The sequence below is a fragment of the Bactrocera oleae genome, chromosome 3, assembly GCF_042242935.1.
Source record: "Bactrocera oleae isolate idBacOlea1 chromosome 3, idBacOlea1, whole genome shotgun sequence".
NCBI classification, from domain to species: domain Eukaryota; kingdom Metazoa; phylum Arthropoda; class Insecta; order Diptera; family Tephritidae; genus Bactrocera; species Bactrocera oleae.
This window is the reverse complement of record NC_091537.1, coordinates 40604362-41181077: the sequence shown is the minus strand read 5'-3', so window position 1 is coordinate 41181077 and position 576716 is coordinate 40604362. Positions and strand designations below refer to the sequence as shown.

Genomic DNA, 576716 nt, shown 5'->3' with positions numbered 1-576716 from the left:
ATGAAAAACATAAATTTTACTGATTTGAGCGAATTTCAAATTATATTAGTATTGCAGAATTGACATATTCATATAACCGAAAAAATTGCACTTTCTTAGTTTAGACTTAAAGTCGATTTTCTTGTAAATTGTATGTCAATTGCGTGAGCACTGTACTGCTTAAGCCGAAAAACATGAATTTTACTGATTTGAGTGAATGTCAAATTATATTGTTATTGCAGAATTGACATATTCATATAACCGAAATAATTGCACTTTCTTAGCTTTAGACTTAAAGTCGATTTTTTTGTAAATTGTATGTCAATTGCGTGAGCACTGTACCGCTTAAGATGAAAAACATAAATTTTACTGATTTGAGCGAATTTCAAATTATATTGTTATTGCACAATTGACATAATCATATAACCGAAAAAATTGCACTTTCTTAGTTTTAGACTTAAAGTCGATTTTCTTGTAAATTGTATGTCAATTGCGTGAGCACTGTATTGCTTAAGCCGAAAAACATGAATTTTACTGATTTGAGTGAATGTCAAATTATATTGTTATTGCAGAATTGACATATTCATATAACCGAAATAATTGCACTTTCTTAGCTTTAGACTTAAAGTCGATTTTCTTCTAAATTGTATGTCAATTGCGTGAGCACTGTACCGCTTAAGCCGAAAAACATAAATTTTACTGATTTGAGCGAATTTCAAATTATATTGTTATTGCAGAATTGACATATTCATATAACCGAAAAAATTGCACTTTCTTAGTTTTAGGCTCAAAGTCGATTTTCTTGTAAATTGTATGTCAATTGCGGCAGCACTGTACTGCTTAAGCCGAAAAACATGAATTTTACTGATTTGAGCGAAAATCAAATTATATTGTTATTGCAGAATTGACATATTCATATAACCGAAAAATTGCACTTTCTTAGTTTTAGACTTAAAGTTGATTTTCTTCTAAATTGTATGTCAATTGCGTGAGCACTGTACCGCTTAAGATGAAAAACATAAATTTTACTGATTTGAGCGAATTTCAAATTATATTGTTATTGCAGAATTGACATATTCATATAACCGAAATAATTGCACTTTCTTAGCTTTAGACTTAAAGTCGATTTTTTTGTAAATTGTATGTCAATTGCGTGAGCACTGTACCGCTTAAGATGAAAAACATAAATTTTACTGATTTGAGCGAATTTCAAATTATATTGTTATTGCACAATTGACATAATCATATAACCGAAAAAATTGCACTTTCTTAGTTTTAGACTTAAAGTCGATTTTCTTGTAAATTGTATGTCAATTGCGTGAGCACTGTACTGCTTAAGCCGAAAAACATGAATTTTACTGATTTGAGTAAATGTCAAATTATATTGTTATTGCAGAATTGACATATTCATATAACCGAAATAATTGCACTTTCTTAGCTTTAGACTTAAAGTCGATTTTCTTCTAAATTGTATGTCAATTGCGTGAGCACTGTACCGCTTAAGCCGAAAAACATGAATTTTACTGATTTGAGCGAATGTCAAATTATATTGTTATTGCAGAATTGACATATTCATATAACCGAAATAATTGCACTTTCTTAGCTTTAGACTTAAAGTCGATTTTCTTGTAAATTGTATGTCAATTGCGTGAGCACTGTACTGCTTAAGCCGAAAAAATTGCACTTTCTTAGTTTTAGACTCAAAGTCGATTTTTTTGTAAATTGTATGTCAATTGCGGCAGCACTGTACTGCTTATGCCGAAAAACATGAATTTTACTGATTTGAGCGAATGTCAAATTATATTGTTATTGCAGAATTGACATATTCATATAACCGAAATAATTGCACTTTCTTAGTTTTAGACTTAAAGTCGATTTTCTTCTAAATTGTATGTCAATTGCGTGAGCACTGTACCGCTTAAGATGAAAAACATAAATTTTACTGATTTGAGCGAATTTCAAATTATATTGTTATTGCAGAATTGACATATTCATATAACCGAAAAAATTGCACTTTCTTAGTTTTAGACTTAAAGTCGATTTTCTTGTAAATTGTATGTCAATTGCGTGAGCACTGTACTGCTTAAGCCGAAAAACATGAATTTTACTGATTTGAGCGAAAATCAAATTATATTGTTATTGCAGAATTGACATATTCATATAACCGAAATAATTGCACTTTCTTAGCTTTAGACTTAAAGTCGATTTTCTTGTAAATTGTATGTCAATTGCGTGAGCACTGTACTGCTTAAGCCGAAAAAATTGGACTTTCTTAGTTTTAGACTCAGAGTCGATTTTATTGTAAATTGTATGTGAATTGCGGCAGCACTCTACTGCTTATGCCGAAAAACATGAATCTTAATGATTTGAGCGAATGACAAATTATATTGTTATTGCAGAATTGACATATTCATATAACCGAAATTATTGCACTTTTTTAGTTTTAGACTTAAAGTCGATTTTCTTCTAAATTGTATGTCAATTGCGTGAGCACTGTACCGCTTAAGATGAAAAACATAAATTTTACTGATTTGAGCGAATTTCAAATTATATTAGTATTGCAGAATTGACATATTCATATAACCGAAAAAATTGCACTTTCTTAGTTTAGACTTAAAGTCGATTTTCTTGTAAATTGTATGTCAATTGCGTGAGCACTGTACTGCTTAAGCCGAAAAACATGAATTTTACTGATTTGAGTGAATGTCAAATTATATTGTTATTGGAGAATTGACATATTCATATAACCGAAATAATTGCACTTTCTTAGCTTTAGACTTAAAGTCGATTTTCTTCTAAATTGTATGTCAATTGCGTGAGCACTGTACCGCTTAAGCCGAAAAACATGAATTTTACTGATTTGAGCGAATGTCAAATTATATTGTTATTGCAGAATTGACATATTCATATAACCGAAAAAATTGCACTTTCTTAGTTTTAGACACAAAGTCGATTTTTTTGTAAATTGTATGTCAATTGCGTGAGCACTGTACTGCTTAAGCCGAAAAACATGAATTTTACTGATTTGAGCGAATGTCAAATTATATTGTCATTGCAGAATTGACATATTCATGTAACCGAAAAAATTGCACTTTCTTAGTTTTAGACTCAAAGTCGATTTTCTTGTAAATTGTATGTCAATTGCGGCAGCACTGCACTGCTTAAGCCGAAAAACATGAATTTTACTGATTTGAGCGAATGTCAAATTATATTGTTATTGCAGAATTGACATATTCATGTAACCGAATAAATTGCACTTTCTTAGTTTTAGACTCAAAGTCGATTTTCTTGTAAATTGTATGTCAATTGCGGCAGCACTGTACTGCTTAAGCCGAAAAAATTGCACTTTCTTAGTTTTAGACTCAAAGTCGATTTCCTTGTAAATTGTATGTCAATTGCGGCAGCACTGCACTGCTTAAGCCGAAAAACATGAATTTTACTGATTTGAGCGAAAATCAAATTATATTGTTATTGCAGAATTGACATATTCATATAACCGAAAAATTGCACTTTTTAATTTTTAGACTAAAAGTCGATTTTTTTCTAAATTGTATGCCAATTGCGTGAGCACTGTACCGCTTAAGATGAAAAACATAAATTTTACTGATTTGAGCGAATTTCAAATTATATTGTTATTGCAGAATTGACATATTCATATAACCGAAAAAATTGCACTTTCTTAGTTTTAGACTTAAAGTCGATTTTCTTGTAAATTGTATGTCAATTGCGTGAGCACTGTACTGCTTAAGCCGAAAAACATGAATTTTACTGATTTGAGTGAATGTCAAATTATATTGTTATTGCAGAATTGACATATTCATATAACCGAAATAATTGCACTTTCTTAGCTTTAGACTTAAAGTCGATTTTTTTGTAAATTGTATGTCAATTGCGTGAGCACTGTACCGCTTAAGATGAAAAACATAAATTTTACTGATTTGAGCGAATTTCAAATTATATTGTTATTGCAGAATTGACATATTCATATAACCGAAAAAATTGCACTTTCTTAGTTTTAGACTTAAAGTCGATTTTCTTCTAAATTGTATGTCAATTGCGTGAGCACTGTACCGCTTAAGATGAAAAACATAAATTTTACTGATTTGAGCGAATTTCAAATTATATTAGTATTGCAGAATTGACATATTCATATAACCGAAAAAATTGCACTTTCTTAGTTTAGACTTAAAGTCGATTTTCTTGGAAATTGTATGTCAATTGCGTGAGCACTGTACTGCTTAAGCCGAAAAACATGAATTTTACTGATTTGAGTGAATGTCAAATTATATTGTTATTGCAGAATTGACATATTCATATAACCGAAATAATTGCACTTTCTTAGCTTTAGACTTAAAGTCGATTTTCTTCTAAATTGTATGTCAATTGCGTGAGCACTGTACCGCTTAAGCCGAAAAACATGAATTTTACTGATTTGAGCGAATGTCAAATTATATTGTTATTGCAGAATTGACATATTCATATAACCGAAAAAATTGCACTTTCTTAGTTTTAAACACAAAGTCGATTTTTTTGTAAATTGTATGTCAATTGCGTGAGCACTGTACTGCTTAAGCCGAAAAACATGAATTTTACTGATTTGAGCGAATGTCAAATTATATTGTCATTGCAGAATTGACATATTCATGTAACCGAAAAAATTGCACTTTCTTAGTTTTAGACTCAAGGTCGATTTTCTTGTAAATTGTATGTCAATTGCGGCAGCACTGCACTGCTTAAGCCGAAAAACATGAATTTTACTGATTTGAGCGAATGTCAAATTATATTGTTATTGCAGAATTAACATATTCATGTAACCGAATAAATTGCACTTTCTTAGTTTTAGACTCAAAGTCGATTTTCTTGTAAATTGTATGTCAATTGCGGCAGCACTGTACTGCTTAAGCCGAAAAAATTGCACTTTCTTAGTTTTAGACTCAAAGTCGATTTCCTTGTAAATTGTATGTCAATTGCGGCAGCACTGCACTGCTTAAGCCGAAAAACATGAATTTTACTGATTTGAGCGAAAATCAAATTATATTGTTATTGCAGAATTGACATATTCATATAACCGAAAAATTGCACTTTTTAATTTTTAGACTTAAAGTCGATTTTCTTCTAAATTGTATGCCAATTGCGTGAGCACTGTACCGCTTAAGATGAAAAACATAAATTTTACTGATTTGAGCGAATTTCAAATTATATTGTTATTGCAGAATTGACATATTCATATAACCGAAAAAATTGCACTTTCTTAGTTTTAGACTTAAAGTCGATTTTCTTGTAAATTGTATGTCAATTGCGTGAGCACTGTACTGCTTAAGCCGAAAAACAAGAATTTTACTGATTTGAGTGAATGTCAAATTATATTGTTATTGCAGAATTGGCATATTCATATAACCGAAATAATTGCACTTTCTTAGCTTTAGACTTAAAGTCGATTTTTTTGTAAATTGTATGTCAATTGCGTGAGCACTGTACCGCTTAAGATGAAAAACATAAATTTTACTGATTTGAGCGAATTTCAAATTATATTGTTATTGCAGAATTGACATATTCATATAACCGAAAAAATTGCACTTTCTTAGTTTTAGACTTAAAGTCGATTTTCTTGTAAATTGTATGTCAATTGCGTGAGCACTGTACTGCTTAAGCCGAAAAACATGAATTTTACTGATTTGAGTGAATTTCAAATTATATTGTTATTGCAGAATTGACATATTCATATAACCGAAATAATTGCACTTTCTTAGCTTTAGACTTAAAGTCGATTTTCTTCTAAATTGTATGTCAATTGCGTGAGCACTGTACCGCTTAAGCCGAAAAACATGAATTTTACTGATTTGAGCGAATGTCAAATTATATTGTTATTGCAGAATTGACATATTCATATAACCGAAATAATTGCACTTTCTTAGCTTTAGACTTAAAGTCGATTTTCTTGTAAATTGTATGTCAATTGCGGCAGCACTGCACTGCTTAAGCCGTAAAACATGAATTTTACTGATTTGAGCGAATGTCAAATTATATTGTTATTGCAGAATTAACATATTCATGTAACCGAATAAATTGCACTTTCTTAGTTTTAGACTCAAAGTCGATTTTCTTGTAAATTGTATGTCAATTGCGGCAGCACTGTACTGCTTAAGCCGAAAAACATGAATTTTACTGATTTGAGCGAATGTCAAATTATATTGTTATTGCAGAATTAACATATTCATGTAACCGAATAAATTGCACTTTCTTAGTTTTAGACTCAAAGTCGATTTTCTTGTAAATTGTATGTCAATTGCGGCAGCACTGTACTGCTTAAGCCGAAAAAATTGCACTTTCTTAGTTTTAGACTCAAAGTCGATTTCCTTGTAAATTGTATGTCAATTGCGTGAGTACTGTACTGCTTAAGCCGAAAAACATGAATTTTACTGATTTGAGCGAAAATTAAATTATATTGTTATTGCAGAATTGACATATTCATATAACCGAAAAAATTGCAATTTCTTAGTTTAGACTTAAAGTCGATTTTCTTGTAAATTGTATGTCAATTGCGTGAGCACTGTACTGCTTAAGCCGAAAAACATGAATTTTACTGATTTGAGTGAATGTCAAATTATATTGTTATTGCAGAATTGACATATTCATATAACCGAAATAATTGCACTTTCTTAGCTCTAGACTTAAAGTCGATTTTCTTCTAAATTGTATGTCAATTGCGTGAGCTCTGTACCGCTTAAGCCGAAAAACATGAATTTTACTGATTTGAGCGAATGTCAAATTATATTGTTATTGCAGAATTGACGTATTCATATAACCGAAAAAATTGCAATTTCTTAGTTTAGACTCAAAGTCGATTTTTTTGTAAATTGTATGTCAATTGCGTGAGTACTGTATTGCTTAAGCCGAAAAACATGAATTTTACTGATTTGAGCGAATTTCAAATTATATTAGTATTGCAGAATTGACATATTCATATAACCGAAAAAATTGCACTTTCTTAGTTTAGACTTAAAGTCGATTTTCTTGTAAATTGTATGTCAATTGCGTGAGCACTGTACTGCTTAAGCCGAAAAACATGAATTTTACTGATTTGAGTGAATGTCAAATTATATTGTTATTGCAGAATTGACATATTCATATAACCGAAATAATTGCACTTTCTTAGCTTTAGACTTAAAGTCGATTTTTTTGTAAATTGTATGTCAATTGCGTGAGCACTGTACCGCTTAAGATGAAAAACATAAATTTTACTGATTTGAGCGAATTTCAAATTATATTGTTATTGCAGAATTGACATATTCATATAACCGAAAAAATTGCACTTTCTTAGTTTTAGACTTAAAGTCGATTTTCTTGTAAATTGTATGTCAATTGCGTGAGCACTGTACTGCTTAAGCCGAAAAACATGAATTTTACTGATTTGAGTGAATTTCAAATTATATTGTTATTGCAGAATTGACATATTCATATAACCGAAATAATTGCACTTTCTTAGCTTTAGACTTAAAGTCGATTTTCTTCTAAATTGTATGTCAATTGCGTGAGCACTGTACCGCTTAAGCCGAAAAACATGAATTTTACTGATTTGAGCGAATGTCAAATTATATTGTTATTGCAGAATTGGCATATTCATATAACCGAAATAATTGCACTTTCTTAGCTTTAGACTTAAAGTCGATTTTCTTGTAAATTGTATGTCAATTGCGGCAGCACTGCACTGCTTAAGCCGAAAAACATGAATTTTACTGATTTGAGCGAATGTCAAATTATATTGTTATTGCAGAATTAACATATTCATGTAACCGAATAAATTGCACTTTCTTAGTTTTAGACTCAAAGTCGATTTTCTTGTAAATTGTATGTCAATTGCGGCAGCACTGTACTGCTTAAGCCGAAAAACATGAATTTTACTGATTTGAGCGAATGTCAAATTATATTGTTATTGCAGAATTAACATATTCATGTAACCGAATAAATTGCACTTTCTTAGCTTTAGACTTAAAGTCGATTTTCTTGTAAATTGTATGTCAATTGCGGCAGCACTGCACTGCTTAAGCCGAAAAACATGAATTTTACTGATTTGAGCGAATGTCAAATTATATTGTTATTGCAGAATTAACATATTCATGTAACCGAATAAATTGCACTTTCTTAGTTTTAGACTCAAAGTCGATTTTCTTGTAAATTGTATGTCAATTGCGGCAGCACTGCACTGCTTAAGCCGAAAAACATGAATTTTACTGATTTGAGCGAATGTCAAATTATATTGTTATTGCAGAATTAACATATTCATGTAACCGAATAAATTGCACTTTCTTAGTTTTAGACTCAAAGTCGATTTTCTTGTAAATTGTATGTCAATTGCGGCAGCACTGTACTGCTTAAGCCGAAAAACATGAATTTTACTGATTTGAGCGAATGTCAAATTATATTGTCATTGCAGAATTGACATATTCATGTAACCGAAAAAATTGCACTTTCTTAGTTTTAGACTCAAAGTCGATTTTCTTGTAAATTGTATGTCAATTGCGGCAGCACTGCACTGCTTAAGCCGAAAAACATGAATTTTACTGATTTGAGCGAATGTCAAATTATATTGTTATTGCAGAATTGACATATTCATGTAACCGAATAAATTGCACTTTCTTAGTTTTAGACTCAAAGTCGATTTTCTTGTAAATTGTATGTCAATTGCGTGAGCACTGTACCGCTTAAGCCGAAAAACATGAATTTTACTGATTTGAGTGAATTTCAAATTATATTGTTATTGCAGAATTGACATATTCATATAACCGAAATAATTGCACTTTCTTAGCTTTAGACTTAAAGTCGATTTTCTTCTAAATTGTATGTCAATTGCGTGAGCACTGTACTGCTTAAGCCGAAAAACATGAATTTTACTGATTTGAGTGAATGTCAAATTATATTGTTATTGCAGAATTGACATATTCATATAACCGAAATAATTGCACTTTCTTAGCTTTAGACTTAAAGTCGATTTTCTTCTAAATTGTATGTCAATTGCGTGAGCACTGTACCGCTTAAGCCGAAAAACATGAATTTTACTGATTTGAGCGAATGTCAAATTATATTGTTATTGCAGAATTGACATATTCATATAACCGAAAAAATTGCACTTTCTTAGTTTTAAACACAAAGTCGATTTTTTTGTAAATTGTATGTCAATTGCGGCAGCACTGTACTGCTTAAGCCGAAAAAATTGCACTTTCTTAGTTTTAGACTCAAAGTCGATTTCCTTGTAAATTGTATGTCAATTGCGGCAGCACTGCACTGCTTAAGCCGAAAAACATGAATTTTACTGATTTGAGCGAAAATCAAATTATATTGTTATTGCAGAATTGACATATTCATATAACCGAAAAATTGCACTTTTTAATTTTTAGACTTAAAGTCGATTTTCTTCTAAATTGTATGCCAATTGCGTGAGCACTGTACCGCTTAAGATGAAAAACATAAATTTTACTGATTTGAGCGAATTTCAAATTATATTGTTATTGCAGAATTGACATATTCATATAACCGAAAAAATTGCACTTTCTTAGTTTTAGACTTAAAATCGATTTTCTTGTAAATTGTATGTCAATTGCGTGAGCACTGTACTGCTTAAGCCGAAAAACATGAATTTTACTGATTTGAGCGAATGTCAAATTATATTGTTATTGCAGAATTAACATATTCATGTAACCGAATAAATTGCACTTTCTTAGTTTTAGACTCAAAGTCGATTTTCTTGTAAATTGTATGTCAATTGCGGCAGCACTGTACTGCTTAAGCCGAAAAAATTGCACTTTCTTAGTTTTAGACTCAAAGTCGATTTCCTTGTAAATTGTATGTCAATTGCGGCAGCACTGCACTGCTTAAGCCGAAAAACATGAATTTTACTGATTTGAGCGAAAATCAAATTATATTGTTATTGCAGAATTGACATATTCATATAACCGAAAAATTGCACTTTTTAATTTTTAGACTTAAAGTCGATTTTCTTCTAAATTGTATGCCAATTGCGTGAGCACTGTACCGCTTAAGATGAAAAACATAAATTTTACTGATTTGAGCGAATTTCAAATTATATTGTTATTGCAGAATTGACATATTCATATAACCGAAAAAATTGCACTTTCTTAGTTTTAGACTTAAAATCGATTTTCTTGTAAATTGTATGTCAATTGCGTGAGCACTGTACTGCTTAAGCCGAAAAACATGAATTTTACTGATTTGAGTGAATGTCAAATTATATTGTTATTGCAGAATTGACATATTCATATAACCGAAATAATTGCACTTTCTTAGCTTTAGACTTAAAGTCGATTTTTTTGTAAATTGTATGTCAATTGCGTGAGCACTGTACCGCTTAAGATGAAAAACATACATTTTACTGATTTGAGCGAATTTCAAATTATATTGTTATTGCAGAATTGACATATTCATATAACCGAAAAAATTGCACTTTCTTAGTTTTAGACTTAAAGTCGATTTTCTTGTAAATTGTATGTCAATTGCGTGAGCACTGTACTGCTTAAGCCGAAAAACATGAATTTTACTGATTTGAGTGAATTTCAAATTATATTGTTATTGCAGAATTGACATATTCATATAACCGAAATAATTGCACTTTCTTAGCTTTAGACTTAAAGTCGATTTTCTTCTAAATTGCATGTCAATTGCGTGAGCACTGTACCGCTTAAGCCGAAAAACATGAATTTTACTGATTTGAGCGAATGTCAAATTATATTGTTATTGCAGAATTGACATATTCATATAACCGAAATAATTGCACTTTCTTAGCTTTAGACTTAAAGTCGATTTTCTTGTAAATTGTATGTCAATTGCGTGAGGACTGTACTGCTTAAGCCGAAAAAATTGCACTTTCTTAGTTTTAGACTCAAAGTCGATTTTTTTGTAAATTGTATGTCAATTGCGTGAGCACTGTACTGCTTAAGCCGAAAAACATGAATTTTACTGATTTGAGTGAATGTCAAATTATATTGTTATTGCAGAATTGACATATTCATATAACCGAAATAATTGCACTTTCTTAGCTTTAGACTTAAAGTCGATTTTCTTCTAAATTGTATGTCAATTGCGTGAGCACTGTACCGCTTAAGCCGAAAAACATGAATTTTACTGATTTGAGCGAATGTCAAATTATATTGTTATTGCAGAATTGACATATTCATATAACCGAAAAAATTGCACTTTCTTAGTTTTAGACACAAAGTCGATTTTTTTGTAAATTGTATGTCAATTGCGTGAGCACTGTACTGCTTAAGCCGAAAAACATGAATTTTACTGATTTGAGCGAATGTCAAATTATATTGTTATTGCAGAATTGACATATTAATGTAACCGAAAAAATTGCACTTTCTTAGTTTTAGACTCAAAGTCGATTTTCTTGTAAATTGTATGTCAATTGCGGCAGCACTGCACTGCTTAAGCCGAAAAACATGAATTTAACTGATTTGAGCGAAAATCAAATTATATTGTTATTGCAGAATTGACATATTCATATAACCGAAATAATTGCACTTTCTTAGCTTTAGACTTAAAGTCGATTTTCTTGTAAATTTTATGTCAATTGCGTGAGCACTGTACTGCTTAAGCCGAAAAAATCGCACTTTCTTAGTTTTAGACTCAAAGTCGATTTTTTTGTAAATTGTATGTCAATTGCGTGAGTACTGTACTGCTTAAGCCGAAAAACATGAATTTTACTGATTTGAGCGAAAATTAAATTATATTGTTATTGCAGAATTGACATATTCATATAACCGAAAAAATTGCAATTTCTTAGTTTAGACTTAAAGTCGATTTTCTTGTAAATTGTATGTCAATTGCGTGAGCACTGTACTGCTTAAGCCGAAAAACATGAATTTTACTGATTTGAGTGAATGTCAAATTATATTGTTATTGCAGAATTGACATATTCATATAACCGAAATAATTGCACTTTCTTAGCTTTAGACTTAAAGTCGATTTTCTTCTAAATTGTATGTCAATTGCGTGAGCACTGTACCGCTTAAGCCGAAAAACATGAATTTTACTGATTTGAGCGAATGTCAAATTATATTGTTATTGCAGAATTGACATATTCATATAACCGAAAAAATTGCACTTTCTTAGTTTTAGACACAAAGTCGATTTTTTTGTAAATTGTATGTCAATTGCGTGAGCACTGTACTGCTTAAGCCGAAAAACATGAATTTTACTGATTTGAGCGAATGTCAAATTATATTGTTATTGCAGAATTGTCATATTCATGTAACCGAAAAAATTGCACTTTCTTAGTTTTAGACTCAAAGTCGATTTTCTTGTAAATTGTATGTCAATTGCGGCAGCACTGCACTGCTTAAGCCGAAAAACATGAATTTTACTGATTTGAGCGAAAATCAAATTATATTGTTATTGCAGAATTGACATATTCATATAACCGAAATAATTGCACTTTCTTAGCTTTAGACTTAAAGTCGATTTTCTTGTAAATTGTATGTCAATTGCGTGAGCACTGTACTGCTTAAGCCGAAAAAATTGCACTTTCTTAGTTTTAGACTCAAAGTCAATTTTTTTGTAAATTGTATGTCAATTGCGTGAGTACTGTACTGCTTAAGCCGAAAAACATGAATTTTACTGATTTGAGCGAAAATCAAATTATATTGTTATTGCAGAATTGACATATTCATATAACCGAAAAAATTGCAATTTCTTAGTTTTAGACTCAAAAGTCGATTTTTTTGTAAATTGTATGTCAATTGCGTGAGCACTGTACTGCTTAAGCCGAAAAAATTGCACTTTCTTAGTTTTAGACTCAAAGTCGATTTTCTTGTAAATTGTATGTCAATTGCAACAGCACTGTACTGCTTAAGCCGAAAAACATGAATTTTACTGATTTGAGCGAAAATCAAATTATATTGTTATTGCAGAATTGACATATTCATATAACCGAAATAATTGCACTTTCATAGCTTTAGACTTAAAGTCGATTTTCTTCTAAATTGTATGTCAATTGCGTGAGCACTGTACCGCTTAAGCCGAAAAACATGAATTTTACTGATTTGAGCGAATGTCAAATTATATTGTTATTGCAGAATTGACATATTCATATAACCGAAAAAATTGCACTTTCTTAGTTTTAGACACAAAGTCGATTTTTTTGTAAATTGTATGTCAATTGCGTGAGCACTGTACTGCTTAAGCCGAAAAACATGAATTTTACTGATTTGAGCGAATGTCAAATTATATTGTTATTGCAGAATTGTCATATTCATGTAACCGAAAAAATTGCACTTTCTTAGTTTTAGACTCAAAGTCGATTTTCTTGTAAATTGTATGTCAATTGCGGCAGCACTGCACTGCTTAAGCCGAAAAACATGAATTTTACTGATTTGAGTGAATGTCAAATTATATTGTTATTGCAGAATTGACATATTCATATAACCGAAATAATTGCACTTTCATAGCTTTAGACTTAAAGTCGATTTTTTTGTAAATTTTATGTCAATTGCGTGAGCACTGTACCGCTTAAGATGAAAAACATAAATTTTACTGATTTGAGCTAATTTCAAATTATATTGTTATTGCAGAATGGGCATATTCATATAACCGAAATAATTGCACTTTCTTAGCTTTAGACTTAGAGTCGATTTTCTTGTAAATTGTATGTCAATTGCGTGAGCACTGTACTGCTTAAGCCGAAAAAATTGCACTTTCTTAGTTTTAGACTCAAAGTCGATTTTTTTGTAAATTGTATGTCAATTGCGTGAGCACTGCACTGCTTAAGCCGAAAAACATGAATTTTACTGATTTGAGCGAAAATCAAATTATATTGTTATTGCAGAATTGACATATTCATATAACCGAAATAATTGCACTTTCTTAGCTTTAGACTTAAAGTCGATTTTCTTGTAAATTGTATGTCAATTGCGTGAGCACTGTACCGCTTAAGATGAAAAACATAAATTTTACTGATTTGAGCGAATTTCAAATTATATTGTTATTGCAGAATGGGCATATTCATATAACCGAAATAATTGCACTTTCTTAGCTTTAGACTTAGAGTCGATTTTCTTGTAAATTGTATGTCAATTGCGTGAGCACTGTACTGCTTAAGCCGAAAAAATTGCACTTTCTTAGTTTTAGACTCAAAGTCGATTTTCTTGTAAATTGTATGTCAATTGCAACAGCACTGTACTGCTTAAGCCGAAAAACATGAATTTTACTGATTTGAGCGAAAATCAAATTATATTGTTATTGCAGAATGGGCATATTCATATAACCGAAAAAATATAACCGAAATAATTGCACTTTCTTAGCTTTAGACTTAGAGTCGATTTTCTTGTAAATTGTATGTCAATTGCGTGAGCACTGTACTGCTTAAGCCGAAAAAATTGCACTTTCTTAGTTTTAGACTCAAAGTCGATTTTCTTGTAAATTGTATGTCAATTGCAACAGCACTGTACTGCTTAAGCCGAAAAACATGAATTTTACTGATTTGAGCGAAAATCAAATTATATTGTTATTGCAGAATGGGCATATTCATATAACCGAAAAAATTGCACTTTCTTAGTTTTAGACTCAAAGTCGATTTTTTTGTAAATTGTATGTCAATTGCGTGAGCACTGCACTGCTTAAGCCGAAAAACATGAATTTTACTGATTTGAGCGAAAATCAAATTATATTGTTATTGCAGAATTGACATATTCATATAACCGAAATAATTGCACTTTCATAGCTTTAGACTTAAAGTCGATTTTTTTGTAAATTGTATGTCAATTGCGTGAGCACTGTACCGCTTAAGATGAAAAACATAAATTTTACTGATTTGAGCGAATTTCAAATTATATTGTTATTGCAGAATGGGCATATTCATATAACCGAAATAATTGCACTTTCTTAGCTTTAGACTTAGAGTCGATTTTCTTGTAAATTGTATGTCAATTGCGTGAGCACTGTACTGCTTAAGCCGAAAAAATTGCACTTTCTTAGTTTTAGACTCAAAGTCGATTTTCTTGTAAATTGTATGTCAATTGCAACAGCACTGTACTGCTTAAGCCGAAAAACATGAATTTTACTGATTTGAGCGAAAATCAAATTATATTGTTATTGCAGAATTGACATATTCATATAACCGAAATAATTGCACTTTCTTAGCTTTAGACTTAAAGTCGATTTTCTTGTAAATTGTATGTCAATTGCGTGAGCACTGTACTGCTTAAGCCGAAAAACATGAATTTTACTGATTTGAGCGAATGTCAAATTATATTGTTATTGCAGAATGGGCATATTCATATAACCGAAATAATTGCACTTTCTTAGCTTTAGACTTAGAGTCGATTTTCTTGTAAATTGTATGTCAATTGCGTGAGCACTGTACTGCTTAAGCCGAAAAAATTGCACTTTCTTAGTTTTAGACTCAAAGTCGATTTTTTTGTAAATTGTATGTCAATTGCGTGAGCACTGCACTGCTTAAGCCGAAAAACATGAATTTTACTGATTTGAGCGAAAATCAAATTATATTGTTATTGCAGAATTGACATATTCATATAACCGAAATAATTGCACTTTCTTAGCTTTAGACTTAAAGTCGATTTTCTTGTAAATTGTATGTCAATTGCGTGAGCACTGTACTGCTTAAGCCGAAAAAATTGCACTTTCTTAGTTTTAGGCTTAAAGTCGATTTTCTTCTAAATTGTATGTCAATTGCGTGAGCACTGTACTGCTTAAACCGAAAAACATGAATTTTACTGATTTGAGCGAATGTCAAATTATATTGTTATTACAGAAATGACATATTCATATAACCGAAAAAATTGCACTTTCTTAGTTTTAGGCTTAAAGTCGATTTTCTTCTAAATTGTATGTCAATTGCGTGAGCACTGTACTGCTTAAGCCGAAAAAAAAGAATTTTACTGATCTGAGCGAATGTCAAATTATATTGTTATTGCAGAATTGACATATTCATATAACCGAAAAAATTGCACTTTCTTAGTTTTAGACTTAAAGTCGATTTTCTTGTAAATTTTATGTCAATTGCGGCAGCACTGCATTGCTTAAGCCGAAAAACATGAATTTTACTAATTTTAGCGAAAGTCAAATTATATTGTTATTACAGAATTGACATATTCATATAACCGAAAAATTGCACTTTTTAATTTTTAGGCTTAAAGTCGATTTTCTTCTAAATTGTATGTCAATTGCGTGAGCACTGTACTGCTTAAGCCGAAAAACATGAATTTTTCTGATTTTAGCGAAAGTAAAATTATAATGTTATTGCAGGATTAACAAATTAATATTACCGAAAAAGTTGCACTTTCTTAGGTTTAGACTCAAAGTCGATTTTCTTGTAATTTGTATGTCAATTGCGTGAGCACTGTACCGCTTAAGCCGAAAAACATGAATTTTACTGATTTGAGCGAAAGTAAAATTATAATGTTATTGCCGGATTAACAAATTAATATTACCGAAAAAGTTGCACTTTCTTAGGTTTAGACTCAAAGTCTATTTTCTTTTAAATTGTATGTCAATTGCGTGAGCACTGTACCGCTTAAGCCGAAAAACATGAATTTTACTGATTTGAGCAAAAATCAAATTATATTGTTATTGCAGAATTGACATATCCATATAACCGAAAAAATTGCACTTTCTTAGTTTTAGACTCAAAGTCGATTTTCTTGTAAATTGTATGTCAATTGCGTGAGCACTGTACTGCTTAAGCCGAAAAACATGAATTTTACTGATTTAAGCGAATGTCAAATTATATTGTTATTGCAGAATTGACATATTCATATAACCGAAATAATTGCACTTTCTTGGCTTTAGACTTAAAGTCGATTTTCTTGTAAATTGTATGTCAATTGCGTGAGCACTGTATTGCTTAAGCCGAAAGACATGAATTTTACTGATTTGAGCGAATGTCAAATTATATTTTTATTGCAGAATTGACATATTCATATAACCGAAAAAATTGCTCTTTCTTAGTTTTAGACTTAAAGTCGATTTTCATGTAAATTGTATGTCAATTGCGGCAGCACTGCACTGCTTAAGCCGAAAAACATGAATTTTATTGTATTGAGCGAATGTCAAATTATATTGTTATTGCAGAATTGACATATTCATATAACCGAAAAAATTGCACTTTCTTAGCTTTAGACTTAAAGTCGATTTTCTTGTAAATTGTATGTCAATTGCGTGAGCACTGTACTGCTTAAGCCGAAAAAATTGCACTTTCTTAGTTTTAGGCTTAAAGTCGATTTTCTTCTAAATTGTATGTCAATTGCGTGAGCACTGTACTGCTAAAACCGAAAAACATGAATTTTACTGATTTGAGCGAATGTCAAATTATATTGTTATTACAGAAATGACATATTCATATAACCGAAAAAATTGCACTTTCTTAGTTTTAGGCTTAAAGTCGATTTTCTTCTAAATTGTATGTCAATTGCGTGAGCACTGTACTGCTTAAGCCGAAAAAATTGCACTTTCTTAGTTTTAGACTCAAAGTCGATTTTTTTGTAAATTGTATGTCAATTGCGTGAGCACTGCACTGCTTAAGCCGAAAAACATGAATTTTACTGATTTGAGCGAAAATCAAATTATATTGTTATTGCAGAATTGACATATTCATATAACCGAAATAATTGCACTTTCTTAGCTTTAGACTTAAAGTCGATTTTCTTGTAAATTGTATGTCAATTGCGTGAGCACTGTACTGCTTAAGCCGAAAAAATTGCACTTTCTTAGTTTTAGGCTTAAAGTCGATTTTCTTCTAAATTGTATGTCAATTGCGTGAGCACTGTACTGCTTAAACCGAAAAACATGAATTTTACTGATTTGAGCGAATGTCAAATTATATTGTTATTACAGAAATGACATATTCATATAACCGAAAAAATTGCACTTTCTTAGTTTTAGGCTTAAAGTCGATTTTCTTCTAAATTGTATGTCAATTGCGTGAGCACTGTACTGCTTAAGCCGAAAAAAAAGAATTTTACTGATCTGAGCGAATGTCAAATTATATTGTTATTGCAGAATTGACATATTCATATAACCGAAAAAATTGCACTTTCTTAGTTTTAGACTTAAAGTCGATTTTCTTGTAAATTTTATGTCAATTGCGGCAGCACTGCATTGCTTAAGCCGAAAAACATGAATTTTACTAATTTTAGCGAAAGTCAAATTATATTGTTATTACAGAATTGACATATTCATATAACCGAAAAATTGCACTTTTTAATTTTTAGGCTTAAAGTCGATTTTCTTCTAAATTGTATGTCAATTGCGTGAGCACTGTACTGCTTAAGCCGAAAAACATGAATTTTTCTGATTTTAGCGAAAGTAAAATTATAATGTTATTGCAGGATTAACAAATTAATATTACCGAAAAAGTTGCACTTTCTTAGGTTTAGACTCAAAGTCGATTTTCTTGTAATTTGTATGTCAATTGCGTGAGCACTGTACCGCTTAAGCCGAAAAACATGAATTTTACTGATTTGAGCGAAAGTAAAATTATAATGTTATTGCCGGATTAACAAATTAATATTACCGAAAAAGTTGCACTTTCTTAGGTTTAGACTCAAAGTCTATTTTCTTTTAAATTGTATGTCAATTGCGTGAGCACTGTACCGCTTAAGCCGAAAAACATGAATTTTACTGATTTGAGCAAAAATCAAATTATATTGTTATTGCAGAATTGACATATCCATATAACCGAAAAAATTGCACTTTCTTAGTTTTAGACTCAAAGTCGATTTTCTTGTAAATTGTATGTCAATTGCGTGAGCACTGTACTGCTTAAGCCGAAAAACATGAATTTTACTGATTTGAGCGAATGTCAAATTATATTGTTATTGCAGAATTGACATATTCATATAACCGAAATAATTGCACTTTCTTGGCTTTAGACTTAAAGTCGATTTTCTTGTAAATTGTATGTCAATTGCGTGAGCACTGTATTGCTTAAGCCGAAAGACATGAATTTTACTGATTTGAGCGAATGTCAAATTATATTTTTATTGCAGAATTGACATATTCATATAACCGAAAAAATTGCTCTTTCTTAGTTTTAGACTTAAAGTCGATTTTCATGTAAATTGTATGTCAATTGCGGCAGCACTGCACTGCTTAAGCCGAAAAACATGAATTTTATTGTATTGAGCGAATGTCAAATTATATTGTTATTGCAGAATTGACATATTCATATAACCGAAAAAATTGCACTTTCTTAGCTTTAGACTTAAAGTCGATTTTCTTGTAAATTGTATGTCAATTGCGTGAGCACTGTACTGCTTAAGCCGAAAAAATTGCACTTTCTTAGTTTTAGGCTTAAAGTCGATTTTCTTCTAAATTGTATGTCAATTGCGTGAGCACTGTACTGCTAAAACCGAAAAACATGAATTTTACTGATTTGAGCGAATGTCAAATTATATTGTTATTACAGAAATGACATATTCATATAACCGAAAAAATTGCACTTTCTTAGTTTTAGGCTTAAAGTCGATTTTCTTCTAAATTGTATGTCAATTGCGTGAGCACTGTACTGCTTAAGCCGAAAAAAAAGAATTTTACTGATCTGAGCGAATGTCAAATTATATTGTTATTGCAGAATTGACATATTCATATAACCGAAAAAATTGCACTTTCTTAGTTTTAGACTTAAAGTCGATTTTCTTGTAAATTTTATGTCAATAGCGGCAGCACTGCATTGCTTAAGCCGAAAAACATGAATTTTACTAATTTTAGCGAAAGTCAAATTATATTGTTATTACAGAATTGACATATTCATTAAACCGAAAAATTGCACTTTTTAATTTTTAGGCTTAAAGTCGATTTTCTTCTAAATTGTATGTCAATTGCGTGAGCACTGTACTGCTTAAGCCGAAAAACATGAATTTTTCTGATTTTAGCGAAAGTAAAATTATAATGTTATTGCAGGATTAACAAATTAATATTACCGAAAAAGTTGCACTTTCTTAGGTTTAGACTCAAAGTCGATTTTCTTGTAATTTGTATGTCAATTGCGTGAGCACTGTACCGCTTAAGCCGAAAAACATGAATTTTACTGATTTGAGCGAAAGTAAAATTATAATGTTATTGCCGGATTAACAAATTAATATTACCGAAAAAGTTGCACTTTCTTAGGTTTAGACTCAAAGTCTATTTTCTTTTAAATTGTATGTCAATTGCGTGAGCACTGTACCGCTTAAGCCGAAAAACATGAATTTTACTGATTTGAGCAAAAATCAAATTATATTGTTATTGCAGAATTGACATATTCATATAACCGAAAAAATTGCACTTTCTTAGTTTTAGACTCAAAGTCGATTTTCTTGTAAATTGTATGTCAATTGCGTGAGCACTGTACTGCTTAAGCCGAAAAACATGAATTTTACTGATTTGAGCGAATGTCAAATTATATTGTTATTGCAGAATTGACATATTCATATAACCGAAATAATTGCACTTTCTTGGCTTTAGACTTAAAGTCGATTTTCTTGTAAATTGTATGTCAATTGCGTGAGCACTGTATTGCTTAAGCCGAAAGACATGAATTTTACTGATTTGAGCGAATGTCAAATTATATTTTTATTGCAGAATTGACATATTCATATAACCGAAAAAATTGCTCTTTCTTAGTTTTAGACTTAAAGTCGATTTTCATGTAAATTGTATGTCAATTGCGGCAGCACTGCACTGCTTAAGCCGAAAAACATGAATTTTATTGTATTGAGCGAATGTCAAATTATATTGTTATTGCAGAATTGACATATTCATATAACCGAAAAAATTTCACTTTCTTAGTTTTAGGCTTAAAGTCGATTTTCTTCTAAATTGTATGTCAATTGCGTGAGCACTGTACCGCTTAAGCCGAAAAACATGAATTTTACTGATTTGAGCGAATGTCAAATTATATTGTTATTGCAGAATTGACATATTCATATAACCGAAAAAATTGCACTTTCTTAGTTTTGGACTCAAAGTCGATTTTCTTGTAAATTGTATGTCAATTCCGTGAGCACTGTACTGCTTAAGCCGGAAAACATGAATTGTACTGATTTGAGCGAAAGCCAAATTATATTGTTATTGCAGAATTTACATATTCATATAACCGAAAAAATTGTACTTTCTTAGTTTTAGACTTAAAGTCGATTTTCTTGTAAATTGTATGTCAATTGCGTGAGCACTGTACTGCTTAAGCCGAAAAACATGAATTTTAATGATTTGAGCTAAAGTCAAATTATATTTTTATTGCAGGATTAACAAATTAATATTACCGAAAAAGTTGCACTTTCTTAGGTTTAGACTCAAAGTCGATTTTTTTGTAAATTGTATGTCAATTGCGTGAGCACTGTACTGCTTAAGCCGAAAAACATGAATTTTACTGATTTGAGCGAATGTCAAATTATATTGTTATTGCAGAATGGGCATATTCATATAACCGAAAAAATTGCACTTTCTTAGGTTTAGACTCAAATCGATTTTCTTGTAAATTTTATGTCAATTGCGTGAGCACTGTACCGCTTAAGCCGAAAAACATGAATTTTACTGATTTGAGCGAAAGTAAAATTATAATGTTATTGCAGAATTGACATATTCATATAACCGAAAAAATTGCACTTTCTTAGTTTTAGACTCAAAGTCGATTTTCTTGTAAATTGTATGTCAATTCCGTGAGCACTGTACTGCTTAAGCCGGAAAACATGAATTGTACTGATTTGAGCGAAAGCCAAATTATATTGTTATTGCAGAATTGACATATTCATATAACCGAAAAAATTGCACTTTCTTAGTTTTAGACTCAAAGTCGATTTTCTTGTAAATTGTATGTCAATTGCGTGAGCACTGTACTGCTTAAGCCGAAAAACATGAATTTTACTGATTTGAGCGAATGTCAAATTATATTGTTATTGCAGAATTGACATATTCATATAACCGAAAAAGTTGCACTTTCTTAGGTTTAGACTCAAAGTCGATTTTCTTGTAATTTGTATGTCAATTGCGTGAGCACTGTACCGCTTAAGCCGAAAAACATGAATTTTACTGATTTGAGCGAAAGTAAAATTATAATGTTATTGCCGGATTAACAAATTAATATTACCGAAAAAGTTGCACTTTCTTAGGTTTAGACTCAAAGTCTATTTTCTTTTAAATTGTATGTCAATTGCATGAGCACTGTACCGCTTAAGCCGAAAAACATGAATTTTACTGATTTGAGCGAAAATCAAATTATATTGTTATTGCAGAATTGACATATTCATATAACCGAAATAATTGCACTTTCTTAGCTTTAGACTTAAAGTCGATTTTCTTGTAAATTTTATGTCAATTGCGGCAGCACTGCATTGCTTAAGCCGAAAAACATGAATTTTACTAATTTTAGCGAAAGTCAAATTATATTGTTATTACAGAATTGACATATTCATATAACCGAAAAATTGCACTTTTTAATTTTTAGGCTTAAAGTCGATTTTCTTCTAAATTGTATGTCAATTGCGTGAGCACTGTACTGCTTAAGCCGAAAAACATGAATTTTTCTGATTTTAGCGAAAGTAAAATTATAATGTTATTGCAGGATTAACAAATTAATATTACCGAAAAAGTTGCACTTTCTTAGGTTTAGACTCAAAGTCGATTTTCTTGTAATTTGTATGTCAATTGCGTGAGCACTGTACCGCTTAAGCCGAAAAACATGAATTTTACTGATTTGAGCGAAAGTAAAATTATAATGTTATTGCCGGATTAACAAATTAATATTACCGAAAAAGTTGCACTTTCTTAGGTTTAGACTCAAAGTCTATTTTCTTTTAAATTGTATGTCAATTGCGTGAGCACTGTACCGCTTAAGCCGAAAAACATGAATTTTACTGATTTGAGCAAAAATCAAATTATATTGTTATTGCAGAATTGACATATTCATATAACCGAAAAAATTGCACTTTCTTAGTTTTAGACTCAAAGTCGATTTTCTTGTAAATTGTATGTCAATTGCGTGAGCACTGTACTGCTTAAGCCGAAAAACATGAATTTTACTGATTTGAGCGAATGTCAAATTATATTGTTATTGCAGAATTGACATATTCATATAACCGAAATAATTGCACTTTCTTGGCTTTAGACTTAAAGTCGATTTTCTTGTAAATTGTATGTCAATTGCGTGAGCACTGTATTGCTTAAGCCGAAAGACATGAATTTTACTGATTTGAGCGAATGTCAAATTATATTTTTATTGCAGAATTGACATATTCATATAACCGAAAAAATTGCTCTTTCTTAGTTTTAGACTTAAAGTCGATTTTCATGTAAATTGTATGTCAATTGCGGCAGCACTGCACTGCTTAAGCCGAAAAACATGAATTTTATTGTATTGAGCGAATGTCAAATTATATTGTTATTGCAGAATTGACATATTCATATAACCGAAAAAATTGCACTTTCTTAGTTTTAGGCTTAAAGTCGATTTTCTTCTAAATTGTATGTCAATTGCGTGAGCACTGTACCGCTTAAGCCGAAAAACATGAATTTTACTGATTTGAGCGAATGTCAAATTATATTGTTATTGCAGAATTGACATATTCATATAACCGAAAAAATTGCACTTTCTTAGTTTTGGACTCAAAGTCGATTTTCTTGTAAATTGTATGTCAATTCCGTGAGCACTGTACTGCTTAAGCCGGAAAACATGAATTGTACTGATTTGAGCGAAAGCCAAATTATATTGTTATTGCAGAATTTACATATTCATATAACCGAAAAAATTGTACTTTCTTAGTTTTAGACTTAAAGTCGATTTTCTTGTAAATTGTATGTCAATTGCGTGAGCACTGTACTGCTTAAGCCGAAAAACATGAATTTTAATGATTTGAGCTAAAGTCAAATTATATTTTTATTGCAGGATTAACAAATTAATATTACCGAAAAAGTTGCACTTTCTTAGGTTTAGACTCAAAGTCGATTTTTTTGTAAATTGTATGTCAATTGCGTGAGCACTGTACTGCTTAAGCCAAAAAACATGAATTTTACTGATTTGAGCGAATGTCAAATTATATTGTTATTGCAGAATGGGCATATTCATATAACCGAAAAAATTGCACTTTCTTAGGTTTAGACTCAAATCGATTTTCTTGTAAATTTTATGTCAATTGCGTGAGCACTGTACCGCTTAAGCCGAAAAACATGAATTTTACTGATTTGAGCGAAAGTAAAATTATAATGTTATTGCAGAATTGACATATTCATATAACCGAAAAAATTGCACTTTCTTAGTTTTAGACTCAAAGTCGATTTTCTTGTAAATTGTATGTCAATTCCGTGAGCACTGTACTGCTTAAGCCGGAAAACATGAATTGTACTGATTTGAGCGAAAGCCAAATTATATTGTTATTGCAGAATTGACATATTCATATAACCGAAAAAATTGCACTTTCTTAGTTTTAGACTCAAAGTCGATTTTCTTGTAAATTGTATGTCAATTGCGTGAGCACTGTACTGCTTAAGCCGAAAAACATGAATTTTACTGATTTGAGCGAATGTCAAATTATATTGTTATTGCAGAATTGACATATTCATATAACCGAAAAAGTTGCACTTTCTTAGGTTTAGACTCAAAGTCGATTTTCTTGTAATTTGTATGTCAATTGCGTGAGCACTGTACCGCTTAAGCCGAAAAACATGAATTTTACTGATTTGAGCGAAAGTAAAATTATAATGTTATTGCCGGATTAACAAATTAATATTACCGAAAAAGTTGCACTTTCTTAGGTTTAGACTCAAAGTCTATTTTCTTTTAAATTGTATGTCAATTGCATGAGCACTGTACCGCTTAAGCCGAAAAACATGAATTTTACTGATTTGAGCGAAAATCAAATTATATTGTTATTGCAGAATTGACATATTCATATAACCGAAATAATTGCACTTTCTTAGCTTTAGACTTAAAGTCGATTTTCTTGTAAATTGTATGTCAATTGCGTGAGCACTGTACTGCTTAAGCCGAAAAAATTGCACTTTCTTAGTTTTAGACTCAAAGTCAATTTTTTTGTAAATTGTATGTCAATTGCGTGAGCACTGTACCGCTTAAGCCGAAAAACATGAATTTTACTGATTTGAGCGAAAGTAAAATTATAATGTTATTGCCGGATTAACAAATTAATATTACCGAAAAAGTTGCACTTTCTTAGGTTTAGACTTAAAGTCTATTTTCTTTTAAATTGTATGTCAATTGCGTGAGCACTGTACCGCTTAAGCCGGAAAACATGAATTGTACTGATTTGAGCGAAAGCCAAATTATATTGTTATTGCAGAATTGACATATTCATATAACCGAAAAAATTGCACTTTCTTAGTTTTAGACTCAAAGTCGATTTTCTTGTAAATTGTATGTCAATTGCGTGAGCACTGTACTGCTTAAGCCGAAAAACATGAATTTTACTGATTTGAGCGAATGTCAAATTATATTGTTATTGCAGAATTGACATATTCATATAACCGAAAAAATTGCACTTTCTTAGTTTTAGACACAAAGTCGATTTTTTTGTAAATTGTATGTCAATTGCGTGAGCACTGTACTGCTTAAGCCGAAAAACATGAATTTTACTGATTTGAGCGAATGTCAAATTATATTGTTATTGCAGAATTGACATATTCATGAAACCGAAAAAATTGCACTTTCTTAGTTTTAGACTCAAAGTCGATTTTCTTGTAAATTGTATGTCAATTGCGGCAGCACTGCACTGCTTAAGCCGAAAAACATGAATTTTACTGATTTGAGCGAAAATCAAATTATATTGTTATTGCAGAATTGACATATTCATATAACCGAAATAATTGCACTTTCTTAGCTTTAGACTTAAAGTCGATTTTCTTGTAAATTGTATGTCAATTGCGTGAGCACTGTACTGCTTAAGCCGAAAAAATTGCACTTTCTTAGTTTTAGACTCAAAGTCAATTTTTTTGTAAATTGTATGTCAATTGCGTGAGTACTGTACTGCTTAAGCCGAAAAACATGAATTTTACTGATTTGAGCGAAAATCAAATTATATTGTTATTGCAGAATTGACATATTCATATAACCGAAAAAATTGCAATTTCTTAGTTTTAGACTCAAAAGTAGATTTTTTTGTAAATTGTATGTCAATTGCGTGAGCACTGTACTGCTTAAGCCGAAAAAATTGCACTTTCTTAGTTTTAGACTCAAAGTCGATTTTCTTGTAAATTGTATGTCAATTGCGTGAGCACTGTACCGCTTAAGCCGAAAAACATGAATTTTACTGATTTGAGCGAAAGTAAAATTATAATGTTATTGCCGGATTAACAAATTAATATTACCGAAAAAGTTGCACTTTCTTAGGTTTAGACTCAAAGTCTATTTTCTTTTAAATTGTATGTCAATTGCGTGAGCACTGTACCGCTTAAGCCGAAAAACATGAATTTTACTGATTTGAGCGAAAATCAAATTATATTGTTATTGCAGAATTGACATATTCATATAACCGAAATAATTGCACTTTCTTAGCTTTAGACTTAAAGTCGATTTTCTTGTAAATTGTATGTCAATTGCGTGAGTACTGTACTGCTTAAGCCGAAAAAATTGCAATTTCTTAGTTTTAGACTCAAAAGTCGATTTTTTTGTAAATTGTATGTCAATTGCGTAAGCACTGTACTGCTTAAGCCGAAAAACATGAATTTTACTGATTTGAGCGAATGTCAAATTATATTGTTATTGCAGAATGGGCATATTCATATAACCGAAAAAATTGCACTTTCTTAGGTTTAGACTCAAATCGATTTTCTTGTAAATTTTATGTCAATTGCGTGAGCACTGTACCGCTTAAGCCGAAAAACATGAATTTTACTGATTTGAGCGAAAGTAAAATTATAATGTTATTGCAGAATTGACATATTCATATAACCGAAAAAATTGCACTTTCTTAGTTTTAGACTCAAAGTCGATTTTCTTGTAAATTGTATGTCAATTCCGTGAGCACTGTACTGCTTAAGCCGGAAAACATGAATTGTACTGATTTGAGCGAAAGCCAAATTATATTGTTATTGCAGAATTGACATATTCATATAACCGAAAAAATTGCACTTTCTTAGTTTTAGACTCAAAGTCGATTTTCTTGTAAATTGTATGTCAATTGCGTGAGCACTGTACTGCTTAAGCCGAAAAACATGAATTTTACTGATTTGAGCGAATGTCAAATTATATTGTTATTGCAGAATTGACATATTCATATAACCGAAAAAGTTGCACTTTCTTAGGTTTAGACTCAAAGTCGATTTTCTTGTAATTTGTATGTCAATTGCGTGAGCACTGTACCGCTTAAGCCGAAAAACATGAATTTTACTGATTTGAGCGAAAGTAAAATTATAATGTTATTGCCGGATTAACAAATTAATATTACCGAAAAAGTTGCACTTTCTTAGGTTTAGACTCAAAGTCTATTTTCTTTTAAATTGTATGTCAATTGCGTGAGCACTGTACCGCTTAAGCCGAAAAACATGAATTTTACTGATTTGAGCGAAAATCAAATTATATTGTTATTGCAGAATTGACATATTCATATAACCGAAATAATTGCACTTTCTTAGCTTTAGACTTAAAGTCGATTTTCTTGTAAATTGTATGTCAATTGCGTGAGCACTGTACTGCTTAAGCCGAAAAAATTGCACTTTCTTAGTTTTAGACTCAAAGTCAATTTTTTTGTAAATTGTATGTCAATTGCGTGAGCACTGTACCGCTTAAGCCGAAAAACATGAATTTTACTGATTTGAGCGAAAGTAAAATTATAATGTTATTGCCGGATTAACAAATTAATATTACCGAAAAAGTTGCACTTTCTTAGGTTTAGACTTAAAGTCTATTTTCTTTTAAATTGTATGTCAATTGCGTGAGCACTGTACCGCTTAAGCCGGAAAAAATGAATTGTACTGATTTGAGCGAAAGCCAAATTATATTGTTATTGCAGAATTGACATATTCATATAACCGAAAAAATTGCACTTTCTTAGTTTTAGACTCAAAGTCGATTTTCTTGTAAATTGTATGTCAATTGCGTGAGCACTGTACTGCTTAAGCCGAAAAACATGAATTTTACTGATTTGAGCGAATGTCAAATTATATTGTTATTGCAGAATTGACATATTCATATAACCGAAAAAATTGCACTTTCTTAGTTTTAGACACAAAGTCGATTTTTTTGTAAATTGTATGTCAATTGCGTGAGCACTGTACTGCTTAAGCCGAAAAACATGAATTTTACTGATTTGAGCGAATGTCAAATTATATTGTTATTGCAGAATTGACATATTCATGTAACCGAAAAAATTGCACTTTCTTAGTTTTAGACTCAAAGTCGATTTTCTTGTAAATTGTATGTCAATTGCGGCAGCACTGCACTGCTTAAGCCGAAAAACATGAATTTTACTGATTTGAGCGAAAATCAAATTATATTGTTATTGCAGAATTGACATATTCATATAACCGAAATAATTGCACTTTCTTAGCTTTAGACTTAAAGTCGATTTTCTTGTAAATTGTATGTCAATTGCGTGAGCACTGTACTGCTTAAGCCGAAAAAATTGCACTTTCTTAGTTTTAGACTCAAAGTCAATTTTTTTGTAAATTGTATGTCAATTGCGTGAGTACTGTATTGCTTAAGCCGAAAACATGAATTTTACTGATTTGAGCGAAAATCAAATTATATTGTTATTGCAGAATTGACATATTCATATAACCGAAAAAATTGCAATTTCTTAGTTTTAGACTCAAAAGTCGATTTTTTTGTAAATTGTATGTCAATTGCGTGAGCACTGTACTGCTTAAGCCGAAAAAATTGCACTTTCTTAGTTTTAGACTCAAAGTCGATTTTCTTGTAAATTGTATGTCAATTGCGACAGCACTGTACTACTTAAGCCGAAAAACATGAATTTTACTGATTTGAGCGAAAATCAAATTATATTGTTATTGCAGAATTGACATATTCATATAACCGAAATAATTGCACTTTCTTAGCTTTAGACTTAAAGTCGATTTTCTTGTAAATTGTATGTCAATTGCGTGAGCACTGTACTGCTTAAGCCGAAAAACATGAATTTTACTGATTTGAGCGAATGTCAAATTATATTGTTATTGCAGAATTGACATATTCATATAACCGAAAAAATTGCACTTTCTTAGTTTTAGACTTAAAGTCGATTTTCTTGTAAATTTTATGTCAATTGCGGCAGCACTGCATTGCTTAAGCCGAAAAACATGAATTTTACTAATTTTAGCGAAAGTCAAATTATATTGTTATTACAGAATTGACATATTCATATAACCGAAAAATTGCACTTTTTAATTTTTAGGCTTAAAGTCGATTTTCTTCTAAATTGTATGTCAATTGCGTGAGCACTGTACTGCTTAAGCCGAAAAACATGAATTTTTCTGATTTTAGCGAAAGTAAAATTATAATGTTATTGCAGGATTAACAAATTAATATTACCGAAAAAGTTGCACTTTCTTAGGTTTAGACTCAAAGTCGATTTTCTTGTAATTTCTATGTCAATCGCGTGAGCACTGTACCGCTTAAGCCGAAAAACATGAATTTTACTGATTTGAGCGAAAGTAAAATTATAATGTTATTGCCGGATTAACAAATTAATATTACCGAAAAAGTTGCACTTTCTTAGGTTTAGACTCAAAGTCTATTTTCTTTTAAATTGTATGTCAATTGCGTGAGCACTGTACCGCTTAAGCCGAAAAACATGAATTTTACTGATTTGAGCAAAAATCAAATTATATTGTTATTGCAGAATTGACATATTCATATAACCGAAAAAATTGCACTTTCTTAGTTTTAGACTCAAAGTCGATTTTCTTGTAAATTGTATGTCAATTGCGTGAGCACTGTACTGCTTAAGCCGAAAAACATGAATTTTACTGATTTGAGCGAATGTCAAATTATATTGTTATTGCAGAATTGACATATTCATATAACCGAAATAATTGCACTTTCTTGGCTTTAGACTTAAAGTCGATTTTCTTGTAAATTGTATGTCAATTGCGTGAGCACTGTATTGCTTAAGCCGAAAAACATGAATTTTACTGATTTGAGCGAATGTCAAATTATATTTTTATTGCAGAATTGACATATTCATATAACCGAAAAAATTGCTCTTTCTTAGTTTTAGACTTAAAGTCGATTTTCATGTAAATTGTATGTCAATTGCGGCAGCACTGCACTGCTTAAGCCGAAAAACATGAATTTTATTGTATTGAGCGAATGTCAAATTATATTGTTATTGCAGAATTGACATATTCATATAACCGAAAAAATTGCACTTTCTTAGTTTTAGGCTTAAAGTCGATTTTCTTCTAAATTGTATGTCAATTGCGTGAGCACTGTACCGCTTAAGCCGAAAAACATGAATTTTACTGATTTGAGCGAATGTCAAATTATATTGTTATTGCAGAATTGACATATTCATATAACCGAAAAAATTGCACTTTCTTAGTTTTAGACTCAAAGTCGATTTTCTTGTAAATTGTATGTCAATTCCGTGAGCACTGTACTGCTTAAGCCGGAAAACATGAATTGTACTGATTTGAGCGAAAGCCAAATTATATTGTTATTGCAGAATTTACATATTCATATAACCGAAAAAATTGTACTTTCTTAGTTTTAGACTTAAAGTCGATTTTCTTGTAAATTGTATGTCAATTGCGTGAGCACTGTACTGCTTAAGCCGAAAAACATGAATTTTAATGATTTGAGCTAAAGTCAAATTATATTTTTATTGCAGGATTAACAAATTAATATTACCGAAAAAGTTGCACTTTCTTAGGTTTAGACTCAAAGTCGATTTTTTTGTAAATTGTATGTCAATTGCGTGAGCACTGTACTGCTTAAGCCGAAAAACATGAATTTTACTGATTTGAGCGAATGTCAAATTATATTGTTATTGCAGAATGGGCATATTCATATAACCGAAAAAATTGCACTTTCTTAGGTTTAGACTCAAATCGATTTTCTTGTAAATTTTATGTCAATTGCGTGAGCACTGTACCGCTTAAGCCGAAAAACATGAATTTTACTGATTTGAGCGAAAGTAAAATTATAATGTTATTGCAGAATTGACATATTCATATAACCGAAAAAATTGCACTTTCTTAGTTTTAGACTCAAAGTCGATTTTCTTGTAAATCGTATGTCAATTCCGTGAGCACTGTACTGCTTAAGCCGGAAAACATGAATTGTACTGATTTGAGCGAAAGCCAAATTATATTGTTATTGCAGAATTGACATATTCATATAACCGAAAAAATTGCACTTTCTTAGTTTTAGACTCAAAGTCGATTTTCTTGTAAATTGTATGTCAATTGCGTGAGCACTGTACTGCTTAAGCCGAAAAACATGAATTTTACTGATTTGAGCGAATGTCAAATTATATTGTTATTGCAGAATTGACATATTCATATAACCGAAAAAGTTGCACTTTCTTAGGTTTAGACTCAAAGTCGATTTTCTTGTAAATTGTATGTCAATTGCGTGAGCACTGTACCGCTTAAGCCGAAAAACATGAATTTTACTGATTTGAACGAAAGTAAAATTATAATGTTATTGCAGAATTGACATATTCATATAACCGAAAAAATTGCACTTTCTTAGTTTTAGACTCAAAGTCGATTTTCTTGTAAATTGTATGTCAATTCCGTAAGCACTGTACTGCTTAAGCCGGAAAACATGAATTGTACTGATTTGAGCGAAAGTAAAATTATAATGTTATTGCAGAATTGACATATTCATATAACCGAAAAAATTGCACTTTCTTAGTTTTAGACTCAAAGTCGATTTTCTTGTAAATTGTATGTCAATTCCGTGAGCACTGTACTGCTTAAGCCGGAAAACATGAATTGTACTGATTTGAGCGAAAGCCAAATTATATTGTTATTGCAGAATTTACATATTCATATAACCGAAAAAATTGTACTTTCTTAGTTTTAGACTTAAAGTCGATTTTCTTGTAAATTGTATGTCAATTGCGTGAGCACTGTACTGCTTAAGCCGAAAAACATGAATTTTAATGATTTGAGCTAAAGTCAAATTATATTTTTATTGCAGGATTAACAAATTAATATTACCGAAAAAGTTGCACTTTCTTAGGTTTAGACTCAAAGTCGATTTTTTTGTAAATTGTATGTCAATTGCGTGAGCACTGTACCGCTTAAGCCGAAAAACATGAATTTTACTGATTTGAACGAAAGTAAAATTATAATGTTATTGCAGAATTGACATATTCATATAACCGAAAAAATTGCACTTTCTTAGTTTTAGACTCAAAGTCGATTTTCTTGTAAATTGTATGTCAATTCCGTAAGCACTGTACTGCTTAAGCCGGAAAACATGAATTGTACTGATTTGAGCGAAAGCCAAATTATATTGTTATTGCAGAATTGACATATTCATATAACCGAAAAAATTGCACTTTCTTAGTTTTAGACTCAAAGTCGATTTTCTTGTAAATTGTATGTCAATTGCGTGAGCACTGTACTGCTTAAGCCGAAAAACATGAATTTTACTGATTTGAGCGAATGTCAAATTATATTGTTATTGCAGAATTGACATATTCATATAACCGAAAAAGTTGCACTTTCTTAGGTTTAGACTCAAAGTCGATTTTCTTGTAATTTGTATGTCAATTGCGTGAGCACTGTACCGCTTAAGCCGCAAAACATGAATTTTACTGATTTGAGCGAAAGTAAAATTATAATGTTATTGCCGGATTAACAAATTAATATTACCGAAAAAGTTGCACTTTCTTAGGTTTAGACTCAAAGTCTATTTTCTTTTAAATTGTATGTCAATTGCGTGAGCACTGTACCGCTTAAGCCGAAAAACATGAATTTTACTGATTTGAGCGAAAATCAAATTATATTGTTATTGCAGAATTGACATATTCATATAACCGAAAAAATTGCACTTTCTTAGTTTTAGACTCAAAGTCGATTTTCTTGTAAATTGTATGTCAATTGCGTGAGCACTGTACTGCTTAAGCCGAAAAACATGAATTTTACTGATTTGAGCGAATGTCAAATTATATTGTTATTGCAGAATTGACATATTCATATAACCGAAATAATTGCACTTTCTTGGCTTTAGACTTAAAGTCGATTTTCTTGTAAATTGTATGTCAATTGCGTGAGCACTGTATTGCTTAAGCCGAAAAACATGAATTTTACTGATTTGAGCGAATGTCAAATTATATTTTTATTGCAGAATTGACATATTCATATAACCGAAAAAATTGCTCTTTCTTAGTTTTAGACTTAAAGTCGATTTTCATGTAAATTGTATGTCAATTGCGGCAGCACTGCACTGCTTAAGCCGAAAAACATGAATTTTATTGTATTGAGCGAATGTCAAATTATATTGTTATTGCAGAATTGACATATTCATATAACCGAAAAAATTGCACTTTCTTAGTTTTAGGCTTAAAGTCGATTTTCTTCTAAATTGTATGTCAATTGCGTGAGCACTGTACCGCTTAAGCCGAAAAACATGAATTTTACTGATTTGAGCGAATGTCAAATTATATTGTTATTGCAGAATTGACATATTCATATAACCGAAAAAATTGCACTTTCTTAGTTTTAGACTCAAAGTCGATTTTCTTGTAAATTGTATGTCAATTCCGTGAGCACTGTACTGCTTAAGCCGGAAAACATGAATTGTACTGATTTGAGCGAAAGCCAAATTATATTGTTATTGCAGAATTTACATATTCATATAACCGAAAAAATTGTACTTTCTTAGTTTTAGACTTAAAGTCGATTTTCTTGTAAATTGTATGTCAATTGCGTGAGCACTGTACTGCTTAAGCCGAAAAACATGAATTTTAATGATTTGAGCTAAAGTCAAATTATATTTTTATTGCAGGATTAACAAATTAATATTACCGAAAAAGTTGCACTTTCTTAGGTTTAGACTCAAAGTCGATTTTTTTGTAAATTGTATGTCAATTGCGTGAGCACTGTACTGCTTAAGCCGAAAAACATGAATTTTACTGATTTGAGCGAATGTCAAATTATATTGTTATTGCAGGATTGACATATTCATATAACCGAAAAAATTGCACTTTCTTAGTTTTAGACTCAAAGTCGATTTTCTTGTAAATTGTATGTCAATTGCGTGAGCACTGTACTGCTTAAGCCGAAAAACATGAATTTTACTGATTTGAGCGAATGTCAAATTATATTGTTATTGCAGAATGGGCATATTCATATAACCGAAAAAATTGCACTTTCTTAGGTTTAGACTCAAATCGATTTTCTTGTAAATTTTATGTCAATTGCGTGAGCACTGTACTGCTTAAGCCGAAAAACATGAATTTACTGATTTGAGCGAATGTCAAATTATATTGTTATTGCAGAATTGACATATTCATATAACCGAAAAAATTGCACTTTCTTAGTTTTAGGCTTAAAGTCGATTTTCTTCTTAATTGTATGTCAATTGCGTGAGCACTGTACCGCTTAAGCCGAAAAACATGAATTTTACTGATTTGAGCGAATGTCAAATTATATTGTTATTGCAGAATTGACATATTCATATAACCGAAAAAATTGCACTTTCTTAGTTTTAGACTCAAAGTCGATTTTCTTGTAAATTGTATGTCAATTGCGTGAGCACTGTTCTGCTTAAGCCGAAAAACATGAATTTTACTGATTTGAGCGAATGTCAAATTATATTGTTATTGCAGAATTGACATATTCATATAACCGAAAAAATTGCACTTTCTTAGGTTTAGACTCAAATCGATTTTCTTGTAAATTTTATGTCAATTGCGTGAGCACCGTACTGCTTAAGGCGAAAAACATGAATTTTACTGATTTGAGCGAATGTCAAATTTTATTGTTATTGCAGAATTGACATATTCATATAACCGAAAAAATTGCACTTTCTTAGTTTTAGACTCAAAGTCGATTTTCTTGTAAATTGTATGTCAATTGCGTGAGCACTGTACTGCTTAAGCCGAAAAACATGAATTTTACTGATTTGAGCGAACGTCAAATTATATTGTTATTGCAGAATTGACATATTCATATAACCGAAAAAATTGCACTTTCTTAGGTTTAGACTCAAATCGATTTTCTTTTAAATTTTATGTCAATTGCGGCAGCACTGTACTGCTTAAGCCGAAATACATAAATTTTACTGATTTGCGCGAAAGTAAAATTATAATGTTATTGCAGGATTTACATATTCATATAACCGAAAAAATTGCACTTTCTTAGTTTTAGACTCAAAGTCGATTTTCTTGTAAATTGTATGTTAATAACTTGAGTACTGTACCGCATAAGCCGAAAAACATCAATTTTACTGATTTGCGCGAAAGTAAAACTATAATGTTATTCCAGGATTAACAAATTAATATAACCGAAAAAATTGCATTTTCTTAGTTTTAGACTCAAAGTCGATTTTCTTGTAATTTGTATGTCAATTGCGTGAGCACTGTACCGCTTAAGCCGAAAAACATGAATTTTACTGATTTGAGCGAAAGTAAAATTATAATGTTATTGCCGGATTAACAAATTAATATTACCGAAAAAGTTGCACTTTCTTAGGTTTAGACTCAAAGTCTATTTTCTTTTAAATTGTATGTCAATTGCGTGAGCACTGTACCGCTTAAGGCGAAAAACATGAATTTTACTGATTTGATCAAAAATCAAATTATATTGTTATTGCAGAATTGACATATTCATATAACCGAAAAAATTGCACTTTCTTAGTTTTAGACTCAAAGTCGATTTTCTTGTAAATTGTATGTCAATTGCGTGAGCACTGTACTGCTTAAGCCGAAAAACATGAATTTTACTGATTTGAGCGAATGTCAAATTATATTGTTATTGCAGAATTGACATATTCATATAACCGAAATAATTGCACTTTCTTGGCTTTAGACTTAAAGTCGATTTTCTTGTAAATTGTATGTCAATTGCGTGAGCACTGTATTGCTTAAGCCGAAAAACATGAATTTTACTGATATGAGCGAATGTCAAATTATATTTTTATTGCAGAATTGACATATTCATATAACCGAAAAAATTGCACTTTCTTAGGTTTAGACTCAAATCGATTTTCTTGTAAATTGCGTGAGCACCGTACTGCTTGAGGCGAAAAACATGAATTTTACTGATTTGAGCGAATGTCAAATTATATTGTTATTGCAGAATTGACATATTCATATAACCGAAAAAATTGCACTTTCTTAGTTTTAGACTCAAAGTCGATTTTCTTGTAAATTGTATATCAATTCCGTGAGCACTGTACTGCTTAAGCCGGAAAACATGAATTGTACTGATTTGAGCGAAAGCCAAATTATATTGTTATTGCAGAATTTACATATTCATATAACCGAAAAAATTGTACTTTCTTAGTTTTAGACTTAAAGTCGATTTTCTTGTAAATTGTATGTCAATTGCGTGAGCACTGTACTGCTTAAGCCGAAAAACATGAATTTTAATGATTTGAGCTAAAGTCAAATTATATTTTTATTGCAGGATTAACAAATTAATATTACCGAAAAAGTTGCACTTTCTTAGGTTTAGACTCAAAGTCGATTTTTTTGTAAATTGTATGTCAATTGCGTGAGCACTGTACTGCTTAAGCCGAAAAACATGAATTTTACTGATTTGAGCGAATGTCAAATTATATTGTTATTGCAGAATTGACATATTCATATAACCGAAAAAATTGCACTTTCTTAGTTTTAGACTCAAAGTCGATTTTCTTGTAAATTGTATGTCAATTGCGTGAGCACTGTACTGCTTAAGCCGAAAAACATGAATTTTACTGATTTGAGCGAATGTCAAATTATATTGTTATTGCAGAATGGGCATATTCATATAACCGAAAAAATTGCACTTTCTTAGGTTTAGACTCAAATCGATTTTCTTGTAAATTTTATGTCAATTGCGTGAGCACTGTACTGCTTAAGCCGAAAAACATGAATTTACTGATTTGAGCGAATGTCAAATTATATTGTTATTGCAGAATTGACATATTCATATAACCGAAAAAATTGCACTTTCTTAGTTTTAGGCTTAAAGTCGATTTTCTTCTTAATTGTATGTCAATTGCGTGAGCACTGTACCGCTTAAGCCGAAAAACATGAATTTTACTGATTTGAGCGAATGTCAAATTATATTGTTATTGCAGAATTGACATATTCATATAACCGAAAAAATTGCACTTTCTTAGTTTTAGACTCAAAGTCGATTTTCTTGTAAATTGTATGTCAATTGCGTGAGCACTGTTCTGCTTAAGCCGAAAAACATGAATTTTACTGATTTGAGCGAATGTCAAATTATATTGTTATTGCAGAATTGACATATTCATATAACCGAAAAAATTGCACTTTCTTAGTTTTAGACTCAAAGTCGATTTTCTTGTAAATTGTATGTCAATTGCGTGAGCACTGTACTGCTTAAGCCGAAAAACATGAATTTTACTGATTTGAGCGAATGTCAAATTATATTGTTATTGCAGAATTGACATATTCATATAACCGAAATAATTGCACTTTCTTGGCTTTAGACTTAAAGTCGATTTTCTTGTAAATTGTATGTCAATTGCGTGAGCACTGTATTGCTTAAGCCGAAAAACATGAATTTTACTGATTTGCGCGAAAGTAAAACTATAATGTTATTCCAGGATTGACATATTCATATAACCGAAAAAATTGCACTTTCTTAGTTTTAGGCTTAAAGTCGATTTTCTTCTTAATTGTATGTCAATTGCGTGAGCACTGTATTGCTTAAGCCGAAAAACATGAATTTTACTGATTTGAGCGAATGTCAAATTATATTGTTATTGCAGAATTGACATATTCATATAACCGAAAAAATTGCACTTTCTTAGTTTTAGGCTTAAAGTCGATTTCCTTCTTAATTGTATGTCAATTGCGTGAGCACTGTACTGCTTAAGCCGAAAAACATGAATTTTACTGATTTGAGCGAATGTCAAATTATATTGTTATTGCAGAATTGACATATTCATATAACCGAAATAATTGCACTTTCTTGGCTTTAGACTTAAAGTCGATTTTCTTGTAAATTGTATGTCAATTGCGTGAGCACTGTTCTGCTTAAGCCGAAAAACATGAATTTTACTGATTTGAGCGAAAGTAAAATTATAATGTTATTGCCGGATTAACAAATTAATATTACCGAAAAAGTTGCACTTTCTTAGGTTTAGACTCAAAGTCTATTTTCTTTTAAATTGTATGTCAATTGCGTGAGCACTGTTCTGCTTAAGCCGAAAAACATGAATTTTACTGATTTGAGCGAAAGTAAAATTATAATGTTATTGCCGGATTAACAAATTAATATTACCGAAAAAGTTGCACTTTCTTAGGTTTAGACTCAAAGTCTATTTTCTTTTAAATTGTATGTCAATTGCGTGAGCACTGTACCGCTTAAGGCGAAAAACATGAATTTTACTGATTTGATCAAAAATCAAATTATATTGTTATTGCAGAATTGACATATTCATATAACCGAAAAAATTGCACTTTCTTAGTTTTAGACTCAAAGTCGATTTTCTTGTAAATTGTATGTCAATTGCGTGAGCACTGTACTGCTTAAGCCGAAAAACATGAATTTTACTGATTTGAGCGAATGTCAAATTATATTGTTATTGCAGAATTGACATATTCATATAACCGAAATAATTGCACTTTCTTGGCTTTAGACTTAAAGTCGATTTTCTTGTAAATTGTATGTCAATTGCGTGAGCACTGTATTGCTTAAGCCGAAAAACATGAATTTTACTGATATGAGCGAATGTCAAATTATATTTTTATTGCAGAATTGACATATTCATATAACCGAAAAAATTGCACTTTCTTGGCTTTAGACTTAAAGTCGATTTTCTTGTAAATTGTATGTCAATTGCGTGAGCACTGTATTGCTTAAGCCGAAAAACATGAATTTTACTGATTTGAGCGAATGTCAAATTATATTGTTATTGCAGAATTGACATATTCATATAACCGAAATAATTGCACTTTCTTGGCTTTAGACTTAAAGTCGATTTTCTTGTAAATTGTATGTCAATTGCGTGAGCACTGTATTGCTTAAGCCGAAAAACATGAATTTTACTGATATGAGCGAATGTCAAATTATATTTTTATTGCAGAATTGACATATTCATATAACCGAAAAAATTGCACTTTCTTGGCTTTAGACTTAAAGTCGATTTTCTTGTAAATTGTATGTCAATTGCGTGAGCACTGTATTGCTTAAGCCGAAAAACATGAATTTTACTGATATGAGCGAATGTCAAATTATATTTTTATTGCAGAATTGACATATTCATATAACCGAAATAATTGCACTTTCTTGGCTTTAGACTTAAAGTCGATTTTCTTGTAAATTGTATGTCAATTGCGTGAGCACTGTATTGCTTAAGCCGAAAAACATGAATTTTACTGATTTGAGCGAATGTCAAATTATATTGTTATTGCAGAATTGACATATTCATATAACCGAAAAAATTGCACTTTCCTAGTTCTAGACTTAAAGTCGATTTTCTTGTAAATTGTATTTCAGTTGCTTGAGCACTGTACTTCTTAAGCCGAAAAACATGAATTTTACTGATTTGAGCGAAAGTCAAATTATATTGTTATTGCAGAACTGACATATTCATATAACCGAAAAAATTGCACTTTCTTAGTTTTAGACTCAAAGTCGATTTTCTTGTAAATTGTATGTCAATTCCGTGAGCACTGTACTGCTTAAGCCGGAAAACATGAATTGTACTGATTTGAGCGAAAGCCAAATTATATTGTTATTGCAGAATTTACATATTCATATAACCGAAAAAATTGTACTTTCTTAGTTTTAGACTTAAAGTCGATTTTCTTGTAAATTGTATGTCAATTGCGTGAGCACTGTACTGCTTAAGCCGAAAAACATGAATTTTAATGATTTGAGCTAAAGTCAAATTATATTTTTATTGCAGGATTAACAAATTAATATTACCGAAAAAGTTGCACTTTCTTAGGTTTAGACTCAAAGTCGATTTTTTTGTAAATTGTATGTCAATTGCGTGAGCACTGTACTGCTTAAGCCGAAAAACATGAATTTTACTGATTTGAGCGAATGTCAAATTATATTGTTATTGCAGAATTGACATATTCATATAACCGAAAAAATTGCACTTTCTTAGTTTTAGACTCAAAGTCGATTTTCTTGTAAATTGTATGTCAATTGCGTGAGCACTGTACTGCTTAAGCCGAAAAACATGAATTTTACTGATTTGAGCGAATGTCAAATTATATTGTTATTGCAGAATGGGCATATTCATATAACCGAAAAAATTGCACTTTCTTAGGTTTAGACTCAAATCGATTTTCTTGTAAATTTTATGTCAATTGCGTGAGCACTGTACTGCTTAAGCCGAAAAACATGAATTTACTGATTTGAGCGAATGTCAAATTATATTGTTATTGCAGAATTGACATATTCATATAACCGAAAAAATTGCACTTTCTTAGTTTTAGGCTTAAAGTCGATTTTCTTCTTAATTGTATGTCAATTGCGTGAGCACTGTACCGCTTAAGCCGAAAAACATGAATTTTACTGATTTGAGCGAATGTCAAATTATATTGTTATTGCAGAATTGACATATTCATATAACCGAAAAAATTGCACTTTCTTAGTTTTAGACTCAAAGTCGATTTTCTTGTAAATTGTATGTCAATTTCGTGAGCACTGTTCTGCTTAAGCCGAAAAACATGAATTTTACTGATTTGAGCGAATGTCAAATTATATTGTTATTGCAGAATTGACATATTCATATAACCGAAAAAATTGCACTTTCTTAGGTTTAGACTCAAATCGATTTTCTTGTAAATTTTATGTCAATTGCGTGAGCACCGTACTGCTTAAGGCGAAAAACATGAATTTTACTGATTTGAGCGAATGTCAAATTTTATTGTTATTGCAGAATTGACATATTCATATAACCGAAAAAATTGCACTTTCTTAGTTTTAGACTCAAATCGATTTTCTTGTAAATTTTATGTCAGTTGCGTGAGCACTGTACTGCTTAAGCCAAAAAACATGAATTTTACTGATTTGAGCGAACGACAAATTATATTGTTATTGCAGAATTGACATATTCATATAACCAAAAAAATTGCACTTTCTTAGGTTTAGACTCAAATCGATTTTCTTGTAAATTTTATGTCAATTGCGTGAGCACCGTACTGCTTGAGGCGAAAAACATGAATTGTACTGATTTGAGCTAAAGTCAAATTAATTGTTATTGCAGAATTTACATATTCATATAACCGAAAAATTGTACTTTCTTAGTTTTAGACCTAAAGTCGATTTTCTTCAAAATTGTATGTCAATTGCGTAAGCACTGTACCGCTTAAGCCGAAAAACATGAATTTTACTGATTTGAGCGAACGTCAAATTATATTTTTATTGCAGGATTAACAAATTAATATTACCGAAAAAGTTGCACTTTCTTAGGTTTAGACTCAAAGTCGATTTTCTTGTAAATTGTATGTCAATTGCGTGAGCACTGTACTGCTTAAGCCGAAAAACATGAATTTTACTGATTTGAGCGAATGTCAAATTATATTGTTATTGCAGAATTGACATATTCATATAACCGAAAAAATTGCACTTTCTTAGTTTTAGACTCAAAGTCGATTTTCTTGTGAATTGTATGTCAATTGCGTGAGCACTGTACTGCTTAAGCCGAAAAACATGAATTTTACTGATTTGAGCGAATGTCAAATTATATTGTTATTGCAGAATTGACATATTCATATAACCGAAAAAATTGCACTTTCTTAGGTTTAGACTCAAATCGATTTTTTTGTAAATTGTATGTCAATTGCGGCAGCACTGTACTGCTTAAGCCGAAATACATAAATTTTACTGATTTGCGCGAAAGTAAAATTATAATGTTATTGCAGGATTTACATATTCATATAACCGAAAAAATTGCACTTTCTTAGTTTTAGACTCAAAGTCGATTTTCTTGTAAATTGTATGTTAATCACTTGAGTACTGTACCGCATAAGCCGAAAACATCAATTTTACTGATTTGCGCGAAAGTAAAATTATAATGTTATTGCAGGATTAACAAATTAATATAACCGAAAAAATTGCATTTTCTTAGTTTTAGACTCAAAGTCGATTTTCTTGTAAATTGTATGTCAATTCCCTGAGCACCGTACTGCTTGAGGCGAAAAACATGAATTTTACTGATTTGAGCGAATGTCAAATTATATTGTTATTGCAGAATTGACATATTCATATAACCGAAAAAATTGCACTTTCTTAGGTTTAGACTCAAATCGATTTTCTTGTAAATTTTATGTCAATTGCGTGAGCACCGTACTGCTTGAGGCGAAAAACATGAATTGTACTGATTTGAGCTAAAGTCAAATTAATTGTTATTGCAGAATTTACATATTCATATAACCGAAAAAATTGTACTTTCTTAGTTTTAGACCTAAAGTCGATTTTCTTCAAAATTGTATGCAAATTGCGTAAGCACTGTACCGCTTAAGCCGAAAAACATCAATTTTACTGATTTGCGCGAAAGTAAAATTATATTTTTATTGCAGGATTAACAAATTAATATTACCGAAAAAGTTGCACTTTCTTAGGTTTAGACTCAAAGTCGATTTTTTTGTAAGTTGTATGTCAATTGCGTGAGCACTGTACTGCTTAATTCGAAAAACATGAATTTTACTGATTTGAGCGAATGTCAAATTATATTGTTATTGCAGAATTTACATATTCATATAACCGAAAAAATTGTACTTTCTTAGTTTTAGACTTAAAGTCGATTTTCTTGTAAATTGTATGTCAATTGCGTGCGCACTGTACTGCTTAAGTCGAAAAACATGAATTTTAATGATTTGAGCTAAAGTCAAATTAATTGTTATTACAGGATTTACACATTCATATAACCGAAAAAATTGCACTTTCTTAGTTTTAGACTCAAAGTCGATTTTCTTGTAAATTGTATGTTAATCACTTGAGTACTGTACCGCATAAGCCGAAAACATCAATTTTACTGATTTGCGCGAAAGTAAAATTATAATGTTATTGCAGGATTAACAAATTAATATAACCGAAAAAATTGCATTTTCTTAGTTTTAGACTCAAAGTCGATTTTCTTGTAAATTGTATGTCAATTCCCTGAGCACTGTACTGCTTAAGCCGAAAAACATGAATTGTACTGATTTGAGCGAAAGCCAAATTATATTGTTATTGCAGAATTTACATATTCATATAACCGAAAAAATTGTACTTTCTTAGTTTTAGACTTAAAGTCGACTTTCTTGTAAATTGTATGTCAATTGCGTGCGCACTATACTGCTTAATTCGAAAAACATGAATTTTACTGATTTGAGCGAATGTCAAATTATATTTTTATTGCAGAATTGACATATTCATATAACCGAAAATATTGCACTTTCTTAGTTTTAGACTTAAAGTCGATTTTCTTGTAAATTGTATGTCAATTGCCTGAGCACTGTACTGCTTAAGCCGAAAAACATGAATTTTACTGATTTGAGCGAATGTCAAATTATATTGTTATTGCAGAATTGACATATTCATATAACCGAAAAAATTGCACTTTCTTAGTTTTAGACTCAAAGTCGATTTTTTTGTAAATTGTATGTCAATTGCGTGAGCACTGTACTGCTTAATTCGAAAAACATGAATTTTACTGATTTGAGCGAATGTCAAATTATATTTTTATTGCAGAATTGACATATTCATATAACCGAAAATATTGCACTTTCTTAGTTTTAGACTCAAAGTCGATTTTCTTGTAAATTGTATGTCAATTGCGTGAGCACTGTACTGCTTAAGCCGAAAAACATGAATTTTACTGATTTGAGCGAATGTCAAATTATATTGTTATTGCAGAATTGACATATTCATATAACCGAAAAAATTGCACTTTCTTAGTTTTAGACTTAAAGTCGATTTTCTTGTAAATTGTATGTCAATTGCCTGAGCACTGTACTGCTTAAGCCGAAAAACATGAATTTTACTGATTTGAGCGAATGTCAAATTATATTGTTATTGCAGAATTGACATATTCATATAACCGAAAAAATTGCACTTTCTTAGTTTTAGACTCAAAGTCGATTTTTTTGTAAATTGTATGTCAATTGCGTGAGCACTGCACTGCTTAAGCCGAAAAACATGAATTTTACTGATTTGAGCGAATGTCAAATTATATTGTTATTGCAGAATTGACATATTGATATAACCGAAAAAATTGCACTTTCTTAGGTTTAGACTCAAATCGATTTTCTTGTAAATTTTATGTCAATTGCGGCAGCACTGTACTGCTTAAGCCGAAATACATCAATTTTACTGATTTGCGCGAAAGTAAAATTATAATGTTATTGCAGGATTTACATATTAATATAACCGAAAAAATTGTACTTTCTTAGTTTTAGACTTAAAGTCGATTTTCTTCAAAATTGTATGTCAATTGCGTAAGCACTGTACCGCTTAAGCCGAAAAACATGAATTTTACTGATTTGAGCGAAAGTCAAATTATATTTTTATTGCAGGATTAACAAATTTATATTACCGAAAAAGTTGCACTTTCTTAGGTTTAGACTCAAAGTCGATTTTTTTGTAAATTGTATGTCAATTGCGTGAGCACTGCACTGCTTAAGCCGAAAAACATGAATTTTACTGATTTGAGAGAATGTCAAATTATATTGTTATTGCAGAATTGACATATTCATATAACCGAAAAAATTGCACTTTCTTAGTTTTAGACTCAAAGTCGATTTTCTTGTAAATTGTATGTCAATTGCGTGAGCACTGTACTGCTTAAGCCGAAAAACATGAATTTTACTGATTTGAGCGAATGTCAAATTATATTGTTATTGCAGAATTGACATATTCATATAACCGAAAAAATTGCACTTTCTTAGTTTTAGACTCAAAGTCGATTTTCTAGTAAATTGTATGTCGATTGCGTGAGCACTGTACTGCGTAAGCCGAAAAACATGAATTTTACTGATTTGAGCGAATGTCAAATTTTAATATTATTGCAGAATTGACATATTCATATAACCGAAAAAATTGCACTTTCTTAGCTTTAGACTTAAAGTCGATTTTCTTCAAAATTGTATGTCAATTGCGTAAGCACTGTACCGCTTAAGCCGAAAAACATGAATTTTACTGATTTGAGCGAAAGTCAAATTATATTTTTATTGCAGGATTAACAAATTTATATTACCGAAAAAGTTGCACTTTCTTAGGTTCAGACTCAAAGTCGATTTTTTTGTAAATTGTATGTCAATTGCGTGAGCACTGCACTGCTTAAGCCGAAAAACATGAATTTTACTGATTTGAGCGAATGTCAAATTATATTGTTATTGCAGATTCGACATATTCATATAACCGAAAAAATTGCACTTTCTTAGTTTTAGACTCAAAGTCGATTTTCTTGTAAATTGTATGTCAATTGCGTGAGCACTGTACTGCTTAAGCCGAAAAACATGAATTTTACTGATTTGAGCGAAAGTCAAATTATATTTTTATTGCAGGATTAACAAATTTATATTACCGAAAAAGTTGCACTTTCTTAGGTTCAGACTCAAAGTCGATTTTTTTGTAAATTGTATGTCAATTGCGTGAGCACTGCACTGCTTAAGCCGAAAAACATGAATTTTACTGATTTGAGCGAATGTCAAATTATATTGTTATTGCAGAATTGACATATTCATATAACCGAAAAAATTGCACTTTCTTAGCTTTAGACTTAAAGTCGATTTTCTTGTAAATTGTATGTCGATTGCGTGAGCACTGTACTACTTAAGCCGAAAAACATGAATTTTACTGATTTGAGCGAATGTCAAATTATATTGTTATTGCAGAATTGACATATTCATATAACCGAAAAAATTGCACTTTCTTAGTTTTAGACTCAAAGTCGATTTTCTTGTAAATTGTATGTCAATTGCGTGAGCACTGTACTGCTTAAGCCGAAAAACATGAATTTTACTGATTTGAGCGAATGTCAAATTATAATATTATTGCAGAATTGACATATTCATATAACCGAAAAAATTGCACTTTCTTAGCTTTAGACTTAAAGTCGATTTTCTAGTAAATTGTATGTCGATTGCGTGAGCACTGTACTGCGTAAGCCGAAAAACATGAATTTTACTGATTTGAGCGAATGTCAAATTTTAATATTATTGCAGAATTGACATATTCATATAACCGAAAAAATTGCACTTTCTTAGCTTTAGACTTAAAGTCGATTTTCTTGTAAATTGTATGTCGATTGCGTGAGCACTGTACTACTTAAGCCGAAAAACATGAATTTTACAGATTTGAGCGAATGTCAAATTATATTGTTATTGCAGAATTTACATATTCATATAACCGAAAAAATTGCACTTTCTTAGTTTTAGACTCAAAGTCGATTTTCTAGTAAATTGTATGTCGATTGCGTGAGCACTGTACTACTTAAGCCGAAAAACATGAATTTTACTGATTTGAGCGAATGTCAAATTATATTGTTATTGCAGAATTGACATATTCATATAACCGAAAAAATTGCACTTTCTTAGCTTTAGACTTAAAGTCGATTTTCTTGTAAATTGTATGTCGATTGCGTGAGCACTGTACTGCTTAAGCCGAAAAACATGAATTTTACTGATTTGAGCGAAAGTCAAATTATATTTTTATTGCAGGATTAACAAATTTATATTACCGAAAAAGTTGCACTTTCTTAGGTTCAGACTCAAAGTCGATTTTTTTGTAAATTGTATGTCAATTGCGTGAGCACTGCACTGCTTAAGCCGAAAAACATGAATTTTACTGATTTGAGCGAATGTCAAATTATATTTTAATTGCAGGATTAACAAATTTATATTACCGAAAAAGTTGCACTTTCTTAGGTTCAGACTCAAAGTCGATTTTTTTGTAAATTGTATGTCAATTGCGTGAGCACTGCACTGCTTAAGCCGAAAAACATGAATTTTACTGATTTGAGCGAATGTCAAATTATATTGTTATTGCAGAATTGACATATTCATATAACCGAAAAAATTGCACTTTCTTAGTTTTAGACTCAAAGTCGATTTTCTTGTAAATTGTATGTCAATTGCGTGAGCACCGTACTGCTTAAGCCGAAAAACATGAATTTTACTGATTTGAGCGAATGTCAAATTATAATATTATTGCAGAATTGACATATTCATATAACCGAAAAGGTTGCACTTTCTTAGGTTCAGACTCAAAGTCGATTTTTTTGTAAATTGTATGTCAATTGAGTGAGCACTGCACTGCTTAAGCCGAAAAACATGAATTTTACTGATTTGAGCGAATGTCAAATTATATTGTTATTGCAGAATTGACATATTCATATAACCGAAAAAATTGCACTTTCTTAGTTTTAGACTCAAAGTCGATTTTCTAGTAAATTGTATGTCGATTGCGTGAGCACTGTACTGCGTAAGCCGAAAAACATGAATTTTACTGATTTGAGCGAATGTCAAATTATAATATTATTGCAGAATTGACATATTCATATAACCGAAAAAATTGCACTTTCTTAGCTTTAGACTTAAAGTCGATTTTATTGTAAATTGTGTTTCGGTTGCGTTAGCACTGTACCGCTTATGCCGAAAAACATGAATTTTACTGATTTGAGCGAAAGTCAAATTATATTTTTATTGCAGGATTAACAAATTTATATTACCGAAAAAGTTGCACTTTCTTAGGTTCAGACTCAAAGTCGATTTTTTTGTAAATTGTATGTCAATTGCGTGAGCACTGCACTGCTTAAGCCGAAAAACATGAATTTTACTGATTTGAGCGAATGTCAAATTATATTGTTATTGCAGAATTGACATATTCATATAACCGAAAAAATTGCACTTTCTTAGCTTTAGACTTAAAGTCGATTTTCTTGTAAATTGTATGTCGATTGCGTGAGCACTGTACTACTTAAGCCGAAAAACATGAATTTTACTGATTTGAGCGAATGTCAAATTATATTGTTATTGCAGAATTGACATATTCATATAACCGAAAAAATTGCACTTTCTTAGTTTTAGACTCAAAGTCGATTTTCTTGTAAATTGTATGTCAATTGCGTGAGCACTGTACTGCTTAAGCCGAAAAACATGAATTTTACTGATTTGAGCGAATGTCAAATTATAATATTATTGCAGAATTGACATATTCATATAACCGAAAAAATTGCACTTTCTTAGCTTTAGACTTAAAGTCGATTTTCTAGTAAATTGTATGTCGATTGCGTGAGCACTGTACTGCGTAAGCCGAAAAACATGAATTTTACTGATTTGAGCGAATGTCAAATTTTAATATTATTGCAGAATTGACATATTCATATAACCGAAAAAATTGCACTTTCTTAGCTTTAGACTTAAAGTCGATTTTCTTGTAAATTGTATGTCGATTGCGTGAGCACTGTACTACTTAAGCCGAAAAACATGAATTTTACAGATTTGAGCGAATGTCAAATTATATTGTTATTGCAGAATTTACATATTCATATAACCGAAAAAATTGCACTTTCTTAGTTTTAGACTCAAAGTCGATTTTCTAGTAAATTGTATGTCGATTGCGTGAGCACTGTACTACTTAAGCCGAAAAACATGAATTTTACTGATTTGAGCGAATGTCAAATTATATTGTTATTGCAGAATTGACATATTCATATAACCGAAAAAATTGCACTTTCTTAGCTTTAGACTTAAAGTCGATTTTCTTGTAAATTGTATGTCGATTGCGTGAGCACTGTACTGCTTAAGCCGAAAAACATGAATTTTACTGATTTGAGCGAAAGTCAAATTATATTTTTATTGCAGGATTAACAAATTTATATTACCGAAAAAGTTGCACTTTCTTAGGTTCAGACTCAAAGTCGATTTTTTTGTAAATTGTATGTCAATTGCGTGAGCACTGCACTGCTTAAGCCGAAAAACATGAATTTTACTGATTTGAGCGAATGTCAAATTATATTTTAATTGCAGGATTAACAAATTTATATTACCGAAAAAGTTGCACTTTCTTAGGTTCAGACTCAAAGTCGATTTTTTTGTAAATTGTATGTCAATTGCGTGAGCACTGCACTGCTTAAGCCGAAAAACATGAATTTTACTGATTTGAGCGAATGTCAAATTATATTGTTATTGCAGAATTGACATATTCATATAACCGAAAAAATTGCACTTTCTTAGTTTTAGACTCAAAGTCGATTTTCTTGTAAATTGTATGTCAATTGCGTGAGCACCGTACTGCTTAAGCCGAAAAACATGAATTTTACTGATTTGAGCGAATGTCAAATTATAATATTATTGCAGAATTGACATATTCATATAACCGAAAAAGTTGCACTTTCTTAGGTTCAGACTCAAAGTCGATTTTTTTGTAAATTGTATGTCAATTGAGTGAGCACTGCACTGCTTAAGCCGAAAAACATGAATTTTACTGATTTGAGCGAATGTCAAATTATATTGTTATTGCAGAATTGACATATTCATATAACCGAAAAAATTGCACTTTCTTAGTTTTAGACTCAAAGTCGATTTTCTAGTAAATTGTATGTCGATTGCGTGAGCACTGTACTGCGTAAGCCGAAAAACATGAATTTTACTGATTTGAGCGAATGTCAAATTATAATATTATTGCAGAATTGACATATTCATATAACCGAAAAAATTGCACTTTCTTAGCTTTAGACTTAAAGTCGATTTTCTTGTAAATTGTATGTCGATTGCGTGAGCACTGTACCGCTTAAGCCGAAAAACATGAATTTTACAGATTTGAGCGAATGTCAAATTATATTGTTATTGCAGAATTTACATATTCATATAACCGAAAAAATTGCACTTTCTTAGTTTTAGACTCAAAGTCGATTTTCTAGTAAATTGTATGTCGATTGCGTGAGCACTGTACTACTTAAGCCGAAAAACATGAATTTTACTGATTTGAGCGAATTTCAAATTATATTGTTATTGCAGAATTGACATATTCATATAACCGAAAAAATTGCACTTTCTTAGCTTTAGACGTAAAGTCGATTTTCTTGTAAATTGTATGTCGATTGCGTGAGCACTGTACTGCTTAAGCCGAAAAACATGAATTTTACTGATTTGAGCGAATGACAAATTATATTGTTATTGCAGAATTGACATATTCATATAACCGAAAAAATTGCACTTTCTTAGTTTTAGACTTAAAGTCGATTTTATTGTAAATTGTGTTTCGGTTGCGTTAGCACTGTACCGCTTATGCCGAAAAACATGAATTTTACTGATTTGAGCGAAAGTCAAATTATATTGTTATTGCAGAATTTACATATTCATATAACCGAAAAAATTGTACTTTCTTAGTTTTAGACTTAAAGTCGATTTTCTTGTAAATTGTATGTCAAATGCGTGAGCACTGTACTGCTTAAGCCGAAAAACATGAATTTTACTGATTTGAGCGAATGTCAAATCATATTGTTATTGCAGAATTTACATATTCATATAACCGAAAAAATTGCACTTTCTTAGTTTTAGACTCAAAGTCGATTTTCTAGTAAATTTTATGTCAATTGCGGCAGCACTGTACTGCTTAAGCCGAAATACATCAATTTTACTGATTTGAGCGAATGTCAAATTATAATATTATTGCAGAATTGACATATTCATATAACCGAAAAAATTGCACTTTCTTAGCTTTAGACTTAAAGTCGATTTTCTTGTAAATTTTATGTCGATTGCGTGAGCACTGTACTACTTAAGCCGAAAAACATGAATTTTACTGATTTGAGCGAATGTCAAATTATAATATTATTGCAGAATTGACATATTCATATAACCGAAAAAATTGCACTTTCTTAGTTTTAGACTCAAAGTCGATTTTCTAGTAAATTGTATGTCGATTGCGTCAGCACTGTACTAGTTAAGCCGAAAAACATGAATTTTACTGATTTGAGCGAATGTCAAATTATATTGTTATTGCAGAATTGACATATTCATATAACCGAAAAAATTGCACTTTCTTAGTTTTAGACTTAAAGTCCATTTTCTTGTAATTGTATGTCAATTGCGTGAGCACTGTACTGCTTAAGCCGAAAAACATGAATTTTACTGATTTGAGCGAATGACAAATTATATTGTTATTGCAGAATTGACATATTCATATAACCGAAAAAATTGCACTTTCTTAGTTTTAGACTTAAAGTCGATTTTATTGTAAATTGTGTTTCGGTTGCGTTAGCACTGTACCGCTTATGCCGAAAAACATGAATTTTACTGATTTGAGCGAAAGTCAAATTATATTGTTATTGCAGAATTTACATATTCATATAACCGAAAAAATTGTACTTTCTTAGTTTTAGACTTAAAGTCGATTTTCTTGTAAATTGTATGTCAAATGCGTGAGCACTGTACTGCTTAAGCCGAAAAACATGAATTTTACTGATTTGAGCGAATGTCAAATTATATTGTTATTGCTGAATTGACATATTCATATAACCGAAAAAATTGCACTTTCCTAGTTTTAGACTTAAAGTCGATTTTCTTGTAAATTGTATTTCAGTTGCTTGAGCACTGTACCGCTTAAGCCGAAAAACATGAATTTTACTGATTTGAGCGAAAGTCAAATTATATATTGCAGGATTAATTAACAAATTAATATTACCGAAAAAGTTGCACTTTCTTAGGTTTAGACTCAAAGTCGATTTTCTTGTAAATTGTATGTCAATTGCGTGAGCACTGTACTACTTAAGCCGAAAAACATGAATTTTACTGATTTGAGCGAATGTCAAATTATATTGTTATTGCAGAATTGACATATTCATATAACCGAAAAAATTGCACTTTCTTAGTTTTAGACTTAAAGTCGATTTTCTTGTAATTGTATGTCAATTGCGTGAGCACTGTACTGCTTAAGCCGAAAAACATGAATTTTACTGATTTGAGCGAATGACAAATTATATTGTTATTGCAGAATTGACATATTCATATAACCGAAAAAATTGCACTTTCTTAGTTTTAGACTTAAAGTCGATTTTATTGTAAATTGTGTTTCGGTTGCGTTAGCACTGTACCGCTTATGCCGAAAAACATGAATTTTACTGATTTGAGCGAAAGTCAAATTATATTGTTATTGCAGAATTTACATATTCATATAACCGAAAAAATTGTACTTTCTTAGTTTTAGACTTAAAGTCGATTTTCTTGTAAATTGTATGTCAAATGCGTGAGCACTGTACTGCTTAAGCCGAAAAACATGAATTTTACTGATTTGAGCGAATGTAAAATTATATTGTTATTGCTGAATTGACATATTCATATAACCGAAAAAATTGCACTTTCCTAGTTTTAGACTTAAAGTCGATTCTCTTGTAAATTGTATTTCAGTTGCTTGAGCACTGTACCGCTTAAGCCGAAAAACATGAATTTTACTGATTTGAGCGGAAGTCAAATTATATATTGCAGGATTAATTAACAAATTAATATTACCGAAAAAGTTGCACTTTCTTAGGTTTAGACTCAAAGTCGATTTTCTTGTAAATTGTATGTCAATTGCGTGAGCACTGTACTTCTTAAGCCGAAAAACATGAATTTTACTGATTTGAGCGAATGTCAAATTATATTGTTATTGCAGAATTGGCATATTCATATAACCGAAAAAATTGCACTTTCTTAGCTCTAGACTTAAAGTCGATTTTCTTGTAAATTGTATTTTGGTTGCGTGAGCACTGTACCGCTTAACCCGAAAAACATGAATTTTACTGATTTGAACGAAAGTCAAATTATATTGTTGAGCACTGTACTGCTTAAGCCGAAAAAAATGAATTTTACTGATTTGTGCGAATGTCAAATTATAATATTATTGCAGAATTGATATATTCATATAACCGAAAAAATTGCACATTCTTAGTTTTAGACTTAAAGTCGATTTTCTTGTAAATTGTATGTCAATTGCGTGAGCACTGTACTTCTTAAGCCGAAAAACATGAATTTTACTGATTTGAGCGAATGTCAAATTATATTGTTATTGCAGAATCTGCATATTCATATAACCGAAAAAATTGCACTTCTTAGCTTTAGACTTAAAGTCGATTTTCTTGTATATTGTATTTCGGTTGCGTGAGCACTGTACTTCTTAAGCCGAAAAACATGAATTTTACTGATTTGAGCGAATGTCAAATTATATTGTTATTGCAGAATTGGCATATTCATATAACCGAAAAAATTGCACTTTCTTAGCTCTAGACTTAAAGTCGATTTTCTTGTAAATTGTATTTTGGTTGCGTGAGCACTGTACCGCTTAACCCGAAAAACATGAATTTTACTGATTTGAACGAAAGTCAAATTATATTGTTGAGCACTGTACTGCTTAAGCCGAAAAAAATGAATTTTACTGATTTGTGCGAATGTCAAATTATAATATTATTGCAGAATTGATATATTCATATAACCGAAAAAATTGCACATTCTTAGTTTTAGACTTAAAGTCGATTTTCTTGTAAATTGTATGTCAATTGCGTGAGCACTGTACTTCTTAAGCCGAAAAACATGAATTTTACTGATTTGAGCGAATGTCAAATTATATTGTTATTGCAGAATTGGCATATTCATATAACCGAAAAAATTGCACTTCTTAGCTTTAGACTTAAAGTCGATTTTCTTGTAAATTGTATTTCGGTTGCGTGAGCACTGTACCGATTAACCCGAAAAACATGAATTTTACTGATTTCAGCGAAAGTCAAATTATATTGTTATTGCAGAATTGACATATTCATATAACCGAAAAAATTGCACTTTCCTAGTTCTAGACTTAAAGTCGATTTTCATGTAAATTGTATTTCAGTTGCTTGAGCACTGTACCGCTTAAGCCAAAAAACATGAATTTTACTGATTTGAGCGAAAGTCAAATTATATATTGCAGGATTAATTAACAAATTAATATTACCGAAAAAGTTGCACTTTCTTAGGTTTAGACTTAAAGTCGATTTTCTTGTAAATTGTATGTCAATTGCGTGAGCACTGTACTGCTTAAGCCGAAAAACATGAATTTTACTGATTTGAGCGAATGTCAAATTATAATATTATTGCAGAATTGATATATTCATATAACCGAAAAAATTGCACTTTCTTAGTTTTAGACTTAAAGTCGATTTTCTTCAAAATTTTATGTCAATTGCGTAAGCACTGTACCGCTTAAGCCGAAAAACATGAATTTTACTGATTTGCGCGAAAGTAAAATTATAATGTTTTTGCAGGATTAACAAATTAATATAACCGAAAAAATTGCACTTTCTTAGTTCTAGACTCAAAGTCGATTTTCTTGTAAATTGTATGTCAATTCCGTGAGCACTGTACTGCTTAAGCCGAAAAACATGAATTTTACTGATTTGAGCGAATGTCAAATTATATTGTTATTACAGAATTAACAAATTAATATTACCGAAAAAGTTGCACTTTCTTAGGTTTAGACTCAAAGTCGATTTTCTTGTAAATTGTATGTCAATTGCGTGAGCACTGTACTTCTTAAGCCGAAAAACATGAATTTTACTGATTTGAGCGAATGTCAAATTATATTGTTATTGCAGAATTGGCATATTCATATAACCGAAAAAATTGCACTTTCTTAGCTCTAGACTTAAAGTCGATTTTCTTGTAAATTGTATTTTGGTTGCGTGAGCACTGTACCGCTTAACCCGAAAAACATGAATTTTACTGATTTGAACGAAAGTCAAATTATATTGTTGAGCACTGTACTGCTTAAGCCGAAAAAAATGAATTTTACTGATTTGTGCGAATGTCAAATTATAATATTATTGCAGAATTGATATATTCATATAACCGAAAAAATTGCACATTCTTAGTTTTAGACTTAAAGTCGATTTTCTTGTAAATTGTATGTCAATTGCGTGAGCACTGTACTTCTTAAGCCGAAAAACATGAATTTTACTGATTTGAGCGAATGTCAAATTATATTGTTATTGCAGAATTGGCATATTCATATAACCGAAAAAATTGCACATCTTAGCTTTAGACTTAAAGTCGATTTTCTTGTAAATTGTATTTCGGTTGCGTGAGCACTGTACTTCTTAAGCCGAAAAACATGAATTTTACTGATTTGAGCGAATGTCAAATTATATTGTTATTGCAGAATTGGCATATTCATATAACCGAAAAAATTGCACTTTCTTAGCTCTAGACTTAAAGTCGATTTTCTTGTAAATTGTATTTTGGTTGCGTGAGCACTGTACCGCTTAACCCGAAAAACATGAATTTTACTGATTTGAACGAAAGTCAAATTACATTGTTGAGCACTGTACTGCTTAAGCCGAAAAAAATGAATTTTACTGATTTGTGCGAATGTCAAATTATAATATTATTGCAGAATTGATATATTCATATAACCGGAAAAATTGCACATTCTTAGTTTTAGACTTAAAGTCGATTTTCTTGTAAATTGTATGTCAATTGCGTGAGCACTGTACTTCTTAAGCCGAAAAACATGAATTTTACTGATTTGAGCGAATGTCAAATTATATTGTTATTGCAGAATTGGCATATTCATATAACCGAAAAAATTGCACTTTCTTAGCTCTAGACTTAAAGTCGATTTTCTTGTAAATTGTATTTCGGTTGCGTGAGCACTGTACTTCTTAAGCCGAAAAACATGAATTTTACTGATTTGAGCGAATGTCAAATTATATTGTTATTGCAGAATTGGCATATTCATATAACCGAAAAAATTGCACTTTCTTAGCTCTAGACTTAAAGTCGATTTTCTTGTAAATTGTATTTTGGTTGCGTGAGCACTGTACCGCTTAACCCGAAAAACATGAATTTTACTGATTTGAACGAAAGTCAAATTACATTGTTGAGCACTGTACTGCTTAAGCCGAAAAAAATGAATTTTACTGATTTGTGCGAATGTCAAATTATATTGTTATTGCAGAATTGGCATATTCATATAACCGAAAAAATTGCACTTCTTAGCTTTAGACTTAAAGTCGATTTTCTTGTAAATTGTATTTCGGTTGCGTGAGCACTGTACCGATTAACCCGAAAAACATGAATTTTACTGATTTCAGCGAAAGTCAAATTATATTGTTATTGCAGAATTGACATATTCATATAACCGAAAAAATTGCACTTTCCTAGTTCTAGACTTAAAGTCGATTTTCATGTAAATTGTATTTCAGTTGCTTGAGCACTGTACCGCTTAAGCCAAAAAACATGAATTTTACTGATTTGAGCGAAAGTCAAATTATATATTGCAGGATTAATTAACAAATTAATATTACCGAAAAAGTTGCACTTTCTTAGGTTTAGACTTAAAGTCGATTTTCTTGTAAATTGTATGTCAATTGCGTGAGCACTGTACTGCTTAAGCCGAAAAACATGAATTTTACTGATTTGAGCGAATGTCAAATTATAATATTATTGCAGAATTGATATATTCATATAACCGAAAAAATTTCACTTTCTTAGTTTTAGACTTAAAGTCGATTTTCTTCAAAATTTTATGTCAATTGCGTAAGCACTGTACCGCTTAAGCCGAAAAACATGAATTTTACTGATTTGCGCGAAAGTAAAATTATAATGTTTTTGCAGGATTAACAAATTAATATAACCGAAAAAATTGCACTTTCTTAGTTCTAGACTCAAAGTCGATTTTCTTGTAAATTGTATGTCAATTCCGTGAGCACTGTACTGCTTAAGCCGAAAAACATGAATTTTACTGATTTGAGCGAATGTCAAATTATATTGTTATTGCAGAATTGACATATTCATATAACCGAAAAAATTGCACTTTCTTAGTTTTAGACTTAAAGTCGATTTTCTTGTAATTGTATGTCAATTGCGTGAGCACTGTACTGCTTAAGCCGAAAAACATGAATTTTACTGATTTGAGCGAATGACAAATTATATTGTTATTGCAGAATTGACATATTCATATAACCGAAAAAATTGCACTTTCTTAGTTTTAGACTTAAAGTCGATTTTATTGTAAATTGTGTTTCGGTTGCGTTAGCACTGTACCGCTTATGCCGAAAAACATGAATTTTACTGATTTGAGCGAAAGTCAAATTATATTGTTATTGCAGAATTTACATATTCATATAACCGAAAAAATTGTACTTTCTTAGTTTTAGACTTAAAGTCGATTTTCTTGTAAATTGTATGTCAAATGCGTGAGCACTGTACTGCTTAAGCCGAAAAACATGAATTTTACTGATTTGAGCGAATGTAAAATTATATTGTTATTGCTGAATTGACATATTCATATAACCGAAAAAATTGCACTTTCCTAGTTTTAGACTTAAAGTCGATTCTCTTGTAAATTGTATTTCAGTTGCTTGAGCACTGTACCGCTTAAGCCGAAAAACATGAATTTTACTGATTTGAGCGAAAGTCAAATTATATATTGCAGAATTAATTAACAAATTAATATTACCGAAAAAGTTGCACTTTCTTAGGTTTAGACTCAAAGTCGATTTTCTTGTAAATTGTATGTCAATTGCGTGAGCACTGTACTTCTTAAGCCGAAAAACATGAATTTTACTGATTTGAGCGAATGTCAAATTATATTGTTATTGCAGAATTGGCATATTCATATAACCGAAACAATTGCACTTTCTTAGCTCTAGACTTAAAGTCGATTTTCTTGTAAATTGTATTTTGGTTGCGTGAGCACTGTACCGCTTAACCCGAAAAACATGAATTTTACTGATTTGAACGAAAGTCAAATTATATTGTTGAGCACTGTACTGCTTAAGCCGAAAAACATGAATTTTACTGATTTGAGCGAATGTCAAATTATAATATTATTGCAGAATTGATATATTCATATAACCGAAAAAATTGCACATTCTTAGTTTTAGACTTAAAGTCGATTTTCTTGTAAATTGTATGTCAATTGCGTGAGCACTGTACTTCTTAAGCCGAAAAACATGAATTTTACTGATTTGAGCGAATGTCAAATTATATTGTTATTGCAGAATTGACATATTCATATAACCGAAAAAATTGCACTTTCTTAGTTTTAGACCTAAAGTCGATTTTCTTCAAAATTTTATGTCAATTGCGTAAGCACTGTACCGCTTAAGCCGAAAAACATGAATTTTACTGATTTCAGCGAAAGTCAAATTATATTGTTATTGCAGAATTGACATATTCATATAACCGAAAAAATTGCACTTTCCTAGTTCTAGACTTAAAGTCGATTTTCTTGTAAATTGTATTTCAGTTGCTTGAGCACTGTACCGCTTAAGCCAAAAAACATGAATTTTACTGATTTGAGCGAAAGTCAAATTATATATTGCAGGATTAATTAACAAATTAATATTACCGAAAAAGTTGCACTTCTTAGCTTTAGACTTAAAGTCGATTTTCTTGTAAATTGTATTTCGGTTGCGTGAGCACTGTACCGATTAACCCGAAAAACATGAATTTTACTGATTTCAGCGAAAGTCAAATTATATTGTTATTGCAGAATTGACATATTCATATAACCGAAAAAATTGCACTTTCTTAGTTTTAGACTTAAAGTCGATTTTCTTCAAAATTTTATGTCAATTGCGTAAGCACTGTACCGCTTAAGCCGAAAAACATGAATTTTACTGATTTGCGCGAAAGTAAAATTATAATGTTTTTGCAGGAATAACAAATTAATATAACCGAAAAAATTGCACTTTCTTAGTTCTAGACTCAAAGTCGATTTTCTTGTAAATTGTATGTCAATTCCGTGAGCACTGTACTGCTTAAGCCGAAAAACGTGAATTGTACTGATTTGAGCGAAAGCCATATTATATTGTTATTGCAGAATTTACATATTCATATAACCGAAAAAATTATACTTTCTTAGTTTTAGACTTAAAGTCGATTTTCTTGTAAATTGTATGTCAATTGCGTGAGCACTGTACTGCTTAAGCCGAAAAACATGAATTTTACTGATTTGAACGAAAGTCAAATTATATTGTTGAGCACTGTACTGCTTAAGCCGAAAAAAATGAATTTTACTGATTTGTGCGAATGTCAAATTATAATATTATTGCAGAATTGATATATTCATATAACCGAAAAAATTGCACATTCTTAGTTTTAGACTTAAAGTCGATTTTCTTGTAAATTGTATGTCAATTGCGTGAGCACTGTACTTCTTAAGCCAAAAAACATGAATTTTACTGATTTGAGCGAAAGTCAAATTATATATTGCAGGATTAATTAACAAATTAATATTACCGAAAAAGTTGCACTTTCTTAGGTTTAGACTTAAAGTCGATTTTCTTGTAAATTGTATGTCAATTGCGTGAGCACTGTACTGCTTAAGCCGAAAAACATGAATTTTACTGATTTGAACGAAAGTCAAATTATATTGTTGAGCACTGTACTGCTTAAGCCGAAAAACATGAATTTTACTGATTTGAACGAAAGTCAAATTATATTGTTGAGCACTGTACTGCTTAAGCCGAAAAACATGAATTTTACTGATTTGAGCGAATGTCAAATTATATTGTTATTGCAGAATTGGCATATTCATATAACCGAAAAAATTGCACTTCTTAGCTTTAGACTTAAAGTCGATTTTCTTGTAAATTGTATTTCGGTTGCGTGAGCACTGTACCGATTAACCCGAAAAACATGAATTTTACTGATTTCAGCGAAAGTCAAATTATATTGTTATTGCAGAATTGACATATTCATATAACCGAAAAAATTGCACTTTCCTAGTTCTAGACTTAAAGTCGATTTTCATGTAAATTGTATTTCAGTTGCTTGAGCACTGTACCGCTTAAGCCAAAAAACATGAATTTTACTGATTTGAGCGAAAGTCAAATTATATATTGCAGGATTAATTAACAAATTAATATTACCGAAAAAGTTGCACTTTCTTAGGTTTAGACTTAAAGTCGATTTTCTTGTAAATTGTATGTCAATTGCGTGAGCACTGTACTGCTTAAGCCGAAAAACATGAATTTTACTGATTTGAGCGAATGTCAAATTATAATATTATTGCAGAATTGATATATTCATATAACCGAAAAAATTGCACTTTCTTAGTTTTAGACTTAAAGTCGATTTTCTTCAAAATTTTATGTCAATTGCGTAAGCACTGTACCGCTTAAGCCGAAAAACATGAATTTTACTGATTTGCGCGAAAGTAAAATTATAATGTTTTTGCAGGATTAACAAATTAATATAACCGAAAAAATTGCACTTTCTTAGTTCTAGACTCAAAGTCGATTTTCTTGTAAATTGTATGTCAATTCCGTGAGCACTGTACTGCTTAAGCCGAAAAACATGAATTTTACTGATTTGAGCGAATGTCAAATTATATTGTTATTACAGAATTAACAAATTAATATTACCGAAAAAGTTGCACTTTCTTAGGTTTAGACTCAAAGTCGATTTTCTTGTAAATTGTATGTCAATTGCGTGAGCACTGTACTTCTTAAGCCGAAAAACATGAATTTTACTGATTTGAGCGAATGTCAAATTATATTGTTATTGCAGAATTGGCATATTCATATAACCGAAAAAATTGCACTTTCTTAGCTCTAGACTTAAAGTCGATTTTCTTGTAAATTGTATTTTGGTTGCGTGAGCACTGTACCGCTTAACCCGAAAAACATGAATTTTACTGATTTGAACGAAAGTCAAATTATATTGTTGAGCACTGTACTGCTTAAGCCGAAAAAAATGAATTTTACTGATTTGTGCGAATGTCAAATTATAATATTATTGCAGAATTGATATATTCATATAACCGAAAAAATTGCACATTCTTAGTTTTAGACTTAAAGTCGATTTTCTTGTAAATTGTATGTCAATTGCGTGAGCACTGTACTTCTTAAGCCGAAAAACATGAATTTTACTGATTTGAGCGAATGTCAAATTATATTGTTATAGCAGAATTGGCATATTCATATAACCGAAAAAATTGCACATCTTAGCTTTAGACTTAAAGTCGATTTTCTTGTAAATTGTATTTCGGTTGCGTGAGCACTGTACTTCTTAAGCCGAAAAACATGAATTTTACTGATTTGAGCGAATGTCAAATTATATTGTTATTGCAGAATTGGCATATTCATATAACCGAAAAAATTGCACTTTCTTAGCTCTAGACTTAAAGTCGATTTTCTTGTAAATTGTATTTTGGTTGCGTGAGCACTGTACCGCTTAACCCGAAAAACATGAATTTTACTGATTTGAACGAAAGTCAAATTATATTGTTGAGCACTGTACTGCTTAAGCCGAAAAAAATGAATTTTACTGATTTGTGCGAATGTCAAATTATAATATTATTGCAGAATTGATATATTCATATAACCGAAAAAATTGCACATTCTTAGTTTTAGACTTAAAGTCGATTTTCTTGTAAATTGTATGTCAACTGCGTGAGCACTGTACTTCTTAAGCCGAAAAACATGAATTTTACTGATTTGAGCGAATGTCAAATTATATTGTTATTGCAGAATTGGCATATTCATATAACCGAAAAAATTGCACTTCTTAGCTTTAGACTTAAAGTCGATTTTCTTGTAAATTGTATTTCGGTTGCGTGAGCACTGTACCGATTAACCCGAAAAACATGAATTTTACTGATTTCAGCGAAAGTCAAATTATATTGTTATTGCAGAATTGACATATTCATATAACCGAAAAAATTGCACTTTCCTAGTTCTAGACTTAAAGTCGATTTTCATGTAAATTGTATTTCAGTTGCTTGAGCACTGTACCGCTTAAGCCAAAAAACATGAATTTTACTGATTTGAGCGAAAGTCAAATTATATATTGCAGGATTAATTAACAAATTAATATTACCGAAAAAGTTGCACTTTCTTAGGTTTAGACTTAAAGTCGATTTTCTTGTAAATTGTATGTCAATTGCGTGAGCACTGTACTGCTTAAGCCGAAAAACATGAATTTTACTGATTTGAGCGAATGTCAAATTATAATATTATTGCAGAATTGATATATTCATATAACCGAAAAAATTGCACTTTCTTAGTTTTAGACTTAAAGTCGATTTTCTTCAAAATTTTATGTCAATTGCGTAAGCACTGTACCGCTTAAGCCGAAAAACATGAATTTTACTGATTTGCGCGAAAGTAAAATTATAATGTTTTTGCAGGATTAACAAATTAATATAACCGAAAAAATTGCACTTTCTTAGTTCTAGACTCAAAGTCGATTTTCTTGTAAATTGTATGTCAATTCCGTGAGCACTGTACTGCTTAAGCCGAAAAACATGAATTTTACTGATTTGAGCGAATGTCAAATTATATTGTTATTGCAGAATTGACATATTCATATAACCGAAAAAATTGCACTTTCTTAGTTTTAGACTTAAAGTCGATTTTCTTGTAATTGTATGTCAATTGCGTGAGCACTGTACTGCTTAAGCCGAAAAACATGAATTTTACTGATTTGAGCGAATGACAAATTATATTGTTATTGCAGAATTGACATATTCATATAACCGAAAAAATTGCACTTTCTTAGTTTTAGACTTAAAGTCGATTTTATTGTAAATTGTGTTTCGGTTGCGTTAGCACTGTACCGCTTATGCCGAAAAACATGAATTTTACTGATTTGAGCGAAAGTCAAATTATATTGTTATTGCAGAATTTACATATTCATATAACCGAAAAAATTGTACTTTCTTAGTTTTAGACTTAAAGTCGATTTTCTTGTAAATTGTATGTCAAATGCGTGAGCACTGTACTGCTTAAGCCGAAAAACATGAATTTTACTGATTTGAGCGAATGTAAAATTATATTGTTATTGCTGAATTGACATATTCATATAACCGAAAAAATTGCACTTTCCTAGTTTTAGACTTAAAGTCGATTCTCTTGTAAATTGTATTTCAGTTGCTTGAGCACTGTACCGCTTAAGCCGAAAAACATGAATTTTACTGATTTGAGCGAAAGTCAAATTGTATATTGCAGGATTAATTAACAAATTAATATTACCGAAAAAGTTGCACTTTCTTAGGTTTAGACTCAAAGTCGATTTTCTTGTAAATTGTATGTCAATTGCGTGAGCACTGTACTTCTTAAGCCGAAAAACATGAATTTTACTGATTTGAGCGAATGTCAAATTATATTGTTATTGCAGAATTGGCATATTCATATAACCGAAAAAATTGCACTTTCTTAGCTCTAGACTTAAAGTCGATTTTCTTGTAAATTGTATTTTGGTTGCGTGAGCACTGTACCGCTTAACCCGAAAAACATGAATTTTACTGATTTGAACGAAAGTCAAATTATATTGTTGAGCACTGTACTGCTTAAGCCGAAAAACATGAATTTTACTGATTTGAGCGAATGTCAAATTATAATATTATTGCAGAATTGATATATTCATATAACCGAAAAAATTGCACATTCTTAGTTTTAGACTTAAAGTCGATTTTCTTGTAAATTGTATGTCAATTGCGTGAGCACTGTACTTCTTAAGCCGAAAAACATGAATTTTACTGATTTGAGCGAATGTCAAATTATATTGTTATTGCAGAATTGGCATATTCATATAACCGAAAAAATTGCACTTCTTAGCTTTAGACTTAAAGTCGATTTTCTTGTAAATTGTATTTCGGTTGCGTGAGCACTGTACCGATTAACCCGAAAAACATGAATTTTACTGATTTCAGCGAAAGTCAAATTATATTGTTATTGCAGAATTGACATATTCATATAACCGAAAAAATTGCACTTTCCTAGTTCTAGACTTAAAGTCGATTTTCTTGTAAATTGTATTTCAGTTGCTTGAGCACTGTACCGCTTAAGCCAAAAAACATGAATTTTACTGATTTGAGCGAAAGTCAAATTATATATTGCAGGATTAATTAACAAATTAATATTACCGAAAAAGTTGCACTTCTTAGCTTTAGACTTAAAGTCGATTTTCTTGTAAATTGTATTTCGGTTGCGTGAGCACTGTACCGATTAACCCGAAAAACATGAATTTTACTGATTTCAGCGAAAGTCAAATTATATTGTTATTGCAGAATTGACATATTCATATAACCGAAAAAATTGCACTTTCTTAGTTTTAGACTTAAAGTCGATTTTCTTCAAAATTTTATGTCAATTGCGTAAGCACTGTACCGCTTAAGCCGAAAAACATGAATTTTACTGATTTGCGCGAAAGTAAAATTATAATGTTTTTGCAGGATTAACAAATTAATATAACCGAAAAAATTGCACTTTCTTAGTTCTAGACTCAAAGTCGATTTTCTTGTAAATTGTATGTCAATTCCGTGAGCACTGTACTGCTTAAGCCGAAAAACGTGAATTGTACTGATTTGAGCGAAAGCCATATTATATTGTTATTGCAGAATTTACATATTCATATAACCGAAAAAATTATACTTTCTTAGTTTTAGACTTAAAGTCGATTTTCTTGTAAATTGTATGTCAATTGCGTGAGCACTGTACTGCTTAAGCCGAAAAACATGAATTTTAATGATTTGAGCTAAGGTCAAATTTATTGTTATTGCAGAATTTACATATTCATATAACCGAAAAAATTGTACTTTCTTAGTTTTAGACTTAAAGTCGATTTTCTTCAAAATTGTATGTCAATTGCGTAAGCACTGTACCGCTTAAGCCGAAAAACATGAATTTTACTGATTTGAGCGCAAGTCAAATTATATTTTTATTGCAGGATTAACAAATTAATATTACCGAAAAAGTTGCACTTTCTTAGGTTTAGACTCAAAGTCGATTTTTTTGTAAATTGTATGTCAATTGCGTGAGCACTGTACTGCTTAAGCCGAAAAACATGAATTTTACTGATTTGAGCGAATGTCAAATTATATTGTTATTGCAGAATTGACATATTCATATAACCGAAAAAATTGCACTTTCTTAGTTTTAGGCTCAAAGTCGATTTTCTTGTAAATTGTATATCAATTGCGTGAGCACTGTACTGCTTAAGCCGAAAAACATGAATTTTACTGATGTGAGCGAATGTCAAATTATATTGTTATTGCAGAATTGATATATTCATATAACCTAAAAAATTGCACTTTCTTAGTTTTAGACTTAAAGTCGATTTTCTTCAAAATTGTATGTCAATTGCGTGAGCACTGTACTGCTTAAGCCGAAAAACATGAATTTTACTGATTTGAGCGAATGTCAAATTATATTGTTATTGCAGAATTGACATATTCATATAACCTAAAAAATTGCACTTTCTTAGTTTTAGACCTAAAGTCGATTTTCTTCAAAATTGTATGTCAATTGCGTAAGCACTGTACCGCTTAAGCCGAAAAACATGAATTTTACTGATTTGCGCGAAAGTCAAATTATATTTTTATTGCAGGATTAACAAATTAATATTACCAAAAAAGTTGCACTTTCTTAGGTTTAGACTCAAAGTCGATTTTCTTGCAAATTGTATGTCAATTGCGTGAGCACTGTACTGCTTAAGCCGAAAAACATGAATTTTCCCGATTTGAGCGAATGTCAAATTATATTGTTATTGCAGAATTGACATATTCATATAACCGAAAAAATTGCACTTTCTTAGTTTTAGGCTCAAAGTCGATTTTCTAGTAAATTGTATGTCGATTGCGTGAGCACTGTACTGCGTAAGCCGAAAAACATGAATTTTACTTATTTGAGCGAATGTCAAATAATAATATTATCGCAGAATTGACATATTCATATAACCGAAAAAATTGCACTTTCTTAGCTTTAGACTTAAAGTCGATTTTCTTGTAAATTGTATGTCAATTGCGTGAGCACTGTACTGCTTAAGCCGAAAAACATGAATTTTACTGATTTGAGCGAATGTCAAATTATATTGTTATTGCAGAATTGACATATTCATATAACCGAAAAAATTGCACCTTCTTAGTTTTAGACTTAAAGTCGATTTTCTTGTAAATTGTATGTCAAATGCGTGAGCACTGTACTGCTTAAGCCGAAAAACATGAATTTTACTGATTTGAGCGAATGTCAAATTATATTGTTATTGCAGAATTGACATATTCATATAACCGAAAAAATTGCACTTTCCTAGTTTTAGACTTAAAGTCGATTTTCTTGTAAATTGTATTTTGGTTGCGTGAGCACTGTACCGCTTAACCCGAAAAACATGAATTTTACTGATTTGAGCGAAAGTCAAATTATATTGTTGAGCACTGTACTGCTTAAGCCGAAAAACATGAATTTTACTGATTTGAGCGAATGTCAAATTATAATATTATTGCAGAATTGATATATTCATATAACCGAAAAAATTGCACTTTCTTAACTCTAGACTGAAAGTCGATTTTCTTGTAAAATGTATGTCAATTGCGTGAGCACTGTACTACTTAAGCCGAAAAACATGAATTTTACTGATTTGAGCGAATGTCAAATTATATTGTTATTGCAGAATTGACATATTCATAAAATCGAAAAAATTGCACATTCTTAGTTTTAGACTCAAAGTCGATTTTCTTGTTAATTGTATGTCAATTGCGTGAGCACTGTACTTCTTAAGCCGAAAAACATGAATTTTACTGATTTGAGCGAATGTCAAATTATATTGTTATTGCAGAATTGGCATATTCATATAACCGAAAAAATTGCACTTCTTAGCTTTAGACTTAAAGTCGATTTTCTTGTAAATTGTATTTGGTTGCGTGAGCACTGTACTGCTTAAGCCGAAAAACATGAATTTTACTGATTTGAGCGAATGACAAATTATATTGTTATTGCAGAATTGACATATTCATATAACCGAAAAAATTGCACTTTCTTAGTTTTAGACTTAAAGTCGATTTTATTGTAAATTGTGTTTCGGTTGCGTTAGCACTGTACCGCTTATGCCGAAAAACATGAATTTTACTGATTTGAGCGAAAGTCAAATTATATTGTTATTGCAGAATTTACATATTCATATAACCGAAAAAATTGTACTTTCTTAGTTTTAGACTTAAAGTCGATTTTCTTGTAAATTGTATGTCAAATGCGTGAGCACTGTACTGCTTAAGCCGAAAAACATAAATTTTACTGATTTGAGCGAATGTCAAATTATATTGTTATTGCAGAATTGACATATTCATATAACCGAAAAAATTGCACTTTCCTAGTTTTAGACTTAAAGTCGATTTTCTTGTAAATTGTATTTCAGTTGCTTGAGCACTGTACCACTTAAGCCGAAAAACATAAATTTTACTGATTTGAGCGAAAGTCAAATTATATATTGCAGGATTAATTAACAAATTAATATTACCGAAAAAGTTGCACTTTCTTAGGTTTAGACTCAAAGTCGATTTTCTTGTAAATTGTATGTCAATTGCGTGAGCACTGTACTTCTTAAGCCGAAAAACATGAATTTTACTGATTTGAGCGAATGTCAAATTATATTGTTATTGCAGAATTGGCATATTCATATAACCGAAAAAATTGCACTTTCTTAGCTCTAGACTTAAAGTCGATTTTCTTGTAAATTGTATTTTGGTTGCGTGAGCACTGTACCGCTTAACCCGAAAAACATGAATTTTACTGATTTGAACGAAAGTCAAATTATATTGTTGAGCACTGTACTGCTTAAGCCGAAAAACATGAATTTTACTGATTTGAGCGAATGTCAAATTATAATATTATTGCAGAATTGATATATTCATATAACCGAAAAAACTGCACTTTCTTAGCTTTAGACTTAAAGTCGATTTTCTTGTAAATTGTATGTCAATTGCGTGAGCACTGTACCACTTAAGCCGAAAAACATGAATTTTACTGATTTGAGCGAATGTCAAATTATATTGTTATTGCAGAATTGACATATTCATATAACCGAAAAAATTGCACATTCTTAGTTTTAGACTTAAAGTCGATTTTCTTGTAAATTGTATGTCAATTGCGTGAGCACTGTACTTCTTAAGCCGAAAAACATGAATTTTACTGATTTGAGCGAATGTCAAATTATATTGTTATTGCAGAATTGGCATATTCATATAACCGAAAAAATTGCACTTCTTAGCTTTAGACTTAAAGTCGATTTTCTTGTAAATTGTATTTCGGTTGCGTGAGCACTGTACCGCTTAACCCGAAAAACATGAATTTTACTGATTTCAGCGAAAGTCAAATTATATTGTTATTGCAGAATTGACATATTCATATAACCGAAGAAATTGCACTTTCCTAGTTCTAGACTTAAAGTCGATTTTCTTGTAAATTGTATTTCAGTTGCTTGAGCACTGTACCGCTTAAGCCAAAAAACATGAATTTTACTGATTTGAGCGAAAGTCAAATTATATATTGCAGGATTAATTAACAAATTAATATTACCGAAAAAGTTGCACTTTCTTAGGTTTAGACTTAAAGTCGATTTTCTTGTAAATTGTATGTCAATTGCGTGAGCACTGTACTGCTTAAGCCGAAAAACATGAATTTTACTGATTTGAGCGAATGTCAAATTATAATATTATTGCAGAATTGATATATTCATATAACCAAAAAAATTGCACTTTCTTAGTTTTAGACTTAAAGTCGATTTTCTTCAAAATTGTATGTCAATTGCGTAAGCACTGTACCGCTTAAGCCGAAAAACATGAATTTTACTGATTTGCGCGAAAGTAAAATTATAATGTTTTTGCAGGATTAACAAATTAATATAACCGAAAAAATTGCACTTTCTTAGTTCTAGACTCAAAGTCGATTTTCTTGTAAATTGTATGTCAATTCCATGAGCACTGTACTGCTTAAGCCGAAAAACGTGAATTGTACTGATTTGAGCGAAAGCCATATTATATTGTTATTGCAGAATTTACATATTCATATAACCGAAAAAATTATACTTTCTTAGTTTTAGACTTAAAGTCGATTTTCTTGTAAATTGTATGTCAATTGCGTGAGCACTGTACTGCTTAAGCCGAAAAACATGAATTTTAATGATTTGAGCTAAGGTCAAATTTATTGTTATTGCAGAATTGACATATTCATATAACCGAAAAAATTGCACTTTCTTAGCTTTAGACTTAAAGTCGATTTTCTTGTAAATTGTATGTCAATTGCGTGAGCACTGTACTGCTTAAGCCGAAAAACATGAATTTTACTGATTTGAGCGAATGTCAAATTATATTGTTATTGCAGAATTGACATATTCATATAACCGAAAAAATTGCACTTTCTTAGTTTTAGACTTAAAGTCGATTTTCTTGTAAATTGTATGTCAAATGCGTGAGCACTGTACTGCTTAAGCCGAAAAACATGAATTTTGCTGATTTGAGCGAATGTCAAATTATATTGTTATTGCAGAATTGAGCGAATGACAAATTATATTGTTATTGCAGAATTGACATATTCATATAACCGAAAAAATTGCACTTTCTTAGTTTTAGACTTAAAGTCGATTTTATTGTAAATTGTGTTTCGGTTGCGTTAGCACTGTACCGCTTATGCCGAAAAACATGAATTTTACTGATTTGAGCGAAAGTCAAATTATATTGTTATTGCAGAATTTACATATTCATATAACCGAAAAAATTGTACTTTCTTAGTTTTAGACTTAAAGTCGATTTTCTTGTAAATTGTATGTCAAATGCGTGAGCACTGTACTGCTTAAGCCGAAAAACATAAATTTTACTGATTTGAGCGAATGTCAAATTATATTGTTATTGCAGAATTGACATATTCATATAACCGAAAAAATTGCACTTTCCTAGTTTTAGACTTAAAGTCGATTTTCTTGTAAATTGTATTTCAGTTGCTTGAGCACTGTACCGCTTAAGCCGAAAAACATGAATTTTACTGATTTGAGCGAAAGTCAAATTATATATTGCAGGATTAATTAACAAATTAATATTACCGAAAAAGTTGCACTTTCTTAGGTTTAGACTCAAAGTCGATTTTCTTGTAAATTGTATGTCAATTGCGTGAGCACTGTACTTCTTAAGCCGAAAAACATGAATTTTACTGATTTGAGCGACTGTCAAATTATATTGTTATTGCAGAATTGGCATATTCATATAACCGAAAAAATTGCACTTTCTTAGCTCTAGACTTAAAGTCGATTTTCTTGTAAATTGTATTTTGGTTGCGAGAGCACTGTACCGCTTAACCCGAAAAACATGAATTTTACTGATTTGAACGAAAGTCAAATTATATTGTTGAGCACTGTACCGCTTAAGCCGAAAAACATGAATTTTACTGATTTGAGCGAATGTCAAATTATAATATTATTGCAGAATTGATATATTCATATAACCGAAAAAACTGCACTTTCTTAGCTTTAGACTTAAAGTCGATTTTCTTGTAAATTGTATGTCAATTGCGTGAGCACTGTACTACTTAAGCCGAAAAACATGAATTTTACTGATTTGAGCGAATGTCAAATTATATTGTTATTGCAGAATTGACATATTCATATAACCGAAAAAATTGCACATTCTTAGTTTTAGACTTAAAGTCGATTTTCTTGTAAATTGTATGTCAATTGCGTGAGCACTGTACTTCTTAAGCCGAAAAACATGAATTTTACTGATTTGAGCGAATGTCAAATTATATTGTTATTGCAGAATTGGCATATTCATATAACCGAGAAAATTGCACTTCTTAGCTTTAGACTTAAAGTCGATTTTCTTGTAAATTGTATTTCGGTTGCGTGAGCACTGTACCGCTTAACCCGAAAAACATGAATTTTACTGATTTCAGCGAAAGTCAAATTATATTGTTATTGCAGAATTGACATATTCATATAACCGAAAAAATTGCACTTTCCTAGTTCTAGACTTAAAGTCGATTTTCTTGTAAATTGTATTTCAGTTGCTTGAGCACTGTACCGCTTAAGCCGAAAAACATGAATTTTACTGATTTGAGCGAAAGTCAAATTATATATTGCAGGATTAATTAACAAATTAATATTACCGAAAAAGTTGCACTTTCTTAGGTTTAGACTTAAAGTCGATTTTCTTGTAAATTGTATGTCAATTGCGTGAGCACTGTACTGCTTAAGCCGAAAAACATTAATTTTACTGATTTGAGCGAATGTCAAATTATAATATTATTGCAGAATTGATATATTCATATAACCGAAAAAATTGCACTTTCTTAGTTTTAGACTTAAAGTCGATTTTCTTCAAAATTGTATGTCAATTGCGTAAGCACTGTACCGCTTAAGCCGAAAAACATGAATTTTACTGATTTGCGCGAAAGTAAAATTATAATGTTTTTGCAGGATTAACAAATTAATATAACCGAAAAAATTGCACTTTCTTAGTTCTAGACTCAAAGTCGATTTTCTTGTAAATTGTATGTCAATTCCATGAGCACTGTACTGCTTAAGCCGAAAAACGTGAATTGTACTGATTTGAGCGAAAGCCATATTATATTGTTATTGCAGAATTTACATATTCATATAACCGAAAAAATTATACTTTCTTAGTTTTAGACTTAAAGTCGATTTTCTTGTAAATTGTATGTCAATTGCGTGAGCACTGTACTGCTTAAGCCGAAAAACATGAATTTTAATGATTTGAGCTAAGGTCAAATTTATTGTTATTGCAGAATTTACATATTCATATAACCGAAAAAATTGTATTTCTTAGTTTTAGACTTAAAGTCGATTTTCTTCAAAATTGTATGTCAATTGCGTAAGCACTGTACCGCTTAAGCCGAAAAACATGAATTTTACTGATTTGAGCGCAAGTCAAATTATATTTTTATTGCAGGATTAACAAATTAATATTACCGAAAAGTTGCACTTTCTTAGGTTTAGACTCAAAGTCGATTTTTTTGTAAATTGTATGTCAATTGCGTGAGCACTGTACTGCTTAAGCCGAAAAACATGAATTTTACTGATTTGAGCGAATGTCAAATTATATTGTTATTGCAGAATTGACATATTCATATAACCGAAAAAATTGCACTTTCTTAGTTTTAGACTCAAAGTCGATTTTCTTGTAAATTGTATGTCAATTGCGTGAGCACTTTACTGCTTAAGCCGAAAAACATGAATTTTACTGATTTGAGCGAATGTCAAATTATATTGTTATTGCAGAATTGACATATTCATATAACCGAAAAAATTGCACTTTCCTAGTTCTAGACTTAAAGTCGATTTTCTTGTAAATTGTATTTCAGTTGCTTGAGCACTGTACCGCTTAAGCCGAAAAACATGAATTTTACTGATTTGAGCGAAAGTCAAATTATATATTGCAGGATTAATTAACAAATTAATATTACCGAAAAAGTTGCACTTTCTTAGGTTTAGACTCAAAGTCGATTTTCTTGTAAATTGTATGTCAATTGCGTGAGCACTGTACTTCTTAAGCCGAAAAACATGAATTTTACTGATTTGAGCGAATGTCAAATTATATTGTTATTGCAGAATTGGCATATTCATATAACCGAAAAAATTGCACTTTCTTAGTTTTAGACTTAAAGTCGATTTTATTGTAAATTGTGTTTCGGTTGCGTTAGCACTGTACCGCTTATGCCGAAAAACATGAATTTTACTGATTTGAGCGAAAGTCAAATTATATTGTTATTGCAGAATTTACATATTCATATAACCGAAAAAATTGTACTTTCTTAGTTTTAGACTTAAAGTCGATTTTCTTGTAAATTGTATGTGAAATGCGTGAGCACTGTACTGCTTAAGCCGAAAAACATAAATTTTACTGATTTGAGCGAATGTCCAATTATATTGTTATTGCAGAATTGACATATTCATATAACCGAAAAAATTGCACTTTCCTAGTTTTAGACTTAAAGTCGATTTTCTTGTAAATTGTATTTCAGTTGCTTGAGCACTGTACCGCTTAAGCCGAAAAACATGAATTTTACTGATTTGAGCGAAAGTCAAATTATATATTGCAGGATTAATTAACAAATAAATATTACCGAAAAAGTTGCACTTTCTTAGGTTTAGACTCAAAGTCGATTTTTTTGTAAATTGTATGTCAATTGCGTGAGCACTGTACTGCTTAAGCCGAAAAACATGAATTTTACTGATTTGAGCGAATGTCAAATTATATTGTTATTGCAGAATTGACATATTCATATAACCGAAAAAATTGCACTTTCTTAGTTTTAGACTCAAAGTCGATTTTCTTGTAAATTGTATGTCAATTGCGTGAGCACTGTACTGCTTAAGCCGAAAAACATGAATTTTACTGATTTGAGCGAATGTCAAATTATATTGCTATTGCAGAATTGACATATTCATATAACCGAAAAAATTGCACTTTCTTAGTTTTAGGCTCAAAGTCGATTTTCTTGTAAATTGTATGTCAATTGCGTGAGCACTGTTCTGCTTAAGCCGAAAAACATGAATTTTACTGACTTGCGCGAAAGTCAAATTATATTTTTATTGCAGGATTAACAAATTAATATTACCGAAAAAGTTGCACTTTCTTAGGTTTAGACTCAAAGTCAATTTTCTTGTAAATTATATGTCAATTGCGTGAGCACTGTACTGCTTAAGCCGAAAAACATGAATTTTACTGATTTGAGCGAATGTCAAATTATATTGTTATTGCAGAATTGACATATTCATATAACCGAAAAAATTGCACTTTCTTAGTTTTAGGCTCAAAGTCGATTTTCTAGTAAATTGTATGTCGATTGCGTGAGCACTGTACTGCGTAAGCCGAAAAACATGAATTTTACTTATTTGAGCGAATGTCAAATTATAATATTATTGCAGAATTGACATATTCATATAACCGAAAAAATTGCACTTTCTTAGCTTTAGACTTAAAGTCGATTTTCTTGTAAATTGTATGTCAATTGCGTGAGCACTGTACTGCTTAAGCCGAAAAACATGAATTTTACTGATTTGAGCGAATGTCAAATTATATTGTTATTGCAGAATTGACATATTCATATAACCGAAAAAATTGCACTTTCTTAGTTTTAGACTTAAAGTCGATTTTCTTGTAAATTGTATGTCAATTGCGTGAGCACTGTACTGCTTAAGCCGAAAAACATGAATTTTACTGATTTGAGCGAATGTCAAATTATATTGTTATTGCAGAATTGACATATTCATATAACCGAAAAAATTGCACTTTCTTAGTTTTAGACTCAAAGTCGATTTTCTTGTAAATTGTATGTCAATTGCGTGAGCACTGTACTGCTTAAGCCGAAAAACATGAATTTTACTGATTTGAGCGAATGTCAAATTATATTGTTATTGCAGAATTGACATATTCATATAACCGAAAAAATTGCACTTTCCTAGTTCTAGACTTAAAGTCGATTTTCTTGTAAATTGTATTTCAGTTGCTTGAGCACTGTACCGCTTAAGCCGAAAAACATGAATTTTACTGATTTGAGCGAAAGTCAAATTATATATTGCAGGATTAATTAACAAATTAATATTACCGAAAAGTTGCACTTTCTTAGGTTTAGACTCAAAGTCGATTTTCTTGTAAATTGTATGTCAATTGCGTGAGCACTGTACTTCTTAAGCCGAAAAACATGAATTTTACTGATTTGAGCGAATGTCAAATTATATTGTTATTGCAGAATTGGCATATTCATATAACCGAAAAAATTGCACTTTCTTAGTTTTAGACTTAAAGTCGATTTTATTGTAAATTGTGTTTCGGTTGCGTTAGCACTGTACCGCTTATGCCGAAAAACATGAATTTTACTGATTTGAGCGAAAGTCAAATTATAATATTATTGCAGAATTGATATATTCATATAACCGAAAAAATTGCACTTTCTTAGTTTTAGACTTAAAGTCGATTTTCTTCAAAATTGTATGTCAATTGCGTAAGCACTGTACCGCTTAAGCCGAAAAACATGAATTTTACTGATTTGAGCGCAAGTCAAATTATATTTTTATTGCAGGATTAACAAATTAATATTACCGAAAAGTTGCACTTTCTTAGGTTTAGACTCAAAGTCGATTTTTTTGTAAATTGTATGTCAATTGCGTGAGCACTGTACTGCTTAAGCCGAAAAACATGAATTTTACTGATTTGAGCGAAAGTCAAATTATATTGTTATTGCAGAATTTACATATTCATATAACCGAAAAAATTGTACTTTCTTAGTTTTAGACTTAAAGTCGATTTTCTTGTAAATTGTATGTCAAATGCGTGAGCACTGTTCTGCTTAAGCTGAAAAACATGAATTTTACTGATTTGAGCGAATGTCAAATTATATTGTTATTGCAGAATTGATATATTCATATAACCTAAAAAATTGCACTTTCTTAGTTTTAGACTTAAAGTCGTTTTTTTGTAAATTGTATGTCAATTGCGTGAGCACTGTACTGCTTAAGCCGAAAAACATGAATTTTACTGATTTGAGCGAATGTCAAATTATATTGTTATTGCAGAATTGACATATTCATATAACCGAAAAAATTGCACTTTCTTAGTTTTAGACTCAAAGTCGATTTTCTTGTAAATTGTATGTCAATTGCGTGAGCACTGTACTGCTTAAGCCGAAAAACATGAATTTTACTGATTTGAGCGAATGTCAAATTATATTGTTATTGCAGAATTGACATATTCATATAACCGAAAAAATTGCACTTTCCTAGTTCTAGACTTAAAGTCAATTTTCTTGTAAATTGTATTTCAGTTGCTTGAGCACTGTACCGCTTAAGCCGAAAAACATGAATTTTACTGATTTGAGCGAAAGTCAAATTATATATTGCAGGATTAATTAACAAATTAATATTACCGAAAAAGTTGCACTTTCTTAGGTTTAGACTCAAAGTCGATTTTCTTGTAAATTGTATGTCAATTGCGTGAGCACTGTACTTCTTAAGCCGAAAAACATGAATTTTACTGATTTGAGCGAATGTCAAATTATATTGTTATTGCAGAATTGGCATATTCATATAATCGAAAAAATTGCACTTTCTTAGTTTTAGACTTAAAGTCGATTTTATTGTAAATTGTGTTTCGGTTGCGTTAGCACTGTACCGCTTAAGCCGAAAAACATGAATTTTACTGATTTGAGCGCAAGTCAAATTATATTTTTATTGCAGGATTAACAAATTAATATAACCGAAAAAATTGCACTTTCTTAGTTTTAGACTCAAAGTCGATTTTCTTGTAAATTGTATGTCAATTGCGTGAGCACTGTACTGCTTAAGCCGAAAAACATGAATTTTACTGATTTGAGCGAATGTCAAATTATATTGTTATTGCAGAATTGACATATTCATATAACCGAAAAAATTGCACTTTCCTAGTTCTAGACTTAAAGTCGATTTTCTTGTAAATTGTATTTCAGTTGCTTGAGCACTGTACTTCTTAAGCCGAAAAACATGAATTTTACTGATTTGAGCGAAAGTCAAATTATATTGTTATTGCAGAATTTACATATTCATATAACCGAAAAAATTGTACTTTCTTAGTTTTAGACTTAAAGTCGATTTTCTTGTAAATTGTATGTCAAATGCGTGAGCACTGTTCTGCTTAAGCTGAAAAACATGAATTTTACTGATTTGAGCGAATGTCAAATTATATTGTTATTGCAGAATTGATATATTCATATAACCTAAAAAATTGCACTTTCTTAGTTTTAGACTTAAAGTCGATTTTCTTGTAAATTCTATGTCAATTGCGTGAGCACTGTACTGCTTAAGCCGAAAAACATGAATTTTAATGATTTGAGCTAAGGTCAAATTTATTGTTATTGCAGAATTTACATATTCATATAACCGAAAAAATTGTACTTTCTTAGTTTTAGACTTAAAGTCGATTTTCTTCAAAATTGTATGTCAATTGCGTAAGCACTGTACCGCTTAAGCCGAAAAACATGAATTTTACTGATTTGAGCGCAAGTCAAATTATATTTTTATTGCAGGATTAACAAATTAATATTACCGAAAAGTTGCACTTTGTTAGGTTTAGACTCAAAGTCGATTTTTCTGTAAATTGTATGTCAATTGCGTGAGCACTGTACTGCTTAAGCCGAAAAACATGAATTTTACTGATTTGAGCGAATGTCAAATTATATTGTTATTGCAGAATTGACATATTCATATAACCGAAAAAATTGCACTTTCTTAGTTTTAGACTCAAAGTCGATTTTCTTGTAAATTGTATGTCAATTGCGTGAGCACTGTACTGCTTAAGCCGAAAAACATGAATTTTACTGATTTGAGCGAATGTCAAATTATATTGTTATTGCAGAATTGACATATTCATATAACCGAAAAAATTGCACTTTCCTAGTTCTAGACTTAAAGTCGATTTTCTTGTAAATTGTATTTCAGTTGCTTGAGCACTGTACTTCTTAAGCCGAAAAACATGAATTTTACTGATTTGAGCGAAAGTCAAATTATATTGTTATTGCAGAATTTACATATTCATATAACCGAAAAAATTGTACTTTCTTAGTTTTAGACTTAAAGTCGATTTTCTTGTAAATTGTATGTCAAATGCGTGAGCACTGTTCTGCTTAAGCTGAAAAACATGAATTTTACTGATTTGAGCGAATGTCAAATTATATTGTTATTGCAGAATTGATATATTCATATAACCTAAAAAATTGCACTTTCTTAGTTTTAGACTTAAAGTCGATTTTCTTGTAAATTGTATGTCAATTGCGTGAGCACTGTACTGCTTAAGCCGAAAAACATGAATTTTAATGATTTGAGCTAAGGTCAAATTTATTGTTATTGCAGAATTTACATATTCATATAACCGAAAAAATTGTACTTTCTTAGTTTTAGACTTAAAGTCGATTTTCTTCAAAATTGTATGTCAATTGCGTAAGCACTGTACCGCTTAAGCCGAAAAACATGAATTTTACTGATTTGAGCGCAAGTCAAATTATATTTTTATTGCAGGATTAACAAATTAATATTACCGAAAAGTTGCACTTTCTTAGGTTTAGACTCAAAGTCGATTTTTTTGTAAATTGTATGTCAATTGCGTGAGCACTGTACTGCTTAAGCCGAAAAACATGAATTTTACTGATTTGAGCGAATGTCAAATTATATTGTTATTGCAGAATTGACATATTCATATAACCGAAAAAATTGCACTTTCTTAGTTTTAGACTCAAAGTCGATTTTCTTGTAAATTGTATGTCAATTGCGTGAGCACTGTACTGCTTAAGCCGAAAAACATGAATTTTACTGATTTGAGCGAATGTCAAATTATATTGTTATTGCAGAATTGACATATTCATATAACCGAAAAAATTGCACTTTCCTAGTTCTAGACTTAAAGTCGATTTTCTTGTAAATTGTATTTCAGTTGCTTGAGCACTGTACCGCTTAAGCCGAAAAACATGAATTTTACTGATTTGAGCGAAAGTCAAATTATATATTGCAGGATTAATTAACAAATTAATATTACCGAAAAAGTTGCACTTTCTTAGGTTTAGACTCAAAGTCGATTTTCTTGTAAATTGTATGTCAATTGCGTGAGCACTGTATTTCTTAAGCCGAAAAACATGAATTTTACTGATTTGAGCGAATGTCAAATTATATTGTTATTGCAGAATTGGCATATTCATATAACCGAAAAAATTGCACTTTCTTAGTTTTAGACTTAAAGTCGATTTTATTGTAAATTGTGTTTCGGTTGCGTTAGCACTGTACCGCTTATGCCGAAAAACATGAATTTTACTGATTTGAGCGAAAGTCAAATTATATTGTTATTGCAGAATTTACATATTCATATAACCGAAAAAATTGTACTTTCTTAGTTTTAGACTTAAAGTCGATTTTCTTGTAAATTGTATGTCAAATGCGTGAGCACTGTACTGCTTAAGCTGAAAAACATAAATTTTACTGATTTGAGCGAATGTCAAATTATATTGTTATTGCAGAATTGACATATTCATATAACCGAAAAAATTGCACTTTCCTAGTTTTAGACTTAAAGTCGATTTTCTTGTAAATTGTATTTCAGTTGCTTGAGCACTGTACCACTTAAGCCGAAAAACATGAATTTTACTGATTTGAGCGAAAGTCAAATTATATATTGCAGGATTAATTAACAAATTAATATTACCGAAAAAGTTGCACTTTCTTAGGTTTAGACTCAAAGTCGATTTTCTTGTAAATTGTATGTCAATTGCGTGAGCACTGTATTTCTTAAGCCGAAAAACATGAATTTTACTGATTTGAGCGAATGTCAAATTATATTGTTATTGCAGAATTGGCATATTCATATAACCGAAAAAATTGCACTTTCTTAGTTTTAGACTTAAAGTCGATTTTATTGTAAATTGTGTTTCGGTTGCGTTAGCACTGTACCGCTTATGCCGAAAAACATGAATTTTACTGATTTGAGCGAAAGTCAAATTATATTGTTATTGCAGAATTTACATATTCATATAACCGAAAAAATTGTACTTTCTTAGTTTTAGACTTAAAGTCGATTTTCTTGTAAATTGTATGTCAAATGCGTGAGCACTGTACTGCTTAAGCCGAAAAACATAAATTTTACTGATTTGAGCGAATGTCAAATTATATTGTTATTGCAGAATTGACATATTCATATAACCGAAAAAATTGCACTTTCCTAGTTTTAGACTTAAAGTCGATTTTCTTGTAAATTGTATTTCAGTTGCTTGAGCACTGTACCGCTTAAGCCGAAAAACATGAATTTTACTGATTTGAGCGAAAGTCAAATTATATTGTTGAGCACTGTACTGCTTAAGCCGAAAAACATGAATTTTACTGATTTGAGCGAATGTCAAATTATAATATTATTGCAGAATATTGGCATATTCATATAACCGAAAAAATTGCACTTCTTAGCTTTAGACTTAAAGTCGATTTTCTCGTAAATTGTATTTCGGTTGCGTGAGCACTGTACCGCTTAACCCGAAAAACATGAATTTTACTGATTTCAACGAAAGTCAAATTATATTGTTATTGCAGAATTGACATATTCATATAACCGAAAAAATTGCACTTTCCTAGTTTTAGACTTAAAGTCGATTTTCTTGTAAATTGTATTTCAGTTGCTTGAGCACTGTACCGCTTAAGCCAAAAAACATGAATTTTACTGATTTGAGCGAAAGTCAAATTATATTGTTATTGCAGAATTGACATATTCATATAACCGAAAAAATTGCACTTTCCTAGTTTTAGACTTAAATTCGATTTTCTTGTAAATTGTATTTCAGTTACTTGAGCACTGTCCCGCTTAAGCCGAAAAACATGAATTTTACCTGGGACCTTTTTTCTAAGCGAAGAGGATTCACTTGTTCGTCCCAGTCGGTTCCGTCTAGCCATAATTCTTGTATCAAGATTTTCGCTTGTATCATAATTGGCGAAAGCCATTCTTCGGGGTCGAAAAGTTTTGCCACAGAGGATAAAATTTGGCGTTTTGTTATGGCGGATAATGATGATATTTACTCTGTAGTGTATGAAAACTGGTCAGTTATCGCATTCTATTGGATCCCCAGACCTTTGTTGTACTTTCCTTTTCGAATTTAAGGAAATTAACAGATTTTCTTTAGGTATGTAGTTTAAGCTATTAGGGTGGTTTGCGGTTATCTTTTTTAATGGAAACCCTGCGGTTTTGAGGGCTTGTGTCACTTCTGCTAGTGACTCGTATGCTTGTGGAAGACTGTGACTTCCAGACAAGTGATCATCTTCATACGTTTGTGTTTTTAACACCTGTGCTGCCAGAGGAAATTCTAGTGTTTTCTGCCAATTCGTGCAGTGTTCGAATGGCTAAATATGGAGCACAGTTGACGCCAAAGGTAACTGTTTTTAGTTTATAGTCGCGTAGTGGACTATAGGGAGATTTTCGGAAAATAATTTGATGAAAATCTTGATCGTCTTTATGCACGACTATTTGTCGATACATTTTACAACGTCCCTATTGAATATACGCCAATTTGATATGAGGAGCATTAAATCTTAATGGAGTGTGGGTCCCGTAAATAGAATATCATCTAGGGAATTTCCTGAGCAAGTGGATCTTGAGGCATTGAAAACCACTCTGACTTTTGTTGTTTTTTATCTGGCTTTACTACTGCGTAATGATCCAAGTAAAATGAATAATATTTGCCACTTATGATTTTAACGCCTGCGCTTACTTCCTCCATGTGGTCTAAATGAAGTTAATCTTCTAACACGCCATCGTATTCTGGCTTAATTTCACCTTTTTTAAGTAAGTTTTTTTCCATACTTAAAAACTGCTGTACTGCAGAGGTGCGAGAGTGATCTAAGGCGAGTGTGTTAGGAAATTGTTGTTTTAGTGGTAGTCGTACAACGTACCGACCATTATCTGATCTGGTAGTTGTGGCTGTGTAAATGTCTTCACAATACTGATCTTCTGGGGTTGTAATTGAAATGGAGGGATCTCTTCTAACTCCCCAAATTTCTTTAATTTCGAATTGAAGTATTCATTTGAGATTTCCTCAACTTGTGTGGTCATGGTGGTAACTGGTTTCGTAACTAGTACACTTAGGATCCAACCAAAAATAGTATTTTGTGCCAGAAGTGTGTTTGAAATTTTCTCAATACCTTCGAGTATTATCTGTGGTATGAGATCGCTGCCTAATAGATGATCTATTTGAGCGGGAGTGTTTCAGTTGGGTTCTGCTAGCTTTTGGTGTGAATTTTTTTGCCAATGCTTGCTATTTATGTGATAGCTTGGAAGCATATTTGTTAGTTTTAGTAAAACAATAGCTTCTGCTTGAATGCGCTTATCCGCTCTCGGGGAAGTTAGGGTAATGGGACAGATTTTAGTTCAGTTTTGTTAGCAGTTGTAGCCTATTTTGTGCCCTAGACGCTATGAAGGATCTTTGTGATCCTTGGTCTATGAAGGCCGTAAGCTTAAACAGTTCTCCTCGGTGTTTGATGGAGACTAATCCTGTGGGTAGTAGTACTCTACTTTGATTTTTGCTGTGTAGCGTTTGGGTTTTTAATGCCTTTGAGCAGCATGGTGCTTCTTGGCAATTTTCGTAATTTCGCAATTCGGGATTTGCTGTTGCAACTAAACCCGTGGCTCTTTTCATATTTGCACTGTTTGGGGGTGAGCCGGAAAATGTGCTGTAATGCAACATTGAATAAGGTCGACAGTAAACGCAATTAAATTTGCTTTCGCACTCATTAAGTGTATGCACATGTGACAGGCAATTTGTACAAAGTCTTTTTGATTTCACAAAATTGTTCCTATCGATAATATATAATATTTTGAATTTCTCGCATGATGATGTTTCTTTATACTGTTCGGATGTAAACGATTGATTTTTAAAATTGCTTCTATTTAAATTGTTATTACTACTGATTTGGGGTCTATTGAAACTTCTTTGAGGTCGTTTTGAACGTGTTTAGTTCTAATTAATTTATTGTCTACTCTTTCTGCGATTTCGTATTGGGTTATTAAAAAGTATTTTATCTGTTTCCACGTTCGGCATTTTTTTCGAGAGCGATTGGTCCCACAAAAGTAACGATTTTTCTGGTAATGCTGCGGTGCATACATTTACCAGAATAGGGTCCCAGCTGTCTGTGGGAATATTTTGTGTCGATAAAACCGACAAACATTTAGAAACAGTGGATTGTAGTCTAATAAATTCTTCACTTGTTTCTTTCTGAATTTTAGGCAAGTTCATTAGTATCGTTACTTGCTTATCGACCAATATTCTTTCGTTTTTGTATCTTGCTTTTAGAGCTTATCAAGCCAAATTGAAACTATCGTCATTTAGTGCGAACTGTTTGACTATGACGCCTGCTTGACCTTTCGTTTTGTATAGGAGGTGATACAATTTTTGTGCATTTGATAACGTTGGTGGTGTATGTAAACGGCAGTAAACATGTCCCGGAATGACGGCCATTGTTCATAACCACCATGAAAGATTTCTGTATCACATGCGGGCACCTTGAGATGAATGCCTGAACTCTTGACATTGAATTTTTGGCTCTACTCTTGAATGTGGAGTAGGTGCAATAGCTTCTATTAGCTTTAATTGATTGTAAATCATAGCTTTTGTAGCTTCATAGTGGTCTAAGCAGTTTTCATACTTGGCGAAAGCCGAGGTTATAAAATTTTGTGGTAGATCTGATGACTCAGTCTCTACTATGGCGTCATGAGCCGCTTGGAGACGTGTTTAAAAATTGTCAAGATTTTTTATTTTGATATCTAGTACCGATTCAGAGTAGTCTTGAAAATCTAGTGTAGTATCTTATTAACCTGTCACTTTCTGAAATAAATTTAGCAACCTGTTTTGAGCGTGTAGCTCTTGTTGGTGTATTTTGATTTTTATTATCATTCATTATTATTTTTTTGTATGATGTTTCAATGAATTATTATTATTTTTTTCAGTGTAAACTGTATTTTTGTTGTGCTTTTATTTTAAATGTATTGCTTTATTTAATTTAATTATTAAAAACCGCACATTTTCTTTAACTATAATATTAATGTCCTTATGTTAGGGCTTATAGGTACAACCTATGGACTTGTTTGTACACAGTTACGTTCTTTTGCAATTGAGAGCTCGTTGAAGAGATCAATGCGCATTGTACATAAGTATGCCCGAATTGTTTGTGCGTATGTATGTATGTGCTTATTTTCTTATGTAATTGAATGAAATGTAATATGCAACTGTATGTGAACAAATATGTATGAATATTCATCCCTTTACCGCCGTTTTATCATTTGCGAATTTAAAGTTTATATTTTTAAAAACTATTTTATGTGTTAATAATTACATTTTACCCAATATGGTATAGTATAATGTCTTAGGCAGGTTGTATGCCGTATGTTTGTTTATATTATTTCGTAGAGAGAGAGGGTGAAAACGGAGCTATTTTCTGTTGTTCCCTTATGTAAGTAATTCAAAATATATTTAATTATATTTGTTATGTATATAAGTACAATATATACTTTATATGCATATAAGTATGTGTGTATTTATTTTGATTTAGTTTTTCTCTTTTTCTTTTGCCTTTGCTTAACTTTTTTTTTTTTGTAATCCTGTTTACTGTTCTCTCAGAATCAGAAGAGGTATTGTCGAAAAATATTTACAAGTAAATACTTGAAGTAGTTAGAGTTTCTGTAAAAGGTGTGTGTGAATAAGCATACATAGGAATTGAGTTATTAGGTTGTTAATTACATATCTACATGTTTTTATTTACCATAATACATTGGTAAACGTGTTTGTTATTAAAGGTACTACATATATATAAAACTGTGATTTGTACATACATATATGCATGATAAAATAAAAGAACAGGAAACGATACGACTCACTTTATGCACCGTCAAGGGTTTTTTGAGGGCCCAATATATATATCACGGGTGTGTATTTCTTTGTTGTCAATTCCTTTTCCTCCGCTTCCAGTTGTGCCTGGTTGTAGTGAGTGTTGTTTTTGTTTATTATCGTTTGTTTTATATTCGCTCCCGTTTAAGTTGTTGATATATATATGTTTTTTTGTTAGGTGTTTTAGTATTTCGCGCCCGATTTGTGAGTTAGTTTGTCAAAACCTTTTGTATTTTATGGTTTGGCTGATACGCACCTTTTATGTATATCACTCAACTGCACTAATTTATTTATGAATATGTATGTATATATGTTCCTATATTTCTCATTGGTACACTGCACTTCGCTTATGTTCAGATTTGATTTTTTTTTGTTTTTTTCACAATATATGTCACTGCACCTATTTGTTTTTTTTTTCTTTGCTGAAATAGTTTAGTTTTTGTTTTGTTCACTTTATGGCAAGTTTGTACTTTATTATTTTAATATTTTTTGTTAATAGCCCATAGTGGCGTTCACTACGACTCACTCACTCAGCATTCACCACTTGTACAATTTAAAAGAATTAACAAGCGCAACTCCATTGGATCCTCTGTGTTTTTGTTGTACTGCCCTTTTCGATCTAAGGAAATTAGTACACTACAAATTTACTTTTGGAATATTTAGAAAAATATTTCGATGATTTGTTTGAATTATATACATTTGTGTTTGTAACTATGGGGTTGTCAGAAGAAGCTCTGACTTGGTTTTTTGTGCCAATTTGTGGAGTGTTGGAATATTCTTATTTTGTGGAAGTCTTCACAATATTGATCTCTGGGGTTGTAATTGAATCTTTTGAATTTTCGTCAACTTGAGTTGTTGATATGGAAACTGGTTCTGTAACTAATCCACTTAGAATCCAATCAAATATAGTGTTTTGGGCTAGAAGGGTGGTTGAAATTTTTTCAACACTTTCAAGTATTATATGCGGGTTTTGCTATTTACATGATATTGCTATTGCTATTTACATGATAGCTTGGAAGCATGTTAGAGTTGTATTATTGTAATTGGGCAGCTTAAATTTGAGTTTTGGACTACTCTTCCGCTCATTCCCGTAATTTCACAACTTGATTGTTTTGTTGGTAGTTTTAGCACCTTTTGTGCCTTAGACGCTATGAAAGATCGAAGTGATCCTTAGTCTATTAAGACACTAAGTTAAAACAGTTATCTTCGGTGTTCGATGGAGACGACTGCTGTGGGTAGTAGTACTCTACTTTGATTTTCGCTGTATAGCGTTTGAGTGTTTTGTGCCTTACAGCAACATGGTGTATTTTGGCTATTTTCGGGATTTTAGTTTTTGGAGTTGTTGTTACAACTAAACCTGTGGTTCTTTTTGTATAAGCGCTTCTTTGGGGTGAAATGGGAGATTTGATATAACAAAGCATTGAATGGTGTTTTCTGTGACAATATAAGCAATTGAATTTGATTTTGCAATTTTTGTGTGTCGGTTTTATCTGTCAAATTATTTAGTTCGTTAACATTTAAGTTGTAAACTTCTCTCTAGCTTGAAGTTTATACCCTCTTGTGCATAGTTCGCATGACGTATGTTTATTCTGTTCGGATGTGAACGATTGCGTTTTGTAAAAGCTTCTGTTTAATTTGTTATTTGCCACTAGATGGGGGTATTATTGAAGCTTTTAGGTGGCGTTGAACAATTTTTCTTTTTATTAGTTTTTTATGTACCCTTTCAGCGATTTCGTACTGGGTAGTTAGAAAGTTTATCATTTGTTGCCACGTAGGGCATTTCTTTCCTAATGATAGCGATTGCTCCCATGGTAGGTAGGTAGGTAGGTAAAGTGGCTGTCATTCGACACACTTAGGCCTTTAGGAGGCCCATTGTGATACCACTGGGACTGTGATCCCCTCACTCTATTGGCTCCTCTCTGAACCACCCCGTACTTCTGATGAACTTCATCAGTGAGACAAGTTTTATCTGTGCAACCTCCGAGACGTCGTCAAGAAACCCACGACCGATGGTTGCGCTTCTTTTCCTATATAGCAATCGCATAGAAGATTTTTAATGGTCTCCTCCTCTTCTACTTCCTGACAGTTTCTACAATAGTCGTTATATGGCGCGCCAAGTCTACTTGCATGTCTGCCTATTAGACAGTGGCCTGTTAGTACTCCTACGAGAGTTCTTATATCATTCCTCTTGAATTTTAACAGTGGGCATGTGCGGCTCATATTCAAATCTTGCCACGTTTGCCTGCTGGTTGAGCAGGTCAGGGATTGATTCCACTGACAATCGGCTATATTAATGACATGTTTGTCGATTAGGTATCTACACGTAGCCAGAGGCATATTTATGTCCACCTTACCAGGATCTAGTTGTAGGGTGGTGCCTGTTCTGGCTAGTTCATCTGCTACGCAGTTCCTAGGGAGCTCACTGTGTCCTGGAACCCATTGCATACAAATCTGTTGGCAGCAAGTGTAAAATTATGTTGAGTGCCTGGGTTGGCGTAGTTCTAAGAGCTCCACTGATGCAAATATTAGCTGCTCTTTGTATACTTTCCATGCTTCTAATCGCATATTTCTTTTCTGTAATTGGCCACCATACTACTATCCCGTAGGTCATGATCGGCCTTACAATTGCTGTGTACAGCCAGTGAGCCACCCGAGGTGTCAGTCCCCACCTGGGCCCCACCATTCTTTTACATGTGTAAAGCGCTGTAGCAGCTTTTTTTACCCTCGCTTCCAAGTTTTGTTTCCAAGAAAGCTTCCTGTCCAAAATTAGTCCAAAGTAGCTTGCTTTATCTCCTATCGTTAGCCTGGTGCCATTTAAAAATGGCGGCGTGATTTCGGGAGTACTGTGTTTCTTAGTGAACAATACTAGTTCTGTCTTGCTAGCATTTAAATTCAGTCCGCATGATACGGCACATCGATTAATCTCGTTTAATATTGTCTGCATAAGACTAGCGAGGGTGTTCGGGAACTTGCCCCTAACCGAGACTGCCACATCATCAGCGTAGGCCGCAACATGTACCCCCTTCTTTTCTAGATCCACAAGCATTTTATTCATTGTCAGGACCCAGAGAAGTGGGGATAACACGCCTCCTTGGGGTGTACCCCTTCGGACAGGTCTGTGCATCGTTGAAGCTCCCAGCGTTGAAATAATTGACCTGCCCAAGAGCATCTGTTCAATTCATTTCCGGAGAGACTCAGATATGCCCAGATCATTAAGCGCGCTCAATATGGCCTTCGGCTGGATGTTGTTGAAGGCACCTTCTATGTCTAGGAAGGCTACGAGGGTGTATTCTTTTATTTCCAGAGAATTTTCAATCTCTGCCACCACTGAGCTTAATGCCGTTTCTGTGGATCTACAACTCGAGTACGCATGCTGCGAAACTGCCATTTTTCTTGGGTTTAGTATGTCCTTTATATGTATTTCTATTAGTCTTTCCAGCGTTTTTAAAAGAAATGATGAAAGACTAATTGGTCTAAAATCCTTTGGATTAATATGTGAGCTTTTGCCAGCCTTTGGGGTATATATCACCTTAACTTCCCTCCATATCGAGGGAATATAGTTCAATTTCAGTGCCCTTCTAAACATGGTTGTTATCCTGTTTGTTGTGTAGCTCAGGGACTGCTGTAACTGAGCCGGGAAAAAACCGTCTGGTCCCGGCGTTTTATAAGGCTTGAAGCTGCCTATTGCCCAATAAACATTGTCATCTGACACTATGTCTAGCGGAGGGGACTCTGAGCCTACTTCACTCCCCATTATATGCTCCCCTATGAGGTTCTCGGAACTGTCTGGTAAGTGAGTATCCATTAGTAGGCCCAGAGTCTCTTTACTGGATTCCGTCCAGCTGTGATCTGGCTTCTGAAGGTATCCGATGCTATGTTTGGATTGTGTCATTATCTTTCTCAGTCGGGACACTTCTGCCGTATTTTTGATGTCATTACAAAAAGATTTCTACGAATTTCTTTTTGATTTCCTTACCTCCTTTTTGTATGCCCGGAGGTTATGATATTATCCCACTCTATATCTTCTTGGGATAATTTGGCAAAATTGAATTGCTTCCTGCAATTTTTCTGCATGTTCTTAAGTATTGGGGACCACCAAGGAGGTCTAATTCTTCCCCTACTGTACGTTAATGGACAAGCTACCTCTAGTGCTTGACGACAAGAATCTGTGAATCGTTTAATGAGGAGTCTAGGTCCTCTTTCTTTTCCGGTTGGAATGGTGGAATCATAGGAATACGCTTTTTTAGCTCCTGCATGTGCATCTGCTAGTTCATTTTCCTATGATTCCTAAATTTCTCTTCCCTAACTACATTTTCTTCAATTATACACTCAATGTAGCGGTGGTCTGAGAAGGAGTGTTCTTCCAATACCCTCCAATGTATAATTTTATCCACCAGCTCTTCCGATACCAGTGTTATATCTAATACTTCCTGTCGGTTTCTGGTTACAAATGTTGGCGTACTACCTTTGTTACATAACAAAAGCTTACTTCCTATTAAATAATTAAAGAGCAACTCACCCCTTTCATTAATATCCTTGCTTCCCCATAGAGTATGGTGCGCATTGGAGTCGCACCCAAGTATAATCGAACACTTGGATGCTTCGGCATCTCGTCCCAGCTCTTTGAACAGCTGCGATGGTACTGCTACCTCGTCGTACGGCATGTAGCATGATGCCAGCCGGTATTTCTTCTTGCCCGTCTCCCAGCTTACCACCGTAGTGTCGTTCCTATTGTAACTGTGTAATAAAAAGACATTAAGCTTTTTGCTAGCCAATATACATGTCCTAGGCTTACCTACAAAACCATTCGCGTATAGATTATATCCTGGTGTCCTCAGACCGCAAATACGCCCTCCGTTAACCCATGGCTCCTGAATGAGGACAAAGTAAGGTCGTTCTTCTGCCATGCGGTTAACTAGGGCTAGAGACGCTAGTTTGCTGTGGTGTAGATTAATTTGGAGAAGACGCATTAGTTATTGTCTTCTCTGCATCATCATGAGAGTCGCTTAAAAGCTCACATTTAGTGTAAAGTTTAGAGAGTCAGTCCGCAAGCTCGGACCCCAAAGTACACTCACCTTGATCTGTGATCTCTGCGTCGCTCGAGGACTCCACTGGATCTTCCTTGACTTCGCACTCTGATTCCGATGCCAAGTTGTCTCCTGCATCGGCTTCTGATTTGTAGGTCATGACCTTTACTTTTGTGAATCCGTAGTTGATCTCTCCGCCACTTCTCGCTAGCGGTTCTACGGATTCTTTTGTTAGAAGCAGCAGAATCTGCATTGTGGCTCGCTTCGTCTCCACACCAGATTCCGCTGCGGGGTCGTCAAAGGCCTTGACGCCCCCAGTTGGTAGATTTGGGTTGCAGGCTCTTATGAGCTGCATTATTTGGTCCGGCTGCGATGGTGTAGCCGGGATCCATACCCTTGCCCTCGGTCGGGATGGGATATCTTTCCTGTCTACCGCCACTAATTTGGCTCCGGGGTAGACTTCCCCTACCTTAGCTATTGCTGCTTTATATAGCTGTACCGATCTCTCGTCGTCACACGCTATCATCTTTATTTGCCCTTGATACCATCCGACATCCGCACATGACGGGGGTGGGCCTGGATTGCTTAGTAGCACTTCCAAAGCCACATTCGTCAGTGCGGCTTGCACCCATTTCCATTGGGCTCTGGGGATTTTTCCTTCGGGGTCACCCTCATCCAGTGCCCCAATGACAATGCGGTTCCGGGCCACATCAGCAAAAGATCTTACGGGCGTCACGCCCTTAGTTTTCGGTCTTTAGCTGACGGCCTAGCCTCTTTAGCGGACCTTTGTCTTTTTGTTGCCACTAACGGCGCTTCTAGCTTGAAGTTAGGTAGGACAGCTCTCGCGCAATCAATGGATTTCTGGAGCTCCTTTGTGAGCTCCTCATTGGTTGGCGGTTGCAGCTCCACCTTCTTCAACAGGTATGCAGCGCGTCGTCTCTCTCCATACTTTGCCTTTGCTGGGTCATCAATCCTAAAGGAAGGCCACTCTCTGGCTGACCGCATAAAAGTAACGATTTTTCTGGTAATACGGCGGTGCATGTGTTTACCAGTAAAAATGAGAGAGGAAATGAGAGAGCGTGTTTTACTCATAACAAGGTATCTTTGTGCCTAAAATAGATGAAATCGGGAGAAAATTTTACCTAGCCCACATGTAACTAATATCAGGATTTTCAAACATTCAACTGACTTTACTCCGTATGATTGGTGATGGTATGTGAAGTACCTTAATGAAACAGAGGGAGCATTTTATTAGACTGTGGCATGTTAGCCACTACTTATAATACTTTTCGTTATTCTAACCAGTTTTATGCCGAGTATGTCGATTAGTGAGTATTAGCGTTTATTTTATATATAAAATTGATTCAAAATATTTTCCCCATGCTCGAGTATAGCTGAACAATGTCAAAATTAGTATCTTTCTCTATCCGCAATATATATATATTATTTCCGTTTTTTCACCTGACTTTAAACCGTAACAAGCTTATAATATAAAATTTAGTCACTTTGGTCGAGTTAATATCACATTCATACTTATGTATTGTATATTTCACTTCAAGATATTTTTTTTTTGTTTTAATACTTGCATAATTTTCGCTGACGCGAACAACAATATAGCAATAAAACTGAGACTAAGTTTATGGCCTTTAATATAAGTCAAGAAGATACCAAATTTGATTGTAAATTAAGCACGATTTCATTTAATAATGGATGTTTAATTCTTTCTCAACATTTTTATACTCTCGCAACATGTTGCTACAGAGTATAATAGTTCACCTAACGGTTGTTTGTATCACCTAAAACTAATCGAGTTAGATATAGGGTTATGTATATATAAATGATCAGGATGAAGAGACGAGTTGAAATCCGGGTGACTGTCTGTCCGTCCGTCCGTCCGTGCAAGCTGTAACTTGAGTAAAAATTGAGATATCTTTATGAAACTTGGTACACATGTTTCTTGGTACAGTAAGACGGTTGGTATTGCAGATGGGCGTAATTGGACCACTGCCACGCCCACAAAACGGCATTAATCAAAAACAAATAAATTGTCATAACTAAGCTCCGCAATAAGATACAAGACTGTTATTTGGTACACGAGATCACATTAGGGAGGGGCATCTGCAGTTAAAATTTTTTTTTTAAGTGGTCGTGGTCCCGCCCCTAATAGGTTTAATGTGCATATCTCCTAAACTACTAAAGCTATAATAACAAAATTTACTGGAAGCAAATGTTTTTAGCACCTCTACATACGGTGTGAAAATGGGTGAAATAGGGTGACAACCCCGCCCACTCCCCATGTAACGGTACTGTTAAAAACTACTAAAAGCGCGATAAATCCAGCACTAAACACGCCAGAGTCATTAAATTTTAACACAGGGATCGTATAAGCTGAATTTATAGGAGCCGCGTTCGAATTTAGAAAATGTGCGTCGCACCGCCCACATTTAAGTGAAAACCCATACCTTGGGATCTTTTTAACCGATTTCAACCAAACTTGGTACATAACAGTATTTTTATATTTCTATGTTATGGTGCGAAAATGGGCGAAATCGGATTACAACCACGCCTATTTTCCATATGACACCATTTTAAATTCCACTTGATTCCTTCACTTTCCACTATGCAAATCAAGCAACAATGATTATATCGGCGTAAAACTTTGCGTGAATAATACGTTTAAAGTATGCCACCTTGTGACCAAAAATTCTCTAAATCGAACCAAAACTGTTCAAGCCCCTAGGTACTGAATATGTGGACCCCAGTACCTATAGTTGACTTTTTACCGTAAATATCGGCCATTGTGTAAGATATATAATTGAAATTCATATTATAGAATAAATAAATAAACTATCAAACTTTGTTTTAAAAAATGGGGGTTGAATCGGGTCAATAGTTCTTTTAGCCCTCATATATGTATGATATATCTATCATATAATATTTTTGAACTTCCGCGTGACTTTATACCGCATATGTGAGTTATCTCAATGAAAATGATAGAGCGTGTTTTAGTCATAACAAGATCAAATCGGGTGAACATTTTCCTTAGCCCCCATGTAACTAATATCAGGACTTTCGAACATTCGTCTGACTTTACTCCATTTGATTGGTGATGGTATGTTAGGAACCTTAATGAAACAGTGGGAGCATTTTATTAGTCTGTGGCATGTTAGTAATATGTGGTATTGGAAAAAATTAATAAAATCGGGTTAATACTACCCTCAAATTCCATATACTACTTTTAAGCTTTTCGTTATTCTATCCAGTTTTATGCCGAATATGTCGGTCAGTGAGTATTAATATTTTTTTTTATACATAAAATTGCTTCAAAATATGTTCACGAGTATAGCTGAGCAATGTCAAAATTAATATATTTCTCTATCCCCAATATATATATGATTTCCGTCTTTCCACCTGACTTTACACCGTTCCGGTTGATCAACGTGATATTTTAACGAAATTAAGTGGAAAAGATTTCTAAAAAATTATGTGGTTTGACGCTGAATTAAAATGAAATTAGTATATACTAAGTCTAAACCTCACACCTTCATATAATGAATTCCGATTCTCTGGTTGACGTTTGCGACCTAAGCTTATAATATAAAATTTAGCCACTTTGGTGGAGTTAATATCACAGTCATACTTATGTATATCTCACTTCAAGCAATAAAACTGAGACTAAGTTTATGGCCTTTAATATAAGTCAAGAAGATACCAAATTTGATTGTAATTTAATCACGATATCATTTAATAATGGATGTTTAATTCAACATTTTTTAATATACGGTTTGGAGGAATTTACTGGTCTTTGATTTTCCCAGCTCACATGTACTACTTATGGTATAATTTTTTTCGTCAATTTGATAATTTAATGAAATTAAATGGACAGTTTTTCTTAAAAATAATGTATATCGCTGCATATGAATGAAATTGGTTCCGCTCCTCTGGTACAACAGCAACCTCATATACCCCGCATATTAAATCTAACCCCTTTGGTTCAGTTTATATCACATATACCCTGTTTGAGTTAAATAGATTATTTTTATAAAAGTTAACATTTCGGAGAAAAAAATAGTATTGACACAAAATAAATCTATGATCAATAACATAAGTTAATAAGATACCAAATAATAATCGAGTAATGAATGTTGAATTCTTTCGCAACATTTTTATACTTTCGCAACATGTTGCAATAGAGTATGGTTTTGTTCACCAAAGAGTTGCTTGGATCACCTAAAGTGATAGATATAGATTTCTATATACATATATTTCTTCTAATATTTGGTGATAATCAGTGGTTAGGTATATTTTCTCAGCCCTTATTATAAAATATACCAGTCAACAATGCTAAAAAAGTTTCTTAGAGTGCTGGACTTTGTATAGAGCAAAAAAATCTTTCTAGAAAAAATTGCATGAAATAAATATTAGTAATGTAGTATCAAAAGGGATAAAGACCCTTTTTATGTGGTTCTAGATTAACTGCGACCATCTGTTTACATGCTACACATTTTAATATGATGCTCATGAGGTTAGCTGTAAACTCAAGAAAATTACATTTTTACCTAGCGCCGTTGGCAGTTTATGAATTTAGATATTAAGACAGAAAGAAGAAAATCTCCATACCTGCTCCACATATGTGTATACCATACTTAATTATATGTAAGTTATTGTTAATTTAGCCTTCATGGGTAGACCCTTCAAAATAGGTACCATAGATCCCCCTGTTTTAGAAAGCATTTAACATAAGTAATTTACGGAGGGATTTTCCGAGAACTTAATTTCAATATAATGAAATAAACTACTAATTTCGAATAGCGACGAGCAATAGCATAGCAAGGACTTACAAGGAATTACAGTGAAAGAGAGCAGCACCTAGGATCCAACTTTTAACACCCGGACAGACTGAATTATATTAAGTATTTTATATATTAATCCATTCATTTTTAATTAATTATGCCCATATTAAGTAGAAAATCTATATTACTAAGTCGTCTTCAGAATAGAAGACGCATGAGAGTTCTTCGTGCAAACTCTTTATATAGAGATAGTGAGCAGTCACAAAATACTGTAAGTCACGCTAATCGTAGATTAGATTCCGATGAACGTCTGTCCGAACAAATTATCAATACAAATCAACATAGAACCAGGCGGGAAAATCCGCAAATCTGAAGAGCAAATAAGAGATACTCGAGGTCATAGGCCCCGAGGTTCGATCTGTTGAGCAAGTTGCAAATACTGTTCAACATAGGTAGAACAAGGCGGCAAGATCCCCAAATTTGCTCTGAAGAGCAAATAAGAATTACTCGAGGTCATAGATCTCGGCGTGAAGAACCCGAGGTTCGATCTGTTGAGCAAGTTGCAAATACTGTTATTAATTTAGAGCGCATTCGTGATCAAATGCAAAGGGAACATGCAAGAAGAAATCCTGAAATAAGGAGAGAGGAGCGTGATAAAGAAACACAACGTCGACAGCTTAGTAGGAGGGGTATGAGGGAAGAAATTTTAAATCAGAGACGTCTTAGACAAGGTCAAGTTCACCTTCGTAGAGATAACCCACTCAATAGACAAATTGAAAACCAAAGGCAGTCCCAACAAATCCGATTAACGAGAGAAAACAATGTTATAGAAACTGATAATAGTGGCAATTTAACAGATTTCAAAAACATTTATTTCCAAAATATAAATAAGGGCCCTACTGAAATATGTATTTGCTGCGGCGGCTTATGGTTTTCACACCAAGTTCGCAAATTAAATTTCGAAACTATTGCGCAAGGTCTTCCGAATGCTGCATCCGCCTTCTTTTTAATGCAAAAATTTCCTTCAGAAGATGGAAATTACAATTTTTGTGCTACTTGCAAAAATGCGATTGTTTAAAAGAACGTTCCAAAAATATGTTTAGCTAACGGTCTAGACTTTCCTGAAATACCGGATTGTTTGAAAGGCTTAACCCCAATTGAAGAACGTCTCATAATGCCTAGATTGCCTTTTATGACAATCCGTCCGTTAGGATATCAAGGTCAGAGTTTGCTCAAAGGTGCTGTTGTTAATATACCAATTTCTGTTAACAATATTGTGACATCTCTACCAAGGTCCTTTGATGAGGCTCATGTTATACAAATTTACTTAAGAAGGCGTTTGGAATACAATCATGGTTACATGATCGATACCATACGCCCCGCAAAGATTATGGAAGCTTTGCAGTTCTTAGTGAATACCCCTTTGTATCGTGAGCACAATATACATATTAATGAAAACTGGATTTCAGAATTTTATAACCAAGAAGAAGTTCCGTTTGTTGCATCGGCAGAGGATTCCCAATTGGTTCAATCTTTTCATGCGGCACAAACTTCTCATGATAATCCCTCAGGTAATAATATTCCCATGGGTCTTTTACCTTCAGAGCTAAATCTCTCTTTTGTACAATATTCCTGTAGAAAACTTAGACTATGACCGTTTAGATATAGCGCCAGGTGAAGGACAAAGACCAATTGACATAATTCAAGATAATAATTCAGAAGAGTTGTCATTTACAGCTGGGCAGCGTACATGCTCTGAAACGTATAGCAAGATAAGACGTTCTGAAATTCGCCGTTTTGACAGAAGAGCGTGTACCATTCCAAAGTTGTTCTATGATTACAAAAAATAAGAACTGCTACAAATTAAGAATAGTACATCCATTTGCCTTAGAAAGTTTTCACGTCGCAACCGAGGTACGGCCCAAAATCTATTAAACGAAAACTTTGTTCAAAACTTGATTCAACACGATGATGGTTACAAGGTTTTGAAAGGCGTTAGATCCTCACCTGCGCACTGGGAAGCTGAGAAGAAAAAGGCAATCGCTATGATTCGCCAATTTGGGCTTCCAACCTTCTTTATCACTTTATCGGCTGCAGAATCGCAGTGGGTTGAGCTTTTGGTCATCCTCTCTAAAACTGTTGATTCTAAAGATATTTCGGAAGAGGAAGCCAACAGTTTAACAACCTAAGATAGATATCGCTTAATTCGGTCAGACGCGGTTACTTGTGCTAGATACCGCTATCTTCAAATTCTTAAGCTTTTTAAAGATAACGCCGGCATTTTTGGAGAGCTTTTTGTTACAAATTTCTACTGGAGAGTAGACTTTCAACAGAGAGGTTCCCCGCATGTACATGGCATGTATTGGCTTAATAATGCTATCAGGATCAACCTTCAAGATCCTCAGACATTCCCTGATGTCATTAGTTTTATTGACAATTATATTTCTACCGATGGTTCGATCAGCCACTTAGAAAATTATTTGGGTTATCAAAAGCATAACCACAGTCGGTCTTGTACTAGGGAAATAAGAGGACAACAGTTTGTCGTTTTGGTATACCATATCCACCAATGCCTTCAACGCAAATACTGTTACCTCTTACAGAAACAAGTTAAAATTCAGAAAGACACAAGGAAAACTTTTTCAAAATTCAAAACGTTTTAAATTCAAATATGACTACAGAGGGATTTTCCGAGAACTTAATTTCAATATAATGAAATAAACTACTAATTTCGAATAGCGACGAGCAATAGCATAGCAAGGACTTACAAGGAATTACAGTGAAAGAGAGCAGCACCTAGGATCCAACTTTTAACACCCGGACAGACTGAATTATATTAAGTATTTTATATATTAATCCATTCATTTTTAATTAATTATGCCCATATTAAGTAGAAAATCTATATTACTAAGTCGTCTTCAGAATAGAAGACGCATGAGAGTTCTTCGTGCAAACTCTTTATATAGAGATAGTGAGCAGTCACAAAATACTGTAAGTCACGCTAATCGTAGATTAGATTCCGATGAACGTCTGTCCGAACAAATTATCAATACAAATCAACATAGAACCAGGCGGGAAAATCCGCAAATCTGAAGAGCAAATAAGAGATACTCGAGGTCATAGGCCCCGAGGTTCGATCTGTTGAGCAAGTTGCAAATACTGTTCAACATAGGTAGAACAAGGCGGCAAGATCCCCAAATTCGCTCTGAAGAGCAAATAAGAATTACTCGAGGTCATAGATCTCGGCGTGAAGAACCCGAGGTTCGATCTGTTGAGCAAGTTGCAAATACTGTTATTAATTTAGAGCGCATTCGTGATCAAATGCAAAGGGAACATGCAAGAAGAAATCCTGAAATAAGGAGAGAGGAGCGTGATAAAGAAACACAACGTCGACAGCTTAGTAGGAGGGGTATGAGGGAAGAAATTTTAAATCAGAGACGTCTTAGACAAGGTCAAGTTCACCTTCGTAGATATAACCCACTCAATAGACAAATTGAAAACCAAAGGCAGTCCCAACAAATCCGATTAACGAGAGAAAACAATGTTATAGAAACTGATAATAGTGGCAATTTAACAGATTTCAAAAACATTTATTTCCAAAATATAAATAAGGGCCCTACTGAAATATGTATTTGCTGCGGCGGCTTATGGTTTTCACACCAAGTTCGCAAATTAAATTTCGAAACTATTGCGCAAGGTCTTCCGAATGCTGCATCCGCCTTCTTTTTAATGCAAAAATTTCCTTCAGAAGATGGAAATTACAATTTTTGTGCTACTTGCAAAAATGCGATTGTTTAAAAGAACGTTCCAAAAATATGTTTAGCTAACGGTCTAGACTTTCCTGAAATACCGGATTGTTTGAAAGGCTTAACCCCAATTGAAGAACGTCTCATAATGCCTAGATTGCCTTTTATGACAATCCGTCCGTTAGGATATCAAGGTCAGAGTTTGCTCAAAGGTGCTGTTGTTAATATACCAATTTCTGTTAACAATATTGTGACATCTCTACCAAGGTCCTTTGATGAGGCTCATGTTATACAAATTTACTTAAGAAGGCGTTTGGAATACAATCATGGTTACATGATCGATACCATACGCCCCGCAAAGATTATGGAAGCTTTGCAGTTCTTAGTGAATACCCCTTTGTATCGTGAGCACAATATACATATTAATGAAAACTGGATTTCAGAATTTTATAACCAAGAAGAAGTTCCGTTTGTTGCATCGGCAGAGGATTCCCAATTGGTTCAATCTTTTCATGCGGCACAAACTTCTCATGATAATCCCTCAGGTAATAATATTCCCATGGGTCTTTTACCTTCAGAGCTAAATCTCTCTTTTGGACAATATTCCTGTAGAAAACTTAGACTATGACCGTTTAGATATAGCGCCAGGTGAAGGACAAAGACCAATTGACATAATTCAAGATAATAATTCAGAAGAGTTGTCATTTACAGCTGGGCAGCGTACATGCTCTGAAACGTATAGCAAGATAAGACGTTCTGAAATTCGCCGTTTTGACAGAAGAGCGTGTACCATTCCAAAGTTGTTCTATGATTACAAAAAATAAGAACTGCTACAAATTAAGAATAGTACATCCATTTGCCTTAGAAAGTTTTCACGTCGCAACCGAGGTACGGCCCAAAATCTATTAAACGAAAACTTTGTTCAAAACTTGATTCAACACGATGATGGTTACAAGGTTTTGAAAGGCGTTAGATCCTCACCTGCGCACTGGGAAGCTGAGAAGAAAAAGGCAATCGCTATGATTCGCCAATTTGGGCTTCCAACCTTCTTTATCACTTTATCGGCTGCAGAATCGCAGTGGGTTGAGCTTTTGGTCATCCTCTCTAAAACTGTTGATTCTAAAGATATTTCGGAAGAGGAAGCCAACAGTTTAACAACCTAAGATAGATATCGCTTAATTCGGTCAGACGCGGTTACTTGTGCTAGATACCGCTATCTTCAAATTCTTAAGCTTTTTAAAGATAACGCCGGCATTTTTGGAGAGCTTTTTGTTACAAATTTCTACTGGAGAGTAGACTTTCAACAGAGAGGTTCCCCGCATGTACATGGCATGTATTGGCTTAATAATGCTATCAGGATCAACCTTCAAGATCCTCAGACATTCCCTGATGTCATTAGTTTTATTGACAATTATATTTCTACCGATGGTTCGATCAGCCACTTAGAAAATTATTTGGGTTATCAAAAGCATAACCACAGTCGGTCTTGTACTAGGGAAATAAGAGGACAACAGTTTGTCGTTTTGGTATACCATATCCACCAATGCCTTCAACGCAAATACTGTTACCTCTTACAGAAACAAGTTAAAATTCAGAAAGACACAAGGAAAACTTTTTCAAAATTCAAAACGTTTTAAATTCAAATATGACTACAGAAGACATTTCTAATTTAAACGATTTTGAACACTTCCTGTCTGATAGTAGAATAAATATGTCTTTTGATGACTATTTGTTAGCCTTTAGGTCAAGTTTAACAAAACCCAAAATTTTTCTAAAAAGAAAATTACAGGATCGTTTTATAAACGCTTATAATCCTCTGATTTTGCAACTCCATAGAGCAAATATGGATCTCCAATATATACTAGATGCATATGCTTGCTGTTCATATATAATTAATTATATAATATTAACAAGTCTAACAGGGGAATTTCTAGGCTCTTAAATGAAGCTATATCAGAGGTAAATGCTGAAAATTATACTATTAAGCAAAAAGTTAAACATAAAGGTCACAAATTTATATCAGGCACAGAAATATCTGCACAAGAAGCATTATATTGCTGCATTGGGCTCCATATTTCGGAAGCAAGTAATGCAGAAATATTTACAAATACCTCTCGACCTGAGGAACGTGTTCAAATGGTAATACCTAGAGCGGAACTTCAGAACCTGCCTTCAGGTTCGACTGAAATATTCGTAGCCGGTATTTTAGACCGTTATGTTCAAAGATCCGATCAGTTAGAAACTCTTTGTTTAGCTGATTTTGCATCTAGGTATAAATATTATAAATCTAGTAGAAGAGCACAAGATTAGTGATCATGAAGAAGAAGAGAGGGAAGACGATAATTTACCAGAAAGCGGGGTTGTCATGCCTCTTAAAGACGGTAGCGGTTTTGTGCAAAAACGTACCAAACCTTGTATTATTCGGTATAGAAGGTTTAACCCAGATTTGGCCAGAGTTGAGTATTTCCGCGAAATGTTAATGCTTTACTATCCTTGGCGGAATGAACAGCAAGATCTCATTGAAAACGATAATGAGCAGACTTGCATAATACATCGTATTATAATTGAGGAAAATCAAAGAAAATATGATGTTTTTGAGCAAAGAGAACTTGAAAATGTTCTAGAAAGTCTTTATAATGAAATAGACTTGGAAGAAGGTGCTCAAAATGAACTACCTATCGTGGAAAATGAGTTCGGAGTGTTGGCACTTCCAGAAATAAACCCAAATATAAATTTGCTGGACTGGCATGGCGAAGATTCAACAGATAATGGCACTGAATCTGATATTAGATCAATATTAGACTTATTAAACTACCCCCTTTAATTCCAGTTGAGGAATTATTTTCTTTAGTTCAAAGTCTAAATCGGTGCAGGTGTAGGAAAGAGTCGTTTGTTATCTGCAATATATTAAGCTCTTAACCATCGTTACAATTCTACACCTGGATCCAATCCAAGTTCCTTAAAAGTTCTTCTTTGCGCACCTACGGGTAAAGCAGCATTCGGAATAGGTGGAATGACCCTTCATTCAATATTCTCTTTACCTGTTAATCAGTTGAATAGAGAGTTGAGGCCACTTAGCAATGACACAGTTAATTCATTGTATTCCAGACTTATCGATTTAAAGTTAATCATAATTGATGAAATATCGATGGTAGGTGCTCGTATGTTTAGCTCTGTTGATGCGAGATTAAAACGAATTTTCAAAACAGACAGCCCCTTCGGTGGTATACCGATCATAGTGTTTTGTGATTTGAAGCAACTCTCATCTATTGTAGATAGGTGGATATTCTCTCGTAATCCCAATGATGCATACAGAACTTTAGTTGGTTCCCCTTTGTGGGAGTTATTTAAATACTTTGAATTAACAGAGACAATGAGACAACGGGAGGATCAGGCCTTTGCAATTGCATTAAATCATACGGCATCTGGTACTATGACAAATGGGGACATATCACTCATTGAAACTCGAGTAGTTAATTTCGAAGAAGTTCCCGATGACACAATACATTTATTTTGGTCCAATGAAGAGGCAAATAATTTCAATGCCCTTAAGCTCAGTCGAATCCCAACAGAAGCTGATATTTTGGAAAGAGTTAAACTTTTCAAAACTTCTGAAACGCAGGGACTGCCCTATGAATTGACACTAAAAACCTCCGTCAAATATATGATTACAGTGAACATAAACTCGTGTGATGGCTTGGTTAATGGGGCAGCTGGGCAACTTATGCAAATTGATTTCCATTGTTATTTTCCAACAATTCTGTGGGTTAAATTTTTGGAACATTCTGTTGGTTTGATAGCACGATCGAAAAAGTTCTAAAATCTTTTCAATATAAAAGAAATGAACAAATTTCAATTGAAAGGAATCAGTTTCCGGCTGAGGGAATAACTATTCATAAAAGTCAGGGTGCCACATATAATAAAGTTGTAGTTCATACTGGACCCAGAAGCCAGACCTAGAGCTTCAATATATGTCGCTTGTAGTCGAGCTACTTCTGCAGAAAGTCTATTCATCATAGGAAATTTTATTCCTCCTAACAAATTTTCTGAATCGGATCCCGTATTTAGGGAACTGAGGGAATTGAACACAAATAAAGCTTTGACAAGTTTCAGTTTTATGATTTCCCGAACTTCAGGACATCAAATTTTATTCCATAATGTTCAGAGTCTTCACGCTCACATTAATGATATAAAAAGCGACTGTTTGATGCTATCTTCAGATATTTTATGTTTTGTAGCAACTTGGAGTTATCCTTGCGAAAGTTTTGATATACCAGGATTTACTCCAATTAACGAGCTTTTTTTATTATATATGACATTATTGTATAAATATATGATAGAAATTAAATAGTATAAGGAAAAAAGAAATATAATTTGGATATATGTATAAGAATCTCTACAAAAATTGATGTTTAATATTGTAAATATTATATACAAATTAATATAAAAATATTATATCATTTTTAAAGTTGTTAATATTTATTATTTTTAAGCTAAACATGTATAATACTATCGATATAATAAATAAAAAATTTTGTTCATTGTCCAAAAACGATTTCTTATCATACTTCTCAATACAGTTGTAATGCAGTCTATATAAAATCAATTATAAGCGTATACAAAAAGCACAAGAACGATTTCTCATAATTTGAGTAAATTTAGTTTACAAATTGCTCTAATTATTTTCACTGTGAGTGAAAAGTAAATAACTAAGGCAACAGTTCCTACTTCTAATTATTAAAATATTATATATAAAGAAGTCTCAAAAGAATATACCATTTAACTTTGCGAGAGTGTAAAATGTTCAGTTACATCCGAACTTAACCTTTCCTTACTTGTTTTGAAATCGTTTTTTTTTGTTCACTTTTTGGCACCGCAGTTTGTACTTAAAATTTTAATCTATTTTTGTTAATAGAGCATAGTGCCGTTCACTAGGACCATGAATAAATTTGTATTTAATATATTAGGCACTTTAGCAGCACTCACCACTTCTACAATTAAAAGGAATTAAAAGGCGCGACTTAATTAAGTATTCGAATTTTTATTTTAAAGGTTTGCACAATATAATTCCATTATATAATAATATATATAAGTTTATAAGTTTATATATATTATCGGATCGCTAAATGTAGAGTCGGCGCGCGCGGAAGGGTGTTGTAACGAATACACTTCGTGGATTACACATCCAAAAAAAGTTGACAAGTGTTGCGCGCAGGATCGCCTTTGTACTGAAAACATGATGACGCGTTGCAGTGTACAATCGAATGTCTTGAGCTGTCGAATTGTATATAGCGAATGCCGTGGGAGCGATGATCCCGTCCTTTTTGTTAGGTGTCTTCGTGCATGTTGCATGGTGGTGTCGTCGTGTGGGGTGAAATTCATTAAGTGTTCCCAGGTGTGGTGTGTTTCATTAGGGTACGCTAGTTGTTCCCGAGTAGAGTGATGTCTATAGGCTTAGCTCAGTTATACACTTAGATTAACGTTTAAAGTCGATTTTCTTGTAACCTATTAGCAAATTAGCAAAGCCCACGCCAATTACAAAAAACACATCAACATCGCAGATTTTGACCAGAATACGATTTTCCAGCATTTGGGAAAACTTGAACATTCTTAGATTTATATTCAGTATTGATTTTCATTTAACGTTTATATTCACTATTAGCAAAAGCAACCACAAATACATTAATCCATTAACTGCACAGATTTGGACTAAAATACCATTTTCGTGTTAAAACCTTTTTCACAAATACGTTCTTTCTAGAGCATTTGGGAAAACTTGAAAATTCTAAGATTAATATTCCGAGTCGATTTTCTTTTCACCTGTAAATTCCTTATTAGCAAGAGACTTGAATATTCTTAGATTTACGTTCGAAGTCTATTTCCTTAGTACCTGTATATTCACAATTAACCAAAGCTACGACAATTGCAAAATCATATGAACATGGCAGATTTGGACTAAAATACCATTTTCGTGTTAAAAGCGTTTTCGCAAATACATACATGTAGAGTAGTTGGAAAACTTGAACATTCTTAGATCTATATTCAGAGTCGACTTTCTTTTAATGTTTATATTCACTATTAGCAAAAGCTACCACAAATACATAAAACCATTAATATCGCAATTTTTTTTTTGGTTTCGGATCTAAAGTTAAGTACAATTTTTTGAAAATGCACTACGAATTTATTGCAATTGTGATAACATGAAAATTTGTTTTGACGCAAATCAAATTAAAAATAACATCTATTTACTTTGGAGCTAAATCTAAGAAAGTGCAATTTTTTCGACATTCACTGGTCATATGAATTTGTTAAAACTGTAATAACATGAAAATTTTATTTTTTCGCAAATCATATTAAAAATAAAATCTACTTTAGATCTTAATCTAAGAAAGTGAAATTTTTTCGGTTTCGGATCTAAAGTTAAGTATAATTTTTTTTAAAATGCTCTATGAATTTGTTAAAATTGTAATAACATGGAAATTTTATTTTGGCGCAAATGTTATTTATAAGAAAATCTACTTTAGATTTAAATCTAAGAAATTGCATTTGTTTCGAAATGCACTGGTTATATGAATTTGTTAAAAATGTGAGAACAGGTACAGTTTATTTTGGCGCAAATAAAATTTACGTGAAAAGGTTAAAGATAACTTTCTCATTACCAAACTATGGTTTTTAAAGCATAAGGAGAAAATTATCCACAGGTCCTACAATGGATACTTGCAGACATACTATATGAGAGCGCAGCAAGAAAGAGTTCGCTCATCACACAATATTTTATTTCAGACCAAACAAATCAGCAGACACCCCCGCCACACCGTAATTTGGATCACAATTATTCATGGAAAATCTGATATATTTTGTCTAAGAAAGGAAGAATTATTTCAACTTAAAATACTTGTTAAAGTAATTGTAAACATTTTTAAGGAAAATAAATAATTTTTGTTAAAAATATATCAATAAAAAAAAATTATAAAATTCGAGAAATATAGTTTAGTAATATACAAGTATATATCATACAATATCTCATTTTGGACCAAACCAATTAACAGAAACCCCCGCCAAACCGTAATTGGGATCACAATCATTAACTTACTCACATTATACCTATTAACTCAAACGGAGCCAGCAGCCAGAAACCCGACATTTTGTATCATATATCATCACCACTTCACATCACATCAACTTTACTGAGTCACATGGCTACTGACCAGCCTAGCAGTCTTAATAATATATAGAGTCGGCAGCCAGAGGCCCAGCATTTCAGACAAAAACACATCATCAGACATAATACCATCTCTACTATATCACATGGCTACTAGCCAGCCACCTTTTATACATATATGTAGATAGAGCCTGCAGGTAGAAACCCAGTACTTCACACCTTCTGACATCACACCAATTCAATGGAGTCACATGGCTACTGGTCAGTCACCTTGGCTACCATAGATCCAGCAGCCTCAACCATCATCACGTGGCAACCGGCCAGTCAATCTGGCAGCTTTCTTATATAGTGCCATAAGCCAGAGACTCAGCACTTTAAATCACATAAACACATTAATTATATTATATAAAAGTAACAGCCGAAGACCAGCGCTTCTAATTTCTTTACATCACTACTAGACATGCCATCAACTTAATCGAGTCAGATGAGACTCAGGCAGCTACTCCGAAGATTTTCAAAATTTTTAATATGAAAATGAAAATTTTTTCTGTGTAGTTCTAGAATAATTAAGCTATTGCATAGCTTTTATCGCGGGCTTTGAGCGCGGCGACCGAATAATGAAGTTCCTAGTACCGTCACGTGACGTCACAACATGTGCGTGCACTGCTCTATTCATATGTACATACATATAGACCAATGACTTTAAATAATCCCATAGAAAGTAGTCTAGCGGTGTTGAATCACAAGATCCTGGAGGATAATTCACAGGTCTAAAACGTGTCTTTCAATAAATCGATTTTGGCACGAGCTGTGTGACATGTTGCGCCGTCTTGTTGGAACCACAGTTCCTGGACATCATGGTTGTTCAATTCAGAAATTAAAAAGTTAGTTATCATGGATCTATACCGCCAACTTCCATCTTCGTGATAGTCGGGCCCAACACGTCGAATATGGTGCACCAAACGCTTCAAAACTCCAAGGTAGAAGACCGCATTCACATTTTGGCCGGATGGAACAAATTCTTTGTGGACAAGTCCCTTGAAATCATAAAAACAAATCAGCATTGTCTTCACTTTTGACTTCTCCAGGCGCGATTTTTTGGGTTTCGGCTCATTTCTCATTTATGTCCTCACGATCACTTTGAAAACGTTGAAACCACTCGTGCACTCTGCCACGGAATAAGCAATCATCGCCATAAACTTGTTTCATGAATTGAAACGTTTCGGTAAAAGTTTTACCAATTTTAAAACAAAATTTTAATGTTGGCTCTTTGTTCGAAGCACATTTTCCAATAAATGAAATGTCATGAAATTTTTACTGGAAGTCGATAAAGAATAGCAGATGTCGACATATATATGGCGCCACTAGAGTTTACTTTGTTACTTATTTACTGTTTTTAACGCACCTTGTAAAAATATTATGCGTTCTTTCATACTTGTCGGCAGCCTCCACCCAGTAGCTTTACGCTAATTATAAACAAATCTGTATATTTGCACTTATCAATTATACAGCCTCTTAATAAGCATCTTTGCTTATTTAAGTAACTGATATTATTTTTCATGCAGCTAAGACTACCGACAAAATATAAACAATAAAACCAATTACTGAACACAAAATGTATACAATAGCAAATATAAAACCAATTACTGAATAAGCTAATATTGTAACTGACACTCTCTTTATTGTAAGAATTAACCAAATTAGAAAAATGTATAAATAAGAGTAAATTGAAATAAAGAGCTCAATTATCCATCAGGATCATATAAACTAAAATTTTTGATTTCTTCCGCGCGTTTGCGTAAAAATATATATTTTTTAACACGTCCTAATCGAAGGAAATTAATTGGCGTCCAACGTGGGGCATGTGTTACAAATGATAGTGATATCCTCGGCAAAAAAACGAGGGAGAGAATAACAAGTATCATTAGCCGAAAGTTTTAATAAATAAAATTAAAAATAACTATATGTCCAAAACCTTGACAAATAACATACGCTTCAGACAACAAAAAACTGCAACAAATGCTTTTCTTAGATTGGAGGTAGAGAAGTTGCGAAGGCAACTACAGGATTTAACACAGTCAACTACAGTCGTTGATTATGAAATAGAAGTGATCGATCCACATATCAATTGTGATGAGTCACTTGAGGTGGTCAAATCACTACCAGAATTTAGTGGAAAACAAACTAAATACGTTAGCTGGAGGGAATCAGCGAGTAACGCAATGAGCTCATATGTAAGGGACAGCCGTAGATATTTTGCTGCATTAACTATACTGAGAAATAAAATTACAAATGATGCTAACGACATATTATCCAATCACGGAAAGGTTCTTAATTTCGATGTCATTTTGGCACGACTCGATTTTGCTTACGCGGACAAGCGACCCGCTCATATTATCGAACAGAAGATGAGCATTTTGCGGCAGGTCACTTATTCATTTGAATAATATAATAATGTTAATGAAAAATTAACTTTACTAATTAATAAAGCGATAATGACAAGAATTAGAATCAAATAATATCCGAATCAGTACAGACAACGTACTAACTTCAATAACGGAAATTTCAAAAAATAATTTACGGTTTCCACAAACCCAATTTCAAAGAGGCTACAATCAAATGCCATTTCAACAAAATATTCAGCAAAGACCAAGTACTCGAATCCAAAACCGATCACATTATAATGTAAATAATAATGTTCAGAATACAAGAATAAATACTATAGATAAACAACCATATGCCAGCGCACAACTAAGTAATCAACCACCAAATAAAACACAAAGAAAACTTAATATTAAAGAGGACAATTTTTTAGATCAAAACTAACATATATTTTCCTGCATGACTGGGTTAATGGCCAAAACTTTAAAATACTAGTAAATATGGGAGCAACAAGTTGCTATATAAAATCAGGAATTGATGAGAAGAAAAACGAATTAAATATATATATATTAAAGAGTAAAAACAATTATTGGATTTTTGATACTACGTTATTTTCATATTATTACTCTATTTGGTAAAAGACAATTTTTTTACGAAATCGAAAATTGAGAAGCAGACTTTTTATTTTCATACAAAATATTTATTTCCAGAAATTAATGCAGTGATTTACTTGAAAAAAAAAGTTAATAAAAAATAATAAAAAGGAAGAAGACATATTTAGCTTAGGAGATAAATCTGAGGAAATTTAAAAGATGAAAACATTAAAGTAAATATAATTACTTTGGAAGTAGAGACTCCTAAAGCGCCAGCTAAAGATTTATACCAGCACAATGAAGATATTAAAAATAAAAAATATATTGTGGAACAAAAAGATATTAGCAACGCCAGCCGATGCTAATATCGGCAACAAAAATAAAAAATTCAATTATAAAAACTATAATGTGGAACAAAAAAGTTCTACAACAGCAGCCGATGATAATACCGGCAACAAAAATAAAAAATATAATGGAACAAAAAATATCTACAACGTCAGTCGATGTACTTACCGACAATAAAGAAAATTATATGAACAAATTTACTTTGGAGGAAGAATTCTCTTCACCACCAGCTGAAGGAAATACCGGTATAAATAAAGAAAAAATTTTATATTTGAGGAAAAAAATAAGAAATAAAATAAATGAGATTCATTCTTCAATAAACATGAATTTATCGTTTCGAACGGATATTAGTGCGGAAATAAGAACTTCGGTAAATACTCCAATTTGTAGTAAACTGTATCAGTATCCTTTAGCATCAAATCCTTTTGTGAATAAAGAAATCGATAATCTTTTAAAAAACGAAGTTTTACGACCAAGTAGAAGTCCTTTTAATTCTTCAATCTGGGTGGTACCAACAAAAGGTATCAATGATGATGGCACAGCAAAGTTAAGAATGGTGGTGGATTTCAAAAAACTGAATGAAATTACTGTTTCAGTACATATCCAATACCAGATACAAATGTTATACTTTCAAATCTAGGAGGATCACAGTTTTTCTCCGCAATCGATTTAGAATCAGAAATTTTAATGAAGCCTGAGGACATCGAGAAAACTGCATTTTCAGTAAATAATGGAAAATATGAATTTTTAAGAATGCCATTTAGTTTAAAGAATGCACCAACTATTTTCCAACGAGCTATGGATGATGTATTAAGAGAATTTATTGGAAAATTCTGTCATGTTTAAATTGATGATGTAATTGTTTTTTCACGCAACTTAGTCGATCATATAAAACATTTAAATCAAGTAATCAACATACTTAAAAATCGAACATGAAAATATCATTAGAAAAGTCAAAAAATTTTGAAAACGAAGTCGAATTTTTGGGATATATAGTTGCAAAAGATATAATTAAAACGGATCCGCATAAAGTTGAAGCGATTGATACTTTCCATTACCAAAAACAGTACAACAACTCGAAGTTTCATTAGAACGATTAGATGTTATAGGAAATTTATCAAGGATTTCGCAGAAATGGCTAGGGAGAAAATGGACATGTATCTCAGCATATGTCAAAGAAAATTGAAGTTCGATTAGAACAGGGCGCAATTTTAGCATTTGAAAAATTAAAACAATTACTAACCAATCAAGTAGAATTAACTCAAACAGACTTTAATAAAAAATGTATATTAGCAACCGATGCCTCAAATGATGCATTATGTGCTGTATTAAGCCAAGATGGAAAACCTATTAAATTTATCTCTAAAACATTGAATTCCACAGAAAAAAATTATTCACTGAATGAGAAAGTACTTTATGACATAGTTTGGGCATTAAAAACTTTAGGAAACTACCTTTACGGAGTATCAGATCTAGAAATACATACAGATCACCAACTATTGACTTTCACAGTCTCCTCGAGAAATCCTAATGTAAAAATGAAAAGATACCATTATTACCATTATTGAGAAATATGCTCCGAAAATGTTTTATAAACCGAAAAAAATGAATATAGTCGCTGATGCCTTATTCCGACAAAGCTAAAATAATATAACTGATGATTCATCAGAAATGGACACAACATTCAGCAGAAAGCTCTGATATTACACAAATTCAAGAAACTAAAAAACCATTGAATCTTTTCAAGCAACAAAGACTTCTTAGTAAAGGTCGCTTTACCATTCACGAATCTATTAATAATTTTTATAAAACTAGGCATATTATTGAATATGATACACTTGAAAATTTAATGACTATTCTAAAATAATTCTTACTACCAAATCTTGTTACTGCAATATATTGTACACCTGAAGACTTATATGAAATTAAGGTTAAATTAAAAGAAACATTTACTTACAAGTTTTTATTTACAAAAAATTTCCCCATGCATATACCAAACAAGGAAAACCAGGGAACAATAATAGAGCAAACGCATAACAGAGCGCACAGGGGTTTTGACGAAAATATGAAACAAATCTCAACTTTTAACTATTGGCCAATTTGCATACACAATTTAAAGAATAGATTAGAAATTGTGAAATTTTTAATAAAAATCAATATGATGGACATGCCATAAAAATACCAATTGGAGAGGTCCCTATACCTAAAGAGAAGGGAATACAAATACACATAGATATATTTTATGCACAATGCTTAAAATTAATTACATTTATCGATAGTTATTCAAAGTTTTTAGTTATTAAGCAAATTGAAAATAACATAAATTAGAAGATAAAGTGTTAGCGATATTACAAGGTTTCCCTAATGTAAAGAGAATAACAATCGATAATGAACCAGGATTCACTACAGTACAATTTAAGTCCCTAATGCAGAGACTTCAGATTAAAATTTATTTCTGCAACCCAAATCATAGCACCACAAATGGTCAGATTGGGAGGGTACATTCAACAATAATTGAAATATCACGATGTATAAAACAAGATTATAATTTAATCAGCTTTAGAGCCGGAATCAATACATAGAGCCGCTCACCAATACAATAAAACTATACACTCGGTAACTGATTAGAAACCATTCGAAGTCCTTCATAATAAGGTCTCTCATGACAATTTACCAGACATACTTTTATTAGCATAAACTAGGTGCTAGAAAAACTAAATAAAAATAGATTTAGCAAAACATATTTGTGTGTATATGTGGAGATGTTATACCTATATGAAAAAATTACAGGGGAGAGAAATAAGTTAAAGCCTAGATACAAGAAACAAGTAATAAAAGAATATTTAGGGAATAAGGTTACAATTAACTACAGAAATAGAACTGAAAAAAAAGTTAATAAAAAATAATGAAAAGGAAGAAGACATATTTAGCTTAGGAGATAAATCTGAGGAAATTTAAAAGATGAAAACATTAAAGTAAATATAATTACTTTGGAAGTAGAGACTCCTAAAGCGCCAGCTAAAGATTTATACCAGCACAATGAAGATATTAAAAATAAAAAATATATTGTGGAACAAAAAGATATTAGCAACGCCAGCCGATGCTAATATCGGCAACAAAAATAAAAAATTCAATTATAAAAACTATAATGTGGAACAAAAAAGTTCTACAACAGCAGCCGATGATAATACCGGCAACAAAAATAAAAAATATAATGGAACAAAAAATATCTACAACGTCAGTCGATGTACTTACCGACAATAAAGAAAATTATATGAAAATTATTAGAAACCATTCGAAGTCCTTCATAATAAGGTCTCTCATGACAATTTACCAGACATACTTTTATTAGCACAAACTAGGTGCTAGAAAAACTAAATAAAAATAGATTTAGCAAAACATATTTGTGTGTATATGTGGAGATGTTATACCTATATGAAAAAATTACAGGGGAGAGAAATAAGCTAAAGCCTAGATACAAGAAACAAGTAATAAAAGAATATTTAGGGAATAAGGTTACAATTAACTACAGAAATAGAATTGTACATAAAGATAATATTATCTTAAATCTTGAATATATATTTTCAGAAAATGATACCCTTAATATTTTTAATATTAATTTTTCAAACAATGACGGACATTGTGGGCTATACAAAAGAGAATTATGTTTTATTAGAGGACGGAGACGTGTAATGACTATGGCGACATTTTTCACATTACTAATTTAACTTATTTTAGAGAACTTATAATTTTAGACAAAAGTTATAATAATAAAAAATACAGATATAATAAGTTAATGAATTAGATACAAAACCAGAAATTTAACTTATCGAAACTTTATTAGAGCAAATATAAAAGAAAGATACAAGATATATAAGAGGGAGAAATGAATTAGGGACACTATGAAAGTGGAAAGCAGGAACACCAGATCATGACGATTTAGTGTTAATAAATAATAAGTTAAACGAACTAATTGAAAATAACAACAAACAATACACAACAAACTCTGAAACTTTTAAAATCAATTAACAGAAACAATTTAAAATGTAAACGAAAATTCACATGTTAAACTTTTATGAAAAAGAAATATCAATTTTTAATAACTGAGCTATAAAATATGGTTCACACGATAGCAAAAATATGAGGAAAAGATGAGATAAAAATACAATTCAAAATGAACACGGACGATTGACTATAACTGATTTAATGGACATTTCTAACTTTAAGATATTACAAATTAAAGATGTAATAGTTATATATATTATATTAAGTACCCAAAATTATAAAAGACTGCAAATATTATGAAGTAAGAGCAATCACACAAGAAGGCGGTAAATTATTAACTGGAAAAGAACCTCCACCGATTCGAATAAATTTTGGTGGAAAGTTTTGTCTTATCATAAATTGAAGTGGGGGTGACTTAGATGAACAAACTATTTGATTCCGTAGCCACACATGTGCACTTTAAGTAGAACAGGGTAGTGGCAATCAACGAAAAAGCAAAAATTTCAAAATAGCCGCACGTGTGCACTTTAAACCTACCCACTGAAGCTGGTTGTTCAGCCAACGGTTGTTGGCCAAATGTTGTTTGTAGACAAATTTAAAAATTGTTCTTTCATATTTCTTTACATGTACATAAGATATCAAAATGACGACGGCAAAACGCAATTCTGTACTTTTGTGACCCTATAATGGTGTTAAGTGCATGAATTATTTTAAGAAATATATCAAAATACCTTTAAATTATTACTAATAACTCATAACAAAGTAAAAATTAATTAACATAAAATAATTTTAAAAAATTAATTAATAATAGTTCAATAAAAGGGAATATATTTCAAGTGGCATATCAATATTCCCTGTTTGGTATACCTACATATCATATTCTCTTCAATATTCGCTGTTGGGCATGTTAAAAGAGCTGTATGTGTACAGATTACCGCTGTTATAAAAGCGATAAATGTTATTTGTTTCTCCTGCTTGTGAGGTGAAATCCCCGGCTGAAATTTTACAAATGTTCGCTGTCGAACCTGCACCTTCTCGTTCATTTACGTTCTCTGGTTCAGCTACAAAGCAGGTGAAGTCACAACGATCAGCAAATAAGGTTATGGCATCAGTTTTTAGGGAAAACCGAATTAAAGTATGAATTGTTTTAGAATCCATCGTATTCACCAGATTTGGCTCCCAGCGGCTACTACCGCATTGGAATAAGTGTATTGAAGTTAAGGGAGATTATATTGCATAAAAAAATTTCGTACCAAAAACAGTATTTTTTTCAATTTGATCGCAGACACTTTGCAACTGTCACACAAATTGTGTCATCTAGAGGACTTTCATTTGGATCATCAATCACCCGCCTAGCACTACTAGGGACGTAGAAATCGGCCAAAAACCCTTTGCAACTTCCCTGCACACAAGCAAATTGTATCGTCTAGAGGGCGCTCAGGGCTTTCATAATCACGACCATCACCTGCCTAATTGTAAAAAGATGTTTAAATATACAAGATGCAAGCGATTGCACTATTGGAGTTGTATTTTGACAGCAAGGCCAACCAATATGCTTTATCTCAAGTACATTAAACAATCATTAGCAGAAATATGCGACGACAGACAAGGAATTTCTTGCAATCATGTACAAGTATGCAGTGACTTATTTTAGACCATACATATACGGAGCAAAATTTATACAGCTGATTCAGATATTGGTTTTGCATATGTTCGAAAAGACGAAAATCCCATCAGATTCTGTGACACCATTGAAAATCAGAATTGGTTTGCAATTCGGACAACTACGCAAATCTTTCTTGGATTCTACAACACCCCTGAATAATTTTAAATTTGTCAAAGGTACAAAAAGAGCAAAAGAAATAGAAAAAGAAGATTTATATAAGTAAATTTCACTTTACCATAGTAATGAGTCAATGCATAGCGGAATAAACGTTAGGTGCTGTATTAAGCCAAGATGGAAAACCTATTAAATTTATCTCTAAAACATTGAATTCCACAGAAAAAAATTATTCAATGAATGAGAAAGTACTTTATGCCATAGTTTGGGCATTAAAAACTTTAGGAAACTACCTTTACGGAGTATCAGATCTAGAAATACATACAGATCACCAACTATTAACTTTCACAGTATATAAAAGAAAGATACAAGATATATAAGAGGAAGAAATGAATTAGAAACACTATGAAAGTGGAAAGCAGGAACACCAGATCATGACGATTTAGTGTTAATAAATAATAAGTTAAACGAACTAATTGAAAATAACAACAAACAATACACAACAAACTCTGAAACTTTTAAAATCAATTAACAGAAACAATTTAAAATGTAAACGAATATTCACATGTTAAACTTTTATGAAAAAGAAATATCAATTTTTAATAACTGAGCTATAAAATATGGTTCACACGATAGCAAAAATATGAGGAAAAGATGAGATAAAAATACAATTCAAAATGAACACGGACGATTGACTATAACTGATTTAATGGACATTTCTAACTTTAAGATATTACAAATTAAAGATGTAATAGTTATATATATTATATTAAGTACCCAAAATTATAAAAGACTGCAAATATTATGAAGTAAGAGCAATCACACAAGAAGGCGGTAAATTATTAACTGGAAAAGAACCTCCACTGATTCGAATAAATTTTGGTGGAAAGTTTTGTCTTATCATAAATTGAAGTGGGGGTGACTTAGATGAACAAACTATTTGATTCCGTAGCCACACATGTGCACTTTAAGTAGAACAGGGTAGTGGCAATCAACGAAAAAGCAAAAATTTCAAAATAGCCGCACGTGTGCACTTTAAACCTACCCACTGAAGCTGGTTGTTCAGCCAACGGTTGTTGGCCAAATGTTGTTTGTAGACAAATTTAAAAATTGTTCTTTCATATTCCTTTACATGTACATAAGATATCAAAATGACGACGGCAAAACGCAATTCTGTACTTTTGTGACCCTATAATGGTGTTAAGTGCATGAATTATTTTAAGAAATATATCAAAATACCTTTAAATTATTACTAATAACTCATAACAAAGTAAAAATTAATTAACATAAAATAATTTTAAAAAATTAATTAATAATAGTTCAATAAAAGGGAATATATTTCAAGTGGCATATCAATATTCCCTGTTTGGTATACCTACATATCATATTCTCTTCAATATTCGCTGTTGGGCATGTTAAAAGAGCTGTATGTGTACAGATTACCGCTGTTATAAAAGCGATAAATGTTATTTGTTTCTCCTGCTTGTGAGGTGAAATCCCCGGCTGAAATTTTACAAATGTTCGCTGTCGAACCTGCACCTTCTCGTTCATTTACGTTCTCTGGTTCAGCTACAAAGCAGGTGAAGTCACAACGATCAGCAAATAAGGTTATGGCATCAGTTTTTAGGGAAAACCGAATTAAAGTATGAATTGTTTTAGAATCCATCGTATTCACCAGATTTGGCTCCCAGCGGCTACTACCGCATTGGAATAAGTGTATTGAAGTTAAGGGAGATTATATTGCATAAAAAAATTTCGTACCAAAAACAGTATTTTTTTCAATTTGATCGCAGACACTTTGCAACTGTCACACAAATTGTGTCATCTAGAGGACTTTCATTTGGATCATCAATCACCCGCCTAGCACTACTAGGGACGTAGAAATCGGCCAAAAACCCTTTGCAACTTCCCTGCACACAAGCAAATTGTATCGTCTAGAGGGCGCTCAGGGCTTTCATAATCACGACCATCACCTGCCTAATTGTAAAAAGATGTTTAAATATACAAGATGCAAGCGATTGCACTATTGGAGTTGTATTTTGACAGCAAGGCCAACCAATATGCTTTATCTCAAGAACATTAAACAATCATTAGCAGAAATATGCGACGACAGACAAGGAATTTCTTGCAATCATGTACAAGTATGCAGTGACTTATTTTAGACCATACATATACGGAGCAAAATTTATACAGCTGATTCAGATATTGGTTTTGCATATGTTCGAAAAGACGAAAATCCCATCAGATTCTGTGACACCATTGAAAATCAGAATTGGTTTGCAATTCGGACAACTACGCAAATCTTTCTTGGATTCTACAACACCCCTGAATAATTTTAAATTTGTCAAAGGTACAAAAAGAGCAAAAGAAATAGAAAAAGAAGATTTATATAAGTAAATTTCACTTTACCATAGTAATGAGTCAATGCATAGCGGAATAAACGTTAGGTGCTGTATTAAGCCAAGATGGAAAACCTATTAAATTTATCTCTAAAACATTGAATTCCACAGAAAAAAATTATTCAATGAATGAGAAAGTACTTTATGCCATAGTTTGGGCATTAAAAACTTTAGGAAACTACCTTTACGGAGTATCAGATCTAGAAATACATACAGATCACCAACTATTAACTTTCACAGTATATAAAAGAAAGATACAAGATATATAAGAGGAAGAAATGAATTAGAAACACTATGAAAGTGGAAAGCAGGAACACCAGATCATGACGATTTAGTGTTAATAAATAATAAGTTAAACGAACTAATTGAAAATAACAACAAACAATACACAACAAACTCTGAAACTTTTAAAATCAATTAACAGAAACAATTTAAAATGTAAACGAATATTCACATGTTAAACTTTTATGAAAAAGAAATATCAATTTTTAATAACTGAGCTATAAAATATGGTTCACACGATAGCAAAAATATGAGGAAAAGATGAGATAAAAATACAATTCAAAATGAACACGGACGATTGACTATAACTGATTTAATGGACATTTCTAACTTTAAGATATTACAAATTAAAGATGTAATAGTTATATATATTATATTAAGTACCCAAAATTATAAAAGACTGCAAATATTATGAAGTAAGAGCAATCACACAAGAAGGCGGTAAATTATTAACTGGAAAAGAACCTCCACCGATTCGAATAAATTTTGGTGGAAAGTTTTGTCTTATCATAAATTGAAGTGGGGGTGACTTAGATGAACAAACTATTTGATTCCGTAGCCACACATGTGCACTTTAAGTAGAACAGGGTAGTGGCAATCAACGAAAAAGCAAAAATTTCAAAATAGCCGCACGTGTGCACTTTAAACCTACCCACTGAAGCTGGTTGTTCAGCCAACGGTTGTTGGCCAAATGTTGTTTGTAGACAAATTTAAAAATTGTTCTTTCATATTTCTTTACATGTACATAAGATATCAAAATGACGACGGCAAAACGCAATTCTGTACTTTTGTGACCCTATAATGGTGTTAAGTGCATGAATTATTTTAAGAAATATATCAAAATACCTTTAAATTATTACTAATAACTCATAACAAAGTAAAAATTAATTAACATAAAATAATTTTAAAAAATTAATTAATAAAAGGGAATATATTTCAAGTGGCATATCAATATTCCCTGTTTGGTATACCTACATATCATATTCTCTTCAATATTCGCTGTTGGGCATGTTAAAAGAGCTGTATGTGTACAGATTACCGCTGTTATAAAAGCGATAAATGTTATTTGTTTCTCCTGCTTGTGAGGTGAAATCCCCGGCTGAAATTTTACAAATGTTCGCTGTCGAACCTGCACCTTCTCGTTCATTTACGTTCTCTGGTTCAGCTACAAAGCAGGTGAAGTCACAACGATCAGCAAATAAGGTTATGGCATCAGTTTTTAGGGAAAACCGAATTAAAGTATGAATTGTTTTAGAATCCATCGTATTCACCAGATTTGGCTCCCAGCGGCTACTACCGCATTGGAATAAGTGTATTGAAGTTAAGGGAGATTATATTGCATAAAAAAATTTCGTACCAAAAACAGTATTTTTTTCAATTTGATCGCAGACACTTTGCAACTGTCACACAAATTGTGTCATCTAGAGGACTTTCATTTGGATCATCAATCACCCGCCTAGCACTACTAGGGACGTAGAAATCGGCCAAAAACCCTTTGCAACTTCCCTGCACACAAGCAAATTGTATCGTCTAGAGGGCGCTCAGGGCTTTCATAATCACGACCATCACCTGCCTAATTGTAAAAAGATGTTTAAATATACAAGATGCAAGCGATTGCACTATTGGAGTTGTATTTTGACAGCAAGGCCAACCAATATGCTTTATCTCAAGAACATTAAACAATCATTAGCAGAAATATGCGACGACAGACAAGGAATTTCTTGCAATCATGTACAAGTATGCAGTGACTTATTTTAGACCATACATATACGGAGCAAAATTTATACAGCTGATTCAGATATTGGTTTTGCATATGTTCGAAAAGACGAAAATCCCATCAGATTCTGTGACACCATTGAAAATCAGAATTGGTTTGCAATTCGGACAACTACGCAAATCTTTCTTGGATTCTACAACACCCCTGAATAATTTTAAATTTGTCAAAGGTACAAAAAGAGCAAAAGAAATAGAAAAAGAAGATTTATATAAGTAAATTTCACTTTACCATAGTAATGAGTCAATGCATAGCGGAATAAACGTTAGGTGCTGTATTAAGCCAAGATGGAAAACCTATTAAATTTATCTCTAAAACATTGAATTCCACAGAAAAAAATTATTCAATGAATGAGAAAGTACTTTATGCCATAGTTTGGGCATTAAAAACTTTAGGAAACTACCTTTACGGAGTATCAGATCTAGAAATACATACAGATCACCAACTATTAACTTTCACAGTATATAAAAGAAAGATACAAGATATATAAGAGGAAGAAATGAATTAGAAACACTATGAAAGTGGAAAGCAGGAACACCAGATCATGACGATTTAGTGTTAATAAATAATAAGTTAAACGAACTAATTGAAAATAACAACAAACAATACACAACAAACTCTGAAACTTTTAAAATCAATTAACAGAAACAATTTAAAATGTAAACGAATATTCACATGTTAAACTTTTATGAAAAAGAAATATCAATTTTTAATAACTGAGCTATAAAATATGGTTCACACGATAGCAAAAATATGAGGAAAAGATGAGATAAAAATACAATTCAAAATGAACACGGACGATTGACTATAACTGATTTAATGGACATTTCTAACTTTAAGATATTACAAATTAAAGATGTAATAGTTATATATATTATATTAAGTACCCAAAATTATAAAAGACTGCAAATATTATGAAGTAAGAGCAATCACACAAGAAGGCGGTAAATTATTAACTGGAAAAGAACCTCCACCGATTCGAATAAATTTTGGTGGAAAGTTTTGTCTTATCATAAATTGAAGTGGGGGTGACTTAGATGAACAAACTATTTGATTCCGTAGCCACACATGTGCACTTTAAGTAGAACAGGGTAGTGGCAATCAACGAAAAAGCAAAAATTTCAAAATAGCCGCACGTGTGCACTTTAAACCTACCCACTGAAGCTGGTTGTTCAGCCAACGGTTGTTGGCCAAATGTTGTTTGTAGACAAATTTAAAAATTGTTCTTTCATATTTCTTTACATGTACATAAGATATCAAAATGACGACGGCAAAACGCAATTCTGTACTTTTGTGACCCTATAATGGTGTTAAGTGCATGAATTATTTTAAGAAATATATCAAAATACCTTTAAATTATTACTAATAACTCATAACAAAGTAAAAATTAATTAACATAAAATAATTTTAAAAAATTAATTAATAAAAGGGAATATATTTCAAGTGGCATATCAATATTCCCTGTTTGGTATACCTACATATCATATTCTCTTCAATATTCGCTGTTGGGCATGTTAAAAGAGCTGTATGTGTACAGATTACCGCTGTTATAAAAGCGATAAACGTTATTTGTTTCTCCTGCTTGTGAGGTGAAATCCCCGGCTGAAATTTTACAAATGTTCGCTGTCGAACCTGCACCTTCTCGTTCATTTACGTTCTCTGGTTCAGCTACAAAGCAGGTGAAGTCACAACGATCAGCAAATAAGGTTATGGCATCAGTTTTTAGGGAAAACCGAATTAAAGTATGAATTGTTTTAGAATCCATCGTATTCACCAGATTTGGCTCCCAGCGGCTACTACCGCATTGGAATAAGTGTATTGAAGTTAAGGGAGATTATATTGCATAAAAAAATTTCGTACCAAAAACAGTATTTTTTTCAATTTGATCGCAGACACTTTGCAACTGTCACACAAATTGTGTCATCTAGAGGACTTTCATTTGGATCATCAATCACCCGCCTAGCACTACTAGGGACGTAGAAATCGGCCAAAAACCCTTTGCAACTTCCCTGCACACAAGCAAATTGTATCGTCTAGAGGGCGCTCAGGGCTTTCATAATCACGACCATCACCTGCCTAATTGTAAAAAGATGTTTAAATATACAAGATGCAAGCGATTGCACTATTGGAGTTGTATTTTGACAGCAAGGCCAACCAATATGCTTTATCTCAAGAACATTAAACAATCATTAGCAGAAATATGCGACGACAGACAAGGAATTTCTTGCAATCATGTACAAGTATGCAGTGACTTATTTTAGACCATACATATACGGAGCAAAATTTATACAGCTGATTCAGATATTGGTTTTGCATATGTTCGAAAAGACGAAAATCCCATCAGATTCTGTGACACCATTGAAAATCAGAATTGGTTTGCAATTCGGACAACTACGCAAATCTTTCTTGGATTCTACAACACCCCTGAATAATTTTAAATTTGTCAAAGGTACAAAAAGAGCAAAAGAAATAGAAAAAGAAGATTTATATAAGTAAATTTCACTTTACCATAGTAATGAGTCAATGCATAGCGGAATAAACGTTAGGTGCTGTATTAAGCCAAGATGGAAAACCTATTAAATTTATCTCTAAAACATTGAATTCCACAGAAAAAAATTATTCAATGAATGAGAAAGTACTTTATGCCATAGTTTGGGCATTAAAAACTTTAGGAAACTACCTTTACGGAGTATCAGATCTAGAAATACATACAGATCACCAACTATTAACTTTCACAGTATATAAAAGAAAGATACAAGATATATAAGAGGAAGAAATGAATTAGAAACACTATGAAAGTGGAAAGCAGGAACACCAGATCATGACGATTTAGTGTTAATAAATAATAAGTTAAACGAACTAATTGAAAATAACAACAAACAATACACAACAAACTCTGAAACTTTTAAAATCAATTAACAGAAACAATTTAAAATGTAAACGAATATTCACATGTTAAACTTTTATGAAAAAGAAATATCAATTTTTAATAACTGAGCTATAAAATATGGTTCACACGATAGCAAAAATATGAGGAAAAGATGAGATAAAAATACAATTCAAAATGAACGCGGACGATTGACTATAACTGATTTAATGGACATTTCTAACTTTAAGATATTACAAATTAAAGATGTAATAGTTATATATATTATATTAAGTACCCAAAATTATAAAAGACTGCAAATATTATGAAGTAAGAGCAATCACACAAGAAGGCGGTAAATTATTAACTGGAAAAGAACCTCCACCGATTCGAATAAATTTTGGTGGAAAGTTTTGTCTTATCATAAATTGAAGTGGGGGTGACTTAGATGAACAAACTATTTGATTCCGTAGCCACACATGTGCACTTTAAGTAGAACAGGGTAGTGGCAATCAACGAAAAAGCAAAAATTTCAAAATAGCCGCACGTGTGCACTTTAAACCTACCCACTGAAGCTGGTTGTTCAGCCAACGGTTGTTGGCCAAATGTTGTTTGTAGACAAATTTAAAAATTGTTCTTTCATATTTCTTTACATGTACATAAGATATCAAAATGACGACGGCAAAACGCAATTCTGTACTTTTGTGACCCTATAATGGTGTTAAGTGCATGAATTATTTTAAGAAATATATCAAAATACCTTTAAATTATTACTAATAACTCATAACAAAGTAAAAATTAATTAACATAAAATAATTTTAAAAAATTAATTAATAATAGTTCAATAAAAGGGAATATATTTCAAGTGGCATATCAATATTCCCTGTTTGGTATACCTACATATCATATTCTCTTCAATATTCGCTGTTGGGCATGTTAAAAGAGCTGTATGTGTACAGATTACCGCTGTTATAAAAGCGATAAATGTTATTTGTTTCTCCTGCTTGTGAGGTGAAATCCCCTGCTGAAATTTTACAAATGTTCGCTGTCGAACCTGCACCTTCTCGTTCATTTACGTTCTCTGGTTCAGCTACAAAGCAGGTGAAGTCACAACGATCAGCAAATAAGGTTATGGCATCAGTTTTTAGGGAAAACCGAATTAAAGTATGAATTGTTTTAGAATCCATCGTATTCACCAGATTTGGCTCCCAGCGGCTACTACCGCATTGGAATAAGTGTATTGAAGTTAAGGGAGATTATATTGCATAAAAAAATTTCGTACCAAAAACAGTATTTTTTTCAATTTGATCGCAGACACTTTGCAACTGTCACACAAATTGTGTCATCTAGAGGACTTTCATTTGGATCATCAATCACCCGCCTAGCACTACTAGGGACGTAGAAATCGGCCAAAAACCCTTTGCAACTTCCCTGCACACAAGCAAATTGTATCGTCTAGAGGGCGCTCAGGGCTTTCATAATCACGACCATCACCTGCCTAATTGTAAAAAGATGTTTAAATATACAAGATGCAAGCGATTGCACTATTGGAGTTGTATTTTGACAGCAAGGCCAACCAATATGCTTTATCTCAAGAACATTAAACAATCATTAGCAGAAATATGCGACGACAGACAAGGAATTTCTTGCAATCATGTACAAGTATGCAGTGACTTATTTTAGACCATACATATACGGAGCAAAATTTATACAGCTGATTCAGATATTGGTTTTGCATATGTTCGAAAAGACGAAAATCCCATCAGATTCTGTGACACCATTGAAAATCAGAATTGGTTTGCAATTCGGACAACTACGCAAATCTTTCTTGGATTCTACAACACCCCTGAATAATTTTAAATTTGTCAAAGGTACAAAAAGAGCAAAAGAAATAGAAAAAGAAGATTTATATAAGTAAATTTCACTTTACCATAGTAATGAGTCAATGCATAGCGGAATAAACGTTAGGTGCTGTATTAAGCCAAGATGGAAAACCTATTAAATTTATCTCTAAAACATTGAATTCCACAGAAAAAAATTATTCAATGAATGAGAAAGTACTTTATGCCATAGTTTGGGCATTAAAAACTTTAGGAAACTACCTTTACGGAGTATCAGATCTAGAAATACATACAGATCACCAACTATTAACTTTCACAGTATATAAAAGAAAGATACAAGATATATAAGAGGAAGAAATGAATTAGAAACACTATGAAAGTGGAAAGCAGGAACACCAGATCATGACGATTTAGTGTTAATAAATAATAAGTTAAACGAACTAATTGAAAATAACAACAAACAATACACAACAAACTCTGAAACTTTTAAAATCAATTAACAGAAACAATTTAAAATGTAAACGAATATTCACATGTTAAACTTTTATGAAAAAGAAATATCAATTTTTAATAACTGAGCTATAAAATATGGTTCACACGATAGCAAAAATATGAGGAAAAGATGAGATAAAAATACAATTCAAAATGAACACGGACGATTGACTATAACTGATTTAATGGACATTTCTAACTTTAAGATATTACAAATTAAAGATGTAATAGTTATATATATTATATTAAGTACCCAAAATTATAAAAGACTGCAAATATTATGAAGTAAGAGCAATCACACAAGAAGGCGGTAAATTATTAACTGGAAAAGAACCTCCACCGATTCGAATAAATTTTGGTGGAAAGTTTTGTCTTATCATAAATTGAAGTGGGGGTGACTTAGATGAACAAACTATTTGATTCCGTAGCCACACATGTGCACTTTAAGTAGAACAGGGTAGTGGCAATCAACGAAAAAGCAAAAATTTCAAAATAGCCGCACGTGTGCACTTTAAACCTACCCACTGAAGCTGGTTGTTCAGCCAACGGTTGTTGGCCAAATGTTGTTTGTAGACAAATTTAAAAATTGTTCTTTCATATTTCTTTACATGTACATAAGATATCAAAATGACGACGGCAAAACGCAATTCTGTACTTTTGTGACCCTATAATGGTGTTAAGTGCATGAATTATTTTAAGAAATATATCAAAATACCTTTAAATTATTACTAATAACTCATAACAAAGTAAAAATTAATTAACATAAAATAATTTTAAAAAATTAATTAATAAAAGGGAATATATTTCAAGTGGCATATCAATATTCCCTGTTTGGTATACCTACATATCATATTCTCTTCAATATTCGCTGTTGGGCATGTTAAAAGAGCTGTATGTGTACAGATTACCGCTGTTATAAAAGCGATAAATGTTATTTGTTTCTCCTGCTTGTGAGGTGAAATCCCCGGCTGAAATTTTACAAATGTTCGCTGTCGAACCTGCACCTTCTCGTTCATTTACGTTCTCTGGTTCAGCTACAAAGCAGGTGAAGTCACAACGATCAGCAAATAAGGTTATGGCATCAGTTTTTAGGGAAAACCGAATTAAAGTATGAATTGTTTTAGAATCCATCGTATTCACCAGATTTGGCTCCCAGCGGCTACTACCGCATTGGAATAAGTGTATTGAAGTTAAGGGAGATTATATTGCATAAAAAAATTTCGTACCAAAAACAGTATTTTTTTCAATTTGATCGCAGACACTTTGCAACTGTCACACAAATTGTGTCATCTAGAGGACTTTCATTTGGATCATCAATCACCCGCCTAGCACTACTAGGGACGTAGAAATCGGCCAAAAACCCTTTGCAACTTCCCTGCACACAAGCAAATTGTATCGTCTAGAGGGCGCTCAGGGCTTTCATAATCACGACCATCACCTGCCTAATTGTAAAAAGATGTTTAAATATACAAGATGCAAGCGATTGCACTATTGGAGTTGTATTTTGACAGCAAGGCCAACCAATATGCTTTATCTCAAGAACATTAAACAATCATTAGCAGAAATATGCGACGACAGACAAGGAATTTCTTGCAATCATGTACAAGTATGCAGTGACTTATTTTAGACCATACATATACGGAGCAAAATTTATACAGCTGATTCAGATATTGGTTTTGCATATGTTCGAAAAGACGAAAATCCCATCAGATTCTGTGACACCATTGAAAATCAGAATTGGTTTGCAATTCGGACAACTACGCAAATCTTTCTTGGATTCTACAACACCCCTGAATAATTTTAAATTTGTCAAAGGTACAAAAAGAGCAAAAGAAATAGAAAAAGAAGATTTATATAAGTAAATTTCACTTTACCATAGTAATGAGTCAATGCATAGCGGAATAAACGTTAGGTGCTGTATTAAGCCAAGATGGAAAACCTATTAAATTTATCTCTAAAACATTGAATTCCACAGAAAAAAATTATTCAATGAATGAGAAAGTACTTTATGCCATAGTTTGGGCATTAAAAACTTTAGGAAACTACCTTTACGGAGTATCAGATTTAGAAATACATACAGATCACCAACTATTAACTTTCACAGTATATAAAAGAAAGATACAAGATATATAAGAGGAAGAAATGAATTAGAAACACTATGAAAGTGGAAAGCAGGAACACCAGATCATGACGATTTAGTGTTAATAAATAATAAGTTAAACGAACTAATTGAAAATAACAACAAACAATACACAACAAACTCTGAAACTTTTAAAATCAATTAACAGAAACAATTTAAAATGTAAACGAATATTCACATGTTAAACTTTTATGAAAAAGAAATATCAATTTTTAATAACTGAGCTATAAAATATGGTTCACACGATAGCAAAAATATGAGGAAAAGATGAGATAAAAATACAATTCAAAATGAACGCGGACGATTGACTATAACTGATTTAATGGACATTTCTAACTTTAAGATATTACAAATTAAAGATGTAATAGTTATATATATTATATTAAGTACCCAAAATTATAAAAGACTGCAAATATTATGAAGTAAGAGCAATCACACAAGAAGGCGGTAAATTATTAACTGGAAAAGAACCTCCACCGATTCGAATAAATTTTGGTGGAAAGTTTTGTCTTATCATAAATTGAAGTGGGGGTGACTTAGATGAACAAACTATTTGATTCCGTAGCCACACATGTGCACTTTAAGTAGAACAGGGTAGTGGCAATCAACGAAAAAGCAAAAATTTCAAAATAGCCGCACGTGTGCACTTTAAACCTACCCACTGAAGCTGGTTGTTCAGCCAACGGTTGTTGGCCAAATGTTGTTTGTAGACAAATTTAAAAATTGTTCTTTCATATTTCTTTACATGTACATAAGATATCAAAATGACGACGGCAAAACGCAATTCTGTACTTTTGTGACCCTATAATGGTGTTAAGTGCATGAATTATTTTAAGAAATATATCAAAATACCTTTAAATTATTACTAATAACTCATAACAAAGTAAAAATTAATTAACATAAAATAATTTTAAAAAATTAATTAATAAAAGGGAATATATTTCAAGTGGCATATCAATATTCCCTGTTTGGTATACCTACATATCATATTCTCTTCAATATTCGCTGTTGGGCATGTTAAAAGAGCTGTATGTGTACAGATTACCGCTGTTATAAAAGCGATAAATGTTATTTGTTTCTCCTGCTTGTGAGGTGAAATCCCCGGCTGAAATTTTACAAATGTTCGCTGTCGAACCTGCACCTTCTCGTTCATTTACGTTCTCTGGTTCAGCTACAAAGCAGGTGAAGTCACAACGATCAGCAAATAAGGTTATGGCATCAGTTTTTAGGGAAAACCGAATTAAAGTATGAATTGTTTTAGAATCCATCGTATTCACCAGATTTGGCTCCCAGCGGCTACTACCGCATTGGAATAAGTGTATTGAAGTTAAGGGAGATTATATTGCATAAAAAAATTTCGTACCAAAAACAGTATTTTTTTCAATTTGATCGCAGACACTTTGCAACTGTCACACAAATTGTGTCATCTAGAGGACTTTCATTTGGATCATCAATCACCCGCCTAGCACTACTAGGGACGTAGAAATCGGCCAAAAACCCTTTGCAACTTCCCTGCACACAAGCAAATTGTATCGTCTAGAGGGCGCTCAGGGCTTTCATAATCACGACCATCACCTGCCTAATTGTAAAAAGATGTTTAAATATACAAGATGCAAGCGATTGCACTATTGGAGTTGTATTTTGACAGCAAGGCCAACCAATATGCTTTATCTCAAGAACATTAAACAATCATTAGCAGAAATATGCGACGACAGACAAGGAATTTCTTGCAATCATGTACAAGTATACAGTGACTTATTTTAGACCATACATATACGGAGCAAAATTTATACAGCTGATTCAGATATTGGTTTTGCATATGTTCGAAAAGACGAAAATCCCATCAGATTCTGTGACACCATTGAAAATCAGAATTGGTTTGCAATTCGGACAACTACGCAAATCTTTCTTGGATTCTACAACACCCCTGAATAATTTTAAATTTGTCAAAGGTACAAAAAGAGCAAAAGAAATAGAAAAAGAAGATTTATATAAGTAAATTTCACTTTACCATAGTAATGAGTCAATGCATAGCGGAATAAACGTTAGGTGCTGTATTAAGCCAAGATGGAAAACCTATTAAATTTATCTCTAAAACATTGAATTCCACAGAAAAAAATTATTCAATGAATGAGAAAGTACTTTATGCCATAGTTTGGGCATTAAAAACTTTAGGAAACTACCTTTACGGAGTATCAGATCTAGAAATACATACAGATCACCAACTATTAACTTTCACAGTATATAAAAGAAAGATACAAGATATATAAGAGGAAGAAATGAATTAGAAACACTATGAAAGTGGAAAGCAGGAACACCAGATCATGACGATTTAGTGTTAATAAATAATAAGTTAAACGAACTAATTGAAAATAACAACAAACAATACACAACAAACTCTGAAACTTTTAAAATCAATTAACAGAAACAATTTAAAATGTAAACGAATATTCACATGTTAAACTTTTATGAAAAAGAAATATCAATTTTTAATAACTGAGCTATAAAATATGGTTCACACGATAGCAAAAATATGAGGAAAAGATGAGATAAAAATACAATTCAAAATGAACGCGGACGATTGACTATAACTGATTTAATGGACATTTCTAACTTTAAGATATTACAAATTAAAGATGTAATAGTTATATATATTATATTAAGTACCCAAAATTATAAAAGACTGCAAATATTATGAAGTAAGAGCAATCACACAAGAAGGCGGTAAATTATTAACTGGAAAAGAACCTCCACCGATTCGAATAAATTTTGGTGGAAAGTTTTGTCTTATCATAAATTGAAGTGGGGGTGACTTAGATGAACAAACTATTTGATTCCGTAGCCACACATGTGCACTTTAAGTAGAACAGGGTAGTGGCAATCAACGAAAAAGCAAAAATTTCAAAATAGCCGCACGTGTGCACTTTAAACCTACCCACTGAAGCTGGTTGTTCAGCCAACGGTTGTTGGCCAAATGTTGTTTGTAGACAAATTTAAAAATTGTTCTTTCATATTTCTTTACATGTACATAAGATATCAAAATGACGACGGCAAAACGCAATTCTGTACTTTTGTGACCCTATAATGGTGTTAAGTGCATGAATTATTTTAAGAAATATATCAAAATACCTTTAAATTATTACTAATAACTCATAACAAAGTAAAAATTAATTAACATAAAATAATTTTAAAAAATTAATTAATAAAAGGGAATATATTTCAAGTGGCATATCAATATTCCCTGTTTGGTATACCTACATATCATATTCTCTTCAATATTCGCTGTTGGGCATGTTAAAAGAGCTGTATGTGTACAGATTACCGCTGTTATAAAAGCGATAAATGTTATTTGTTTCTCCTGCTTGTGAGGTGAAATCCCCGGCTGAAATTTTACAAATGTTCGCTGTCGAACCTGCACCTTCTCGTTCATTTACGTTCTCTGGTTCAGCTACAAAGCAGGTGAAGTCACAACGATCAGCAAATAAGGTTATGGCATCAGTTTTTAGGGAAAACCGAATTAAAGTATGAATTGTTTTAGAATCCATCGTATTCACCAGATTTGGCTCCCAGCGGCTACTACCGCATTGGAATAAGTGTATTGAAGTTAAGGGAGATTATATTGCATAAAAAAATTTCGTACCAAAAACAGTATTTTTTTCAATTTGATCGCAGACACTTTGCAACTGTCACACAAATTGTGTCATCTAGAGGACTTTCATTTGGATCATCAATCACCCGCCTAGCACTACTAGGGACGTAGAAATCGGCCAAAAACCCTTTGCAACTTCCCTGCACACAAGCAAATTGTATCGTCTAGAGGGCGCTCAGGGCTTTCATAATCACGACCATCACCTGCCTAATTGTAAAAAGATGTTTAAATATACAAGATGCAAGCGATTGCACTATTGGAGTTGTATTTTGACAGCAAGGCCAACCAATATGCTTTATCTCAAGAACATTAAACAATCATTAGCAGAAATATGCGACGACAGACAAGGAATTTCTTGCAATCATGTACAAGTATGCAGTGACTTATTTTAGACCATACATATACGGAGCAAAATTTATACAGCTGATTCAGATATTGGTTTTGCATATGTTCGAAAAGACGAAAATCCCATCAGATTCTGTGACACCATTGAAAATCAGAATTGGTTTGCAATTCGGACAACTACGCAAATCTTTCTTGGATTCTACAACACCCCTGAATAATTTTAAATTTGTCAAAGGTACAAAAAGAGCAAAAGAAATAGAAAAAGAAGATTTATATAAGTAAATTTCACTTTACCATAGTAATGAGTCAATGCATAGCGGAATAAACGTTAGGTGCTGTATTAAGCCAAGATGGAAAACCTATTAAATTTATCTCTAAAACATTGAATTCCACAGAAAAAAATTATTCAATGAATGAGAAAGTACTTTATGCCATAGTTTGGGCATTAAAAACTTTAGGAAACTACCTTTACGGAGTATCAGATCTAGAAATACATACAGATCACCAACTATTAACTTTCACAGTATATAAAAGAAAGATACAAGATATATAAGAGGAAGAAATGAATTAGAAACACTATGAAAGTGGAAAGCAGGAACACCAGATCATGACGATTTAGTGTTAATAAATAATAAGTTAAACGAACTAATTGAAAATAACAACAAACAATACACAACAAACTCTGAAACTTTTAAAATCAATTAACAGAAACAATTTAAAATGTAAACGAATATTCACATGTTAAACTTTTATGAAAAAGAAATATCAATTTTTAATAACTGAGCTATAAAATATGGTTCACACGATAGCAAAAATATGAGGAAAAGATGAGATAAAAATACAATTCAAAATGAACGCGGACGATTGACTATAACTGATTTAATGGACATTTCTAACTTTAAGATATTACAAATTAAAGATGTAATAGTTATATATATTATATTAAGTACCCAAAATTATAAAAGACTGCAAATATTATGAAGTAAGAGCAATCACACAAGAAGGCGGTAAATTATTAACTGGAAAAGAACCTCCACCGATTCGAATAAATTTTGGTGGAAAGTTTTGTCTTATCATAAATTGAAGTGGGGGTGACTTAGATGAACAAACTATTTGATTCCGTAGCCACACATGTGCACTTTAAGTAGAACAGGGTAGTGGCAATCAACGAAAAAGCAAAAATTTCAAAATAGCCGCACGTGTGCACTTTAAACCTACCCACTGAAGCTGGTTGTTCAGCCAACGGTTGTTGGCCAAATGTTGTTTGTAGACAAATTTAAAAATTGTTCTTTCATATTTCTTTACATGTACATAAGATATCAAAATGACGACGGCAAAACGCAATTCTGTACTTTTGTGACCCTATAATGGTGTTAAGTGCATGAATTATTTTAAGAAATATATCAAAATACCTTTAAATTATTACTAATAACTCATAACAAAGTAAAAATTAATTAACATAAAATAATTTTAAAAAATTAATTAATAAAAGGGAATATATTTCAAGTGGCATATCAATATTCCCTGTTTGGTATACCTACATATCATATTCTCTTCAATATTCGCTGTTGGGCATGTTAAAAGAGCTGTATGTGTACAGATTACCGCTGTTATAAAAGCGATAAATGTTATTTGTTTCTCCTGCTTGTGAGGTGAAATCCCCTGCTGCAATTTTACAAATGTTCGCTGTCGAACCTGCACCTTCTCGTTCATTTACGTTCTCTGGTTCAGCTACAAAGCAGGTGAAGTCACAACGATCAGCAAATAAGGTTATGGCATCAGTTTTTAGGGAAAACCGAATTAAAGTATGAATTGTTTTAGAATCCATCGTATTCACCAGATTTGGCTCCCAGCGGCTACTACCGCATTGGAATAAGTGTATTGAAGTTAAGGGAGATTATATTGCATAAAAAAATTTCGTACCAAAAACAGTATTTTTTTCAATTTGATCGCAGACACTTTGCAACTGTCACACAAATTGTGTCATCTAGAGGACTTTCATTTGGATCATCAATCACCCGCCTAGCACTACTAGGGACGTAGAAATCGGCCAAAAACCCTTTGCAACTTCCCTGCACACAAGCAAATTGTATCGTCTAGAGGGCGCTCAGGGCTTTCATAATCACGACCATCACCTGCCTAATTGTAAAAAGATGTTTAAATATACAAGATGCAAGCGATTGCACTATTGGAGTTGTATTTTGACAGCAAGGCCAACCAATATGCTTTATCTCAAGAACATTAAACAATCATTAGCAGAAATATGCGACGACAGACAAGGAATTTCTTGCAATCATGTACAAGTATGCAGTGACTTATTTTAGACCATACATATACGGAGCAAAATTTATACAGCTGATTCAGATATTGGTTTTGCATATGTTCGAAAAGACGAAAATCCCATCAGATTCTGTGACACCATTGAAAATCAGAATTGGTTTGCAATTCGGACAACTACGCAAATCTTTCTTGGATTCTACAACACCCCTGAATAATTTTAAATTTGTCAAAGGTACAAAAAGAGCAAAAGAAATAGAAAAAGAAGATTTATATAAGTAAATTTCACTTTACCATAGTAATGAGTCAATGCATAGCGGAATAAACGTTAGGTGCTGTATTAAGCCAAGATGGAAAACCTATTAAATTTATCTCTAAAACATTGAATTCCACAGAAAAAAATTATTCAATGAATGAGAAAGTACTTTATGCCATAGTTTGGGCATTAAAAACTTTAGGAAACTACCTTTACGGAGTATCAGATCTAGAAATACATACAGATCACCAACTATTAACTTTCACAGTATATAAAAGAAAGATACAAGATATATAAGAGGAAGAAATGAATTAGAAACACTATGAAAGTGGAAAGCAGGAACACCAGATCATGACGATTTAGTGTTAATAAATAATAAGTTAAACGAACTAATTGAAAATAACAACAAACAATACACAACAAACTCTGAAACTTTTAAAATCAATTAACAGAAACAATTTAAAATGTAAACGAATATTCACATGTTAAACTTTTATGAAAAAGAAATATCAATTTTTAATAACTGAGCTATAAAATATGGTTCACACGATAGCAAAAATATGAGGAAAAGATGAGATAAAAATACAATTCAAAATGAACACGGACGATTGACTATAACTGATTTAATGGACATTTCTAACTTTAAGATATTACAAATTAAAGATGTAATAGTTATATATATTATATTAAGTACCCAAAATTATAAAAGACTGCAAATATTATGAAGTAAGAGCAATCACACAAGAAGGCGGTAAATTATTAACTGGAAAAGAACCTCCACCGATTCGAATAAATTTTGGTGGAAAGTTTTGTCTTATCATAAATTGAAGTGGGGGTGACTTAGATGAACAAACTATTTGATTCCGTAGCCACACATGTGCACTTTAAGTAGAACAGGGTAGTGGCAATCAACGAAAAAGCAAAAATTTCAAAATAGCCGCACGTGTGCACTTTAAACCTACCCACTGAAGCTGGTTGTTCAGCCAACGGTTGTTGGCCAAATGTTGTTTGTAGACAAATTTAAAAATTGTTCTTTCATATTTCTTTACATGTACATAAGATATCAAAATGACGACGGCAAAACGCAATTCTGTACTTTTGTGACCCTATAATGGTGTTAAGTGCATGAATTATTTTAAGAAATATATCAAAATACCTTTAAATTATTACTAATAACTCATAACAAAGTAAAAATTAATTAACATAAAATAATTTTAAAAAATTAATTAATAATAGTTCAATAAAAGGGAATATATTTCAAGTGGCATATCAATATTCCCTGTTTGGTATACCTACATATCATATTCTCTTCAATATTCGCTGTTGGGCATGTTAAAAGAGCTGTATGTGTACAGATTACTGCTGTTATAAAAGCGATAAATGTTATTTGTTTCTCCTGCTTGTGAGGTGAAATCCCCGGCTGAAATTTTACAAATGTTCGCTGTCGAACCTGCACCTTCTCGTTCATTTACGTTCTCTGGTTCAGCTACAAAGCAGGTGAAGTCACAACGATCAGCAAATAAGGTTATGGCATCAGTTTTTAGGGAAAACCGAATTAAAGTATGAATTGTTTTAGAATCCATCGTATTCACCAGATTTGGCTCCCAGCGGCTACTACCGCATTGGAATAAGTGTATTGAAGTTAAGGGAGATTATATTGCATAAAAAAATTTCGTACCAAAAACAGTATTTTTTTCAATTTGATCGCAGACACTTTGCAACTGTCACACAAATTGTGTCATCTAGAGGACTTTCATTTGGATCATCAATCACCCGCCTAGCACTACTAGGGACGTAGAAATCGGCCAAAAACCCTTTGCAACTTCCCTGCACACAAGCAAATTGTATCGTCTAGAGGGCGCTCAGCGCTTTCATAATCACGACCATCACCTGCCTAAATGTAAAAAGATGTTTAAATATACAAGATGCAAGCGATTGCACTATTGGAGTTGTATTTTGACAGCAAGGCCAACCAATATGCTTTATCTCAAGAACATTAAACAATCATTAGCAGAAATATGCGACGACAGACAAGGAATTTCTTGCAATCATGTACAAGTATGCAGTGACTTATTTTAGACCATACATATACGGAGCAAAATTTATACAGCTGATTCAGATATTGGTTTTGCATATGTTCGAAAAGACGAAAATCCCATCAGATTCTGTGACACCATTGAAAATCAGAATTGGTTTGCATTTCGGACAACTACGCAAATCTTTCTTGGATTCTACAACACCCCTGAATAATTTTAAATTTGTCAAAGGTGCAAAAAGAGGAAAAGAAATAGAAAAAGAAGATTTATATAAGTAAATTTCACTTTACCATAGTAATGAGTCAATGCATAGCGGAATAAACGTTAGGTGCTGTATTAAGCCAAGATGGAAAACCTATTAAATTTATCTCTAAAACATTGAATTCCACAGAAAAAAATTATTCAATGAATGAGAAAGTACTTTATGCCATAGTTTGGGCATTAAAAACTTTAGGAAACTACCTTTACGGAGTATCAGATCTAGAAATACATACAGATCACCAACTATTAACTTTCACAGTATATAAAAGAAAGATACAAGATATATAAGAGGAAGAAATGAATTAGAAACACTATGAAAGTGGAAAGCAGGAACACCAGATCATGACGATTTAGTGTTAATAAATAATAAGTTAAACGAACTAATTGAAAATAACAACAAACAATACACAACAAACTCTGAAACTTTTAAAATCAATTAACAGAAACAATTTAAAATGTAAACGAATATTCACATGTTAAACTTTTATGAAAAAGAAATATCAATTTTTAATAACTGAGCTATAAAATATGGTTCACACGATAGCAAAAATATGAGGAAAAGATGAGATAAAAATACAATTCAAAATGAACACGGACGATTGACTATAACTGATTTAATGGACATTTCTAACTTTAAGATATTACAAATTAAAGATGTAATAGTTATATATATTATATTAAGTACCCAAAATTATAAAAGACTGCAAATATTATGAAGTAAGAGCAATCACACAAGAAGGCGGTAAATTATTAACTGGAAAAGAACCTCCACCGATTCGAATAAATTTTGGTGGAAAGTTTTGTCTTATCATAAATTGAAGTGGGGGTGACTTAGATGAACAAACTATTTGATTCCGTAGCCACACATGTGCACTTTAAGTAGAACAGGGTAGTGGCAATCAACGAAAAAGCAAAAATTTCAAAATAGCCGCACGTGTGCACTTTAAACCTACCCACTGAAGCTGGTTGTTCAGCCAACGGTTGTTGGCCAAATGTTGTTTGTAGACAAATTTAAAAATTGTTCTTTCATATTTCTTTACATGTACATAAGATATCAAAATGACGACGGCAAAACGCAATTCTGTACTTTTGTGACCCTATAATGGTGTTAAGTGCATGAATTATTTTAAGAAATATATCAAAATACCTTTAAATTATTACTAATAACTCATAACAAAGTAAAAATTAATTAACATAAAATAATTTTAAAAAATTAATTAATAATAGTTCAATAAAAGGGAATATATTTCAAGTGGCATATCAATATTCCCTGTTTGGTATACCTACATATCATATTCTCTTCAATATTCGCTGTTGGGCATGTTAAAAGAGCTGTATGTGTACAGATTACCGCTGTTATAAAAGCGATAAATGTTATTTGTTTCTCCTGCTTGTGAGGTGAAATCCCCGGCTGAAATTTTACAAATGTTCGCTGTCGAACCTGCACCTTCTCGTTCATTTACGTTCTCTGGTTCAGCTACAAAGCAGGTGAAGTCACAACGATCAGCAAATAAGGTTATGGCATCAGTTTTTAGGGAAAACCGAATTAAAGTATGAATTGTTTTAGAATCCATCGTATTCACCAGATTTGGCTCCCAGCGGCTACTACCGCATTGGAATAAGTGTATTGAAGTTAAGGGAGATTATATTGCATAAAAAAATTTCGTACCAAAAACAGTATTTTTTTCAATTTGATCGCAGACACTTTGCAACTGTCACACAAATTGTGTCATCTAGAGGACTTTCATTTGGATCATCAATCACCCGCCTAGCACTACTAGGGACGTAGAAATCGGCCAAAAACCCTTTGCAACTTCCCTGCACACAAGCAAATTGTATCGTCTAGAGGGCGCTCAGGGCTTTCATAATCACGACCATCACCTGCCTAATTGTAAAAAGATGTTTAAATATACAAGATGCAAGCGATTGCACTATTGGAGTTGTATTTTGACAGCAAGGCCAACCAATATGCTTTATCTCAAGAACATTAAACAATCATTAGCAGAAATATGCGACGACAGACAAGGAATTTCTTGCAATCATGTACAAGTATGCAGTGACTTATTTTAGACCATACATATACGGAGCAAAATTTATACAGCTGATTCAGATATTGGTTTTGCATATGTTCGAAAAGACGAAAATCCCATCAGATTCTGTGACACCATTGAAAATCAGAATTGGTTTGCAATTCGGACAACTACGCAAATCTTTCTTGGATTCTACAACACCCCTGAATAATTTTAAATTTGTCAAAGGTACAAAAAGAGCAAAAGAAATAGAAAAAGAAGATTTATATAAGTAAATTTCACTTTACCATAGTAATGAGTCAATGCATAGCGGAATAAACGTTAGGTGCTGTATTAAGCCAAGATGGAAAACCTATTAAATTTATCTCTAAAACATTGAATTCCACAGAAAAAAATTATTCAATGAATGAGAAAGTACTTTATGCCATAGTTTGGGCATTAAAAACTTTAGGAAACTACCTTTACGGAGTATCAGATCTAGAAATACATACAGATCACCAACTATTAACTTTCACAGTATATAAAAGAAAGATACAAGATATATAAGAGGAAGAAATGAATTAGAAACACTATGAAAGTGGAAAGCAGGAACACCAGATCATGACGATTTAGTGTTAATAAATAATAAGTTAAACGAACTAATTGAAAATAACAACAAACAATACACAACAAACTCTGAAACTTTTAAAATCAATTAACAGAAACAATTTAAAATGTAAACGAATATTCACATGTTAAACTTTTATGAAAAAGAAATATCAATTTTTAATAACTGAGCTATAAAATATGGTTCACACGATAGCAAAAATATGAGGAAAAGATGAGATAAAAATACAATTCAAAATGAACACGGACGATTGACTATAACTGATTTAATGGACATTTCTAACTTTAAGATATTACAAATTAAAGATGTAATAGTTATATATATTATATTAAGTACCCAAAATTATAAAAGACTGCAAATATTATGAAGTAAGAGCAATCACACAAGAAGGCGGTAAATTATTAACTGGAAAAGAACCTCCACCGATTCGAATAAATTTTGGTGGAAAGTTTTGTCTTATCATAAATTGAAGTGGGGGTGACTTAGATGAACAAACTATTTGATTCCGTAGCCACACATGTGCACTTTAAGTAGAACAGGGTAGTGGCAATCAACGAAAAAGCAAAAATTTCAAAATAGCCGCACGTGTGCACTTTAAACCTACCCACTGAAGCTGGTTGTTCAGCCAACGGTTGTTGGCCAAATGTTGTTTGTAGACAAGTTTAAAAATTGTTCTTTCATATTTCTTTACATGTACATAAGATATCAAAATGACGACGGCAAAACGCAATTCTGTACTTTTGTGACCCTATAATGGTGTTAAGTGCATGAATTATTTTAAGAAATATATCAAAATACCTTTAAATTATTACTAATAACTCATAACAAAGTAAAAATTAATTAACATAAAATAATTTTAAAAAATTAATTAATAATAGTTCAATAAAAGGGAATATATTTCAAGTGGCATATCAATATTCCCTGTTTGGTATACCTACATATCATATTCTCTTCAATATTCGCTGTTGGGCATGTTAAAAGAGCTGTATGTGTACAGATTACCGCTGTTATAAAAGCGATAAATGTTATTTGTTTCTCCTGCTTGTGAGGTGAAATCCCCGGCTGAAATTTTACAAATGTTCGCTGTCGAACCTGCACCTTCTCGTTCATTTACGTTCTCTGGTTCAGCTACAAAGCAGGTGAAGTCACAACGATCAGCAAATAAGGTTATGGCATCAGTTTTTAGGGAAAACCGAATTAAAGTATGAATTGTTTTAGAATCCATCGTATTCACCAGATTTGGCTCCCAGCGGCTACTACCGCATTGGAATAAGTGTATTGAAGTTAAGGGAGATTATATTGCATAAAAAAATTTCGTACCAAAAACAGTATTTTTTTCAATTTGATCGCAGACACTTTGCAACTGTCACACAAATTGTGTCATCTAGAGGACTTTCATTTGGATCATCAATCACCCGCCTAGCACTACTAGGGACGTAGAAATCGGCCAAAAACCCTTTGCAACTTCCCTGCACACAAGCAAATTGTATCGTCTAGAGGGCGCTCAGGGCTTTCATAATCACGACCATCACCTGCCTAATTGTAAAAAGATGTTTAAATATACAAGATGCAAGCGATTGCACTATTGGAGTTGTATTTTGACAGCAAGGCCAACCAATATGCTTTATCTCAAGAACATTAAACAATCATTAGCAGAAATATGCGACGACAGACAAGGAATTTCTTGCAATCATGTACAAGTATGCAGTGACTTATTTTAGACCATACATATACGGAGCAAAATTTATACAGCTGATTCAGATATTGGTTTTGCATATGTTCGAAAAGACGAAAATCCCATCAGATTCTGTGACACCATTGAAAATCAGAATTGGTTTGCAATTCGGACAACTACGCAAATCTTTCTTGGATTCTACAACACCCCTGAATAATTTTAAATTTGTCAAAGGTACAAAAAGAGCAAAAGAAATAGAAAAAGAAGATTTATATAAGTAAATTTCACTTTACCATAGTAATGAGTCAATGCATAGCGGAATAAACGTTAGGTGCTGTATTAAGCCAAGATGGAAAACCTATTAAATTTATCTCTAAAACATTGAATTCCACAGAAAAAAATTATTCAATGAATGAGAAAGTACTTTATGCCATAGTTTGGGCATTAAAAACTTTAGGAAACTACCTTTACGGAGTATCAGATCTAGAAATACATACAGATCACCAACTATTAACTTTCACAGTATATAAAAGAAAGATACAAGATATATAAGAGGAAGAAATGAATTAGAAACACTATGAAAGTGGAAAGCAGGAACACCAGATCATGACGATTTAGTGTTAATAAATAATAAGTTAAACGAACTAATTGAAAATAACAACAAACAATACACAACAAACTCTGAAACTTTTAAAATCAATTAACAGAAACAATTTAAAATGTAAACGAATATTCACATGTTAAACTTTTATGAAAAAGAAATATCAATTTTTAATAACTGAGCTATAAAATATGGTTCACACGATAGCAAAAATATGAGGAAAAGATGAGATAAAAATACAATTCAAAATGAACACGGACGATTGACTATAACTGATTTAATGGACATTTCTAACTTTAAGATATTACAAATTAAAGATGTAATAGTTATATATATTATATTAAGTACCCAAAATTATAAAAGACTGCAAATATTATGAAGTAAGAGCAATCACACAAGAAGGCGGTAAATTATTAACTGGAAAAGAACCTCCACCGATTCGAATAAATTTTGGTGGAAAGTTTTGTCTTATCATAAATTGAAGTGGGGGTGACTTAGATGAACAAACTATTTGATTCCGTAGCCACACATGTGCACTTTAAGTAGAACAGGGTAGTGGCAATCAACGAAAAAGCAAAAATTTCAAAATAGCCGCACGTGTGCACTTTAAACCTACCCACTGAAGCTGGTTGTTCAGCCAACGGTTGTTGGCCAAATGTTGTTTGTAGACAAATTTAAAAATTGTTCTTTCATATTTCTTTACATGTACATAAGATATCAAAATGACGACGGCAAAACGCAATTCTGTACTTTTGTGACCCTATAATGGTGTTAAGTGCATGAATTATTTTAAGAAATATATCAAAATACCTTTAAATTATTACTAATAACTCATAACAAAGTAAAAATTAATTAACATAAAATAATTTTAAAAAATTAATTAATAATAGTTCAATAAAAGGGAATATATTTCAAGTGGCATATCAATATTCCCTGTTTGGTATACCTACATATCATATTCTCTTCAATATTCGCTGTTGGGCATGTTAAAAGAGCTGTATGTGTACAGATTACTGCTGTTATAAAAGCGATAAATGTTATTTGTTTCTCCTGCTTGTGAGGTGAAATCCCCGGCTGAAATTTTACAAATGTTCGCTGTCGAACCTGCACCTTCTCGTTCATTTACGTTCTCTGGTTCAGCTACAAAGCAGGTGAAGTCACAACGATCAGCAAATAAGGTTATGGCATCAGTTTTTAGGGAAAACCGAATTAAAGTATGAATTGTTTTAGAATCCATCGTATTCACCAGATTTGGCTCCCAGCGGCTACTACCGCATTGGAATAAGTGTATTGAAGTTAAGGGAGATTATATTGCATAAAAAAATTTCGTACCAAAAACAGTATTTTTTTCAATTTGATCGCAGACACTTTGCAACTGTCACACAAATTGTGTCATCTAGAGGACTTTCATTTGGATCATCAATCACCCGCCTAGCACTACTAGGGACGTAGAAATCGGCCAAAAACCCTTTGCAACTTCCCTGCACACAAGCAAATTGTATCGTCTAGAGGGCGCTCAGCGCTTTCATAATCACGACCATCACCTGCCTAAATGTAAAAAGATGTTTAAATATACAAGATGCAAGCGATTGCACTATTGGAGTTGTATTTTGACAGCAAGGCCAACCAATATGCTTTATCTCAAGAACATTAAACAATCATTAGCAGAAATATGCGACGACAGACAAGGAATTTCTTGCAATCATGTACAAGTATGCAGTGACTTATTTTAGACCATACATATACGGAGCAAAATTTATACAGCTGATTCAGATATTGGTTTTGCATATGTTCGAAAAGACGAAAATCCCATCAGATTCTGTGACACCATTGAAAATCAGAATTGGTTTGCATTTCGGACAACTACGCAAATCTTTCTTGGATTCTACAACACCCCTGAATAATTTTAAATTTGTCAAAGGTGCAAAAAGAGCAAAAGAAATAGAAAAAGAAGATTTATATAAGTAAATTTCACTTTACCATAGTAATGAGTCAATGCATAGCGGAATAAACGTTAGGTGCTGTATTAAGCCAAGATGGAAAACCTATTAAATTTATCTCTAAAACATTGAATTCCACAGAAAAAAATTATTCAATGAATGAGAAAGTACTTTATGCCATAGTTTGGGCATTAAAAACTTTAGGAAACTACCTTTACGGAGTATCAGATCTAGAAATACATACAGATCACCAACTATTAACTTTCACAGTATATAAAAGAAAGATACAAGATATATAAGAGGAAGAAATGAATTAGAAACACTATGAAAGTGGAAAGCAGGAACACCAGATCATGACGATTTAGTGTTAATAAATAATAAGTTAAACGAACTAATTGAAAATAACAACAAACAATACACAACAAACTCTGAAACTTTTAAAATCAATTAACAGAAACAATTTAAAATGTAAACGAATATTCACATGTTAAACTTTTATGAAAAAGAAATATCAATTTTTAATAACTGAGCTATAAAATATGGTTCACACGATAGCAAAAATATGAGGAAAAGATGAGATAAAAATACAATTCAAAATGAACACGGACGATTGACTATAACTGATTTAATGGACATTTCTAACTTTAAGATATTACAAATTAAAGATGTAATAGTTATATATATTATATTAAGTACCCAAAATTATAAAAGACTGCAAATATTATGAAGTAAGAGCAATCACACAAGAAGGCGGTAAATTATTAATTGGAAAAGAACCTCCACCGATTCGAATAAATTTTGGTGGAAAGTTTTGTCTTATCATAAATTGAAGTGGGGGTGACTTAGATGAACAAACTATTTGATTCCGTAGCCACACATGTGCACTTTAAGTAGAACAGGGTAGTGGCAATCAACGAAAAAGCAAAAATTTCAAAATAGCCGCACGTGTGCACTTTAAACCTACCCACTGAAGCTGGTTGTTCAGCCAACGGTTGTTGGCCAAATGTTGTTTGTAGACAAATTTAAAAATTGTTCTTTCATATTTCTTTACATGTACATAAGATATCAAAATGACGACGGCAAAACGCAATTCTGTACTTTTGTGACCCTATAATGGTGTTAAGTGCATGAATTATTTTAAGAAATATATCAAAATACCTTTAAATTATTACTAATAACTCATAACAAAGTAAAAATTAATTAACATAAAATAATTTTAAAAAATTAATTAATAATAGTTCAATAAAAGGGAATATATTTCAAGTGGCATATCAATATTCCCTGTTTGGTATACCTACATATCATATTCTCTTCAATATTCGCTGTTGGGCATGTTAAAAGAGCTGTATGTGTACAGATTACTGCTGTTATAAAAGCGATAAATGTTATTTGTTTCTCCTGCTTGTGAGGTGAAATCCCCGGCTGAAATTTTACAAATGTTCGCTGTCGAACCTGCACCTTCTCGTTCATTTACGTTCTCTGGTTCAGCTACAAAGCAGGTGAAGTCACAACGATCAGCAAATAAGGTTATGGCATCAGTTTTTAGGGAAAACCGAATTAAAGTATGAATTGTTTTAGAATCCATCGTATTCACCAGATTTGGCTCCCAGCGGCTACTACCGCATTGGAATAAGTGTATTGAAGTTAAGGGAGATTATATTGCATAAAAAAATTTCGTACCAAAAACAGTATTTTTTTCAATTTGATCGCAGACACTTTGCAACTGTCACACAAATTGTGTCATCTAGAGGACTTTCATTTGGATCATCAATCACCCGCCTAGCACTACTAGGGACGTAGAAATCGGCCAAAAACCCTTTGCAACTTCCCTGCACACAAGCAAATTGTATCGTCTAGAGGGCGCTCAGCGCTTTCATAATCACGACCATCACCTGCCTAAATGTAAAAAGATGTTTAAATATACAAGATGCAAGCGATTGCACTATTGGAGTTGTATTTTGACAGCAAGGCCAACCAATATGCTTTATCTCAAGAACATTAAACAATCATTAGCAGAAATATGCGACGACAGACAAGGAATTTCTTGCAATCATGTACAAGTATGCAGTGACTTATTTTAGACCATACATATACGGAGCAAAATTTATACAGCTGATTCAGATATTGGTTTTGCATATGTTCGAAAAGACGAAAATCCCATCAGATTCTGTGACACCATTGAAAATCAGAATTGGTTTGCATTTCGGACAACTACGCAAATCTTTCTTGGATTCTACAACACCCCTGAATAATTTTAAATTTGTCAAAGGTGCAAAAAGAGCAAAAGAAATAGAAAAAGAAGATTTATATAAGTAAATTTCACTTTACCATAGTAATGAGTCAATGCATAGCGGAATAAACGTTAGGTGCTGTATTAAGCCAAGATGGAAAACCTATTAAATTTATCTCTAAAACATTGAATTCCACAGAAAAAAATTATTCAATGAATGAGAAAGTACTTTATGCCATAGTTTGGGCATTAAAAACTTTAGGAAACTACCTTTACGGAGTATCAGATCTAGAAATACATACAGATCACCAACTATTAACTTTCACAGTATATAAAAGAAAGATACAAGATATATAAGAGGAAGAAATGAATTAGAAACACTATGAAAGTGGAAAGCAGGAACACCAGATCATGACGATTTAGTGTTAATAAATAATAAGTTAAACGAACTAATTGAAAATAACAACAAACAATACACAACAAACTCTGAAACTTTTAAAATCAATTAACAGAAACAATTTAAAATGTAAACGAATATTCACATGTTAAACTTTTATGAAAAAGAAATATCAATTTTTAATAACTGAGCTATAAAATATGGTTCACACGATAGCAAAAATATGAGGAAAAGATGAGATAAAAATACAATTCAAAATGAACACGGACGATTGACTATAACTGATTTAATGGACATTTCTAACTTTAAGATATTACAAATTAAAGATGTAATAGTTATATATATTATATTAAGTACCCAAAATTATAAAAGACTGCAAATATTATGAAGTAAGAGCAATCACACAAGAAGGCGGTAAATTATTAATTGGAAAAGAACCTCCACCGATTCGAATAAATTTTGGTGGAAAGTTTTGTCTTATCATAAATTGAAGTGGGGGTGACTTAGATGAACAAACTATTTGATTACATTATCTTTTATTGCTTGAAAGATTTTTCTTAGGATCTTTCTTTCGAAGATTTGCAGTTTGGTTTTGTCCTTTTCCGTAGCACAAAACTGGTCGAATGATGGTTTCACAGTTTCAAATGCGTATTGGTCACTTTATACCATATGTACTTGTATTACATATGTATAAATATGTATTTGGTTTTATCTTCAATAACCAATTTGGCTAGCTGCCACTTCAATATCAGCGAAAGTTTGGACTGGGCTTGGATGTTTTTGCTGACTATAGTGATCTCGACCCAGTATACTACGTATATTTGTGTAGCTCTATTCAATATGTGTCTAGTTCTTTTTGTGTTACTTATTTCATCACTATTTCCAGAGCGGTTACTCATTGGGACAGTCAGACACAGCATTGTTTGGACGCACTATACTCAAACCCGCCAACATTTAATAGCTCTTTAAAGTGTTCTCTCTTCTATTTTCTTCTTATCTGTAAGTATAGGTTGTCAAATATCTCCCTTCCGCTTTTTTGTCTTTTGAATTTCGCGGCTATGTACAAAGCGCTACAGAGCTCGTATCTGGCAACACTATACATAGTTTGAAAGGTCTTGACATAACCTACAAAACAACGCTATGCATGATTAGTTTGGATATTGCGTTCAACAGTTATAGACGTGTAAACATGGAGTTCACTAACGCCGAAATTCGCGCTATTTTAAAGTTTTCCTTCGTTTAAGGCAAATCCGCTAGAGAAACGTTCCGTGAGATTAATAGTGTTTTGGGGGATGGTACTCTATCACTTCGAACCGCGGAGGAATGGTTTCGACGATTCAGAGCCGGTGAAAACGACACCATAGATAAGCCAGCCGGCGGAAGACCTGTGACGACAAATACCGATCAAATCATGGAATACATCGAGTTAGACCGGCATATGGCATCTCGTGACATCGCCCAGGAGATGGGAGTTAGTCACCAAACCATTTTGAACCATCTGCAGAAGGCTGGATACAAAAACAAGTTTGATGTTTGGGTGCCGCATAATTTGACGCAAAAAAACCTTCTGGACCGAATCAACGCCTGCGATATGCTGCTGAAACGGAACGAACTCGTCCCATTCTTGAAGCGGATGGTGACCGGCGTCGAAAAATGGATCATATACGACAATATCAAGCGAAAACGGTCGTGGTCGAAGGCCGGTGAATCGTCCCAAACAGTGGCCAAGCCGGGATTGACGGCCAGGAAGGTTTTGCTGTGTGTTTGGTGGGATTGGAAGGGAATCATCCACTATGAGCTGCTCCCATACGGCCAGACGCTTAATTCTACCATCTACTGCGAACAACTGGACCGCTTGAAGCAGGCGATCGACCAGAAGCGTCCAGAATTGACCAACAGGAAGGGTGTAGTGTTCCACCAGGACAACGCCAGACCACACACTTCGTTGATGACTCGTCAGATGCTACGGGAGCTCGGATGGGAGGTTTAATCGCATCCACCATATAGCCCGGACGTAGCGCCAAGTGATTACCACCTGTTCCTGTCCATGGCGAATGCCCTTGGTGGTGTGAAGTTGAACTCAAAAGCGGCTTGTGAAAAGTGGCTGTCCGAATTCTTCGCAAATAAGGGGGGGGCTTCTACGAGGAAGGTATTATGAAGTTGCCGTCTAGATGGAAACAGATCATCGAACAAAACGGCGCATATTTTAACTAAATCCGATCACTGTAACACTTTTTATAAAGCATTGAATGAAGAGCAAAAAAGCGGAAGAGAGATATTTGACAACCTTAATTTCGCCCTTTTTGATTTTACATATATTTACCCTGGATTGCTTGTCGGATTCTTTTCTTTTTCTAACACGCCTTCTTCCAATGTATAAATCTTCAGCGGCTCGGGTTTATTTTAGAAACCTATTCTTTCTTCCTTCATTTTTAAGATCTATTTACACTCTTCATTGAACCACTCAGTGTTTTTGTTTTTAGTTACACTTCCAATTATACGATATGCTTATGTGTTGTCACAATTGTGATCGAGTTTTTTAAAGTTTTTCATTATTCGATGTTGTCAGATGATTTTTCTTGCTTTAACTCTTCGTCGACTTTAATCTGGTCTCTGCTTTAGACCGTGAGATTCACTAGTTCACTGGTGTTCCACTTTGGTTTTCACCACCTTCGAGATTTTATGGCGCAGTATTACCCTTACTAAATATTGATCACTGTCGCCATTCAGTTTTCTTAGACTGCGCACTATTAAATCAAACAATAAAAAAGCCATCTTCATCCCTCACAAAATTATTTATTCAAAAATATTTTGAAATACATTTAATGGATTGAATTACGTAATTCAGTTGTTAATTAAATGCCAATGAACCAAAACGTGTAAGATTAAGATTATTTTAAATTTAACGCAGATTATATAATTCGATTAGTATATCCAATTCACAGGGACCCACTGTTCCTCATGACTCATTTCGTCGAGTACTTTCACAACTTGTTGAAATGTGCTGTCAAAATCATTATTTACTATAACCATATCCAAATATTTCCCATAACGACGTTGATAGAAAGAGCTTTCTTCGACTGTGGCAATTAAATCATCTTCCTGTAATTAGAAAAAGTTGAAATTATATAAATTTTTCTTTAAAAAACATGTACAACGTAGTATTTTTTAAATACAATTTTTAAATTCTTGTTCGCGTTAAAATGGCTGTAGTTATTCAAGTAGAAAATACTTATTGCCCCGAAATTTATTAATTTCCCTACAAATTTGCATTAGGATATGGATGTACACTAATTTTAAATTAAAAAAATACTTATGATATATTATATATAATTTATATAGGGAACAACAGAAAGCGATACTATTAGATTAGATTAAAGTTGAAGAATCCACTGCGATACTGTGGACTAATGTGTTCTCTCCTATTAAAATAATATTTAATTTTATCAATGAAACTTAACAAAGCTTCTGCCACAGACACTCCTGGAGACACAAATATGGCTGCTTTTCATACAATTTTCCTCGCTTTCATATTTTCACATCGAAGCAAAGCATAGGGTATCTCAGATGAACGCTTTCCTTTCGCGCTTCTCTGATATATTATATAATTGGGTAATTCACAAGTTTTTTCTTAAGTCTTTTGTCGTATTTCAATAGTCTTAAAAAATTTGACACTTGTGAGCACCCCCTTACCGTTGTATGTCATATTGTTTAATATTTCTACACTTCACCAGCTGATAGTGAGAAATTAAAACTACAAAAATGCCACGAGAAAGTGGCAAAAATAAAATTAAAGATTCTTTATGTGAAAACTTTCTTTATTTTAAAACGGCAGTGTTTTGGCTGCATAAAATGATTTCCAACCAAAGAAACAACAAAATATTTTAATATTTCTTTTTTCATTAACTTAATTTACCTGAATATCGTGGCTTTCTTCCATATTGTTAATGAAATCTATTTAATTTTTTAATTTTTGACAATTAAACGTCAACAAGAAAAGAAGTAAACAGATACAGCTGATAGAATGGCACACTCAAAAACAGACCTCGCCGTGTTGTATTTGTCGTATTACAATTTTGCATGGAAAACAACAACAGTGTTGATATTACAGTCATAAAAAAATAAGACATATGTGTATGACACAATATGACACCTTGTGAATACCCAAATTATTTCTTGTTTTGTAATTTTCATCTTAACAGATTTGGTCAACTAAACTTACATACATGTTTCAAAAATGTATTTCAATCTGTTCATATGACTTATGATGTGCGATCCCGCGTCAATACATACCACTCGAATTCATATCCACAACACACAATACAAAACATCATACCACTTATCAACCGCCACCACAACATATCATTTAATCACCAAACAATCCATGCACATTCCCCACCAAGCCGCCCCAAAAGGATCAACCCGGCCGGAAAACTGCCTTTATAACTTTATCATCATGTAACATCAAAAAATTTTGTTCGCGTGCTTCCTCAGATGATAACAAAAAACAGTGGAAATACTTATTATAATTCAAAATATTAACTGTGTGTTGTTTAAAATAAATTTTATAAAAAATATTATATTCGAGTTTTTATTTTGATCATAAACGGAAAAGTGTAGTGCAAGTAAGTGATTGACGATCCAATTGATAAAAAAAAGAAATATGTAAGTAATATTATAAAAAATGCGACAGCTACCTGTCAAAGAATAAAAGAAGACGGTTGTCGAATATTTTGGTTCAGTTTGCTGTGCTTCTTCTCGTAAACTTTTACGTGATCTTACTCATATAAAAGCATACATCAAACTTGATCATCATAGAATATGTCTAGACAATACATACATAATACAAACATATGCGTTTATGATACATGCAATTCACATGCAATAATAAAGACTCAAAAATATATGTATATAGAGTTATAAGCACACAGCTTAACGAGATGCATCCATATGTAGCAAGTGATTACAGGAATTGTGAACTAAATGGGTACACACAAAAAAACATTTAAAAAGAAACCTAAATCACATATCACATAAAATAGATAACATACGAACAAACACACACGCACATATATTGAGTTATACAGTTATAAACAACACCAAGTCGTGTGACAATACATAAGTAAGTACGATTTCTAAATAGTATATATAGGACAAGCAATTATGTATATTATAAAATTAGAATGAATATATTCTCAGCTCAATGAAGATCTTTATTTTTCCTCCACTAGCGGTAAGAGTTTAAAGATTCTTCATTGAGTTTAAACCAAATTGTGAAGCAATGCGAAGCCAAAGTTATATGTAAATCAGCCTTTACAGTATTGTTACATAAGAATTTTTGATCACTCTTTGCGCATTATATACAAAAAAGTTCATTATTTATTGTTTCTGAAATCTTGTAATAAAACTGAAGTTCTCAACTGTTTCTTATTTGTGATATGTATAATATCGTGTATAAACCACTCTAGGACGATAAGTTATACGCAATTTACGTATATTTTAACATACTTGTTCAAATCTCAAAATCTCTGAAATTGGTTGTTGTGCAATATTTAACATGGCTGCCATTTGCTTTTGACTCAAAGTGTCATCTTCACCCAATATGGCTTGCAAGTCGGCGTCTTCAAACTTTTTTGATGGTCTTCCATGTCTTTTATTTCTCACATCAAAATCATTTTGGGCTTGTGGAAGGTCTGACTTTATTTACTTTTGGCATTGCAGTAAAAATAATATAGACAATATTTTCATTCAATTTCATCAAAATAACTAACACAAATTACATATGGTATATTATTTATAATCTACGTTTACTAGAATAATAAAATGAATTTTATGCAGTATAGAAATTTCATATACTGATTCTAATCGATGGTTTGAAGTTAACTAGAAGTTCGAAAACGAAACGAAAGGGTCAATAAATATAAAAGAGGTCACTATTTTCTATTTATATTACAACGCCATTAATGATAGGGCCAAAATTACTGTGCTGCTCATACGAAAAATCCTTCCTGATTACAACCCCAGTTTTATTGTTTACTAGAAGTTTTGGCCACGTGATTTTTGGCTAAGATATACAAGATCTATGTACTAATAATAACGACGTGATGTTAAAATGAAATAAAACACTTAAGTTTGGTCAAAATGCTTTTTTTTTGTAGATTTGTATTAAGCACAAATCAACATAAAATGTTAAAATCTGTATTTTATTAATCTTATATTCAAAGTTGTTAGTTGATGATATCTAACATGATATTGTGAACTCCGTACAATTACAACTACTAACAATTTATTATTATGAGTCTACGTAAAATACAAATATGCCACAGTCAACATTCGGAATGCGCCCGCGCACTTAACTTTGTTTTTCATACAATATCGATTATCCCTTTTCTGGGATAAGCAAAAATCGAAAACGAACCAAAACGCGTCCAAGCAAAACAGCTGTCAAAATTTAACTCACTCTTGAGCTCGATCACTGGATTGCTAAATTAAAGTCCAAATTTAATGCTATACACTTATCTTTATTTCCAATTCCAACAACTTAACACTTATTGCTCGCTATTCGATTCTTAATTGCTCTTTACACGGCAACACTCTAATTAGAACTGTGTCTGCTGCACAATCCGGCAGCCCTTATATAGTAAATGTTTAACAAAAGTTCGCTACTAGAACATTCTGGCAACTACGAATTCGCTGTCTAGTGGCTTCTGGCTGTTTATCGTCAATTCTGATTTGTTCTGGTACTCGTGTTCGCCACACTGCCCTCTACCTAAGTCTGTTCGTCCCGATTAGACATATTTGCGGTACCAAACGCTGCAAGCCGTTCCAGATAAACCACCTTCATTTTATTCCTTGGTCTTCCAATGGTTTGTATGCGATACACTACATCATTGAGTCGTTTAACAACCTGGTATGGTCCTGACCAATTACACTGTAATTTCGGAGACAGCCCTTTCTTTCGTTGTGGGTTATATAACAATACCCAATCGCCTTCAATAAAACACTCAGAGTTTATTGCCTTGTCGTATTTTGCTTTCATCTTATCGCTCATAATTTTGGTGTGCTGTCTCACCATAACATGTATATCCCTCATCTCGTCTTCTAGGATGCTATTGCATTCCTTAGTATTCCTTCCTCCGTTGGCGTTAATTCCAAATTTTAAATCAATCGGTAGTCGAAGATTATTACCAAAAATTACCCTTTCTGGAGTCTGCCCCGTTGTTTCATGTACAGCAGACCGATAAGCCTTCAGGAACAAGGATATATGAGTATCCCATTCTTTTTGTTACTTGTCCACAACTTTCCTCAAATGTTCATCCAAAGTTCGATTGAATCGTTCTACCATGCCATCGGACTGCGGATGTAGTGCAGTTGTACGGGTTTTCCGGACACCCAGCTTCTGTCATATCTCCTGTATTAGAGCTGATTCTTAATTTCTCCCTTGGTCAGAATGTGATTCTATCGGAACACCATATCTCGATACCCAATTGTTGATGAATACATCCCCTACTGTTCCTGCCTCTTGGATAGGAATTGCGTACACATCTGGCCACTTGCTGAATAGTCCAATAGTTGCCTAATTTACTGATAGAAAATGGACCAGCTACATCCATGGCTACTCGCTCAAACGGCGCACCTGAATTGTACTGCTTCATCTGACCATGACTTGGACCGCGGCCCTTTAGCAGCAATGCACTCGACACAATTGGCGATCCACTCCGTAACTGATTGACGACAACCAACCCAATAAAATCTTTGTTTTAATTTCTCCAAGGTTTTAGTGATACCTATGTGTCCTCCACTTGGACCGTTGTGAAGCTCGTTGAGAACTTCAGGAATTCTTACTTTTGGAACAATCATCAGAGCTCGTGAACTTTGCCCATCTTCGCTTTCCCATACGCGATGCAAGCAGCCAGACACTAACTTCAAACTATTCCATTGTGCCCAATAAGCCTTTGCGACTGGGCTTTCTGCAGCTATTTCTTCTATCGTTGGACGTTTATTCATCTCCAATCCGTGTATTACACTTTTCAAATCTGGATCCTTTTGCTGACATTTCCGTAGCTTCTCCGGATCCCAGTCTGATGTTATAGTCATTAATCGGACATCTATATTGTCTTCTTTGGACTCAGCATTTCGTTTCCGCCCAACTGGATTATTGAGCTTGTTATAATTGCGTGCAATATGGCTACTATGCTCTATAGATTTCTGTGCATAAGCTAAGTGAGCTAACCTCGCAATCTCTATAGAAAACTCCTGCAGAGACTCATTGGCTTTCTGGCGGCGATTTCGCAACTCCATTTGAAAGATATGTTTCCTGTGCTCACTACCATACCGTCTTTCTTATCAACCATCAACATTTCATAACTACTCGTCTCGTAGTTTGGAATGGTCTGTAATATCTCCGCTGCAGATCCTTTTAATACAACGAATGCAGCTACTTTATCTTCAGCGTTCCAATTATTTGAAGATGCTGTCTTTTTGAATTGAAGCTTAAAAACGTGGAACGGAACAGTGCCATCAAAGGATGGAGGTTTTACCTTGGCAGAAGCTGTTTACACAATTGGCCAATTTAATTGTAGCTCGCGGAGACGATCTTTTAATTCATCAATTTCAGTTTAAATTTTATCCCGCTCTTGCGAAATCTGTGTGAACACTTCTGCTATTTGTGAGGTCATCTGTGCTGATATACGTGCATCTTGCGCTGCGAACTGCTCTTCCAACTGTGCAGATATACGTGCATCTTACGTTGCGAACTGCTCTTCCAACCGCGTTTCTAACGAAGACAATTGGGATTGTTGTGTCAACATTTTTGATGACACCTCTGCTATTTGTTGGGTTATAGGTGCATCCTGCTCTTTAAATTGTGTCGATATTTCTGTTGATATTTGAGACACACGTGTGGCCTGCTCTTTAATTTGTGTCGACATTTGCGATATTGCGGCAAAAACCATGTTTATGTCCACAATCTTTGACGAGCATTGAGCCTCTTCCTTTTCTTCTATCTTTGTTGTCTCTTCTTATAATTCCATGTGAAAGACATATTCCTCAACATTAATGTTATCCGCCTCCATGGCCTCTCCTTTTTAATCCATTTGTCGCCAAACCACGTTGCTCCAGCTCCTTTTTCAGTTGTGGAATCTTCAGATCGTTAAACTTGGCCATTTTTAAATAATCATCTCCTTGGGAATTTATTTGACAATCCCACTTCTGACACCAATTGTAACGGATTTCTCGATAAATCGTCTTACTATAACTCACTCTTGAGCTCGATCACTGGATTGTTTAATTAAAGTCCCAATTTAATGCTATACACTTATCTTCATTTCCAATTCCAACAACTTAACACTTTTTGCTCGCTATTCGAACTTACAACTTATTATTTATAGCTTAATTGGTCTTTACACGGCAACACTCTAATTAGAACTGTGTCTGCTGCACAATCTGGCAGCCCTTATTTAATAAATTTTGAACAAAAATTCGCTACTAGAACATTCTGGCAACTACGAATTCGCTGTCTAGTTGCTTCTGGCAGTTTATCGTCAATTCTGATTTGCTCGTGTTCGCCACAATATCATAGACGTATTGGTTTTTTGCCGCCGATATTGCCCGTTTATTTCACCATAAATGGTTATTACAAATATTGAAAGAATAGAAAACCTTGCTGAATAAACTGTCTTCTTTTGTGAAGTGGCTGAAATCTGAGAGAAATGTTATTATTCTGGTCGAGGTGTCAATTGCAACCTTAGCATTTTCAATATCTAACAACTGCTTCAAAAATATAATCGCATATTTTGGCGATATCAGAAACTGGTGTTTCGTTGATTTTCAGGTTTAGCCAACCTTCAGATGAAGCCAACGCTAGGACACCTCATTTTGCGATCGGATCTTTGCCAAAAGCAATGATATTAGCAACGTTTTTCCAGTATCCAGGGGAGTATCAAAAAATGCACAGCTTGTATTATCGTACGTTATTCTTTGTTGATCATTCAAATGTGCAACTGAAATTTTCTTTGTAGTGTAGGAAGATTTGAGTGGAAACATGTCGATATTTTATTTCCAAACAGAGTTTGAATTTGATGCGGCGTTGAAGATACCATAGAGCGAAATGCTTAGGCGTAATATCTCAATGCGAATAGTTCTAGAACAACTCTAGTAGTTGGCACGCCTTACGATAAGACGGACAAAGATGTCCATCAACTGTTATCAGTTGTTTAATAACGTTGTAATAGTTACAGAATAACAGTTAACTTTATAAGTTTCGTGTGACGTTCGACAGATGACTAAAATATATACATTCGACAACCAACTAACATCCGATCTTTTTTATTCCAATAAAAGCAACATAATAATTTTATTCTTTACACACCAATCATGATGCAATTATACAAAAGGTGTTCCAAAAACAGTGGTATGACTTTTTTTTTTTTTTTAAACACTAATTTTAACGGAATTCAAATGTTTTCTATTCAATGTGAAGTACAATTTATACAATTTAGTTTTGAATATCACTGCATTCAAATGGCCTCCATGACTTCTTTTGCAAGAATAAATGAACCGAATTTTCGAGTACTCTTTTCACTAAATCAAGTCGTATGTCAGAATAGCACGTTTACTATTGACTTCTAAGACTTGAAGAGAGTCTTGTTTATTGCTAAAGACCAATGACTTCAAATAACCCCGCAAGAAGTAGTCTAATGGTGTTAAATCACAACATCTTGGAGGCCATTTAATGTCACAATTTCTTGAAATTATTGAATGTCCAAACTTTTCTTGCAATAATTCGTTTGTTGCATGTGCTGTGTGGCACGTAGCCCCGTCTTGTTGGAACCGGATATTGTCAAGTTCAACTTCTTCCAATTGCGGTGAATTTAATGGTTGTTCAGGTTGATTCAGGGATTTTCTTCGCAACAGAATCGACAGTTTTGTTTATCTATACTAATATTATAAATGCGAAAGTCCGTTTGTTTGTTAAGCTTTCACGCAAAAACTACTTAACAGATCATCATGAAATTTTGAACATATACTCTTAGAGGTGTCAGAATGAACATAGGATACTTTTTATTACAAAATTTATAAATTTTTTACGGATTATTAAAAAAATTATTTTGGAAGTTTATATATGTTTGGAAAATAAATTTGAAAATTTTTAAATTGAAAAAAAAAAGTTTGGCAGAAATGATTGTTTGTCGAAAAAATTAAAAATGAAAGAAAACATAAATGTATAAAACACGTAAATCAGAGAAATAACACAAATATGGATTCGATGCGAGCGAAGCCGCGGGAAAAAGCTAGTTTGATAATAAAATTGTAATTGATTAAAAAAAATTACAGATCATATCATATTACAAAAGGCCGAAAAGACACTTAAAAATCATAACATCTATAATGGAAAACGCTTTACAAGTTGTCTTACTTCAGAGCGTGCTTCTTCTTACGAAAAAAAGTTTAATTCTTAGTGTCAAACAAAACTCTTTTTACAATCTATTCATACAATTTTTATTGGCACGTCAAATCGTAGTTTTTTCTGGATGAAATGGCAGCTCTCGAATCTCTTCAGGTTGCTCTTTCTCCCAAATGCAGCAATTTAGATTGTTAACATACCCATTGAGCCAGAAATGGGTCTCATCGCTGAACAATATTTGGCTCGAAAACGTCGGATCTGCTTGGAACTTTTTAAGAGCTCATTGAGCGAAGCGATGCCGCTTGGGAAGGTTAAGCGGCTTCAGTTCTTGCACAAGCTGTATTTTGTACGCTTTCAATTTAAGATTTCTCTCTCCAGGGTCTTCGTTTACACTTTCAGCTACGGCTGCTATATTTCCTTCACCGCGTGCTGGGTGTGGATTCGGTCGAATATTATCCAATAATGAATGCTGGGTCTCAAGATAGGTGATGGTGTTGGGAATAGTACGCTCATGATGCCAAACAATACTAAACAAAAATAACATACCGCTACATGGATCACTCGTTATATAGAAAAATATTCCAAAAATATCAACGGGACGAACATCTATTTGTATGGTAAAATAAAATTGTCGTTTTTAGTATTTTCCTCGCAATTTTTCCATATTTTCTCACCCCTTAGACCTTCCCTGGCCTTACACGACTATTTTAAGACTAAAACAAGTTGGGAAGGGCAAAGTTCGGGTGTAGCCGAACATTTCATACTCTTGCAACTTGCTAGGATCAAATTCGGGAAAATACCTTTAGGTTGGCAAAACTTCATATTAAAAATTTTGCGAAAGAATTCAACATTCATTATTCGACAAAATCGTGAACGAATTACTATTAAATTCGGTATTTTATTAAATTATATTATAGGTCATAGGCTCAATTAGTAATATAATTTTATTTGACATCCCGTGAACAAAAATTATATTAAAATCATCCTAAAGTGAGATATATCTGATATAAACTTAACCGAATAGGCTAAATATATTGAGTTGACGTGGAAAACGTCAACCAGAGGATTGGAATTCATTATATTAGGTATATGAGGTTTAGACCAAGGTATAGACCAATTCCAATCTAATCCAACGCTACATCACATAATTTTTATGAAAACTTGTCCATTTAACTTCATTAAACAATCACACGCGGAAAGATGGAAATCCTTTTATGGTTTATATTGGGGATATAGAAAGGGACGGCCTAATTGCATTAATTTTGACATTGCTCAGATAAACCTATTTTTGAAGCAATTTTATATACTTATAAATAATACTAACTGACCGGCACTTGTTAGAACAACTAAAATCATTATAAGTAGTATATGGGAGTTGGAGGTAGCTTTGACCCGATTTGATCAAATTTTGCAAAATCACATACTACTACATCCCACAGACTAATAAAATGCTTTCAGGGTTTCATTAAGGTACCTCACATACCATCACCAATCATATGAAGTAAAGTCAGCCGGATGTTCAAAAGTGCTGATATAAGTTATATGGGGCCTAGGTCAAGTTTTCGTACAAGTTTATCAATTTTAGGCACTCAATTTATTTAAGATAAGTAACTCACATATTGGTCGATATATGGGGTATAAAATCAGCCGAAAGTTCAAAAATCCTTCAATGAGTTATATGGGGGTTAAGGGAAATATTGACTAAATTCAATCAATTTTTATATTTATCAGATATATATTATTAGAAATTTTCAATTTCAATGATATATCTTACACATAGACTACTATTTTCGGTAGGAAGTCAGCCATAGGCTTTCGGGTCCACATTTACGGTATCTGGGGGCTTAAATAGTTATAGTTCGGTTTTGAGAATTTTTAGACCTGAGATGACAATATTCGAGCAAATTTTTATTCCGATATATTAATTGGTTCTTGATTTGTATACTGGAAAGTGAAAATACAAGATGTTATTTAAAGTAGCGGTATATGGGAGTTAGGCGTGATTGTGGTTCGTTTCGCTTATTTTAGCACTGTGGTGGTGTAGGTCCGAAGATATGTGATTTCACTTAAATTTGGCCGGGGCCACTACCATCGTCCAATTTTGACACCTGCTCCTATTTAGCTATTAATGGTGTTTTGTGAGCATGGCAGTGGTCCGATTACGCCAATCTACGAACTCGTGATCATTTTTTTGCCAAGGAACACGTGTACCAAGTTTCATTAAGATATCTCAATTTTTATTCAAGACAGTCGGACAGACAGTAACTCGGAATTCAACTCGTCTTGTCATCATAATTATTTACATATATATAACACCATATATGTCTATACTCCTAGGTGTGAGAGTATCCTCAAGCCGGTCAGATGTGCCAGTGAACGGTCGGCCTGAATATGGAAGCGGTGGGCAGGGTTGGAGATGTCTGAAAATAAGCAATACTAGAAAATTTGACATTACCTCTGCCCTTCGTGCTCGAGTCTGTTGTGATACTACAATTCGTATCTCCCAACTTGTGCTGATTCTTCTGAGTAAGGAGTCCATCGACCAAAAGGTGTCATCAGCTATGATAAGGTGGCTCTTTTGATTCCCCTACCCATGTCAGGCCGGGTGTCCCACGGCCCTCGGAGTGACGGGAGAGAAGGGAACTGAGCCTAAACAGGCATTGAGAGTCTTCTGCGAAGCCATAAAGGGCTGTCAAGAATCCATTGGAGTATTTGAGATATAGGGTGGTAACTCGTGTATGAGCAGAGATGAGTCGCTACATTTACTCCTGGACGTTCTATGAAACAAGTACCCCTTGGAGGGCACCGAAAAAGCTATGCAGCATTTCGCCTGCAAACTTCAGTGTGCGGGTTAGGCCACATTCCGAAAGCCTCACTCTCTCACGTAACTACTAAGAACTATATCTACTGCTACAGAAAAGCAACAGGAAACATAGAAACATGTGGGATCTAACACCAAAACTGTTGTTTTGGCACTGCAAAACTGTAGTTAAGCCAATAACGTTTTATTGGATTGTTCTCTGGTGGAGGGCGCTCTGATAAACTGTATTACCTAAGCAGCTGGAACGTGTTCAAGAACGGAAGACTGCTTTACATTTAGGGCGGTTGGGTACATGATGGGTCTCAAGCAGGAACATATTGAAATACTACACTACTTCGATTGCATTCTTGATAATCTAGATCACTGCACCAAGGAACTTTCTCCTGGTGGTTGCTTCTCTGCTCACACACCTGCGAGGGGTAAGGCGAAGCTATTGGAAAAGAGGTGCTGTGAGTTTTTTTACGGATGCATTGAAGCTATAGGCAGCGTAGGATGTGGAGTATTTTGCCGGGAGCTATAATAGCGAAGTGTGTGACCTCAATCGCATCAAGCTTCTTCCGAATAAGGCACAGCCGATAAGTTTGCTAGAGAGGGCACCCTTACCCTAATTTCATCTGATTAGAAGCGAGTCGGTACTCTGTCTCTTTTACGCTATAGCGTTGGCCCTCCCGTGAGGTCTGCAAGCGCTGATTAACAACCAGAACTTGTGGAGCTGTGAGATCCTTTTGGCCCGTAAAGATCCTTTGAACTACTTAGTATGAAGTTTTATGGAGGATAGCAAGTTGGAAGTATTTAGGCACTTTCTCCAACTTTTGCCAGACTGATATTTAAATATCTCAGAAGATACACCTTCGACAAAGCACCTTAACAAATTTGTGGTAAAATCAAAATTCTTTGTAGATCTATGAGGATCTGCTGATCCATTTGTATAAGTTTTCTCGGGTATCAAAAGTAATCAATCTCTGGCGCTAGGATAAACCCAATGACCTAACGTAACCTAAGTTCTGTGTATTATCGAATAAATATTATCAATTTCATTTGTGAGTCGATATTGAGATCATCAAATTCGGTTTATATTTAATCGAAGTTCATTTCAGTATCTTCGATATTCAATTCATATATTACAGTGCCATTTAGCAAGATAAATTTTTAATCAATATTTCGAAAACTCTAGTTAATACAGTACGTAAATGGATCATATTTGGTTTAGTACAACATTTTTTTATATAAAATATAAGTGGCATTTGCTAGCCGGTAATTACCACAAATTATAAGAGTTTGCAGTGTGTAAAAAATCCATCAAAGTAAGGTATCATTTCATTTTGATGGAAAGCTAAGAGTTTTACAAGAAAATATACGAGTAATAAATCAATATACTTTTTCTCTACTTATTTAGTATGAATATAAAAGTTTCACATCAATTTTTTTATTTTACTTCTTTCTCAAAACAAATCAATCTAAAATTTACACGCCAAAATATGAATGAAATTATAACGCGCATAAGTTTATATTAAGAGTAAGATATCTCTAGTTCTCAATAATATAATTTATAGTTCGCTAACTTAATTAGAATTTCGCAGATACAAAATTGTGACTCATATGCTTTGTGAGTGGTTAACATGCAATTAAAAAGGTTGTACTCATTATTTAGTTACAGTTAATTTGATTCTCCTTTGGCAATATTACTGTTCCGATTGCTTCTGTGCACGTCTTTGCAAAAATTATACAGTGAAATAAATAACGAGCCACAAAATGTAGTGATTAAATAGCAATCACATACAATATATAACATTTGCAATTTTTATTAAATTAAAAAAATATATATTTAAAAATAGCAAAAAAGTCAACAACTGTATTAATGCAATAGCCCGACTAAGCAAATTCGATTAATATAATATAATAGATTACAGAGACAATGTATTACCTCATATAGGGAAGCAAGTGATTCCAGAGTACGCGCACGTCGAGAGCTATAACGAATTGATGATTGTCGATCGAACTAAAACAAAGAGACATATAAAATAATAAATCATATCAAACCATCAAAAGATCAGATAAAGTTGGATCAATAATATCTCTTCGAATTTAGGATTAATTAAAACCTCTCAATATTCATCGCTGGTTTTAGGTAAGGAAAAGCTGAGTTCGGATGTAACCGAACATTTTATGCTCTCACAATTTGCACGGATCAAGGTCGGGGAAATACTTCCAAGTGTTGGCAAAACTTTCAGTTAAAAATTTTTGCGTAAGAATACAGCATTCATAATTCTACGAAACCGTGAATGGATTACAATTATACTTCTTACCTTATTAACTTTGTAACGAAGCTTTTTGCTGCCCCCTGCTTCTTATGATTTGCTGAGGTATACTCGCCATGTCCAGGGTTCGTTACAATAAATTTGTAAACTGTGGGGCTCTTTTTACAAATCGTACTTTATTCAATTTAATCACAAAATGGTGTCTTCCGCGTTGTAGTAGAGCCACCCGATGATAGCGCTATGACAGAGTAGCGGTTTACGTGGCCCGTTAGCGTGTCACTATCACGTGGAATTACGGAGGGCAGTGGCAGCGGCCGCGATGCCAAGCGTTGAGCAGGTCAGAGGATCGACTCCCTACCCACTTCACACGTGACTTCCAGCCTTCGCCTAAGGAGTAAAATGCCTGCCAGAGGATCGACTCACTGCGAGACATTCACTCCTTACCGCAGTAACGTCGTCCGCCTTTCCGCGCTTCCATTGAATAGCTCTTATACGATAGCGTATACTACTCTGCCGCGCTCTGGGTGTGGTAAGCGGCTTAGGATGACTTACGTTTTGTCCCGTTGTGATGATGGCTTCGAAGGCGATTCTACCGCTGCGTGAGTTGACGCTCGTGTGTGCTACGACGACGACGCCCAGATGTTTCTGAAATTTCTAAAATTAACTTTTTTTTTTCTTTGGTTTTCGTTAAAAAAAAATTTCCAATTAACTTAAGTTATAAATTTGTAATTCTCCTGTTTTTTTTTTTTTTTCTTTAAACTGTTACGGCTGTGTGGTACGGTTTCAATTCGCTGATGTTCACCGCTTTCTCCTTTCCACCGTCAATTTTTCGAAGTTGGACGATCACTGGTGGGATATACCTGAGAATTTGATAAGGGCCATCATACTTCGGGGCTAACTTTGCGGCGAAGCCCTCAGTGGCCTTAGAGAGGTAATGCTCTTTCGGGAAAACGAGTTCCCCGATCGCGGGGGTCCATTTTCTGCGTCTCAAGTTATAATGACGGGCTTGATCCGTTGTCGCCCTTTCCATATTTTGCCGAACTATTTTAAAGGCTTCCTGCATCCTATTGGACTTCTCTTCAGCCGTCATGGGTGTCATACCTGTGCCGACATTAACTTCGTCGAAGAGGGCCTTTGGCAGTCGCGGCTCTGGTCCTTGAACGAAGAATTCTGGGCTATACCCCGTGGATGCCGAAATACTGGTATTCACTGCGAGCTCGATCTCTGGGAGAAAATCGTCCCATCGCTGTCGGGCTTTACTGAGTTGTGCTATAATTCGTTTAATTGTCCGATTGGCTCGTTCCGTGGGATTCTCTTGAGGAGTGTAAGGTGCGGTGAATTGCTAGCGTATTCCTAGTTCCTTTAGGTAGTGTTGCCATAGCGTACTAGTAAATTGAACCCCGTTGTCCGAAATAAGAATTTTCGGGACGCCAAATCTTGCGAGGATTCGTTCTCTGAATGCGCGACGAAGTCCTTCTGCTGTAGCGCGCCTCATGGGGACTAATTCTACCCACTTGCTGAAGCGATCGAATAATACTAGTAACATAGTATTACCATGCGTAGATCGCGGTAAGGGTCCGATGAAGTCAGTGCAAACTGTGACAAACGGTTCCTGTGCCACCTGCGAAAGCATCTTCCCTGCTGGTTTCTGCTGTCCTTCCTTGTATTTCTGGCAAGACTCACACTGGCGTACGTAACGGCTAATGTCGCGGAACATCCCTGGCCAGTAATATCGGTTAGCCACTCCGGCTACTGTCCGGCGTATACCCATATATCCGGCGCTAGGTATATCGTGGTTCTCTTGCAAGACGCTTAGGCGGAGGGGTTTAGGCACACATAGCAGGGTACAGCCTCTTCATCCTGGGATCGACACGGAATGTGGCGATAAAGTTGGCCATCCTTTTCCATGTAGTCCGCGTACTTCTCGGGGTTTGCGGGTACTTCCTCTGCTCGTTTCCGCAACCAGTTGCATTGCGGCGCCACCGTCGTCGTTTGTCTTATGGTCTCTAGTGGTTATCGAGACAGTGCGTCCGCTACTAGGTTGAGGTTCCCTTTGCGATACTCGATGTCGAATGTATGTTGCTGTAATTCTAAAGCCCATCGTGCTATACGACCGGAAGGGCTTTCAATGGAATTCAGCCATTTTAGCGATACGTGACCCGTTATCAGCTTGAATTTATATCCCTCTATGTAGGGGCTTATTTTACGGATTCCCCAGACTATGGCGAGGCACTCCTTTTCGGTTGCCGAATAGTTCGTCTCCGCCTTATTCAATTTGCGGCTAGCGTAAGCTATTACGCGTACACCTCCTTCCAGTTTCTGTGTCAGCACTGCACCAAGGCCGATGTTGCTAGCGTCCGTTTGCAAGGTAAATGTCTGGCTGAAGTCCGGACATGCGAGGATAGGAGCCTCTGTTAGCTGGCACTTCCAGTGCCTTCCTTTCTTTAATAAAGTGGCTATCCCAAGATATTGGCGTACTTCTTTTACGCTAGTCGGTGGCTTCAGCTCCTGGATTGCTGCTACTTTCTCGGGGTTGGTGTGGATGCCTTTGTCACTCATCACATGACCTAAATACCGAAGTTCCTTCTTAAAATACTCACATTTCTCAGAATTGATTCGAAGGTTGGCCTGCTGTAGTCTCTGCAGTACCTTTCGTAGATTCTGTATATGTTCCTCGAATGTAGAGCCTATCACGATTATGTCGTCGAGGTAGGCGAAGGCGTGTGGTTCCGCACTCAGGGCCTATGACCTGGTCGAGTACCCTCTGGAACGTCGCAGGTGCCGAATGTAAGCCGAATGGCATGATTCGCCATTGGAATAGGCCACGCCCATGCAGGGTGAAAGCTGTGTATGGGCGGCTGCCTTGCTCTAAAGGTATCTGCCATTAGCCGTTCTTGAGGTCCAGACTACTAATATACCTTGCTCGTCGTAATTTGTCTAATATGTGTTGTATCCTAGGTAAGGGGTATGCGTCGGGTACAGATCGGCCGTTGAGTTGCCGATAATTCACGCATAGACGCCACTTACCGTTTTTCTTCCGGGCCAATACAATCGGCGCGCTGTGTGGGCTGTGAGACGACTCGATGCATCCCTTCGATAGCAGCTCATCGATTTCATTCTTGATAATAGCATCGCTGGATTTCGTGGGAAATATCGTTGCTTGATGGGACGGTTGTCGGTCATAGTGATTTTATTCTCCGCCACTGTCGTCCCTCCACTCATGGTTTCAAATTTTTGAAGAATTTAAGAAGTCGCGTATGCGGGCCGCTTCGTTTCTCTGGTTGGTGGTCGATCTAGGCTCGACTCTATTAATCCTCCTGCACTTTAACTTACGTCTTTTGTTGCGCTTCGTCCTACTGGGTTTTAGTAGTCAGCTAGTTGGTGTAGTTGGGGTTGCGTTGTCTACCTTTTCTGATGGCATGGTGTGCAATGCTGAGCATCTGGCGGTGCTCCCCAGTGTATCTAATCCGAGTATGACGTCATCAATCGCCCCGGGCATAACATGTAACACTGCTTGGAGCGATGACTGTCCGCGTTGGATGTTGGTTTCTACGGCGTCGTAAATCTTGCTGATGGTACCGTCGGTCATTTGTATTTGCATGGCTACGGTTACCTTCTTACCACTCCCGCTCGTGTCCATACGTTCTGCAAGTCGTGACGATACAAAACTTTTTGAGGCACCAGTGTCGATGACGGCTTCCAAGCTTGATTAAGGCGTATAACCGGCCGTGTTCCTGACGCATAATTACTGGCGGGTCAGCGCTGAATTCTGTGGGTGGTTGTTGCTGATACGCGTTTACAGGGTATTGTCTTGGGAAACCGTGTGACGCTGTTGTGAACATGCTGATGCGTGTTCGACGGGTGGATGATCTGGCCGCGTTATATTTCTTACCTCGTGGTCACCTGTGATGTGTCTCGTCATCTTGCGGCGAGATGTCTCTACTGTTCTCCGATGTCCTTCATGGATGCCTTCATACTCTTCTGCAAGCGTGATAAGTTCGGCTAATGTCTCGAAGTCTCGACGCCGAATGTGGAGTAGATAATCGGTGTGGCTCTTTCGGAAGATTCTTTCAAATCGCTGCTCCTGGTTATATCCACCGTGTCTCATCTTCAAGGCGTTCGAAGTAGCGTGCTGGTAAAAAAAAAACGCAAAAAATCTTTTTTGAAGGTAGTCCAACTCCTCCCATGTTCGTTGTTGTTGCGATACGTCTTGGAAGAAGGTCTGTGTCTATCATGTAAACTTCGGAGAGCTCTTCCAATCGTTCGATGAACGCTAATGGGTCTCTCCCGCCGTCGTATTTTACGGACCACTTCCTCACCTGGTTGATGATAGGTGCGAATGTAACTATCTGGTTCTGTTGAAGTGACATGCCGTTATTCGGCATAATTATTGGTGGCGGCTGCCTTGATCTAATGGAAGTGGTGTCTTCTGATCACCTTCGTCTCGTGAAGCGAACTCCTTTGTTTTGTATGACGCTTCCATTTTAAAGAACTTTTCGTGTATTTCGGGATCTTCGTGCGCCTTGGCTGCCAGTGCAGTTATGCGCTTCCGAATCTTCCGCGTGGTGCCTATTTGGTCAACGCCCAAATTTTCCGCGAAGGAGATAAGTTGCTCCTTAGATACGTTGTCCAACCACATAAGATCTGTCATTTTCTGTTTTATCTCCTCCTGATGTAATACGATTTGCCGAGTCCCTGCTCGGCGCCAATTGTAACGAAGCTTTTTGCTGCCCCCTGCTTCTTATGATTTGCTGAGGTATACTCGCCATGTCCAGGGTTCGTTACAATAAATTTGTAAACTGTGGGGCTCTTTTTACAAATCGTACTTTATTCAATTTAATCACAAAATGGTGTCTTCCGCGTTGTAGTAGAGCCACCCGATGATAGCGCTATGACAGAGTAGCGGTTTACGTGGCCCGTTAGCGTGTCACTATCACGTGGAATTACGGAGGGCAGTGGCAGCGGCCGCGATGCCAAGCGTTGAGCAGGTCAGAGGATCGACTCACTACCCACTTCACACGTGACTTCAAGCCTTCGCACGCTAAGGAGTGAAATGCCTGCCAGAAGATCGACCCACTGCGAGACATTCACTCCTTACCGCAATAACGTCGTCCGCCTTTCCGCGCTGCCGTTGAATAGCTCTTATGCGATAGCGTATACTACTCTGCCGCGCTCTGGGTGTGCTAAGCGGCTTAGGATGACTTACGTTTTGTCCTGTTGTGATGATGGCTTCGAAGCCGATTATACCGCTGCGTGAGTTGACGCTCGTGTGTGCTACGACGACGACGCCCAGATGTTTCTGCAGGCGCTCGTGTAGGCTTAGATCCCGATTTTACCGCAGCTCGTGTCTAGCCGTAAAAAAAATACTACCGGATCACAGGAGACTGTGTTGGCGACCGAAGGTTAAGGGTTGAGTCGGTCAGAGGATCGACTCACTACCGAGCTCTCCCTTAACGAACGGCGTTCACAACTCAGGACACTACAACTAGCCAGAGGATCGACTCACTGCTTGCTTTCCGCCAAGCCGTGTGTTGCTTGTTCGCGCGTTCGCAACATGTTGCTTTAGGATGGCATGTGTTGCTAGAAGTGGCGTAATTTTCCCGTTGCAGCCCAATACTTGTTGTGTTGATTTTATTTAACAGGGTGCGACTTCATGTGTTGTGTGGGCTGAATTCCATATGGACATTTAGTTCTCACAACTTATATTATATTTAGGTCACATACTCACTTAGTTTCATTAGAGATATATGAGATTTAATCTCCTCTAAATTTAATTAATATCGGTATCAGGATGGTCTAAACTGATTGCATTAACCTTTGTAGTCCTATTTTTTACACCGATTTGTTTGAAACCTTTAATCACCATTTTGTCTGTAAAATTTATTGCTTTTGATGTATTTATTATTCGAGTTACGTACAAGTACAAACATAACAATTGCATGGATAAGCGTGGTTATCATACACGGACAGATAGTAACTCATCTCTGTGATGGTACAAAGAATATTTAGGAGAACTAAACTAAAACCCTCTGGAGCAACTTTTTGCGAAAGTATAAAAATTAATTTAACATTTTTAATTAGACAAAATTTTAAATTGTTAACAATCAATCAGGAAAGAAATCATTATATTGGGTATGTGGCAGTTAGGAAAAATAAAGCATCGATTTATTAAATTTTTGCACCAAACCACATCCAGCCTAATGTCAGATGTTTACTTAATGATAATAAAATATACACTTAATTCTGTTTTTACACGCTAGATTGGTTCCAAAAAAACGTGTAAAAAAAGGCATTAACCATTCCCCTAAATGTGTGCCATTTACAATTGCTCTGACCATTAAACTTGATTGTATCCGCAAATAGGGAATTCCTTTAAATATTTGATATGAACATATGTATGTCCCAAAAATTAGATCTGACATATACAATTTGAACCCAAAAATTTTTGGATCGTGCTAAATGTAATAAAGTCGTGTGAAAAATTAAAAATACTTTTCTTTTCAAACCGTGTAAAAACAGAATTGGGTGTATTACATTATAAAGTTCTATTCAGTATAATGTCACCTAGAATATCGGATATCGTTATTTTATGTAACGTATATGGGGCAGGGTACAAGCATGCTCTAGGAAATATCTCTACGTAATGTTATTAAGTTATTTCACAAACTGACCGATTTATTTAGTACAAAATCAACAAAATTGATATGATATAATATATAGAAGTAACGAAAGCCGGCTTATTAGCTGGCTTCAATTCAATTATTTTCATAATATGGTTGTCATATATCTCCCTTCCGCTTTTTTGTCTTTTGAATTTCGCGGCTATGTACAAAGCGCTACAGAGCTCGTATCTGGCAACACTATACATAATTTGAAAGGTCTTGACATAACCTACAAAACAACGCTATGCATAATTAGTTTGGATATTGCGTTCAACAGTTATAGACGTGTAAACATGGAGTTCGCTAACGCCGAAATTCGCGCTATTTTAAAGTTTTCCTTCGTTAAAGGCAAATCCGCTAGAGAAACGTTCCGTGAGATTAATGGTGTATTGGGGGATGGTACTCTATCACTTCGAACCGCGGAGGAATGGTTTCGACGATTCAGAGCTGGTGAAAACGACACCATGGATAAGCCAGCCGGCGGAAGACCTGTGACGACAAATACCGATCAAATCATGGAATGCATCGAGTTAGACCGGCATATGGCATCTCGTGACATCGCCCAGGAGATGGGAGTTAGTCACCAAACCATTTTGAACCATCTGCAGAAGGCTGGATACAAAAAAAAGTTTGATGTTTGGGTGCCGCATAATTTGACGCAAAAAAACCTTCTGGACCGAATCAACGCCTGCGATATGCTGCTGAAACGGAACGAACTCGTCCCATTCTTGAAGCGGATGGTGACCGGCGACGAAAAATGGATCACATACGACAATATCAAGCGAAAATGGTCGTGGTCGAAGGCCGGTGAATCGTCCCAAACAGTGGCCATGCCGGGATTGACGGCCAGGAAGGTTTTGCTGTGTGTTTGGTGGGATTGGAAGGAAATCATCCACTATGAGCTGCTCCCATATGGCCAGACGCTTAATTCTACCATCTACTGCGAACAACTGGACCGCTTGAAGCAGGCGATCGACCAGAAGCGTCCAGAATTGGCCAACAGGAAGGGTGTAGTGTTCCACCAGGACAACGCCAGACCGAACACTTCGTTGATGACTCGTCAGAAGCTACGGGAGCTCGGATGGGAGGTTTTATCGCATCCACCATATAGCCCGGACGAAGCGCCAAGTGATTACCACCTGTTCCATGGCGAATGCCCTTGGTGGTGTGAAGTTGAACTCAAAAGAGGCTTGTGAAAAGTGGCTGTCCGAATTCTTCGCAAATAAGGAGGGGGCTTCTACGAGGAAGGTATTATGAAGTTGCCGTCTAGATGGAAACAGATCATCGAACAAAACGGCGCATATTTTAACTAAATCCGATCACTGTAACACTTTTTATAAAGCATTGAATGAAGAGCAAAAAAGCGGAAGGGAGATATTTGACAACCTTATATAACCCTATATCTAACTCGCTTAGTTTTAGGTGATACAAACAACCGTTAGGTGAACAAAACTATTATACTCTGTAGCAACAGATTGCGAGAGTATAAAAAAGTAACAATGTAAACTCTAGTGGCGCCATCAAGGGTATTGTCCATAAAGAATTTGTTCTATCCGGCCAAAATGTTAATGCGGTATTCTACCTTGGAGTTTTGAAGCGTTTGGTGCACCGTATTCGACGTGTTTGGCTCGAATATCGCGAAGATGGAAGTTGGCGTTTGTTGCACGATAATGCGCCGTTTCATCGATCGACGCTTGTGGCGGATTATTTGACCAAAAATCACATTTTAACTATCAACCACTCCCCGTATTCACCTGATATGGCACCGTGCGACGTCTACCTTTTCGGAAAAATGCATTTGCCGATGAAAGGAAAGCGTTATGCAGACGTGGAGGCCATTCAAAAGGCTTGCACCGGCATACTGGCGGCTGTATTAAAGCAGAAGGAGACTATTTTGAATAAATTAATTGTTAACGAAATTATTGGCAGTGCTCATAAATATTATATATTCAAAAACGACGTTTTACCTAGGGCAACAAAACCGTTGTAGACTACTGTTACTCATTATTTAATAAAATTTAACGACAGTCAACTCAGTCTGCTGATAACTTCTTTTGAATTTGTGCTTATCCGTTAAAATTAAATATTAAGACAAGATTAAGTCAAGGGTAGAGATTCAGTCGTTATTCAATTACTAGTCTCTATCTTTACTTATTTCCTGATGAGATCAATCGGCATTCCAATAAATGGTTGCTACATTATATACTATAACAATGCATTTCGATCCGACGTCGAAATTAAAGTGAAGTCCAAGACTTTTCGATCCGCGTAGAATCAACACCAAGCCGGATGTTCAGCACAACTTTTTACAATAACAACAGTAGGAAACATGACTGGCTATGGAAAAAGAACTCAGAGCTCGCGCTGCAAACTTGTAAATGAAATTAAAAATTGAATTTTTTATTGTCATATATTTCATATTAATAATTAATTGTTGAGCAATTTATCATGCAAAGGCTTACGCCTGAACAACGTTTACAAATCGTTCAACTTTATTATGAAAACTCACATACTGTAAAGAATGTGTTTCGAGTACTTCGCTAAACTTTTGGTCAACATAATCGGCCTACTGAGCATACTATTCGCAACACCATCACCCATCTTGAGACCCAGCATTCATTATTAGATAATATTCGACCAAATAGACCACGTTCAACACGCAGTGAAGAAAATATAGCGGCCGTAGCTGAGAGTGTACACGAAGACAGTGGGAAGTCGATTTGCGGCGTTCGCAGCAACTCGGACTGACGTATGCAACGACTTGGCGCATTTTACGTCGAGATCTTAAATTGGAAGCGCACCAGCTTGTGCAAGAACTAAAGCCACTCGACCTTCCCAAGCGACACCGATTCGCTCTATGGGCTCTTGAAAAGTTTAAAGAAAATCAGACGTTTTTGAGCCAAATTTTGTTCAGCGATTATTGTATTATATATAATATATTGGTTTTATGTGGTTTGTGGGCCGGTGGAGTCATCGGTCCATATTTCTTCAAAAATTATTTCGGTGTGAACGTAACCGTCAATGGCGACCGTTATCGCGCCATAATAACCGCTATTTGAAGCCTGAAATTGAAACTCATGATCTCGGCGACATTTGGTTTCAACAGGACGGCGCCACTTCCACATATTGCATCAATCAACGAATTAGTTGAGAGAACATTTTGGTGAACAGATAATTACACGTTTTGGGGCCGGTCGATTGGCCACCAAGATCGTGTGATATCACACCGTTAGACTTTTTCCTGTGGGGATATGTAAAGCCTAAAGTCTATGCGTACAACCGCGTTTCGATTTAGGCCTTGGAGCAAAACATCAAGCATGTCATTCGCCAGTTAACAGTCGAAATGCTCGAAAAAGTCATCAAAAATTGGACTTAACGGATTGGATTGGAAAAGATAATATTCATGAAATAAATGACAAAGAATTTTCTTTCGAATTATAATAAACATTTCCCATTAAATTGGAATTTTCTGTATTTTTTTTCATTAAAAAATCAGGGAACCTCGAAATGTATTGCCCTTTAATTTTACTTCTTTTCGTAAAATAAATCATTTTAAAGGATTTATGTTCTATTCAATTTGTTTTTAAATTTAGAATATCGCATCTCCCTAAAAGAAAAAAAAATACGCCTCTCTGAAAGGGAAATAATGGTTAAACTTTTTGAAGAAGAAAAACATACCCTGAAATCGGTAGAATTGTTGGAAAAACACATTCTTTCATACAAAGAGTAATAAAACAACAACAAGGACTCATTCATATCGCTAGTCAATAGGTAAGTGCATAATGTTGTCGCGAAAGATTACTTTTAGAATTTGGTCTTGGAAGTGACTCCTAATTTTAAAAGGATAACGACCCGAAGCGTATAACAGACAAAATTAAGCTTTAGTTACTCTACAACGTTGCCAAGCAGCTTCAAACACCATCGAATCACCAGATTTTTATCCTAAATAGCGCTTATGACATTCACTGGTAGTTAAAATCCACCACCGCATAATTACCTCAAAGGATATGCTCAAGAATGTGCGTCACGATTAATGGACTCACATCTTTTCGACAAAAACCTCTAAGCTCATATATTCCATGTCAAAACCCTTAGCGGAGGTTTTAGAACGTTCGGGATATCCTAATTTCTATCAAATTTTAAGAAGAATTCATAAGAAGAACAACTTTATTCGACTTATGTACCTTGTGTAAACTAAAACCCTCTGGAGCAACTTTTTGCGAAAGTATAAAAATTAATTTAACATTTTTAATTAGACAAAATTTTAAATTGTTAACAATCAATCAGGAAAGAAATCATTATATTGGGTATGTGGCAGTTAGGAAAAATAATGCATCGATTTATTAAATTTTTGCACCAAACCACATCCAGCCTAATGTCAGATGTTTACTTAATGATAATAAAATATACACTTAATTCTGTTTTTACACGCTAGATTGGTTCCAAAAAAACGTGTAAAAAAAGGCATTAACCATTCCCCTAAATGTGTGCCATTTACAATTGCTCTGACCATTAAACTTGATTGTATCCGCAAATAGGGAATTCCTTTAAATATTTGATATGAACATATGTATGTCCCAAAAATTAGATCTGACATATACAATTTGAACCCAAAAATTTTTGGATCGTGCTAAATGTAATAAAGTCGTGTGAAAAATTAAAAATACTTTTCTTTTCAAACCGTGTAAAAACAGAATTGGGTGTATTACATTATAAAGTTCTATTCAGTATAATGTCACCTAGAATATCGGATATCGTTATTTTATGTAACGTATATGGGGCAGGGTACAAGCATGCTCTAGGAAATATCTCTACGTAATGTTATTAAGTTATTTCACAAACTGACCGATTTATTTAGTACAAAATCAACAAAATTGATATGATATAATATATAGAAGTAACGAAAGCCGGCTTATTAGCTGGCTTCAATTCAATTATTTTCATAATATGGTTGTCATATATCTCCCTTCCGCTTTTTTGTCTTTTGAATTTCGCGGCTATGTACAAAGCGCTACAGAGCTCGTATCTGGCAACACTATACATAATTTGAAAGGTCTTGACATAACCTACAAAACAACGCTATGCATAATTAGTTTGGATATTGCGTTCAACAGTTATAGACGTGTAAACATGGAGTTCGCTAACGCCGAAATTCGCGCTATTTTAAAGTTTTCCTTCGTTAAAGGCAAATCCGCTAGAGAAACGTTCCGTGAGATTAATGGTGTATTGGGGGATGGTACTCTATCACTTCGAACCGCGGAGGAATGGTTTCGACGATTCAGAGCTGGTGAAAACGACACCATGGATAAGCCAGCCGGCGGAAGACCTGTGACGACAAATACCGATCAAATCATGGAATACATCGAGTTAGACCGGCATATGGCATCTCGTGACATCGCCCAGGAGATGGGAGTTAGTCACCAAACCATTTTGAACCATCTGCAGAAGGCTGGATACAAAAAAAAAGTTTGATGTTTGGGTGCCGCATAATTTGACGCAAAAAAACCTTCTGGACCGAATCAACGCCTGCGATATGCTGCTGAAACGGAACGAACTCGTCCCATTCTTGAAGCGGATGGTGACCGGCGACGAAAAATGGATCACATACGACAATATCAAGCGAAAATGGTCGTGGTCGAAGGCCGGTGAATCGTCCCAAACAGTGGCCATGCCGGGATTGATGTCCAGGAAGGTTTTGCTGTGTGTTTGGTGGGATTGGAAGGAAATCATCCACTATGAGCTGCTCCCATATGGCCAGACGCTTAATTCTACCATCTACTGCGAACAACTGGACCGCTTGAAGCAGGCGATCGACCAGAAGCGTCCAGAATTGGCCAACAGGAAGGGTGTAGTGTTCCACCAGGACAACGCCAGACCGAACACTTCGTTGATGACTCGTCAGAAGCTACGGGAGCTCGGATGGGAGGTTTTATCGCATCCACCATATAGCCCGGACGAAGCGCCAAGTGATTACCACCTGTTCCATGGCGAATGCCCTTGGTGGTGTGAAGTTGAACTCAAAAGAGGCTTGTGAAAAGTGGCTGTCCGAATTCTTCGCAAATAAGGAGGGGGCTTCTACGAGGAAGGTATTATGAAGTTGCCGTCTAGATGGAAACAGATCATCGAACAAAACGGCGCATATTTTAACTAAATCCGATCACTGTAACACTTTTTATAAAGCATTGAATGAAGAGCAAAAAAGCGGAAGGGAGATATTTGACAACCTTATATAACCCTATATCTAACTCGCTTAGTTTTAGGTGATACAAACAACCGTTAGGTGAACAAAACTATTATACTCTGTAGCAACAGATTGCGAGAGTATAAAAAAGTAACAATGTAAACTCTAGTGGCGCCATCAAGGGTATTGTCCATAAAGAATTTGTTCTATCCGGCCAAAATGTTAATGCGGTATTCTACCTTGGAGTTTTGAAGCGTTTGGTGCACCGTATTCGACGTGTTTGGCTCGAATATCGCGAAGATGGAAGTTGGCGTTTGTTGCACGATAATGCGCCGTTTCATCGATCGACGCTTGTGGCGGATTATTTGACCAAAAATCACATTTTAACTATCAACCACTCCCCGTATTCACCTGATATGGCACCGTGCGACGTCTACCTTTTCGGAAAAATGCATTTGCCGATGAAAGGAAAGCGTTATGCAGACGTGGAGGCCATTCAAAAGGCTTGCACCGGCATACTGGCGGCTGTATTAAAGCAGAAGGAGACTATTTTGAATAAATTAATTGTTAACGAAATTATTGGCAGTGCTCATAAATATTATATATTCAAAAACGACGTTTTACCTAGGGCAACAAAACCGTTGTAGACTACTGTTACTCATTATTTAATAAAATTTAACGACAGTCAACTCAGTCTGCTGATAACTTCTTTTGAATTTGTGCTTATCCGTTAAAATTAAATATTAAGACAAGATTAAGTCAAGGGTAGAGATTCAGTCGTTATTCAATTACTAGTCTCTATCTTTACTTATTTCCTGATGAGATCAATCGGCATTCCAATAAATGGTTGCTACATTATATACTATAACAATGCATTTCGATCCGACGTCGAAATTAAAGTGAAGTCCAAGACTTTTCGATTCGCGTAGAATCAACACCAAGCCGGATGTTCAGCACAACTTTTTACAACAACAACAGTAGGAAACATGACTGGCTATGGAAAAAGAACTCAGAGCTCGCGCTGCAAACTTGTAAATGAAATTAAAAATTGAATTTTTTATTGTCATATATTTCATATTAATAATTAATTGTTGAGCAATTTATCATGCAAAGGCTTACGCCTGAACAACGTTTACAAATCGTTCAACTTTATTATGAAAACTCACATACTGTAAAGAATGTGTTTCGAGTACTTCGCTAAACTTTTGGTCAACATAATCGGCCTACTGAGCATACTATTCGCAACACCATCACCCATCTTGAGACCCAGCACTCATTATTAGATAATATTCGACCAAATAGACCACGTTCAACACGCAGTGAAGAAAATATAGCGGCCGTAGCTGAGAGTGTACACGAAGACAGTGGGAAGTCGATTTGCGGCGTTCGCAGCAACTCGGACTGACGTATGCAACGACTCGGCGCATTTTACGTCGAGATCTTAAATTGGAAGCGCACCAGCTTGTGCAAGAACTAAAGCCACTCGACCTTCCCAAGCGACACCGATTCGCTCTATGGGCTCTTGAAAAGTTTAAAGAAAATCAGACGTTTTTGAGCCAAATTTTGTTCAGCGATTATTGTATTATATATAATATATTGGTTTTATGTGGTTTGTGGGCCGGTGGAGTCATCGGTCCATATTTCTTCAAAAATTATTTCGGTGTGAACGTAACCGTCAATGGCGACCGTTATCGCGCCATAATAACCGCTATTTGAAGCCTGAAATTGAAACTCATGATCTCGGCGACATTTGGTTTCAACAGGACGGCGCCACTTCCACATATTGCATCAATCAACGAATTAGTTGAGAGAACATTTTGGTGAACAGATAATTACACGTTTTGGGGCCGGTCGATTGGCCACCAAGATCGTGTGATATCACACCGTTAGACTTTTTCCTGTGGGGATATGTAAAGCCTAAAGTCTATGCGTACAACCGCGTTTCGATTTAGGCCTTGGAGCAAAACATCAAGCATGTCATTCGCCAGTTAACAGTCGAAATGCTCGAAAAAGTCATCAAAAATTGGACTTAACGGATTGGATTGGAAAAGATAATATTCATGAAATAAATGACAAAGAATTTTCTTTCGAATTATAATAAACATTTCCCATTAAATTGGAATTTTCTGTATTTTTTTTCATTAAAAAATCAGGGAACCTCGAAATGTATTGCCCTTTAATTTTACTTCTTTTCGTAAAATAAATCATTTTAAAGGATTTATGTTCTATTCAATTTGTTTTTAAATTTAGAATATCGCATCTCCCTAAAAGAAAAAAAAATACGCCTCTCTGAAAGGGAAATAATGGTTAAACTTTTTGAAGAAGAAAAACATACCCTGAAATCGGTAGAATTGTTGGAAAAACACATTCTTTCATACAAAGAGTAATAAAACAACAACAAGGACTCATTCATATCGCTAGTCAATAGGTAAGTGCATAATGTTGTCGCGAAAGATTACTTTTAGAATTTGGTCTTGGAAGTGACTCCTAATTTTAAAAGGATAACGACCCGAAGCGTATAACAGACAAAATTAAGCTTTAGTTACTCTACAACGTTGCCAAGCAGCTTCAAACACCATCGAATCACCAGATTTTTATCCTAAATAGCGCTTATGACATTCACTGGTAGTTAAAATCCACCACCGCATAATTACCTCAAAGGATATGCTCAAGAATGTGCGTCACGATTAATGGACTCACATCTTTTCGACAAAAACCTCTAAGCTCATATATTCCATGTCAAAACCCTTAGCGGAGGTTTTAGAACGTTCGGGATATCCTAATTTCTATCAAATTTTAAGAAGAATTCATAAGAAGAACAACTTTATTCGACTTATGTACCTTGTACGCAGACTTTTTCTAATGGATTTTTTATTCGTCCGTATGTTTTATTTTGTTAATATTTATGTTTTTTATACTACTGTTCAATCAGTTTTATTTTCATAAAACTACATATTAGGTGTAGTAAAAAAGAAATACAGCCTTATTAAAATGGTTCCAAACTGTTTTTGTGCAATGTTTAGGTCCTGGACAATCGGAATCGACGAAACCGAAATTGCGCATGATTGGCTGTTACATTATTTATTTATTTATTTATTTAAACGCCAATCGGCAATATACATAGATATAATAAAGAATTAAAGTATTATACAGTAGCTAGGGTAGCTAGGGTATATTAGTGTAATATCTGGAATATATTTAAATAATTGTAAGTTAATATGTAATTCAGACTTGATTTAGATGTAATTCAGACGAGCAGGTGTCTCTTGGTGTTTTTCGGTAAAAGCAGCGTATGTTCCTCCATAGAAATCAATTTCACCTTGAAGTGAATTTACTAAATTAGCCAGTCTATTCTGAGGACCATGGATAACATAATTTTTCTTGGATTTCGATGTTTTTAGTAATCTATTTCGCCTCAGGGTAAGACCAGCAGGGGCGAGTTCAGAACTGTTTATCAGGACCATAAACGCTATTCATATTTTCAGCCGCCTAGCATGCGTTTTTGCCCTTATCAAAGAGAAACTGTAACATATAGCTATTTTGTCTTTGCTAGTATCCATCTTTGACGCGCGCTCAAACAAAACTGAATCAACCAATCACAAAACTGTCAGAAAAACTTATTTAGTACGAAATGTCATCCTTTTACCGCCGTCTAGCGGAACCCGCACGGACTTATACAACGCGAGATGTAGATAAATAACACCATCTATTGGAAAAATAATGGATTTATTTTTATTATACCTAATATTTAATGTCCCTTAATGAATATCAAAAAAAAATGGTTTTTATAAAAAGTATTTCAAGTTATTTTTTCCAACAATGTACTATTGTTGATGCCTTGAAAGCAGACTTCTTCTGCCCAGTGTATATAAATTATCAGCGTGCCAAAATGGGTTGATTTAGCCATGTCCGTCTGTCTGTATACACGCGGACTAGTCCCTAAGTTGTTGAAGTATCGCTTACACATTCATTTACTTCAAGAATCTGCTCATATTGGACCACTTTCATCCAAACACCATTCCATCAGTGATACAAAATAAATACACAGCGCTTCATCAGGTTAGCATCCCTCCGGTTTAAAAAATGTTGGTTGATTTCTATCAAAACTACAAAGCTATGTATTAATAATTTTTAACATTTGTATACGTTGATACCTCTTCAAAGTGTTCCGTTATTCAGAGTGATCCTCTTGTTCTACCAGAGGACTCGTATCATCCGGCTTTGGAAATTAGTGGAAATCATAGGCAATGTACGGGATAGTAATCATCAAACTTCTAGCTTCTGTACTCGGTAAAACTTTGCAAAAGCTTATTTTAAAAAGTTAAATACTTGTAGATAACTTTCTACGATAACATGGCCTGATTATAATGGTGATATTGAATTGAGTGTCTTGCGCTTTAATAATATTATTACGAAATTATTTGAAAAGTATGTTCCAATAGTAATGGTTTTTAAAATTAAAGTAAAAGTAAGTACAAGTCCGTGGTTTTCGAAAGAGTTATATAAATTGAAAAACAGAAAAACTCGAGCATTTAAACATTAATAAAACAAACGTCGACATTATTTAGACTTAAACAAGAAATGTTATAATATTTACTTAAATAAGGTAAAAAAGTATTTGACGTAATTCAAAATCATTTTATGATTTCGTTAACTCCAAAAGCAGGATTTCCAAATTTCCGTCCGCAATGAAATACAAATCTATCGTTTCAAGTGACAATGAAATCATATCCAATATGGTTGCAGAATTTTTCATGTCAAACTGTACTAATTCTCTTAAAACTTTTCCTTTAATTAACGCTCCAATTATTTCTGAAGAAGACGTCCTGCTTAACATAAATAAGTTAAAACCATATTTTCGTTACGGCCCAGACATGATACCCTCATGCTTCCTGAAAAACAGTGCCAAAATATTTACTTGCCTTTGACAAGCATATTCAATTCCTCTCTTAAACACGGTATATTTCCTTCTACATGGAAACAGTCATTTATGATCCCTTTGCATAAAAGTGGATTTAGGTCCAACATTAGAAACTATAGGGGTATTGCAAAAATATCAGTTATACCTAAACTTTTAGCCTGTATTACGTAAAGGGAAATCTCTGCACTCCTCTCCTTATGTTATACAAAACAATAGTCTAGAGCAAGTTTTTAACTTTGTTGATGATAGTTACCATGGACTCTAAGTTTAATTTTAGTCTTCATATTGATATCATGGTCTTGAAAATAAAAGGTGTCCTCAGTTCTATTAAATGTTGGTCTAAATCCATTCTGACAAGTTAGTGTCTGTTCAAGAACAAGTTTTACTTTTATACTAACTAGTCGTAGGGAAATGCTTGGCATAATATTCTTAGGGAAAATCTAGAATAGAACAGTTAGAACTCTTCTTTCTTGTCTGAAATTAAATTTAATATCCCGGTCCGTTTTTGGAGACACATTTACTGTTAAAATCCTGTCGAACTAAACGAAGCATTCCGCCGTATATGACATGATATTATATCTCATTCCTGCTCATTTGACTCACTTTTTAAAATTAACAAGACTTGCTTTCTCTTAATAAATAAAAACGTAACAATTTATAATATCGTAACTATAAATCTTAGCAGATGAAATTTTTGTTTCTATAGCTGAGCAGTTTTAAATGCCAACACTTAAAAAACTGACGTATGCGGATTGCGTCCTTCACGTCGGTTGAGCGGGTGAAGGGTAATCGTTGGGTGATTATTTATATTATTTTCATAATAAGTCGATCCCCCTTTCTTAGGGATGATCCGATCGATTAGCGATTTGTACAATTTTCCAATGTAATTTAAGGAAATTGATAACCAAGTGTTTTTAATACCCTCAACTAATTCCTATTTTGTGGAATACTGCTGGCCAGACTCAAAAACTTTGCTATCCAACCATCCTGACACCTTTTATATTACATTGATGACCCGTGAATAAAGCGGCCACTGCCTTTAATCGAAGTTTTTTCCTTTAATCTATGTTCCTAACAAATTTATAAGATGGAAAAAAGCATTTTCCAATAGGTTTTTACGCGTTTGCATTAATTTTAGTACTTAAAAATTGCAGTTCGCATATAAGATATTAGAAAATGGCTCCCCAAACCGTTACACCACTCACACGACTATGTAATCGTTCGAACTAATGTTCCTCCCTCCTAAGATTATGGAATTGATATTAATTGTATCCATTAGATCCAAATTAAATTTATTTTCATCTGAAAAGACAACGCAGCGCCAATGGTTGGAATTCTGTAAAAACGGTTATGAAATACCCATCATTTCTCGCTCCTCTATCTTCTCGATATGGTTGTACTGGCAGCATGCGTTTATTTGCTACTCCACATCACCCATGAAGTAGATTTGAAAAAATTTGGAATCGGTATCGGCATTAAAGAACCAATTTGATGATAGACTTGGCCCTGAATCTTAAAAATTTATTGAAAATGGCGGCCATCCTATTCTGAACGATATTTGTGCTCCAAATGATGTCATTTGAAAGCACGAATTTAATTTGCAAATTTTACGCAAAAGCAATTTAAATTGAGATATATCTCTAGTCAATAGCGATACACTTGCGAACGCTGTTGTTCACGGGTTCTGAATGTGTCGGTGACTCGTTGACGGGCCAGTCTTTGTCGCAATGCCTTAAATCGAAGGCTTTCATTGCTTTACTCTTTAACAGGTGTTAAAAGTTAAAGTAAGCAAACACATAATCTGGCAACACTATCCAACACCAGTCGATGCTTTGCTATTGCATGATATTGTATTACTCTTTATCTTCTCTTTATCATCTCTTTTGAGAGATGAAGAGAATACATCAAAAGCAGAAAAATGGGATCAACTAGATTAAAAGGCACTGGCGTATATGGTGTTAAACGTAAAACAAACTCAGTTGATGTACATGAAAACGTGCACAACGGCAGAAGCAACTTGGAAAAAACTAAAGCAACTATAATACATACACAAGTTGAGCTTGTATGGAAAGTACAGTTATATCAGAAACTATTATGTTCCAACATGCAGCAAGACAAACATGTAGGGGCACATGTAAACTCATTTGTGGAGACAATTTAGAGGTTGGCAGAACTGACCATTAAAATCAACAAGGAGTTGAAGGTTATAATGTTGTTGAGCAGTTTACCTGATACATGGAAAAACTTCGTGGTCGCAATAGAAACTCGCGATGAGTTGCCCACCTTTGTAGTCGTCAAAGTAAATATGAATTTTTACTCGGTAGGCGCAGCAGCAAAATATTAAATTTCCATTACGTTTAATGGAAAGGGAGAGCTGGTAAAAACAAATACGGCAGAGTTGTGTTAAGGGCAGTACAAGAAAACAATTTGTGCGTGTACTCAGAAAAAAGTGCTGTTTTTATTCAACAAATTTTCACAATAGATTTGGTCATCTAAATTTCCAAGATCTAGAGTTGTTAGTACAAATAGTACATGGGATGCACATTAAAAACATGCGAGAGAAAATTAATTGTGACACCTACAATCAGGCGAACATGAGCTCGTTGTCGTTCCCACAAAAGAAGTCTGTGGGGCATTGAATGTGAAGTCAATCCCTGGAAATAGATACTTTGTAACGTTTATTGATGATTTCTCGCGCAAAATCTCTGTTTACTTTATGTAAACTAAAAGTCAAGTGTTTGAGAAGTTTAAAAAGTTCCAAAGCTGCGTGGAGTGCCAAACTGAAAAAAAATCAAGTCGCTACGAAGTGACAACGGAACGGAATATGTTAACAAGGAGTTCTCATCATATTTGGAAAAATGCGGGATTAACCCATTTAGTGCCGGAAGCCAATATATCAACTCCAGCTGTACTTACGAAAAGTGCCAGAGCCGATATATCGGCTCGCGCCTTGTAGCCATTTACTACTCGCAGTGCGGGAGAACTCTATCTCAAAATAAATTTGTAATACGTTATAAATGATCTAATTTTATAACAAGATAATTAAAAAAAATATTTTTTTGTTTGAACTCTTTGTGAACGTTTTTCCGATCGCTTGGACATACCGAAATCTAACATAAACACAGTATCTTCACGTTATGATTTGTTTTTGTTATGTAATATTGTTTTTCTTGTTACAAAATATATATTGGAAATACAAAGTATATACTTTATAATAGTTGACACATATACAATTTTGATGAACATTGACTGTTTGTATGTGCAAATAAGTTTTCTACAAGAGATCTCAAATTCAATTCATTTACAAAGCGTCAATCGTACTATTGTGGAAATGGATAAGTGTCTGTTAATTCACGCAGAGCTAGAGGAGTTACTGTGGGCAGAGACTGTAAGCACGGCATTCTATTTGAGGAACGAAATTCCCACAAAAGCGCTGGCAGGAGGAACACCATTTGAGGCTTGGAAAAGTCACAAGCCGTCAATTAAGCACATGTAAGTGTTTGGACCTCGCGCGTGGCGTTGGCAAATATCAATGCAAACTGAATTCGACGCTCAAGCAAACGATACGTGGACGTTATGTGAACTACCTCCAGGGCACAAGGCTATCGGTTCGAAATGGGCAAATACGGTGATATTGAAAGCTTCGAATTACAATTGATTGCTGAAGGTTTTGGGCAACAGTTTGGCGTAGATAATTGGGAAAAGTTCTCACCTGTTATCCGGTATGAGACGATTCTTATGTTGGTTGCAATCGCTGCTAAAAAACAATTATATGTGCACCAAGTCGACATTGCAAACGCATACCTGAACAGCAAGCTTCATGAAATTGTGTACATGAAGCAGCTGCCGAATTTCAGTAACAATCATCATCCGAACAACGTTTTTAAGCTACAAAAGGCCATCTAGGGGCTTAAACAATCAGGAAGAGTGTGGAACAACACACTTGATGACGTCTTAAAGAATATGGATTTCAAGAGATGCAGAACGAGGCTTGCTTATAGGTTTAGCCAGAACAACGGCAATTCAGCTACATAGCAGTCTACGTCAATGACTTAATCATTTTGTGTTCGATCGAAAAAGGCACAACCGAGATTAATAAGAAGATTGCATCAAGCTTTTAGATACATGACGGCGGTCCGATCAACTATTTTCTTGGCATAAAAATAGAATGAGACAAAGAGAGAGGGTGTATCAATATGTGCCAGGAAACTAATATACAAGGGCTTTTGGAAACACATGGTATGAACAACTGTCGACCAGTAAGCACACCATTAGACCCTAGTTACCAAGTGGGATGCAAGAGAGAAAACTGTGTCCAGGTGAATATGAAAGGGTTTCAGTCACTAATTGGTTCGCTTATGTATTTAGCAGACCTGAGTCGGCCAGACATTTTGCAACTAGACAATTTATAATTAGTACTTGATTTATTGCCTATTTTAAAACCATAACATAAGGTCAATATATCAGTATGCAACAAATTTGGTTGAAATTGTAGTTGCTGAGGTATATGATTACTGTAGGACAAAGCTTTTTTTGTAGCCGCGCCAATATCGAAAAAGCGAAATATTTAAGCGAAGTTGTAACAGCGATAAAATACAAAGGGCCGAGTAATGATGCTATATGTAGTCAGTTATTAGACTAATTTTATTTTCAAAATTCTTCTCCTTAAATAATATTCTAAGCAATATTGCAATACCGTTCAATACATAATTTCCGCTAGGTACATAGTTTCGTTTTCTATTAGTGCATATATACATAAGTATGTAAGTTATATAAAAACAGTTCATAAATAGAGAATAATCCAAGTACATACTTTACTCTATTGCTCCTTCGTATATAATGTAGTTATTAACAAAAGAGAAATATAAAAAAATGGGAACGCAGCATCGCAAGAAGCTTAGTACATGTTAAATGGGACTAGCTAATGTGCACAAACAAATATCCATATAATAGCGTGGACGAAAACATACGTTGCATAAGTGTACAAAGCAAGCGCAAGCAAGCAATAAATATGTAAGTATGTACACAATGCAAATACAATTGTTAACTGCATTGAGGTGCCTGACTTCTAATGCTTGCCCTTGAATATTAGGCAAATAAGTAGAGAGCAAAAAATAGCAAAAATATATAGAACATATGACCGTATAATACATTGGTTCTCAATCGGTGACCCAACAATTACACTTAAAAATGAGCGGTATTTACTGACAGGCAATGACATATGAATGCCTTGAAAAATTTAAAAATTGTAAACTTTTGCAATATGTTGTTACCTACCGGTTCTTTGTATCACATAAAACTAATGATTTAAAAACAAGAAGACTGCGCTAAACCAATATTTGTGTTGGCAAAATCATAGTAAGTCGTAGAGAAGTCGATCCATTTAAGTGAGCAAGCAAATTTTGAAGCTAGAAAGCTTGTAGGAAGACGATATTACGACGCTCGGCTTTTTTAACGAATTAGCAGCAAGAAATCACTCCTGACAAAACGCCATATAAAAACTACTACACTAGTATTTGCAAAGGCCCACAGAGCCAAACTAGCACATTTTTGGAAGAGCGTGCTTTGGAACGAGGAAACACGAGCAAAGTTACAAGTCATTCTGTCAATTATTTTTTTGTTTCCAAGTCATTTAAAGTTGAGTTTTTTAATAGGAAAAAAATTAAAATCGCGCAGGGATTAGATTCTTTGTTTTGAAAGGTTTAAAAGCAAAGCAAAATTATGAACAATTGTTAGAAGTGTATAAGGAGTCCTCAACTTCAAAACGCACCGTGGAATTTTTGGCTGGTGAATTTAAACGTGGTCGTACTTGGCATGAAGACGATCTACACCAGAAATCATTGAGAAATTTATAATATTGTTAGTGAATATCCAAGTTTGACTAAGCGTGGAATTGCCAATGCCATAGTCATCTCAGACGAACGAGTACTTCATATTTTACATGGAGAATTACATAAAACCGATTTATTGTGTCGTTTTATAACAATGGATGAGACTTGGATCTACCACCATGATCATAAATTGAAACAAGAACTCTTACAGTAGACTGAAGCTGATTGTTAAGCTCCAAAGCAGGTGAAGGCACAACGATTAGCAAAGAATTTTGCTGATTGATTATCTGCAGAAAGGTAAAACAATCAACTCTGAATATTATTGCAGCCGTTTTGATCAGCTGGATAAAAAAATTCGTGAGAAAAGACTTGGTTACAGCACAAAAACAATATTTTATCAAGACAATGCACCTGCTCACAAAGGTGTAAACAATGACAAAATTCAACGAAATAAAGTACGCATTGGATCCCAGCGACTACTATCTCTTTAGAAACCTGAAACAACTCCTTCGTGGAAAGCATTTTTCGTCGAATGAAGAATCAATTACAGCCGTAGACGGATATTTTGCAGAGCTTCCGGAAAGTCATTATAGCGATGGCATACAATTATCGGAGGATCATTGGAATAAGTCTATTGAAGTTAAGGGAGATTCTATTGAATAAAAAAATATATTTCGCACCGAAAATAGTATTTTTTTTTATTTATATTTTGAGTATAAATTTATGAATATCTTTGCTTTTAAGTAAATATTACTATATTACGTAACTAAGCTCTAAGGAATCAGTATTTCTCAATAAGAATTAAATGATCAATAATAGGGTAAAACTACTCCGTGTAAACGCCTCTGTCCATAGAACTAACTGTGAGTTCGCGTGGAGCCGGGAAAAAATTTAGTTCTGACAAAACATTAAAAAAACCATATGACAACTTTGACGACAAACATTCATACGAGCTCGCATACGTAGTGACGCTGAAATATGCTCATTGTCGCGAAGTTGACAAAATTTCAATGAATCGACATCTGACGACAATGTCGGCTATGTTGACACTTTTGTTCATTTTGCAGTGCTTTTTTATTGAAAATTGACTTATGTTCTTTTGAAGTACTACGATTTTTCGATTTGGCTGCATTTTCATAGCAGCAAAAATTTTTTAAAATGGGCTAAGTCGAAAATCGAAATTTTATATTAAGTAAACATATAAAAGCACTAAATGGAGTTCATATAAATGGCGATAATGTATAAATTTTAAATATTATCCCGGATATAGAAGAAAAAAATAAATAAATGAAAAAATCTTGAGAGTCGGCAATGAGCCACGTTGCCACTTTTCTTTTCTGAAGTTACCGTTAGAAAATTCTTCACTTTCTACATAGTTCATATAAATGGCGCTACATTTTCATAGCGTCGAAAATTATATAAAATGGAATCGAAAATGGAATTTTATATTAAGTAAACATATAAAAGCACTATATGGAGTTCATATAAATGGCGATAATGTATAAATTTTAAATTTTAATCCCGGATATAGAAGAAAAAAATAAATAAATGAAAAAAATCTTGAGAGTCGGCAATGAGCCACGTTGCCACTTTTCTTTTCTGAAGTGAACGTTAGAAAATTCTTCACTTTCTGGGCAGCATGCATATACGGAGAGATGGAAGGATATCCAGTTTCCAGGCGAAATTTTTAAATTTTATTGAAACCTTTTATCAATTCATTTCGTTTAAAATTCTTTTTGTCATCCTCGAGCATTTGGGGAGGGATTCCATATGAAAACGACTTGTGGTTGACCAGGCGCACAGAAAAAAGAGCGCAGCGCAGAGTTATGAACGAACGCACTTATGAATAAATTTGATGTACCTGTTATATGAAATACTCAGAAAATATGCGCAGCTTGCTTGAATCTTATTTGCCAATGATGGACGTGTGTACTTTTTTTGTCACTTGCGCGAATGTTTGATTTTTGCATATTGAGGGGCATATGTACATATGTACACTACGTACATATATTTGGGAGTTCGCATGAAGGAAAGACAATTTCGAGAATATTTACACACAAATTGGTCATTTAAAACAAATAAAAAATGTTAGTTGTTTAAGTTCACACATTATAGTTATAACTAAGCGTATTGAACTGAGGAAATAAACATAATCAACAGTTAGCAAACGCGGCACCCACTTTCTCATGGACAAACACTCATGCAATATTAAACCAATACTTTCTTTTAAAATCCTTACGATGTCAGTTATATCACGCAACTTCACTTTCCGATCATTCAGAGCGATTTTGTGAACTTTTTTTATGTTTTCTGCATTTACAGCCTCATTTGAATGCCACTAAAAAAGCAGCCATTTGTAGAAAAACCTCCAATTCTAAGAAAGTAAAGGAAAAAACTAAAATCATCCAGGAAAATCGTAACAAGATATATGGAGCAGAATGACAGAAACTGAAGAAAACCGTACAACAAATGCGTGACATATCGTGAGTATCTTCATTGCGAGCTACCAAGGCTCAAAAGACTCAGTCACGAAAACTCGAGATAACGTTCGCGGCATCCAATTACAATAAGGATAATGATTACAGAAATCATAAATAGGCGCAATCAACAAAGTTTGTTAACATTGTAGTGCTTTGAAGTTCGCTAAAGAGCCTCTTGGAATGTGCGGATGAACAGTAAAATTGTTTTACCACCAATGATTAAGCCAGGTCTTCTTCTTAGTCATATTTCTGATGACACTCCGACTTCAAAACATTTTTTTCAAAACATTCGAAAATAAAACTTATGCTTCACAATGACGCCTTTTGGAGCAACTTATGTAGTTAACATTACCGGCTACATGACCCCCTCTAAAGAGCAAGGTCAAAATTTCCACAGAATTGGATCATTGCTCCCAGTTTTCGACGGGGTGACAAGTTCCCACAAATTTATTTTAATGCTAACAAAAATCATCGATGTGATTTCCGCTGAGCTACCAAATCATATAGAAGATGCAGTTCTATTTGAAACAATACAAAAGCACATGATCCACGGGCCTTATGGTGAACTTAACCTAAATTCCCCTTGCATGAAATATGGTAAGTGTACAAAGCGCTATCCGCGTGAGCAGGTCCATGAAACTCAAACGGGAGGTGATAGATATCCTCTATATAAACGAAGAGAGCCAAGTGATGGTGGATAAACAACCATGTTAAAAATGCGCAATGTAATTGTTGAATTATTCCGAATGTTATTATTTGCGATTGTTATTGCATACTATGAAAGGCCCAAAATTATTTTACGCTTTGTAAACCATCGATGGAAATGACTAGAAGCCTGTTTCAGATTGGGCTTGCTTGATCAGAATTGGAAAACGACACTAACCGAAGCATCACTTACGAGTTATCCGAATCAATATCGCACTTCTTTTGCGATCATTTTAACTGTGGGGTCGTGAAAGTCTCATCGTGAAAGTCTCAGTGAGTATATTATTGGGCAATCACGCGCAATTGATCCTAACTAGGACTACTATGACGATATTTTCAATCAAGCCTTATTGCTGATTGAATATATCATTTAAAAGCACAGTTTTAAGTCATCTTATTATGCCAGCTTTGGTTAGGTTATTTAAGATAGTAATCTTATGAGAGAACAACATTTAGATGTGAAACAGCAAAAACATTATGTGGAAACTCATTTAAAACTATTGATTACTGATCAAAAAAATGCTTACAACAAAATCATGCAACGTGTAACAAAAAATCAAGCCGGACTTTTATTCCTCGATGCGCCAGAAGGGATAGGTAAAACATTCCTCATTCATTTGATTCTGGCGTCCGTTCGAAAATAGAATTGGATAGCACTTGCAGTGGCATCATCGGGAATTGCATCAACGCTCTTGGACGGTGGAAGCACTGCTCATACAGCATTCAAACTTTCATTAAATTTAAACCAAACAGAAACACCAAAGTACAATATTAACAAAAACGCTGACATGGGTAAATTCCTCATAACATGCAAATTTATCATTTGGGTTGAAATCCACAATAGCCCATAGGACATCACTCGAAGGTCTTGACACAGAACTTTGCGAGATTTTCGAGGAAATAACCAACCAATGGGAGGTACTCTTACTCTGCTTGCTGTAGATGTCCGGCAAACTTTGCCAGTTATTCCGCGATCAATGCCCGCAGATGAGTTAAACGCTTGCTCATATCTTTGGAACACAGTCGAAAAAACCACGCTAACAACGAACATGCGTGTACATTTACTTCAAGATTCATCTGCCCAAACATTTTTGCAACAACTCTTAGATATAGGGTACGACCGTGCACCAAAAAATGATGATGTTAACAAACTCAACGAGGAAATTCAATCAAAACTTCCCGGCGAAATAATCAATTACAAATCGATCGACACCGTCATGGACAAAGAACAATCTGTCAATTATCTAGTGGAATTTTTAAATTCAATGGAACCACCGGGAATAACACCGCACATATTATTATTGAAGATTGGATCGCCGCTAATGCTCATTCGCAATTTAAATGCACCTAAATAATACAACGGAACCAAATTAACAATTTAAACATTGCCACCAAGTTTAATCAAAGCAACAATCATCGGTGGAAGATTCAAAGGTGAGGATGTACTGATTCCACGAATACCGATGATCTTCAACGATTTACCGTTCGAATTCCAGCGGCCCCAATTTCGTTTGCGTTTAGCCTTTGCAATATCGATCAACAAAACACAGGGTCAATCGTTGACTATTGCCGGCTTAAATTGGAAAATTCATGTTTTTCACACGGCCAATTGTATGTGGCTGCTCTAGAGTTGACAAATCGAAGATTTTATACGTATACAATATATAATATAGTTTACTTTAATGAATTAATAGGTATGTCCAATTTTCCATTTGCATTATTTTTGTTGTATTCTTCGATATGAGTTGATATATTTTTAAATTACTTGAATTAAATGTTATAATGATTATTCATAAGTAAGGTTACTTCTAAGTGGCAGTATAAATAATTTTGTATAGTAATTCATACTATATTTTTGGTTAACACCCTTAGTTGTATGAATGTATTCTATTTTTGTCATTTTTATTTACATGTTAAAACAAAAGAGTAAGAGTAAATGACAGATTATTAACAACTGCAAAAAAACAGTTTGTTAATTATTAGTTCATGTATGCTTAAGAGGGAGTATGGGTTTTTACTTTCGAAAAATCGATTTTTTTTCTTATCTTATTGCTTAACATTTCAAGAATATGTCCTAAAAATTTTAGGATAATTTTTCAAAACTACTTTTTCAAAGTCCGTGTTCACTGTCATTTCAAAACTACTTGACCGATTAATTTCAAACTTTATACACATTTTCGACATATAAAATACCGCCCTCCAACGTTTTTTTTGCATTAAGGGTGTTTTCCACCCCCAAAATGGCGAACTTTTTTAATGGAAAATAACAGTTTACACTTTAAAAAGCCGCCAAAAATTTGTAAATGAAAAAAAAAATTATCAGAGAACATTGGGGGGAAGATTTGATCATAATTTAACTATTTTTTCTTGGCTTTTTTTCAGATAATTTCCAGCCGAGTTATGGTGAGCACCGCTAATTGTTTTGTTTTTCTCAAGAAGTTCGGGGGGAAGCCCTTGAAACCGTAACCAACCCTTAAATAAAGCCCGGCGAAGCAAGCTGGATGGGCTAGTAAGTAATAAATATTAAATCGATTTAAAACTAGACAAGCTCAAGATTTTGATTGAGCCTTTTCATACTCTTGCAACAGGTTGCTGCAGAGTATAATAGTTTTGTTCACCTAACGGTTGTTTGTATCACCTAAAACTAATCGAGATAGATATCAAGTTATATATACAAACATAATGATCAAGATGAAGATACGAATTGAAATCAGGTTGACTGAACAAAAATTTATATATCTTGATGAAACTTGGGTGCACATGTTTCTTGGGACCATAAAAAGTTTGGTATTGTAGATGCGTGTAATCGTAATACTGCCACGCCCACAAAATGCTAATAATCGGAAACCCATAAATTGCCATAATTATTCCGCAAACTAAGATACAAACCTCTAGCTTGCTACAACGAATTGCATTAACGAGAGGCACCTCTGGGTTAAAACACTTTTAACAGTGGGCGTGGTCCCGCCCCCTATTAATTTTTATGTTGCAATGTGAATATAGATTAAATCAGACATAACCACGTCTACTTTCCATATAACACCACCTCTTCCATCTAATTAATTTCCTTTCCAGTATGTGCCATCTTATATGTAAAACTTTTTAAAATCGGACGATAAGGTTATGTAGACTCCAGTGTCTATAGCTGACTTTTTACCGAAAATGTCGGTCAGTGTGAAAGATATATAATTCAAATTCGCTGAGGATCCTTCCCTGATAATAGTATGTCTGTATGTCACAAAAGGGTTGAATCGGGTGAATACTTCCCTTAGTCCCCATATACCTAATATAAAGATTTTCGAATTTCCAGTTGACTTTATACCGCATATATCGGTCAATATGTGAGTTATCTTATTGAAATTAAAAGAGCATGTTGTTCAAATAACATTTTTTTTGTGCATAAAATGGATAAAATCGGGTAAAAACTTACCCTAGCCGCCATATAACTAATATCAGAATTTTAAAAAATTGACTTTACTCCTCTCCTTATATATTGGTGATGGCATGTTTAATGAAACCCACAGATCATACTTTTGTTAATAATATATAGTAATGCCAAAAATATTTGACAGCGGGTCAATATTACCGGTATTTCCCATTTATCTAATATAAGAATTTCAAACTTTGATTGATTTAACCGTATATGTCAAATAGGTCAATATGCAAGATATCTCAGCAAAATTAACTGAATTAGAAATCGGTCAAGGAATTACTCCAACTCCCATATATGTACATATGTACAATAATACATTATGATTTAACTTGAATACGGTTTTGTTAAAGATCTACAATATAAGTTAGAGTGTTGTCTTGTTAATACTAATTGAGATATAAGTTGTTGGAATTAGTAATAAAGATAAGTGTATAGACATTAAATTGTGACTTTTATTTAACAATCCAGTGATCGAACTCAAGAATGAGTTACAATGTAGACGATTTATCGAGAAATCCATTACAATTTAGTTATAAAACTAAGTGAGTCTATAACCTATAATATAACTTAATAAATTAATAAATTTTATTGTAATCCATTCACGATTTCGTCGAATAAATGTTGAATTCGCAACAGATTTAAATATAAAGTTTTTCCAACACCTGCTGGTATTTCCCCACTACAATATTCGGTTACATCCGAACTTGTTCAGTATAAAGTTTTGTCAATCCCTGAACTTAGCTCTTCCTTACTTGTTGTAATTGACTTTGTATATTTTTACATTTCGATTCGAGTATTTTACATGAACAGTGGTGTTTTTTCAGCCCATTTAATGCCTTTACCAAAAATGAGTATAGCTTTGTTCATAGTAAAAGCAAATATGTTACGTCTATATAAATGAATATCAAATCTGAGAAAACGGTAAATGATCTGCAGTGATGATACAGGAAAATTACATTTGATGAAAGATCACATTAGTTGAAATAAAAATTAGAAATAATATTGCAAATCGATCCTAACTAGTATCACTATATCCCAAGACTACGTTAATGTAATTGAGGATGACTTACCGATAAACTTTTAACTGATCCTGTTGCACGTCTTTCAGAGTAAACTTGTTTTAGCTGCTCCATTCCAGTAGCGCCAATAAATATAACAAACGGCATCAACTGCTGACTATTATGAAGAAATTTTAAAGTGCTTGGAGCACAATCTAATATGCACATCCGACCTAAGATTATTCAAATGTTCAATCCTTGCACAACCCTAAAAAATAAAGTACCAGATCTTACCACTCTCGATCACTTCATTCACAGAGTTCAAATGCAAACCATATAAATGTCCATTGTAGCTACCATATTCAAGAAATTCATTACGCTTTATTTGTTCTTCCATTTTTTCACGATTAGTAAAATAGTAACTGACTCCATTTTCTTCAAGTGGCCGCTTAGGTCTAGTTGTATCTAAAAATAATATATATTTCATTAATTCTTATGCTTGTTAATTATCTCATACGGGGTATAACGGTTCCAAAGCGCTCCGGATCACTATTGATAAGACGATTTTTCAGGGTGCGCCTGCCAACTCCTGGAACACCAATTAAGACCAGAGTTTTCCTTCGAAATGGTGGCATCCTTGTTACCTCCTCATATAAAAGCAAATCAGCTTTGTCAAAATCGCAATTTGCTTTAGATTTGTACATAGTTATTTTCTTACGCTTTGAGACCTTTTATTTTAAAATAGCGAAAATTTTTATAGAAATATTCTAAATATAGAAATAACTGACCCTTGTTCCGCATATGCCTATCTTATGAGCGAAATCAGCTTCAGGTACAACAAAAGCTTTGCGTCTCTCTTCCAATTCTTGTGAAGGTATTAGACCGATCCGCTCAGATTGATCGTTACAATTTTTCGCTTGCCACCAATTCGGATCTTTAACACTCAATATCTGCTTTAAATCTAATTGTTAGATCCCTACAAATTATTTAATATATTCAAACCTGTAAAATATCGCCCGAATTAAAAGCCAGTCCTATATCCTTGCATGGTATCAACGAGTCTTCAAAAGGGTTATAGTCGAATAAGGCTCGCATGAAGCACTAAAAGTATAATTTTGTGAAAATAATGTAATTAAATTATTTATGCTTGGTAACACTTTCGAAATGTTAGTGGTTCCGATAGTATATCTGGCAGATTTAATTCATACTTGTAAAATGTACATGGTAAAAACACATGTTGTAAAAATACATGTTAAAATCTAAGTAGTAAATTCCTTTAATGTCATTGTTTTGAAATGGTTATTTAGAATGTGCTTTGTGCCTAAATATCACTCTTTAGGATACCAAAGGTATTTAAACAAAAGTCTTCCGACGACTACTGTTTGCCTTTGACGTGTAGCATAACTGATTTAAAAATTACTGGACAATATGATAAACCAATTCTAATTTTCGATGGTGTAACAGAATCTGATTAGCTTTTCGTGTTTTCGGACATAAGCAAAACCAATATTAAAATCAGCTGTTTGCTAATGTGGTAAAACGTGCAAATGAAAAAATTTGGATCAATTCTATTAAAGTTTACATTGAGTTCTGCAATTTTATCGTTTATTTGATTGGACAAAAAAACAACGAAAAGATTAAAGGAATCGTAAGTGAAGTTTAGCTTGCATTTACTTGCTAACTTAAAATATCTGGATTATTTTCCATAAACTTAAAATAATAGCATTTTGTGTTCTGTTCTTATGTTTTGCTCTATAAAAATAGAGATACGTTAATTCGTAGCAATAAAATAAATTAATTTCTTAACCTACATTTCAAATCTGTCAACAACTATTTTCTTGCTTTGTTTCTGATAACAGAACAGATTAAATTCGTTTCTGTGACACCCAAAACCGACACAATTTCTGTTTCGAACGTCAAACCAATAATATCGGAGTTCGTCACACCTACTACATTTTACTTTATTGGTTTCAATTCTGATGCCGACACTAATTGTCTTCTTGCATGCATTGTTTTCTTTCTGCAACATTGGATACTTTCAATCATGAATATTTTTGTCGCAAAGGATTTGATCTGATTGCAGTAAATCCTTTTTATACAATTTTATCATAACGGCATTTAGGTTTTTAGTGAAGCACATCAAAACCCCAGGCAGAGCAAAGAAGCATTCATAAATATGCACCTTGTGGGGGTGCATAACACTCCTTTGAATAAATGTTTGTCCTGTTCTGATCCAAATGCGTTTCAAGTAGTTGAACAATACAAAAGTTGACTAATCTGTAAATATTACATTGCTAAATTCAATGTGGCATAGAAACGCTGCTTCAAGACATTTCTTATAGAGAGTACTCATTTTTCTCATGTCACGGCAAGACGTGATACATTAAGAAGATCGAAAAAAACTGACCAAATTGAACGTTTCAGTGATCGCAACTGATCATATGTTAATTTGCAAAAAAAAAAACTTTAATCAGCTTCTTTTGAATTGATCCCACAAAGGGAATACGTTATTTTTAAAACGCACTGTATATGGAACTTACGTAAAGTATCGAACCGATATTGTGCAGTTTTAACAAAAACATTATTATCAGTATAAGATATCCACTTATTGGAATTAAAATATCTTGAAGATGATTTCTGCATAAGAAGGCACTGAGGTCTTCATATTCATTATTTAAGGACTTCAAAAGTTAAAGATCTTTAGCGACTAGAGGTCCCACACTTTAAGTGTAGAATGTTTTATTTTTATTTCTGCCATTTGAACTTAATTAAGTTGAAAGAATGTGATGGGATTTAATATTGTATTATATGGGAAATAGATGTCGTTATTTTCAGATTACCACGTTTTTAAGTTGTAACATAAGAATGTTATATGACTCGAGCAAACTATAGTTAGTTCAAATTGATTGAGTAGTTGCTGAAATTCGAAACTTCATGTAAAAGTGGTCGGTGCCATGCCCATTGTCCAATTTTATATCAATTCACATGCAAACCGACCGTACTTTACGCAACAATTTCAAACATTGGAGATACCACTTTTCCAAAAAATATATGTACTCTATTACCGTATGCAACTCCACTCCGTTTAATTGATGTTAATTCCATTTTAGATGAACTCTTTTTTGGTATTACGAACTACAACTCATTTTAGTTCAAGGTTTATTGATATTGCTAATCTAGAAATTGAAGATCTGACAGCTAATTAAGCAGCTGTAAATTTTTAAACAGAAATTAAAACAATTCAATTTAGTTATTAAATAAAAGAGGGTGAAAAAAATATTAAAAGAGAAACCTTAAGGAAAACGAAAATAAAAATTTGCCAAGTTTGTATACTGTGGGTGGTTAACTTTACATTAGAAGAGAGAAAATTTTGAAATGTTTGATTTTTATTAATTAAATTAATTATTTTTAAATCGTGTATTCATTTTCGAGGAGACCGGCGCTAATTGAACGAACTGATTATTAATATTATTACTTATTATCAATATGAGGTAGAAGACTAGATAAGAACGCAAACATGGAAGTGAGTGAAAAAGGATTAAAGATATAGCCAATAAAAAATACTTTTTTAGGTTTTCACCTAAAAGTGGGCGGAGCCACGCCCATTTTCTAATTTTGAAGTCGGTTCCTATAAAGTCATCTCATACCATCCCATATGTAAAGTTTAATGTCTCTGGCGTGTTTAGTGCTTGATTTATCGCGCTTTTAGTAGTTTTTAACAGTACCGTTATATGGGGAGTAAGCGGGGTTATCACCCGATTTCACCCATTTTCACACTGTCGATTGAGGTGCTAGAAGCATTTGTTCCTAGTGCATTAAGTTATTATATCATTGGCGTTTAGGAAATATGCACATTAAACCTATAAATATATATAATATATAAATCAAATAACAGTCTTGTATTTTATTGTGGAGCATAGTTATGGCATTTATTTGTTTTTGATTAATGACGTTTTGTGGGTGTGGCAGTGGTCCGATTACGCCCATCTGCTATACCAACAGTCTTACGGTACCAAGAAACATGTGTACCAAGGTAAGGGATATTTTACTAACTTTAAACAGAGCGGGTAATAAAGGACTACCCTTAAGTGCAAGAACTAAATTTCTTATATGTCATAATCTTATGCCATTTTATGGTCGTAATAATAGTCGACCTGTGTTCGCTATTCGTCGAACTGTTGAAAATTTCGAGCGTACTTTTTTTTTACATAATGTTCAAGTGCTAATAAGACAAAAAACCGCTCGAAGTAATGAAAATATTACTGTCGTTCATGCAAGTGTTGCTGAAGACCGTAATTTGTCGATTCCAAGACGTTCTAAAGAATTGGGATTGTCTCATAATACAACCTGGCACATTTTGAGAAAGGCATTGGGCTTGCATTCGTGTTCTCACTCAAGAATTGAAGACACTGGACACCCGTAAATATAGTTAATTTGCTGATTTTGTCTTGGTAAAGAAACAAAACTGTCGATTCTGGTGCGAAGAAAATCCACAAATTATTCTTAAAGAACCATTACATTTACCTAAATTGACAGTTGTCGGGTTTTTGGGCTGGTGGAATCATCGATCCGTACTTCTTTCGAAATGAAGCTGGTGACACCGTTACTGTCACTGGAGAGCGGTATAGATCGATGATAATCAACTATTTATGGCCGCAACTGGTTCCAACACGACAATTAGTGTGTTTTTTTTTTTTTTGTTAAATCATATGACTCTTATTGGAAAACCTCGTGTTTTACAATACTGCCAGTAAAAATTAAATATATATATTTCTGAGGGTGATTTTGTTTTTGGGAAAAATTATTTTTAAGGATATAGGGATAGATACGCTGAATTTATATAAAAGTTGCAATAGGCCAATTTTAGGACATGTGGTAGGCTTCCCTGTTTCAGAACCATTTATACTAGCTTGCTCCTCAGGAATAAATAACCCAGTAAATGTAAATGATTTTATTAGGGAATTTTGTGAAAATATTAATTTTGAAAACTGAATGGAATAAAAGTTGCATATAGACAGAATTTGAAAGGGTTTAGAGTTAGACTTTTTACTTGTGATTCACCAGTTCGAACGTTTTTAGTTTGTATATAGTCAAACTCCGGTAAGAATAGTTGCACAAAATACGTTCAAGAAGGGCTCTATAGAGAAAGTAGAGTGTGTTTTTCTCAACCCGTAGCAAAACTAGACCTGATGGTTCATTTAAAAATATATTAGGTACAAGCGATCTCATAGATGAATACGTTACCCCTTAGAACCATGCATTTAGTCTGCTTAGGGGTTATAAAAAAACGCATTCAGTTGCTTATTAAGAGAGGAAAGGTAACCAAAATGAGAAAAAGTATATTATTTCTTAACAACTACGTTCCTTTTTAGTTTTCCAGTAGTAGAAAATCGTATTCGCAGTAGAAATCTGAACAACTGGAAGTCCACAGAATATAATACCGTCAATTGCTATTATATTCGGAGTTGTTTGTATTAAAAGACTACATCTAAATCCGGGGTTCCACATAAATGTTGAAGAACGTGTGTGAGACTGCTATGAGGTTGGACCAAAGAAGAACCCAGACACATCCATTTGATTTGAACCAAACAAAAGGATCATTTAAGTGATTGTTATTTTTGTTTGACTCAAACAAAAGGCTTTACAACACATTGCCCAGTATCCAAACCTGTCTTCGGCCAACAGGCCCATCGTATAAAAAGCTCGGCCTGATAAAAAAATTTTATTAAAGCCATGCCCAGAGATGGCAGTGGGTATGTATATATGTGGATATATGGTATATCCAAAAGAGAAATTCCCTCAGCGAGGCAAAAATTAAAGAGGAAAATTACAAAGACTTAATATATGAACTTATAATCTCATAAGTCTTCGGGTGTAAACTGTCCTTAAAAATACATATGCTAGGGTCTTATCTGGAAATTGGATGCTGCGGGTGACGAACAAGGGAAGAGGTTCTATCAGAGCTTTTCCTTACCACTAGGTTTACGGGCGTTTCTTATATACTTATCTCTATGCGCATCCGTCAAATTGACGGGTGGATGAAAATACGTATTAATTTAAAAAAAAATCTATTTATTCAAACGAAATCTGAGTTTAACGATATAAGACTTCACGTAAAAATAAAATATTAATAAGTCCAAGTTTTTTTTTAAGGTATTACGGAAATGATAATAATATGAAGGCTATATAATCATATTTATCGACGACATTTTTCGCATACGTATTGAATTTCTTCTGTGCATTTTCCGCGTACGATATTTTTACAATACATACAGCAATTACTGCTTCTATTTTTATTACTTTTTCGCTCTCGTAATGTTGAATGTGCCTGATCTGAAACGTCTGAACTGTGACGAATGCTCTCCTTGCTTTCTCCAGCTAAATTTCTTTCTGGATATTTTAAATCCGGTACAGTCTTTGCACAATTTCCACTCGTTTATTGCTGCCAAAGCTAAAATATTACAAAAACTTTGGAGAGGCCATCAAAAACACCTTGCTTTCACACTGTATTTGCGTGTCATCTGGTCCGCGTCATCGACACCAAACTTTGTTTTATTATAAAATGTAATAGTTTCTGGAACACATTTTCTATTGTTTTCTATCGGTATATTTCTATGCTTAGTGCTTTGTTCTTAATAGTTGGTTCGTTTATCAAAACTTATAAATCTCAGAATTTGTATAAATCTATCTCTTTAACCATAGATAAGATATATAGTATTGCTAGAAAACTATGTAAATCGAGAACTGTAATATTCCAGTCGTTCTTTAAATCTCGACGTGCCTTGGTTTCGGTGCAGTCTTTTATATGTTTCATAATATGAGCGTCAATTATCAATTCAAAAGCACTAGTTACAAAACCCAACATAATACAAGTATAATATTTCTTTTTGCGTAATCAGTACGCTCTGCGTTATCCTTGAATATAGTATGAACGGACAGCATACCCATAAATTTCCTTACTTTCAGTCTGACCCACCGTTTCCCGTCAACTGCAATTCCAATTTCTTCCATTTTTTTAACTTATATAAATTAAAAAGGACGTCTTCTTCATAAATAACTGGAGCGTTAATTAAAGTATTCGAACACAGCACTTGCTGATAAGAAAAAGTTTTGGAAGAATTATTACAGTAGTTTGACTTGAAAAATTCTGCAAACATATTGGATATAATGATAGATTTGTATTTCATTGCGGACGGAAATTTGGAAATTCTGCGTTTGGAGTTGACGAAATCATAAAACGATTTTGGATCACTTACAATATTTTTTTTTACTTTATTTAAGTAATTATTATAAAATTTTTTGTTTAGGTCAAAATATTGTCGACGCAATAGAGAATATTTAGAATAGTCGACAAGTGAACCGGTTTTTTTAAAATGTTTAAAGGCTCGAGTTTTTCTGTTTTTCAATTTATATAACTCTTTCGAAAACCACGGACTTATACTTTTGCTTTTATTAACAATTACTATTGGAACATACTTTTCAAATAATTTCATAATAATGTTATTAAAATGAGAGACACTCAATTCAATGTCACCATTATAATTAGGCCATGTTATTGTAGAAAGTTCTGTATTTAATTTTTTTAAATTAGCTTTTGCAAAGTTAAACCGAGTACAGAAGCACGAAGTTTGATGATTATTATCCCGTACAATGCCTGAGATTTCGACAGATATTTCCAAAGCAGGATGATATGAGTCCTCTGGTAGAACAAGAGGATTACTCTGAATAACGGAACACTTTGCAGAGGTATCAACGTATACTAAATCTAAGCATTTACCAAATTTATTCGGAATTAAATTAATTTGGTTCAGACCCAACTCGGACATTTTTTCGAAAAACTCATTAAAACATGACCGATTGCAAATCGGTACGATATAGTCATCGAAAGGTTTCCACGAAGCACACGGTAAATTGAAATCACCTAATACAATTATTGAATCTGCATTATTTGCCATCGAGGTAGCACTATTTATTAAAGAAGCATGCTGCATGTATACAGATAAGTCCGAATGGGGCGGTATATAAGATAGGGTTAAATAAATAAAGCAACTATTAACGTATACTCTAATACATTTAAATTCAAATGAGTCGGTCCCTGGAACAAGAATATTTTTAGATGGGATAGAGGAATGCACGGCAAATAGAACACCTCCACCGATTCTGTTCAGTCGATCACATCTAAAAATTTGAAATTCGCTGTTTAAAATCTCATTATCAAAAATGTGAGGTTTTAACCAAGTTTCTGTAAATCCAATTATATGGAAATTGAAATTGGAACTGTTCAAATACAAGTCAGTTAATTTTGTATTAACACCTCTAACATTTTGATAATAAATGCTTATTTCGATATTATTGCTATAATTTCTACCAATCAGTTTTTCATATCGGTGGTTGCTTTTGGTAATTTAACAATGTTTTCCTCAGTTTGACTTCTAAGTTTAGGATTAAATTCGCGTACAAAAGTCCCAGGTGGCCAGAATGAACTATCTAAGATCTTTTTGAATGTTTCAAGAGACACGTCTATTTTAAACGATGATATACTTCTATCATAATTGAAGTTAAATTTACGTATATTGATATCATCGATTTTAAAACGTGACGAAATGTAAGATTTAATGTCCTCCACCAAGGTATCTTTGGCAAGTCTCGAAATAAATATAGACTTTTTAGGTGGAATAACTATCAAATTATTAACTGATGCTACTAAGTTAATAGAGGGAGCCTCTGGAATTGTGAGACACTTATTACTATTAGATAGAGCTTTTGGGGAATTGAGCTCTTTGGAAGCTGACGGCTTATCACCTTGAGGGCAAGGAGAAGAGAGATTTATTAGGTCATTGGGAGGAGACGTTCTTTTCTGAACAAAAGAACTAAGTGTTACTTCATCGGAAGGACGTTTACGCTTAGGAGCAGGTTTAGAGGATTCGTGAGAATCATTCAGGCACTTAAAAGATTTGAACAATTTTTCATAGTGCCTAAATTTTTCAGTGAGGGTTACAAGATCACGACCGATTTCGTTAAAGCCATTGCGTGTCTCCCTATAAACTTTAAATAGATCGATTTCAATAGATCTACAATTTAAACAGGACCAACGCAATCCCTTACAGTCGATAATAGAATCTAAGATTCTACCAGTCAGTCCAGCACATTTAATATGGGCAAGCCCATCACAAAGCCAGCATGAAACGTAGCGATCTGACTCGCCTTTAATGTTACAATTGGGAAAGTTGCAAGACATAATAAACCACAAGAATGAAGATCAAATAAAAGAGTAGGCAGAACAAAATTCAATAGATAAATAATAAATTAGTGTGTTAATAAAATATTAATAATAATAAATTCAATTAGGAACAATTTTTTTTATCAAAGTTTAAAACCAAGACAATTTGAAGAAGCAATATAGCGAGCACTTTTAGAAGCACTGTAACAAATAAAAAGCTAAACGCAACACAGCTGTGAATAAAGAAGTAAATAAGATAAACAAAGTGAGAAAATAGAATAAAATAAAACAAAATGAAACAAAAGGCTGACTCGGCACCAAAAATTGGAAAGTTTAAACTTTTTAATACTTTTTAATACCGCACAAAACAGAACATTTAATACTTATCATGAAACTGAGAGTTTAATCACTAAAAATTTGTATTAACACGGTAATAAAAATCAATTAAACTTCAAGAATTTTTTAAAATAACAACACAAATTTACACAGCTAAAAAATTACAGCTTAAGAGCTTGAAGTGTTGCCACATGTTTATTGATCTTCTTCGGAGGACACCTCAGAACAATCCTCATTGATGTTAGTAATTTTGGTTAAAGGGTAATCAGTGAAGTCTTATATTTGCTATTGGAGATATAAATTTACAAGCGAAGCAAATATATACAGATTGTTTACGTTATCAGCTAACATGTCAATTTGACGGGTCCCGTCGAGATAGGAATACCACACATGAATCTCAAAAAGTGGATGGTTTAGGGGAGGGATTCTTTAGCTGAAATCATTAATTTACGATGCAAAATAGTTGAAATCGATTGAACGATTTTTGAGATATTTCATTGCAAAGTTTGAATTCCGACAAATTGACAGGTCCCGTACACCTAAGGATAATGGAGAAGCGCTAACAAGGGAAATGGAGCCCAGGTATGCTAGCTGATTATTGTAGGAGACTTAAAAAAGACGTTCCAGAAGCCAAATATTCAAGAAAATAATTAGTATTGCTTGTCCATGTCACATATTTTGACCAACCTAAACGCTGAAAAGTATTAAGTCTCTATATAGAGTATATTGGAATCAGAAATTCGTAGATAAATTTCACATTTCGGCATTAAACTAAAATATATATCCAAGATTACACGCTCAGTTCATTTTGCTAAGATATAAAGATGGGCTGTTATTAGAAAAACATCTTCCCTTAATTTTATTAAAACAACTCACATTTTGGCCGATATGTATGTGGTAGAAAGTCAACTGGATGTTCGAAAACCTTCATATTAGGTTAATGAGATTGACCCGATCCAACCCATTTTTGACACAGGAGTTCATTATTGTTAAAAAACATTCTCAATTTCTTTTCATTTCAATAATATATTTCACAGATTGACCGATATTTTCGGCAAAAAGTCAGACATACGCATTGTACTTGTATTCGGTATGTGGGGGCTTGAATAGCTTTAGTCCGATATTTACTAATAAAACTTTTAGACGCGAGATGGCATAGCTTAGAAGCACCATTGGTGCAAGTTTTATTCCAATATATTCATATAACTTTTATACATGTGAGGTAGGCCCGTTTGTTGTCTGATTTTGCTCATTATCCCACTGTGACATAGGGCTGACAGGTTAATTTCTTTTACTGTTACTGTTTGATTGAAATTGGTATAGTAGGTCAGAAGATATGTGTATTCACATAAAAGTGGGCGGTGCCACGCCCATCGTCCAAATTTAACATTAAAGCCCTCTTTTACCATCCTGGGTGTGAAATTTAATGTCTCTGGCACATTTGGTTATTGATTTATCGAACTTTTAGTAGTTTTTAACATAACGGTTATATGGGGAATGAACGGGTTTATCATTCGATTTCACCTAATTTCACACTGTGGTAAGAGGTGTTGGAAGGATTTATCTTGTGCAAATTTGGGTGTTATAGCTTATATAGCTATAGCAAATACAGTCTTCTATCTTATAGTATAGCTTAGCTATGGCAATACTGTATATAATTTTTTGATTATTTTAATTTTGAGCCGGTGTTCCGATTACGCCAATTTGCAATACCAACTTCATATGGTGCTATATTTATTCTAATTATTGCACATTTGGGCGGAGGGACAGACAGTCAATCGGACGGACAGTCAATTTCTTGGTAATTTATATACATATAACCCTATATCTATCCTATATCCCGATTAGATTTAACAACCGTTAGGTGAACCAAGCTACAATATTATACTCTGTAGCATCAGGTTGAAACAATATGAAAAACGGTGTTTTTAAACTATTAATTAATAATCGCTTAACAACATTTTTATCATTTCATGTTCTTTTATTTAATAAAATTGGTTTTCTTATCATCAGCTGCTTTTTACCATCGAAAACCACAACTTAAATATATTATTGGAAAACTAATAAATTATTGTATTACTTTAGTTTTCAGATTGAATCCAACTGCCGTGTATGCAACCAATTTTTTTTTAAATTAATTATTTATACATTAATAAAACTAATGTTTATTTATCTTTTTTTTGAAACCAATTAATGCATAATCAGGAGATGTATTGTATAATTTTGAAACTAAGCAACTGAAAAGAAGCCCTTTAAAATTTCGAGATACATTTACAACAAAAAATGTATATTCAAAAAGCAACTTTCCAGTTCGGAAATTATTTTTCTAAGGGAAATCACTTCCGCCAGACTAGTCATAAAATTCTCGGACGAACCGAGCATGTACAAGTATTAATAGAAAGGATGAGAATAATCGTCAGTGCTCCCAAAAAATAGAAAACAATTTCTTACCCTGATTGCCTCCACAATTTTTTACTCCTCTATTATCGAGTATGGATTCGTCTATACACATAACAGTATTGTAATAATAATAATAACTCAACGATTACCCTTCTCCCGCCCAACAAAAACGATGCGCGCAATCGGCATACCTGTGAAATTAGCAGAGTAATGAAAGTTTTTTAAGAGTCGAGATATAAAACTACTGAGGTACAGAAACAAAAATTTCAACAGCTATGATTCAAAATTACGTTATAATAAATTGTTACGATATTATTTATTAATAGAGCGCAATATAGTCTTTGTAATTTTGAAAAGTGAGTCAGTTAAATCCTTTGTGCAGATATGAAAATTAAATTCATGACATATGCGGTGAAATGGTTAGTTTAGTTTAAAATTTGATCTACACCATTTTAACAGTAAAGGTCTAAGCTGCCTCGAAAAGCGAACCGGGATATTAAATTTTATTTCAGACAAGAGAAAAGACCTTCAAACTGTTATATTCAAGATATTTACTAAGACTATTATGCAAGGCATTTCCTTACAACTATTTAGTAAGTGTAAATAGATTTATACGTTTTAAATCACTAGTGTATGGAGGTAGACTTAACATAAAATCCCATCTCTAACGCGAAAAGTAAACATTTTTTTTAACAGATTTAAACTTGTCAGAATGGATAGGCCTAACCAAAGTTGTACAAGAGTTTTAGTAACACACGGATCTCTAAATTCTTATGATCAACGTTTAACAAACAGAAGAACACCTTTTGCTTGGTATAATAACTGGTAATATGGCCATAGTATATTAACTCCCAAATCAACAAAGTTAAATACTTTCTCTAGTCTATAGTTTTTTTATTACATAAGGCACAGATCATCTGGAAAATCACATTGTCCAACAATTTTTGAAATTTAATGGCAAATAATTCTATCACACCAAGCAACCAAATTGTTAAGTCTGTTTGCAACATACACCTTTTATATATTGAAGTATATGATTTAAAAAACTTTACGTCGTCGGCATATAATAAAATTTTTGAGTTTTCAATTACAGAAGAGATATAGTTAATAAATAACAAGAACAAAATCGGACCAAGAAGACTACCATGCGGAACACCTGAAGAGATATTAACTGAATCTGAAAGTGTATCATTGAATATCACACTATTATAAAGATAAAAAGATACCCATTGAAGGAATCTTGGCTGAAAGTCAAAAAGATCAAGTTAATGTACGAGATTAGAGAGATTAACGACACATGGGTTCCTCACGAACTGAAAAAAACGCATTTAACGCAACGCATTAACAGCTGCGATTTGCTAAAGAAACGTAATGAAAATTATCCATTTTTAAAACGAATGATAACTGGCGATGAAAAATGGGTTGTTTACAACAATATCAAGCGGAAAAGATCGTGGAGCAGGCTAGGTGAACCAGCTCAAACAAAATCAAAAGCTTGTATTCATCAAAAGAAGGTTTTGTTACATTACAGAATAACGTTATTTAGTTCCATGAAAAAATTGTCTTTCATTTTTTAAAAAATCCACTTGCAGTAAATGTTGTGTATCACAAGAAAATAATTTGTTTAACGTATTTAATTTGAATTTTAATCGATGTTGTGTATCAAAAGAAAGTAATTTGTTTAACTTATTTAATTTGAATTTTAATCGATGTTGTGTATCAAAAGAAATTTATTTGTTTAATTTATTTAATTTGAATTTTAATCGATGTTGTGTATCAAAAGAAAATTATTAATATTTCTTTTCTTCTGAATTGTTAGTGCTATTAGTTTTTAAGTTAATTGTTTTTCGCTTTTAGTCTTTTAAATCCAATTAAAAAGAGTTGATATTTTGAACTTTACAAATTATATATACTTCATTTTATGTATTCATTTAACTGTTTTCTTTTTTTTTAACTTTCTACTTTACAAGATTTCCAAACCTTCTGTTTCACTAGTCTTTTCACCACTTTTGACTAGTGACCTACTTGACACTAATTTTAAATATAATATAATTGCAAAAACAAAGAAAACAAGTAAGGAAGGGCTAACTCACAAAGTCAAATAGTATACTCGTTTGAAATTTCTTTGTGGATTGACTGATATTTTCGGTAGAAGGTCAACTATAGGCACTGGGGTCCACATATTTAGTACTTAGGGGCTTGAACAGTTTTGGTTCGATTAGAACAATTTTTGGCCGCAAGGTGGCATATTTTAATCGCATTATTCACGCAAAGTTTTATCCCGATACAGTCATTGTTGTCTGATTTGCATTGTGGAAAGTGAAATAATCAGATGGAATTTAAAATGGTGTTATATGGGAAGTAGGCGTGGTTGTAGTCCGATTTCGCCCATTTTTGCACTATGATATAGAAATATGAAAAGAAAGTTATGCACCGAACTTGGTTGGAATCGGTGAAGTAGATCTCGAGATATGGGTTTTCACCTAAAAGTGGGCTGTGCCACGCCCACTGTCTAATTTTGAACGCGGTTCCTATAAAGTCATCTCATACCATCCCAGAGATAAAATTTAATGTCTCTGGCGTGTTTAATGCTTGATTTATCGCGCTTTTAGTAGTTTTTAACAGTACCGTTATATGGGGAGTGGGCGCCTGTATGGGCCCTGTATACCAAATAAGAGTCTTGTATCTTGTTGTGGAGCTTAGTTATGGCAATTTATTTGTTTTTGAATAATGGCGTTTTGTGGGCGTGGTCCGATTACGCCCATCTGCAATACCAACCGTCTCACGGTATCAAGAAACATGTCTACCAAGTTTCATAAAGATGTCTCAATTTTTACTCAAGTTAGAGCTTGCACGGATGGACGGACGGACAGACAGTCATCCGGATTTCAACTCGTCTCTTCATCCTGATCATTTATATATACATAACCCTATATCTAACTCGATTAGTTTTAGGTGATACAAACAACGGTTAGGTGAACAAAACTATTATACTCTGTAGCAACAGGTTGCGAGAGTATAAAAAGACAATTGGAAAATCATTAATATTATAGAAGATGCAGTTATTAACTGTGAAAAAATTTTGATCTATTGACAATTGTAAAAAGGAATTTAATCAAGCCTTCTGTATTAAAGGGTGATCCATTTCGAGTTTCCTACTTTTTTATAGGAAAAAAAATAGAAAATTCAAATTTAATAAGAAATGTTTATTATCATTCGAATGAACATTCTTTGGCATTTAGTTTTTAAAGATTATCTCTTGCAAATGGTGGCCGCGGCAACATCTCAGAGGGTCCATCCAATTTTCGATGACTCGTTCGAACATTTCGACTGGTAACTGGCGAATGACACGCTATGAATCATCTCATTGAAACCCAATGTCGAAAAGATCACGAACTTCAATTTCAGCCATCAAATAGTCGGTTATCATGGCGCGATAACGGTCGCTATTGACAGTTACGTTCTCACGGGCCTCATCGCTGAATAAATTTGTCTCGAAAACTTCAAATCTTTTTGAAATTTTTCAAGAGCCTATAGAGCGAAGCGGTGTCGCTTGGGAAGGTCGAGCGGCTTTAGTTCTTTAGAGTTCTTGCACAAGCTGGTACGTGTCCATACGTCAGTCCGAGCTGCTGCGAACGGCGCCGATACGACCCTCCACTGTCTTCGTGTACACTCTCAGCTACGGCCGCTATATTTCCTTCACTGCGTGCTAGACGTGGTCTATTTGGTCGAATATTATCCAATAATGAATGCTAGCTCTCATGATGTTGACCATAAGTTGAGCGAAGCGCGAGTTATTATCGTTTTTTACGATATGAGAAAAAAGAAATAAGTTTTCACTACGCCGAAGTGCGTGTTCTTTATTCATAATCTTTAGACTAACTAGTTTACATAAATCTTAGTGCTACTTATACTATTGAGCTGTATCGATAGTTATCTGTTTACGAACAGATAGAACTATTCGTTTCTATTGTTATATTTGGGTTGTTATTGATAGTGCATTTCTATTGTTATATGTTCTTATCTCTGATATTTATATTTTACAATGTGTGTTGTACATTTCAAGTGTGTTAGCTGATAGATATGTTTACATATGCTTATTTTGGTTTTATGTATTTATGTCTAATAAGTGTTATGTCACTTATATATAAGTATTTATGATATGTATGTATGTATGTACATGTGTATGTTTGTATATATGTACATATGTATGCGGTGTGCGGCTATGTCGTTAACTCGCGCGAAACACATTCAGAACGTGAATTTTCGTTATAGAGTTGAACGATTTGCAAACGTGTTTAGGCGTAAGTCTTTCCACGATGGAATGCCAAAAAATACTGAACAAAAATAACATAACAGCTTAACACGAACGACGTGTGACCTGTCGAAAAGAGACTATAGAAAAAAGTACCTCTACTTGGATCACCCGTATACATTAAAAAATTAACACTTATAAAAGACGAGCAATGTTGACAGAGTGAAACACACAGTTTTGAAAAGCATGGATATATTGAATATATTTAGTTGTTTTTGAATTTGAGCAATATTAAAATATTAAATTAAATAACATATATATATATATATATATAATATGTAAAACAATGCAGGAAGGCCGGGGCAATACTTTTAGGTTTTGGTAAAACTTTATACGAAACCATAAATAAATTAAAATCATATTTATCTTACTTACTTTCTTATATCTTACCAACTTACTTATATTATTGGTCATAGACTCTACTAAAATCAATTTAACGAACAGACATCACTATATTTATCACATTAGCGCAAAATTTTTTACTACCGAATTGAAAAATACTAAAAGAAATATTTTGGCTTAATTGTGTTAAGCAATCTTCCATTAAGATATATCCGATATAAACTCAACCAATGGGATGAAATTTTATATAGTGCGTTTATTAGAAATGTAAACTAGAGGCATAAGCCATTATATTAGTGATATGGTTCACTCATATTCAGCACGAAACGACATTACGGTTAAGAAAATACTTCATTTCATTAAAACATAACATATATTTACCCATACATATGTATAAATAGTTTGAAATAAGCTGGATAATCGCAATTACTCTATTGGGACTACGGAAGGTCTAAGCAGATTATATCATGTTCCAACCAACACTAAACCACGAGATTTAGGCTGTTGAGTAGACTATCTCACTAATATTTTAAATTTAGCAAGAGACAAAAATGGCACTTATTAGTCTCGTCACCGAGAAGATTTGAAGCTAGTCCATTCGAAATCTAACTGTGCGATTTTGATTTAGGGAAATTTATCACATTACCACAGCTGATTTAGACACTATAAACTGTCAAAGTGAAAAAAATTAAACAAACAAATAAAATAAATATTAAAAAATTAAAGCAATATGAAGTAACTAAGTGAAAATGGCAGAATGAAATGAAATCACTTCAAATTTTTGGTGGGAACATGATATAACATTTACAGATTTACTCCAAAACCTCAAATACAAACAAATGGAAAAAATCAAATCAGTAAAAAACATTAATTAATATTTCTGATACATATTCAAAGACGGGGCACATCAATTTTAGAGAAGTGTAAGTCAATACTCAACTGTACTAGACTACGTAAATGCATATATAATAATAAAACAAATATGAAGTTAACATACAGTTTTAATATGCCGCGGAACGCTTATTTATACACCTCACAAATTAAGAAAAATGCAGATAATCTAGAAAAAACAGAAGAATCAATTTCCATTCAAAAAGTTAAAAAGATAGTAGTTTCCAAATAAATTTAGTATCATCGTTTATAGTTAGAGTTACGATACGTATGTCAATAATACAGCCATAATTCTCTACAAAAAAAAAATTCGTTCACGAATGCACAAAGCCTTTCTGTATCGATTGGAACAAAAAGTACTTAGAAGGAGCAAGTTCTCGGCTATAAGGCCGGTGAGGCAAAACTTCCCAGCCGCTGTTTTCCAACTAAATAGTTTTTAACCGAAATGAGGCCGAGCCTTGCCATGATGGAAAATTATTGCCTCGCGTCTAGTCGCAAATTCTGGGCGCTTTTCGGAAATCGCTTGCTTCAATTTGATGAATTGTTATAGGTAGCATTTAACTCCTCGGTTTTAGAAACTTACAATACAACACGCCCTTCTGATTCCAGCAAATACAGAGCATTACTTTGGCGTCATAGATGATCAACTGTGCTGTTGATTTGGCTGGTTGGTCAGGTTTCACATATGGTTTTTGCTAATTTGCTGTGACATAATAACTATTGGAAGTAAGATATTATATATTTAACTATTTTAACATATTAATTGTGTATATATGTATAACAATACTAAATTTGTTGCCATTCAAATTATGAATACATCTGCTTATTATTTAATTATACGCGTAAACTACAATATATATTACTTACTGTCAATTTTTTTCCTGGATTATCACATGAGTGATAATTAACGACACGTTTTGCTGCATCCTCATCATCTACATATGGTGCAATTTTTAGTGTTAGATCTCTTTTAGAACGTGAAACTTCTGTTTGCAAAGCTTCGGGTGTACTAACCGGAATTCCATTAATTTCTAGTATTACATCACCTGTATTCAAGAGACCTTGCTTATCAATAATTCCTCCTGAAAGTATACGTGCCACCGACAAAAAGTTTTGTGAATTAATTTCAACTGTGAATCCCAAAGGCTTATTTTCAACACGGCGAAGGCCCACTACTCTTATCGCTTCTATTGGCATTTTATTGGAAAGTACTTCACAAGGGAAAAGATAACACTTTTTATGAGAGGCTAATATTTGAAACTTATTTGAATTTTTCTTTCCAGATTCGTATATATGTTCATAGATTTGTCCTATTTCATCATGAGCACGTAATAACTCCTAAAACAGAAAAAATGTGTATTTTAAAATAAAAAATTTACAATAAATAATATACTTGTAGTAATTAATTTCTAATCATGATCATATCTACAATACCTATATATATAATTACGCTAAAAAAAGTTTCTCTTTTTGACTGTGTTGCCGTTGACATATATGGATAAAATTTATACCGTTTGAAGAGTGAAGACGTGCAGAAGTGCACAACTTTATTATCGCATGTACGTCAACGGTAACACAGGTGAAAATGCGTTGGCGCCAATTTACCAACTACAAGCGCGGTGGCGCGGTTTCATTGGTCGATATTATTTCTCCTTTTTTGCGCGTCACACTTAACACAGTCGTATACAGAAGTACATTTCGTATTCGTTCTGTATAAGTTGAATACCCCTGCGGGCAGGGGATAGAATATGCCCGCTGCAAGGCATGCCTGTCGTAAAAGGCGACTAAAAGCCAATATGCACTATGACAGTTATTATGTACATTGCTCAGTAATATCAGCATAGTATGTTGAGGAATAGTGCTATAATACTCAGCTTGAACTGATATTATAAACACTTTAAATGAAAAAGCGAATAAAAAGACATTTGAAGTTCAAGCGACAAATGTCACCAGTCATTTGAGTAATGGGGAGCTTAACTGGTAGTAGTTTAGGCTACGCAGTCTGACCGGAGATTTTCCGGTACCACGGGGAGCAGAAAGCCCTTGGACTTCTGTTCAATCTGCTCATTGGGTTCGGCCCTTTGGGGAGTATCGTGGTGGCTGTGGTTTAAACCTAAATGCTGGAAGAACTGAATTTTCAGTTCGAAAAAAGAAGTTGCACAAGCAACTGGGTGCCGTACCCGAAAACGGAAGAGGTTTTAGGTCGGCCTCGAATCACACCAAGATGGTAGTGTGGACCCAGACACACTGCCACTGGTATCCAAATAAATACTTGCAAAAAGCTCGTATTGTTTGGGGCGCTTATCAACGCATTGTATTAATACGTTGTGTTTTGGAACACCGTCAGGTAAGGCCGTCGCCGGCAGGTACTCACGTAAATCTACAACGAAAGTTGTATAAGTTGAAATCCCCCTGCGGGTAGGGGTAAGAATTTACCCGCGGTAAGGCATGCCTGTCGTAAAAGGCGACTAAAAGCCAAATGCACTATGACTGTTATTATGTACCTTGCTCAGTAATTTCAGCATAGTATGTCAGAAATAGTGCTATAATACTCAGCTTGAACTGATATTATAGACTTTAAATGAAAAAGCAAATAAAAAGACATTTGAAGTTCAAGCGACAAATGTCACCAGTCATTGAGTAATGGGTTGCTCAACTGGCAGTAGTTTCGGCTACGCAGTCTTACCGGAGACTTTCTGGTACCACGGGGAGCAAAAAGCCTTTGGATTTCGGTCCAATCTGCTCATTGGGTTATGGCCCCTTTGGGGAGATTCGTGGTGGCTGTGGTTGAAACCTAAATGCAGGAAAAACTGAAAATTCAGCCTAACTGTTTTTTCAGTTCTAAAATAAAGTTGCAAAAAGCAATTGGGTTCCGTACCCGAAAACGGAAGAGGTTTTGGGTCGGCCTCGAATCATACCAAGATGGTAGTGTGGACCCAGACACACTGCCACTGGTATCCAAATAAATACTTGGAAATAGCTCGTATTGTTTGGGGCGCTTATCAACGCATTGTGTTAATACGTCGTGTTTTGGAACACCGTGAGGTTAGGCCGTCGCCGGCAGGTACTCTCGTAAATCAACAACGAAAGTTGTATAAGTTGAAAATACTGTACATATATCGGATAATTGCGTATCGTTTGCAGCGGACTTGTAGCTACGATTTTTTTCACCTTTAATTGTATTTTGTGTGTTGCAACACTGAATTCTATTACAATTACATTTTTAAAGCATTTGTTTATTTTGGCAGAGGATAGGAATTTGTTTGGCAATTTATGACGGGAGCAAGATGTTGTGGAAAGTCGCAGTGTCGAAATTGTGGCTTCATTAAAGAATGAACGTGATCAACCGAAAATTAAACGCGATTCATTGAATAATAACTGCGATCAATTTTAGGTTAAATGCGACCAAAGGATCAACGCAATAAATTGCGTCGGAATGTTGAATTTCTTCAGAAGAAGGTGCGGTTTTACGAAATTACTGATTCCTACGCCGATAACTTTCCGATATCACCTGAAGAACAAATGTACGCAGCAGATGAAAAGGTAATTTCTTTGATGAAAAGATCTCAAAATGGAGCATAAGTTCAAGACTTCATCGGTATTTTATACAAATTAATTTAACATCCCTTTGATTCCATTATTCATTCAAAGAAGAAATAAGTCAAAACTAGAAACAGAAAAAATGATTTTACATGAGATTGAATTATAAATTTTAATTTTTTGAAGTGAAACTTCTTTGCGCTGTAATTCCAGTATCGAATGAAACGAAAAAGCGACAGGAAAAGGGAGGGAAAGGCGCGCAATCATTTTCGGATAGGAAAAAGCGAGAGCAGCATGCGCGGAGGGGCATTAGGCACGGTAGGTAACTCCACAATGTAGGTACGTGTAAGCACTGAATATCGAATATTGACCCGAGTATGGCAAGTTCTTATGGGAATTTTATAGGGATTATCTATGTTGTTAAGTATCCCTAGCACGTGTCGTCAGTGTCGTTATATAGTGTTTCTAAGTGTTCGAGGTTATATAGAGAAGTGAGATGTGCTATTAAATAGTGTAAATATTAATCAGAACTGTATATCATGCCTAAATCTAATGCTCAGTCATGTAAAGAATACAGAGATCGACTGCAAGAAGTGAAGAAAAACCCGAAAATAGTACTGAACATGTCCGGGAATACTGAGCAAGGAAGGGGGCTATCAATTTACAACCACCTCCGAACCCTTCACTGGCAGAAAAAATCGAACAGACCGATAATTTTGGCGATGGTTATAAGCCTTCGGCGACGCTTAACGCTCCAAATAGAATTTTGCACGGTATACATGTTCCACGTGTTGATGCAGGCATCCCATGGCCAACAACAAAAGAGGATGACGTGAGAGGCATAACAGTGAGCCCTGAAATCCCTTAGAAAGGCTTCACTCGATTTAAGAATATACATAAATAATTCGATAAAAAATTCAAGATTAATTCCTTCGGTTTTCCTTGCTCCATCTGTGATCGATTGTGGTTCCAATTAACATAGTGAAAATTTACTTTACAAATACCTGCCCATCTTTCACCCCTCGATTTGGTATCAGAAAGACTGAAAGACAATATGGAATATATGGGCAGATCATCCAGTTAAAGTGGATACAGTGGTGAAACATCTTCCACGACATCTTGATGACGATCATTGCATCAATGTGCGCATTAAGAAAAATGAAATTCAAAAGTCCAGGTATTTGAGTGCTCTCATCAACAAGAGAAAAATGCTTGGCTGCAGCATCTAATAACGACACCACTATATCAATTGTATGACATCAAAGTTGATGACTAATTTTTTAACAATAAAGCCAATAAGGACCAGATACCCGAGAAGCAATCAGCGAAACTATTCCCATATAGAGTCTGTCCAACAACAGACTTTGCTGTGGAATGATGATAAATATTTGCGTATTGCACCAGGAGAAATGAATGTTCCACAAAGTTTACTCTTTGATCAACACGCTGAAGAGCTCTCATTTCCTTCAATCTATTGTAGCCAATTTCGAACCTTCAGGGAAGAAGTGCGAGTAACACCGTTCATGATGACTACAAGTGTATTGAGGCGCTCTGATCGACGTGGAGTAACACCTTACCACCTGGCCTACATGGCTATGAAAATAGCTAAACAATTGTATCGAGAGTAATCTCGCTTTTCTGCGTACTATCTCCAATTCTGCTTGATATTGGGCTGAACGAAAAAGATATCTTTTCGCTATGATCCGACATTTGGGGAAAGCATCAATATTCCTCACTGTGAGTGCCAACGAGGTCGGGAGAAGCTATTACAAACTTTCAATAAATTGAAAAATAATGAAGCTGAAATATCAGCAGATATTGCTGCACAGTTGAATTTTATTGAAAGGGGTACCCTAATTAATAGGACGCAGTGACTTGTGCTTTATACTTCAACAAATTGGTGAATGTGCTGGTGACTATTTTGCAGTCTAAGAAGAATAGCCCTTTTGACCAGTATCGTGTAGCCCATTATTTTAAACGTGACGAATTTCAACATCGCGGAAGTCCACATGCTCACATTCTTTGGCTAGATAATGCACCAGGAGATCCACTTGTGAGTAATAAAGAGAAAGCTGTAGACTTGATTGACAAATTATCTTCAGTATCACCGAGTGAAGCATCAGGAAATGAAAAGCTTGTAACTCATAGACAAACATTTACGTGTTATAAGAAAATATCAGCGAGCGGACCACAAAAATGTCGCTTCGAAGCTCCTTTCATGCCATCTAGGAAAACCACAATCTTGACACCTATGCAAAAAACTGAGGATGGATTCAGCAGATACGCAGAGCGATATAAGGCTATTCGAGTCAATCTCGAGAAGACCTTCTTTGAGTATCGGATCAGTTTTGATGAAGATTATCAGAATATATCGAGGGCTGAAATCAAATAGCCGCGAGTTTTTGTAAAAAGGCAACCATCTAAAAAATGGATCAACGCGTTCAACCCCTCCATTTTCAACGTCTTGAAATCGAATATGGATATTCAATTCATCACTGAGGAATATTCATGTGCACAAACTTGTTGAATATGTTAACAAAAACAACAGAGAGGTAAGTAATTTACAAAGGCAGATTATAACGATCATGGATGAGCACCCGGAATTTGACATCGTAGAAATAACCAGAAAAATTTGTGTAAATATTCGCAATACCGTTGAAATTTAAACTCAGGAGGCTGCGTGGTACTTACTACGGGAACCAATGTCCAAGAGCTCAGTCTCAATTGCCTACATACCTACAGTATGGCCAATAGAACGACAGCGAATTGGGAAACTGCAGAAGGAATTGGAGGAGATGAAGTGCGGCGAGGATTCAACTGATATATGGTAGCAGAACTGTTTCATTAAATACGAAAAAAGGCCTAAAGAACTGGAAAATAAAACACTTGCTCAGTTTGTCGCTAATTATACACAATCTCCCCGAAGAGGACCGGCCTTCCCTGAATCAATCCATTCGAACAACTGTATAATAATGAAAACTAGGAGATAAACAGCGATTTACAATTAGCTACATTGAATAAACTCGGCGCAATTGCGAAAAGAAGAGAAAACTTGATGCCAACCAATGAATTCCACCAGATTATGAGAATGGCACACCTCCTCTTATGTCATCAAAGTCTTAATGGAAATTGGTGGGCTGAAATTCTATGAGCTCGATCAGGTGATGCGACAGGCCAATCAAGCATTCTCAGCGATCCTCACGAAAATTGGGAATGGTATGGCGCTGCTCAACAGACGAAACTGATCGACTTTGTCCTAATAGAATTCGCTTATTACTCACAAATAACGCTGTCACAGAGCATAACGGATTTTGAATGCGACTGAGGTTAGGATCGTCTTAGTATCAACCGATATCTACATAGGCTGCAAAAATCATGAACAAGAATCATTTGTACGACAGAAACTTCACAAGATTTTTGTTATTGATACTGGTACTGACATCTGGACAGCAGTAACTATCTCTCAAAGAACTGCCAGCATTCTCCTCAACATACATAAGTAAAACTATCGTTGCCAAGCGTAATAACTTTACACTGATTTCTGCTTGCGCGATGACTATTCACAACTCACAAGGCGGCACCTTTCCGGAAATGTTTTACGAATATCAGAAAAATCATTCGCAGCAGTTATTATACGTGGCATTATCACGAGTAACGAGCATACAAGGCCTGTACATTACCACCTGAGATGATGATAAAACATTTTATCATGGACGGAAGGTACCAGCAACGACGAGCAGTTTGGCGGAAGAGTTTTGTCGGCTAGCAATTAACAAATTGTCAATTATCACCTCCTCGATGACAGATTTTATCGGCAATCGAAGAGGACTCTCATTATTCTCCCTAAATTGCCAAAGTTTACGGGCTCACGCAGGAAACATGGATAAACAATGAAGAAGCTGTGGACTGGCCGAACTTCGATTGTGTCGTCTAGTTCAAACGTCCCCTGGTGGGGAAGCTGTCTACCATAACTCCACTGACAGAATAAAGATTGATACTCCACATATGGATATGAATTTACAACAAATTAACTGATTGGCTGTGAATGCTGCTGCAGTTGGAGATACTTGTGCGGCCGAATGTGTCATTGAAAGCGGACAGAACGTGGCAATGATTGTTCTATACATCACTCCGAACCAGAGAATTAACGATATAATAAAATTCATACATAGAGCACTATTGACATATACTCCCTCTAGTGCAGATTTTAAGCGGTGATTTTAATGTCAATTTTTCCTTGGAAAAAGCTCAACCACTTGCACAACTTTTAGAAAGAAAATTTAATTTAAAAATGAATAATAATCCCAAAAACTCAACAACCAGATCAAGCACGCCAATAGATGCAATATTTAACACTTACCGATCCAAACAGGGTTAGGGGTTATGTGACCCCATGCTGCCAACGCAATACTGCGACACCAGCCTTAACGGCTCGAGCTCGTAATATAATATTTAATATATACATCCCCCAGTTACATGTTATCCAACAGGATATCACCCGAACATAGATGCGCTACTTCGTGGTGAAAACCGTTTGGTGCTAGGCGACTTTAACGCGCATCACGATCTTTTGCATTCCTGCCTGTCAAATGATTGTAGGGGGATGGAGCTGGCGGAACAGATTGACGATTCGACATTCTGCACAATGAATGACGAAGCCCCCACCAGAATTATGGGCACCTGTAATAGCTCGCCCGATATTACCATCGCTAGCGGTGGTCTAATAAATAGCATAACCTGGCGACCTATGCTAACTCTCGCATCAGACCATCTGCCCATAATTATCTCGATCGAGAAACCTCCCGACTTTATTTCTGTGGACAACCACACCTTCATTAACTTTAACAAAGCTACCTGGGTCGGCTTCACTGAATTTACTGAGAGTACCTTCAACGCACTACCCATTCCTACGGACGTCATCGTTGGCGAGCGTCAATTCCGCAAGGTGATCGCTGCTGCTACCACTCGCTTCATACCGATCTTTGTGATCCCCGTATAAGGGATCTCAATTCGGAGATTCGGCAAATGGTAAACCAACATAAGCGGACAAAATGGGTGGAGCACCTGAAGTCCTGTAATCCCTCCACCGAGGTGAGTAAGCTTCGGAATACTCTCAAGGCCTTGTCTAGACCGAGGAGACATGACGACCGGGTTGAAATTCAATTCGATGGCCATGCCTCCTCGGACCCGAAGAAGATGGGGAGGTTCAGATTGTCATCAAAAAGGCGAAATCGTCTACATCCATCGGCCCTGACGGAATAAGCATGCTGATGCTAAAACATCTAGGCTCAACGGGAGTAAACTATCTCACCAAGGTCCTCAACTTGTCGATGTCCACTCTTCAAATACCCGATGTGTGGTAAGTCGGAAGAGTGGTCCCACTACTGAAACCTGGGAAATTCGCCAACAAAGGGGAGTCTAATCTCCCGATAACTCTCCTTTCCCAAGTAGTGAAGACACTTGAGGCCTTGTTACTCCCGTCATTCACTCACCACCTGAGTCTAGCAGACCATCAGGATGGCTTCCGCAAAGTGCACAGCACCACCATAGCACTTAGCGTCATAAACGCCCAGATAGTTCATGGCCTGAACTAGAACCCACCCTGCGAGAGGACGATCCTCGTAGCGTTGGACTTGTCAAAAGCTTTTGACACACTCAATCACACATGTGCTACTTGAGGACCCAGAACAATCAACGCTCCCTCCAGGGCTGAAGCGGTGGACTATGAACTACCAGAGCGGTCGGCATTCATCCGTACTGTTTCGAGGTCAAAACTCCAAACTTCGGAAAATCAAACAGGGGGTTCCGCAGGGCGGTGTCCCCTCCCCACTACTGTTTAATTTCTATATTTCGAAACTCCCCCACCCACCAGCGGGAATTTCAGTGACCTCGTACGCTGATGACTGCACGATATTGACGTCGGGCAATGGAATCGATGGCATGTGCTCAAAAGTAAACAGCTACCTCTCCGATCTTTCTCCCTTCTTCTCTGCAAGGAGACTAACACTCTCCTCCACTAAATCCACAGCGACCATCTTCACAAATTGGACGAAGGAGTACAGACTGGACTTGAACATTTCAGTCGATGGCACAAAAATTCCGCCAGTAAATAACCCTAAAATTTTAGGCGTCACATTGGACAGTCTGTGCTTCTTCACTCCTCACACGACCGCGATAACTGACAAAGTACAGAGCCGCAACAAAATCCTCAAGTCGCTTGGCGGCAGCTCTTAGGGAAAAGACAAAGAAACGTTGTTGGCAACTTACAAGGCAATCGGCCGGCCGCTCCTAAACTACGCATTTCCAATTTGGTCACCTGGATGTAGTGCAACGCAGACGAGGAAGCTTCAGACTTGTCAAAACACTGCACTCCGGACTATCACGGGGTGCCTCTTGATGACCCCAATTGAACACCTACATAGTGAAGCCCTTATGCTTCCGGTTAAGGAAGGTTCGCAGAAATCACCCCTGCAGTCGCCTGCTTGAAGCGGAACCGCCTCCTAGGAACATCAAGAGGTCATTCCTTGATTACGTCGAGGACATCAGACAGTACGCGGTCCGGACTTCGGACGCAACGAACTACAGACAAGCACTGACCGCCATTCACAGTGGAGCCATTAACACCTTTATCGACTCCCTCTCACTGAATGGCGTACTAGGAGTCAAACCACCACCTATAGTCGACGTAGAGATCGAGTTGCCCCGCCAAACCAGAGTGACCCTCGCGCAACTTCGTTCTGGATATTGTAGCAGTTTAAAGTCCTACTTATCCAGAATAGACCCCGACATACCAAACACATGTCCCGCATGCAATGAGGCCCCGCATGATACTAACCACCTCTTTGCATGCCCAACAAAAACAACTCATCTAACACCCTTTTCCTTATGGTCCGACCCCGTTGAAACAGCCCGTTTCTTGGGCCTCCCGTTAGATGACCTCGACGACAACCAAACTATCACTTACCATCCAAGCGGGGACTAGATAACCGTTACAACAACAACATGCAATATTTAAATAATTTACAATCACGAGTTTTCATTTCATTTTTTTCATAAAACCAATTGTATCTTTTCTTGAACCTGAAATTATAGAAATGAATGATAAGGTTTTTAATAAATGGAGGCGAAGACATCAACTATCTTTTTTCATTAACCTAACACCCTTAAAAATTCCAGAATAATGAATAATATCTTCTATTATTGGGAAAATATTTCTATCTCATAAAACTTGCTGGCTAGGATGAGTATTTTCATTTCAAGTGCCCCTCGAGATCCATGAAGTTTCACTGCTATCGCCTAGCTTTCTAGGCTGTTTAATTTTTTTTTTTTTTTAATTTATTTTTGTAAACTGTTTTCTACAACTTTCTTTAGATTTTGTTCACATCTTATTCAAATTTTTCCAAATAATTTAAATACTCTTAACATTATTAATAAATTGTATTTTCTATTGGTGGAGTATCGAGCTCTGGTGACCTTAGTTATTAGAAATGCACTATTAGTTTATCAAGTCGTTATCTTTTATGTAATTCTTAAGCGGTAACGCTTCTTTATAGAATATCTTTTGAAATAATCGTATGTTAGAAGTATATTCTTACATGTTCCTGAGTTTCTTTTCCCAAACCACCTACAAGTGTCTCTGCATTCAAATAACTATCCCGTTATGAACCACAGAACGTTTACTAAAACTGATGAAACAAGGCAACAGCAAAACTAAGAAAAACAAGAGAAAACGTTATCTTATCTTCGCCGAAGCTATAATACCCTTCACAGGTGCATTTCTTTTAGTAACCACTATATGTATGACTACATTTGAAAACGTGACTTGCCAACGGTTTGCATCCAACGGAAAGCATTTTGCCAGTTCTTTCTAGCCAGGTTCTTTGCTATAAACAATCTTCTATTCGAATTAAGGTTAGTTATTGAGGTAAATAGATCTTTCAGACATTTAATTTTTTAAGCTGATTGATTATACACATTAAATAATTGGAAACCAAAACAAATTATAATATTTATAGAAATTAGAAAATATATAACATATAATAATATATATTATTCTATAATACTTTTTTATATGATATATAAATTACAATAATTACATCTATGACTTACACTTTATATTATAATACAAACTTAAATTTAATAATATTGAATCTAACATATATCTATATATATAATATATCTATTTTCTAAAGCTTAAAAATATACCGTCATGGTCACTATATGGTGTTTCATATGTGATACATGAGGTCATTGCAGAATCCATGTTTGTCCATACCCAATCTATTGCTGTTTCCTGTTTTGTTGTGGCGACCTTAGCCAATGAAGATTGAAATCCTAACTGTTGCAATCGAGCCTCCAAATCATCAGTTGCTGTTAGGCGACATATGTTAAAGTCACCAAGGACTACTGACGGTCCATTATACTGTTCAGTTATCTGACGGATATTATTTTCCACTTGGTTTCTAAATTCCGGAAGTCTATAGCGGGGGTTCCTGTACACAAGTGATATGGAAACTGTTGAATTGTTTAGGCCGTTGGCAGGGCGTCGTCGGGATAATCTTGTTTCTCCATCAAGGCCTGCAATAACACTGTAGCCTTCTATTGGGAATTCTTCTTGAGGTAAGGCCCATGTCTCGGCAAAGCAGAACAAATCAGCTTTTTCAGTCAAAAATCTGTAGCATGTCGTCAATGCTCCTTCTGTCTTCAACCCATTAAGTTGAGTTTTAATTGGATCCTGCGGTCCAAATGGGTTCGGGGAAGAAAATGTCCCGATTATATACAATCCATTGACACTTGTGGATCTGCTACATCCTACATATAAAGCTGATCTGCTTACTCTACCCTCTAGATGAACAGCAACTTGTGTGTATGTTCCACCTTGACTTTTATGTATCGTGATGGCTTCAGCTGGAATGACCGGAAACTGTCTGCGTTCTATGGTTATTTGCTCATTTCTCTTGTATTGGAATGATCGGACCACGCTCATGATTGGTGTCCAATCTGCATTGCGACTATGAGGCTGCTTGGAACGTGCAAAGCTTCCAACTGCGAATTTTATCCATAATCGCACCACTGAACTTTCAGATCTATGTGATTCGGAATCAACCTTCCCCCGTAGCACCATTGACGAGACCATCACTTATGCTTATGTTGACTGTCACCATATATTTGATCGAAGTCTTGAGCTGCAATGTATAAAGCATTCCTTGTCTTTCCGATGGCTTAAAAAACTTCACAGCTTCTTAAATGTTTGCCCTGCTGCGTTCTGTTAGGGAACTTGACTTAATTGTATCCTTCGCAGTCGAAATGAACTCCTCGGTCATCGTGTTTGCCAGTTTAGTTAAATTTAAATCATTTGCTCCAGCATTTGAATAAAATAGATGGATGGCTTCGTTCGGTATTTCATTAGAGGTCTTTTCCCTGCTTTTGATTAACTGGATGTCAGCGTGTGTCATATTTCCCTGACATGTTATTTAAAGCGATGGCAAATGCTTGATCTTCACGCTGGCGCATTATTTCAGTGAGCTCAAAGTACTGAAATTGATCATCGATCTCCTACTGGCGGCAGCTGCTTTAAGTCACCAAACACGATAATTGGTATGCCTCCAAAGTAAGCGGTGCTCCTGAAAATTTGCTTTAGCCTGCAATCTAAATACGCAAACATCTTTGCTCCAACCATTGAAATTTCGTCAATTATAATAAGCCTAATATCTATGAGGTTGGCATGAATTGTATTTAATGTGTCACTATTTAGTGGCCGAAGATCGCCGGAAGACTGGTTGACGGGGAGTGAAAAGACCGAATGAAGGGTTAGGCCCCCAATTCCAAATGCTGCTTTGCCAGTGGGTGCTCAGAGTAACGCCTTGGCTGTTTCGGGGTTGGTTCCTGGTACACTATTAGCTCACAATGTCAACGATTGATATATAGTTAATATAAGCCGACTCTTGCCCACTCCAGCACCGGCTCCGACATATTCGAAGAAGATTTCCCTTTTACTTACATTGTGCATTACATGAGCAAAGTATTCCCTCTGTTTGCTGTTAAGTGACTGCACCATTGTCAGTAAATGGTCTTCTAATATTAGAGGTGGGAGTTTAATTAATCGAACCGCCTCTTCCTCTGTATTGTTGTGCTCTTGAAAAACACATGTCTCCTGTTTGCTCTGGAACGGCTAGAGCTATAAATTCGGGATCTAAAAGTTGTGAGGCAGCTCGATCATCAGCTGTTTCTTCCGCTGTGACATGAAGGTTTTCCAAAATCCGTTCTAGTTCGTTCGATGAAAATTTGTCATATTTTAGCTTATTCAGCTCAATTTGCTCCTTGTGTGAATTGCAAATACTCTCGACGTCATTATTTAATAAGTCTGTTTCCTCATTTCTCCATAGGTGAATCATCATGGCGGTTTCTCTGAAGAAATCGGCTCTTGAACTCTCAACGCTAAAACGTTTCCAACGCAGAATAAGGGCTTGCTTCCTTTTCCTTATCAGAAACATTTCTGCTTGTTTTGCAAAATCTGAACCATGCTGCGAAATCTGCTAAGCATAGTTCTTCCAATTGATCGGGCCTTTGAGAGTGGTGCTCCAGCACAATCGTCACATATATGTCCGTAGAGTCCTCCTGTAAAGCATTCAATTCAAGTCGGGGCTTTATCATCCTTACTCGGTTGTTTGGATGTGATGTATTTATAAATATTTCTCCATTACTGGCTTCTGATAGATGCAGTCCCAATATATTAAAGCTGCTTCTTGAGCCGATATTTCCGATCCATTTACAAATTTGTTTCCGATGTGCTGCAGTTTTCTTTTAATGGAGAAATTCCCTGCATTTATTTCCTCCATGGCTTGTCTCAATAATGTTGATACTCCTCTATTGGATTTATTTATATAATTAATGATATAGCTGCAGCAAGCGTATGCGTCCAGAATGAACTGAATATCCATATTTGCTCTATGCAATTTAAGGATATTTTTATTATAGGCATTTAGAAGCCTGTCTGAAAATGTGTGGCTTTTTTACAGATGAGCGAAGAGCAAGCTTGTATCCTTCATAGTCAGTGTTGATTCGCTCATCCGCCAAAAAATTTTCGAAGCAGTTCAACCGTATTATTTCTTCCTCTGGGAGATCCGTTAGAGTTAATAGTTCCTGTATTTTTTGGAATTGAGCTTTGTGTTGCTCAATACCTTCCTCATTCTCCAGAGGGAAAAGTATTTCTGTCCGTGGCATCGGCAGATATGGCATGTTGAATCGGCACACTTGTTTTCCATGTAGGTCTCTTAGGCAAACTCGACCATGTCTGTGTTTTTGATACTGAATGAATTCCAGTAAGTCCAAATCATCCCCATCGGTTGTGATGTGTCGATCTATGAATGTTTCAGCATCATTTGTGTTGGTGATTACATCACTTTCCAATTGTGGTGCGTTACTTAGCCAGTACATGCCATGACAATGTGGTGATCCCCTCTGCTGGAGTTCAATTCTGTAGTAGTAACTAAATTCTCTCAAAATAGTCCGTTTTGTAATAATTTTAGCAGTTGGCGGAATCGATTGTCGAAATACCTGGAACATGTAACTAGATCTGTCCTTATCAGTCTCGCCTTTTCAGAGCTTGATAGAGCAGTAGCTTCCTCTTCCGAAATGTCTACTTTATCCACCAGTTTCTTCAATATGACTAACAACTCAGGCCATTTTGTTTCTGCAGCAGACATTTTGATAAAAAATGTTGGCAAACCAAACTGGCGGATCATGGCTAAAACTTTCTTCTTTTCAGCCTCCCAATGTGCAGGTGAGGATCGAAGTCCTTTGAGTACATGATAGCCTTCATCATGCTGGATAAGGTTGCTGACAAAATTTTCACCCCTCACATTTGCAGCAGTTATATTCCTCGATCCAGACTTTTTACGCAGGCAAATGGAAATTGCATTTTTAATGCGCTCTAACTCGTACAACTTATAAATATACAGGAGCACGTCCACGCGCACACAACGCCGATCATAGCGTCGAATTTCAGAACGTGCAATTTTACTATAAGTTGTTGTAGTTGTCCTCTTTTTTCCGCAGTAAATCGTTGGATACGACAATTCCTGAGCATCGTCGTAGGTTGTAACGTCTCTTGGGCATCTACCTTGGCCTGGTGACATTGCAACCCGTTCAATGGATCGATTTTCAACGGGTTCATTGTCCATTAAAGTCTCCTGACCACCTGGATTTAAATCCTCGTCCATTTCAGGCGGTACATTTTCCTGACGGGCATTAAGAAGTTCTCTTTTTCTGCCTCATCTGCAGGATCCGCAATAAATGGCATAGTTTCCTCGTTTCCAGCATTTGCCAGCCAATCACTTGACATTTGGATATTATGCTTGACGTAGAGCTCTGTACCCAGCAGATAGTTTAGTGCCTCCAATATTTTTGCTGGTCGCACTGTCTCCGTCATAAAATTTTGTTCATATTCCAATCGACGTTTCAAGTGCACTTGAATAATATGGCTGTTATCAAATCTTCGTGGAAGCATGGTGACTGTCTCTACAACTGAAATGGGGATATTCACCACTGCTCCACGAATAGCACATTGTCGTTCATATCCTAAGGAGATGATGCGCATAAATGGGATCCTCGGTGATATCAGTCTTTCTTCTAGACACGTTAAATCCTGAAGGCATTCCGGAATATCAGGAAACTCCAATCCTTGCACATTGTCGTTCATATCCTAAGGAGATGATGCGCATAAATGGGATCCTCGGTGATATCAGTCTTTCTTCTAGACACGTTAAATCCTGAAGGCATTCCGGAATATCAGGAAACTCCAATCCTTCCGATAGGCAGATATTTGGTATCTTGCCCTTCCTAACAATACGATAGCATGTGTTGCAAAAGTTGTACTTTTGGTTCGAAGACGGAAATTTTGATGATAGATAAAACACTTTTCTAGCATCTTCTGAGCGCGCAAATTTGGTTGAAGTCTGACATTTTTCTAGTTTTTTCACTTGATGAGGGAACCAAGTGCCACCGCAACAGACGCATACTTCAGTGGGTCCTTTCTTTATCAACAATGCGTACATATCAAAGATATTGGCAGCTCGACGTTGACGTTCTTGTTCTTCTAGCTGTGCATCAGGAGAAAGTTCACGACGTCTTCTTATATTCCTCCTGGTTTGCCTCTCGCTTTCTAACTGACGATTTGCGGGATTCGATCTATGCAATTGTACTCTTTCCAACGTTGATTCCTGCTCGTTTGCTAGTTGTTGCCTGGTTTGCTGGCGGGTCACTCTTCTTTGAGAAGAATTTAAAATTTGCTCACGACGTCTTCTTATTGGATCTTCTAGACGACTCCTCCTCAATGCTGCATCTCGTTGCTTCTCTTCTTCTCTTATTATTGCATTCTGGCGCCGTACAGAACGTTCCATTGTGTCGCGCTCCTGCTCCGCTGCTCTATATTCCGGATCCAAGCGCCTGTTTGAATGACCCATTGTGTTGCGCTCCTGCTCCGCTGCTCTATATTCCGGATTGGTCCTCCTATTTAAATGTTCCGCGGTGTTCCGTTCCTGCTCCGCTGCTCTATATTCTGGATTCGTCTAACGTCTATTTGAATGACCTACTGTATTACGCTGCTGCTCTGTTGCTCTGTGAAGTAGGTTCTGTCGTCTAGTGGAACGTGCAGAACTATCACGAGTTCTCTCCTCATTGCGGTACTCCAAATTTGAGCTGCCTAATTCTGCAATATAGTCAGCGTTCCTTTGTCTATTATTTTCCAAATTTTGACTATATTGTCGTCGGCTTCGATTCAGAGCATTGCGACGTCTTTGTTCCTGCGATTGCCTAGATACTCTTGGCATTTTCAAAAATTATTAAAAAATATTATACAAATAAAAAATATACTAAAATATTAATAAATTAAGTAATAATAATATAATTAAAAGTATGCGTATTATTTAAAAAAAGGATTTTTTCGTTGATTTTGAAACTTATTTGCGTTGTTGAAAGTTGAAGCTGCTCGCGTAAACTGAAGTGATCCGATGCGTTGGGTCCTATTTATTTAATGTTTTAGAGCCCGACTTCACATCTGTAAACTCTTTTGCCCTTCTTGGTATCATCAAGCAACTTTCGTAGGAATAATAATGTGTTAATTACAGAAAGTGCATTGTAGAGGTTCTTTCTTACCTAGGTTATACTTTCTACCTTTCTTGCAAACTATGTTTACTTCCTACCTACTCTTCTACCTAGGTTTTGTTTTGTACCTACCCATCAGTTAATTAGGGTTTTTAAACTGAATAATTATCTTTAGATAGTTCTCTATTATTATTAATAAATAATAATATATCTTGAATAATTAGGGATTTATTTATTTTATGGGTAATTAAATAATATTTTTGCTCCTTACTCTTATGTATATATTCTTAACATAATTTTCTACTTTACAAATTTATTTAGATCGCTCAGATCAGATCAGGCAACTATGAGACACAGTAGTCAGATCTGAAAAATTTCTTAGGATATTTTATTGTTACCGTACCGTTTGATCAAGTAATTTTAGTTGAAATAGTAAGGCGTTAACTACAAAAGGGGCATTATCGAGGTTTTTTTACCTAGGTTATGTTTTCTACCTACGTTTCGAACTAATTATTTCCTACCTATTATTCTACCTAGATTTGGTTTGTACCTACCCATCAGTTAATTAGGGTTTTTAAACTGAATAATTATCTTTACAAAGGTAGTTCTCTATCATTATTAATAAATAATAATATATCTTGAATAATTAGGGATTCGTTTATTTTATGGTTAATTAAATAATATTTTTGCTCCTTACTCTTATGTATCTATCCTTAACACATTTTTCAACTTATTGTCCTAATTAGCTACATGTCACACCTTACTTTTGGCACAAGCAAAACAGTTTTTGGCAGATATAAGATAATTTTTATTGAAAGCTCAAATTGGACAGTATAAATAATTAATTAATCTGATTTGTTTATAATATATTATTTGTAAAGTGGTTAAATCTGACAGCTGTATGCTATAGTGGTCCGATCTTAACAATTCGTTCGAAGATTGAAGTCACATCTTAAGCAATAATCCATACTAAAAACTTCCATACAAAAATTTATTTTGATCGGTCAGTTTCTATGATAGCTGTTTAATATAGTGGTCTGATATGAACAATTCGTTCGAAAATTGTAGCGATATCTTGGACAATCATCATCCATGCCACATTTCGAGAAGATAACTTGTCATAAACAATTTTTTTCATATAAGAACTTTATTTAGATTGTCAGTTTGTATGGCAGCTATATGCCATTGAGAGAAATCAATGCCGGCTTTCGTGAAGATATTTTATCTAATGAACAATTTTTCCATGCAAGAACTTGATTCCGATCGTTCAGTTTATATGGCAGCTATATGCTATAGTAATCCGATGTGAAAAATTTCTTTGGAGATTGCATTACTTCTTCTAGCAAAAACTTATGCCAAATATTGTGAACATACCTCGTCAACTGAAAAAGTTTTCCATACAAATACTTGATTCTGATTGTTCAGTTTACATGGCAGCTATATGCTATAGTGATCCGATATCGGCGGTTCCGACAAATGAGCAGCTTCTTGGGGAGAAAAAGAAGTGTTCAAAATTTCAGATCGATAACTCAAAAACTGAGGGACTAGTTCGCGTATATACAGACGGACAGACGGGCAGACGGACAGACGGGCAGACGGACGGACGCAGAGACAGACGGACATGGCTAAATCAACTCAGCTCGTCACGGTGATCATTTATATATATACTTTATATGGTCTCCGACGTTTCCTTCTGGCTGTTACAAACTTCGTGGCAAAATTAATATACCCGTTCAGGGTATAATAAAGTAAATTTAAAGGTAAGTTTGTGGTCGGCAGTATTTTGTTCGATATTAGTTTATGCACATCTTAAATCTGTCAAGAAATAATCGCGGCTGTTGCATCGTTAACTCAGGCAAATCCAAGAGTTTCGACTCGAAACTTAACGGCGCAACTTGGAGCTAGCAGATGGCTTTTACAACGGATAATTCTGATGAATTAAACCTGTTTCTGCAAAAAGTTCAAATACTAAGCAGGTTAAACGGCCGAAGAAGACAATAACTTGATAAATTGCTGTGAAGTGTGTGATATGAAGGGAATTAGGTCCAAAAATAATCCACGAGGCGGAACTTCACCCAAAACGAGTCACTGTGTAGTGCGCAGTTTCTTGAAGGTGTAACCTGAAGTGTGGTATGTAGTTGCAATTAAAATGTAAAATGTTTTGGAATCATGAAGTTTCAAAGAAACTTGTTGGATATATCGTTCAAGAATGTGAAAAATCTAAGCAAAGGCAGAGCCGCACGCGACAACGAATTCGTAATTCTGATGACAATGCAATATTTGGCAACAAACATTCTTACGCCTCAATGAAAGGCATACACTTAGCGGCGATTTCAATATGGTCTAGAAATTAGGATCATTCAAAATTAGTCCCATTAAAGAGAAAGTTGCATAATGGGTAAGTGACGATAACTGTCAAGCACTAAATCTTTATATATAATATAATTATAATTATAAAAGCTTGTTTCTATTTCAACTGTCTATAGATATATTAGAAATGCCAGCACAAAGTTCACAGAGTAGAGAAAAAAGACGAAGCGATCGGTGTGCCTCATGACCGGAGTGCCAAAAGATGACACTCTCGACGAGGTAGCAAGTCTTTTACCAGTTCAAACGGTTGAGGGATGTCTGGAGGTGGAAGCAAAGCTTAAAAACTAGTCGTTTGACTTTGACTTTAAAAGAGCAAAGGAGAGGCATTGAACGGACCCACCACCGAATCAAACAAAAGAAATACATGGAAATGTATATATAATAATTTTATTTTATTAACATTTTTTAAATTTTGTAATTTAGTTCGTAAATATAAGTTGTATTGACTTATCATTGTAAATATTGAAATTTTAAAACAAGAATTATATTGATCTTTCAATGTATTATGTAAATACGAAAATTTTAAAAATTATTTACATTGACTTTTCGTTGTATTATGTAAAAATTTAAATTAAAAAAATATATATTAATTCTTCAATGTATTTTGTCAATTCTTAAATTTTAAAAATAATTAATTATATTGAATTTTCATTGTATTATGTTAATATGTGAATTTTAAAAAATTAATTATAGTATTTTTTCGCTGTATTGTGTAAATATGTGCATATACAATATTTAAAAATATTTTAACCAGAGAAAAGTCGCAATTCGCGACATACATACCCTATATAAAAATCCAGCGTTAAACTCGGTAGTAGCAGAAATTGAAAGATTTCAGAGCTGAAAATTTATATATTAATGGAGCTCTTAGAACATCGCCAAACCAGGCACTAAACATTTTATATATACTACCCACTAACTGGATCTGTAAGCAACTGACAGCGAAGTCAGTTTCATCGAAGATAGTGAAGGAATGTGTATCAGTAGAACTTACATCCTATTTCACTATAAACCTGCAATGGGTTCCAGCACACAATGATAATTCTATAAAAATGTAAAGCGGATAAATTAGCAAGATCAAATCACGCCAGCAGACAGGGGATACCATACAACGGTTACTGTGGAAGCTACTAAGAGGTACAAAAACAAGGGCTGTAGAACAGTATCTATGCGGATGCAAGGCTTTGTATAAGAAAAGACTCGCCACTATAGGTTGCGGTTTCCTCGCCGATGTTTTAAAAGTTGCATATATAAAACTGTTATCACAAATATTGGCACAACAATCCCAATTTACCTCATAGTTGGAAGCGCACTGGGTGCGTTTGTTAACGCAAATAGCAGAGAAGCCATCGCACATTACAGCACATATGTTCCCATAGTTGAAAGAGCGGGAGACGCGTCTGATATACGCACACAGGTGTGGTCACAGTCGGAAGATTAGGATAAAATTAAGACTAAATTGGATGAGTTGAAAGATCGTAGTAAGTGCATTGGAACAAAAAAGCCAAATCCTGGAATCATGATCAGATAAAGCAGTACAATTCGGATGCACCATTTAAGCGAATTGCCATAGATATACGAGGTGTGTTCAAAAGAAAAAGTGAATTTAGAATTTTTCTGAAAAGTACTTATTTATTCATCAATATCTATTTTGTCCACTTCAAAGTAATGCCCCTAGGATATAATACACTTGTGCCAACGCTTGTTCCAATCCTTGAAGCACTTCTGATATGAGCTTTTTGGTATGGCGATCAGCTCTTTCTTCTATTCTGACTGATCTCATCAATTGTGACAAAACGCTTTCCTCAGTTGTGGGAATAGGAAAAGTAGCAGGGAGCCAAATCTGGTGAATACGGTGGCATGATTACGGTTTTGTTTTTGAACAAAAAATCACGAATAAGTACTGATATGTGAGATGGTGCATAATTGTGATGCAAAATCCACGATTTATTTTTTCACAATTCCGATCGTTTGAGCCGTATTGCTTCACGCAAACGTTGCATAACTTCCTTTTAGTATTCCCTTTTGGCAGGAACTCATGATGCACACCATTGTAATCAAAGAAAACAGCGAACAAAACCTTCACAGTTGGTAGACCTTTGCGTGCGTTTTTCGGTCTTGGCTCATCTGGCAGCATCCACTGGGATAATTGGGCTTTGGTTTCGACATCATAACCATATACTTGTAGCCTCGTTTCGTCACCAGCTATGACCCGTTTGAGCAAACCCGGATCGTTGTTGACGTCATTCACTAAAAATCGAAAATCAAAAATCGAAGAGCACACAAAAACGTGACTATTCTTTTCAATTGTCAAAAACAAACTACTAATCGAAATTAGCCCCTAATGCAAGCAGTAATATATGTATTCGATTATAACAAAAACAAAACACATCCTGCGAAAAATAAAAACTCACTTTTTGCTTTGAACACTGCGACTGCGATCCCCTTACGGAATTGACGTTCGCCAATAGTTACGTCACCTACAGTTAAGCCGACCCAGTTAGGTTTACAAAAGTATATAATGTAACGGTTTATTCCATTTTCCTTCACTCTAACACTCATAATGTGCGTTCGCTCTCTCAACATAGCATGTTTTTCTCTTATCTCCTTTTCTAGGATACTTTTGACTTTTTTGAATTAATTCAAAATTTAAATAAAACGATAACCGAACCATTATCGAAAATTACCCATTCTAGAGCCTGTCCAGTTGTTTCATATACAACAGACCGATAATGGGCCGTCAAGAAGAAATACCATATATATACAGGTTCGGCACTCGAAGTGTAAACAACTTCAGATCGTTCGCACAGCTGTGGCGCAGCTATTAGCTTTCTATAAAGTGGCTAATGACAGTACGGAGTATTGTTTACAAGCATACAAAAACCTATTTGTCAAAAGTTATCGCGAAAAAAAGTGATGAAGAGCGGTGGAATTGAAAGGTAATAATGTAATTGCTTTATATTCAGCTGGAAAATCACAGCCAGCGATTGTTCATGAGCTCGAACAACTTAATGTAAATAAAGTTTTTATTTATCGCACCATAACTCGTTATAATATAAATGGTAGAACCGCAAGACGCCATGGATTTGGTCATCAAAAGACTGCAACGTGATATGATACTAAAAGTGAAGAAGCGACTTGAGCTAAATCCACGACGAAGTGCCAATCAATTGGCTAAAGATCTGAAAATATCCGACCTCAGCATCCGACGCATATTAAAAAATTCATATGAAAATTTGAGTCATCGGTTGCCCACCAAGAGGCAATACCCACCACAATTAATGGTTTGGGCCGCTGTAACCGAGCCTGGTTTCAAAGTAATATCTAGCACTCTAAATACAAAATCGCCACAACTCGAAAAATGGCAGGTGTTCAGCAGAAGCAAAAGCGTCTTACTCACGTATTGTTGATTTTCTGGTTTAACAGCGACACATTTAAAATAACACAGATGATTAAACTCACTTTTTTCAGATAGAGAGACACCGCTTTGCTAAATATACCGGAAATTTTTTTCAACAAAAGTTATACAACTGCAAAAAGTACTCTTTAGTTGATACTGCAAAAGCGAGGCAAACGATGCAATTACCACAATATTACAGCTAAGTTAGATAAGTGTATTACAAATTGATAGATGGAGAAAAATCGATTTTGAAAGTTTTTGAGTTGTGACTTTTTTGTATTTAGTGTGCGATATAACCACCAAAATAACTAGCATGAAATTTATAGCAGCAAATTTAAACTGGCTTTTAAATAAAAATTTTAAACTTAGCACTGACAAAAAAATTTTTGAGCTTTGAACAAACAAAACTAAAGCAACATGAACATGATGAAATAAAAATTGTATGCGCGTAATAACTTTTAGACATTCTAGACAGTGATCGCAACCGTACGATAATTATCGTACATATGCGATAATTTCATTTGTACGATGTACGATATGATATCATTATCGTACGCAGATTGTACGATAATTTTCATTATGATGCATTAAAACTGTATCTTATTTCTACCCTCGCAGACAATTAGGCGATTTTTTTTTATAGGAAAAAAGAGGAGAAGGCGCGAGCTCTTGGCTCTTACTGCTAGCATATATTTTTTCCGTCTTTTTGCTCACAACGCCATCTACTGGTTCGTTCAACGAACAAATAATATCGATATTGCGGTTTGATTTCGATTATGTTCAGACTTCACAGACTTTGCATATTTTGTGTTCGAATGTTGGCTGTTATTCTTCTTATTGTATTGAGCTAACGTGCTTGCGTTGAAGATTTAAAATAGTAATTCGAAAAAAAACTGTAACTGGAATATATAAATATTATTTTATTTCAGAGCAATAGTTTTTAAGTAATTAACTAAAGAGCGTATGTAAGAATATTAATTTTACATTGAATAAGATTTATTTAATAATTATATTCATTCTTTTTAAAAGTACGATAATTTCGTTTCATGTACGATAATTCTACGCTACTGGTACGATAGTCGCCTCACTTCAAGATCTGAACACTGATTCTAGAATATCTTAAAACAAAAAACTATTTACCTTATAAGACGGAAATAATCGTATTTATTATTAATGTAGAAATTATGTTTATGTACTTTATTAACTTACCCTAATATGCGGTTGAATAAGTATTTTTGAAAGTTCTCGTGATTCCAGGCGACGAGATGGTGAACACTTTCGAATAATTTCGTCGCAAATTTGTTTATTATTTAAATTAGCCGGTAATATATTGTCAGAAGTTGCCTGAAAAATTCAAAGGTCTATCTCAACAAATTTATATACGTCAGTAATATACACATATCACAATATCATAAACCAATTATGTAAAAAAAAAAATTTGCGGAATTAGCGTTTCCTGAGATGCTGCAGAAAAAAAATTAAAACTAAATGTGAATAAAAAATTTACACATTTTTAACATGTGCCATGTGAAACTTTAAAATTATCTTTAACTAATTATTGATTTACTTTATTTTAATTAAAAAAACATAAATGTTCAGACTTTTACTTATATTGTGGAACTGCAAAAGGGTATCATAGTTTTATTTTCGTCTCACTATCGATAGTTTATTTTAACTATCGATGGTTTGTGCCTTAACTAAACTTATCAACAATTTTTACAATATTGCAAAATTTCACTTAACAAAGTTACATAATAATGTATGTATGTAATATAGTCTTGAAATACCAAATTTGAAGTCTAATTTTAAATAACATCTCAGTAAGTCACGGCTACGGAAACTCCAATACATTGATGGTAACTAGACATACACATCGTGCTACTCATAAGCCCAATGAGTAAGAAAGGGATTAATTAATCATACGTACACAAGAGTTTCGGTTACAATTGTCAACACATTGGGCCATAAGGAACTCATCGAAACCTTAACCTTTCTTTCATTTCATTCTAATAATATATAAATTATTAAATTTAACAATTTTTAACACATTAATGAGGTTTTGGATGCGTTAGAAGGAATGTTGCGGAAATAATTACAATTAGGTAAGAATTTCGAATGTTCTGAAATACTGGCTGCACATAACCACAGTTATTCATACATGAAGCTGAAATTAAGAATTTTTTAACAAAAATAAGTGATTTATTGAGGAATAAAGTACTCGTACGTAAGTAAGTAACGTATTTTAAGTAAACTTTTCTTGATCTCATATTACATTAGTAAATGTATGAAAATATTTACCTTTTTATAACAAGTCAGCTCTCAGAGCAGTTTATATAGTAACATGAGAAATCTTATATGTAATTTTATGAAACTTTTTTGTGTTTTCCGTTATTGTTCTAGTTTTGTTTTATAAATAAACCCAAAGATTATTTCAAAAAAATGAAGTGTACAAAGCCAAGGTCTCTTAATTTAAACCAGCGAAAAGTAAGTAGATTTCAAGGGGAAAACTATTAATAGTATTTTTTTATACTATCGAGTGGTCAGACTAAACTATTGATAGTTTTGCAATTCTCGTATGTTGACGCTTCGTGTTGGCGTTCTTCCATTTTATTATTTTTTAAGAAAATATTTATGTATTTTTCAACTAATAGAAAAAGTGTCATCCCGTTACAGGAATATAATATTAAATATGTTTTTATTACAAATTAAGAGTTTTCATATTTCAGCTTTACTAAAGAGGAGAAAATTAAATTGTTTCATACTTGCATCAGCTGACAACAAAACATTCCCAACTTTTGAAAAGTATGTGATGCTAGATTTGAGCATTATTTGACTGCAAAAAGAACAGTTTGTATAAATATATCATCCAAAGTAGGCAGAATCCTTAGAAATCAAAAAGAATGTGTTCAAGACATCCTTTAGGAAGAGACTTGGTCTAAAAATATATTTTTTCTGATAACATTTGAAAATACAAGAATAATGTTTGATTGAAAAAACATGTAGCCGTACAGTATCAAAGCAAGCAAGCAGCGGAGTCTCCAGTGAGAAAACTTTGCCTTGTATTGCTAAAAAATTTCTCTCTTCGAGAAAGCAATGACGTTTAGAAGCATACACAAAGCACAAATAAGATTAATACATTTGAATAAAAGTGTGACACATAATACTCGTAAGAGCGCTCGGTTTCAAAGAAATATATGCGATTCGTTTAGAAATTTTAATTTTGTGATTTATTTTTTGTATGTAATATGCAAATATGCATAGAATAATAAAAATACTTTGGATAGTGGCGAATAAGAATAAAAATAAGAAACTCAAAATTGTTTTGATATAAATATAAATGAATATATATGTATGCATCTGTAGAAATCACAAGCGTTAATGGAGGGATTATCATAACCCCACTATATCTACCTCCGCGTGTCAACATAAGTAAACAATCATTTTCAATGCCAAACATCCATGGTGGGGATCTGGTCTTACTAATCACTAACCCCAAAGGTTTCGAACTATGTAAATATATTATGGGAAAAAATGGATGTCCCTCTTACTGCCCCACAGATCTCAGTAAGATTTGATTGATTTTGCTGTTATTCACGCTAAACTGCTCGAAATAATTAATAATTACGATTAATTATTTTAATTTACCTGCTTTACTCACTGCTCAGAAGCAGCAATAAGATATCCGACACAAAACTTTTTCTAGCCCGACTTGAATCCAATAGAGATATGCTTTTTTTTTTAACACCCCTTTGGAGAATTTATTTTACAGCAATCTAGTAAATTAATACTAATAAACTATTTGATTCTGACTTAAATTTATACGGTTTTAAAATTACAAAATGCTTATCCTATGATATTCATTTCAGATGTGTAAATTTATACCTACAAGGTGCGTTCTAAAGTAAACAGGACTTTTAAAAACTAGAAACTTAATGGTTTTATCGGCAAAGTCAATTAATTTTATTCAAAATAGTCTCCTTCTGCTTTTATACAGCTTTTTACACGGTCCAAAAGCATGTCAAACGAGTGTTTTAGCTCGTTGCCCGGTATGACCACCAGTATGCCGGTGCAGGCCTTTTGAATGGCCTCCACGTCTGCATAACGCTTTCCTTTCATCGGCAAATGTGTTTTTACGAAAAGGTAGAAGTCGCACGGTGCCATATCAGGTGTATAAGGGGAGTGGTTGATTGTTAAAATGTGATTGTGATGTGTGAAAACCAACTTCCATCTTCGCGATATTCGGGCCGAACACGTCGAATACGGCGCACCAAACGCTTCAAAACTCCAAAGTAAAATACCGCATTAACGTTTTGGCCGGGTGGAACAAATTCTTTGTGGACAATACCCTTGGAATCATAAAAACAAATCAGCATTGTCTTCACTTTTGATTTCTCCAGGCGCGATTTTTTGGGTTTCGGCTCATTTCTCATTTATGTCTTCACGACCATTTTAAAAACATTGAAACCACTCGTGCACTCTGCTACGGGATAAGCAATCATCGCCATAAACTTGTTTCATCAATTAAAATGTTTCGGTAAAAGTTTTACCAATTTTAAAACAAAATTTAATGTTGGCTCTTTGTTCTAATTTTCGCACCGATGATAAAAACATACTGACACTTAAAACTCAATAACTTCACTTCCATTAGATGAAATGTCATGAAATTTTTACTGGAAGTCGATAAAGGATAGCAGATAGAAGATTCTAACGCACTAGTCGACATATAGAAGGTGCCAGTAGAGTTTACAATACTTTGTTACTATTTTAGTGAGACCGAACAATGATTATTTTATATTTAAAAGAGATATTTACTTACAAAATACATGAAGCCGTCTCAACTAACTATAGCAATAAAACTTCTCGAACACATAAAAACATACAACTAGATTCTGATGACGTCTCTGAACGTTAAGGACAAGAGGCGACTTCGAAGGATTTGGTACAACAGCAGGAATAATCCAAATGACAAAACAAACCTTAATAAAGCCACGAAGTAGCTTAAAACTAGGTTAGCTGAACATAAAGAATTATTGATTGAAAATATACAAAAAAAACGAGTTCCGGTTAAAGGGACTTACAATACTTGGTGCAGATGAAACCTAAGCAAAGCACACACTTTTGCCAACCCCCTTAAAGCTATATTTTAGCCATTTAACTTCAATAGTACCAGCCAAAGTTAAGAGGTCCAGTCTGAAATTTCGCGGATCAAAAATTCAAAGTCTCCAGGTTATGATAATATTGACCTTTGGCCAATCAAATCCTTTCTAAGAAATGTCTAATATTTTTGCTTGCAATGGAAATGTGCTAAAATTATAGTGATACCAAAGCCAAACAAGCCGGATAATTAATTATCTTCATATAGACCAACAAGCCTACTTACAATATTCTCGAAATAATATTTCGCTGAAGAATACTGCCAGAGCTTGAAAGACAATCAATTATTCCAGATCATCAATTTGGTTTCAGACATATGCTCAGTAAACCGCAACAATGTCATCGCATTGGGAAAACTATACTTAGTAGTTTGGAGGAGAAGAAGAATTGTTGCACAATTTCCCCAGACGTTCAGCACGCATAATGGCAGAATCTGGCACTCGGACTTACTGATAAAATCAAGAAATACAACCTATACTCCACTCTATCTCTTCCTCAAATCTTATCTGAGTCACACATCTACGTTGAAATGCAAGATGAAATCTCAGACATACACGAGACAAAGGCAGGAGTAGTGTTCTGGAACTTTTCTGTAAACGGTACAAACGCAACTCATATTACTTTCACACTGAGAAAGGAAGAGTGTCCAGTGTGAGTCTTAATAGTTTTTTAATTCCAAAATCCAATTGTGTAAAATATCTGGGATTACATTGGGATAAAATATTGTCTGGGCGTGAACATATTAGAGCCAACAGAACGCAGCTCAAAATTAAAACTACTTGTAGGTATTAGTTACTTGGCTGAAGTAAAAATTTAATCTGCAAAACAAAATTCTTATCTTCAAAACTATGTTGAAACCCGAATGGTTTTAGGGCACTCAAAACAGGGGTAGAGCACTTAGATCCAACATAGATGTGATTCAAAGGTACCAGTCAAAAACCCTTATTCTTATTGCTGTTGTTGTTGTTATAGCGGCAGAATTCTGCCGATTTGACGGATAAACACCGAGTCTGTTCCGGTCACTTAGACTCGACTGTCGTGGGAACATTGCTAACGCAACGTGGTATGTCAAAAATATCACTCTCCACAATGATCCTAGAACATCTATGGTGATAGATGAAATAAAAAGATATAACACAAGATACGTCAAGATACATCACAAGAATAAATTGGCATCCTAACACACACGTGATAAACTTATATAGGCAACTACAACCTCTATATCTGCCATTTAAATCGTAAGAATTATCTGAGCATTGATACAAGTAATTTTGATACGATTTACGTTATAAGCTTAATAATTAACAGTTACTAAACAACCTTATTTAAAGGCCAAATTGCACTTAATATACTTATTATTTTACGACAGATTATAAATTAATTATAAATTTGATAAATGGCGTGAAATTCCGGTATTCCAAAGATAACAGCTAAGTTGAATCACCCAACAAAATCATTATATCGGAGTGATTATTTACTAAATTTATAGACATTAATATAACTGATCAATCACATCCCCTAAATTCGTATTTATTTCTAAAGATCTCTGAAATTAATTTGATGATTTAGTCTTATTCCAAAACTTAATCAAAAGATCATTCTAACAAGAGGTAGCACCGATGGCATTGGCAGGATTATGAACATGCATACGTTTTGATATACTAATATTATGTATTTAAATTTTCTAAATAAGTGTTCGCTTACCTCGTACTTAACTGCAATAGATAAATTTCAGTACAGGTTACTATGGTGCGTCAAGCCAAAACAGCTCAGATGACAAAAAAAAACCTTCGCGAAACTAACGAAATAAGGCGTGCAGGACATCATATTATCGGCCATGCAAAATATTCAAATTTATATAGACATTTATTAAATTTAGTTTTGCAGCCACTAAAATGAACCATAACGTGTTGTTTTGTGCAAGTTCATCAGATTCAGACGAAGAAAATCATCAAATGGCTATAAGTCGCAGAATTCGCGATAAAAGCAATCACAATCCCGTCAATATTATGAACTTGGCGTTGATCGTCTTCAAGCCTAGTACGATCACATTTAAATTCACCAGCCCAAAATTCAACGGTGCGTTTTGAAGGTGAGAACTCCTTACAATTGTTCATAAAAACCTTTTAAAACAAAGAATCTATCATATTAAAAAATACACTGACACGTCAACTTCAAATGACTTGCAAACAAAGAATTAATTGACAGAATGAATTTGGAGCTAGTAGTGCTATTTCTTGGTGAGAGAATAAACTTTTCAACCAACCTGTATGTACATTAGAGCGGATTGATTTACATGGAGCAAATTTGCTTAAGAAAATATGGATCTAAAGCCGAATTGAATTCTATAGATAAGATAATTTTGTGAATTTAAAGCATAAATATTACATTGTGAAAAGTCGAAACACCAGTGTGTTTTCAACGATAATTTGAAGAAATAAAGTGTAGGCAATGATATTGAAAATCATTTGTAGACAAAGGAACACAAATTGGCAGCAAATACTTCTTTTTAAATTATTTGAATCTATCGATGAGAGAAGGCGTGTGGGCGTACCACACAATTGATGAGAATCTCAATTTCAGGTTATTTATTAATAAAAATCATTTAAAAAAACAGAAGTTCATTTCATTTTCATCATTTTTCAAACTTTTGTTGTGAAGGAAATGTTTTTGAAAAACAAAACCTAACATAGTTGGTGTTATACAGCGCATATCGTGCATAATGCGATTCGTAATGCACTTGATGTCGAAATAGCGAGCATTGCTGTTCAGATCTACGCAAATTTTTACATCCACGCCATTCGCACAGAAGCATGAAAGTCAATCTGCGAGATTTGTGAAGACGAATACGATCAACTGGTTGGTTACTGCAAAACTCGATTCATTGGCTTGAGAGAAGCTTTGAGTAAAATCATTCGAGTGTTCCAACCTTTGAAAACGTATTTCGACGGCCTTCCTTCACCCCTCAAAAAAGCCAGATGTATCTGACATTCTTTCAATAATCCACTTCATTTTTGTTAATGAACAGGTGAAAATATTTTTTTATTAACTGAAAATTTTCCCAAATCGAGAAATTATTTTATTATTATCTTATTAATTCTAGGCCATGATTTTCGAAGAAACAATAAAAAAGTTGAAGGCGATAATACTCCAGCAGTTGCAATTTACGAACATTTGCAACATTTAATGAACAATTTGCAAACATCCAACCAACAAAATTACTTTCTATTGCAAGTAAAAGCGGAAATGGTGAACCTAAAGAAAGGAAACTATGACTTGATGCAATTTGAAGTAGAGGCGAAACAATTCCGAAACAAACATTTCATTTTACACCTCAATTTTCGTTTTCTCATTTTTGATTGTCTTCAATATGTCAATTAGGTGATTGCTAAGAATATCTTGAACAGTTTGCTCATATAAAACTATTTGATTAGGTGCTGCTAACTGATAAACTCGACTGGGAAAAAATTGAGAAAACGTTTACTTTCCTCACTGAAAAAAATATTTAAAAAGCATCAGACACTACTTCACATAAGCTATTCGAACAATTTATTTATATTTCTCAGTATATAGGTGACAAACGAATTGATCAATAGGGCAAAAAGCAGACATCCGTTGACAAACCTTGGGTTCAATGTTTTACATTTCTGTTGAAGCAAAACATACCATTCTTTGAGTTTTCAGAGATCGTTGAATATGCTCTGACACTACCAGGAACATCGGCACCAGTCTAACGCATATTTTCCACCATTAACAGAATGTGAATATACGAAAAAAACTCGCCTACAAGTCAGCACCGTAAAATCGATTTTATTGGTGAATAATTTAAAATTTTCTTGTTTGGAATTTTTCACTCTTTTAAAATCGCAAACCGACCTTCTTCAAAAATCATTCAACAAGAGAAATACGTTAGCCCGAAGACGTCTCTAACATTTCAGGAAACACCGTCCACTTCATTAACTGATATATAAACGATTGAACCAGACAGTGATTAAATCTTTTAATCATTTTAAATATTACTTTGCTTTCTCTTTTATCAAATAAATTTTAACCCATTTTAGCATAAAGATACACCGTTATTGAAACCGTTAACCGATATATGCGGTATAGTCATCCGGAAGCTCGAAAACCTTCCTATTGAGTATTAGAGGACTAGGGGAATTATTGATCCGACTCAACCTATTTTTGACATACAGACACACTATGATCTATTATATTAGGTAAAGTAAAAAGTTCGTTCGATTTTTTATTGATTTTTCAAAAGATGATACTTTGTGTGCATTTGTCCGATTTAAGTCAAATATGTGCCGTTTTGTTCATAAACTTGTTGACAACGAGATGCCAACTTCATTATACCCCTCTCGTAGAAGGCTGCGTCCCTATTGGCAAAAAACTCGGAGAGCCAATTTTCACAGGCCTCTCTTGAGGCTAACTTCTCACCATTAAGCACGTTCACCATGGACAGGAAATGATGGTAATCACTTGGTGCCAGGTCCGAACTATAAGGCGGGTGCATTAAAACCTCCCATCCGATCTTCCGGAGCTTCTGGCGCGTCACCAAAGACGTGTGTGACCTGGCGTTGTCCTGATGGAACACAATTCGGCCTCTGTTGATCAAAGATGGCCTCTTCTGGATAGAGGGCCGAATTGAGCGTTTGGCTATAGGGGCGCAGCTCGTAGTAGATGATTCCTTGGCCAATCCCACCAAACACACAGCAAAACCTTCCTGGCCGTCAATCAGGTCTTGGCCACCATCTGGGCCGCTTCCCCGAGCTTTGACCACGACCGTTTGCGCTCGATGTTGTCATAAGTGACCCATTTTTCAGCGCCAGTCACAATCCGCTTCAAAAACGGGTAGATTTTATTGCGATTCAGCAGCGATTCGCAGATGGAAATTCGGTCCATCATGTTTTTTTGCGTTAGTTCGTGTGGCACCCAAACATCGAGCTTCTTTTTGAATCCAAGGTAATGCAAATGGTGCCAAACCGTTTTCTGGCTTATCTTTAGTTCCTCAGCAATTAAAAAAGTGCTCACGTGACGGTCTGTTTCCACTATTTCCATGATTTTATCGCAATTTTCGACGACAGGCCTCCCGACGAGTGGTGTATCTTTGACATCGAAATTACCGGAACGGAACCTAACAAACCACTTTTGTGCTACACGTTCGTTTACAGTATCGGGCCCATAAACTAAATTAATGTTTTCAGCCGCTTTGGCTGCTTTTTCGCTTTGATCGAAGAAAAATTGTAAAATATAGCGAATTTTCTCTTTGTTGGTGTCCATCTTTGACGAGCGCTCACAACGAACTGAGTAAATCAATCGAAAAACTGTCAAAGCCAAACTTTTAGCGCGAATAAACACGTTTTCAGCGCCGTATAGTATGACATGATGCGACACGTAACACTAGTGCTATGGATAATAACGCCATCTCTTAGATAAAATCCGAACGAACTTTTTACTTGACCTATAATTTTGCCGACGGGAAGTAAAATATAGTTATAATTATGACCTATGACCTATAATATAACTTATTAAAATACCAAATTTGATTGTAATTAATTCACGATTTCGTCGAATAATACATTTTGAATTTTTTTGCAACATTGTTTAGCTCCCAGCTTTGATCCTTGCAATTTGCAAGATTATGAAATATTCGAAAAATGTATTACTTATGCACCGGGTGTCAACTGGTGACAAGAGGCGACTTCGAAGGATTTGGTACAACAGCAGGAATAATCCAAATGACAAAACAAACCTTAATAAAGCCACGAAGTAGCTTAAAACTAGGTTAGCTGAACATAAAGAATTATTGATTGAAAATATACAAAAAAAACGAGTTCCGGTTAAAGGGACTTACAATACTTGGTGCAGATGAAACCTAAGCAAAGCACACACTTTTGCCAACCCCCTTAAAGCTATATTTTAGCCATTTAACTTCAATAGTACCAGCCAAAGTTAAGAGGTCCAGTCTGAAATTTCGCGGATCAAAAATTCAAAGTCTCCAGGTTATGATAATATTGACCTTTGGCCAATCAAATCCTTTCTAAGAAATGTCTAATATTTTTGCTTGCAATGGAAATGTGCTAAAATTATAGTGATACCAAAGCCAAACAAGCCGGATAATTAATTATCTTCATATAGACCAACAAGCCTACTTACAATATTCTCGAAATAATATTTCGCTGAAGAATACTGCCAGAGCTTGAAAGACAATCAATTATTCCAGATCATCAATTTGGTTTCAGACATATGCTCAGTAAACCGCAACAATGTCATCGCATTGGGAAAACTATACTTAGTAGTTTGGAGGAGAAGAAGAATTGTTGCACAATTTCCCCAGACGTTCAGCACGCATAATGGCAGAATCTGGCACTCGGACTTACTGATAAAATCAAGAAATACAACCTATACTCCACTCTATCTCTTCCTCAAATCTTATCTGAGTCACACATCTACGTTGAAATGCAAGATGAAATCTCAGACATACACGAGACAAAGGCAGGAGTAGTGTTCTGGAACTTTTCTGTAAACGGTACAAACGCAACTCATATTACTTTCACACTGAGAAAGGAAGAGTGTCCAGTGTGAGTCTTAATAGTTTTTTAATTCCAAAATCCAATTGTGTAAAATATCTGGGATTACATTGGGATAAAATATTGTCTTGGCGTGAACATATTAGAGCCAACAGAACGCAGCTCAAAATTAAAACTACTTGTAGGTATTAGTTACTTGGCTGAAGTAAAAATTTAATCTGCAAAACAAAATTCTTATCTTCAAAACTATGTTGAAACCCGAATGGTTTTAGGGCACTCAAAACAGGGGTAGAGCACTTAGATCCAACATAGATGTGATTCAAAGGTACCAGTCAAAAACCCTTATTCTTATTGCTGTTGTTGTTGTTATAGCGGCAGAATTCTGCCGATTTGACGGATAAACACCGAGTCTGTTCCGGTCACTTAGACTCGACTGTCGTGGGAACATTGCTAACGCAACGTGGTATGTCAAAAATATCACTCTCCACAATGATCCTAGAACATCTATGGTGATAGATGAAATAAAAAGATATAACACAAGATACGTCAAGATACATCACAAGAATAAATTGGCATCCTAACACACACGTGATAAACTTATATAGGCAACTACAACCTCTATATCTGCCATTTAAATCGTAAGAATTATCTGAGCATTGATACAAGTAATTTTGATACGATTTACGTTATAAGCTTAATAATTAACAGTTACTAAACAACCTTATTTAAAGGCCAAATTGCACTTAATATACTTATTATTTTACGACAGATTATAAATTAATTATAAATTTGATAAATGGCGTGAAATTCCGGTATTCCAAAGATAACAGCTAAGTTGAATCACCCAACAAAATCATTATATCGGAGTGATTATTTACTAAATTTATAGACATTAATATAACTGATCAATCACATCCCCTAAATTCGTATTTATTTCTAAAGATCTCTGAAATTAATTTGATGATTTAGTCTTATTCCAAAACTTAATCAAAAGATCATTCTAACAAGAGGTAGCACCGATGGCATTGGCAGGATTATGAACATGCATACGTTTTGATATACTAATATTATGTATTTAAATTTTCTAAATAAGTGTTCGCTTACCTCGTACTTAACTGCAATAGATAAATTTCAGTACAGGTTACTATGGTGCGTCAAGCCAAAACAGCTCAGATGACAAAAAAAAACCTTCGCGAAACTAACGAAATAAGGCGTGCAGGACATCATATTATCGGCCATGCAAAATATTCAAATTTATATAGACATTTATTAAATTTAGTTTTGCAGCCACTAAAATGAACCATAACGTGTTGTTTTGTGCAAGTTCATCAGATTCAGACGAAGAAAATCATCAAATGGCTATAAGTCGCAGAATTCGCGATAAAAGCAATCACAATCCCGTCAATATTATGAACTTGGCGTTGATCGTCTTCAAGCCTAGTACGATCACATTTAAATTCACCAGCCCAAAATTCAACGGTGCGTTTTGAAGGTGAGAACTCCTTACAATTGTTCATAAAAACCTTTTAAAACAAAGAATCTATCATATTAAAAAATACACTGACACGTCAACTTCAAATGACTTGCAAACAAAGAATTAATTGACAGAATGAATTTGGAGCTAGTAGTGCTATTTCTTGGTGAGAGAATAAACTTTTCAACCAACCTGTATGTACATTAGAGCGGATTGATTTACATGGAGCAAATTTGCTTAAGAAAATATGGATCTAAAGCCGAATTGAATTCTATAGATAAGATAATTTTGTGAATTTAAAGCATAAATATTACATTGTGAAAAGTCGAAACACCAGTGTGTTTTCAACGATAATTTGAAGAAATAAAGTGTAGGCAATGATATTGAAAATCATTTGTAGACAAAGGAACACAAATTGGCAGCAAATACTTCTTTTTAAATTATTTAAATCTATCGATGAGAGAAGGCGTGTGGGCGTACCACACAATTGATGAGAATCTCAATTTCAGGTTAGTTATTAATAAAAATCATTTAAAAAAACAGAAGTTCATTTCATTTTCATCATTTTTCAAACTTTTGTTGTGAAGGAAATGTTTTTGAAAAACAAAACCTAACATAGTTGGTGTTATACAGCGCATATCGTGCATAATGCGATTCGTAATGCACTTGATGTCGAAATAGCGAGCATTGCTGTTCAGATCTACGCAAATTTTTACATCCACGCCATTCGCACAGAAGCATGAAAGTCAATCTGCGAGATTTGTGAAGACGAATACGATCAACTGGTTGGTTACTGCAAAACTCGATTCATTGGCTTGAGAGAAGCTTTGAGTAAAATCATTCGAGTGTTCCAACCTTTGAAAACGTATTTCGACGGCCTTCCTTCACCCCTCAAAAAAGCCAGATGTATCTGACATTCTTTCAATAATCCACTTCATTTTTGTTAATGAACAGGTGAAAATATTTTTTTATTAACTGAAAATTTTCCCAAATCGAGAAATTATTTTATTATTATCTTATTAATTCTAGGCCATGATTTTCGAAGAAACAATAAAAAAGTTGAAGGCGATAATACTCCAGCAGTTGCAATTTACGAACATTTGCAACATTTAATGAACAATTTGCAAACATCCAACCAACAAAATTACTTTCTATTGCAAGTAAAAGCGGAAATGGTGAACCTAAAGAAAGGAAACTATGACTTGATGCAATTTGAAGTAGAGGCGAAACAATTCCGAAACAAACATTTCATTTTACACCTCAATTTTCGTTTTCTCATTTTTGATTGTCTTCAATATGTCAATTAGGTGATTGCTAAGAATATCTTGAACAGTTTGCTCATATAAAACTATTTGATTAGGTGCTGCTAACTGATAAACTCGACTGGGAAAAAATTGAGAAAACGTTTACTTTCCTCACTGAAAAAAATATTTAAAAAGCATCAGACACTACTTCACATAAGCTATTCGAACAATTTATTTATATTTCTCAGTATATAGGTGACAAACGAATTGATCAATAGGGCAAAAAGCAGACATCCGTTGACAAACCTTGGGTTCAATGTTTTACATTTCTGTTGAAGCAAAACATACCATTCTTTGAGTTTTCAGAGATCGTTGAATATGCTCTGACACTACCAGGAACATCGGCACCAGTCTAACGCATATTTTCCACCATTAACAGAATGTGAATATACGAAAAAAACTCGCCTACAAGTCAGCACCGTAAAATCGATTTTATTGGTGAATAATTTAAAATTTTCTTGTTTGGAATTTTTCACTCTTTTAAAATCGCAAACCGACCTTCTTCAAAAATCATTCAACAAGAGAAATACGTTAGCCCGAAGACGTCTCTAACATTTCAGGAAACACCGTCCACTTCATTAACTGATATATAAACGATTGAACCAGACAGTGATTAAATCTTTTAATCATTTTAAATATTACTTTGCTTTCTCTTTTATCAAATAAATTTTAACCCATTTTAGCATAAAGATACACCGTTATTGAAACCGTTAACCGATATATGCGGTATAGTCATCCGGAAGCTCGAAAACCTTCCTATTGAGTATTAGAGGACTAGGGGAATTATTGATCCGACTCAACCTATTTTTGACATACAGACACACTATGATCTATTATATTAGGTAAAGTAAAAAGTTCGTTCGATTTTTTATTGATTTTTCAAAAGATGATACTTTGTGTGCATTTGTCCGATTTAAGTCAAATATGTGCCGTTTTGTTCATAAACTTGTTGACAACGAGATGCCAACTTCATTATACCCCTCTCGTAGAAGGCTGCGTCCCTATTGGCAAAAAACTCGGAGAGCCAATTTTCACAGGCCTCTCTTGAGGCTAACTTCTCACCATTAAGCACGTTCACCATGGACAGGAAATGATGGTAATCACTTGGTGCCAGGTCCGAACTATAAGGCGGGTGCATTAAAACCTCCCATCCGATCTTCCGGAGCTTCTGGCGCGTCACCAAAGACGTGTGTGACCTGGCGTTGTCCTGATGGAACACAATTCGGCCTCTGTTGATCAAAGATGGCCTCTTCTGGATAGAGGGCCGAATTGAGCGTTTGGCTATAGGGGCGCAGCTCGTAGTAGATGATTCCTTGGCCAATCCCACCAAACACACAGCAAAACCTTCCTGGCCGTCAATCAGGTCTTGGCCACCATCTGGGCCGCTTCCCCGAGCTTTGACCACGACCGTTTGCGCTCGATGTTGTCATAAGTGACCCATTTTTCAGCGCCAGTCACAATCCGCTTCAAAAACGGGTAGATTTTATTGCGATTCAGCAGCGATTCGCAGATGGAAATTCGGTCCATCATGTTTTTTTGCGTTAGTTCGTGTGGCACCCAAACATCGAGCTGCTTTTTGAATCCAAGGTAATGCAAATGGTGCCAAACCGTTTTCTGGCTTATCTTTAGTTCCTCAGCAATTAAAAAAGTGCTCACGTGACGGTCTGTTTCCACTATTTCCATGATTTTATCGCAATTTTCGACGACAGGCCTCCCGACGAGTGGTGTATCTTTGACATCGAAATTACCGGAACGGAACCTAACAAACCACTTTTGTGCTACACGTTCGTTTACAGTATCGGGCCCATAAACTAAATTAATGTTTTCAGCCGCTTTGGCTGCTTTTTCGCTTTGATCGAAGAAAAATTGTAAAATATAGCGAATTTTCTCTTTGTTGGTGTCCATCTTTGACGAGCGCTCACAACGAACTGAGTAAATCAATCGAAAAACTGTCAAAGCCAAACTTTTAGCGCGAATAAACACGTTTTCAGCGCCGTATAGTATGACATGATGCGACACGTAACACTAGTGCTATGGATAATAACGCCATCTCTTAGATAAAATCCGAACGAACTTTTTACTTGACCTATAATTTTGCCGACGGGAAGTAAAATATAGTTATAATTATGACCTATGACCTATAATATAACTTATTAAAATACCAAATTTGATTGTAATTAATTCACGATTTCGTCGAATAATACATTTTGAATTTTTTTGCAACATTGTTTAGCTCCCAGCTTTGATCCTTGCAATTTGCAAGATTATGAAATATTCGAAAAATGTATTACTTATGCACCGGGTGTCAACTGGTGACAAGAGGCGACTTCGAAGGATTTGGTACAACAGCAGGAATAATCCAAATGACAAAACAAACCTTAATAAAGCCACGAAGTAGCTTAAAACTAGGTTAGCTGAACATAAAGAATTATTGATTGAAAATATACAAAAAAAACGAGTTCCGGTTAAAGGGACTTACAATACTTGGTGCAGATGAAACCTAAGCAAAGCACACACTTTTGCCAACCCCCTTAAAGCTATATTTTAGCCATTTAACTTCAATAGTACCAGCCAAAGTTAAGAGGTCCAGTCTGAAATTTCGCGGATCAAAAATTCAAAGTCTCCAGGTTATGATAATATTGACCTTTGGCCAATCAAATCCTTTCTAAGAAATGTCTAATATTTTTGCTTGCAATGGAAATGTGCTAAAATTATAGTGATACCAAAGCCAAACAAGCCGGATAATTAATTATCTTCATATAGACCAACAAGCCTACTTACAATATTCTCGAAATAATATTTCGCTGAAGAATACTGCCAGAGCTTGAAAGACAATCAATTATTCCAGATCATCAATTTGGTTTCAGACATATGCTCAGTAAACCGCAACAATGTCATCGCATTGGGAAAACTATACTTAATAGTTTGGAGGAGAAGAAGAATTGTTGCACAATTTCCCCAGACGTTCAGCACGCATAATGGCAGAATCTGGCACTCGGACTTACTGATAAAATCAAGAAATACAACCTATACTCCACTCTATCTCTTCCTCAAATCTTATCTGAGTCACACATCTACGTTGAAATGCAAGATGAAATCTCAGACATACACGAGACAAAGGCAGGAGTAGTGTTCTGGAACTTTTCTGTAAACGGTACAAACGCAACTCATATTACTTTCACACTGAGAAAGGAAGAGTGTCCAGTGTGAGTCTTAATAGTTTTTTAATTCCAAAATCCAATTGTGTAAAATATCTGGGATTACATTGGGATAAAATATTGTCTTGGCGTGAACATATTAGAGCCAACAGAACGCAGCTCAAAATTAAAACTACTTGTAGGTATTAGTTACTTGGCTGAAGTAAAAATTTAATCTGCAAAACAAAATTCTTATCTTCAAAACTATGTTGAAACCCGAATGGTTTTAGGGCACTCAAAACAGGGGTAGAGCACTTAGATCCAACATAGATGTGATTCAAAGGTACCAGTCAAAAACCCTTATTCTTATTGCTGTTGTTGTTGTTATAGCGGCAGAATTCTGCCGATTTGACGGATAAACACCGAGTCTGTTCCGGTCACTTAGACTCGACTGTCGTGGGAACATTGCTAACGCAACGTGGTATGTCAAAAATATCACTCTCCACAATGATCCTAGAACATCTATGGTGATAGATGAAATAAAAAGATATAACACAAGATACGTCAAGATACATCACAAGAATAAATTGGCATCCTAACACACACGTGATAAACTTATATAGGCAACTACAACCTCTATATCTGCCATTTAAATCGTAAGAATTATCTGAGCATTGATACAAGTAATTTTGATACGATTTACGTTATAAGCTTAATAATTAACAGTTACTAAACAACCTTATTTAAAGGCCAAATTGCACTTAATATACTTATTATTTTACGACAGATTATAAATTAATTATAAATTTGATAAATGGCGTGAAATTCCGGTATTCCAAAGATAACAGCTAAGTTGAATCACCCAACAAAATCATTATATCGGAGTGATTATTTACTAAATTTATAGACATTAATATAACTGATCAATCACATCCCCTAAATTCGTATTTATTTCTAAAGATCTCTGAAATTAATTTGATGATTTAGTCTTATTCCAAAACTTAATCAAAAGATCATTCTAACAAGAGGTAGCACCGATGGCATTGGCAGGATTATGAACATGCATACGTTTTGATATACTAATATTATGTATTTAAATTTTCTAAATAAGTGTTCGCTTACCTCGTACTTAACTGCAATAGATAAATTTCAGTACAGGTTACTATGGTGCGTCAAGCCAAAACAGCTCAGATGACAAAAAAAAACCTTCGCGAAACTAACGAAATAAGGCGTGCAGGACATCATATTATCGGCCATGCAAAATATTCAAATTTATATAGACATTTATTAAATTTAGTTTTGCAGCCACTAAAATGAACCATAACGTGTTGTTTTGTGCAAGTTCATCAGATTCAGACGAAGAAAATCATCAAATGGCTATAAGTCGCAGAATTCGCGATAAAAGCAATCACAATCCCGTCAATATTATGAACTTGGCGTTGATCGTCTTCAAGCCTAGTACGATCACATTTAAATTCACCAGCCCAAAATTCAACGGTGCGTTTTGAAGGTGAGAACTCCTTACAATTGTTCATAAAAACCTTTTAAAACAAAGAATCTATCATATTAAAAAATACACTGACACGTCAACTTCAAATGACTTGCAAACAAAGAATTAATTGACAGAATGAATTTGGAGCTAGTAGTGCTATTTCTTGGTGAGAGAATAAACTTTTCAACCAACCTGTATGTACATTAGAGCGGATTGATTTACATGGAGCAAATTTGCTTAAGAAAATATGGATCTAAAGCCGAATTGAATTCTATAGATAAGATAATTTTGTGAATTTAAAGCATAAATATTACATTGTGAAAAGTCGAAACACCAGTGTGTTTTCAACGATAATTTGAAGAAATAAAGTGTAGGCAATGATATTGAAAATCATTTGTAGACAAAGGAACACAAATTGGCAGCAAATACTTCTTTTTAAATTATTTGAATCTATCGATGAGAGAAGGCGTGTGGGCGTACCACACAATTGATGAGAATCTCAATTTCAGGTTAGTTATTAATAAAAATCATTTAAAAAAACAGAAGTTCATTTCATTTTCATCATTTTTCAAACTTTTGTTGTGAAGGAAATGTTTTTGAAAAACAAAACCTAACATAGTTGGTGTTATACAGCGCATATCGTGCATAATGCGATTCGTAATGCACTTGATGTCGAAATAGCGAGCATTGCTGTTCAGATCTACGCAAATTTTTACATCCACGCCATTCGCACAGAAGCATGAAAGTCAATCTGCGAGATTTGTGAAGACGAATACGATCAACTGGTTGGTTACTGCAAAACTCGATTCATTGGCTTGAGAGAAGCTTTGAGTAAAATCATTCGAGTGTTCCAACCTTTGAAAACGTATTTCGACGGCCTTCCTTCACCCCTCAAAAAAGCCAGATGTATCTGACATTCTTTCAATAATCCACTTCATTTTTGTTAATGAACAGGTGAAAATATTTTTTTATTAACTGAAAATTTTCCCAAATCGAGAAATTATTTTATTATTATCTTATTAATTCTAGGCCATGATTTTCGAAGAAACAATAAAAAAGTTGAAGGCGATAATACTCCAGCAGTTGCAATTTACGAACATTTGCAACATTTAATGAACAATTTGCAAACATCCAACCAACAAAATTACTTTCTATTGCAAGTAAAAGCGGAAATGGTGAACCTAAAGAAAGGAAACTATGACTTGATGCAATTTGAAGTAGAGGCGAAACAATTCCGAAACAAACATTTCATTTTACACCTCAATTTTCGTTTTCTCATTTTTGATTGTCTTCAATATGTCAATTAGGTGATTGCTAAGAATATCTTGAACAGTTTGCTCATATAAAACTATTTGATTAGGTGCTGCTAACTGATAAACTCGACTGGGAAAAAATTGAGAAAACGTTTACTTTCCTCACTGAAAAAAATATTTAAAAAGCATCAGACACTACTTCACATAAGCTATTCGAACAATTTATTTATATTTCTCAGTATATAGGTGACAAACGAATTGATCAATAGGGCAAAAAGCAGACATCCGTTGACAAACCTTGGGTTCAATGTTTTACATTTCTGTTGAAGCAAAACATACCATTCTTTGAGTTTTCAGAGATCGTTGAATATGCTCTGACACTACCAGGAACATCGGCACCAGTCTAACGCATATTTTCCACCATTAACAGAATGTGAATATACGAAAAAAACTCGCCTACAAGTCAGCACCGTAAAATCGATTTTATTGGTGAATAATTTAAAATTTTCTTGTTTGGAATTTTTCACTCTTTTAAAATCGCAAACCGACCTTCTTCAAAAATCATTCAACAAGAGAAATACGTTAGCCCGAAGACGTCTCTAACATTTCAGGAAACACCGTCCACTTCATTAACTGATATATAAACGATTGAACCAGACAGTGATTAAATCTTTTAATCATTTTAAATATTACTTTGCTTTCTCTTTTATCAAATAAATTTTAACCCATTTTAGCATAAAGATACACCGTTATTGAAACCGTTAACCGATATATGCGGTATAGTCATCCGGAAGCTCGAAAACCTTCCTATTGAGTATTAGAGGACTAGGGGAATTATTGATCCGACTCAACCTATTTTTGACATACAGACACACTATGATCTATTATATTAGGTAAAGTAAAAAGTTCGTTCGATTTTTTATTGATTTTTCAAAAGATGATACTTTGTGTGCATTTGTCCGATTTAAGTCAAATATGTGCCGTTTTGTTCATAAACTTGTTGACAACGAGATGCCAACTTCATTATACCCCTCTCGTAGAAGGCTGCGTCCCTATTGGCAAAAAACTCGGAGAGCCAATTTTCACAGGCCTCTCTTGAGGCTAACTTCTCACCATTAAGCACGTTCACCATGGACAGGAAATGATGGTAATCACTTGGTGCCAGGTCCGAACTATAAGGCGGGTGCATTAAAACCTCCCATCCGATCTTCCGGAGCTTCTGGCGCGTCACCAAAGACGTGTGTGACCTGGCGTTGTCCTGATGGAACACAATTCGGCCTCTGTTGATCAAAGATGGCCTCTTCTGGATAGAGGGCCGAATTGAGCGTTTGGCTATAGGGGCGCAGCTCGTAGTAGATGATTCCTTGGCCAATCCCACCAAACACACAGCAAAACCTTCCTGGCCGTCAATCAGGTCTTGGCCACCATCTGGGCCGCTTCCCCGAGCTTTGACCACGACCGTTTGCGCTCGATGTTGTCATAAGTGACCCATTTTTCAGCGCCAGTCACAATCCGCTTCAAAAACGGGTAGATTTTATTGCGATTCAGCAGCGATTCGCAGATGGAAATTCGGTCCATCATGTTTTTTTGCGTTAGTTCGTGTGGCACCCAAACATCGAGCTTCTTTTTGAATCCAAGGTAATGCAAATGGTGCCAAACCGTTTTCTGGCTTATCTTTAGTTCCTCAGCAATTAAAAAAGTGCTCACGTGACGGTCTGTTTCCACTATTTCCATGATTTTATCGCAATTTTCGACGACAGGCCTCCCGACGAGTGGTGTATCTTTGACATCGAAATTACCGGAACGGAACCTAACAAACCACTTTTGTGCTACACGTTCGTTTACAGTATCGGGCCCATAAACTAAATTAATGTTTTCAGCCGCTTTGGCTGCTTTTTCGCTTTGATCGAAGAAAAATTTTAAAATATAGCGAATTTTCTCTTTGTTGGTGTCCATCTTTGACGAGCGCTCACAACGAACTGAGTAAATCAATCGAAAAACTGTCAAAGCCAAACTTTTAGCGCGAATAAACACGTTTTCAGCGCCGTATAGTATGACATGATGCGACACGTAACACTAGTGCTATGGATAATAACGCCATCTCTTAGATAAAATCCGAACGAACTTTTTACTTGACCTATAATTTTGCCGACGGGAAGTAAAATATAGTTATAATTATGACCTATGACCTATAATATAACTTATTAAAATACCAAATTTGATTGTAATTAATTCACGATTTCGTCGAATAATACATTTTGAATTTTTTTGCAACATTGTTTAGCTCCCAGCTTTGATCCTTGCAATTTGCAAGATTATGAAATATTCGAAAAATGTATTACTTATGCACCGGGTGTCAACTGGTGACAAGAGGCGACTTCGAAGGATTTGGTACAACAGCAGGAATAATCCAAATGACAAAACAAACCTTAATAAAGCCACGAAGTAGCTTAAAACTAGGTTAGCTGAACATAAAGAATTATTGATTGAAAATATACAAAAAAAACGAGTTCCGGTTAAAGGGACTTACAATACTTGGTGCAGATGAAACCTAAGCAAAGCACACACTTTTGCCAACCCCCTTAAAGCTATATTTTAGCCATTTAACTTCAATAGTACCAGCCAAAGTTAAGAGGTCCAGTCTGAAATTTCGCGGATCAAAAATTCAAAGTCTCCAGGTTATGATAATATTGACCTTTGGCCAATCAAATCCTTTCTAAGAAATGTCTAATATTTTTGCTTGCAATGGAAATGTGCTAAAATTATAGTGATACCAAAGCCAAACAAGCCGGATAATTAATTATCTTCATATAGACCAACAAGCCTACTTACAATATTCTCGAAATAATATTTCGCTGAAGAATACTGCCAGAGCTTGAAAGACAATCAATTATTCCAGATCATCAATTTGGTTTCAGACATATGCTCAGTAAACCGCAACAATGTCATCGCATTGGGAAAACTATACTTAGTAGTTTGGAGGAGAAGAAGAATTGTTGCACAATTTCCCCAGACGTTCAGCACGCATAATGGCAGAATCTGGCACTCGGACTTACTGATAAAATCAAGAAATACAACCTATACTCCACTCTATCTCTTCCTCAAATCTTATCTGAGTCACACATCTACGTTGAAATGCAAGATGAAATCTCAGACATACACGAGACAAAGGCAGGAGTAGTGTTCTGGAACTTTTCTGTAAACGGTACAAACGCAACTCATATTACTTTCACACTGAGAAAGGAAGAGTGTCCAGTGTGAGTCTTAATAGTTTTTTAATTCCAAAATCCAATTGTGTAAAATATCTGGGATTACATTGGGATAAAATATTGTCTTGGCGTGAACATATTAGAGCCAACAGAACGCAGCTCAAAATTAAAACTACTTGTAGGTATTAGTTACTTGGCTGAAGTAAAAATTTAATCTGCAAAACAAAATTCTTATCTTCAAAACTATGTTGAAACCCGAATGGTTTTAGGGCACTCAAAACAGGGGTAGAGCACTTAGATCCAACATAGATGTGATTCAAAGGTACCAGTCAAAAACCCTTATTCTTATTGCTGTTGTTGTTGTTATAGCGGCAGAATTCTGCCGATTTGACGGATAAACACCGAGTCTGTTCCGGTCACTTAGACTCGACTGTCGTGGGAACATTGCTAACGCAACGTGGTATGTCAAAAATATCACTCTCCACAATGATCCTAGAACATCTATGGTGATAGATGAAATAAAAAGATATAACACAAGATACGTCAAGATACATCACAAGAATAAATTGGCATCCTAACACACACGTGATAAACTTATATAGGCAACTACAACCTCTATATCTGCCATTTAAATCGTAAGAATTATCTGAGCATTGATACAAGTAATTTTGATACGATTTACGTTATAAGCTTAATAATTAACAGTTACTAAACAACCTTATTTAAAGGCCAAATTGCACTTAATATACTTATTATTTTACGACAGATTATAAATTAATTATAAATTTGATAAATGGCGTGAAATTCCGGTATTCCAAAGATAACAGCTAAGTTGAATCACCCAACAAAATCATTATATCGGAGTGATTATTTACTAAATTTATAGACATTAATATAACTGATCAATCACATCCCCTAAATTCGTATTTATTTCTAAAGATCTCTGAAATTAATTTGATGATTTAGTCTTATTCCAAAACTTAATCAAAAGATCATTCTAACAAGAGGTAGCACCGATGGCATTGGCAGGATTATGAACATGCATACGTTTTGATATACTAATATTATGTATTTAAATTTTCTAAATAAGTGTTCGCTTACCTCGTACTTAACTGCAATAGATAAATTTCAGTACAGGTTACTATGGTGCGTCAAGCCAAAACAGCTCAGATGACAAAAAAAAACCTTCGCGAAACTAACGAAATAAGGCGTGCAGGACATCATATTATCGGCCATGCAAAATATTCAAATTTATATAGACATTTATTAAATTTAGTTTTGCAGCCACTAAAATGAACCATAACGTGTTGTTTTGTGCAAGTTCATCAGATTCAGACGAAGAAAATCATCAAATGGCTATAAGTCGCAGAATTCGCGATAAAAGCAATCACAATCCCGTCAATATTATGAACTTGGCGTTGATCGTCTTCAAGCCTAGTACGATCACATTTAAATTCACCAGCCCAAAATTCAACGGTGCGTTTTGAAGGTGAGAACTCCTTACAATTGTTCATAAAAACCTTTTAAAACAAAGAATCTATCATATTAAAAAATACACTGACACGTCAACTTCAAATGACTTGCAAACAAAGAATTAATTGACAGAATGAATTTGGAGCTAGTAGTGCTATTTCTTGGTGAGAGAATAAACTTTTCAACCAACCTGTATGTACATTAGAGCGGATTGATTTACATGGAGCAAATTTGCTTAAGAAAATATGGATCTAAAGCCGAATTGAATTCTATAGATAAGATAATTTTGTGAATTTAAAGCATAAATATTACATTGTGAAAAGTCGAAACACCAGTGTGTTTTCAACGATAATTTGAAGAAATAAAGTGTAGGCAATGATATTGAAAATCATTTGTAGACAAAGGAACACAAATTGGCAGCAAATACTTCTTTTTAAATTATTTGAATCTATCGATGAGAGAAGGCGTGTGGGCGTACCACACAATTGATGAGAATCTCAATTTCAGGTTAGTTATTAATAAAAATCATTTAAAAAAACAGAAGTTCATTTCATTTTCATCATTTTTCAAACTTTTGTTGTGAAGGAAATGTTTTTGAAAAACAAAACCTAACATAGTTGGTGTTATACAGCGCATATCGTGCATAATGCGATTCGTAATGCACTTGATGTCGAAATAGCGAGCATTGCTGTTCAGATCTACGCAAATTTTTACATCCACGCCATTCGCACAGAAGCATGAAAGTCAATCTGCGAGATTTGTGAAGACGAATACGATCAACTGGTTGGTTACTGCAAAACTCGATTCATTGGCTTGAGAGAAGCTTTGAGTAAAATCATTCGAGTGTTCCAACCTTTGAAAACGTATTTCGACGGCCTTCCTTCACCCCTCAAAAAAGCCAGATGTATCTGACATTCTTTCAATAATCCACTTCATTTTTGTTAATGAACAGGTGAAAATATTTTTTTATTAACTGAAAATTTTCCCAAATCGAGAAATTATTTTATTATTATCTTATTAATTCTAGGCCATGATTTTCGAAGAAACAATAAAAAAGTTGAAGGCGATAATACTCCAGCAGTTGCAATTTACGAACATTTGCAACATTTAATGAACAATTTGCAAACATCCAACCAACAAAATTACTTTCTATTGCAAGTAAAAGCGGAAATGGTGAACCTAAAGAAAGGAAACTATGACTTGAAGCAATTTGAAGTAGAGGCGAAACAATTTCGAAACAAACATTTCATTTTACACCTCAATTTTCGTTTTCTCATTTTTGATTGTCTTCAATATGTCAATTAGGTGATTGCTAAGAATATCTTGAACAGTTTGCTCATATAAAACTATTTGATTAGGTGCTGCTAACTGATAAACTCGACTGGGAAAAAATTGAGAAAACGTTTACTTTCCTCACTGAAAAAAATATTTAAAAAGCATCAGACACTACTTCACATAAGCTATTCGAACAATTTATTTATATTTCTCAGTATATAGGTGACAAACGAATTGATCAATAGGGCAAAAAGCAGACATCCGTTGACAAACCTTGGGTTCAATGTTTTACATTTCTGTTGAAGCAAAACATACCATTCTTTGAGTTTTCAGAGATCGTTGAATATGCTCTGACACTACCAGGAACATCGGCACCAGTCTAACGCATATTTTCTACCATTAACAGAATGTGAATATACGAAAAAAACTCGCCTACAAGTCAGCACCGTAAAATCGATTTTATTGGTGAATAATTTAAAATTTTCTTGTTTGGAATTTTTCACTCTTTTAAAATCGCAAACCGACCTTCTTCAAAAATCATTCAACAAGAGAAATACGTTAGCCCGAAGGCGTCTCTAACATTTCAGGAAACACCGTCCACTTCATTAACTGATATATAAACGATTGAACCAGACAGTGATTAAATCTTTTAATCATTTTAAATATTACTTTGCTTTCTCTTTTATCAAATAAATTTTAACCCATTTTAGCATAAAGATACACCGTTATTGAAACCGTTAACCGATATATGCGGTATAGTCATCCGGAAGCTCGAAAACCTTCCTATTGAGTATTAGAGGACTAGGGGAATTATTGATCCGACTCAACCTATTTTTGACATACAGACACACTATGATCTATTATATTAGGTAAAGTAAAAAGTTCGTTCGATTTTTTATTGATTTTTCAAAAGATGATACTTTGTGTGCATTTGTCCGATTTAAGTCAAATATGTGCCGTTTTGTTCATAAACTTGTTGACAACGAGATGCCAACTTCATTATACCCCTCTCGTAGAAGGCTGCGTCCCTATTGGCAAAAAACTCGGAGAGCCAATTTTCACAGGCCTCTCTTGAGGCTAACTTCTCACCATTAAGCACGTTCACCATGGACAGGAAATGATGGTAATCACTTGGTGCCAGGTCCGAACTATAAGGCGGGTGCATTAAAACCTCCCATCCGATCTTCCGGAGCTTCTGGCGCGTCACCAAAGACGTGTGTGACCTGGCGTTGTCCTGATGGAACACAATTCGGCCTCTGTTGATCAAAGATGGCCTCTTCTGGATAGAGGGCCGAATTGAGCGTTTGGCTATAGGGGCGCAGCTCGTAGTAGATGATTCCTTGGCCAATCCCACCAAACACACAGCAAAACCTTCCTGGCCGTCAATCAGGTCTTGGCCACCATCTGGGCCGCTTCCCCGAGCTTTGACCACGACCGTTTGCGCTCGATGTTGTCATAAGTGACCCATTTTTCAGCGCCAGTCACAATCCGCTTCAAAAACGGGTAGATTTTATTGCGATTCAGCAGCGATTCGCAGATGGAAATTCGGTCCATCATGTTTTTTTGCGTTAGTTCGTGTGGCACCCAAACATCGAGCTTCTTTTTGAATCCAAGGTAATGCAAATGGTGCCAAACCGTTTTCTGGCTTATCTTTAGTTCCTCAGCAATTAAAAAAGTGCTCACGTGACGGTCTGTTTCCACTATTTCCATGATTTTATCGCAATTTTCGACGACAGGCCTCCCGACGAGTGGTGTATCTTTGACATCGAAATTACCGGAACGGAACCTAACAAACCACTTTTGTGCTACACGTTCGTTTACAGTATCGGGCCCATAAACTAAATTAATGTTTTCAGCCGCTTTGGCTGCTTTTTCGCTTTGATCGAAGAAAAATTTTAAAATATAGCGAATTTTCTCTTTGTTGGTGTCCATCTTTGACGAGCGCTCACAACGAACTGAGTAAATCAATCGAAAAACTGTCAAAGCCAAACTTTTAGCGCGAATAAACACGTTTTCAGCGCCGTATAGTATGACATGATGCGACACGTAACACTAGTGCTATGGATAATAACGCCATCTCTTAGATAAAATCCGAACGAACTTTTTACTTGACCTATAATTTTGCCGACGGGAAGTAAAATATAGTTATAATTATGACCTATGACCTATAATATAACTTATTAAAATACCAAATTTGATTGTAATTAATTCACGATTTCGTCGAATAATACATTTTGAATTTTTTTGCAACATTGTTTAGCTCCCAGCTTTGATCCTTGCAATTTGCAAGATTATGAAATATTCGAAAAATGTATTACTTATGCACCGGGTGTCAACTTTTTGGGGGACACCCACCCAGTCTGTCAAAAATAAATCGCTAGCACAAAATTTTCTTTTTCAGGGATTCCTCCACTAGCACTAGCTCAGCTCTATGTATACGGTTACTGTTTGGGTGTCTCTAGACAAAAATAAATCGTTAGCACAAAATTTTCTTTTTCAGGGATTCCTCCACTAGCACTAGCTCAGCTCTATGTATACGGTTACTGTTTGGGTGTCTCTAGATTTTTTGTTGTTAGTTTATTGTCTTATGATTGCACTGAAATTGTTGACGGTTTGCCTGTCCGTAGCTTCATGTGAAAGGAGTTTAAGTAAATTAAAATTAATAAAAAGCTATTTGCGGGCAACAACGACCAAATCGCGGCTTAGCAATCATGGTATATTAGCCATCGAACACGAGGCAATACGAAATATAAATTTCGATGAAGTTATGCTGAGTTAGTACGTGTTTACAAAAATTAGCGCTTTAAGTAACAAAATCTTTTTATTTTAACTGAGACATATTTTTTTAGGCGATCACAAAACTTTAATAGAAGAGGCAAAAATCATTACCAATTTCATACAAAACAACAATATTTTCCTCTACTCACTTTTAAATTTTCGACGAACCGCGCAGTAGCGATCATGTACTTACTTTTATAACCTTAAACTAGCTGATAGGGCGTCATTCCAAAAATCTATACAGAGAATACTTAACAATTTAACTTTAAATGCTAACTACAGCAACTAATCAACAGCTAACTTTTCTAAATCTTCAAAAAAGATATTTATGGAAAGTTTTCAAGCGTTATATAAGTATGCTCCGCATTTATGGAGTTTTTCAGGGCGATTCAATCCCTGATATTTATTAAAAGCATTTCTTATACAAATCTTAAATTCCGACAACACTACAGTTTTCACCCCTGAAGAAATTAGATATTGGCCAAAACTTGATCTGAGCATTGAATGTAGCAGTTTTTGGATATTGAAAATGTTAACAAAAATATCAGTACATTAATCCAGCTTATATATATGTAAATTTTAAGGAAAAATAAGCTAACCACTCTTGAACTTCAATACATGTCCATACTGAAAATAAAAATCCTTTCTTAAAAATCCTTCCCCTATTGGGAAATAAGATATAGGTACAACATAATTTTTACCAATATTATAATTCCGCAACAATGGAAACAAGTTGTTGCAAACTAAATATAGATAATAACTAGAAAGCTAAAATAGAATATCACACATTTCTGGGGTTTAAAAAGTAAGTATGTGTTCAAATATCTCTGAACATGCTTATCATTGATAATGCTGAGGTAGTACAAAACGTACATATAGACAAAAACAAACATAAAATTATATGCATTTATATTGCAATACGCATGCATACATATATAAATGTATACATTGATAAAATAGTTTCGGAATGAAAATATTCAGCTCAATGAAGATCTTTATTTTTCCCCCACCAGCGTACACAACGTACGTAAAGACATACACAAACATAAAACTATATGCATTTATATTGCAATACGCACATTTATTTATGTATGCATTGATAAAATAGAGTTTCTGAAAATACATTTATGCACTATAATTCTGTGCATTTAAACTAAATATGTACAAACAATTAAGCCATATCACATTAAATAAATAACATACGAACACACGCACATGGATTGAATTGTACAATTAAAAACAACCCCATGTCGAGTGACGATACATACACACATACTTTAAATTAGATAAGCTAGAATTAAAATTGTATATAAAAACGAGAAAAAGCAAAATAAAATTAGAATGAAAATATTTTCAGTTTCTGTCTCCCACCAGCGGTAAGACATTTAAGATATTTTTTTCAGTTATTAACAGTATGAATAAAGTGGCTCCAAAATTTCCACTTATAAATGTAAAATCGAAATTGTACAAACATTAAACATCAAAAACAATAATATAAACAAGTGAGAAAAAGCTAAGTTCGAGTGCATACAAACATTCCCATAAATCAAAGACGGAAAAATATTTTCAGGTTTTACCAAAAGTTTATATAAAACAAGTAAGAAAGAACTAAGTTCGGGTGTAATCGAACATTTCATATTCTTACGATTCGTAAGAATCAAACTTGCAACTCTTCCGAACTTCAGTAATATATCTCACAGATTGAACGATATTTTCAATAGAGTTCGCAATCGGAAATAGGGTCCTCAGATTCGGTATATGGGGGCTTATATAGTTGTAGTTCGAATTTGACCATTTTTGATCATCAAGTGACACGTTTTCAACTAAATATGGGCAGTGCCACGCCTTTTATCCAATTTGATACTGGCTCTTATAATTTTGTATTATCTCCGGCGCTTTTACTTATTGACTTATCGGACTTTTAGTAGTTTTCCGATATATGGGCGATTTGAGCTATTTTTACACTTTCGAAGGAAATAAAATAATTGTCCCGAGCCAGTTTAATTTATTTAGCGTAAGTGGTATGGGAGATATGTGCATTAAACTTGTTAGGGGGCGGGCCACTTATTAAAGATTTTCAAACCACAGATGCCCCCCATCACTGCAATCTCCTGCACCAAATTTTGTATCTCAATTTGGAGCTTAGTTATAGCTTTTTATAGGTTTTAGACTAATAACGTTTTGTGGGCATGGCAATGGTCTGATTACGCCAATATGCATTACCAACATTCAAACACACTATTATTGGTTAAATGACTAATTCAACATATCATCCCACACACATTCCACACCAATCCTACCACCACGATCACCCCACACATGCAGACACACTACACACCACACCAAAGGAGTTAAAAAGGGGACGACGAGCGACCACATGCTCCTTTTTTCGCTACATCATCGTAACGTCGCCATCTCCGCTACCGGCTGTTTTTAAAATCGCATCCATACTAGTTCTTACGAAAAAGTTGTGAACTTAGAAAAAAAATAAAGAAAATTTAATTTAAATTGAAAACTTAAAAAAAAAGCGTGTTCATTACTAAAACAAGATAAGTAAAAGAAGTTGGTGAGTGATATCAGTGTGACATAGTTTAATCATTGGTCCTTCGAGCCTTACGGAAAGGCACTATTAGGAAAAAAATAAATAAAAAATTATAATAATAATAAATAATTAAATTAAATAAAGTGCGGAGATCTTACTTACACATAAAATACATATACCTAAAACAAAGAACAGTGTACAGTGAAACAAGCAACCGCGGTACAAGTGAATATACATATTATATGCAAAAGAAAATCAAAGGTATTCAGTGAAACAAACAAGTGCGGTACAAGTGAATATACATCTTATATATATCACAAAAAAAAAAAAGTACCGAAGACAAAAATATACATATACAGTGCCGTAAAAATAAATACATATATACATATATACAATTGGAATTACGGAAATAGATATAAAGATAAGATATAAATACACAAAAAAAATATATATATATAATAAAATACATAAAAAAGTGCAACAAACCTTTCACATACTGTCTGTGAACAAACATAAAACATATAAAAAACGGGCGCGAAACCTATATACAATAACACAAATTAAACGGGCGCGATTACTAAACATAATATATAATACATACCAACATAATTTTATAGTAACCGGGCGCGAAATAAGAAATAAAAAAGGACAAAGGACAACAACAGCAAGCTCGGACAGTGGAGAGAAGGAACGGACTTTTCGGCATTGGCACACATATACACACATCTAAAACCCCCAAAATACCCTTGAGGCGGTACAAAGTGAGTCGTATCGATTCCTTTTACTTATTTATAATTTATTGGCATATATGTATGTTGAAAGTAATAAAATCGGGTTATATTCAAACATAGCGGTTACGGCCAAACTGTTTTAACGTACGGTTAATTTCGAGGAAATCGAATACGGTTTGGTGCATTATATACATCCATATATACAATATATATATATATATATGTATATCCATATATATATACATCCATATATATACACATACATATATGTATATATAAAACATATTTATTTTAAAGAAACTAAAGCCTATACATGCTTACCTTTGTGTATTCAAACACACAAATTTAATAAACACAAAAAAAAAAAATTTTTTCAAGTACTTACTTGACCACTTTTTCCGGTATTACCCCTTATGTTTAATAAATCATAAGCAGGATTGCGCAAAATAAGTAAGCAAGGCAAATTGGAAAAATTAATAAAATTCAAACGAAAAAAAAAAGAAAGAAAAACATACATACATATCTGCACGATTACTTGCCAAGTACTTACAAATCTATATACTATATATATTACATTTAATATACGTTTATATAATATATACGTAACTAACAAAGTTACGAAGAGAATAATTTTTAACATATATACACGAACGATACGAACTAAAAAGTGTGTACCTGCACATTATTTATTTTCTTTTCCCGCGTCATTCCTCTAGCCAACCTAACAAGCAAATACATACATACACACGGCTTAAAATTTGCCTATGCCTGTATACCCTACACACATTGGGTACAATATTTAAAATTATTTTAGTCAAAACTATTGCTAATAATAAAAGACTTTAAACGTAATAATAACAAAATTTCCGAACACTAAGCGTTGCGGTACATAAGTAGGAATTATTAAATTTTTAGACAGAATTAAAATTTATTACAACAAAAAACAAGGGCAAAAGAACAATCGGTTTAACAAACGAATAAACAAAGACAAAGTTATACTTGGTGGGAATAGCGCATAACTAGTACACACACAGTTGTAGATATATTCAAAGACCGTATCGGCACTTTTCTGGCAATACCCCTTGTTCTTGTTAAAACACAAACAAGCAGGATTGCAAACAAAACTTTTAAGCATATTACATGCACATAAATACGCACATAAAGTGCACGCTTATGTACAAAGGTTAATAACTTCATTTTTAAAAACTGGTAATATACACAATTAAAATACATACAAACGAGTACGTAACAATAAATTATAAAATACAAAGAGAGAAAACCAAAAAGCGGAACTAAATAAAACCCGATAATAAGAAAAACGAAATACGCGTTTGTTATTGGCGAAGTCCGGATACAACCAAAAAAAAATACTATTTATCTAAAAGGTAATCTCTCTATTTATCTAAAAGGTAATTTTAATTTTTAATTTTACTTTCATCTTTTTAAATGAACGCAGATTCTAAGGAATCTAAAGCAATTCAACATCTAAAAGTACCAAAAATGATTTCGGACGAAAAGAGTCCATGTACACCTGCAGAAGCTACACGCTCAAAGCAAGGTGCTACAAAACAAAAACGGGTGAAAGATATTTCATACACCAAATTTATCTCTGAGAGTGACAGTCTAATACGATACTGCACTCGATTTTCATCTTCGCCGATTCAGGACAATTCTGAATCGGTATTAGAAATTAAAAAAGACAATCTTGACAATTTTTGGACACGTCTCCAAGCTGCATATGACGCAATCGTAGAATCTGACGACTCAGACCCACCGGAAATTTTCAAATCTTCTGCTTACGCCAAATACCAAAACTGCTTAGACCAGTTTGAAGAAACAAAAGCAATGATTTCTGACCAATTAAAATTAATCAAAGCAATTGCACTTACTCCACAGCCAAGAGTAGAGCTACCACAAATCCAATGCCAAGAGGCAAGTTCAGGCATCCATCTCAAGGTGCCCGCATGTGACACAGAAATCTTTCATGGTGGTTATGAACAATGGCCGTCCTTCCGAGACATGTTTACTGCGGTTTACATAAACCATCCAAAATTAACAAATGCTCAAAAATTTTATCACCTTCGATACAAAACAAAAGGTCAAGCAGGTGTAATAGTAAAACAATTCGCACTAAATGACGATAATTTCAATTTGGTTTGGGAAGCTCTTAAATCAAGATTCGAGAACGAAAGAATATTGGTCGATAAACAAATGTCGATATTAATGAACTTGTCAAAAATTCAAAAGGAAACAAGTGAAGAATTTATCAAACTTCAATCCACTGTTTCAAATTGTTTCCTTCAGGTTTTATCGACACAGAATATTCCCACAGACAGCTGGGACCCTATACTGGTAAACATATGCACTGCCGCATTACCAGAAAAATCATTACTTCTATGGGAGCAATCGCTCTCATCACGAAGAAAATGCCCCACGTGGCAACAAATGAAAGATTTCCTAACTACCCAGTACGAAATCGCAGAAAGGGTAGACAAAAAAAATAGTAAGAACTAAAAGCGTTCAACACGACGTAAATAGAAGTTTCCACAAACCCCAAGCCAGTAGCAACAACAATTTAAATAGAAGCTTCTTCAGAAATCAAACGTTCACATCCGAACAGTACAAACAAACGTCATGCGAACTGTGTACAGGGGGGCATAAGCTCAAAGCTTGCGAGAAATTCAAGAAAATAAATATTACCGATCGAAACAATTATGTAAGAACAAAAAGACTATGTACAAACTGTATGTCACATTCGCATTCTCAAAAAGATTGCGAAAGCAAGTTCAATTGCGTTTATTGTCATAAACGACATCATTCTATGCTTCATTTAAATAATTTTTCCAGTTCACCCCCAAACAGCGCAAATACGAAAAGAGCCACGGGTTTAGTTGCAACAGCAAATCCCGAAAATTGCCAAGAAGCACCATGCTGCTCAAAGGCATTAAAAACTCAAACGCTACACAGCGAAAACCAAAGTAGGGTACTACCAGAGAACGTAAAATACAGAGAAGGTCCAACTACGGACCAGCGTGTGAATTGTCAAAACCTAACAAAATGCGATGAGAGTGTTTCACCACAGTCGGCTCGGACGGAGAAATTTTAACAGTGGCGAGTGAGCAGAGCTGAGCATTGAATAAAAATTATGCTCAGAAGTTTGCATAGATATTACAGCCGCATGTTACTCTTTTGGCTTATATTTTTATACGCGTATATGCAATCATATTTATTGATATGAATATCATTTTGCGAATTTTTATGAAAACATGCAAAACTGATAACATTCTAATTAAATAATGAAACTTTCAAAATAATATTTATAGTCAATTTGGGCATTTAATAATTTTATTTAGTTATTACATAATATACATTCTTAATAAATATTTTGTATTATAATTGTTACTAATAGTGATTAAATTTATTACAACACATACATACATCTTTTATCAAATTAATCTTATATAGTCATATGTATGTATATCTGCACATGCACATTTGAATGTACGGATTCAGAAATTCAAACCATAATTTTATCACTTATCAATATAATATGATTTATATGTACACACATATACATATGTATGTATAAATGATATTGCCGAACAAATAATGTATACGCAAACCAACCTACATATGTACGTCTATGCGTACATATGTATATATGTCACCCGCAAAAACTACAAACATTGTTCTACAAAAACAACAATCGTACAAGTCAATATGTCAGCCAAATAGCCGAATCCCAAATTTATAGTAAAATATACAACAACAACATTTTCATTCATGAACGCAGGCGTACTTTTAACAATCAACCTCGCTTCATTCATAAAGAACAGATACCCGCACATCCCCCCGAGCATGCTCTTGCCTACAAGCGTCTTTTCACGACAATGGCAAAAGCTAAAAATCATAAATTGAACAAATTTCTGATATTCCCTCTAGAAGGGAAAAGTGACAACCCCTCAAATATGAGTATTAAATTATTTTAGAATAAAAGTGACAACATAGTATATTTGTCGATTTACAATCCAAGAAACTGTTTAAAGAAAATATTCAATATTCCTTTGATTTATGTATACAGTAAACCCCGGGTAAGTATCGCTCCTCCAATCCCTTTTATCTGCCTGTGTCTTACTGCATCTCACGTTTTTTTTTCTTAATTTTTTAAGGAAAACGGTAATTTTTTTTACATACATAGAAATTATTTTTTTGGTACCACTCGCTTAAGTACCACAATCGCTTATGTACTACAAAGCACAAAAAATCTGCAACTTTGGTTTTGGCACTTAACCGGGATTGACTGTATTTGTGAAAGAATGTAAATATTCGAATTTTTCGTACACACATCTGCCCGTATATATGCACATGCCTTGTTGACTTTGTTTCCATTTACGCATGCCACGTTGTATATGACTAGGGGTTGATTTTGCACTTGCCCATATGCGATATATGTTTGTAAAAGTGTGTATGGTTTCCCATAAGACAAAGTCCTTCGACACAGTGACTCTTTGACAAGAAAACAAAAAACATGAGCTTCGGCCATTGGTTGTCTGTGGCAACGGAGATTTCCCATGAAACAATGAGTGTACATATTTACATACAAATGTTGCATGTAGCCAAATAAATAATTATAATGGGTACTTTCATATTTGTTTACATGCACACATAATTATACATATATTATGTATAAGAATATTTGCGACCGCTTGGTCTTTTCTTATCGGGTTATGTCAAACAAGAGGTGTACAAAATCAAACCCAGAAATCTGACTGAACTGAAGCAGTCCATTAAATAGATAATTGAGGCAATCCCAAATTATGTGTCGCATATGCGTGGTTGAGTATGGAAGAATAATTAATTGTTAAATAAAATAAAATTTTCTATACAATAAAAAAAATATATGTAATGGATTGACTAAAAAGAAATTTATTGCGGTTTAATGTTGTAGCACGATTCGTTAGCCACCCTGTATAGTCAGATTATCTTCAAATTATATGCAAAGTCGTTTGCGCATTGTAAATATACGAATCTGTAAGCGTAAATTTCTTAACATTGAACTTAGCATTATTTTTCTCAATTAACATTGAAATAGCTCAATTCTGCTATTTTTCAGTCCCCTGATGTTCGGTGGTGAAACACGCTCATCGTTTTCAGTACCCCTTCCATATGTGGTGAAACACGCTCATCTTTTTCAGTTCCCCTTCGAAACGTGAAATATTTTGCTAATGGCCGCACTGTGAACCTTCTCTATGATATACGTTCTCTGGTACTACTACCCACAGCAGTCGTCTCCATCGAACACCGAGGCACAAAATAGGCTACAACTGCCAACAAAACAAGCCAACTTTGAAATCACGGGAATGGGCGATAGAGTAGTCCAAAACTTAAACAAAATCTGTCCCATTACCCTAACTTCCCCCAAAGCGGATAAGCGCATTAAAGCAGAAGCTATTGTCTTACCGCAACTTACAAATATGCTTCCAAGCTATCACATAAATAGCAAGCATTGGCAAAAGGTTTCACACCTAAAGCTAGCAGATCCCAACTGCAACACTCCCGCTCAAATAGACCTTCTATTAGGCAGCGATCTCATACCACAGATAATACTCGAAGGTATTGAGAAAATTTCAAACACACTATTGGCACAAAATACTATTTTTGGTTGGATCCTAAGTGGACTAGTTATGGAACCAGTTACCACCATGACCACTCAAGTTGAGAAAATCTCAAACGAATACCTCAATTCACAATTGAAAAAATTTTGGGAGTTAAAAGAGCTCCCCCCCATATCAATCACAACCCCTGAAGATCAGTATTGTGAAGACTTTTACAAAGCCACAACTACTAGATCAGATAATGGTCTCACACTCGCCTTAGGTCACTCTCGCACCTCTGCCATACAGCAGTTTTTAAGTATGGAAAAAAACTTACTTAAAAAAGGTGAGCTTAAGCCAGAATACGATGGCGTGTTAGTAGAATATCTCCATTTAGACCAAATGGAGGAAGTAAGCCCATCCGAAAAAATCATATATGGCAAATATTACTCATTTTACTTGCCTCATCACGCAGTAGTAAAGCCAGACAAAAAAACAACTAAAGTAAGAGTTGTTGTTTTACGACAAAAGCAGTGCACCTTGAGCTTTGTACAACTCTGACGAAGGAGGCTTTTCTTGCGGCATTTGCTCGCTTCGTCGGTCGACGCGGGTTTCCATCGAAGATCATGAGCGATAATGGTAAAACATTTATCGGCTCTCAAAGAACCACCGAAAAACAATTTGTGGACTTTATCAAACAAGTCTCACCTGAGATTGTACAAAAGTACGCGCCCCAAGGCATTAATTGGCAATTCACCCCCCCAAGCGCTCCTCATATGGGTGGTTTATGGGAATCAGCTGTAAAAAGCTTCAAATCCCACTTCAAAAAAGTAGCTGGAAATTACAAATTCAATTACGAAGAATTTACAACATTACTAATCCGTATCGAAGTCGTTCTCAATTCACGGCCACTAACGACACTCTCGCAAGATCCCTCAGATTTGACAGCCCTAACTTCAGGGCATTTTCTCAAAGGAACACCCATTCTGGCCATACCTGAGCCAGGCGTGGAGTCGCTATCCTTATTAAATCGATGGAAAAGAATCAAAATTCTCCATCATGACTTTAGCCGTCGATGGAAAGAAGAATATTTAAAGGACCTCCACAAGAGGTACCGCTGGAAAACTCCAGAAAAAGCGCCAAAGCTTGGAGATTGCGTCCTAATCCATGATGATTGTCTCCCCTCCACAGAATGGCGGCTTGGCCGCATAGAAAAGCTTCATTCCGGGTCCGACGGTCATATCCGAATAGTAGATCTCCGCACGCAATCGGGAACGCTAACCAGACCACTCGTAAAACTATGCTTCCTGCCCACCGACCGTACTACCGAAGCTAAAATGATATCCAAATCAAATAAATCGAGCCAATAAACCCGCAAATAAAGAAAAAAAACGTTAACAACAATCCCAAACCAAAGAGAAATGGTCGGTCAATATGCCGACCCACGCGTGCCACATCACGTGGCACAATTGCCCATATTCCATTATATGCCACAAACATATACTAAATCTAATCTTTTCATATAGATTAATATGGACGTGGAAATGCCAACAACCCCAACGCCAACTGTTCGATCGGCTATCAACTTGCCACGCACTGGGCCGATTTCAGCGCCTCGAGCCACCGCTGCCACAACTGTCCCATCTGTCGTGCGGAACGCAGCACAACCACCGCCAGCGTCGCCATTGATGCCACCGGAGCCGCACCGCACCCGATGTCCGCTGTGTCGCCGCTCACACCGGCTACAGCACTGTAGCATCTTTAAATCAATGCAACCCAGTCAACGTCAGCGGGTAGCCCAGGCGCATGGACACTGCCTCAATTGCCTAAGTGTCACCCATACGACGCAAGAGTGTGACTCGGAGTGTTCGTGTCAGTTTTGCGGAAGGCTACACCATACGTTCCTTCACCGCACCTCCAGACGCGACGTTCGACAACCACCCGCATCACGCAGTCGGGGCGCTGTCAGGCGACCGCCGACCAGCCACCCGTTGCAACATCAACGCCCAGCTGCCGCTCCAAAGTACCGTCCAAGGAATGTAACGAACGAAACACCTGCACGGCGCCGACGGCGAGCACCATCCCGCCGCCCCACTGGCCTCAGCAGTGTTGTAGCAACGTTGCTATGCTAAATATTTGCCTAGGTGAGCCGGGATGGTTAAATGACTAATTCAACATATCATCCCACACACATTCCACATCAATCCTACCACCACGATCATCCCACACATGCAGACACACTACACACCACACCGAAGGAGTTAAAAAGAGGACGACGAGCGACCACAAGCGCCTTTTTTCGCTACATCATCGTAACGTCGCCATCTCCGCTACCGGCTGTTTTTAAAATCGCATCCATACTAGTTCTTACGAAAAAGTTGTGAACTTAGAAAAAAAATAAAGAAAATTTAATTTAAATTGAAAACTTAAAAAAAAAAGCGTGTTCATTACTAAAACAAGATAAGTAAAAGAAGTTGGTGAGTGATATCAGTGTGACATAGTTTAATCAATTATTATAAAGAGACACCCTCTTAATTTCATTATCATATTGACAAGTATATGGTGTACGGTATGAAGTCAACCAGGATTTCGACAATCTTTATATTAGGTATATAGGGGCTCGGGCAGGTAATGATCCGATTCTGTACATTTCGTACACAAGGGCACATTGTTATCGGGAAAATATTCCTTTTGAATTTCAATATGTCTCACAGATTGCACGATATTGTCGGTAAAAAGTCAGTCATAAGCACTGTGGTCCACATATTCGACATGTGGGTGTGAAAAGTTATGGTTCGATTTCCAAACGCAGGTTACTTCGTTAGATACTTATATACTGTATTATATTATGCTATCAATAAGCTCAATTTCAAGACTCGAAGGCAAATATTTCGATTTTAGAGGTTAACTTCGAAAAACAGAAAAATTACTTTTTTACATAGAACTCAATCTCTTGTAAAAAGTTTAAACACTAAATAACGATTCAACTAATTTTGAAATTATTAATCTGCACTTTAGCAAAATCATCGTTCTCCATACAGATGTACTACTTGAATTCACATACATGTTTGCTCGGAGTTTTAAACCTTAACGAGCCTTGGTTCGTATCTTTTGGGTTACAACGAAGTGGCTTTAACCGATTGCGTCAATGTTGAATCCGACGATTCATCCGATTTAGAAGGGACACAGTTACCTCTTACTGGTGTTTATCAGCTTCAGTTAGGTTATTATTAGCAATTTTTGACTTCGTTGCGTCTACGAAAACTTCACGTGGAAGTTCCTGAGGAACAGACAACGAAATATTTGATCTCGAATTCGACTGTCTAGATCATTTTGTGGAATACATTTGAAAAAAATTAAAATCTGAAGTGGTTGAATCGCGTAAGTGAAACCAACTGAAAAAATTATGGTGGTGATGTCCCAATGTGGAAAAATATTTTTAAAAAATAAATAGGCAAACCGTTTTAATATAAACAAGTAAGGAAGGGTTAAGTTCGGACGTAACCGAACATTTTATACTTTCGCAAAGTCAAATGGTATACTCGTTTTAGATTTCATTGTGGATCTTGCCGCCTTGTTCTATGCTGACCGATATTTTCGGTAAAAAGTCAGCTATAGGCACTGGCGTCCACATATTCAGTACCTAGGGGCTTGAATAGTTTTGGTTCGATTTAGACAATTTTTGGTCACAAGTTGGCATACTTCAAACGCATTATTCACGCAAAGTTTTACCCCGATACCATCATTGTTGTTCGATTTGCATAGTGGAAAGTGAAAAAATCAGATATATGAGAAGAATATTATGTACCGAATTTGGTTGAAATCGGCTAAGCAGATCCTAAGGTATGGGTTTTGACTTAAATGTGGGCAGTGCCACGCCCATTTTCTAATTTCGAACGCGGCTCCTATAAAGTCAGCTCATACGATCCCTGTGTTAAAATTTAATGACTCTGGCGTGTTTAGTGCTTGATTCGCGCTTTTAGGTGTTTTTAACAGTACCGTTATGAGGGGAGTGGCCGGGGTTCGTTACCCGATTTTACCCATTTCCACACCGTAGATAGAGGTGCTAAAAACATTTGTTCTTAGTGAATTTTGTTATTAAAGCTTTAGCAGTTTAGGAGATATGCACATTAAACATATTAGGGGCAGAACCACGCCCACTTTTAAAAAAAAACCCGCAGATGCCCCTCCCTAAAGCGATCTTGTATGCCAAATACCAGCCTTGTATCTTAATGTGGAGCTTAGTTATGACAATTTATTTGTTTTTGATCAATCCGATTACGCCCATCTGCAATACCAACCGTCTCACGGTATCAAGATATATGTGTACCAAGTTTCATAAAGATATCTCAATTTTTACTCAAGTTACAGCTTGCACAGACGGACGGACGGACGGACAGACAGTCACCCGGATTTCAACTCGTCTCTTCATCCTAATCATTCAAATATATAATATATAACCCTATATCTAACTCAATTAGTTTTAGGTGATACAACAACCGTTAGGTGAACAAAACTATTATACTCTGTAGCAACATGTTGTGAGAGTATAAAAAGTATATCCAAAAACATTTGAAAAAAGCTATATACCTAGAATGCAGTGACAAAATTATACTTTTGATTTATATCGAAAGTATTATCTAATTAGATCTCTTAATAGAGATATCAGATAATTGTTTGAACAAAAAACGCAAAAATAAAGGTTGTCGGAACATTGTATTTCATTGACGTTGGCTTTTCATATTTCAGTAATGACAGTACAAGGCACACCTAAAATTGGTTTTTTAAAAAATAACACACTACAATTTTAAATGAATGTTTCACATATTTTTAGAGTTACAGTTTTCTAAAGCCGCTCTGTCTTTCTTAGTTCATTGACCATCCAATATTTCGATTTTATAAAATGGACTTGACATTTTTCAAAGTCCGTTATTTTGTTAAATTTTTTTAACAGCTGTGAAGGATTTTTAATAACTTGGGAGATACCGAATATCTAAAATGAAAAATTTAAATTGAATTTTTTTATTTGAATTTTAATGTATACTAATTAATTATATCTTAAAAAATTCAATATATTTCAAGCCGCAGTTTTCTTAAAAAAAGTGGGTACGATGCATGTAAAATTTTGTCAAACGGCATTCAGAACTAAACTGGGAATATTAATCAATGTTTTTACAGAAGACAATAGCAATAATACAATCTGACGTAACTTCATATTCGAAATGCTTCAAAGTCTACTAAGGTCTGGATATGAACGAAAATTAAATCGCTAAAAGCAGTTATATTTATACTAATAACGTATTATTTAATACGTTTTAAATAATTTTCAAATACAAGTTCTAACTAATAGATTTTTTTATACTAAAATACCTTTGCAAGTGATAACACTGGGAAATAGTAGTTTTGTTTTAGGAAGTGTCTTACCCGATTTTGTATAAATTTTTGTTGATTTCAAATAGTCAGTTTTTCTCTAGCAGCTTCAGTTTTCGAAATATGAACATATTGTATTACATGCCATATTTAGCCAAAAATACTACAGTTTTAGAATTAAAATATATGTTTTATGTACTTTTTTTGCATTGGTAGAAACATCCGTCTTGTTTTGATGCTCCGGCAGTAATCAGCCATCATACTTGCATTCCAACGGCCCTGGTATCGCTCTGCCTTAGTGTGAATACCTGGTACCCCCGCTGAACCCTCCACGAGGGTACCGACTGGTAATAGATACTACAATTTCACGGCGTAGGCAGGGATGAGCTGGCAGCAGTTCGCCCCTGTTGTAGTAGTGAGGTATCTAGCTAAGCTCAATAGTACAGCATCCAGATAGGAAGTCTTACTATAGTTGGAGGTACATAAATCTGGATCAAGATGTCATGTGGCCCGTGCTGAGGATCAATATGGCTGAGGGCAATAGCCCAAAAAAGCCTTACTTGCGGGAGCTATGCAAAAGCGGACATACTATCCCCTACATTCGTGAGTGTGTTGAATACAAATACAAATGCAAACAAAAAGGAGTCCGGATTCTGTAAAAAGGCCGGAGAGAACAAGTTGTTTCCAGAAGGGAACAGCATATGGTATGAGCTCGACAAACGCCGGGGCGAGGACAGGAGCAAAGCTTGGTCCTGGAGCAAACTAAAAGAGCAGAATCTAAAGCTGGCTCCAAGAAAGCAACAGCACCGGAGGCAGCCTATACCAAACCCTGAAGCCAAGGGTTGATTGCACACTGCATACCTGCTGAGGAAGGTGCTATTAAGCAATCCAGGTCCTCCCCCGTAATCTACGGATGCCGGATGGTACCAGTGCCAAAAAAAAGGTGATAGCTTGTGACGAAGAGAGATTGGTCCAGCTATATAAAGCTGAGGGCAAGGGTATGGATCCCGCCTACACCATCGCAGCCAGACCAGATAATGCATGTCATCACAGTCTGCAACCCAAATCTGCCAACTGGGTGATGGATATTTGTCAAGGTCTTCCACGACCCCGCAGCGGAAACTGGTGAGGAGAAGAAACGAGCCAGAATGCAGATTCTGCTGTTGTTAACAAAGTAATCTATAGAACCGCTAGCGCAAAGTGGAGGGAGAATCAACTACGGATTCACAAAGGGGAAGGACAAGTCGGAAGCCGTTACAGTAGAAAACGTGGCCTCGAAAAAGGAGTGTGAAGTCGAGGAAGATCCAATGGAGTCCTCGAGTGATGTGGAGAACACTGAACAAGGTGAGTGTACTTCGGGGTCTGAGCTTGCAGACAGATTCTTAAAGCTATACCCCGAGAGTGAGCTTTTGATTGACTCTCAAGAAGGTACAGAAAAGACAATAATTAATGCGGCTTGACATCGTCCTCATTCAGGAGTCATGGGTTAACGGAGGGCGTATTTGCGGACTGAGGACATGGCTTAATGTCTTCTTATTACACAGCGATAGTTATAAAGACACCAAAGCAGTATGTTGGGAGACGGACGCAAACAAATACCGGCTGGTGTCATTCTACATGCCGTACGACGAAGAACGTTACTTTTTGCAGCTGATTTAAGAGCTGGTACGAGACAGCGAAGCAGTCAAGTGCTCGATTTTACATGTGTGCGACTCCAACGCACACCACACACTATAGGGCAGCACTGACATCAACGAAAGTGGTAAGTTCCTCTTTAATGATTTACTAGGACTTTTGTTAAGCAACAGAGGCAGTATGCCAACATTTATAACTAGAAATCGACAGGATGTGTTAGACATAACACTTGTTTCGGAAGAACTAGTAGATAAAATAACCCATTGGAGAGTTCTTAAGGAACACTATTCAGATCACCGCTACATTGAGTGCATAATTGAAACTAAGGTAGAGAGGATAAAAAATTTCCGGAATCATAGGAAAATGAATTTGCAGATGCACTTGCAGGAGCTAAAAAAGCGTATTTCTATGATTCTGCCATTTCAACCAGAACAAAGAGGACCTAAACATCCTCGTTAAACAGTTCACAGCTTCTTGTCGACAAACACTAGAGGTGGCTTATCCAGTAACACGTAGTAGGGGAAGAATTAGGCCCCCCTGGTGGTCTCCCATACCAAATAACTTGCAGAAAAATTGCAGGCATTGGGGCATTTTATGATACTTAGGAAGTTCCCGTTTCTTCTCATGACTACGGATTTTCGAAATCTTACAGAGCTGAATCTAAATCCAGTTCCCATTACCTTCCCCTCCAGAGAAGAGTGGAAAAGAAGCAAAGTGGACAAGGAACATCTATACAGATGGTTCCAAACTAGATAACTTAGTGGGCGTCGTGGTCTTCTCAGCTAAGCTAGATACCAAAATCGCTTTTCGTCTTCCATGCAGTGTCTTCTAAGTAGAGGTCACAGCAATTAAAGAAAGCCTTCTTGTACTGACAAGGAGTGCGATCACAACAAGAAATATATTTATATATTCAGACAGCCAGGCGGCTTTGAGATCACTAATGTCTCCTAGGATTTCGTCTAAGATAGTGAAAGAGTGCCTTGATCTCTTAGCGGATCTGACATCCTATTTCACGATAAAACTTCAATGGGTCCCAGGACATAGTGATATTCCCGGGAACTATGTAGCAGATGAACTAGCCAGATCTACAAACATGTTATAAACATAGCTGAGACTCAGTGGAATCAAGCCCTGACTTGCTTAACAAGCAGGCAAACTTGCATGAATGGAATATGGGCAGCATATGCCGACTGCTAAAATATTTTACTGATATATTAAAAACATTCCCCATCCGTCACTAAATTCACTCTCAACGGAAAACTTTTTTTTTGTCCAGTGATCTGTCTTGACTCGGCTATCCTATAAGCACATGAAACAGGAGTATTTAGCATCTCCTCCTTGGTGACCCAAAAGAAAATATACCATTTTAAGATCGACGTATATTAACCAGTTATGTTCTTGGCTAAATGACCACTCAATCCCCCCTCACCGTAAGACACTGTCACACTACACCAATTCACATCCACATCACCACACCTACTTACCATACATTCCACACCTACATACCATACATTCCACATCACTACACCATGCACCAACACGCACACAAATACAACTTAACACCGATCACACCACCATGAAGACATCAACAGATATATAAGGGACCAAAAGAAGGATCCCGTTTGCCTTTTAGCATTCGACTCGCAAGCGATTTGACCGTTTTTCGAGCATCCGCCTAAACCAACTCTTCTTTTCGTTCCTACAAAACATAGTTTTGCCAAGGTGAGTGAAGTGAAAATTAATTTATTAATTACATAAATATGGTCCTTCGAGCCCTAGTGGACGGCACTATGGGGTACAAAACATAAAAAAAAAAAAAATTAAATAACGTGGAAAAAAAAAATAATAAAATAAAAATTAACAAACAGTGAAAAAAAAAGAACCGGTGCATTTAAACAAAAAACAAGTGCAGTGAAAAAGTGAACAAAAACGAAAAAGGTGATGTGACAGAAATTGAACAAAAAAAAAAAAGAAATATTTGTACATATATATGCATACATACATATGTATAAAAAGATTAGTGAAGTTGAGTGACCGAACATATGTTCGTACATATACACATATGAAAAAAAGTGGAAAAGAGGCAAAACATATTAACTGTGCTACAAAAACATAAAAACAAAAATTACTTCAACACAAAAACAAACGGGCGCGAAACCAAAAAACAAAAAAACTAAACGCGGCGCGAAACCCGAAAATATACAACAAAAAAATATTAATCAAAAACGGGCGCGAGACTAAAACAAAATATATAGCAGCCAACAACAACAAAACACAGGAAGAGAGCTGCACAACAGGCATCAGGACAGCTGGCGTGAAGGAACATTTTCCCCAAAACCCCCTTGAGGCGAGACAAAGTGAGTGTATCGTTTTCATTTTTCTTATTAATTATATATGTATGTTTGTAAATCCTGTATACCATTAAAACTAGGAAAATCCGTTTTAACAGTTTGAAAGCACGGGTACAGGAAACGTTAACGGAAAATATATAAAAAAAAAAACAAAGAAAAAACGGAACTAAAAATTTAAGTACTAAATACTTATAATTTTTCCTAACGTTAACGGAAAATTTAAAAAAACCGATACATACAAAACAAAAAATCGGGTGAATATCCTTATATACATATATACTTATATTTACACATATATGTATATATTTATATTATATTAACAAATTATTGATTGCCTAAACTTATGTGCTTACATTTGTATATATATATACACACAACAACCACAAAATAAAAAACAAAAATTCAAGTATTTACTTGCAAAGAATTTCCGGCAGTACCCCTTAGGCTTAATAAAGCAATAAGCAGGACTGCGTAACAATAAGTAAGCTAAAGGCACAATAACAATTACAGCTAGAATCTACAGCAAAAAGACAAAAATACAAACATACATATATATACATTCAATCGGCAAACAATATGCAAATTGCATTTACCGATAAATCTCTTAACTAAACATTCTCTTATATTTTTACATATATATTATATCAGAATATATTAGCTTAAGCGCAGTCGGTAAAATACCTGCGTATTACAATTTTTATTTTTCTCCACACGCTTCTCTCACGCCGAAAAACACCACGCGTGCTCAGTCATATACATACACACTTGTACATACGGCATACGATCTGCCTATGCTCACATACCCCATATACAGTGGGTACAAATACACATTTTTAATTAATTTAATTATTTAAATATCGATTATTTTAAAACTGATTAAACAGTGCGGTTAAATAGCAACAAATAATTATTAATTACATAAATAATTAATAATTACAAAAAAAAAAATTTTGGTAAAAGAAAGCTAAACACAATAATATAAAAAATTCTCAACTAACAATTGCTTCAAAGTCCATTTTGGCAAATATCCCGCAATACCCCTTGTTCTTTGGCAAACAAACACAAGCAGGATTGCGCACAATAATTTCAGCACAATAATTCGTGTATACCTAGGTACAAAGTGCATTGATCTCTTCAACGAGCTCTCAATTGCTCAAGTACATAAATACATATCTACAAGTCCACGCATTAGGGTGTACCTACATACCCCTACATAAGGACATAAAACATAAAATAAATACAAGTTCGATTATTAATAAATTAAAACCAAATACGACCAGTAATTATAAAAAACTAAATCCTCGTATTTAAGAAACATAATTCGAATTAAAAACTCTTATTAACTAAAAGAGTTTGCGGTTATACACATATACGAAAGTTAAAATTAATTTTTTCGAAAAAAAAAAAACACTCTACTTAAAAGAGTTTCGTTACATACAAGCATATAGCTTGAATTCCATCGGTCGACACTGAGGAATTTTAAATTTATTTCACTATTTTCTAAATGAGCTCAGATTCAAAAGAATCCAAAGCAACACAGTCTCTAAAAGTACCTAAAATGATTTCTGAAGAAAAGAGTCCATGTACACCTGCAGAAGCTACACGCTCAAAACAAGGTGCTACAAAACAAAAACGGGTGAAAGATATTTCATACACCAAATTTATCTCTGAGAGTGACAGTATAATACGATACTGCACTCGATTTTCATCTTCGCCGATTCAGGACAATTCTGAATCTGTATTAGAAATTAAAAAAGACAATCTTGACAATTTTTGGACGCGTCTCCAAGCTGCATATGACGCAATCGTAGAATCTGACGACTCAGATCTACCGGAAAATTTCAAATCTTCGGCTTACGCCAAATACGAAAACTGCTTAGACCAGTTCGAAGAAACAAAAGCAATGATTTCTGATCAACTAAAATTAATCAAAGCAATTGCACCTACTCCACAGCCAAGAGTAGAGCTGCCACAAATCCAAAGTCATGAAGCAAGTTCAGGCATCCATCTCAAGGTGCCCACATGTGATACAGAAATCTTTCATGGTGGTTATGAACAATGGCCGTCCTTCCGGGACATGTTTACAGCCGTTTACATAAACCACCCAAAATTAACAAATGCGCAAAAATTGCATCACCTCCGATACAAAACAAAAGGTCAAGCAGGCGTCATAGTAAAACAGTTCGCACTAAATGACGATAATTTCAATCTGGCTTGGGAAGCTCTAAAAGCGAGATACGAAAATGAAAGAATATTGGTCGATAAGCAAGTAACGATACTAATGAACTTGCCAAAAATTCAGAAAGAAACAAGTGATGAATTTATTAGATTACAATCCACTGTTTCTAATTGTTTGTCGGTTTTATCGACACAAAATATTCCCACAGACAGCTGGGACCCTATTCTGGTAAATATATGCACCGCGGCATTACCAGAAAAATCGTTACTTTTGTGGGAGCAATCGCTCTCATTTCGGAAAAAATGCCCAACGTGGCAGCAAATGAAAGAATTTCTAACTACCCAATATGAAAAATAGCAGAAAGGGTAGACAAAAAACTAGTTAGAACTAAAAACGTTCAAAACGACCTCAATAGAAGCTTTAATAGACCCCAAACCAGTAGCAATAACTATTTAAATAGAAGTTTTTTTAAAAATCAATCGTTCACGTCAGAACAGTATAAACAAACGTCATGCGAACTGTGTACAGGAGGGCATAAACTTATATCTTGCGATAAATTCAAAAAATTAAATATTGTCGATAGGAACAATTTTGTGAGAACAAAAAGACTTTGTACAAATTGTCTATCACATGCACATACACTTAAAGAGTGCGAAAGCAAATTTAATTGCGTTTATTGTCATAAACGACATCATTCAATGCTGCATTACAACACATTTTCCAGCTCAACCCCAAACAGCGCAAATACAAAAAGAGCCACGGGTTTAGTTGCAACAGCAAATCCCGAAGTGCGAAATCCCGAAAATTGCCAAGAAGCACCATGCTGCTCAAAGGCATTAAAAACCCAAACGCTACACAGCGAAAATCAAAGTAGAGTACTACTACCCACAGCAGTCGTCTCCATCGAACACCGAGGAGAACTGTTTAAACTTAGGGCCTTAATAGACCAAGGATCACAACGATCTTTTATAGCGTCTAGGGCTCAAATTAGGCTACAACTGCCAACAAAACTAGCCAACTTTGAAATCACGGGAATGGGCGGAAGAGTAGTCCAAAACTCAAATAAAATCTGCCCCATTACCCTAATTTCCCCCCAAGCGGATAAGCACATACAAGCAGAAGCTATAGTCTTACCGCAACTTACAAATATGCTTCCAAGCTATCACATAAATAGCAAGCATTGGCAAAAGGTTTCACACCTAAAGCTAGCAGATCCCAACTGCAACACTCCCGCTCAAATAGACCTTCTATTAGGCAGCGATCTCATACCACAGATAATACTCGAAGGTATTGAGAAAATTTCAAATACACTTCTGGCACAAAACACTATTTTTGGGTGGATCCTAAGTGGACTAGTTTCGGAACCAGTTACCACCATGACCACTCAGGTTGAGGAAATCTCAAACGAACACCTCAATTCACAATTGAAAAAATTTTGGGAGTTAGAAGAACTCCCCCCCATATCAATCACAACCCCTGAAGATCAGTATTGTGAAGACTTTTACAAAGTCACAACTACTAGATCAGATAATGGTCGGTACGTCGTGCGACTACCACTAAAACAACAATTTCCCAACACCATCGCCTTAGGTCACTCTCGCACCTCTGCAATACAGCAGTTTCAAAGTATGGAAAAAAACCTACTTAAAAAAAGGCGAACTCAAACCAGTATATGATGGTGTGTTGGAAGAATATCTCCATTTAGACCACATGGAGGAAGTAAGTCCATGCGAAAAAATCATAAATGGCAAATATCACTCATTTTACTTGCCTGATCACGCAGTAGTAAAGCCAGACAAAAAAACAACTAAAGTAAGAGTTGTTTTTAATGCATCAAGATCTACTAGCTCGGGGAACTCCCTAAATGATATCCTATTTACGGGACCCACGCTCCAACCAGATTTAATGCTACTCATTTTAAATTGGCGTATATTCAAATACGTATTCAACGGAGACGTCGAAAAAATGTATAGACAAATAGTCGTACATAAAGACGATCAGGATTTTCAGCGAATTATTTTCCGAAAATACCCCAATAGTCCACTCCGCGACTATAAATTAAAAACAGTTACCTTTGGCGTCAACTGTGCTCCTTATTTAGCCATTCGAACATTGCACGAATTGGCAGAAAACACCAAGTCAGAATTTCCTATGGCAACCCAGGTCTTAAAAACACAAACGTATGTAGACGATATCCTGTCTGGAAGTCACAGTCTTCCACAAGCATACGAATCACTGTCAGAAGTGGTAAAAGCCCTCAAAACCGCAGGGTTTCCGTTGAAAAAGATAACGGCGAACCACCCTAATATTTTAAAAAATATACCACATGAAAATTTGTTAGATACTAATTTCCTTAAATTCGAAAACTCTGGGGATCCAATGGAATACGATATCTGACCAGTTTTCATACACTACAGAGTCAATATCTGCATTATCCGCCATAACGAAACGACAAATTCTATCCTCTGTGGCGAAACTTTTCGACCCAGCAGGATGGCTTTCGCCAGTTATGATACAAGCAAAAATTCTAATACAAGAATTATGGCTAGATGGAACCGACTGGGACGAACAAGTAAAACCACTTCGTTTAGAAAAGTGGTCCCAATTTGCAAACAATCTAAACGATATTTCACAGATACAAATCCCACGATGGGTAAAATATGCCCCAGAGCACAAAGTCGAACTACACGGCTTCTGTGACGCGTCTGAAAAGGCATATTGCGCAACTATATATGTTCGCACACAAAATGACACTGCGACCACATGCCACTTACTAGTAGCAAAAGCAAAAGTGGCTTCTTTAAAAACAATAAGTCTGCCACGACTTGAATTATGTGGAGCGCTACTACTAGCCAAACTCGTGTCCATCGTACAAACGCATTTAAACATGGCACAATATAAATTATATCTATGGTCCGATTCCGAAATTGTACTAGCCTGGTTAGAAAAACCACCACATGCATGGAAGACGTATATTTCCAACCGAACGTCTCAAATACTTGACCTAGTAGGATCAGCCACTTGGCGACATGTAGGCAGTGCTGACAATCCTGCTGATCTAGGTACGAGAGGATGCAAACCCCTGCATCTTGCCACCACCATCCTCATGCGCAATATAATTGCCCCAGAAAGTCGAAAAATCGACTCTTTTCACACAACAGTGTATGATACTGACGTCCTCGAACGATTTTCATCGTGTCCCCGAGCACTCAGGGTAATCGCTTACATGCTCAAGTTCATAGAGCGACTCAAAATTAAACTTAAGTGAGTAACTTCATTAAACTCCCAATGCGATACAGTGACGCACCTAGATTCACAAAAAGCAAAGGTCGCTCTTATCGCATCTACGCAAGCGCGCTACTTCAGCCGCGATATATCACTTTTGAGAGAATCAAAACCTATTGACAAGAGAAGTCCCCTCTTAGTTCTAAACCCATTCCTCGACACGAAAAGTCTTCTTCGTGTGAATGGACGGCTTGCCAATTCAAGCCCGACGTATAACGAACGTCATCCCATAGTTATCCCAGAGAAATCGCAACTTGCCACCTTATACCTTAACTATGTCCATGTGCTATTGCTACACGCGGAACATCGCCTCATGCAACAAATCGTCCGTCAAGAGTTTTACATTCCCCGACTTAAGCCCCAAATAAAGAAGTGCATTTTCTTGTGCAAAATCTGTACCACGCACAAGCAAAAGATGAGAACACAGATTATGGCAGCACTTCCCCGGAACGCTGCAACTTCGCTCTGCCTTTCTCCATCACAGGTGTCGACTTTGCTGGGCCTTTTCAAATAAAGGCGTCCATGTTAAGGTCTCCCACTCTGATGAAAGGCTATGTGGCTGTTTTTGTCTGTTTTACGACAAAAGCAGTGCACCTTAAGCTTTGTACTAATCTGACGAAGGAGGCTTTTCTTGCGGCATTTGCTCGCTTCGTCGGTCGACGCGGCTTTCCATCGAAGATCATGAGCGATAATGGTAAAACATTTATCGGCTCTCAAAGAGCTACCGAAAAACAATTTGTGGACTTTATCAAACAAGTCTCACCTGAGATTGTACAAAAGTACGCGCCCCAAGGCATTAATTGGCAATTCATCCCCCCAAGCGCTCCTCATATGGGTGGTTTATGGGAATCAACTGTAAAAAGCTTCAAATCCCACTTCAAAAAAGTAGCTGGAAATTACATATTCAATTACGAAGAATTCACGACATTGTTAATTCGAATTGAAGCCGTTCTCAATTCACGGCCTCTTACAATCCTTTCGCAAGATCCCTCCGATTTCACAGCCTTAACTCCAGGGCATTTTCTCAAAGGAACACCCATTCTGGCCATACCTGAGCCAGGCGTGGAGTCGCTATCCTTATTAAATCGCTGGGAAAGAATTAAAATTCCCCATCACGATTTCAGCCGTCGATGGAAAGAAGAATACATAAAGGATCTCCATAAACGATACCGTTGGAAGACTCCTGAACAAGCACCAAAGCTTGGAGATTGTGTCATCATCCATGATGATTGTCTACCTCCTACCGAATGGCGGCTTGGGCGCATAGAAAAGCTACATTACGGCTCCGACGGTCACATACGAGTGGTTGATCTTCGTACACAAAGCGGAATGCTAACCAGACCGCTCGTGAAGCTATGCTTTCTCCCAACCGCCGATAATAGTGACACAGCAAATCGCAAACAATCAACCGATACTACCGCAATCCTATAAAATAATCAAATCAATAAGCAAAAAACCGAAAAGCTCGTTAATAACCGTTAAAAATAACAAATAACTAATAAAAAAATGGTCGATCAATACGATGACCCATTCATGCCACATAACGTGGCACGATCATCCATATCCTTTATATGACAAGTCTGCATAATTAAACAACTCTTTCATACAGATTAACATGGATGTGGATACGCCAACTACTCCCACGCCAACTGTGCGGTCGGCTACCAACGTGCCACGTTCGGTCAGCATCAGTTCCTCGCGGTGGCACGCGACCTTCACCGACGCTATCATCGCCGCCACATCGCCTGCAACATTGTGGGATTTTCCGAAGTATGCGACCGTTGCAACGACAACAAGTTGCCAGGGCACACGGGCACTGTCTAAACTGCCTATCGCACACGCATGGGACTCAAGAGTGTTTTTTTTTTTTTTTTTTTTTTTTTTTATGGATACGCTAAAGGTGGGTGTAAATCTTCGAAAGATATTGATGGCCCGTACCATCAATTATGCCCGATTCACTGTACAATATAAAGTGTACAGCGCATACGTGCTAAATCACCACCTTGCTCTCAGACCTGTACTTCCCTGCGGAACTACCGTTAGGCTTTCCTTCGCAGGGCAGGTATTATACACAGTAATGCTTCTTTATTTCTATTTCCTTATGGGGTCGTCTTAGTTTTGTAATGCATCTCGGGACTGCACCCTCGGTCTTTCAGCTACTTCGTCTTCGCGGGCCTTTTGCATGATATACGATATTATACCGCTTACTGTATCCCAGCCATTTTTGGAGGATAGCATATGACGCACCACATCAGTGGAACGTATTGGTAGAGATTTCCCTAATTTATCGGATAGTATTCGTCTTTCATTTTGGAAACAGACACATTTTACCACGAGGTGATCTGCCGTTTCAGTGTAGTTTTCGCAGTATGTACAGTATGGTGTTTCAACGTGCTTGAATTTATATAGATATGCTCTGAAGCAGCCGTGGCCAGATAAAAACTGTGTGAGGTAATAGTTCACCTCGCCGTGTTCGCGCATAGTCCACTCTTGGATATTGGGTATCAAGGAGTGGGTCCACCTTCCCTTACTTGACGTATTCCACCTTTTCTGCCATTGAGTGAGGCACTTCTCTTCGATTTTTCCAAGTTCTTGAGCATACTGGTTGGATGTTTTAACGTGTCGAATATCACGCACTAATGAGCAACGCAAAGCTGCAATGTCTATGGGTAGTCTACCTGATATAACACTTATTGCATCATCTGATACCGTTCTAAACGCACAGCACGTTCTTAGTGATGCTAGTCTGTGTGTTGAGACCAATCCTCTCATATAGGAACTATATTTGGTTGCTGGTAGCCAAATTGGTGCCGCATACAGAATTATTGAGTTACTGACACATGTCAGTAGCTTTCTCACCTGCTGTCTGGGGCCCCGCGTATTGGGCATTATCCTAGCGATTGCCGATACAGACCGCGCCGCTTTGTTATGGGTGGCGATTAGGTGCTGTTTGAATGAGAGTCTGTGGTCCAGGATCACTCCCAAATATTTGAGGCAAGGGCTCGATTTTATGGTATGCCCATCAATGCTGATCTCAATGGTTTCAACTTTCTTTCGACTACTCATTAGCACCACCTCAGTTTTGTGTGTTGCTAGTTCTAAACCGGAGTTCTCCAGCCAGTTTTTAATATGGCTTATGGCTTCACTACAGTTATTATTCGCCTCATTTAGAGTTTTCGCTACGACTACGACCGCAATATCGTCCGCGTATCCTACTATTTTTACTGTGTTCGGCACCGCTACTCTTAGAACTCCGTCATACATTATGTTCCACAAGACAGGACCAAGAACTGACCCCTGTGGGACACCGCCAGTAACTTTGTATGCTTCGGGACCGTGTTCGGTATCGTAAACCAGAACTCTATTTTCGAAATAGCTCGTAACAATTCGACAAAGGTAATCCGGTACCTTTAGCTCTTTCAGGGCCCTTATAATTAGCGTCCATTTGGCCGAGTTGAAGGCGTTCTTTATGTCGAGGGTAATGACAACGCAGTATTGCTTATCACCCCACCGCCATCTACTCCCTTCCAGTGCTTTTTTTGCTAGTTTTGTCACAGTGTCTATGGCATCCACGGTGCTTCGTCCTTTCCGGAAGCCAAACTGCATTGGGTTCAATCCACAGTCTCCTTCGGTGTATTTTTCAAGCCGTTTACGTATTATGGTTTCCAGAACCTTTCCTGCCGTATTGAGCATGCAGAGAGGGCGATATGATGAGGGTTCTCCCGGAGGTTTGTCACCCTTTGGGAGAAGAACTAGCCGTTGCCGCTTCCAGTCTTGGGGAAACATCCCTTCCCTCAAACAACTTGTATACGCTTGACGAAACAGTTCGGGTTTTCTTTTTGAGACGTACTTGATAACGAAATTGGGTATTCCGTCCAGGCCAGGTGCTTTTCCTACCTTTATTCTTGTCACAGCATGTTTCAATTCCTCATGGGACACTTCCGGGATTTCATCCGTGTTTATACGAAAAACTGGCACTCGCATGGGTTCACATCTTGGAAACAGGGCACTAACTATCTCGCGCAGGATGATGGGCGATATAGGGGGTCTTCTTGATCTTGCCAGTTTCCTCATCACTATCTGGTAAGCTTTTCCCCAGGGGTCATTTTCTACTTGTGACAGGAGCAGATTGAAAGCGTTTTTCTTATTCTTCACTATTGCTTTATGTAGTTCTTTCCGCTTTTTTCGGAAGTTGATAAGGAGTTCTCCAAAGTCATGTCTTCCTCTCGCCCGTTGTTGCCTACGTCTAAACCTGAAGCATTCAGTTCTCAGATTAGCGATTTCTTCGGACCACCAGTACGAGGGTGCTTTGTTTACCCTGTTTTTCTTTCGTGGCATTGCGGCATTGCAGACCATTGTAAGGGATTTCGTTATGTTCTGCGTTTGATTTGGCCAGTGGCATATTCAAGCATTTCCAGATCGCAAGCTTTTATCTTCCAACGTTTTGTCATATTTTTGGGCATCGTACTACTGGGGCTTTGCCTATGTCGCGGATTTATATCGAACGTTATGGCTTGGTGGTCACTATGAGTATATACTTCGGAGACTTGCCATGATATCTGTGAAACTATGGATGAACTTACAAAGGTAAGGTCAATGTAAGACGACGCCCTGCCTTTAATAAAAGTTGGTTTGCGTCCATTGTTAAGAAGTACTAAGTCGAGATTTGCGAATGATGATAGTAGGGCTGTACCCCTCGCATTTGTAAAGCTACTTCCCCATTCGACCGCCCACGCATTAAAATCGCCGGCTACCACTAGCGGTACCTTACCCCTCGCGTGCGTTGTGAGCTTGAAGAGCATGTCCTGAAATTGCGTAAGTGATAGGCTGGGAGCAGCGTAGCAGCTATAAAAATGTATGCCTTTTATCCTTGCATATACAAAGCCATTATCTTGACTTTTGGGTGCTTCTTCAAACGGTATATTGCTAAAAACCCATATCGCGGATTTTGAGCTTTTATCTTCGGTCCAATTACTGTCACTTCCTGGGGTTTTGTACTGTTCGCTGAGTAGTAGTACGTCTGTGTTGAGATCTGATGCAGTTTTTGTCAGTAGTGCTTGAGCTGCTGAGCAGTGATTCAGGTTTAGTTGGAGGCACCTAATCATTTGCCTGAGGTTTTCCAACAGCCTTTTTGTATGCTGGGCAGGTGTAACAACCAGTCGGGTGCTTATTTCCACCTTGTGGGCATAGCACACACAAAGGGTCTTTAATACAACCTTTTGCGGTGTGACCTTTCTCTCCGCATCGGAAACACGAGCCTGTAAGATCTCTAGTGCTTTTACAATTGCGTAGTGTATGTCCAAACTCGAGACATTTGAAGCAGCGGACTGGTCTGGCGACTTCTCGGATTCTACAATTGACCCAGCCTATCCTTATTTTGTTTGCGCTAAGGAGTTTATTCGAGACTGTTACAGGAAGACTAATAAGTGCTACTTGTGTTTCGTCTTTGAGGCGACGCATGGATTTAATGGCACTGCTTTCTATTTTGTCAACATCGAGCAATTTCTCATTTATTGCCTTGCAGACTTCCTCGACTGATGTTGCCTCGTCCAAGTCTCTGATCTCTAGTGTAACCGCGTGCCCTAGGACTCTGACTACTGCTATATCTTTTAGGACCTCTAAAGTGCGCTCTCTAAGTTTACTGGATGACTCCTTCGGATTAGCTTTAAGTTTAAGCAACTCAAGAGTGTGTGTCCACGGGTCTGTGCCAAATTTGCAGCAGACCACATCACACACTACTTCATCGCACCTCGAGGCGCGACGTTGGTCGGCCACCTACTCTGCGAAGCCGCGCAACAGGACCTCGACCCTCAACTCGTGCGGTACACCCGCGGAATGTAACACCACGGCGTCGACAGCCTAGACCGCAACCACGTCGTTCCAATGGACTGAGCAGCGTTGTGGAAACGTTACAACAGCTGCAGCGACTACTAGGCTAATAATTTGCCTAGAGGGGCCGGGATGGCTAAATGACCACTCAATCCCCCCTCACCGTAAGACACTGTCACACTACACCAATTCACATCCACATCACCACACCTACTTACCATACATTCCACACCTACATACCATACATTCCACATCACTACACCATGCACCAACACGCACACAAATACAACTTAACACCGATCACACCACCATGAAGACATCAACAGATATATAAGGGACCAAAAGAAGGATCCCGTTTGCCCTTTAGCATTCGACTCGCAAGCGATTTGACCGTTTTTCGAGCATCCGCCTAAACCAACTCTTCTTTTCGTTCCTACAAAACATAGTTTTGCCAAGGTGAGTGAAGTGAAAATTAATTTATTAATTACATAAATAGTTCTATTTATTTATTCCCAAAGTAGTCCAAATAGGACTCACCACAAACAGCACAAAAACTATTCAGATCATTTAAAAAAGTACTTCTTATGTTAGTTGAGGGCAAATATGACTATTGGTGATGGATGTCAGCTGGAACAATAATTAAGCGATGATTATCATCATTTTGTAATTTTTGAGTACTATCTTGACTATAAAAAAATTCCCGAAACTGAAAACTACTATTGTCCCTTGAAATATTTTTATTTACGACTACATTATGGTGCGGTGGTTCGTCATTCAAAATACATACATTGTCGTTGGATGCAATCGGGTATTGGTTTTGAGCAGATTTCCAAGCCTTTTTTCGTGCTCTGTATTCTGGATTACGCTCCGCTCCTGACTTAACCGTTTTCTAAACACGTGGCACATTTTCTTGAGCTTGTGTCTCTGGAGTTTTCTTTGCAGAGATTTTAGGCATTTCGATCTATGAAAGTTAGTTACAAATAGTATGGAATGCGTTTTTGTATACTCCGTTCAAGCAGAGAATGTTAATGAATAGAGAAGGCGCATATGTTAGCTGTGCTAAAATGTTAATTACAATGAGGGAACATTGGCCTAAACATACCCTACAAGAAACTGCTGATGGGTTCACCACTACACTCACATTTGATATGTCAGTACTGTTAATTTACATTTGCATTTTTAAATACAGAACTATCCACTGATTGGAGAAAGACGTACGCAGAGCTATTGAGAGGAGGATATTTAAGTATATTATTATAACTAATTTTGATTAAAAGTTTAAAATTTATTAAAGAAATAAAAATTATATTATCTACTGTGCAAAAGAATTTTTCACTTCTGATAGCGTTTCAGTCATAACTGACAATTTTCAGCTATGACGGATTTATGGTCAGCTTTACCTGTCATATTACCCATCAGATGACCGTCAATGTTCTTGTAGGGTACATAACAAATGTAAACAAATAGATGTGTGAACTAGCAATGAAAACTCATCGAAAACACACAATGTCAGAACGACTTTGGTTCCACAATCCACAAATTGTGTTTTCACTAAGATTTCAATTCGGTGCGAAAATAGTTTAAATTTTGTAAGTAAAAATAAGCTTACTAATTCTTGTAGGTTATATCGTTCGTAGTTATAGTTGTTTGCAGTTTTAGCAATGGTAAAAATATTATAAAATAAGATCGTTCAGGTCGGTAAATGTTTGTTGCTTTTTTATTGGATAATTAAACAAAAATGTACTATTATATATTATAAAGAGAGACAAAAGTCAATTGTGAAGTAATAATAACCCAAATATACCCTCCTCCAGCCAACAGACGCGAGGGGCGCTATCCGCATATGTGCAGCATTAGCCAAGTCGTGAAAGGCAAGAGAGTTTTTCAATCGTCGAGATCTAAACCTACTCAGTTACAGGTACCTTATACTACTTTTTACGATTCTATTAAGAGAAAGTTATACCCAGGGGTGTTGTAGAATCTAATCGTTGTCGAAATCAGAATTGAAACCAATAAAATAAATCAAAACAAAAATTGTATCGGTTTTGGGTGTCACGGAAACCAATTTTATCGGTTTTGTTATCAGAAACAAAGCAAGAGGATAGTCGGTGACAGATTTGAAATGTAAGTTAAAAAATTAATTTATATTGTTAAGCTTGAATTTATCTTTATTTCTAAAGGAGAAAAACATAAGAATAGAACACAAAATGTCGTAATTATTGAATTTGTGGAAGAAAATTAGATATTTTAAGAGAATTTACAAAACGAAATTTAACATTCAAATGCGTCTTTATTCAGTCGGTAATATGATATAGGTAAATCCACTTAACACAAAATGTCATAATTATTGAATTTGTGAAAGAAAATTAGAGAATTTACAAAACGTAATTTAACATTCAAATGCGTCTTTACTCAGTCGGTAATATGATATAGGTAAATCTGTAAAGTAAGCATATATAAAAGCATACAAGTAATAGCTTAAACATAATACGAGCGACGACGAATATTCGCACACAAAATGTCATAATTATTGAATTTGTGGAAGAAAATTAGATATTTTAAGAGAATTTACAAACGTAATTTAACATTCAAATGCGTCTAAATTTAGTCGGTAATATGATATAGGTAAAGCCACGTAACACAAAATGTCATAATTTTTGAATTTGTGGAAGAAAATTAGATATTTTAAGAGAATTTACAAAACGTAATTTAACATTCAAATGCATGTTTACTCAGTCGGTAATATGATAAAGGTAAATCTGTAAAGTAAGCATATATAAAAGCATACAAGTAATAGCTTAAACACAATACGAGCGACAACGAATATTCGTCGTACTCGGCGACGCCGTCGGACGGATTTTCGCCGAGTGTTGCCGCCATGTAAAACACAATACGGACGATTTTCGTCGCAGCTAGTATATATTCCGCGCTCAAAAATATCACGAATAATGACGAAACCAAACATAAACAATCTTAATATTGCCAACACAGACCTTTTCTTAACTTTTTTTTGGAAACTCCTTAAGATTTTTACTGAAAATAATCTTTCTTTGATATGGTGATGCCGTTTTTGCCATTGCGGTCGGCGATAAAACTACAAATAGCTCTATCTCAAAAATCGTCATGGTGGGCGTGGATTACTATAATCTCTAGTATTTTAAATTAATCAAACGCTTTCGAATTATTCATTTGCAAGTTTTGTCATAAATCAAATGTGAGGGAAAGAAAATTGAAATCATGACATATGCAGCAAAAGTTCGTTTGGTTCAAAATTGTATCTACAATTAATAATTATTGTTTTCGTTATACTTTTTACAGAAATCGTAAAAAGAAACATAAGGCAATGGAAAACGATGACGTTTATTAGAATTTAAAATAGTTATGCACAATTATAAATATTATTTTAATCACATTAATGCGTCAATAGACAATGTAAATTTAAAAAAAATAATCCACAAGAAAAAAATGTGAAAACCAATATTATATACAACCTGATAAAAAAAAAGCAAAATTTAACTTATGTGAAGCAATGGTTCCGCACAAAGGAGACATCCTAATCATGAAGGGGACAAAAGGCAGTAAGTTACAGAACAAAGCGAAAATTCGAAATATTATGGCTCACTATAAATTCAATAGAGTGAGCAAACGATGTCGTAGGTCATATATTTCTAAAAGTATTTTAACATCGAAGATTAGTTTAACTTACTACTTACTGATCCAAACAAGTTTAGATCACCGAAATAACAGCCCGTTGCGGAAAAAAATCTGGTAACGTAGAACCGACTGATGTGGGAATCGTGAATTTGTTTTATCAGGTAACTCAAACGGGGTAAAACTATTATTTAACAATATTACTGTGAGTTATTGTATCGACTTTTTCGCAAAATACTCTTCAACCCATGAAGTACACTTATTAAATAAACAGATAATAATATATAATTATAATGAACCGCCATTTATTCAGGCAAATTAATTATATCATTTACAAAAATGTGCGCTATATAAAAATTTATCTTAAATACCAACCTTCATAATCCACGATTTGAAAAATGAGAATATTAGCTGCCTTTACGAATGTATGATTAAGACTTCTATTATTTCTGAAAAACGAATAAAACAGACACGGGAATTAATACTATGTTCGCACCGACACAAAATTGGTTTTTTCATAGACAAAAGAGGTTTTCACGCGAAAACTTGTGTTTTCATCTATACAAAATCTGTCAAACGAAAACACGGTTTTCAATTCATAAAATGTTTAAATTCAAACTCTTCATCTTGAGAAGTTTCCCGGGTTTTGACGGTTTAACCTACTTTAATAAGGATTGATAGGACTCGATAAGATACACAATTATCTTAAGTAGGTAAATGATACTCTCTCGTATAGTAGAATTGTGTATTCTGTGGTCGAATGGCAGCTGTTCTTCAGATTAGTGAACAGAACTATAAACTAATCCATTCAGAAGTTTCACTAAGAATATTACCCGTATTCCGAACATTTTCGTACGACTAGTGAGTATAAGTAGATTTAAAATTTTTCAAGGTTTTTAGTTATGGATTAAGACTTAACCAAGAATTCTAATGCAAATGCCCTTCCATACCACAGATATCATCCAATATAAGCCTAACCATAGTTGTAATAAATATAGTTTAAAAAAACTAAAAAATTAAACTTTATTTATTTTTAACTTTTTAGTTTAATGTGCTTTAAAAGCATTAGGTAGATAGGGTAAAAAAATTCCGGAATCATAGGAAAATGAATTTGCAGATGCACTTGCAGGAGCTAAAAAAGCGTATTTCTATGATTCTGCCATTTCAACCAGAGAACAAAGAGGACCTAAACATCCTCGTTAAACAGTTCACAGCTTCTTGTCGACAAACACTAGAGGTGGCTTATCCAGTAACACGTAGTAGGGGAAGAATTAGGCCCCCCTGGTGGTCTCCCATACCAAAGAACTTGCAGAAAAATTGCAGGCATTGGGGCATTCTATGATACTTAGGAAGTTCCCGTTTTTTCTCATGACTACGGATTTTCGAAATCTTACAGAGCTGAATCTAAATCCAGTTCCCATTACCTTCCCCTCCAGAGAACAGTGGAAAAGAAGCAAAGTGGACAAGGAACATCTATACAGATGGTTCCAAACTAGATAACTTAGTGGGCGTCGTGGTCTTCTCAGCTAAGCTAGATACCAAAATCGCTTTTCGTCTTCCATGCAGTGTCTTCTAAGTAGAGGTCACAGCAATTAAAGAAAGCCTTCTTGTACTGACAAGGAGTGCGATCACAACAAGAAATATATTTATATATTCAGTTAGCCAGGCGGCTTTGAGATCACTAATGTCTCCTAGGATTTCGTCTAAGATAGTGAAAGAGTGCCTTGATCTCTTAGCGGATCTGACATCCTATTTCACGATAAAACTTCAATGGGTCCCAGGACATAGTGATATTCCCGGGAACTATGTAGCAGATGAACTAGCCACATCTACAAACATGTTATAAACATAGCTGAGTCTCAGTGGAAGCAAGCCCTGACTTGCTCAACAAGCAGGCGAACGTGGCATGAATGGAATATGGGCAGCATATGCCGACTGCTAAAATATTTTACTGATATATTAAAAACATTCCCCATCCGTCACTAAATTCACTCTCTACGGAAAACATTTTTTTTTGTCCAGTGATCTGTCTTGGCTCGGCTATCCTATAAGCACATAAAACAGGAGTATTTAGCATCTCCTCCTTGTTGACCCAAAAGAAAATATACCATTTTAAGTTCGACGTATATCAACCAGTTATGTTCTATGTATTTATTCCCAAAGTAGTCCAAATAGGACTCACCACAAACAGCACAAAAACTATTCAGATCATTTAAAAAAGTACTTCTTATGTTAGTTGAGGGCAAATATAACTATACGTGATGGATGTCAGCTGGAACAAGAATTAAGCGATGATTATCATCATTTTGTAAATTTTGAGTACTATCTTGACTATAAAAAAATTCCCGAAAATGAAAACTACTATTGTCCCTTGAAATATTTTTATTTACGACTGCATTATGGTGCGGTGGTTCGTCATTCAATATACATACATTGTCGTTGGATGCAATCGGGTATTGGTTTTGAGCAGATTTCCAAGCCTTTTTTCGTGCTCTGTATTCTGGATTACGCTCCGCTCCTGACTTAACCGTTTTCTAAACACGTGGCACATTTTCTTGAGCTTGTGTCTCTGGAGTTTTCTTTGCAGAGATTTTAGGCATTTCGATCTATGAAAGTTAGTTACAAATAGTATGGAATGCGTTTTTGTATGCTCCGTTCAAGCAGAGAATGTTAATGAATAGAGAAGGCGCATATGTTAGCTGTGCTAAAATGTTAATTACAATGAGGGAACATTGGCCTAAACATACCCTACAAGAAACTGCTGATGGGTTCACCACTACACTCACATTTGATATGTCAGTACTGTTAATTTACATTTGCATTTTTAAATACAGAACTATCCACTGATTGGAGAAAGACGTACGCAGAGCTATTGAGAGGAGGAGATGGCATCAAGTGAAAATTTATTTTGATATTTTCATATTTTATTATATTTTTTTTGCATTCTTTTTTATATTTAAGTATATTATTATAACTAATTTTGATTAAAAGTTTAAAATTTATTAAAGAAATAAAAATTATATTATCTACTGCGCAAAAGAATTTTTCACTTCTGATAGCGTTTCAGTCATAACTGACAATTTTCAGCTATGACGGATTTATGGTCAGCTTTACCTGTCATATTACCCATCAGATGACCGTCAATGTTCTTGTAGGGTATATAACAAATGTAAACAAATAGATGTGTGAACTAGCAATAAAAACTCATCGAAAACACACAATGTCAGAACGACTTTGGTTCCACAAATTGTGTTTTCACGAAGATTTCAATTCGGTGCGAAAATAGTTTAAATTTTGTAAGTAAAAATAAGCTTACTAATTCTTGTAGGTTATATCGTTCGTAGTTATAGTTGTTTGCAGTTTTAGCAATGGTAAAAATATTATAAAATAAGATCGTTCAGGTCGGTAAATGTTTGTTGCTTTTTTATTGGATAATTAAACAAAAATGTACTATTATATATTATAAAGAGAGACAAAAGTCAATTGTGAAGTAATAATAACCCAAATATACCCTCCTCCAGCCAACAGACGCGAGGGGCGCTATCCGCATATGTGCAGCATTAGCCAAGTCGTGAAAGGCAAGAGAGTTTTTCAATCGTCGAGAACTAAACCTACTCAGTTACAGGTACCTTATACTACTTTTTACGATTCTATTAAGAGAAAGTTATACCCAGGGGTGTTGTAGAATCTAATCGTTGTCGAAATCAGAATTGAAACCAATAAAATAAATCAAAACAAAAATTGTATCGGTTTTGGGTGTCACGGAAACCAATTTTATCGGTTTTGTTATCAGAAACAAAGCAAGAGGATAGTCGGTGACAGATTTGAAATGTAAGTTAAAAAATTAATTTATATTGTTAAGCTTGAATTTATCTTTATTTCTATAGGAGAAAAACATAAGAATAGAACACAAAATGTCGTAATTATTGAATTTGTGGAAGAAAATTAGATATTTTAAGAGAATTTACAAAACGAAATTTAACATTCAAATGCGTCTTTATTCAGTCGGTAATATGATATAGGTAAATCCACTTAACACAAAATGTCATAATTATTGAATTTGTGAAAGAAAATTAGAGAATTTACAAAACGTAATTTAACATTCAAATGCGTCTTTACTCAGTCGGTAATATGATATAGGTAAATCTGTAAAGTAAGCATATATAAAAGCATACAAGTAATAGCTTAAACATAATACGAGCGACGACGAATATTCGCACACAAAATGTCATAATTATTGAATTTGTGGAAGAAAATTAGATATTTTAAGAGAATTTACAAACGTAATTTAACATTCAAATGCGTCTAAATTTAGTCGGTAATATGATATAGGTAAAGCCACGTAACACAAAATGTCATAATTTTTGAATTTGTGGAAGAAAATTAGATATTTTAAGAGAATTTACAAAACGTAATTTAACATTCAAATGCATCTTTACTCAGTCGGTAATATGATAAAGGTAAATCTGTAAAGTAAGCATATATAAAAGCATACAAGTAATAGCTTAAACACAATACGAGCGACAACGAATATTCGTCGTACTCGGCGACGCCGTCGGACGGATTTTCGCCGAGTGTTGCCGCCATGTAAAACACAATACGGACGATTTTCGTCGCAGCTAGTATATATTCCGCGCTCAAAAATATCACGAATAATGACGAAACCAAACATAAACAATCTTAATATTGCCAACACAGACCTTTTCTTAACTTTTTTTGGAAACTCCTTAAGATTTTTACTGAAAATAATCTTTCTTTAATATGGTGATGCCGTTTTTGCCATTGCGGTCGGCGATAAAACTACAAATAGCTCTATCTCAAAAATCGTCATGGTGGGCGTGGATTACTATAATCTCTAGTATTTTAAATTAATCAAACGCTTTCGAATTATTCATTTGCAAGTTTTGTCACAATAGTAAACAGCTGATTCGAAAATTGGCCTGCGTATGTTCAAAGAGACGAAAATCCAATCAAATTCTGTGACACCACTGAAAATCAGAATTGGTTTGCAATTCTGACTTCTACACAAATCTGTCTTGGATTCCACAACACCCCTAATAGTCTCTTTAATAAAGATAAATCAAATGTGAGGGAAAGAAAATTGAAATCATGACATATGCAGCAAAAGTTCGTTTGGTTCAAAATTGTATCTACAATTAATAATTATTGTTTTCGTTATACTTTTTACAGAAATCGTAAAAAGAAACATAAGGCAATGGAAAACGATGACGTTTATTAGAATTTAAAATAGTTATGTACAATTATAAATATTATTTTAATCACATTAATGCGTCAATAGACAATGTAAATTTAAAAAAAATAATCCACAAGAAAAAAATGTGAAAACCAATATTATATACAACCTGATAAAAAAAAAGCAAAATTTAACTTATGTGAAGCAATGGTTCCGCACAAAGCAGACATCCTAATCATGAAGGGGACAAAAGGCAGTAAGTTAGAGAACAAAGCGAAAATTCGAAATATTATGGCTCACTATAAATTCAATAGAGTGAGCAAACGATGTCGTAGGTCATATATTTCTAAAAGTATTTTAACATCGAAGATTAGTTTAACTTACTACTTACTGCTCCAAACAAGTTTAGATCACCGAAATAACAGCCCGTTGCGGAAAAAATTCTGGTAACGTAGAACCGACTGATGTGGGAATCGTGAATTTGTTTTATCAGGTAACTCAAACGGGGTAAAACTATTATTTAACAATATTACTGTGAGTTATTGTATCGACTTTTTCGCAAAATACTCTTCAACCCATGAAGTACACTTATTAAATAAACAGATAATAATATATAATTATAATGAACCGCCATTTATTCAGGCAAATTAATTATATCATTTACAAAAATGTGCGCTATATAAAAATTTATCTTAAATACCAACCTTCATAATCCACGATTTGAAAAATGAGAATATTAGCTGCCTTTACGAATGTATGATTAAGACTTCTATTATTTCTGAAAAACGAATAAAACAGACCCGGGAATTAATACTATGTTCGCACCGACACAAAATTCGTTTTTTCATAGACAAAAGAGGTTTTCACGCGAAAACTTGTGTTTTCATCTATACAAAATCTGTCAAACGAAAACACGGTTTTCAATTCATAAAATGTTTAAATTCAAACTCTTCAATTCGCAAAATCAAGTAGACAACTACTCTTGAGAAGTTTCCCGGGTTTTGACGGTTTAACCTACTTTAATAAGGATTGATAGGACTCGATAAGATACACAATTATCTTAAGTAGGTAAATGATACTCTCTCGTATAGTAGAATTGTGTATTCTGTGGTCGAATGGCAGCTGTTCTTCAGATTAGTGAACAGAACTATAAACTAATCCATTCAGAAGTTTCACTAAGAATATTACCCGTATTCCGAACATTTTCGTACGACTAGTGAGTATAAGTAGATTTAAAATTTTTCAAGGTTTTTAGTTATGGATTAAGACTTAACCAAGAATTCTAATGGAAATGCCCTTCCATACCACAGATATCATCCAATATAAGCCTAACCATAGTTGTAACAAATATAGTTTAAAAAAACTAAAAAATTAAACTTTATTTATTTTTACTTGCAGGAGCTAGAAAAGCGTATTTCTATGATTCTGCCATTTCAACCAGAGAACAAAGAGGACCTAAACATCCTCGTTAAACAGTTCACAGCTTCTTGTCGACAAACACTAGAGGTGGCTTATCCAGTAACACGTAGTAGGGGAAGAATTAGGCCCCCCTGGTGGTCTCCCATACCAAAGAACTTGCAGAAAAATTGCAGGCATTGGGGCATTCTATGATACTTAGGAAGTTCCCGTTTTTTCTCATGACTACGGATTTTCGAAATCTTACAGAGCTGAATCTAAATCCAGTTCCCATTACCTTCCCCTCCAGAGAACAGTGGAAAAGAAGCAAAGTGGACAAGGAACATCTATACAGATGGTTCCAAACTAGATAACTTAGTGGGCGTCGTGGTCTTCTCAGCTAAGCTAGATACCAAAATCGCTTTTCGTCTTCCATGCAGTGTCTTCTAAGTAGAGGTCACAGCAATTAAAGAAAGCCTTCTTGTACTGACAAGGAGTGCGATCACAACAAGAAATATATTTATATATTCAGTTAGCCAGGCGGCTTTGAGATCACTAATGTCTCCTAGGATTTCGTCTAAGATAGTGAAAGAGTGCCTTGATCTCTTAGCGGATCTGACATCCTATTTCACGATAAAACTTCAATGGGTCCCAGGACATAGTGATATTCCCGGGAACTATGTAGCAGATGAACTAGCCACATCTACAAACATGTTATAAACATAGCTGAGTCTCAGTGGAAGCAAGCCCTGACTTGCTCAACAAGCAGGCGAACGTGGCATGAATGGAATATGGGCAGCATATGCCGACTGCTAAAATATTTTACTGATATATTAAAAACATTCCCCATCCGTCACTAAATTCACTCTCTACGGAAAACATTTTTTTTTGTCCAGTGATCTGTCTTGGCTCGGCTATCCTATAAGCACATAAAACAGGAGTATTTAGCATCTCCTCCTTGTTGACCCAAAAGAAAATATACCATTTTAAGTTCGACGTATATCAACCAGTTATGTTCTATGTATTTATTCCCAAAGTAGTCCAAATAGGACTCACCACAAACAGCACAAAAACTATTCAGATCATTTAAAAAAGTACTTCTTATGTTAGTTGAGGGCAAATATGACTATACGTGATGGATGTCAGCTGGAACAAGAATTAAGCGATGATTATCATCATTTTGTAAATTTTGAGTACTATCTTGACTATAAAAAAATTCCCGAAAATGAAAACTACTATTGTCCCTTGAAATATTTTTATTTACGACTGCATTATGGTGCGGTGGTTCGTCATTCAATATACATACATTGTCGTTGGATGCAATCGGGTATTGGTTTTGAGCAGATTTCCAAGCCTTTTTTCGTGCTCTGTATTCTGGATTACGCTCCGCTCCTGACTTAACCGTTTTCTAAACACGTGGCACATTTTCTTGAGCTTGTGTCTCTGGAGTTTTCTTTGCAGAGATTTTAGGCATTTCGATCTATGAAAGTTAGTTACAAATAGTATGGAATGCGTTTTTGTATGCTCCGTTCAAGCAGAGAATGTTAATGAATAGAGAAGGCGCATATGTTAGCTGTGCTAAAATGTTAATTACAATGAGGGAACATTGGCCTAAACATACCCTACAAGAAACTGCTGATGGGTTCACCACTACACTCACATTTGATATGTCAGTACTGTTAATTTACATTTGCATTTTTAAATACAGAACTATCCACTGATTGGAGAAAGACGTACGCAGAGCTATTGAGAGGAGGAGATGGCATCAAGTGAAAATTTATTTTGATATTTTCATATTTTATTATATTTTTTGTTGCATTCTTTTTTATATTTAAGTATATTATTATAACTAATTTTGATTAAAAGTTTAAAATTTATTAAAGAAATAAAAATTATATTATCTACTGCGCAAAAGAATTTTTCACTTCTGATAGCGTTTCAGTCATAACTGACAATTTTCAGCTATGACGGATTTATGGTCAGCTTTACCTGTCATATTACCCATCAGATGACCGTCAATGTTCTTGTAGGGTATATAACAAATGTAAACAAATAGATGTGTGAACTAGCAATGAAAACTCATCGAAAACACACAATGTCAGAACGACTTTGGTTTCACAAATTGTGTTTTCACGAAGATTTCAATTCGGTGCGAGAATAGTTTAAATTTTGTAAGTAAAAATAAGCTTACTAATTCTTGTAGGTTATATCGTTCGTAGTTATAGTTGTTTGCAGTTTTAGCAATGGTAAAAATATTATAAAATAAGATCGTTCAGGTCGGTAAATGTTTGTTGCTTTTTTATTGGATAATTAAACAAAAATGTACTATTATATATTATAAAGAGAGACAAAAGTCAATTGTGAAGTAATAATAACCCAAATATACCCTCCTCCAGCCAACAGACGCGAGGGGCGCTATCCGCATATGTGCAGCATTAGCCAAGTCGTGAAAGGCAAGAGAGTTTTTCAATCGTCGAGATCTAAACCTACTCAGTTACAGGTACCTTATACTACTTTTTACGATTCTATTAAGAGAAAGTTATACCCAGGGGTGTTGTAGAATCTAATCGTTGTCGAAATCAGAATTGAAACCAATAAAATAAATCAAAACAAAAATTGTATCGGTTTTGGGTGTCACGGAAACCAATTTTATCGGTTTTGTTATCAGAAACAAAGCAAGAGGATAGTCGGTGACAGATTTGAAATGTAAGTTAAAAAATTAATTTATATTGTTAAGCTTGAATTTATCTTTATTTCTATAGGAGAAAAACATAAGAATAGAACACAAAATGTCGTAATTATTGAATTTGTGGAAGAAAATTAGATATTTTAAGAGAATTTACAAAACGAAATTTAACATTCAAATGCGTCTTTATTCAGTCGGTAATATGATATAGGTAAATCCACTTAACACAAAATGTCATAATTATTGAATTTGTGAAAGAAAATTAGAGAATTTACAAAACGTAATTTAACATTCAAATGCGTCTTTACTCAGTCGGTAATATGATATAGGTAAATCTGTAAAGTAAGCATATATAAAAGCATACAAGTAATAGCTTAAACATAATACGAGCGACGACGAATATTCGCACACAAAATGTCATAATTTTTGAATTTGTGGAAGAAAATTAGATATTTTAAGAGAATTTACAAAACGTAATTTAACATTCAAATGCATCTTTACCCAGTCGGTAATATGATAAAGGTAAATCTGTAAAGTAAGCATATATAAAAGCATACAAGTAATAGCTTAAACACAATACGAGCGACAACGAATATTCGTCGTACTCGGCGACGCCGTCGGACGGATTTTCGCCGAGTGTTGCCGCCATGTAAAACACAATACGGACGATTTTCGTCGCAGCTAGTATATATTCCGCGCTCAAAAATATCACGAATAATGACGAAACCAAACATAAACAATCTTAATATTGCCAACACAGACCTTTTCTTAACTTTTTTTGGAAACTCCTTAAGATTTTTACTGAAAATAATCTTTCTTTAATATGGTGATGCCGTTTTTGCCATTGCGGTCGGCGATAAAACTACAAATAGCTCTATCTCAAAAATCGTCATGGTGGGCGTGGATTACTATAATCTCTAGTATTTTAAATTAATCAAACGCTTTCGAATTATTCATTTGCAAGTTTTGTCACAATAGTAAACAGCTGATTCGAAAATTGGCCTGCGTATGTTCAAAGAGACGAAAATCCAATCAAATTCTGTGACACCACTGAAAATCAGAATTGGTTTGCAATTCTGACTTCTACACAAATCTGTCTTGGATTCCACAACACCCCTAATAGTCTCTTTAATAAAGATAAATCAAATGTGAGGGAAAGAAAATTGAAATCATGACATATGCAGCAAAAGTTCGTTTGGTTCAAAATTGTATCTACAATTAATAATTATTGTTTTCGTTATACTTTTTACAGAAATCGTAAAAAGAAACATAAGGCAATGGAAAACGATGACGTTTATTAGAATTTAAAATAGTTATGCACAATTATAAATATTATTTTAATCACATTAATGCGTCAATAGACAATGTAAATTTAAAAAAAATAATCCACAAGAAAAAAATGTGAAAACCAATATTATATACAACCTGATAAAAAAAAAGCAAAATTTAACTTATGTGAAGCAATGGTTCCGCACAAAGGAGACATCCTAATCATGAAGGGGACAAAAGGCAGTAAGTTAGAGAACAAAGCGAAAATTCGAAATATTATGGCTCACTATAAATTCAATAGAGTGAGCAAACGATGTCGTAGGTCATATATTTCTAAAAGTATTTTAACATCGAAGATTAGTTTAACTTACTACTTACTGCTCCAAACAAGTTTAGATCACCGAAATAACAGCCCGTTGCGGAAAAAATTCTGGTAACGTAGAACCGACTGATGTGGGAATCGTGAATTTGTTTTATCAGGTAACTCAAACGGGGTAAAACTATTATTTAACAATATTACTGTGAGTTATTGTATCGACTTTTTCGCAAAATACTCTTCAACCCATGAAGTACACTTATTAAATAAACAGATAATAATATATAATTATAATGAACCGCCATTTATTCAGGCAAATTAATTATATCATTTACAAAAATGTGCGCTATATAAAAATTTATCTTAAATACCAACCTTCATAATCCACGATTTGAAAAATGAGAATATTAGCTGCCTTTACGAATGTATGATTAAGACTTCTATTATTTCTGAAAAACGAATAAAACAGACACGGGAATTAATACTATGTTCGCACCGACACAAAATTCGTTTTTTCATAGACAAAAGAGGTTTTCACGCGAAAACTTGTGTTTTCATCTATACAAAATCTGTCAAACGAAAACACGGTTTTCAATTCATAAAATGTTTAAATTCAAACTCTTCAATTCGCAAAATCAAGTAGACAACTACTCTTGAGAAGTTTCCCGGGTTTTGACGGTTTAACCTACTTTAATAAGGATTGATAGGACTCGATAAGATACACAATTATCTTAAGTAGGTAAATGATACTCTCTCGTATAGTAGAATTGTGTATTCTGTGGTCGAATGGCAGCTGTTCTTCAGATTAGTGAACAGAACTATAAACTAATCCATTCAGAAGTTTCACTAAGAATATTACCCGTATTCCGAACATTTTCGTACGACTAGTGGGTATAAGTAGATTTAAAATTTTTTAAGGTTTTTAGTTATGGATTAAGACTTAACCAAGAATTCTAATGCAAATGCCCTTCCATACCACAGATATCATCCAATATAAGCCTAACCATAGTTGTAATAAATATAGTTTAAAAAAACTAAAAAATTAAACTTTATTTATTTTTAACTTTTTAGTTTAATGTGCTTTAAAAGCATTAGGTAGATAGGGTAAAAAAATTCCGGAATCATAGGAAAATGAATTTGCAGATGCACTTGCAGGAGCTAAAAAAGCGTATTTCTATGATTCTGCCATTTCAACCAGAGAACAAAGAGGACCTAAACATCCTCGTTAAACAGTTCACAGCTTCTTGTCGACAAACACTAGAGGTGGCTTATCCAGTAACACGTAGTAGGGGAAGAATTAGGCCCCCCTGGTGGTCTCCCATACCAAAGAACTTGCAGAAAAATTGCAGGCATTGGGGCATTCTATGATACTTAGGAAGTTCCCGTTTTTTCTCATGACTACGGATTTTCGAAATCTTACAGAGCTGAATCTAAATCCAGTTCCCATTACCTTCCCCTCCAGAGAACAGTGGAAAAGAAGCAAAGTGGACAAGGAACATCTATACAGATGGTTCCAAACTAGATAACTTAGTGGGCGTCGTGGTCTTCTCAGCTAAGCTAGATACCAAAATCGCTTTTCGTCTTCCATGCAGTGTCTTCTAAGTAGAGGTCACAGCAATTAAAGAAAGCCTTCTTGTACTGACAAGGAGTGCGATCACAACAAGAAATATATTTATATATTCAGTTAGCCAGGCGGCTTTGAGATCACTAATGTCTCCTAGGATTTCGTCTAAGATAGTGAAAGAGTGCCTTGATCTCTTAGCGGATCTGACATCCTATTTCACGATAAAACTTCAATGGGTCCCAGGACATAGTGATATTCCCGGGAACTATGTAGCAGATGAACTAGCCACATCTACAAACATGTTATAAACATAGCTGAGTCTCAGTGGAAGCAAGCCCTGACTTGCTCAACAAGCAGGCGAACGTGGCATGAATGGAATATGGGCAACATATGCCGACTGCTAAAATATTTTACTGATATATTAAAAACATTCCCCATCCGTCACTAAATTCACTCTCTACGGAAAACATTTTTTTTTGTCCAGTGATCTGTCTTGGCTCGGCTATCCTATAAGCACATAAAACAGGAGTATTTAGCATCTCCTCCTTGTTGACCCAAAAGAAAATATACCATTTTAAGTTCGACGTATATCAACCAGTTATATTCTATGTATTTATTCCCAAAGTAGTCCAAATAGGACTCACCACAAACAGCACAAAAACTATTCAGATCATTTAAAAAAGTACTTCTTATGTTAGTTGAGGGCAAATATGACTATACGTGATGGATGTCAGCTGGAACAAGAATTAAGCGATGATTATCATCATTTTGTAAATTTTGAGTACTATCTTGACTATAAAAAAATTCCCGAAAATGAAAACTACTATTGTCCCTTGAAATATTTTTATTTACGACTGCATTATGGTGCGGTGGTTCGTCATTCAATATACATACATTGTCGTTGGATGCAATCGGGTATTGGTTTTGAGCAGATTTCCAAGCCTTTTTTCGAGCTCTGTATTCTGGATTACGCTCCGCTCCTGACTTAACCGTTTTCTAAACACGTGGCACATTTTCTTGAGCTTGTGTCTCTGGAGTTTTCTTTGCAGAGATTTTAGGCATTTCGATCTATGAAAGTTAGTTACAAATAGTATGGAATGCGTTTTTGTATGCTCCGTTCAAGCAGAGAATGTTAATGAATAGAGAAGGCGCATATGTTAGCTGTGCTAAAATGTTAATTACAATGAGGGAACATTGGCCTAAACATACCCTACAAGAAACTGCTGATGGGTTCACCACTACACTCACATTTGATATGTCAGTACTGTTAATTTACATTTGCATTTTTAAATACAGAACTATCCACTGATTGGAGAAAGACGTACGCAGAGCTATTGAGAGGAGGAGATGGCATCAAGTGAAAATTTATTTTGATATTTTCATATTTTATTATATTTTTTGTTGCATTCTTTTTTATATTTAAGTATATTATTATAACTAATTTTGATTAAAAGTTTAAAATTTATTAAAGAAATAAAAATTATATTATCTACTGCGCAAAAGAATTTTTCACTTCTGATAGCGTTTTAGTCATAACTGACAATTTTCAGCTATGACGGATTTATGGTCAGCTTTACCTGTCATATTACCCATCAGATGACCGTCAATGTTCTTGTAGGGTATATAACAAATGTAAACAAATAGATGTGTGAACTAGCAATAAAAACTCATCGAAAACACACAATGTCAGAACGACTTTGGTTCCACAAATTGTGTTTTCACGAAGATTTCAATTCGGTGCGAAAATAGTTTAAATTTTGTAAGTAAAAATAAGCTTACTAATTCTTGTAGGTTATATCGTTCGTAGTTATAGTTGTTTGCAGTTTTAGCAATGGTAAAAATATTATAAAATAAGATCGTTCAGGTCGGTAAATGTTTGTTGCTTTTTTATTGGATAATTAAACAAAAATGTACTATTATATATTATAAAGAGAGACAAAAGTCAATTGTGAAGTAATAATAACCCAAATATACCCTCCTCCAGCCAACAGACGCGAGGGGCGCTATCCGCATATGTGCAGCATTAGCCAAGTCGTGAAAGGCAAGAGAGTTTTTCAATCGTCGAGAACTAAACCTACTCAGTTACAGGTACCTTATACTACTTTTTACGATTCTATTAAGAGAAAGTTATACCCAGGGGTGTTGTAGAATCTAATCGTTGTCGAAATCAGAATTGAAACCAATAAAATAAATCAAAACAAAAATTGTATCGGTTTTGGGTGTCACGGAAACCAATTTTATCGGTTTTGTTATCAGAAACAAAGCAAGAGGATAGTCGGTGACAGATTTGAAATGTAAGTTAAAAAATTAATTTATATTGTTAAGCTTGAATTTATCTTTATTTCTAAAGGAGAAAAACATAAGAATAGAACACAAAATGTCGTAATTATTGAATTTGTGGAAGAAAATTAGATATTTTAAGAGAATTTACAAAACGAAATTTAACATTCAAATGCGTCTTTATTCAGTCGGTAATATGATATAGGTAAATCCACTTAACACAAAATGTCATAATTATTGAATTTGTGAAAGAAAATTAGAGAATTTACAAAACGTAATTTAACATTCAAATGCGTCTTTACTCAGTCGGTAATATGATATAGGTAAATCTGTAAAGTAAGCATATATAAAAGCATACAAGTAATAGCTTAAACACAATACGAGCGACAACGAATATTCGTCGTAATAGCTTAAACATAATACGAGCGACGACGAATATTCGCACACAAAATGTCATAATTTTTGAATTTGTGGAAGAAAATTAGATATTTTAAGAGAATTTACAAAACGTAATTTAACATTCAAATGCATCTTTACTCAGTCGGTAATATGATAAAGGTAAATCTGTAAAGTAAGCATATATAAAAGCATACAAGTAATAGCTTAAACACAATACGAGCGACAACGAATATTCGTCGTACTCGGCGACGCCGTCGGACGGATTTTCGCCGAGTGTTGCCGCCATGTAAAACACAATACGGACGATTTTCGTCGCAGCTAGTATATATTCCGCGCTCAAAAATATCACGAATAATGACGAAACCAAACATAAACAATCTTAATATTGCCAACACAGACCTTTTCTTAACTTTTTTTGGAAACTCCTTAAGATTTTTACTGAAAATAATCTTTCTTTAATATGGTGATGCCGTTTTTGCCATTGCGGTCGGCGATAAAACTACAAATAGCTCTATCTCAAAAATCGTCATGGTGGGCGTGGATTACTATAATCTCTAGTATTTTAAATTAATCAAACGCTTTCGAATTATTCATTTGCAAGTTTTGTCACAATAGTAAACAGCTGATTCGAAAATTGGCCTGCGTATGTTCAAAGAGACGAAAATCCAATCAAATTCTGTGACACCACTGAAAATCAGAATTGGTTTGCAATTCTGACTTCTACACAAATCTGTCTTGGATTCCACAACACCCCTAATAGTCTCTTTAATAAAGATAAATCAAATGTGAGGGAAAGAAAATTGAAATCATGACATATGCAGCAAAAGTTCGTTTGGTTCAAAATTGTATCTACAATTAATAATTATTGTTTTCGTTATACTTTTTACAGAAATCGTAAAAAGAAACATAAGGCAATGGAAAACGATGACGTTTATTAGAATTTAAAATAGTTATGTACAATTATAAATATTATTTTAATCACATTAATGCGTCAATAGACAATGTAAATTTAAAAAAAATAATCCACAAGAAAAAAATGTGAAAACCAATATTATATACAACCTGATAAAAAAAAAGCAAAATTTAACTTATGTGAAGCAATGGTTCCGCACAAAGCAGACATCCTAATCATGAAGGGGACAAAAGGCAGTAAGTTAGAGAACAAAGCGAAAATTCGAAATATTATGGCTCACTATAAATTCAATAGAGTGAGCAAACGATGTCGTAGGTCATATATTTCTAAAAGTATTTTAACATCGAAGATTAGTTTAACTTACTACTTACTGCTCCAAACAAGTTTAGATCACCGAAATAACAGCCCGTTGCGGAAAAAATTCTGGTAACGTAGAACCGACTGATGTGGGAATCGTGAATTTGTTTTATCAGGTAACTCAAACGGGGTAAAACTATTATTTAACAATATTACTGTGAGTTATTGTATCGACTTTTTCGCAAAATACTCTTCAACCCATGAAGTACACTTATTAAATAAACAGATAATAATATATAATTATAATGAACCGCCATTTATTCAGGCAAATTAATTATATCATTTACAAAAATGTGCGCTATATAAAAATTTATCTTAAATACCAACCTTCATAATCCACGATTTGAAAAATGAGAATATTAGCTGCCTTTACGAATGTATGATTAAGACTTCTATTATTTCTGAAAAACGAATAAAACAGACCCGGGAATTAATACTATGTTCGCACCGACACAAAATTCGTTTTTTCATAGACAAAAGAGGTTTTCACGCGAAAACTTGTGTTTTCATCTATACAAAATCTGTCAAACGAAAACACGGTTTTCAATTCATAAAATGTTTAAATTCAAACTCTTCAATTCGCAAAATCAAGTAGACAACTACTCTTGAGAAGTTTCCCGGGTTTTGACGGTTTAACCTACTTTAATAAGGATTGATAGGACTCGATAAGATACACAATTATCTTAAGTAGGTAAATGATACTCTCTCGTATAGTAGAATTGTGTATTCTGTGGTCGAATGGCAACTGTTCTTCAGATTAGTGAACAGAACTATAAACTAATCCATTCAGAAGTTTCACTAAGAATATTACCCGTATTCCGAACATTTTCGTACGACTAGTGAGTATAAGTAGATTTAAAATTTTTCAAGGTTTTTAGTTATGGATTAAGACTTAACCAAGAATTCTAATGCAAATGCCCTTCCATACCACAGATATCATCCAATATAAGCCTAACCATAGTTGTAATAAATATAGTTTAAAAAAACTAAAAAATTAAACTTTATTTATTTTTAACTTTTTAGTTTAATGTGCTTTAAAAGCATTAGGTAGATAGGGTAAAAAAATTCCGGAATCATAGGAAAATGAATTTGCAGATGCACTTGCAGGAGCTAAAAAAGCGTATTTCTATGATTCTGCCATTTCAACCAGAGAACAAAGAGGACCTAAACATCCTCGTTAAACAGTTCACAGCTTCTTGTCGACAAACACTAGAGGTGGCTTATCCAGTAACACGTAGTAGGGGAAGAATTAGGCCCCCCTGGTGGTCTCCCATACCAAAGAACTTGCAGAAAAATTGCAGGCATTGGGGCATTCTATGATACTTAGGAAGTTCCCGTTTTTTCTCATGACTACGGATTTTCGAAATCTTACAGAGCTGAATCTAAATCCAGTTCCCATTACCTTCCCCTCCAGAGAACAGTGGAAAAGAAGCAAAGTGGACAAGGAACATCTATACAGATGGTTCCAAACTAGATAACTTAGTGGGCGTCGTGGTCTTCTCAGCTAAGCTAGATACCAAAATCGCTTTTCGTCTTCCATGCAGTGTCTTCTAAGTAGAGGTCACAGCAATTAAAGAAAGCCTTCTTGTACTGACAAGGAGTGCGATCACAACAAGAAATATATTTATATATTCAGTTAGCCAGGCGGCTTTGAGATCACTAATGTCTCCTAGGATTTCGTCTAAGATAGTGAAAGAGTGCCTTGATCTCTTAGCGGATCTGACATCCTATTTCACGATAAAACTTCAATGGGTCCCAGGACATAGTGATATTCCCGGGAACTATGTAGCAGATGAACTAGCCACATCTACAAACATGTTATAAACATAGCTGAGTCTCAGTGGAAGCAAGCCCTGACTTGCTCAACAAGCAGGCGAACGTGGCATGAATGGAATATGGGCAACATATGCCGACTGCTAAAATATTTTACTGATATATTAAAAACATTCCCCATCCGTCACTAAATTCACTCTCTACGGAAAACATTTTTTTTGTCCAGTGATCTGTCTTGGCTCGGCTATCCTATAAGCACATAAAACAGGAGTATTTAGCATCTCCTCCTTGTTGACCCAAAAGAAAATATACCATTTTAAGTTCGACGTATATCAACCAGTTATCTTCTATGTATTTATTCCCAAAGTAGTCCAAATAGGACTCACCACAAACAGCACAAAAACTATTCAGATCATTTAAAAAAGTACTTCTTATGTTAGTTGAGGGCAAATATAACTATACGTGATGGATGTCAGCTGGAACAAGAATTAAGCGATGATTATCATCATTTTGTAAATTTTGAGTACTATCTTGACTATAAAAAAATTCCCGAAAATGAAAACTACTATTGTCCCTTGAAATATTTTTATTTACGACTGCATTATGGTGCGGTGGTTCGTCATTCAATATACATACATTGTCGTTGGATGCAATCGGGTATTGGTTTTGAGCAGATTTCCAAGCCTTTTTTCGTGCTCTGTATTCTGGATTACGCTCCGCTCCTGACTTAACCGTTTTCTAAACACGTGGCACATTTTCTTGAGCTTGTGTCTCTGGAGTTTTCTTTGCAGAGATTTTAGGCATTTCGATCTATGAAAGTTAGTTACAAATAGTATGGAATGCGTTTTTGTATGCTCCGTTCAAGCAGAGAATGTTAATGAATAGAGAAGGCGCATATGTTAGCTGTGCTAAAATGTTAATTACAATGAGGGAACATTGGCCTAAACATACCCTACAAGAAACTGCTGATGGGTTCACCACTACACTCACATTTGATATGTCAGTACTGTTAATTTACATTTGCATTTTTAAATACAGAACTATCCACTGATTGGAGAAAGACGTACGCAGAGCTATTGAGAGGAGGAGATGGCATCAAGTGAAAATTTATTTTGATATTTTATTATATTTTTTGTTGCATTCTTTTTTATATTTAAGTATATTATTATAACTAATTTTGATTGAAAGTTTAAAATTTATTAAAGAAATAAAAATTATATTATCTACTGCGCAAAATAATTTTTCACTTCTGATAGCGTTTCAGTCATAACTGACAATTTTCAGCTATGACGGATTTATGGTTGTTGTTGTTGTTGTTATAACGATTATCTAATCCCCGTTTGGGTGATAAATTATAGATTCGTTGTCGTCGAGGTCATCTAACGGAAGGCCCAGGAAACGAGCTGTTTCGACGGGGTCGGACCATAGGGAAAGGGGTGTTAGATGAGTGGGGTTTGTAGGGCATGCAAAGAGGTGGTTAGTGTCATGCGGAGACTCATTGCATGCAGGACATGTGTTTAGTATGTCGGGGTCTATTCTGGATAGGTAGGAGTTTAACCTGCTACAGTATCCAGAACGAAGTTGCGCGAGGGTCACTCTAGATTCGCGAGGCAACTCGAGCTCTGTGTCTGCAATGGGTGGTGGTTTGACTCGTATTACGCCATTCACTGAAAGGGAGTCGGTGAAGGTGTTAATGGCTCCACTGTGAATGGCGGTCAGTGCTTGTCTGAAGTTAGTTGCGTCCGAAGTCTGGTCGACGTGCTGTCTGATGTCGTCGACGTAGTCAAGGAAGGACCTCTTGATGTTCCTAGGAGGCTGCTCCGCTGCAAGCAGGCGTCTGCAGGGGTGGTTTCTGCGAAAACATCCCAGCAGAAACTGCTTGGAGAGGAGCTCATTATGTTCCTTAACCGGAAGCATACGGGCCTCACTGTGTAGGTGTTCGATTGGGGACATCAAGAGGCACCCCGTGATAGTCCGGAGTGCAGTGTTCTGACAAGTCTGGAGCTTCTTATTCTGCGTGTCACTACATCCAGGCGACCATATTGCGGCTGCATAATTGAGGACCGGCCGGCCGATTGCCTTGTATGTTGCCAACAACGTTTCTTTGTCCTTTCCCCATGAGCTGCCGGCAAGCGACTTGAGGATTTTGTTGCGGCTCTGTACTTTGGCAGTTATCGCGGTCGTGTGAGGAGTGAAAGAGCACAGACTGTCCAAAGTGACGCCTAAAATTTTAGGGTTATTTACTGTCGGAATTTTTGTGCCATCGACTGAAATGTTCAGGTCCAGTCTGTACTCCATCGTCCAATTGGTGAAGATGGTCGCTGTGGATTTAGTGGGGGAGAGTGTTAAGTTCCTTGCAGAAAAGAAGCGAGAAAGATCGGAGAGGTAGCCGTTTACTTTTGAACACATGCCATCGATTCCATTGCCCGACGTCAATATCGTGCAGTCATCTGCGTACGAGGTCATTGAAATTCCCGCTGGTGGCTGGGGGAGTTTCGAAATGTAGAAATTAAACAGTAGCGGGGAGAGGACACCGTCCTGCGGAACCCCCTGTTTAATTTTCCTGAGTTTGGAGTTTTGACCTCGAAATAGTACGGATGAGTGTCGACCGCTCAGGTAGTTCATGGTCCACCGCTTCAACCCTGGAGGGAGCGTTGATTGTTCCAGGTCCTCAAGTAGCGTTGCGTGATTGACTGTGTCAAAAGCTTTTGACAAGTCCAACGCTACGAGGATCGTCCTCTCGCAGGGTGGCTTCTGGTTCAGGCCATGAACTATCTGGGCGTTTATGACGCTAAGTGCTGTGGTGGTACTGTGCACTTTACGGAAACCATGCTGATGGTCTGCTAGGCTCAGGTGGTAGGTGAATGATGGGAGTAACAAGGCCTCAAGTGTCTTCACTACTGGGGAAAGGAGAGTTATCGGGCGATAAGACTCCCCTTTGTTGGCGGGTTTCCCAGGTTTCAGTAGTGGGACCACTCTTCCGACTTTCCACACATCGGGTATTTGAAGAGTGGATATCGACAGGTTGAGGACCTTGGTGAGGTAGTTTACTCCCGTTGGGCCTAGATGTTTTAACATCAGCATGTTTATTCCGTCAGGGCCGATGGATTTGGATGATTTCGCCTTTTTGATGACATTCTGAACCTCCTCATCGGTGAAAGTAAGTGGTGCGCAGTCTTTTGGCATTTTGCGCAACCGTCGGGTAACACATCGTTTGGCCTTGTCGGTCGAAGGGTGCAGTATAAACTGCCGGCTAAAGTAGCTCGCGCACTTCTTCGGGTCCGAGGAGGCATGGCCATCGAATTGGATTTCAACCCGATCGTCATGTTTCCTCGGATTTGACAGGGCCTTGACAGTAGTCCAAAGCTTACTCACACCGGTGGAGAGGTTGCAGGACTTCAGGTGCTCTATCCATTTTGTCCGCTTATGATGGTTTACCATTTGCCGAATCTCCAAATTGAGATCCCTTATTCGGGGATCACAGGGATCGGCATGGCGTAAGGTGTCGCGTCAGATTGGGAGTTGTGCTGTCTTTGTGAGCTCCTTAGGACCGTGGAGGTCCAATTTGGCCACTCGACTGGAGTGGCAGCGCAGTGCGCGAACATGGTGCAGGTTGCACGGCCGTTGAGGCAAATGTCGCATTATTGCGTTGACAGCATGGGGCCACGTAACTCGTGGTCCACTCCCTGTGTGTCTTAAGGCCCGAGCAGGTCTTAAGATGGCTCCATCCATTGCATGTATTGCACCTAACCGAGGTGGAATTTGGATAGAGCCTTTTTGCGCATACGCAGCAGTAGAATACCTCGGGGCCCGGGTTGGACTCGATGCCAGCACGGGTCAGGAGGATACGGAGCAACCCTGCTGCTAGGCGTTGCTCCAGTGACGACAAACTTAATCTAAAACTTACCGATCCAAACAGGGTTAGATCGTCGAAATAACAGCACGGATTTATGGTCAGCTTTACCTGTCGTATTACCCATCAGATGACCGTCAATGTTCTTGTAGGGTACATAACAAATGTAAACAAATAGATGTGTGAACTAGCAATGAAAACTCATCGAAAACACACAATGTCAGAACGACTTTGGTTCCACAATCCACAAATTGTGTTTTCACGAAGATTTCAATTCGGTGCGAAAATAGTTTAAATTTTGTAAGTAAAAATAAGCTTACTAATTCTTGTAGGTTATATCGTTCGTAGTTATAGTTGTTTGCAGTTTTAGCAATGGTAAAAATATTATAAAATAAGATCGTTCAGGTCGGTAAATGTTTGTTGCTTTTTTATTGGATAATTAAACAAAAATGTACTATTATATATTATAAAGAGAGACAAAAGTCAATTGTGAAGTAATAATAACCCAAATATACCCTCCTCCAGCCAACAGACGCGAGGGGCGCTATCCGCATATGTGCAGCAATAGCCAAGTCGTGAAAGGCAAGAGAGTTTTTCAATCGTCGAGATCTAAACCTACTCAGTTACAGGTACCTTATACTACTTTTTACGATTCTATTAAGAGAAAGTTATACCCAGGGGTGTTGTAGAATCTAATCGTTGTCGAAATCAGAATTGAAACCAATAAAATAAATCAAAACAAAAATTGTATCGGTTTTGGGTGTCACGGAAACCAATTTTATCGGTTTTGTTATCAGAAACAAAGCAAGAGGATAGTCGGTGACAGATTTGAAATGTAAGTTAAAAAATTAATTTATATTGTTAAGCTTGAATTTATCTTTATTTCTATAGGAGAAAAACATAAGAATAGAACACAAAATGTCGTAATTATTGAATTTGTGGAAGAAAATTAGATATTTTAAGAGAATTTACAAAACGAAATTTAACATTCAAATGCGTCTTTATTCAGTCGGTAATATGATATAGGTAAATCCACTTAACACAAAATGTCACAATTATTGAATTTGTGAAAGAAAATTAGAGAATTTACAAAACGTAATTTAACATTCAAATGCGTCTTTACTCAGTCGGTAATATGATATAGGTAAATCTGTAAAGTAAGCATATATAAATGCATACAAGTAATAGCTTAAACATAATACGAGTGACAAAATGTCATAATTATTGAATTTGTCTAAGAAAATTAGATATTTTAAGAGAATTTACAAACGTAATTTAACATTCAAATGCGTCTAAATTTGGTCGGTAATATGATATAGGTAAAGCCACGTAACACAAAATGTCATAATTTTTGAATTTGTGGAAGAAAATTAGATATTTTAAGAGAATTTACAAAACGTAATTTAACATTCAAATGCATCTTTACTCAGTCGGTAATATGATAAAGGTAAATCTGTAAAGTAAGCATATATAAAAGCATACAAGTAATAGCTTAAACACAATACGAGCGACAACGAATATTCGTCGTACTCGGCGACGCCGTCGGACGGATTTTCGCCGAGTGTTGCCGCCATGTAAAACACAATACGGACGATTTTCGTCGCAGCTAGTATATATTCCGCGCTCAAAAATATCACGATTAATGACGAAACCGAACATAAACAATCTTAATATTGCCAACACAGACCTTTTCTTAACTTTTTTTGGAAACTCCTTAAGATTTTTACTGAAAATAATCTTTCTTTGATATGGTGATGCCGTTTTTGCCATTGCGGTCGGCGATAAAACTACAAATAGCTCTATCTCAAAAATCGTCATGGTGGGCGTGGATTACTATAATCTCTAGTATTTTAAATTAATCAAACGCTTTCGAATTATTCATTTGCAAGTTTTGTCACAATAGTAAACAGCTGATTCGAAAATTGGCCTGCGTATGTTCAAAGAGACGAAAATCCAATCAAATTCTGTGACACCACTGAAAATCAGAATTGGTTTGCAATTTTGACTTCTACAAAAATCTGTCTTGGATTCCACAACACCCCTAATAGTCTCTTTAATAAAGATAAATCAAATGTGAGGGAAAGAAAATTGAAATCATGACATATGCAGCAAAAGTTCGTTTGGTTCAAAATTGTATCTACAATTAATAATTATTGTTTTCGTTATACTTTTTACAGAAATCGTAAAAAGAAACATAAGGCAATGGAAAACGATAACGTTTATTAGAATTTAAAATAGTTATGCACAATTATAAATATTATTTTAATCACATTAATGCGTCAATAGACAATGTAAATTTAAAAAAAATAATCCACAAGAAAAAAATGTGAAAACCAATATTATATACAACCTGATAAAAAAAAAGCAAAATTTAACTTATGTGAAGCAATGGTTCCGCACAAAGGAGACATCCTAATCAGGAAGGGGACAAAAGGCAGTAAGTTAGAAAACAAAGCGAAAATTCGAAATATTATGGCTCACTATAAATTCAATAGAGTGAGCAAACGATGTCGTAGGTCATATATTTCTAAAAGTATTTTAACATCGAAGATTAGTTTAACTTACTACTTACTGATCCAAACAAGTTTAGATCACCGAAATAACAGCCCGTTGCGGAAAAAAATCTGGTAACGTAGAACCTACTGATGTGGGAATCGTGAATTTGTTTTATCAGGTAACTCAAACGGGGTAAAACTATTATTTAACAATATTACTGTGAGTTATTGTATCGACTTTTTCGCAAAATACTCTTCAACCCATGAAGTACACTTATTAAATAAACAGATAATAATATATAATTATAATGAACCGCCATTTATTCAGGCAAATTAATTATATCATTTACAAAAATGTGCGCTATATAAAAATTTATCTTAAATACCAACCTTCATAATCCACGATTTGAAAAATGAGAATATTAGCTGCCTTTACGAATGTATGATTAAGACTTCTATTATTTCTGAAAAACGAATAAAACAGACACGGGAATTAATACTATGTTCGCACCGACACAAAATTCGTTTTTTCATAGACAAAAGAGGTTTTCACGCGAAAACTTGTGTTTTCATCTATACAAAATCTGTCAAACGAAAACACGGTTTTCAATTCATAAAATGATTAAATTCAAACTCTTCAATTCGCAAAATCAAGTAGACAACTACTCTTGAGAAGTTTCCCGGGTTTTGACGGTTTAACCTACTTTAATAAGGATTGATAGGACTCGATAAGATACACAATTATCTTAAGTAGGTAAATGATACTCTCTCGTATAGTAGAATTGTGTATTCTGTGGTCGAATGGCAGCTGTTTTTCAGATTAGTGAACAGAACTATAAACTAATCCATTCAGAAGTTTCACTAAGAATATTACCCGTATTCCGAACATTTTCGTACGACTAGTGGGTATAAGTAGATTTAAAATTTTTTAAGGTTTTTAGTTATGGATTAAGACTTAACCAAGAATTCTAATGCAAATGCCCTTCCATACCACAGATATCATCCAATATAAGCCTAACCATAGTTGTAATAAATATAGTTTAAAAAAACTAAAAAATTAAACTTTATTTATTTTTAACTTTTTAGTTTAATGTGCTTTAAAAGCATTAGGTAGATAGGGTAAAAAAATTCCGGAATCATAGGAAAATGAATTTGCAGATGCACTTGCAGGAGCTAAAAAAGCGTATTTCTATGATTCTGCCATTTCAACCAGAGAACAAAGAGGACCTAAACATCCTCGTTAAACAGTTCACAGCTTCTTGTCGACAAACACTAGAGGTGGCTTATCCAGTAACACGTAGTAGGGGAAGAATTAGGCCCCCCTGGTGGTCTCCCATACCAAAGAACTTGCAGAAAAATTGCAGGCATTGGGGCATTCTATGATACTTAGGAAGTTCCCGTTTTTTCTCATGACTACGGATTTTCGAAATCTTACAGAGCTGAATCTAAATCCAGTTCCCATTACCTTCCCCTCCAGAGAACAGTGGAAAAGAAGCAAAGTGGACAAGGAACATCTATACAGATGGTTCCAAACTAGATAACTTAGTGGGCGTCGTGGTCTTCTCAGCTAAGCTAGAGCTAGAGGAGGTTCTCGACATAACTTTGTGCAATGAGGTAATGTCCGGGCTGATCTCACAATGGAGAGTATCGAAAGAGCCCTCTAAGTCAGATCACAGGATCTTACGGTTCGCAATGAAAGTGGAGGTCAAGGATCTCCTGGCAGTCCGTATTCCCAGAAACAAAAAATGGGATGTTTTCAGAGAGACCCTAGAGCTAAATATTAGTAGAGTGAGGCAGGTAGGAAGCGAGGCTACGCCGATAGGACTAGAGAGCAGGCTGGCTGCGACTAACCAGTTCATAATAGACGCGTACCATTGCGCTTGCCCATTAAAGTCAACCACCAAAAGACAAGGCTGTCCTTGGTGGACAAGTAAACTCTCAGTGATTAGAAAATCAGTTCGCAGGCTTTTTAACAAAGCCAAAAGAACCGGCAACTGGGAGGAATATAGGCAACACCTAACAACCTACAATAAGGAAATTAGGTCTGCAAAAACGAGTAGTTTCAGAAAATTCTGTGAAAATGTCTCCTCTACTCCAGAGGCTGCAAGACTGCATAAGGCTCTGGCAAGAGGTAAGACTGACACAGCATTAGCCATTAAAAGATCCGATGGGACCTATACGACCAACGCAGACGAGAGGGCCATGGCACTCTTGCTTGAGCACTTCCCGGAGACTATTCGGGACGACCAAATTCCACCAGTGGTCGCACATAAGCCAGATCGCTCAGATTGGACAGCTGCAAGGAATCTATTCAATGCAGACTCAATCAAGTGGGCACTGGCTTCCTTCTCGAGATACAAGTCACCAGGGGCCGACGGCATCTTCCCAGTACTTCTACAGCAAGGAGGGCAAGCTCTATTGCCGTTCCTTGTTGGGCTGATGAGGGATAGCCTTGCGTTGTCGTACATCCCATCAACGTGGAGAACAGCTAGGGTAATCTTCATACCTAAGGTAGGAAGGAAGGACTATTCACTAGCCAAATCCTTCAGGCCTATTAGTCTCACCTCCTTCATGCTAAAAGGTATGGAAAAGATTATAGACAACCATATAAGATCGAAAGCACTAAAAGTCGCACCTCTGCATACAAATCAGCACGCGTACAGGGTAGGTAGGTCAACTAACACTGCTCTGTACCAATTAACGGCTGAGATCCAGAACTCGCTGGAGAATAATGAGGTTGCGATATGTGCTTTCCTAGACATTGAAGGTGCTTTTGATAATGCGTCTCACGCCAGCGTGATCAGGGCACTGGAGAAGAGGAACGTGGAAGCTCCTATATGCAGATGGATTAAGGCCGTACTGCACACTAGGATTGCAGAAACTACGGTGGGGGAGAGCAAGATACGTCTTGGTACTACGAGAGGCTGCCCTCAGGGTGGGGTATTGTCACCCCTTCTATGGAGCCTCGTAGTAGATGAACTCCTTGAGTTGCTAACGAACAATGGAATCCGGTGCCAGGGGTACGCCGACGACATCGTCATAGTGGCAAGAGGGAAATTTGAGAACACTCTCTGCGACATAGTCCAAAGGGGCCTAAACTTAGCAAAGGGATGGTGCGACACGGTAGGGCGAAACATTAACCCGTTAAAAACAACCGTCATCCCTTTCACAAAAAGAAGATCTCTTCCGGGCCTTAGAATACTATCCCTTGGGGGCAGAGAGCTAGAAGTGTCGAGGGAAGTAAAATACTTAGGCCTCACACTAGACTCCACCTTGCGGTGGAATAGGCACGTGGAGCTAACGCTTTCCAAGGCCACAAAGGCGCTCATGGTGTGCAGACGCCTCGCCGGCAGATCCTGGGGCTGCAAACCTAGTATCATCAGGTGGCTGTACACCATGATCGTGAGACCTATTGTTACTTATGGAGCGGTGGTTTGGGCATCGAAAGCAAAGCAGACTTCGATAGGTCTTCAGCTATCGAAGCTGCAGAGACTTGCCTGCGTCTGCGCCACTGGGGCAATGCGCACCTACCCCACCGCAGCACTTGAGGTCATGCTAGAGCTCACACCACTCCATTTGGTTATCAATCAGACTGCGAAGCATACCATGCTGCTTATGACAGCAGAGGGGTATGGTAAAGGGAAGTTAATCTCGTCTCAACAAATGAGGGCCTTAGAAGATAACACGCCACTGGCCCTCCTTCCAAGAGACGACGGTATAACGAAGAGAGTAAACTTTACGAAAAAGTTTAAAGTTACTCTCGGCTGTAAGGCGAACTGGAGCGATTCCACACTTGACCAACTGCTGAGAGGTAGCACTATTCAGTGGTACACTGACGGCTCGAAAACACCAGAAGGAATTGGCGCTGGCATTGCGGGACCGCACACCAAGCTTTCCATTCCCATGGGCAGTTTTCCAAGCATTTTTCAGGCAGAAGTATTTGCCATAAGTCAGTGCGCAGTAATAAATCTCCAACGCAACTATCGGAATAAGAGTATCGCAATACTCAGCGATAGCCAAGCGGCGCTAAAAGCGATATCGGCCTATGAGATACGATCGCTATTAGTGGAGGAGTGTATAGGAAGGCTTAACCGCCTAGCAGCTTGCAACCGTGTACACCTGATCTGGGTGCCGGGGCATAAAGGGGTAGCCGGCAACGAGCTGGCAGACGAACTCGCCCGCTCTGCTGCGACTACAAGAATGATGGGGCCAGAACCATACATTGGGGACCGGAAACACCAGAACACCTAATCCTAGATTGCACCGCAATTTGTAGACGCAGGTTCAAGGCCCTCGGTTCCATTTTTGTGACCAGGGATCACATTGCCTCAATAGCACCCAGCATGTATCTGGAGTTTTTCAGGGTGCTGGGACTTTGGGAATGCATGTGATGGAGGAGAGGGCACAATAGACCCTAGGTCGCAGTGCATACCTCATTTTCAAATCTAATCTAATCTAAGCTAGATACCAAAATCGCTTTTCGTCTTCCATGCAGTGTCTTCTAAGTAGAGGTCACAGCAATTAAAGAAAGCCTTCTTATACTGACAAGGAGTGCGATCACAACAAGAAATATATTTATATATTCAGTTAGCCAGGCGGCTTTGAGATCACTAATGTCTCCTAGGATTTCGTCTAAGATAGTGAAAGAGTGCCTTGATCTCTTAGCGGATCTGACATCCTATTTCACGATAAAACTTCAATGGGTCCCAGGACATAGTGATATTCCCGGGAACTATGTAGCAGATGAACTAGCCACATCTACAAACATGTTATAAACATAGCTGAGTCTCAGTGGAAGCAAGCCCTGACTTGCTCAACAAGCAGGCGAACGTGGCATGAATGGAATATGGGCAGCATATGCCGACTGCTAAAATATTTTACTGATATATTAAAAACATTCCCCATCCGTCACTAAATTCACTCTCTACGGAAAACATTTTTTTTTGTCCAGTGATCTGTCTTGGCTCGGCTATCCTATAAGCACATAAAACAGGAGTATTTAGCATCTCCTCCTTGTTGACCCAAAAGAAAATATACCATTTTAAGTTCGACGTATATCAACCAGTTATCTTCTATGTATTTATTCCCAAAGTAGTCCAAATAGGACTCACCACAAACAGCACAAAAACTATTCAGATCATTTAAAAAAGTACTTCTTATGTTAGTTGAGGGCAAATATGACTATTGGTGATGGATGTCAGCTGGAACAAGAATTAAGCGATGATTATCATCATTTTGTAAATTTTGAGTACTATCTTGACTATAAAAAAATTCCCGAAAATGAAAACTACTATTGTCCCTTGAAATATTTTTATTTACGACTGCATTATGGTGCGGTGGTTCGTCATTCAAAATACATACATTGTCGTTGGATGCAATCGGGTATTGGTTTTGAGCAGATTTCCAAGCCTTTTTTCGTGCTCTGTATTCTGGATTACGCTCCGCTCCTGACTTAACCGTTTTCTAAACACGTGGCACATTTTCTTGAGCTTGTGTCTCTGGAGTTTTCTTTGCAGAGATTTTAGGCATTTCGATCTATGAAAGTTAGTTACAAATAGTATGGAATGCGTTTTTGTATGCTCCGTTCAAGCAGAGAATGTTAATGAATAGAGAAGGCGCATATGTTAGCTGTGCTAAAATGTTAATTACAATGAGGGAACATTGGCCTAAACATACCCTACAAGAAACTGCTGATAGGTTCACCACTACACTCACATTTGATATGTCAGTACTGTTCATTTACATTTGCATTTTTAAATACAGAACTATCCACTGATTGGAGAAAGACGTACGCAGAGCTATTGAGAGGAGAAGATGGCATCAAGTGAAAATTTATTTTGATATTTTCATATTTTATTATATTTTTTGTTGCATTCTTTTTATACTCTCGCAACCTGTTGCTACAGAGTATAATAGTTTTGTTCACCTAACGGTTGTTTGTATCACCTAAAATCAATCGAGTTAGATATAGGGTTATATATATATAAATGATCAGGATGAAGAGACGAGTTGAAATCCGGGTGACTGTCTGTCCGTCCGTCCGTCTGTCCGTCCGTCCGTGCAAGCTCTAACTTGAGTAAAAATTGAGATATCTTTATGAAACTTGGTAGACATGTTTCATGGTACCGTGAGACGGTTGGTATTGCAGATGGGCGTAATCGGACCACTGCCACGCCCACAAAACGCCATTAATCAAACACAAATAAATTGTCATAACTAAGCTCCGCAATAAGATACAAGACTGTTATTTGGTACACAGGATCACATTAGGGAGGGGCATCTGCAGTTAAAATTTTTTTTTAAAAAGTGGGCGTGGTCCCGCCTCTAATAGGTTTAATGTGCATATCTCCTAAACCGCTAATGCTATAATAACAAAATTCACTGGAAGCAAATGTTTTTAGCACTTCTATTGACGGTGTGAAAATAGTTGAAATCGGGTGGCAACTCCGCCCACTCCCCATATAACGGTACTGTTAAAAACTACTAAAAGCGCGATAAATCAAGCACTAAACACGCCAGAGACATTAAATTTTATCTCTGAGATGGTATGAGATGACTTTATAGGAACCGCGTTCAAAATTAGACAGTGGGCGTGGCACAGCCCACTTTTAGGTGAAAACCCATATCTTGAGATCTGCTTAACCGATTTCAACCAAATTCGGTGCGTAACGTTCTTTTCATGTTTCTATGTCATAGTGCTAAAATGGGTGAAATCGGATTACAACCACGCCTATTTTCCATATGACTCCATTTTAAATACCACTTGATTCTTTCACTTTCCACTATGCAAATCAAGCAACAATGATTATATCGGCGTAAAACTTTGCGTGAATAATGCAATTAAAGTATGCCACCTTGCGGCCAAAAATTGTCTAAATCGAAGCAAAACTGTTCAACCCCTAAGTACTAAATATGTGGACCCCAGTGCCTATAGTTGACCTTCTACCGAAAATATCAGTCAATCCACAAAGAAATCTCAAACGCGTATACCATTTGACTTTGCGAGAGTATAAAATGTCCGGTTACATCCGAACTTAGCCCTTCCTTACTTGTTTATATTTAAGTATATTATTATAACTAATTTTGATTGAAAGTTTAAAATTTATTAAAGAAATAAAAATTATATTATCTACTGCGCAAAAGAATTTTTCACTTCTGATAGCGTTTCAGTCATAACTGACAATTTTCAGCTTTGACGGATTTATGGTCAGCTTTACCTGTCATATTACCCATCAGATGACCGTCAATGTTCTTGTAGGGTACATAACAAATGTAAACAAATAGATGTGTGAACTAGCAATGAAAACTCATCGAAAACACACAATGTCAGAACGACTTTGGTTCCACAATCCACAAATTGTGTTTTCACGAAGATTTCAATTCGGTGCGAAAATAGTTTAAATTTTGTAAGTAAAAATAAGCTTACTAATTCTTGTAGGTTATATCGTTCGTAGTTATAGTTGTTTGCAGTTTTAGCAATGGTAAAAATATTATAAAATAAGATCGTTCAGGTCGGTAAATGTTTGTTGCTTTTTTATTGGATAATTAAACAAAAATGTACTATTATATATTATAAAGAGAGACAAAAGTCAATTGTGAAGTAATAATAACCCAAATATACCCTCCTCCAGCCAACAGACGCGAGGGGCGCTATCCGCATATGTGCAGCATTAGCCAAGTCGTGAAAGGCAAGAGAGTTTTTCAATCGTCGAGATCTAAACCTACTCAGTTACAGGTACCTTATACTACTTTTTACGATTCTATTAAGAGAAAGTTATACCCAGGGGTGTTGTAGAATCTAATCGTTGTCGAAATCAGAATTGAAACCAATAAAAAAATCAAAACAAAAATTGTATCGGTTTTGGGTGTCACGGAAACCAATTTTATCGGTTTTGTTATCAGAAACAAAGCAAGAGGATAGTCGGTGACAGATTTGAAATGTAAGTTAAAAAATTAATTTATATTGTTAAGCTGGAATTTATCTTTATTTCTATAGGAGAAAAACATAAAAATAGAACACAAAATGTCGTAATTATTGAATTTGTGGAAGAAAATTAGATATTTTAAGAGAATTTACAAAACGAAATTTAACATTCAAATGCGTCTTTATTCAGTCGGTAATATGATATAGGTAAATCCACTTAACACAAAATGTCACAATTATTGAATTTGTGAAAGAAAATTAGAGAATTTACAAAACGTAATTTAACATTCAAATGCGTCTTTACTCAGTCGGTAATATGATATATGTAAATCTGTAAAGTAAGCATATATAAAAGCATACAAGTAATAGCTTAAACATAATACGAGCGACAACGAATATTGTTGCCGCCATGTAAAACACAACACGAACGATTTTAGTCGCAGCTAGTGTATATTCAAATATCACAATTAATGACGAAACCAAACATAAACAATCTTAGTATTGCCAACGCAGACCTTTTCTTAACTTTTTTTGGAAACTCCTTAAGATTTTTACAGAAAATAATCTTTCTTTGATATGGTGATGCCGTTTTTGCCATTGCGTTCGGCGATAAAACTACAAATAGCTCTATCTCAAAAATCGTCATGGTGGGCGTGGATTACTATAATCTCCAATAAAATAAAAGCTCAAATAGCGGAACTCATTGTAAACTTTAATAGACTTTATTCAGAATTTTAAATTAATCAAACGCTTTCGAATTATTCATTTCAAGTTTTGTCACAATAGTAAACAGCTGATTCGATTATTTGTCTGCGTATGTTCGAAGAGACGAAAAACCAATCAAATTCTGTGACACCACTGAAAATCAGAATTAATTTGTAATTCTGACATCTACACAAATCTGTTTTGGATTTCACAACTCCCCTACTAGTCTCTTTAATGCTGAAAATTGAGTCAGATAAATCAAATGTGAGGGAACGAAAATTGAAATCATGACATATGCAGCAAAAGTTCGTTTGGTTCAAAATTGTATCTACAATTAATAATTAATGTTGTCGTTATACTTTTTAAAGAAATCGTAAAAAGAAACATAAGGCAATGGAAAACGATGACGTTTAATTGAATTTAAAATAGTTATGTTAATTAGACTGAAATTAATTTATATGTTCGTATTAATGCGTCAATAGACAAGTAAAGTTTAAAAAAATAATCCACAAGAAAAAAATGTGAAAACCAATATTTCGTCAAAATTCATAAAATGTTTAAATTCAAAGTCTTCAATTCGCAAAATCAAGTAGACAACTACTCTTGAGCAATTTCCCAGTTTTGACAGTTTAACCTACTTTAATAAGGATTGATAGAACTCGATAAGATACACAATTATCTTAAGTAGGTAAATGATACTCTCTCGTATAGTAGAATTGTGTATTCTGTAGTCGAATGGCAGCTGTACTTCAGATTAATGAACAGAACTATAAACTAATCCATTCAGAAGTTTCACTAAGAATATTACCCGTATTCCGAGCATTTTCGTACGACTAGTGAGTATAAGTAGATTTAAAATTGTTTAAGGTTTTTAGTTATGGAGGAAGACTTAACCTAGAATTCTATTGGAAATGCCCTTCCATGCCACAGATATCATCCAATATAAGCCTAACCATAGTTGTAATAAATATAGTTTAAAAAAACTAAAAAATTAAACTTTATTTATTTTTAACTTTTTAGTTTAATGTGCTTTAATGTGCATTTTTTTTTTTAATTTTTAAACTATATTTATTATTTAGCCATACGAGGTGTTTTCACTTTCTTAAAGGATGTGTTTGAGTAAATTTGCTCTTTACACAAAAGATTCCTTACAAGAACTTGATTTCGATCATTCAGTTTGCATGGAAGCTGTATGCTGTAGTCATGTGACCTGAACAATTTTTTCGGAAATATCATTATTGCCTAAGATAATAACCCATACTAAGTTTCGTAAAGATATCTCGTCAAATGAGAAAGTTTTGCAAGCACTTAATTCCGATTGTTCAGTTTGCATGGCCGCTATATGCTATAGTGATCCGATCCAAACAATCTCTTTGGACATTGCGTTATTGCTTTAGATTATAATACATGCCAAATTTCGTCCGGATATCGAATAAAAAAGTTTTTCACACAATTACTTGATCCTATCTAAAGAATTTCTTCGGAAATTGCACTATTGCATTAGTTAATAATATATGACAAATTTTGTGAAGACATCTCCTAAAATGAAAAAGTTTTCCATGCAAGCACTTGATTCCGATAGTTAATTTGTACGGCAGCTATAGTATAGCATAGTCGTCCGATACCGGCGGTTTTGACAAATTAGCCGCTTCTTGGGGAGAAAAGAACGCCTGCAAAATTTTAGATCGGTATCTGAAAACCTGAAGGACTAGTTTGCGTATATACAGACAGACGAACAGAAAGACGGACTTGGCTAAATCGACTCAGCTCGTCACGCTGAGCATTTAGATGTATAATATGTTATAGGGTCTTAGACGTTACTTTCTGGATGTTACAAACATCGTGGCAAATTTAAATACCCTGTTCAGAGTATAATGACAGTATTGATTCTTTTAGCTGCATGGTTTTTCGGGGTTTTTTTTTTTCATTGCATCAAACTGTTGATTCTTGTCACACAGTGCCATTCATCTTTGAATTCTTTACAGCAGCGTTTAACAAAACTAAGAACACCTTTTGCTTCAGCAAAATTAAATATTTGCTCTAAATTATAGTTTTTATTACAGATCTACGTGAAAAGCACATCGCCTTACATTTTTAAGATTCAGTGTCATATCAAACTAAGTAACCAAATTGTTTAAGTCTGTTTGCGATAGACACCTTTTATCAGCTGAAATATATGATTTTAAAACTTGACGTCATATAATAACATTTTTGAGTACTCTATTACAGAAAAAAAATCATTAATAAGTATGCAAGAGCAGAATCGAGCCAAGATAACTACCTTGCGAAACACTCGTTGTGTTATATTATTATTTAGATAAGAAGATACCCATTGAGGATATCTTGCCTGAAAAGAGTCGAATGATTTACTTTCTCGAAAGCTTTAATCAAGTCAGTGTAAATAACATCAGTATGCTTATTCTCCTTAAAACCCCTAAAAGTCCCTTTATGAAATCCGTGCTGAGAACATAAAATTAGCAAAGTTATATATTTGCAATCCCCCTTTATTTATCAATGAATAATCTAAATCCACTTTTATTTAAAGGAAAACGACTGTTTCTACAATGATGGAAATATTCCTTGTTTTAGAGCAAATTTTGCTTAAGGCAAGTACTTATATTTGGCACAATTTTTAAGGAAGCCGTAATTAAGTCGATTTTAAATGATTTATGAGGTTCTTTTCGGAAATAACTGGGCGGAGCATTACTATGTTTACATAAACACAAAAATTATTTCCTTACAATTTTACATATACTCTTATATATTATATATACATATATATCTCTAGAAATTTATTTAAAGAAATTTAATTAAACTTTTATAAACAAACCTCCAGAGATAAATATTTTTATCATAGTTTTACCTATGATACAATTAGTAATTTTTACACAGTTTTCTCATTCCTTTATGTCGAATCAAAGTATCGATACAGTATGACTACAGTATTTATACATCGTCGTTATGCAATATCAAACAACAATGCAACTTTAATATAAATTAATAAAACAACTAATAAGAAACTTAAAAATCTCATTCCGCCATCGTTGCATATATTGCAGTTCTGGTGGAACCGAACATTTTATAGAATTCAACATTCATTGTTCGACGAAATCGTGAATAAAATTCAATTAAGTTTGTATCTTTTAATTTAATAATATGTTCGCACCGACACAAAATTCGTGTTTTCATAGACAAAAGAGGTTTTCACGTGAAAGCTTGTGTTTTCATCTATACAAAATCTGTCAAACGAAAACACAGTTTTCGCTGAAAACCCCTTGAAAACTTACATTCCGCTCATTATAATCGGTGCCTGCTCTAGTTTAATCGATATTATCAGAAGACAAATTTTGCCAGCCCTAAATGTCAGTTGATAATTTGTTTATCTGCTGATAGGTTCACCAACACACTCACATTTGATATGTCAGTACTGTTAATTTACATTTGCATTTTTAAATTCAGAACTATCCACTGATTGGAGAAAGACGTACGCAGAGCTATTGAGAGGAGGAGATGGCATCAAGTGAAAATTTATTTTTATATTTTCATATTTTATTATATTTTTTGTTGCATTCCTTTTTATATAATATTTAAGTATATTATTATAACTAATTTTGATTAAAAGTTTGAAATTTATTAAAGAAATAAAAATTATATTATCTACTGCGCAAAAGAATTTTTCACTTCTGATAGCGTTTCAGTCATAACTGACAATTTTCAGCTATGACGGATTTGTGGTCCGCAATGACTCAGAAAAAAACAAAACAAAACAAACAAAAAGAAAACAAGGCTCTTAAGAAAATGATAGAAACTTTGTTCTGCGCGCTGACAAAATTTTTTCAGCTATGACTGTCTTATTACCCATCAGATGACCGTACTGTGTAGGGTACAATTCAAATGTAAACAAATACTGTCAATGAAAACTCATCGAAAACACACAATGTCGGTCAGAACGACTTTGGTTCCACAATCCACAAATGGTGTTTTCAAGAGGATTTCAATTCGGTGCGAACATAGTATAAGTCTTAGACTAAATTAGTTTTATAATTACGGGTGCGTTTGAGCTGCATAATAATTAAACAATACTGCAACCTTGTTACCAACTTGATACTCTGTTGCTAATGCTTGGCTTATTGTCTAGCGCAATGCGGTTTAGTTTGGTTTGTCTAAACCAACTCCATTCATATTCAGCGCTAAACTACATAGTTTTTAAGAAAGTCTGTCCACTTAATTTCACTAAAATATGTTTTTTTGACCAGCCGAAACGGTTTAAAGAGAGGTGGGAGGTCGGAAATCTTTAGGGGCAGAAAAGGCTTTTGACATTGCTCAGGTATACTCGAGAACATACTTTCAACCACTTTCATAAATATATAACTCATACACTAACTGAGATATTCGGCATAAGGTTTGTTAGAATAACGAAAATCATTTTATGTTCATAGTACTATATGGGAGTTTGGGTAATTCGTAGACCCTTTTCACATATTTTCATTATGATATATTCACGCTCAGTTAGGTTTGCTAATATATTATATATTACATTTGACCAATATACATATAAGGTATAAAGCCAAACGGAAGTTTGTAAATCTTATATTTGATATGGAAGAAAGGGTAGTTTTGACCGTATTTTATCTATTATTGGCATTACTGTATATTAGTAAAAGAAAAATATGTTTTCTAAGTTTCACCAATATATAAGGAGTAAATTCAACTAGATGTTTCCTCTAAAAACTCAACAGCATCTGTCAATAATTTGGTGATAGCTACCTCCGTTGAGTCCTTAGTCTTACGTTTCGTCGCGTTTAAATATTTATTATATATTGTGACCAGGAATAAATATTGTTTCGAACCAAATTTCGTGTGCGGAATAATTGCAAATGTAAAAAAAGGCTTATGGTGAATCTATTCTATCGAAAACCTAGTCTAAAGTCTAAAACTGGTATAAAGCCTTTAAGGATGGTCGAGAAACCGCCGAAAACATGCCTCGTTCCGGTCGTCCTTCCACGTCTATCACTGACGATAACATCAAAAAAGTGAAGGCTACGTGCTCGAAAATCGGCATGCGAGTGTTAGAGAGATAGCACGTAAGCTAAACATCGGCCGTGAAGCAGCTCGTTTGATTTTGACCGATTATTTGAGCATTAGAGGCTTCTTTGATCGGCTTGTTCCAAAAGAGCTGAATTTTTGCATACAGAACGCACCGAGCTGTAGTGAAGTATTTTAAGACCAAAAACTCATTCAATACCAACGATCAACCACCATATTCACCAGATTTGGCCCCATGCGACTTTTTTTCTAAAACTCAAGTTACCACTCTGTGGAAACCCGTTTCGACTCGGTTGAGGCCGTAAAAGAAAATTACCAGATTACCAGAACTGAAGGCGATCCCGGACAGCCCCTACAAGGCATGTTTCGACAATTGGAAAAAGAGGTGGCATATGTGTATAGCTTCAGATGACAAATTTTGCCAGCCCTAAATGTCAGTTGATAATTTGTTTATCTGCTGATAGGTTCACCAACACACTCACATTTGATATGTCAGTACTGTTAATTTACATTTGCATTTTTAAATTCAGAACTATCCACTGATTGGAGAAAGACGTACGCAGAGCTATTGAGAGGAGGAGATGGCATCAAGTGAAAATTTATTTTTATATTTTCATATTTTATTATATTTTTTGTTGCATTCCTTTTTATATAATATTTAAGTATATTATTATAACTAATTTTGATTAAAAGTTTGAAATTTATTAAAGAAATAAAAATTATATTATCTACTGCGCAAAAGAATTTTTCACTTCTGATAGCGTTTCAGTCATAACTGACAATTTTCAGCTATGACGGATTTGTGGTCCGCAATGACTCAGAAAAAAACAAAACAAAACAAACAAAAAGAAAACAAGGCTCTTAAGAAAATGATAGAAACTTTGTTCTGCGCGCTGACAAAATTTTTTCAGCTATGACTGTCTTATTACCCATCAGATGACCGTACTGTGTAGGGTACAATTCAAATGTAAACAAATACTGTCAATGAAAACTCATCGAAAACACACAATGTCGGTCAGAACGACTTTGGTTCCACAATCCACAAATGGTGTTTTCAAGAGGATTTCAATTCGGTGCGAACATAGTATAAGTCTTAGACTAAATTAGTTTTATAATTACGGGTGCGTTTGAGCTGCATAATAATTAAACAATACTGCAACCTTGTTACCAACTTGATACTCTGTTGCTAATGCTTGGCTTATTGTCTAGCGCAATGCGGTTTAGTTTGGTTTGTCTAAACCAACTCCATTCATATTCAGCGCTAAACTACATAGTTTTTAAGAAAGTCTGTCCACTTAATTTCACTAAAATATGTTTTTTTGACCAGCCGAAACGGTTTAAAGAGAGGTGGGAGGTCGGAAATCTTTAGGGGCAGAAAAGGCTTTTGACATTGCTCAGGTATACTCGAGAACATACTTTCAACCACTTTCATAAATATATAACTCATACACTAACTGAGATATTCGGCATAAGGTTTGTTAGAATAACGAAAATCATTTTATGTTCATAGTACTATATGGGAGTTTGGGTAATTCGTAGACCCTTTTCACATATTTTCATTATGATATATTCACGCTCAGTTAGGTTTGCTAATATATTATATATTACATTTGACCAATATACATATAAGGTATAAAGCCAAACGGAAGTTTGTAAATCTTATATTTGATATGGAAGAAAGGGTAGTTTTGACCGTATTTTATCTATTATTGGCATTACTGTATATTAGTAAAAGAAAAATATGTTTTCTAAGTTTCACCAATATATAAGGAGTAAATTCAACTAGATGTTTCCTCTAAAAACTCAACAGCATCTGTCAATAATTTGGTGATAGCTACCTCCGTTGAGTCCTTAGTCTTACGTTTCGTCGCGTTTAAATATTTATTATATATTGTGACCAGGAATAAATATTGTTTCGAACCAAATTTCGTGTGCGGAATAATTGCAAATGTAAAAAAAGGCTTATGGTGAATCTATTCTATCGAAAACCTAGTCTAAAGTCTAAAACTGGTATAAAGCCTTTAAGGATGGTCGAGAAACCGCCGAAAACATGCCTCGTTCCGGTCGTCCTTCCACGTCTATCACTGACGATAACATCAAAAAAGTGAAGGCTACGTGCTCGAAAATCGGCATGCGAGTGTTAGAGAGATAGCACGTAAGCTAAACATCGGCCGTGAAGCAGCTCGTTTGATTTTGACCGATTATTTGAGCATTAGAGGCTTCTTTGATCGGCTTGTTCCAAAAGAGCTGAATTTTTGCATACAGAACGCACCGAGCTGTAGTGAAGTATTTTAAGACCAAAAACTCATTCAATACCAACGATCAACCACCATATTCACCAGATTTGGCCCCATGCGACTTTTTTTCTAAAACTCAAGTTACCACTCTGTGGAAACCCGTTTCGACTCGGTTGAGGCCGTAAAAGAAAATTACCGGATTACCAGAACTGAAGGCGATCCCGGACAGCCCCTACAAGGCATGTTTCGATAATTGGAAAAAGAGGTGGCATATGTGTATAGCTTCAGATGGAGCATGTTTTGTAGGCGACAAAATAAATGTTGATGAAATTTTTCGTTTTATTTACAATTTCCGGAAACTTTATGGTCACAATGTACATATCCGTAAGTTTTACTTCAGTTACAACACAAGTATATCATCGTTTGAAATAGACGTTTCTGTTAAAACCTTAAAAAAGATCCACGGAAATAAAAAAAACTGTGGTAAAAATTCGCTATTGATTTGTTATCAAAATGTTAAAGGTATAAAATGAAGTAATTTATACTTAAACAGTATTAATTGTAACTTTCATATAATTGGATGGTTAAATGAGCAATTCACATCCACATCACCACACCTGCATTCCACACACACATTCCACACCAACCCTATCATCACGATCACACCACACATGAAGACACACTACACACCACACCGAAGGAGGTAAAAAGGGGACGACGAGCGACCACCGATCTCTTTGCGCAACGTAAATGTATGAAATCGCTATCTCCGCTACCAACCGTCAAAACTTTCTGGGTTTAAAATCGTAGTATTAATTTTTATCAAAAAAGTGTTAAACCAATAAAAAACTTGTAAAACATTCAATAAAAAAAAATAAAGAATATTTCAATTTAAACCTTAAAAAGGCGTTTGTGAAAGAAAGGGGAAGTAATAATGTCAATGTTGAGTGCTAACATTATAGCATAATTATTCATGGTCCTTCGAGCCTTACGGAAAGGCACTATTAGGAAAAAAATAATAATAATAATAGTAATAAATAATTAAATAAAATAAAGTGCAGAGATCAAATACTTACATACAATACATATAACTAAATACATATACCTAAATCAAAAAAAAAAAAAAAGGTTACAGTGAAACAAGCAAGTGCAGTACAAGTGAATATACATTAAAAAAAAAAAAAAAGTACCGAAGACAATAATATACATATACAGTGCCGTAAAAATAAAATACATAAAAAAGTGCAACAAACCTTTCACATACTTTCGGTGAACAAACATAAAACATATAAAACACGGGCGCGAAACCTGTACAATAACACAAATTAAACGGGCGCGATTACTAAACATAATATACCTACAATACATACCAACAAAATTAAATAGTAACCGGGCGCGAAATAAAAATAAAACACAAAAATTTTATACAACAACCTAAGGGACAAAGGACAACAAAAGCAAGCTCGGACAGCAGAGAGGAGGAAAGGATTTTTCTGCATTGGCACACGTATACCAACATATAAAACCCCCAAAATACCCTTGAGGCGGTACAAAGTGAGTCGTATCGATTCCTTTTACTTTTTATAATTTATTGGCATATATGTATGTTAGAAGTAACAAAATCGGGTTATATTCAAATATAGCGGACCAGGCCAAACTGTTTTAACGTACGGTTAATTTCGAGAAAACCGAATACAGTTTGGTGCATTATATACATCCATATATACAATATATATATATATATATACATATATGTATATATAAAGCATATTTATTTTAAAGAAACCAAAGCCTATACATGCTTACCTTTGTGTATCCAAACACACAAATTTAATCAACAAAAAAAAAAAAAAAAATTTTCAAGTACTTACTTGACCACTTTTTCCGGCAATACCCCTTATGTTTAATAAATCATAAGCAGGATTGCGAAAAATAAGTAAGCAAGGCAAATTGGAAAAATAAAATAAAATTCAAACGAAAAAAAAAAAAGAGAGAAAAACATACATACATATATGCACGATTACTTGCCAAGTACTTACAAATATATATTATATATATTTCATTTAATATACGTTTATATACGTAACTAACAAAGTTACGAAGAGAATAATTCTTAAAATATATACACGAACGATACGAACTAAAAAGTGTGTACCTGCACATTATTTATTTTCTTTTCCCGCGTCATTCCTATAGCCAACCGAACAAGCATATACATACAAACACACGGCTTAAAATTTGCCTATGTCTGTATACCCTACACACATTAGGTACAATATTTAAAATTATTTTCGTTAAAATTATTGCTATTAATAAAAGACTTAAACTTAATAATAACAAAATTTCCTAACACTGAGCGTTGCGGTACATAAGTAGGAAGTATTAAATTTTTAGACAGAATTAAAATTTATTACAACAAAAAACAAAGACAAATTTATACTTGGTGGGAATAGCGCATAATTAGTACACACACAGTTGTACATACATTCAAAGACCGTATCGGCACTTTTCTTGCAATACCCCTTGTTCTTGTTAAAACACAAACAAGCAGGATTGCAAACAAAACTTTTAAGCATATTACATATGCACAAAAAAAAAACGCACATAACGTGCACGCTTATGTACAAAGGTTAATAACCTCATTTTTAATTCGGTAATATACACAATTAAAATACATACAAACGAGTACGTAACAATAAATTATAAAATACAAAGCGAAAAAAAAAAAAAGCGGAAACAAATAAAACCCGATAAGAAAAACGAAATACGCGTTTGTATTGGCGAAGTCCGGATACAACAAAAAAAAAAATATATATACTATTTATCTAAAAGGTAATCTCTTCATTTATCCAATATCATCAGTACACACTGAGAAATAGATAAAATATATCTAAACAAAAAAAAAAATAAATTTTTAATTTTACTTTAATCTTTTTAAATGAACGCAGATTCTAAGGAATCTAAAGCAATTCAACATCTAAAAGTACCAAAAATGATTTCGGATGAAAAGAGTCCATGTACACCTGCAGAAGCTACACGCTCAAAGCAAGGGGCTACAAAACAAAAAAAGATAAAAGATATTTCATACACCAAATTTATCTCAGAGAGTGACAGTCTAGTACGATACTGCACTCGATTTTCATCTTCGCCGATTCAGGACAATTCTGAATCGGTATTAAAAATTAAAAAAGACAATCTTGACAATTTTTGGACACGTCTCCAAGCTGCTTATGACGCAATCGTAGAATCGGACGACTCAGATCTACCGGAAAATTTCAAATCTTCTGCTTACGCCAAATACGAAAACTGCTTAGACCAGTTCGAAGAAACAAAAGCAATGATTTCTGACCAATTAAAATTAATCAAAGCAATTGCACCTACTCCACAGCCAAGAGTAGAGCTGCCACAAATCCAATGCCAAGAGGCAAGTTCGGGCATCCATCTCAAGGTGCCCGCATGTGACACAGAAATCTTTCATGGTGGTTATGAACAATGGCCGTCCTTCCGAGACATGTTTACTGCCGTTTACATAAACCATCCAAAATTAACAAATGCTCAAAAATTGTATCACCTCCGATACAAAACAAAAGGTCAAGCAGGCGTCATAGTCAAACAGTTCGCACTAAATGACGATAATTTCAATCTGGCTTGGGAAGCTCTAAAAGCGAGATACGAAAATGAAAGAATATTGGTCGATAAGCAAGTAACGATACTAATGAACTTGCCAAAAATTCAGAAAGAAACAAGTGATGAATTTATTAGATTACAATCCACTGTTTCTAATTGTTTGTCGGTTTTATCGACACAAAATATTCCCACAGACAGCTGGGACCCTATACTGGTAAACATATGCACTGCCGCATTACCAGAAAAATCATTACTACTATGGGAGCAATCGCTCTCATCACGAAGAAAATGCCCCACGTGGCAACAAATGAAAGATTTCCTAACTACCCAGTACGAAATCGCAGAAAGGGTAGATAAAAAAATGGTCAGAACGAAAACTGTTCAACACGATCTAAATAGAAGCTTCCACAGGCCACAAGCCAGTAGCAACAACAATTTAAATAGAAGCTTCTTCAGAAATCAAACGTTCACATCCGAACAGTACAAACAAACGTCGTGCGAACTGTGTACAGGGGGGCATAAGCTCAAATCTTGCGAGAAATTCAAGAAAATGAATATTACCGATCGAAACAATTATGTACGAACAAAAAGGCTTTGTACAAATTGCCTATCACATTTACATACACTTAAAGAGTGCGAAAGCAAATTTAATTGCGTTTATTGTCATAAACGACATCATTCAATGCTGCATTACAGCACATTTTCCAGCTCACCCCCAAACAGCGCACATACAAAAAGAGCCACGGGTTTAGTTGCAACAACTGCAGAATTTGCTAGGCTACATATTTGCCTAGGTGGGCCGGGATGGTTAAATGAGCAATTCACATCCACATCACCACACCTGCATTCCACACACATTCCACACCAACCCTATCATCACGATCACACCACACATGAAGACACACTACACACCACACCGAAGGAGGTAAAAAGGGGACGACGAGCGACCACCGATCTCTTTGCGCAACGTAAATGTATGAAATCGCTATCTCCGCTACCAACCGTCAAAACTTTCTGGGTTTAAAATCGTAGTATTAATTTTTATCAAAAAAGTGTTAAACCAATAAAAAACTTGTAAAACATTCAATAAAAAAAAAATAAAGAATATTTCAATTTAAACCTTAAAAAGGCGTTTGTGAAAGAAAGGGGAAGTAATAATGTCAATGTTGAGTGCTAACATTATAGCATAATTATTCATTGGATTTACAGAAACATGGTTAAAACCTCATATTGATAATACGATTTCAGCGAATTTCAAATATTTAGATGTGATCGACTCAACATAATCGGAGGAGGGGCTCAATTTGCCGTATATTCTTCTATTCCTTCTAAAGATGTTCTCTTTACAATTAAATTTAAATGTATAAGAGTTTCTGTTAATAGTTGCTTTATTTATTTACTATCTCGATGACGAATTAATCAGATTGGTTTTGGAAGACTTCAATTTACCGTTAGTCTCGTGGAAAGCTTTTGATGATTATATTGTGCCCATTTGCAATCGGCCATGCTTTAGTGAGTTTTTGGACAAAATGTCCGTGTTGGGTCTGAACCAAAATAATTTTATTCCAAACAAATTTGGTAAATTCTTAGATTTAGTATACGTTGATACCCCTACAAAGTGTTCCATTATTCAGATTATTCCTCTAGTTCTAACTGTCGAAATCATAGGCAATGTATTGAATAATAAGCATGTGGTTGTTGTAACGGTTATCTAGTCTCGCTTGGATGATTAGTGATAGTTTGGTCGTCGTCGAGGTCGTCTAACGGGAGGCCTAAGAAACAGGCTGTTTCGACGGGGACGGACCATAGGGAAAGTGTTAGATGAGTTGGGTTTGTTGGGCATGCAAAGAGGTGGTATCATGCGGAGCCGCATTGCACGCAGGACGTATGTTTAGAATGTCGGGGTCTATTCTGGATAAATAGGAGTTTAACCTGCTACACTATCCAGAACGAAGTTGCGCGAGGCTCACTCGGGTTTCGCGAGGTAACTCGAGCTCTACGTCTGCTATGGGTGGTGGTTTGACTCCTAGTACGCCATTCACTGAAAGGGAATCGATGAAGGTGTTAATGGCTCCCCTGTGAATGGCGGTCAGTGCTTGTCTTTAGTTCGTTGCGTTCGAAGTCTGGTCGGCGTACTGTCTGATGTCCTCGACGTAATCAAGGAATGACCTCTTGATGTTCCTGGGAGGCGGTTCCGCTTCAAGCAGACGACTGCAGGGGTGATTTCTACGAAAACACCCCAGCAGAAACTGACGACCGGGTTGAAATTCAATTCGATGGCCATGCCTCCTCGGATTTGACAATGCCTTGACAGTAGTCCTAAGCTTACTTACACCAGTGGAGAGATTGCAGGACTTCAGGTGCTATATCCATTTTGTCCAGTTATGTTGATTTACCAATTGCCGAACCTCCAAATTGAGATCCCTTATTCGGGGCAGAATGTCAAATCGTCAATCTGTTCCGCCAGCTCCATCCCCCTACGATCATTTGACAGACAGGAGTGCCAAAGATCGTGGTGCGCGTTAAACTCACCTAGCACCAAACGGTTTTCACCACGAAGCAGCGCATCTCTGTTCGGGTGATATCCTGTTGGGCAGTTCCAGTTAAATTGTAGAATTCGCGTTTGTCGCGGGTGTCCGGTTGTGATCCTGGGGGTGAGGGAGGTACGTATAGATGGTGGTTGTTGCAGCTGTAATATCCGCATGGGCGGTTGTCGCACTATGGTGTTATTTGGCGACGCCACTTGACACACGGAACAGACTGTGCGAGGAGCCAGGAGTTGCTGAGTGGTTCTCGCACGGGGATTGGAGCGGGATTACGGTAGAGGGGGGGTGCAGATTGCACAGCCGTTCAGGCTGGTGTCGCAGTATGAGGCCACGCAACTTGTGGTCCACTCTCTATTGGTCTTAAAGCCTGAGCAGGTCTTAAGATGGCTCTATCCATTGCACGTATTGCACCCAACCGAGGTGGAATTTGGATGGAGCCTTTTAGAGCATATGCAGCCAAAAAATTCCTCGAGGCTCGAGTTGGACTCGATGCCCGCACGGGTCAAGAGGATACGGAGCAACCCAGCTGCTAGGTGTAAAAGTAATGACGACAAACTAACACTTACCGATCCAAACAGGGTTAGAGTGCCGAAATAACAGCCCTTGGCCGGATAAAATCCGGGTCAATTCCGGTAACGAAGAACCGGCTGTTGTGGGAATAATAAGCATCAAACTTCTCGCTTCTATAAACGGTTAATTTTGCAAAAGCTAATTTAAAAAAGTTTTTCAGGGAACTTTCTACTGTAACATGACCTGATTATAATGGGGATATTGAATTAAGTGTCTTGTATTTTAATCAAACTGTCACATTAACTGCATTGCGTCGACAGTTTCAAACCTAAATAAAAATATATATTATATTTAATGGGTGTCGCTGCTTGTAATGTCTAGTCTCAGCTGGCTGAGTCATGACATTGCAGGCAGGCGTCATCCAGCGGTGAATGATGTATTTCTCCATTCATTCTCCTATGATGGACTGCTTTATATGCAACCTTAGAAGATGGTGAATGAGGGTACCCAACAGCCATTGCTAATGAAGTACCTGGCGGTAGATATAAAACGCTAGGGGATCAATGAAGGAACGAAGCGGGCTGGAATATTAGCCTAAACGTCGGTGGTAGATGAGACTGCTACCACCGGCAGGCACAGCGATTCGACAAGCTGTGTCGCCAGCGGCCACCCCTCCACTGCAAAGTGAGCAGGTTGCTGTGGCTAGAGTACTACTGCCAAGCCAACTCCACAGCGAACGGATGCCACAGTCCATGAAGACTCGGACCAAGAAAGCGCTGTGTGTACCAATGCTGAAAAAGAAAAAGGGCTTCTGAGCTCTCCTAGGATACTGAGGGTTCCAACTGTGGCAACAAGAGAGGGCCCCGGAAGAAGCCAAGCAAAGAGGAGTTGATGGCAAAAGCGCTATACAAGGCGGCGGTCGGCTTGTCGTTGACATGAGTGAGGGAAGCTGTCAGAACGCTTCCGAACTTGTGAGAAAACGCGAAACTGGAAGTGGTGGACCGCAGCAACATTCCACCAGTACTTAAGGCGAAGGTCCTCATTCTTAGCGTGGTAGACCCGAAACATGAGAATTCATAAGGAGGGTGATGACATTCTCTACGCGAGGTTCGGGAAGATGGAATGGGGCGTTGGAAACGTGTTAAGTCGCCGCAAGAAACGCCACCCCGCCAACGGCAATAAAAACACGCTGGAGAAAGATGAAGTGGAGAAGGATCTCGGCTTAGAAGAGATCATGGCGACTTCACTAGTCGTTTAGGAGGTGGAGAAGGTACCTACTCAGCACTCTGAGGGTCCGAAACCAAGAGCTGAAGGTACTCCGGGTAAGCCTCCAGTCTCAGCCGAGAGAAGAGCGCCTTCACATTTTAGAGAAGAGCGCCTACTACGTGGCTTTAGTTCAGGAATCATGGATAACATCAGCGCTAAGTTCACAAAACTACAGTGCATATACCCCGAGCGTGAGTAACAAGGTTAGACCGGCGATATTGGTGAGCAAAAAGTTGATGCGTCGGACAAAACGAAAGTCCTGGAAAAACGTTGGACCAAATTCGCAAAAATTGCGGGGAATGGACGAACAACTGCGAGGACTCATTGGAAGACCTAGTCAGTGTGCACTTTCCTTGCTGTAAGGACGCGATTAGTCCAAGCTATGAAGAGAATAGTGCTGAAATCTTCCCCGATCATTACGAAGGCTGAATAGGCAATCCGCTCTTTCGACCCATTCAAATCTCCTGGTATGGATGGAATCATTCCAGCCATGTTGCAAAATGTACTTTATCTATCTGTACCGTGGCTAAAGGCGATGCCTAAAGTTCAGCTGTGTGCCGCACTCATGGAGAGGCTAGAGTAGTTTTCATATACAAGGCAGGCCGAAACAACCCAATTTACTCGAAAGAGTTTAGGCTAATAAGCTTAACTTTCTTCCTGCTGAAAACATTATAAAAAATTTTGGATGTGCATATCAGGGGCGCTGCGCCTCGTGGAAGATTATCCAAAGAGCAACATGCGTACACTAAAGCCTCTGGAATATAAGGAATGCGCTCTGGGAGTGTATTGAGTGTATTCTGAATAGTACCGAGTGAATAGTTTTGGTCCTGCTATACAACGCTGGGTCCGAAACATCTTGATCTCTCGAAAGATAAGAGCAGAATGGAACGACACAAAAATGACCCGTTCCCACGACAGTCGGTTCTACGTAACCGGAACGGACCCGGATTTATTCCGGCCAAGAACTCGGCAGAATTCTGCCGCTACAACAACAACAGCAACAACACTAAAATGACCAAGGAAGTCTGTAGAGGTACTCCGCAGAGTGGAGTGCTATCTCCGCTCCTATTGACATTAGTGGTGAATAAACGGTTAAAGAACTTAGACGACAAGGCCCCCAAGAAAGGGCCAATCGACATTGCCATCTTAATAACGGAAAGGTGTCTACACACCATTAGCAGTATAATGACCACCACTCTCAATACAGTACAGAATTAAGCATCACAAGCGGGTCTGGGGTTAAATCCAGAAAACACGGATCTGCGTGTTTTCACAAAGCAATACGACATCCCTCTATGAAGGCTCCCTTCGATAAATGAGACACAACTCTCAAGGACCTCACAAAGTACTTTGGGGAAGTCTTGGACAGCAAACTGCTGTGGAAGCACAATGTAGATGAAAAGTAAAAAAGGCAGCAACGCCTTATACGCGTGTAGGCAAATGCTTTGCACAACCTGGGAGCTTTGCGATTGTAAGACCAATTCTGCTCTACGGTGCAGTAGTGTGGTGGACAGGCTTACAGAAATCTACCTACCGAAAGCCAATCGCAAGGGTTCAGAGGCCCGCCGCGCTGTGCATAGCGGGAACTCTGAGAACCCCTCCAACGGCAGCTCTTGAACTAGTGCTAAGCCTGCGATCAATAGACCTTTTCGCTGAAAACTGAGCGGCAAAATCGTCGGAGCGACTATTGGCGGCAGGAGAATTTACATATACAAATTTCGGGCATAGCTCGGTGTGCAGTTGCAAGTACCGACTACATGATCCCACTTTTCAAATGGGAAAGAAGGTTCAGAGTAAACATAAGTAAGAATGGTTGTTGTAAAGTCATACTAGCTACACGCATTAAACATTTATACGGACGGCTCGAAAATGATAGACGAAGTTGGTGGAGGGATACTCTGTCCAGAGTTAGGCATAAGGTAGCATTTTAAATTGCCGCACCACTGCAGTATATTTCACGCAGAGATCTTTGCTATTGGGAAAGCCGCAAAGCTAGTCTCTAATGCATCAGCAAACAACTCCAGAGTCAACATCTTCATGGACAGCCAAGCAGCAATCAAGGCTTTAACCTCATTTCGCATATCGGCGAGAAGTGTTGCTTAAAGGAAGCTACTTCGCTTCTACTGGGTGCCAGATCACAAAGGCATCGAGGGCAATGAGAGACGTGATCAACATTGGAAAACTTTTGCATTGTATATACGACGATATGGACAGAAGTATGGTAAAGAAAATCAAAATGCGATGTAGCGATCTACCTGGGTGCAAAAACTGTAAAAGTCTTGTGTAAGCCGGTAGATCGGAAATTTACAAAATTCCTACTGGCACTCGATAGAAGGGACTGTAGAACATGATTGGAATACTCACTCGTCACTGTTTGGTGGCACTACACGCTTGCAGAATGGGGCTAACAGATCGAGAAAACTGCAGAAAATGTCAAGAGCAAGGCACTAGGGAAACAACTAAGCATCTCTTGTGCACTTGTCCCTCATTGACAAGGCTACGCTTTAAACATTTGGGGCCCCCACGGTGTGAGACACTGAAAGAGGTATCGATAATGAGGCCACAGTTTACTGAAGTTCGCGTCAAGCGCAGGCATCCTTAAGGATGACTACTCCTCATGACCTTGTAACTGAACTCTATCTGGTATCGCAAAGGACCAAAACTGGTCTATGCGTGGCTCAGTTACCTACCAGGCTAACCTAACCTAACCTGCTTAAAGGAGGTAAAAAATCATGTTGTACGTATTCCGAAATTCTTTTATGATTTCGTTAACTTCAAACGCAGGATTTCCAGATTTCTGTTCGCGGTGAAATCTAAATATATCATAACATCTGACAATCGCATTATTTCATGTTTGCAGAATTTTTCAAATCAAGCTACTGTACCTTTTTCCTATCAGCACGTGCTGTGTCCGAATTCTTCAATTAACACACCACTTATTTCTGAAGAAGACGTCTTACTTAATTTAATTAAAATAAGACCATCTTTTAATTACGGTCCAGATACAATACCCTTATGATTCCTCAAAAAGAGTGCCAAACATATCTACTTGCCTTTGATATTGAGTTCGCAATAGGAACTGTGGTCCACATATTCGGTATGTGGGGGCTTGAACAGTTGTAGTCCGATTTTGACAATGTTTGGTCATCAAGTAGTATATCTTCGTGCAAAGTTTCATTTCGATACATTCATTGGTGCTTGATTTGTATACTGGAAAGTTAAGGAATCAGATGGAATTTAAAATTGTGTTATATGTGGTTATAGTCCGATTTCGTCCATTTTCGCACTGTAGGATTAGAATGTTAGCATAATGCGATGTACCAAATTTGAAATTGGTCGAGAAGGCTCCTAGATATGGGTTTTCACCTAAATGCATACGCCACCACGACCATCGCTCAAATTTTACAGCGACTCCTATAAAGCTCTTACGAATCATTTTGGGTGTAACATTGTATATATCTAGCGCATTTTTTGAGAGATTTATAGCACTTTTAGTAACAAAAACAAAACCGTTATATGGGGAGTGGGCGGGATTTCAATACGAATGCAACATTTTCATAGGGTCAAAGGGATGCCAAAAAGATTTGGTCTGAGCGAATTTGGTTAGCAAAAATTGTTTAGCAGATATGTGCAGATATGTGGGCGGAGCCACGCCCACTTAAAAACTATGCCCTACTAGGGAGAAGCCCCTCCCTAATGCAATTCGTTGTACTAACTAAATAACATTGTATCTTATTGTGGAGCTTAGTTATATCACTTTATAAGTTCGGTCCGATCACGCATCTTCAATACTAACCTTGGGTGACATGGAACATGTGTACTTAAATTATCACTTGCACGGACAGACAGGCAATCATTCGGAATTCAACCCGTCTCGTCATCCTGATCATTTAAATTTATATAATTCAATATTTATCTTAATTAATTTTAGGAGATACAAACAACCATTAGGTGAACAAAATTATTATACGATGTAGCAAAATTTTACAAAAGAATAAAACGAGTAAACCTTAAAGGAGAACTGTGGGCTTAGGTACAGTTGTTATTATACTTATAAAAATACTCCTAATAATTATTATTAAAGGTATAATTTTTTTTGAGATGTTTAATTTTTTTTCGCTCTCTCAATTTACTTAGTTCACCATTCAAAACTTTCTATATCGAAGACTTAAAATTGTAATCTAAATTGTAATCTAAATTAATTTAAATCCCACATATTCAATCATAATACACATAGGTCAGTCAATTTTGCGAATTTATTGGCAATGGGGGTTGAAATTCGGCAGATAATACGTAAAAAAATTTGCAATTTATATAGAGACAAACTTAGCTTATTTATATATGAATGTTAACACTAATTTACTGAACCAGTTTTCCAGACTGCCAAAATCGCAATCCATACAGTCCGGGTTAATAGACTGATAAGAATATAATGGAAGCAACTTTGTAATTTCAGTGAGTCAGTTGCAATTTAAATTATAAGCATTTCGTTCATAAATTGAGGGTAGTCGACCGTCGCTATTAATTGTAAGTAAGAATAATCCTATAGAAGCACAAAAGACCGTGACCGGCGATAGAAGATTTTTGGGACAAGCAGAGGTAGTCAACAAAACCTTCACTACCGGTCACCAATTTGTAATTGCTCGTAGTAAAATCAGTTTCACATTCATTATTAATATATGTATGTATATAATGAATACATGGTATATTCCTTAAAATAATATTTCAAAAATGATACAATATAAAAAACAAACTTTAACTTTACACCAAAGCTATAATACCCTTCACAGGTGAATTTCTTCTAGCATAAAAGAGTATACAAAGACCTTTATCTCGATTTTGATCGGTCAGTGTTTTGTCAAATACAAAAGTTTTCTATATAAGAACTTGACGTTGATCAGTTTGTATTGAGTCTATATATTGTACTATATAGGTCTAATATCGATGTTTCTGATGGCTATATCCACTCAGCTCGTCACGCTGATCATTTATATAAATAATTTAAAAGAGATCGAGGGTCCGGCATTTCTTTTGGGTGACACAAACTTCGTGTCGAACTTTATATACTTTATTTAGGGTATAACATAAAATGAACTATATTTTTGTGGTGGACTATACACATAAGCGTTGCTCTAATCTCTTCCCAACATATTCTTTGGAGAGATAGTTCCATGGTTTAGTAGTTCGGAGTTCGTTGTTCAACATGAAATGGGATTTAGACGTTAAATGTTCCCTCCTCATAAAGAAACAAATACTACGAAAGTACATAAGACAATATCAAATGCAACAGCAACAATAGGTCAATAGAAGTCAAGGGGCAGCTGGTGTGAAATTTCGAAAAAAAAGACAATGTTATTTTTGCATATTTCAAAAGTCTACACTAGCTATCTATACCCAACGTCTACGTTACAATTTTGCAGACAGATGTTTATGAAAGAATAGTTATGTATACGTTTTGAAAGTGAAAATAGCAGTAAAATTTGCTTGCCAGTTATGTATTTTTTTTTTGTCATAATTTTCATTTAAAATATGGTTTAAACATTTGTCTCCTATTCATTGTTAAACGAACTGTAGCGTTGGTTTAGATGTATTCAGCTTTGTGATTGTTGCTCGCGTGAAGTCTGATCAACAAAGCAAAAAACAAATAAGCTGATACGTTAAAATTAATATTTCTAATATTTTTATACTCTCGCAACATGTTGCTACAGAGTATAATAGTTTTGTTCACCTAACGGTTGTTTGTATCACCTAAAACTAATCGAGTTAGATATAGGGTTATGTATATATAAATGATCAAGATAAAGAGACGAGTTGAAATCCGAGTGACTGTCTGTCCGTCCGTCCGTCTGTCCGTTCGTGCAAGCTGTACTTTGAGTAAAAATTGAGATATCTTTATGAATTGGTACACATGTTTCTTGGTACAGTAAGACGGTTGGTATTGCAGATGGGCGTAATCGGACCACTGCCACGCCCACAAAACGCCATTAATCAAAAACAAATAAATTGTCATAACTAAGCTCCGCAATAAGATACAACACTGTTATTTGGTACACGAGATCACATTAGGGAGGGACATATGCAGTTAAAATTTTGTTTTTAAATGGGCGTGGTCCCGCCCTAAATAGGTTTAATGTGCATATCTCCTAAACTACTAAAGCTATAATAACAAAATTCACTGGAAGCAAATGTTTTTAGCACCTCTACCTACGGTGTGAAAATGGGTGAAATCGGGTGACAACCCCGCTCACTCCCCATGTAACGGTACTGTTAAAAACAACTAAAAGCGCGATAAATCAAGCACTAAACACGCCAGAGACATTAAATTTTATCTCAGGGATGGTATGAGATGACTTTATAGAAACCGCGTTCAAAATTAGACAGTGGGCGTGACACCGCCCACTTTTAGGTGAAAACCCATATCTTGGGATCTTTTTAACCGACCAAATTTAGTACATAACATTCTTTTTATATTTCTATGTTATGGTGCGAAAATGGGCGAAATCGGATTACAACCGCGCCTATTTTCCATATGACACCATTTTAAATTCCACTGATTCTTTCACTTTCCACTATGCAAATCAAGCAACAATGATTATATCGGCGTAAAACTTTGCGTGAATAATAGATTTAAAGTATGCCACCGCCCACTTTTAGGTGAAAACCCATATCTTGGGATCTTTTTAACCGACCAAATTTAGTACATAACATTCTTTTTATATTTCTATGTTATGGTGCGAAAATGGGCGAAATCGGATTACAACCGCGCCTATTTTCCATATGACACCATTTTAAATTCCACTGATTCTTTCACTTTCCACTATGCAAATCAAGCAACAATGATTATATCGGCGTAAAACTTTGCGTGAATAATACGTTTAAAGTATGCCACCTTGTGAACAAAAATTCTACAAATCGAACCAAAACTGTTCAAGCCCCTAGGTACTGAATATGTGGACCCCAGTACCTATTGTTGAATTTTTACCGTAAATATCGGACATTGTTAAAGATATGTATATAATTGAAATTCATATAATAGAATAAATAAATGAAACTATCGATAATAGTATGTCTTTGTTTCAAAAATGGGTTGAATCGGATCAATAGTTCTTGTAGCCCTCATATATCTAATATAAATATTTTTGAACTTCCGCGTGACTTTATACCGCATATGTGAGTTATCTCAAAGAAAATGAGAGAGCGTGTTTTACTCATAACCAGATCAAATCGGGTGAAAATTTTCCTTAGCACCCATGTAACTAATATCAGGATTTTCGAACATTCGTCTGACTTTACTCCATTTGATTGGTGATGGTAGGTGAGGTACCTTAATGAAATAGTGGGAGAATTTTATTAGTCTGTGGCATGTTAGTAGTATGTGGTATTGGAAAAAATTAATAAAATCGGGTTAATACTCCCCTCAAATTCCATATACTACTTTTAAGCTTTTCGTTATTCTAACCAGTTTTATGCCGAATATGTCGGTCAGTGAGTATTAATATTTTTTTTATACATAAAATTGCTTCAAAATATGTTCACGAGTATAGCTGAGCAATGTCAAAATTAATATATTTCTCTATCCCCAATATGTATATGATTTCCGTCTTTCCACCTGACTATACACCGTTCCGGTTGATCAAAGTGATATTTCAACGAAATTAAGTGGAAGAGATTTCTAAAAAATTATGTGGTTTGACGCTGAAATTAGTATATACTAAGTCTAAACCTCACACCTTCATATAATGAATTCCCATTCTCTGGCTGACGTTTGCCACCTAAGCTTATAATATAAAATTTAGCCACTTTGGTGGAGTTAATATCACATTCATACTTATGTATATCTCACTTCAAGCAATAAAACTGAAACTAAGTTTATGGCCTTTAATATAAGTCAAGAAGATACCAAATTTGATTGTAATTTAATCACGATATCATTTAATAATGGATGTTTAATTCAACATTTTTTAATATACGGTTTGGAGGAATTTTCTGGTCTTTGATTTTCCCAGCTCACATGTACTACTTATGCTATAATTTTTTTCGTCAATTTGATAATTTAATGATATTAAATGGACAGTTTTTCTTAAAAATAATGCATATCGCTGCATATGAATGAAAATGGTCTAGACTTTGTTTAAACCTTATAACCCTAATATACTAATTTCCGCTCCTCTGGTACAACAGCAACCTCATATACCCCACATATTAAATCTAACCTCTTTGGTTCAGTTTATATCACATATACCATGTTTGAGTTAAATAGCTTCTTTTTATAAAAGTTAACATTTCGGAGAAAAAAATAGTATTGACACAAACTAAATCTATGATCAATAACATAAGTTCGGTTAGGTAGCTGTAAACATGTGTAGTGTGTATAGTGAAAAGTGTTCCGTAATATCTGAAAATATTACATCAATCGTATATATAAAAGTGAAAGAATATTAAATTAATGCCTCATATAAGTTTCCTTAAAAGGAAATAATAATTCTTATAAGAAAATATAAAGTATGTACAAAGAAAAGTTCGATTAAATTTTGATATTGAACCATAATTGAATTTCGTACAACAGAGAAAGGTGTGTGCGACGTAATATTGTGAGGTGTAATAATAAAAAGCATAACAAACATTAACATTGATTGTGAATTAGACATCATAGAGTGAATGAATGCATTGATAATACACGAAAATAAAAAATTACTCCGGAATTATTTGGAACATATCTTTTTTTCCTGTATCGTGTACTTACAAAATGCCACCCAAAAAAGTAAATACAACACAACAGATTTGTGATGATTGCTCAGACATAATCCGGGATAAAACGCAGCCAAGAATTTAATGTGCGGTTTGTCGACGTTGGTTTCACTCAAAGTGCACCAACCTTTCATCCGATGAGTTTAAATCCATCGCCAACAGCATTAAGAAAAAAGAAACAGTTTGGAACTGTGACTCATGTGCAAGTGACATTAGTGTTAAGACTCAATGTTCTGCCCTGGATGACAAACTTACATCAGTTAAAGACAAGCTAAACGTAGATATGAGGCTGCCCGCCAGGAAGAGTTTTTCACTGAACTGTCGGAACGAAAACGCCGTGAAACCAACGTGATTGCCCTAAATATTCCTGAGTCTGATAAAGCTGCTGGAAAGGACCGTTTAGAGGATGACAGAACAAAGTTAGTCACAGCTTTGCCTCCCAATCTCAAGGATGAGGCCACTGAACTCAAGTTACGTAGACTGGGTCGTCCTACACCTGGACGTACACGTCCTCTTCACATTACCACCCGCTCAGCAGCCGATGCACTTTCCATTATCAAATACAGAGAAACAGACGAAAACTCAGGTTTTATTTTCAAGACTGATCTAACTCCCTCTCAACAACTTCATCTGAAAAATTTGCGTCAAGAGCTTGATTCAATCGTGAAGAGTGGTGATGACAGTAACACAGTTAAATATATCCATGGTGTCCCAAGAATCGTTAAAAGAAATTTTCGTCCGCTCAACGAGCAAGAAGAAAGTATCTTACGTCCACCTGTGCTGCCAGAACGTCAAAGGTCTGCGTACAAAACTCTCAACATTTCAAACAGCATTAGCGGCTAACCAGTACGACGTTGTATGTATTTCGGAATCCTGGCTTCACTCCCTACACTAACACGACAATCGATAAAGTTGAAAAGGTGCAGCGTGAATTCTGTAAGTCACTGGCCTATAAACTATCTTCACCAAGTCACATCTGCTCTACTGACGAGGTCTACCAGTGCTACTGTATAAACAAACTGTCTTCTCGTCGACAGGTTGCTGACCTCTGCTTTTTCTACAAAGTAGTCAATAACATCACTGATGCTCATGAGATCCTAAACAGTTTTGAACTCGCCCCTGCTGGTCTTACCCTGATGCGAAATAGATTACTAAAAACATCGAAATCCAAGAAAAATTATGTTATCCATGGTCTTCAGAATAGACTGGCTAATTTAGTAAATTCCATTCAAGGTGAAATTGATTTCTATGGAGGAACATACGCTGCTTTTACCGAAAACACCAAGAGACACCTGCTCGTCTGAATTACATCTAAATCAAGTCTGAATTACATATTAACTTACAATTATTAAATATTTTCCAGATATTACACTAATATACCCTAGCTACTTTTGTATAATACTTTAATTCTTTATTATATCTATGTATATTGCCGATTGGCGCTTAAATAAATAAATAAATAAATAAATAAGTTAATAAGATACCAAATAATAATCGAATAATGAATGTTGAATTCTTTCGCAACATTTTTATAGTTTCGCAACATGTTGCAACAGAGTATAGTTTTGTTCACCAAAGAGTTGTTTGCATCACCTAAAGGGATAGATATAGTTTTCTATATACATATATTTCTTCTAATATTTGGTGATAATCAGTGGTTAGGTATATTTTCTCAGCCATTATGTTGAACTTAATATAAAATATACCAGTCAACAATGCTAAAAAAGTTTCTTAGAGTGCTGGACTTTGTATAGAGCAAAAAAATCTTTCTAGAAAAAATTGCATGAAATAAATATTAGTAATGTAGTATCAAAAGGGCTAAAGACCCTTTTTATGTGGTTATAGATCATATATATAGATAGATGGATAAGTTATTGTTAATTTAGCCTTCATGGGTAGACCCAAAATAGGTACCATAGATCCCCCTGTTTTAGAAAGCGTTTAACAAAAGTAATTTACGAAGGGATTTTCCGAGAACTTAATTTCAATACAATGAAATAAACTACTAATTTCTAAAATATAAATATAACTAAATATTATGTATACAAAACTACGTAAGCTGTACCAACATGTTGCAAGAGTATAATAAATATCAGTACACTGTGTTTGTTTCAGTTTCACTAGATGTCTTTACAAGCAAAGTGCTTTATTCAAACTAATTTTAGTGTATTACACAGTACAGTGTATAGTGACGAGCAATAGCATAGCAAGGACTTACAAGGAATTACAGTGAAAGAGAGCAGCACCTAGGATCCAACTTTTAACACCCGGACGGACTGAATTATATAAGTATATATTATCTATAAGTATTTTATATATTAATCCATTTATTATTAATTAATTATGCCTAGATTAAGTAGAAAATCTATATTACTAAGTCGTCTTCAGAATAGAAGACGTATGAGAGTTCTTTGTGCAAACTCTTTATATAGAGATAGTGAGCAGTCACAAAATACTGTAAGTCACGCTAATCGTAGATTAGATTCCGATGTACGTCTGTCTGAACAAATTATACAAATCAACATAGAACCAGGCGGGAAAATCCGCAAATTCGCTCTGAAGAGCAAATAAGAGATACTCGAAGTCATAGGTCTCGGCGTGAAGACCACGACGTTCGATCTGTTGAGCAAGTTGCAAATACTGTTCAACATAGAACAAGGCGGCAAGATCCCCAAATTCGCTCTGAAGAGCAAATAAGAAATACTCGGGGTCATAGATCTCGTCGAGAAAATCCTGAGGTACGTTATGATGAACAAAGTAGGAACAGTAGGGATCATAGAGAACTTCGCGCAAGAAATCCTGAATATAGAAATTTAGAGCGCATTCGTGATCAAATGCAAAGGGAACATGCAAGAAGAAATCCTGAAATAAGGAGGAGCGTGATAGAGAAACACAACGTCGACAGCTTAGTAGGAGGGGTATGAGGGAAGAAATTTTGAATCAGAGACGTCTTAGACAAGGTCAAGTTCGCCTTCGTAGAGATAACCCACTCAATAGACAAATTGAAAACCAAAGGCAGTCACAACGAATCCGATTAACGAGAGAAAATAATGTTATAGAAACTGATAATAGTGGCAATTTAACAGATTTCAAAAACATTTATTTCCAAAATATAAATAAGGGCCCAACTAAAATATGTGTTTGCTGCAGCGGCTTATGGTTTTCACACCAAGTTCGCAAATTAAATTTCGAAACTATTGCGCAAGATCACCCGAATGCTGCATCCGCCTTCTTTTTAATGCAAAAATTTCCTTCAGAAGATGGAAATTACAATTTTTGTGCTACTTGCAAAAATGCGATTGTTAAAAAGAACGTTCCAAAAATATGTTTAGCTAACGGTCTAGACTTTTCTGAAATACCGGATTGTTTGAAAGGTGTAACCCCAATTGAAGAACGTCTCATAATGCCTAGATTGCCTTTTATGACAATCCGTCCGTTAGGATATCAAGGTCAGAGTTTGCTCAAAGGTGCTATTGTTAATATACCAATTTCTGTTAACAATATTGTGACATCTCTACCAAGGTCCTTTGATGAGGCTCATGTTATACAAATTCACTTAAGAAGGCGTTTGGAATACAATCATGGTTACATGATCGATACCATACGCCCCGCAAAGATTATGGAAGCTTTGCAGTTCTTAGTGAATACCCCTTTGTATCGTGAGCACAATATACATATTAATGAAAATTGGATTTCAGAATTTAATAACCAAGAAGAAGTTCCGTTTGTTGCATCGGCAGAGGACTCCCGATTGGTTCAATCTTTTCATGCGGCACAAACTTCTCATGATAATCGCTCAGGTAATAATATTCCCATGGGTCTTTTACCTTCAGAGCTAAATCCAGGCGGTCAAGAAACTCTCTTGGACAATATTCCTGTAGAAAACTTAGACTATAACCGTTTAGCTATAGCGCCAGGTTAAGGACAAAGACCAATTGACATAATTCAACATAATAATTCAGAAGAGTTGTCATTTGGAACAATATACGTTGGGCAGAAGCGTACATGCTCTGAAACGTATAGCAAGATAATACGTTCTGAAATTCGCCGTTTCGACAGAAGAGCGTGTACCATTCCAAAGTTGTTCTATGATTACAAAAAATTATAACTGCTATAAAGTAAGAATAGTACATCCATTTGCCTTAGAAAGTTTTCAGGTCGCAACCGAGTTACGGCCCAAAATCTATTAAACGAAAACTTTGTTCAACACTTGATTCAACACGATGATGGTTACAAGGTTTTGAAAGGCGTTAGATCCTCACCTGCGCAGTGGGAAGCTGAGAAGAAAAAGGCAATCGCTATGATTCGCCAATTTCGGCTTCCAACCTTCTTTATCACTTTAGCGGCTGCAGGATCTCAGTGGGTTGAGCTTTTGGTCATCCTCTCTAAAACTATTGATTCTAAAGATATTTCGGAAGAGGAAGCCAACAGTTTAACAACCCAAGATAGATATCGCTTAATTCGGTCAGACGCGGTTACTTGTGCTAGATATTTTGACTACCGCTATCGACAAATTCTTATCTTTTTAAAGATAACGCCGGCATTTTTGGAGAGCATTTTGTTACAAATTTCTACTGGAGAGTGGAGTTTCAACAGAGAGGTTCCCCGCATGTACATGGCATGTATTGGCTTAATAATGCTCCCAGGATCAACCTTCAAGATCCTCAGACATTCCCTGATGTCATTAGTTTTATTGACAATTATATTTCTACCGATGGTTCGATCAGCCACTTAGAAAATTATTTGGGTTATCAAGAGCATAACCACAGTCGGTCTTGTACTAGGGAAATAAGAGGACAACAGTTTTGTCGTTTTGGTATACCATATCCACCAATGCCTTCAACGCAAATACTGTTACCTCTTACAGAAACAAGTCAAAATTCAGAAAGACACAAGGAAAACTTTTTCAAAATTCAAAACGTTTTAAATTCAAATATGACTACAGAAGACATTTCTAATTTCAACGATTTTGAACACTTCCTGTTTGATAGTAGAATAAATATGTCGTTTGATGACTATTTGTTAGCCCTTAGGTCAAGTTTAACAAAACCCAAAATTTGTCTAAAAAGAAAATTACAGGATCGTTTTATAAACACTTATAATCCTCTGATTTTGGAACTCCATAGAGCAAATATGGATATCCAATATATACTGGATGCATATGCTTGCTGTTCATATATAATTAATTATATTAACAAGTTTAACAGGGGAATTTCTAGGCTCTTAAATGAAGCTATATCAGAGGTAAATGCTGGAAATTATACTGTTAAGCAAAAACTTAAACATATAGGTCACAAATTTATATCAGGCACAGAAATAACTGCACAAGAAGCAGTATATTGCTGCATTGGGCTCCATCTTTCGGCAGCAAGTAATGCAGAAATTTTTACAAATACCTCTCGACCTGAGGAACGTGTTCGAATGGTAAAACCTAGAGCGGAACTTCAGAACCTTCCTTCAGGTTCGACTGAAATATTCGTAGCCGGTATTTTAGACCGTTATGTTCAAAGATCCGATCAGTTAGAAACTCTTTGAGTTGACTTCATTGAAAGCGATAATGAGCAAATTTGCATAACACATCGTATTATAATTGAGGAAAATCAAAGAAAATATGATGTTTTTGAGCAAAGAGAACTTGAAAATGTTCTAGAAAGTCTTTATAATGAAATAGACTTGGACGAAGGTGCTCAAAATGAAGTACCTATCGTGGAAAATGAGTTCAGAGTGTTGGCACTTCCAGAAATAAACCCAAATATACATTTGCTGGACTTGCACCTGGTGAAGATTCAACAGATAATGGCACTGAATCTGATTGCAATATTAGACTTATTAAACTACCCCATTTAATTCTAGTTGAGGAATTATTTTCTTTAGTTCAAAGTCTAAATCGGTGCAGGTGTAGGAAAGAGTCGTTTGTTATCTGCAATATATCAAGCTCTTAACCATCGTTACAATTCTACACCTGGATCCAATCCAAGTTCCTTCAAAGTTCTTCTTTGCGCACCTACGGGTAAAGCAGCATTCGGAATAGGTGGAATGACCCTTCATTCAATATTCTCTTTACCTGTTAATCAGTTGAATAGAGAGTTGAGGCCACTTAGCAATGACACAGTGAATTCATTGTATTCCAGACTTATCGATTTAAAATCAATCATAATTGATGAAATATCGATGGTAGGTGCTCGTATGTTTAGCTCTGTTGATGCGAGATTAAAACAAATTTTCAAAACAGACAGCCCCTTCGGTGGTATACCGATCGTAGTGTTTGGTGATTTGAAGCAACTCTCACCTGTTGGAGATAAGTGGATATTCTCTCCTAATCCCAATGATGCATACAGCACTTTAGTTGGTTTCCCTTTGTGGGAGTTATTTAAATACTTTGAATTAACAGAGATAATGAGACAACGGGAGGATCAGGCCTTTGCAATTGCATTAAATCATATGGCATCTGGTACTATGACAAATGAGGACATATCACTCATTGAAACTCGAGTAGTTAATTTCGAAGAAATTCCCGATGATGCCATACATTTATTTTGGTCCAATGAAGAGACAAATAATTTCAATGCCCTTAAGCTCAGTCGAATCCCAACAGAAGCTTTCCTTTCAACTCCAAAAGACTCAGTTAAAGGAATTGGTATAAATGAAAATGATATTTTGGAAAGAGTTAAACTTTTCAAAACTTCTGAAACGCAGGGACTGCCCTATGAATTGACACTAAAAACCTCCGTCAAATATATGATTACAGTGAACATAAACACGTGTGATGGCTTGGTTAATGGGGCAGCTGAAAAACTTATGCAAATTGATTTCCATTGTTCTTTTCCAACAATTCTGTGGATTAAATTTTTGGAACATTCTGTTGGTTTGATAGCACGATCGAAAAAGTTCTAAAATCTTTTCAATATAAAAGAAATGAACAAATTTCAATTGAAAGGAATCAGTTTCCGGCTGAGGGAATAACTATTCATAAAAGTCAGGGTGCCACATATAATAAAGTTGTAGTTCATACTGGACCCAGAAGCCAGACCTAGAGCTTCAATATATGTCGCTTGTAGTCGAGCTACTTCTGCAGAAAGTCTATTCATCATAGGAAATTTTATTCCTCCTAACAAATTTTCTGAATCGGATCCCGTATTTAGGGAACTGAGGGAATTGAACACAAATAAAGCTTTGACAAGTTTCAGTTTTATGATTTCCCGAACTTCAGGACATCAAATTTTATTCCATAATGTTCAGAGTCTTCACGCTCACATTAATGATATAAAAAGCGACTGTTTGATGCTATCTTCAGATATTTTATGTTTTGTAGCAACTTGGAGTTATCCTTGCGAAAGTTTTGATATACCAGGATTTACTCCAATTAACGAGCTGAGGATAGATAGCACGGAAACAACCAGCAGAAATAAACGGGGAATCAAAGGCTGTAAAGAAAATTTATTCAGGCCGCAAAGTTTTAGAAGCGGTTTTGTTTAAATGTTTTAATATTGATATTCTGGTTCTATATAGAAATTCAGCTTTCTCTGTCAGACAATTAATTGTAGAACTTCAGGAAGTCCTTACTTCTGAGTTAGGCAATCAAAATGTGCTAATTGTTGGAGATTTTAACATTTGTTTAATGTCTACAGGGACTGCAATAAGAAATCTGCTTCAAGAAAAAAACTTGCTTGTTGCAGAATATTCAACTACACCTGCCGGTACACAAATGATTGGGCATTTTCAAACATGGATTCTTCCCTTGTAAATGCAATTACTTTTGAGGCAGTACACAGCTATCATGACAGTATTTGTGTCTCTATTTCGAACTAAAGTTTTCAGACTTAGTGCAATAGTTCTTCATTTTTTTTTTTCCAAATATAATCGAATTGGAATGGTATAGGAATTTTTACAGGATTTTTTTCATACTTCTCAATACAGTTGTAATGCATTCTATATAAAATCAATTATAAGCGTATACAAAAAGCACAAGAACGATTTCTCATAATTTAAGTAAATTTAGTTTACAAATTGCTCTAATTATTTTCACTGTGAGTGAAAAGTAAATAACTAAGGCAACAGTTCCTACTTCTAATTATTAAAATATATAAAGAAGTCTCAAACGAATATACCATTTAACTTTGCGAGGGTATAAAATGTTCGGTTACATTCGAACTTAGCCCTTCCTTACTTGTTTTTAGTTGCAGCCGTCTAAAGTGTAGTCGCTCAGTTCATTCTCAAAACTACATTTTTCAAATTAATTCAAGTTGTAAGTAGCCCATAGGCCGCGGGCACTCTCTATGCGAGTTTGAGTGTAGGTGTGTTTCACACAGACTTGCGACAGTTATTATACGGTAGAAACGAGGACAGTGTCAGTTGCTTTCTAACTACGCAGGAGGCAACTTGCGCGAAAGTATACGCATGTATGTGTGTATGAAGCAAAAACCAATGATTTTATACGCCTTTTAATGTTGAGTATCAGTTCTTAATTGTTCATTATTAAATATACAATTATTTATATATTTCATACAAAACCGACTTAAAGGAAACTAGCGATGAGCCTAATTACACTTGGGCTGAAAAACGTTGAGTACCTATAAAACGTACCACTAAGACAGTTGAGTCGCTCTCCATTTTTTGAAAAATGTAATAATTTCATGTAATCATTTAATTTTCAGTAAAGTTAAACATTTTTTTCCTAAGTCCGACAGTTTGTTAAATTTTATTCTTTTTAACAATCGTGAGTCATCGTATAGGATTACAGATTATTAATTTTTTTTTTTTTTGTTGTCAAACTTGGTGAAGTCTAAATACTAAGCAAAGAACCTATTTGACACATTTGATGCACCACCTAAAAACAAATCTCCCATTTTATGAGTTCATTGGCGGCGGTGCAGGTGTAGGAAAGAGTCGTTTGATATCTGCAATATATCAAGCTCTTAGCCATCCCTTAAAAGTTCTTCTTTGCGCACCTACGGGTAAAGCAGTATTCGGAATAGGTGGAATGACCCTTCATTCAATATTCTCTTTACCTGTTAATCAGTTGAATAGAGAGTTGAGGCCACTTAGCAATGACACAGTGAATTCATTGTATTCCAGACTTATCGATTTAAAATCAATCATAATTGATGAAATATCGATGGTAGGTGCTCGTATGTTTAGCTCTGTTGATGCGAGATTAAAACAAATTTTCAAAACAGACAGCCCCTTCGGTGGTATACCAATCGTAGTGTTTGGTGATTTGAAGCAACTCTCACCTGTTGGAGATAAGTGGATATTCTCTCCTAATCCCAATGATGCATACAGCACTTTAGTTGGTTTCCCTTTGTGGGAGTTATTTAAATACTTTGAATTAACAGAGATAATGAGACAACGGGAGGATCAGGCCTTTGCAATTGCATTAAATCATATGGCATCTGGTACTATGACAAATGAGGACACATCACTCATTGAAACTCGAGTAGTTAATTTCGAAGAAATTCCCGATGATGCCATACATTTATTTTGGTCCAATGAAGAGACAAATAATTTCAATGCCCTTAAGCTCAGTCGAATCCCAACAGAAGCTTTCCTTTCAAATCTAAAAGACTCAGTTAAAGGAATTGGTATAAATGAAAATGATATTTTGGAAAGAGTTAAACTTTTCAAAACTTCTGAATGGCAGGGACTGCCCTATGAATTGACACTAAAAACCTCCGTCAAATATATGATTACAGTGAACATAAACACGTGTGATGGCTTGGTTAATGGGGCAGCTGGACAACTTATGCAAATTGATTTCCATTGTTCTTTTCCAACAATTCTGTGGATTAAATTTTTGGAACATTCTGTTGGTTTGATAGCACGATCGAAAAAGTTCTAAAATCTTTTCAATATAAAAGAAATGAACAAATTTCAATTGAAAGGAATCAGTTTCCGGCTGAGGGAATAACTATTCATAAAAGTCAGGGTGCCACATATAATAAAGTTGTAGTTCATACTGGACCCAGAAGCCAGACCTAGAGCTTCAATATATGTCGCTTGTAGTCGAGCTACTTCTGCAGAAAGTCTATTCATCATAGGAAATTTTATTCCTCCTAACAAATTTTCTGAATCGGATCCCGTATTTAGGGAACTGAGGGAATTGAACACAAATAAAGCTTTGACAAGTTTCAGTTTTATGATTTCCCGAACTTCAGGACATCAAATTTTATTCCATAATGTTCAGAGTCTTCACGCTCACATTAATGATATAAAAAGCGACTGTTTGATGCTATCTTCAGATATTTTATGTTTTGTAGCAACTTGGAGTTATCCTTGCGAAAGTTTTGATATACCAGGATTTACTCCAATTAACGAGCTGAGGATAGATAGCACGGAAACAACCAGCAGAAATAAACGGGGAATCAAAGGCTGTAAAGAAAATTTATTCAGGCCGCAAAGTTTTAGAAGCGGTTTTGTTTAAATGTTTTAATATTGATATTCTGGTTCTATATAGAAATTCAGCTTTCTCTGTCAGACAATTAATTGTAGAACTTCAGGAAGTCCTTACTTCTGAGTTAGGCAATCAAAATGTGCTAATTGTTGGAGATTTTAACATTTGTTTAATGTCTACAGGGACTGCAATAAGAAATCTGCTTCAAGAAAAAAACTTGCTTGTTGCAGAATATTCAACTACACCTGCCGGTACACAAATTATTGGGCATTTTCAAACATGGATTCTTCCCTTGTAAATGCAATTACTTTTGAGGCAGTACACAGCTATCATGACAGTATTTGTGTCTCTATTTCGAACTAAAGTTTTCAGACTTAGTGCAATAGTTCTTCATTTTTTTTTTCCAAATATAATCGAATTGGAATGGTATAGGAATTTTTACAGGATTTTTTTCATACTTCTCAATACAGTTGTAATGCATTCTATATAAAATCAATTATAAGCGTATACAAAAAGCACAAGAACGATTTCTCATAATTTGAGTAAATTTAGTTTACAAATTGCTCTAATTATTTTCACTGTGAGTAAAAAGTAAATAACTAAGGCAACAGTTCCTACTTCTAATTATTAAAATATATAAAGAAGTCTCAAACGAATATACCATTTAACTTTGCGAGGGTATAAAATGTTCGGTTACATTCGAACTTAGCCCTTCCTTACTTGTTTTTAGTTGCAGCCGTCTAAAGTGTAGTCGCTCAGTTCATTCTCAAAACTACATTTTTCAAATTAATTCAAGTTGTAAGTAGCCCATAGGCCGCGGGCACTCTCTATGCGAGTTTGAGTGTAGGTGTGTTTCACACAGACTTGCGACAGTTATTATACGGTAGAAACGAGGACAGTGTCAGTTGCTTTCTAACTACGCAGGAGGCAACTTGCGCGAAAGTATACGCATGTATGTGTGTATGAAGCAAAAACCAATGATTTTATACGCCTTTTAATGTTGAGTATCAGTTCTTAATTGTTCATTATTAAATATACAATTATTTATATATTTCATACAAAACCGACTTAAAGGAAACTAGCGATGAGCCTAATTACACTTGGGCTGAAAAACGTTGAGTACCTATAAAACGTACCACTAAGACAGTTGAGTCGCTCTCCATTTTTTGAAAAATGTAATAATTTCATGTAATCATTTAATTTTCAGTAAAGTTAAACATTTTTTTCCTAAGTCTGACAGTTTGTTAAATTTTATTCTTTTTAACAATCGTGGGTCATCGTATAGGATTACAGATTATTAATTTTTTTTTTTTTGTTGTCAAACTTGGTGAAGTCTAAATACTAAGCAAAGAACCTATTTGACACATTTGATGCACCACCTAAAAACAAATCTCCCATTTTATGAGTTCATTGGCGGCGGTGCAGGTGTAGGAAAGAGTCGTTTGATATCTGCAATATATCAAGCTCTTAACCATCCCTTAAAAGTTCTTCTTTGCGCACCTACGGGTAAAGCAGTATTCGGAATAGGTGGAATGACCCTTCATTCAATATTCTCTTTACCTGTTAATCAGTTGAATAGAGAGTTGAGGCCACTTAGCAATGACACAGTGAATTCATTGTATTCCAGACTTATCGATTTAAAATCAATCATAATTGATGAAATATCGATGGTAGGTGCTCGTATGTTTAGCTCTGTTGATGCGAGATTAAAACAAATTTTCAAAACAGACAGCCCCTTCGGTGGTATACCGATCGTAGTGTTTGGTGATTTGAAGCAACTCTCACCTGTTGGAGATAAGTGGATATTCTCTCCTAATCCCAATGATGCATACAGCACTTTAGTTGGTTTCCCTTTGTGGGAGTTATTTAAATACTTTGAATTAACAGAGATAATGAGACAACGGAAGGATCAGGCCTTTGCAATTGCATTAAATCATATGGCATCTGGTACTATGACAAATGAGGACATATCACTCATTGAAACTCGAGTAGTTAATTTCGAAGAAATTCCCGATGATGCCATACATTTATTTTGGTCCAATGAAGAGACAAATAATTTCAATGCCCTTAAGCTCAGTCGAATCCCAACAGAAGCTTTCCTTTCAACTCCAAAAGACTCAGTTAAAGGAATTGGTATAAATGAAAATGATATTTTGGAAAGAGTTAAACTTTTCAAAACTTCTGAAACGCAGGGACTGCCATATGAATTGACACTAAAAACCTCCGTCAAATATATGATTACAGTGAACATAAACACGTGTGATGGCTTGGTTAATGGGGCAGCTGAAAAACTTATGCAAATTGATTTCCATTGTTCTTTTCCAACAATTCTGTGGATTAAATTTTTGGAACATTCTGTTGGTTTGATAGCACGATCGAAAAAGTTCTAAAATCTTTTCAATATAAAAGAAATGAACAAATTTCAATTGAAAGGAATCAGTTTCCGGCTGAGGGAATAACTATTCATAAAAGTCAGGGTGCCACATATAATAAAGTTGTAGTTCATACTGGACCCAGAAGCCAGACCTAGAGCTTCAATATATGTCGCTTGTAGTCGAGCTACTTCTGCAGAAAGTCTATTCATCATAGGAAATTTTATTCCTCCTAACAAATTTTCTGAATCGGATCCCGTATTTAGGGAACTGAGGGAATTGAACACAAATAAAGCAAGTTTCAGTTTTATGATTTCCCGAACTTCGGGACATCAAATTTTATTCCATAATGTTCAGAGTCTTCACGCTCACGTTAATGATATAAAAAGCGACTGTTTGATGCTATCTTCAGATATTTTCTGTTTTGTAGCAACTTGGAGTTATCCTTGCGAAAGTTTTGATATACCAGGATTTACTCCAATTAACGAGCTGAGGATAGATAGCACGGAAACAACCAGCAGAAATAAACGGGGCATCAAAGGCTGTAAAGAAAATTTATTCAGGCCGCAAAGTTTTAGAAGCGGTTTTGTTTAAATGTTTTAATATTGATATTCTGGTTCTATATAGAAATTCAGCTTTCTCTGTCAGACAATTAATAGTAGAACTTCAGGAAGTCCTTACTTCTGAGTTAGGCAATCAAAATGTGCTAATTGTTGGAGATTTTAACATTTGTTTAATGTCTACAGGGACTGTAATAAGAAATCTGCTCCAAGAAAAAAACTTGCTTGTTGCAGAATATTCAACTACACCTGCCGGTACACAAATTATTGGGCATTTTCAAACATGGATTCTTCCCTTGTAAATGCAATTACTTTTGAGGCAGTACACAGCTATCATGACAGTATTTGTGTCTCTATTTCGAACTAAAGTTTTCAGACTTAGTGCAATAGTTCTTCATTTTTTTTTCCAAATATAATCGAATTGGAATGGTATAGGAATTTTTACAGGATTTTTTTCATACTTCTCAATACAGTTGTAATGCATTCTATATAAAATCAATTATAAGCGTATACAAAAAGCACAAGAACGATTTCTCATAATTTGAGTAAATTTAGTTTACAAATTGCTCTAATTATTTTCACTGTGAGTGAAAAGTAAATAACTAAGGCAACAGTTCCTACTTCTAATTATTAAAATATATAAAGAAGTCTCAAACGAATATACCATTTAACTTTGCGAGGGTATAAAATGTTCGGTTACATTCGAACTTAGCCCTTCCTTACTTGTTTTTAGTTGCAGCCGTCTAAAGTGTAGTCGCTCAGTTCATTCTCAAAACTACATTTTTCAAATTAATTCAAGTTGTAAGTAGCCCATAGGCCGCGGGCACTCTCTATGCGAGTTTGAGTGTAGGTGTGTTTCACACAGACTTGCGACAGTTATTATACGGTAGAAACGAGGACAGTGTCAGTTGCTTTCTAACTACGCAGGAGGCAACTTGCGCGAAAGTATACGCATGTATGTGTGTATGAAGCAAAAACCAATGATTTTATACGCCTTTTAATGTTGAGTATCAGTTCTTAATTGTTCATTATTAAATATACAATTATTTATATATTTCATACAAAACCGACTTAAAGGAAACTAGCGATGAGCCTAATTACACTTGGGCTGAAAAACGTTGAGTACCTATAAAACGTACCACTAAGACAGTTGAGTCGCTCTCCATTTTTTGAAAAATGTAATAATTTCATGTAATCATTTAATTTTCAGTAAAGTTAAACATTTTTTTCCTAAGTCTGACAGTTTGTTAAATTTTATTCTTTTTAACAATCGTGGGTCATCGTATAGGATTACAGATTATTAATTTTTTTTTTTTTGTTGTCAAACTTGGTGAAGTCTAAATACTAAACAAAGAACCTATTTGACACATTTGATGCACCACCTAAAAACAAATCTCCCATTTTATGAGTTCATTGGCGGCGGTGCAGGTGTAGGAAAGAGTCGTTTGATATCTGCAATATATCAAGCTCTTAACCATCCCTTAAAAGTTCTTCTTTGCGCACCTACGGGTAAAGCAGTATTCGGAATAGGTGGAATGACCCTTCATTCAATATTCTCTTTACCTGTTAATCAGTTGAATAGAGAGTTGAGGCCACTTAGCAATGACACAGTGAATTCATTGTATTCCAGACTTAACGATTTAAAATCAATCATAATTGATGAAATATCGATGGTAGGTGCTCGTATGTTTAGCGAGATTAAAACAAATTTTCAAAACAGACAGCCCCTTCGGTGGTATACCGATCGTAGTGTTTGGTGATTTGAAGCAACTCTCACCTGTTGGAGATAAGTGGATATTCTCTCCTAATCCCAATGATGCATACAGCACTTTAGTTGGTTTCCCTTTGTGGGAGTTATTCAAATACTTTGAATTAACAGAGATAATGAGACAACGGGAGGATCAGGCCTTTGCAATTGCATTAAATCATATGGCATCTGGTACTATGACAAATGAGGACATATCACTCATTGAAACTCGAGTAGTTAATTTCGAAGAAATTCCCGATGATGCCATACATTTATTTTCGTCCAATGAAGAGACAAATAATTTCAATGCCCTTAAGCTCAGTCTAATCCCAACAGAAGCTTTCCTTTCAACTCCAAAAGACTCAGTTAAAGGAATTGGTATAAATGAAAATGATATTTTGGAAAGAGTTAAACTTTTCAAAACTTCTGAAACGCAGGGACTGCCCTATGAATTGACACTAAAAACCTCCGTCAAATATATGATTACAGTGAACATAAACACGTGTGATGGCTTGGTTAATGGGGCAGCTGGACAACTTATGCAAATTGATTTCCATTGTTCTTTTCCAACAATTCTGTGGATTAAATTTTTAGAACATTCTGTTGGTTTGATAGCACGATCAAAAAAGCCTCATCCTCTAGAAAGTTCTTGGACACCAATTGAAAAAGTTCTAAAATCTTTTCAATATAAAAGAAATGAACAAATTTCAATTGAAAGGAATCAGTTTCCGGCTGAGGGAATAACTATTCATAAAAGTCAGGGTGCCACATATAATAAAGTTGTAGTTCATACTGGACCCAGAAGCCAGACCTAGAGCTTCAATATATGTCGCTTGTAGTCGAGCTACTTCTGCAGAAAGTCTATTCATCATAGGAAATTTTATTCCTCCTAACAAATTTTCTGAATCGGATCCCGTATTTAGGGAACTGAGGGAATTGAACACAAATAAAGCTTTGACAAGTTTCAGTTTTATGATTTCCCGAACTTCAGGACATCAAATTTTATTCCATAATGTTCAGAGTCTTCACGCTCACATTAATGATATAAAAAGCGACTGTTTGATGCTATCTTCAGATATTTTATGTTTTGTAGCAACTTGGAGTTATCCTTGCGAAAGTTTTGATATACCAGGATTTACTCCAATTAACGAGCTGAGGATAGATAGCACGGAAACAACCAGCAGAAATAAACGGGGCATCAAAGGCTGTAAAGAAAATTTATTCAGGCCGCAAAGTTTTAGAAGCGGTTTTGTTTAAATGTTTTAATATTGATATTCTGGTTCTATATAGAAATTCAGCTTTCTCTGTCAGACAATTAATTGTAGAACTTCAGGAAGTCCTTACTTCTGAGTTAGGCAATCAAAATGTGCTAATTGTTGGAGATTTTAACATTTGTTTAATGTCTACAGGGACTGCAATAAGAAATCTGCTCCAAGAAAAAAACTTGCTTGTTGCAGAATATTCAACTACACCTGCCGGTACACAAATGATTGGGCATTTTCAAACATGGATTCTTCCCTTGTAAATGCAATTACTTTTGAGGCAGTACACAGCTATCATGACAGTATTTGTGTCTCTATTTCGAACTAAAGTTTTCAGACTTAGTGCAATAGTTCTTCATTTTTTTTTCCAAATATAATCGAATTGGAATGGTATAGGAATTTTTACAGGATTTTTTTCATACTTCTCAATACAGTTGTAATGCATTCTATATAAAATCAATTATAAGCGTATACAAAAAGCACAAGAACGATTTCTCATAATTTGAGTAAATTTAGTTTACAAATTGCTCTAATTATTTTCACTGTGAGTGAAAAGTAAATAACTAAGGCAACAGTTCCTACTTCTAATTATTAAAATATATAAAGAAGTCTCAAACGAATATACCATTTAACTTTGCGAGGGTATAAAATGTTCGGTTACATTCGAACTTAGCCCTTCCTTACTTGTTTTTAGTTGCAGCCGTCTAAAGTGTAGTCGCTCAGTTCATTCTCAAAACTACATTTTTCAAATTAATTCAAGTTGTAAGTAGCCCATAGGCCGCGGGCACTCTCTATGCGAGTTTGAGTGTAGGTGTGTTTCACACAGACTTGCGACAGTTATTATACGGTAGAAACGAGGACAGTGTCAGTTGCTTTCTAACTACGCAGGAGGCAACTTGCGCGAAAGTATACGCATGTATGTGTGTATGAAGCAAAAACCAATGATTTTATACGCCTTTTAATGTTGAGTATCAGTTCTTAATTGTTCATTATTAAATATACAATTATTTATATATTTCATACAAAACCGACTTAAAGGAAACTAGCGATGAGCCTAATTACACTTGGGCTGAAAAACGTTGAGTACCTATAAAACGTACCACTAAGACAGTTGAGTCGCTCTCCATTTTTTGAAAAATGTAATAATTTCATGTAATCATTTCATTTTCAGTAAAGTTAAACATTTTTTTCCTAAGTCTGACAGTTTGTTAAATTTTATTCTTTTTAACAATCGTGGGTCATCTTATAGGATTACAGATTATTAATTTTTTTTTTTTTTTGTTGTCAAACTTGGTGAAGGCAGTAATCACTGCAGGAGTGTAAGACTTGTTTTTAGTTCCTTTGGAAATAGCAAGCTAGCAGCTGTGCAACGGCCGTTGCGTGCCCTATTGTTGTTAAATGCGTATTTTTTTATTTAAAAGCGCTTTATCGGTGACTAGTAACGGTACTGGCGGCTGATCTCTTACGTTTGTATCGCTTTTAATTGATATGACAAACGAAGTTAAGCGCGGTTAACATCAAGTGTATTTAATTGCATAATGGGACGAAGGTGCCACAGCTCTATCCAAAAAATTCAATATAGGTAAGTCCACAACTTGTTCAATTGTAAGAAAAGAAAAACATGTTTAGAATGTGTTAAAAATACGCTATCGGGCCCTGAGAAACGTAAAATGCTCCGTACTTCAGAACTTCTGACAATGAAAAAGGCATTTTACAAATGGTTTTTATTACAACGATCAACGAATTAATTTTAAAATAAAAAGCTAAGGAGCGCCGTGTCAAGTTAAGCAAGCACAGGTTTTTTTTACCAGCGATGGATGGCTTCAAAATATTCAAAAGCGTCATGGTATACGCGTTATTTCAATCTCTGAGAAAAAATTATCTCCGCGACCGGAACTAGTGAAGCCGTTCAAAACCAAGTTACAAAGTAAAAATCAGGAGATCGGACTATGTCCAGAAAAAATTAGATCGCAGATGAATCCGGGTAATATTGGAAACTTGTTCCAAGAAAATCGTACGCTTAAATCTGAAATCTGAATAGCGTATCACAAATTTGGCGTGTGCCAATGCTACTGGAGTAGTCAAGATCAAATTGCTTGTAATTGGAAAGCCAAAAATTCCAGAGTATTTAAACACTTTAACTGCCCAGTACAAAATCCCCCAGCGGGTTAGAATTTGTCCGCGGTAAGGTATGCCCGTCGAAAGAGGCGACTAAAATCCATATACACTATGACTGTTATTAAGCTTTGCCATGAAATATCAGCATAGTTGTCAGAAATAGTGCTATAATACTCAGCTTGAACTGATATCATAGACATAAAATGAGATTCCTCTAATAAAAAGACATTTGAAGTTCAAGCGACAAATGTCACCAGTCATTGAGTTCGATGGGTGCTTTGGGGAGATTGTGGATGTGGTTTGAGCCTAAATGCAGGAAAAACTAAAACATTCAGTTCAGGTAGAGCTTGGAATAAGGTGGGACAGGAGATTTTGGTGAATTGCTGGACAAATATAATATTTTAAATTTTGTCAACCTGAAAGACGATGATAAATTTGACTTTCAGCCTAATGTTTTGAAAAACCAAATGAAAGCAGATGCTAAAAGCTTAGAAAAATAAGCAGCAAATATTCTCGAAGGATTAAATCCTGAAGTATGGTGTTAACTCAAAATAAAAAATTAACAATAAATTTTTATTAGGTTTTTTTTACAGAAAAAGAAATAAATAACTGGAATAAGGACAACTACCTAATTGAAGAGGAACCCATTAAAGAAAGCAATTCTGAAGATTATCAATCTTTGCGGGAACTTGAGCTCTTATGTTATTGACAAGGATTTCAAAACTAAACTATCAGTGCTGAAAACGTTAGAGAGGCTTATGGCATTAGAAGCAGAATTCTGAGTAATAAAATATTAAGGACTCAGATTTACTACAGCTAAGACAAGTCGGTGGGTACTCTTAATTCCAAATGAATTCCTTATAACCTTTCGGGCAGCCAAAGTGTCTATGTGTGAATTTAATAAATTAATTTGTTTTACATTTCATTTCTTTGGTACTAATTTTAGAATTTAAGTGAGATTTTGATGTAAAGTTACCGCTTTATTTAGGGATGCCGAGTCGGTCTTAACGCTGAGCAGTAACAAACACGACGCTCAGCGCTTTTATTTAGGAATGCCAGTAAGTAAGGAAAATACACAAGTACGCATGAGGTGTATTCTTTGCTGCAATAGCATAAGATTGCTCATGTGATTAGTACTTTGTGCTATATACACGATTTTTAGCTCCCCATCACATCTTCGGTGCATGCTTTCTACCAGTTTTTGACATCGTTTCTTGGGGATTCAGTTTCCTGCTTCTTCAAATCCGGCCTATACATCATCCACATTTTTTAACTTTTTCTTGCTATTTTTCTCTTAACATCATTCCATAAATTTTCTTTTGGATTCAGATGCGGCCTTTGCGTAGGTTAATATAATATCCTAATTGTATCTTTGTTGAATCAATGCCTTACTACCTTTGCGGTGTGCTTCGGATCAATGTCTTGCTTAATTGTCCAGTTTATGCGGATGAACTCAAATACAAATGTCTCTACTATATTTCTAGGTATACCCAAATATTGATACCAGTCTATTTTACCATTTATGCGAACAATTGGCCCCACGCCATACCATGAAATTGTGTCCCAGACCAATGCTTTTTTTGAATAGTCGAGTTTTGATATGGTGTTTTCGCAGGAGTGGTTTTTTCCTGCAAATTCCTCCAAGAAGTTGATCTTCGTTAAGTCGTATTCCAACAAGCTTTCTAGACACATCCACACCATATATTTCATTAACTTCGAACATAATTCCTCTGACTTAAAGCGATCGGGTTTGCTCTTCCGTACTATGATGTTGTCACCACTGATATCAGTTTTACGCGGTATGGCTTTTCTTGAAATCCTTTTGTTGCCACAAGATGGCTGTTTTTGTTGTATTAAGACCATTACATAAGGGTTTTCGACTGCTAAGCATTATTTCAGCAAATCGGCAGGAGCTTTTCCATTTTTGCTCATCTCGCATATAATCGCTGTCTTTTACTGCGAGTAATGTTTTCCCCGTTCCATATTTTAAAAAATATCGCCTAAATAATTATGGGTTCCTAAACTAAATTAAATACTCGCAAGAACTTAACACAAAATTCAAAGTAAACAATGTACTATTTATGTGTCCAATTCAAATCAACATCATACGCAATAAAAATCTTTGTGCTCAAAGTGGATAAAATTGGGTGAAAACTTGACCTAGCCAATATATAACTAACATCCTCTGTTTGACGTTTTCCACTTCATCTCAGTATATCAAATTTAGCCTCTCCGGTTGAGTTTAAATCACATACTTGTATATCACATTTGGAGATAACTACATATAACATTATAACAATATAACTAAATGAGTATATGATCTATAAAATATGTAACTTAATAAAATACCAAATTTGATTGTAATCCGTTCAGGATTTCGCCAAATAATGAATGTTGAATCCTTTTGCAAAATTTTTTAATATAAGGTTTTGCCAACACCTGAAGGAATTTAGCCGGCTTTGGTAACTGCAAGTTGCAAGAGTCCTTCCTAACTGGTTACATATGTAGTTCTGCTAAATAGTAGCGAATATTTTAGAATATGGGTAATTCCCTACTTGGTGTTCTATGTTAACGATTCAATCGAGCAACCAAACACATTCTATATGCACCTCTACCACTTTACCGTATACTGTTTTGTTGTAAAACCACAGCAACGTTTGTTACGAACAGAGAGTATACGCTACAAACTAAAAATTGAGTTAACGCAAAAACCGATCATAACTAGATAGATTAAATGGTTGAAGGCGGCATGATTTTATGCACATAACATGGAAGAGAGAACAAAGGTAAGTTAATTTTCAACAGAAAACCATATTTTCAATATAGTATAGTGGTCAAAAACTGGGTCATCGTTAAATTCAATAATTTAAAAAATCGTACATTTGAACAAGATTTTCTGTCCGAAGTGTAGTATTCACTATTGGCTCTACTGTAAAATATTACCAAAATATTAAACCATTATTTTTGGAGAATACATTTATCTTAGTTTTGTAAAAAAAATTTAAATTTCCAGTTTTGGTTCTTGAAACACTGAGCCCAAAAGATGCTGAATCCATAAAGCTGATGAGAACATCTCCAACTATGTCCGGATTTTTTATATACGAGGTGTATTTAGAAAATAACGGGAGTTTAAAAATTTTCATCTATATTCATTGATTACTTTGTTGATGGCAGCCGCTAAAGTTAGACATGTTTTTCTGAGCTTGATGATTTTCGTTTACAATTGGAATCTCCAAACTCGAGAAATTTTAAAATTATCGTTATTTTTTCAACTCACCTCGTATATATAATATGTAATCGAATTTCAACAAATTTCCTGAAATCATAACTTATTTGGAAGCGAAGGGTTTACCATTAACAAGGTCATTCCAAATAATGAATAGATATTAACATCAGTGATGTGGTGTGATATATATTGATATCCTTATATTTTACTACGGAATGACATAGTTGCACAAACACCGGTATACATAAATAAACTCAATCCAAACGTTGAAACTTTGGGTGAATGACCGAAGGAAAACGAATTAAATACTGTTGTTTGATTTTTTGTAGAGGCCGAAGACAGCTAGTTAAAAAAAAATTAAGAAAGACAAATAAATAAATACAAACGGAATTTTGCCATAAATGTAAACACACAAGCCGATCGAACTATGACCATAGATACTATGATCCGATATTTTATTATTTATGCACACATGATATTTTTAAACAACCTAAACATTAATTATGCTAATTATGTATTTAGACAACAATTACATTTTTTAATAAATTTCTTTGTTGAAATTGAAATGAAAATAATAGTTGTGGTTCAGGCTCACATACATAATTTACATAACCCCTTGAAAACATAAATTTCATTTTTAGAATAATAAGAGCCTACCTAGTTTTCATGTGTTTACTTATTCCTTTGCTTTTGCAAAACGAAACTACTATCACCATAGTCTTTTTAATATGTTTGTGTTCTTTTATTTTATAATATTAATCATAAAAATCTATAAACTGATAATTTACTTGTAAGCAATTAATAATTATTTGTATCGGAGAAGTTATGAGTAGTCATGCATTTAAAAAAATTATTTTATTCTTCCAAATTATTTCAATTTACAATAAATTTTTAATTTTTCACAAAAAATGTATACGCATATAACTCTAATAATAAATAAGTCAAATACGTTATAAAATTTGTAAATTTGTGGAGGCGCGCATTGTTTATAGAAAACGAACATGAAAATCTATTTCTACATATTTTTTGCTGAAGTGGTAGAGCCTTAAATTTTGCATAAAACGCTTTTAAAAATTCGAAACGAGGATGAAGTGTACAGTGGGTTGTTGTTAGTAAAGGTATGGACAAAATTCGTGTGAGTGATATGAATGTTATGAAGAGATTTAAATATCAAAATTCGCACAACTCTGCCAAATTTAAGGCGAAGGAAACTAATAAAAAATATTTATATAAGTAGGTTATCTTTTGCGACGCAGAGGGTAGTCCGAAATTGAATTGCTCTAACAATTTTGAAGTGGATGATTTGGAAGAATACATCCTTTTCAAATTGGGTAAGGTTCACATCCTTTGTTGTGTTTAAGTCTATCTTAATGTGCTATGAAGGAATGATATGGCAGATAATTATTTGAAGTAAGAACGCAAAAACACTAACAGTTATAAGTAGGGATTGCCTTTTATATTTCGGGATTTGGCACCCCTAGTGTTGTAGTCTGGCAACTCACAACTTTATTGTAAAGTTTGACATTTTTTGATGTTATACATACTCAGAACTTTTTGACATACGAGCGCTAATTGTGTTGTTTATAGTAACTTAAAATATTGTGACGAACAAGGTGCCAGAATAGAATCTACGATAAATTGCTAGAATTAACTAGACATCGATATTCGTAGTTGCTGGAATGTTCGAGTGGCGAAGTTTTGTTAACGATCTAATATATATGGGCTGTCGGATTGTGTAGCAGACACAGTTCTAATTAGAGTACTACCGTGTAAAGAGCAATTGAGATGTAAGAAATAAGTTAAAAATTCGGATAATGACTAGTAGCGTTAAGTTGTTAGACTAAGAAGAAAAGATAAGTGTATAGCCATTAAATTTCGTGACGGTCGTCCAAAATCAGTTCTTGCTCCGAAAACTATTGATGCTGTGCGCTAACTAATATTGCAAGATTGTCATATGACCTATTGTGAGATTGGCACAACTATAGGCCTCAGTGGGACCAGCATACATTCAATATTGCATGAACATTTGATTGTTCACGTTGGATCCCACACAATTTGTCAATCGCTCTAAAAAAAAGGAGAGAAATGTTAATGATGAATTGTGGGTTTACACGTATTACCCCGAAATTAAACAACAGTCGACTGTATGGGTTTTTCAAGACGAACCGAATCCAAGAAAAACTGGACATGTCACACCCATAATCAGAAATAACCACCACCAAAGACTGATCACTCTTCACCACGAAGATACGAGTTCTCACAGAACGACTGAAACTGCATTTTTTGACCACTCAAAGCATCGATTCTTTATATAATTAATACAACATATGTAAGAAAACAGATATGTATGTACACACACGGCTTCATGTGAAATCTCCGTTGAATCCGCACATCCAATGCCCAAGCATATGTTTTTTGCTTTCATATCAAAGAGCTGTACTGAATGTAGCCAAAAAGCTAATACTGTTATACATAGGCTGCTTTCGTAAAAAACTTTGTCATACTTCAGGTTTCAATTATGGAAATAACTTTTAAAATATCGATATATTCAATACATTACGCATTATTTACGCAAAGTTTACCCCGATACAATCATTGTTGCTGGATTTGCATAGTGGAAAGTGAAAGAATCATAAGGAATTTAAAATGGTGTTATATGGGAAATAGGCGTAATTGTAATTCGATCGCCCATTTTCGCACTATAGCATAGAAATATGAGAAGAATGTTATGGATCGCATTTGGTTGAAATCGGCTAAGCAGATCCCAAGATATGGGTTTTCACATAAAAGTGGGCGGTGCCATTCCCACTGCCTAATTTTGAACGCGATTCCAATGAAGTCATCTCATACCATCTCAGAGATTAAATTTTATGGCTCTGGAGTATTAAGTGCTTGATTTATCGCGTATTCGGTAGTTTTTAACAGTACCGATATATTTTCACACTGTCGATAGAGGTGCTAAGTTAAAGACGCTCGTTCTCAGTGAATTTAGCCGTTTGGGAGATATTCACATTGTTCGACGAATGGATTACAATCAAATTTTCAACAATTATACAATCTTTGGGTGGGTAACTTTATTTTTTTTTGCCCTGAGTAACGCTTGGCTAAATCCGCTTCAACAAACATTGATAGATCTAGCAGTGGTGTAAGACAAGAAATTTTTGCTCGATCTCTTCTGCTATTTTGTAAACTTTTCTGTATTTCCCTTCACGTTTTGGAGAATTCTTAATAACGCCAAGTATTTTCGAAGCGTTCCTTTTTCCCAGAGCCTGTAGTGCGGTGTTTACTGCGAAACTACTGCATTGCGTCTTCACTGAAAGTAGAGAGCAATTCTTCAGTTCTCCTTCGTTTAGTCCTCTCACTACAATGTTTAAATGATTAAGATGGCCGCTCCATTCGATATCCAACATTTGTCGAAAGGTCCGCTGAACCAATTCTCATTAATTTTTAGGATTACAGTTTCTTTTCTGTGAGCTTTAGACCATTTTCTTTGATAGATCTTTTTAAATATGCAAATCTTTGTTTCAAACTGGTTATATTATCAAGTGTGTCACCATAACAGGCCAAAAGGTAGTTTTCTAAATAATTTAGTTATTCATCCAAATTAGGAAAATTTTGCAGCTGAATTTTATCTATACGGATGGTTCCAAACTGGATAACTGAGTAGGCGGCGGTGTCTTCTCAGCTAAACTAGATACCAAAATCGCCTTCCGGTTACCAGACCACTGCAGTGTCTTCCAAGAGGAGGTCACCGCAATTAAAGAAAGCCGTCTTGTAGGGACAAGAAGTATGATCACAACAAGAAATATATTTATATATACAGACAGCCAGGCGGCTTTGAAATCTCTGATGTCTCATACGATTTCGTCGAAGACAGTGAAAGAATGCCATGATCTTCCAGTGGATCTGACATCCTATTTCACGTTAAACCTGCAATGGGTCCCAGCACACAGTGACATCCCCAGGAACTGTGTAGCAGATGAACTAGCCAGAACAGGCACCACCCGTCAACTAGATTTTGGTAAGAAGGACATATGTATGTCTCTGGTTACTTTTAGATCCTTAATCGACAAACATGTCATTAACATAGCCGAGTATCAGTGGAATCAGTCCCTGACTTGCTCAGCTAGCAGGCAAACGTGGCATGAATGGAATATGAGCCGCATATGCCGACTGTTAAAATTCAAACGGAATGATATAAGAACTCTAGTAGGAGTACTAACAGGCCAATGTCTAGGCAGACTTGCAAGTAGACTTGGTACGCCATATAACAACTATTGTAGAAGCTGTCAGGAAGTAGAAGAGGAGGAGACCATTAAACATTTTCTATGCGATTGCGCGGCACTATATAGGAAAAGAATCGCAGCCATCGGTCATGGATTTCTTGACGGCGTCTCGGAGGTTGCACGGATAAAACTTGTCTCATTGATGAAGTTCATCAGAAGTACGGGGTGGTTCAGAGTGGAGCCAATAGAGTGAGGAGACCACAGTCCCGGTGGTATCACAATGGGCCTCCTAAAGCCCTAGGTGGGTCGAAAAACAACCACGTTACCTACCTACCTACCTATCTTGCAATTTCTTGATTTATAGTTAATTTTCTTTTTTTTATACAATAACACTTCACTACATTGTTTCTACATATTTATTTTATATCAAGTATTTTCATATTTGCTTTAAATAAGCATTTTATTTTATACACAATTTTCGTTATATACATAATATGCGTTCGCACTGCAATAGGCCCATGTGAGGCAATACATATTGTTGTTGTAACGGTTATCTAATCTCCGCTTGGGTGGTAAGTTTCAGTTTGGTTATCGTCGAGGTCATCTAACGGGAGGCCCAGGAAAAGAGCTGTTCCGACGGGGCGAACCATACGAAAAAGGACCCGATTTTGTATAAGAGTTTAACCTGCCACAGTATCCGAAACTGCTTGGAGGAGCTCGTTACGCTCCTTTACTGGAAGCATACGGTCCTCGCTATATAGGTTTTCGATTGGAGACATCAACAGGCATCCTAGTCCGGACTGCATTTGTTCTAGAGCTTTTGTATCTGCGTTGCACTACATGGCGGCGACCATATTGGTGCAGCGTAATTTAAGACCGCCCGATTGCCTTGTAAGTTGCCAGCAACGCTTCTTTGTCTTTTCCCCAAGAGCTGCCGGCAAGCAATTTGAGGATTTTGAAATTTTTTGCATTCAAGTGTAACACCTAAAATTTTAGGGTTATTGACGGTCGGAATTTTAACGCCATCGACTTTAATGTTTAGATCCAGTCTGTACTTCTTCGTCCAGTTTGTAAATATGGTCACTGTGGATTTAGTGGGAGGGAGTGTTAGGCTAATGCAGCGAAGAAGCGAGAAAGGTCGCAAAGATAGCTGTTTACTTTCAAGCATATGCTATCGATTCTTCTCAGTTTGGTGTTTTGACCTCGAAACACTACGGAAGATTGCCGACCACTCAGGTAGTTCATAGTCCACCTCTTCAGCATTGGAGGAGCGTGGATTGTTCGATTCCCTCAAGTAGCGTTTTGTGGTTGACTGTGTCAAAAACTTTTGAAAGACCAATGCCACGAGGATCGTCCTCTCGAAGGGTGGCTTTTGGTTTAAGCCATGAACTAACTGGGCGTTTATGACGCCAAGTGCTGTGGTGGTGCTGTGCACTTTTCGGAACCCATGCTGATGGTCTACTAGACTCAGGTGGTGAGTGCATGTAGGGAGTAGCAAGGCCTCAAGTGCCTCCACTACAGGGGAAAGGAGAGTTATCGGACCTTGAGACCTTCCTTTTTCGTCGGGTTTCACAAGTTTGAAAAGTGGTCAGGTGACAAGTTGAGGACCTTGTTGAGATAGCTTACTTCCGTCGAGCCTAGGTGTTTTAGCATCAGCATGCTTGTTTCGTCAAGGCCAATGGATTTGGGCGATTTGGCCTTATTGATGACACTTTGAACCTCCTCATCGGTGAAAGTTGCGTGCGGTCTTTTGGCATTCCTCGGATTAGACAAGTCCAAATCTTACTCACACCGGTTGAGAGGTTGCGGGACTTCAAATGCTCTATCCATTTTGTACACTTGTGTTTGTTTACCATTTGCCGAATCTCCAAATTGAGATCACTTATTGGGGGATCACAGGGATCGGCATGGTGTAAGGTGTCGCGCCTGTTGGCTAAAACAGCTGCTTTGGCTAGGATATAAAAGCGGAGTTCCGCAATTCTTCCACTCAGTATGAAGCGAGCAGAAGCAGTATCGATCACCTTGCAAAATTGACGCGCGCCAACGATGACGTCCATAGGAATGGGTAGTAGAGTGAAAGTGCTCTCGGCAAATTCTATAAAGCCGATCCAGTTAGTTTTATTTAAGTTTACAAAGGTGCGGTTGTCCACAGTAATAAAGTCGGGAGGTTTCTGATGCGAGAGTTAGCATAGGTCGTTAGGTTATGCTATTGATCACACCACCGCTAGCGATGGTAATATCTGGCGAGCTATTACAAGTGCCCATAATTCTGGTGGGAGCTTCGTCATACATTGTGCAGAATGTCAACATCGATTAGACTATATTGGACGGTGTTGAGCAGTATGAAGGCTAGACCTCCACCATTATCTCGCTCGCGATCCTTACGTAAAACGTTAAAAGCTCAGAAGATCTAAGCGGCTGTTTAGCTTGGTTTCTTGGGCCGCAGCTATCGGTACGCCTTCCCGGCTCATAAATGCAACTCTTTCCTCGATCTTGCTCTGGTGTCTGCACTTCACTCACGCGTGGTGCGCACGGCGGAACACGACGGAAAGTGACACCAACCACTACAAGAGCTGCACTTGACTGATGCGACATTCCGACGTATGACGGTTTGACACACGGAACAGACTGTACGAGGAACTAGGAGTTGCTGAGTGGTTCCCGCACGAGCATTGGAGCGGGATGAAGGTGTGAGCTCCTTAGGGCAGTGGAGGTCCTGTCTTGGCCACTCGACTGGAGCGGCAGCGCAGTGCGCGAACATGGTGCAGGTTGCAAAGCCGTTGAGGCAGATGTCGCATTATTGCGTTGACAGCATGGGGCCACGTAACTTGTGGTCCACTACCTATGTGTCTTAAGGCCTGAACAGGTCTTAAGATGGCTCCATCCATTGCATGTATTGCACCTAACCGAGGTGGAGTTTGGATGGAGCCTTTTAGCGCAAACGCAGCAGTAGAATTCCTTGGACTCGATGCCAGCACGGGTCAGGAGGATACGGAGCAACCCTGCTGCTAGGCGTTGCTCCAATGACAAACTAAATTTAGAACTTACCGATCCAAACAGGGTTAGATCGCCGAAGTAACAGCCCTTGGCCGGATAAAACCCAAGTCAATTCCGGTATCGCAGAACCGGCTGTTGTGGGAATCGTCTTGGGCACTCGACTGGAGTGGTGGCGAAGTAGCCGAACATGGTGCAGATTGCACAGCCGTTTAGGCATGGGGCCACGTAACTCGCGGTCCACTCACTATGGGTTTTAAGGCCTAAGCAGATCTTAAGATGGCTCCATCCATTACATGTATTGCACGTAACCGAGGTGGAGCTTGGATGGAGCCTCTTCGCGCAAATACAGCAGAAGAATTCCTCGGGGCCCACATTGGACTCGATGCCAGCACGCTACAGGAGGATACGGAGCAACCCTGCTGCAAGGTGTTGCTCTAAGGACACCAAACTTGGACTATAACTTACCGATCCAAACAGGGTTAGATCGCCGAGATCCGAACTGCCCTTGGCCGGATAATATCCGAGTCAATTTGAGTAACGTAGAACCGGCTGTTGTGGGAATTGCAAATGTATACTTTGAATAAGCAAACATAAAAACGCATATGCAATACATATTCATTTTATATGTTTGTTAATTTGTTATGCCCTAATTCTTAGTAGAATCCATTGCAGCGTTATTATTCCAACGACAGCGTCAATTGAAATGGTTTGCCAGTTACTGACAAATAACTTTAAACTTAGCGTAGACAAATATTTTAAATCGAAAAAACATCTGTTGCCACCTCTGTCCCCATATGTTCTGTTTTGCGGAGTTTTCACTTTTTCTTCCTGGAAGGAACATCACGAAGTTGCTAAATTTATGATATTTAAATTTTCGCGAAAAGCTGATTGTAAGCAAGCGCACGTTCGGGGGGAGGTGAAAATATTTGCTTTTTATGAATGAACTTTGCTTGTGGAATGTGAACTTGAGTTCAAGAATGAACATTTTGTTGTATGATTTACTATAAGTTTTTGTCTACCATAATGACTTGTAATGCTGATTATGCTATTTGAGGTTATTGTTGTGTTTGTAGAACAATGTGTGCAGTTTTTTTTTTTTGGTGACATATTTACATGTGTAGGCATTTATATAAGTTTGTGTATACATCATTTGTTTGGGAATGTCATACTTACGGTACACAAGTCCTTATAGAGCAGTACGCGCACATACAATTTACTGATAGGTGATAATCAGGCATGTTCCAGAAACCGAATGAAATTAATGTGATTTTGTTTTTTTCGATAGATTTTAATTAAGATGTCCTGCAAACCGAATGATTTACTTTATTTCGAAGTATTTGCGGTTTGAAGCAAATGACATTTGCTTTCAACTGATATGTAAATTTTAATTTATTTTTTTTTCAAAAAATTAAAATTTTCTTGAAAGAACATGAGTGTTGCTGTGAGAGTATTGAAAATGAATGACTTCACGTTAAAAAGGATTAGAAATAAGCTTTTCAGGGTAATTCGAATTCGTTTAAAGTTACTTATGTTCTGTTTTAATCATTTTTGCATATTTCCTATTAAATGGAGTAGAATTGTCACCTGTTCAATATGTTTGTGCTTTGCTCTAAAGAGTAGCAAAATTACGCATGTAATATGATCAAATTTATCAAGCCGAGTAATAAAAGACAAGAGAGTGTTTAAGCGTCGAGATCTAAAATTGCTCAGCTACAGAAACAACTATTTCAACAGCTAAGATTTAAAATTACGCTATAACAAATATGCAAAAAAGCAATATAATCTGTTTAATTTTGAAAAGTGAGTTAGATAATAAAAATGTTCAGGAATGAGAATTAAAATCATGACATATGCCACAGAATGGTTCGTTGCGAACCGGGACATTCAATTTAAAACTTCAGACAGGAGAAAAGAACTGCAAGCTGTTCCATTCAGGATTTTTACTAAGGATACTATGCCAAGCATTTCCATACGGTTAGAAAGTGTAGATATATTTATAAGTTATAAACGACTAGAGTACGGAGCTAGACTTAATCTAGAATTCTATCGGAAGTGCCCTACGGTAAAAAGTAAAAATTGTTTTTAAACAACATCTAACTTGTCAGAATGGATTTGGTAACTAGGTTTACATACAACAGCGCCATATTCCATAATAAGTCTAAGGATCTCTACATTCTTTAGACCAACGTTTAAAAAAACTGAGAACACCTTTTGCTCAAGATGTACCTTTTGTATCAATAATATATATATGAAGACTAAAGTTGACCTTAGGATCCATAGTAGCTCTCAAATCACAAACAATCATCATCAAACAAAGTTAAAAACGTTCTCTAGTCTATAGTTTTTTATTTCATAAGGAGAGGGGTTCAATGAGAAACGGAAAAAGCACATCGTCTTACATGTTTTGAGATTCAATGGAAAATCATTTCTATCATACCAAGCAACTAAATTGTTTCAGTCTTTTTTATTTCATAAGGAGAGGGGTTCAATGAGAAACGGAAAAAGCACATCGTCTTACATGTTTTGAGATTCAATGGAAAATCATTTCTATCATACCAAGCAACTAAATTGTTTCAGTCTGTTTGCAACAGACACCTTTCATCAGTTGAAGTACACCAGTGGCCACGTAAACCTTATCCCTGAGCTTTTCAAATGAATTGGCATTTCAAATGAAATTGTAACGCTATTTTTCAATACAATTTTAAATTTTTAGTCTGAGGTAAGCAATTGGGTGGTTTGAAATTGAAATATAATATATTGACAAATTTTCTTCATATATTCGCGAGCACTTTTACAATAAAAAGAACGGTTAGAATAATGTGCGCTAAATATAGGCAGTTGACTCGTGACCAAAAAGTGGTTATTTTTACGTTGGAAAAAGAAGGAGTGTCGATTCGCGAGATAGCAAGAAAAGTGCGATGCAGCCATCCAACAGTAATAAATTTACTGAAGTCAAAAACCAGGACGATCATTTGGAGCGTTCGAGTGGGATTGGAAACAGGAGGAAGACGTCCAGGACAGATAATATTATTCATAGTTTGAAAGATCGCTTAATTTCCGAGGCCATCTTTCAGGATGACTCTGCACCATGCCATCGGGCAAAATCGGTAAGTTCGATATGGTTTTCGATTTTCAATACATTTGCATACTTTCTATTCAAAATAATGTTAACTGTCATTATGTTTTCTCTTCCAGGTGCAGAAATTGTTTGAAGACCTCGGAATACCACATATGACGTGGCCCGGAAATTCACCCGATTTAAATCCGATTGAGCATCGTTGACACACTGTGAAAAAGAAAGTGGATCAACATAAACCGCACTTTAAGGCAGAGCTAAAAAAAAATTCTTGAAAATGTGTGGGAACAGAAAATTTCGAACGAGGTTATTCAATGCCCGCCCGGATCTAAGTAGTTATAGCCGCCAAGGGTGGATCAACTCGTTATTAGAACTATTAGTACAATAGTTATAAATTAAACTTATTGAAAAAATATACAAGAATTATTAAAATATTGAAAAAAAACACAATGTATAATTAAACATATCGCATCCATTTCAAAGAAGGATTATCGTTTCAGTTTTCTTACTATGGAAAAGTATAAAAATAAGTGAAAAAAAAATTTCAAATAAAATATTATTCTCCATTTGCAAATTTTCAGCAAAATTGAATTAGTTAAGCGGCGAAATTTGAAGAATAATTGCAAAATGTGAAGTGGTAAATTTTACTTAGCCTCTGGTGTATATGATTTAAAAAACTTTGCGTCGTCGGCATATAATAAAATGTTTGAGTATTTTATTACAGAAGAGATATCGGTAATAAATAACGAGAACAGAATCGGGACAATAGACTAACCTGCGGAACAACTGAAGAGACATTAATTGAATCTGAAAAAGTATCATCAAATATATTTCGTTGTGTTTTATTATAAAGATAAAAAGATACCCATTGAAGAAATCTTGGTTGAAAGCCCAAAAGATCAAGTTTATGTACGACAGTCGAGAGATTTACTTTATCGAAAGCTTGGCTAAAAGTCGTATACTTATGTTTCCTAAAACCAAATGATACATAGTTTGCAAACTCAAGTACTTTTCACTTTTATATCCACTTTTTGCGTTGGCGGCCTTCGGCCGTGTTCAAAAAAAATAATACTGGTCGATCCAACACCGGGGTGTGTCAAGGTTTTTTTTGACAAGCACTGACCGCCAGAATAGACCCCGATATACCAAACACATGTCCTGCATGCAATGAGGACCCGCATGATACTCTACCTCTTTGCATGCCCAACAAACCCAACTCATCTAACACCCTTTTCCCTATAGTCCGACCCCATCGAAACAGCCCGTTTCTTAGGCCTCCCGTTAGATGACCTCGACGACAACCAAACTATCACTTACCATCCAAGCGGGGACTAGATAACCGTTACAACAACAACAACAAGGTTTTTTTTTTTGCGCACAACTTATTTTGGCGTTGGCTGCCTTCGGTCGCGCTTCAAAAAAATAACCCTGGTCGATCCAACACCGGGGTGTACCAAGAATTTTTCGCACAGAAATTCTTTTTGCGTTGGTTCCTGTATCTAGGGTATAATCTCTCTGTTTATTTAATTTTTCTTCGTTTGCATAATATTTGGCAACACTGGTGTTTTGACATTTACAACCTTTTGTGATTGTCAAAATTAATAAAATTGAAGAATGATTTAAATATTAAAATAAAGCTATTTTTGCAGCATATATAAAAAAAATGTCTTAAAACGATTTAGTGAAGTGTTAGTGGATATAAAAGTGAAAAATATAAGTGTATAATTCATTTTAAATCGCAAAAATACATACTTTTAAATAGTTGAAATTTTCAACTTTAAACGTAAATATCCCAAAAACTATGTTTTCCGCGGCTATATATATATATATATTCTTGATGTGGAGAATCCTCTATCCGCCCATACCCATACTAATGCCTACCTGACTAATGACTGTTTCCATACTGAAGTAAAAATACCGTGTTTAGGAGAAAATAAATATGCTTGTCAAAGGTAAGTAGATATATTTGGTACTATTTTTCAGGAAGCATGAGGATATCATATCTTGCCCGTAGGTAAAAGATGGTTTTAATATAGATATAGCCGCGGGAAACTTAGGTTTTCAGATATTCTCGTATAAAGTTGAAAAATTCCAATATTTTACGTATTTTCCGATTTACAATGAATTCTACTAATATTTTTCACTTTTATATCCACTAACACTTCACTAATTCGTTTGTACATATTCATTTTACATTATATAGTATAAATAATTTATTTCAATATTTAACTTATTATTAAATTCTATTAATTCACGCAATAACAAAAGGGTTGGATTTCAACAAATTATCAGTGTAACCTTATCGACATCTTGGGTCGGCTTTAGAATAACGTCCCAGGCTTTCGGGGATAAATGTGGTATGGGCGGATAGAAGAGATCCTCCAGATTAAGAATATATATAGATATAGCCGCATGAAACTTATAGTTTTCGAGATATTTACGTTTAAAGTTGAAAATTTCAACTATTTAAAGTATGTATTTTTGCGATTTAAAATGAATTATACACTTTTATATCCACTAACACTTGACTAATTCGTTTTTAGAAATTTTTTTATATTAGATGCTGCAAAAATAGCTTTATTTAAATCATTCTTCAATTTTATTAATTTTGATAATAGCAAAATGGTTGTGAATGTCAAAACATTAGTGTTGCCATACTAATATATTTTGTAAACGAAGAATAATAAAATAAACAGAGCGATTGTACCCTAGATACAGGAAACAACGCACCAAGAAGTTCTGCGCAAAAAATATTTTGATACACCCCGGTGTTGGACCGACCAGGGTTATTTTTTTTGAAGCACGTCCGACGGCCGCCAACGCAATATGAAGTTCTACAAGAAAAAAGTAATATTGTCATAGATGGTATAACATAATACTTAACATCAATGATTTGTAATAGTTTATTTCTCTAGGTTTAAGATTCCAGTATTTGGGGTATTATCTGTCTTAGTTTCTTTCAGTTCAATTACAAAAGATGTCGTTAAGGTAACACTAGTTATTTGACATTTAGCAACTCTTTTGTTTTTGTGAGAATTAATAGAATTTAACCATAATTTAAATATTGAATTAAACAATTTTTTTGCATCATATAATGTAAAATAAATGTGTACAAACGAATTAGTGAAGTGTTAGTGGATATAAGAGTGGAAAATATGTGTACCACTCATTTGAAATCGAAAAAATGCGTACTTTAAAGTCGAAATTTTGAACTTTAAACCCAAATATCTCGAAAACTATAAGTTTTCCGCGGCTATATCTATATTATTGATATAGAGGATCTCCTCTATCCGCCCATACCCATTTTATCCCCAAAAGCCTGGAAAGTTATACTAAAGTTTTCCCCGACATCTTTTATAAATGAACTGAAAGAAACAAAGAAAACTGATTATACCCTATATCCAAAACCCAAAAAAAAATATGGGTCGGCTTTAAAATAACGTCCCACGCTTTTGTGGATAAAATGGATATGGGCGGATAGAGGAGATCCTCCAGATCAAGAATATATACAGATATAGCCGCGGGAAACTTATAGTTTTCGAGATATTTACGTTTAAAGTTGAAAATTTCAACTATTTAAATTTCAACTATTTATTTTTGAAGAGCGGCCGAAGGCCGCCAACGCAAAAAGAAGTTCTACAAGAAAAAAGTAATATTGTCATAGAGGGTATAACATAATACTTAACATCAATGCTTTGTAATAGTTTATTTCTCTAGGTTTTGGATTTCTGTATTTGGGGTATTATCTGTTTTAATTTCTTTCAGCTGAATTACAAAAGATGTCGATAAGGTAACACTGGTTATTTGAAATTTTGCAACCCTTTTGCTATTGTCAGAAATAATAGTATTTAACAATAATTTAATTATTGAATTAAACTTTTTTTGCACTATATAATGTAAAATAAATGTGTACAAACGAATTATTGAAGTGTTAGTGGATATAAAAGTGGAAAATATAAGTGTATAACTCATTCGAAATGGGAAAAATGCGTACTTTAAATAGTCGAAATTTTGAACTTTAAACCCAAATATCTCGAAAACTATAAGTTTCCCGCTGCTATATCTATACATATTCTTGATCTGGAGGATCTCCTCTATCCGCCCATACCCATTTTATCCCCGAAAGCGTGGGACGTTATACTAAAGTTTTCCCAAAAATATTAGGAAATTATTCTAATAAAACGTAAATATCTCGAAAACTATAAGTTTTCCGCGGCTATATCTATATTCTTGATATAGAGGATCTCCTCTATCCGCCTATACCTGTTTTATTCCCTAAACTCTGGGACGGTATTCTAAAGTTTTCCCTAAATCGCAGCCAAAGTTGAACCACACCCAGATCAGTTCGGAATTATGGGTTAGATTGATTTTCGTTGAGAAACCACACCACAATTTTTAATAGGCGTTCTTCATTTTGCTTTGGCAATTATTGCTATTTATTGATGTTATTTAGCGTACGTGTGTACGTTTTGCTTGATTCTGTATATTTACTTTTGTGACTATATTTCGAATCAATTCTACACTAAACAGTTAACGAAATCAATGACTTTTATACATACATAATTAAACAATGTTAATATATCTATACATGTTTATGAATTATATATATATATAACACAAAATGTACCTATTGAACACTGTAGCGTCTGCTTGACAAAATTGTAATACAATTATTAAGTATTTGGCAACAATGATCCTCACTGAACTAAGAGTTGAAACTTAAAGCTTCAACACAATACATGGAACTTTGGATAGTTTTATTTTCATCTTACTATCGATAATTTATTTCACTATCGATGGTTTATGCCTTAACTAGACTTAAAGTACGTTTACATATGAAATTAATCTCGTTCTAAGCTGGTTCAACAATCTAAACGGTAACATGGACAAAGGAGATTATCAGCTATCAAATGTGTAATTATTGTCTTCTTGATGAGTTATTATTAGTTAAATATTAATAAACACGAGAGCTACCAGGTCCATTATTCATTAACGACGACACTAATGATAAGAACATCAGAAAATCAACAGCTCTATTTCTATGTAAGATTTATTTAGGGAAAACTTTAGTTTAGCATCCCACAATTTCAGGGTTAGGAGGGGTATGGTTGGATAGAGGAGATTCTCCAGATCTCGAATATATATAATTATTGCCGCCGGAAACTTATAGTTTTCGAGATATTTGCATTTTAAGTTGAAAATTTCACAAATTTCATTTTACAATTTCTCGATTAATGGATATCTTTTCTTTTATATTATGCACTTATTACACACTAACACTTCACTACAATGTTTCCACATATTTATTTTATATTAAATATTTAAGTATTTGCTTTAAATAAGCATTTAATTTTTACACAATTTTCGTAATATGAACAATAACAATTGGGTTCCATGTTGTCAGATAATAAGTGTTGCCAAATCCAAACGGATGAAAGCAATCAAAATAAATAAAAAACCCAATCACCCTCTACAAAATATTTTGAACTTAATATTCTATTTTAATAAAAGAAAAAGGTTTTATGGCTTAAACGTATATTTTATTGCATCTGATAATTTCACAAATGGATCATGATGATGATTTACTATATTTTTACGCCATATATGAATATCAAATTTTCAAAATCTTCACTGTTATTATAATTATCCTTAATAAAAATTGAAGTTTATAGAGAGTGGTATATTCTCTTTAACATTGCTTTTTTTTTGTTAAGATTTTTTATTTGCACTGGCGGCTTTCGGCCGCGCTTCAAAAAACTAATCTTGGTCGGTCCAACACCGGGGTGTTCATAATTCAATCGCGTCAAATTTCTTTCGGCACTGGCGGCCTTCGGCCGCGCTCTAAAAAAATAACCTTGGTCGGTCCAACACCGGGGTGTTCATAATTCAATCGCGTCAAACTTCTTTCCGCACTGGCGGCCTTCGGCCGCGCTTTAAAAAAATAACCCTGGCCAATCCAATACCATAATTTATCAATAGAAGGGAATGAACAAAATTATAGTTCATGTATAATATTTGGAGTATAATCCTCTTTTATTGTTCATTTTAATTCGCTTTCAAAATATATATTTATATATATATATATATATAATAGATATGGCAACACTTATTATCTGACAACATGGAACCCATTTGTTATTGTTCATATTACGAAAATTGTGTAAAAATTAAATGCTTATTTAAAGCAAATACTTAAATATTTAAGTGAAAAGTTAGTGTATAATAAGTGCATAATATAAAAGAAAAGATAACCATAAATCGAGAAATTGTAAAATGAAATTTGTGAAATTTTCAACTTAAAATGCAAATATCTCGAAAACTATAAGTTTCCGGCGGCCGCGCTTCAAAAAAATAACCCTGGTCGGTCGAACACCGGGGTGTTGATAATTCAATCGCGTCAATTTCCTTTCTGCACTGGCGGCCTTCGGCCGCGCTTCAAAAAAATAACCCTGGTCAGTCCAACACCGGGGTGTTCATAATTCAATCGCGTTAAATTTCTTTCTGCACTGGCGGCCTTCGGCCGCGCTCCAAAAAAATAACCCTGGTCGGTCCAACACCGGGGTGTTCATAATTTAATCGCGTCAAACTTCTTTCCGCACTTCGTGATCTGGAGAATCTCCTCTATCCAACCATACCCCTCTAAACCCTGAAATCGGAGGATGCTAAACTAAAGCCCACCCTTTATTTATTTCATCAGTTAATTTTTAAATTTTCGTTTTTAGTTATTTTATTATTTACAGTATATAAATTTTATCAAAACAACGATACAAATTGAAGTCCTTACCAAATCAAAACTGTTGCTATTCTCCAATTCGCCGCCCGGAATTCCGCCAAAAATTCATTTTGAATGTTTACTGATACATTTACTTTTTACGTAATAAATTAGTTAATAAAATATTTACTGAAATAAATTAGTTAATAAAATTAAATACAAACGTTTCAAATTTCTGTTTTGTCTCACTAACCTGTTCTCTCCTCCACCAAGTTATCCAAATTGAAGTTTTTATAGCTGCCGTGGTTACAATTAATTTTCCTATAGTATTCCGAAATCGATGGGCTGCCACCAGAGGGACCAACTGATTTATTTTCATCTCTGTGAATATATTAATTTTATAAAAACTTGTATATGTATTGTGACGAACACGGATGATAGAACAAAATCGAATCAACGATAAACTGCCAGAAGCAACTAGTTAGCGAATTCGTAGTTGCCAGAATGTTCTAGAAGCAATGTTTTGTTACAGATTTACTATATAAGGGCTGCCGGATTGTGCAGCAAACACAGTTCTAGTTGGAGTGTTGTCGTGATAAGAACAATTAAGCTATAAGCAAGAAATTGTAAGCTCGAATAACGAGCAATAAGTGTTAAGTTGTTGGAATTAGAAAAAGAGATAAGTGTGTAGCCATTAAATTGGGACTTTTATTTAACAATCCAGTGATCGAACTCAAGAGTGAGTTACAGGTAGACGATTTATCGAGAAATCCGTTACAGTATAAATACATATTGCGTATATTGTAGATTTCGAATACTATCGGGTATTGGTTTACAGCAGATTTCTAAGCCGTTTTTCGTGCTCTGTATCCTCGATGAGGCTCCGCTCCTGACTTAGTTGTTTTCTTAAAATTAAGTTTTCAAAAAATTTAAATATTTACGAAGATGAAAATACATCAGTTGGTCCCTCTGGTGGCAGCCCAACGATTTGGGAATACTATATATTTCGGTAAAAGTGTAAACTGAATTTGGTTGTAATATTTTGTTTAAAGTGATAGTTTTACTTTTATAAAATCTTTAAAAAAAATATATATAACGGTAGTATCCTCATTATATTATTATACATATTAAGAGTAATTTAATTGTTTCTTATTTACATATATGCAATTGTATATTTACATTTTGTGTACGTGTCCTCACGGTATATAATTGGAATACGTGTCTGCGTACGTGACAGACAGACTACGGGAACGGAGCATACAAACACGCATTCCATTCAATTTGTAACTAACATTCATTGATCGAACTTTTATGTTACTGTTTACGCGATGCCTAAAATCTCTGCAGAGAAACCTCCAGAGACACAATCTCGAGAAAATGTGCATGTGATTTTGCGGTCTATTATAATGAGTGCGATACTCCACATTTTCATATAAGTGCAATAAATCCCACCGCACATACAGTGAGTTTGACTGAAATTGGCGATATAAGATATTGTAACGGATTTCTCGATAAATCGTCTACCTGTAACTCACTTACCACCAATAAGTCTTACTTCCTTCCTACTCAAAAGTATGGAAAAGATCATAGACCACGAATTACGATCGAAGGTGCTGAAAGCTTCACCGCTTCATGAGAAGCAACATGCTTACAGAGCAGGTAGATCAACTAACACTGCTCTGTACCAGCTAACCTCAGAGATACAGAATTCGTTAGATGGAGGCAAGGTGACGCTATGCGCCTTCCTCGACATAGAAGGTGCTTTTGACAACACGTCTCACGAGAGCGTGTCAAGAGCACTGGAGAAAGGGAGTGTGGCAGCACCAGTGCGCAGATGGATTGAAGCCGTACTGCGCACTAGGGTGGCGGAAGCCGCAGTAGGAGAAACTAAAATTCGTCTGGGAACAACAAGAGGTTGCCCACAGGGCGGAGTGCTATCCCCCCTACTTTGGAGCCTAGTTGTAGACGACCTCCTTGAGCGGCTGACTAGCAATGGAATCCGCTGTCAGGGATATGCGGATGACATTGTTATCTTAGCTAGTGGAAAATTTGAAGACACACTCTGCGATATCGTTCAGAGGGGATTGGGACTGGCAAAGGGGTGGTGTAGGGCGGTTGGCTTAAACATCAACCCTGCTAAAACTACAATCATTCCCTTCACCAGACGGAGGTCACTGCCGGGCCTCAGGAATATATCCCTGGACGGCAGATTGGTTGAGATGTCCAGCACGGTCAAGTATCTGGGACTCACGCTGGATTCCACACTGCGATGGAATCAGCACGTGGACCAGACCCTAACCAAAGCTACAAAAGCACTCATGGTGTGCAACCGACTTGCTGGAAAATCCTGGGGGTGCTCCCCAAGGACTATCAGGTGGATGTACACCATGATTGTGAGACCGATTATCACGTATGGAGCGGTATCGTGGGGTTCGAAAGCATCGCAGACTTCGGTAGGACTTAAACTGTCGAAGCTGCAAAGACTTGCCTGCATCTGCGCGTCGGGAGCAATGCGAACGTGTCCGACCGCAGCACTGGAGGTCATGCTAGAACTTTCACCGCTACACCTGGTAATCAAACAGACAGCCAAACGAACTCTGCTCCAAATGACAGCAGAGGGAGCTGGCAAAGGGAAGGTAATCTCATCCCAGCAGATGAAAGAGCTAAGTGAGGAAATACCACTAGCCCTTCTCCCAAGGGATAGCATTACCAAAGTAGTAAACTTCAGCAGGAAGTTCCAAGTAACCCTTGGCAGCAAATCTGAGTGAAAGGACTCTTAACTAGACCTGCTGCTAAAGGGTTGCACCATCAAGTGGTACACCGATGGGTCGAAAACGGAGGAGGGGATTGGTGCAGGGGTCGCTGATCCAAGCACCAAACTCTCCATTCCCATGGGAAGTTTCCCTAGCATATTCCAAGCCGAGGTCTATGCTATAAGTCGGTGTGTAGGAATAAATCTCCAGCGCAACTATCGCAATAAAAGTATCGCTATACTCAGCGATAGTCAGTCGGCACTAAGAGCGATCAATGCCTATGAGGTCAGATCTCTCCTAGTGATGGAGTGTATAGAACGGCTGAACAGCCTATCTGAGCACAACCGAGTGCACCTTATTTGGGTGCCTGGCCATAGGGGTATAGCTGGGAACGAACTAGCCGACGACTTAGCTCGCTCTGCAGCCTCTACAAGAATGGTAGGGCCGGAACCATACTTAGCGGTTGGTCCACATACCATCAAAGAGCTCCTCCGCAGGGAGGAAAGAGCAGACATGGAGATACACTGGCAACAACTCCAGGGCATGCACCATGCCCGACTGCTAATGTTCAATGCCATAATTAATCTCCCAAGAAACAAATTCCGGCTACTGGTAGCGTTCTACACCGGCCACTGCAGGCTCAAGAAGCATCTCTTTAACATGGGCATAGCCTCTTCTGCAAACTGCCGGTTCTGCGACATAGAGCCGGAAACCCCCGAACATCTGCTGATGAACTGTACAGCAGTCTGCAGACGCAATATCAAGGCCCTGGGATCCATGTTTCCACACAGGGATTGTATCGCCTCACTAGCCCCCAGCAGAATTTAGGAATTTATCAATATGCTGGGCCTAGATGACACGATATGACTTAGGGGAGGGCACAATAGACCGTAGGTCGCGGTGCATACCTCAAAAATTAATCAATCAATCAACTCACTCTTGAGTTCGATCATTGGATTGTTAAATAAAAGTCCCAATTTAATGGCTACACACTTATCTTTATTTCTAATTCCAACAACTTAACACTTATTGCTTGTTATTCGAGCTTACAACTTCTTGCTTATGTCTCAATTGTTCTTATCACGACAACACTCTAACTAGAACTGTGTTTGCTGCACAATCCGGCAGCCCTTATATAGTAAATCTGTAACAAAACATTGCTTCTAGATCATTCTGGCAACTACGAATTCGCTAACTAGTTGCTTCTGGTAGTTTATCGTTGATTCGATTTTGTTCTATCATCCGTGTTCGTCACAATATATAAATGTAAAATATTTAATCGAAAAGAAATTGTTATCGCAGCGATCTACATATCTCCTAACCAAAAAAAAAGTTGAGGAATCAGGTATTTCAAAGAGAGTTTGTTGGTTATGTACACTCATGGTGGTGCTGATCTATTTGGCAGGGGTGATGATCACATACCATTGATTCTCGGTGGTGACTTTAATGTAAATTTGACTAGGATGCGTCTTTGCCACTACTTCACCTCCTTTGTGAAAAATTCGGTTTAGATATGAATAACGACCGGAAAATTGCCACGACTAAATCAGGAACAACATTTTATGCTCTAATCTTTAGAAATCTTCACCATTTAAACTGTTTCCTACTTCAGTTACCATAAAGCCATAATATCCGCTATACCTATACCTGACTGAAGATAATGTACAAATTGGAGAAATAAAATTTATATTATACATACAAAATCTGTCAAACGAAAACACAGTTTTCGCTGAAAACCCCTTGAAAACTTACATTCCACTCATTATAATCGGTACCTGTTCTAGTTTAATCGATATTATTAGACGACGTATTTTACCAGCCCTAAATGTCAGTTGACAATTTGCTTACATCCCATAATTGGCCTAAACATACCCTACAAGAAACTGCTAATGGGTTCACCAATACACTCACATTTTATATGTCAGTACTGTTAATTTACATTTGTATTTTTAAATTCAGAACTATCCACTGATTGGAAAAAGACGTACAGGAGATGGCATCAAGTGAAAATTTATTTTTATATTTTCATATTTTATTACTAGGCGCTCTCTGCTGCGCTCCGGGACGCTCGCTTCGCTCGCTCGCCTGCGTCCGCCCCCCGCCGAGCGCGAGCTAGCTCGCTCTTATGTTAGTTGATTCTCGACAGCAGCAGAAAACTTTTATATATAATAGAGAGATATTTTTTGTTGCATTCCTTTTTATATATAAGTATATTATTATAACTAATTTTGATTAAAAGTTTAAAATTTATTAAAGAAATAAAAATTATATTATCTACTGCGCAAAAGAATTTTTCACTTCTGATAGCGTTTTAGTCATAACTGACAATTTTCAGCTATGACGGATTTATGGCCAGCAATGACCCAGAAAAAGACATGAGAGTGAGCAGTATAGATATATAGTGAATCAATTCCGAATACCCATGTGTTAATGAGAGATGCAAACTCACACACATACGTTTGTTTTTGTTATTTTATACAATTAATTATTCCTCCATACCCAGCCACGCATATGCGACACCTAATTAGAAAATTAATGCGGGCTGAAGGGTTGAAGTCGGAATTGCCTCAAATATCTATTTAATGGACTGCTTCAGTTCAGTCAGATTTCTGGGTTTGATTTTGTACACCTCTTGCTTGCCATAACCCGATAAGGAAAGACCAAGTGGTCCCAAATATTCTTATACATATATATATTTATGTGCATATAAACAATAATAAAAGTACGCATTATTTGTATATGTTAATTTGTGTACATATGTTACATGTATGTAAATAAGTATACTCATTGTTTCATGGGAAATCAGAACCATACACACTTTTACCAACATACATCGCATATGGGCAAGTGCAAAATCAACGTTTATATTTTAATCACAAAAGATTTTCAAAATTTACTTATAAAACTAAATTTAACAAAATATTTTAATACTTCAATACACACAAGTTTTAAATAACCTAAACATGATCCTTATTTCTTTTTTATATACTCAATAAACAAATATCTTTTGCTAATTTATTCGGAAGTCAAAGTTTACATAACATTTGCTGGAAATTTTAACCAAAATATGTATATACGTTGACAATTGGTACTGCTAAGCAAAACAATACTCTGCGACAAAATACCTGCTCTTTCTTAAAAACAAAACTATATTAAATCTCTTTAAATAAAGATTAGAAACATACGTAAAAGTCACCAAAAAATCTGATCTCACAAATTATCCCCTGATTTCGCAATTTATTTCTGCGGGATTCTTGGTGGTATTTCATTGTTTTACTTGTCATCTGTTCAGTAGCTCATGAACTTGTGGTTTTTTTGGCAGCACTGAAAGTTCATGAGCTCTCTCAGAAGGCAAAGAGAGGAGTTACCAAAAAAAATAATTTCTATGTATTCAAAGAAAAACGTGAGATGCAGCAAGACACAGGCAGATAAAAGGGATTGGGGGAGTGGTACTTAACCGGGGTTTACTGTACACATAAATCTGCGGAATATTGAATATTTTCTTTAAAAAGTTTCTTGAATTGTAAACCAACAAATATACTGTGTGGTCACTTTTTTTCTAAAATATTTTAATACTCATATTTGCGGGGTTTTCTTTTCCACTTTTCCCTTCTAGAGGGAAGACCAGAAATTTGTTCAATTTATTTTTATACTCTCGCAACCTGTTGCTACAGAGTATAATAGTTTTGTTCGCCTAACGGTTGTTTGTATCACATACAACTAATCGAGTTAGATATAGGGTTATATATATATAAATGATCAGGATGAAGAGACGAGTTGAAATCCGGGTGACTGTCTGTCCGTCTGTCCGTCTGTCCGTCCGTCCGTCCGTCCGTCCGTGCAAGCTCTAACTTGAGTAAAAATTGAGATATCTTTATGAAACTTTGTAGACATGTTTCTTGGTACCGTGAGACGGTTAGTATTGCAGGTGGGCGTAATCGGACCACTGCCACGCCCACAAAACGCCAATAATCAAAAATAAATAAATTGCCATAACTAAGCTCCGCAATAAGATACAAGACTGTTATTTTGTACATGAGATCACATTAGGGAGAAGCATCTGCAGTTAAAATTTGTTTTAAGTGGGCGTGGTCTCGCCCCTAATAGGTTTAATGTGCATATTTCCTAAACTACTAAAGCTATAATAACAAAATTCACTGGAAGCAAATGTTTTTAGCACCTCTACCTACGGTGTGAAAATGGGTGAAATCGGGTGAGAACCCCGCCCACTCCCCATGTAACGGTACTGTTAAAAACTACTAAAAGCGCGATAAATCAAGCACTAAATACGCCAGAGACATTAAATTTTATCTCTGGGATGGTATGAGATGACTTTATAGGAACCACGTTCAAAATTAGACAGTGGGCATGGCACAGCCCACTTTTAGGTGAAACCCCATATCTTGAGATCTGCTTAACCAATTTCAACAAAATTCGGTACATTACGTTATTTTCATATTTCTATATTATAGTGCGAAAATGGGCGAAATCGAACTACAACCACGCCTATTTCCCATATAACACCATTTTCAATTCCATCTGATTCTTTCACTTCCCACTATGCATATCAAGCAACAATGATTATATCGGGGTAAAACTTTGCGTGAATAATACCTTTAAAGTATGCCACCTTGTGACCAAAAATTGTCTACACCGAACCGAAACTGTTCAAGCCCCTAAGTATTAATATGTGGACCCCAGTGCCTATAGTTGAACTTCTACCGAAAATATCAGTCAATCCACAAAGAAATCTCAAACGAGTGTTACTTTGCGAGAGTATAAAATGTTCGGTTACATCCGAACTTAGGCCTTCCTTACTTGTTAGCTTTTCCTTCGTCGCGAAAAGGCACTTGTAGGCAAGCGCATGCTAGAGAAGATGTAAGAGTGTCTGTTTTTATGAATGAAACGAAGTTGCTTGTTGAAAGTACGCCTGCGTTCATGAATGAAAATGTTGTTGTTGTGTAATTTACTATAAATTTGGGCTTCGGCTATTTGGATGACATATAGACTTGTGACGATTGTTGTTTTTGTAGAACAATGTTTGTAGATGTTTGTAGTTTTTGCGCGTGACATATTTACATGTGTACGCATATACATATGTAGGTTGGTTTGTGTATGCATTATTTGTTCGGCCATTTTATATATACATACGTATATGTGTACATATAAATCAATGCGCGCACACATAGTGTTAAGATCATGATTTGAATTTCTGAATGCGTACATACAAATGAGCATGTGCAGATATACATATGACTATGTAAGATTAATATGATAAAAGATGTACATATGCACATATGTATATGTTGTAATAAATTTCATCTCTATTAGTAACAGTTATAATACAAAATATTTATTAGTAAAAACTAAATAAAATCATTAAATTCCCAAATTGACTATATACAAAATTCCATAATTTAATTAGTTATTTCAGTTTTGCATGCATTCTTAAAAATCCGCAAAGAGATATTCATATTAATAAATGTGTTTGCATATAAGCGTATAAAAATATAAGCCAAGAGGCTAACATGCAGCTGTAATATCAAAGCAAGTCTCTGAGCATAATTTTCATACAATGCTCAGCTCTGTTCACTCTCCACTGTTAAAATTTCTCCTTCTGAGCAAGCTGAGGTGAAATCCACTTTTAAATTCTTGTTAGATTTTGACAATTCACACCCTGGTCCACAGTTAAATCTTCTCTATGATACACGTTCTCTGCCGAAACTAGCAAATGATCCGACTATTGATAGTTTTGCAACTCTGTCGGAACACTATCGATTATATTGTGACGACGTATTTACTATATAAGGGCTGCCGGTTTGTGCAGCAGACACAGTTCTAGTTAGAGTGTTGTCGTGATAAGAGCAATCAAGCTATAAACAAGAAGTTGTAAGCTCGAATAACGAGCAATAAGTGTTAAGTTGTTGAAATTAGAAATAAAGATAAGTGTGTAGCCATTAAATTGGGACTTTTATTTAACAATCCAGTGATCGAACTTAAGAGTGAGTTACAGGTAGACGATTTATCGAGAAATCCGTTACAATTGGTGTCAGAAGTGGGATTTTTAAATAAATTCCCAAGGAAATAATTATTTGAAAATGGCCAAGTTTAACGATCTGAAGATTCCACAACTGAAAAAGGAGCTGGAGCTGGAGCAACGTGGTTTGGCGACTAATGGATTAAAAACTGAATTACAATCACGGTTGAGAGAGGCCTTGAAGGCGAAAAACAGTAATGTGGAGGAATATGTCTTTCACATGGAATTAGAGGAAGAGACAACATTAATAGAAGAAAAGGAAGAGGCTCAATGCTCGTCAAAGATTGTGGACATAAACATGATTTTTGCTGCAATATCGCAGATGGGGAAAGAGATGTCAACGCTAATGTCCACACAATTTAAAGAACAGGATACACGTATGTCTCAAATGGAAACGCGATTGTCAACGCATTTGGAAGAGCTGTTCGCAGCGCAACATGCATGTTTTGCAGCACAGTTGTCAGCACCGAAAGAGCTCGACGTGCATATGTCAGCGCAGGTATCCTCACAGTTGGAAGAGGAGGAAGCATGTGAACCAGGATCTTCACAGTATGAAGAGCAAGAAGCTTGTATACCAGCAAAAGTGTCTTCGCAGTCGAAAGAACTGAACGGGCGTATGCCAGCGCAGGTATCCTCACAGTCGGAAGAGGAGGAAGCGTGTGTACCAGTACAAGGGTCCTCACAGTCGAAAGAGCTGGAACTGCGTATGTCAGGGCAGGTGTTCCCACAGTTGGAAGAGGAGGAAGCGTGTGAACCAATAAAAGGTTCCTCACAGTTAGAAGAGCAAAAAGCTTGGATACCAGCACAAGTGTCTTTACAGTTGGAAGAGCAGGAAGCGTGTATAGCATCACAGGTGGAAGATCAGCATAAAATTGAACCTGAAACGGATGACTCTGTGCAAGAAGATCCAGAATTGGAAGGTGCATTACATAAGGTGGAGTTGAACCAATGTATAACGATTGGAGAAATAACTACAGGAAGGCCAATCACAAAATCATATTGGGCAGAACGGAGCAGTTTAAAGTTAGTGTATGGCTGCTTGCATCGAGTGTGGAAAAGCGAAAATGGGCAAACCTTCCGAGTACTTATGGTTGTTCCAAGGGTTGGAATTCCTGATGTTCTTAACGTGCAGTACAAATGTCCAAGAGGAGGGCACTTGAGAGACATGAAATCCTTGGAGCATTTGAAGCAAAGGTTTATTGGACTGGTTGTAAATCAGCTATAGGAAGGATTGCGAAATATGCTGAGAACATTTTAGCTAAAGGCTCAAGGTCCAGGAGTCATGGGCAGATGAAACAGCACAATTCGCGTGCGTCAGTTGAGAAAATAGGCGTGTATGAAGATGGTCCATTCCCCACCAATAAATTAGGAAGTAGTCATGTTTTGGTAGTCAAGGACCATTTCAATGAATGGCCACAAGTATACACAGTTCCTAATCAAGAGACTGAACCAGTGGCGGAGGCATTCATCAACAAGTGGGTAACGAGATTCGGTGTTCCAATGGTGTTACGTTCTGATCAAGAATGGAATCTCGAGTCAGCTTTAATTCAAGGGATGTACCAGAAACTGAGTATCCGGAAAACGGATGGAATTAACTCCAAGAAGAGAAGGACGGCTAACAATGTCAGCACCAGCCTAGAAGACGAGATGGGGGACATAAAAGCTTTGTGTTTGGTATCGCAAATATGTCTAATCGGGACGATCAGACTTAGGTGGAGGGCAGTGTGACGAACACGGATGATAGAACAAAATCGAATGAACAATAAACTGCCAGAAGCAACTAGTTAGCGAATTCGTAGTGGCCAAAATGTTCTAGAAGCAATGTTTTGTTACAGATTTACTATATAAGGGCTGCCGGTTTGTGCAGCAGACACAGTTCTAGTTAGAGTGTTGTCGTGATAAGAGCAATCATGCTATAAGCAAGAAGTTGTAAGCTCGAATAACGAGCAATAAGTGTTAAGTTGTTGGAATTAGAAATAAAGATAAGTGTGTAGCCATTAAATTGGGACTTTTATTTAACAATCCAGTGATCGAACTCAAGAGTGAGTTACAGGTAGACGATTTATCGAGAAATCCGTTACAATATTGTGACGAACATGGATGATAGAACAAAATCGAACCGACGATAAATTGTCAGAAGAAACTAGACAGCAAATTCCTAGTTGCCAGAATGTTCTAGAGGCGAGGTTATATTCAAGAGAGAGAGTCCAAATTACAGTCACGGTTACGAACAGCCATGAATTATAGGAAGAGACAAAAAAAGTACAAGTGAAGGAAGTGACTCAATGTTCGGTAGAGGTTATTTGTGCTGCATTCAAATCGTTCTTTGACAGTTTGTCTGCACAGTTGTCAGCAGCGAAAACGCTGGACGTGCGTATGTCAGCGCAGGTGTCCTCAAACTTGGAACAGGAGCAAGCGTGGGAACCAGTAAAAGGGTCTTCCCTGTCAGAAGAGCAGGAAGCTTGAATACCAAAACAAGTATCCTCGCAGTCGGAAGAGGAGGAAGCGTGTGTACCAGTACAAGGGTCCTCACAGTCGAAAGAGTTGGATGTGCGTATGTCAGCGCAGGTGCCCTCACAGTTAGAAGAGGAGGAAGCGTGTGAACCAGTAAAAGGGTCCTCTCAGTCGGATGAAGAAGAAGCGTGTATACTAGCACAAGTGTCCATACAGTTGGAAGAGCAGGAAACGTGTATACCAGCTCAGGTCGAAGAGCAATATAAATTTAAAACCGAAACGGATGACTCTTTGCCAGAAGATCTGGAATTGTCCGGTGTAATGTATAAAGCAGAGTGGAACAAATGTACAATACAACGAGTGTAGAGATAACTACAGGAAGGCCAGTTGCAAAAGCATATTGGACAGAGCAGAACAGTTGAACGTTCATATGTGAGAAATGGGCAAACCTCCCGAGTACTTATGGTTGTCCCGAAGGTTAAAATTCCTGAAGCTCTCAACGTGCAGTGCAAAGGTCCAAGAGGAGGGCACTTGAGTATCATAAAAACCTTGGAGAACTTGAAGAAAACGTTTTATTGGACTAGTAGTCGTAAATAAACTGTGAAGAGGATTGCAAAATATGCTGAGTGCATTGTACCTAAAGGATCAAGGTCCTGAAGTCATGGCCAGATGAAAAAATACAATTCGGATGCGCCAGTTGAGCAAGTAGGCGTGGATGAAGATGGTCCATTTCCCACGAATAAATTACGAAATAGTGATGTTTTGGTAGTCACGGAGCATTTCAACGAATGGCCAGAAGTATACACAATTCCTGATCAAGAGCCTGAATCAGTGGCGAACGCATTTCTCAATAGGTGGGTAACGAGATTCGGCGCTCCAATGGATTTAAGTTCTGATAAAAAATGGAATCTTGAGTCAGCTTTAAGTCAAAGGATGATCAGAAACTGGGTATTCGGAAAACGGATGAAATTAACTCCAAGAAGAAAAGGACAGCTAAGGAAGTTAACACCAGCCGCGATGGGGACATAAAACTTTGTGTTTGGTACCGATGTTTAAATGAGTCTCCCTTTTCCAAGTACACCACTCTACTCGAGAAAAACTGGCACATCCTAATGAAACACACCACACCACATAATATTCGATACGACCCGCACTGTGTTCGATTCCATAAACAAATAAATATCTTTATTATGTAATGTATTTAATTTCGCTAATATATTGTTATTATATTGCGGAATAAACGAAAATTATTGATATACCGAGGCACTAATTATTATTTTATATTGCATCGAGTATTGGATCAGTGGTGTGTGATACCACGCAAGTTGTGTATAGAATTATTCATGGTCCTTCGAGCCATTCCGAATGGCACTATTGGTTTTGTCCGAAAAAAAAACAATAAAACAGAGGTGACCAAAAATTGAAAAGACAAGACAAACCACAAAATAAAACAAAAAACAGTGCAGTGCGGTGAAGTGCAGTGGCATACAAAATAATATACACATACATGTGTACGTATGTACTTGTATACAACAAAACGCAAAGTGCACACAATATAGATAAATCCGAATTATACGAATAATTCACGCACATATATTCATACATGTAGGTATACATAAAAAGTCCATGTCAACCAAAACAAAAAGTACAAAAGGTTTTGACAAACTAACTCACGAATCGGGCGCATAATCCTAAATACAAACTGCAAATAACAACATAGAAACTAAACACAAAATAATCCAAATATAAACGGGCGCGATCATACAAATAAAACTTATGTACATGTAAACAAACATGAAGAAGACGAAGCCAGCCAACAGGAACCTTTCAGGAGAGGAAGAAAATAATTGGCGGCAAAAACACAGGCTCATATAAACCCCAAAATCCCTTGAAGGAATCAAAGTGAGCGTGTTCAGTTCACCTTTTAACTATTATATGTATGTTTGAAGTTACGGTTTTAAATATTTAAAATGTGTAATGATAAATCAGTTTTCCGGCATAATAAGCAAGCGAAGGCCAAATCAAAATTATAAAACATAAACAATTACATAAATACAAAACAAGAAAAAAAAGCATTCATACATAAACGCATGTTTACTTAATGCATAGAATATACCTACATATGTATGTTCCTGTTATACATATATACGTATATACCAAAACATAGCTACAAGCACAAAATAAACATAAAACCATTGCTACATTAATTACATTATTACAAACTTATAAACATATATACTACATACGTGCAGACGATGTACCTGTATATTACTAATTTCGTTTTCGCGCTTTCTTTCTATTGCAAAAATATAGAAGGGCAATTTATATACACATACGGCATAGAATTTGCCTATTTCTTCTTACCCTACACTGGGTACTAGTACTAGTTAACTATTAACTTAATTAAAAACAAAAAAAAAACGTAATCTTTTTATAATTTTTAATGAAAAAGTGGTACAGTAAATACGAATTCACGAAATTAAATTTATTAAACAAAAAATAAAAAATGATAATCGGTTTGACAAAAAAAATTAATTTGAGCCCTATTCATACATATTTGTTCATATACAGTTGCATATTACATTTTCAAAGTCCACATTGGCAATTATCCGGCAATACCCCTTGGTTCTTTGGTAAACAAAAACAAGCAGGATTGTATTAGAAAATAAGCACATACATACGTACGCAAAACCAATTCGTGCATACTTACATATGTACAAAACGCATTGATCTCTACAACGAGCTCTCAATTGCAAAAGAACATAACTGCGTGAAATCAAGTCCATATATTAGGGTGTACCTATATAACCCAACATAAGGACATCAAAATTATAATTAAAGAAAAAGGGCGGTTTTTAATAATTAAATTAAATAAAGCAATACATTCAAAATAAAAGCACAACAAAATCATAACGCAAGTAAATACAGTTTACACTGAAAAGAACAAATAATGAATGATAACAAAAATCAAAATACACCTGCAGGAGCTACACGCTCAAAACAGGTTGCTAAATTTATTTTATAAAGTTACAGGTTAATAAGATACTACACTAGATTTTCAAGACTACTTTGAAACGGTACTAGATACCAAAATTAAAAATCTTGACAATTTTTAAACACGTCTCCAAGCGGCTCATGACGCCATACAAGAGACTGAGTCATCAGATTTACAACAAAATTTTATAACCTCGGCTTTCGACAAGTATGAAAATTGCTTAACCAGTATGAAGCAAAAGCTATGATCTCCGATCAATTAAAGCTATTAAAAGCTATTGCACCTACTCCACATTCGAGAGTAGAGCTGCCACAAATTCAAAGTCAAGAGGCAGGTTTAGGGATCCATCTCGAGGTGACCCCATGTGACAAAGAAATATTCAATGGAGGTTATGAAGATTGGCCGTCCTTCCGGGACATGTGTACAGCCGTATGCATCAACCATCCAAAATTATCAAAATCGCAAAATTGTATCATCTCCGATACAAAACTAAAGGTCAAGCAGGCGCAATAGTAAAACTGTTCGCACTAAATGACAACAATTTTAATTTGGTGTGGGAAGCTCTACAATCTAGATATGAAAATGAAAGAATATTTGTCGATAAACAAATAACGACACTTATAAACTTGCCTATGATTCAAAAAGAAACAAGTAAAGAATTTATAAGATAGGTAGATAAAAAACTAATTAAAACAAAAATTATTCAAAACGATCTAAAAAGAAGCTTCAAAAGACTTTGTACAAATTGCTTGTCACATGCGCATTCTTATAAAAATTGTAACAGCAAATTCAAATTTAATAGCAAAAGCAAATCCCGAAAATTGCCAAGAAGCACCATGCTGCTAAAGGCATTAAAAACACAAACGCTACACAGTGAAATTCAAAGTTGGGGTTTCCTACCCACAGCAGCCATCTTCATCGAACATCGAGGAGCACTCTACAAACTTAGAGCCTTAATAGACCAAGGATCACAACGATCCTTCATAGCGTCTAAGGCACAAAATAGGCTACAACTGCCAACAAAATTGAACTAAAATCTGTCCCATTACCCTAACTTCCCCCAGAGCGGATAAGCGCATTCCAGCAGAAGCTATTGTTTTACCAAAACTAACAAATATGCTTCCAAGCTATCACATAAATAGCAGCATAGGCAAAAGGTTTCACACCAAAAGCTAGCAGAACCCAACTGAAACACTCCCGCTCAAATCATCTATTAGGCAGCGATCTCATACCACAGATAATACTCGAAGTTATTGAGAAAATTTCAAACATACTTCTGGCACAAAATACTATTTTTGGTTGGATCCTAAGGGGACTAGCTACGAAACCAGTTACCACCATGACCATTCAAGTTGAGGAAATCTCAAATGAATACCTCAATTCTAAATTAAAGAAATTTTGGGAGTTAGAAAAACTCCCCCCACATCAATTACAGCCTCAAAAGATCAGTATAGTGAAGACTTCTACAAAGCCACAACTACTAGATCAATTAATGGCCGGGATGTCATACGAATACCACTAAATTCATAGAAAAAACAAAGTCAGAGTCCTTTCTGACAAGATCAAGTTTAAAAACACAAATATGTACATTTTCGACCACGCTGGATGCCTCTTGCCAATTGTTTAACAGGATACCCAATGTATTGGGGAGCACGAAATTTATTTCCACTAGCTTTAAATAGAATTATAAAAGAAGCACTCGTATTATTAGTTTTATAATGGAACTCCGTTCAAATTTATTTATTTAACATTTTATAATATTTATGTATTAAACTGCAGTTCCAATTTAATTAAAAATAAACGTAGCTGTGCTGGACTGGAAGCAAACCATTTGATTGCGCGAAAATGATGTCCGAACAATGAAGGTTTGAGTTATCGACGCGCTGTACCGCTGAGAAGTCTAGTTAGCGCGTAGGATCACTATTTTAATCGAATGTGTATAAGCGAAAAGATGATGTGAGGGCGATGATCCCGTCCCTTTTGTTAGATGTACAGGTGCCGTGTTATGGTGTGTTTTCATCGAGTGGTGAGAACCTGTGATTGTTCTCTGGTGTGGTGTGTTGCATTAGGGTGCGCCAGTTGTTACCGGAGAGAGTGGTGGTACTGAGGCTTAGCTCATTTAAACATCCTGGGCCCCCAAGGCGAATATTTTGCCTAGTATTACACATATGTGCTGTTGAATGTATTTCGGCGTACTGTTGATGGAGTAGCCGAGGCGCGAATATTAGCTGTAAGAAGCAATTTTGGTTTTAATCAACTTATCAAGAACAAGTGGTTTTGCTTGCGATTTGTATTGTGGTATAGACTTGAGATACGCAACTATATTCTGACAATTTTTTTGGTTTTATAGTTGGCAATACAATAAGGAGTGATTGTATTTACGATTTTTTTCTTGTATCGATTTTTTATGCGGATTGTTTATGATTTGCCTTTTCTGTATTATCAGAAATTATTTGCAATCTCTTTATTATCGGCTTATGAGGATAGCGACTCCACGCCTGGCTCAGATATGGCCAGAATGGGTGCTCCTTTCAAACTTTTGAAGAGGGATCTTGCGAGAGTGAGATTTGTGATTTTAGCTCACTTTTTTGAACTGAGACTTACAACTTTTACAAGTGTTTCCCATAAACTACCCGTATGATGAGCGCTTAGATAGATGTGATAAGTGCGACCTTTGCTCATGTAAGTCTGGGTGCGTCACTGTATCACATTGCAAGTATGGTGATTCCTTTACTTTAATTTTGAATTGTATTTGATTATGAAAATTTAGGCAACTATGAGGCACTATATATATATAATATATATATATATTTAAGGAAATTAGTGTACAACAAATTTTCTTTTCGAATACTTAGTAATATATCTCGATGATTTGGTTGAATTATAGATATTGTGTTGGGTTTTCAGAAGAAACTCTGACATGGACCCGAAATTTTTTCAATTGTGAAATGAGGTATTCATTTGAGATTTCCTCAACTTGAGTTGTCATAGTGGTAACTGGTTCCGTAACTAGTCCACTTAGGATCCAACCGAAAATGGTATCTTGGGCTAGAAGGGTCGTTGAAATTTTTTCAACACCTTCAAGCATTATTTGCGGTATAAAGTCGCTGCCTAATAGAATGTCTATTTGAGCGGGGGTGTTGCAGTTGGGATCTGCTAGCTTTAGGTGTGAAACCTTTTGCCAATACTTACTATTTATATGATAGCTTGGAAGCATATTTGTAAGTTGCGGACAATAGCTTCTGCTTTAATGCGCTTATCCGCTTTGGGGAAGTTAGGGTAATGGGACAGATTTTGTTTGAGTTTTGGACTACTCTTCTGCCCATTCCCGTGGTTTCAAAATTGGCTAGTTTTGTTTTCAGTTGTAGCCTATTTTGTACCCTAGACGCTATGAAGGATCGTTGTGATCCTTGGTCTATTAGGGCTCTAAGTTTGTAGAGTTCTCCTCGATGTTCGATGGAGATGACTGCTGTGGGTAGTAATACCCTATTTTGTATTTCGCTGTGTAGCGTTTGAGTGTTTTGTGCCTTTGAGCAACATGGTGTCATTTGGCAATTTTCGGTATTTTGGTCTTCGGGATTTGGAGTTGAAACTAAACCTGTGGTTCTTTTTGTAAAAGCGCTTCTTTGGGGTGATATGGGAAATTTGCTGTAATGAAGCATTGAGTGGTGTCTTTTGTAACAATATAAGCAATTGAATTTGCTTTTGCAATTTTTACATGTATGCGCATGTGACAAGCAATTTGTACATAATTTTTTTGATCTCACGAAATAGTTTCTTTCTTTAATTTTTATTTTTTTGAATTTCTCGCAAGATTGTAGTTTATGCCCTCTTGTGCATATTTCGCATGACGTATGTTTATTTATTTTTGCTACTAGCTTGGGGTCTATTGAAGCTTCTTTTTTGGTCGTGTTGTTCAATTTTTGTTTTAATTAGCTTTTTGTCTACCCTTTCAGCGATTTCGTACTGGGTAGTAAGAAAGTCTTTCATTTGTTGCCACGTGGGGCATTCCTTTCGTGATGAGAGCGATTGTTCCCATAAAAGTAACGATTTTTTTGGTAATGCGGCGGTGCATATGTTTACCAGTATAGGGTCCCAGCTGCCTGTGGGAATATTTTGTGTCGATAGAACGGACAAACAATTAGGAACAGTGGATTGTAGTCTAACGAATTCTTCACCTGTTTCTTTTTGAATTTTAGGCAAGTTTATTAGTGTCGTTACTTGTTTATCGACCAATATTCTTTCGTTTTCGAATCTTGATTTAAGATCTTCCCAAGCCAAATTGAAATTTTCGTTATTTAGTGCGAACTGTTTGACTATGACGCCTGCTTGACCTTTTGTTTTGTATCGGAGGTGATACAATTTCTGCGCTTTTGATAATTTTTGGATGGTTAATATATACGGCAGTGAACATGTCCCGAAAGGACGGCCATTCTTCATAACCTCCATAAAATATTTCTGTGTCACATGCGGGCACCTCGAGATGGATGCCTGAACTTGCCTCTTGACTTAGAATTTGTGGCAGCTCTACTCTCGGATGTGGAGTAGGTGCCATCGCTTTTATTAGCTTTAATTGATCAGAAATCATAGCTTTTGTTTCTTCGTACTGGTCTAAGGAGTTTTCGTATAGCGCGTAAGCCGATGATTTAAAATCGTATGGTAGATCTGAATTGTCATAATCTACTATGGCGTCATGAGCCGTTTGGAGACGAGTCCAAAAATTGTCAATATTTTGTTTTTTTTATTTCCAATAACGATTCAGAGATGTCTTGAATCGGTGAAGATGAAAATCGAGTGCAGTATCGTGTTAATCTGTCACTCTCAGAAATGAATTTGGCAACCTGTTTTGGGCGTGTAGCTCCTACAGGTGTAGTTTGACTTTTGTCGCCATTAACCATTTTTGTTATGTTATTTATTTTATATAATGTTTCAATGAATTATTAATATATAACCTTTTATTTATTTTTTCAGTGTAAACTGAATTTACTTTTTGAATATATTGCTTTATTTAATTTAATTGATAAAAATCGCACCTTTAATTCAATAATATTTTTTATGTCCTTATGTTGATGTATTTAGGTACACCCTAATACACGGATTGTTAGTATATATTTATGTGCTCGTGAAATTGAGAGCTCGTTGAAGAGATCAATACACTTTGTGCATGAGTATGCACGGATTGTTTGTGCGTATGTATGTATATTTTCTAATGCAATGGAGAGCTCGTTGAAGAGATCAATATGCTTTTAGTATTTTTTTCCTACGGGTATTGTCGGATAATTGCCTATGAGGACTTTGAAAATATTATAAAATTGTATATACCAATATATGTATACATATGTATGTATGTAAGTATGTTGTTGGTAATAATTTTTTTTTTGTATTTTGTTTTTGATAATTTTCAAATTAATTGAGTGAATTCGTTTTCACTTTACCGCTGTTAAATTACTTGCGAATTTAAAGTGAAGAAATTATTTTAAATTTTAATTTAATTATTCCCAGTGTAGAGTAAAATGGGATAGGCAAATTCTATGCCGTATGATTTTATGTAAACGCTCGTTCGTATGTTCGCAATACGAAGATAGAGCGCGAGAAAAGAAATTAGTAATATGCAGGTTTGTCCCGTCTGCACGTATGTATATATGTTTGTAAGTTTGTATGAAAATATGTATATCAAGAATATATATAGATATAAGATGTAAGCATTAAGGAAATATGCATATATGTATGTTTTTTTTTTCTCTTTTTGTTTTTTATATTTGAATTTTGATTTATACTTGTGCCTTTGCTTACTTAGTTTATGCAATCCTGCTTATTGTTTTTTTTTTTTTTTAACATAGGGGTATGCTGGAGAAATGGGCAAGTATATACTTGAATTTGTTTTTTGTGTTTGTTAATTGGTGTTTGAATACACAAAGGTAAGCTAGTAGATAGGCATTAAATAATTAGATATTTGATTTTATGTATGTGTCTATATATTACACCAAACTGTTTTCGGTTTTCCCGTAAATTAAACCCGAAAATTGAACCAGTTTGGTAACCGTATTAAATTGTTAAACGGATTTGGTATTACAGGTATTATATAGTTATATATAAACTTATAAATTATACATACCTATGGGCATTTTGGTATAATAAATATTTAAGGAGTAAATACGCTCACTTGGTATTCCATCCATGAAAATATATTATATGTGTATGTTTATGAGCCTGGGCGTTTTGTTCCAATTCATTCCTTCCTCTTCTTTTGAAGTCTTCCAGCAGTGTTGTGTTATTTGTTGTTTAAACAATTTGAGTTTATGTGTTTAAATCCGCGCCCGTTTATTTTGTTTTTATTTCTGTTTTGTGTTTAAGTGCTTTTAGGTTTCACGCCCGATATGTCTTTTAGTTTTTTTTTTTGTTTGCTTATACAGTTTTGTAGTTTTTGTTTTTTAAATGCACTTTGTGCTTTTAACTGTTTTGTTTCACTGCACTCTTTTCGTTGGTTTTTTTATTTTGATTATATGTTCTGTCACTAAACTTTGTGTTAAGTATGGGTATACATAATTATGTATTTTATTTTCACTATGCATATTTGATCACCGCACTGTTTGTATAAGTGTTTTTTTTTTTTTTTTATAAAAATCCGAAGGTGCCTTTCGGTAAGGCTCGAAGGACCATGTTTAACAGGATACCCAATGTATTGGGGAGCACGAAATTTATTTCCACTAGCTTTAAATAGAATTATAAAAGAAGCACTCGTATTATTAGTTTTATAATGGAACTCCGTTCAAATTTATTTATTTAACATTTTATAATATTTATGTATTAAACTGCAGTTCCAATTTAATTAAAAATAAACGTAGCTGTGCTGGACTGGAAGCAAACCATCTGATTGCGCGAAAATGATGTCCGAACAATGAAGGTTTGAGTTATCGACGCGCTGTACCGCTGAGAAGTCTAGTTAGCGCGTAGGATCACTATTTTAATCGAATGTGTATAAGCGAAAAGATGATGTGAGGGCGATGATCCCGTCCCTTTTGTTAGATGTACAGGTGCCGTGTTATGGTGTGTTTTCATCGAGTGGTGAGAACCTGTGATTGTTCTCTGGTGTGGTGTGTTGCATTAGGGTGCGCCAGTTGTTACCGGAGAGAGTGGTGGTACTGAGGCTTAGCTCATTTAAACACCAATAATGATACAAAAATCTTACTTCAAAACACATAACTCAACTACTGTCCAAATAAGTGCATACGCCCTTAACATAACATTTAACAAAATTATCCTAAGAAAGCCGAAAAATCGACACTTCTCTTACTATATTGCCTCATAGTTGTCAAAATTTTCATAATTATAAAATAATTCAAAAATCAGGTTAAGGGATCGCCATAACAGTTATCGCATCGATCTAAGCGCTCCTCAAATGGGTGTTTTATAGGAATCAGCTATAAAAAGCTATCTTCCTACTTCAAAAAAGTAGATGATATTGCAAATTGAAATATTCATCAAATTTACCACATTACTATCTCGAAAAGAAGCCGTTCTCAATTCACGGCCAATTACTGTACTCTCGCAAGACCCCTCTAGTTTCTCTGTACAAACATTAATTACAGCACTTACAGCACTTATATGCACATAAAAATGCATACAAAATATGTTCCTAAAACCAAAGCCGTTTTATATACACATGATATGGATATACCACTACTTCATCACCGTGCACTCGACTACTCCATCAGCAGTACGCCGAAATACATACAACAGCACATACGTGTAATACTAGGCCAAATATTCGCCTGGGTGCCATGGATGTTTAAATGAATTTAAACTCCTTTTTCCACTTACACCACTCTACTCGGGAAAAACTGGCACACCCTAATGAAACACCCCACACCTATGAACGCTCAAGGCATTTCACCCCACACGACGACACCACCACACTCAAGCTCTGAGAACAACATGCACGAAGACACCTAACAAAAAGGACGGGATCATCGCTAAATCTACATTCGCTTATTGGACAGCTTGAGCACCGTCATAATATTCGGTTTACCTTTTTCATTACACCAGTTTCTGCGCACTACCGCATCAATTCGATACGACCCGCACTACGTTCGATTCAATTAACAAATAAATATAATTTATTATATGATATTTAATTTCGTTAATGTTAAGTATATTGTTATTATATTGTGAAATAAACCAAAATTATTGATATACCGAGACACTTACTATTATTTTGTATTGAATCGAATGTTACGATTGGATCAGTGGTGTGTGCTGCCACGCAAATTGTGTATAGAATTATTCAACCGCAAGTATGTCTAATCATAACGATCAGACCTTGGTGGAGGGCGGTGTTGTGAACCTGGATTTTAGAACAAAATCGAACCGACGATAAATTGCCAAAGCAACTAAACAGCTAATTCGTAGCTGCCAGAATGTTGTAGAGGCAAAGTTTTATTAAAGATGTACTATATAAGGGCTGCCAGATTGTGCAGTGCAAAGGTTCGCTTTATGACTTCTACCCCATCAAAAATTTAGGCACGATTACGATTTTTTTGGCACCGCGATCTGAGGGTATTGTAACAGATTTCTCGATAAATCGTCTACTTCGTAACTGACTCTTGAGTTCGATCACTGGATTGTTAAATAAAAATTCCAATTTAGTGACTATACACTTATCTTTTGTTTCTAATTTAAACAACTTAACACTTATTTCTCGTTATTAGAGCTTCGACTTCTTACTTATAGCTCTTGATATATACAAGTATAGCAGCAATCTAATTAGAACTGTGTCTGCTGCTCAATCCGGTAGCCCTTCTATAGTAGATTGTTAGCTAAACTTCGCCACTCGAACATTATTGGAACTAGGAATTTCGCTTTCGAGTTGATTCCAGCAATTTATTGTCGATATTATTTTGTTCTGGCAATCATATTCGCCACACTGACGACGAATTACCTTCATTTTATTCCTATGACTTCCAATGGTCTAAATGCGGTACACTACAACGTTAAGTCATTTTCGCCTTTCGTTCGTTGCGGGTTATATAATAATACTAAATCTTCTTCTCTTAAACCCTCAGAGTTCATTGCCTTGTTGTTTTTTGCTTTCATTTCATCGCTCATAATTTTGGTGACTACCAAAACATATTTGTTTCTTAATTTACCGATAGAAAATGGACCAGCTAGATCCGTTCCAATTCGCTCAAAGGGCGCACCCGAATTGTACCGCTCCATCTGACCATGACTCCTGGACCTCGGCCCTTTAGCAGCAATGCACTCGGCACAATTGGCGATCTACTCCGTATCTGATTGACGACAACCAACCCAATAAATTCCTTGTGTTAATATCTCCAAGGTTTTCGTGATGCCAAGTCATAACTTTGGAGTCTCCCAATCCACCGTGCCAACTCTCTTTCTGGGTTCCTGAGTTACTCAATAATTTCTTTCTAGCTTGCTCATTGTCTGGCTATAATACGCAAAAACTTTCCCACACCCATCAATCAATTGTGGTAGCACCCCTCCTACTTCATACCCACTATCATCCGTATCCAAAATAAACGCTGATACGGAGTTTGAAGAGCACTTATTCCACTCAAAAACTCTGTTTTCCATGTGTTGTTGTTTTGCGCTCACTCTCCGACATACATACATTATGATACGTATTGGTTAAATAAGTTAAGCCTCCCTCTACATGTATACACCACTCTACCCGAAAAAAATTGGCGCACCCTACTAATACACACTCCACCTGCGAACACCACTACACTCCGCAAGATGTCACCACGTGACGACCCCCCATACCAAGCAACAAAAAGGATGGCCTCCATCAACATCAAAGGTTCAGCATACGTGTTTACACTGCGATCCCACAAAAAGCACAAAAATTTTATCACCTTCATCTACAAAACAAAAGATCAAGCAGGCGTACTTGTCAAACAGTTGGCACTTAATGACGACAATTTCAATTTGGCTCGGGAAACTCTAAGCGCAAGATACGAAATGAAAGAATATTGGTCGATAAACAAGTAACGACACTAATAAACTTGCCTAAGATTCGAAAAGAAACAAGTGAAGAATTTGGAAGACTACAATCGACTACTTCAAACTGTTCATCGGTTTTATCGACACAGAATATTCCTACAGACAGCTGGGAACCTATACTGGTAAACATATGTCTCACTTCAATTAAGTGACCGAAAATCACAAATCTCACTCTCGCAAGTTCCCTCTTCAAAGGTTACAAAGGAGCACCCATTCTGGCCATATCTGAGCCAGGCGTGGAGTCGCTAATCTTAATACGCCGATGGTAAAGAAATTTTAAACAAACAATGCAAAAAATAAAGTTATAAATGAAACAACGGCAAATGTTATAAGTACGAAAAGCAACTACAACCTCAAAAACCCGCAAAATATAGTTGCTTACCTTAAAGCACTTACATGCACATCAAAACGCATTCAAAATATGTTTTTAAAAGCAAATCCGTTTTATACACACAAGTCAATATGGATATAATATTACGCCATCACCATGTGACACCCCCGCGCTTTCGGCTACTTCAGAGCAGCATGCCGAAATACACACATATACCATTTTAGTAAATATGTGTAAAACTAGGCAAAATATTCGGGCTCAGGATGGTTAAATGAGTTAAGCCTCCATTTACATTCCACACCACTCTACCCAGAAAAAAATGGCGCGCCCTAATAATACACACCACAAATGAGAACACCACCACACGACGACACCCCATACCGCCAAGCAACAAAAAGGATGGCCCCCACATCAGAGGTTCAGTATTCGTTTTTGCACTGCTATACGAAACCGATCAAGAGCGCGATAATTCAATTCGTCCACTATCCCAAGAACCATGTCAACATTTTTCGATTACAACAGCAATTCGGCGCTATATACCTTTTCGATCGACAACGATACGGCTTCGTTCAATCCGTATAAATGCATCGACCCCCGAAATATACAAATAAATGTTTAAGCTTAAAAGAGGAAATAAGCATTATTAAGTTTATAATATCGTTAATAAATTTTGTTAGACATTTGGTAACACGGACATTTTTCTTTCTTATGTGTGAGTGCTATTAAAATATTAAATCATCTAATCTTATTATTTCGATTATCCCTGTAATATGTACGATAATATAACTCTTTCTCTCTCTTTCTTTCTCCCACCCTCAATTAATCCGTAAATAAGTATGCACTTCTATCACGTGTACTGTGCTTGTGCGACTTTTTTTTTTTGTTTTCCGTTATTATTCATGTTTTGGTTTACAAATAAATTCAAAGATTCTCACATAAAAGTGAGGGGTATAAAGCCAATGTTTCTTAATTTAAACTAGCGTACACTCATACTTTTCTATTACCACACTCTCACTTTTCGAACTTGAAAGCCGTCTTGATATCAATTTCCTCATTTAAGTCGAGTGGCAAGTTGACGATCAAGTTTGCACAGCTGATCACATAGTTTTGCAAACAATTGACATGCTGTTGTCGGGAATTTTAATATTTCGTTATAATCATCTTGAAACTGTTATTGATTATCATGTTGTTTGCAGCATACGTCACGGCGTGTGATCGACTTGAAAGATAGTAAGTAGATTTCAAGAATCTAACTAATAAAAATATCGAATTATCCGTCTATAGATAGTTTTGCAGCTCTATTGGAACAGTATCGATACGGAACAGCTTTACGTTAATAAATTGTAACGGATTTCTCGATAAGTAGCCTACCTTGTAACTCACTCTTGAACTATGTTTGTTGCACAATCCGGTAGCCCTTAAATAGTATATCTTTAACAAAACTTTGCATCTAGAACATTTTGGCAACTAGGAATTCGCTGTCTAGTTGCTTCAGGCAATTTATTGGCGGTTCGATTTTGTTCTATCCTCCATTTTAGTCACAATATAATGCGCGCAATATGGGATCATGATATTTGTGGCACGTGTAGTATTCACTCGTTACCATCAATTACCAAAATGAATCACTAATCCAAATATCACAATTAATATTGAACGTATGACAGACGCCATAGCGTTATAGCACAAACAGTCACCGACATTCCTCCTTTCCGTACTTACCGCCCGTATTTAACCAAATTTGTCAAAAGTTATGCTCGTAGGAGCAACGCAGAAATCAGTTCTTCTCTTTTGTTTCCATTTTTACCAATGTTTCCATTGTTCTATTTGTATACACGATTTTTCACAAATCTAGTTTGTTAGTTATAATTTTACATAATGTAAAAGCTCACAACTAAAATCCAACTATTAAAAAGAGTTAACTCTTTTTTATAAGTAAGTGTATCCGACTGTGATTTTGAGCTATTTCAAGAGTATTTCGATTAAGTTAACTTTTTAATTACTACAAATAATTGAGATTGGTAACCCCGTGTTGCAAGAAATTGCTCTCTCACTCTGAGCTCACTCGTTTCTGGCGAAAAAATCCAACTTTTGCGGATATCCTACCGTACAGTCTGTTGAAGGGGATGATAGAAGCGGTGGTGACTGTTCATTAACATTGCGCTCTCATAAGATAGGTCGTATCAGCTGATTCGGTCTACGGCTTTGCATCGGTGACTGCTTGTGCCATTACGATGCGCGACGATGCCGAGCATCTCGACAGGCAATTAAAAATTTCTAAACATCTGTATTCTAACAATATTGCTAGAGGAGACTGTACATTGTTAAGCCTTAAACACATAGGCGACAGCACAGCACGACCTAACGACAGGGCAATTTTCGTGCCAGCAAAAGCCGTCTTGAAGCCAGCTACATGAACATTTTGTAGACGGTAGCGCCATATTATGTTTAACTTCAATGAAACATAAAAAATTAGAAATAGTTTTAATTTGGCGACTGAGACAACTGCTCTAAATAACTGTGCCCACAAGAACGTGTGTATTTTAATATTTGACAGATGTTTCCTGTCGTCTAAAGTCTTATTGTGTTTCATCCATTGCAAACAATGAGCAGTTATTTTGGTGGTTTGACAGTTCTGTTTTCATTTCTACTGAAAATATGGAGCGAAAACATATATACCTATATACAACATATATGTTAGCTAAAGATGGAGAATAGTTATTGAATACACATATATATGTATGCACATATTAAAGTATTGACTGGGTAAGTGATAACGTGCTTTATACGTTTTCATCATCCTCATTAAATTTCTAAATCGTTCAGGAGCTCAAACTTTCGCTACACCAGATCAAACATACCTAAGCGATGCCATTTCGATAATGATTATTACATGACATTAAATGCCCGCACAAAAATACTTCCATTCTTAATGACAATAGAAATGACAAATGACAATGGCTGTTGCCCGTGAGGTGCGACAGGTTCATTTTATGGGTTCCACCCTATCGAAAATTTAGACACAATTACGATTTCTTTGGCATCGCGATCTGAAGGTATTGTAACGAATAACTCACTCTTGAGTTCGATCACATAATTGTTAAATAAAAGTCCCAATTTAATGACTATACACTTATCTTTTGTTTCTAATTTAAACAACCTAACGCTTAGTATTCGTTATTCGAGTTTACAACTTATTGCTTATAGTTCTTTAATAAGCAGCCCTCTAATTAAAACTGTGTAAGCTTCATAATCCGGTAGCTCTTACTTACGATAATCTACACCGTTGAATCGTTTAATAAACTGGTATGGTCCTTGTCAACTACACTGTAATTTGGGAGACACCCCTTTCTTTTTTGCGGGTAATATAACAATAAACAAACTCATTCAACAAAACCCTCACAGTTTATTGCTTTTGTCGTATTTTGCTTTCATTTTATCGCTCAAAATTTTGGTGCGCTGTCTTACCATAGCATGTATATCCCTCATTTCCACTTCTAGGATGCTGTTGAATTCCTTGGCATTCCTTCCTCGGTTGGCGTTAACTTCAATTTCATTAAATCAATCGGTAGTCGAAGATCAGTACCAAAAATTACCCTTGCTGGAGGCTGCCCCGTTGTTTCATGTACAGCAGACCGATAAGCCATCATATATATCCACAACTTTTCGCATATGTTCATCCAAAGTTTGATTGAATCGTTCTACCATGCCATCGGACTGCGAATGTAGTGCAATTGTACGGATTTACCGGATACTCAGTTTCTGGAACATCTCCTGGATTAGAGCTGATTTAAAATTTTTCCATTAGTCAGTATGTAATTCAATTGGAACACCATATCTCGATACCCAATTTTTGATGAATACATCCGCTACTGTTTCTGCTTCTTGGTTAGGAATTACGTATACCTCTGGCCATTTGCTGAAATAATCCATAACTATTAAAGCATATTTGTTTCTTAATATACCGATAGGAAATGGACCAGCTTGATCCGTTCCAATTCGCTCAAAGGGTGCACCCGAAATGTACCGCTTCATCTGACCATAACTCCTGGACCTCGGCCCTTTAGCAGCAATGCATTCGGCACAATTGGCGATCTACTCCGTAGCTGATTGACGACAACCAACCCAATAAAATCCTTGTTTTAATATTTCCAAGGTTTTAGTGATACCAAATCCATATCCAAAATAAACGCTGATCCGGAGTTTGAAGAGCACTTATTCCACACAAAAACTCTGCTATTTTCCGTGACTTCATGGAGGCTATTACTACGCTGCCTAAGTTTGGAACGAATCGTCCATAAATGATTTTATATTTCATAAGTGAATGCATAAAAAAACGTCGTCAACTCTCAGAGCAGTTTATATGGTAACATGAAAAATGTTAACTTCATTATTTTTTTAAGTGAATACTTCTTTGGCTGCATTAGAGTGATTTTTCAAGGCCGTGTCACGGACAACTGTAGTGTATGTGAAATGTAAAATTATTTAAAGCACTAACAATTCGAACGTTATTTGACCAACAAAAACAAAACAAATAAATCGAACTACTACTTTTTTTGCACAAAAAATTCCAATTTGAACAAAATATTTAAATTTCAATGAGCTGAAAGGTTTTAGTACGGCTACACCGAAATTGTGTACATCAGCTGCTGGATATGTCACTGCCGTATTCAAATTGTTGAAGAAGCTGGTTTCAAGACGACATTTGCCGACAGAGTTCGCTGTCGTGTTGTGCAGTCGTCTTGATTTTTCAAAATTAATATATTCATACTTATATAAATACAACCTTCGCAAACCAATTTTTCGTAATCTTGTATTCTATCATTTCTGTCATTGAACGTATTGTATGTACATACTTTTAAAGAGCTGCACAAAAGTACATACAGCTGACCGCGTGCACTGTTGTGTATATTTCGGTAAAAGTAAAAACGGAATTTGTGTTATAATATTTTGTTTTAAGTGATAGTTTTACTTTTACAAAATCTGAAAAACAAATAAGTACGTAAGTATTTTATTGTATTATTATATGCAGAGTAATTTAATTGTTGTCTAAATTACAAGATCGAGAAAATATGCGTGTTCTGAAAACGGCTAAATCAGGAGCGGAGCGTAATCGTTAATACAGATCACGAAAAAATATTGCATGCCCATGTTTGTATTTTAATGTAATTGCAAATAAAAATATTTCAAGTCGCAATAGTCGTTTTCAGTTTCGTGAATATTTTCATACTCAAGTATTCAAATTTGTTTATTCATTTATATCTTTATATAGTTCATTAATTATTGTACAAGCTGACATCCATCACCAAGAGTCGTATTTGCCCTCACATCTCTTTGAAAATACAGTACACGAACAATTTATTGATTTTGTGATAATGCAGTAATAAAAACACAAACGAAAATTCCAAAAACACCAGCCGACCCTTGTCGGAAATATAGAATGCGAAAGAAGCTAAAATACAATATCAAATTATAACTGTAGCTTCATCTTCATACTTGGCTAGATATTGAGATATCTTATTGTGCATAATTATTCATCCAATCCAGAAAGCATAGCAAAAACACCTGAACAGAGAAGTCGAGAGTATAGAGCACGACAGAAATATTTGCAGAACGTTATTGCAACAATCAATCCAAAGCAGGAGGTTTCGCGATCTATTATAATGAATGCGATACCCCACATTTTCATATAAGTGCAATAAATTTAACTGCACGTACAGTGAGTTTGACTAAAATTAGCGATACCAGATATAATATATAAATGTAAAATAATCAATGATATTCTTGGCAGGGGTGATGATCACAAATCATTGATTCTCGGTGGTGACTTTGATGTAAATTTTGTGGAGGATGCGTCCCTGCCACTACTTGACTTTCTTCGTGATAAATTCGGTTTAGATATGAATAATGACCCTAAAATTGCCACGAGTAAATAAAAAACAACGATTGTTGCTCTATTCTTCTTGTACTGTGTTGCATATTTGCTCATACTCTGCTGATGTGCAGACAAAATTTAGTGTTGCCGATTATTTGCATAAATTGCGTGCAAAAAGTGACAGTAGAAGGCGTTGCTAATGCACGTGTTGCCAAAAATTCACGCAGAACTTGATACTTTGACAAAGTTGCAACACTGCTGTCGTGATTGTCATCTCGAATGCACCCTTATTGCTCGTTATTCGAGCTTACAACTATTGGCTATAGATTAGTTTCTCTTTACACGGCCACACTCTCATAAGAACTATGTTTACTGCACAATCCGGTCGCCCTTATATAGTAAATCTTTAAAAAAACTTTGCCTCTGAAACATTCTTGCAACTACGAACTGGCTGTCTAGTTGCTTCTGCCAATTTATCGTCGGTTCGATTTTGTTCCATCATCCATTTTCGTCACAATACGGGATCATGATATTAGTTGTACGTGTAGTATTCACTCCTTATCCATAAATTACCAATATGAATCACGATTCAAATATCACAATTAATACTGAACGTATGACAGGCGTCATAGCGTTATAGCACCAACAGTCACCGGCATTCCTGCGTACGGTGTGTTGAAGGGGACGGTAGAAGCGATGGTGACTGTTCATTTACATTGCGCTCTCATAGGTCGTATCAGCTGATTCGGTCTATGGTTTTGCGTCGGTAACTGTTTGGGCATTACGAAGCGGCAACACATTGTTAAGTCTTAAGCACATAGACGACTGCACAACACGACCTAGAGACAGGGCAATCTTCTTGCCTGCTTAAGGCGTTTTGAAGCCAGCTTCATGAATGTTTTTAAGACGGTATCGCCATATTATCTTTCACTTCAATGACAAATAAAAAATTGTGCAAAAGGAAATTTTGTGTGCAAAAAATTAGTAAATACAAATAATACGTCAGAGCTAATTTAAGCTTCTGTTAGTGAGATAACGTTAAACTTGTTTTATGAGTTCCACCGTATCGAAAATATAGGCACAATTCCGATTTCTTTGGCACCGCAATCTGAGGATCTTGTAACGAACAACACACTCTTCAGTTCGATCACCTAATTCTTAAATAAGAGTCCCAATTAAATTACTATACTCTTATGTTTTGTTTCTAATTTAAATAACCTAACGCTTATTACTCGTTATTTGAGTTTACAACTTATTGCTTATAGCTCTTTAATAAGCAGCACTCTAATTAGAACTGTGTTTGCTTCACAATCCGGTAGCTCATACTTAGTAGATTGTTAGCAAAAATTCGCCACTCAAACATTCTGCCAACTACGAATTTCGCTATCGAGTTGATAGTCGATCCTATTTTGGTCTGACATTCATGTTCGCCACACTGCCCTCCGCCCTAGTCTGATCGTCCCGATTAGACATATTAGCAGTACCAAACGCTGCAAGCCATTCCAGATGAACTACCTTCGGTTTATTCTATCCTCTTCCAATAGTCTGAATGCGATAATCTACACCGTTGAGTCGTTTAATAACCTGGTATGGTCCTTGTCAACTACACTGTAATTTGGGAGACACCCCTTTCTTTTGTTGCGGTTTATATAACAATACCCAAACTCATTCAAAAAAACCCTCAGAGTTTATTGCCTTTGTTGTATTTTGCTTTAATTTTATCGTTTATAATTTTGGTGCGCTGTCTTACCATAGCATATATATCCCTCAATTCCTCTTCTAGGATGCTGTTGAACTCCTTAGCATCCCTTCCTCCGTTGGCGTTAATTTCAATTTCATTAAATCAATCGGTAGTCGAAGATCATTACCAAAAACTACCCTTGCTGGAGTCTGCCCCGTTGTTTCATGTACAGCAGACCGATAAACCATCAGGTACAAGGATATATGGGTATCCCAATCTTTTTGATATTTGTCCACAACTTTCCACAAATGTTCTTCCAAAGTTTGATTGAATCGTTCTACCATGCCATCGGACTGCGAATGTAGTGCAATTGTACGGATTTTCCGGATACTCAGTTTCTGGCACATCTCCTGGCTGATTTTAAATTTTTCATTGGTCGAAATGTAATTCAATTGGAACACCATATCTCGATACGCAATTTTTGATGAATACATCCGCTACTGTTTTTGCTTTTTGGTTAGGAATTGCGTCTACCTCTGGCCATTTGCAGAAATAATCCATAACTACCAAAACATATTTGTTTCTTAATTTACCGATAGGAAATGGACCAGCTGGATCCGTACCAATAAAATCCTTGTTTTAATATCTCCAAGATTTTAGTGATACCAAATCCGTATCCAAAATAAACACTGCTCTGCTATTTTCTGTGACTTCATAGAGGCTATTAGCTACGCTGGCAAAATTTGGAACGAGTCGTCGATAAATGATCTCATATTTCATAATTGAATGCATTAATAAAAGTCGTCAACTCTCAGAGCAGTTTATATGGTAACACGAAAAATGTTAACTTCATTCAGTGAATACTTCTTTGGCCGCATTAGAGTGATTTTTCAAGGCCGTGTCACGACCCATTTTACTGGTTGCTGTAAGCAGCTATGTGTGTGTTAAAGCCTTTCCTAATTTTACCGACGACAATGGACAACTGTAGTGTTCCCACTAATATGTGAAAGGTAAAATTATCTAAAGCTCTAACAAGTCTAACGTTATATTACCAACAGAAACAAAACAAATAAATCGAACTATTACTTTTTTTGCACAAAAAATTCCAATTTGAACAAAATATTTAAATTTCAATTAGCTGAAAGGTTTTAGGTCGGCTACACCAAAATTGTGTACATCAGCTGCTTGATATGTTACTGCCGTATACAAAATGTTCAGTCCTCTTGATTTTTCAAAATTAATATATTTATACTTCTATAAATACAACCTTCGCAAACACAATTTTTTCGTAATCTTGTATTCTCTCATTTATGTCATTGAACGTATGTACATACTTTTAAAGTGGCTGCTGCACATAAGTACATACAGCTGACCGCGTGCACTGTTGTGTATATTTCGGTAAAAGTGTAATCAAAATTTGTGTTATAATATTTTGTGTTAAGTGATAGTTTTACTTTTACAAAATCTGAAAAACAAATAAGTACGTAAGTATTCCATTGTATTATTATACGCAGAGTAATTTAATTGTTGTCTAAATTACAAGATCGAGAAAATTTGCGTGTTCAGAAAACGGCTAAATCAGGAGCGGAGCGTAATCGGGAATACAGATCACGAAAAAATATTCTTAATAACGCCAATGTTTGTATTTTAATGTAATTGCAAATAAAAATATTTCAAGGGGCAATAGTCGTTTTCAGTTTTGTGAATATTTTCATACTCAAGATATTTATTTCATTAATTATTGTACACGCTGACATCCATCATCAAGAGTCCTATTTGCCCTCACAACATCTCGTTGAAAACACAGTACACGAACAATTTATTGATTATAGTGATAATGCAGTAATAAAACACAAACGAAAATACCAATAACACCAGCCGAGCGTTGTCGGTAATATAGAATGCGAAAGAAAGCCATACAATATCAAATTGTTACTGAAGCTTCATCTTCATACTTGGCTAGATATTGAGATATCTTATTGTGCAAAATTAATCATCCAATCCAGAAAGCACAGCAAAAGCACCTGAACAGAGTTTCGCGATATATTATATTATTTATAATGAATGCGATACTCCACATATTCATACAATTGCAACAAATTTCACGGCACGTACAGTGAGTTTGACTGATATTAGCGAGACCAGATATATAAATGTATAATATTAAATAGAAAAGAAATGGTCATCGCAGCGATCTACGTATCTCCTAACCAAAAAAACGTTGAGAATATCATGTATTTCATACAGAGTTTGTTGGTTATGTACATTCATGGCGGTGCTGATAGGGGTGACGATCACATACCATTGATTTTCGGTGGTGACTTCAATGTAAAGTTTGCGGAGGATGCGTCGCTGCCACTACTTCACTTTCTGCGTCAAAAATTCGGCTTAGATATGAATAATGACCGGAAAATTGCCACGACTAAATCAAAAACAACGATTGATGCTCTATTCTTCAGAAATCTACACTATTTAGACTGTTTCATATTTCAGTTACCATAGAGCCATAATATACGCTATACCTATACCTGACTGAAGATAATGTGCAAATTGAAGAAATAAATTAAATATTAAATTTGTATTCCCCATATTATTATTTCGATTATCCCTGTAATATGTACGATACAACTCTTTCTCTCTCTTTCTTTCCCCCCCTCTCAATTAGTCCGTAAAGAAGTAAGCACTTCTATCACGTGTACTGTCATGGATAAAATGATCCGAAACTCTTTGATTCGAGAGAGCGCTGTCAAAATCCACATTTTTTATAACATTTGACAGTGGTGCCACCAAGTAAAGAAATAAGTTTAGAGATTTTTTAATATATTTCTTGGGTATATTATTATATATTCGGTTTCCATTTTACAGAAAAATATACATAATTAAAATTAGTTTAACGAGCTAAATATCCTAAATGACGTCCAAATATATGAACGTGTATATTTTAATCACAAAAGATTTTTAAAATTTATGTTTAAAACTAAATTTAACAAAATATTTTAATATTTCAAAACACTTACAAGTTTTAAAAAAGCTTTAAATGTACATGTTAGTTTTTATATACTGAATAATCAAATATCTTTCTATAATTTATTTGGAAGTCAAAGTTTACATAATTACATTTGCTGTGAATTCTAACTAAAATATGTATATACGTTGCGTTGACGTTGATATTGATTGGTGCTGCTAAGCAAAACAATACTCTGCGACAAAATACCTGCTCTTTTTAAAAAAAAAAACTATATTAAAACTCTTTAAATAAAGATTAGAAATATTCGTAAAAGTCACCAAAAAATCTGATCTCACAAATTACCCACTGGAAAAATGAGTTAAAATTCCCGCCCCGAAGAACTCAGACACACCACACACAAGACAACACTGGCACACACACCACACCTGGAAACAGCAAAACACCCGCACACCACACACAACTCATCATACAGCCGCACACACACACACCGACTAGGATCTCTACACAACACACCGAACAAAACATCTGTCCTCGAAGCGGACAGGCCTCTTCTCTCAGCGATTGTCGAACACCGAACTTGCCTTTGGCGCGTAACCGCATTTTCTTGGCTCATTTTTTTTATAAATAGTTTTTATATATTTTTCTTACCGCTTCACTGGTATGCGACCAGGGAGTGATTGCGTTAACATTATCCCTTTGTAATTACGCATCATAAATAAACGAATTTTGTGAACATTTTTAAACGGAAAACTATACAATTCGAATTTCATTTGCATACGCGGAATTAATAAAGTGGCAAGAAAGTGGTGGGCTTAACATTGGTCCTTCGAGCCATTCCGAATGGCACTATAATGAAAAAAAAAAATAATAATAATTTATATATATATACATATGCTTTTGGTGCATAATATAACAGTGCAGTGACAAAAAAAAAAAAAAAAAAAAAACCAAAAAAAAAGGGCGCGGAAAAACAAAACACAAAATTAAACTGAAAACGGGCGCGAATTAAAACCCATATACATGTATATATACATATTAAAATATAAAACGGGCGCGAAATTAATACAACAAAAACCAATCAAAAACCTCAAGGAACATCCCAGGGAAGGATTGGATACATCAGCAGGCATCCACATACAAAATACAGGCTATAGTCCCCAAAATCCCTTGACGGATATTCAAGTGAGTTGTATCGATTCCATTTTGTACCTCATTACTGAAGGGTATATGTATATTTATTACGGTTTTCAAAAACGGTTGCTAAACTGTTTTATTTGCGGTATTTCGGGTTTTACCGAAAAAATTTAGACACATAATATGCATATTTAAAAAAAAAATAAAAAATAAAAATAAACCGAGAGAATTAGTAATCTCTTATTTAGATAAAAGAGATTACGCGTTAAAATTACGAATTTCGCTTAAATTTAATCAGTTTACACTGAGAGAAATCATTTGATTAATTGAATTTTTTTTATTTTTTTAAATGAACGCAGATTCGAAAGATTCTAAATCTACACAATTATTAAGAGTACCAAAAATGATTTCGGACGAAAAAAGTCCATGTACACCTGCAGAAGCTACACGCTCAAAGCAAGGTGCTACAAAACAAAAAAGGGGGAAAGACATTACATACAGTAAATTCATTGCTGAGAGTGACAGTTTGATAAGATACTGCACTCGATTTTCATCTGCTCCGATTCAAGATAATTCTGAATCGGCATTAGAAATCAAAAAAGAAAATCTCGACAATTTTTGGATACGTCTCCAAGCTTCATATGACGCCATAGTACAATCTGACGAATCAGATCTACCAGAAAATTTTAAGTCCTCGGCTTACGCCAAATATGAAAACTGCTTAGACCAGTTCGAAGACACTAAAGCTATGATTTCCGATCAGCTGAAGCTAATAAAAGCAATTGCACCTACTCCACATCAGCGAGTAGAGCTGCCACAAGTACAAAGTCAAGAGGCAAGTTCAGGCATCTATCTCAAGGTGCCCGCATGTGACACAGAAATATTTCATGGTGGATACGAACAATGGCCGTCCTTCCGGGACATGTTTACAGCCGTTTACATGAACCCCCCAAAATTATCAAATGCACAAAAATCGTATCACCTCCGATACAAAACAAAAGGTCTTAAATCTAGATATTAAAATGAGAGAATATTGGTCGATAAGCAAGTAACGATACTATTGAACTTGCCTAAGATTCAAAAGGAAACAAGTGAAGAGTTTATAAAACTGCAATCCACTGTTTCTAATTGCTTGTCCGTTCTATCGACACAAAATATTCCCACAGACAGCTGGGACCCAATACTGGTAAATATATGCACCGCCGCTTTACCAGAAAAATCGTTACTTTTGTGGGAGCAATCGCTCTCATCACGAAGAAAATGCCCCACAACAAATGAAAGATTTTCTAACTACCCAATATGAAATTGCAGAAAGGGTAGATCAAAAAATGGTCAGAACAAAACCTGTTCAACATGAACTAAATAGAAGCTTCCACAGACCCCAAGCCAGTAGCAACAACAATTTAAATAGAAGCTTCTTCAAAAATCAAACGTTCACATCCGAACAGTACAAACAAACGTCATGCGAACTATGTACAGGAGGGCATAAGCTCAAATTTTGCGAGAGATTCAAAAAATTTAATATTATCGACCAAAACAATTTTGTAAAAACAAAAAGACTTTGTACAAACTGCTTGTCACATGCGCATACACTTAAAGAGTGCGGAAGCAAATTTAATTGCGTTTATTGTCATAAACGACATCATTCTATGCTTCATTATAACAATTTTTCCAGATCACCCCCAAACAGCGCAAATATGAAAAGAGCCACGGGTTTAGTTGGAACAGCAAATCCCGAAGACCAAAATACCGAAAATTGCCAAGAAGCACCACCTGCTCAAAGGCAATAAAAACCCAAACGCTACACAGCGAAATTCAAAGTAGAGTACTACTACCCACAGCAGTCGTCTCCATCGAACACCGAGGAGAGCTGTTTAAACTTAGAGCCTTAATAGACCAAGGATCACAACGATCATTGATAGCGTCTAGGGCTCAAAATAGGCTACAACTGCTAACAAAACTAGCCAATTTTGAAATCACGGGAATGGGTGGAAGAGTTGTCCAAAATTCAAATAAAATCTGCCCCATTACCCTAATTTCCCCCCAAGCACATACAGGCAGAAGCTATAGTCTTACCGCAACTTACAAATATGCTTCCAAGCTATCACATAAATAGCAAGCATTGGCAAAAGGTTTCACACCTAAAGCTAGCAGATTCCAACTGCAACACTCCCGCTCAAATAGACCTTCTATTAGGCAGCGATCTCATACCATAGAAAATACCCGAAGGTATTGAGAAAATTTCAAATACACTTCTGGCACAAAACACTATTTTTGGGTGGATCCTAAGTGGACTAGTTTCGGAATCAGTTACCACCATGACCACTCAGGTTGAGGAAATCTCAAACGAATACTTCAATTCACAATTGAAAAAATTTTGGGAGTTAGAAGAACCCCCCCCCCATATCAATCACAACCCCTGAAGATTAGTATTGTGAAGACTTTTACAAAGCCACAACTACTAGATCAGATAATGGTCGGTACGTCGTACGACTACCACTAAAACAACAATTTCCCAACACCATCGCCTTAGGTCACTCTCGCACCTCTGCAATACAGCAGTTTCAAAGTATGGAAAAAAACCTACTTAAAAAAGGCGAACTCAAACCAGTATATGATGGTGTGTTGGAAGAATATCTCCATTTAGCCCACATGGAGAAAGTTAGTCCATGCGAAAAAATCATAAATGGCAAATATTACTCATTTTACTTGCCTCATCACGCAGTAGTAAAGCCAGACAAAAAAACAACTAAAGTAAGAGTTGTTTTTAATGCATCAAGATCTACTAGCTCGGGGAATTCCCTAAATGACATCCTATTTACGGGACCCACGCTCCAACCAGATTTAATGCTACTAATTTTAAATTGGCGTATATTCAAATACGTATATAACGGAGACGTCGAAAAAATGTAAAGACAAATAGTCGTACATCAAGACGATCAAGATTTTCAGCGAATTATTTTCCGAAAATCTCCCAATAGTCCACTACGCGACTATAAACTTAAAACAGTTACCTTTGGAGTCAACTGTGCTCCATATCTAGCCATCCGAATACTGCACGAATTAGCAGAAAACACCAAGTCAGAATTTCCTCTGGCAACTCAGGTGTTAAAAACACAAACGTATGTTGACGATATCTTGTCTGGAAGTCACAGTCTTCCACAAGCATACGAGTCACTATCACAAGTGATACAAGCCCTAAATACCGCAGGGTTTCCGTTGAAAAAGATAACGGCGAACCACCCTAATATTCTTAAAAATATACCACATGAAAATTTGTTAGATACTAATTTCCTTAAATTCGAAAAGGAAAGTACAACAAAAAGTCTGGGAATTAAATGGAATGCGATATCTGACCAGTTTTCATACACTACAGAGTCAATATCTGCATTATCCGCCATAACGAAGCGAGAAATTCTATCCCCTGTGGCGAAACTTTTCGATCCCGCAGGATGGCTTTCGCCAGTTATGCTACAAGCAAAAATTCTAATACAAGAATTATGGCTAGATGGAACCGACTGGGACGAACAAGTAAAACCACTTTGTTTAGAAAAGTGGTCCCAGTTTGCAAACAATCTAAACGATATCTCACAGATACAAATCCCACGATGGGTAAATTATGCCCCAGAGCACAAAGTCGAACTACACGGCTTCTGTGACGTGTCTGAAAAGGCATATTGCGCAACTATATATGTTCGCACACAAAATGACACTGCGACCACATGCCACTTACTAGTAGCAAAAGCAAAAGTGGCTCCTTTAAAAACAATAAGTCTGCCACGACTTGAATTATGTGGAGCGCTACTACTAGCCAAACTCGTGTCCATCGTACAAACGCATTTAAACATGGCACAATATAAATTATATCTATGGTCCGATTCCGAAATTGTACTAGCCTGGTTAGAAAAACCACCACATGCATGGAAGACGTATATTTCCAACCGAACGTCTCAAATACTTGACCTAGTAGGATCAGCCACTTGGCGACATGTAGCCAGTGCTGACAATCCTGCTGATCTAGGTACGAGAGGATGCAAACCCCTGCATCTTGCCACCACCACCCTCTGGTGGAATGGCCCCCGATGGTTAACAGAATCTCCCGTTTCTTGGCCACAATCGCCCATGCGCAATATAATTGCCCCAGAAAGTCGAAAAATCGACTCTTTTCACACAACAGTGTATGATACTGACGTCCTCGAACGATTTTCATCGTATCCCCGAGCACTCAAGGTAATCGCTTACATGCTCAAGTTCATAGAGCGACTCAAAATTAAACTTAAGGGAGTAACTTCATTACACTCCCAATGCGATACAGTGACGCACCTAGACTTACAAAAAGCAAAGGTCGCTCTTATCGCATCTACGCAAGCGCGCTACTTCAGCCGCGATATATTACTTTTGAGAGAATCAAAACCTATCGACAAGAGAAGTACCCTCTTAGTTCTAAACCCATTCCTCGACACGAAAGGTCTTCTTCGTGTGAATGGACGGCTTGCCAATTCAAGCCCGACGTATAACGAACGTCATCCCATAGTTATCCCAGAGAAATCGCAACTTGCCACCTTATACCTTAACTATGTCCATGTGCTATTGCTACACGCGGAACATCGCCTCATGCAACAAATCGTCCGTCAAGAGTTTTATATTCCAAGACTCAAGCAGAAAATAAAGAAATGCATTTTCATGTGCAAGATCTGCACTATGCATAAGCAGAAGATGCGAACGCAGATTATGGCAGCACTTCCACCGGAACGCTGTAACTTCGCTCTGCCTTTCACCATTACCGGTGTCGACTTTGCTGGGCCTTTTCAGATAAAGGCATCCATGTTAAGGTCTCCCACCCTCATGAAAGGCTATGTGGCTGTCTTTGTCTGTTTCACGACAAAAGCAGTGCACCTCGAGCTATGTACGAATCTGACAAAGGAGGCTTTTCTCGCGGCATTTGCTCGCTTAGTCGGACGACGCGGTTTTTTCGTCAAAACTCATGAGCGACAATGGCAAGACATTTATAGGAGCTCAAAGAGCCACAGAAAAACAGTTTGTGAATTTTGTCAAACAAGTCTCACCTGAAATTGTACAAAAGTACGCAACCCAAGGTATTAACTGGCAGTTTATCCCTCCAAGCGCTCCTCATATGGGTGGTTTATGGGAATCAGCTGTAAAAAGCTTCAAATCCCACTTTAAGAAAGTAGCTGGAAACTACAAATTTAATTATGAAGAATTTACAAAATAATTAATTCGCATTGAAGCCGTTCTCAATTCACGGCCACTAACGACACTCTCGCAAGATCCCTCAGATCTTTCAGCCCTAACTCCACGGCCCTTTCTAAAAGGAGCACCCCTTCTGGCCGGACCTGAGCCAGGCGTGGAGTCGCTATCCTTACAAAATAGATGGGAAAGAATTAAAATTCTCCATCATGATTTCAGCCGCCAATGGAAGGAGGAGTATATAAAGGACCTTCATAAAAGGTACCGCTGGAAAACTCCCGAAAAGGCGCCAAAGCTTGGAGATTTTGTCTTAATTAATGACGATTGTCTTCCCCCTACAGAATGGCGACTTGGTTGCATAGAGAAGCTACATCATGGTTCCGACGGTCATATACAAGTAGTTGACCTTTGTACTCGAAACGGAACGCTAACCAGACCGCTCGTTAAACTATGCTTCCTGCCAATCTCAAATAATAGCGAAAACGCATGTAGTAAACCATCCGTTCAATAATACCTACAAGAAAAAAATCGAAATATCCGTCTAAATAACCGAAAACAGAAATAAAAAACCGCAAATATAATATGACAAATTATAATCATATATACTAATAAAATAATGGGTAGACTAATACGATCACCAAACCAAATAAAGTTGGTCATATATAGAAAGATATCCATACTCTATACCACTGAATCGTAACTAAACACGCCTTTTTCTCCATACAGATAGTTATGGATACTGAGATGCATTCCACCCCAACGCCAACAGTGCGATCGGCCATCACTGTGCTTCGCCTTGGGATTATGCCAACCGCGGCGCCCAGAACACCAGCCGCAACCGCACCGCATAGTATTCGAGCATCCGCAGCCGTTCCGTCTCCACCAGAGGCGCCCCATCGCATCCGATACCCCCTTTGTTGCCGTCCACACAAGTTGCAGCACTGTGGGCTCTTCAAGGGCATGTCACCGACACAACGCCAGCGGGTTGCCCAGGCGCATGGGCATTGCAACAATTGTCTGGCACATACACACACGACGCAGGAATGCAACCTCGGTGCTTTGTGCCAAATGTGTGGCAGGCAGCATCACACGTTGCTTCACCGTACTCCGCGGCGAGAGGTCAGTCGGCAGCCTGCCCCACGAATCCGCGGCGCAAACCGACCGCAGCAAACCAATCGTGTGGCACGTCGCCGAAGAACGGCACCGCGATCGGAGTCCCGTCCATGGCGTCAGCACAACGTAGCACTGACTAGGCGTAGGCCGAACTATCGCCGCACGTCCGGACTCAGCAACGTTGTGGCAACGTTGCAACAGCTACAGCGACTGCTAGGCTGAACATTCGCCTAGGGGGGCCGGGAAAAATGAGTTGAAATTCCCGCCCAGAAGAACTCAGACACACCACACACAAGACAACACTGGCACACACACCACACCTGGAAACAGCAAAACACCCGCACACCACACACAACTCATCATACAGCCGCACACACACACACCGACTAGGATCTCTACACAACACACCGAACAAAACATCTGTCCTCGAAGCGGACAGGCCTCTTCTCTCAGCGATTGTCGAACACCGAACTTGCCTTTGGCGCGTAACCGCATTTTCTTGGCTCATTTTTTTTTATAAATAGTTTTTATATATTTTTCTTACCGCTTCACTGGTATGCGACCAGGGAGTGATTGCGTTAACATTATCCCTTTGTAATTACGCATCATAAATAAACGAATTTTGTGAACATTTTTAAACGGAAAACTATACAATTCGAATTTCATTTGCATACGCGGAATTAATAAAGTGGCAAGTAAGTGGTGGGCTTAACACCCACTGATTTCGCCTTTTAATTCTGCGGGATTCTTAGTGGTAGTCCATTGTTTTAGTTGTCATCTGTTCAGTAGCTCATGAACTCGTGGTTTACTTTGCCAGCACTGGAAGTTCATGAGCTTTTTCAGAAGGCAAAGAGAGGAGTTTCGGATCATTTTATCTATGTGTACTGTGCTTCGTGTGACTGTTTTTTGGTTTTCCGTTATTGTTCATCTTTTGGTTTATAATTAAGTTCAAAGATTCTTACATAAAAGTGTGGGGTATAAAACCAAGGTGTCTTAATTTAAACTAGCTTAACCCGGACGTTAGGCGGTCAAGAAATTTCCTTTAAAGTTGCAATACACACACACTTTTCGATTACCACACTCTCACTTTTCGAACTTGAAAGCCGTATTGATATCAATTTCCTCATTTAAGTCGAGTGATAAGTTGACGATCAAGTTTGAACATAGTTTTGCAAACAAATAACTTGCTTTTGTCGGGAATATTAATATTTCGATATATCTATGGATTGATGTCAAAATATAAGAAAATCAATACATTACATTAGAAACTTCGTGCAAAAGTTATAAGAATTTTGAGTTGTTTCCATAACAACGGCATCTTGAAATTATTATTGATTATCATGTTGTTTGCAGCATACGTCACGGCTGTCAATATAAATCCATTTTTACAAGTAGTTCGTGTGATTAACTTGAAAGCTAGTAAGTAGATTTCAAGGCTCAAACTAACAAAATTATCGAATTATCCGTCTATAGATAGTTTTGCAGTCTATTGGAACAGTATCGATAAGGGACAGCTTTACGTTAATAAATTGTAACGAATTTCTCGATAAGTAGCCTACCTTGTAACTCACTCTTGAGTTCGATCACTGAATTGTTATATTAAAGTCCCATTTTAATACTATACACTTATCTATATTTCTAATTTCAACAACTTAACACTTATTGCTCGTTATTCGAGCTTTGGCTATAAATTAATTGTTCTTTACACGGCAACACTCTCATTAGAACTATGTTTGCTGCACAATCCGGTAGCCCTTATATAGTAAATTTTTAACAAAACTTTGCCTCTAGTACATTCTGGCAACTACGAACTCGCTGTCTAGTTGCTTCTGGCAATATATCGTCGGTTCGATTTTGTTCTATCATCCATTTTCGTCGCAATATACCGCGCAATACGGGAGTATGATATTTGTTGTACGTGTAGTATTCACTCGTTATCCATCAATTACCAAAATGAATCACGATCCAAATATCACAATTAATATTGAACGTATGACAGGCGCCATAGCGATACAGCACAAACAGTCACCGACATTCCTCCCTACCGTACCTACCCTCCGTATTAAACCAAATTTGTCAAAACTTATGCCCGTAAAAGAAACGCAGAAATCAGTTTCCATTTCACAAATGTTGCCATTGTTCTATTTGTATACACGCTTTTTCACACATCTAGTTTGTTAGTTATAATTTTTCATAATGTAAAAGCTCAAAACTAAAAACCAACCATTAAGAAGAGTTTACCTTTTTATAAATAAGCACATCCGACTGTGGTTTTGAGCTATTTTAAGAATATTTCGAATAAGTTCTTTTTTTAATTACTACCAATAATCGAGATTGTTGAAGAGGACGGAAGAAGCGGTGGTGACTGTTTATTTACATTGCGCTCTCATAAGATAGGTCGTATCAGCTGATTCGGTCTACGGTTATGCAAAGTGAAATTGCTTGTGCAAAAAATTTGTAAGTACAAATGATATGTCAGAGCTATTTTATGCTTCTGTTGGTGAGATAACGTTAAACTTGTTAGAGCCTTGAGTAATTTTACATTTCACATATTAGTGGCAACCCTACAGCTGCTCATTGTCGGAGGCAAATTAGAAATAGTTTTAATTTGGCGACAGTGACAACTGCTCTAAATAACTGTGCCCATAAGAACGTGTGTATTTTAATATTTTACAGATTTTGTCCTGTCGTCTGCCGCCGTATTGTGTCTCATAAATTAATGTTTAGCAATATATGCCTAAATATATATCTTTCCATCCATTGCTTACAATGAGCAGTTATTTTGGTGGTATTACAGTTCTGTTTTGTATTTTGTATATGAATAAAACATAAATGTTAGCTAAAGATGGCGAATAGTTATTGACTACACACAAATATGTATACACATATTAAGTTATTGACTGGGTAAGTGAAAAAGTGCTTTCTACGTTTTCATCATCCTCATTAAATTTCTAAATCATTCAGGAGCTCAAACTTTCGCTACATCAGATCAATAATACCTACGCGATGCCATTTCGATAATGATTATTACATGACATTAAATGCCCGCACAAAAATATTTCCATTCTTAATGACAATAGAATCGACAGATGACAATGGCTGCTGCCCGTGAAGGGCGAGAGGTTCGTTTTCTGGGCTCCACCCTATCGAAAATTTAGGCACAATTACGATTTCTTTGGCATCGCGATCTGAAGGTATTGTAACGAACAACTCACTCTTGAGTTCGATCACATAATTGTTAAATAAAAGTCTCAATTTAATGACTATACACTTATCTTTTTTTTCTAATTTAAACAACCTAACGCTTGTTACTCGTTATTCGAGTTTACAACTTATTGCTTATAGTTCTTTAATAAGCAGCACTCTAATTAGAACTGTGTTTGCTTCACAATCCGGTAGCTCTTATTTACGATAATCTACACCGTTGAGTCGTTTAATAACCTGGTATGATCCTTGTCAACTACACGGTAATTTGGGAGACACCCCTTCCTTTTGTTGCGGGTTATATACAATACCAAAACTCGTTCAACAAAACCCTTACAGTTTATTGCCTTTGTCGTATTTTGCTTTCATTTTATCGTTAATTTAAAATTTTAAATCAATCGGTAGTCGAAGATTATTACCAAAAATTAACCTTGCTGGAGTCTGCCGCGTTGTTTCATGTACAGCAGACCGATAAGCCATCAGGAACAAGGATATATGGGTATCCCAATCTTTTTGGTACTTATCCATAACTTTCCGCATATATTCTTCCAAAGTTCGATTGAATCGTTCTACCATGCCATCGGACTGCGAATTTAGTGCAATTGTACGGATTTACCGGACACCCATGGATTAGAGCTGATTTAAAATTTTTCCATTGGTCAGAATGTAATTCAATTTGAACACCATATCTCGATACCCAAATTTTGATGAATACATCCGCTACTGTTTCTGCTTCTTGGTTAGGTATTGCACATACCTCTGGCCATGTACTGAAATAATCCATGACTACCAAAACATATTTGTTTCCTAATTTACCGATAGGCTACCAGCTACATCCGTGCCAATTCGCTCAAAGGCCGCACCTGAACTATACCGCTTCATTTGACCATGACTCCTGGACCTCGGCTCTTTAGCAGCAATACACTCGGCACAGTTGGCGATCTATTCCGTAGCTGATTGACAACAACCAACCCAATTAATACCTTGTTTTAATATCTCCGGGGTTTAGTGATACCAAGTCATAATTTTGGAGTCTCCCAATCCACCGTGTCAACTCTCCTTCTGGGTTACTCAATAATTTCTTTCTGGCTTTCTCATTTTCCGGCTATAATACGCAACAACTATCCCACACCCATCAATGACTTGTGATAACACCCCTCCTACTTCATACCCACTATCATCCAAAATAAACGCTGATCCGGAGATTGAAGAGCATTTATTCCACTCAAAATCTCTGTTATTTTCCGTGACTTCATGGAGGCTATTAGCTACGTTGGCAAAATTTGGAACGAATCGTCGAATGATCTCATTTTTCATTAGTGAATGTATAAAAAAAAACGTCGACAACTCTCAGAGCAGTTTACATGGTAACATGAAAAATGTTAACTTCATTATTTTTTTAAGTGAATACTTCTTTGGCCGCATTAGAGCATATTTTTCAAGGCCGTGTTACGACCCTTTTTACTGGTTGCTGTAAGCAGCTACGTCTCTGTTTGGGTATCCATAAAGAAATTGTAGCAATCCATATGTTTGATCGGTTCATTTCGCTATCTTCTAGCTGCACATTGACACATACATACATCACTTCGGATTCGTTCGGATCTCAAACGCTGAACCCATAGACGATGACAGGCGACAGGCTGCTTCTGTCAAATATTACAATACACACGTTCTTTTGGGCACAGTTATTTAAACAACAACATGACTTCACGGCAGCAGTCTTGCAGTAGTCCCTGTCACTAAATTAAAGCCATTCCTAATTTTGCCGACGACAATGGACAACTGTAGTGTTAACACTAATATGTGAAATGTAAATTAATTTTAAGCTCTAACAAGTCTAACGTTATTTTAACAACAGAAACATAAAATAGCACTTATATATAAATTTATAATTTAAAACAAATAAATAAAACGATTCCTCTTTTTTGTACAAAACATTCCACTTCTAACAAAATATTTAAATTTCAATGAGGTGAAAGGTTTTAGTACGGCTACACCGAAGTTGTGTACATCAGCTGCTTGATATGTCACTGCCGTATTCAAAAATTCAGTCGTCTTGATTTTTCAAAATCAATATGTTTTATACTTATGTAAATATAACCTTCGCAATCACAATTTTTTCGTAATCTTGTATTCTATCATTTTTGTCATTGAACGTATGTACATACTTTTAAAGAGGCTGCAGCACATAAGTACATACAGCTGACCGCGAGCTCTGTTGTGCATATTTCGGTAAGAGTGTAAATGGAATTCGAGTTGTAATATTTTGTGTTGAGTAAGAGGTTTACTTTTATAAAATCTGAAAAACAAATAATTACGAAAGTATTCCATTAAATTATTATACGCAGAGTAATTTAATTGTTGTCTAAACTACAAGATCGGGAAAATATGCGTGTTTAGAAAACGGCTAAATTTGGAGCGGAGCGTAATCGAGAATACAGAGCACGAAAAAAGGATTGCATCCTACGCAATGTATGTATTATGAATGTAATCGCAAATAAAAATATTTCAAGGGGTAATAGTCGGTTTTAGTTTCGTGAATATTTTCATACTCAAGTATTCAGATTTTTTTATTCTTTTATATTTTTATATAGTTCATTAATTATTGTTCAAGCTGACATCCATCACCAAGAGTCGTAGTTGCCCCAACATCTCGTTGAAAATACAGTACACGAACAATTTATTGATTATAGTGATAATGCAGCAATAAAAACACAAACCAATATACCAATAACACCAGCCGACCGTTGTCGGGAATATAGAATGTGAAATAAGGCTAAAATGCGATATCAAATTATAACTGAAGCTTCATCTTCATACTTGGCTAGATATTGAGATATTATTGTGCATAATTAATCATCCAATCCAGAAAGCACAGCAAAAACACCTGAACAGAGAAGTCGAGAGTATATAGCATGACGGAAATATTTGCAGAACGTGATTGCAACAATCAGTCCAAAGCAGGCGGTTTATAATGAATGCGATACTCCACATTTTCATACAAGTGCAACAAATTTCACGGCACGTACAGTGAGTTTGACTGATATTAGCGATACCCGATTTTTTAATGTAAAATATTAAATGGAAAAGAAATGGTCATCTCAGCGATCTACGTATCTCCTAACCAAAAAATGTTGAGGATATCATGTATTCCATACAGAGTTTGTTGGTTATGTACATTCATGGCGGTGCTGATATTCTTGGCGGGGGTGACGATCACATATCGGTTTAGATATGAATAGTGACCGGAAAATTGCCACGACTAAATCAAAAACAACGATTGATGCTCTATTCTTCAGAAATCTACACTATTTAGACTGTTTCATATTTCAGTTACCATAGAGCCATAATATACGCTATACCTATACCTGACTGAAGATAATGTGAAAATTGGAGAAATAAATTATATATTAAATTTGTATATTCTTCACATCTATCACGTGTACTGTGCTTCACGCGACTTTTTTTTTGCGTTATTGTTCATGTTTTGGTTTAGAAATACATTCAATGATTCTTATATAAAAGTGAGGGGTATGAAGCCAAGGTTTCTTAATTTCAACTAGCTTAACCCGTACGTTACGCGATCAAGAAATTTCTTTTAAGTTGTAATACACTCACACTTTTCTATTACCACACACTCACTCTTCGAACTTGAAAGCCTTCTTGATATCAATTTCCTCATTTAAGTCGAGTGGCAAGCTGACGATCAAGTTTGAACAGCTGATCACATAGTTTTGCAAACAAATGACATGTTGTTGTCGGGAATATTAATATTTCGTTATATTCATGGATTTATATCAAAATATAAGTATATCAATCCATTACATTAGAAGCTTCGTTCAAAATTTTGAAGAATTTTGAGCTATTTCTATAACAACGGCATCTTGAAATTATTATTGATTATCATGTTGTTTGCAGCATACGTCACGGCTGTCAATATAAATCCATTTTTACAAGTAGTTCGTGTGATTAACTTGAAAGCTAGTAAGTAGATTTCAAGGCCCAAACTAACAAAATTATCGAATTATCCGTCTATAGATAGTTTTGCAGTCTATTGGAACAGTATCGATAAGGGACAGCTTTACGTTAATAAATTGTAACGAATTTCTCGATAAGTAGCCTACCTTGTAACTCACTCTTGAGTTCGATCACTGAATTGTTATATTAAAGTCCCATTTTAATACTATACACTTATCTATATTTCTAATTTCAACAACTTAACACTTATTGCTCGTTATTCGAGCTTTGGCTATAAATTAATTGTTCTTTACACGGCAACACTCTCATTAGAACTATGTTTGCTGCACAATCCGGTAGCCCTTATATAGTAAATTTTTAACAAAACTTTGCCTCTAGTACATTCTGGCAACTACGAACTCGCTGTCTAGTTGCTTCTGGCAATTTATCGTCGGTTCGATTTTGTTCTATCATCCATTTTCGTCGCAATATACCGCGCAATACGGGAGTATGATATTTGTTGTACGTGTAGTATTCACTCGTTATCCATCAATTACCAAAATGAATCACGATCCAAATATCACAATTAATATTGAACGTATGACAGGCGCCATAGCGATACAGCAGAAACAGTCACCGACGTTCCTCCCTACCGTACTTACCGCCCGTATTAAACCAAATTTGTCAAAAGTTATGCCCGTAGGAGCAACGCAGAAATCAGTTCTTCTCCTCTGTTTCCATTTCACAAATGTTGCCATTGTTCTATTTGTATACACGATTTTTCACACATCTAGTTTGTTAGTTATAATTTTTCATAACGTAAAAGCCCAAAACTAAAATCCAACTATTAACAAGTAAGAAAGGGCTAAGTTGGGATGTAACCGAACATTTTATACTCTCGCAAAGTCAAATGGTATACTCGTTTGAGATATCTTGGTGGATTGGCTGATATTTTCGGTAGAAGGTCAACTATATTCACTGGGGTCCACATAATTAGTACTTAGGGGCTTCAACAGTTTTGGTTCGATTTAGACAATTTTTGGTCACAAGGCATACTTTAAACGTAACGGGCAAAGTTTTACCCCGATATAATCCCTGTTGCTTGATATGCATAGTGGAAAGTGAAAGAATCAGATGGAATTTAAAATGGTGTTATATGGGAAGGAGGCGTGGTTGTAGTCCGATTTCGCATTTTCGCACTATTACATAGAAATATGAGAAGAATGTTACGTACCGAATTTGGTTGAAATCGGTTAAGCAGATCTCAAGATATTGGTTTTCACCTAAAAGTGGGCTGTGCCACGCCCACTGTCTAATTTTGGACGCGGTTCCTATAAAGTCATCTCATACCATCCTAGAGATAAAATTCAATGTCTATGGCGTGTTTAGTGCTTGATTTATCGCGCTTTTAGTAGTTTTTAACAGTACCGTTATATGGGGAGTGGGCGGAGTTGCCACCCGATTTTAACTATTTTCACACTGTGGGTAGAGGTTCTAAAAACATTTGCTTCCAGTGAATTTATAAGTTTGTTATTATAAGATAAGCGGTTTAGGAGATATGCACATTAAACCTATTAGAGGCGGGACCACGCCTACTTTTTAAAAACAATTTTAACTGCAGATGCCCTTCCCTAATGTGATCCTGTGTACCAAATAACAGTCTTATATCTTATTGCGGAGCTTAGTTATGGTAATTTATTTGTTTTTGATTAATGGCGTTTTGTGGGCGTGGCAGTGGTCCGATTACGCCCATCAGCAATACCAACCGTCTCACGGTACCCAAAAACATGTCTACCAAGTTTCATAAAGATATCTCAATTTTTACTCAAGTTACAGCTTGCACGGGCATACAGACGGACAGACGGACGGACGGACAGACAGTCACCCGGATTTCAACTCGTCTCTTCATCCTGATCATTTATATATATATAACCCTATATCTTACTCGATTAGTTTTAGGTGATACAAACAACCGTTAGGTGAAAAAAACTATTATACTCTGTAGCAACAGGTTGCGAGAGTATAAAAAGAGTTAACCTTTTTATAAATAAGTGTATCCGACTGTGATTTTGAGCTATTTTAAGAATATTTCGAATAAGTTCATTTTTTAATTACTACAAATATTCGATATTGGCAACCCTACGTTGCAAGAAACTGCTCGCTCACTCTCAGCTCACTCGTTTCTGGCGAAAAAATCCAACTTTCGCGGATATCCTACCGTACGGTCTGTTGGAGGGGACGGTAGAAGCGGTGGTGAGTGTTCATTTACATTGCACTCTTATAAGATAGGTCGTATCAGCTGATTCGGTCTACGGTTTTGCATAGGTGACTGCTTGTGCCATTACGATGCGGCGACGACGCCGAGCATCTCGACAGGCAATTAAACATTTCTAAACATCTGTATTCCAAGCAATATTGCCGAAGGAGACTTCACATTGTTAAGCCTTAAACACATAGAAGACTGCACAGCTCGACCTAGCGACAGGGCACTTTTCTTGTTTGCAAAAGCTGTCCTGAAGCCAGCTTCATGAATATTTTGTAGACGGTAGCGCCATATTATCTTTAACTTCAATGAAACATAAAAAATTTTGCAAAGTGAAGTTGCATGTGCAAAAAATTTGTAAGTACAAATGATATGTCAGAGCTATTTTATGCTTCTGTTGGTGAGATAACGTTAAACTTGTTAGAGCCTTGAGTAATTTTACATTTCACATATTAAGTGCAACCCTACAGCTGCTCATTGTCGTGGGCAAATTAGAAATAGTTGTAATTTGGCGACAGTGACAACTGCTCTAAATAACTGTGCCCACAAGAACGTGTGTATTTTAATATTTCACAGATGCTTCCTGTCGTCTACAGCCTTATTGTGTCTCTTAAGTTAATGTTTAGCAATATATGTCTAAATATATATCTTTCCATCCATTGCAAACAGTAAACAGTTATTTTGGTGATTTGACAGTTCTGTTTTCAATTTTACTGAAATTTTATAGCAAATACATATATATATCTATATTTATGTTATATAGCTGTTAGCTTAAGATGGAGAATATTTATTGAATACACATATATATGTAAGCACATATTAAAGTATTGACTGGGTAAGTGAAAAAGTGCTTTGTACGCTTTCATCATCCTCATTAAATTTCTAAATCGGTCAATAGCTCAACCTCTTGCTACATCAGCTCGAACATACCTACGCGTTGCCATTTCGATAATGATTATTACATGACATTAAATGCCCGCACAAAAATATTTCCATTCTTAATGACAATAGAATCGACAATTAACGAATAACTCACTCTTAAGTTCGATAACATAATTGTTAAATAAAAGTCCCAATTTAATGACTTTACACTTATCTTTTTTTTCTAATTTAAACAACCTAACGCTTATTACTCGTTATTCGAGTTTAAAACTTATTGCTTATAGCTCTTTATTAAGCAGCACTCTAATTAGAACTGTGCTCTTACTTAGTAGATTGTTCGCAAAAATTCGCCACTCAAACATTTTGTCAACTACGAATTTCGATGTCGATCCTATTTTGTTCTGACATCCATGTTCGCCACACGTCCCGATTAGACATATTTGCAGTACCAAACGCTGCAAGCCATTCCAGATGAACTACCTTCAGTTTATTCTAACCTCTTCCAATAGTCTGAATGCGATAATCTACACCGTTGAATCGTTTAATAACCTGGTATGGTCCTTGTCAACTACACTGTAATTTAGAAGACACCCCTTTCTTATGTTGCGGGTTATATAACAATACCCAAACTCATTCAAAACAACCCTCAGAGTTTATTGCCTTTGTTGTATTTTGCTTTCATTTTATCGTTTATAATTTTGGTGCGCTGTCTTACCATAGCATATATATCCCTCATTTCCTCTTCTAGGATGCTGTTGAACTCCTTAGCATCCCTTCCTCCGTTGGCGTTAATTTCAATTTCATTAAATCAATCGGTAGTCGAAGATCATTACCAAAAACTACCCTTGCTGGAGTCTCCCCGTTGTTTCATGTACAGCAGACCGATAAACCATCAGGTACAAGGATATATGGGTACCCCAATCTTTTCGATATTTGTCCACAACTTTCTACAAATGTTCTTCCAAAGTTTGATTGAATCTTTCTACCATGCCATCGGACTGCGAATGTAGTACAATTGTACGGATTTTCCGGATACTCAGTTTCTGGAACATCTCCTGGCTGATTTTAAATTTTTCATTGGTCGAAATGTAATTCAATTGGAACACCATATCTCGATACGCAATTTTTGATGAAAACATCCGCTACTGTTTTTGCTTATTGGTTAGGAATTGCGTATACCTCTGGCCATTTGCTGAAATAATCCATAACTACCAAAACATATTTGTTTCTTAATTTACCGATAGGAAATGGAAAAGCTGGATCCGTACCAATAAAATCCGTGTTTTAATATCTCCAAGATTTTAGTGATACCAAATCCGTATCCAAAATAAACACTGCTGTGCAGTTTGAAGAGCACTTATTCCACACAAAAACTCTGCTATTTTCTGTGACTTCATAGAGGCTATTAGCTACGCTGGCAAATTTTGGAACGAGTCGTCGATAAATGATCTCATATTTCATAATTGAATGCATTAAAAAAAGTCGTCAACTCTCAGAGCAGTTAATATGGTAACACGAAAAATGTTAACTTCATTCAGTGAATACTTCTTTGGCCGCATTAGAGTGATTTTTCAAGGCCGTGTCACGACCCATTTTACTGGTTGCTGTAAGCAGCTATGTGTGTGCCTTGCCTAGTTTTACCGACGACAATGGACAACTGTAGTGTTCCCACTAATATGTGAAAGGTAAAATTATTTAAAGCTCTAACAAATCTAACGTTATATTACCAACAGAAGCAAAACAAATAAATCGAACTATTACTTTTTTTGCACAAAAAATTCCAATTTGAACAAAATATTTAAATTTCAATTAGCTGAAAGGTTTTAGGTCGGCTACACCAAAATTGTGTACATCAGCTGCTTGATATGTTACTGCCGTATACAAAATGTTCAGTCCTCTTGATTTTTCAAAATTAATATATTTATACTTCTATAAATACAACCTTCGCAAACACAATTTTTTCGTAATCTTGTATTCTCTCATTTATGTCATTGAACGTATGTACATACTTTTAAAGTGGCTGCTGCACATAAGTACATACAGCTGACCGCGTGCACTGTTGTGTATATTTCGGTAAAAGTGTAATCGAAATTTGTGTTATAATATTTTGTGTTAAGTGATAGTTTTACTTTTACAAAATCTGAAAAACAAATAATTACGTAAGTATTCCATTGTATTATTATACGCAGAGTAATTTAATTGTTGTCTAAATTACAAGATCGAGAAAATATGCGTGTTCAGAAAACGGCTAAATCAGGAGCGGAGCGTAATCGAGAATACAGATCACGAAAAAATATTCTTAATAACGCCAATGTTTGTATTTTAATGTAATTGCAAATAAAAATATTTCAAGGGGCAATAGTAGTTTTCAGTTTCGTGAATATTTTCATACTCAAGATATTTATTTCATTAATTATTGTACACGCTGACATCCATCATCAAGAGTCCTATTTGCCCTCACAACATCTCGTTGAAAACACAGTACACGAACAATTTATTGATTGTAGTGATAATGCAGTAATAAAACACAAACGAAAATATCAATAACACCAGCCGAGCGTTGTCGGTAATATAGAATGCGAAAGAAAGCCATACAATATCAAATCGTTACTGAAGCTTCATCTTCATACTTGGCTAGATATTGAGATATCTTATTGTGCAAAATTAATCATCCAATCCAGAAAGCACAGCAAAAACACCTGAACAGAGTTTCGCGATATATTATATTATTTATAATGAATGCGATACTCCACATATTCATACAATTGCAACAAATTTCACGGCACATACAGTGAAGTACTCTTTCTTTCCCCACTCTCAATTAATCAGTAAAGAAGTACGCACTTCTATCACGTGTACTGTCATGGATAAAATGATCCGAAACTCTTTGATTCGAGAGAGCGCTGTCAAAATCTACATTTTTTATAACATTTGTTAGTGGTGCCATCATGTAAAGAAATATGTTTAGAGATTTTTTATTATATTTCTTGGGTATATTATTATATATTCGGTTTCCATTTTACAAAAAAATTTACATAATTAAAATAAGTTTAACGAGCTAAATATCCTAAATGACGTCTAAATATATGAACGTGTATATTTTAATCACAAAATATTTTTAAAATTAACTTTTAAAACTAAATTTAACAAAATATTTTAAAATTTCAAAACACTTACAAGTTTTAAATAAGCTTGACATTTACATTAATTAGTTTTTATATACTGAATAAACAAATATCATTTGCTGGGAATTCTAACCAAAATATGTATAACGTTGACAATTGGTACTGCTAAGCAAAACAATACTCTGCGACAAAATACCTGCTCTTTCTTAAAAACAAAACTCCTTGAATAAAGATAAGATATATATGTAAAAGTCACCAAAAAATCTGATTTCACAAATTTCCCACTGATTTTGCATTTTAATTCTGCGGGATTCTTAGTGGTAGTTCAATGTTTTGGTTGTCATCTGTTCAGTAGCTCATGAACTCGTGGTTTACTTTGGCAGCACTGAAAGTTCATGAGCTCTCTCAGAAGGCAAAGAGAGGAGTTTCGGATCATTTTATCTATGTGTATTATGCTTTACGTGACTGTTTTTTTGTTTTCCGTTATTGTTCATCCTTTGGTTTATAATTTAATTCAAAGATTCTTAAATAAAAGTGAGGGGTATAAAGCCAAGGTGTGTTTATTTAAACTAGCGTAACCCGAACGTTACGCGGTCTAGAAATTTTCTATAAAGTTGCAATACACTCACACTTTTTCATTACCACACTCTCACTTTTCGAACTTGAAAGCCATCTTGATATCAATTTCTTCATTTAAATTGAGTGATAAGTTGACGATCAAGTTTGAGCAGCTGATGACATAGTTTTGCAAACAAATGACTTGCTTTTGTCGGGAATATTAATTTTTTGATATATCTATGGATTGATGTCAAAATATAAGTATATCAATCCATTACATTAGAAACTTCGTGCAAAAGTTTTAAAAATTTTGAGTTGTTTCCATAACAACGGCATCTTTAAATTATTATTGTTTATCATTATGCTTGCAGCAACGTCACGGCTGCCAATTTAAATCTATTTTTACAAGTAGTTGGTGTGATCAACTTGAAAGCTAGTAAGTAGACTTCAAGGATCAAACTTTCGAAATTATCGAATTATGCGACTATCGATAGTTTTGGAGCTCTCATGAAACAGTATCGATAAGGGACTGCTTAACGTTAATAAATTGTAACGAATTTCTCGATAAGTAGCCTACCTTGTAACTCACTCTTGAGTTGGACCACTGAATTGTTATTTTAAAGTCCCAATTTAATGCTATATCTATATTTCTAATTCCAACATCTTAACACTTATTGCTCGTTATTCGAGCTTACAACTTTAAGCTATAAATTAATTGCTCTTTACACGGCAACACTCTCATTAGAACTATGTTTGCTGCACAATCCGGTAGCCCTTATTTAGTAAATTTTTAACAAACCTTTACCTCTAGAACATTCTGGCAACTACGAACTCGCTGTCTAGTTACTTCTGGCAATTTATCGTCAGTTCGATTTTTTTCTATCATCCATTTTCGTCGCAATATACCGCGCAATACGGGAGTATGATATTTGTTGTACGTGTAGTATTCACTCGTTATCCATCAATTACCAAAATGAATCACGATCCAAATATCACAATTAATATTGAACGTATGACAGGCGCCATTGCGATACAGCACAAACAGTCACCGACATTCCTCCCTACCGTACTTACCGACCGTATTAAACCAAATTTGTCAAAACTTATGCCCGTAAAAGAAACGCAGAAATCAGTTTCCATTTCACAAATGTTGCCATTGTTCTATTTGTATACACGCTTTTTCACACATCTAGTTTGTTAGTTATAATTTTTCATAATGTAAAAGCTCAAAACTAAAAACCAACCATTAAGAAGAGTTTACCTTTTTATAAATAAGCACATCCGACTGTGGTTTTGAGCTATTTTAAGAATATTTCGAATAAGTTCTTTTTTTAATTACTACCAATAATCGAGATTGTTGAAGAGGACGGAAGAAGCGGTGGTGACTGTTTATTTACATTGCGCTCTCATAAGATAGGTCGTATCAGCTGATTCGGTCTACGGTTATGCAAAGTGAAATTGCTTGTGCAAAAAATTTGTAAGTACAAATGATATGTCAGAGCTATTTTATGCTTCTGTTGGTGAGATAACGTTAAACTTGTTAGAGCCTTGAGTAATTTTACATTTCACATATTAGTGGCAACCCTACAGCTGCTCATTGTCGGAGGCAAATTAGAAATAGTTTTAATTTGGCGACAGTGACAACTGCTCTAAATAACTGTGCCCATAAGAACGTGTGTATTTTAATATTTTACAGATTTTGTCCTGTCGTCTGCCGCCGTATTGTGTCTCATAAATTAATGTTATTATTAATTAATTGCTTACAATGAGCAGTTATTTTGGTGGTATGACAGTTCTGTTTTGTATTTTGTATATGAATAAAAAATAAATGTTAGCTAAAGATGGCGAATAGTTATTGACTACACACAAATATGTATACACATACTAAGTTATTGACTGGGTAAGTGAAAAAGTGCTTTCTACGTTTTCATCATCCTCATTAAATTTCTAAATCATTCAGGAGCTCAAACTTTCGCTACATCAGATCAATAATACCTACGCGATGCCATTTCGATAATGATTATTACATGACATTAAATGCCCGCACAAAAATATTTCCATTCTTAATGACAATAGAATCGACAGATGACAATGGCTGCTGCCCGTGAAGGGCGAGAGGTTCGTTTTCTGGGCTCCACCCTATCGAAAATTTAGGCACAATTACGATTTCTTTGGCATCGCGATCTGAACGTATTGCAACGAAAAACTCACTCTTGAGTTCGATCACATAATTGTTAAATAAAAGTCTCAATTTAATGACTATACACTTATCTTTTTTTCTAATTTAAACAACCTAACGCTTATTACTCGTTATTCGAGTTTACAACTTATTGCTTATAGTTCTTTAATAAGCAGCACTCTAATTAGAACTGTGTTTGCTTCACAATCCGGTAGCTCTTATTTACGATAATCTACACCGTTGAGTCGTTTAATAACCGGGTATGATCCTTGTCAACTACACGGTAATTTGGGAGACACCCCTTCCTTTTGTTGCGGGTTATATACAATACCAAAACTCGTTCAACAAAACCCTCACAGTTTATTGCCTTTGTCGTATTTTGCTTTCATTTTATCGTTAATTTAAAATTTTAAATCAATCGGTAGTCGAAGATTATTACCAAAAATTAACCTTGCTGGAGTCTGCCCCGTTGTTTCATGTACAGCAGACCGATAAGCCATCAGGAACAAGGATATATGGGTATCCCAATCTTTTTGATACTTATCCATAACTTTCCGCATATATTCTTCCAAAGTTCGATTGAATCGTTCTACCATGCCATCGGACTGCGAATTTAGTGCAATTGTACGGATTTACCGGACACCCATGGATTAGAGCTGATTTAAAATTTTTCCATTGGTCAGAATGTAATTCAATTTGAACACCATATCTCGATACCCAAATTTTGATGAATACATCCGCTACTGTTTCTGCTTCTTGGTTAGGTATTGCATATACCTCTGGCCATGTACTGAAATAATCCATGACTACCAAAACATATTTGTTTCCTAATTTACCGATAGGCTACCAGCTACATCCGTGCCAATTCGCTCAAAGGCCGCACCTGAACTATACCGCTTCATTTGACCATGACTCCTGGACCTCGGCACTTTAGCAGCAATACACTCGGCACAGTTGGCGATCTATTCCGTAGCTGATTGACAACAACCAACCCAATTAATACCTTGTTTTAATATCTCCGGGGTTTAGTGATACCAAGTCATAATTTTGGAGTCTCCCAATCCACCGTGTCAACTCTCCTTCTGGGTTACTCAATAATTTCTTTCTGGCTTTCTCATTTTCCGGCTATAATACGCAACAACTATCCCACACCCATCAATGACTTGTGATAACACCCCTCCTACTTCATACCCACTATCATCCAAAATAAACGCTGATCCGGAGATTGAAGAGCATTTATTCCACTCAAAATCTCTGTTATTTTCCGTGACTTCATTGAGGCTATTAGCTACGTTGGCAAAATTTGGAACGAATCGTCGAATGATCTCATTTTTCATTAGTGAATGTATAAAAAAAAACGTCGACAACTCTCAGAGCAGTTTATATGGTAACATGAAAAATGTTAACTTCATTATTTTTTTAAGTGAATACTTCTTTGGCCGCATTAGAGCATATTTTTCAAGGCCGTGTTACGACCCTTTTTACTGGTTGCTGTAAGCAGCTACGTCTCTGTTTGGGTAGCCATAAAGAAATTGTAGCAATCCATATGTTTGATCGGTTCATTTCGCTATCTTCTAGCTGCACATTGACACATACATACATCACTTCGGATTCGTTCCGATCTCAAACGCTGAACCCATAGACGATGACAGGCGACAGGCTGCTTCTGTCAAATAATACAATACACACGTTCTTTTGGGCACAGTTATTTAAACAACAACATGACTTCACGGCAGCAGTCTTGCAGTAGTCCCTGTCACTAAATTAAAGCCATTCCTAATTTTGCCGACGACAATGGACAACTGTAGTGTTAACACTAATATGTGAAATGTAAATTAATTTTAAGCTCTAACAAGTCTAACGTTATTTTACCAACAGAAACATAAAATAGCACTTATATATAAATTTATAATTTAAAACAAATAAATAAAACGATTCCTCTTTTTTGTACAAAACATTCCACTTCTAACAAAATATTTAAATTTCAATGAGGTGAAAGGTTTTAGTACGGCTACACCGAAGTTGTGTACATCAGCTGCTTGATATGTCACTGCCGTATTCAAAAATTCAGTCGTCTTGATTTTTCAAAATCAATATGTTTTATACTTATGTAAATATAACCTTCGCAATCACAATTTTTTCGTAATCTTGTATTCTATCATTTTTGTCATTGAACGTATGTACATACTTTTAAAGAGGCTGCAGCACATAAGTACATACAGCTGACCGCGAGCTCTGTTGTGGATATTTCGGTAAGAGTGTAAATGGAATTCGAGTTGTAATATTTTGTGTTGAGTAAGAGGTTTACTTTTATAAAATCTGAAAAACAAATAATTACGAAAGTATTCCATTAAATTATTATACGCAGAGTAATTTAATTGTTGTCTAAACTACAAGATCGGGAAAATATGCGTGTTTAGAAAACGGCTAAATTAGGAGCGGAGCGTAATCGAGAATACAGAGCACGAAAATAGGATTGCATCCTACGCAATGTATGTATTATGAATGTAAACGCAAATTAAAATATTTCAAGGGGTAATAGTCGGTTTTAGTTTCGTGAATATTTTTATACTCAAGTATTCAGATTTTTTTATTCTTTTATATTTTTATATAGTTCATTAATTATTGTTCAAGCTGACATCCATCACCAAGAGTCGTAGTTGCCCTAACATCTCGTTGAAAATACAGTACACGAACAATTTATTGATTATAGTGATAATGCAGCAATAAAAACACAAACCAATATACCAATAACACCAGCCGACCGTTGTCGGGAATATAGAATGTGAAATAAGGCTAAAATACGATATCAAATTATAACTGAAGCTTCATCTTCATACTTGGCTAGATATTGAGATATCTTATTGTGCATAATTAATCATCCAATCCAGAAAGCACAGCAAAAACACCTGAACAGAGAAGTCGAGAGTATATAGCATGACGGAAATATTTGCAGAACGTGATTGCAACAATCAGTCCAAAGCAGGCGGTTTATAATGAATGCGATACTCCACATTTTCATACAAGTGCAACAAATTTCACGGCACGTACAGTGAGTTTGACTGATATTAGCGATACCCGATATTTTAATGTAAAATATTAAATGGAAAAGAAATGGTCATCGCAGCGATCTACGTATCTCCTAACCAAAAAATGTTGAGGATATCATGTATTTCATACAGAGTTTGTTGGTTATGTACATTCATGGCGGTGCTGATATTCTTGGCGGGGGTGACGATCACATATCGGTTTAGATATGAATAGTGACCGGAAAATTGCCACGACTAAATCAAAAACAACGATTGATGCTCTATTCTTCAGAAATCTACACTATTTAGACTGTTTCATATTTCAGTTACCATAGAGCCATAATATACGCTATACCTATACCTGACTGAAGATAATGTGAAAATTGGAGAAATAAATTATATATTAAATTTGTATATTCTTCACATCTATCACGTGTACTGTGCTTCACGCGACTTTTTTTTTGCGTTATTGTTCATGTTTTGGTTTAGAAATACATTCAATGATTCTTATATAAAAGTGAGGGGTATGAAGCCAAGGTTTCTTAATTTCAACTAGCTTAACCCGTACGTTACGCGATCAAGAAATTTCTTTTAAGTTGTAATACACTCACACTTTTCTATTACCACACACTCACTCTTCGAACTTGAAAGCCTTCTTGATATCAATTTGCTCATTTAAGTCGAGTGGCAAGCTGACGATCAAGTTTAAACAGCTGATCACATAGTTTTGCAAACAAATGACATGCTGTTGTCGGGAATATTAATATTTCGTTATATTCATGGATTTATATCAAAATATAAGTATATCAATCCATTACATTAGAAGCTTCGTTAAAAATTTTGAAGAATTTTGAGCTATTTCCATAACAACGGCATCTTGAAACTATTATTGATTATCATGTTGTTTGCAGCATACGTCACGGCTGTCAATATAAATCCATTTTTACAAGTAGTTCGTGTGATCAACTTGAAAGCTAGTAAGTAGATTTCAAGGCCCAAACTAACAAAATTATCGAATTATCCGTCTATAGATAGTTTTGCAGCTCCATTGGAACAGTATCGATAAGGGACTGCCTTACGTTAATAAATTGTAACGGATTTTTCGATAAGTAGCCTACCTTGTAACTCACTCTTGAGTTCGATCACTGAATTGTTATATTCAAGTCCCATTTTAATACTATACACATATCTATATTTCTAATTCCAACAACTTAACACCTATTGCTCGTTATTCGAGGTCAAAACTTTTGGCTATAAATTAATTGCTCTTAACACGGCAACACTCTCATTAGAACTATGTTTGTTGCACAATCCGGTAGCCCTTATATAGTAAATTTTTAACAAAACTTTGCCTCTAGAACATTCTGGCAACTACGAACTCGCTGTCTAGTTGGTTGGCAATTTATCTTCGGTTCGATTTTGTTCTATCATCCATTTTCGTCGCAATATACCGCGCAATACGGGACTATGATATTTGTTGTACGTGTAGTATTCACTCGTTATTCATCAATTACCAAAATGAATCACGATCCAAATATCACAATTAATATTGAACGTATGACAGGCGCCATAGCGATATAGCACAAACAGTCACCGACATTCCTCCCTACCGTACTTACCGACCGTATTAAACCAAATTTGTCAAAACTTATGCCCGTAAAAGAAACGCAGAAATCAGTTTCCATTTCACAAATGTTGCCATTGTTCTATTTGTATACACGATTTTTCACACATCTAGTTTGTTAGTTATAATTTTTCATAATGTAAAAGCTCAAAACTAAAAACCAACCATTAAGAAGAGTTTACCTTTTTATAAATAAGCGCATCCGACGGTGGTTTTGAGCTATTTTAAGAATATTTCGAATAAGTTCTTTATTTAATTACTACAAATAATCGAGATTGTTGAAGGGGACGGAAGAAGCGGTGGTGACTGTTTATTTACATTGCATAAGCACATAAGATAGGTCGTATCAGCTGATTCGGTCTACGGTTATGCGTCGGTGACTGCTTGTGCCATTACGATGCGGCGACGATGCCGAGCATCTCGACAGGCAATTAAAAATTTCTAAACATCTGTATTCCTAGCAATATTGCCGAAGGAGACTGCACATTGTTAAGCCTTAAACACATAGACGACTGCACAGCACGACCTAGCGACAGGGCAATTTTCTTGCCTGCAAAAGCCGTCTTGAAGCCAGCTTCATGAATATTTTGTAGACGGTAGCGCCATATTATCTTTAACTTCAATGAAACATAAAAAATTGTGCAAAGTGAAATTGCTTGTGCAAAAAAATTGTAAGTACAAATGATATGTCAGAGCTATTTTATGCTTCTCTTGGTAAGATAACGTTGAACTTGTTAGAGCCTTGAATAATTTTACATTTCACATATTAGTGGCAACCCTACAGCTGCTCATTGTCGTAGGCAAATTAGAAATAGTTTTAATTTGGCGACAGTGACAACTGCACTAAATAACAGTGCCCATAAGAACGTGTGTATTTTAATATTTTACAGATTTTGTCCTGTCGTCTGCCGCCGTATTGTGTCTCATAAATTAATGTTTAGCAATATATGCCTAAATATATATCTTTCCATCCATTGCTTGCAATGAGCAGTTATTTTGGTGGTATGACAGTTCTGTTTTGTATTTTGTATATGAATAAAACATAAATGTTAGCTAAAGATGGCGAATAGTTATTGACTACACACAAATATGTATACACATATTAAGTTATTGACTGGGTAAGTGAAAAAGGCTTTCTACGATTTCATCATCCTCATTAAATTTCTAAATCGTTCAGGAGCTCAAACTTTCGCTACATCAAATCAAACATACCTACGCGATGCCATTTCGATAATGATTATTACATGACATTAAATGCCCGCACAAAAAATTTCCATTCTTAATAACAATAGAATCGACAGATGACAATGGCTGCTGCCCGTGAAGGGCGATAGGTTCGTTTTCTGGGCTCCACCCTATCGAAAATTTAGGCACAATTACGATTTCTTTGGCATCGCGATCTGAAGGTATTGTAACGAATAACTCACTCTTGAGTTTGATGACATAATTGTTAAATAAAAGTCCCAATTTAATTACTATACATTTATCTCTTGTTTCTAATTTAAACAACCTAACGCTTATTACTCGTTATTCGAGTTTACAACTTATTGCTTATAGTTCTTTAATAAGCAGCACTCTAATTAGGACTGTGTTTGCTTCACAATCCGGTAGCTCTTAGTTACGATAATCTACACCGTTGAGTCGTTTAATAACCTGGTATGATCCTTGTCAACTACACTATAATTTGGGAGACACCCCTTCCTTTTGTTGCGGGTTATATACAATACCAAAACTCGTTCAACAAAACCCTCACAGTTTATCGCCTTTGTCGTATTTTGTTTTCATTTTATGGTTAATTTAAAATTTTAAATCAATCGGTAGTCGAAGATTATTACCAAAAATTAACCTTGCTGGAGTCTGCCGCGTTATTTCATGTACAGCAGACCGATAAGCCATCAGGAACAAGGATATATGGGTATCCCAATCTTTTTGATACTTATCCATAACTTTCCGCATATGTTCTTCCAAAGTTCAATTGAATCGTTCTACCATGCCATCGGACTGCGAATTTAGTGCAATTGTACGGATTTACCGGACATCCATGGATTAGAGCTGATTTAAAAGTTTTCCATTGGTCAGAATGTAATTCAATTTGAACACCATATCTCGATACCCAAATTTTGATGAATACATCCGCTACTGTTTCTGCTTCTTGGTTAGGAATTGCATATACCTCTGGCCATTTACTGAAATAATCCATGACTACCAAAACATATTTGTGTCCTAATTTACCGATAGGCTACCAGCTACATCCGTGCCAATTCGCTCAAAGGGCGCATCCGAACTGTACCGCTTCATTTGACCATGACTTCTGGACCTCGGCCCTTTAGCAGCAATACACTCGGCACAGTTGGCGATCTATTCCGTAGCTGATTGACAACAACCAACCCAATTAATACCTTGTTTTAATATCTCCAAGGGTTTAGTGATACCAAGTAATAACTTTGGAGTCTCCCAATTCACCGTGCCAACTTTCCTTCTGGGTTCCTGAGTTACTCAATAATTTCTTTCCGGCTTTCTCATTTTCCGGCTATAATATGCAACTACTATCCCACACCCATCAATGACTTATGATAACACCCCTCCTACTTCATACCCACTATCATCCGTATCCAAAATAAACGCTGATCCAGGCTATTAGCTACGTTGGCAAAATTTGGAACGAATCGTCGAATGATCTCATTTTTCATTAGTGAATGTATAAAAAAAAGCGTCGACAACTCTCAGAGCAGTTTATATGGTAACATGAAAAATGTAAACTTCATTATTTTTTTAAGTGAATACTTCTTTGGCCGCATTAGAGCATATTTTTGAAGGCCGTGTTACGACCCTTTTTACTGGTTGCTGTAAGCAGCTACGTCTCTGTTTGGGTAGCCATAAAGAAATTGTAGCAATCCATATGTTTGATCGGTTCATTTCGCTATCTTCTAGCTGCACATTGACACATACATACATCACTTCGGATTCGTTCCGATCTCAAACGCTGAACCCATAGACGATGACAGGCGACAGGCTGCTTCTGTCAAATATTACAATACACACGTTCTTTTGGGCACAGTTATTTAAACAACAACATGTCTTCACGGCAGCAGTCTTGCAGTAGTCCCTGTCACTAAATTAAAGCCATTCCTAATTTTGCCGACGACAATGGACAACTGTAGTGTTAACACTAATATGTGAAATGTAAATTAATTTTAAGCTCTAACAAGTCTAACGTTATTTTACCAACAGAAACATAAAATAGCACTTATATATAAATTTATAATTTAAAACAAATAAATAAAACTATTACTTTTTTTTGTACAAAAAATTCCACTTCTAACAAAATATTTAAATTTCAATGAGGTGAAAGGTTTTAGTACGGCTACACCTAAGTTGTGTACATCAGCTGCTTGATATGTCACTGCCGTATTCAAAATGTTCAGTCGTCTTGATTTTTCAAAATCAATATGTTTTATACTTATGTAAATATAACCTTCGCAATCACAATTTTTTCGTAATCTTTTATTCTATCATTTTTGTCATTGAACGTATGTACATACTTTTAAAGAGCGAGCTCTGTTGTGCATATTTTGGTAAGATTGTAAATGGAATTCGAGTTGTAATATTTTGTGTTGAGTAAGAGGTTTACTTTCATAAAATCTGAAAAACAAATAATTACGAAAGTATTCCATTAAATTATTATACGCAGAGTAATTTAATTGTTGTCTAAACAACAAGATCGGGAAAATATGCGTGTTTAGAAAACGGCTAAATTTGGAGCGGAGCGTAATCGAGAATACAGAGCACGAAAAAAGGATTGCATCCTACGCAATGTATGTATTATGAATGTAATCGCAAATAAAAATATTTCAAGGGGTAATAGTCGGTTTTAGTTCCGTGAATATTTTCATACTCAAGTATTAACATTTTTTTATTCATTATCATTATCATATCTTTATATAGTTCATTAATTATTGTTCAAGCTGACATCCATCACCAAGAGTCGTAGTTGCCCTAACATCTCGTTGAAAATACAGTACACGAACAATTTATTGATTATAGTGATAATGCAGCAATAAAAACACAAACCAATATACCAATAACACCAGCCGACCGTTGTCGGGAATATAGAATGTGAAATAAGGCTAAAATACGATATCAAATTATAACTGTAGCTTCATCTTCATACTTGGCTAGATATTGAGATATCTTATTGTGCATAATTAATCATCCAATCCAGAAAGCACAGCAAAAACACCTGAACAGAGAAGTCGAGAGTATATAGCATGACGGAAATATTTGCAGAACGTGATTGCAACAATCAGTCCAAAGCAGGCGGTTTATAATGAATGCGATACTCCACATTTTCATACAAGTGCAACAAATTTCACGGCACGTACAGTGAGTTTGACTGATATTAGCGATACCCGATATTTTAATGTAAAATATTAAATGGAAAAGAAATGGTCATCGCAGCGATCTACGTATCTCCTAACCAAAAAATGTTGAGGATATCATGTATTTCATACAGAGTTTGTTGGTTATGTACATTCATGGCGGTGCTGATATTCTTGGCGGGGGTGACGATCACATATCGGTTTAGATATGAATAGTGACCGGAAAATTGCCACGACTAAATCAAAAACAACGATTGATGCTCTATTCTTCAGAAATCTACACTATTTAGACTGTTTCATATTTCAGTTACCATAGAGCCATAATATACGCTATACCTATACCTGACTGAAGATAATGTGAAAATTGGAGAAATAAATTATATATTAAATTTGTATACTCTTCACATCTATCACGTGTACTGTGCTTCACGCGACTTTTTTTTTTGCGTTATTGTTCATGTTTTGGTTTAGAAATACATTCAAAGATTCTTATATAAAAGTGAGGGGTATGAAGCCAAGGTTTCTTAATTTCAACTAGCTTAACCCGAACGTTACGCGATCAAGAAATTTCTTTTAAGTTGTAATACACTCACACTTTTCTATTACCACACACTCACTCTTCGAACTTGAAAGCCGTCTTGATATAAATTTCCTCATTTAAGTCGAGTGGCAAGCTGACGATCAAGTTTGAACAGCTGATCACATAGTTTTGCAAACAAATGACATGCTGTTGTCGGGAATATTAATATTTCGTTATATTCATGGATTTATATCAAAATATAAGTATATCAATCCATTACATTAGAAGCTTCGTTCAAATTTTGAGCTATTTCCATAACAACGGCATCTTGAAACTATTATTGATTATCATGTTGTTTGCAGCATACGACACGGCTGTCAATATAAATCCATTTTTACAAGAAGTTCGTGTGATCAACCTGAAAGCTAGTAAGATAGTTTTGCAGCTCCATTGGAACAGTATCATTAAGGGACTGCCTTACGTTAATAAATTGTAACGGATTTTTCGATAAGTAGCCTACCTTGTAACTCACTCTTGAGTTCGATCACTGAATTGTTATATTCAAGTCCCATTTTAATACTATACACATATCTATATTTCTAATTCCAACAACTTAACACTTATTGCTCGTTATTCGAGGTTAAAACTTTTGGCTATAAATTAATTGCTCTTAACACTGGAACACTCTCATTAGAACTATGTTTGCTGCACAATCCGGTAGCCCTTATATAGTAAATTTTTAACAAAACTTTGCCTCTAGAACATTCTGGCAACTACGAACTCGCTGTCTAGTTGCTTCTGGCAATTTATCGTCGGTTAGATTTTGTTCTATCATCCATTTTCGTCGCAATATACCGCGCAATACGGGACTATGATATTTGTTGTACGTGTAGTATTCACTCGTTATCTATCAATTACAAAAATGAATCACGATCCAAATATCACAATTCATATTGAACGTATGACAGGCGCCATAGCGTTATAGCACAAACAGTCACCGACATTCCTCTATACCGTACTTACCGAACGTATTAAACTAAATTTGTCAAAAGTTATGCCCGTAGGAGCAACGCAGAAATCAGTTCTTCTCCTTTGTTTCAATTTCACCAATATTGCCATTGTTCCATTTGTATACACGATTTCTCACACATCTAATTTTTTAGTTATAATTTTTCATAATGGAAAAGCTCAAAACTAAAAACCAACCATTAAAAAGAGTTTACCTTTTTATTAATAAGCGTATCCGACTGTGATTTTGAGCTATTTTAAGAATATTTCGAATAAGTTCTTTATTTAATTACTACAAATAATCGAGATTGTTGAAGGGGACGGAAGAAGCGGTGGTGACTGTTTATTTACATTGCATAAGCACATAAGATAGGTCGTATCAGCTGATTCGGTCTACGGTTATGCGTCGGTGACTGCTTGTGCCATTACGATGCGGCGACGATGCCGAGCATCTCGACAGGCAATTAAAAATTTCTAAACATCTGTATTCCTAGCAATATTGCCGAAGGAGACTGCACATTGTTAAGCCTTAAACACATAGACGACTGCACAGCACGACCTAGCAACAGGGCAATTTTCTTGCCTGCAAAAGCCGTCTTGAAGCCAGCTTCATGAATATTTTGTAGACGGTAGCGCCATATTATCTTTAACTTCAATGAAACATAAAAAATTGTGCAAAGTGAAATTGGTTGTGCAAAAAATTTGTAAGTACAAATGATATGTCAGAGCTATTTTATGCTTCTCTTGGTAAGATAACGTTAAACTTGTTAGAGCCTTGAGTAATTTTACATTTCACATATTAGTGGCAACCCTACAGCTGCTCATTGTCGTAGGCAAATTAGAAATAGTTTTAATTTGGCGACAGTGACAACTGCTCTATATAACTGTGCCCATAAGAACGTGTGTATTTTAATATTTTACAGATCCTGTCGTGTCGTCTGCCGCCGTATTGTGTCTTATAAAGTAATGTTTAGCAATATATGCCTAAATATATATCTTTCCATCCATTGCTTACAATGAGCAGTTATTTTGGTGGTATGACAGTTCTGTTTTGTATTTTGTATATGAATAAAACATAAATGTTAGCTAAAGATGGCGAATAGTTATTGACTACACACAAATATGTATACACATATTAAGTTATTGACTGGGTAAGTGAAAAAGTGCTTTCTAAGATTTCATCATCCTCATTAAATTTCTAAATCGTTCAGGAGCTCAAACTTTCGCTACATCAAATCAAACATACCTACGCGATGCCACTTCGATAATGATTATTACATGACATTAAATGCCCGCACAAAAAATTTCCATTCTTAATAACAATAGAATCGACAGATGACAATGGCTGCTGCCCGTGAAGGGCGACAGGTTCGTTTTCTGGGCTCCACCCTATCGAAAATTTAGGCACAATTACGATTTCTTTGGCATCGCGATCTGAAGGTATTGTAACGAATAACTCACTCTTGAGTTCGATCATATAATTGTTAAATAAAAGTCTCAATTTAATGACTATACACTTATCTTTTTTTTCTAATTTAAACAACCTAACGCTTATTACTCGTTATTCGAGTTTACAACTTATTGCTTATAGTTCTTTAATAAGCAGCACTCTAATTAGAACTGTGTTTGCTTCACAATCTGGTAGCTCTTATTTACGATAATCTACACCGTTGAGTCGTTTAATAACCTGGTATGATCCTTGTCAACTACACTATAATTTGGGAGACACCCCTTCCTTTTGTTGCGGGTTATATACAATACCAAAACTCGTTCAACAAAACCCTTACAGTTTATTGCCTTTGTCGTATTTTGCTTTCATTTTATCGTTAATTTAAAATTTTAAATCAATCGGTAGTCGAAGATTATTACCAAAAATTAACCTTGCTGGAGTCTGCCGCGTTGTTTCATGTACAGCAGACCGATAAGCCATCAGGAACAAGGATATATGGGTATCCCAATCTTTTTGGTACTTATCCATAACTTTCCGCATATATTCTTCCAAAGTTCGATTGAATCGTTCTACCATGCCATCGGACTGCGAATTTAGTGCAATTGTACGGATTTACCGGACATCCATGGATTAGAGCTGATTTAAAAGTTTTCCATTGGTCAGAATGTAATTCAATTTGAACACCATATCTCGATACCCAAATTTTGATGAATACATCCGCTACTGTTTCTGCTTCTTGGTTAGGAATTGCATATACCTCTGGCCATTTACTGAAATAATCCATGACTACCAAAACATATTTGTTTCCTAATTTACCGATAGGCTACCAGCTACATCCGTGCCAATTCGCTCAAAGGGCGCACCCGAACTGTACCGCTTCATTTGACCATGACTCCCTGGACCTCGGCCCTTTAGCAGCAATACACTCGGCACAGTTGGCAATCTATTCCGTAGCTGATTGACAACAACCAACAAAATTAATACCTTGTTTTAATATCTCCGGGGTTTAGTGATACCAAGTCATAACTTTGGAGTCTCCCAATCCACCGTGCCAACTCTCCTTTTGGGTTCCTGAGTTACTCAATAATTTCTTTCTGGCTTTCTCATTTTCCGGCTATAATACGTAACTACTATCCCACACCCATCAATGACTTATGATAACACCCCCCTACTATCTAAAATAAACGCTGATCCGGAGATTGAAGAGCATTTATTCCACTCAAAATCTCTGTTATTTTCCGTGACTTCATGGAGGCTATTAGCTACGTTGGCAAAATTTGGAACGAATCGTCGAATGATCTCATTTTTCATTAGTGAATGTATAAAAACAACGTCGACAACTCTCAGAGCAGCTTATATGGTAACATGAAAAATGTTAACTTCATTATTTTTTTAAGTGAATACTTCTTTGGCCGCATTAGAGTATATTTTTTCAAGGCCGTGTCACGACCCTTTTTACAGCTACGTCTCTGTTTGGGTAGCCATAAAGAAATTGTAGCAATCCATATGTTGATCGGTTCATTTCGCTATCTTCTAGCTGCACATTGACACATACATACATTACTTCGGATCTCAAACGCTGAACCCATAGACGATGACAGGCGACAGGCTGCTTCTGTTAAAAATTACAATACACACGTTCTTTTGGGCACAGTTATTTAAACAACAACATGACTTCACGGCAGCAGTCTTGCAGTAGTCCCTGTCACTAAATTAAAGCCATTCCTAATTTTGCCGACGACAATGAACAACTGTAGTGTTAACACTAATATGTGAACTGTAAATTAATTTAAAGCTCTAACCAGTCTAACGTTATTTTACCAACAGAAACATAAAATAGCACTCATATATAAATTTATATTTAAAACAAATAAAAAAACTATTACTTTTTTCGTTCAAAAAATTCCACTTCTAACAAAATATTTAAATTTCAATGAGGTGAAAGGTTTTAGTACGGCTACACTGAAGTTGTGTACATCAGCTGCTTGATATGTCACTGCCGTATTCAAAATGTTCAGTCGTCTTGATTTTTCAAAATCAATATGTTTTATACTTATGGAAATATAACCTTCGCAACATTTTTTTCTTAATCTTGTATTCTATCATTTTTGTCATTGAACGTATGTACATACTTTTAAAGAGGCTGCAGCACATAAGTACATACAGCTGACCGCGAGCTCTGTTGTGCATATTTCGGTAAGAGTGTAAATGGAATTCGAGTTGTAATATTTTGTGTTGAGTAAGAGGTTTACTTTTATAAAATCTGAAAAACAAATAATTACGAAAGTATTCCATTAAATTATTATACGCAGAGTAATTTAATTGTTGTCTAAACTACAAGTTCGGGAAAATATACGTGTTTAGAAAACGGCTAAATTAGGAGCGGAGCGTAATCGAGAATACAGAGCACGAAAATAGGATTGCATCCTACGCAATGTATGTATTATGAATGTAAACGCAAATTAAAATATTTCAAGGGGTAATAGTCGGTTTTAGTTTCGTGAATATTTTTATACTCAAGTATTCAGATTTTTTTATTCTTTTATATTTTTATATAGTTCATTAATTATTGTTCAAGCTGACATCCATCACCAAGAGTCGTAGTTGCCCTAACATCTCGTTGAAAATACAGTACACGAACAATTTATTGATTATAGTGATAATGCAGCAATAAAAACACAAACCAATATACCAATAACACCAGCCGACCGTTGTCGGGAATATAGAATGTGAAATAAGGCTAAAATACGATATCAAATTATAACTGAAGCTTCATCTTCATACTTGGCTAGATATTGAGATATCTTATTGTGCATAATTAATCATCCAATCCAGAAAGCACAGCAAAAACACCTGAACAGAGAAGTCGAGAGTATATAGCATGACGGAAATATTTGCAGAACGTGATTGCAACAATCAGTCCAAAGCAGGCGGTTTATAATGAATGCGATACTCCACATTTTCATACAAGTGCAACAAATTTCACGGCACGTACAGTGAGTTTGACTGATATTAGCGATACCCGATATTTTAATGTAAAATATTAAATGGAAAAGAAATGGTCATCGCAGCGATCTACGTATCTCCTAACCAAAAAATGTTGAGGATATCATGTATTTCATACAGAGTTTGTTGGTTATGTACATTCATGGCGGTGCTGATATTCTTGGCGGGGGTGACGATCACATATCGGTTTAGATATGAATAGTGACCGGAAAATTGCCACGACTAAATCAAAAACAACGATTGATGCTCTATTCTTCAGAAATCTACACTATTTAGACTGTTTCATATTTAAGTTACCATAGAGCCATAATATACGCTATACATATACCTGACTGAAGATAATGTGAAAATTGGAGAAATAAATTATATATTAAATTTGTATATTCTTCACATCTATCACGTATACTGTGCTTCACGCGACTTTTTTTTTGCGTTATTGTTCATGTTTTGGTTTAGAAATACATTCAAAGATTCTTATATAAAAGTGAGGGGTATGAAGCCAAGGTTTCTAAATTTCAACTAGCTTAACCCGAACGTTACGCGATCAAGAAATTTCTTTTAAGTTGTAATGCACTCACACTTTTCTATTACCACACACTCACTCTTCGAACTTGAAAGCCGTCTTGATATCAATTTCCTCATTTAAGTCGAGTGGCAAGCTGACGATCAAGTTTGAACAGCTGATCACATAGTTTTGCAAACAAATGACATGCTGTTGTCGGGAATATTAATATTTCGTTATATTCATGGATTTATATCAAAATATAAGTATATCAATCCATTACATTAGAAGCTTCGTTCAAAATTTTGAAGAATTTTGAGCTATTTCCATAACAACGGCATCTTGAAACTATTATTGATTATCATGTTGTTTGCAGCATACGTCACGGCTGTCAATATAAATCCATTTCTACAAGTAGTTCGTGTGATCAACTTGAAAGCTAGTAAGTAGATTTTAAGGCCCAAACTAACAAAATTATCGAATTATCCGTCTATAGATAGTTTTGCAGCTCCATTGGAACAGTATCATTAAGGGACTGCCTTACGTTAATAAATTGTAACGGATTTTTCGATAAGTAGCCTACCTTGTAACTCACTCTTGAGTTCGATCACTGAATTGTTATATTCAAGTCCCATTTTAATACTATACACATATCTATATTTCTAATTCCAACAACTTAACACTTATTGCTCGTTATTCGAGGTTAAAACTTTTGGCTATAAATTAATTGCTCTTAACACGGCAACACTCTCATTAGAACTATGTTTGCTGCACAATCCGGTAGCCCTTATATAGTAAATTTTTAACAAAACTTTGCCTCTAGAACATTCTGGCAACTACGAACTCGCTGTCTAGTTGCTTCTGGCAATTTATCGTCGGTTAGATTTTGTTCTATCATCCATTTTCGTCGCAATATACCGCGCAATACGGGACTATGATATTTGTTGTACGTGTAGTATTCACTCGTTATCTATCAATTACAAAAATGAATCACGATCCAAATATCACAATTCATATTGAACGTATGACAGGCGCCATAGCGTTATAGCACAAACAGTCACCGACATTCCTCTATACCGTACTTACCGAACGTATTAAACTAAATTTGTCAAAAGTTATGCCCGTAGGAGCAACGCAGAAATCAGTTCTTCTCCTTTGTTTCAATTTCACCAATATTGCCATTGTTCCATTTGTATACACGATTTCTCACACATCTAATTTTTTAGTTATAATTTTTCATAATGGAAAAGCTCAAAACTAAAAACCAACCATTAAAAAGAGTTTACCTTTTTATTAATAAGCGTATCCGACTGTGATTTTGAGCTATTTTAAGAATATTTCGAATAAGTTCTTTATTTAATTACTACAAATAATCGAGATTGTTGAAGGGGACGGAAGAAGCGGTGGTGACTGTTTATTTACATTGCATAAGCACATAAGATAGGTCGTATCAGCTGATTCGGTCTACGGTTATGCGTCGGTGACTGCTTGTGCCATTACGATGCGGCGACGATGCCGAGCATCTCGACAGGCAATTAAAAATTTCTAAACATCTGTATTCCTAGCAATATTGCCGAAGGAGACTGCACATTGTTAAGCCTTAAACACATAGACGACTGCACAGCACGACCTAGCAACAGGGCAATTTTCTTGCCTGCAAAAGCCGTCTTGAAGCCAGCTTCATGAATATTTTGTAGACGGTAGCGCCATATTATCTTTAACTTCAATGAAACATAAAAAATTGTGCAAAGTGAAATTGGTTGTGCAAAAAATTTGTAAGTACAAATGATATGTCAGAGCTATTTTATGCTTCTCTTGGTAAGATAACGTTAAACTTGTTAGAGCCTTGAGTAATTTTACATTTCACATATTAGTGGCAACCCTACAGCTGCTCATTGTCGTAGGCAAATTAGAAATAGTTTTAATTTGGCGACAGTGACAACTGCTCTATATAACTGTGCCCATAAGAACGTGTGTATTTTAATATTTTACAGATCCTGTCGTGTCGTCTGCCGCCGTATTGTGTCTTATAAAGTAATGTTTAGCAATATATGCCTAAATATATATCTTTCCATCCATTGCTTACAATGAGCAGTTATTTTGGTGGTATGACAGTTCTGTTTTGTATTTTGTATATGAATAAAACATAAATGTTAGCTAAAGATGGCGAATAGTTATTGACTACACACAAATATGTATACACATATTAAGTTATTGACTGGGTAAGTGAAAAAGTGCTTTCTACGATTTCATCATCCTCATTAAATTTCTAAATCGTTCAGGAGCTCAAACTTTCGCTACATCAAATCAAACATACCTACGCGATGCCACTTCGATAATGATTATTACATGACATTAAATGCCCGCACAAAAAATTTCCATTCTTAATAACAATAGAATCGACAGATGACAATGGCTGCTGCCCGTGAAGGGCGACAGGTTCGTTTTCTGGGCTCCACCCTATCGAAAATTTAGGCACAATTACGATTTCTTTGGCATCGCGATCTGAAGGTATTGTAACGAATAACTCACTCTTGAGTTCGATCATATAATTGTTAAATAAAAGTCTCAATTTAATGACTATACACTTATCTTTTTTTTCTAATTTAAACAACCTAACGCTTATTACTCGTTATTCGAGTTTACAACTTATTGCTTATAGTTCTTTAATAAGCAGCACTCTAATTAGAACTGTGTTTGCTTCACAATCTGGTAGCTCTTATTTACGATAATCTACACCGTTGAGTCGTTTAATAACCTGGTATGATCCTTGTCAACTACACTATAATTTGGGAGACACCCCTTCCTTTTGTTGCGGGTTATATACAATACCAAAACTCGTTCAACAAAACCCTTACAGTTTATTGCCTTTGTCGTATTTTGCTTTCATTTTATCGTTAATTTAAAATTTTAAATCAATCGGTAGTCGAAGATTATTACCAAAAATTAACCTTGCTGGAGTCTGCCGCGTTGTTTCATGTACAGCAGACCGATAAGCCATCAGGAACAAGGATATATGGGTATCCCAATCTTTTTGGTACTTATCCATAACTTTCCGCATATATTCTTCCAAAGTTCGATTGAATCGTTCTACCATGCCATCGGACTGCGAATTTAGTGCAATTGTACGGATTTACCGGACATCCATGGATTAGAGCTGATTTAAAAGTTTTCCATTGGTCAGAATGTAATTCAATTTGAACACCATATCTCGATACCCAAATTTTGATGAATACATCCGCTACTGTTTCTGCTTCTTGGTTAGGAATTGCATATACCTCTGGCCATTTACTGAAATAATCCATGACTACCAAAACATATTTGTTTCCTAATTTACCGATAGGCTACCAGCTACATCCGTGCCAATTCGCTCAAAGGGCGCACCCGAACTGTACCGCTTCATTTGACCATGACTCCCTGGACCTCGGCCCTTTAGCAGCAATACACTCGGCACAGTTGGCAATCTATTCCGTAGCTGATTGACAACAACCAACAAAATTAATACCTTGTTTTAATATCTCCGGGGTTTAGTGATACCAAGTCATAACTTTGGAGTCTCCCAATCCACCGTGCCAACTCTCCTTTTGGGTTCCTGAGTTACTCAATAATTTCTTTCTGGCTTTCTCATTTTCCGGCTATAATACGTAACTACTATCCCACACCCATCAATGACTTATGATAACACCCCCCTACTATCTAAAATAAACGCTGATCCGGAGATTGAAGAGCATTTATTCCACTCAAAATCTCTGTTATTTTCCGTGACTTCATGGAGGCTATTAGCTACGTTGGCAAAATTTGGAACGAATCGTCGAATGATCTCATTTTTCATTAGTGAATGTATAAAAACAACGTCGACAACTCTCAGAGCAGCTTATATGGTAACATGAAAAATGTTAACTTCATTATTTTTTTAAGTGAATACTTCTTTGGCCGCATTAGAGTATATTTTTTCAAGGCCGTGTCACGACCCTTTTTACAGCTACGTCTCTGTTTGGGTAGCCATAAAGAAATTGTAGCAATCCATATGTTGATCGGTTCATTTCGCTATCTTCTAGCTGCACATTGACACATACATACATTACTTCGGATCTCAAACGCTGAACCCATAGACGATGACAGGCGACAGGCTGCTTCTGTTAAAAATTACAATACACACGTTCTTTTGGGCACAGTTATTTAAACAACAACATGACTTCACGGCAGCAGTCTTGCAGTAGTCCCTGTCACTAAATTAAAGCCATTCCTAATTTTGCCGACGACAATGAACAACTGTAGTGTTAACACTAATATGTGAACTGTAAATTAATTTAAAGCTCTAACCAGTCTAACGTTATTTTACCAACAGAAACATAAAATAGCACTCATATATAAATTTATAATTTAAAACAAATAAAAAAACTATTACTTTTTTCGTTCAAAAAATTCCACTTCTAACAAAATATTTAAATTTCAATGAGGTGAAAGGTTTTAGTACGGCTACACCGAAGTTGTGTACATCAGCTGCTTGATATGTCACTGCCGTATTCAAAATGTTCAGTCGTCTTGATTTTTCAAAATCAATATGTTTTATACTTATGGAAATATAACCTTCGCAACATTTTTTTCTTAATCTTGTATTCTATCATTTTTGTCATTGAACGTATGTACATACTTTTAAAGAGGCTGCAGCACATAAGTACATACAGCTGACCGCGAGCTCTGTTGTGCATATTTCGGTAAGAGTGTAAATGGAATTCGAGTTGTAATATTTTGTGTTGAGTAAGAGGTTTACTTTTATAAAATCTGAAAAACAAATAATTACGAAAGTATTCCATTAAATTATTATACGCAGAGTAATTTAATTGTTGTCTAAACTACAAGTTCGGGAAAATATACGTGTTTAGAAAACGGCTAAATTAGGAGCGGAGCGTAATCGAGAATACAGAGCACGAAAATAGGATTGCATCCTACGCAATGTATGTATTATGAATGTAAACGCAAATTAAAATATTTCAAGGGGTAATAGTCGGTTTTAGTTTCGTGAATATTTTTATACTCAAGTATTCAGATTTTTTTATTCTTTTATATTTTTATATAGTTCATTAATTATTGTTCAAGCTGACATCCATCACCAAGAGTCGTAGTTGCCCTAACATCTCGTTGAAAATACAGTACACGAACAATTTATTGATTATAGTGATAATGCAGCAATAAAAACACAAACCAATATACCAATAACACCAGCCGACCGTTGTCGGGAATATAGAATGTGAAATAAGGCTAAAATACGATATCAAATTATAACTGAAGCTTCATCTTCATACTTGGCTAGATATTGAGATATCTTATTGTGCATAATTAATCATCCAATCCAGAAAGCACAGCAAAAACACCTGAACAGAGAAGTCGAGAGTATATAGCATGACGGAAATATTTGCAGAACGTGATTGCAACAATCAGTCCAAAGCAGGCGGTTTATAATGAATGCGATACTCCACATTTTCATACAAGTGCAACAAATTTCACGGCACGTACAGTGAGTTTGACTGATATTAGCGATACCCGATATTTTAATGTAAAATATTAAATGGAAAAGAAATGGTCATCGCAGCGATCTACGTATCTCCTAACCAAAAAATGTTGAGGATATCATGTATTTCATACAGAGTTTGTTGGTTATGTACATTCATGGCGGTGCTGATATTCTTGGCGGGGGTGACGATCACATATCGGTTTAGATATGAATAGTGACCGGAAAATTGCCACGACTAAATCAAAAACAACGATTGATGCTCTATTCTTCAGAAATCTACACTATTTAGACTGTTTCATATTTAAGTTACCATAGAGCCATAATATACGCTATACATATACCTGACTGAAGATAATGTGAAAATTGGAGAAATAAATTATATATTAAATTTGTATATTCTTCACATCTATCACGTATACTGTGCTTCACGCGACTTTTTTTTTGCGTTATTGTTCATGTTTTGGTTTAGAAATACATTCAAAGATTCTTATATAAAAGTGAGGGGTATGAAGCCAAGGTTTCTAAATTTCAACTAGCTTAACCCGAACGTTACGCGATCAAGAAATTTCTTTTAAGTTGTAATGCACTCACACTTTTCTATTACCACACACTCACTCTTCGAACTTGAAAGCCGTCTTGATATCAATTTCCTCATTTAAGTCGAGTGGCAAGCTGACGATCAAGTTTGAACAGCTGATCACATAGTTTTGCAAACAAATGACATGCTGTTGTCGGGAATATTAATATTTCGTTATATTCATGGATTTATATCAAAATATAAGTATATCAATCCATTACATTAGAAGCTTCGTTCAAAATTTTGAAGAATTTTGAGCTATTTCCATAACAACGGCATCTTGAAACTATTATTGATTATCATGTTGTTTGCAGCATACGTCACGGCTGTCAATATAAATCCATTTCTACAAGTAGTTCGTGTGATCAACTTGAAAGCTAGTAAGTAGATTTTAAGGCCCAAACTAACAAAATTATCGAATTATCCGTCTATAGATAGTTTTGCAGCTCCATTGGAACAGTATCATTAAGGGACTGCCTTACGTTAATAAATTGTAACGGATTTTTCGATAAGTAGCCTACCTTGTAACTCACTCTTGAGTTCGATCACTGAATTGTTATATTCAAGTCCCATTTTAATACTATACACATATCTATATTTCTAATTCCAACAACTTAACACTTATTGCTCGTTATTCGAGGTTAAAACTTTTGGCTATAAATTAATTGCTCTTAACACGGCAACACTCTCATTAGAACTATGTTTGCTGCACAATCCGGTAGCCCTTATATAGTAAATTTTTAACAAAACTTTGCCTCTAGAACATTCTGGCAACTACGAACTCGCTGTCTAGTTGCTTCTGGCAATTTATCGTCGGTTAGATTTTGTTCTATCATCCATTTTCGTCGCAATATACCGCGCAATACGGGACTATGATATTTGTTGTACGTGTAGTATTCACTCGTTATCTATCAATTACAAAAATGAATCACGATCCAAATATCACAATTCATATTGAACGTATGACAGGCGCCATAGCGTTATAGCACAAACAGTCACCGACATTCCTCTATACCGTACTTACCGAACGTATTAAACTAAATTTGTCAAAAGTTATGCCCGTAGGAGCAACGCAGAAATCAGTTCTTCTCCTTTGTTTCAATTTCACCAATATTTCCATTGTTCCATTTGTATACACGATTTCTCACACATCTAATTTTTTAGTTATAATTTTTCATAATGGAAAAGCTCAAAACTAAAAACCAACCATTAAAAAGAGTTTACCTTTTTATTAATAAGCGTATCCGACTGTGATTTTGAGCTATTTTAAGAATATTTCGAATAAGTTCTTTATTTAATTACTACAAATAATCGAGATTGTTGAAGGGGACGGAAGAAGCGGTGGTGACTGTTTATTTACATTGCATAAGCACATAAGATAGGTCGTATCAGCTGATTCGGTCTACGGTTATGCGTCGGTGACTGCTTGTGCCATTACGATGCGGCGACGATGCCGAGCATCTCGACAGGCAATTAAAAATTTCTAAACATCTGTATTCCTAGCAATATTGCCGAAGGAGACTGCACATTGTTAAGCCTTAAACACATAGACGACTGCACAGCACGACCTAGCAACAGGGCAATTTTCTTGCCTGCAAAAGCCGTCTTGAAGCCAGCTTCATGAATATTTTGTAGACGGTAGCGCCATATTATCTTTAACTTCAATGAAACATAAAAAATTGTGCAAAGTGAAATTGCTTGTGCAAAAAATTTGTAAGTACAAATGATATGTCAGAGCTATTTTATGCTTCTCTTGGTAAGATAACGTTAAACTTGTTAGAACCTTGAGTAATTTTACATTTCACATATTAGTGGCAACCCTACAGCTGCTCATTGTCGTAGGCAAATTAGAAATAGTTTTAATTTGGCGACAGTGACAACTGCTCTATATAACTGTGCCCATAAGAACGTGTGTATTTTAATATTTTACAGATCCTGTCGTGTCGTCTGCCGCCGTATTGTGTCTTATAAAGTAATGTTTAGCAATATATGCCTAAATATATATCTTTCCATCCATTGCTTACAATGAGCAGTTATTTTGGTGGTATGACAGTTCTGTTTTGTATTTTGTATATGAATAAAACATAAATGTTAGCTAAAGATGGCGAATAGTTATTGACTACACACAAATATGTATACACATATTAAGTTATTGACTGGGTAAGTGAAAAAGTGCTTTCTACGTTTTCATCATCCTCATTAAATTTCTAAATCATTCAGGAGCTCAAACTTTCGCTACATCAGATCAATAATACCTACGCGATGCCATTTCGATAATGATTATTACATGACATTAAATGCCCGCACAAAAATATTTCCATTCTTAATGACAATAGAATCGACAGATGACAATGGCTGCTGCCCGTGAAGGGCGAGAGGTTCGTTTTCTGGGCTCCACCCTATCGAAAATTTAGGCACAATTACGATTTCTTTGGCATCGCGATCTGAAGGTATTGTAACGAACAACTCACTCTTGAGTTCGATCACATAATTGTTAAATAAAAGTCTCAATTTAATGACTATACACTTATCTTTTTTTTCTAATTTAAACAACCTAACGCTTATTACTCGTTATTCGAGTTTACAACTTATTGCTTATAGTTCTTTAATAAGCAGCACTCTAATTAGAACTGTGTTTGCTTCACAATCTGGTAGCTCTTATTTACGATAATCTACACCGTTGAGTCGTTTAATAACCTGGTATGATCCTTGTCAACTACACTATAATTTGGGAGACACCCCTTCCTTTTGTTGCGGGTTATATACAATACCAAAACTCGTTCAACAAAACCCTTACAGTTTATTGCCTTTGTCGTATTTTGCTTTCATTTTATCGTTAATTTAAAATTTTAAATCAATCGGTAGTCGAAGATTATTACCAAAAATTAACCTTGCTGGAGTCTGCCGCGTTGTTTCATGTACAGCAGACCGATAAGCCATCAGGAACAAGGATATATGGGTATCCCAATCTTTTTGGTACTTATCCATAACTTTCCGCATATATTCTTCCAAAGTTCGATTGAATCGTTCTACCATGCCATCGGACTGCGAATTTAGTGCAATTGTACGGATTTACCGGACATCCATGGATTAGAGCTGATTTAAAAGTTTTCCATTGGTCAGAATGTAATTCAATTTGAACACCATATCTCGATACCCAAATTTTGATGAATACATCCGCTACTGTTTCTGCTTCTTGGTTAGGAATTGCATATACCTCTGGCCATTTACTGAAATAATCCATGACTACCAAAACATATTTGTTTCCTAATTTACCGATAGGCTACCAGCTACATCCGTGCCAATTCGCTCAAAGGGCGCACCCGAACTGTACCGCTTCATTTGACCATGACTCCCTGGACCTCGGCCCTTTAGCAGCAATACACTCGGCACAGTTGGCAATCTATTCCGTAGCTGATTGACAACAACCAACAAAATTAATACCTTGTTTTAATATCTCCGGGGTTTAGTGATACCAAGTCATAACTTTGGAGTCTCCCAATCCACCGTGCCAACTCTCCTTTTGGGTTCCTGAGTTACTCAATAATTTCTTTCTGGCTTTCTCATTTTCCGGCTATAATACGTAACTACTATCCCACACCCATCAATGACTTATGATAACACCCCCCTACTATCTAAAATAAACGCTGATCCGGAGATTGAAGAGCATTTATTCCACTCAAAATCTCTGTTATTTTCCGTGACTTCATGGAGGCTATTAGCTACGTTGGCAAAATTTGGAACGAATCGTCGAATGATCTCATTTTTCATTAGTGAATGTATAAAAACAACGTCGACAACTCTCAGAGCAGCTTATATGGTAACATGAAAAATGTTAACTTCATTATTTTTTTAAGTGAATACTTCTTTGGCCGCATTAGAGTATATTTTTTCAAGGCCGTGTCACGACCCTTTTTACAGCTACGTCTCTGTTTGGGTAGCCATAAAGAAATTGTAGCAATCCATATGTTGATCGGTTCATTTCGCTATCTTCTAGCTGCACATTGACACATACATACATTACTTCGGATCTCAAACGCTGAACCCATAGACGATGACAGGCGACAGGCTGCTTCTGTTAAAAATTACAATACACACGTTCTTTTGGGCACAGTTATTTAAACAACAACATGACTTCACGGCAGCAGTCTTGCAGTAGTCCCTGTCACTAAATTAAAGCCATTCCTAATTTTGCCGACGACAATGAACAACTGTAGTGTTAACACTAATATGTGAACTGTAAATTAATTTAAAGCTCTAACCAGTCTAACGTTATTTTACCAACAGAAACATAAAATAGCACTCATATATAAATTTATAATTTAAAACAAATAAAAAAACTATTACTTTTTTCGTTCAAAAAATTCCACTTCTAACAAAATATTTAAATTTCAATGAGGTGAAAGGTTTTAGTACGGCTACACTGAAGTTGTGTACATCAGCTGCTTGATATGTCACTGCCGTATTCAAAATGTTCAGTCGTCTTGATTTTTCAAAATCAATATGTTTTATACTTATGGAAATATAACCTTCGCAACATTGTTTTCTTAATCTTGTATTCTATCATTTTTGTCATTGAACGTATGTACATACTTTTAAAGAGGCTGCAGCACATAAGTACATACAGCTGACCGCGAGCTCTGTTGTGCATATTTCGGTAAGAGTGTAAATGGAATTCGAGTTGTAATATTTTGTGTTGAGTAAGAGGTTTACTTTTATAAAATCTGAAAAACAAATAATTACGAAAGTATTCCATTAAATTATTATACGCAGAGTAATTTAATTGTTGTCTAAACTACAAGTTCGGGAAAATATACGTGTTTAGAAAACGGCTAAATTAGGAGCGGAGCGTAATCGAGAATACAGAGCACGAAAATAGGATTGCATCCTACGCAATGTATGTATTATGAATGTAATCGCAAATAAAAATATTTCAAGGGGTAATAGTCGGTTTTAGTTTCGTGAATATTTTTATACTCAAGTATTCAGATTTTTTTATTCTTTTATATTTTTATATAGTTCATTAATTATTGTTCAAGCTGACATCCATCACCAAGAGTCGTAGTTGCCCTAACATCTCGTTGAAAATACAGTACACGAACAATTTATTGATTATAGTGATAATGCAGCAATAAAAACACAAACCAATATACCAATAACACCAGCCGACCGTTGTCGGGAATATAGAATGTGAAATAAGGCTAAAATACGATATCAAATTATAACTGAAGCTTCATCTTCATACTTGGCTAGATATTGAGATATCTTATTGTGCATAATTAATCATCCAATCCAGAAAGCACAGCAAAAACACCTGAACAGAGAAGTCGAGAGTATATAGCATGACGGAAATATTTGCAGAACGTGATTGCAACAATCAGTCCAAAGCAGGCGGTTTATAATGAATGCGATACTCCACATTTTCATACAAGTGCAACAAATTTCACGGCACGTACAGTGAGTTTGACTGATATTAGCGATACCCGATATTTTAATGTAAAATATTAAATGGAAAAGAAATGGTCATCGCAGCGATCTACGTATCTCCTAACCAAAAAATGTTGAGGATATCATGTATTTCATACAGAGTTTGTTGGTTATGTACATTCATGGCGGTGCTGATATTCTTGGCGGGGGTGACGATCACATATCGGTTTAGATATGAATAGTGACCGGAAAATTGCCACGACTAAATCAAAAACAACGATTGATGCTCTATTCTTCAGAAATCTACACTATTTAGACTGTTTCATATTTAAGTTACCATAGAGCCATAATATACGCTATACATATACCTGACTGAAGATAATGTGAAAATTGGAGAAATAAATTATATATTAAATTTGTATATTCTTCACATCTATCACGTATACTGTGCTTCACGCGACTTTTTTTTTTGCGTTATTGTTCATGTTTTGGTTTAGAAATACATTCAAAGATTCTTATATAAAAGTGAGGGGTATGAAGCCAAGGTTTCTAAATTTCAACTAGCTTAACCCGAACGTTACGCGATCAAGAAATTTCTTTTAAGTTGTAATGCACTCACACTTTTCTGTTACCACACACTCACTCTTCGAACTTGAAAGCCGTCTTGATATCAATTTCCTCATTTAAGTCGAGTGGCAAGCTGACGATCAAGTTTGAACAGCTGATCACATAGTTTTGCAAACAAATGACATGCTGTTGTCGGGAATATTAATATTTCGTTATATTCATGGATTTATATCAAAATATAAGTATATCAATCAATCAATTAGAAGCTTCGTTCAAAATTTTGAAGAATTTTGAGCTATTTCCATAACAACGGCATCTTGAAACTATTATTGATTATCATGTTGTTTGCAGCATACGTCACGGCTGTCAATATAAATCCATTTCTACAAGTAGTTCGTGTGATCAACTTGAAAGCTAGTAAGTAGATTTTAAGGCCCAAACTAACAAAATTATCGAATTATCCGTCTATAGATAGTTTTGCAGCTCCATTGGAACAGTATCATTAAGGGACTGCCTTACGTTAATAAATTGTAACGGGGTTTTCGATAAGTAGCCTACCTTGTAACTCACTCTTGAGTTCGATCACTGAATTGTTATATTCAAGTCCCATTGTAATACTATACACATATCTATATTTCTAATTCCAACAACTTAACACTTATTGCTCGTTATTCGAGGTTAAAACTTTTGGCTATAAATTAATTGCTCTTAACACGGCAACACTCTCATTAGAACTATGTTTGCTGCACAATCCGGTAGCCCTTATATAGTAAATTTTTAACAAAACTTTGCCTCTAGAACATTCTGGCAACTACGAACTCGCTGTCTAGTTGCTTCTGGCAATTTATCGTCGGTTAGATTTTGTTCTATCATCCATTTTCGTCGCAATATACCGCGCAATACGGGACTATGATATTTGTTGTACGTGTAGTATTCACTCGTTATCTATCAATTACAAAAATGAATCACGATCCAAATATCACAATTCATATTGAACGTATGACAGGCGCCATAGCGTTATAGCACAAACAGTCACCGACATTCCTCTATACCGTACTTACCGAACGTATTAAACTAAATTTGTCAAAAGTTATGCCCGTAGGAGCAACGCAGAAATCAGTTCTTCTCCTTTGTTTCAATTTCACCAATATTGCCATTGTTCCATTTGTATACACGATTTCTCACACATCTAATTTTTTAGTTATAATTTTTCATAATGGAAAAGCTCAAAACTAAAAACCAACCATTAAAAAGAGTTTACCTTTTTATTAATAAGCGTATCCGACTGTGATTTTGAGCTATTTTAAGAATATTTCGAATAAGTTCTTTATTTAATTACTACAAATAATCGAGATTGTTGAAGGGGACGGAAGAAGCGGTGGTGACTGTTTATTTACATTGCATAAGCACATAAGATAGGTCGTATCAGCTGATTCGGTCTACGGTTATGCGTCGGTGACTGCTTGTGCCATTACGATGCGGCGACGATGCCGAGCATCTCGACAGGCAATTAAAAATTTCTAAACATCTGTATTCCTAGCAATATTGCCGAAGGAGACTGCACATTGTTAAGCCTTAAACACATAGACGACTGCACAGCACGACCTAGCAACAGGGCAATTTTCTTGCCTGCAAAAGCCGTCTTGAAGCCAGCTTCATGAATATTTTGTAGACGGTAGCGCCATATTATCTTTAACTTCAATGAAACATAAAAAATTGTGCAAAGTGAAATTGCTTGTGCAAAAAATTTGTAAGTACAAATGATATGTCAGAGCTATTTTATGCTTCTCTTGGTAAGATAACGTTAAACTTGTTAGAACCTTGAGTAATTTTACATTTCACATATTAGTGGCAACCCTACAGCTGCTCATTGTCGTAGGCAAATTAGAAATAGTTTTAATTTGGCGACAGTGACAACTGCTCTATATAACTGTGCCCATAAGAACGTGTGTATTTTAATATTTTACAGATCCTGTCGTGTCGTCTGCCGCCGTATTGTGTCTTATAAAGTAATGTTTAGAAATATATGCCTAAATATATATCTTTCCATCCATTGCTTACAATGAGCAGTTATTTTGGTGGTATGACAGTTCTGTTTTGTATTTTGTATATGAATAAAACATAAATGTTAGCTAAAGATGGCGAATAGTTATTGACTACACACAAATATGTATACACATATTAAGTTATTGACTGGGTAAGTGAAAAAGTGCTTTCTACGTTTTCATCATCCTCATTAAATTTCTAAATCATTCAGGAGCTCAAACTTTCGCTACATCAGATCAATAATACCTACGCGATGCCATTTCGATAATGATTATTACATGACATTAAATGCCCGCACAAAAATATTTCCATTCTTAATGACAATAGAATCGACAGATGACAATGGCTGCTGCCCGTGAAGGGCGAGAGGTTCGTTTTCTGGGCTCCACCCTATCGAAAATTTAGGCACAATTACGATTTCTTTGGCATCGCGATCTGAAAGTATTGTAACGAACAACTCACTCTTGAGTTCGATCACATAATTGTTAAATAAAAGTCTCAATTTAATGACTATACACTTATCTTTTTTTTCTAATTTAAACAACCTAACGCTTATTACTCGTTATTCGAGTTTACAACTTATTGCTTATAGTTCTTTAATAAGCAGCACTCTAATTAGAACTGTGTTTGGTTCACAATCCGGTAGCTCTTATTTACGATAATCTACACCGTTGAGTCGTTTAATAACCTGGTATGATCCTTGTCAACTACACGGTAATTTGGGAGACACCCCTTCCTTTTGTTGCGGGTTATATACAATACCAAAACTCGTTCAACAAAACCCTTACAGTTTATTGCCTTTGTCGTATTTTGCTTTCATTTTATCGTTAATTTAAAATTTTAAATCAATCGGTAGTCGAAGATTATTACCAAAAATTAACCTTGCTGGAGTCTGCCGCGTTGTTTCATGTACAGCAGACCGATAAGCCATCAGGAACAAGGATATATGGGTATCCCAATCTTTTTGGTACTTATCCATAACTTTCCGCATATATTCTTCCAAAGTTCGATTGAATCGTTCTACCATGCCATCGGACTGCGAATTTAGTGCAATTGTACGGATTTACCGGACATCCATGGATTAGAGCTGATTTAAAAGTTTTCCATTGGTCAGAATGTAATTCAATTTGAACACCATATCTCGATACCCAAATTTTGATGAATACATCCGCTACTGTTTCTGCTTCTTGGTTAGGAATTACATATACCTCTGGCCATTTACTGAAATAATCCATGACTACCAAAACATATTTGTTTCCTAATTTACCGATAGGCTACCAGCTACATCCGTGCCAATTCGCTCAAAGGGCGCACCCGAACTGGACCGCTTCATTTGACCATGACTCCCTGGACCTCGGCCCTTTAGCAGCAATACACTCGGCACAGTTGGCGATCTATTCCGTAGCTGATTGACAACAACCAACCCAATTAATACCTTGTTTTAATATCTCCAAGGGTTTAGTGATACCAAGTCATAACTTTGGAGTCTCCCAATCCACCGTGCCAACTCTCCTTCTGGGTTCCTGAGTTACTCAATAATTTCTTTCTGGCTTTCTCATTTTCCGGCTATAATACGCAACTACTATCCCACACCCATCAATGACTTATGATAACACCCCCCTACTATCCAAAATAAACGCTGATCCGGAGATTGAAGAGCATTTATTCCACTCAAAATCTCTGTTATTTTCCGTGACTTCATGGAAGCTATTAGCTACGTTGGCAAAATTTGGAACGAATCGTCGAATGATCTCATTTTTCATTAGTGAATGTATAAAAACAACGTTGACAACTCTCAGAGCAGCTTATATGGTAACATGAAAAATGTTAACTTCATTATTTTTTAAGTGAATACTTCTTTGGCCGCATTAGAGCATATTTTTTCAAGGCCGTGTCACGACCCTTTTTACTGGTTGCTGTAAGCAGCTACGTCTCTGTTTGGGTAGCCATAAAGAAATTGTAGCAATCCATATGTTTGATCGGTTCATTTCGCTATCTTCTAGCTGCACATTGACACATACATACATTACTTCGGATTCGTTCGGATCTCAAACGCTGAACCCATAGACGATGACAGGCGACAGGCTGCTTCTGTTAAAAATTACAATACACACGTTCTTTTGGGCACAGTTATTTAAACAACAACATGACTTCACGGCAGCAGTCTTGCAGTAGTCCCTGTCACTAAATTAAAGCCATTCCTAATTTTGCCGACGACAATGAACAACTGTAGTGTTAACACTAATATGTGAACTGTAAATTAATTTAAAGCTCTAAAAAGTCTAACGTTATTTTACCAACAGAAACATCGAATAGCACTTATATATAAATTTATAATTTAAAACAAATAAATAAAACTATTACTTTTTTCGTTCAAAAAATTCCACTTCTAACAAAATATTTAAATTTCAATGAGGTGAAAGGTTTTCGTACGGCTACACTGAAGTTGTGTACATCAGCTGCTTGATATGTCACTGCCGCATTAAAAATGTTCAGTCGTCTTGATTTTTCAAAATCAATATGTTTTATACTTATGTAAATATAACCTTCGCAATCACAATTTTTTCGTAATCTTGTATTCTATCATTTTTGTCATTGAACGTATGTACATACTTTTAAAGAGGCTGCAGCACATAAGTACATACAGCTGACCGCGAGCTCTGTTGTGCATATTTCGGTAAGAGTGTAAATGGAATTCGAGTTGTAATATTTTGTGTTGCGTAAGAGGTTTACTTTTATAAAATCTGAAAAACAAATAATTACGAAAGTAATCCATTAAATTATTATACGCAGAGTAATTTAATTGTTGTCTAAACTACAAGTTCGGGAAAATATACGTGTTTAGAAAACGGCTAAATTAGGAGCGGAGCGTAATCGAGAATACAGAGCACGAAAAAAGGATTGCATCCTACGCAATGTATGTATTATGAATGTAATCGCAAATAAAAATATTTCAAGGGGTAATAGTTGGTTTTAGTTTCGTGAATATTTTCATACTCAAGTATTTAGATTTTTTTATTCTTTTATATTTTTATATAGTTCATTAATTATTGTTCAAGCTGACATCCATCACCAAGAGTCGTAGTTGCCCAAACATCTCGTTGAAAATACAGTACACGAACAATTTATTGATTATAGTGATAATGCAGCAATAAAAACACAAACCAATATACCAATAACACCAGCCGACCGTTGTCGGGAATATAGAATGTGAAATAAGGCTAAAATACGATATCAAATTATAACTGTAGCTTCATCTTCATACTTGGCTAGATATTGAGATATCTTATTGTGCATAATTAATCATCCAATCCAGAAAGCACAGCAAAAACACCTGAACAGAGAAGTCGAGAGTATATAGCATGACGGAAATATTTGCAGAACGTGATTGCAACAATCAGTCCAAAGCAGGCGGTTTATAATGAATGCGATACTCCACATTTTCATACAAGTGCAACAAATTTCACGGCACGTACAGTGAGTTTGACTGATATTAGCGATACCCGATATTTTAATGTAAAATATTAAATGGAAAAGAAATGGTCATCGCAGCGATCTACGTATCTCCTAACCAAAAAATGTTGAGGATATCATGTATTTCATACAGAGTTTGTTGGTTATGTACATTCATGGCGGTGCTGATATTCTTGGCGGGGGTGACGATCACATATCGGTTTAGATATGAATAGTGACCGGAAAATTGCCACGACTAAATCAAAAACAACGATTGATGCTCTATTCTTCAGAAATCTACACTATTTAGACTGTTTCATATTTCAGTTACCATAGAGCCATAATATACGCTATACCTATACCTGACTGAAGATAATGTGAAAATTGGAGAAATAAATTATATATTAAATTTGTATACTCTTCACATCTATCACGTGTACTGTGCTTCACGCGACTTTTTTTTTTGCGTTATTGTTCATGTTTTGGTTTAGAAATACATTCAAAGATTCTTATATAAAAGTGAGGGGTATGAAGCCAAGGTTTCTTAATTTCAACTAGCTTAACCCGAACGTTACGCGATCAAGAAATTTCTTTTAAGTTGTAATACACTCACACTTTTCTATTACCACACACTCACTCTTCGAACTTGAAAGCCGTCTTGATATAAATTTCCTCATTTAAGTCGAGTGGCAAGCTGACGATCAAGTTTGAACAGCTGATCACATAGTTTTGCAAACAAATGACATGCTGTTGTCGGGAATATTAATATTTCGTTATATTCATGGATTTATATCAAAATATAAGTATATCAATCCATTACATTAGAAGCTTCGTTCAAATTTTGAGCTATTTCCATAACAACGGCATCTTGAAACTATTATTGATTATCATGTTGTTTGCAGCATACGACACGGCTGTCAATATAAATCCATTTTTACAAGAAGTTCGTGTGATCAACCTGAAAGCTAGTAAGATAGTTTTGCAGCTCCATTGGAACAGTATCATTAAGGGACTGCCTTACGTTAATAAATTGTAACGGATTTTTCGATAAGTAGCCTACCTTGTAACTCACTCTTGAGTTCGATCACTGAATTGTTATATTCAAGTCCCATTTTAATACTATACACATATCTATATTTCTAATTCCAACAACTTAACACTTATTGCTCGTTATTCGAGGTTAAAACTTTTGGCTATAAATTAATTGCTCTTAACACTGGAACACTCTCATTAGAACTATGTTTGCTGCACAATCCGGTAGCCCTTATATAGTAAATTTTTAACAAAACTTTGCCTCTAGAACATTCTGGCAACTACGAACTCGCTGTCTAGTTGCTTCTGGCAATTTATCGTCGGTTCGATTTTGTTCTATCATCCATTTTCGTCGCAATATACCGCGCAATACGGGACTATGATATTTGTTGTACGTGTAGTATTCACTCGTTATCTATCAATTACAAAAATGAATCACGATCCAAATATCACAATTAATATTGAACGTATGACAGGCGCCATAGCGATATAGCACAAACAGTCACCGACATTCCTCTATACCGTACTTACCGCACGTATTAAACTAAATTTGTCAAAAGTTATGCCCGTAGGAGCAACGCAGAAATCAGTTCTTCTCCTTTGTTTCAATTTCACCAATATTGCCATTGTTCCATTTGTATACACGATTTCTCACACATCTAGTTTTTTAGTTATAAGTTTTCATAATGAAAAAGCTCAAAACTAAAAACCAACCATTAAAAACGGTTTACCTTTTTATTAATAAGCGTATCCGACTGTGATTTTGAGCTATTTTAAGAATATTTCGAATAAGTTCTTTATTTAATTACTACAAATAATCGAGATTGTTGAAGGGGACGGAAGAAGCGGTGGTGACTGTTTATTTACATTTCATAAGCACATAAGATAGGTCGTATCAGCTGATTCGGTCTACGGTTATGCGTCGGTGACTGCTTGTGCCATTACGATGCGGCGACGATGCCGAGCATCTCGACAGGCAATTAAAAATTTCTAAACATCTGTATTCCTAACAATATTGCCGAAGGAGACTGCACATTGTTAAGCCTTAAACACATAGACGACTGCACAGCACGACCTAGCGACAGGGCAATTTTCTTGCCTGCAAAAGCCGTCTTGAAGCCAGCTTCATGAATATTTTGTAGACGGTAGCGCCATATTATCTTTAACTTCAATGAAACATAAAAAATTGTGCAAAGTGAAATTGCTTGTGCAAAAAATTTGTAAGTACAAATGATATGTCAGAGCTATTTTATGCTTCTCTTGGTAAGATAACGTTAAACTTGTTAGAGCCTTGAGTAATTTTACATTTCACATATTAGTGGCAACCCTACAGCTGCTCATTGTCGTAGGCAAATTAGAAATAGTTTTGATTTGGCGACAGTGACAACTGCTCTATATAACTGTGCCCATAAGAACGTGTGTATTTTAATATTTTACAGATCCTGTCGTGTCGTCTGCCGCCGTATTGTGTCTTATAAAGTAATGTTTAGCAATATATGCCTAAATATATATCTTTCCATCCATTGCTTACAATGAGCAGTTATTTTGGTGGTATGACAGTTCTGTTTTGTATTTTGTATATGAATAAAACATAAATGTTAGCTAAAGATGGCGAATAGTTATTGACTACACACAAATATGTATACACATATTAAGTTATTGACTGGGTAAGTGAAAAAGTGCTTTCTACGTTTTCATCATCCTCATTAAATTTCTAAATCATTCAGGAGCTCAAACTTTCGCTACATCAAATCAATAATACCTACGCGATGCCATTTCGATAATGATTATTACATGACATTAAATGCCCGCACAAAAATATTCCCATTCTTAATGACAATAGAATCGACAGATGGCAATGGCTGCTGCCCGTGAAGGGCGAGAGGTTCGGTTTCTGGGCTCCACCCTATCGAAAATTTAGGCACAATTACGATTTCTTTGGCATCGCGATCTGAAGGTATTGTAACGAATAACTCACTCTTGAGTTCGATCACATAATTGCTAAATAAAAGTCTCAATTTAATGACTATACACTTATCTTTTTTTTCTAATTTAAACAACCTAACGCTTATTACTCGTTATTCGAGTTTACAACTTATTGCTTATAGTTCTTTAATAAGCAGCACTCTAATTAGAACTGTGTTTGCTTCACAATCTGGTAGCTCTTATTTACTATAATTTACACCGTTCAGTCGTTTAATAACCTGGTATGATCCTTGTCAACTACACTATAATTTGGGAGACACCCCTTCCTTTTGTTGCGGGTTATATACAATACCAAAACTCGTTCAACAAAACCCTTACAGTTTATTGCCTTTGTCGTATTTTGCTTTCATTTTATCGTTAATTTAAAATTTTAAATCAATCGGTAGTCGAAGATTATTACCAAAAATTAACCTTGCTGGAGTCTGCCGCGTTGTTTCATGTACAGCAGACCGATAAGCCATCAGGAACAAGGATATATGGGTATCCCAATCTTTTTGGTACTTATCCATAACTTTCCGCATATATTCTTCCAAAGTTCGATTGAATCGTTCTACCATGCCATCGGACTGCGAATTTAGTGCAATTGTACGGATTTACCGGACACCCATGGATTAGAGCTGATTTAAAAGTTTTCCATTGGTCAGAATGTAATTCAATTTGAACACCATATCTCGATACCCAAATTTTGATGAATACATCCGCTACTGTTTCTGCTTCTTGGTTAGGAATTGCATATACCTCTGGCCATTTACTGAAATAATCCATGACTACCAAAACACATTGGTTTCCTAATTTACCGATAGGCTACCAGCTACATCCGTGCCAATTCGCTCAAAGGCCGCACCCGAACTATACCGCTTCATTTGACCATGACTCCTGGACCTCGGCCCTTTAGCAGCAATACACTCGGCACAGTTGGTGATCTATTCCGTAGCTGATTGACAACAACCAACCCAATTAATACCTTGTTTTAATATCTCCGGGGTTTAGTGATACCAAGTCATAATTTTGGAGTATCCCAATCCACCGTGTCAACTCTCCTTCTGTGTTACTCAATAATTTCTTTCTGGCTTTCTCATTTTCCGGCTATAATACGCAACTACTATCCCACACCCATCAATGACTTGTGATAACACCCCCCTACTATCCAAAATAAACGCTGATCCGGAGATTGAAGAGCATTTATTCCACTCAAAATCTCTGTTATTTTCCGTGACATCAGTGAGGCTATTAGCTACGTTGGCAAAATTTGGAACGAATCGTCGAATGATCTCATTTTTCATTAGTGAATGTATAAAAAAAAAATGACGCCAACTCTTAGAGCAGTTTATATTATTTGATAACATGAAAACTGTTAACTTCATTATTTTTTTAAGTGAATACTTCTTTGGCCGCATTAGAGCGATTTTTCGAGGCCGTGTCACGACCCTTTTTACTGGTTGCTGTAAGCAGTTACGTCTCTGTTTGGGTAGCCATAAAGAAATTGTAGCAATCCATATGTTTGATCGGTTCATTTCGCTATCTTCTAGCTGCACATTGACACATACATACATTACTTCGGATTCGTTCGGATCTCAAACGCTGAACCCATAGACGATGACAGGCGACAGGCTGCTTCTGTTAAATATTACAATACACACGTTCTTTTGGGCACAGTTATTTAAACAACAACATGACTTCACGGCAGCAGTCTTGCAGTAGTCCCTGTCACTAAATTAAAGCCATTCCTAATTTTGCCGACGACAATGGACAACTGTAGTGTTAACACTAATATGTGAAATGTAAATTAATTTAAAGCTCTAAAAAGTCTAACGTTATTTTACCAACAGAAACATAAAATAGCACTTATATATAAATTTATAATTTGAAACCATTAAATAAAACTATTACTTTTTTTTGTACAACAAATTCCACTTCTAACAAAATATTTAAATTTCAAGGTGAAAGGTTTTAGTACGGCTACACCGAAGTTGTGTACATCAGCTGCTTGATATGTCACTGCCGTATTCAAAATGTTCAATCGTCTTGAATTTTCAAAATCAGTATGTTTAATACTTATGTAAATACAACCTTCGCACAGCTGACCGCGTGCACTGTTGTGCACATTTCGGTAAGAGTGTGAATGGAATTCGAGTTGTAATATTTTGTGTTGAGTGAGAATTTTACTTTTATAAAATCTGAAAAACAAATAATTACGTAAGTATTCCATTAAATTATTATACGCAGAGTAATTTAATTGTTGTTTAAACAACAAGATCGGGAAAATATGCGTGTTTAAAAACGGCTAAATTAGAAGCGGAGCGTAATCGAGAAAACAGAGCACGAAAAAAGGATTGCATCCTGCGCAATATATGTATTATGAATGTAATCGCAAATAAAAATATTTCAAGGGGCAATAGTCGGTTTTAGTTCCGTGAATATTTTCATACTCAAGTATTCAGATTTTTTTATTCTTTTATATTTTTATATAGTTCATTAATTATTGTTCAAGCTGACATCCATCACCAAGAGTCGTAGTTGCCCTAACATCTCGTTGAAAATACAGTACACGAACAATTTATTGATTATAGTGATAATGCAGCAATAAAAACACAAACCAATATACCAATAACACCAGCCGACCGTTGTCGGGAATATAGAATGTGAAATAAGGCTAAAATATGATATCAAATTATAACTGAAGCTTCATCTTCATACTTGGCTAGATATTGAGATATCTTATTGTGCATAATTAATCATCCAATCCAGAAAGCACAGCAAAAACACCTGAACAGAGAAGTCGAGAGTATATAGCATGACGGAAATATTTGCAGAACGTGATTGCAACAATCAGTCCAAAGCAGGCGGTTTATAATGAATGCGATACTCCACATTTTCATACAAGTGCAACAAATTTCACGGCACGTACAGTGAGTTTAACTGATATTAGCGATACCCGATATTTTAATGTAAAATATTAAATGGAAAAGAAATGGTCATCGCAGCGATCTACGTATCTCCTAACCAAAAAATGTTGAGGATATCATGTATTTCATACAGAGTTTGTTGGTTATGTACATTCATGGCGGTGCTGATATTCTTGGCGGGGGTGACGATCACATATCGGTTTAGATATGAATAGTGACCGGAAAATTGCCACGACTAAATCAAAAACAACGATTGATGCTCTATTCTTCAGAAATCTACACTATTTAGACTGTTTCATATTTCAGTTATAAATATAAAATATTCTTCACATCTATCACGTGTACTGTGCTTCACGCGACTTTGTTTTTTTGCGTTATTGTTCATGTTTTGGTTTAGAAATACATTCAAAGATTCTTATATAAAAGTGAGGGGTATGAAGCCAAGGTTTCTTAATTTAAACTAGCTTAACCCGAACGTTACGCGATCAAGAAATTTCTTTTAAGTTGTAATACACTCACACTTTTCTATTACCACACACTCACTCTTCGAACTTGAAAGCCGTCTTGATATCAATTTCCTCATTTAAGTCGAGTGGCAAGCTGACGATCAAGTTTGAACAGCTGATCACATAGTTTTGCAAACAAATGACATGTTGTCGGGAATATTAATATTTCGTTATATTCATGGATTTATATCAAAATATAAGTATATCAATCCATTACATTAGAAGCTTCGTTCAAATTTTGAAGAATTTTGAGCTATTTCCATAACAACGGCATCTTGAAACTATTATTAATTATCATGTTGTTTGCAGCATCCGTCACAGCTGTCAATATAAATCCATTTTTACAAGTAGCTCGTGTGATCAACTTGAAAGCTAGTAAGTAGATTTCAAGGGTCAAACTAACAAAATTATCGAATTATCCGTCTATAGATAGTTTCGCAGCTCTATTGGAACAATATCGATAAGGGACTGCTTTACGTTAATAAATTGTAACGGATTTCTCGATAAGTAGCCTACCTTGTAACTCACTCTTGAGTTCGATCACTGAATTGTTATATTAAAGTCCCATTGTAATGCTATACACTTATGTATATTTCTAATTCCAACAACTTAACACTTAGTGTTCGTTATTCGAGCTTACAACTTTTGGCTATAAATTAATTGCGTTTTACACGGCAACACTCTCATTAGAACTATGTTTGCTGCACAAACCGGTAGCCCTTATATTATTAAATTTTTAACAAAACTTTGCCTCTAGAACAATCTTGCAACTACGAACTCGCTGTCTAGTTGCTTCTGGCAATTTATCGTCGGTTCGATTTTGTTCTATCATCCGTTTTCGTCGCAATATACCGCGCAGTACGGGACTATGATATTTGTTGTACGTGTAGTATTCACTCGTTATCCATCAATTACCAAAATGAATCACGATCCAAATATCACAATTAATATTGAACGTATGACAGGCGTCATAGCGTTATAGCACAAACAGTCACCGACATTCCTCCTTGCCGTACTTACCGCCCGTATTAAACCAAATTTTTCAAAAGTTATGCCCGTAGGAGCAACGCAGAAATCAGTTCTTCTCCTTTGTTTCAATTTCACCAATATTGCCATTGGTCTATTTGTATACACGATTTTTCACACATCTAGTTTTTATACTCTCGCAACCTGTTGCTACAGAGTATAATAGTTTTGTTCACCTAACGGTTGTTTGTATCACCTAAAACTAATCGAGTTAGATATACGGTTATGTATATATAAATGAGCAGGATGAAGATACGAGTTGAAATCCAGGTGACTGTCTGTCCGTCCGTCTGTCCGTCCGTCCGTCCGTCCGTGCAAGCTCTAACTTGAGTAAAAATTGAGATATCTTTATGAAACTTTGTAGACATGTTTCTTGGTACCGTGAGACGGTTGCTATTGCAGATGGGCGTAATCGGACCACTGCCACGCCCACAAAATGCCATTAATCAAAAACAATTAACTTGCCATAACTAAGCTCCGCAATAAGATACAAGACTGTTATTTGGTACACAGGATCACATTAGGGAGGGGCATCTGCAGTTAAACCTTTTTTTTTAAAAGTGGGCGTGATCCCGCCTCAAATAGGTTTAATGTGCATATCTCCTAAACCGCTAATGCTATAATAACAAAATTCACTAGAAGCAAATGTTTTTAACACTTCTATTGACGGTGTGAAAATAGTTGAAATCGGGTGGCAACTCCGCCCACTCCCCCTATAACGGTACTGTTAAAAACTACTAAAAGCGCGATAAATCAAGCACTAAACACGCCAGAGATAGACATTAAATTTTATCTCTGAGATGGTATAAATTGGCTTTATAGGAACCGCGTACAAAATTAGTCAGTGGGCGTGGCACAGCCCACTTTTAGGTGAAAACCCATATCTTGAGATCTGCTTAACCGATTTCAACCAAATTCGGTGCGTAACGTTCTTTTCATGTTTCTATGTCATAGTGCGACAATGGGCGAAATCGGACTACAACCACGCTTACTTCCCATGTAACACCATTTTCAATTCCATCTGATTCTTTCACTTTCCACTATGCAAATCAGGTAACAATGATTATATCGGGCTAAAACTTTGCGTGAATAATGCAATTAAAGTATGCCACCTTGTGGCCAAAAATTGTCTAAATCGAACCAAAACTGTTCAAACCCCTAAGTACTAAATATGTGGACCCCAGTGCCTATAGTTGACCTTCTACCGAAAATATCAGTCAATCCACAAAGAAATCTCAAACGAGTATACCATTTGACTTTGCGAGAGTATAAAATGTTCGGTTACATCCGAACTTAGCCCTTCCTTACTTGTTTAGTTATCATTTTTCATAATGGAAAAGCTCAAAACTAAAAACCAACCATTAAAAAGAGTAGTTTAAATAATCCATGACTACCAAAACATATTTGGTTCCTAATTTACCGATAGGCTACCAGGTACATCCGTGCCAATTCGCTCAAAGGGCGCACCCGAACTGTACCGCTTCATTTGACCATGACTCCTGAACCTCGGCCCTTTAGCAGCAATACACTCGGCACAGTTGGCGATCTATTCCGTAGCTGATTGACAACAACCAACCCAATTAATACCTTGTTTTAATATCTCCAAGGGTTTAGTGATACCAAGTCATAACTTTGGTGTCTCCCAATCCACCGTGCCAACTCTCCTTCTGGGTTCCTGAGTTACTCAATAATTTCTTTCTGGCTTTCTCATTTTCCGGCTATAATACGCAACTACTATCCCACACCCATCAATGACTTGTGATAACACCTCTCCTACTTCATACCCACTATCATCTGTATCCAAAATAAACGCTGATCCGGAGATTGAAGAGCATTTATTCCACTCAAAATCTCTGTTATTTTCCGTGACTCCATGGAGGCTATTAGCTACGTTGGCAAAATTTGGAACGAATCGTCGAATGATCTCATTTTTCATTAGTGAATGTATAAAAACAACGTCGACAACTCTCAGAGCAACTTATATGGTAACATGAAAAATGTTAACTTCATTATTTTTTTAAGTGAATACTTCTTTGGCCGTATTAGAGCATATTTTTTCAAGGCCGTGTCACGACCCTTTTTACTGGTTGCTGTAAGCAGCTACGTCTCTGTTTGGGTAGCCATAAAGAAATTGTAGCAATCCATATGTTTGATCGGTTCATTTCGCTATCTTCTAGCTGCACATTGACACATACATACATCACTTCGGATTCGTTCGGATCTCAAATGCTGAACCCATAGACGATGACAGGCGACTGGCTGCTTCTGTTAAATATTACAATACACACGTTCTTTTGGGCACAGTTATTTAAACAACAACATGACTTCACGGCAGCAGTCTTGCAGTAGTCCCTGTCACTAAATTAAAGCCATTCCTAATTTTGCCGACGACAATGGACAACTGTAGTGTTAACACTAATATGTGAAATGTATTTTAATTTAAAGCTCTAACAAGTCTAACGTTGCTTTACCAACAAAAAACATAAAATAGCACTTATATATAAATTTATAATTTAAAACAAATTAATAAAACTATTACTTTTTTTGTACAAAAAATTCCACTTCTAACAAAATATTTCAATTTCAATGAGGTGAAAGGTTTTAGTACGGCTACACCGAAGTTGTGTACATCAGCTGCTTGATATGTCACTGCCGTATTCAAAATGTTCAGTCGTCTTGAATTTTCAAAATCAGTATGTTTTATACTTATGTAAATATAACCTTCGCAATCACAATTTTTTCGTAATCTTGTATTCTATCATTTTTGTCATTGAACGTATGTACATACTTTTAAAGAGGCTGCAGCACATAAGTACATACAGCTGACCGCGAGCTCTGTTGTGCATATTTCGGTAAGAGTGTAAATGGAATTCGAGTTGTAATATTTTGTGTTGCGTAAGAGGTTTACTTTTATAAAATCTGAAAAACAAATAATTACGAAAGTAATCCATTAAATTATTATACGCAGAGTAATTTAATTGTTGTCTAAACTACAAGTTCGGGAAAATATACGTGTTTAGAAAACGGCTAAATTAGGAGCGGAGCGTAATCGAGAATACAGAGCACGAAAAAAGGATTGCATCCTACGCAATGTATGTATTATGAATGTAATCGCAAATAAAAATATTTCAAGGGGTAATAGTTGGTTTTAGTTTCGTGAATATTTTCATACTCAAGTATTCAAATTTTTTTATTCATTTATATATAGTTCATTAATTATTGTTCAAGCTGACATCCACCACCAAGAGTCGTGTTTGCCCTAACATCTCGTTGAAAATACAGTACGCGAACAATTTATTGATTATAGTGATAATGCAGCAATAAAAGCACAAAACAAAATACCAATAACACCAGCCGACCGTTGTCGGGAATATAGAATGCGAAAGAAGGCTAAAGTACGATATCAAATTTTAACTGAAGCTTCATCTTCATACTTGGGTAGATATTGAGGTATCTTATTGTGCATAATTAATCATCCAATCCAGAAAGCACAGCAAAACCACCTGAACAGAGAAATCGAGAGTATATGGCATGACGAAAATATTTGCAGAACGTGATTGCAACAATCAATCCAAAGCAGGCGCTTTAGAATAAGTGCGATACTCCACATTTTCATACAAGTGCAACAAAATTCACGGCACGTACAGTGAGTTTGACTGATATTAGCGATACCAGATATTTAAGTATAAAATATTAAATGGAAAAGAAATCGTCATTGCAGCGATCTACATATCTCCTAACCAAAAAAAAAAACATTCATGGCGGTGCTGATATATTTGGCCGGGGTGATGATCACATACCATTGATTCTGGGTTGTGACTTCAATGTAAATTTTGCGGAGGATGCGTCCTTGCCACTACTTCACTTTCTTCGTTAAAAATTTGGTTTAGATATGAATAATGACCGGAAAATTGCCACGACTAAATTAAAAACAATGACCGATGCTCTATTCTTCAGAAATATACACTATGTAGACTGTTTCATATTTCAGTTACCATAAAGCCATAATATCCGCTATACCTATACCTGACTGATGATAATGTGCAAATTGAAGAAATAAATTAAATATTAAATTTGTATTCCCCATATTATTATTTCGATTATCCCTGTAATATGTACGATACAACTCTTTCTCTCTCTTTCTTTCCCCACTGTCAATTAATCAGTAAAGAAGTACGCACTTCTATCACGTGTACTCTCATGGATAACTCTTTGCTTCGAGAGAGCGTTGTCAAAATCCACATTTTTTATAACATTTGACAGTGGTGCCATCAAGTAAAGAAATATGTTTAGAGATTTTTTAATATATTTCTTAAGTATTTTTCGGTTAGAGCAGCTAGGTACAGTAAAATTTACATAATTAAAATAAGTTTAACGAGCTAAATATCCTTAATGACGTCTAAATATATGAACGTGTATATTTTAATCACAAAATATTTTTAAAATTAACTTTTAAAACTAAATTTAACAAAATATTTTAAAATTTCAAAACACTTACAAGTTTTAAATAAGCTTTACATTTACATTAATTAGTTTTTATATACTGAATAAACAAATATCTTTCGATAATTTATTCGGAAGTCAAAGTGTACATAATTACATTTGCTGGGAATTCTAACCAAAATATGTATAACGTTGACAATTGGTACTGCTAAGCAAAACAATACTCTGCGACAAAATACCTGCTCTTTCTTAAAAACAAAACTATATTAAAACTCTTTGAATAAAGATAAGATATATATGTAAAAGTCACCAAAAAATCTGATCTCACAAATTTCCCACTGATTTTGCATTTTAATTCTGCGGGATTCTTAGTGGTAGTTCAATGTTTTGGTGTTCAGTAGCTCATGAACTCGTGGTTTACATTGGCAGCACTGAAAGTTCATGAGCTCTCTCAGAAGGCAAAGAGAGGAGTTTCGGATCATTTTATCTATGTGTATTGTGCTTCACGTGACTGTTTTTTTGTTTTTCGTTATTGTTCATCCTTTGGTTTATAATTTAATTCAAAGATTCTTACATAAGAGTAAGTGGTATAAAGCCAAGGTGTCTTAATTTAAACTAGCGTAGCCCGAACGTTACGCGGTCAAGAAATTTTCTTTAAAGTTGCAATACACTCACACTTTTTCATTACCACACTCTAACTTTTCGAACTTGAAATCCGTCTTGATATCAATTTCCTCATTTAAGTCGAGTGATAAGTTGACGATCAAGTTTGAACAGCTGATGACATAGTTTTGCAAACAAATGACTTGCTTTTGTCGGGAATATTAATTTTTTGATATATCTATGGATTGATATCAAAATATAAGTATATCAATCCATTACATTAGAAACTTCGTATAAAAGTTTTAAAAATTTTGAGTTGTTTCCATAACAACGGCATCTTTAAATTATTATTTATTATCATTATGCTTGCAGCATACGTCACGGCTGTCAATTTAAATCTATTTTTACAAGTAGTTGGTGTGATCAACTTGAAAGCTAGTAAGTAGACTTCAAGGATTAAACTATCGAAATTATCCGACTATCGATAGTTTTGCAGCTTTCATGGAACAGTATCGATAAGGGACTGCTTAACGTTAATAAATTGTAACGGATTTATCGATAAGTAGCCTACCTTGTAGCTCACTCCTGAGTTGGACCACTGAATTGTTATTTTAAAGTCCCAATTTAATGCTATATCTATATTTCTAATTCCAACAACTTAACACTTATTGCTCGTTATTCGAGCTTACAACTTTAAGCTATAAATTAATTGCTCTTTACACGGCAACACTCTCATTAGAACTATGTTTGCTGCACAATCCGGTAGCCCTTATTTAGTAAATTTTTAACAAAACTTTGCGTCTGGAACATTCTGGCAACTACGAACTCGCTGTCTAGTTGCTTCTGGCAATTTATCGTCGGTTCGATTTTATTCTATCATCCATTTTCGTCGCAATATACCGCGCAATACGGGACTATGATTTTTGTTGTACGTGTAGTATTCACTCCATCCATCAATTACCAAAATGAATCACGATCCAAATATCACAATTAATATTGAACGTATGACAGGCGCCATAGCGTTATAGCACAAACAGTCACCGACATTCCTCCCGACTGTCCTTACCGCCCGCATTAAACCAAATTTGTCAAAAGTTATGCCCGTAGGAGCAACGCAGAAATCAGTTCTTCTCCTCTGTTTCCATTTCACAAATGTTGCCATTGTTCTATTTGTATACACGATTTTTCACACATCTAGTTTTTTAGTTAGAATTTTTCATAATGGAAAAGCTCAAAACTAAAAACCAACCATTAAAAAGAGTTTACTTTTTTATTAATAAGCGTATCCGACTGTGATTTTGAGCTATTTTAAGAATATTTCGAATAAGTTCTTTTTTTAATTACTACAAATAATCGAGATTGTTGAAGGGGACGGAAGAAGCGGTGGTCACTGTTTATTTACATTGCGCTCTCATAAGATAGGACGTATCAGCTGATTCAGTCTACGGTTATGCCTCGGTGGCTGCTTGTGCCATTACGATGCGGCGACGATGCCGAGCATCTCGACACGCAATTAAAAATTTCTAAACATCTGTATTCCTAACAATATTGCCGAAGTAGACTGCGCATTGTTTAGCCTTAAACACATAGACGAGTGCACAGCACGACCTAGCGACAGGGCAATTTTCTTGCCTGCAAAAGCCGTCTTGAAGCCAGCTTCATGAATATTTTGTAGACGGTAGCGCCATATTATCTTTAACTTCAATGAAACATAAACAATTGTGCAAAGTGAAATTGGTTGTGCAAAAAATTTGTGTGACAACTGCTCTAAATAACTGTGCCCATAAGAACGTGTGTACTTTAATATTTTACAGATCCTGTCCTGTCGTCTGCCGCCGTATTGTGTCTCATAAATTAATGTTTAGCAATATATGTATAAATATATATCTATCCATCCATTGCTAACAATGAGCAGTTATTTTGGTGGTTCGACAGTTCTGTTTTGTAATTTGTATATGAATAACACATAAATGTTAGCTAAAGATGGCGAATAGTTATTGACTACACACAAATATGTATACACATATTAAGTTATTGACTAGGTAAGTGAAAAAGTGCTTTCTACGTTTTCATCATCCTCATTAAATTTCTAAATCGTTCAGGAGCTCAAACTTTCGCTACATCAGATCGAACATACCTACGCGATGCCATTTCGATAATGATTATTACAATTAAATGCCCGCAAAAAAATATTTCCATTCTTAATGACAATAGAATCGACAGATGACAATGGCTGCTGCCCGTGAAGGGCGACAGGTTCGTTTTCTGGGCTCCACCCTATCGAAAATTTAGGCACGATTACGATTTCTTTGGCATCGCGATCTGAAGGTATTGTAACGAATAACTCACTCTTGAGTTCGATGACATAATTGTTAAATAAAAGTCCCAATTTAATTACTATACATTTATCTTTTGTTTCTAATTTAAACAACCTAACGCTTATTACTCGTTATTCGAGTTTACAACTTATTGATTATAGTTCTTTAATAAGCAGCACTCTAATTAGAACTGTGTTTGCTTCACAATCCGGTAGCTCTTAGTTACGATAATCTACACCGTTGAGTCGTTTAATAACCTGGTATGATCCTTGTCAACTACACTGTAATTTGGGAGACACCCCTTCCTTTTGTTGCGGGTTATATACAATACCAAAACTCGTTCAACAAAACCCTCACAGTTTATTGCCTTTGCCGTATTTTGCTTTCATTTTATCGTTAATTTAAAATTTTAAATCAATCGGTAGTCGAAGTATATTACCAAAAATTAACCTTACTGGAGTCTGCCCCCTTGTTTCATGTACAGCAGACCGATAAGCCATCAGGAACAAGGATATATGGGTATCCCAATCTTTTTGATACTTATCCACAACTTTCCGCATATGTTCTTCCAAAGTCCGATTGAATCGTTCTAACATGCCATCGGACTGCGAATTTAGTGCAATTGTACGGATTTACCGGATACCCAGTTTTTGAAACATCTCCTGGATTAGAGCTGATTTAAAATTTTCCATTGGTCAGAATGAAATTCAATTTGGACACCATATCTCGATACCCAATTTTTGATGAATACATCCGCTACTGTTTCTGCTTCTTGGTTAGGAATTGCGTATACCTCTGGCCATTTACTGAAATAATCCATGACTACCAAAACATATTTGTTTCCTAATTTACCGATAGGCTACCAGCTACATCCGTGCCAATTCGCTCAAAGGGCGCACCCGAACTGGACCGCTTCATTTGACCATGACTCCCTGGACCTCGGCCCTTTAGCAGCAATACACTCGGCACAGTTGGCGATCTATTCCGTAGCTGATTGACAACAACCAACCCAATTAATACCTTGTTTTAATATCTCCAAGGGTTTAGTGATACCAAGTCATAACTTTGGAGTCTCCCAATCCACCGTGCCAACTCTCCTTCTGGGTTCCTGAGTTACTCAATAATTTCTTTCTGGCTTTCTCATTTTCCGGCTATAATACGCATATACTATCCCACACCCATCAATGACTTGTGATAACAAACCTCCTACTTCATACCCACTATCATCTGTATCCAAAATAAACGCTGATCCGGAGATTGAAGAGCATTTATTCCATTTAAAATCTCTGTTATTTTCCGTGACTTCATGGAGGCTATTAGCTACGTTGGCAAAATTTGGAACGAATCGTCGAATGATCTCATTTTTCATTAGTGAATGTATAAAAACAACGTCGACAACTCTCAGAGCAGCTTATATGGTAACATGAAAAATGTTAACTTCATTATTTTTTTAAGTGAATACTTCTTTGGCCGCATTAGAGCATATTTTTTCAAGGCCGTGTCACGACCCTTTTTACTGGTTGCTGTAAGCAGCTACGTCTCTGTTTGGGTAGCCATAAAGAAATTGTAGCAATCCATATGTTTGATCGGTTCATTTCGCTATCTTCTAGCTGCACATTGACACATACATACATTACTTCGGATTCGTTCGGATCTCAAACGCTGAACCCATAGACGATGACAGGCGACAGGCTGCTTCTGTCAAATATTACAATATACACGTTCTTTTGGGCAGAGTTATTTAAACAACAACATGACTTCACGGCAGCAGTCTTGCAGTAGTCCCTGTCACTAAATTAAAGCCATTCCTAATTTTGCCGACGACAATGGACAACTGTAGTGTTAACACTAATATGTGAAATGTAAATTAATTTTAAGCTCTAACAAGTCTAACGTTATTTTACCAACAGAAACATAAAATAGCACTTATATATAAATTTATAATTTAAAAATAATTAATAAAACTATTACTTTTTTTGTACAAAAAATTCCACTTCTAACAAAATATTTAAATTTCAATGAGGTGAAAGGTTTTAGTACGGCTACACCGAAGATGTGTACATCAGCTGCTTGATATGTCACTGCCGTATTCAAAATGTTCAGTCGTCTTGATTCTTCAAAATCAATATGTTTTATACTTATGTAAATATAACCCTTGCAATCACAATTTTTTCGTAATCTCTTATTCTATCATTTTTGTCATTGAACGTATGTACATACTTTTAAAGAGGCTGCAGCACATAAGCACATACAGCTGACCGCGTGCACTGTTGTGCATATTTCGGTAAGAGTGTAAATGGAATTCGAGAGAGTAATTTAATTGTGGTCTAAACTACAAGATCGGGAAAATATGCGTGTTTAGAAAACGGCTTGATTAGGAGCGGAGCGTAATCAAGAATACAGAACACGAAAAAGGATTGCATCCTACGCAATGTATGTATTATGAATGTAATAGCAAAAAAAATATTTCAAGAGCAATAGTCGGTTTTAGTTTCGTGAATATTTTCATACTCAAGTATTAAAATTTTTTTATTCATTATCATTATCATATTTTTATATAGTTCATTAATTATTGTTCAAGCTAACATCCATCACCAAGTCATAACTTTGGAGTCGTATTTGCCCTAACATCTCGTTGAAAATACAGTACACGAACAATTTATTGATTATAGTGATAATGCAGCAATAAAAACACAAACCAAAATACCAATAACACCAGCCGACCGTTGTCGGGAATATAGAATGCGAAAGAAGGCTAAAGTACGATATCAAATTTTAACTGAAGCTTCATCTTCATACTTGGGTAGATATTGAGGTATCTTATTGTGCATAATTAATCATCCAATCCAGAAAGCACAGCAAAAACACCTGAACAGAGAAATCGAGAGTATATAGCATGACGAAAATATTTGCATAACGTGATTGCAACAATCAATCCAAAGCAGGCGGTTTATAATGAATGCGATACTCCACATTTTCATACAAGTGCAACAAATTTCACGGCACGTACAGTGAGTTTGACTGATATTAGCGATACCAGATATTTAAGTGTAAAATATTAAATGGAAAAGAAATGGTCATTGCAGCGATCTACGTATCTCCTAACCAAAAAAAAACACTCATGGCGGTGCTGATATATTTGGCCGGGGTGATGATCACATACCATTGATTCTGGGTGGTGACTTCAATGTAAATTTTGCGGAGGATGCGTCCTTGCCACTACTTCACTTTCTTCGTGAAAAATTCGGTTTAGATATGAATAATGACCGGAAAATTGCTACGACTAAATTAAAAACAATGATCGATGCTCTATTCCTCAGAAATATACACTATGTAGACTGTTTCATATTTCAGTTACCATAAAGCCATAATATCCGCTCTACCTATACCTGACTGATGATAATGTGCAAATTGAAGAAATAAATTAAATATTATTCCCCATATTATTATTTCGATTATCCCTGTAATATGTACGATACAACTCTTTCTCTCTCTTTCTTTCTCCACTCTCAATTAATCAGTAAAGAAGTACGCACTTCTATCTCGTGTACTGTCATGGATAAATCAGAGATAAGGAGATGCCCAACTCGTCTCTCACTGGAAATGAAAGCGCAATTGATAAACGTCAAAACCTACTGAACTCAAGCAACTGTCAAAGTTCAGTAGGTCTGACGTTTAGCAATTGGAAAAAGAGGGACGGCCAGATTAAAATCCTACAGAAAAATATGTAAACAGAGTGATTTGTGCTGCTGTTGACGATCACTAACAAAAATTAGAAAACAATGAAAATGAAAGAAAACGCGAAATTGAAATGTATGTGATGATATCTTTTGTGATGTCATGCTAAGTGGTATTGATTTTCAATTGAAAATTTTTAAAAACATTTATTAATTGAGAACTAATACATTTATTCTTTTGATTACGTATTGAAAGTTCAAAAATCAATTGTATAATATTTCACAAAATCACAAAAAGAGAGTATAAAAAGTTTCTGCATATGTTTAACGGATACATGTATAATAATATTTAATCTTAATAAATGATGGGTATTTTAATTTAAATTCCGATCTGGCTACAATGAAAAATGTTATAAAAAACGCTACTTTTGAGGCGCTCTCATACTGGAAAGAGTTGGGCATCCCATTATCCCTGGATAAAATGATTCGAAACTCTTTGCTACGAGAGAGCGCTGTCAAAATCCACATTTTTTATAACATTTGAAAGTGGTGCCATCAAGTAAAGAAATATGTTTAGAGATTTTTTAATATATTTCTTGGGTATTTTTCGGTTTCCATTTTACAGAAAAATTTACATAATTAAAATATGTTTAACGAGCTAAATATCCTAAATGACGTCTAAATATATGAACGTGTATATTTAAAATTAACTTTTAAAACTAAATTTAACAAAATATTTTAAAATTTCAAAACACTTACAAGTTTTAAATAAGCTTAACATTTAAATTAATTAGTTTTTATATACTGAATAAACAAATATTTTTCGATAATTTATTCGGAAGTCAAAGTTTACATAATTACTTTTGCTGGGAATTCTAACCAAAATATGTATAACGTTGACAATTGGTACTGCTAAGCAAAACAATACTCTGCGACAAAATACCTGCTCTTTCTTAAAAACAAAACTATATTAAAACTCTTTGAATAAAGATAAGATATATATGTAAAAGTCACCAAAAAATCTGATCTCACAAATTTCCCACTGATTTTGCATTTTAATTCTGCGGGATTCTTAGTGGTTCAATGTTTTGGTTGTCATCTGTTCAGTAGCTCATAAACTCGTGGTTTACTTTGGCAGCACTGAAAGTTCATGAGCTCTCTCAGAAGGCAAAGAGAGGAGTTTCGGATCATTGGTCTATGTGTATTGTGCTTCACGTGACTGTTTTTTTGTTTTCCGTTATTGTTCATCCTTTATTTTATAATTTAATTCAAAGATTCTTACATAAAAGTAAGTGGTACAAAGCCAAGGTGTCTTAATTTAAACTAGCGTAGTCCCGAACTGAAAGCCGTCTTGATATCAATTTCCTCATTTAAGTCGAGTGAAAAGTTGACGATCAAGTTTGAACAGCTGATGACATAGTTTTGCAAACAAATGACTTGCTTTTGTCGGGAATATTTATTTTTAATATTGAAGGCGCCATAGCGTTATAGCACAAACAGTCACCGACATTCCTCCCTACCGTACTTACCGCCCGCATTAAACCAAATTTGTCAAAAGTTATGCCCGTAGGAGCAACGCAGAAATCAGTTCTTCTCCTCTGTTTCCATTTCACAAATGTTGCCATTGTTCTATTTGTATACACGATTTTTCACACATCTAGTTTTTTAGTTAGAATTTTTCATAATCGAAAAGCTTAAAACTAAAAACCAACCATTAAAAAGAGATTACTTTTTTATTAATAAGCGTATCCGACTGTGATTTTGAGCTATTTTAAGAATATTTCGAATAAGTTCTTTTTTTTAATTACTACAAATAATCGAGATTGTTGAAGGGGACGGAAGAAGCGGTGGTCACTGTTTATTTACATTGCGCTCTCATAAGATAGGACGTATCAGCTGATTCGGTCTACGGTTATGCGTCGGTGACTGCTTGTGCCATTACGATGCGGCGACGATGCCGAGCATCTCGACACGCAATTAAAAATTTCTAAACATCTGTATTCCTAACAATATTGCCGAAGGAGACTGTGCATTGTTAAGCCTTAAACACATAGACGACTGCACAGCACGACCTAGCGACAGAACAATTTTCTTGCCTGCAAAAGCCGTCTTGAAGCCAGCTTCATGAATATTTTTTAGACGGTAGCGCCATATTATCTTTAACTTCAATGAAACATAAACAATTGTGCAAAGTGAAATTGGTTGTGCATAAAATTTGTGTGACAACTGCTCTAAATAACTATGCCCATTAGAACTTGTGTACTTTAATATTTTACAGATCCTGTCCTGTCGTCTGCCGCCGTATTGTGTCTCATAAATTAATGTTTAGCAATATATGTATAAATATATATCTATCCATCCATTGCTTACAATGAGCAGTTATTTTGGTGGTTCGACAGTTCTGTTTTGTAATTTGTATATGAATAACACATAAATGTTAGCTAAAGATGGCGAATAGTTATTGACTACACACAAATATGTATACACATATTAAGTTATTGACTGGGTAAGTGAAAAAGTGCTTTCTACGTTTTCATCATCCTCATTAAATTTCTAAATCGTTCAGGAGCTCAAACTTTCGCTACATCAGATCGAACATACCTACGCGATGCCATTTCGATAATGATTATTACAATTAAATGCCCGCAAAAAAATATTTCCATTCTTAATGACAATAGAATCGACAGATGACAATGGCTGCTGCCCGTGAAGGGCGACAGGTTCGTTTACTGGGCTCCACCCTGTCGAAAATTTAGGCACAATTACGATTTCCTTGGCATCGCGATCTGAAGGTATTGTAACGAATAACTCACTCTTGAGTTCGATCACATAATTGTTAAATAAAAGTCCCAATTTAATTACTATACATTTATCTCTTGTTTCTAATTTAAACAACCTAACGCTTATTACTCGTTATTCGAGTTTACAACTTATTGCTTATAGTTTAATAATATAATTTAATAAGCAGCACTCTAATTAGAACTGTGTCTGCTTCACAATCCGGTATCTCTTAGTTACGATAATCTACACCGTTGAGTCGTTTAATAACCTGGTATGATCCTTGTCAACTACACTGTAATTTGGGAGACACCCCTTCCTTTTGTTGCGGGTTATATACAATACCAAAACTCGTTCAACAAAACCCTCACAGTTTATTGCCTTTGTCGTATTTTGCTTTCATTTTATCGTTAATTTAAAATTTTGAATCAATCGGTAGTCGAAGATTATTGCCAAAAATTAACCTTACTGGAGTCTGCCCCCTTGTTTCATGTACAGCAGACCGATAAGCCATCAGGAACAAGGATATATGGGTATCCCAATCTTTTTGATACTTATCCACAACTTTCCGCATATGTTCTTCCAAAGTTCGATTGAATCGTTCTAACATGCCATCGGACTGCGAATTTAGTGCAATTGTACGGATTTACCGGATACCCAGTTTCTGGAACATCTCCTGGATTAGAGCTGATTTAAAATTTTTCCATTGGTCAGAATGTAATTCAATTTGAACACCATATCTCGATACCCAATTTTTGATGAATACATCCGCTACTGTTTCTGCTTCTTAGTTAGGAATTGCGTTTACCTGTGGCCATTTACTGAAATAATCCATGACTACCAAAACATATTTGTTTTCTAATTTAACGATAGGCTACCAGCTACCTCCGTGCCAATTCGCTCAAAGGGCGCACCCGAACTGTACCGCTTCATTTGACCATGACTCCTGGACCTCGGCCCTTTAGCAGCAATACACTCGGCACAGTTGGCGATCTATTCCGTAGCTGATTTTCAACAACCAACCCAATTAATACCTTGTTTTGATATCTCCAAGGGTTTAGTGATACCAAGTCATAACTTTGGAGTCTCCCAATCCACCGTGCCAACTCTCCTTCTGGGTTCCTGAGTTACTCAATAATTTCTTTCTGGCTTTCTCATTTTCCGGCTATAATACGCAACTACTATCCCACACCCATCAATGACTTGTGATAACACCCCTCCTACTTCATACCCACTATTATCCGTATCCAAAATAAACGCTGATCCGGAGATTGAAGAGCATTTATTCCACTCAAAATCTCTGTTATTTTCCGTGACTTCATGGAGACAGCTACGTTGGCAAAATTTGGAACGAATCGTCGAATGATCTCATTTTTCATTAGTGAATGTAAAAAAAAAACGTCGACAACTCTCAGAGCAGCTTATATGGTAACATGAAAAATGTTAACTTCATTATTTTTTTAAGTGAATACTTCTTTGGCCGCATTAGAGCATATTTTTCAAGGCCGTGTCACGACCCTTTTTACTGGTTGCTGTAAGCAGCTACGTCTCTGTTTGGGTAGCCATAAAGAAATTGTAGCAATCCATATGCTTGATCGGTTCATTTCGCTATCTTCTAGCTGCACATTGACACATACATACATCACTTCGGATTCGTTCGGATCTCAAACGCTGAACCCATAGACGATGACAGGCGACAGGCTGCTTCTGTCAAATATTACAATATACACGTTCTTTTAGGCAGAGTTATTTAAACAACAACATGACTTCACGGCAGCAGTCTTGCAGTAGTTCCTGTCACTAAATTAAAGCTATTCCTAATTTTGCCGACGACAATGGACAACTGTAGTGTTAACACTAATATGTGAAATGTTAATTAATTTAAAGCTCTAACAAGTCCAACGTTATTTTACCAACAGAAACATAAAATAGCACTTATATATAAATTTATAATTTAAAACAAATTAATAAAACTATTACTTTTTTTGTACAAAAAATTCCACTTCTAACAAAATATTTAAATTTCAATGAGGTGAAAGGTTTTAGTACGGCTACACCGAAGATGTGTACATCAGCTGCTTGATATGTCACTGCCGTATCCAAAATGGCCAGTCGTCTTGATTTTTCAAAATCAATATGTTTTATACCTATGTAAATATAACCCTCGCAATCACAATTTTTTCGTAATCTTTTATTCTATCATTTTTGTCATTGAACGTATGTACATACTTTTAAAGAGGCTGCAGCACATAAGCACATACAGCTGACCGCGTGCACGATTGTGCATATTTCGGTAAGAGTGTAAATGGAATTCGAGTTGTAATATTTATTCTATTATATTTTTATATGCAGAGTAATTTAATTGTTGTCTAAACTACAAGATCGGGAAAATATGCGTGTTTAGAAAACGGCTAAATTAGGAGCGGAGCGTAATCGAGAATACAGAGCACGAAAAAAGGATTGCATCCTACGTAATGTATGTATTATGAATGTAATCGCAAATAAAAATATTTCAAGGGGCAATAGTCGGTTTTAGTTTCGTGAATATTTTCATACTCAAGTATTAAAATTTTTTTATTCATTATCATTATCATATCTTTATATAGTTCATTAATTATTGTTCAAGCTGACATCCACCACCAAGAGTCGTGTTTGCCCTAACATCTCGTTGAAAATACAGTACACGAACAATTTATTGATTATAGTGATAATGCAGCAATAAAAACACAAACCAAAATACCAATAACACCAGCCGACCGTTGTCGGGAATATAGAATGCGAAAGAAGGCTAAAGTACGATATATTTACGATACGATAATTTTAACTGAAGCTTCTTCTTCATACTTGGGTAGATATTGAGGTATCTTATTGTGCATAATTAATCATCCAATCCAGAAAGCACAGCAAAAACACCTGAACAGAGAAATCGAGAGTATATAGCATGACGAAAATATTTGCAGAACGTGATTGCAACAATCAATCCAAAGCAGGCGGTTTATAATGAATGCGATACTCCACATTTTCATACAAGTGCAACAAATTTCACGGCACGTACAGTGAGTTTGACTGATGTTAGCGATACCAGATATAATATTTAAGTGTAAAATATTAAATGGAAAAGAAATGGTCATTGCAGCGATCTACGTATCTCCTAACCAAAAAAAACATTCATGGCGGTGCTGATATTTTTGGCCGGGGTGATGATCACATACCATTGATTCTGGGTGGTGACTTCAATGTAAATTTTGCGGAGGATGCGCCCTTGCCACTACTTCACTTTCTTCGTGAAAAATTCGGTTTAGATATGAATAATGACCGGAAAATTGCCACGACTAAATTAAAAACAATGATCGATGCTCTATTCCTCAGAAATATACACTATGTTGACTGTTTCATATTTCAGTTACCATAAAGCCATAATATCCACTATACCTATACCTTCAGTCAGGTATAATGTGCATATTGAAGAAATAAATTAAATATTAAATTTGTATTCCCCATATTATTATTTCGATTATCCCTGTAATATGTACGATACAACTCTTTCTCTCTCTTTCTTTCCCCCACTCTCAATTAATCAGTAAAGAAGTACGCACTTCTATCACGTGTACTGTCATGGATAAAATGATCCGAAACTCTTTGCTTCGAGAGAGCGCTGTCAAAATCCACATTTTTTATAACATTTGACAGTGGTGCCATCAAGTAAAGAAATATGTTTAGAGATTTTTTAATATATTTCTTGGGTATTTTTCGGTTTTCATTTTACAGAAAAACTTACATAATTCAAATAAGTTTAACGAGCTAAATATCTTAAATCACGGCTAAATATATGAACGTGTATATTTTAATCACAAAAGATTTTTAAAATTAACTTTTAAAACTAAATTTAACAAAATATTTTAAAATTTCAAAACACTTACAAGTTTTAAATAAGCTTAACATTTACATTAAATAGTTTTTATATACTGAATAAACAAATATCTTTCGATAATTTATTCGGAAGTCAAAGTTTACATAATTACATTTGCTGGGAATTCTAACCAAAATATGTATAACGTTGACAATTGGTACTGCTAAGCAAAACAATACTCTGCGACAAAATACCTGCTCTTTCTTAAAAACAAAACTATATTAAAACTCTTTGAATAAAGATAAGATATATATGTAAAAGTCACCAAAAAATCTGATCTCACAAATTTCCCACTGATTTTGCATTTTAATTCTGCGGGATTCTTAGTGGTAGTTCAATGTTTTGGTTGTCATCTGTTCAGTAGCTCATGAACTCGTGGTTTACTTTGGCAGCACTGAAAGTTCATGAGCTCTCTCAGAAGGCAAAGAGAGGAGTTTCGGATCATTTTATCTATGTGTATTGTGCTTCACGTGACTGTTTTTTTGTTCTCCGTTATTGTTCATCCTTTGGTTTATAATTTAATTCAAAGATTCTTACATAAAAGTAAGTGGTATAAAGCCAAGGTGTCTTAATTTAAACTAGCGTAGCCCAAACGTTACGCGGTCAAGAAATTTTCTTTAAAGTTGCAATACACTCACACTTTTTCATTACCACACTCTCACTTTTCGAACTTGAAAGCCGTCTTGATATCAATTTCCTCATTTAAGTCGAGTGATAAGTTGACGATCAAGTTTGAACAGCTGATGACATAGTTTTGCAAACAAATGACTTGCTTTTGTCGGGAATATTTATTTTTTGATATATCTATGGATTGATATCAAAATATAAGTATTTCAATCCATTACATTAGAAACTTCGTGCAAAAGTTTTAAAAATTTTTAGTTGTTTCCATAAGAACGGCATCTTTAAATTATTATTGATTATCATTATGCTTGCATCATACGTCACGGCTGTCAATTTATATCTATTTTTACAAGTAGTTGGTGTGATCAACTTGAAAGCTAGTAAGTAGACTTCAAGGATCAAACTATCGAAATTATCCGACTATCGATAGTTTTGCAGCTCTCATGGAACAGTATCGATAAGGGGCTGCTTAACGTTAATAAATTGTAACGGATTTCTCGACAAGTAGCCTACCTTGTAGCTCACTCCTGAGTTGGACCACTGAATTGTTATTTTAAAGTCCCAATTTAATGCTATATCTATATTTCTAATTCCAACAACTTAACACTTATTGCTCGTTATTCGAGCTTACAACTTTAAGCTATAAATTAATTGCTCTTTACACGGCAAAACTCTTATTAGAACTATGTTTGCTGCACAATCCGGTAGCCCTTATTTAGTAAATTTTTAACAAAACTTTGCGTCTGGAACATTCTGGCAACTACGAACTCGCTGTCTAGTTGCTTCTGGCAATTTATCGTCGGTTCGATTTTATTCTATCATCCATTTTCGTCGCAATATACCGCACAATACGGGACTATGATTTTTGTTGTACGTGTAGTATTCACTCCATCCATCAATTACCAAAATGAATCACGATCCAAATATCACAATTAATATTGAACGTATGACAGGCGCCATAGCGTTATAGCACAAACAGTCACCGACATTCCTCCCTACCGTCCTTACCGCCCGCATTAAACCAAATTTTTCAAAAGTTATGCCCGTAGGAGCAACGCAGAAATCAGTTCTTCTCCTCTGTTTCCATTTCACAAATGTTGCCATTGTTCTATTTGTATACACGATTTTTCACACATCTAGTTTGAATAAATCAGACACTTACACAAACCATCGTAAAGAAAAATGTCCGAGTAATGAGTACAAACTTTAAATTATTTATTAATATATTAAAATATTAAATTGACGCTACAAATGTTCGTGCCGAAAACTGGACGCGGTGAAGATCCAAAACTACGTTCGCGAAACGAGTTTGTGTTTGCGAAAAGTATGGTATGCGCGCAGGATCGCTATTACTTCGAATGTGTTGAATTGATGATCCAATCCCTCTTTTTGTTGATTGTGTGGGGTGTCATCGTGTATGGTGGTAACTTCTGTGGTGACATCGTGTGCAGTGTGGTCATGTATGTTGTGAGTGCGAGTTGTGTTCCAAGGTGTGGTGTGTTGTATTAGGGTGTGACATTATTTACCCTGATGAAGCGGTGTAGTTGGAAGGGGAGTTTATAGTCATATAAACATAGTTTTTTAGTTAGAATTTTTCATAATGGAAAAGCTCAAAACTAAAAACCAACCATTAAAAAGAGTTTACTTTTTTATTTATAAGCGTATCCGACTGTGATTTTGAGCTATTTTAAGAATATTTCGAATAAGTTCTTTTTTTAATTACTACAAATAATCGAGATTGTTGAAGGGGACGGAAGAAGCGGTGGTCACTGTTTATTTACATTGCGCTCTCATAAGATAGGACGTATCAGCTGATTCGGTCTACGGTTATGTGTCGGTGACTGCTTGTGCCATTACGATGCGGCGACGATGCCGAGCATCTCGACACGCAATTAAAAATTTCTAAACATCTGTATTCCTAACAATATTGCCGAAGGAGACTGCGCATTGTTAAGCCTTAAACACATAGACGACTGCACAGCACGACCTAGCGACAGGGCAATTTTCTTGCCTGCAAAAGCCGTCTTGAAGCCAGCTTCATGAATATTTTGTAGACGGTAGCGCCATATTATCTTTAACTTCAATGAAACATAAAAAATTGTGCAAAGTGAAATTGGTTGTGCAAAAAATTTGTGTGATAACTGCTCTAAATAACTGTGCCCATAAGAACGTGTGTACTTTAATATTTTACAGATCCTGTCCTGTCGTCTGCCGCCGTATTGTGTCTCATAAATTAATGTTTAGCAATATATGTATAAATATATATCTATCCATCCATTGCTAACAATGAGCAGTTATTTTGGTGGTTCGACAGTTCTGTTTTGTAATTTGTATATGAATAACACATAAATGTTAGCTAAAGATGGCGAATAGTTATTGACTACACACAAATATGTATACACATATTAAGTTATTGACTGGGTAAGTGAAAAAGTGCTTTCTACGTTTTCATCATCCTCATTAAATTTCTAAATCGTTCAGGAGCTCAAACTTTCGCTACATCAGATCGAACATACCTACACGATGCCATTTCGATAATGATTATTACATGACATTAAATGCCCGCAAAAAAATATTTCCATTCTTAATGACAATAGAATCGACAGATGACAATGGCTGCTGCCCGTGAAGGGCGACAGGTTCGTTTTCTGGGCTCCACCCTATCGAAAATTTAGGCACGATTACGATTTCTTTGGCATCGCGATCTGAAGGTATTGTAACGAATAACTCACTCTTGAGTTCGATCACATAATTGTTAAATAAAAGTCCCAATTTAATTACTATACATTTATCTCTTGTTTCTAATTTAAACAACCTAACGCTTATTACTCGTTATTCGAGTTTACAACTTATTGCTTATAGTTTAATAATATAATTTAATAAGCAGCACTCTAATTAGAACTGTGTTTGCTTCACAATCCGGTAGCTCTTAGTTACGATAATCTACACCGTTGAGTCGTTTAATAACCTGGTATGATCCTTGTCAACTACACTGTAATTTGGGAGACACCTCTTCCTTTTGTTGCGGGTTATATACAATACCAAAACTCGTTCAACAAAACCCTCACAGTTTATTGCCTTTGTCGTATTTTGCTTTCATTTTATCGTTAATTTAAAATTTTGAATCAATCAAGATTATTACCAAAAATTAACCTTACTGGAGTCTGCCCCCTTGTTTCATGTACAGCAGACCGATAAGCCATCAGGAACAAGGATATATGGGTATCCCAATCTTTTTGATACTTATCCACAACTTTCCGCATATGTTCTTCCAAAGTTCGATTGAATCGTTCTAACATGCCATCGGACTGCGAATTTAATGCAATTGTACGGATTTACCGGATACCCAGTTTCTGGAACATCTTCTGGATTAGAGCTGATTTAAAATTTTTCCATTGGTCAGAATGTAATTCAATTTGAACACCATATCTCGATACCCAATTTTTGATGAATACATCCGCTACTGTTTCTGCTTCTTGGTTAGGAATTGCGTATACCTCTGGCCATTTACCAACTCTCCTTCTGGGTTCCTGAGTTACTCAATAATTTCTTTCTGGCTTTATCATTTTCCGGCTATAATACGCAACTACTATCCCACACCCATCAATGACTTGTGATAACACCCCTCCTACTATCCAAAATAAACGCTGATCCGGAGATTGAAGAGCATTTATTCCACTCAAAATCTCTGTTATTTTCCGTGACTTCATGGAGGCTATTAGCTACGTTGGCAAAATTTGGAACGAATCGTCGAATGATCTCATTTTTCATTAGTGAATGTTTAAAAAAACGTCGACAACTCTCAGAGCAGCTTATATGGTAACATGAAAAATGTTAACTTCATTATTTTTTTAAGTGAATACTTCTTTGGCCGCATTAGAGCATATTTTTCAAGGCCGTGTCACGACCCTTTTTACTGGTTGCTGTAAGCAGCTACGTCTCTGTTTGGGAAGCCATAAAGAAATTGTAGCAATCCATATGTTTGATCGGTTCATTTCGCTATCTTCTAGCTGCACATTGACACATACATACATCACTTCGGATTCGTTCGGATCTCAAACGCTGAACCCATAGACGATGACAGGCGACAGGCTGCTTCTGTCAAATATTACAATATACACGTTCTTTTGGGCAGAGTTATTTAAACAACAACATGACTTCACGGCAGCAGTCTTGCAGTAGTCCCTGTCACTAAATTAAAGCTATTCCTAATTTTGCCGACGACAATGGACAACTGTAGTGTTAACACTAATATGTGAAATGTTAATTAATTTAAAGCTCTAACAAGTCCAACGTTATTTTACCAACAGAAACATAAAATAGCACTTATATATAAATTTATAATTTAAAACAAATTAATAAAACTATTACTTTTTTTGTACAAAAAATTCCACTTCTAACAAAATATTTAAATTTCAATGAGGTGAAAGGTTTTAGTACGGCTACACCGAAGATGTGTACATCAGCTGCTTGATATGTCACTGCCATATTCAAAATGTTCAGTCGTCTTGATTTTTAAAAATCAATATGTTTTATACTTATGTAAATATAACCTTCGCAATCACAATTTTTTCGTAATCTTTTATTCTATCATTTTTGTCATTGAACGTATGTACATACTTTTAAAGAGGCTGCAGCACATAAGCACATACAGCTGACCGCGTGCACGATTGTGCATATTTCGGTAAGAGTGTAAATGGAATTCGAGTTGTAATATTTATTCTATTATATTTTTATATGCAGAGTAATTTAATTGTTGTCTAAACTACAAGATCGGGAAAATATGCGTGTTTAGAAAACGGCTAAATTAGGAGCGGAGCGTAATCGAGAATACAGAGCACGAAAAAAGGATTGCATCCTACGCAATGTATGTATTATGAATGTAATCGCAAATAAAAATATTTCAAGGGGCAATAGTCGGTTTTAGTTTCGTGAATATTTTCATACTCAAGTATTAACATTTTTTTATTCATTATCATTATCATATCTTTATATAGTTCATTAATTATTGTTCAAGCTGACATCCATCACCAAGAGTCGTATTTGCCCTAACATCTCGTTGAAAATACAGTACCCGAACAATTTATTGATTATAGTGATAATGCAGCAATAAAAACACAAACCAAAATACCAATAACACCAGCCGACCGTTGTCGGGAATATAGAATGCGAAAGAAGGCTAAAGTACGATATATTTACGATACGATAATTTTAACTGAAGCTTCTTCTTCATACTTGGGTAGATATTGAGGTATCTTATTGTGCATAATTAATCATCCAATCCAGAAAGCACAGCAAAAACACCTGAACAAAGAAATCGAGAGTATATAGCATGACGACAATATTTGCATAACGTGATTGCAACAATCAATCCAAAGCAGGCGGTTTATAATGAATGCGATACTCCACATTTTCATACAAGTGCAACAAATTTCACGGCACGTACAGTGAGTTTGACTGATGTTAGCGATACCAGATATAATATTTAAGTGTAAAATATTAAATGGAAAAGAAATGGTCATTGCAGCGATCTACGTATCTCCTAACCAAAAAAAACATTCATGGCGGTGCTGATATTTTTGGCCGGGGTGATGATCACATACCATTGATTCTGGGTGGTGACTTCAATGTAAATTTTGCGGAGGATGCGTCCTTGCCACTACTTCACTTTCTTCGTGAAAAATTCGGTTTAGATATGAATAATGACCGGAAAATTGCCACGACTAAATTAAAAACAATGATCGATGCTCTATTCCTCAGAAATATACACTATGTTGACTGTTTCATATTTCAGTTACCATAAAGCCATAATATCCACTATACCTATACCTTCAGTCAGGTATAATGTGCAAATTGAAGAAATAAATTAAATATTAAATTTGTATTCCCCATATTATTATTTCGATTATCCCTGTAATATGTACGATACAACTCTTTCTCTCTCTTTCTTTCCCCCACTCTCTTTCTTTCCCCCACTCTCAATTAATCAGTAAAGAAGTACGCACTTCTATCACGTGTACTGTCGTGGATAAAATGATCCGAAACTCTTTGATTCGAGAGAGCGTTGTCAAAATCCAAATTTTTTATAACATTTGACAGTGGTGCCATCAAGTAAAGAAATATGTTTAGAGATTTTTTAATATATTTCTTGGGTATTTTTCGGTTTCCATTTTACAGAAAAATTTACATAATTAAAATAAGTTTAACGAGCTAAATATCTTAAATGACGTCTAAATATATGAAATTGTATATTTTAATCACAAAAGATTTTTAAAATTAACTTTTAAAACTAAATTTAACAAAATATTTTAAAATTTCAAAACACTTGCAAGTTTTAAATAAGCTTAACATTTACATTAATTAGTTTTTATATACTGAATTAACAAATATCTTTCGACAATTTATTCGGAAGTCAAAGTTTACATAATTACATTTGCTGGGAATTCTAACCAAAATATGTATAACGTTGACAATTGGTACTGCTAAGCAAAACAATACTCTACGACAAAATACCTGCTCTTTCTTAAAAACAAAACTATATTAAAACTCTTTGAATAAAGATAAGATATATATGTAAAAGTCACCAAAAAATCTGATCTCACAAATTTCCCACTGATTTTGCATTTTAATTCTGCGGGATTCTTAGTAGTAGTTCAATGTTTTGGTTGTCATCTGTTCAGTAGCTCATGAACTCGTGGTTTACTTTGGCAGCACTGAAAGTTCATGAGCTCTCTCAGAAGGCAAAGAGAGGAGTTTCGGATCATTTTATCTATATATAAACTTAATTGAAAGACTCTTACATAAAAGTAAATGGTATAAAGCCAAGGTGTCTTAATTTAAACTAGCGTAGCCCGAACGTTACGCGGTCAAGAAATTTTCTTTAAAGTTTCAATACACTCACACTTTTTCATTACCACACTCTCACTTTTCGAACTTGAAAGCCGTCTTGATATCAATTTCCTCATTTAAGTCGAGTGATAAGTTGACGATCAAGTTTGAACAGCTGATGACATAGTTTTGCAAACAAATGACTTGCTTTTGTCGGGAATATTATTTTTTGATATATAATATCCATGGATTGATATCAAAATATAAGTATATCAATCCATTACATTAGAAACTTCGTGCAAAAGTTTTAAAAATTTTGAGTTGTTTCCATAACAACGGCATCTTTAAATTATTATTGATTATCATTATGCTTGCAGCATACGTCACGGCTGTCAATTTAAATCTATTTTTACAAGTAGTTGGTGTGATCAACTTGAAAGCTAGTAAGTAGACTTCAAGGATCAAACTAGCGAAATTATCCGACTATCGATAGTTTTGCAGCTCTCATGGAACAGTATCGATAAGGGACTGCTTAACGTTAATAAATTGTAACGGATTTCTCGATAAGTAGCCTACCTTGTAGCTCACTCCTGAGTTGGACCACTGAATTGTTATTTTAAAGTCCCAATTTAATGCTATATCTATATTTCTAATTCCAACAACTTAACACTTATTGCTCGTTATTCGAGCTTACAACTTTAAGCTATAAATTAATTGCTCTTTACACGGCAACACTCTCATTAGAACTATGTTTGCTGCACAATCCGGTAGCCCTTATTTAGTAAATTTTTAACAAAACTTTGCGTCTCGAACATTCTGGCAACTACGAACTCGCTGTCTAGTTGCTTCTGGCAATTTATCGTCGGTTCGATTTTATTCTATCATCCATTTTCGTCGCAATATACCGCGCAATACGGGACTATCATATTTGTTGTACGTGTAGTATTCACTCGTTATCCATCAATTACCAAAATGAATCACGATCCAAATATCTCAATTAATATTGAACGTATGACAGGCGCCATAGCGTTATAGCACAAACAGACACCGACATTCCTCCCTACCGTACTTACCGCCCGTATTAAACCAAATTTGTCAAATGTTATGCCCGTAGGAGCAACGCAGAAATCAGTTCTTTTCCTCTGTTTCCATTTCACAAATGTTGCCATTGTTCTATTTGTATACACGATTTTTCACACATCTAGTTTGTTAGTAATAATTTTTCATAATGTAAAAGCTCAAAACTAAAAACCAACCATTAAAACGAGTTTACCTTTTTATAAATAAGCGCATCCGACTGTGATTTTGAGCTATTTTAAGAATATTTCGAATAAGTTCTTCTTTTAATTACTACCAATAATCGAGATTGTTGAAGGGGACGGAAGAAGCGCTGGTGACAGTTTATTTACATAGCGCTCTCATAAGATAGGTCATATCAGCTGATTTGGTATACGGTTATGCAAAGTGAAATTGCTTGTACAAAAAATTTGTAAGTACAAATGATATGTCAGAGCTATTTTATGCTTCTGTAAGATAACGTTAAACTTGTTAGAGCCTTGAGTAATTTTACATTTCACATATTAGTGGCAACCCTAAAGCTGCTCATTGTCGTAGGCAAATTAGAAATAGTTTTAATTTGGCGACAGTGGCAACTGCTCTAAATAACTGTGCCCATAAGAACGTGTGTATTTTAGCATTATTTGTCTAAATATATATCTTTCCATCCATTACTAACAATGAGCAGTTATTTTGGTGGTTTGACAGTTCTGTTTTGTATTTTGTATATGAATAAAACATAAATGTTAGCTAAAGATGGCGAATAGTTATCGACTACACATAAATATGTATACACATATTAAAGTATTGACTGGGTAAGTGAAAAAGTGTTTTCTACGTTTTCATCATCCTCATTAAATTTCTAAATCGTTGAGGAGCTCAAACTTTCGCTTTATTAGATCAAATATACCTACGCGTTGCCATTTCGATAATGATTATTATATGACATTAAATGCCCACACAAAAATATTTATTCTTAATGACAATAGAATTGACAGATGGCAATGGCTGTTGCCCTTGAGGGGCGACAGGTTCGTTGTATGGGTTCCACCCTATCGAAAATTTAGGCACAATTACACTTTTTTTGGCACCGCGATTTGAAGGTATTGTAACGAATAACTCACTCTTGAGTTCGATCACATAATTGTTAAATAAAAGTCCCAATTTAATGACTATACTCTTATCTTTTGTTTCTAATTTAAACAACTTAACGCTTATTACTCGGTTTCCGAGTTTACAACTTATTGCCTATAGCTCTTTAATAAGCAGCACTCTAATTAGAACTGTGTTTGCTTCACACTCCCGTAGCTCTTACTTAGTAGACTGTTAGCAAAAATTCGCCACTCAAACATTCTGCCAACTACGAATTTCGCTGTTGAGTTGATAGTCGATCCTATTTTGTTCTGACATTCATGTTCGCCACACTGCCCTCCTCCCAAGTCTGATCGTGCCGATTAGACATATTTGCAGTACAAAACGCTGCAAGGTATTCCAGTCGAACTACCTTCAGTTTATTCTTACCTCTTCCAATAGTCTGAATGCGATAATCTACACCGTTGAGTCGTTTAATTACCAGGTATGGTCCTTGTCAACTACACTGTAAATTGGGAGACACCCCTTTCTTTTGTTGCGGGTTATATAACAATACCCAAACTAACTCAACAAAACCCTTAGAGTTTATTGCCTTTCTCGTATTTTGCTTTCATTTAATCGTTTATAATGTTGGTGCGTTGTCTTACCATAGCATTTATATCCCTCATTTCCTCTTCTAGGATGCGGTTGAATTTCTTAGCATTCCTTCCTCCGTTGGCGTTAATTTTAATTTCATTAAATCAATCGGTAGTCGAAGACCATTACCAAAAATTACCCTTGCTGGAGTCTGCCCCCTTGTTTCATGTACAGCAGACCGATAACCCATCAGGAACAAGGATATATGGGTATCCCAATCTTTTTGATATTTGTCTACAACTTTCCGCAAATGTTCTTCCAAAGTTCAACTGAATCGTTCTACCATGCCATCGTACTGCGAATGTAGTGCAATTGTACGGATTTTCCGGATACCCAGTTTCTGGAATATCTCCTGGCTGATTTAAAATTTTTCCATTGGTCGGAATGTAATTCAATTGGAACACCATGTCTCGACACGAAATTTTTGATGAATACATCTGCTACTTTTTTTGCTTATTGGTTAGGAATTGCGTATACGAAATTTGGAACGAATCGTCGATAAATGATCTCATATTTCATAGGTGAGTGCATGAAAAGCAGGTTGCAAGAAGACATTTGCCGACAGAGTTCGCTGTCGTGTTGTGCAGTCGTCTTGATTTTGCAAAAAAAATATATATATACTTATATAAAGACAACCTTCGATCTTGTATTCTATAATTTTTGTTATTAAACGTATGTACATACTTTTAAAGAGGCTGCTGCACATAAGTACATACAGCTGACCGCGTGCACTGTTGTGTATATTTCGGTAAAAGTGTAAACGGAATTTGTGTTATATTATATTATTTTGTGTTAAGTGATAGTTTTACTTTTCACAAAGTCTGAAAAACAAATAATTACGTAAGTATTCCATTGTATTATTATACGCAGAGTAATTCAATTGTTGTCTAAATTACAAGATCGAGAAAATATGCGTGTTCCAAAAACGGCTAAATCAAGAGCGGAACGTAATCGAGAATACAGATCACGAAAAAATATTGCATATAACGCCAATGTTTGTATTTTAATGTAATTGCAAATAAAAATATTTCAAGGGGCTATAGTCGTTTGCAGTTTCGTGAATATTTTCATACTCAAGATATATATTTTATTAATTATTGTGCACGCTGACATCCATCACACAGAGTCATATTTGCCCTCACATCTCGTTGAAAATACAGTTCACGAACAATTTATTGATTATAGTGATAAGGCAGTAATAAAAATAAAAATAACACCAGCCGAGCGTTGTCGAGAATATAGAATGCGAAAAAAGGATAAATACAATATCAAATTGTAACTGAAGCTTCATCTTCATACTTGGCTAGATATTGAGATATCTTATTGTGCATAATTAATCATCCAATCCAGAAGGCACAGCAAAAACACCTGAACAGAGAAGTCGAGAGTATAGAGCATGACGGATATATTTGCAGAACATGATTGCAACAATCTTTCCAATGCAGGCGGTTTTTAATGAATGCGATACTCCACATTTTCATACAAGTGCAACAAATTTCACGGCACGTACAGTGAGTTTGACTGATATTAGCGATACCAGATATTTAAGTGTAAAATATTAAATGGAAAAGAAATGGTCATTGCAGCGATCTACGTATCTCCTAACCAAAAAAAAACATTCATGGCGGTGCTGATATTTTTGGCCGGGTGATGATCACATACCATTGATTCTGGGTGGTGACTTCAATGTAAATTTTGCGGAAGATGCATAGATATGAATAATGACCGGAAAATTGCCACGACTAAATTAAAAACAATGATCGATGCTCTATTCCTCAGAAATATACACTATGTAGACTGTTTCATATGTCAGTTACCATAAAGCCATAATATCCACTATACCTATACCTTCAGTCAGGTATAATGTGCAAATTGAAGAAATAAATTAAATATTAAATTTGTATTCCCCATATTATTATTTCGATTATCCCTGTAATATGTACGATACAACTCTTTCTCTCTCTTTCTTTCCCCCACTCTCTTTCTTTCCCGCACTCTCAATTAATCAGTAAAGAAGTACGCACTTCTATCACGTGTACTGTCGTGGATAAAATGATCCGAAACTCTTTGATTCGAGAGAGCGTTGTCAAAATCCAAATTTTTTATAACATTTGACAGTGGTGCCATCAAGTAAAGAAATATGTTTAGAGATTTTTTAATATATTTCTTGGGTATTTTTCGGTTTCCATTTTACAGAAAAATTTACATAATTAAAATAAGTTTAACGAGCTAAATATCTTAAATGACGTCTAAATATATGAAATTGTATATTTTAATCACAAAAGATTTTTAAAATTAACTTTTAAAACTAAATTTAACAAAATATTTTAAAATTTCAAAACACTTACAAGTTTTAAATAAGCTTAACATTTACATTAATTAGTTTTTATATACTGAATAAACAAATATCTTTCGATAATTTATTCGGAAGTCAAAGTTTACATAATTACATTTGCTTTGAATTCTAACCAAAATATGTATAACGTTGACAATTGGTACTGCTAAGCAAAACAATACTCTACGACAAAATACCTGCTCTCTCTTAAAAACAAAACTATATTAAAACTCTTTGAATAAAGATAAGATATATATGTAAAAGTCACCAAAAAATCTGATCTCACAAATTTCCCACTGATTTTGCATTTTAATTCTGCGGGATTCTTAGTGGTAGGTCAATGTTTTGGTTGTCATCTGTTCAGTAGCTCATGAACTCGTGGTTTACTTTGGCAGCACTGAAAGTTCATGAGCTCTCTCAGAAGGCAAAGGGGGGAGTTTCGGATCATTTTATCTATGTGTATTGTGCTTCACGTGACTGTTTTTTTGTTTTCCGTTATTGTTCATCCTTTGGTTTATAATTTAATTCAAAGATTCTTACATAAAAGTAAGTGGTATAAAGCCAAGGTGTCTTAATTTAAACTAGCGTAGCCCGAACGTTACGCGATCAAGAAATTTTCTTTAAAGTTTCAATACACTCACACTTTTTCATTACCACACTCTCACTTTTCGAACTTGAAAGCCGTCTTGATATCAATTTCCTCATTTAAGTCGAGTGATAAGTTGACGATCAAGTTTGAACAGCTGATAACATAGTTTTGCAAACAAATGACTTGCTTTTGTCGGGAATATTAATTTTTTGATATATAATATCTTTGGATTGATATCAAAATATAAGTATATCAATCCATTAAATTAGAAACTTCGTGCAAAAGTTTTAAAAATTTTGAGTTGTTTCCATAACAACGGCATCTTTAAATTATTATTGATTATCATTATGCTTGCAGCATACGTCACGGCTGTCAATTTAAATCTAGTTTTACAAGTAGTTGGTGTGATCAACTTGAAAGCACGTAAGTAGACTTCAAGGATCAAACTATCGAAATTTTCCGACTATCGATAGTTTTGCAGCTCTCATGGAACAGTATCGATAAGGGACTGCTTAACGTTAATAAATTGTAACGGATTTATCGATAAGTAGCCTATCTTGTAGCTCACTCCTGAGTTGGACCACTGAATTGTTATTTTAAAGTCCCAATTTAATGCTATATCTATATTTCTAATTCCAACAACTTAACACTTATTGCTCGTTATTCGAACTTACAACTTTAAGCTATAAATTAATTGCTCTTTACACGGCAACACTCTCATTAGAACTATGTTTGCTACACAATCCGGTAGCCCTTATTTAGTAAATTTTTAACAAAACTTTGCGTCTGGAACATTATGGCAACTACGAACTCGCTGTCTAGTTGCTTCTGGCAATGTATCGTCGGTTCGATTTTATTCTATCATCCATTTTCGTCGCAATATACCGCGCAATACGGGACTATGATTTTTGTTGTACGTGTAGTATTCACTCCATCCATCAATTACCAAAATGAATCACGATCCAAATATCACAATTAATATTGAACGTATGACAGGCGCCATAGCGTTATAGCACAAACAGTCACCGACATTCCTCCCTACCGTCCTTACCGCCCGCATTAAACCAAATTTTTCAAAAGTTATGCCCGTAGGAGCAACGCAGAAATCAGTTCTTCTCCTCTGTTTCCATTTCACAAATGTTGCCATTGTTCTATTTGTATACACGATTTTTCACACATCTAGTTTGTTAGTAATAATTTTTCATAATGTAAAAGCTCAAAACTAAAAACCAACCATTAAAACGAGTTTACCTTTTTATAAATAAGCGCATCCGACTGTGATTTTGAGCTATTTTAAGAATATTTCGAATAAGTTCTTCTTTTAATTACTATCAATAATCGAGATTGTTGAAGGGGACGGAAGAAGCGCTGGTGACAGTTTATTTACATAGCGCTCTCATAAGATAGGTCATATCAGCTGATTCGGTATACGGTTATGCAAAGTGAAATTGCTTGTACAAAAAATTTGTAAGTACAAATGATATGTCAGAGCTATTTTATGCTTCTGTTGGTAAGATAACGTTAAACTTGTTAGAGCCTTGAGTAATTTTACATTTCACATATTAGTGGCAACCCTAAAGCTGCTCATTGTCGTAGGCAAATTAGAAATAGTTTTAATTTGGCGACAGTGGCAACTGCTCTAAATAACTGTGCCCATAAGAACGTGTGTATTTTAGCATTATTTGTCTAAATATATATCTTTCCATCCATTGCTAACAATGAGCAGTTATTTTGGTGGTTTGACAGTTCTGTTTTGTATTTTGTATATGAATAAAACATAAATGTTAGCTAAAGATGGCGAATAGTTATCGACTACACATAAATATGTTTACACATATTAAAGTATTGACTGGGTAAGTGAAAAAGTGTTTTCTACGTTTTCATCATCCTCATTAAATTTCTAAATCTTTGAGGAGCTCAAACTTTCGCTTTATCAGATCAAATATACCTACGCGTTGCCATTTCGATAATGATTATTATATGACATTAAATGCCCACACAAAAATATTTATTCTTAATGACAATAGAATTGACAGATGGCAATGGCTGTTGCCCTTGAGGGGCGACAGGTTCGTTGTATGGGTTCCACCCTATCGAAAATTTAGGCACAATTACACTTTTTTTGGCACCGCGATTTGAAGGTATTGTAACGAATAACTCACTCTTGAGTTCGATCACATAATTGTTAAATAAAAGTCCCAATTTAATGACTATACTCTTATCTTTTGTTTCTAATTTAAACAACCTAACGCTTATTACTCGGTTTCCGAGTTTACAACTTATTGCCTATAGCTCTTTAATAAGCAGCACTCTAATTAGAACTGTGTTTGCTTCACACTCCCGTAGCTCTTACTTAGTAGACTGTTAGCAAAAATTCGCCACTCAAACATTCTGCCAACTACGAATTTCGCTGTTGAGTTGATAGTCGATCCTATTTTGTTCTGACATTCATGTTCGCCACACTGCCCTCCTCCCAAGTCTGATCGTGCCGATTAGACATATTTGCAGTACAAAACGCTGCAAGGTATTCCAGTCGAACTACCTTCAGTTTATTCTTACCTCTTCCAATAGTCTGAATGCGATAATCTACACCGTTGAGTCGTTTAATTACCAGGTATGGTCCTTGTCAACTACACTGACACCCCTTTCTTTTGTTGCGGGTTATATAACAATACCCAAACTAACTCAACAAAACCCTCAGAGTTTATTGCCTTTGTCGTATTTTGCTTTCATTTAATCGTTTATAATGTTGGTGCGTTGTCTTACCATAGCATTTATATCCCTCATTTCCTCTTCTAGGATGCGGTTGAATTTCTTAGCATTCCTTCCTCCGTTGGCGTTAATTTTAATTTCATTAAATCAATCGGTAGTCGAAGACTATTACCAAAAATTACCCTTGCTGGAGTCTGCCCCCTTGTTTCATGTACAGCAGACCGATAACCCATCAGGAACAAGGATATATGGGTATCCCAATCTTTTTGATATTTGTCTACAACTTTCCGCAAATGTTCTTCCAAAGTTCAACTGAATCGTTCTACCATGCCATCGTACTGCGAATGTAGTGCAATTGTACGGATTTTCCGGATACCCAGTTTCTGGAATATCTCCTGGCTGATTTAAAATTTTTCCATTGGTCGGAATGTAATTCAATTGGAACACCATGTCTCGACACGAAATTTTTGATGAATACATCTGCTACTTTTTTTGCTTATTGGTTAGGAATTGCGTATACGAAATTTGGAACGAATCGTCGATAAATGATCTCATATTTCATAGGTGAGTGCATGAAAAGCAGGTTGCAAGAAGACATTTGCCGACAGAGTTCGCTGTCGTGTTGTGCAGTCGTCTTGATTTTGCAAAAAAAATATATATATACTTATATAAAGACAACCTTCGATGTTGTATTCTATAATTTTTGTTATTAAACGTATGTACATACTTTTAAAGAGGCTGCTGCACATAAGTACATACAGCTGACCGCGTGCACTGTTGTGTATATTTCGGTAAAAGTGTAAACGGAATTTGTGTTATATTATATTATTTTGTGTTAAGTGATAGTTTTACTTTTCACAAAGTCTGAAAAACAAATAATTACGTAAGTATTCCATTGTATTATTATACGCAGAGTAATTCAATTGTTGTCTAAATTACAAGATCGAGAAAATATGCGTGTTCCAAAAACGGCTAAATCAAGAGCGGAACGTAATCGAGAATACAGATCACGAAAAAATATTGCATATAACGCCAATGTTTGTATTTTAATGTAATTGCAAATAAAAATATTTCAAGGGGCTATAGTCGTTTTCAGTTTCGTGAATATTTTCATACTCAAGATATATATTTTATTAATTATTGTGCACGCTGACATCCATCACACAGAGTCATATTTGCCCTCACATCTCGTTGAAAATACAGTTCACGAACAATTTATTGATTATAGTGATAAGGCAGTAATAAAAATAAAAATAACACCAGCCGAGCGTTGTCGAGAATATAGAATGCGAAAAAAGGATAAATACAATATCAAATTGTAACTGAAGCTTCATCTTCATACTTGGCTAGATATTGAGATATCTTATTGTGCATAATTAATCATCCAATCCAGAAAGCACAGCAAAAACACCTGAACAGAGAAGTCGAGAGTATAGAGCATGACGGATATATTTGCAGAACATGATTGCAACAATCTTTCCAATGCAGGCGGTTTTTAATGAATGCGATACTCCACATTTTCATACAAGTGCAACAAATTTCACGGCACGTACAGTGAGTTTGACTGATATTAGCGATACCAGATATTTAAGTGTAAAATATTAAATGGAAAAGAAATGGTCATTGCAGCGATCTACGTATCTCCTAACCAAAAAAAAACATTCATGGCGGTGCTGATATTTTTGGCCGGGTGATGATCACATACCATTGATTCTGGGTGGTGACTTCAATGTAAATTTTGCGGAAGATGCATAGATATGAATAATGACCGGAAAACTGCCACGACTAAATTAAAAACAATGATCGATGCTCTATTCCTCAGAAATATACACTATGTAGACTGTTTCATATTTCAGTTACCATAAAGCCATAATATCCACTATACCTATACCTTCAGTCAGGTATAATGTGCATATTGAAGAAATAAATTAAATATTAAATTTGTATTCCCCATATTATTATTTCGATTATCCCTGTAATATGTACGATACAACTCTTTCTCTCTCTTTCTTTCCCCCACTCTCAATTAATCAGTAAAGAAGTACGCACTTCTATCATGTGTACTGTCATGGATAAAATGATCCGAAACTCTTTGCTTCGAGAGAGCGCTGTCAAAATCCACATTTTTTATAACATTTGACAGTGGTGCCATCAAGTAAAGAAATATGTTTAGAGATTTTTTAATATATTTCTTGGGTATTTTTCGGTTTTCATTTTACAGAAAAACTTACATAATTCAAATAAGTTTAACGAGCTAAATATCTTAAATCACGGCTAAATATATGAACGTGTATATTTTAATCACAAAAGATTTTTAAAATTAACTTTTAAAACTAAATTTAACAAAATATTTTAAAATTTCAAAACACTTACAAGTTTTAAATAAGCTTAACATTTACATTAATTAGTTTTTATATACTGAATAAACAAATATCTTTCGATAATTTATTCGGAAGTCAAAGTTTACATAATTACATTTGCTGGGAATTCTAACCAAAATATGTATAACGTTGACAATTAGTACTGCTAAGCAAAACAATACTCTACGACAAAATACCTGCTCTTTCTTAAAAACAAAACTATATTAAAACTCTTTGAATAAAGATAAGATATATATGTAAAAGTCACCAAAAAATCTGATCTCACAAATTTCCCACTGATTTTGCATTTTAATTCTGCGGGATTCTTAGTGGTAGGTCAATGTTTTGGTTGTCATCTGTTCAGTAGCTCATGAACTCGTGGTTTACTTTGGCAGCACTGAAAGTTCATGAGCTCTCTCAGAAGGCAAAGGGGGGAGTTTCGGATCATTTTATCTATGTGTATTGTGCTTCACGTGACTGTTTTTTTGTTTTCCGTTATTGTTCATCCTTTGGTTTATAATTTAATTCAAAGATTCTTACATAAAAGTAAGTGGTATAAAGCCAAGGTGTCTTAATTTAAACTAGCGTAGCCCGAACGTTACGCGATCAAGAAATTTTCTTTAAAGTTTCAATACACTCACACTTTTTCATTACCACACTCTCACTTTTCGAACTTGAAAGCCGTCTTGATATCAATTTCCTCATTTAAGTCGAGTGATAAGTTGACGATCAAGTTTGAACAGCTGATGACATAGTTTTGCAAACAAATGACTTGCTTTTGTCGGGAATATTAATTTTTTGATATATAATATCTATGGATTGATATCAAAATATAAGTATATCAATCCATTAAATTAGAAACTTCGTGCAAAAGTTTTAAAAATTTTGAGTTGTTTCCATAACAACGGCATCTTTAAATTATTATTGATTATCATTATGCTTGCAGCATACGTCACGGCTGTCAATTTAAATCTAGTTTTACAAGTAGTTGGTGTGATCAACTTGAAAGCACGTAAGTAGACTTCAAGGATCAAACTATCGAAATTATCCGACTATCGATGGTTTTGCAGCTCTCATGGAACAGTATCGATAAGGGACTGCTTAACGTTAATAAATTGTAACGGATTTCTCGATAAGTAGCCTATCTTGTAGCTCACTCCTGAGTTGGACCACTGAATTGTTATTTTAAAGTCCCAATTTAATGCTATATCTATATTTCTAATTCCAACAACTTAACACTTATTGCTCGTTATTCGAGCTTACAACTTTAAGCTATAAATTAATTGCTCTTTACACGGCAACACTCTCATTAGAACTATGTTTGCTGCACAATCCGGTAGAACTTATTTAGTAAATTTTTAACAAAACTTTGCGTCTGGAACATTCTGGCAACTACGAACTCGCTGTCTAGTTGCTTCTGGCAATTTATCGTCGGTTCGATTTTATTCTATCATCCATTTTCGTCGCAATATACCGCGCAATACGGGACTATGATTTTTGTTGTACGTGTAGTATTCACTCCATCCATCAATTACCAAAATGAATCACGATCCAAATATCACAATTAATATTGAACGTATGACAGGCGCCATAGCGTTATAGCACAAACAGTCACCGACATTCCTCCCTACCGTCCTTACCGCCCGCATTAAACCAAATTTTTCAAAAGTTATGCCCGTAGGAGCAACGCAGAAATCAGTTCTTCTCCTCTGTTTCCATTTCACAAATGTTGCCATTGTTCTATTTGTATACACGATTTTTCACACATCTAGTTTGTTAGTAATAATTTTTCATAATGTAAAAGCTCAAAACTAAAAACCAACCATTAAAACGAGTTTACCTTTTTATAAATAAGCGCATCCGACTGTGATTTTGAGCTATTTTAAGAATATTTCGAATAAGTTCTTCTTTTAATTACTACCAATAATCGAGATTGTTGAAGGGGACGGAAGAAGCGCTGGTGACAGTTTATTTACATAGCGCTCTCATAAGATAGGTCATATCAGCTGATTCGGTATACGGTTATGCAAAGTGAAATTGCTTGTACAAAAAATTTGTAAGTACAAATGATATGTCAGAGCTATTTTATGCTTCTGTTGGTAAGATAACGTTAAACTTGTTAGAGCCTTGAGTAATTTTACATTTCACATATTAGTGGCAACCCTAAAGCTGCTCATTGTCGTAGGCAAATTAGAAATAGTTTTAATTTGGCGACAGTGGCAACTGCTCTAAATAACTGTGCCCATAAGAACGTGTGTATTTTAGCATTATTTGTCTAAATATATATCTTTCCATCCATTGCTAACAATGAGCAGTTATTTTGGTGGTTTGACAGTTCTGTTTTGTATTTTGTATATGAATAAAACATAAATGTTAGCTAAAGATGGCGAATAGTTATCGACTACACATAAATATGTTTACACATATTAAAGTATTGACTGGGTAAGTGAAAAAGTGTTTTCTACGTTTTCATCATCCTCATTAAATTTCTAAATCTTTGAGGAGCTCAAACTTTCGCTTTATCAGATCAAATATACCTACGCGTTGCCATTTCGATAATGATTATTATATGACATTAAATGCCCACACAAAAATATTTATTCTTAATGACAATAGAATTGACAGATGGCAATGGCTGTTGCCCTTGAGGGGCGACAGGTTCGTTGTATGGGTTCCACCCTATCGAAAATTTAGGCACAATTACACTTTTTTTGGCACCGCGATTTGAAGGTATTGTAACGAATAACTCACTCTTGAGTTCGATCACATAATTGTTAAATAAAAGTCCCAATTTAATGACTATACTCTTATCTTTTGTTTCTAATTTAAACAACCTAACGCTTATTACTCGGTTTCCGAGTTTACAACTTATTGCCTATAGCTCTTTAATAAGCAGCACTCTAATTAGAACTGTGTTTGCTTCACACTCCCGTAGCTCTTACTTAGTAGACTGTTAGCAAAAATTCGCCACTCAAACATTCTGCCAACTACGAATTTCGCTGTTGAGTTGATAGTCGATCCTATTTTGTTCTGACATTCATGTTCGCCACACTGCCCTCCTCCCAAGTCTGATCGTGCCGATTAGACATATTTGCAGTACAAAACGCTGCAAGGTATTCCAGTCGAACTACCTTCAGTTTATTCTTACCTCTTCCAATAGTCTGAATGCGATAATCTACACCGTTGAGTCGTTTAATTACCAGGTATGGTCCTTGTCAACTACACTGACACCCCTTTCTTTTGTTGCGGGTTATATAACAATACCCAAACTAACTCAACAAAACCCTCAGAGTTTATTGCCTTTGTCGTATTTTGCTTTCATTTAATCGTTTATAATGTTGGTGCGTTGTCTTACCATAGCATTTATATCCCTCATTTCCTCTTCTAGGATGCGGTTGAATTTCTTAGCATTCCTTCCTCCGTTGGCGTTAATTTTAATTTCATTAAATCAATCGGTAGTCGAAGACTATTACCAAAAATTACCCTTGCTGGAGTCTGCCCCCTTGTTTCATGTACAGCAGACCGATAACCCATCAGGAACAAGGATATATGGGTATCCCAATCTTTTTGATATTTGTCTACAACTTTCCGCAAATGTTCTTCCAAAGTTCAACTGAATCGTTCTACCATGCCATCGTACTGCGAATGTAGTGCAATTGTACGGATTTTCCGGATACCCAGTTTCTGGAATATCTCCTGGCTGATTTAAAATTTTTCCATTGGTCGGAATGTAATTCAATTGGAACACCATGTCTCGACACGAAATTTTTGATGAATACATCTGCTACTTTTTTTGCTTATTGGTTAGGAATTGCGTATACGAAATTTGGAACGAATCGTCGATAAATGATCTCATATTTCATAGGTGAGTGCATGAAAAGCAGGTTGCAAGAAGACATTTGCCGACAGAGTTCGCTGTCGTGTTGTGCAGTCGTCTTGATTTTGCAAAAAAAATATATATATACTTATATAAAGACAACCTTCGATCTTGTATTCTATAATTTTTGTTATTAAACGTATGTACATACTTTTAAAGAGGCTGCTGCACATAAGTACATACAGCTGACCGCGTGCACTGTTGTGTATATTTCAGTAAAAGTGTAAACGGAATTTGTGTTATATTATATTATTTTGTGTTAAGTGATAGTTTTACTTTTCACAAAGTCTGAAAAACAAATAATTACGTAAGTATTCCATTGTATTATTATACGCAGAGTAATTCAATTGTTGTCTAAATTACAAGATCGAGAAAATATGCGTGTTCCAAAAACGGCTAAATCAAGAGCGGAACGTAATCGAGAATACAGATCACGAAAAAATATTGCATATAACGCCAATGTTTGTATTTTAATGTAATTGCAAATAAAAATATTTCAAGGGGCTATAGTCGTTTTCAGTTTCGTGAATATTTTCATACTCAAGATATATATTTTATTAATTATTGTGCACGCTGACATCCATCACACAGAGTCATATTTGCCCTCACATCTCGTTGAAAATACAGTTCACGAACAATTTATTGATTATAGTGATAAGGCAGTAATAAAAATAAAAATAACACCAGCCGAGCGTTGTCGAGAATATAGAATGCGAAAAAAGGATAAATACAATATCAAATTGTAACTGAAGCTTCATCTTCATACTTGGCTAGATATTGAGATATCTTATTGTGCATAATTAATCATCCAATCCAGAAAGCACAGCAAAAACACCTGAACAGAGAAGTCGAGAGTATAGAGCATGACGGATATATTTGCAGAACATGATTGCAACAATCTTTCCAATGCAGGCGGTTTTTAATGAATGCGATACTCCACATTTTCATACAAGTGCAACAAATTTCACGGCACGTACAGTGAGTTTGACTGATATTAGCGATACCAGATATTTAAGTGTAAAATATTAAATGGAAAAGAAATGGTCATTGCAGCGATCTACGTATCTCCTAACCAAAAAAAAACATTCATGGCGGTGCTGATATTTTTGGCCGGGTGATGATCACATACCATTGATTCTGGGTGGTGACTTCAATGTAAATTTTGCGGAAGATGCATAGATATGAATAATGACCGGAAAACTGCCACGACTAAATTAAAAACAATGATCGATGCTCTATTCCTCAGAAATATACACTATGTAGACTGTTTCATATTTCAGTTACCATAAAGCCATAATATCCACTATACCTATACCTTCAGTCAGGTATAATGTGCATATTGAAGAAATAAATTAAATATTAAATTTGTATTCCCCATATTATTATTTCGATTATCCCTGTAATATGTACGATACAACTCTTTCTCTCTCTTTCTTTCCCCCACTCTCAATTAATCAGTAAAGAAGTACGCACTTCTATCATGTGTACTGTCATGGATAAAATGATCCGAAACTCTTTGCTTCGAGAGAGCGCTATCAAAATCCACATTTTTTATAACATTTGACAGTGGTGCCATCAAGTAAAGAAATATGTTTAGAGATTTTTTAATATATTTCTTGGGTATTTTTCGGTTTTCATTTTACAGAAAAACTTACATAATTCAAATAAGTTTAACGAGCTAAATATCTTAAATCACGGCTAAATATATGAACGTGTATATTTTAATCACAAAAGATTTTTAAAATTAACTTTTAAAACTAAATTTAACAAAATATTTTAAAATTTCAAAACACTTACAAGTTTTAAATAAGCTTAACATTTACATTAATTAGTTTTTATATACTGAATAAACAAATATCTTTCGATAATTTATTCGGAAGTCAAAGTTTACATAATTACATTTGCTGGGAATTCTAACCAAAATATGTATAACGTTGACAATTAGTACTGCTAAGCAAAACAATACTCTACGACAAAATACCTGCTCTTTCTTAAAAACAAAACTATATTAAAACTCTTTGAATAAAGATAAGATATATATGTAAAAGTCACCAAAAAATCTGATCTCACAAATTTCCCACTGATTTTGCATTTTAATTCTGCGGGATTCTTAGTGGTAGGTCAATGTTTTGGTTGTCATCTGTTCAGTAGCTCATGAACTCGTGGTTTACTTTGGCAGCACTGAAAGTTCATGAGCTCTCTCAGAAGGCAAAGGGGGGAGTTTCGGATCATTTTATCTATGTGTATTGTGCTTCACGTGACTGTTTTTTTGTTTTCCGTTATTGTTCATCCTTTGGTTTATAATTTAATTCAAAGATTCTTACATAAAAGTAAGTGGTATAAAGCCAAGGTGTCTTAATTTAAACTAGCGTAGCCCGAACGTTACGCGATCAAGAAATTTTCTTTAAAGTTTCAATACACTCACACTTTTTCATTACCACACTCTCACTTTTCGAACTTGAAAGCCGTCTTGATATCAATTTCCTCATTTAAGTCGAGTGATAAGTTGACGATCAAGTTTGAACAGCTGATGACATAGTTTTGCAAACAAATGACTTGCTTTTGTCGGGAATATTAATTTTTTGATATATAATATCTATGGATTGATATCAAAATATAAGTATATCAATCCATTAAATTAGAAACTTCGTGCAAAAGTTTTAAAAATTTTGAGTTGTTTCCATAACAACGGCATCTTTAAATTATTATTGATTATCATTATGCTTGCAGCATACGTCACGGCTGTCAATTTAAATCTAGTTTTACAAGTAGTTGGTGTGATCAACTTGAAAGCACGTAAGTAGACTTCAAGGATCAAACTATCGAAATTATCCGACTATCGATGGTTTTGCAGCTCTCATGGAACAGTATCGATAAGGGACTGCTTAACGTTAATAAATTGTAACGGATTTCTCGATAAGTAGCCTATCTTGTAGCTCACTCCTGAGTTGGACCACTGAATTGTTATTTTAAAGTCCCAATTTAATGCTATATCTATATTTCTAATTCCAACAACTTAACACTTATTGCTCGTTATTCGAGCTTACAACTTTAAGCTATAAATTAATTGCTCTTTACACGGCAACACTCTCATTAGAACTATGTTTGCTGCACAATCCGGTAGAACTTATTTAGTAAATTTTTAACAAAACTTTGCGTCTGGAACATTCTGGCAACTACGAACTCGCTGTCTAGTTGCTTCTGGCAATTTATCGTCGGTTCGATTTTATTCTATCATCCATTTTCGTCGCAATATACCGCGCAATACGGGACTATGATTTTTGTTGTACGTGTAGTATTCACTCCATCCATCAATTACCAAAATGAATCACGATCCAAATATCACAATTAATATTGAACGTATGACAGGCGCCATAGCGTTATAGCACAAACAGTCACCGACATTCCTCCCTACCGTCCTTACCGCCCGCATTAAACCAAATTTTTCAAAAGTTATGCCCGTAGGAGCAACGCAGAAATCAGTTCTTCTCCTCTGTTTCCATTTCACAAATGTTGCCATTGTTCTATTTGTATACACGATTTTTCACACATCTAGTTTGTTAGTAATAATTTTTCATAATGTAAAAGCTCAAAACTAAAAACCAACCATTAAAACGAGTTTACCTTTTTATAAATAAGCGCATCCGACTGTGATTTTGAGCTATTTTAAGAATATTTCGAATAAGTTCTTCTTTTAATTACTACCAATAATCGAGATTGTTGAAGGGGACGGAAGAAGCGCTGGTGACAGTTTATTTACATAGCGCTCTCATAAGATAGGTCATATCAGCTGATTCGGTATACGGTTATGCAAAGTGAAATTGCTTGTACAAAAAATTTGTAAGTACAAATGATATGTCAGAGCTATTTTATGCTTCTGTTGGTAAGATAACGTTAAACTTGTTAGAGCCTTGAGTAATTTTACATTTCACATATTAGTGGCAACCCTAAAGCTGCTCATTGTCGTAGGCAAATTAGAAATAGTTTTAATTTGGCGACAGTGGCAACTGCTCTAAATAACTGTGCCCATAAGAACGTGTGTATTTTAGCATTATTTGTCTAAATATATATCTTTCCATCCATTGCTAACAATGAGCAGTTATTTTGGTGGTTTGACAGTTCTGTTTTGTATTTTGTATATGAATAAAACATAAATGTTAGCTAAAGATGGCGAATAGTTATCGACTACACATAAATATGTTTACACATATTAAAGTATTGACTGGGTAAGTGAAAAAGTGTTTTCTACGTTTTCATCATCCTCATTAAATTTCTAAATCGTTGAGGAGCTCAAACTTTCGCTTTATCAGATCAAATATACCTACGCGTTGCCATTTCGATAATGATTATTATATGACATTAAATGCCCACACAAAAATATTTATTCTTAATGACAATAGAATTGACAGATGGCAATGGCTGTTGCCCTTGAGGGGCGACAGGTTCGTTGTATGGGTTCCACCCTATCGAAAATTTAGGCACAATTACACTTTTTTTGGCACCGCGATTTGAAGGTATTGTAACGAATAACTCACTCTTGAGTTCGATCACATAATTGTTAAATAAAAGTCCCAATTTAATGACTATACTCTTATCTTTTGTTTCTAATTTAAACAACCTAACGCTTATTACTCGGTTTCCGAGTTTACAACTTATTGCCTATAGCTCTTTAATAAGCAGCACTCTAATTAGAACTGTGTTTGCTTCACACTCCCGTAGCTCTTACTTAGTAGACTGTTAGCAAAAATTCGCCACTCAAACATTCTGCCAACTACGAATTTCGCTGTTGAGTTGATAGTCGATCCTATTTTGTTCTGACATTCATGTTCGCCACACTGCCCTCCTCCCAAGTCTGATCGTGCCGATTAGACATATTTGCAGTACAAAACGCTGCAAGGTATTCCAGTCGAACTACCTTCAGTTTATTCTTACCTCTTCCAATAGTCTGAATGCGATAATCTACACCGTTGAGTCGTTTAATTACCAGGTATGGTCCTTGTCAACTACACTGTAAATTGGGAGACACCCCTTTCTTTTGTTGCGGGTTATATAACAATACCCAAACTAACTCAACAAAACCCTCAGAGTTTATTGCCTTTGTCGTATTTTGCTTTCATTTAATCGTTTATAATGTTGGTGCGTTGTCTTACCATAGCATTTATATCCCTCATTTCCTCTTCTAGGATGCGGTTGAATTTCTTAGCATTCCTTCCTCCGTTGGCGTTAATTTTAATTTCATTAAATCAATCGGTAGTCGAAGACCATTACCAAAAATTACCCTTGCTGGAGTCTGCCCCCTTGTTTCATGTACAGCAGACCGATAACCCATCAGGAACAAGGATATATGGGTATCCCAATCTTTTTGATATTTGTCTACAACTTTCCGCAAATGTTCTTCCAAAGTTCAACTGAATCGTTCTACCATGCCATCGTACTGCGAATGTAGTGCAATTGTACGGATTTTCCGGATACCCAGTTTCTGGAATATCTCCTGGCTGATTTAAAATTTTTCCATTGGTCGGAATGTAATTCAATTGGAACACCATGTCTCGACACGAAATTTTTGATGAATACATCTGCTACTTTTTTTGCTTATTGGTTAGGAATTGCGTATACGAAATTTGGAACGAATCGTCGATAAATGATCTCATATTTCATAGGTGAGTGCATGAAAAGCAGGTTGCAAGAAGACATTTGCCGACAGAGTTCGCTGTCGTGTTGTGCAGTCGTCTTGATTTTGCAAAAAAAATATATATATACTTATATAAAGACAACCTTCGATCTTGTATTCTATAATTTTTGTTATTAAACGTATGTACATACTTTTAAAGAGGCTGCTGCACATAAGTACATACAGCTGACCGCGTGCACTGTTGTGTATATTTCGGTAAAAGTGTAAACGGAATTTGTGTTATATTATATTATTTTGTGTTAAGTGATAGTTTTACTTTTCACAAAGTCTGAAAAACAAATAATTACGTAAGTATTCCATTGTATTATTATACGCAGAGTAATTCAATTGTTGTCTAAATTACAAGATCGAGAAAATATGCGTGTTCCAAAAACGGCTAAATCAAGAGCGGAACGTAATCGAGAATACAGATCACGAAAAAATATTGCATATAACGCCAATGTTTGTATTGTAATGTAATTGCAAATAAAAATATTTCAAGGGGCTATAGTCGTTTTCAGTTTCGTGAATATTTTCATACTCAAGATATATATATTATTAATTATTGTGCACGCTGACATCCATCACACAGAGTCATATTTGCCCTCACATCTCGTTGAAAATACAGTTCACGAACAATTTATTGATTATAGTGATAAGGCAGTAATAAAAATAAAAATAACACCAGCCGAGCGTTGTCGAGAATATAGAATTCGAAAAAAGGATAAATACAATATCAAATTGTAACTGAAGCTTCATCTTCATACTTGGCTAGATATTGAGATATCTTATTGTGCATAATTAATCATCCAATCCAGAAGGCACAGCAAAAACACCTGAACAGAGAAGTCGAGAGTATAGAGCATGACGGATATATTTGCAGAACATGATTGCAACAATCTTTCCAATGCAGGCGGTTTTTAATGAATGCGATACTCCACATTTTCATACAAGTGCAACAAATTTCACGGCACGTACAGTGAGTTTGACTGATATTAGCGATACCAGATATTTAAGTGTAAAATATTAAATGGAAAAGAAATGGTCATTGCAGCGATCTACGTATCTCCTAACCAAAAAAAACATTCATGGCGGTGCTGATATTTTTGGCCGGGTGATGATCACATACCATTGATTCTGGGTGGTGACTTCAATGTAAATTTTGCGGAAGATGCATAGATATGAATAATGACCGGAAAACTGCCACGACTAAATTAAAAACAATGATCGATGCTCTATTCCTCAGAAATATACACTATGTAGACTGTTTCATATGTCAGTTACCATAAAGCCATAATATCCACTATACCTATACCTTCAGTCAGGTATATTGTCAAATTGAAGAAATAAATTAAATATTAAATTTGTATTCCCCATATTATTATTTCGATTATCCCTGTAATATGTACGATACAACTCTTTCTCTCTCTTTCTTTCCCCCACTCTCTTTCTTTCCCCCACTCTCAATTAATCAGTAAAGAAGTACGCACTTCTATCACGTGTACTGTCGTGGATAAAATGATCCGAAACTCTTTGATTCGAGAGAGCGTTGTCAAAATCCAAATTTTTTATAACATTTGACAGTGGTGCCATCAAGTAAAGAAATATGTTTAGAGATTTTTTAATATATTTCTTGGGTATTTTTCGGTTTCCATTTTACAGAAAAATTTACATAATTAAAATAAGTTTAACGAGCTAAATATCTTAAATGACGTCTAAATATATGAAATTGTATATTTTAATCACAAAAGATTTTTAAAATTAACTTTTAAAACTAAATTTAACAAAATATTTTAAAATTTCAAAACACTTACAAGTTTTAAATAAGCTTAACATTTACATTAATTAGTTTTTATATACTGAATAAACAAATATCTTTCGATAATTTATTCGGAAGTCAAAGTTTACATAATTACATTTGCTTTGAATTCTAACCAAAATATGTATAACGTTGACAATTGGTACTGCTAAGCAAAACAATACTCTACGACAAAATACCTGCTCTCTCTTAAAAACAAAACTATATTAAAACTCTTTGAATAAAGATAAGATATATATGTAAAAGTCACCAAAAAATCTGATCTCACAAATTTCCCACTGATTTTGCATTTTAATTCTGCGGGATTCTTAGTGGTAGGTCAATGTTTTGGTTGTCATCTGTTCAGTAGCTCATGAACTCGTGGTTTACTTTGGCAGCACTGAAAGTTCATGAGCTCTCTCAGAAGGCAAAGGGAGGAGTTTCGGATCATTTTATCTATGTGTATTGTGCCTTACGTGACTGTTTTTTTGTTTTCCGTTATTGTTCATCCTTTGGTTTATAATTTAATTCAAAGATTCTTACATAAAAGTAAGTGGTATAAAGCCAAGGTGTCTTAATTTAAACTAGCGTAGCCCGAACGTTACGCGGTCAAGAAATTTTCTTTAAAGTTTCAATACACTCACACTTTTTCATTACCACACTCTCACTTTTCGAACTTGAAAGCCGTCTTGATATCAATTTCCTCATTTAAGTCGAGTGATAAGTTGACGATCAAGTTTGAACAGCTGATGACATAGTTTTGCAAACAAATGACTTGCTTTTGTCGGGAATATTAATTTTTTGATATATAATATCTATGGATTGATATCAAAATATAAGTATATCAATCCATTAAATTAGAAACTTCGTGCAAAAGTTGTAAAAATTTTGAGTTGTTTCCATAACAACGGCATCTTTAAATTATTATTGATTATCATTATGCTTGCAGCATACGTCACGGCTGTCAATTTAAATCTAGTTTTACAAGTAGTTGGTGTGATCAACTTGAAAGCACGTAAGTAGACTTCAAGGATCAAACTATCGAAATTATCCGACTATCGATAGTTTTGCAGCTCTCATGGAACAGTATCGATAAGGGACTGCTTAACGTTAATAAATTGTAACGGATTTCTCGATAAGTAGCCTACCTTGTAGCTCACTCCTGAGTTGGACCACTGAATTGTTATTTTAAAGTCCCAATTTAATGCTATATCTATATTTCTAATTCCAACAACTTAACACTTATTGCTCGTTATTCGAGCTTACAACTTTAAGCTATAAATTAATTGCTCTTTACACGGCAACACTCTCATTAGAACTATGTTTGCTACACAATCCGGTAGCCCTTATTTAGTCAATTTTTAACAAAACTTTGCGTCTAGAACATTCTGGCAACTACGAACTCGCTGTCTAGTTGCTTCTGGCAATTTATCGTCGGTTCGATTTTATTCTATCATCCATTTTCGTCGCAATATACCGCGCAATACGGGACTATGATTTTTGTTGTACGTGTAGTATTCACTCGTTATCCATCAATTACCAAAATGAATCACGATCCAAATATCACAATTAATATTGAACGTATGACAGGCGCCATAGCGTTATAGCACAAACAGACACCGACATTCCTCCCTACCGTACTTACCGCCCGTATTAAACCAAATTTTTCAAATGTTATGCCCGTAGGAGCAACGCAGAAATCAGTTCTTCTCCTCTGTTTCCATTTCACAAATGTTGCCATTGTTCTATTTGTATACACGATTTTTCACACATCTAGTTTGTTAGTAATAATTTTTCATAATGTAAAAGCTCAAAACTAAAAACAAACCATTAAAACGAGTTTACCTTTTTATAAATAAGCGCATCCGACTGTGATTTTGAGCTATTTTAAGAATATTTCGAATAAGTTCTTCTTTTAATTACTAGCAATAATCGAGATTGTTGAAGGGGACGGAAGAAGCGCTGGTGACAGTTTATTTACATTGCGCTCTCATAAGATAGGTCATATCAGCTGATTCGGTATACGGTTATGCAAAGTGAAATTGCTTGTACAAAAAATTTGTAAGTACAAATGATATGTCAGAGCTATTTTATGCTTCTGTTGGTAAGATAACGTTAAACTTGTTAGAATTAATTTTACATTTCACATATTAGTGGCAACGCTAAAGCTGCTCATTGTCGTAGGCAAATTAGAAATAGTTTTAATTTGGCGACAGTGGCAACTGCTCTAAATAACTGTGCCCATAAGAACGTGTGTATTTTAGCATTATTTGTCTAAATATATATCTTTCCATCCATTGCTAACAATGAGCAGTTATTTTGGTGGTTTGACAGTTCTGTTTTGTATTTTGTATATGAATGAAACATAAATGTTAGCTAAAGATGGCGAATAGTTATCGACCACACATAAATATTGTAACGGATTTCTCGATAAACTACTCTTGAGTTCGATCACTGGATTGTTAAATAAAAGCCCCAATTTAATGGCTACACACATATCTTTATTTCTAATTCCAACAACTTAACACTTATTGCTCGTTATTCGAGCTTACCACTTCTTGCTTATGTCTCAATTGTTCTTATCACGACAACACTCTAACTAGAACTGTGTTTGCTGCACAATCCGGCAGCCCTTATATAGTAAATCTGTAACAAAACATTGCTTCTAGAACATTCTGGCCACTACGAATTCGCTAACTACTTTACTACTAGAACATTCTGGCAACTACGAATTCGCTGTCTAGTTGCTTCTGGCAATTTATCCTCGATTCGATTTTGTTCTATCATCCGTGTTCGTCACACTGCCCTCCACCTAAGTCTGATCAGCCCGATTAGACATATTTATGGTACCAAACACAAAGCTTTTATGTCCCCAATCTCGTCTTCTAGGCTGGTGCTGACATCGTTAGCCGTCCTTCTCTTCTTGGAGTTAATTCCATCCGTTTTCCGGATACTCAGTTTCTGGTACATCCCTTGACTTAAAGCTGACTCAAGATTCCATTCTTGATCAGAACGTAACTCCATTGGAACACCGAATCTCGTTACCCACTTGTTGATGAATGCCTCCGCCACTGGTTCAGTCTCTTGGTTAGGAATTGTGTATACTTGTGGCCATTCATTGAAATGGACCTTGACTACCAAAACATAACTATTTCCTAATTTATTGGTGGGGAATGCACCATCTTCATACACGCCTATTTTCTCAACTGGCGCATGCGAATTGTGCTGTTTCATCTGCCCATGACTCCTGGACCTTGATCCTTTAGCTACAATGTTCTCAGCATATTTCGCAATCCTTTCTATAGCTGATTGACAATCAGTCCAATAAAACCTTTGCTTCAAATGCTCCAAGGATTTCATGTCTCTCAAGTGCCCTCCTCTTGGACATTTGTACTGCACGTTAAGAACATCAGCAATTCCAACCCTTGGAACAACCAAAGGTACTCGGAAGGGTTGCTTATTTTCGCTTTTCCATACTCGATGCAAGCAGCCATACACTAACTTTAAACTGCTCCGTTCTGTCCAGTATGATTTTGTGACTGGCCTTCCTGTAGTTATTTCTCCAATCGTTGTACATTGGTTCAACTCCACCTTATGTAATGCACCTTCCAATTCTGGATCTTCTTGCACAGAGTCATCCGTTTCAGGTTCATTTTTATGCTGATCTTCCACCTGTGATGGTATACACGCTTCCTGCTCTTCCACCTGTAAGGACACTTGTACTGGTATCCAAGCTTTTTGCTCTTCTAACTGTGAGGAACCTTTTACTGGTTCACACGCTTCCTCCTCTTGCAACTGTGAGAACACCTGCCCTGACATACGCAGTTTCAGCTCTTTCGACTGTGAGGACCCTTGTACTGGTACACACGCTTCCTCCTCTTCCGACTGTGAGGACACCTGCGCTCTCATGCGCCCGTTCAGTTCTTCCGACTGCGAAGACACTTTTGCTGGTATACAAGCTTCTTGCTCTTCAAACTGTGAAGATCCTGGTTCACATGCTTCCTCCTCTTCCAACTGTGAGGATACCTGCGCTGACATATGCACGTCGAGCTCTTTCGGTCCTGAAAAACGTGCATGTTGCGCTGCGAACAGCTCTTTCAAATGCGTTGACAATCGCGTTTCTAACTGCGTTGACATCTGAGACATACGTGCATCCTGCTCTTTAAATTGTGTCGACATTTGCGTCCCCATCTGCGATATTGCAGAAAAAAACATGTTCATGTCCACCATCTTTGACGGTCATTGAGCATCTTCCTTTTCTTCTATCTTTGTTGTCTCTTCTTCTAATTCCATGTGAAAGACATATACCTCAACATTAATGTTTTCCGCCTCCATGGCCTCTCTCAACCGTGATTGTAATTTAGTTTTTAATCCATTTGTCGACAAACCACGTTGCTCCAGCTCCTTTTTCAGTTGTGGAATCTTCAGATCGTTAAACTTGGCCATTTTCAAATAATTATCTCCTTGGGAATTTATTTGACAATCCCACTTCTGACACCAATTGTAACGGATTTCTCGATAAATCGTCTATCTGTAACTCACTCTTGAGTTCGATCACTGGATTGTTAAAAGTCACAATTTAATGGCTACACACATATCTTTATTTCTAATTCCAACAACTTAACACTTATTGCTCGTTATTCGAGCTTACCACTTCTTGCTTATGTCTTAATTGTTCTTATCACGACAACACTCTAACTAGAAATGTGTTTGCTGCACAATCCGGCAGCCCTTATATAGTAAATCTGTAACAAAACATTGCTTCTAGAACATTCTGGCCACTACGAATTCGCTAACTACTTTACTACTAGAACATTCTGGCAACTACGAATTCGCTGTCTAGTTGCTTCTGGCAATTTATCGTCGATTCGATTTTGTTCTATCATCCGTGTTCGTCACAATATGTATACACATATTAAAGTATTGACTGGGTAAGTGAAAAAGTGTTTTCTACGTTTTCATCATCCTCATTAAATTTCTAAATGGTTCAGGAGCTCAAACTTTCGCTTTATCAGATCAAATATACCTACGCGTTGCCATTTCGATAATGATTATTATATGACATTAAATGCCCGCACAAAAATATTTATTCTTAATGACAATAGAATTGACAGATGGCAATGGCTGTTGCCCTTGAGGGGCGACAGGTTCGTTGTATGGGTTCCACCCTATCGAAAATTTAGGCACAATTACTATTTCTTTGGCACCGCGATCTGAAGGTATTGTAACGAATAACTCGCTCTTGAGTTCGATCACATAATTGTTAAATAAAAGTCCCAATTGAATGACTTTACACTTATCTTTTTTTTCTACAACCTAACGCTTATTACTCGTTATTCGAGTTTACAACTTATTGCCTATAGCTCTTTAATAAGCAGCACTCTAATTAGAACTGTGTTTGCTTCACACTCCCGTAGCTCTTACTAAGTAGACTGTTAGCAAAAATTCGCCACTCAGACATTCTGCCAACTACGAATTTCGCTGTTGAGTTGATAGTCGATCCTATTTTGTTCTGACACTCATGTTCACCACACTGCCCTCCGCCCAAGTCTGATCGTGCCGATTAGACATATTTGCAGTACAAAACGCTGAAAGGTATTCCAGTCGAACTACCTTCAGTTTATTCTTACCTCTTCCAATAGTCTGAATGCGATAATCTACACCGTTGAGTCGTTTAATTACCAGGTATGGTCCTTGTCAACTACACTGTAAATTGGGAGACACCCCTTTCTTTTGTTGCGGGTTATATAACAATACCCAAACTAACTCAACAAAACCCTCAGAGTTTATTGCCTTTCTCGTATTTTGCTTTCATTTTATCGTTTATAATGTTGGTGCGTTGTCTTACCATAGCATTTATATCCCTCATTTCCTCTTCTAGGATGCGGTTGAATTTTTTAGCATTCCTTCCTCCGTTGGCGTTAATTTTAATTTCATTAAATCAATCGGTAGTCGAAGATCATGACCAAAAATTACCCTTGCTGGAGTCTGCCCCCTTGTTTCATGTACAGCAGACCGATAACCCATCAGGAACAAGGATATATGGGTATCCCAATCTTTTTGATATTTGTCTACAACTTTCCGCAAATGTTCTTTGTTAGGAATTGCGTATACGAAATTTGGAACGAATCGTCGATAAATGATCTCATATTTCATAGGTGAGTGCATGAAAAACGTCGTCAACTCTCAGAGCAGTTTATATGGTAACATTAAAAATGTTAACTTCATTATTTTTTTAAGTGAATACTTCTTTGGCTGCATTAGAGTGATTTTTCAAGGCCGTGTCATGACCCTTTTGATTGGTTGCTGTAAGCAGCTATGTGTGTGTTAAAGCCATTCCTAATTTTGCCGACGACAATGGACAACTGTAGTGTTCCCACTAATATGTGAAATGTAAAATTATTTAAAGCTCTAACAAGTCTAACGTTATTTTACCAAGTGAAACAAAACAAATAAGTCGAACTATTACTCTTTTTGCACAAAAAATTCCAATTTGAACACAATATATAAATTTCAATAAGCTTAAAAGTTTTAGTACGGCTACACCGAAATTTTGTACATCAGCTGCTTGATATGTCACTGCCGTTTTCAAAAGGTTCAAGAAGCAGGTTGCAAGAAGACATTTGCCGACAGAGTTCGCTGTCGTGTTGTGCAGTCGTCTTGATTTTGCAAAATTAATATATTTAATTAAAAATTGTGTTATATTATATTATTTTGTGTTAAGTGATAGTTTTACTTTTCACAAAGTCTGAAAAACAAATAATTACGTAAGTATTCCATTGTATTATTATACGCAGAGTAATTTAATTGTTGTCTAAATTACAAGATCGAGAAAATATGCGTGTTCCAAAAACGGCTAAATCAAGAGCGGAACGTAATCGAGAATACAGATCACGAAAATATATTGCATATAACGCCAATGTTTGTATTTTAATGTAATTGCAATTAAAAATATTTCAAGGGGCAATAGTCGTTTTCAGTTTCGTGAATATTTTCATACTCAAGATATATATTTTATTAATTATTGTGCACGCTGACATCAATCACACAGAGTCATATTTGCCCTCACATCTCGTTGAAAATACAGTTCACGAACAATTTATTGATTATAGTGATAAGGCAGTAATAAAAATAAAAATAACACCAGCCGAGCGTTGTCGAGAATATAGAATGCGAAAAAAGGATAAATACAATATCAAATTGTAACTGAAGCTTCATCTTCATACTTGGCTAGATATTGAGATATCTTATTGTGCATAATCAATCATCCAATCCAGAAGGCACAGCAAAAACACCTGAACAGAGAAGTCGAGAGTATAGAGCATGACGGATATATTTGCAGAACATGATTGCAACAATCTTTCCAATGCAGGCGGTTTTTAATGAATGCGATACTCAACATTTTCATACAAGTGCAACAAATTTCACGGCACGTACAGTGAGTTTGACTGATATTTGCGATACCAGATATTTAAGTGTAAAATATTAAATGGAAAAGAAATGGTCATTGCAGCGATCTACGTATCTCCTAACCAAAAAAAACATTCATGGCGGTGCTGATATTTTTGGCCGGGGTGATGATCACATACCATTGATTCTGGGTGGTGACTTTAATTTAAATTTTGCGGAAGATGCGTCCTTGCCACTACTTCACTTTCTTCGTGAAAAATTCGGTTTAGATATGAATAATGACCGGAAAATTACCACGACTAAATTAAAAACAATGATCGATGCTCTATTCCTCAGAAATATACACTATGTAGACTGTTTCATATGTCAGTTACCATAAAGCCATAATATCCACTATACCTATACCTTCAGTCAGGTATAATGTGCAAATTGAAGAAATAAATTAAATATTAAATTTGTATTCCCCATATTATTATTTCGATTATCCCTGTAAAATGTACGATACAACTCTTTCTCTCTCTTTCTTTCCCCCACTCTCTTTCTTTCCCCCACTCTCAATTAATCAGTAAAGAAGTACGCACTTCTATCACGTGTACTGTCGTGGATAAAATGATCCGAAACTCTTTGATTCGAGAGAGCGTTGTCAAAATCCAAATTTTTTATAACATTTGACAGTGGTGCTATCAAGTAAAGAAATATGTTTAGAGATTTTTTAATATATTTCTTGGGTATTTTTCGGTTTCCATTTTACAGAAAAATTTACATAATTAAAATAAGTTTAACGAGCTAAATATCTTAAATGACGTCTAAATATATGAAATTGTATATTTTAATCACAAAAGATTTTTAAAATTAACTTTTAAAACTAAATTTAACAAAATATTTTAAAATTTCAAAACACTTACAAGTTTTAAATAAGCTTAACATTTACACTAATTAGTTTTTATATACTGAATAAACAAATATCTTTTGATAATTTATTCGGAAGTCAAAGTTTACATAATTACATTTGCTTTGAATTCTAACCAAAATATGTATAACGTTGACAATTGGTACTGCTAAGCAAAACAATACTCTACGACAAAATACCTGCTCTTTCTTAAAAACAAAACTATATTAAAACTCTTTGAATAAAGATAAGATATATATGTAAAAGTCAGCAAAAAATCTGATCTCACAAATTTCCCACTGATTTTGCATTTTAATTCTGCGGGATTCTTAGTAGTAGGTCAATGTTTTGGTTGTCATCTGTTCAGTAGCTCATGAAGGCAAAGGGAGGAGTTTCGGACCATTTTATCTATGTGTATTGTGCTTCACGTGACTGTTTTTTTGTTTTCCGTTATTGTTCATCCTTTGGTTTATAATTTAATTCAAAGATTCTTACATAAAAGTAAGTGGTATAAAGCCAAGGTGTCTTAATTTAAACTAGCGTAGCCCGAACGTTACGCGGTCAAGAAATTTTCTTTAAAGTTTCAATACACTCACACTTTTTCATTACCACACTCTCACTTTTCGAACTTGAAAGCCGTCTTGATATCAATTTCCTCATTTAAGTCGAGTGATAAGTTGACGATCAAGTTTGAACAGCTGATGACATAGTTTTGCAAACAAATGACTTGCTTTTGTCGGGAATATTAATTTTTTGATATATAATATCTATGGATTGATATCAAAATATAAGTATATCAATCCATTAAATTAGAAACTTCGTGCAAAAGTTTTAAAAATTTTGAGTTGTTTCCATAACAACGGCATCTTTAAATTATTATTGATTATCATTATGCTTGCAGCATACGTCACGGCTGTCAATTTAAATCTAGTTTTACAAGTAGTTGGTGTGATCAACTTGAAAGCACGTAAGTAGACTTCAAGGATCAAACTATCGAAATTATCCGACTATCGATAGTTTTGCAGCTCTCATGGAACAGTATCGATAAGGGACTGCTTAACGTTAATAAATTGTAACGGATTTCTCGATAAGTAGCCTACCTTGTAGCTCACTCCTGAGTTGGACCACTGAATTGTTATTTTAAAGTCCCAATTTAATGCTATATCTATATTTCTAATTCCAACAACTTAACACTTATTGCTCGTTATTCGAGCTTACAACTTTAAGCTATAAATTAATTGCTCTTTACACGGCAACACTCTCATTAGAACTATGTTTGCTACACAATCCGGTAGCCCTTATTTAGTCAATTTTTAACAAAACTTTGCGTCTAGAACATTCTGGCAACTACGAACTCGCTGTCTAGTTGCTTCTGGCAATTTATCGCCGATTCGATTTTATTCTATCATCCATTTTCGTCGCAATATACCGCGCAATACGGGACTATGATTTTTGTTGTACGTGTAGTATTCACTCCATCCATCAATTACCAAAATGAATCACGATCCAAATATCACAATTAATATTGAACGTATGACAGGCGCCATAGCGTTATAGCACAAACAGACACCGACATTTCTCCCTACCGTACTTACCGCCCGTATTAAACCAAATTTGTCAAATGTTATGCCCGTAGGAGCAACGCAGAAATCAGTTCTTTTCCTCTGTTTCCATTTCACAAATGTTGCCATTGTTCTATTTGTATACACGATTTTTCACACATCTAGTTTGTTAGTAATAATTTTTCATAATGTAAAAGCTTAAAACTAAAAACAAACCATTAAAACGAGTTTACCTTTTTATAAATAAGCGCATCCGACTGTGATTTTGAGCTATTTTAAGAATATTTCGAATAAGTTCTTCTCTTAATTACTACCAATAATCGAGATTGTTGAAGGGGACGGAAGAAGCGCTGGTGACAGTTTATTTACATAGCGCTCTCATAAGATAGGTCATATCAGCTGATTCGGTATACGGTTATGCAAAGTGAAATTGCTTGTACAAAAAATATGTAAGTACAAATGATATGTCAGAGCTATTTTATGCTTCTGTTGGTAAGATAACGTTAAACTTGTTAGAGCCTTGAGTAATTTTACATTTCACATATTAGTGGCAACCCTAAAGCTGCTCATTGTCGTAGGCAAATTAGAAATAGTTTTAATTTGGCGACAGTGGCAACTGCTCTAAATAACTGTGCCCATAAGAACGTGTGTATTTTAGCATTATTTGTCTAAATATATATCTTTCCATCCATTGCTAACAATGAGCAGTTATTTTGGTGGTTTGACAGTTCTGTTTTGTATTTTGTATATGAATGAAACATAAATGTTAGCTAAAGATGGCGAATAGTTATCGACCACACATAAATATTGTAACGGATTTCTCGATAAACTACTCTTGAGTTCGATCACTGGATTGTTAAATAAAAGCCCCAATTTAATGGCTACACACATATCTTTATTTCTAATTCCAACAACTTAACACTTATTGCTCGTTATTCGATCTTACCACTTCTTGCTTATGTCTCAATTGTTCTTATCACGACAACACTCTAACTAGAAATGTGTTTGCTGCACAATCCGGCAGCCCTTATATAGTAAATCTGTAACAAAACATTGCTTCTAGAACATTCTGGCCACTACGAATTCGCTAACTACTTTACTACTAGAACATTCTGGCAACTACGAATTCGCTGTCTAGTTGCTTCTGGCAATTTATCCTCGATTCGATTTTGTTCTATCATCCGTGTTCGTCACACTGCCCTCCACCTAAGTCTGATCAGCCCGATTAGACATATTTATGGTACCAAACACAAAGCTTTTATGTCCCCCATCTCGTCTTCTAGGCTGGTGCTGACATCGTTAGCCGTCCTTCTCTTCTTGGAGTTAATTCCATCCGTTTTCCGGATACTCAGTTTCTGGTACATCCCTTGACTTAAAGCTGACTCGAGATTCCATTCTTGATCAGAACGTAACTCCATTGGAACACCGAATCTCGTTACCCACTTGTTGATGAATGCCTCCGCCACTGGTTCAGTCTCTTGGTTAGGAATTGTGTATACTTGTGGCCATTCATTGAAATGGTCCTTGACTACCAAAACATGACTATTTCCTAATTTATTGGTGGGGAATGCACCATCTTCATACACGCCTATTTTCTCAACTGGCGCACGCGAATTGTGCTGTTTCATCTGCCCATGACTCCTGGACCTTGATCCTTTAGCTACAATGTTCTCAGCATATTTCGCAATCCTTTCTATAGCTGATTGACAATCAGTCCAATAAAACCTTTGCTTCAAATGCTCCAAGGATTTCATGTCTCTCAAGTGCCCTCCTCTTGGACATTTGTACTGCACGTTAAGAACATCAGCAATTCCAACCCTTGGAACAACCAAAGGTACTCGGAAGGGTTGCTTATTTTCGCTTTTCCATACTCGATGCAAGCAGCCATACACTAACTTTAAACTGCTCCGTTCTGTCCAGTATGATTTTGTGACTGGCCTTCCTGTAGTTATTTCTCCAATCGTTGTACATTGGTTCAACTCCACCTTATGTAATGCACCTTCCAATTCTGGATCTTGTTGCACAGAGTCATCCGTTTCAGGTTCATTTTTATGCTGATCTTCCACCTGTGATGGTATACACGCTTCCTGCTCTTCCAACTGTAAGGACACTTGTACTGGTATCCAAGCTTTTTGCTCTTCTAACTGTGAGGAACCTTTTACTGGTTCACACGCTTCCTCCTCTTGCAACTGTGAGAACACCTGCCCTGACATACGCAGTTTCAGCTCTTTCGACTGTGAGGACCCTTGTACTGGTACACACGCTTCCTCCTCTTCCGACTGTGAGGACACCTGCGCTCTCATGCGCCCGTTCAGTTCTTCCGACTGCGAAGACACTTTTGCTGGTATACAAGCTTCTTGCTCTTCATACTGTGAAGATCCTGGTTCACATGCTTCCTCCTCTTCCAACTGTGAGGATACCTGCGCTGACATATGCACGTCGAGCTCTTTCGGTCCTGAAAAACGTGCATGTTGCGCTGCGAACAGCTCTTTCAAATGCGTTGACAATCGCGTTTCTAACTGCGTTGACATCTGAGACATACGTGCATCCTGCTCTTTAAATTGTGTCGACATTTGCGTCCCCATCTGCGATATTGCAGAAAAAAACATGTTCATGTCCACCATCTTTGACGGTCATTGAGCATCTTCCTTTTCTTCTATCTTTGTTGTCTCTTCTTCTAATTCCATGTGAAAGACATATACCTCAACATTAATGTTTTCCGCCTCCATGGCCTCTCTCAACCGTGATTATAATTTAGTTTTTAATCCATTTGTCGACAAACCACGTTGCTCCAGCTCCTTTTTCAGTTGTGGAATCTTCAGATCGTTAAACTTGGCCATTTTCAAATAATTATCTCCTTGGGAATTTATTTGACAATCCCACTTCTGACACCAATTGTAACGGATTTCTCGATAAATCGTCTACCTGTAACTCACTCTTGAGTTCGATCACTGGATTGTTAAAAGTCACAATTTAATGGCTACACACATATCTTTATTTCTAATTCCAACAACTTAACACTTATTGCTCGTTATTCGAGCTTACCACTTCTTGCTTATGTCTTAATTGTTCTTATCACGACAACACTCTAACTAGAAATGTGTTTGCTGCACAATCCGGCAGCCCTTATATAGTAAATCTGTAACAAAACATTGCTTCTAGAACATTCTGGCCACTACGAATTCGCTAACTACTTTACTACTAGAACATTCTTCGTCGGTTCGATTTTATTCTATCATCCATTTTCGTCGCAATATACCGCGCAATACGGGACTATCATATTTGTTGTACGTGTAGTATTCACTCGTTATCCATCAATTACCAAAATGAATCACGATCCAAATATCACAATTAATATTGAACGTATGACAGGCGCCATAGCGTTATAGCACAAACAGACACCGACATTTCTCCCTACCGTACTTACCGCCCGTATTAAACCAAATTTGTCAAATGTTATGCCCGTAGGAGCAACGCAGAAATCAGTTCTTTTCCTCTGTTTCCATTTCACAAATGTTGCCATTGTTCTATTTGTATACACGATTTTTCACACATCTAGTTTGTTAGTAATAATTTTTCATAATGTAAAAGCTCAAAACTAAAAACCAACCATTAAAACGAGTTTACCTTTTTATAAATAACGCATCCGACTGTGATTTTGAGCTATTTTAAGAATATTTCGAATAAGTTCTTCTTTTAATTACTACCAATAATCGAGATTGTTGAAGGGGACGGAAGAAGCGATGGTGACAGTTTATTTACATAGCGCTCTCATAAGATAGGTCATATCAGCTGATTCGGTATACGGTTATGCAAAGTGAAATTGCTTGTACAAAAAATTTGTAAGTACAAATGATATGTCAGAGCTATTTTATGCTTCTGTTGGTAAGATAACGTTAAACTTGTTAGAGCCTTGAGTAATTTTACATTTCACATATTAGTGGCAACCCTAAAGCTGCTCATTGTCGTAGGCAAATTAGAAATAGTTTTAATTTGGCGACAGTGGCAACTGCTCTAAATAACTGTGCCCATAAGAACGTGTGTATTTTAGCATTATTTGTCTAAATATATATCTTTCCATCCATTGCTAACAATGAGCAGTTATTTTGGTGGTTTGACAGTTCTGTTTTGTATTTTGTATATGAATGAAACATAAATGTTAGCTAAAGATGGCGAATAGTTATCGACCACACATAAATATTGTAACGGATTTCTCGATAAACTACTCTTGAGTTCGATCACTGGATTGTTAAATAAAAGCCCCAATTTAATGGCTACACACATATCTTTATTTCTAATTCCAACAACTTAACACTTATTGCTCGTTATTCGAGCTTACCACTTCTTGCTTATGTCTCAATTGTTCTTATCACGACAACACTCTAACTAGAACCGTGTTTGCTGCACAATCCGGCAGCCCTTATATAGTAAATCTGTAACAAAACATTGCTTCTAGAACATTCTGGCCACTACGAATTCGCTAACTACTTTACTACTAGAACATTCTGGCAACTACGAATTCGCTGTCTAGTTGCTTCTGGCAATTTATCGTCGATTCGATTTTGTTCTATCATCCGTGTTCGTCACACTGCCCTCCACCTAAGTCTGATCAGCCCGATTAGACATATTTATGGTACCAAACACAAAGCTTTTATGTCCCTCATCTCGTCTTCTAGGCTGGTGCTGACATCGTTAGCCGTCCTTCTCTTCTTGGAGTTAATTCCATCCGTTTTCCGGATACTCAGTTTCTGGTACATCCCTTGACTTAAAGCTGACTCGAGATTCCATTCTTGATCAGAACGTAACTCCATTGGAACACCGAATCTCGTTACCCACTTGCTGATGAATGCCTCCGCCACTGGTTCAGTCTCTTGGTTAGGAATTGTGTATACTTGTGGCCATTCATTGAAATGGTCCTTGACTACCAAAACATGACTATTTCCTAATTTATTGGTGGGGAATGCACCATCTTCATACACGCCTATTTTCTCAACTGGCGCACGCGAATTGTGCTGTTTCATCTGCCCATGACTCCTGGACCTTGATCCTTTAGCTACAATGTTCTCAGCATATTTCGCAATCCTTTCTATAGCTGATTGACAATCAGTCCAATAAAACCTTTGCTTCAAATGCTCCAAGGATTTCATGTCTCTCAAGTGCCCTCCTCTTGGACATTTGTACTGCACGTTAAGAACATCAGCAATTCCAACCCTTGGAACAACCAAAGGTACTCGGAAGGGTTGCTTATTTTCGCTTTTCCATACTCGATGCAAGCAGCCATACACTAACTTTAAACTGCTCCGTTCTGTCCAATATGATTTTGTGACTGGCCTTCCTGTAGTTATTTCTCCAATCGTTGTACATTGGTTCAACTCCACCTTATGTAATGCACCTTCCAATTCTGGATCTTCTTGCACAGAGTCATCCGTTTCAGGTTCATTTTTATGCTGATCTTCCACCTGTGATGGTATACACGCTTCCTGCTCTTCCAACTGTAAGGACACTTGTACTGGTATCCAAGCTTTTTGCTCTTCATACTGTGAAGATCCTGGTTCACATGCTTCCTCCTCTTCCAACTGTGAGGATACCTGCGCTGACATATGCACGTCGAGCTCTTTCGGTCCTGAAAAACGTGCATGTTGCGCTGCGAACAGCTCTTTCAAATGCGTTGACAATCGCGTTTCTAACTGCGTTGACATCTGAGACATACGTGCATCCTGCTCTTTAAATTGTGTCGACATTTGCGTCCCCATCTGCGATATTGCAGAAAAAAGCATGTTCATGTCCACCATCTTTGACGCTCATTGAGCATCTTCCTTTTCTTCTATCTTTGTTGTCTCTTCTTCTAATTCCATGTGAAAGACATATACCTCAACATTAATGTTTTCCGCCTCCATGGCCTCTCTCAACCGTGATTGTAATTCAGTTTTTAATCCATTTGTCGACAAACCACGTTGCTCCAGCTCCTTTTTCAGTTGTGGAATCTTCAGATCGTTAAACTTGGGCATTTTCAAATAATTATCTCCTTGGGAATTTATTTGACAATCCCACTTCTGACACCAATTGTAACGGATTTCTCGATAAATCGTCTACCTGTAACTCACTCTTGAGTTCGATCACTGGATTGTTAAAAGTCCCAATTTAATGGCTACACACATATCTTTATTTCTAATTCCAACAACTTAACACTTATTGCTCGTTATTCGAGCTTACCACTTCTTGCTTATGTCTTAATTGTTCTTATCACGACAACACTCTAACTAGAAATGTGTTTGCTGCACAATCCGGCAGCCCTTATATAGTAAATCTGTAACAAAACATTGCTTCTAGAACATTCTGGCCACTACGAATTCGCTAACTACTTTACTACTAGAACATTCTGGCAACTACGAATTCGCTGTCTAGTTGCTTCTGGCAATTTATCGCCGATTCGATTTTGTTCTATCATCCGTGTTCGTCACAATATGTATACACATATTAAAGTATTGACTGGGTAAGTGAAAAAGTGTTTTCTACGTTTTCATCATCCTCATTAAATTTCTAAATGGTTCAGGAGCTCAAACTTTCGCTTTATCAGATCAAATATACCTAAGCGTTGCCATTTCGATAATGATTATTATATGACATTAAATGCCCGCACAAAAATATTTATTCTTAATGACAATAGAATTGACAGATGGCAATGGCTGTTGCCCTTGAGGGGCGACAGGTTCGTTGTATGGGTTCCACCCTATCGAAAATTTAGGCACAATTACTATTTCTTTGGCACCGCGATCTGAAGGTATTGTAACGAATAACTCGCTCTTGAGTTCGATCACATAATTGTTAAATAAAAGTCCCAATTGAATGACTATACACTTATCTTTTTTTTCTAATTTAAACAACCTAACGCTTATTACTCGTTATTCGAGTTTACAACTTATTGCCTATAGCTCTTTAATAAGCAGCACTCTAATTAGAACTGTGTTTGCTTCACACTCCCGTAGCTCTTACTAAGTAGACTGTTAGCAAAAATTCGCCACTCAGACATTCTGCCAACTACGAATTTCGCTGTTGAGTTGATAGTCGATCCTATTTTGTTCTGACACTCATGTTCACCACACTGCCCTCCGCCAAGGTCTGATCGTGCCGATTAGACATATTTGCAGTACAAAAACGCTGAAAGGTATTCCAGTCGAACTACCTTCAGTTTATTCTTACCTCTTCCAATAGTCTGAATGCGATAATCTACACCGTTGAGTCGTTTAATTACCAGGTATGGTCCTTGTCAACTACACTGTAAATTGGGAGACACCCCTTTCTTTTGCTGCGGGTTATATAACAATACCCAAACTAACTCAACAAAACCCTCAGAGTTTATTGCCTTTCTCGTATTTTGCTTTCATTTTATCGTTTATAATGTTGGTGCGTTGTCTTACCATAGCATTTATATCCCTCATTTCCTCTTCTAGGATGCGGTTGAATTTCTTAGCATTCCTTCCTCCGTTGGCGTTAATTTTAATTTCATTAAATCAATCGGTAGTCGAAGATCATGACCAAAAATTACCCTTGCTGGAGTCTGCCCCCTTGTTTCATGTACAGCAGACCGATAACCCATCAGGAACAAGGATATATGGGTATCCCAATCTTTTTGATATTTGTCTACAACTTTCCGCAAATGTTCTTCCAAAGTTCAATTGAATCGTTCTACCATGCCATCGTACTGCGAATGTAGTGCAATTATACGGATTTTCCGGATACCCAGTTTCTGGAATATCTCCTGGCTGATTTAAAATTTTTCCATTGGTCGGAATGTAATTCAATTGGAACACCATATCCCGACACGAAATTTTTGATGAATACATCCGCTACTTTTTTTGCTTATTGGTTAGGAATTGCGTATACGAAATTTAGAACGAATCGTCGATAAATGATCTCATATTTCATAGGTGAGTGCATGAAAAACGTCGTCAACTCTCAGAGCAGTTTATATGGTAACATTAAAAATGTTAACTTCATTATTTTTTTAAGTGAATACTTCTTTGGCTGCATTAGAGTGATTTTTCAAGGCCGTGTCATGACCCTTTTGATTGGTTGCTGTAAGCAGCTATGTGTGTGTTAAAGCCATTCCTAATTTTGCCGACGACAATGGACAACTGTAGTGTTCCCACTAATATGTGAAATGTAAAATTATTTAAAGCTCTAACAAGTCTAACGTTATTTTACCAAGTGAAACAAAACAAATAAATCGAACTATTACTTTTTTTGCACAAAAAATTCCAATTTGAACACAATATATAAATTTTAATAAGCTTAAAAGTTTTAGTACGGCTACACCGAAATTTTGTACATCAGCTGCTTGATATGTCACTGCCGTTTTCAAAATGTTCAAGAAGCAGGTTGCAAGAAGACATTTGCCGACAGAGTTCGCTGTCGTGTTGTGCAGTCGTCTTGATTTTGCAAAATTAATATATTTATACTTATATAAATACAACCTTCGATCTTGTATTCTATAATTTTTGTTATTAAACGTATGTACATACTTTTAAAGAGGCTGCTGCACATAAGTACATACAGCTGACCGCGTGCACTGTTGTGTATATTTCGGTAAAAGTGTAAACGGAATTTGTGTTATATTATATTATTTTGTGTTAAGTGTTAGTTTTACTTTTCACAAAGTCTGAAAAACAAATAATTACGTAAGTATTCCATTGTATTATTATGCGCAGAGTAATTTAATTGTTGTCAATTACAAGATCGAGAAAATATGCGTGTTCCAAAAACGGCTAAATCAAGAGCGGAACGTAATCGAGAATACAGTTGTATTTTAATGTAATTGCAAATAAAAATATTTCAAGGGGCAATAGTCGTTTTCATTTTCGTGAATATTTTCATACTCAAGATATATATTTTATTAATTATTGTGCACGCTGACATCCATCACACAGAGTCATATTTGCCCTCACATCTCGTTGAAAATACAGTTCACGAACAATTTATTGATTATAGTGATAAGGCAGTAATAAAAATAAAAATAACACCAGCCGAGCGTTGTCGGGAATATAGAATGCGAAAAAAGGATAAATACAATATCAAATTGTAACTGAAGCTTCATCTTCATACTTGGCTAGATATTGAGATATCTTATTGTGCATAATTAATCATCCAATCCAGAAGGCACAGCAAAAACACCTGAACAGAGAAGTCGAGAGTATAGAGCATGACAGATATATTTGCAGAACATGATTGCAACAATCTTTCCAATGCAGGCGGTTTTTAATGAATGCGATACTCCACATTTTCATACAAGTGCAACAAATTTCACGGCACGTACAGTGAGTTTGACTGATATTAGCGATACCAGATATTTAAGTGTAAAATATTAAATGGAAAAGAAATGGTCATTGCAGCGATCTACGTATCTCCTAACCAAAAAAAACATTCATGGCGGTGCTGATATTTTTGGCCGGGGTGATGATCACATACCATTGATTCTGGGTGGTGACTTCAATGTAAATTTTGCGGAGGAAGCGTCCTTGCCACTACTTCACTTTCTTCGTGAAAAATTCGGTTTAGATATGAATAATGACCGGAAAATTACCACGACTAAATTAAAAACAATGATCGATGCTCTATTCCTCAGAAATATACACTATGTAGACTGTTTCATATGTCAGTTACCATAAAGCCATAATATCCACTATACCTATATCTTCAGTCAGGTATAATGTGCAAATTGAAGAAATAAATTAAATATTAAATTGGTATTCCCGATATTATTATTTCGATTATCCCTGTAATATGTACGATACAACTCTTTCTCTCTCTTTCTTTTCCCACTCTCAATTAATCAGTAAAGAAGTACGCACTTCTATCACGTGTACTGTCATGGATAAAATGATCCGAAACTCTTTGTTTCGAGAGAGCGTTGTCAAAATCCAAATTTTTTATAACATTTGACAGTGGTGCCATCAAGTAAAGAAATATGTTTACAGATTTTTTAATATATTTCTTATATATTTATTGGGGTTTCCATTTTACAGAAAAATTTACATAATTAAAATAAGTTTAACGAGCTAAATATATTAAATGACGTCTAAATATATGAAATTGTATATTTTAATCACAAAAGATTTTTAAAATTAACTTTTAAAACTAAATTTAACAAAATATTTTAAAATTTCAAAACACTTACAAGTTTTAAATAAGCCTAACATTTACATTAATTAGTTTTTATATACTGAATAAACAAATATATTTCGATAATTTATTCGGAAGTCAAAGTTTACATAATTACATTTGCTGGGAATTCTAAACAAAATATGTATAACGTTGACAATTGGTACTGCTAAGCAAACCAATACTCTGCGACAAAATACCTGCTCTTTCTTAAAAACAAAACTATATTAAAACTCTTTGAATAAAGATAAGATATATATGTAAAAGTCACCAAAAAATCTGATCTCACAAATTTCCCACTGATTTTGCATTTTAATTCTGCGGGATTCTTAGTGGTAGGTCAATGTTTTGGTTGTCATCTGTTCAGTAGCTCATGAACTCGTGGTTTACTTTGGCAGCACTGAAAGTTCATGAGCTCTCTCAGAAGGCAAAGGGGGGAGTTTCGGATCATTTTATCTATGTGTATTGTGCTTCACGTGACTGTTTTTTTGTTTTCCGTTATTGTTCATCCTTTGGTTTATAATTTAATTCAAAGATTCTTACATAAAAGTAAGTGGTATAAAGCCAAGGTGTCTTAATTTAAACTAGCGTAGCCCAAACGTTACGCGGTCAAGAAATTTTCTTTAAAGTTGCAATACACTCACACTTTTTCATTACCACACTCTCACTTTTCGAACTTGAAAGCCGTCTTGATATCAATTTCCTCATATAAGTCGAGTGGTAAGTTGACGATCAAGTTTGAACAGCTGATGACATAGTTTTGCAAACAAATGACTTGCTTTTGTCAGGAATATTAATTTTTTGATATATCTATGGATTGATATCAAAATATAAGTATATCAATCCATTACATTAGAAACTTCGTGCAAAAGTTTTGAAAATTTTGAGTTGTTTCCATAACAACGGCATCTTTAAATTATTATTGATTATCATTATGCTTGCAGCATACGTCACGGCTGTCAATTTAAATCTAGTTTTACAAGTAGTTGGTGTGATCAACTTGAAAGCCAGTAAGTAGACTTCAAGGATCAAAATATCGAAATTATCCGACTATCGATAGTTTTGCAGCTCTCATGGAACAGTATCGATAAGGGACTGCTTAACGTTAATAAATTGCAACGGATTTCTCGAATAGTAGCCTACCTTGTAGCTCACTCCTGAGTTGGACCACTGAATTGTTATTTTAAAGTCCCAATTTAATGCTAATTCTATATTTCTAATTCCAACAACTTAACACTTATTGCTCGTTATTCGAGCTTACAACTTTTGGCAATAAATTAATTGCTCTTTACACGGCAACACTCTCATTAGAACTATGTTTGCTGCACAATCCGGTAGCCCTTATTTAGTCAATTTTTAACAAAACTTTGCGTCTAGAACATTCTGGCAACTACGAACTCGCTGTCTAGTTGCTTCTGGCAATTTATCGTCTGTTCGATTTTGTTCTATCATCCGTTTTCGTCGCAATATACCGCGCAATACGGGACTATGATATTTGTTGTACGTGTAGTATTCACTCGTTATCCATCAATTACCAAAATGAATCACGATCCAAATCTCACAATTCATATTGAACGTATGACAGGCGCCATAGCGTTATAGCACAAACAGTCACCGACATTCCTCCCTACTGTCCTTACCGCCCGCATTAAACCAAATTTGTCAAAAGTTATGCCCGTAGGAGCAACGCAGAAATCAGTTCTTCTCCTTTGTTTCAATTTCACCAATATTGCCATTGTTCTATTTGTATACACGATTTTCCACACATCTAGTTTTTTAGTTATAATTTTTCATAATTATTTTTTTAATTACTACAAATAATCGAGATTGTTGAAGGGGACGGAAGAAGCGGTGGTCACTGTTTATTTACATTGCAACTTTCCGCATATGTTCTTCCAAAGTTCGATTGAATCGTTCTAACCTGCCATCGGACTGCGAATTTAGTGCAATTGTACGGATTTACCGGATACCCAGTTTTTGGAACATCTCCTGGATTAGAGCTGATTTAAAATTTTTCCATTGGTCAGAATGTAATTCAATTTGAACACCATATCTCGATACCCAATTTTTGATGAATACATCCGCTACTGTTTCTGCTTCTTGGTTAGGAATTGCGTATACCTCTGGCCATTTACTGAAATAATCCATGACTACCAAAACATATTTGTTTCCTAATTTACCGATAGGCTACCAGCTACATCCATGCCAATTCGCTCAAAGGGCGCACCCGAACTGTACCGCATCATTTGACCATGACTCCTGGAGCTAGGCCCTGAGTTTTACTTTTATAAAATCTGAAAAACAAATAATTACGTAATTATTCTATTATATAAATATATGCAGAGTCACTGCCATATTCAAAATGTTGAGTCGTCTTGATTTTTCAAAATCAATATGTTTTATACTTATGTAAATATAACCTTCGCAATCACAATTTTTTCGTTATCTTGTATTCTATCATTTTTGTCATTGAACGTATGTACATACTTTTAAAGAGGCTGCAGCACATAAGTACATACAGCTGACCGCGTGCACTGTTGTGCATATCTCGGTAAGAATGTGAATGGAATTCGAGTTGTAATATTTATTCTATTATATTTTTATATGCAGAGTAATTTAATTGTTGTCTAATCTACAAGATCGGGAAAATATGCGTGTTTAGAAACCGGCTAAATTAAGAGCGGAGCGTAATTGAGAATACAGAGTACGAAAAAATGATTGCATCCTACGCAATGTATTTATTATGAATGTAATCGCAAATAAAAATATTTCAAGGGGCAATAGTCGGTTTTAGTTTCGTGAATATTTTCATACTCAAGTATTCAAATTTTTTTATTCATTTATATCTTTATATAGTTCATTAATTATTGTTTAAGCTGACATCCATCACCAAGAGTCGTATTTGCCCTAACATCTCGTTGATACAAATACAGTACACGAACAATTTATTGATTATAGTGATAATGCAGCAATAAAAACACAAACCAAAATACCAATAACACCAGCCGACCGTTGTCGGTAATATAGAATGCGAAAGAAGGCTAAAGTACGATATCAAATTATAACTGAAGCTTCATCTTCATACTTGGCTAGATATTGAGGTATCTTATTGTGCATAATTAATCATCCAATCCTGAAAGCCTGAACAGAGAAATCGAGAGTATATAGCATGACGGCAATATTTGCAGAACGTGATTGCAACAATCAATCCAAAGCAGGCGGTTTATAATGAATGCGATACTCCACATTTTCATACAAGTGCAACAAATTTCACTGCACGTACAATGAGTTTGACTGATATTAGCGATACCAGATATATAAATGTAAAATATTAAATGGAAAAGAAATTGTCATCGCAGCGATCTACGTATCTCCTAACCAAAAAAAATTTGAGGATATCATGTATTTCATACAGAGTTTTCTGGTTATGTACATTCATGGCGGTGGTTACGCGATCAAGAAATTTCTTTTAAGTTGCAATACACTCATACTTTTCTATTACCACACACTCACTCTTCGAACTTGAAAGCCGTCTTGATATCAATTTCCTCATATAAGTCGAGTGGTAAGTTGACGATCAAGTTTGAACAGCTGATGACATAGTTTTGCAAACAAATGACTTGCTTTTGTCGGGAATATTAATATTTCGATATATCTATGGATTAATATCAAAATATAAGTATATCAATCCATTACAATAGAAACTCCGTGCAAAATTTTTAAGAATTTTGCGCTATTTCCATAACAACGGCATTTTGAAACTATTATTAATTATCATGTTGTTTGCAGCATACGTCACAGCTGTCAATATAAATCCATTTTTACAAGTAGCTCGTGTGATCAACTTGAAAGCTAGTAAGTAGATTTCAAGGCTCAAACTAACAAAATTATCGAATTATCCGTGTATAGATAGTTTCGCAGCTCTATTGGAACAATATCGATAAGGGACTGCTTTACGTTAATAAATTGTAACGGATTTCTCGATAAGTAGCCTACCTTGTAACTCACTCTTGAGTTGGACCACTGAATTGTTATTTTAAAGTCCCAATTTAATTCTATATACTTATCTATATTTCTAATTCCAACAACTTAACACTTACTGCTCGTTATTCGAGATTACAACTTTAAGCTATAAATTAATTGCTCTTTACGCGGCACCACTCTCATTAGAACTATGTTTGCTGCACAATCCGGTAGCCCTTATACACTATAATTTTTAACAAAACTTTGCCTCTAGAACATTCTGGCAACTACGAACTCGCTGTCTAGTTGCTTCTGGCAATTTATCGTCGGTTCGATTTGGTTCTATCATCCATTTTCGGCGCAATATAACGCGCGAATTAGGTCGAATGTACCGGCGGGAACCAAAAAAAAACAATTATTTGATTGTTGTGAATGGTTATACTTTATTTTACATTCTCCCTGTGTGATATTACAATTATTCGCTTATATTCTACAATAATGCTTACTTAGCTAAATATGCGATTTGGTAATGCGAATGAAATTGAAAGTTGAGAATACAATTAGGAAATACGGGTTGCTGACACTTTGTGTTTACGTTGCTAAAAATGCATTTGTAGTCATTCTGACGAAATCGGCATTATTGGTGCAATTGGGTCATTGGCTCCAACAAACTTGTAGTTTGTCATCATTGCTTATTTTGGTTTTGGAACGCTGCGGTGACGTAACCCGCGCAATACGGGATTATGATATTTGTTGTACGTGTAGTATTCACTCGTTATCCATCAATTACCAAAATGAATCACGATCCAAATATCACAATTAATATTGAACGTATGACAGGCGCCATAGCGTTATAGCACAAACAGTCACCGACATTCCTCCCTACTGTCCTTACCGCCCGCATTAAACCAAATTTGTCAAAAGTTATGCCCGTAGGAGCAACGCAGAAATCAGTTCTTCTCCTCTGTTTCCATTTCACAAATGTTGCCATTGTTCTATTTGTATACACGATTTTTCACACATCTAGTTTTTTAGTTAGAATTTTTCATAATCGAAAAGCTTAAAACTAAAAACCAACCATTAAAAAGAGATTACTTTTTTATTAATAAGCGTATCCGACTGTGATTTTGAGCTATTTTAAGAATACTTCGAATAAGTTCTTTTTTTAATTACTACAAATAATCGAGATTGTTGAAGGGGACGGAAAAAGCGGTGGTCACTGTTTATTTACATTGCGCTCTCATAAGATAGGACGTATCAGCTGATTCGGTATACGGTTATGCGTCGGTGGCTGCTTGTGCCATTACGATGCGGCGACGATGCCGAGCATCTCGACACGCAATTAAAAATTTCTAAACATCTGTATTCCTAACAATATTGCCGAAGGAGACTGCGCATTGTTAAGCCTTAAACACATAGACGACTGCACAGCACGACCTAGCGACAGGGCAATTTTCTTGCCTGCAAAAGCCGTCTTGAAGCCAGCTTCATGAATATTTTGTAGACGGTAGCGCCATATTATCTTTAACTTCAATGAAACATAAAAAATTGTGCAAAGTGAAATTGCTTGTGCAAAAAAATTTGTGTGACAACTGCTCTAAATAACTGTGCCCATAAGAACGTGTGTACTTTAATATTTTACAGATCCTGTCCTGTCGTCTGCCGCCGTATTGTGTCTCATAAATTAATGTTTAGCAATATATGTATAAATATATATCTATCCATCCATTGCTAAAAATGAGCAGTTATTTTGGTGGTTCGACAGTTCTGTTTTGTAATTTGTATATGAATAACACATAAATGTTAGCTAAAGATGGCGAATAGTTATTGACTACACACAAATATGTATACACATATTAAGTTATTGACTGGGTAAGTGAAAAAGTGCTTTCTTCGTTTTCATCATCCTCATTAAATTTCTAAATCGTTCAGGAGCTCAAACTTTCGCTACATCAGATCAAACATACTTACGCGATGCGATTTCGATAATGATTATTACATGACATTAAATGCCCGCACAAAAATATTTCCATTCTTAATGGCAATAGAATTGACAGATGGCAATGGCTGTTGGCCGTGAGGGGCGACAGGTTCGTTTTATCGGTTCCACCCTATTGAAAATTTAGGCACAATTGCGATTTCTTTGGCACCGCGATCTGAAGGTATTGTAACGAATAACTCACTCTTGAGTTCGACCACATAATTGTTAAATAAAAGTCCCAATTTAATTACTATACACTTATCTTTTGTTTCTAATTTAAACAACCTAACGCTTATTACTCGTTATTCGAGTTTACAACTTATTGCTTATAGTTCTTTAATAAGCAGCACTCTAATTAGAACTGTGTTTGCTTCACAATCCGGTAGCTCTTATTTACGATAATCTACACCGTTGAGTCGTTTAATAACCTGGTATTATCCTTGTCAACTACACTGCTGGGAGACACCCCTTCCTTTTGTTGCGGGTTATATAACAATACCCAAACTCATTCAACAAAACCCTCAGAGTTTATTGCCTTTGTTGTATTTTGCTTTCATCTTATCGTCTATAATTTTGGTGCATGTATATCCCTCATTTCCTCTTCTAGGATGCTGTTGAATTCTTTAGCTTTACATCCTCCGTTGGCGTTAATTTTAATTTCATTAAATCAATCGGTAGTCGAAGATTATTACCAAAAATTACCCTTGCTAGAATCAGCCCCGTTGTTTCATGTACAGCAGACCGATAAGGCATCAGGAACAAGGATATATGGGTATCCCAATCTTTTTGATATTTGTCCACAACTTTCCGCAAATGTTCTTCCAAAGTTCGATTGAATCGTTCTACCATGCCATCGGACTGCGAATGTAGTGCAGTTGTACGGTTTGGCCAGACACCCAGTTTCGGGAACATCTCCTGGGTTATAGCTGATTTAAAAATTTTCCATTGGTCAGAATGTAATTCATTTAGAACACCACATCTCGATACGCAATTTTTAATGAATACATCCGCTACTGTTTCTGCTTCTTGGTTAGGAATTGCATATACCTCTGGCCATTTGCTGAAATAATCCATGACTACCAAAACATATTTGTTTCCTAATTTACCGATATGAAACGGACCAACTACATCCGTGCCAATTCGCTCAATGGGCGCACCCGAATTGTACCGCTTCATCTGGCCATGACTCCTGGACCTCGGCCCTTTAGCAGCAATGCACTCGGCACAATTGGCGATCTACTCCGTAGCTGATAATAAAATCCTAGTTTTAATATTTCTAAGGTTTTGGTGATACCAAGTCTTAACATTGGAGTCTCCCAATCTACCATGCCAACTCTCCTTCTGGGTTCCTGAGTTACTTAATAATTTCTTTCTGGCTTGCTCATTGTCTGGCTGTAATACGCAACCACTTTCTCACACCCATCAATGATTTATTCTGATCGCATTAGAATGATTTTGCAAGCCCATGTCACGACCCTTTTTAATGGTTGCTGTAAGCAGCTACGTCTCTGTTTGGGTAGCCATAAAGAAAATGTACATACATCACTTCGGATTCGTTCGGATCTCAAACGCTGAACGTTCTTTTGGGCACAGTTATTTAACCATTTTAATGCCGGGCGAAATAGAGGTGCCTATGCGAAAAAAACCGGCTTTACATGATTCAGAAAGCTGCGTATTGTGGATGAACTACAAAATTAAACAGTGACACTAGTTATTTCGAACTCATTTGAAAATTATAGAAAAAACAAAGGTATAAAGGTTTGTAAATTAATTGAATTTGAGATCTTTTGTAGAAAACTTATTTGCACATACAAACAGTCATCCTTTCATCACATTTTTATATGGGTCAACTATTATAAAGTATATACTCGGTATTTCCAATATATATTTTGTAACAAGAGAAACAATATTACATAAAAAAACAAAACATAACGTGAAAGACGGTGTTTACGTTAGATTTCGGTACCCCCAAGCGATAGGCAAAACGTCGTTCACAAAAAGTTCAAACAAAAAAATCCTTTTTTTAATTATCTTGTAATGAAATAAGATCATTTATAACGCATTAAAATTTTATTTTGAGATAGATTTCTCCCGCAATGCGAGTCGTAAACCGCTACAAGGCGCGAGCCGATACATCGGCTCTGGCACTTTTGCAAGTACTGCTGGAGCCGATACATACCAACAGAAACATAAAATAGCTCCCATATATAAATTAATAATTTAAAACAAATAAATCAAACTATTACTTTTTTTTGAACAAAAATTCCACTTTGAAAAAAATATTTAAATTTCAATGAGGTGAAAGGTTTTAGTACGGCTACACTGAAGTTGTGTACAACAGCTGCTTGATATGTCACTGCCGTATTCAAAATGTTCAGTCGTCTTGATTTTTCGAAATCAATATATTTTATACTTATATACATACAACCTTCGCAATCACCATTTTTTCATAATCTTGTATTCTATCATTTTTGTCATTGAACGTATGTACATACTTTTAAAAAGGCTGCTGCACATAAGTATATACAGCTGACAGCGTGTACTGTTGTGCATATTTCGGTAAGAGTGTAAATGGAATTCGAGTGGTAACATTTTGTGTTGAGTGAGAGTTTTACTTTTATAAAATCTGAAAAACAAATAATTACGTAATAATACTATTATATTATTATACGCAGAGTAATTTAATTGTTGTCTAAATTACAAGCTCGAGAAAATATGCGTGTTCAGAAAACGGCTAAATCAGGAGCGGAGCACAATGTGTGTATTATAAATGACAAACTATCGCACCAATATGTAATCGCAAATAAAATTATTTCAAGGGGCAATAATCGTTTACAGTTTCGTGAATATCAATATAGTACTCAAATTTTTTTTATTCATTTATATATTTATATAATTCATTTATTATTATTTAATCTGACATCAATCACTAAGAGGCGAACAATTTACTGATTATAGTGATAATGCAGTAATACAAACACAAACGAAAATTCCAAAAACACCAGCCGAGCGTTGTCAGGAATATAGAATGCGATAGAAGGCTAAAATGCAATATCAAATTGTAACTGAAGCTTCAACTAGTACTTGGCTAGATGAAGAGATATCTTATTGTGCATAATTATTAATTCAATCAAGAAAGCACAGCAAAAACACCTAAACACAGAAGTCGAGAGTATAGAGAATGACGGTAATGTTTGCAGAACGTGATTGCAAAAATCAATTCAAAGCAGGAGGTTTTGTGATCTATTATAACGTATTTATTTATTTATTCGTAAACGCCAATCAGCAATATACAGTAATAGGGAATAATAATGTTATTATTAATATTAGTAATGCAAGAATATAGTAAGTAACTTATATAAAAATTCAGTGAGACATAATATAGAGAATCCAAAGAGGAGAAACAAAATTCAGTTAACGTTAAAAAATAATATAAATAATATAATATAATCCAAGTTTTAGCCATTGTAGTAGTCGTATAGATGTCTTCTCAATTCAATGTTGAAGGAATGGATGGAATCTCCGAAGAGTTGGATCTGAGAAGTCATGTAATTTACATAATTTGCTATCCTGTTTCTAGGACCGAGTATGACAAAGCTTTTAGTTGATTTGGTTGTTTTAATAAAGCGATTGCGTCTGAGACTTGGCCCATCTGTGATTATTTCAAAGCTGTCCTGTTCCTCAGGAGCCTCGATAAAACCTTTCAAGACTTTATAAAAGAACATTAAGTCTGCCAGTTTACGTCGAGCTGGTAGAGAGTTCATGTGGAACTTTTTATTTACTTCCTCCACTGCTGCTGTTGATGTTTGCCGTGTTAAGAAAATTGACAGTGACTTGCAGAATTTATATTGAATTTTTTCAAGTCTATTGACTTGAATATCAATTAATGGCGACCATATTACCGTCCCATATTCTAAAACGGGGAGAACTAATGTAGTAAAGAGTTTAACCAAGGTAGACGCATTACTGAAAACTTTTGCTATTCTAGTGATTTGGACTCATCACTCAGCACTTTGTAGGCTTGTAAGGCGATTTTATCAGTGTGCTTATGGAAAGTAAACGTGTTGCCTATGATTATTCCAAGATCTTTTAGTTCGACGACTTCCTGAAGTTTCTGTTCATTTATTTTGTAGTTCATGACTTCAAGTGAGCGTGCTTTTGAAAATGATATTGCGGCGCATTTAGTGATATTTAAATATAATTTATTGGCAGTAAACCAGGTGTTTAGGGAATCCAAGTCTTGCTGCAGACAGATTTTACCTTTTTCTTCACGTATCATTCCAAAGATTTTGAGGTCATCCGCGTACAGCAAGTATTCAGATTTAAAATGTTTCCCAATATCATTAACAAATCTATTGAATAATAAAGGACCTAGATGCGAGCCTTGAGGGACTCCAGATAGCACTTCGTATTCTTTTGACAGATGACCGTCTACTTTGACTTGTAGACGTCGGTCAACTAGGTACGAGTGGAACCATTTCAGCGCCGTGCCATTTATACCTTTTATTTTGGAGTTTCATTAGTAATGTTTCATTGTCAAATTTGTCGAATGCCTTACTGAAGTCTGTGTATACTGCATGAACATTTGTGGCAGCATTCATAGGCTCAAGTATGTAGTTAATATAGATTAACAAATTAGTTGTTGTGGATCGTCCGCCAACAAATGCATGCTGACGAGTGATGATAATATCCTTGAAGGACGCTGCCAGTTGTGATAGGACCAATTTTTCAAAGAGCACCGCAAGTGATGATTGGATGCAGATTGGACGGTAGTTTCTGACGTCAGATATATGTCCAGACATGTGTATTGGACAGACGTATGACTTTTTCTAAAACGTTGGGAATGTCCCTTGTGATAACGATTTACTAAAAATATGAGATATTGGCTCACAGAGTCCTACCGTACAACCGCGTAGAAATCGGGGCCTGCACCTTTATTTATATCTAGTGATGCTAGCTGTTCGAAAACGTCATCAAAACTGGCATCCATGTCAGATAAGCTTGCAATTTACTCCAGAATTGTCATCATGATAAGTTGAAGCAGCAGGTAAGGCCATTGTGTCTTGCGTATATCCAGCATCATTGGGTGTATAGGTGTTCTCGAAAAAAGATGCACATAAGTAGCCGATTCCTTTTCCAGTGTTTGCTATTGAATTGTTCCATCGCACTTCTGCTGATATACCTGTGTTGTTTTTTATCTTATTCTTCATGAACTTCCAGAAGGCTCGGGTGTCTGTCTTGACAGAGTTTTCTACCTGGGCCGCGTAATTTCGATAACATCTAGCACTTAATATTTTGCATTCATATCTTAAGCTCCCAAACCACTTATAGTTAGGTATTGTGCTCCTTTGTTTGTAGATTGCATGTGCCTTGTTTTTTAATTTTATTTTGCGTATAAATTCCAAGGTGAACATACACGGATAGTTGCTGGGTTTCTTAGCATGCCGCGGAACGAATCTATCAACACCTCCATACACTTTTTGGTAAAACCAATTCAATTTATCATCTATACATCAAGTTTGTAAAGGTCGATCCAGTTCGTTCTGCATGATTGATATGCTGCTAGCAAGATTATAGTAACCTATTATCAGTAGATTCGCATCCGGTTGTTTGTCTCGGACATATGACAGTGAATTTATATGTAGCAAATATGCGTCAGTAGTTGACAGAGGAGGAATATATATACTACCGATGACAATATCTGTGTTTATACCTTTAATTTTAATGAATACTTGTTCCAGGGTGTTGTCGTTTATGACAATCAGCTCAAATGGAATAGAACGCTTTACTGCGATGAACACACCTCCTACCATCAGCTATTGACGTTTGGAGCCATGATTCCGTTATGCATAAGACATCTGATTGACTACTGGCTGATGCTATTAAAAATTTGCTTAATTTAGTTCTGAGACCTCTCGTGTTCTGATAGTAGAACTGTAGAGTTACGGGTTGTTTTTTTTTTCGCGGAACGCGCGAAAATTTTTGTCGACAATCTTTGGTATTCCATGTACATATTTAATTGTTTTATTTATCTTCAGCCAGTGAATCTAATTTAGTGCGAAGATTCTTGAGAAAGCTGTGATGGAGTTAAGTCGGATTTGAAGGCTATGCGTGAGTTATCTGGTACCTTTGTTTTCAAGATGGTCCTAGCTTCACCTACTGATATCGTTTCGACAAACAGTGGACGGTTGGGACCAGCATTTGGACGCCCTAGTCGACGCATTTTGTAGTTCGGTATCGTGGTTGTGAGATCTGGAGGTAATATCGTTGACAGTGCAGCACTATCATCCTCCAAACGCTCCTGTCCAGTAGCCTTGTTGGACTCAGTGATCCCCAACAAGATGACATTTGCTCCGCGCCTTTTTCGCACATTTATCTCAGCTATGACGTCTTCGGTCGTAAGAGGCTCTGATGTGGTATTTTTAAGCATTTCTAGACTTGAGTAATTCTCTTGTCCAGTGACGAACACTGGTTGGTTAGCGAGTTGTTTTGCTTTGAAATTTTGGCCACGTCAGATCTTAAGGCCGACAACTAACTTCGGTCGGCCGTGAACTACCTTCAGTTTATTCTTACATCTTCCAATAGTCTCTATGCGATAATCTACACAGTTGACTTCTTTAATAACCTGTAATTTGGGAGACAACCCCTTTCTTTTGTTGCGGGTTATATAACAATACCCAAATTCATTCAACAAAACCAGCAGAGTTTATTGCCTTTGTAGTTTTTTGCTTTCATTTTATCGGTCATAATTTTGGAGTGCTGTCTTACCATAGCATGTATATCCCTCATTTCGTCTTCTAGGATGCTGCTGAATTCCGTAGCATTCCTTCCTCCGTTGGCGTTAATTTCAAATTTTAAATCAATCGGTAGTCGAAGATCATTACTGAAAATTACCCTTGATGAAGTCTGCCCCGTTGTTTCATGTACAGCAGACCGATAAGCCATCAGGAACACTTGTCCACAACTTACCGCAAATGTTGTGTTACAATTGTACGGATTTTCTGGATACCCAGTTTCTGGAACATCTCCTGGATTACAGCTGATTTAAAAATGTTCCATTGGTCAGAATGTAATTCAATTGGAACACCATGTCTCGTTACGCAATTTTTAATGAATACATCCGCTACTGTTTCTGCTTCTTGGTTAGGAATTGCTACCAAAACATATTTGTTTCCTATTTTACCGATATAAAACGGACCAACTACATCCGTGCCAATTCGGTCAATGGGCGCACCCGAATTGTACCGCTTCATCTGGCCATGACTCCTGGACCTCGGCGCTTTATCAGCAATGCACTCGGCACAATTGGCGATCTACTCCGTAGCAGATTGACGACAAACAACCTAATAAAATCCTTGTTTTAATATTTCTAAGGTTTTGGTGATACCAAGACATAACATTGGAGTCTCCCAATCTACCATGCCAACTCTCCTTCTGGGTTCCTGAGTTACTTAATAATTTATTTCTGGCTTGCTCATTGTCTGGCTGTAATACGCAACTACTTTCCCACACCCATCAGAGACGTTTTCTGGCCGCATTAGAATGATATTGCAAGCCCATGTCACGACCCTTTTTACTGGTTGCTGTAAGCAGCTACGTCTCTGTTTGGGTAGCCATAAAGAAAATGTACATACATCACTTCGGATTCGTTCGGATCTCAAACGATGAAACAATATTTACATGATTCAGAAAGCTGCGTATTGTGGATGAACTTCGGAACTAAACAGTGACACTAGCTTTTTCGAACACATTTGAAAATTATAGGAAAATCAAAGGTATAAAGGTTTGTAAATTAATTGAATTTGAGGTCTCTTGTAGAAAACTTATTTGCACATACAAACAGTCATCCTTTCATCACATTTTTATATAAATCAACTATTATAAAGTATATACTCGGTATTTCAAATATATATTTTGTAACAAGAGAAACAATATTACATAACAAAAACAAAACATAACGTGAAAGACGGTGTTTACGTTAGATTTCGGTACCCCCAAGCGATAAGCAAAACGTCGTTCACAAAAAGTTCAAACAAAAAAATACTTTTTTTAATTATCTTGTAATGAAATAAGATCATTTATAACGCATTAAAATTTTATTTTGAGATAGATTTCTCCCGCAATGCGAGTAGTAAACCGCTACAAGGCGCGAGCCGATTTCGCAACTACAGCTGGAGCCGATATATCGTCTCCCGGCACAAAGAGCGATCTACTCCGTAGCAGATTGACGACAGACAACCTAATAAAATCCTTCCCACAACAGCCGGTTCTGCGATACCGGAATTGACCCGGATTTTATCCGGCCAAGGGCTGTTATTTCGACGATCTAACCCTGTTTGGATCGTTAAGTTTTAGACTAAGTTTGTCGTCATTGGAGCAACGCCTAGCAGCAGGGTTGCTCCGTATCCTCCTGACCCGTGCTGGCCTAGAGTCCAACCCGGGCCCCGAGGAATTCTACTGGTGCGTATGCGCAAAAAGGCTCCATCCAAATTCCACCTCGGTTAGGTGCAATACATGCAATGGATGGAGCCATCTTAAGACCTGCTCGGGCCTTAAGACACACAGGGAGTGGACCACGAGTTACGTGGCCCCATGCTGTCAACGCAATAATGCGACATCTGCCTCAACGGCTGTGCAACCTGCACCATGTTCGCGCACTGCGCTGCCACTCCAGTCGAGTGGCCAAGATAGGACCTCCACGGTCCCAAGGAGCTCACACAGACAGCATAACTCCCAATCTGACCAACCTCTCCCCCCCAACCTTCATCCAGCTCCAATCCTCGTGCGAGAACCACCCAGCAACTCCTGGTTCCTCGCACAGTCTGTTCCGTGTGTCAGACCATAATACGCCGGAATGTCACATCAGTCAAGTGCAATTCTTGAACTGGCTGGTGTCACTTTCTGTCGTGTTCTGGCCTGCGCACCACACGAGAGTGGAGTGCGTCGTATGTTGCCCCATGCTGTAGGAGTCTCCCCCGCAATCACATACAGTGGCGTCGCCAACCAACACCACAGTGCGACAACCGCCCATACGGATAGCACAGCTGCAACAACCACCACCTACACGCACCACACTCACCCCTAGGATTACGACTGGACATCCGCGACAAACGCGACTCTTACAATTTAACTGCAACGGACTCCAGAGCAAGATCGAGGAGATAGTTGCATTTATGAGCCGGGAGCGCGTAACGATAGCTGCGGTCCAAGAAACCAAGCTAAACAGCCGCTCAGCTCTTCTGAGTTGTGCAGGTTTCAACGTTTTACGTAAGGATCGCGAGCGGGATAATGGTGGAGGCCTAGCCTTCATATTGCACAACACCGTGCAATATCGTCTAATCGATGTTGACATCGACCGCAGGGACACCACCCTAGAATGTCAGGGTATAGCTGTCCGGTCAGGCGATGTCGAGCTCGAAATATTTAATATAGGTTGTCAAATATCTCCCTTCCGCTTTTTTGTCTTTTGAATTTCGCGGCTATGTACAAAGCGCTACAGAGATCGTATCTGGCAACACTATACATAATTTGAAAGGTCTTGACATAACCTACAAAACAACGCTATACATTTGGATATTGCGTTCAACAGTTATAGACGTGTAAACATGGAGTTCACTAACGCCGAAATTCGCGCTATTTTAAAGTTTTCCTTCGTTAAAGGAAAATCCGCTAGAGAAACGTTCCGTGAGATTAATGGTGTTTTGGGGGATGGTACTCTATCACTTCGAACCGCGGAGGAATGGTTTCGGCGATTCAGAGCCGGTGAAAACGACACCATGGATAAGCCAGCCGGCGGAAGACCTGTGACGACAAATACCGATCAAATCATGGAATACATCGAGTTAGACCGGCATATGGCATCTCGTGACATCGCCCAGGAGATGGGAGTTAGTCACCAAACCATTTTGAACCATCTGCATAAGGCTGGATACAAAAAAAAGTTTGATGTTTGGGTGCCGCATAATTTGACGCAAAAAAAACCTTCTGGACCGCATCAACGCCTGCGATATGCTGCTGAAACGGAACGAACTCGTCCCATTCTTGAAGCGGATGGTGACTGGCGACGAAAAATGGATCACATACGGACAATATCAAGCGAAAACGGTCGTGGTCGAAGGCCGGTGAATCGTCCCAAACAGTGGCCAAGCCGGGATTGACGGCCAGGAAGGTTTTGCTGTGTGTTTGGTGGGATTGGAAGGGAATCATCCACTATGAGCTGCTCCCATATGGCCAGACGCTTAATTCTACCATCTACTGCGAACAACTGGACCGCTTGAAGCAGGCGATCGACCAGAAGCGTCCAGAATTGGCCAACAGGAAGGGTGTAGTGTTCCACCAGGACAACGCCAGACCACACACTTCGTTGATGACTCGTCAGAAGCTACGGGAGCTCGGATGGGAGGTTTTATCGCATCCCCCATATAGCCCGGACGTAGCGCCAAGTGATTACCACCTGTTCCTGTCCATGGCGAATGCCCTTGGTGGTGTGAAGTTGAACTCAAAAGAGGCTTGTGAAAAGTGGCTGTCCGAATTCTTCGCAAATAAGGAGGGGGGCTTCTACGAGGAAGGTATTGTGAAGTTGCCGTCTAGATGGAAACAGATCATCGAACAAAACGGCGCATATTTTAACTAAATCCGATCACTGTAACACTTTTTATAAAGCATTGAATGAAGAGCAAAAAAGCGGAAGGGAGATATTTGACAACCTTTATATTAGCAAACCTAACTGAGCGTGGATATATCATAATGAAAATATGTGAAAAGGGTCTACGAATTACCCAAACTCCCATATAGTACTATGAACATAAAATGATTTTCGTTATTCTAACAAACCTTATGCCGAATATCTCAGTTAGTGTATGAGTTATATATTTATGAAAGTGGTTGAAAGTATGTTCTCGAGTATACCTGAGCAATGTCAAAAGCCTTTTCTGCCCCCAATGATTTCCGACTTCCCACCTCTCTTTAAACCGTTTCGGCTGGTCGAAAAAACATATTTTAGTGAAATTAAGTGGACAGACTTTCTTAAAAACTATGTAGTTTAGCGCTGAATATGAATGGAGTTGGTTTAGACAAACCAAACTAAACCGCATTGCGCTAGACAATAAGCCAAGCATTAGCAACAGAGTATCAAGTTGGTAACAAGGTTGCAGTATTGCTTTAATTATTATGCAGCTAGAACGCACCCGTAATTATAAAACTAATTTAGTCTAAGACTTATACTATGTTCGCACCGAATTGAAATCCTCTTGAAAACACCATTTGTGGATTGTGGAACCAAAGTCGTTCTGACCGACATTGTATGTTTTCGATGAGTTTTCATTGGCAGTTCACATATCTATTTGTTTACATTTGAATTGTACCCTACAAGAACATTGACGGTCATCTGATGGGTAATATAATATATGGATAACCGCACTTATGTTAACTTTAACAAAGCTGACTGGGTCGGCTTCACAGAATTTACTGAGAGCACCTTCAACGCACTATCCATTCCTACGAACGTCATCGTTGGCGAGCGTCAATTCCGCAAGGTGATCGCTGCTGCTACTGCTCGCTTCATACCGGCTGGAAGAATAGCGGAACTCCGCCCTAATTTCCCAGCCGAAGCAGCTGTATTAGCAAATGAGCGCGACACCTTACGCCATGCCGATCTCTGTGATCCCCGAATAAGGGATCTCAATTTGGAGATTCGGCAAATGGTAAATCATCACAAGCGGTCAAAATGGATAGAGCACCTGAAGTCCTGCAACCTCTCCACCGGTGTGAGTAAGCTTTGGACTACTGTCAAGGCTCTGTCAAATCCGAGGAGACATGACGATCGGGTTGAAATTCAATTCGATGGCCATGCCTCCTCGGACCCGAAGAAGTGCGCGAGCTACTTAAGCCGGCAGTTTATACTGCACCCTTCGACCGACAAGGCCAAACGATGTGTTACCCGACGGCTGCGCAAAATGCCTAAAGATTGCGCACCACTTACTTTCACCGATGGGGAGGTTCAGAGTGTCATCAAAAAGGCGAACTCGTCTAAATCCATCGGCCCTGATGGAATAAGCATGCTGATGTTAAAACACCTAGGCCCAACGGGAGTAAACTACCTCACCAAGGTCCTCAACCTGTCGATATCCACTCTTCAAATACCCGATGTGTGGAAAGTCGGAAGAGTGGTCCCACTGCTGAAACCTGGGAAACCCGCCAACAAAGGGGAGTCTTATCGCCCGATAACTCTCCTTTCCCCAGTAGTGAAGACACTTGAGGCCTTGTTACTCCCGTCATTCACCCACCACCTGAGCCTAGCAGATATAATAATTTGATTATTGTTTTTTTTTTAATTTCAGGTATTATAAAATGCCACCAAAGAGTCAATACTGGAAATATTTTGAAAAAATAAATGATACTAGCGCCAAATGTCGTTCCTGTGGAAAAAATTTAAAAACTGCTAGTAATACTACCAATTTGAAATGTCATTTGGAAAAAAAACATCAGAATTTAATGCCCAAAGATGAACCTATGAGAACTACATCATCCTCCACTCCAACAACTTTTAAAGAACCTAGTGCTGAGTTACAATGGAAATATCTGAATCAGGGAGTGATTGTGATTCTGAAAAAAGTTACACAGATAGTGCCAAAAAATTATTCTCCCAACCAACTCTAAGCTCTAGCTTTAGTAAAATATCTCAATATGGTGATATGGGCTCAAAGGGAATTCAGTTGACGAATAGCATTTTCTACATGATTTGCAAAAACTCACAACCTTTTCAAATTGTAGAAAATGAAGGTTTTCTGAATTTAATGAAAACTGCTTGTCCATTGTACAAGGTGCCTTCACGATTTACTTTGTAAAGGATGTTAAATACCAAATATGACATTATTAGAGAACACTTCAAAGGGAAACTTCAAAACGTGAGTGGTTTGACTTTAACGACAGACATTTGGACAGACATGATGCAAACTAGAAGTTTTTTGGGAGTGACTATTCTATTTTGTAATGAGAAGGATAAATTAGAATCTGTATCGTTGGGAGTTTATGATTTAACGCAATCTCATACTGCGGAATATATAGCGAATATATTATTGAAGGTCTGTGACGAATGGAATATTGAAAAAAATAAAATTGTGGCAGTTGTCACTGATGCTAGGGCCAATATTGTTAAAGCAATAGAAATTTGGTAGAAGTCGTCATATACACTGCTATGCCCATATGTTGAATTTGGTGGCACAAAAATCCATCGATAAAACGCCTAATTTGCCTTACCTAATAGCTGCTGTTAAAAGAATTGTAACGTGGTTTAAACAATGTATTGCTGCTAGTGATGAATTCAGGCGAGAATCTGATTTGAAACTGATACAAGATCAAACTCAACATTTTACATGATTG

The 576716-nt window shown here is 35.3% G+C and overlaps 1 protein-coding gene, 12 long non-coding RNA genes and 1 pseudogene across 22 annotated transcripts; 13 read left to right on the top strand and 1 right to left on the bottom strand.

Annotated features, from left to right (window-relative positions):
- Nucleotides 1-146897: 146897 nt before the first annotated feature.
- vari (MAGUK p55 subfamily member vari) lies at nt 146898-388837 on the bottom strand. Of its 6 annotated transcripts, none has more exons than XM_070106559.1 (15): nt 388686-388837; nt 319866-319939; nt 311682-311755; nt 306217-306290; nt 300880-300953; nt 295357-295430; nt 233942-234076; nt 210187-210657; nt 192818-192916; nt 192604-192765; nt 192333-192543; nt 192110-192280; nt 191888-192048; nt 160271-160345; nt 146898-147223 (listed from the first exon to the last, which is right to left on the bottom strand). In XM_070106559.1, exons 6-15 carry the CDS (start codon nt 295360-295362, stop codon nt 147047-147049), a joined length of 1668 nt encoding a protein of 555 aa, XP_069962660.1. In that variant the 5' UTR covers nt 295363-295430; nt 300880-300953; nt 306217-306290; nt 311682-311755; nt 319866-319939; nt 388686-388837; the 3' UTR covers nt 146898-147046. The 6 variants fall into 6 exon arrangements, with proteins under 6 accessions (XP_069962660.1, XP_069962661.1, XP_069962665.1 ...); XM_070106560.1 differs by lacking the exon at nt 388686-388837 and adding an exon at nt 373811-373826; XM_070106564.1 differs by lacking the exon at nt 160271-160345.
- LOC138856042 (uncharacterized) lies at nt 344652-345957 on the top strand (annotated as a pseudogene).
- A 47035-nt stretch (nt 388838-435872) lies between the features above and the next one.
- Nucleotides 435873-438424, top strand: LOC138856142 (uncharacterized). The gene is made up of 3 exons (XR_011395197.1): nt 435873-436243; nt 436304-436533; nt 438102-438424. It is a non-coding gene; the product is annotated as an uncharacterized lncRNA (long non-coding RNA).
- Nucleotides 438425-438502: 78 nt separating this feature from the next.
- On the top strand, nt 438503-439975 carry LOC118681211 (uncharacterized). Of its 2 annotated transcripts, XR_004976896.2 has the most exons (3): nt 438503-438775; nt 438892-439015; nt 439138-439975. It is a non-coding gene; the product is annotated as an uncharacterized lncRNA (long non-coding RNA). The 2 variants fall into 2 exon arrangements; XR_011395198.1 differs by having other exon boundaries at nt 438503-439015.
- A 9123-nt stretch (nt 439976-449098) lies between these two features.
- On the top strand, nt 449099-449594 carry LOC138856140 (uncharacterized). Its single transcript, XR_011395195.1, has 2 exons — nt 449099-449228; nt 449289-449594. It is a non-coding gene; the product is annotated as an uncharacterized lncRNA (long non-coding RNA).
- Nucleotides 449595-451486: 1892 nt separating this feature from the next.
- Nucleotides 451487-452963, top strand: LOC138856141 (uncharacterized). Its single transcript, XR_011395196.1, has 3 exons — nt 451487-451759; nt 451876-451999; nt 452122-452963. It is a non-coding gene; the product is annotated as an uncharacterized lncRNA (long non-coding RNA).
- Nucleotides 452964-454993: 2030 nt separating this feature from the next.
- LOC138856421 (uncharacterized) lies at nt 454994-457438 on the top strand. The gene is made up of 3 exons (XR_011395672.1): nt 454994-455278; nt 455338-455566; nt 457092-457438. It is a non-coding gene; the product is annotated as an uncharacterized lncRNA (long non-coding RNA).
- Nucleotides 457439-460857: 3419 nt separating this feature from the next.
- LOC118680796 (uncharacterized) lies at nt 460858-463324 on the top strand. The gene is made up of 3 exons (XR_011395671.1): nt 460858-461218; nt 461279-461507; nt 463055-463324. It is a non-coding gene; the product is annotated as an uncharacterized lncRNA (long non-coding RNA).
- A 3562-nt stretch (nt 463325-466886) lies between these two features.
- LOC138856420 (uncharacterized) lies at nt 466887-469383 on the top strand. The gene is made up of 3 exons (XR_011395670.1): nt 466887-467247; nt 467308-467536; nt 469084-469383. It is a non-coding gene; the product is annotated as an uncharacterized lncRNA (long non-coding RNA).
- A 3540-nt stretch (nt 469384-472923) lies between these two features.
- Nucleotides 472924-475378, top strand: LOC138856418 (uncharacterized). 2 transcript variants are annotated; one of them, XR_011395669.1, is made up of 3 exons: nt 472951-473277; nt 473338-473567; nt 475115-475378. It is a non-coding gene; the product is annotated as an uncharacterized lncRNA (long non-coding RNA). The 2 variants fall into 2 exon arrangements; XR_011395668.1 differs by lacking the exon at nt 475115-475378 and having other exon boundaries at nt 472924-473277; nt 473338-473641.
- A 9616-nt stretch (nt 475379-484994) lies between these two features.
- Nucleotides 484995-492554, top strand: LOC138856138 (uncharacterized). 2 transcript variants are annotated; one of them, XR_011395192.1, is made up of 3 exons: nt 484995-485309; nt 485370-485599; nt 492244-492554. It is a non-coding gene; the product is annotated as an uncharacterized lncRNA (long non-coding RNA). The 2 variants fall into 2 exon arrangements; XR_011395193.1 differs by lacking the exon at nt 492244-492554 and adding an exon at nt 487158-487496.
- A 10674-nt stretch (nt 492555-503228) lies between these two features.
- LOC138856139 (uncharacterized) lies at nt 503229-505795 on the top strand. Its single transcript, XR_011395194.1, has 3 exons — nt 503229-503613; nt 503674-503899; nt 505505-505795. It is a non-coding gene; the product is annotated as an uncharacterized lncRNA (long non-coding RNA).
- Nucleotides 505796-510188: 4393 nt separating this feature from the next.
- On the top strand, nt 510189-575977 carry LOC138856137 (uncharacterized). Of its 2 annotated transcripts, none has more exons than XR_011395191.1 (3): nt 510189-510840; nt 510901-511130; nt 575675-575977. It is a non-coding gene; the product is annotated as an uncharacterized lncRNA (long non-coding RNA). The 2 variants fall into 2 exon arrangements; XR_011395190.1 differs by lacking the exon at nt 575675-575977 and adding an exon at nt 512430-512739.
- Nucleotides 512971-514288, top strand: LOC118680797 (uncharacterized). The gene is made up of 3 exons (XR_011395189.1): nt 512971-513103; nt 513163-513286; nt 513417-514288. It is a non-coding gene; the product is annotated as an uncharacterized lncRNA (long non-coding RNA).
- Nucleotides 575978-576716: the final 739 nt, after the last annotated feature.

Coding starts and splice junctions, on each gene's coding strand:
- vari (XM_070106559.1), bottom strand. Junction 192,766..192,817: donor ATTCGGGCGATATTTTACAG/GTTTGAATATAT, acceptor GATTTAAAGCAG/ATATTGAGTGTTAAAGATCC. Junction 192,049..192,109: donor GAATGAAGTGATCGAGAGTG/GTAAGATCTGGT, acceptor GAATAATCTTAG/GTCGGATGTGCATATTAGAT.